This window comes from Chlorocebus sabaeus, chromosome 1, assembly GCF_047675955.1.
Source record: "Chlorocebus sabaeus isolate Y175 chromosome 1, mChlSab1.0.hap1, whole genome shotgun sequence".
Lineage (NCBI taxonomy): Eukaryota > Metazoa > Chordata > Mammalia > Primates > Cercopithecidae > Chlorocebus > Chlorocebus sabaeus.
In genome coordinates, this window is record NC_132904.1 from 100844558 (window position 1) to 101363724 (window position 519167).

The window sequence follows — 519167 nt, forward strand, 5'->3', positions numbered from 1 at the left end:
CTTTGTCTATGAAGTGTCTGTGAATCTCCTTGTGTCTATCCTACTTTGAGGTCCTCTGTCTTCTTGCATGTTCAGATCAAAGTTTTTCATCAACTTTGGGAAATTTTCAGCCATCATTTATTTAAACATTTCTTCTGTTCCTTTCTCATTCTCTGTCCTTCTCTGATATTCCCATTACACATATGTGGGTTAGCTTAATAGCGTCTCATATTTTTCTTGAGTATCTGTTCATATATCTTCATCCTTTATTCTTTCTATGCTTAGTACACAATCTCCATTGATCTGTCTTCAGGTTTACTGGTTCTGCCTTTTACTAGCACAAATCTGCTGTCAAACCTCTCTAGTGAGATTTTCATTTGGGTTATCACACTTCCAGGTCCAGCATTTCAATTTGAGTCTTTCTTATAATTTACATGTCTTTTTTTGGCAGGGTGTGGGAGACAGAGTCTTGTTCTGTTGCCCAGGCTGGAGTACAATGGCATGATCTCGGCTCGCCACAACCTCCGTCTCCTGGGTTCAAGTGATTCTCCTGCCTCAGCCTCCCTAGTAGCTGGGACTACAGGTATACACCACCACGCCTAGCTAATTTTTGTGTTTTTAGTAGAGACAAGGTTTCACCATGTTGGCCAGGCTGGTCCCAAACTCCTGACCTCAGGCAATCCACCCCTCTCATCCTCATAAAGTGTTGGGATTACAGGCGTGAGCCACTGCGCCCAGACTACATGTCTTTATTTGTATTCTCTATGTGATAAAACATTGTCATCAGATCTTCCTTTAGGTATTTAACCATAGTTTCCTTTGTTCCTTGAACATATTTATAGCAGCACTTTCACATCTGTATCTTCTAAGCTTACCCTTTGGGTCCCTTCAAAGGTGACTTCTACTACCTGCTTATTTTCTGTGTGTAGATAATACTTTCCTGTTTCTTTGTATGGGTCATATTTTTTTTTGTGGAAAACTGAATGATACGCTGTAGAATCTCTGGATGCTGATTTTTCCTCCCCTTTCCAACCTCCAGAGTTGTGGTTGCTGTTTGTTTGGACATTTGCTTATTTGTTCAGTGACTTGGCTGAGCTAATCCTGCAGTTTATTTCTACCGCAATATGTAGCTTATGATGATCTTGTTCAGATTTGTTTTCTCTTGGTTTTAGGTTTTCATCTGGCCACCTAGGTTTTTCCTCTGGGCATGCCACATATTGGTCAAAAGTTAGTGTGAGAGTGTGTGTGTGTGTGTGTGTGTGTGTGTGTGTGTGTGTATGGTTTTCTTTTCTTTTTTTGGAGACGGAGTCTCGTTCTCACCCAGGCTGGAGTGCAGTGGCGCGATCTTGGCTCACTGCAAGCTCTACCTCGTGCGTTTGCACCATTCTCCTGACTCAGCCTCCCGAGTAGCTGGGAACACAGGCACCTGCCACCACGCCCAGCTAATTTTTTGTATTTTTCTTAGAGACGGGGTTTCACTGTGTTAGCCAGGGTGGTCTCAATCTCCTGACCTCGTGATCTGCCCGCCTCGGCCTCCCAAAGTGCTAGGATTACAGGGGTGAGCCACCGCGCTGGCATCGTGTGCGTGTTTTAAAGCTTCCTATCACACTTCACGGAATTTATGTATTTTTGCCTCACTTTTTGTTACTGATGATTACTAGTTTGGAGATTATTCATGAGAGGACACTACTTTGGAAATGTACATAGCCTTCCAGACTGTGAGAGATGAGTATGATTTAGCAGTTTTGTTTAAGCTGCTTGTGCCAGTGAAGGTTCGCCCTGTGTTGATGGGTCTGTGTGTAGACTGGGGAATGCTTGCAAGTCAGCCCTGTATCCAGCTCTGATTTCTCCTGAATGAAGGTAACCTAGTACATGCACACAGACTTCCTGACCCAAAGAGTGATGGTGATCTCAGGAGGGCTCTTCTTAGCTGTTTGTTTTCTTGGTTCTTGCTATGAAACTTCTGGCAACTTGGTCATTTTTCTTGTATCATGGAGCTATCAGCCTTCTCTTACTTGCTCTCCAGTGAGATCTTCATTGTTTTGGACAAAACCTTTAAGCATGGAGTTCTCCACTCTCTGTACCAAATAAAGTTCATTCCCTCAGATAGAGCTGTGGAATTGTGCCCTAATGGCCTGCCTTCTCCTGGGCAGAACCCTTATGGCATTGCACTGAAGATTGGGGGAAGCCCTTGCTTTCTCCAGAATGACCCCTTTGCTCTATTCATGGACACCTGGATGGCTGGGAACAAAAGGTAAATACATGAATTTAAAGTTTGTCTTATTTGCTATAGGTTGTTGTAAGAGAAATTTCTAGCCTACTTAAAATTTTGTAAACTCAGTTTACAGTTTAATAATAATATGCACCTGTGACTTAGGGTTTTGTTTCCATAATGATGATAAAAATCTCCAAGTTTCTTATGTTTTTGTTTATTATGATGCTTTATTTTCATTTTGAACCTTTATATGGTACCAAGTAATTTTAAATGCATACTTTTTATAATAATTGCATAATTAATATGCTTTGCATGCAAATTTGTAGAAACACAGAAGTTAAATGTTGCCACTGAAGATTTTCCTCTAGATGTTAAAATGAATAAATTCTGAGCAAGCCACATATTATCTAATGCTGGCTTTGGTCCTTTCTAATTCCGTATTATAATATCCAGATGTAAAAATAATAGTTTTAGGTTACTTGTCCTTTCCAGTTACTTAGAGGAAACACATCTGAAAAAAGATCATTTAAAGGAATGATCTAAGAAGGAATAAGAGGCAAACTAACACATAAATATGGGAAATGAGAACCGTTTTGAAACTGGGTTCAAATTCCAGCATCATCACTTACTTGTTGTATCCTTGCACAAAACTAAACTTGAGCTTTCCTATTGGCAATATATATGGGATAATATTTACCCGATAGGTTTTTGTGCATAAAACCAGATTATATATCTAAAACTTGTCCCTTAATACCTAAAAAAGAGAAAGTAACCTGATGATAGTTAATCATTAATTTGTCATTTTCAAGTCTACTTGCCTTCACTGATAGTATACTGGTTTAAGAAATTTGATATCTTTACATATTAATTATATGTGATATAAACATTTTCTTACTTTAAAAGATCCCCTTTATCTGAAATTCAAAGTATACATTTGTAAAATTTTAAATGAATAACTCTGCAAATGTGCTTGCTAATTTTTTGATTTCCAAAATAAAGGCAAATCCACATAAAAACTCTTATTTCTTTAGTGTGTAGCTCCAGAATTACAGAGTATTGTCCCATCTGCCAATTTACCTTTGACTGTAAAATCAGAGATGCAGTTCCCGCATGAGTCCCTAGAGTAAGGCATTGTAAGGATAGATGAATAGAATGAGGGATGGATTTCAGAGATATTTGGAAACACACATGCACTGTTCTAACCATTGAGATACCTTAATTCATGACAGAGGAGCTGTGATAAAAGCTTTAGCATTTGATGTTTGTTTTGTTTTGTTTTTGTTTCAATATTTGACTGTTATTCACACTGAACTATAAGCTCCATGAGAGTTGGATCATGCCTATTTCATTCACCATGGCAAACCCAATACCTTTCCCAGCACTTTACATACACAGGTCTTGATCAATATCAGTTTAATAAATAAATTTAATTATAATTATGTACTTTATTATACTTTATAAGTTTTATAAAGTATATGCCATTTTTTCTCTTCTATAATCTGAATGCTATATAGAGATTATAAATCTGAATTTTTGTTCACTTTAAGCATATGTATTACTTAACAATATAATATATGCAAACATACTTTTAGGAAGAGAGGTTTATTTCTAATAGCCAAATATTGGAAATAAATCAAATGCCCAGTAACAGATAAATGTATAATGAATCGTGGTGCATCTATTTCATGAAATGCTACTCTGTGATAAATCCATATACAATAAATTCCAAAAGAGACAAATTCTCCCATGTTTTGGAGGGAAAGTCCAAATCTCTTTAAACCTAAAAATAAATAAATTAATTAATAATATTCCATCAAATAGCAATTGGTTTAAGTCCATATTACCTTGGAATATGTCTATGGCACCTCAAGCCTGGGTTAGGAGTTGTCTGGGTTATTATAATACTCTGTGCACAGCTTGTTGGTCATACTTTTCACATTTCATTATGGATATACCTTAAATAATCTGTCCTTCCACTAGGCTGTGAAGGTAGGAGTAAAGTTTCATTTTTTCTCTGTATTTCTATAACTACCATATAGCCTGGAGCAAGTCAGAGTCCTATAGTCATTGAGCTAATAAATATGAACTGATAAATATCTCTTTCAAAATTGCTAGGAGAGAAGCCTGAAGAACAAAGCAGCCACAGATCAACAGGAGTATAGTTTATTAGAGGTTGATTAGAGGCTTTTTGCTAATGAGCTCTGCTGTCCATAGGCATCATCATGGGGTTCTCAAATCTAACGATATCATCAGTTTTCAGACAACACCCTCCCTCCATACCTTTGCTGTCAATTCTGAATAAAGTGGTTACAAAAGAAATTGATATTTACTTTTTACTATGATAGGAAATGGCATGTATATGTGTCTTAATTCATTCAGTAGATGCAACATAGGGTAGTAGAATGATCACTTTCCTGTATAATTAATTGTAAGATCTAGAGTTCATATAATCAATAATTATTAAAATAAAAATATTCTCTCTCTAAAATAGCATTACCATACCCTTTGTGGCTTTCTATTAATGAGTTATTGTCCCAATTTTTATATGTTTCAAATATTCAATAACAATCAGAGCTGAAATAATAAACACTGACTATTATTGTTCTAATAAATAAAATGGTTATTTTTGCATAATGGGTAAGAGGATAACCATTCGAATCAGACAGAAGTAGTTGCTTATTTGAGTTATGACATTTACTGGCCATGCTACCTCAAAGAAATTAGCCATTCTGAACCTCAGCCTCTTTTTCCATAAAATAGAATAATAATAGTAGCTACTTCCTGGGATCACTGGTAGGGATGGTAGGTTTAAATGACACAGTGAATTCAAGAAAGTATTTGGGACAATGTCTGATAATTAATAAATGCTCCAGATTCCTAGCATTTTTTGTCATTATTAAAAAAATACTGTAACTCACAATAGATATAAAGGAAAGAGCACAAAACATGAGGATAAGTTTAAACATGAAGTGATAAAGTCAATACTAGTGTCAAGAAAAAGCACAGCTAGGTCAAGAAAGAGAACACTGCAACCCAGGAGCCTTTGCTTGCGCCATCCTCATCACAACTCTCTCTCTCCCCTTTAGCATTAGCAAGTATCCTGAATTGCATGAAAATCATTTCCTTGCATTGTTTTAAAATTTTACTACCCACATATGTATTGCTAAGCAATATTGCTTGTTTTTGACCTTTATATAGTAAAGTCATCTCAAAAGTCAGCAATGGAAAAACAGAAATATCTAATTAGAAAACGGACAAAATAAGTGAAGATATTTCACTGAAGAGGATATACAGATTACCAATAAGCATATGAAAACGCTTCATCTACATAAAGGGATGAAAAGATGTTGGAAAGGTGTTCAACATCACTAACCAATAGGGAATTACAAATTAAGTCCATTATGAGATATCAATACCCAACTATTAGAATAGCTAAAACTTAAAAAGTAGTGACTAGCAAATTTGAGTGAGGATGTTAATAAACTGGATCTCTCATATTTTGTAGGTTCAAATATAAAGTAATACAGTTTATCAATTTCTTTAAAATTAAACATACTCTTATACAACCCAGCAATTGTACTACATTTATTCCAGGAAAATGAAAACTTATATCCACACAAAAACCTGTACTTGATTGCTCATAGTAGCTTTGTTATCGCCCCAAACTGAAAACAACTTGGATATCATTCAAAGTGTGAATAATTAAATAAAATGTGGTATATTCATACCATAGAATACTACTCAGCAGTAGAAAGGAATAAACTGCAACAACTTGGATGGATCTTAAACGTATTAGGCTGAGTGAAAAAGCCAATCTCTAAAGGTTGTATGCTATTTATATTACTTTCTCAAAATGATGAAATAATATACATAAAGTATAGATTAATAGTGACCAAGGATTAGGGATAATAGAAGGGATAGAAATGAGTGTGACTTTAGGAGTGGTATGAGGAAGATCTTTGTGGTGATGGAATGGTTCTGTATCTTTGATTGCAGTAATTATTACACAACTGTAAATGACATAAAAGTATATACCTACATCACACTAATGTTAATTTTTGAGTTTTGATGTTATACTACAGTAATGTAAGATGTAATAAAAATTGAGGGAATCTGGATAAAGGATATGTGTCACCTCTCTGTCCTATTTTTGCAGCCTCCTGTAAATGTACAATTATTTCAACATAAAAAGTTTAAACAATGCTTCATCTACATAAAGGGATGAAAATAACACAGAAACAAAAGAAGATAGAATAATAGAAATTAAATGTCAAGGCTTTATTTCAAATATATCAATACTTAAGTTAAACGTAAATGAAATAAAGTCTCAATTTAAAGGCAAAGACTGTTAACCTGGATAAAAAAAGTGTGCAATCCAACCATAGTTTTTTTTTAAGTAAGAATCATCTATTAATTATATAGATACAAACAGATTGATAATACAGAGATTTTTGTGATTACATTTTGCTTTAACCTGGAGAATTTCTTTTAGCATTTCTTGTTTTGTGACTTTGCTGGATATGAATTTATTTTGTATTTATATTTCTGTAGATGTTTACATGTCATGTTGATTTTTGAGGGATATTTTTTACTAGTAGAACTCTAATGTTCTTTTTACAAAATTTCAACACATCTAAGATGCCATTCCAGTAACTTCTTGATTTCATTGCTTTTTGATGAGAAGTCAGCTAAAATTCTTACCATTGATTTGTTTATGTAATATTTCTTTGTACTCAACTGCTTTCAATAGTTTTTCTTTTTCTTTTAGCAGTCTAAGTATGATACACCTAGATTTTCTTTATATTTATCCTGCTTGGCATTATCTAAGCTACTTGGATCTTTGGTGTTACCTTAAATGAAATTTGGAAATGTTAGGATGTTATCTATTCAAATATTTATTGTGTCCATCCTGAGCTTCTTCCTTTTCTATGGCAACTATACATACATTAATTAGACTGATCTTGTCCTAAAGCCTGTGATACTCTTGTCTGCTTTTTCTTTCTTTCTTTTGGTGTTAGTCTAAGCAATATTGCCTGCTTTTTACCTTTATACAGTAAAGTCATCTCAAAAGTCAACAATAGAAAAACATTAAGATGGATCAATAGATCGTGAATTCTTTATTCTCATGTGTTCTGTGTGCGGATAATCACATCATAGACATTGATTTCTTTTGATATTGTGTTTTAATTTCTAATAATTCAATTTGTTTATTTTTTGTTTGTTCATTTGCATCTCTCTGATGAAGTCCTCTATATATTTATGCATGTTACCTTTTCCATGAGATCCTTTAACATATTAACCTTAGTTATTTAAACTACCTATCTGACCATTTCAACATCTGGACCATCCTTGGGTCTGATTTAATGACTACTTTACTTCTTGATGATGGGGCAGTTTTTTTCCATGTATTTCCTGTGTCTTCTGGTTTTCAGTTGAATGCTGGACACTGCATGTAAAAATAATAGAGGCTGAAGTCAATACCATCTTTTCCTGGAATAGCACATATTTCTTCTTCCTCCAGGCTTATGTTGAGAGATTGAGTAAAATTTTTCTGTCATTTGAACTGTATTTGGCCTTGTGACTGCTTTCATCAAATTCTTCATGCCTGTGCTATCTTCTCACCCTTCCCCTGTGATATATTGCTATTGCTTCTTATCAACTGAAGTCTCATGGTGAGGGTAAAGATGTTTCTTGTTTATGCTCTTCTTGCCTTAGTCCTGAATGGGCAGTTTTCATGTGAAATGTAGAATCAGCCTTTTTTTTTTAAATAGCATTTCTGCCCTTTTTCAAATGCAAGTAACCTCTCTTGCTAGTCAACCTAGAGTCCAGAAAGTAAACAAATTTCCTGTTCCTCTTAAAGGGCAACAAACCTAAACTTTGTATCTCTGGACACTAGGGTAAATGAGATCCCTGTTTCTCCTCCATTTGCAGCAAAAATATGCCTTGTTTTAGTACAAGAACCTAGAAGGAGTTTCATACCCCAACCCCAGCAGCAGATGACTGTGTCAGGAAAGAATTTCTTGTTCCTCCTTCAGTACCAAACAACTTCTTGAAATCAGAATGTCTATGGTGTTGAAAAGTTACTGCCTTGTCTCCAGAAGCAGTCTATATTCAGACTTTAAGAAGGTGTTCACATTTCAGCCTTTTTCTCTCAGCTGCTTCTATGGTGGTCACTTACTTCCATGCTGTACCAAATATGTAACAGTTTATGTATCCTGTTCTCCTAGGAGGTTTACCAACTCATTGATCTCAGTTTTCCAGGTTGCCTTAAGATCTGAACTATCTGATACACTCTAAAAAAATTATGGTTTTGTAGGTTATCTGTCTTGTTTTTTGATTGATTTTTTTTGCAGTTTTCTACATCCTAAGTGAAAAAAGGTTCCGTTTTTATAGTTGAATGCTGTACATTTAAATTATTGCATAGATCAGATAGGAAACATTTTTGGTCTCTGGATGTGAGTTGTTCATTTTATTGACTATGTTACACCATCAACCCTTTTTGTTCCCTGCATAAAACTTGACTGTGTATTCATGCTGCTGTTTGGAGTTTCTACATGACAATTTCCTTTAGACTTCTGGCTGATGGCCACTCATTTCTATAAAAAATAAGTTTTAAACTCTTTACTACAAAGACTTTTGGCACTTGAAAAAAGATACAGGAGTCTGGGGAAACAGTAACCAATTTTTGTACAAAATGTTACTGTAATACCAATGATGGAGCAAGTAATGGCAGCAGCCTCATGTGGCTGTCATAGAAATATTTGGCCTCAAACAGAAGCCATCCAGTAAAACTACACATTTTGACTCCCCTTTTTAATTTCCATAATTTCAACTGAGGGACAGTCCAATTCAGGCTAAAAATGGAACTGTAGTAGCTGTTTACTTGAACTCTCTCCTCCTTTCTTTTAAGGCATCAAACTCTAAATAAAAACAAAAAGAAAAACACAACAACATCAGGACTACCATTAATGACTTTGATTTTTGCAAAATCACTTAGCTTGTCTATGGCTCATTTTCTTCATTTATGAAATTAGCTAATTTTACCTACTCTAACAGTCTTAAAAGAGAAATTACAATGAAAAGATGTTAGCTGCAATAAACAATAAATATGTGTGTTACTATTTCCTATTCTCATCATCTTCTTAAAGATTGATCTGGCCCTAATGTATACTATTCTATAGAGCAGTGTAGTTTATTTAGGTGACTTGACTGAAAAATTGCTATTCTTTTTTCATTCATAATTATTTGAGCATTCCTGCTTAGTCTTTGTATTTATTCAGAAACTTGTAGATTCTCCTTAATTGAGGGTATATAACACATTCATTTGAAAAAGTCTCAATAAGTTATGCCTATCCTTAATTTAGATTTGGTATGTCTATTACTGGCTAAAGGCTATGGGGTTTAATAAGTAAAGAGACATTAATAGGAAATTCATTAGTTAAGGTTATCTTAACATCCCTAATTATTTATTAAACACTGGTTGATTATATTAAAACCTATTTTGTTCATTGCAGTCATTGGTATCTGACATTGAGAGAGAATAGTGTTGCATTTTAATTTTACATTTCTCAAAGTAGCAACTTAGACACATTCAATGTTTTCACACAATAGCAATTATAAATAGGGTCAAATGCACATGCTAGATCCCCCCTCTTTGTGCAATCATAAATAGCAATTTTATTAATAAATGGGCTAATTTTTTCTTTTAGTTTTGTGATTTAGGCAACACATTGTTATCACCATCCAGTTCTGTCTGGGATTAGTAATTTTGTTCTTTTATTAATAATCTGATATATTTGTGACTTATTTAGGAGGCAGTAACATACAGGAATAGCTCACAGGCTTTGAAGTGAGATCTTTTTGAATCCACCCATTATTGACTACACATCTAGAGCAGGTGATCGCTAAGCCTTGAATTCTCCAATGGTAAAATGGAGAAGATAACTTTTTAGAGCTGTTGTGAGGGTTGAAGAAGACAATGCATGTAAAGCTCCTGCCCTATTACTTAGCACCATCCAACAGCTCAAGAAATGGCACAAGTGATGATGATGATGATTGTTGCCTTTTTCTATTTCTATTTTTTTATATTTCTTAGATTCTAAGTTTCCAGAAGGTAGAAGCTCCATTTACACACAGTACTGTCTAAACTGCTCTTAGCATAATGCCACCCCATCAATATTCTGTTTTTGACAGTTTCTTTTTCCCATATCACTGCTGTCAGTTCTCATTTGTACAGTCTTACAGAGACAGAGCCACATCTATTTATCTTGCTCAATAAATCCACATTATTCTAACAAATATTTCTGGATTATGCTGCTGATTCAGCTGTCTTGTTTCCCCTAATCCAGTTGAGAATATTCCAGCATGTCCTCTATTTATGAATACGCTTTAATTCAAAATGAAAGAAAGACTATGACGGGTTCAATTAGCTTGGCCTAACACAGCCTCTGAGCTTAATTTTCGGATTAACACGGGCACTTTTGCCATTTCATTCTTTCCTTGGCTCCTTCTGCTATGTATGATTTCAAGATGATGATTCCCTTTGGATTTTTGGCTGAAGGCACTTGTCACTTCCAATTCATTATTTTCTTGATATTTGCTCACTGCAGAGCATCTGTCCCCTATGCAAACAGCTTTGGAAGAGGATGTACATCTCTGAAATAGCAAGAGAAATATGATGCCTGATTACAAGTTTAGGAAAATAAAAACAGAGGAGGGTTCTTTTAAGGTTTTCAAAATTTTCTATGAATTTATCATATTTAAGCTGCTATTTTAGTTTCTGGCAGGTATATTTTCTATAACAGGGAAGGCTAGTCTGCTCTGCACATGTTTTATTTAACATTGCCTTCCTGTGTCGTGTGGTCTGACTAAAAATTTTATAAGTTAACTGGAAATTTGCATATTTTAAGTACACAATGGATGAGATTTCTTCTTGAGGGACATAAATAAACAAAAACAGCCACTAACATATGTCACAATTTTTTTGACACATGACATATATTTAGCTAAATTTGTTAGTACTTTCTATTAAAAGTTTTTAGAACTTCCATTGACTGTCTTCTCAAGTAGGTTACCAGTTAAATGCTCAAAATACCAATGCTTCTAGTTTTCATATCAATTACTTATGTTCAAGACAAAATCCTGAAGTATTTAACAAATTGTTGCAGTCTGTGACACCCATAACAATTGAGCATAGCTTGTTACAGTGGACTTATAGAGAACAATGGACTTGAAGTAAGGAATCTGAACACTTGTTTACTGAATATGCAACTCTAAGTCAGTCAATGAACTTCTTTGGACCTATAAAACACCTGCTTTCCCTGGCTGATTGGGCCTCTGGAAAATCTATAAAAAATAGCAGCTAGAAAAATGTTTAGTGCACACAGCGAGGAAGTTCTCTTGTGACCTACACATGAAAGACATTATTGTTGTTATTTTTCTCTTTGCAATTACAGCCCCCTTCCTTTACTAGGAATTCTTTGTGCTTTACTTCTAAGGACATGACAGTCAGTAATTAGTTCCTCAAATATTCTGAGTACCTACTGGTACTAGGCACTGTGGATACAGTAAAATCAGAACAACAGAGTCAAAACTTAGCTCAGAATTAACTATTTAGAAGGCAATGGAATCTGGAGTTTGCTTCAGGTTTCAGTATGCCACACAGGCTATTTTTAGTATAGCTGTCAGGGTAAAGTACGGGAAAGCTATAAACAAATAATAGTAATACAACAAACTTAAAGGAGATATTGATTTGAAATAAAAATAGTAGCCTGAGATTTACCTTGAGAAAAATGGGTACTATAAAACCTATTTTCTACGTTTTGAAAAAACAAAACATATGGCTGTGAAATGAGAAATTCAGTTGATCAGCTTAACATTCACGGTGAACATGCCAAAGATCTGAAAACTATTGCATTTGCCACATTCCACTGTTTAGAAAGAGTTAGGTGTCTGGAAGGGTATAGAACAATTAGCGGATGATGGAAGGGCATTTTTCACTTTGTATTGATACACTTGGATTTCCTTGAGAAGACATGTAAGTAAAGGTTTACAATGAATGACCTTTCTGCTCCATACTGATAAGCATTACCATTAATGCCTAAGAGCAGAAAATGTTCAGTAAATCTGGACGTCTTTGACGAGTCATCCTGTGTCCAGAATTGGTGGGTTCTCAGTCTCACTGACTTCAAGAATGAAGCCACGGACCCTCGCCCTGAGTGTTACAGTTCTTAAAGATGGTGTGTCCAGAGTTTGTTCCTTTACACGTTCAGATGTATCTGGAGCTTCTTCCTTCTGGAGGATTCGTGGTCTTGCTGGCTTCAGGAGTGAAGCTGCAGACCTTCGCAGTGAGTGTTACAGCCCTTAAAGGTGGCATGGACCCAGAGAGCCAGCAGCAGCAAGATTTAGTGCAAAGAGCAAAACAACAAAACTTCCACACCATGGAAGGGGACCCAAGCGGGTTGCTGCTGGCTGACTCAGGCAGCCTGCTTTTATTCCCTTATGTGACCCCACCCACATCCTGCTGATTGGTCCATTTTACAGAGAGCTGATTGGTCCATTTTGATAGAGTGCTGATTGATGGATTTACAATCCTTGAGCTAGACACAGAATGCTGATTGGTGCGTTTTCGATCCCTTAGCTAGACATAAAAGTTCCCCAAGTCCCCACCAGATTAGCTAGATACAGAGTGCTGATTGGTGCACATATAATCCTCCAGCTAGATATAAAAGTTCTCCATGTCCCCATCCAGCTCAGGAGCCCAGCTGCCTTCACCTAGTTGATCCTGCACCCTGGCTGCAGGCTGAGCTGCCCGCCAGTCGCAAGCCACGCCTGCACTCCTCAGCCCTTGGGCTGCAGATGGGAGCAGGCGCCGCAGAGCAGGGGGCGGAGCCCGTCGGGGAGGTTCGCGCCGCGCTGCAGCACATCGCAGGAGGGGAGCTCAGACATGGCGGACTGCAGTTCTGGACCCGTGCTCCGCGGGAAGGCAGCTAAGGCCAGGCAAGAATTTGAGTGAAGCGCCGGCGGGCCGGCACTGCTAGGGAACCCTGCCCAACCTCCACAGCTGCTGGTCCCGGTGCTAAGCCCCTCACTGCCCTGGGCCTGCGGCGCCAGCAGGCCACTCCATGTGCGGGGCCCACCGAGCCCGCGCCCGCGCCCGCGCCAGCCAGAACTTACACTGGCCGGCGAGCGCAGGGCGCAGCCCGGTTCCCGTCCGCGCCGGCTCCGGCTCCCGCGCCCCCGGAACTCGCACTGGCCTGTGAGCGCATTGTGCAGCCCGGGTTCCCGCCCGGGCCTCTCCCTCCTCATAAGCAGAGGCGGCGGCTCCAGCCTTAGCCAGCCCAGAGAGGGGCTTCCACGGTGCGGGCTGAAGGGCCCCTGGAGCGCCGCCATAGTGGATGCCGAGGCCGAGGAGGCGCTGAGAGTGAGGGCTGCTAGCACATTGTCACCTCTCAGTCCCACCACTTAGCATACACTAGTTGAGCTGAGGTGTTTCACCTGTTTTCCTTTGGAGACGAGCTACTATTGGAGCCTGAACCCATAGTCTTATAAAATCTCTGCCTCTTTGTACTGTGGATTGTATGGAAGATTAAATCAGAGTCATATCTCCTTCATTTGAAAAGGTTCCCTTCCTTTATTACAAGGTATTTTATAGAGATTTCAGTTTTTCTGCCTTTATATTGCCTTAAACAAAATCTTCATAATAAGCCTTTAGTGGATTTTGGGTGGGTGAACATTAAATGACTTCTACCTTCCAGAACTTTTTAGTGTTGGATATGGCACTGGAACAGGAATTGGGAGATGTTAGTGAGTATGTGCAATTTGTTTCAAGTGGGGTTTGTAGAAGTAACCTGACTTATCCGGGCTTAAGTTTCCTCCTTTGTAAAATGAATGAGTAGGATGAACATATCTCTTAGATCACTTTAACTCAACTGAACTGTTGAGCAATTAAGTGTCAAGGATACAAATATTTCTGGAATCCTATATTCGAGGGTATTAATAATTTTCTATTCTATGAAATGTAGCTGTAGTCAGGTAGAATATCTCACTATTTCCAACATATAACATGATTATTTTCTTTCTTTTGACTTTTTCTGTGAATTTTTCTTCATCTGGCATGCCTATTTGATCCGATCTGAATATCTACATCCCACTCATATGTCAGGGACAAAGCTTAAAAGTCTGACGTAATCACAGTTATGTACTGTATCTCTTTTAGAAACACACAGAACTTACCAAAGAGGTAACTACATTCTACACATTTAATAAATACTAATCCTAATAGCTTAATTAATAACTTTTTAGCTTTTAGCATTGCAAAATTCTACAATAAATGAATCAGATACTGTTTCCCAAAATAATGGAATTGTGAACTATTACTATGTTAGTCTCGAGTAGATCAAGCGTATTTCCTCTACTTCTAAATTTAAAAAGCAACGTTTATAATATTTGGCTTATGCCGTTCTGTAGTCTGAATGCTTGTACAGCCCATCCCCCAAATTCATATTTTGAAATCCTAACCCCCAACGTGATGATAGTATTAAAAACTGGGGCCCATGGGAGGTATTAGTTCATAGGGCTGGAACCTTCATTAATGAGATTAGTGCCCTTTAAAAGAGATTCTAGAGAAATCCTCACCCCCTTCTTCCAGGTGAGGACATATAGAGAAGCTGCCATCTATGAACCAGAAAGCAAGCTCTCTCTAGACACTGAATCTTCTGGCACCTTGATCTTGCATTTTCCAGACACCGGAACTACAATAAATAAATTTATGTTGTTTATAAGCTGTCCAATTTATGGTATTTTGTTATAGCAACTGACTCTGACCAAGGCAGCGTCCTACATAAGGAAACAAAATACCTAACCGGACATTTTTCTTTAGCAGTTTCAACCAAGTAGAAGTTTAAGCATGGCTAACACTACAAGGTCACATAAAGAAAGGTTTACATGACATCATGCTTTTGTCCCAAGGAGAAGATTTTGTACCCTGAGCACCAGTGAGAAATATTTTAAAATAAAAGCCCATTCTCTAAGAAAATATTACAGATAAATGCACAAAAAAGAAAATAAAATACCTTCCAGTGTTGACAAAGCAAGTAGCAAGCATTTCTGAAGCATATATTGAAGACATCCAAAACAGACGTTTAAAATCTCAAATTTAAAAACTGGGGCAAACCAAGACTGAACACTACATATAAAGTCTTCACAAATACTGAAGTAGCAAATACAGAACCATTGCTCCTAGAAGAGATGTAGGGTTAGGTTTCTGGTCCTAACATTTCTGTCAATTGATCAATCGTCTTGTGTTTTGTGTGTTTCTAGTTAAAGATACCTCATTTAATACGTATTTTTGATTCATTAACATTGAACTCACAGCAGGCACTATGACTTATGCCCGCACAAAACATATCTAACACATCTTTTTTCTCCGTAAGGCACATGACAGTGTTCTCATACTGAAGAACACTAGACAGCACTTCAGCACTGTAATCAGGGCCCATTTTAAACAGCCAAGTCATCAACAAGAAGCATGAAATGAGAAAAACATGGCATAAATAGACCACAAAATGGACACATGTTTACAGTATGAGAGATGAAACAGGAAGGCAGAGTGCTGCCTTGTTTGAATTCAGCTGGAAACATGCTCTTCAGAAAACTCAAATTTTTCACCACTCTGCTTATGTCTGTGAGTGATTGCCAAAGTGAAGTGCATATTGATTTTGAGGTTACAAATAAATTTTAGCAAGTAGGCAAATTTGCAAATGTGGAGCCTGCAAATAATGAAGATGATTGTATTTGTTATTAGATCTGTTGAATTCCAATGCTCTTTTTCTTTCCCACCTCCTAATGAAAGGAGCTTTATACTTCTCTTGCATATAAAAGTGATGTACTATCATGTAGAAAAATAAAGCCATATAAAAATTTTTTTTATCAATAGAAATTACATCACCAGAAGTCAATGATACCTTTCTATGTATATGTATATATTTATATTGATATGGTTTGGCTCCGTGTCCCTGCCCAAATTGAACTGTAATCCCCATAATCCTTATGTGTGGAGGGAGGGACCTGGTGGGAGATGATTGGATCACAAGTGTGGATCCCCCTCTGTTGTTCTTGTGATAGTGAGTGAATTCTCATGAGATATGGTGGTTTTATAGGTGCCAGTTCCTCCTTGTTCATGCTCTTGACTGCCACCATATAAGACGTGCTTCCTCCTCTGCAATGATTGCAAGTTTCCTGATGCCTCCCCAGCCGTGCAGAACTGTGAGTCAGTTAAACTTCTTTCTTATTATAAATTCTCACTCTTCGGCATTTATTTATAGCAGTGTGAAAATGGACTAATACCTGCATATATACATATTTCCTATAAAATATCATTCTGTTTTAACAAGTGTGGAAAAGAATAATTGCAGAACTTTTCCCTTAAGTATTAAGTATAGCTATGTGGAATCATTTTAAATGGTTGCATGATATGCTTTCACTAATCTCCTATTGATAAACATTTAGCTTGCTTCTAATATTTATCTATTCTGAACACTGCTGAAAATTAACCTATGTCTGTATATATGTCCAATTACATTTGCAAAAATTTTCTAAAAATACAATTTAGACTTAAATTCCTATTAAACTCTTCTTAAGAAATGCTTCCTCTCTTTTAACCATTCTCTATCTAATGTTGCATATGCTACCGTGTCAATTATTCTGTTTAACTTGATGTTTGGGGTTATTACCTAAGTTATTACCTGTTAGCATGGGAAAATAAATAATCACATCACATTATTCACAAACATTAGTAGATGATCTGGTAGAAAAAATAATTATCAGAAGAACTGCAAGAGTATATAAGGTAAAGATCTAGTGCTGATCAATTCTGAAAAAGTGGCAGTGGTGGCAGCATAGCTTTGGAGTCTCTTTAAATCTCCAGACTGAGAAACTAGTTAACAAAACCAAAACTCTACAGAGAGCGTACATAACTAGGGGACAAGGTATCAAAAACCAAGCAGGCTTTCAATTGAAAGGGCTGAATGTTATTAACATCTATATGGAAGAAAATTGGAAACCAGCCAAGTAGGCTGATGGACCTGAGAACAGAAGAATTCCAAAACAGTGACATCTGGAAAGGGCTTCAGGTTAATTTAAAAACAGCAAATATTGGGAGGGACCTTCCCCACTCCAGTAACAACAGAGTGCAAGGGGCTGACTGCAAGAAGGTGTGATGAGAATGGAGAAGTCTAACAGCTTTTGGGAAACTTCAAAACTGACTTGTGTGTGTGTGTGTGTGTGTGTCTCCCTAACTCTCAGGAAAAACTATTGGAAGTGGCTTCAAAATTTAGCAAGCTAGGGACAAAGGAGATGGGAGAAACTATTAAAAAAAAAAAAAAAAAAGTGAAACAGGGTTTAGAATGCTTACAAAGTCCCCACATTTCTAAACACTACATAAAAAGAAAGTTCTTTTATAAAGTTAGAAAAGCTTCTCTAAACCCCATGTTTTTCTAAAGTTTGAAAAAAAAATACCATGTAAAAATGAATACAAACGCATCAGGGTTAAATTCTATACAAATTATTATAAGAAAAAAGAAAATAAAAGTATACCTAGCAATAAATATACCTACCATTCATAAAGACATGCTCAAGAGTGTAACTATTATTTCAGAATAAACTCAGCCGGGCGCAGTGGCTCATGCCTGTAATTTTAGCACTTTGGGAGGCCGAGACAGGCAGATATTTGAGGTCAGGAGTTTGAAACCAGCCTCGCCAACATGGTGAAACCCCATTTCTGCTAAAAATACAAAAATTAGCTGGATGTCTGGCTGTGTGCCTGTAATCTCAGCTACTCAGGAGGCTGAGGCATGAGAACTGCTTGAAGCCTGTAGGCAGAGGCTGCAGTGATCTGGGATCACGCCACTGCACTCCAGCCTGGAGAACAGAGTAAGACTCTGTCTCAAATAAATAAATAAATAAATAAAATAAATTACAATTCACAAATCCACATATGAGATGGCAGAACACAGGAAAGCAGATATAAAATAAAAAAAATCACTTCAGATAAAAACAGAGAATAAAATAGAAACACAAGAGAAACACATCAGAAAATTCCTTAAAAGAATAAATGGAGAAAAAAAGCACACAAAAAATTGAAAAGTAATAAAAAGCATCTGAGAGACAGTTTCAAGTACTAATGGAGCAGATAAAAATGAGAAAACAGAAGTCTCTGAAGAAGGAAGCTGAAAAGAAACACTAAATTATAATTTAATAAAATTTTCTTAAAATAAAAATAACAATTTAAAACTACATGTTGGAAAAGTACAGTACATATCTGAGAGTTTGGTACACAGTTGACCCAGCCACAAAACACTAAACTGAAACATATTCTAATTTTTTTTTTTAATTCAGGAGAAAAAATCAGGGATATGGGAACTGGATGTGATTTCTAAAGTAAAAAAAAAAATTGATCATTATCAAACTTTTTTGTCAGCATCAATTTATGCCAGAAAAAACTGGGGTCACACATTTTATATTTTCACAGGGGAAAAATAGTTTTTTTGAGACCAGGCCTCTTGTCACCCAGGCTGGAGTGCGGTGGTACGATCATGGCTTACTGCATCATGGGCTCAGGTGATTCTCCTACGTCAGCCTCCTGAGTAGCTGGAATCACAGGTGTACACCACCATGCCTGGTTACTTTTTGTATTTTTTGTAGAAATGCGATTTGTTCAGCCATGTTGCCAGGCTGGTTTCTAACTCCTGGGCTCAAGCAGTGCCCTTGTGTCAGCCTCCCAAAGTGTTTTGATTACAGGCCTGAACCATGGTGCCTGACCAGCAAAGCTCTATAATATTAAAAGCAAAGAGTAATATTATCAACTTGCAAGGACTCAGAAAACATTTTTGTCAGGAGCCCTTCCAGCGGAATCTGTGAGTGGATCAGATAGATCTACTCACAAAATGACAAAATGTTAGTGGTAAACATTAAACACAGCTACTTGTAGGTCCCCACTAAATGAGAGTTCAAGGGAAAGAGGTTCCATGTAATGATGATATACACAGGGAATGTAGCTCTTGAGACCTAGTTGTACACATTTCTTTGCAATTCTGTTTTCAGAGATTTCACCTTGGTAGCTTGAAACTGACCATAATGGGAATATTTACACTAAGGAGATCATTAAATGCTACAAATCAGGGCTTTTTGCTTTGTTTTGTGTGTATAAATGTGGTTGCTCAAAATTTACTGTCTTGGTTGGGTTGGGCTGGGCTGCCATAAAAAAATACCATAGACTAGGTGGGCTTAAACCACAAAAATGTATTTTGGGCCACTTCTGGAGGCTGCAAGTTTAAGATCAAGTTGTTAGCAGGATTGCAGTAGTGAGCCTAGTAGGGTTTCCCCTAGGAGTACAGACTGCAACTGCCTTCTTGTTGTGTGTTCACATGGCCTTTCCTCAATGTCTGTGTGTACTTGTGTGTCCTTGTGTGTTGTAGGGGTCAGTTTCTGGTGTCTCTTTTTATTAGGACACCAATCATCTTGGATTGGGGCCTCATCTTTTTACCTCACTTAATCTTAATTACTTTCTTAGAGGCCCCTTCTGGAAATACAGCCACATTGAGGGTAGGAGTTTCAACGTCTGACTGTACGAGATGGGGAACATTCAGTCCACAACATTTACCGGTTCACACTGCCAATACGGTACCTATGAGCATGCATAGTGCCTAGTCTATGGTCTTGAAATACTGTATCCTGCTAAAAGGAAATCACAACTTCTTGGAGAAGTGGCTGATTTCAGGTTGAGACATAAATGTACAAGTCTAAAACATCTTGTCATTCCAGATAGGAAGCTATCAATGACTAATGATGTCATGTCAAAAAGACTTGGGTCAATTTAAAGAGGGTCCTGCTAGCCAAAGATGGGATGATTTAAGTTTCAAAAATAAAATAATTACAGTTATTAAAATCATTAGATGTGTTTAAATCCATGAGTTCATAGTGGTGTTTTCTAAAAACTGGCTTGCCTTTTAGAGTATGATAAGGAATTAATCAATTATGCTAAAACTGGTAAACAAAGGAAAAATTTTGTCCTGCCTCTTCTATATGAATTGTAATCATAGGAAACCAATAAGGTAGTACAAAAGTAGCATGTTTAATAAAATGAATTAATATCTAAATTAAAAAGTAATGGTCAATTATAGTACCTATATTTTTCAATCCTAAGTGCATTAATGGATTTAGGCATTGAATATAAATAATTCCTTTTCCAAAATGATAGACAACCAGACATTATGGGCTTCATTTAGGAAGGACATGATACCAATACTATTGCCAGCGGGATCAAACCTGAATCTGCTCAAGCCTCAAGTTCACTTACCAATTTGCAGAAAATACAGAGCCTAGAGGAACATATTTAAATGTACCACGAGTATGCAATCTGCAAAATCCAGAGACTGTGAGAAACTATAGATTAAACATTGTGTAGATAAAAAACAGGATGTATATTTAAAGGATACATTAAATCAAAATTTTAAAATGGCACGGATAAATGATTGTGTTTTGAAAGACATGTCTGGGCTTTCAAACGTGTGCTAAAGCACATGCACACACACACACATAGAGGAAAGTGATTACTGTAAAAGTGAGGGCACTAATTGCTTATGGGAAGGGAGGGTTGAAACTGAAGGGACCACAAGAAAGGGGCCTCTGGAATAGTTGGCAAGGCTGTTTTCTTGACCTCTTGGCTTCACCATACATCTGATTTGTGTGATTTATTTTGTTGTTATTGTTTGTTTTATTTTGAAATGAATTATTTTTAAAAGGAGCTAATTTCTCAAAATACGTGAGGAATCTCCCAAAATATCTGGATAAGACAATGAAGAAATACGATTATCAAACTAGAAACTAGACTCATTGCAATTTCATACTTTAAATATAATATGCAGTAACTGTAGTTATTTAAATAAATATAAGATGCCAAAACAATTACCTAAAGTATTAAAACTTTCACCAAAGAATGTCTTTTGGGGGGCTTCAGATCTTGCCAGACAGTTGTCTAACTGAATTTCATCAATGCATGTTTTTTGCTGAATTGACTGAATTAACTATTGTTTGTCATATTTGAGACAAAGACTTGAAACATACCTGAGACAAAGAACTTGACTAAATTACCTTGATAATAGTATCTACACTATGGTTTTTTGAAGTGAATACCATACAGAGATGGCAAGACTTAATGTGATAACATATAAAAATTGGTAACATGTTTTAAAAGCCCTTATTATAAGAAAGTTCTTACAAAGTTTATTCAATAAATACCTTAATCTATGGTTCTTCATTGAGGTTTATCCAAGCTCCAAGAACAGACTGGGCTGAGATGGTTACCATCGCCAAAGCTGAGGAGAGTAATTCCATCTGCAAGGTGATTTTTTTTTTTTTTTTTTTTTGAGATGGAGTCTCGCTCTGTCACCCAGACTGGAGTACAGTGGCTAGATCTCAGCTCACTGCAAGCTCCGCCACCGGGTTTACGCCATTCTCCTGCCTCAGCCTCCCGAGTAGCTGAGACTACAGGTGCTCGCTACCACGACGGCTAGTTTTTTGTATTTTTTTAGTAGAAACGGGGTTTCACCATGTTAGCCAGGATGGTCTCGATCTCCTGACTTCGTCATCCGCCCGTCTCAGCCTCCCAAAGTGCTGGGATTACAGGCGTGAGCCACCGCGCCCGGCCTGCATGGTGATTTTTTATTTGGGATTATATTCTTGGGTCAAGTCAAACAGTAATTCACTTGTTTCCTTTCCTTTCATTCTTTCAATCCTCTTCATCCCTATTCCTATGTGCAGTGGTCCCACTGCCAGGCAGGTATGGAAGTTGAACCTAAGTTGCATTTCTGGGATTGAGGGAGGAAGGGCAGTGGTCTACCATATAAAAGAATTAGAGCAACCAGGTCACCTTGAAAGCACCAGAGAGAAAAGGCATCTGGCTCTGAAACTGTTAGCCTCAGGGGGAGGTTATCCTTAGATTAACAGCTGTGAACCCTTATTAGGGATCACCTGGAACCCAGATCACAGCAGTGAGGAAGCATATTAGCAAGAGGAGTCTTATCTGGGGGCAAACTACTTTGTGGAGTCTTACAAGTTCCCCAGTGTCTTACCCTGGAAAACTTTATGAAGCAATTTATATAATTGAGAGCCCTCCAGAATTTAGGATTTTGTATTATTGTGGATATTTGACCATATTTTGCCTGTATTTTTTTCTCCAAGTTTCTCTTCATTATATCCTGCTTTGGTCCCCATTCTTGGAAACCATAAATTTATTACCTTTGATTTTTAAATAGGCTGTACCCACTTAATTATTGCTTGTTCATGTGGTGTTTACTTAGCTTTGCTTCTTCTAAGTCACTGTCATTATTGCCTTAATCAGGACCCTTGTGCTCCTGTGAACCACCTTCCTACTAATGTCATCACTGGTAGTAAAGTGCCAGAACTCATGGATAATTATTCTTTTGCATTTATATTATTATTACTTTGCATTTACAAGCCGCCTTCTTCATATGATATTTTATTCACAGTCTTTTGCAGTTCTTGTTGAGCATATTAAAGAAATCAGAGCATTGTATAAAGAAATGAAAGAAGAGATTTCATGGAAAATTTGAAATCATTTCTTCATTTCTTAGATGAGAAAATTGAGTCCAAGAAGGACTGACTGAATTGCTCAGAGATACTTGTTTGTAGCAGAGCCAAAAAAAAAAAGAAAGACAAACATTTTCCTGATTTAGCCACCACAAATTGGTTTTTGAAATAATGCAGTCTATCAATACATTAATAAATAAAGAATAAACAAATTATGACTCGCAATCTTTAGTAACAGCTATATAGTTGTGGCTACCATTTGCTATTTGAATAAGACATTAACATGACATCCTTGGAGGACAGCTATTATCTCAGTGTGTTCACTCTGGGTACCAGAGACTTGATGGGTGACTTCTCTCAGACAGAGATATATATCTATAACATATCTCACGATGAGCAACAGAGTAGAGAATGTCTCACTTTAACCCTGTCCAGACCGAGTTTCTCCTGTGTCCAGTGGCACTCTGTCCCGTGTTGCCTTTCTGCAGAGGACCTCTTAATACTATATGCGAATAATGAGAATCACCTGTACTGACTTGGTGATTGCTAGTGACTTAGTGTCTTTAAAACTGCTTCCCCATCCACAAAATGACCACAGTGGTACTTACCTCCTGGGATTGCTCTAAGGATTAAACATCATAGTATTTGTTGATACAGTCCTTCTTCAACTCCACTTATCTTCTACCCTGAACTCTCTTACAGTGTCATCTTATACTGGTGATTTTTTTTTTTTTAACTCTGCATCCTCATGCTTCAAATAATTGCTACCAGTAACGTATTTTATCTTTGCTGGAATGTCCGAAGCTGTTGGAAATTACAGAACTTCCAACTCTGTCATGTCAAGTACTATGAAAGTTAATAGGATTAATTTATCTTTAATTTAATAAAATAATGTAAAGTAAATGTTTGTTTCAGGAAAACATTCCTGAGAGTTTTGTTTTAATGAGAACTTGGTCAATAATATTTGTTTCTGGATAGAATTGTACCATTTTTTTTTTTCAATTCTGTCACTTGCCTAACATGATTTGCTGCTTCTTTGAGGGTGGTTTTGAACTTTCGGTTTCAGTGAGACCGATTCTGGCCAATGACTAGCAGATGTGTGTCTGAGAGCAGATAAGGGGAACATAATGGTTCAACTCCTAGAAATCCCTGGAGATGAAACTAGATCTAAAACTTGAACAAAGAGCAATTTCCTACCTACCATTCCTCGGAGAACTGATTTGTGAGATATTAGCATCTGGCTGAGCACTTAGTAGCAGCTGATTTTGGGAACTCTAAAGCCAGAGTAATTCAGGTTGAAGGAATTGTGTGACAGTTTCATAAGCATCATAAAAGAAATATGATCAGCTAGTATTCCATCCAATTAAATAACTTTTTAGTGCTGTACAATTTTTTTCCAAAAAATTCTGTTTTCAAAAAGTGACCTTGGATAATACTTCAAAAGACCATACATATATGGTAATATTTCCTTCTAGATCTAGTGATTTTCCTGAATTTTTACACATTAAGGTCTGTTTTTTCCTAGGAAAAAAATTGGGGATCAGGAAGTTTAAATATGGTCTAAAGCAAAGCATGCACACAATGAGTTTGAATTCAGTATCAATATACAGTTTTGAGATCCTGAAGGTTCTTTTGTACATTTATAACTTGCCAGGTATTTAATAGATCACATACTGAATAGAGATGCCTTCCTTCCTTCACCTTACACCTTATATTTAAATATAAACATATTCACTAAACATATTCTGTAGGATTTTTGTAATTGTAACTGTGAAAAGAGTGAGTTTACCTTTGACCAATCAAAACCTTCACCTCTTTGAGATGCCTAATTTAGACAAATTCTGCAAATGAAAAAATAGGACTTTTTAATTAGACTGACTATAAGCATAGAGCATGGTTTGGTGGATATGAAGCCGTGAATTGATTGCTGGGAAACCAAGGGTCTTGACATGTGATTTACATGTATATGTAGATATGTGTATATGTGTAGGACAAAGGAGAGAATGAATTTCTAAAGAAATGGGATGAATGATGTGCAAATCATGGCAAGAATCATGAAACATGAATCATGAAACTGCAAAGTTGAATCTGAAATGGAAGTGTCCAATAATGAAACATTTAATATAGAATGTATCTTTAAGACTCCTTAGCATTTTTGTAGTGAAGTGGTACCAACTATTTGTACCATTTGGAACTCTGGTCAGAGTCACAGTAGAACATTGGTATTTTTGTCTGTTTGATTTGAGGGTCTCTTGGGAGATATATGAAAGTTCTGTTGAATGGTAGTCATGCTGACCATTCTAGGCTAATATATCAAATCATGTTAAGGAAAGTTTCAGGACTTCTTATATAGAAACCATGTTTTACAGGATTTCAGTGAGACTAGAGTGTTTCAGTTGCTGCTGAAGAAATACTTTCAAAAGTCATTGATGCGTGTGTCCTTTCACTGGATGGAATGTGCTCTCAGCAAAACTAAGGATTCAGCATATATAACTGTGGCTTAGGGTGGAGCAAGTACACAATGCCTTCCTAAGTTTAGAAATATTCTTCATTTATCAGTCAGCCAGAAGGGTATTTAATATATCCACTTTGTTGTAAATTCAGTATCAAGCAGACTAGAAATCTTACAAGAGAAATAGAACACAGAGTTGTTACCACAAAAAAAGTTTACTAACGTAATTGGATGTTACGTAGTTAAGGATGAAAGATTTTAACTAAACAGGGTCAACTTGAATCTTAAATTCTAATGGAATCATATTAAATGTCCATCCAAAATTTCAATACTATTTTCCAATATAGTTTTTTTTTTAATTTCCAGATATTTTTATTTACCTAGTACCCTCTGGTTTAGATTTCTACTTCTGCAAAATTTTCATTATTTAATTTACATCATGCTAGTATAGATTTTTAATGATCTGGTGTCACCCATTTTTGTGCTACAGCTTTTCTCATTACTCTAAGCATATGCTGAACAAAATTCATGAGAGGTTTTACTTGAGTTTAAAATAGGGTGACATCATAGATCCGTATAGTATACGAATTAAAATAGAATATTAGATACATGTAGGTAAGGACAGTGGACTGAGCATTTGCATTCATCTCTTTTAAAACCATACTAAATAAGAGTAGTAGGATTATTTTGAAACAATGTAAACTCACAAGAAAAAAATGAGAAATAATAGCAATATTTGAAAATAATTTGAAAATAAACTTTATTTATTAGAAGAGTTTTAGACTTATAAATAAATTATAAAAATGGTACAGAGATTCTCATAGGCCCCATACCAAGTTTCTTCTATTATTAATGTTATATTAATATGATACATTATTACAATTAATTGACTATATTAATTTGTTACATTAACTAGAGTTCATACTTCATTCAGATTTCTTTAGCTTTTACCTGTTGGTTACTTTCCAGGATCCCATCCAGGATACCACTGTATTTAATAATGTATTTAATAGGCATGCCCCCTTAGGCTCCTTAGTCTCCTTAGATTCCTCTTAACTGTGATGGTTTCTTTTTGTCTTTGGTAACTTTGATAGTTTTGAGAAGTACTGGTCAGGTATTTGGTAAAAGCATGTTTGTCAATTGGTGTATTTTCCTGATGCCTTTTTATTTTGTAAGTAGATTTTGAAGAGGTGAAGGGTCATTTTCCCCATATTATGTCCAGGGTACATATTATCAACATGACTTGAGACGGTTAAAGTCGACCTTGATCACTTGGCTGAGGTAGTGTTTGTGAGGTTTGTCATCCATCAAGTTACACTTTTTTCCCCTGTTACATCATCCTCCTTGGAGGGAAAGCAATAATATTTTGTAAGCTAGGAGGCCAACAAAGAAATGGCCACTGGTATAGCAGACTGGAGCCAAGAATGACAAAAGTGCTAGGGCTTTTAACAATGACTATGCAAACTTTTATAGAATTGTCTTTTTTCATGTGGTATTTTTCCATTATCCAACTTGGACTAGAAGTCCAATGAGAAAACTGAAGACACAATTTAACTTGAGTTGTTGAAATTCCAAAGGGATCATGGGTTGGAACCAGGCTTATGGTGTAGCTGTTAATGAAGACTCTTCAAAAAGGAGTTAGATTCCCAGATAGCTTCCCTTGTTCACCAGAACTGGGTAATTTCCCTCCTGCAGCCAGCAGAAAGTTAGAAGTTAGGACTTCTGTTTGTTGGTTTTTATTTACTATATGCTTCTAGGAAGTCTAATGTAGTAGGACTTTGACATTAGGAAAAGTTGGGTAATAGAGTAAGAATAGAATAGAATACCACATGAAAAAAGAGAATTCCAAAAATGTTTGCATAGTATGGTTAAAAGCTTTAGCACACTTGTCTTTCTCAGCTTCTAAAGTACTGACAGTTGGTTTTTATTTACTATATTCTTCTGGGAAGTCTAATATAGTAGGACTTTGACATTAGGAAAAGTTAGGTAACAGAATAAGAATAAGAATAGAATAGCACATGAAAAAAGAGAATTACAAAAAAGTTTACATAGTATGGTTAAAAGCTTTAGCACACTTGTCTTTCTCTGCTTCTAAAGTACTGACAGTTGTGGTTATACCCTCTGGTTAAGAGTTTGGAATGTACTTTCTTGATCTGTCCAACCAGCCTAAAATAAAACATCTAAAGATACTAAAATCCCGCAATATATGGCACAGCACTATTAATTTGTAGTAAAGCTTATAATTTAGAAGTTATATCTTTGTGCAAATGGTTCCAATCACCTAAATTAATGTAGAGCACAAAAGAAGCAAAAACAACTTAATATGAAACATGGAGGAAATGTTATTAATTTATCAAAGAAATAAGAGGAATACTTCAGCCACACAACAAGATGCTGTTAAAAGCAACAACAATAAAAAAAAGGAAAAAAAATAGCAACAGCAAAAATAAAATTTTGAAAAAGGAGAAATAAAGAATTAAAGTAAAAAGTTTAGTGAGTAAGGTTGAGGAACTTTTTCAGAGAAAAATACACACACACACACACACACACACACACACACAACAAAAAAGCAAGAAGACATAAGAAGATTAGAGGCTCATTCTAGGAAGTTGAACATACAAGTGATGGACATTCCAAGTCAAGAAAACAGGAAAACATTAAGAAGAAAACCATTAAAGAAATCAAGAAAATTTTCCAGAGTTTCCAGACAAAAAGGGCCCATTTAGGGCTCAGCACAATGCATTAAAATATCGCGAAGTCACATTACACAGACATTTTAGATAACTGGGTAAAAAAGAAATATTCTTATAACTTTCCAGGGAGGAAGAAAAGAAAGCTGTCTACAAGCAATTAGGAGTCTGAATGGATTCAGGTATCAGCTTGCACTGGAAGCTGGAACATAAAGAAGAAATATCTTCAAAATTCTGAAGAAAACTATTTCTGAAATATAATTTTATCCAACCCAAACTATTAAATGTGAATGAAAGTAGAATAAAGACATTTTTTTCAGAGAAGAAAAGCCTCCAAAAATTTAGCCTCTATGCATCCTTTCATAGGGAGCTATTAAAGGATGTGTTTAACAACAACAAAAAAGTGGAAAAAAATATTAACAAAACTTTTACTTGAATAATCCATTTCTATGTTTATAAAAATGTCCCTTTGTCATCTTTATCAACTTGGCCTCTTGCCATGTGGCATTAGTATCCCCTTTTTCATTCTGATCTTTTACAAACCATGTTCATTCATTGCATTTATTGTAGCCATGTTCCATGGGCCTCACTAAATAGTCATTGAGAGTTATCATAACTCCAGTTTATTATTTTATGAGATTTTGCATCGTCTGGCAAAATAACACTTTTAACCTCAGTCTGCTACATGTATCTACACAAGTTAAATACAGAATCAGTTATTTATGAAGACATATAAAAGATTGGTTCAGAGTTTCGATGGTGGATGGAGATTCTTCCCTTTTCATAGTCAGTGGAGATTTACCGTAGAAATTTACTTATTCAGTTTACTCATTCTCAGCACTTACTGAGTAATCTCTGTGTCAATCAATTTCAAAGGCACTCTGAATATGAAGGTAGATGATATAGGTATATGACATGAAGAGTTCAGAGCATAGAAGGGAGATAGAGAACACATCAATATTAACATAGTATAGTGTATACAATAAAATAGTGTATGAGGTTACAGTGGGGAGGCATAAAGGAGAAAAGGCTCATCACAAATTCAGGTGTAGAAATCATTAGGAAAGACTTTGCAGAGAAACACTAGCAAGGAGTTTGAAGAATGAGGAGCAATTTGCCGGACAAATAAGGAAGAAAACTTTAAACTGAGAAGAAAACCTGCACAAAGGCAGGAAAGAAGTTATTTATTTAGTGAAACACAAGGAATTTCATATAGTTCTTGCAGAGAATTTGTATATTTATGTGATTTGAATGGAATTAGGACAAAGAAGAAATGACAATAGATTTGGGGATATTTATATTGACCCTACATCTGTAAGTGTCCTGAAAAACTCATGCAAAATGGACAATCCTTAAACTAAGCCTTAGATAGCTAATGTCTCAATGTAGTTATATAGTTAAATCATTTATCTAGATCCCCTTTGATAAATCCTGACTGTACTGATTTCATTTATAGGCATCACGTATTCTTAATTATTGGTTCTATTCTCTGTTTCCTTGTTAACTTTTAGCTGTTTGTTTAAAAAAAAAAAAATCTGGATATACAGTTAGACCTCTGTATGTGTGGTTCTGCATTCTACTGTGTTTTCATTGCATGGATACTGGTAGCACACTGGGCCATTCTAACTGAGTGTGAAATTACATTTCCAATTTTACCTGCGGGACAGATGTTGGTTTAGATAAGTGTTCTTGCTTTTCTATGCATTGCTATTTTCAAATTTCAAAAATGTATTATGATAACTTGTGAGCTTTCCAAAATAAAACAAAAATCAAAAGCTCTCAAATAGTACTACACATAGGGTCAGTGCCAAAGCTGACATCTAAGCAATTTTTTTCAGTGGTAATATCTTTAATATGATTAATCAAAGTGACTTTCTTGCATTTTTAACAATCCACAGACTAAAGTGTACATTAATTGTCTTTTTAAAAGCGAAGTTCACTAATCAAGAGAGTTTCTAGCTAATTGAAAGCACTCATAAGAATCATGAAATATCATTTGACAATAGGCTTTGATTCCTCACAAAAATAATCTTTTTAAAACAATATAAAAGATTTTGAAAGATAAAGGTTTTTTACCATTTCTATAATAATCCTCAATTGAGTCATCACCTCCACTGCTATTTTGAGGAGCTTGTTCTTGTTTCAGGATCTGAAGTCATGGGTGAAATTAGCGTAGTTGCATACTCTTCATTTAGTGAAAGACTAATAAGTAGTAATTGATTGATGAGACAAAGCAGCTTTCCCCTCTAGGTTATGTTTATGCTAAAACATTCAACGGAAAAAATACAACTACTCTGTGGTCACATGACACCCTTGCAAAAAAATTAAACTCAAGAGGTTTAAAAATAAATCTTTTTATTTTATCAGAATTGAGTCAAGTTGATTCATACATGTAACCATCTTCAGAATATAGGAATGCTTATCCTTCATAATGATGCACCTGATTATTGCCATATTAGATCACTTTGTTACCTCCCAAACTGTATCTCAACTTTATATCAAGTAATTACCATATGATAGGGTTTAAATTTTGCAAAACTGGTGAATTTATAAGTTGCAGAGTCATCTACAAAGGCTACATAAAAGGGAACATTTAAAAACTGTCACATTTCAAAGATAATTGATTAGTACAATTATTTATGTCAGAATTTTGAAATGCTGAATTTCTATGTTACAAACTTTTATATTACTTTTTATAACTAGACAGTTTTCAAAAGGATTTATTGTAGACTGAACAATATAGTGGATAAGAAAATAGTCTCTGGAGCCACATGCCTGGTTTCGAATGCTAGCTCTACCACTTTCTAACTGTTTTACCTTGAACAAAGTATTTAACTTCGCTTTGCTTTGGTTTCTTCATTTGTAGAAAAATTGATGTTATAGTCATATTTGCTGTACAGTGTTGTTCTGAAAATTGAGTGAATGTTTGTAAAGCACCTAGGACAATTACTAACACATAGTAAACACTATAGCAGTGCTTTCCTTAGCATAAATAAATGAATAAATTTTCAGTAAAAAAAAAATCTCATAATACTAAAAATATAAAGAGTTAATAGCAATGAAGCACAAGTCAAAAAATCTCACTACCAAGAAATGATTCTTGCTAACATTTTATGAATATTATTTCAGTATTTTCTTTGAATATACTCAAAAAGAATAATAAATCAATACCTAGAAATGAAAATAATTTTATGACATTATTTTACATGCTTTTTAAAACTTGAAAAGCATTATATTTTATTTAACTTGAATTTAACAAATTAAAAGAAAGCACAAGTGGACTTGAGGGGGTTGGTGAATGTCATATAAATATTTCTTCGCCATGAATTAATACCTTATACAGAACTTCTCTGCATTTAAGAAAACAGATTTCAAAGATCATTAAAATGTTAGACTCTTTGTTTTTCTTAAACTCATGTTTTGAACTCCCTGCTGTGAAATGCGAAGTGAATACAAAAAGCAAAATTAGCTGGGTGTGGTGGTGGGCACCTGTAGTCCCAGCTACTGGGGAGGCTGAGGCAGGAGAATGGCGTGAACCCAGCAGGCAGAGCTTGCAGTGAGCTGAGATGGCACTACTTCGCTCCAGCCTGGGTCACAGAGCGAGACTCCGTCTCCAAAAAAAAAAAAAAAAAAAAAAAAGAAATGTGAAGTGATACATTCTTATATTCTTATACATTCTTGTACCTCTTCTCTCACCAATACTTTAGTATTACCTTTTAATAACATAACTGGAATTTATCTTGAAATTGATTAACTAATATACCTTTGACTGATTCATTCTATTATGTTTTGCAGCTTTAGTTCTCCCTTGTTTCAATGGCCATCTCTGATCACTTTTCTTGAAAGGTGTGTTAGCAATTCTCTATTTAAAATATAATGATTATCTTCATGCTGAGTCATCCCTCAGTTTGTCTGTTCTAGCCTCAGTCTATCTGCTCTAGCAATCATTTTAATCATTTTAATTTATTTCCCTTTTGCTTCTGAAATCTCTGAGATACTTTATTTTCCACATCATTTATTTGAGTTTTGGAAGTGTCTATTTTTTCCTGTTTGTAACTTATGCAATATTTTGTGCATGTTTTATTCTCAACATATTTCCTGAGTCTTCTCTTGCTTGAATTATCTTTTCTCCCAGATTAGTTCTTCACTTCTGTCTTTGATCAAAATTTTATTTTAATTTATTAATTATTTTTTGCTATGCTCTGTATGTAATTGCCATGCTATTTATTTTCATCTTGCTTGTGCTTAATCTAGCAGCTGTGACTCTAGAATATCTGTTTGATAAGACTATAGGTAAATTCTCCTTGACAAAATTCCCATCTGAGCTGTAACAGGTTTATCAGCTTCCTTTTGAGCTGCATGAGCCAAGAGCTGGATGTTGCTTTCAAGACACTGTTCTGGTGTGTGAGAGTCCATGAGTGAGGAGACCAAGTGCTAGATTGATGCTGAAGATCTGGTATCTGGTCTCTCTTCTGAGATCCTATTCTATGTCTCTCCACCCAGTACTTCCTGATTGTGTCCAACTTGAAACAGGTTCCTAGAAGCTGCCAAGTCCTAGTTAACATTCCTTTTACTACTAAGACTCTCCCCTGACAGGTTAGGTCTTCTAATTTTTAGGGGACTGCTTTATTTATTTAGAGTTTTTTTTTTTTTTTTTAAATTTCTAGGTCTGTTCCTGCGAATTAAAGGGCATTCGTTAGAATTCACAGAACTTTGTCAATTAAATTTTTCATTTAGCACTGTTTCTGGAAGTGGAAGTGAGAGTGTTGAAATATGGCATGGCCCAGTTTTATTATTTCCTCTTATGGCCACAATTGTAAGCTTTTGCCATAAGATTTCTTTCCTTTCTTGGTTTAATTGCTATACATATTTTTAAAACTGAATATCATGTTTCAATCAAGGGAAGTTCTGTAATCCTAACTTATTTTTGTAATCCTAATCCTACTTCTTTTAGTCCCATTTCTTTTCCATTTAATTGTTTCTTAATTTCTTTTTTTTTTTTTTTTTTTTTTTTAAAGTTGGCACTGCTCTAATATAGCCTGGAACCTGACCTATTGGAAATGAAATTTGTAACTAGACTTTGTAAGTCCTGAATCTAATGATTTATGATGATACAAGGATACTGCTTTTAGCCAAAAATATAAATAACCTTGAACCTAGAACACTTGTGAATTATTAGCGACACTTTTGTGACAACCTTGTAATAATCTGTTACAGTGCTGCCTGATCACGGGGGTACTGGGCTGCTGAGGTGTCCATGAGAGATTTTTTTATCCAGCAAGACAATTTTTTATCATCACTACATGCTTCGCAGCATACCAAGTACCACTTCAACTCCAGTGATTTTAAACAATGGCAAAGATAACTTTTGGAAAACAATTCTGAATTTTGATTAGATACTTTTAGTTATTAGACTTCCAGAAAAGTAGCAGAGTGTTACAACAGAGAAGTCAGCTTGTTGTGTTGTTTTTGTCAGATCGATCTGGATCTGAATCTTGGATCTATTAGCTGTACAATCCTTGGTATATTATTTAATCTCCATTTTTAATATGACATAAACAACATAGTAATATTTATAAGAATTGAGTGAAATTAATTGCATACCATACCAAAACATTGCAGGTGCCGAATAAATATTACCTTTCTCATGGTTTGTTTATAACTTTTTAGGATTGATGATTGTCTGTCAATTCTACTATGAGATGTTGAAGAAATTCAGAGTTTGATCTTTTCTCTCTAATCTATTTTATACTGTTTTGTAACAGACATCCTGGAATAGATGAGAACAAACATTTTAGATTTGACCTATTGTTCTGTCTAATCAGCTTGCAGTTGCCAGCATTCTCAGGACCAATGCTGCCAATTGCAGTTTGATGTACTCTGCATATCAGCTCTTGCTCTTAAAGGAGTAGCTAAGAGAATAATAGTTAAGGACTCAGATTCTGGAATAGACCTCTTGGGTTTCAACCTATGTCCCACCTCTTTGTACTTTGATCAAGTTACTTCTGCATTCTATACCCCAAATTTTTCATCTATACAATGTAGAGAGTAATAGTTATTAACTGACATAGTTTTTAGGGGTACTAAATGAGCTAATCTATATGAAGGGCTTAGAATAACGTGGCATAAAGACACATTGAATATGTGTTATGGTCTCTTACTAAAGGCATACAGATATTAAGACTTAGGTAAATGCTTTCCTCTTAAAATTTCCTTGACTATCCATTTCTGTAGGTAGAATTAATTGCTGTCTCTTTTGTAGCCCCATTTAATAGAGCATCTACTGCTATGATAACATGGTTCACATTTTATGACACTTTGAAAATTGCCTGCTTTTTCCTTCTATATAACTGCATATCCTAGAGAGCACATATCACACATTCATTGGTGGATCTTCAACATTTGACAGTCGAGTATCCAGTAGGTGCTTACTAAGAGCTGTGTAGTGGTTAAGAGTGAGACTGTGAGGCCGGGTACAGTGGCTCACGCCTGTAATCCCAGCACTTTGGGAGACTGAGGCAGGTGGATCACGAGGTCAGGAGATCAAGACTATCCTGGCCAACGTGGTGAAAGCCCGTCTCTACTAAAAATAAAAAATTAGCTGGGCGTGGTGGTGGGCTCCTGTAGTCCCAGCTACTTGGGAGGCTGAGGCAGAGAATCACTTGAAACCCAGGAGGTGAAGGTTGCAGTGAGCCGAGATTGTGCCACTGCACTCCAGCCTGGCGACAGAATAAGACTCCATCTCAAAAATAAAAAATAAACAACAACAACAACAACAACAAACAGAGTGAGACTGTGGAGTGAGACTGTGTTGGTTTAAATACAGGTATCGCTTCCTACTGACCATGTGATTATAGCCAAAATATTTAATCTGCCTGTGTCTCATTCTCCCATTTAATAAAATAAGAATACTTATGTGTCTGCATCACAGGGTTATTATAAAAAATAAAATTAATACATCCACATACAGTGATTAGAACAGGGTATTGCCTATGATGAGCATTCAATAAATACTAGTTTTTAAAACAATGCGTATTGTAAAATTGAATCAATCAAAAAAGAAAAATAATAAGCAATGGTGTGTTCTTACACACAAATACCAAAAGTTTCAAGTCCTGATGGTGATGGGACTATTAGAAGTGGTTTGTCTAAGAACAAGTAGAGATCCTATATTTAAAAGAAATTCTTTCCAAATCTTTTATCCTTTCTGAAAAGAAGCAACTCTCTATTATTTAAAAATTATGTGAATAAAGACAAATTAGGGACACATCTTGATATACTTTCTTCTGTGTACTCTCTGAGCACCCTAAAAATGTTAAGGCTTTCGCCTAAAGCCTCTACTAGCATTAGGTTCTCCTAATATCAAAAGTTAAACATTTTCCTAGAGACATTAGTTTCTTCCATTGCATTCTTTACTGACTTCACAGATTGGGCCTTACCCAATGAAGAGACCCACTGGCTGTTTCAGTTTGTTGAGCTTTAATTTCATGGTCTACTAGGAAGAAGATTCTTTGATGTTATTCCTAGTAGCCAGTGGAACAGGGTGAAGCAGGGTGAACAGAGCAATAGAATAGATTTATGTTGACTTGTAATTTGTAATAGCTGGCAGTTTGTGGCAAACACTAATAGACAATTCCCTAGTGGAACAACTTTAATCAAAAAAAAAAAAAAAGTCCGATTTTTTTTCCTCCTTGTCCCTATTCAATATATATTAATTCTCCTAGTATCAATGAATCAGAATTGAGAATATTGCAAGTTTTAAAATCTAGTAATTTCATATTGCAAATTTCTTTATCTTGTCTCCTTCTTTCTTCTTTCTTTCTTTCTCTCTCTCTCTCTTTCTCTCTCTCTTTCTTTCTTTCTTTCTTTCTTTCTTTCTTTCTTTCTTTCTTTCTTTCTTTCTTTCTTTCTTTCTTTCTTTCTTCTTTCCTTCTTTCTTCTCTTTCCCCTCCCTCCCTCCCTCCCTCCCTCCCTCCCTCCCTTCCTTCCTTCCTTCCTCTCTCTTTCCCTCCCTCCCTCCCTTGCTTCCTTCCTTCCCCCTTGTCTCCCTCTCTCTTTCTGCATGTTTTTAACTGAATGAGCCTATAAAGGTGAGTCATCTTCAGGACATGGATGATACCATTTATCTCACTGCCTCCAGCACTTAGCATGATATCTGACACAGAATAGACACACTTAGTAAATGCTTATCAATTGAATGTATACACTTTTTCTGTAAGAGTATACATTCCTATTTACCTATTATTTATTGAACACTTGCCATGTTCCAAGCCAACTGGTAAGCAGTTTCTCTTGTATACCCATTCAGTCATCATTATAACCCTCGCATAAATTGATTGTTAGCTTCTTCTTATAAAAAAATAGAAAAATAGACCATATGGTTTAAAATAATATCCCCCAGGACACAAGTCATAAATGAAAATATTTATAGAAGCCATGAATTTTTTCATTCTTTCTAGAACACAAAACAACTTCGTGTATGTGTAGAAAAGGTAGGCTCAGTTACATGACTTAATTACACAAGTGAATAAACAAAAACTGTGAAACATACCATACACCAAAGTGGTAGAAATCAGCATTGTGTGTATGTGTGTGAGTGTGTATATGTAGGACTGCATATATACTCACATTTAGGCAAGTGGGTTATGGAAAGTAAAAAACTAAAGCTGAACCAGAGGGAGGGACTAGTTGCCAAGTAATGAATGATGATTGATATAAAGAATGAAACTTAATCAAGATCTTAAATTCTAGGCTGAATAGTTCATGTTTTATGAGAAAAAAATAGCTCCAGGATGGATTTTTCAGTAATGCATAATTTACCAGGGGAATGTTCTGATTCCTATGCACAGTAGTCTTTTAGGTGAAACTTTTTCATTCAGCTACTGCTTGACTTGGTTTGCTTCTGGTTCAGTGCAGTTGTGCTGCTTCTAGCTCGTAGCACTGTGCTGACTTAACGTGGAGGTCTTCCTTATCTTGCATATCATTATTTTTAGTATTTAGCAAGATTTTACATATGTTTGGCTCATATCTACTTGAGTTTGCATTTCCAGAGCATAGACATGAGCAATCAGAAGTCCCTAAACTACTGTCTCAGGAACTTGCTATGCACACAGCTCAGTGAGCTGGAAGAATTTCCTGGAGGACTAGAAACATATTGTAAGACCAGCTTTCAGGATTCTTGTGGTTTCTCATGCATTCCTGAGTAAAATAGATTGTTTAAAGTTCTCATAAAATACAACCTTGCTTCATGCTTTTAGGGATAATTACAGTTAGCAAACCATACATCATGCCTCAACTCTAATAAAGAGAAAGGCAATTACAGAAACCCAGGGCTTAAAATTAAGGCTCAAGTGTTGTCTCACTAAAACTAATTGTCATCATAGAAGGGATTTTGAGTTCACAGAACCTAACTGTTCACCTAAGAAATCTAACCAAGCAAAATCCCTATAAATTTTCTTTTCTGTTGTTATTGTTTAACCAAAGTCCAGGTGAAGTCCTAGGATACTATTGTAGCTATCCACGATTTAGACTTTCTGGTCCTATTACTTACCAGGTTCCCAGTAATGCTGTATGTAGATTTCCCTAAGTTCTATTCTGTTTTTTGCTTTAATATCGATGCTCATGCTCTCCTGTCTGCTGGAAATATTCTTTCTTCTCCTTATTCTCTCAGACTCAACTCAGTTTGTCATCTTCTTCAGGAGACTTTGATAACCATAAAGATTGGATATGTCCTCTCCTAACCCAATAGTTGGCTCTCGCTGCTATGCTTGTAATGGTGAGATGCTGTAACTATTATTTGTGTGTTTTTCTCCTTTACCAGGTCTGAGTCTGTATCTTACTCATATTTTTAACACTCAGTAGCTAAAACAATTCTGTTTTTAGGCACAGTCTAGGGGCTCAGTAATTGTTTTGTTGAGTGAATAATTTGAGGCAGTCCCCAGTGCAAAAGGAATGCCAACATAAATACTCAAGGAAACATTTCTGTGGGACTTAATGAAGAAAGGAATCTTTTTGCTCCACCTTAACCAACAGATCCCAAAGATCCATCAGGGAGACAGCAAGGTATGAGGCTTATACAGCAGAACAAGGTCTTTGCAATTTGTGAGTTCTTAAAGAAGAATGGTATAGACAAAATAGACATAGATAAGGGTCAAATACCCAAAGTATTGGTCAAGACACCAACATTTATTCTGGAAAATAAGATCTAAGTCTTAAGGACGCTGATACAACATTTGTGCATGACAACTGTGAAACTCAGGTTCTTGAAAAAACTCAAGGTAAAAGAATCTGCCAGTAGTTAGGTGAGGGACATGGATGCTGAGGCAGCGTATGGATGAAAGGTGGATTCAGCACATTTTTGTGGACAGGTATTTTTGAAGGACCGGTGTCCTCACCCTGAAGATTCTATCAGGATAAAAACTGGCAGTTCTTCAGCCCAAATCTGACCGGGTCAGGGAAGGTAGACTATGCCAGGCCAGGAAGGGAGAATAACTGATTAAACCCAAAATACATTGTAGGAATCCATACTGAGAACTCTAGGGCAATATGAATCCCAAATGCAGACTTAAATACCAGTGTGGTAAGGCTGTGATATAGTTTAGATCTGCGCCTCCACCCAAATCTCATGTTGCATTGTAATCCTCAATGTTGGAGGCAGGGCCCGATGGGAGGTGATTGGATCATGGGGGTGAATTTATCATGAACGGTTTAGAACCACCCTCTTCGTGCTGTTTTCGTGATTGTGAGTGACTTCTCATGAGACCTAGTTGTTTAAAAGTGTGGCAACCTCACACACTCTCTCTCTTGCTCCTGCTTTTGCCATGTGTACTGCGTGCTCCTGTTTTGCCTTGTGCCATAAATAAAAGCTCCCTTAGGCCATTCCAGAAGCAGATGCCGCCATGCCTCTAGTATAGCCTGCAGAATCATGAGCCAAGTAAACATCATTTCTTATAATTTCTTATAGCAATGCCTGATTGGACAAATACAGGCTGTAATGGAGGTAGAAGAAGGAAATCCAGATTCCAGAAAATATTCTTAGGTGGTAATTTTTCTGGGGACCTGTCCAATATAATTGCTGGACATGTGGAAGTGAGTAGGACTCTGGATAATGCAGGTAATAAATATGGAGAAATACTCGAAGGGATACAACTGGATAGGCTAATTCGTATGTGCTAGAGACTGTAGAGATTGATGAGAACCTGCTTTCACTGCTGTGTTGTCTGAAACATGAGGATAATTTGTTTTCCTCCTCCTTGAGTTTCCTTAATGAATGATGAAAAACCCCAGCTGGCTTCAGACCCGGGTGATGAGAGAAGCTTCCAGGACAACAACTTTTATCATGACATGCAAAGTATTTGAGAAGACACTGTGACGTAGATGATCTTTTGTGATAAATGTGGGAAGAGACACAACTCTTAAGCTTGATGCTATAATCAGACATATAATTATTGATTTTGTAAGGGTCTGTTGAAAAGTGGGAACTCAATTAGCCGGACATGGTGGTGTGCACCTGTAGTCCCAGCTACTTGGGAGGCTGAGGCAGGAGAATGGCTTGACACTGGGAGGTGGAGGGTACAGTGAGCCAAGATTGTACCACTGTACTCAGCCTGGATGACAGAGTGAGACTTTGTCTCAAAAAAATTAAAAAAAAATTAACAAAAAGAAAGAAAAATGGGAACTCCTCACTCAATGACATGCCATTTGTATTGCTCTAGTTTTGACTTCATCCTCGCTTGCTTGGATAGCTAATGGACACTGTTTCTTCAGTCTATCTTCCCGTTCTAACTCATGCTCCTAATTTTTTTCACATCTTTTGGGAATCTAAATTTATTCTACTGTGTAAAATCTGATAACAGAATGATTTCTAATTTTTTAAAACATTACTTGTTAATATAATGCATTGAGTAAATAAATACTGCTACTTATCACTTCCCTACTTCCTAGGACTAGTGGTTTTAAGGTATTCCCCCTATGGAAAATGAAAAAGTCACAAACTAGAGAGAATCTTAGGTAAACTCTTAATTCATTACTGATACTTTATACTTTGATATGCTCTTAGAAATTCTCCCTACGTAGCAAAATTCACAGAAAAAAACAACACACATAGAAAATGCTAAAAAGGGAGTTTTATCTGGGTTTTTAAAAGCATTTTTAAAAAGCTCTTCCTTCTCCATGGGAAGCACTGAGGCCCAGATTTGTTTGTTAATTGAGTTCTCCTGGACTGAGCAGCTAGTCAGAAGTAAAGGCCTGTGAGACAGTGGGCTCCTGTCTCCAAGTTCTATAACCACAGAAATAGCCAGGGCCCTTTATATGGGACTTACATGTTTGAACTGATAGTGTGAAAGAAAGTCCATTCTGCTAAATGAAAGAGTTTGTTTCTTTTCTATAAATGTTACAATTCCTTTACTGCTCTGAGAATCAGTTGCAGAAAATATATCATTCCCAAGAGCAGAACTATAAAAGATAAAATACAGTGAAAAGCTACCTTTTCTAGGTTACCTGAACAGCATATGTGGATCATTGAAGTAGACTTGATCTTTAGAACTAAACCTGAATTTTATAACATTTTTGGATTTCTTGTGCCTCACTCAGCTATAAAAGATGCAGTATATATTCTGAGAAACATTTCTGTTCTTCTTTTTAAGGCCTTTAGGAAATTGTGGACATGTTAGTTAATTTCGGAATAACATTAGTGCTTTTGAAGGTAAGTTCAAAGGTTATTAGAAATGCTTGCTTTGTCATTAAATCACTTACATGGAAATACCTACAAACAAAACAAAACAAAGCAAGAAGAAGAAAAAAAGCAGTGCCCAAATAATCACACATCATGCTGTAATAAGACACTAGTTGCTAAATTATTTTAATGCTTATATTATTGTCAGGTCAAAAGCAACCTATCTTATTATTGTTATATCAATCTGTATCTGTTCTTAAATGGTTTCATCATATGTTGGGGAAAATGGTCATCAACTAGGTTGTCAGATTGCCTTGTTTGTTAAGCTTTAATAAATTTTGCAATACTTGGCATGTTTTAATTTTTCCTTAGGCCCAAGGAAAACAGGGCAGTGTGGGATTTGGAACTTTTATTGATAACATACAACTGGGATATCTACAGGCTTCACATATAATCACACAAAAATATGTTGCATTATGCAAGGAAATTAAGCAAAAATATAGATTTTTATGTATCTGCTGTTGTGAAACACAAAATAACCACTCATTCAGTCTTCATACCCGTGCCTTTGGTTATAAAACAATGTGTGATAAGAATGAAAGTTAACTGAAAAATTGCTTTTTATAGTTTGATGAATGGGGAATTTGTTTAGGACACATGCTCTGCTTAATAAAAATCCCCATGAGGCATGTACAGTGGTCAATTCTGCATCATCTTATTGTTTCTTCAAAACCCCTCAGACTTGATCTCTGAGTCCCTCAAAGTACTCTTCACTTCTGTGAGTGAACAAGGGTTATTGTTTACTCTGAATATGGGTAATTCAGGGGATATTTATAAGTATTTTTCCATATGGCTTATTTAACTATAATATCATTTCTCTGTCAAAGATTGCTCTAAAATGTAACATTAGAGTAATAATAAAATAAATTATTCAGAAATGAGTATTACCCTATGTTACTTGTTTCTTCTAAGTGTTTTAATATTGTAATACTCTGGATTGCCATGGAAATTTTCTTATCACATAAAGTTACCGCCTGTCCTATTAAAGTACATGTTTAAAAATTCAGTTTGATGTAGGTAGATGTGTATATTTCAGTTATTTCTTTATTATATCCTGGTTTTGCTGCCTATTTTTGTGTTTGAAATAATTTCTTATTGTTTCTATTGATTATTTTTACTACGAAGACCTAAAATAAAAATAATAGAGATTTCCATGGAAATGGAATAAATACTAATCTTTATAGGAATGAGAAGGATAGAAATTAAAGTCTGTGATATTCATCCCAAAGTCAGTTATACAGCAAAACAACAAATTTGATAGCACATTTTACCAGATTATTTTGAAGGCTTTAACAATTTGAACATTATTATCTATTTCCCTGTGTTTATCAGCATACTCATGGTTCATAGATTTTACAGATCCACCCCTGCTGTTTCTGGAAATAACCGTCTACTTCAAAATGTACTGTAATCCCCTACCAAATGTTTGAATTTAAGAAAAAAACCATAATAACAATAGAACCAGTAGCTACATTACAAAGCTAATTTTTCTTCTTCAAGAGAATGGGAAATGTCTGTGAGAAGTTATGTCAGCCATATCTTGGTTTTAACAATTATGGGACATAGAAAAAGTTGATTTACTCTCATTCCTCCTAAATTGACGATCCTGCTATTATGCTTCACGTACCCCTGCTTCGTGCTTGGCCTCGAGACCACCTATTCTAGGAAGCAACTCCAAACCCTCTATCTAGTTTGCCCCATGTGCCAACCAAACAGATTTTAAATACTTTATTTTTATTAATGTAGTAGTGATACATTAAGTAATAGCCATAATCACAATTTATTGAGCAATAATAATGTGGCAGGCATTGTACCAGTCCTAGTATTATGTATTATTTAATCATCATAAACATTCTGTGAATTGAATTATTCTTATTTCTCAAATGAGGAAACTTAGGTTCAGAAAAGTAAAGCAACTGGCCCAGGAAGATAAGACAGTGAGCTCCAGACCTGGGACTCAAATTCAGAATTGTGTAATTCCAAGTTTATTTTTTCTCAATTAGTGATAAATGAAACACAAGAGTAGGCTAATCAAATTCTCTAAAGACTGTATGAATTGCTTTGTAAAACAACAATACAATGAAAGTTTTATTTAAAAAAATGGAAGCAAAAGCCACATATTGACTTCAAAGCAGTTATAGAGTAGAGGTTGGAAATTTTGCAAAATAGTTTCTCATGAGGTTTGAAACCACAAAGGACTTTATTTAGAAATGGTCTTATGATACTCAAACACAGAGGAGAACCAAATAAAATATATTAATAAAACCAGGAAGGGGTGTCTTTAAGGTGGCAATTTTTAATCAAACTTACATGGTTTATATACCCATGTGAAATATCATGAATTGTGCAATTACAAATTATTGGCTTCTCCCTCATCCTGGATAACAATCAACTAACAATACACAGTCTCTTAAAGTTAGCCAAGAAACCTAAAATTGTTACCCTAATAAGGATTCAAAAATCAACTTACCTTCTCAAATGAAAATGTTATTCTAGCCCCAGCAAGGCAGAGATACTTGGAAGTCATTGACTGGAGGTGGGAGAAATGTATATATTAGTGGGAGAAGGGAGGTACCATAATTCTATTTTATAACATATTTATTGCCATTTTATGTGAAGATAGTATACATAAAATAACAATCTTTCAGGAGGAATACTAATTGCAAAAGTGATAAAACAAAATTATACTGATCCTTTATTAAGCCTAGGTGTTGACTGTATGCTAACCCCTTTAAAAGTATTAGCTCAATTAAGGCTTAAAATGGTCAATGTATGAGTCAGTGTTATTGCCCTCTGTCTACAAATTACAAACTGTGCCTGAGGTCGTTTGGTTTATAAACTGCAAAACTGAGACTTAAACACCAGGTCAGTCTGACTCTGAAACTCATGCTTAGAACAATTATTGTGAAATACAGATGTTGTTTTCTCTATAGTGTAAAAATATTCAAATTCATAACTTTGTTAATATCACTTATGAATGAATGAATTCTGCTAGTTACTGAGTTTGGGAAACAAATCATTAATTAACCTCGTATTGATGTCTCATAGTGATTTTACAGGCATGTTCCAATGCACAAATTTAAATGAACAAGATTTCAAATGACTCAGAAAAGTAACACTGTTAACATAGTACTTCAAAAACCCAATACAACAGAAAATTTTTACAAAATAGAAGCTTTGATTGTAAAAGCATAAAGAAATTGAACTCAACTTCAAAGGGATGCTGCAAAGGACATTAAGAGTACCACCAAGATTTTATTAGACCACAGTGATCTACTTTGGAAGTCTTTGAAGTTAAATGCCCCCAAGAAACGTTAAAGTATGCAGCTTAGAACCTGGAATAAAACTGCTTGGGGCCTCTAATAATCTACTTAAACAGGTATTTGAATTGCAAAAGAATATTATATTTGGACCTGGTGTGTGTACATTGCTCAGAATACCACAGAAAATTGAGAAATTTTAAAACTTCAAATTGTTTTCTTCATAAACAAGCTAGTCTTGATCAGATAAAACATTACTATTTTCTTAAAAAGTGGGGACATGTGTTAGAAAACCTTGAACTTAAACCTTGACACCACAGCTCATTGGCTATGTGGCCTCAGGCAAAGTACTTAACTTCTTAGAGTCTAGAAGTTCCCATTTTTAAACCAGGGTACCAGTCTCTATCTTCCAGTATGTGTAATAAAAAGTGGTATTAATAATGCTAAGTACTTGATATAGTGATGAAAACACAGTATGTCTTCAGTAAGTCAAAATTACTATCAAGTATATTTTTTCACATTCAAAATTCAGCTGTAAAATCAGAATTTTAGCAATGCATGAGAGTCAGAAGAAACTCACAAGTATCATCTTTATTTTTTTCTTAAGAATTTTTTTCATCCTAACAGTGCATTATAGAAAGTCATTTGTTCCAGTTCCTTTATTCTGCTCTTTTATTTGGGAAATTAGCTCATGTATATTTTTAAATGCAAAATATATATTTACAAGTTCTTGCTATACAAAGTTTAAACATTTGGAAAATACAAAAAAGTAGAAAAAATTCTATACCAACTACCCTCAAATAACTATTTTAAAACATTTTTGTGTACTTCTTTTCATTCATTTTTCTTTATATATTTGCACATGGTTAATTAAATAACTATTTGATTAGCCATATAATAGACATTAGTCTAGATGTAATCATTCTTCTTGTTGTATTTTTACTTTCTATTTGTACAGTATAATTCAGAACTTATCCTTGAATTGATATAGTTACTAACAATGCAGTCCATAGAGATGGCACTTTCCTTGCAGGTTCATATAGTCCCTTTGGTTTCCTTGCTTCTTCCATCTAAATGGGATTAACTTCCTTTGACTTTCTTCTAAGTGATGATTCTATGCTGCCTCCAGATTTCTGTTGACCTGGGGACTCCTAAATGTGTGTCTTTCATCAGGCCAGCCCACTTCCTTCTGCTAATCAGCTTGGATACCAGCAGCAAGCATGGATTTGCTTAGCTAAGGCCGGATTCAACCTCCTTAAAACTGTAACCAGATCAGAGGCTCAGTCACTCACCACTTGCAGAGTCAATTAATAAGAGCAAGGTCTGGTATAAAGAAAGTGACTTTTTATTCCAAAGCTTGCTGGGGAAAATGTGTAGGCTTCCTGCCTTAAATGTATCAATTCCACTTTTGGGTAGAAAGCAGGGGCATTTAAAAGGGGAACTTGGCATGGATGGCATGCAGGGGAGAGAGCAAGCAAGTGGAGGACTGTGTGACTCACTTTAGCACCTTATTTACTGGGGGAGGGGGGTCAAGCTGGTATCATGGGCAGAACCAGGTTGTACGACAGCTGCTATCTGGAGATTACTCTCCAGGTAGGGGAGAGTTTCCTAGGGGGCACACTTTAAGTTGTAAATTGACTGTTTTCTCTGGAAGCAGTTCCTGGTGGGAGAGGTTTCTGGCTCTGGAGCTGCTAAGTAAGCACACAGATAAGCTTGCCCTGTAGGGAGTGTCTGGTGAAGGAAAGGTAGAGGTTATAATTGCATTTCTAAAGAGCTAAGTAAGAAGTGGGGAACAGGGAGAGGAGGAAAGAGAAAAGAAAAAATAATAATTAAAACAACTCATTGTCTTAGAAAAGTGGGAGTACTCGGTTACAAAACTACTGCAAAACCTACCAAATCACTGAGATTCTTGCCTATAGTTGGAAATTTCACACTTGCTTTTTTGTTTCTTCTATGATATATTGATGATTTAACCATCTTTTATTATGATGTATGCAAATAATTTAACTCCATTAAAATCGATATAACCAAATTGAGTTTTTCTTCAAACAAGGTTGTTACCTGAGCATTGAGCTGTGCCTTAGGGAAGCTTTTATTCTGATGAAGCCAGCAATTTCTCTGTTCAGAGCCAAGTGAAATCTTCCTTCTGGAATTATATTGTAGACCCACATTCTCCTGGTATCAAAATCAAGGCACTTTATAGGAAATGAAAAGGAACAGCTGTGAGATAATAAATGCCAACTTTAATTAAAAAACTTTTCATTTTCTAGTACTCCATATACATGATTGTGGAATCTGTGCAAATTGAGAGGTTTCCTAATTACTTCGCTTAGTAATATCAGGGCAGGATTAGTTTCCACCTGATAGTGTAGGCACAAACCCAATTGCTGTTGTTCTGCCAATGAAGATTATTAACCTGTTGTATGATAGTTCTACAAGCTAAGTGTTTGGTTCACAAATCTGATTTCTATATAGATTTTATAGATACACTCCTGTTTATTGAAAGCACAATGTATTTGGGAAATCCCTGTGACGACATACTGAGTTGGGTGATAACTTGATAAGCAGGGCTGAATTATATGACTCCAATATTCAGAGTTCATGGAATATGGTCTCATCAGTGTTTGATAGGACCATAAAGACCATCTATTCCCACCATGGCCTCACAAGGAGAGTTTGTTACCAGAGAGGGTTCCCTAACCCAAAAGAGGGTTCTTGGATCGCACACAAGAAAGAATTTGAGGCAAATCCATACAGTAAAATGAAATCAAATTTGTTAAGAAAGTAAAGAAATAAAAGAAAGAATGGCTATTCATTAGGCAGAGCAGTGACATGCGCTGCTCAGCTGCTTATACTTATGGTTACTTCTTGATTATATGCTAAACAAGGGGTGAATTATTCATGTGTTTTCCGGGAAAGGAGTGGGCATTTCCTGGAACTGAGCATTCCTCTTCTTTTTAGACAATATAGGGTTCTTCCTGACATTGACATGGCATCTGTAAACTGTCATGGCGCTGGTGGGAGTGTCTTTTAGCATGCTAATACATTATAATTAGCAATAATGAGCAGTGAGGATGACCAGAAGTCACTCTTGTTGCCATCTTTGTTTTGGTGGGTTTTGGCTAGCTTCTTTACTGCAGCCTGTTTTATCACCAAGGTCTTTGTGACCTTTAATTTCTGTTGAGCTCCTGTCTCATCCTGTGACTAAGAATGCCTTAACCTCCTGGGAATGCAGCCCAGTAGGTGTCAGCCTTATTTTACCCAGCCCATATTCAAGATGGAGTCTCTGTGGTTCAAAAGCTCTGACAAGTTGACACATTCATAATCACGGATTTAGTAAATGGTAAAGCCAACTCCTGAATTCAGGTCCCCCTATGATACTGGGTTCCAGGTATAGTATATATCCTTCCAATACCATTTGCTTTGATTATATGCCTTTAGTGTAAAGATTCTGAGAGTTATGGTTGCTCTTATACTACAGATGGCCTTAAGAAAAGTAAGTCAGGAAAATACATTCAATACAATTCAATATAAGAATTTTCTAGAAAAGTAGATTATTTGTTTGTGTACATGATTTGTATTAATGAGATACCATGACATAATTAAAAATTAAAGGGTGATAAGGTTTAGTATTCTTAAAGAATTCAAAGTTTCTTCAAAATACCAAGAGGGGCCATATTTTACTTTAGTTTGTCATAAAATTGTGCAGTAATCTTTGAGACAACCTTGTTAGCAAGGTAGTCGGAGCATGGGATCGCTTTGATGTTTCAGCAACTCAATACTACCCACATTATTGTAACCTCTGCTTAAGTGGATAGCATTTATAGACATTAATTTTATTTGATAGTAATACAATAAGTCATAGTCACTTTTTTGATATTAAACATTATGCTTTTATTTATAGAGTAAAAGAGACAAACATACATTTTCTGTTGTCTTTAAAGTTGGAGCTTCATAAAGTGTAATCATAAATTCTTATACAGTATTTTTGTTGAAATCTGTATCTAATTGAAACTATCATGTCACAAGATCAATCTTAGTTTGTAAGTAGTCTTGATTAGTTTCCATGGCCTTTGTTAGATTTGCCAGTCTATAATCCTTTCTGTTGATCTCCCTCTTTTTGTTATTATGGTATGTTAATTAATATAGCCCTCATTAGAAAGTTCTGAAGAACTTAGCATATCAAAGAACTTGGATGGATAAAAGGGGAAAGGAGTCAGAAGGCATTGTCTGCAAGGGGTTTCTTGACTTTCTGTGATTATTACCCAGCCTTAGACTCCTGAGGTTTATTGCCCTTCCAATAGCACTGTTCAAAAAAAGAGTTTATTCCATAAGCATTTGATTTGTTACGTAACACTGTGACCCAGAGTCCATGATCTAGAATGTAGCCAGTAAAGGGCAGAGATTAAGAAATTGAGGCCAAGTTGGAGAGTTTGAATACCAATTATATTTTATATTTACCATTTGACTACCATACAATATTTAAGTGTTTGAACCTACAATAATAATTGCACCAATTTCATAGAGCTTTTATGAAAATTAAACTTATTCATTCATGCAAAATGCTAACTACATGCGTGGAACCTAATAAGTGGGCAATCACAGAAAGGAATAATAATCATGATGCTTAGGGTACTCTTTCTATCCTTAACCATTGAATCCCAGAGAGCTCATTGAGTAAAATCGCCTTTCTGCTCTTGGAAAAAGTCCTAGTGTGTCTCCTAAACTGAGTGCCCAGACCAAAGATAAAAGAGGGAGGGGTTGAGAGGAGTAAACTGAAAAGAGAGATTTATCACGCTCTTTTATAGTAAGACTGCCAGCTTGAGTCTTGATATTTATAGATATCTCTTCATCCTATTTGTAGAAGTTATTTTTCTCTAGGGAATACTGCTGTGGGTGAGGAGCTTAAAAAATATATCGAAGTGACCTTTCTACTAAAGAAAATACGGAAAAAAACAACAACAAAAAATTCGTTTGTCAGTAGGACCACAATGCAACTAACTCACTGAACCTCTCTGTCAAATAGAAAAATACAATTCATAAAACTTTAAAGGCCTTTGAAGAATCAAAAAGCTAAATTCTAAAATCTTAGTCCTAAGAAAAACAAACGATTGTGATGTATTATAACATATATTTATAAAATATATTCTTATTACTCACAGTCTCAAGAAACACATGGAGTTATATACACTTTACAAAGTTTGTTTTATGCAAACATACAAACTGGATTCAGCAGAATGAAGATTTTGTTGAGTATCATTTGTTATATCATAAGGTTTATCAAGAGAAAAACCTCCAGATTTGTAAAATGCTCTAACATTTATTGAGTGCATAATACTGTTGGATGCCTGAATACAAAAATATATAAGCCCTCAAGCAATTTGCCATCTGGTGGGAACAACACATAGAATGCTCTTATAGCATTTTACACAAGCTTATTTTAGGACATGTGCAACAAAATATTGTCAGAAACTATTTGTGTGTCTGTTGCACACACTGAACATTGATTTTCTTGAGACATGGTGTTATGTTTTTCTCATTGTGGTTTCCCAGAACCTGGAGCAAAAAACCTTTTCTAAAACACTGTGAAATACCTTTAAGGAATCATTTATTTCCCACTTTCAGCCTATGTGGACTGGGTGGGTTGAATCCCATCTTCAGCTTCATAGAATGTCTATAACTTGATTAGGTTTCAAAGTATGAATCTGGTGGGGGTTACAAACATTCAAACCATATTAGAGGCATCACTTTGTTTACTACAGTCTTGATTCTGTACTTTATTATTTTTTAATTTTTCCATAAGAGATAGATTAGGTTGGGACCCATAATCCAGGGAAGCCAGCACTCACTGACTTGTAGGTACCTTTGCCTGTTTCTCCAAGAGATGTATGCACAAATAACATGCTTATAAGCAATCAATTTTTATTTCAAAATGAGTTATTAATATTATACAAATTAGGGCATTTGAAAAACGAAGGGGGCACATTTACTAAATATTATGAGTGTAAACCATTTACTTTAGGTTTCAATACCAAACATGAAGGTGTCCAAATAAACTTGTCGTTTGTCTATGAATAGGTTTCCCAGGTCTTCTGTCCTGACTTCATCTAAGACCTTATGGAGAAACCGGAGCTCTATAAACTTGAGTGTCTCTCATCTGCCTTAGAATGGTGATTCTAATACTTCCCCTTGTCTAGGTTACAGAGTTTTTGTTTGTTTGTTTTTTAACAAAATACAATGTGATCATTCATTTCAAGTGCTATTATAAAATATACTTAAGTGTTGTATCTTCCTTTTACATGACTTAACTTACAGTTACTTTTTTTAACATCCTGGAGCATCATTAGATAATGGATCTCTGACTTCTTTCACAGAAGACAGAAAAGTAATACTGAGGTTTAGCGTACTTCATCAGCAGTGAGTGAAAGAACCCAGATTTCAGTTAAGGTGTGTTTTCTGTAAATTACTGTCTTTCCTCATAGACCTATTTTAGAAGTTCATAAAAAGATTAGAGTTTAGTTTTATAATCTTGGATTTTGAAATTGTTGAAATCTGTATATCTATTTAACTACCTATCGTTTCTTTATCTGTATGTATATATGTGTATGTGCATGTGAACATAATTCTACAATGTGTTGACAAAATTATATTAGTAGCTACTGTGCTACTCTTTCTATTCAAAGCCTTACATTATAAATATTTGTAACTATCTGGGAAAAGTACATTCCAATCTAAATTAGGAAATGAAAAGAAAGAGACAAAACTTGTTGATGTTACAGGATGAGTATGGAACTAGACTTTGTAAGCGTTGACCATATTTGTAATGCAATATAGGTGACTTTCCTCATCTATAACTTGAGGGATGTATTCAGTGTGATGATTTCAAAGGTAGTGTCCAGACTGTAATGTTGATACCATATTGATGTCTGTTCATATTGGGCCTATTTTTAGACACATTTATTCCTGGAAGTCACTTTTGAAAGTGCATGCCTATGAGGTTAAGTCCACCAGTGTATCTTATATTTTCCTGATATATGCTTTGCTGATGTTTTCTCTTCTGACCCTGAAAAAAGCAATGAAACAAGGCACACATTTCGAAGCAATGATTCTATATTACATGGCTACAGATATATAGTTTTGCAAAATGTGAAGCCCTGAAAAATGTAGCCTATATTGAATAAAACCATTTAAAGTAAGGAGTTTTTTTTTTTTTTTCTGTAAATGCATATAATGATTGACTAGAAAATGCAGTATTTAGCATAGTGATTCCAGTAGAGTAGCTATGTTTCTTATAGGTTTATTCTAGAAGTTAAATCAATATTAACTATTATTTAACGTTATTTACAGACTAGCAAACTTTATAGATTTGCTATAGATTTCTGGAAAATTGATATCACAAATAAGAAATTCTCACAAGAGTTTTACTTCCTATTAGAACAGTATATTCACTAAAAAAGCAAAAAATAAAATGAATAAATAAATAAAATTAGATAACTGGTTATGAAGTAAAACAACAAATTTTTAAGAAGTTTGTTTTCTTTGAATATTAATTTTCTAATTTGTGTCTAGTATTTGGCTAACTTTGAATTTGGAATATTTAGAAAATCATCTTGATGAATCTCTTCTTAGTATAATCTGAGTTGATTTAGTGTGGCATTTACACATCTCTCTTTCAGTGAATAATCCAATATCAACTGTGGAAAGGCAAGAGCCATATTGTATTGAAAGCTAACCTCAAGACATTTAGAAACTTTTTATAGGGAAAAAAATTATTGAATTATTTAATGACCTACCATAGTTCTGCTCTTCCAGTGTTGGTATTGCTCTCACTGAAATTAATGATCTGGTAAAGATTTGCACTTATGAAACTAACAGGATGAATAAAGGAAAACACAAACTTTGGATCAAACTGTCATTAATCATAGTCAAATATAGCACTGGCAGCAAAGAATCTGTGGTGAAAGTCAAAGGCTAATGAAATTCTCCTGCATAATCATCATGAGGAATACTAAAAGCTCATGGCTGAAGAAAGCGAAATGCCCTGTAAACAATGCAAATATGGATACTGTAATATATGTGTGTATGTATATATGTGTGTGTGTGTGTGTATTTTTTTCCACCTTTACTTTTGTTTTTAAGGAGCCTGTGTTTTACTGGTTAAGGCTGAACAATCAACGTTTAGTTTTCAGGGTAGAAAATCATTTCTAAGTCTTTCACCTTTACCTAAGGAACTTGATACTTTTTTATTAAATACCTACACTATGTTCAGTAGGTTTTTTTTTTTTCCCCCCCCAAGCCAAACTGTATCCAGCTTTATTAAAGATACTTTCCATAAACAATCATGGTATTTCAGGCAGGACATGGGCAGACAATCGTTAACAGTATACAACAACTTTCAAACTCCCTTCTTCAATGGACTACCAAAAATCAGAAAGCCACTATAAAACCCAATGAAGTCTTCATCTGATGCTCTGAACAGGGAAAGTTTAGAGTGAGGGTTGACATTTCACATTTAGCATGTTGTTTAACAACTTTTCACAAGCCGACCCTGACTTTCAGGAAGTGAAATGAAAATGGCAGAATTTATCTGAAGATCCACAATCTAGAAATGGAACCAATGCTGTTTTGACAGGTGCCATCTCAGTGGCATCACTGGAAAGTCCAGATTGCCTGACACACTGGTAACCAATGACTATGGGTCAGGTCCCAACAGATGTCTGGGCTTAAGGGAGTTAAGTCTATGCTGAAAGATGGAAAGGGAGAAGAGGACATAAAAACAAATTTGTTTTTCCATACCACAAGGCTTTTGTGCCAAGGTGGCCATGTGTGTCAAAGTCAGGGAATCCCTCCTCCTGGGAACCAAGAGGAAGTCTCTCAAAACTAGAAGGGAAAGGTGTTTTCCCCACATCAATCCAGCTTTGGAGACATTCTATTAGTGACATATGCCCCTTCCCCCAAAAACAACAATGAAGTGTTCTGTGTGCTAACAACATAGCTTTTAAAAAAAAAAAAAAAAAAAGTGAAACAAAATTCTGCATTTTTATAAAACTTGATAAAAAATAGTATTTCAAACTGTACAGTCACCAGAAGTACACAGTTATCAAAAATGCACACAATTCACTTGGCATCTCCAGCACCTTCAGCTTTCTGTGCCTGGTCTGTTTTGGCATCTCCGTTTTCTGCAGGGTTATTCCCCTCCTTGCCAGCATCAGCTTTTCCCTTTTTCCCTTTGGGTACCTTCTCTCCCTTCTTTGCAGGGGCCTTTTTAGGCTTGGGCTCTGGCTTTGGAGGAGCAGGTTTAGCAGACAACCTCGCGGATCTTCTCTGTGGTTCGTCCTTCACCTTGGCTTTATCTCCTTTAGCATCCCCTTCAGCCTTTCTCTTGGGCATGGTAGCGACGGCGGCGGGACGTAGGTGCTGGACGCGGGATGCAGCGCGCGCGGGCTTTGGTCGGTCCGGGGGTCGTTCTCGCCTCTTCTTCTTCACACTGCTCCTGTTCAGTAGGTTTTAACTTGGTTTAGATAAAAGATGAATCCACTAGATCTAAGAAAATAGCTGAAATGCTTCCTAGGTTACTTTCATAGATAGCATTTACAAATTAGATTGAGGTATTAGAATCACAGTTTTATGCCTGGAAAATGCAAATTCTCTCAAAACAGGATTCTAGTTGCACAAGGATATTCCTTTTTATTTAGGTATTTCAATAACTTCTGCTAAATGTACAATAGAATTATGGCATTTGATGATGTAAAATATCTCATTTCACACGTTTGTAGATAAACCTAAAGGTTCTTCACATGTAGGCACTTATAACAGGATGGTAACATTGTGTCTGGAGTTGGTTCCTTCTGGTGGGTTTGTGGTCTCACTGACTTCAAGAATGGAGCTGTGGACCTTCGCAGTGAGAGTTACAGCTCTTAAAGATGGCACGGACCCAAAGAGTGAGCAGTAGCAAGATTTATTGTGAAGAGCGAAAGAACAAAGCTTCCACAGCATGGAAGGCGACCCCAGCAGGTTGCCCCTGCTGGCTGGGGTGGCCAGCTTTTATTCCCTTATTTGTCCCCCTCCATGTTCCATTTCTGTCCTATCAGAGTGCCCTTTTATCAGTCCTCCCCACAGTTGGCTACTTTTAGACTGCTGCTAATTGGTGTGTTTTACAGAGTGCTGATTGGTGCATTTTACAAAGTGCTGATTGGTGCATTTTACAATCCTCTTGTAAGACAGAAAGGTTCTCCAAGTCCCCACTGGACCCAGGAAGTCCAGCTGGCTTCACCTCTCAACATGATCACATGGTGTTCTTTCAGGAATTAAAGATCTAGTGCAAGCTAACCATGGAGCATTTTAGCAGTGTGCAAGATGTTTCAGTGGGTGTATGGGCTCCAGAGTCAGACCTGCATTTATTCCGTCTCTATCATTTTCTGTGTAATGTGGGATAAATTACTGAAACTCTCTAAGTGTCAGTGTCCTGATCTGAAAATGTGTGTGTTTGTGTGTATGTGTGTGTAGTGTGTGTGTGTGTGTGTGTGTGTATGTATATATATAATCTACTTCTTTCCTAGAATGGCAAAGTATATATTATGAGGAAACCGCAGTCATAAGGTAAAAAAAGAAAAAAATAAATGGAACAAGAAAAGAAACAGTGAACTGAGAAAATAACTTAGTAGAAAACTACTCACAAACTAGTATAGCCTTAGGGAAAAATCTGGTAATCAGCCTTGTGAGCTATCTTGTACACTTCAGGCCTCTGCAAGTGGTACAGCTGAAGCTGAAATCCTTGCACTCAGTTGGAACCCCAAAGGGAAAGGTTCTAAAGGAAATAAACCTAACTCAGCACTTCAGCATTTCCCAAATTAACTGTGGTTAAATATAATCTCACAATCAAAAGAAAAAGAAAAATTTCTATCCTAAGGAAACAAGTCACCATGACAGAGTCAGCAAAAACAACCACAGCAGATTTGGAACTTCAAGAACTACAAGTAATATACATCTTATTAAATAGCTATCCATGAACAGCTTAAAAATAATAATAATAAAAAAAAAACAAACGAGGTCTAGCTAAAAGAAAACTCTCAGATGATAAAAGATGATTAGGATTATAAAAAACCAAATAAAAGTATGCAAAGTGAAAATGTAATCATTTAAGTTAAAAATTCAATGTCTAGGTTAAACTGTGGATTAGACCCAAAAGAGAATTTTTGAAATGAAAGACAAATATGGAGAAATTTTCCGTAAAACAGCTTAGAAAGGCAAGGAAATGGAATCCTGGAAAAAAATCAAAAGCTTTATATATGAAAGATAAAACGAGAAATCCTATATATCTAATTGAAGTTCTAGAAGACAAATAAATGGAGAAAAGGAGAAGAGGCAATATTGGAGAGGTAATAGCTAAAGATTTTTCAAAGCAGATAAGTAATATGGATTTGCTAATACTTGAAACATTATCTATACCAAGCAGAGTAAATAAAAAGAAACTCACACATTGTTTTAAGATAAATAGTATATTAAACATTTTATAAATAAATCAGAGCAAACACAGATTATCCCCCCAAACAATGTTTAATGTAAGAAAAGACTGCAAGAGAAATAAGGAAGGGAAGAAGACAGTAGAATAGTAACTTTAAGTGTTAAAAGTGAACAATAATAACAAAAATATGCCTTAACCTAAAATCTCGAAGCTAGGAGAAATATCTTTTAGGAATAAAGAATAAATAAAAATATTTTCTGATAATTGAAAATGAAGAGAATTAGCCACCAAAATACTTTTCTAAAGAAATTTAATTAAAAAGATGCATTTTAAGAAAGAAAAAAAATAAGTATCGCAGAAGAATGACCTAAGATGAAAGAACAAATGATAAGCAAAGAAATAGTCACATAGGTATGCAAATTTAAAAGTAATAATGTTTTTGTAAACTAATAATATATAATTTGTGACATTAATATTAATTACAGAACTAAAATATTTTTAAAAGTCCTATTTGGGTCAGGAGGAGGCAGATGGCATTATTTGCATTCTTTTGTTGTAGTTGTATTTTCCAGGAAATTTACTAAGATATCGAATAATTTTAGAAATCATTAAGTTGTTGGAATTTTAAGAGTAACTACTACAGGAATAGAAAGAAACTCAATGTACAACTTCTAAAGCAGTGGGTAGAAAAACAAAACTAGAAAAATAAAGTTTGAAAACAGACAAATTTTGGAAAACATTTAACTATATATGTATATATAACTATGTATATAATTATGTAAATGCATAACATAACTAATGTGTATACATGTTATGCAGAACTACATTATACATGCATGCATATGTACATGTAGACATAACTAACATGTATACATGTATATAAACTTCCTATTAATGTGCAGATACATGTTTCTATACATGCACACATTCACAGTAAACATAAATGGGACTGAACTTTTCAGTAATAAGACTGTTAGAATGAATTTTATAAACAAGAATACATTCTATTTATAAGACATATTAAAAATCATATAAAAAGTATAAAATTTTAAAAAAGAAAAAATATGACCTGGTAAATATTAAGTAAAATGATCCTGCAATGCAGTAATAATGTTAGACAAATTAGATTTTACACCAAAAAACATTTTTTGACATAATGTTACATAAATTAGTATTTTAGGCAAAAGTTTAATTTATTGGGAAAACTTGTGTATACTTAATAACCTCAAATATATAAAAAGCAAGAATAATAAAATACTAGGAGTTGATGAATCTACCATTATGTTTGGGTGATTAATGAAACTTTGTTACTGATAGGTTAATCAAATATTTGTAAACATACCAATATTTCAACAGATATTAAAAATCTTTATTATAGATGTAAACAGAACACATCACTCCATAACACATTAAAACTCTTAAGCTTACCCTGAACATTTACAAAAATTCCCTGCATAGGAGACAAAAAGCAACTCTCAACACATTTTAAAGAATTGATATTATACAGATCATGTTCTTTGACCACAATTGTTAGAAATCAATAGCAGAGCACAAAAGAAATGACTCCGTGATATTGTGACATAATAAGAAATATATATCTGATCTCTATCCCCAGTTTCTGGCACAAAGCTCTAAAAACTCTTGTTAATTACCTGAGCCATAGAGGTGCTAGGTGCAACTTTTGTTCTAATATTTGGCCTTTGATCCAGGTTTCTGACACAGAGATTCTAATCCTTTGGAATCTCCTGGATGACAGAAGTGGCTTTTATTGTAAGGGGGCAACTCTTGGTGGGCTCTTAGGTAGGATCTGGTTACCAGAGACCACGCCCTGATTAAAAGTTTGGAACATCCATCCCCTTCCATCTTCTGGGAAGAGGAGAGGAATTGGAGCTTGAGTTAATAATCAGTCATGGCTGTGTGATGAAGCCTTCCATGAAGAGTCCCAAAACTATAGGATTTTCAATTCACTGAACACATATGGAAGTCTGGAAGGGTAGCACTCCTTTCAGAGGGCACAGAAACTTCACATCTCTTCCCCCATCCTTGCCCTATGCATGCATCTCTTTCATCTGGCTGTGCTTCTGTTTCCTTTACAAGATCTTTTGTAATAAATTGGTAAATGTGAGTAACTCTAGTTCTGTGAGCCATTCTAGTAAATGATAAAAACTGAAGAGGAGATTGTGGGCACCCCCACTTTATAGCCAGTTAGTCAAAAGTACTGGAGGCCTGGACATATGATTGGCATTTAATGTGGGAGCAGTCTTGTGGGACTGAGGCTTTAACTGTGGGATCTAATGTTAACTCCCGGTAGTTTCAGAATTAAATTAAATTATAAGGCACCTAGTTGATGTCCATCAGAGAACTGATGTGTGGGGGGAAAAGTCACATATTTGGTGTCAGAAGTGATGTATTGAGAGTGTTTTGAAAGTATGATAGGAGAAAGCTATTGTGTTTGTTTTTTCCTTACAGACTTCCATATATTTACAAATTTTTAAAACATATATGCAAATAGTTGATGGGTCAAATAATAATTTCTAGTGAAAATTGTTTAAATACTTAGAACTGATGATACCAAAAACAGTACATGTCAACACTTTTGTGACACAACAAAAGCAGTATTTTAGAGGAACTCTATAGAATTAATGGATAGCTAGAAAACGTAAAGACTGAAGATTCATAGACTAATGGTTCAAACGAAGTTATTTTTATTGAGGTTAAATTTACATAAATATCAAAATCATTTTAAAATGAACAATTTAAAGGCAGTTAGTCATTCACAATATTGTGCAACTGCTACCTCTATCTAGTTCCAAAACAATTTATCAACCCAAAAAGAAATCTACTATCACTCCTGGAAACTACAGTCCCTGGAAACCACAGATCTGCTTTCTATCTCAATGGACTTGCCTATTCTGAATATTTCATATAAATGTAATCATAACATATATGACCTTTACTGTGTGGAAAATTAAATTATTTTTAAAAGAATAACAGAATGTAGTAAACCGGAATAAACTGGAAGAAAGAATATTGTAAAGCTAAAGATTGAAATTGATAAAATTGAAATCAAAGTTATGCAAACAACCACTAAAAATCTGGCAAGATGAACTGGGGAGGGGGACAGAGAGATAAAATTAGAAATAATTACAAATGCAATAGAAATTAAAAATTTAAAACTTAACATCTATGAAAAATTGTGTTAAATAAAAAATATAAAATGATGTTCAACCTCATTAGTGCTGAAAAAAGTATAATTAAAATTACTGTTAGAAACTGTTCAATAAACAAAAGCTGACAACTGGCTATTAGTGAGTGTATAAATTGATCTAATCAGTTTGGAAAGTGCGCTGGCATTATTTTAAAATTGGACATGCACATTTCTTACTATTCAGTTATTTTGTTACTAGAAATACATCAAAAATTTAATCTCACATTCATGCACTAAATGAATTATGCAAAAATGTTCATAGGAACACTGCATGTAATGGAAAAAAATGGAAATAATCCCTGTGGTACAGTCATACATGTAAGATTGTATACACATATGCAATTATACATATTGTGTTACAATCATACGTACATTTACAATATTAAAATGGTATTTAAGCACACTACCTAGGAGGTATTTTGAGTTTGATTCTAGACTACTATATTAAAGTGAATATCACAATGAAGTGAATACTTCAATAAGGCAGGTCACACAAATTTGTTGGTTTTTCAATGTATATAAAAGTTATATTTACACTACACTGTAATCTATTAAGTATACAACAGCATTATGTCTAAAAAAAAACGTGCAGTTGACTCTTGAACAACAAAGGTTTTAACTTTGAGTCCATTTATGTGTGGATCTTTTTCAACCAAACGTGGATCAAGAATACAATATTCATTGGATGCAAAACCCATGTATGTGGAAGGCTAACTTTTTATACATGCAGGTTAAACAGGGCTGACTGTGGGACTTTATGCATGGATTTATGTATATATGGGTGAGTCCTAGAACCAATCCCCTGTGTATACCTAGAGATGCTTATAGATACCTTAATTAAAAAATAATTTATTGCTAAAAATGTCAATGATAATCTGAGCCTTCTGCAAGTTGTAATCTTTTTGCTGGCAGAGGGTCTTGCCATGATATTGATGGCTGCTGGTTGATCAGGGTAGTCACTGCTGAAGTTGCGGTGACTGACTATTTCTTAAGATAACAATGAAGTTTTAAAACTCTTCCTTTAATGAAAGATTTCTCTGCAGCATGTGATGCTGTTTGATAGCATTTTACATACAGTAGAACTTCTTTCAAAATTGGGGTCTATCCTCTCAATCACAGCCACTGCTTTATCAACTGTGTTTATAAAATATTCTAAATCCTTTGTTATCATTTCAAAATGTTCACAACCTCTTCATCAGGAGTAGACTGCATCTCAACAAGCCACTTCCTTTGCTCATCCTTGAGAAGCAAATCCTCATCTGCTCAAATTTGATCATGTGATTGTGGTGATTCAGTCACATCAAGATTCACTTCTAATTCTAGTAATCTTGCTATTTTCACATCTGCAGTTACTTCCTCCACTAAAGCCTTGAACCACTTTACGTTATCTATGAGGATGAGGATTAACTTCTTCCAAACTCCTAACATTGATATTTTGACCTCCTCCCATAAATCACGAATGTTCTTAATGGTATCTAGAATGGTGAGTCCCTTCTGTAAGGTTTTCAATGTACTTTGTGCAGATCCATCAGAGGAATCACGATCTGTGGCAGCTTTGGCCTTATGAAATGTATTTCTTAAATAATAAGACTTGACAGTCAAAATTACTCCTCGATTTGTGATCTGCAGAATGGATGTTGTGTTAGCAGACATGAAAACAACATTTATCTCCTTATACATGTCCCTCAGAGCGCTTTGGTGAGCAGGCACATTGTCAAGGAACAGTAATACTTTGAAAGGCATCTTTTTTCCTGAGCAGCAGGTCTCAACAATGGGCTTTACGTACTCAGTAAACCATGCTGTAAAAAAATGTACTGTCATTGAGCCTTTGTTTTTCCATTTATAGAAAACAGATAGAGTAGATGTAGTGTAACTCTTAAGGACCCTACGATTTTCCGAATGGTAAATGAGCATTGGCTTCAACTGAGAGTCACCAACTGCATTGGTCCCTACCAACAGAGTCAGCCTGACCTTTGAAGCTTTGAAGCCAGCCACTGACTTCTCCCCTCCAGTTATAAAGTCCTAGTTGGCATATTTTCCCAATTGAAGGCTATTTTGTCTTCACTGAAAAATCTGCTTTTTAGTGTAGCCATCTTCGTCAGTGATCACAGCTGGATCTTCTGAATAACTTGCTGCAGCTTCTACATCAGCACTTGCTTCACCTTGCACTTTTGTGTTATGAAGATAACTTATTTCCTTGGAGAGGATGTCTTTCCTTAAACCTCATGAACCAACTTCTGCTAGCTTCAAAATTTTCTTCTGCAGTTTCCTTACTTCTCCCAGCCTTCACAGGATTGAAGAGAATTAAGATTTTGCTCTGAATTAGGCCTTCCTTGGTTTAGGAGAATATTGTGGCTGTTTTGATCTTTTAACCAGATTACTAAAAGTTTCTCCATATCTGCAATAAGGCTGTTTTTCTTTCTTATCATTCATATCTACACTGGAATAGCAGTTTTATTTCCTTCAAGAACTTCATTGCATTCACAACTTGGCAAAATCTTTACTATTTGGTGCAAGAAGTCTAGCTTTCAGCCTGTCTTGGCATTCAACATGCCTTCTGTATGACGTTTAATTATTTCTAGATTTTGATTTAAAGTGAGAGATGTAACACTGTTCCTTTCTCTTGAACACTTAGAGGCCATTGTAGGGTTATTAATTGGCTTAATTTGAATATTATTGTGTCTGAGGGAATAGGAAGGCTGAAGAACGGGGACATGGGGAAACAGCAGGTCCAACAGCCAGTTGAAGAAGCAGTCAGAACACAAACCACACTGATTAATTAAGTTTGCTGTTTCGCATGGATATTATTCGTGGTTCCCCCTAAACAATTACTATACTAACAACTAAGACCACTTATCGTAAATCATCATAACAAATATAATAACAATAGTGTTTGAAATATTGTGAGAATTACCAATATATGACTCAGATACTACTTGAGCACATGCTGTTGGAAAAATGGTGTTGGTTGATTTGACTCAATGCAGAATTGCCATGAACATTCAATTTGTTTAAAAAAATGCAATATCTGTGAAGCACAATAAAGTGAGATGCAATAAAATGAGTTGTGCCTATATTGAAACGATTGCAGGAATGTATTCCTCAGTGAAAAGGCACGTTGCAGAAGACTACATGCAGCATTCTAGCACACAAAATTAGATGCATTGTTTGGAGGTTCACACATCCATACTTCAAAGATGGCACAGAAATTTTCATTTTTCATTGTTATTATTATTATTATTTTTGAGACAGGGTCTGGTTCAGTGTCACCCAGACTTGAGTACAGTGGCGCTATCATGGCTCACTGCAACCTCCACCTCCTGGTCTCAAGCTATCTTCCCACCTCAGCCTTCCAAGTAGCTGGGACTATAGGCATGCACTACCACACCAAGCCAATTTTTTTTTCTTTTTATTTTTTGTAGAGATGGAGTTTCGACATGTCGTCCATGTTTCCCAGGCTGGTCTCAAACTCCTGGGCTCAAGTGATCCACGCACCACAGCCTCCCAAAGTGTTGGGATGACGGGCGTGAGCCACCACACTAGCACAACGTGGTAATTTTCTTTCTTTTTTTTTTTTTTTTTGAGACTGAGTCTCGCTTAGTCGCCCAGGCTGGAGTGCAGTGGCACGATCTCTGCTCACTGCGAGCTCTGGCCCCCGGGTTCACGCCATTCTCCTGCCTCAGCCTTGCGAGCTCCGGCCCCCGGGTTCACGCCATTCTCCTGCCTCAGCCTCCCGAGAAGCTGGGACTACAGGCGCCCGCCACCACGCCCGGCTAATTTTTTTTTTTTTTTTTTTTTTTTTGTATTTGTAGTAGAGACGGTTTCACCGTGTTAGCCAGGATGGTCTCAATCTCCGGACCTCGTGATCCGCCCGCCTCGCCTCCCAAAGTGCTGGGATTACAGGCGTGAGCCACCGCGCCCGGCCAGCATGGTAATTTTCGATACAAAATAGTGAACGTCTCTGGGATTTGATACAAGTGGAGGAGTAAAATGGAGGTTTAAAGGTTATAGGTAGTATTGTAGTTTATGAGTCCACAACCTAGCACAACCATGTTTAGTTCAAGGGCTCAATGTTAATTTCATTATTATAATTTATAATATATAATTAGTATATATGTGATTATGAGGTATCAAACTTTATGTATTTAAAAAAAAGTGAAAATCTAGAAATTCATGAAGATTAAGATAATGGGGGAAATGATTTTGTGGTGTTGTGTAGTATATGACCAATAAATGTTAGCTATTAGAGTTTTTTTTTCTTAGTGGTCTGAAAGTTTTAAATTCTACTAGTAAAAACAGCTTTTGCCAGCTGTCCTAACATGCATTTATATCTTGTTTATGTTAATGAGATTATTATACTAATTATACCAATAATTACATACATTATAAATATATGCAAAATATAAATTTTAAACGTGAAAAAGTGAACAATGTCTTAAAATTAGTAAGAGTTTCATATATAAATGTTACATAGTCAGTAGTAGTGAATGTAGATTTATACATCTAATGTTGCTCTAGGTATTATGAAACACTTTTGTTTAACTTTGTAGAACAATTAGACAGTCATTGTTTTCATTTCATAATGTGGCTGACAAATGCTCATTTTATTTATTTTTTATAATTTTGACTTCTATGTTAGATTCAGGGGAAACATTGTAGTTTTGTTAAATGGATATATTGCATGATGCTGAGGTTCTCAGGTACCATTGATCTTATCACCCATGTAGTGAACATAGTAACCAATAATTAGTTTTTCAACTCTTTGGTTTTCTGTTCCTGTGTTAATTTGCCTAGGACAGTGGCCTCCAACTTTATCTGTGTTGCTGCAAAGAACCTGCTTTCATTCATTTTCATAGCTATGAAAACTCATTTTAAAGAGTAGGAGAAGCATCAATTTTGCCTTATTGCTTTTATTTGCATTATTAAGAATTATTTTTAATGTATAATTTCTGCAAAAGAATTTTAAAGCAAATTGTCTATTTGGGGAAGATTTATTAAACTAGATAAGAGAATCTATAAATAAACTTGCTGGTTTACAGTGTGTGGCAACACGCTGAAAATATGTGACAGTGTAAGGACACGAATACCTACAGGAATGACCACTTGTCCTGAAACTAATGGGACATATGCTCATCTGAAATACAGAGAAAGTATCCAGTGTCAATGAGAATATTACCTGTCAGAAAAATTATTGTTTCTTTAAGAATTTGATATTTTTAAATTCTAATTTTTTTTTCTCTACCCAAATAATTATTTTGTATCCCCTCACTTTGGCTTCACCAGTTTCATAAGTGAGTAGGCCTAGCTGACCATCTAGCATCCAAGTCTCAGGACTGGTATCTTTTATTGGAGGATCATTTGTATTTTTTAAAATATCAATAGCCTACTATATAGAAAGGAGTTGGTTAATGCATTCATTCACTCAACCACTATTTATCAGACCTGTTGTGATTCAATCAGATATAATTCCTGACCTCAAGAAGCTTTCAGCCTAGTGGGGAAGGCAAGCGTGTAAGTATGTACTAATATAATCCAGGTTGGTAAGCACTGTTTTGGAGATAGCTCCATAATACAAGAAGTCTACTTATATCTTCACAATAGTCTGTGAGATCAAGAGGGTACTAGTATTACCTCAATGTATAGATGAGAAAACTGAACGATCAAGGTCATCACATAAAGCCACAAAACTGTCAGATGCCTGTGCTAACCTGAGAGCTCTGTTGTCTTGGTTTCTGATCTAGCATCTCTTCCGCTGGGTTATGCTCACTACATGGATTACTGAAACTGGGGAGTCGAGAGAATGTTCCATCCTTTCAAATGCTATATATCCTTTCCTTTTTATTTCGTTCATATTTAAAAAATTATTTATTAAGCAAAAAAAGAATTACATTGATAATAGTTGATGGACATATGATGATAAATAGGGAAAGAAAAGTTTGCTACTGTGTCTATGTGTGAAATTTCCATAAGAAAGATTTTTAAAATATCATCTTAAACAAAGCTTCAGAATCTCTTTTCACAATTCAACCACACCATCATTAAGAGTTTAGATATCACATTGTATATTCAGATATTATTATTTTTCTTGCACCAACAGAAAAAAAAAAGTTAGGCCATTTTATATCTAATTTTTAAGATGGTACAATGGGCCTATCCACATTTTCCTCCACTGTCTTGTACACTCACCAGGGCAATATAATCAAATTTTCAGAAGCACTCAAGATAGCCAGGGTTTATAAAAAGAACTGTTAATCATCCTAAATAAATTGTAACCATTAATTAGCAAAGAATGATTACAGTGATGAAATTATCATAAAATTTAAAGAGCATGAAAAGCATTTCAAAAACATATTTTATAAATTAATTTGAAGCATTAAACTACACTGATGATTTCCTATTAAGTTCTAAAGCTCTCTCAATTTGAATATAATCCTTTCTTATGAGCTACTGCTTTGCAGGCTGTATAAGAAAGATTTTCAGGAGAGAATATTTCATTGGAAGTGTTTTAGAATTGAAATTTCCAAACCATCAATCTCTTCTTCATTTTCTCACATCATTTGGCTACATTCGTAAATCATCTTAAATGTTAAGCTTAGGTTATTATGATTTAATGTGAAATAAATCACCACTGAAATTATATTCCCCCCAAATTCACAGGTTTTTAGTGAAACAAAGGCTATCTGATAAGGAAAAAGCCAAGACCATTTGTATTAAGTTGATTAAGATTTCAATAAAATATTAGGCTGCTTTGTTTCTTCCCATACACTTGGCAGGAAGGAAGTTAGCAGCTTAACTAAGGTATCATTGAGGTAAACAAAGTAGTTGGAAAATTGGGACTCTCTTGGTTGTTTGTTAGTGGTTAGCCTGTTGTAGCTAATTTTTTTTCTCTTCAGTTGTTACTTACTCTTTCCCAGCCAAAATATTAAATATGTGAGTTTCACCAAATTTACTGTATTCAAAATTCTGAGATCAAATACATGAAGAAAATTCCGGGTGATCACAGTGTCAGATAGAGATAGGTAGTTAAATAAATATATTTTCAGCCATGGGTTTTTGCTCTGGTACTGAGGCCAGAGCGCAGTGGTGTGAACAGGGCTCGCTGAAGCCTCAACCTCCTGGACACAAGTGACCCTCCACCTCGGCCCCACAAATAGTTGAGAGCACAGGCATGCACCACCACGCTCAGCTAATTTTTTTAATTATTATTTTTTGTAGAGACACTGTATCGTCACGTTGCCCACGCTGGTCTCAAACTTCTGGGCTGAAACAATCCTCCTGCGTCAGCCTCCCAAAGTATTTGGATTATAGCTGTGAACCACCGTGTCGGGTCAGAAACCATTTTTTTTTTTTTTTTTTTTTTTTTTTTAGCTGCTTTGTATTTAAGGTGGGGGAAGTCAATCCTCAGAAAAGAAGCAATGAGTTGTAACATCCTATCAGTATTTGAGTGAAGAACTGGGATTAGAACCCAGGATATTCTTAAATAAGCACATTTTCTCCTTTATTTTATTCCCTTCACTGGCCCACTTTTTATTGACCATTGAGCAAATGTTCTTTAAAAGCCTGTGTTTGTAAAAGGAACAGGGTCTGCAAATATTTAATTTTTATTCTTCTCTTTCAAATCCTCCATACCTTTATTTTGATGTCATAAATATACATTCCTTAACAGGTCTCTTGATAAGAAAATTGGGGAAATTTTTGCTATCTAGACTGATCATCACCTATCATTAGGAAACTCACATGCATTGACACACTACACAGTAAAATTTCCTTTTTCTTTCTTCCACACCTCACCTCATCACACAGAAACATACACAATGATTCACCATAACCAAAACCTTTTATGTCAACAACCAACTTATTCAAGCAACTGATATCCTCCAATGCCGTCTAAATACGCAAACTCTCTAAAGTTCCTTCAGGAAATAAGATATATGAAGCAGACAACACTATATATATATATATAATCAGGATCCAATTATAAAACTGAACACATATGTTTATGTTAGAAGTTTAAAGATCCACTGTTTGAAAGAACAACCCGATTTAGGGAAGCAGAAACAGAGATGTCTTCTTCTAGGCCGCTTATTCAGCCCATATATCTTTAATTTCCATCCCAGATTCTAAATTCTCATAGCAGTCTCACATTCTTTTAAAGTCCAGCCACTGATTTTCTATGCTCATGTCTGTGGTGGACTAAATGTTTATTTCCTCCCAGAAATTATATATTGAAATCCTAAGTGCCATGGTAATGGTATTAGGAGGTGGGGTTTTGGGGAGGTGATTAAGTCATCAGGGCAGGGTGCGCATGAATGACTTTAGTGTTGTTATAAAAGAGGCCCAAGAAAGCACCCTCACCGCTTCAACCACTGGAGGACATAGAGAGAGGGCATCATCTATGAACTAGAAAGTGGGCCTTCACCAGGCACTAAATCTGCCAGCACTTGATCTGGAACTCCTTAGCCTCTGAAAATGTTAGAAATAAATGTCTGTTGTTTATAAACTACCCAGTTTATGCTACCTTTTTTTTCTTGGCAGCCCAGACAGACTAGGCAGTCTGATCAAACCTCTCTTGAGTAGCTCCTATTGTATATAAGCCTATACTCTGTCAGGGATGTGGGGAACCTACCTAATGTGGAAGATATTAAACTATAGACAATTATGCATCATAGCTTACCACAAACTTTGGCATTCATGGCATAGTTTAAAGAAGTCATAATAAAAAATTTAGAAATAATATTTTATAGGGCATTTTATTTTTAAATCAAATCTACTCATCTCATTACTGGCTTAATTTTCAAGAAAGCTAAATAGCAATCTTTGGTCCAGCGATCAATTTTTATTATAATTTTATTCTGATTCTTTCCATTACAAAGCTAATAATACATATTTCATAATGTACTACCCTTTTAAAATATTAGCATGTAGAACATGTACTTCACTATTTTAATTAATGTGCTTGTCATGTTCTGAATATTCTGATACGTTTGCAAGGGGTGTGAAATATTAGGAACATAAATAAAAATATTCATTGTTGCATTTCATTAGTACTCAGACAATGAATAGAAGAGGAAATTTCCATAAATTGGTGTGTTAAAATTTAGGGTAATTTTTTAAGTGAAGCCTGTAATTTTCCATCTTCAATATTCCTTTGATAAAATAATTTACTTATTTCATGATAATGACCAAATAGAAAAGTTGAGAACTACAGCAACTAGTAAGAAGTGTGTGTGTGTGCGCGCGCGCATATATGTGAGAGTGTGTCTGTGTCTGTGTGAGCTTATATATCTGTGTGCATTTGGGATGATCTCTATCATATGAGAGGTTTTCTGTATGAACTTTTAGTAGAGATTATGGCATGGCTGGTACTCCAAGCACTAGAGGCTCACTGTGGAGCTGCTGCTTCTACCTGGAGCTGGGAAAATGAAAAGAAGTCCAGACTGGAGTCCTTGCTGCCTTCTACTGCTGGGGAGATGCAGACTCCACCTCAAAGCAGGAAGGGCACTTTCTTTTCCCCTCATCTACCTATGGTAGATACTAAGGGGAGGCCAGCTGGCAAAGAAGCCTGGAGTCTCAATGCCAGAACTACAAGACAGACTATAGAAGGGTGACGTCAGATATGTAACGTATCAGGGAAGTGCCTGGATCAGAGATTCAAGATACAAGAAGAGACATGTAGAGGGATGGGTACTTCTCCACCGTTTGAGATTATTGAACTTGGAAACAACTTAAATGTTCAACAGGATAATGAAAAATAAAGAAAAACATGAGTAAATTTTAACATCGTGTATTAAGTGGGTAAACATAAAAATATAAAGTTGAAAAAATGCTTGTTGCTAAAGAATACATGCAATGCAGTTCACTTACATGATGTCACAGAAGAAAAATAACACTCTAGAGATGTTTGTGGACAAGTCAATAACAGATAAAGAATGGTGGTTGATTCTGGAAACTGTCAGAGTGAATACAATTTAGAAGAAATCCAGAAATGATTCACCTGGATTTTTAATGTGTTTGATTCTTTAAAAAATTAAATTATGATGTAGTATTGTTGAGTGGTAAGTTTATTATATATTTCTTTATTACTTTGTGAATATTTGAGTTATTCCATGGTTTCTGAAAGACAAAAAGAACAAAATAGTCAAGCGTAGCTCAGTCTCACTACTTTCCAGTGGTTATATTTTGGACAGTCACTCATCATTTCTAATGCTAAATTCTCTTACTATAAACCTCCTACAGTGTCCTTGAAAGACAAGAGATAATGAATGTAAAGTGCCTGTCACTTGAAGGCCCTCAATAATCGTGACTCTTTCATTATTATTAATAATATTTGCCCCATTTATAGTACCCATTTGTTAAATAAATGAAAATGAGTAACATCAAGCAACCGAAAAATATATTTTTCCACATTTTTCATACGAGACTTCTAATTCTTTCTCTAATGAGTGAAAAATTGGTTATTTCAGTTTTATGGATTAGAAAATTGAGGCTCAGATAAATGAAACAACTTGTCAGGTTAATCTATTCTTGTCAGTATAAATATGGAAAACTTGATTATTTTGCCGGTAATACCATAGCTTTCATAAACTCAGAAGGCTACAGAAAACTTATATTACATTAGCAGAAAAAATCCAATAAAGGAGGCTGGAGCATACATCCCTCTTTGCCATGGATAGACTTATTTTTTACCTGTTGTTTTAGTGTTAGTAGTAGTACCCTGTTTCACTCTTTAAGATATTACCATTTGAATGATAAAGTATATGTTCATCCTACAGATTTAGTTGAGCAATAGAGTAGCTTTAGTTCATGCTGGGCGACATACTCGCTGTATTTTGTCCTATTCTGATAGCAATAGTTTAAGAAGGATCCTAGCAAAATAGAATCAGTTTAAACAATATTAAAGATCCAAAATCTTAGAAAAACTTTTTGAAAGATTCAGGCGTCCTTGCAAGAGAACAAGTTTTGGGGAATTGTGAAGCTATTTTTTAGGAAATTTTTAACAAACTATCAGGCAGGAAATTTAGACTTATTCTGTGTATCTTCATAGAGCAAAATGAAGATCACAGATGGTTGCTTAGAAGACAAAAATTTTTCTCAATGTAAAGAACTTAGACCAGTGAGAACACACAGACATTCTTTTCTTCTTTCTGATGGGTCTCTTAGCTTTTCCAGGTGTACTATCAAAGTACCTGCAAGTAGAGATACTTTTACTAGTTTTACTTCCTTTTCAGTACAAATGTTCTGGTTGTTTTCTCTTGATTTATTGCATTGAATAAAATTTCTAATAAAATATCTAATAGGAGGTCATGGTAGAACGTGTATGTAGTCCCAGTTACTCGGGAGGCTGAGGCAGGAGGACAGCTTGAGCCCCGTAGTTAGAGTCCAGTCTGGGCAGCATAGCAAGATTCTGTCTCTTAAAAAAAAAAAAATTTAATAATAGAAGTGTTATCAGAGGTTCTTATCTTGTTTCTGATTTTTGCAGAAATGTGATCAGTGTTTCACTGTTATAACATTTATTACTTTTAAATCAAGAATGGATGTTGAATTTGTTGAATATGGTAGAAAATCATAGTATATTTAACTTTAAAAAATAGGAATGGGTTTCTGAATATTTACAATCATAAAACTAACCACAAATGATCCTGGTGGATTATTTTGCAAAGTGATATTGTATGCTATTGGATTCTGTTTGCACATATTATCTTTGGGTTTTTTTTTTTAAGACGGCGTCTTGCTTTGTTGCCCAAGCTGGAGTGCAGTGGCGCAGGCTCGGCTCACTGCAGGCTCCGCCTCCTGGGTTCACGCCATTCTCCTGCCTCAGCCTCCTAAGTAGCTGGCACTACAGGCATCCACCACCAAGCCCGGCTAATTTTTTGTAGTTTTAATAGAGATGGGGTTTCACCGTGTTAGCCAGGATGATCTCGATCTAGTAACCTCGTGATCCGCCCACCTCGGCCTCCCAAAGTGCGGGGATTACAGGCGTGATCCACTGCGCCCGACCCTGTTTCGGATTTTTACATAGGCATTTATAAGTTAGGTTGATCTTTAATTATTTTCCTAGTTTATATTTAGAAATCTTTTTTAGGTTTGACTATTAATGTTATAGTTAGTTACCAACAAAAGTCTTTTGAAAACTTTCTTATTTGCATGGAAGAGTTTAATGAGTACTTAAGAATTATATGGTCATTGAAGAGTTCACAGAATTCTGTTGCTGAAATTCCTTGGCCAGATGTTATAGAGGCATTTTTAGAATTTTCTCATTATTAGAAATTTATCAGATTTAGCAGTTTTAGATTTTTGGAATTTCTCATTATTTTTCTATAGAAATTAGGCGGTGTATTTTTTGCATGTATCGACACATGAGTAAACTCCAGTGAACTATAATTTTTAGAATAGTGTCGTTTCATCGTTTTTCAAATACATTTGAATAGATGCATGCAATATAGACTTTTAAATCTCCTGTTTCCATGATTTTTTTTTTTATACTCAAACTTTTCAAGTAGATTTTCCTTTTTATCTAGTTGAACGTTTTTCATTTATTTTTAATTAGGTTAGCTATTTGTTTATCTCGAGGATTCAAGGAAACAGTGCTGTAGTTTAATAATTATATGGTTTTCTGATTTCTAACTCACTTTCTGCTTTTTATGTTTATCTTTATTTTTTCTCTTTCTGCTTTCATTATAAATATAGTTTATTTTTATTTCTTCCTAAATTATTTTAATGCCTGTAGAATTTATGAACCTTTTTATATTATTGATTTAATGTTTTAAATAAATCCTGATTTGTATTATCATTATCATTATTTTCCAGGAAGTCTTCAATTTTACAATGTCAGTGTTTTTTCCTTTGTTGACTCAAGTTAATTAATGTATGTGTGTCTGTGTGTGCCTTTTTTTTTTTTTTTTTTTTGAGACGGAGTCTGGCTCTGTTACCCAGGCTACAGTGCAGTGGCGCAATCTCGGCTCACTGCAACCTCCGCCTCCCGGGTTCAAGTGATTCTCCTGCCTCAGCCTCCCGAGTAGCTGCAATTACAGGTGCCCACCACCATGCCCGGCTTTTTCTTGTATTTTTAGTAGAGATGGGTTTTCACCACGTTGACCAGGATGATCTCGATCTCTTGACCTCACGATCCACCTGCCTTAGCCTCCCAAAATGCTGGGATTACAGGCGTAAGCCACCGCGCCCGGCCTGGGTGTGCGTTTTTAAGAGGTAGGGTTTTTTGGTCTCATTCTTTGGATGTGATTTCTACAAATTTTAATTTATTCTTAGTTTAATTTATCAAATGTCTAATTTAAAAAATATTAGTGCATACTTGAAGAAAACTGTGTTTTTTATCAGTAAGATGCAATGTTTCATATGTGTCCATAATATTTATCCAACTGATTGTATACATTAGGTCTTCTTAATCTTTTACTATTTTTGCCCTAGTGATATATCTTGGACTGAGAATTAAGAACTCCAATTATTAGTGCTATTCTGCAGATTACCCTGGATATCTTGTAGTTTCCTGTAACAATTCTTGTGTTTTTTTCATAGCTGTTGATAACTGTAAATGTCTCAATTGTGCATTATGTCCTTTAGCATTACAAAATCTCTTATTTTTCTTGTTAAAAGTCTTTGGCCTGGTCTGTAACTTGTTACATAACAAAACCTTAACACTGTCTTTTTCTTTATAAACACACACACACACACACACACATTTTATAAATTAAATGCCTTTAGCATTACAAAAGCTCTTACTTTTGTTGTTAAAGGTCTTTGGCCTAGACTGTAATTTGTTACAAAACAAAATCTTAGCACTGCATTTTTTTTCTAAAAAAACAAACCGTATTTTATAAATGAAATTACTGAGGTTTAATTAACTTACAGAAATGCATTGATTTTAAGTTTTTGGTGTTTTGACAAATTTATACACTTGTTAACCACCACTACAAGCAACATGTAAAATATTTCTATCATCCAAAAAACTTTCACTTTCTATTTATTTATTTATATTTTTTGGGGGATAGATAAATGACTTTTATTAGAACATACAAAGTGCATTTTGATATACATTCACAAGTGGCCATTGCTCTTCTCCAAACATCATTCAGCTGAGTGTTACTAGACTGTCAAACCCAGAACATAGCAGATCAATGCTATGATCGTTAATGTATATGTCTTTGTGTATGTACTATATGAAATGCCTTCTTTGTGCTTTTCTAATCTATTTTTGTAGCATCCTCAGTGATCTTTATTTATTATTATTATGTTCATAGGTTATTGGGGAACGGGTGGTGTTTGGTTACATGAGTAAGATCTTTAATGACAATGTGTGAGATTTTGGTACACCCATCACCCAGGGAGTATACATTGCTTCCTACTTGTAGTCCTTTATCCCCCTTCACACCCTTTCCCCTTGGGTCCTCAAAGTCCATTGTTTCATTCCTATGCCTTTGCATCCTCATAGTTTAGCTCCCACTTAGGAGTGAGAATATGTTTTAGTTTTCTGTTCCTGAGTTATTTCACCTAGAATAATAGTGTCTGATCTCATCCAGGTCTCTGTGAATGCCATTAATTCATTTTTTATGGCTGAGTAGTATTCCCGTGTGTGTGTGTGTGTGTGTGTGTGTGTGTGTGTGTGTGTGTGTATCACAGTTTCTTTATCCATTTTTTGGCTCCACGGTTTTGCAATTGCGAATTGTGTTGCTATAAACATGCGTGTGCAAGTATCTTTTTCGTATAATGACTTTTTCCCCTGGGTAGATACCCAGATTGCTGGGTATTGCTGGATCAAATCATGTTTCTACTTTAAGTTCTTAAAGGAATCTCCACACTGTTTTCCATAGTGGTTGTACTAGTTTACATTCCCACCAGCAGTGTTGAAGTATTCCCTGTTCATCGCAGCCATGCTCACATTTACTGTTTTTTAAATTTTTTTGTTTATGGCCATTCTTGCAGGAGTAAGGTGGTATCACATTGCAGTTTTGATTTGCATTTTCCTGATCATTAGTAATGTTGAGATTTTTTCATAGGCATGTTGGCCGTTTGTATTCTTCTCACCAATCTGCTTCCTTTCCCTATAGATTACTTTTCTCAGTCAAGTAAAAATTTCATATAAAGGGAATCATAAGAAATGTTTTCTTTTCAGATTGCCTTTTTAACTGAATTGAGAGTCATTAATAGTTTTGCATGTATTACTAGTAGTAATATAACTACTAGTAGTATTTTTCTTACCAAATAATATTTCATTGTTTAGAAATACCACAATTTGTTTATCCAGTTACCTTTGGACAGACATTTGGATTACTTCCTGGTTATAACTATTATGGATAAAGTTGCTATGATCATTAATGTATATGTCTTTGTGTGTGTTTTCATTTTTCATGGTAAAAAATCAGAGTGATGTTTCTGGGTTATTTAGTAAGTGCATATTTAAAATTTTAAAAAATCTTCTAAACTCTCTTCCTAAATCGCTGAAACGCTTTTTATTTCTCCCACTGGAAGAACATTTTCATTTCTTCATGTTCAGTTAACACCTGTTATTAGACCTTAAATTTTTAGCCATTCTAAGAGGTGTTTAGTAGTTTCTCATTGTGGTTTTAATTTTCATTTTCCCAATGACCAATGACGTCAAGCTGTGTTTATAATGTGCATATTGACCATTAATGTATCTTATTTCATGACTGTCTGTTGAACTTGTTGCCCATGTTTTATTGGGTTGCTTCTCTTATAATTAATTTCTTCACATTCTGAATTAAATCTTTTAACATGTATCTATATCTGAAGAATATTTCCCCATCTTTGAGTTGCCTTTCTATTTTTATCAGAATTTCTTTTGAAAATAAAAGATTTAAAATTTTGATGATACTACTTAGTATGGCACCCTCTGCTTCTAGGTATAAGCTGTACTTAGTCTTGTCTGAAAAAGCATAAACTTGCCACGCTTCCTTTTATTAAAAGTAAATTCTAACTGACTCTGTGCTCTGTTACAATCTCTGCAACCTACTGTCTTCCTTTTGGATTTTTATGTCCCCAGTTACATATGAATTAATTATCATAGTAAATTCATTTTCAATTATGCTGTAAGGATGGACTATGGTAATTTACATTTTAAAATTTCTCTTATTTTGCACACATGTGCATGTACATGCACACACTGTAGGTTTTAGATATTAAGTTGTCTTGATTATTAGACCTTTCCTTCAAAATTTTAATTGCAACTAAAATTTCACCAGCACATTGATGTTCACAGGAAAATAGTATCATTTATTGGTACTACAATTCCTGAAAAGTAGACATGAGAGGATTTAATTATAGTTCTACTATAAAAGATTTAAACAAAAAAGAGAGTCAGCAATTTTATTCAACTTGCGACCAAATGAAAATGCAGGAAAACAGCAAATTAATACTCTTCCTGTTCTACTATGTTGATTATTTGTAGCTATTTTGCCCTTGGAAAATTTCAACCTATCTTAATTGAACTAAGAGAACTATTAACATTATAAAAGAGGAGAAATTGTTTATGCTGGGGAGTGAGTCAAAATTTTCAAAGAGTCAAAGAAAGAGAATCAAGTATGTATGTGAGTGTGCACGTGTGTGTGTGTGTATGTGTGTGTGTGCCTGTGAGACAGAGATGGGGGCGGGTAATTGTTCGGGGACTGAGATGTTGAGAATGGGGTTTTATTGGTGACTCAGATTTCAAAGTCTTAACAGTGTGATCTAATTCATGAAATATATACACAATTTTACTTGTAATCCAAATGAGTGTCATAACTTTAGTGACAGTGGTATAAATTATCAGTGCACACATTCTGTAAATATTCTGTTTCCTATTATAGAGACATGATCGCAAGTAACACTTTGTGAAGGGTTTTGTGTAACTTTTGTTTTCTGGAAGTCACTGAAAGGATAAGGAGGACTTTATAGGAGGTTTTGGAGCATTAGATAAACATTTCTTCCTCAAGATGTATTAATGAAGATTGAAACACTAATGAGAGATTTTATGAAGGTAAGTGCAGGTGTTGTAGGCCCACACTTGGGTGTAATTCCAGTGCTTTGGGAGGCTGAGGCAGGAGGATCACCTTTGAGATCAGGAGTTAGACCAGCTTGGGCAATATAGTGAGACACCATCTGTAGAAAAAATTTTTTCTTTTAATTTAGCCAGGTGTTGTGTTATGTATCTGTAGTCACAACTACTCAGGAGGCTGAAGTCGGAGGATCTTTTGAGCCTAGGAATCAAGGCTGCACTTAACTATGACCATGCCACTGCACTCTAGCCTGGGCAACTAAGCAAAACCCTGACAAAAAAACAAAAACAAAAACAAACAAACAAAAAAACCGGTAAGAATCATAGCAAATACATTCCATCTTTGTGAGTCGACTCATCTGTTGGTATATGGTAGCCTATCACATAGAATGTTTATATTCATGCGTACCTTACATTTTTATGTTGATTTATAATTACAAATTTCAGTGAAATGGATTTCACACAGCTCAGCTATGATACAGAGAAAAGCACAGATGTGACAAGTAGCTCTGTGAATTCACTTATTTTGTAATCATCTTGATCAACTAGATATTCTTGATGGCTCTAGTTCAGTGCTTATCAACCCTGTCTGCACATTATTATCCCCTGGGGAGCAATTTTAAAATAGCAATGCCAGGAGATTCTGGGGGTTGTCAGGAACAGGGCTCATGTCATTTCAATTAGGTCTTTGGGTATATGGATTGTACAGACAGGACTGAAACTGCAGCTTGCTTTCTTTTCTTTTCTTTTTTTTTTTTAAAGTGTGTTAAAGAGAAAAACTACATCAAAAAAGTCTCATTCATTTCACTCCCCCAAAAGTATGAGTTTATGCTTTAATACTGCTGCTCAATTGCAATAGTGATTCACTTGGGAAAACAAGAGGTTTTAAATCAGAGATTGTGCAATGTAATAAAGGAGATTAGGTGTGTTTCTACTTAATTCACAAATAGAAGGGAGAAAAGCTCTGTACAGCTGTGAAGAAACTGCACATAGAAAAGGAAAGGTACATTATGGGGTAGAAATAACTGTTTTCAGGATGGATACTATAAACAGCAAAAAGATAAGAATACAAATGTTTATATGGTTGCTTTACCCATTCTTGTATTAGATTATTCAAATTTCTTTCATAAGGGAGTTTGTCTCATAAAATGAAATGTAGCCATCTACTGAAGGAGTACTTCATAAAGGTTTTCTTTTGACCACCAAATTATGGAGCCAACAGGACCATACTTCAAGTATTTAGAATTTCAAGATATAATGATTTCCCACATTCCTTTTTAATGAATCGTTGCATAGATAAGAGGGTAGAAAAAACACATTAATTCCTAGAGAATAGGCAAACAGTCCACATATATTTAATCTTGAATTGGCAATGTTGTTCTGAAAAAAACACAAAACACAGATAAGGAGTAATGTTTTGGAAACTAGTAAGCTCAGCATCAAGAAATCTTTTCCATGTGTGATCCATTCCACTGCAAGAAGCATCCATTGTAATTGTTTCAGAATGCTACATGTACACTATCTTTATGGGTCAGGAATATTGCTATAAGTTATCTTTGTTCTGTGAATATTGGCATAAAGATGTTATGAGCCTTTGTTCTCACTGGTTCTTTGTGATAATGTCTTTACTTATGTGTTTATATTACGTGTTTGAACCCCTTAAAGAACAAAGTGTGATATTTAATGAAGTATATATAGTCTTCTGTTGTATCTATCCACTAAAAATAAAGTATATTCCCTTATTAATTCACATGACAAGATGCCCAGATCAATATTGCTCAAAGAGTTTTTTGTCATAAAGATCATGCTACACAGTAGCTGGTTTTCTACTTACATACATAGTTGCTTTCTCTGGATAACAGAGAGAGAATGGATAAATTAGTAATTTTTTTTATTATTTGTCTTCTGTTATACAATATACACATTTAGAGAAGCATAGAAAAAATGTAAGCACACATGAATTTTCATATTTAGATCATGTATATTTAAATTTGTCTAAACTGATTATATGAAACAGCTGATTCTCTTTATGCTTTGTACTGAGAAGATGCACCTTTAGAGAAAACAGTAAATCATTTTATCTTCTGAATGTTTGAAGTCAAATTGAGACTGCATCCTGGAAATAGCTAAGATCAGATTACCTCTTGGCAGAATCCAGTGCACGTTAGAAAAGCAGAACCCGTTTTGCTGATAAAAGTTTTAGTAGAGGAATGAAATATAAATAAATTTTAGCTTAGGCTACTACAAAAAAAGATCAAATAATCAGAAGCAATAGCACTTTTTTCCTACCAGGTTCCCTGTGGATTTTCTTTGTGATGAAGTCAGGTGGTTAGGAAGTACATACACAGAACTAAAATGAGCTGTGGCAACCTTGTCAGGCTGCATTTTACAGCCTCCTTTGTAGTCTGCTATATGAGTTGCCCTGGCCAAATATAGTTTTCTTAGGCTTCATCTAAGAGAATTAAAGAAAGGTGACCTCATTCAGCCAAAAATACTGCCGAGATGTGAATTTTCCCTTTACATCAGCCTATTTGCAAACTATAGAAAACTCTATTCAGAAAGAGCTGTGCAGGGACGATTCAGTCTAAACATGGCTTTCTTGAATTTGAACACTTGGAATCTTTTTGACAACAGAAGTTTGAGAAACTTTTTAAAATGCAATACTTTTTTAAAAGAATGGTTCAGAGAAATGCTAAAATTGCTATTTCTATTAAAGAAGTGGTCTTAGCAGAATGTTTTATTTTTTTAATTTGTTAAAATCCTGTTCATGTGTTTTAAGCAAAAAAGCTGAAACAAGAACACTCAGTATCTTCACTTATTCATAAAATTTTTAAATAGTACAAACAGAAATTATCTTATAAATACTATATTTTGATAATACCATAAAGAATGTTATTTACCCCGTTTATTTTTGTAAACTAGAACACAGTACATGTGCAAACTAGGAATAACAGTACCTACCTCAAAGGGTGATTGTGACCATTTAATAAGCTGGGTCATGTGAAGCACTTAGAAGAGTGCCCAGCGCAGAATAAGGGCTCAGACAATATTGGCAATAATTATTATTTTCTTAAAAGGATCGTTAGAAGTCCTCACATTCATGGGTAAGGATGGTAAAGTACAATAGTAGTTGTCCCCAAACCGCTAACAGTGTGCAAGCCACAGATAAAAGCATTGGCCCTACACAGGAGTCAAATTACATTCTACTACCAGTTTTGCCTGGACTCCCTTTTTTTTCATCAGAATTATTGCTTAAAAAGTATTAAATTATTAATGTCAAATTAATGTTCTGTTCATTATACTTCAGGTGAAAGTGTTCTTCCTGTTGACATAAGCATTTTTATAATTAGATCACAAAATACACAAAAATGATTTGAAAGGAAGTAAAAAAGAATTTAAATGATGAGGGGAAAAAAAAGGCTATCATCTTCCTCTTGGAGAAGGCTGAAAGCAGATATTCACACAGGAATGATTTAAAAAAGATGGCAATTGAAGGCACTATAAATTCAACTGAGAGTGGCTGGGGGCTGCACCAACATTGAATACCGGAGTGGGGTGTGTGCCTATGCCATTTAAAATAACATATATCTATATGAAAAAAAAATCACCACTCTTTTTTTGAAGCCCTGAAATTGGGTGACAAAATATGATAGAGATTTTGGGTTTTACTTGGGCTCCAGAGGCTGTCTGAGAGATACTAGTTTAACATAAGAAGTCTAGAATTTTTTGACCCTTCAACACCTGATGTGTAAGACAGAAAGTGGGGGAATGGATGCAATTTAGGGAATCTGGGTTGTCCTGGACAATGATCCAATTACGGGTACTTCAAAGCAATGGAAACAGTATTGTGGGTTAGCTAGAGATCAGTCTAGTCTCAAGGAATTGTTTTTATTTCTGTTAATGTTATGGCTATGGGCTTGAATCATATATGGCTTCCTCAGTGTTCTCAGTTTCAAATACAAATGATATAATTTCAAGAGTTCTATACTGGAATATTTGCTTTGCACAGTAATAGCTAATACTTCACAGGTACTTTTTCCTGTATGCTCCCTGGAAGTGGTTTACGTGATATGGCTCATTACAGGAAAATATGTTTCTTACTTGACCTAGTTTAAAAAATTCTCTTGTAAGTTTTGATTAAATTTTTATTCCATATTTGACAATGATGGTTAAATACCTAAATATATCACTGGATATCCTTGTAGTACTTACAACTTTAGAGGAACACATAAACAGACTGGGTTAGAAAATTAACTGAAAAGGATGCCTAGTTGATTGGATTAAGCAAACTGCCAAATACTGACTAGCTATGGTTTATTAATTTATGATAGAATTCCTTTTAGGGGCCTAGATGTGTGCCACCCTTCTTGAGTAATTCAAATTAATAATTAATAGTTTACACAGTATTATTAGTTACAAATGACAGAAACTAATTAAGAGAAAGACATTTAGTATTAGTATTCTCAAGTAGGTTATATAATTTACCTAAATGTGGTTTGGGAGGTACTTAAGGGAGGAAAGGTACAGCCAAGAGCCTAAGGCTTATGATGTCACTACCAGAATTGCTACCAGTGTATTGGAATCTGTAACCCCTGAACACTTGCTGCAGGGCTACAAGCCTTGATTCCACTATCACCCTTGAAAATCATCTCTATTTGACCCTCTGCATCTCTGTTCACTCTCTCAAGACTTAACTCTGGTCCATTCACCTGCCCACTCCTTTAGGCAACTATTTTATATGATATCATGTTTCCTGGAATATCCAATATGCCTTGGTTCCAATTTTCAGTGGATAATCTGGCCTCAAATTTCACTGGCTTAAAAAAACTTTTTTTTTAAGTAAACAACAAAACAGTAGCGGAAGCAAGCACAAGAGAAATTGGATGTACTCACATTACTAAATCTACTCATATAATTGCATTGGATACTATATTATCTTCTTTCCCATTTTGATGGATGGATTATTTGTTCTTCTGTTTATAGCACACTCTTCCCAGTGACCCACTGGATCCCACAGAATTTCCCTCCAGGACTTTGGTCCTGAAATTATCTCCTATCTTTTTTCATTGTCCCTATTTTCTCTATATTGGATAGTTTGCACTGTTGTATAAATATGCTTTAATATCTTGCTACTCCATTTTCATGCCCATCTTTACAAAACCCTGAAAACCTGTCTATATTTCCTGTACCCACTTCATCTTCTCCCTTGTCTTTTGAATAAAGTCCAATGAGGTTCATCTCTCCATCACTCCATTAAACTGTTCTTTTCATATTTCCTAATGATCTGTGTATTATATAATCCCATCACCAAGAGCATGTCCTAATTTTATTCAGCTTGTCCACAGGATTTGGCAAAGTCTAGAAGCTTTTGATTCATTTTCTTTATTTGACTTTGCTTTTTTTCCTCCTCCCTGGCCAATCTGTCGCTTTCTCTCCATTTTTCTTATCTCACCAACTTTTAAATATTGAAATGCATCAACACTTATTCCTTGGATTTCCTGTTTTTTTTTTTTTTTTTCTTTTCTACCTACTGTCACATTCCAACAGATCTTATCCAGCCTCATAGTTTTCAACGTTTTGACTTAGGACCTTCATCTACTTCTTATCTCTAGCCTTACACTCCTGCTCTTCCCCACCTTTTTGTTTTAGTAATGTCTACTCCATTCGACCACTGGCTGAAGCCAAAATCTTTTCCATTTTTTTTTATTTGTGTCTGCAATTCACACTCCAAGCTCAATCCATCAAGGAAAAAATATTGTAACTACCTTCAAAGTATATATAACATTTTATCATCCCTAACCCGCCTACATGACTACCACCTCTGACCAAGCCACCTTCATTTTATAACCTGGAAGTTTTAACAAGCCTTCTAAAATGATCCGCTTGCTTCCAGGCTGCCCCAATATAGAATATACTCCACACAGAATTGTAAGAGATCTGTGTAAACTCTTAGATCATGCTACTTCTCATGAGCTTTTCTCGGCTCTTACGAGTAGCATGATCTTAGAGTTAACAAAGATCTCTCATATTTCTGTGTGTACATTCTATATATTCTTATGAGAAAAACAATACCTGACATATAGAAGAGACACTCCTTTGTGTCTTTTTCTTTGTTGCTGCATTTTCTGCTTCAGCACCTGGAACAGTTAATAGATAAATATTTATTAAATGAGTAGCAGGACTGGGCAGCCAAATCAATACATGCGTTAAACGTTCTTTCTTGTGAATTGTTTTCGACTAAACAATTTTTTTTTAAAAAAAGCTGGAAACTCAGAACAAGGGTCAAGTAATCAAGTAGAAAGACATTTAAGTTGAATGTCAAACTCAAGCTATGTAACATTTTCAGTCTGCACTCTACAAGCAATAGAGATTGTTTGCATATCACATTGAGAACCTAGCTATCTGTTTTAATCTTACACTCTGAGCACTTACTGAACCATGAGTACAGTTGCATTCATGTTGCAGAAGCAGATATTTTATTGTAATGTTATATGGTTCAATGGTTAGCTCCCAAAATACATTTGCTCTTTAGGCTTGTTTGTTTATCTTTGGACAACACTGAAGCATTTTTTAAAAATATATAGAATTCTAAGTTAAAAGAAGGTAAAGCATTATGAAGAAGAAAAATCTTTAATCTTTAAATTTAATAGTATTAATCACACATATTGAAATCCCACAATACTGATGGCACTGTGTTATAGAGTTTAGATGGCTGCTGGAAGATTACTTGAGTAAATAATTTTACATACCTAGAAGTTCAGTTCTTGTGCTAAATACTGAAAGGGACTTTAAGATGAATATTATAATTCATAGATTCTGGGTATTAGCCCTTTGTCAGACGGATCAATTGCAAAAATTTTCTCCCATTCTGTAGGTTGCCTGTTCACTCTGATGATAGTTTCTTTTGCTGTGCGGAAGCTCTTTAGTCTACAAAGAACTTAAACAAATTTAAAAGAAACAAACAACCCCATCAAAAAATAGGTGAAGGATGTGAACAGACACTTCTCATAAGAAGACATTTATGTGGCCAACAAACTTGAACAAAAGCTCATCATCACTAGTCATTAGAGAAATGCAAATCAAAACCATAATGAGATACCATCTCACAGGAGTTAGAGTGGCAATCATTAAAAAGTCAGGAAACAACAGATGCTGGAGAGGAGGTGGAGGAATAAGAATACTTTTTCACTGTTGATGGGAGTGTAAATTAGTTCAACCATTGTGGAAGACAGTGTGGTGATTGCTCAAGGATCTAGAACCAGAAATACTATTTAACCCAGCAATCCCATTACTGGGTATATACACAAAGGATTATAAATCATTCTACTATAAAGACACATGCACACATGTGTTTATTGCAGCGCTGTTCACAATAGCAAAGTCTTGGAACCAACCCAAATGCCCGTCAATGATAGACTGGATAACGAAATGTGGCACAGATACACCATGGAATACTCTGCAGCCATAAAAAAGGATGAGTTCATGTCCTTTGCAGGGACATGGATGAAGTTGGAAACCATCATTCTAAGCAAACTAACACAGGAACAGAGAACCAAACACCGCATGTTCTCACACGTGAGTGGGAGCTGAACAATGAGAACACAAGGACACAGGGAGGGGAGCATCACACACTGGGGTCTGTCAGCGGGTGGGAGGCTAGGGGAGGGATAGCATTAGGAGAAATACCTAATATAGACGATGGTTGATCAGTGCAGCAAACCACCATGGGACGTGTGTACCTGTGTAAGAAACTTGCATGTTCTGCACATGTATCCCAGAACTTAAAGTATAATAATAATAAAGATGAATATTATAATTCAATAAGCACTTCTGGGGAACTACAAAGATCCAGGTATATGCTAAATACTAAGGTAATTTAAAAGTGATTAAGAAACAAAGCATATTTCTTGACTTTATGTAATTTATACATAGAACAAGACAGTTTATGTTGTTGAGGAGTTTATACATTAGTGAGAGATAGACATCTACATAAGCTTCAGTTTGATATTTAGTGTGATGAGAACAACAATATTTAAAAGGCTAGCCTGGTGCTGTGGCTCACACCAGTAATCCCAGCACTTTGGGAGGCTGAGGACGGAGGATCACTTGAGCCCAAGAGTTGGAGATCAGCCTGGGAAACACAGGAAAACTCTCTATATCTATCTATATCTATATCTATATCTATATCTATATCTATATCTATATCATCTATCTATATCCATATCCTTATCCAGGGGTAGTGGCCTGCGCCTGTGGTCCCAGCTACGCGGGAGGCTGAGGTGGGAGAATCATTTGAGCCCAAGAGGTAGTGCCTGCAGTGCGGCCTGATCTTGCCACTGCACTCCAGTCTAGTGACAAAGTGAGACCCAGTCTGGGGGGGGAAAAAAAAAAAGTTAAAAGATTAAGGGATCCAGAGGAGAGTGCTGTGAATTCTAACCATGTGACCATGGAACTAAGATACCAGGGAGCACTTCATGGGAGAAGTGTCATTTATGTTTATTTTTGTAAAGCATATGTAAAAATTTGACAGGTGAAGATAGAGAAAGTAAAAATTGAGTATAAACAAGAAAAGGAAAGGGAAATTTCTAAAATTTTATCTTTTAGGGGCATTAAAGCTTAAAGAAGTTATGGCAAAGACCATATCATAATGGAGGAAGCTTTTTATCAATAATACCCAGTTTACTTAATTTGTATTAAGTACATATACATATGTTTATTTGTGATATATATGTGACTATTCACACAACTACACAATTCTGAGTTAACTTATCAAGAAATACAAGATTTGCATAATTTTGCTTTATCATTGAGCTAGGTTAATATTGCCTTAGTCAGAGAAGCATGATGCAATGAAACGGAGGAGTTCATTGTATTGCCACAAAAGGAGGAAGTACAGCTAGCTTAATCTTTAATACTATATGCTGACTAAAGTTTTAAAAATTATTATTGTTATTTTAATGTACAGAAAGTCAAATTATTGTTTTCAGTGTTATTAGCATATTTCATAAATTTAATTAAAACGATTCAGATTTGGGGAAAATGTATGTTTTTATTTACTATTATTTTATGTATTTACTTAATTTATGATCTGCTAGTGTAAGACATCATGTCCTATAAAATGTGTTATGCTTAAAATTGAGTCCTAAAAAGCTTCTAGAATGACTAAATTAATAAGTTATTTGATAAACATAACCAATGAGTAGGAAAGAAAATGAATATTAAATACCAATGGTATGGCATATGTTACCCATTATATTGGAGTAAAAATGTTACATTCAAATCTGTCAAATGTGTGAAAATAAACATTTTCACAAGTAATATATGAGAGTTTGAAACCTTACAGAAATTTTCAGAAACATTTTGAGAGTATCTGTTAAAAGTTCTGATAAACATAATGTTTTACACATTGTAAGAATATATCCTGAGAGAATAGGAGATTTTTGGTATAAAGTACTATGAAATATTTCATACTTATACAAAAGAATACATTAGATAATTCTGATTTAAGAATCTACAGTTTTAATTTTGTTTTACAACACTTAAATAATTCAAAATAAATTAATTTTGCCACAAATCGGCTTGTCCCTCTATTACTTCATTTTCTTTTCTTTTTTTTTTTTTTTTAACTGCTTTGATTCATAGTACTTTTCTATGGAAAAAAATGGATTCAAAGTGACTTAGAGATTAAACATTCAAAGATAAATTTGTGTATATTTTCTCACATATGTACATGAAGAAAATGGGCACAAATTATCAGAAAATGTTTTTGAATCTCTGACAAAATTAAAACTAAAAACTCTGGTACTAAAAAAAAGCTCCTATTCAAAACTCTTGGCTCATTTTTCTCTCAACTCATTTCCTGCTGAATCAAGTTATTTTCCTTGCCAATGGAGTTCTTGATTCAGTGCCATTTCTTTTTAATGGATTGGTTTTCTTTGTTAGATTTATTAGGCAGCACTCAGTATTCACCCAAGATGAGGACTGATAGGTAATAGATCTTAACTTAGTAAAGCTAATTGACAGGAGTCCTGATTATAATTGCAAAGTTTTTGTTAGAACAAATGACAAAACAATAAGCTACTCTTGTTTAATTAATTTTTACTTAGCAGCTTTAAATGTAAATTTGTTAATATTCAAAAGAGTGGAAGGCCAAGCCATCTGTTCCCATCTACTATCCTGTTACTTACTATGAATAATATTTGTGCCTTTGAATGCTACCAAGACAATTGAATGTCGAGAAGCTTCTACTTATAAGCATATTTGTGTTCTCTGTTGCAGGTATGATATCTCTTATCTATAGTTAGGAATGAAAGCTCTTAACTGTTTCATTCTCTAATACAATTTTGAATTTACCTGCATCCTTTTCCCTGTTGTTTCCTCTTCAAAATTCTCATTTTTTTCAGTTACAGTATTATTCATACTGATGATAGTACTGTTACTAAATTATATTTATCTTTTGGTAATACATAATAACATTTTTGAGACATGTAAAAGAATGAAAATTTTTATTGATCTTAAATCAGGGTATAACTAAGTTAATTTGATTGAAAAGTTAAGTGACTTCTTTAAATTATGGACATAAACCAGCTACATTTCAGAAAGTTCTCCCAGGCTGTAAAGCTATTTCTTAGTGGAACTAAGGCTTATGGTATTTTTCAACTTTTGTGTTACTATCACCCATTTAATAATGTCTATTGTCTTAGGTTAGCGTCAAAGTTAGTGAAGTCCATGAAAAAAGAACCATGGCATAAGCAAGAAGATAGTACAATTGTGAAGAATTCAGTTACTAATAGTGTTAGTTTATCAAAATTAGAATGTGATATAATTCTGACTTATCAAGCTGATTATGCATATTCTAAAAGAAAAAAGAAAACAGAAAAACAAGGGAATTACAACTACTTTATATTGAAGTAGTTGTAATAGAAAATTTGGGAAAAGTAACTCTTAAAACTCTTAATTTTCAGAAGGCTCTCATTTGATATTCATATCAAAGGCTACACTCATAAATTGAAATTAATTTATAGAAATAAATGCAGTCAACCTATATATAATATGAAAATTAAAACTACACAATACTTAGTTTAATAGTACTTCATGTATTTTTAATTTTTAAATTGTTTCTTATGCATCAATAGTGAAAATAAGACTCAGAAATTATAATGTTACATAGGGCTGGATTAATATATTGAGAAGACATTGACAGTGCAGGAGTTGTGGCACATGATAACATCCAGAGGATCTTTCATAAAGAGCCAAGTCTTATTCTATCAAGTCCAAAATAAAACCAGGACTAATCCTGCAAAGGACAGAGAGAAGATTGAGTGCTTCATAACAAAGATATTTCTGATACAACTAGACATGCTGGTAAGGAATGGGTTTCCCAATCGGCTGAGTACTAGAAGGCTTAGGTATGGACTAAGACCATATGGCCTTTAGGTTCTAGGAAGCAAGATGGGGAGAGGTAGGTAACATTTATGAATAGAAGTTATTTCCCATATGTCAGTAAATTTTCATAATAATGACACAGGAAGATTCTGTAATCTCTATTTTATGGATGAAGAAACTAAGGCTCGAAGAAGCTCAGTAGATGATAAAAGCCCCTCTAGCAGGATGTCCTCAGGGCCTCACTCTATCACTAGGATCGATTAGTATGATCTTTGACATCCAGCTGCAAATATCTTCATCTTTCTTACAAGCATTGGACCCTGACTACAGATGCCAGCCAGAGTGCAGGAGAATCTTCAACAGTGCAATCTTCAACAGGGACTCTCTTCAAATACTTCAGCTTCCTCCTTTCCGTGTAGGAGAATCTGAGGTATGTGTTTGCACCTTTACTCAGAGTGTTCCTGAGAAATTAATCTTCAGCCACCCACTGTGACAGTTGGTTTAAGAATATACCCTTTGTCCAGTGGGGTCTGTGTTTCTTCCCCCTCCAGTCCCTCACTCCACTACCCGTGTCCCCAGTACTTCTCAAATAAACTACTTGCACTCAAATTGCTGTCTTAGAGCTGACTTCTGAAGGAACGAACCAAAACTGTCATACAATGATATGGGTGAGATTCAAACCCATCTCTGTCTCCAAAAACCCATGGCTTTCCGTAATGCTGTGATTTTACTCTAGATAAATTAATGGTTCCTCTTTGCATTCTAATAGAATTGTATGATTCTATGCATGGCATGCTCATACTTATGATTTTAAACTTCTCTTACCAGTAATGTAATGTGATCTTTGTTCTCACTATTTTGAGAATAATTTGATCTAATTTTTTATTAGATCACACATATGCTTTAATAATACTTTATGAGCTGGTTCTAAAGCATAATTTTTGAAAGCTTGGTAGAGCTCTTTTTTATTTTAATCTACCATATTTAGTATTCAGAAGAAATTGTGTACTCATAAATTGCCAATTATTACCCATCATTGCTGGGATATTATTTAGACACCATCAACATGTTTGTGCAATTACTTTCATTTTTGTCTCAAAAGCATTCATGATTTCATGTGCTTGAAAACCCAGGGACTTTTTAAAAATCTGCATGTTTATCTAACATGACTAAGCTCTAAACAGGATTTCAAGTGGCTCTCACAAGCTTTTTTAATAAAGGCAGGAAATTTTGTTTTGGTTAAAAGGAAAACAAAAACAACTGTGATGCCTAACCAAATATATAGACAGGGTTTATTGTTTTTCTAGGTTATGTAAAGTAAAACACACAACCCAAACTATGTGATAACTGTCAGTGGGGTGCTTAACAAGACATTTTTCTATTAGAAAATTCTGAGATAGTAGAAACAAAAATTAGAGTGGACCTTACTTGCACAAAATTCCAAGAGTTGGGAGAAGATGTTGTCTATTTTCATTATAGTTTATCTCAAGGTCCTTTCTCCACAAAGGATTTTATAGAACCTTTTGTGGGAAGAGAACCTATAGTTTATATCCTTTCTATAAATGCCTGATAACTATACAGCCATCAATGAGGGAAAACTCACCACGTAATGACACAGATCTCTTTATTTTGAGACATTTGCATTTCTTGAAATTTCTTTCTCGTGGTCATGTTACTTATTTATCAAGAATTAGTTCTATTTTTACCCTCTGGAATAATTAGAAAAAAATGTATAATCCTTAAAATTGATATTTTTCAATTTTGTAAAAATAGTTCAATTCTCCCTCAGCCCCTTATTCTTCCAGTTAAATATTGTTACCACAGTAAGCAAGTCAAGCGTACCATGAGCAACTTGGCACACTTATCAGAATCGTCCGCGTTACCAGCCATTCTCATCCAGAACTGCAGGGCTATTGGATCTGAGAGAGTAAGGGAAAAATGAGAATGAAATATAAGATAGAAAGAAAATGAATATTTTATACATTTTTAAGGAATACAGAAAGAATGATATTGACTGAATAATGCCATATAGAAAAGTATTTACAGTTGATAGTACATACTGTTTTTGCGTGACTTGGCATTCTATAATATGGAAATCCTTTTTAATTCACACTGCAAGTCACCTTGTAGTAATTTTCAATGCTTCAGTAGTGTTTTGCAGGATAAAAGACTAGAAAAAACATTTGGAGCTTCTAAGAATAACACAAATCAGAATAGCTTTCTGTGTTTTCAATAGACATTCTATGCCATTATAATATGGCAAAAACTATATACTCATGAAATGTAGTGTTGGAATCAAATGATATTATATTTATTTGCATGCATAATTTTAGGTTTTCATTATCCTGTATCTGCAAGGGCAGGCAAACACAGTGCCTGACAACAGTTGTTCATTGAAAATAAATAAATAAAAAATAAAAAGAAGACTGTAAGTATTTACTTACTTAAGCTTTACTCCAAGACACAGTTGGTGTTTCTGCCTCCCATCTCTAAATGTTATGTGATGTCAGGCCTTTCCTCATTTAATATGTCACGGAAATAATGAGAAACAAATGAGAAAGTGAAGGGGAGAAATTGATGCTTAACTTATCTGTGATTTCACTGTTCTTCCCAGCACTTCCTGGCTTAAAAGGGAGAAGCTCTTTCCACTTATGAAACTGTTTTGCATTCCTTCTTCTTCATATCTTCCCAACTGAAGAAACTGAATTGTTAATAGAATGAGATTGTTATTTTGATGTTGCTAATAAACTTCTCCGTAGAATGACAGTCACTCCACTTCCTTACTTTTTATCTCCTAACCTGTAATAATCAGAGAGTTGTCTTCACAAACACTTTCAAATTTTTTTTTTGAAGACTTCCATCTTGATAAATCTGTTGATTGTATTTGACCCTCATGTTGCCCAATAGTAAAGTCTGTGCCCAAATGTCACCTTTCCAGAGAGGACTTCATTAACAATTCTACCTAAAGAAGATTCCCCACTGCTCACCCACTTCATCTTATTACTTTATTATGGCTTTGTTTTCTGCACAATATTTCTCACTATTTGATTTTTTCCTTCCTTCCTTTGCTTGTGTGCTTATATATGCGTGTAAATATTCAGGAACAATATTAAAAAATTACAAAATTTTACTAAAGACTATACATGCATATTAATCAGTGGGAATATTCTATATTATTAATGCCAATTTTCCTAAATTAATCTATGTATTTAATGCAATCTCAGTCAGACTAAATATGCAGATGATGTAGGAGAGAAAAAGTGAAAGAATAGAAAAGAAAAGGAAAAAAAAAAAACCAATGGAAAAAGAACCATTCATTTGAATGAAAGAAATTGAATTTCTAATTCATAACATATTTTAAAATCCACATGGATTAAAGAACTAAGTGCAATAAAATAATTGTGAAAATACTTACAAGAATATTTTGGCATGGGAGACCTTTTTCAGTAGAACACAAAACAGAGAACCATACAGGAAGAGAAGATAAATTTAACAAAATAATAATAATTTTAAACTCTTCTTTGTGAAGAAAGATACCATCAGTCAAATAAAAAGACAGCCTAGCACAATAGAAAAGATGGAAGATAAATATTAAAGCTTAATCATATATAAATAATTTTCTTAAATCGATATGGTCAACACAAAAAACCCAACAGAAAGAAAATGCTCAATGGCAGTTAACAATTCACGGAAAATCAAGTTTCTCAACCTCGTTTACAATGATGGTTATATGAATTATAAGAGCACTGAGACTTTATTTTCCCATTTGATTTGTAAAATTTAAAAAGATGCCTTGATACTTTCAGTTGGGATAAAAATAATAGAAAACAAAATTTCAAATACTGTTTGAATATAAGTTTTATAAAGTAATCAAGAAATTTCTATCAAAATTTAAAATGTGAATACCCTTTATCTCTCACTTCTTCGTTCCCCAGTTTTCTTCTAGATATTGTCCCAAAAAGGGCATTTAATCACAGCAAGCTTTCTAGTAGGAAAAGCTGGAAATTATCTAAACACCTGTCAATAGAGAAAGATTAAATAGTTATTGATTTGTATAATTTGATAATAGATTCTGTACCCATAAAAACAATTGGAAACAAATACACTTGTTTACCTATGACAAAGTTTGTAAATCATTAATCTTCTCTATTATATGAACTGTAAAAATTATCTTCATTCATGTATATTGTGCGTAAATATGTATGTAAATGTATAAGAACACTAAAAACATGTAGAATGTCTTAAATCTTTGGATTTTATTGTGTATATTTCTTATGGGAGTATTATTTTAACTTGTGCATACAAAAATTTTAATTTTGAATTGCTTATACAAAATGTGTTTAAAAACATATCAAAAGTTAATGCTAATAATTTTTGTGATTGAGGGAAAAAACTAGTCACTTTAGTAACTCTAGCTACATAATCTCTATGATAACTAGACTTACCAAAAACTATACCCACTACTTAATGAACACATAAATGTGTCAATTACTATATTTATTAAATTTTTGATTTTATAGGTGAGAATACTCAGGTAAGTAAACTGTCCAGATTTACAGAACTAAGTGTTCTCAAAGATGATCACTATTTTTTTAAGCTTTTTTTTTTCCCTTCAACTTTTGTGTTAACTTCAGGGGTACACGTGCAGGATGTTCAGGTTTGTGAAATAGGTAAATAAGTGCCTTGGTGGTTTTCTACACAAATCATCCCATCACCTAGGTATTAAGCCCCGCATGCATTAACTATTCTTCATGATGCTCTCCCTCCCCACACAACCCCAACAGACCCAGTGTGTGTTGTTCCCCTCCCTGTGTCTGTGTGTTTTCATCATTCGGCTCCCACTTATAAGTGAGAACATGTGGTGTTTGTTTATCTGTTCCTGCATTAGTTTGCTGAGGATAATGGCTTCCAGTTCCATCCATGTCCCTGCAAAGGACATGATCTTGTTCTTTTTTATGGCTGTATAGTATTCCATGGTGTATATGTACCACATTTTCTTCATCCTATCTATCATTGATGGGCATTTAGGTTAATTCCATATCTGCTATCATGAATAGTACTGCAATGAACATCTGCATGCATGTATCTTTATAATAGAATAATTTATATTACTTTGGGTATATGCCCAGTAAACATTGCAAACTCATGGATATGAAGAATCAATATCATAAGAATGTCCATATTGCCCAAAGTAATTTATAGATTCAGTGATATTCCCATTAAACTACCATTGGCATTCTTCACAGAATTAGAAAAAAAAAAACTATTTTAAAATTCATATGGAACCTACAAGGAGCCCATATAGCCAAGAAAATCCTAAGCAAAAATAACAAAACTGGAGGCATCACACTACCTGACTTCAAACGATACTGCAAGGGTACATAACCAAAACAGCATGGTGTTGGTACAATAACTGACACAGAGACCAATGGAACAGTACAGAACTAGAAATAAAACTGCTCACCTACAACCATCTGATCTTCCACAAACCTAACAAAAACAAACAATGAGGAAAGGACTTTCTATTTAATAAATGGTTCTGGGAGTGTTGGCTAGCCATATGGAGAAAATCGAAACTGGACCCTTTTTTTACACTATATACAAAAATTAACTCAAGATGGATTAAAGACTTAACTGTAAAACCCAAAACTATAAAAATCCTAGAAGAAAATCTAGGCAATACCATTCAGGAAATAAGCACAGGCAAAGATGTCTTCATGAAAATGGCAAAAGCAATTGCAACAAAAGTAAACATTGATAAATTGGATCTAATTAAACAAAACAGCTCTGCACAATAAAAGAAACTATAATTAGAGCGAACAGATGACCTACAGAATGGGAGAAATGTTTTGCTATCTGTCCATCTGACAAATACCTAATATCAAGACTGTACAAAGAACTTAAACAAATTTACCAGAAAAAAAAACCCAAAACATTCAAAAGGGGGTAAAGAACATGAACAGACTCTTCTCAAAAGAAGACATACATGAGGCCTACAATCATATGAAAAAAAAGCTCAACATCACTGATCATTAGAGAAATGCAAATCAAAACCACAATGAGATACCATCTCACACCATTCAAAATGGCTATAGGTAAAAAGTCAAAAAGCAACAGATGCTGACAAGGTTGCAGAGAAAAAGGAAAGCTTTTATTATACATTGTCGGTGGTAGTGTAAATTAGTTCAAACATTGTGGAAGATAGTGTGGTGATACCTGAAAGACCTAGAGGCACAAGTACCATTTCATAATCACTATTAATAGTTTAATTTTTTAAAGGTGAATATTTAGAATATATTTTATTTAGAGAGACTTTAATGTATGTATTACAAATACAAAATAGGAACTCATGATAGACAAATTAAAAATTTTGGGAGAGATTAAATAAATACCTGTCCTCTTCACAAAGATCTTAAAGCTTTTATTGATCCAATTATTTAGAATTATGCACTACAAAAATGGAGAAAACTGTCTTAGCTAACACAGCATGCTATAAGCAGTAAAAGCCACTTTATTCTTGGTTGCTTAAGTTTAGGGGTGACACTCTGTATTTGCTTTAGGTTCCAAGGTTCACTATATGTTGAGCAAAACTGCACACATTCAAGAAAAAAAACACCAAGATGCAGTTTGAAGTACAAGAGGATCATTGGGAGATAATGCTTTGAAAAATATGGACAGGAGGAAGGGAGAACAGGAGTAGCCAGGGAAGACTGTTAGATCATAATACGATTTGGCACCTATTGAAGGAGAGGAAAAAGGAAGAGTGTTGCATAGGAAAAACCTTAGACTGTGGTGGTGCTCAGAGAAAAGTCTCAGTCCACTTAACAGAGAGTTTTGGCACAACATTCCCTGTGGATGAGTTGACAGTGAGTAGCAGTGGCCCAAGCCCTGGTACCATCATCAGGCTTTAATGTATTTTTCAAGTTGCCAAAGGAGAGCATAGCCTTGGCTCCAATATCACAGTGGATCTTAAAGGTGCTGTAGCGGGAGGCTCTCAGCTAGCTCCTTCCCTTTGTGGCTGGTCCACAGAGGGACCAGCATAGGTCCCTGGCTTCCATACCACATGATACGTTACTTGCTGAGAAGCATAAAATATGATTAGTTAGTATTACCTGCTGACCATTTAATTCTCTTGCATTGTTGTATACAGTTTGCCATGATTGGAATATGGTTGTATTTTATTTATATATTCTATTCAACATAACTGTGAAAAATACATGAATTAATAATACATTACAGATTCATAAGAATGATTCATCCCAGCAAGCCTTTTTTCTCTTTTAGACCACAAAGGTGCAATAAATGATGTCCTGGAGGAGTTACATCACATTTCACATGTCTAGGGGTATCACTTGTCATTAACATGCTCAAAGTATCTAAATCAATGAGCCATGAAGTGTTTGAGCAAGTTGAGAGAAATTCATTATATGAATTTAATTATTTTCCAAATTACAAAAATATACACATTTGAGAAAAATGTGTTAGATTTCTGGAGTGCTTTTCCATAGCCAAGGGGCACATTTCTGTGTATCTGTGGGAAGTCTGTCTATCTGATCAAATTATGTGACTGATTGGTTTAAGAGATGATTAGTATTTTAGTACTACCAAAGATATTTTTTAAATAGGAAATGATTTCATTGGCTTTATAAACAAGCTAAAACTGTAATTCATTTACTTTTGTCCAAAGTCATTCCAAAAATATACTAAATAGTCTAAATGTAAAAGTTTAATTACATTTTTTACCTACTTTTGCATACAGATTTTAGAATTACCCTATGTTTAGACATTAAAGATCTATTTGTAGATACTATTGCTTAAATATGTTTCAAAATATATTTATCCATATCTCTAGCTCAGTGTCTAGGACATTGCCTCATACAGAGGATGACCAATAAACATTTGATGCATGAGTTAATAATTATTTTTTTCAAATATGTAACATACTCGTTAGTGCTTTTACATGCCACAATATCCAACAAATATTAGAATTAAATTTGGTTCAAAGGTTTTCTTGACAAAACTAAGAACTATATTATTAATTTTGTGGTAAAAAAGGTTAAAAATGATATATGCCTTATATTTCTTTCTTATATTGGTTATTGGTAATAGTATTTTTTTCATTCACATCCTGTTTTTGGCACTGGATGCCTCTTGGGGGGCAAATAATCAGAAATTAACAATGATCTCTTCAAAGTAAAATGCTCTGTGAGAATCTGTGAACAAGCTTACAAATGACATATTTCTTTCCCCATTTTCATAAATGTCTATTGCTATTAACAACACTAATTAATATTGTACCACAGAGACATTTGCATCTTTCTGAAAATTATTTCCGACATAAACCTTAGCCTAAAGAAAATTTAATGGAGTGAAATGATACTGTGGTATGTTGAGCTTGTATATCAGTGCCGACCCTCTTTTATACCTGCTTACCAATCACTCATTACCCTTTTGTCCTGTTCTTTTCAAATCCTATGTTGATAGCCAATAATCATGAACAACTTGGTTGTGTTTAATTGCAATTTGTCAGCTATTATTGATATCCATTTTGATAAATTGTGAGACACTAAAATACGGTCACTTTGTGTAGTCTGTGTTCAGATGTAACCAATGTAAAAGAGACCTGACGTATCCTCTTTTTATGAAGACTTTTCTCTTTATAATATGATAATGATAATAAAAGACTAAATTTGTCTTCACGTATACCCTTTAGAAAGATGGAGGGGAGGTTAACCTGACAGACAGGTCTGTCAATTCACCAGTACTATGTTGATTTCCAAGAGGTCTGCCCCCTTGGAAGACCAAGTACAAACACCAGAGGGCCAGGAGCAGAATATTCTGTGTTTATTATATGTCAGGAATTATGCTTGGGATATTATATTATTTTCTCGGGTAAGTCTTACAGTGGAATAGATGGCTAAATGCTATTAATTTATCAGTAAAGAAACTGAAACTCAAAGTCAAATAGTAATTCTTGGGTAAGATTCAGAAGAAAATTAAAATTTGGTCTAATCATAAAGTTTATGTTCTTAAATATTAAGCTGTAGCCCCTGGAACAGAAAAACAGTTTGAAAACATATACCTATGAACTTATATAGTGACTCCAGCTTTCTTAACCACAGAGCATTCACCCACCAACGAAAGAAGAAAGTTATGGAAGCTACTAGGTAATTTCCTTTAGGTAATATCCTTGGACCCTTCCCACATGTGTCCCATTCTACATTTCCTCTGCCCAGTCTATCTGACTGTGAGCCTCGGCAGGCACTGGGAATCGGGCTCTCATTCTGTTCCTGGCCTTCTGGTGTTTGTACTTGACTTTCCTGGTGTGTGGTTGATGGTCCCTGACTGGTTTGCCTCTAGTTCTGCTCCTTGGAAGTCAACACAAGTGCTGGTGAATTGTCAGACCCACTTGTTAGGTTAGCCTCCCTTCCATCTTTCTCAACGGCATGTGTGGAGACAAATTTAGTCTGTTATTATCAGCGTGTTATAAAAAGAAAAGTCTTCATAAAAAAAGAGGTTAAGGCAGGTGTCTTTTACGTTAGTTAGATCTGAATCTTGGCATAAAAATTTGTCTGTCGACTCAACATCTTTAACCCTTTCCATAAAAATGTGTTTTCTCAAGATAAAATGAACTTTGCATTGCCTGTGAACTCTGGGGTTCTATATTTTTAGCTTCGCTGTGATTTTACTCCTCATCTTTTTGTTGTTGGATGTTGTCTCCCTGGCTTCCATGCCTGGTTACAGACACTGACAAACTACTCCTGTTATCTGCAGAAGGGTATTTTATAGTTCAAGAATATGAATGGCTGACTTAAATTATTGAAATGTATCAAAATAAGAATAATCTCCCTTCATATGATATTATATAGAAATCACCTCTACAGAGATGTTCTGGAGGAATATTATTCTGGCCTGTTTTCTAAAATCCTCTTGGGAAACTTCAACTGGCTAGTGAGCACTAGACTGAGAGATGATGTCAAATCCTGCCTCTGCCATCTTCTAGTTATTTTACCTCCAAGTGAGTCATATCGGTTTTCTTTCTTTTTTTCTTTTCTTCTTGCTTTTCTTCTCCTTTTTTTCTTTCTCTCTGTTTATCTCTTTCTTTCTCTCTCTCCTTCCTTCCTTCCTTCCTTCCTTCCTTCCTTCCTTCCTTCCTTCCTTCCTTCCTTCTCTTTTTCTTTTTCTTTTTCTTTTTCTTTTTCTTTTTCTTTTTCTTTTTCTTTTTGGCAGAGTCTCATTCTGTGGCTCAGGCTGGAGTGCAGTGGCATGATCTCAGCTCACCGCACTTCTGCCTCCTGGGTTCCAGTGACTCTCCTGCCTCAGCCTCTTGAGTAGCTGGGATTACAGGCACTCAGCTGTAATCTGCCACTCAGTGGCATCACCACGCCCAGTTAGTTTTTGTATTTTTAGTAGAGATGGGGTTTCACCATGTTGGCCAGGCTGGTCTCGAACTTCTGACCTCAGGTGATTCACCCACCTAGGCCTCCCAAAGTGCTGAGATTACAGGCGTGAGCCACTATGCCCAGCCGAGTCGCATCGGTTTTCTATACTTTGTTTCCTCATTTGTAAAACTGGTAAATAATGAGTGGACTTTAACTCTCTTGATCCTGGGGCATAGTCTTGGGAAAAAATGGGTTTGTTCCAGAATATAAAAGCTTATTTATAACCCTGTGTCCTTTGGGGCTCAGGATCTCACCTTTCCCTTTCTTAAAGGCACTCATTCTCTACCTCTGGTGCTTAGTACCACATTAAGATTTTCTGTCTCCATGGAAACAATGAAATTGAAGCATTACTTATATCCCAGAAAGTGTTATGTCTTCTGCATGTCCAGAAGAACCACCAGCTTCCAAACTTGTGTATGCTGGTGAACTATAGAAGAAAGGAATGTGGCTCAAATTTTACTCCAGTTGTGTAACTGCCTTGTAGATTAAATTCATATTCGACATTGCCTTTGGCTATTGTCATAAAAGCTGCTGTAGCTCCACTATATCCTTCTTTGCTATATTCCTCCGAAAGAATGAAAAAGTTCATATATGAAAGGCTGACCATGACCACAGTGAAGGTGAAATGGAGACACAGGTATTGAGGCTGTTAATGTTTTCTCTCCTTTGTCTGGGCTTGTTTTTTTTTGTTTTTTTTTTTTTTTTTTTTTTTTTTTTTTTTTTTTTCCTCCAGTCTTCTACACTCTACACCTAGCATTCCAAATCCAGGGATTTAGTGCTTTTTAGCAGTCCTTCTCCTGCTTAAAATTATTCTAACACGCCTGATGCTATTTGTCCCAAATTCCTTATTTCCCTCCTTCCTGGATTACTTTCCTTATCAGCTAGTTGTTGGAGGAAAAGTGAGAGATTAAATTCATTTCTTGTATATGTAAAGAGCTCAGAGTTTCTTGTAAGTTGAACTTTATATTGAAAAAAGGATCAACACATCACAAAAGAAAAAAAAAAATACCAGTGATGGGGAATTTTCTGGTTTTATAAAATTCTAGATAGTTGAGGTAGAAAAACATATTTTTAAAAACAGAATAGCTTTTCTGGGGCCTCATAAATCACAGCACAACAGTGTCTAGCTCCTTTACTTACCTTTACAGCATATACTTTATGGTCATAATCTTTAAACATAAACACACAAAACCCTCTCTGTTTCATCCTTTCTTTTCTACTAAATGTCAACTGCTAGTTCCCTTGTTTAGCTTCATATTTAGTTTAATTCTTTTACTTTTGTCTTCACAGTATAAGTTTTGTCTTTAACCCTGGGGATTTTAATAATAATCCATTGTTTTTGAAATGATTATGTTTTCAAGGTTTAGTATTCTGGGAAACTTAAAAATAATATTAAATCAAAGTTTGAACTGTTCTGTCAATATTACTCTATGAATTTATATTAAAAAGCTCTTAATACTCAGGTATTAGTATAAACTTACACTGAACCCAAAGTAACTCCATCTTTAAAAACTTTCAGTACACTCATTTCCCTTTTGTTATTGATAAAGCTAATAATTATATCTTGATGATCTAGAACTATACAGATATGTTTTTAATAAATGCTGAGTTCTTATTTCCTGAATCACCTTCCTTCTTTTCTTTTCACACTGGCAGAACTTGCTCTTTCTACCAGAAGAAGCATTTTGATTGGGAATGCAATTTTGAGTAGAGATGGGTCAGTGTGGCTATGACAAAATGGTGCTATTAAAACTAATAGAAAAAGGACTCATGAGAACTCTATCTTTGTTCAGGTTGTGATCGCTTTCTTTCTCAGAACCATTGTTAGTAGTGAATCGGGAGACAGAAAATAGCGTCCAGAATGATTGTATTCTGGTGGATTTAATGATATCCTATCACTTCTCAACACGGCTCCTCATTGTCCTTCCATATTCTAGTCAACATATAAAACCCATAATTCCATTCATTTGATTTATTTTTAATATCCCCTCAGCTTCTATTGTGATCACATTTTTCTTTTCCTTGTGATAAGCTATTGGCCAAGAAGTGTGATGCAGATTAAGGGGTACCGTCTTAGTCCATTTAGTGTTGCTATAAAGGAATACCTGAGGCTGGGTGATTTATAAAAAGAGGTTTATTTGGGTCTTAGTTCTGCTGGTTGGAAGGTTGGGCATCTGGTAAAAGCCTTAGGCTGTTTTCACTCATGGCAGAAGGTGAAAGAGACTCAGGGCGTTCAGAAACCACACAGTGGAAAAGGAAGCAGAGAGAGTGAGAGGGGAAGTGCCAAGCTCTTTTTAACAACCAGTTCTCTTGGGAACAGTAGAGTGAGAACTCACTTGTAGCCGTCCCTCCCTCCCCCACCCCAGACGCCTTTCCTCTAGGAAGGGCAGTAATCTATTCATGAGGGATCCATCCCCATGACCCACCCATCTCCTGTTAAGCTCCGTCTGCCACATAAGGGATCAAATTTCAACATAAGAGTTGGCGGGAACAAACATACAAACTATAGCGGGTACATTTATTCTGATCTTCAGTTTTAATCTATAGCATTCTTGACTCATGTGACTTTAGGTGTCTTTTTATTATTATTATTATTATTATACTTTAAGTTCTAGGGTACATGTGCATAACGTGCAGGTTTGTTACATATGTATACTTGTGCCATGTTGGTGTGCTGCACCCATCAACTTGTCAGCACCCATCAACTCGTCATTTACATCAGGTATAACTCCCAAGAGCTTCTGCACAGCAAAAGAAACTACCATCAGAGTGAACAGGCAACCTACAGAATGGGAGAAAATTTTTGCAATCTACTCATCTGACAAAGGGCTAATATCCAGAACCTATAAAGAACTCAAACAAATTTACAAGAAAAAAACAAACAACCCCATCAAAAAGTGGGCAAAGGATATGAACAGACATTTCTCAAAAGAGGACATTCATACAGCCAACAGACACATGAAAAAATGCTCATCATCACTGGCCATCAGAGAAATGCAAATCAAAACCACAATGAGATACCATCTCACACCAGTTAGAATGGCAATCATTAAAAAGTCAGGAAACAACAGGTGCTGGAGAGGATGTGGAGAAATAGGAACACTTTTACACTGTTGGTGGGATTGTAAACTAGTTCAACCATTATGGAAAACAGTATGGCGATTCCTCAAGGATCTAGAACTAGATGTACCATATAGGTGTCTTTTAAAAACTTTTCTGAGATCGCTATGAAATAAATACTATTATTTTCCTAGTTTCATAATAAAAATAGAGACTCTGAATGTTAAATAAAATTGTTTAAACTGACAGCAGCCTTAGGGGGCTTCTGACTCCAAAGTCCATGATCTTATCCATGAAAGTGTTTGTGTGTGTGGTGGGGTGAGGGGTACTGAGAAGGAAGAGGCAATGACTTACTTCTGTTTATCTAGAAAGAGGTAACAACAAGTCTTTGGCATTGGAGGCCATGCTTCAATCTCTAGCATTTACACAGCTGCTTTACCTCTTAAAAAGAACATTCACTTTCTGTCCCATGAGGGATGAATCTCCCGTCTCTAAGCAACTGAAGAGGGGGCTGAGAAGGGCATGATGTTTTTGGGCACCTGGATATTTTCAATGAAGCTGAGATGGTATATCCAGCATGGAAGGGTTAAGGCTTCCTGTCATCTGCTCTGTTGACATCTAGCACATAGTAGATACTCAGTGGACATTAACTAAGTGAAAGGGGCAAATTATAGGAGATGATACTGGAAAGGCCAACATGTGAATGACGAGGATTTCAGGCTTCAGACAACATATGGCCAGCTTCTTACCTATGGTGACTTACGAGTGTACTACTAAACTCTGAATATTTTCTGAGGTCTATTTGGATGGTATTTTTTATAAAACAGCTTATGGAACATAATAAATAATATGAAAGTTCTAATTGTTTGAGTGGCTATTGGAAGAAACAGAATAATAGAAGGGACTGGCCATGTGGATGGTGGTAAGTGGCTATATGAAATTCTGACTAAATTATACCCTAAGGCAAAGGTGATATAACTGAGCCTTTGGAAGTATTAAAAAACTAATTAGAAGGATTGTATCTTTAATATTCATTTTTCTCCAACTATAAAAGCATTCTGGGACAATATAAAAGATTAATTTATGTATGTTTTTCTTTCTTCTTCTCCAACTCCCCACCACCTCTGTCATACATTAGTATTTTGCTGCTTTGCTCTCCTAAAATCTTGGAAAATATTCTTTCTTCATCATACTTTATTTTAAGCAATTAGCTATTTCTGAATTTCAGCTGAGAAATAATTATCTCCATAATTCATAGGAACGAATTCCCCAATGTTTCCTTAGCTTTTGGGCCATTTACGATGCCAAACTGTTGTGGATTCCTTATTACGTAAGAATTGGTTTTTCAAATTAATTTAACAAATTCCAGTTTTAGAAAGAACTGGAAAGAGACAACAATTTAAAAAGATACTCCCATTGTTTAAGTGAAATAATATTTGCTACTAAAATTTCCAAAATTACATTTAAATTATTTCTCTTAATCCATAAAATAAAGACTACCTTTCATTAAAATTTCATACAATGATGCAGTGGTATGAAGAATATATGAAACACAAGTGTAAAATTTAGTATTTACTTATAAATGAGGGTGAGATGAACTCTTTCATTCTCTCATGATTTTAATATGGAATTAAAAGGAAATATTTGCCTTGCTTTTTAAAAATCATATTAAAACTTGGATAATTGGGATTCATGGTAGAGATATTCTTCATGTCCATAGGATAATCTGGTGCTAAAAGTAACTAATAAGGCATTTCTATATACGTTTAAAAAATATGTTCATTGTATGTAGCTTGAGCAGCAATACTGTGACATAGATATTGTTGTTGTCATAAATATGAGAGTATTGGGCCTCAATAGAAGTTAATAGTCTTCTTCAAGTAGTTATTTATTCCTATTGAAGTTTTTGGTGTGGCAGTCAGTACATGTTGAACATCCTTAATATGTACCATATGACCCAGCCATCCCATTACTGGGTATATACCCAAAGGATTATAAATTATGCTGCTATAAAGACACATGCTTATTTGTATGTTTATTGCAGCACTATTCACAATAGCAAAGACTTGGAATCAACCCAAATGTCCATCAGTGACAGATTGGATTAAGAAAATGTGGCACATATATACACCATGGAATACTATGCAGCCATAAAAAAGGATGAGTTTGTGTCCTTTGTAGGGACATGGATGCAGCTGGAAGCCATCATTCTTAGCAAACTATCACAAGAACAGAAAACCAAACACCGCATGTTCTCACTCATAGGTGGGAACTGAACAATGAGATCACTTGGACTCGGGAAGGGGAACATCACACACCGGGGCCTATCATGGGGAGGGGGGAGGGGGGAGGGATTGCATTGGGAGTTATACCTGATGTAAATGACGAGTTGATGGGTGCAGCACACCAACATGGCACAAGTATACATATGTAACAAACCTGCACGTTATGCACATGTACCCTACAACTTAAAGTATAATAATAATAAATAAATTAAAAAAAAAAAAAAAGAAAGAAAACTGGAAATCCAAAATGCTCCAACATCGGAAACATTTTGAGTGCTGACAATGATGCCACAAGCAGAAAATTCCACACCTGATCTTATGTAACAGGTTGCAGTCAAAATGCACACAGCACACAGTTTTTTCAGTGTCTGCAAGAAAAAATGAGACCCCTTAAACCCTTTCAGCTGCTATATATCATTTCCGTGCATGCTCAGATTCCCTCATGCAAGCAGGCCCACAAAGTAATAAAATGGCACATATAGTGATGATGTGCCATTTCTTTATGAATTTCCATTAAAAGTGCAGAAATTGCCGTGGAAAGACTGCCTATAGACAGTATGGTGAAAATGTGTGATGGGCTTATTGAAGGACCAGAGCCATGTGCACTTACCACAGAACAATAAATTATGTCAGTTAATAAAATCAAAGAGAGACGTCTGAGACATAAACTGTTGTTAATGTTAGATGACTCTGAAGAAGACATTTTAAAAGGCTGTCCAGCAGAATGCCTTCTCATCCCTGCAGGACCCACATTTTGGGGCCCTCAACTGCTTCTGATGTTTCTTCTCACTGAAAAAATAAAGTACAGTGTACATTAACCTTTTAGCCAAACACAGCATTGTAGGTACAGACAGACCGAAAGCCTGCAGTTGTTTGTCATTGCTTTTGTTTAACAACTGACACAGGTGTACTCTGGAGATGCCACCACGCTGCTTAGTAACCCTGAACACATTGCTGTTTCATTGTATTGTTGATATGTCATACCTTTTACTGTTAAGTGATTATGTGTGAATAAGTGTGAAAAATGATTGCTTATCAGTGGCACCAAACACAGATTGTCCACATGGGTGGCTGTGATAGTGTCACCTTTGCTTTCTGACGTTTAATATGCACAAACTTTGTTTTTGTGCAAAATTATTAAAAATATTTTATAAAACTACCTTCAGACGATGTGCATAAAATATCTATGAAACATAAATAAATTTTAAGTTTAGATAAGTCGCATTACCAAATATCTCATAATGTGTAGGCAAATATATCCAAAATCTGAAATCTGAAACACTTCTTGTCTGAAGCATTTAGGATAAGGGATGCTTCACCTGTAGTGGAAAATACATTTGGGTTTAAATGACCCTAGGAGTTTCAGTTTTCTCATATAAATGACAGTCTAGATGGAGGTGGTTCCTGGTATTGCTTAAGAATATCAGGGCTGAGTTATCTGCAGCTCTCTGTTTCTTTCCCTCATGGTGACTAAATGCCAGGGCAGCCTCAGCCATTATGTTTGTGTTCTTGTCAGCATAAAGAGAAAAAAAAAAAAAAAAGAAAGTGTGGTGCCAGTTTCAGGAGAGCAAAGTTGTTCCCTGAACCTTCCAGCCAACTTCCACATAGATTTCATTGGCTATAATTGGGCTCCATGGCAATACCAAAGCTCAGATGAGTCTGGAAAGGTTGGGTTTGACTTTTTCAGTGTCTACAGTTGAGGAAGGCAATGAAAAGGGGGTTGGGAGACTAGAGAGCAAAACTGTAGTGGCTGCCACAGTGTTTACCACTGTCCCAAATTCTGATGTAAGTTCAGCTGTCTTTCTTTTAAAATATACTGCCTTCCAACGTAAACAAGTCAACAAGAAAAAAAACAGCTCCCTTAAAAAGTGAGCAAATGATAGGAAGACACTTCTCAAAAGAAAATACACAAGAGGCAAAGGAACATATGAAAACATGTTCAACATAATTAATCATCAGAAAAATGCAATTTAAAACCACACTGAGATACCATCTCACACCAGTCAGACTGGCTATTAATAGAAAGTAAAAAATAACAGATATTGGCAAGCATGAAGTGAAATGGGAACGCTTATATACTGCTGTTGGGATGTAAGTTAGTTCAGGCCCTGTGGAAAGCAGTATGGAGATTTCTCGAAGAACCAGAAATAGAACTATCATTCAACCCAGTGATCCCACTAGTGGGTATCTAACCCAAAGGAAAATAAATGGTTCTGCCAAAAGACACCCGCACATATGAGTCAAAAAGACACAAACATATATGACTATATGTTTATTATAGCACTGTTCACTATATCAAAATCAGGGAACCAACCTAGGTGCCCATCAATGGTAGATGACTGGATAAAGGAAATGTGATACTCATATACCATGGAATATTACATGGCCGTAAAAAAAAAATGAAATCATGTCCTTTGCAGCAACATGGATCCAGCTTGAGGCCATTATCCTAAGTGAATTGAAAAACAAATATAGCATGTTCTCACTTACATCAATGGGTACATGTGGACAGAAAGATGAAAACGATAGACACTGGGGACTCCAAAATGGGGGAGAAAAAGAGGGAGACAAGTGTAGAAAATCTGCTTATTGGCTTCTATGTTCACTATTTGGGTGATGGGTTCCGTAGAAGCCTAAACCATTAAACAATAATATATTCATGTAACAAACCTGCATGTACTTCCCAATTTAAAATTAAAAATATAAAATAAAACGCTGCCTTCCAAAAGCATAGCAATTTTCTTTAAAAACTATAATAAATGATGAAGCAAGATAAAATTGTTGCTATCCAAAATAATTATTTTTCCCTTTACATCAGTAATTATCTTCTATATTTTGAGTATAAATATGATTTAATGATTATATTTGAATTGGGATGGTGGTCTACAATACCAAGTGTAAATTATGGCTGGAGATTATTCTTAGAGAAAGGTGTGTGGATATTTGGTGTGGCTGAATCTCCTGGTTAGTCACAGTGCTGTTGTTTTTTCTTACTGAGTCCATAACCAGGTTCCTTTGGTCCATTTTCCTTGTCATTAAGTGTAGCTATATAAATATATTCCCACTAGTGGGAGTTGCCCAGAAGTGTTGTGTGCTGTTTCTCACATCACTTTTCCATGCGGATCTATCATTACTGCACAAGTGTTGCAGTAGACTTGATGGTGCTAAGAAATGGTGGGGCCACAGGTTTGAAGGAGCCATCTGCAAATAAGAAACACTGACACTGGCCTCCTAGGCGAGCAAAAATAAACACGCATTGTGTGAAGACTGAAGTTTGGGGTCTTCCAGTTAGAACATTTATAGCATTGCAGAAATGGATACATTAGGATAACTATAGAACAATAAGAATAATTCATTTGTAGTCAGATTTGTCCTCTGCCCAACTTTCTACAGGGTCATGAGCAGAGAGCAGCCCTCTACATCAAGACTGGTGGCACCTAGTCAAGTGGGACAGATTTTGAATATTCTTGACCAGCTCAGTCCATGGATAACTCTCAAGTCTGTCCCAGTGAATTGTTCTTTAACTCATGTTCACAATAATTTAAATGTATTAATACATAGATATAGTTCAATTTGATTTTCCAGGTCAGGAGCCAATCAAACTATGTGGATAGATGAAAACAAAACACTTTTATCAAACAAATGTACACAAGCATCTATTTGAAAAAATACAAGTTTTGCAGTGTATATGTTTCATTTCTTTTAATTTCCCAGGTGTTGTGGCTCTGCATTTCCTTAAGAATTGCATAATGTCTAGACATTTATGAGCCACTAGATCCCAGATTAAATACCATCATGATAAAATGTTCCTGTCAATGTCTTTCTAAATAAGGCTACCTTGGCTGTCTTTAATAGGGCACATTATGCTCAGATTTATATTCTAGTTAACTTGCTTTGGGGCTGGTCACTCCTCAACAGACCATTAGTTACTTGAGGACAGAAGCTTTATCTTACTCGTTTTTGTATTCTAACAACCTACAATAGTGCCAATACCCATAGGAGACATATAACAAACATGGCTGATTAAATGAATAAATAATTTAGAAATGAGGGCAAAGTATTACAACTCTGCATGTGGTTTGAAGTTTTACTAAATAACAAATTGTTTTCCTATACCAGTTGAATTCAAGCTTCAAATACTGACATTCAATAAAGGATTTTTATTCATTGATATAATAGCATAATAGCATAACTGAATTCATCATAAAGACAATGTTATCTGAAAAGAAAAAGTAAATAGGTGAGCCAGGTTAGAATTCTTATGGGGATAAGATATGATGGTAGCAAGAAAATGAGCCTGTCACACGTTACTGCCTATGGTGATCGGTGCCCTAAACTGCCACAGTGGTTGTTTACTTCCCTTTGTTCTGACCTGGCCTCTTTGATTTTCCCTAGCATGAGGTACCTATGAAGATGCACAAAGAAAAGGGAGATCTAAAAGTTTCAAAAGTCACTTGTCATGGTATTCAATAGCCTGCTCATCTGCCACTGCCTAACTTTGCAACTTCTATCTTTCAAGCTTGTCCAGTTCCATCATTCCCGCACTCCCTACCCTTCTGTCTCTTAGAATTGTGTGAGGTTTCTGAAGAGCATGGGCTTATCCGTTCTTCATCATTTGCATAACATTTCTTTTCCTGGAATGCCCAACACCTGCTTGCTGATCCGTTGAACTCCACCTTATTGTATAGGGTGTGGTTTCACCTCTTCTCTGAATCTTTTCCACGCTTGTCTCACTTCCAAAGTACGGTAGGTTGCTACTTGATGAACCATGCTGCAGTCTTTTCATACCCTTTATTACATTTGTCATATTCTATCTATAGGTATGTGTTTGTACATGAGTATCTTTTATCTTACTATGTGTTCCCTGACTGTTAAGATTGTTTCGTACTTGGCATATCACTTGGAACACGTACTCTGTATAGAAAGGTAGTTCCACAAGTGGTGGGATGGCAAAAGAGTCTATTCAAAAACAGTCCTTGGGCAAGATGGACTGAAATGTGTCCCTGTGATGGTCACATAGATGTCTTCTAAGTAGAGACAACAATAATCAGGGGTGCATCAGAAAGTATATATTGTGTCTGGGCAAACTTCAGAAAGAGATTTAATAGTTCATGAAACTTCTCAAATGCTTTTATGTTTTCTAAAAATCCATTGAACAAAGCCACTTGGCGTCACACCCAGAAGTCTTTGCTCACCTTTCAAATTAGAGTACTTCAGAAATAATTGCATGTATGATAAGGGCTGCTGTGATGAACTTGATTAATTTTACTCTTTTAAAAACCTCTTATGTTTGTTTTTCCTTTGGATTTCCTGACAGCATATGCTGGGGGGTGGTGGGAAGCGGGGAATGGGGTGTGGACTGCACAGGCCAAGGGGTTGCTGGCCTTATACAATATCTGTTCTTATCACCTGATTATTTTTCTGCTATTAACCTTTACATCAGCAGGCTGCAATCTTCGTTCTCCTCACTTCCCGGGGAGCTTTAAGAATACAGCCTCACATCCCACCTCCAAGGACCCCAGCAGCCTAATCACTTTGATATTGGCTGTATTTTGAGTAGCTTGCACCTTGAAGGCAGCAGCAATTCCCACATGTCAGAGGGCCATCTGTATCTTTAGAGAAAACACTTTGAAATAGGGCTCTTCTGAAATTTGACATGGAAAGGTGATCTATAAAGCATTGAGGATTTATCTTTTAGTAAGTTGGGTCTTATGAGCAGGATGAAACTAAAGGAATGAGAGACTTCTGTGTCAACACACCCTTTGATTTTTATACTCTTCATAGACCATTATTTATAATGGGTTTATTACATATGTCTAATGTTCTTTGAAGTGTCCACATGCGTATACGTGCATACACACACTGTTCTTTATAAAAGAAAACGAAATCTAAATCCTAAAGCCAAGGCAAATGGAAAGTGAAAAACAGATTTCTGGGTCAAAGTTAATTTTCCAGTGTTATATTGGGCACTTCTTGGTTGGCTCTGCTCTTACTTCCCTCCCTTAAACATGTCCATATCCACACAAGGGGTTGAGGGGTGGGGAGTAGCTTCTGCAGGAGTTACTGGAGAGAAATCAGCTGAAGTGGGTGCACTGATTCATCCGGCCCAGCTGTGTTTGGTAATTGAGACCAGAACATCACAGCAACATAGAAACAAGAGAAGTTTTTCTACTCATTTCATCTTCATTCACCTCTATGCTCTATCTATCTATCATCTGTGTCTGTCTGTCTTTCTATCTGTCTATCATCTATCTATTATCTGTCAGTCTTTCTATCTATGTATAATCTATCTATCACTCATGGACTATGTAGTCAGAAGATAGCACATTTTGTTTGGGGCCTGAAAAGTGATTTACCCAGGGTATGTGAGAATCTTGGACAACAAAGAAATAAATATACCAATCTCACGCACATTTCCCAGGCTGGATGAGAGAGAGAATTTTCTTCTTTTCTCAGTTCTCCTTAGCCTAATGATGAAGCTTATTCATTTTTGTGGCAAATTTATTTTTTAGAATAATATAAATTCTGGACACCTCATTGAAGTACATTTTTTTACTGCTTGGCTATACAGAAAACTAAATGTCCAGGTTTGCAAGCTAACTGTCCAGTCCCTCCATTGGATTGCTTTATTCTTTGTGTCTGATTTTGTGTTTGAATTTGCACCATGCTATAGATTCATAATTTATAAAATATACAGTTGCAAGTCATTTCTGATGTTAACAGTTATATTTTCAATGTATAGACATATAGTTAAGTATGGCTGGATATGTGCATATTGTGTGCATGTAGATATCGGTTTCACATTTTTATTTTTGGAACTTTCAAGTAGTTGAGTTTCTTCTGAATTAAAAATATTCTCAATTATACTTTTGGTGAGATACGTTTTTCTTTATAGTAATAAAAGTCTTTCGTGATTCCCTATCACCCACAGAGTGAAAAGTTGGTTTTTTAGGACAGCAGAATAAGCCCCCTCCCACTCCTTCCCATGTATGAAATCTGTAATATATTACATTACTATTTTCTATGAACCTTTCCTGGGTCACTTAATATGTTTACTACAGTGTACTTATTTATGTGCTACTGTCCTTTCCTAGATTCTGATTTACTAGAGAGGCCCCTGTCCTTGTTTTCATATTCCCATTAGTATGATGACTTCATATGGAAAGCACTCAAATGAGGTTCACAAGCTGAATTAAAACTCTTTTATGCATTCCCTTTGTTGGTTAAAACACAAATGATAGAAAAGCAACAATGATATAATAATTTTTCATTTTATCTTAGATATTAATACAGATGCTCCTTGACCTACAAATAGGTTATATCCTGAAAAGCCCATTGTAAGTTGAAATAGTGTAAGTAGGATATGAATTTAATATATGTAACTTACTGAACATCATAGTTTAGCCTAGCACCTACCTTAAATGTGCTCAGAACACATGCTTTTTAGCCCACAGTTGGGCAAAATTGTCAAATAAACACAAAGCCTATTTTATAATAAAGTGTTGAATATCTCGTGTAATTTATTGAATACTGTACTGAAAGTAAAATACGGACTGGTAATATGGGTACTGAATGTATATCACTTTCATACCATTGTAAAGTCAAAGCACTGTAACTTGAACCATCTTAAGTTGGTAATGACTGACTATGAGAAATTAAGGTAAATGCTTTATAAGAACTAGGAGACCAGAAGATCATTGTCAAGCATGACATTCAGGATGAATTCCCTGATCACTCTAAAGCCAGACTAAGGTCAGTTCTTGCTCGGGAGCAAGGGTCTGGCTCTCACCATTTAAAAAGAACATCTAAAGCACCATGAGCAGAAGAACCTACTTCTAGAACAAAATCAACAAATGTGGGTAGAAGTGAGGTGAGAGGGAAGGGATGGCGAGAACGAGCAGAGCATTTGAGCAGCCATTATTCGGTGAAATTTGAAGTTATTTTTATTTTGAATTAAAATGTGGCATGATTTTGAACAGCAATAATGCCAAGCAGAACTATTCTGGATACTCATGATTTTACCCACACCTAGGAAATGCCGCCAGGTGAGCCTCTTGGGGTTTTCTTTCTGGAATATGTGTACTGAGGTTCCCCAGCAGGATAGATGGAGTCAGATCTAATCTTCTATGTACTCTGACCTCAACCTGACCGAAAGAGAGGAGTCTTTTCATAGCTGGTAGGCAAAAGAAAATAGTTTAAAGTAGATTTTTATTTTCCAGTGATGGCTTTTTTATTTCATGTGCTCATTTGTTTTTATTATTTTTTCCATCCAGATGTCTCATTTTCTGCTGCAACTGCTTCCAGCTGTATCCCTCTGCAAATGGAAACAGAATGCTAGCAATAACCACTACCAAATGTATAAATTCTTATGTCCAGGGTCCTAGAGTGTTGCAGAAGTGTGTTTGGAAAACAATCCCTTTGAGGAATAGTAAATTATAGCTGACAGTCACGGAGCATTTGGGAGCGGGTGGCTGGATGCAGTTTTTATGTTACAACTGTTTGGCACATTCACATCTTGTTTAATCCTCACAATACTATGATGAAATCACTATTTTTCCCATTTAACAGATGGAAAAGTTGAGTCACAGAGAAGTCAGGTAAATTGTACAAGAGAGAGTTAAGGATAAGGGTTTCAAAACTAGGAAAGTCTAATATCAGAACCTAAACTTTTACCCTATGTTATGTTGCTCCTGGTAGGAAATGCACAGGATGAACGGGCAGAACATACAATGTTTCCTTCCTTCTTTCCTTCTCTTTTCTATCTTCCTCTCTTTTTCTCTCCCTCCCTCCTCTCTCCTAATTTTCTGTCCTCCTTCTTTCTCTCCCTTCCTGGCTTTTTTTATTCTTTATCTTTTAAGAAAATCTCATACATTTTCTTCTTTTAAGGAAGCTAATACCCTTGGAAAATGTAAAATGTGTGAAAAGAAACTAACATTCTTTTTGAGTGTGACAGACACCATGACAGACACTATATATATTTTATCTTGGATATCCTCCACAACATTTAGTAACTGTTCCAAAGCCCAATTTATAGACAACCTGACACACAAAGGGATTATTTGCCAGGCTGCTCTGTGTTGGGCAGTGGATCTTACAGGTTGTTGTTACACATAATCCTTAGGCAAAGAAGTGTCATCATGGATAGGCACACTGCAGAAATAATTTGAGCTTTAGATTTTATTATTGTAATTAACAGCTGAGGCTGTAACTCCTGAACACTGGAGACAAATTGGCAGGAGAAATAGCCACAGGAAGGAAAGTGTAAAAACATAGGAAAAATGATTCACAAAGTTTTCACCAATTTGAAACATTTTATACACATTGTTTTTAACATTTATCTTGTAGCTCCTAGACCTCTTTAGGCACAAACAATGAGCATTTCTTGATCCATTAAAATAGCTCTGTGATTAGCTCATTATATGCTAGGCAGAAGCACTTTAACTGGATCCATCTCTTTAATTTACAACTGATGCAAATTCTAGGCCTCATTCCACTGCTCTGATATGAGAAAATGCGTTCTAGCCTGTAAGAGAAGAGTGGATGTTTATTAGTGGGATACATGGCCCCAGTCTACAGAAGATGCAGTGAAATGTAATATAACACAGAAGTGAAGATCAGGAAGGGGTGGAACACTGAAGTTTTTATTATAACAATATACTGAGAGCCCAGTTCAATGCTGCAAGCAGATCAATAAAACCATGTTGGATCCAGTCAAGATGTATAGTCAAGTTTTTTGTTTGTTACAGCTATATAGCTTTAAATTAATTCAGATATCAGTCTGATATAACAAATTCCATTTCATTATGACTCGGTTACAGTTATTCTGTTCTATCATTATAAAGCTGGACTGTACAATTTGGTAGTCACTAGTCACATGCGGCTACTACTAACACGACAAGTAGCTTTCAGAACTGAGATGTTCTGTGAATGTAAATCCATGTTTGATATTGAAGACAGTATGAAAATAAAATTATAAGATTTATCAATAAGTTTTTTGGTAAGTACATGTTGAAGCAAATAGTATTTTGAATATCTCAGATTAAATCAAATATATTATTAAAGTCATTTTTTTTTCTTTTTTTCTTGTTTGATATGGCTACTAGATAATTTAAAATTACTTATATGACTTACATTGTATTTCTCTTGGAAAACACTGCTGTAGACTTCCCTCTTCTCCTTTCCAGCTGTCTTAGAGATATTTTGAGTAATAGAATGTTATAAGATGGTGAGGATCAGTGGATCAATGCATCTTCATTTGGCTCATGGAAAATAATAAAAAATTGCCCCGTTAGTAGATGAAGTGTTTACTGTTTGTAGAAAACAGCAGACATTTCAACAAGGGTCTTGAATTTGACCTTTAATGTGATTGAATGCACATTTAAACAGGTTTCAAATGCTGTATTTAAACATATTTCCACATTTAAATAGGAATTTTTTCAGAATCATTGTAAGAAAGTTCTAGAATATAATTTCAGATCAATCATAGATATTGAAATTGCAAGCAAAATGTTTATAAAAATATATTAGCAAATAGCTTTTTTAAGGGAACCAACATTTTCTATAAGAACACAAAGGCATAAGAGTGATACAATGGACTCTGAGGACTCCGGGTGGGTTGGGAGGTGAATTAGAGGGATGTGGGGGGATAAAAGACTACGTATCAGGTACAGTGTACACTGCTTGGGTGATGGGTGAACTAAAATCTCAGAAATCACCATGAAAGAACGTATCCACATAATCAAAAATCACCTGTACCCCCAAAACTATTGAAATAAATTTTTTAAAAATAAGCTTTTTGCATTTTTTCTATACTGTCTCTGGATTATCACCTTTTTCCTTTGGCTAGTTTCTCAGTTACAGAAGAAGTGACAGTTCTAGAAGTCATCTATGCTATAAGAAACCACTGGAAGAAAGGGAGTCATCTCTTCTTTGAATTTCCTTCTAAAAGCAAGAGAAAATTTGGCCGAATCTAGATAGTAGGCTTTCTCTCAGGTTTTATTGGTTGGAATTGTGTCAAATGCTCATTATTAAACCAGTCATTGCTAAGGGACAGGAGATAACCACAGTCAGCTTAGAAATGTCAGGACACTGTCACAGGATGGAATACGCCTACTCAGAAGCACATAGCCTTATGGAGGAGGGAAGATAACTGAACAAAGCATAGATAATTAAACATAGCATAGATAACTTCACAAAGCAAAGATAACTGAACAAAGCAGAGTACTGATTATTAGAAAGAAGAAGGCAGAGGTAGTGAAGTTGGATGTCGGGTAGATAAACCATAAGAGACTATTAAAACTACAGCTGAAACTTCTTCCACTAAACAGGCATTTTGAGTTTTACATTCTGAATGCCATTGTTTGAAGTAAGTTAATTTCAGACAAATGGTTCGAGGGATAGAAAACTCCTGTTTTTATTCAATGAAGCACAATTTTTCAAGGACTCTGAAATCATCATTTTTATAAAAATTAAATAGTTGTATGTGGATATATTTTAATAATTTTGAAATCAACCATTAAATACTATTCATAAAATTTTAAAACACCATGCCATGACAGCATAAGAAACCCAATGCATTTCAAACAAGCATGCAAGCTAGCAGATAAACCTGGTCCTTGGTTCCTTGTTTTACTTACTTATTGTTTGCATGGTAATTAATGTATTTCTCACAGAGTTAAGTGACCCAGCAAATCAGTTCTGATCTTGTTTACTTAAAGATTTTGACTTTGTTTTACAAACTCTAACCATTTTTTTTAGTTGTGTACACTATGTTGTACAAATAAGTATTTGATCAATTATGAATTTGATCAGAAAATCAAATAATGTGAGAGTTGGAAGGTAATTTAGAGAGGTTCAACCCCAAATCCTTTCATTTTACAGATGATAAAACTGAGGTACAAGGAACACATAAGTACTTAGCAACATGCAGTTACAAATTCAGTCATCATGTATTAATAAGTGCCTGTGATACAAGGACTGCATTTTCACTGTTAAAAGTATGACAAATATTATTATTAGAGTTTGCAGGTGGGTGGTGAGGAAAGACAGAAAATCAGTAGGAAGAAAACAGTTAGATAATTACCAAGTAAACGAAATAATAAAAACAGAAATAAAGAGCATAGAGTGTCAGATGGTCTCTCAGACCTCAAGGATAAGAAATACCAGAGCATGAGAAGGGACTGAAAGACAGCATTCTTGGCAGCAGTAACAACAAAACCAAAGACCCAGAGGCCAGAAAAAGCTTAGTCTGTTTAATAAAACCACAGAAGTCAATATAACTTAAGGAAATAGAATGGTCAAGGTAGAGAAACATCTAAACTAATGTCTGGAATGTAGTCTAGGGGAAGACGATGAAAAACTATTAAAAGTATGTTTGCTTTAAGGTCATTCTAAGGACATTAGGGGTTTTAAACAGAAGAAGGAATCATCTGATTTAGATTTTTAAAAGATGTCTCTAGCATAGCTGTTATGTTGAAAATAGATTAAAGAGTGCCACCAGTAGAAATGAGATCAGCTAGGAGGTTGTTGCCACAGTCCAGGTGAAAGATCATGGTGACTTAGACTTGTACTAATTTGGTAGCTATGTAACTTGTTTAAAAAAAATCTTTAAAGTGGTTGCATTCAAGATGCTTTTAAAAGATAGAACCTACAGGACTTAGTGATGGCTTATATAAATGATTTGGGGAAAAAATGGTGAAGAAAAACCTGGGTTAGGGTTTTCCAGAATTACTAAGATGGATAGATGGCATAGGAATCAGGGACATGGAAACATTTCCAATATTGAGAAGCCCCTGACAGAGCCAAGTGGAGATGACAAGTAGTTGGTCGGACATATGTGTCCTCTGTAGTGATAGAGGGGAGGGCTCAGGCTATCCCCCTGAGAGATGTCTGTCACAAAGACTGGAGAGAGAGGAGGCCAGGAAAGGAGACTAAAAGGAAGCCATTGTTGTAGAAAATACTAGTAAAGTGTGGTACCTGTGGAGATAAGGAAAGAGTTTATTTCAAAAGGTAGGAATGTTGATCTAACAACGTAAGTATTAGTTCTGATCAATTACAAGTCAATTTCAGTATAGTGAAAGATAGAAGCCAGGTTACAGTGGATTGAAAAAAAAAACATAGAAGTTGAGATATAAAGACAATATGTGAAGACAATTTTTTCCAAGATGTGTGACTGTTGACAAGAAGCAGAGAATAGTGGCCCTAATTGGAATGAATTGCTGAATCAAAAAAGTGAAAGAAACACATTTTACACCCAGATACTATCACAGCTAGTTCAGTAATGGTACTATCACACTGAAAGCCTTCAGGAATAATCCCCATTTTGTAGTTCTTGTCTGAATCAAATAGTTTCTTATTCTCGACTTTTCAATATGTAACTGAATGAATCATTTATTTGTTGGTCCAGTGTTTGAGAGCCTATTATATGCTGGGCCGTGTGATTGGTACAGGGATACAACATTAAAGGCAGCCCACATTCTCAAAGTGCTGGAAAGTAGTGAGAGAAATAAGCAAGTCAACAGATGGGGATAGTGTGCCCACATAACAAAATGTAAGAAGGTGCTGTAATTTGTGAGGAAAAGGCCACTAGTTGTTTTCGTTCAGGCTAATTTTCACTCTTTTGAATATTTACCTTCCTATTCACATTAACCTCTCCCACATACATGTTTTTCTGGTTAGTATCTGCTAAATCTTCAGATTTTAACTTGCTTATATCTGATAGGATTAGAATAGCCCTGACTGTATGTCATCAGGGAAATCCAAATTCAGACAACAATGAGAGAACACCACACACTTACTATGACCAAACTACATTATGGCCAATACGTGAACACTGACAATGGCAAATGCTGGAAAGGATGTGAAGCAGTGAACAAGCTCATTCATTGCTGGTTGGAATACAGAATGCTACAGCCACTTTGCATCTTTCACAGCTTGATGATTTCCCACTGTTTTATGTTGGTAAGTCCTGGTATAATGGAAATATACAAATGTAAAATATCATACTAAATGAAGATGTCTATTATTTGGAAATAGTGTAGTTCATTTTGACATATTCATTGTTCTCTAATTTGTATCAGAGACTTTGGTATGATGGTTTTTTTTTTAAACATACATAGTCTTAACATGCAAAACAGCAATCAGACTCCAAAGAGTTGAAAACATGTCCATGCAAAAACCTTCACACAAATATTTACAGTAGCTTTATTCATAATTACCAAAACATGAAAACAATCAACTTGTCCTTCAGTAGGTGAATGGATAAACTGTGATACATCTAGATAAGAGAAATTTATTCGGTGCTAAAAAGAAATGAGCCATCAAGCCATGAAAAGACATGGAGGAACCTTGAAGGCATATCACTAAGTGAAAGATGCCAGCGTGAAAGGCTGCACAATGTGTGATTCCAACCACGTGTAAATGAAATTCTGGATTTAGGCAAAACTGTGGCGACAGTAGAGATCAGTGGTTGCCAGGGCTTGAGTGAAGGAGGGAGGGATGAATAGGCAGAACAAGGAGGATTTTTAAGGCAGTGAAAATGTGGCATATCCACTATAATGGTGGACACGTCATTATTCATTTGTCCAAACTGATAGAATGTGAGACACCAAGAGTGAACTAATGAAACAATAGATTTTCAGTGATAATGATGTGTCTGTGTAGGTTCATCAGTTGTAACAAATGTACCACCCATGGTAGGGGATGTTGTTAACTGGGGAGACTGTACATGTTTTGGTGGGGAGGGAATAGATGTAGGAATTCTTTTTACCTTCCTCTTGCACTTGCTATGAACCTAAATCTGCTCTAAAAAATGTTTTCTTTTTTTTTAAATTTTTTAAATTTTTTATTATTATACTTTGAGTTCTAGGGTACATGTGCATAACGTGCAGGTTTGTTACATATATATACTTGTGCCATGTTGGTGTGCTGCAGCCATCAACTTGTCAGCACCCTAAAAAGGTGTTGGCGACAAATTTTTCTTCCAGAAAAAAAGACCAATGAAAATAAAACTACAGATCTGTTCCCAGCTTTAAAACATGTGATATAAAAATTATTACCTAACCTAACAACTCACCTATAGATTTTCACCTTTCACAGTAAATGCATCCAAAGGAAATAAACTGTGAAAACCTCAAAATCTTCAGGTTGTTTTTGTTCTATGAAAAATAACTTACCTAGTACTAGTTATTTTATAGGGCTGCTTTTGAAATTTGTTAGAATTCAAAAAAATCTACAAGAGTTTAGTAAAAGCTTTGGTTATTTGGCATAATGAATGTCAAGCTTTAGAAATAAATGGAAAAAAGTTTTAATATGCAGCAGTTATGATGTCTATGTTCTTATTTCTCTTGTTGAAAGAAGCATTTATATGCTAATGAATTCCACTGCAATAGAATTCCATATTTTACAAGTATCTAGTTGTATTACTAAAGTGTAAGTGGTTTCTGCACTAACAAATATCCTCTACTCTGCAAGATTCCTAAGCATTGTTTTCAGAAGAATAAATTAGAGGCCTTGTCATGGTTTAAAATAAAAACCTGATTAGGTTTTATGAGTAATTATCAACAATATATTAGACTGAGTACTATTTCCAGGGTGGTGTTTGTCTTATATATAATATATATGTACACACAAGTATAGATATAATACTGACATAGTTTATATTCTTCACGGCAAATCTAAACTGTAGATACTATTATTATTCATTTGTTAATGATGAGGAAATGGACACAGAGAGGTTAAGTAACTTGCTAATACCTCATAGTTGTAAGTGGTGCAGGGAGGGTTGCTTGATAAAATATAGGTTCCCAGGTAAATTTGAACTTCAGATAAACACATTTTTATGTATGTTCTAAATAGTTCGTTGGGTATAATTAAACTTAAAAATATTCACTATCTGAAATTCAAATGTACCTACATGTCCTGTATTTTATTTGCTAAATCTGAAACTGTAGGTGGAACAGAGATTTCCATCTGGACTGCCTGGCCCCAGAGCTTGTGCTCCTTGCCACCACCTTAAGCCATCACTTGTATCATAAAAGAAGCTTAATATACATAAAATAGATGTATTGGGGCAAGGTTAAATTGAAAGTGAAAAATGCAGCATAAACTTTTTTTTTAATTTTTCACATCCATCATTATCATTATCATGGTTGTAATCTCTATCATGCACTATGCTTGCTTTATATAAATTAATTCATTTAAATAGTACAGTTATTATTTCCATTGAACAATGAGGTTTAGAGAAGTTGAGATGCTCTTCTAAGATCACACAGCCATAAAGTGGTTTGACCCCAAGGCAGGTGCTTTCATAAACCTTAAATTGCAGTTGGTACTAGGTCATCCAGTAATCCTCAAACCTTCGCATAAATCAGAATTACCCAAAGGATGGCTTATTAAAGCACAGATTGCTGGGCCCCATTCCAGAGTTTCTGACTCAGTTGTTCTAGGGTGGAGCTGGGAATTTGTATCTCTAAGTTCCTATGTGATTCTCAAGCTGTTGGTCTGAGACTACACTTTGAGAACCATCTGTTGCCAGCAATTCTGTCTCTGGTCTTTTTGTGTTGAATACTCAAATTTCAATGAAAACAACGTTAGAAAATAGAAGATGTTGTAGAAAGATAAATAACACCTCTCAGAAAGCAAAGATGCAGAAGCAAATTGAACAGGTAAGAAGGTACGTGGTATCCACATGGCATTTCATGATAATGTTTTAATGGAACTCAGAATAATTATGAAAGCCAGATTTTATGGGTGCAAAGGGATATAATTCAGGGATCAGGATGGCATGGGTTCATCACAAATTTTATATGTTATAAATGCAAGGTAGGGCTGAGTTGGGTGGATCATGCCTGCAATACCAGCACTTTGGGAGGCCTAGGAGGGCAGGTTGCTTGAGCTCACGAATTGGAGACCAGCCTGGGCAACATGGTGAAACCCCTTCTCAAAAAAAAAAAAAAAAAAAATACAAAAATTAGCTGGCAGTGATGGTGTGTGCCTGTGGTTCCAGCTACTTGGGAGGCTGAGGTGGGAAGATCGCTTGAGCCTGGGAGGTAGAGGTTGCATCGAGCATTGATCATCCCACTGCACTCCAGCCTGGGCGATAGAGCCAGAATATATATATATATAACACTATATGTATGTGTATATATACATACATATGTATACATATGTATGTATATATACACATACATATATATGACTATATATATGCAAGCTAGTTGTAGAAGGACTGCAGGACGACTATTTTTTCTTCTATTTGACTTTTTAGGGATAGTTTTTCTCTTTAACATGAAACAAAATGTCAACAAAATCCATCAGGTATCAGGTATCACCCAATTTTTACTAGTGAGTATTAAAGTAACCCTTTCTTCGTGCAATTTGAGATTGTGGGAAAAAAAATCTTATATGAAAGAGTATATGTATCTCATAATCTTAGACTTGATGTTTAGGAAGTTGATATAAGGAAATTGTTAAATTTTGACAGATCTGTTGACCTTGGATCGCAGAGTTGCATTTAACACAGGTGATTGTGAACAAGCTAGACTGAGCTGCTTACCAAAGCACGTCCTCCTTTGTGCCCCATTTGCCAAATGCACTGGGCTTTTCACTTGAGTTTGCCAAACTCTTCCCTGCTCCGAAAGAGTCCCATGGGCTCCTGTACATCGTTCAGATGTCACCTTATATGAGGCCACTCTGTGTTTTTCTATTTCAGAAGTTTATTATCACTAGTTATATGTATGTGTGGTCAATTTATTTATATCTTATTTGTATTTATACCCTGATTCTATAATTTCCATGAGGGTAGTGGCCATCTCTGCTTGTTCAGCAGATATCACGTAATGTCTGGCACTTAATAAACAATAAGTATTTACTGAATAAGATACTGGATAGTTGTTTACCAGACTTTGTCTTATATAATTATTTGTCTGAATTTTGTAAAATCTTTAGAACCTTTGCCCCCCCATAATGCCACATGTTGTGTTGCCTTAAGTCACTTGACTTTGTGTACTTGCTATTTTCTAGGAGCCACATTATTAAGTTCTGTTTTTCTTTAAATGATTCAATTGCTTCTCTTCTGTAAAAAAGGAAATGTCATCTAATTGGTAGTAGGTTGAACTGGAACTTCTATTTGCCTGTTAATTTATCCTCAACCTCACTAATCAAAGAGAATGCAAAAAGTAGTCTTCCAGGAATAAATTATTTGAAAAATTCAAATGGAAAGAGGAGATAAGCATATCCATTTCTGGTTCAATGCCTTCGGCATATGACTGTTTGCAGGGACTAGATGCTATTTCGCTATGTAGTTGAAGTTGTCAGTTAATTGAAAAATTAAAAATTAACCCTGAATAGGGAAATAAAATATGCCAACCACTCCCTCAGTAAAAAACAAGAAACAATGTTTATATGAAAATGCTAGAGAATATGTTCATTTAAGGTACTTTTTAGTAAAGCAATCAAATGAATACCCTACAATAACAATTACAATTCTAGGTTGTTCTGGGCTATTCAATAACTCTATGTTTGGATGGATTATTTTACACTTCCAGTGCTAAGCTTTTCTTTTTGACATCTCGTTTACTCTTTGTTGATACTATTTATACTTATAAAACCTTGAGGCTTGTACATCCTTTGTAGTGTTTAATCTAATGCCTTGCTAATGGTAAGTCCTTTTAAGGATCTTTAAAACTAGCTTGTCAAAGGAAAGAGAATTCTTAGAGGAGATAATGGTTTATTTTTGTTTGCATTGTCTCAATGTAAAACTGTCATATAATTGTGCTTTATGTTATTAGCTGTATCAGTCGATAGGGGGTATAATAGAAAGAGAGAGATTTATTACGAAGAATGGCTTACAAAATTGTTGGGGCTGGGGAGCATGTCTGAAGGAAGAGGAGGTTGGAACCCTGGGTACCAGATGAAGCTGCAGTCCAGTCCGTGGGCTGAATTTCTTCCTCTTCAGTAGAGCCTCAGTTCTTCATTTGAATGATTATCCAGGGTAGTCATTCTTACTAGAAGATTACAGTTTACTATAAACTTTAATCACATCTACAAAGTATTTCCCAGAAATACCTAATTTAGTGTTTGATTGAATAACCCAAGGACTACAGCCTAGCCAAACTCACAGGTAAAACTAACCATTCTACTAGTATTCTGGCAAGAACCAAAATAATTATACCTTGCATAATATTAAATAGAAAAATTTCGGCCGGGCGCGGTGGCTCACGCCTGTAATCCCAGCACTTTGGGAGGCCAAGACGGGCAGATCACGAGGTCGGGAGATTGAGACCATCCTGGCTAACACGGTGAAACCCCGTCTCTACTAAAAATACAAAAAAAATTAGCCGGGCGAAGTGGCGGACGCCTGTAGTCCCAGCTACTCGGGAGCCTGAGTCAGGAGAATGGTGTGAACCCGGGAGGCGGAGCTTGCAGTGAGCCAAGATCGTGCCACCGCACTCCAGCCTGGGCGTCTGAGCAAGACTCCATCTCAAATAAATAAATAAATAGAAAAATTTCAAGTAAAAAAGTAAAGTAATTGGAGACAGTATTTTCCAAAGTTCCTCTCAGCTCAACAACATTATGAAAAGAAAGAATTACTCAAACAAAACTATCAAGAGTTCTCTCCCACATTACAGGTTGATGGCTAGAAAGGAAAATAGTAGCTCAGAATTAAGATGATAAGAGTTACAATGACTCTTAGAATAGAATGTTCTTTTTAGCTTATTAATGATTTCTAAAACTTCACTGGTAAAAATATCAAAACCTTAGCAAATAGGAAAATACACGAATATGTGAAGTGAATGTTTTCAACCAGATCCTTACAAAAAAGTCTAAATTTGCTCTAATGTTTCAGTACTAAACATTCAGTAGTCTGTGAATTCATAAATATTTTATAAGTGTAAATGTGATCAACTGCAAAACTTGTAGGTGAAGAATAAGAAAAAAACAAAAAATTATCCTTGAAGAAAAATGGCTAGTAACTTTGTAGACAATCTTTTTTTTTTTTTCCTAAGATTTTTTTGTTTGTTTTTAGTTTAAGATTTGGAAGATGGTAAGTTTGTTTCAAGCAGAATTTACTGAGCCATACTACACACAAATATTGTCTACACAGATGGGAGAATTGAAAGCTGGAACTGGATAATTCAGCAAAGCAGACTATTGCTACAGTGAGGATTTCCGACCTTCAATTTTATTTTGCCTTGACTTGAGACTTTGCCTAGTATTGCATGGGTACATACATTGATGTATTGCTGTTATAAGTTTCCTTCCTTATTGTGCTCTTTAGTTAATATTTTGTTAATACATTTGATGTCTTAGCAGCGACATTTTCTTCAGTTCAAATAAGAAAGTATTTTTTAAACTACCTCATGCTGTTGAAAATGTGATGGTATCAATACTCATGTATGGGAGTTGAGGATGTACTTTTAACTTCCAAAACTTAGAGAAAAAATGGTAGGTTTATATATGATTTTACTTTTGGGCCTCATTGATTCCTTCAAAATATTTTATCATATACCACTGTCAGAAAACTTACACAAAAGTTGGAAATAAAGTGATATGTTGGGTGCCATGCATTTTCAATGCCATACAGAGATGAAGACCACCCAAAGATTATCTAGATGAATGTCCTTATATAGTAAGTAAACTATAAGAAATAATGTTGGGTACATGATTAATGATAGCCATAGGCCCATGCAAACATCTTTCAGGCAAGGATGACACTACACATTACTTAGTAGTGTGTTGTAATCTGGCCTGGTGATTTCCAGGAGATAAGACCGTCTTACCACAGATACAACAATCATAAATCTTAAAATAAAGCTTATCTTTGCAAGAATAGTTTAAACTTCCTTCATGAAAAAAAAAAAATACCATAACCCAGACTTCATTACAGGTAAAAGAAAGCGGGGAGGATTCCCCAAACTCTAGAATGGCTACTAGACAGAGACTCTGGCCAGTGAGTCACCTGACACCCTGGCTGTCTGGTCCACGATACCGTCATCTCCCCACTATCCATCTCGTAAAAGCACTGCCAGAATCAACTATTTGAACATCAGCCTCAGACTCATCTTTGATGATAATTAAACCCAAGGAGCGAAGTTGCCCTAGGGGAAGTTGGTTGACTAAAACCCTGAGACCACTCAACACAACACCTTAGATCATGGCACTGCTTACTATTGATTAAAGGATGCCAGATATAGTGAAGTTACATTCTAACTTACAGATTTTTTTTTAGTAGACATAAACATAATGTCTGTCCAATGGAGTATGTAACCCCAGAGTTTCTGTCTTATGGCTCTGGATATTTTCTAGTGTTTTTCTAACCCAGCAATTTTGTCTTCACTTTTATCTCTACTTCATTCAATCTGTCCTCCTTTAATTTAGGTAATGCAAGATAGTAAACATACAGAATTATATTTTGCACGTGAATGCAATGATGCACTCCTTCCAGTGGTGTCATTTCATATATTGTGGGGATAGTTTTCAGTTAGGAAAGCCATTTAAATTAAATATCAAAATAAACTGAAGGATAGGCCTTCAAAGTCATGTATAAACCATGGTAAAATAAGATTTTCAAAAACATTCAGCATCTTCGTGTTTTTCTCACAGTGACAGCATGTTATTCATAAATAAACGTATTTAAAATGTAATTTGCTTCATCTTTCTCCAATCAACACTCTGCCAGGACAAATTTAAATTATCTCCAGAGGAAAATAACATCATTGAGAGCCTCTACAAACTTTCCTACACAATGTCTACGATTCTCAGTGCCTGATTAAAATAGGACAAAATGAACAAACACTGAATGGGAAAAAAAGACAATGAAAGAAGAACTACAAGTGATTCAGACATTGTAGTTATAGGAAATAGACTTTAAAATAATTATGACAAACGTGTAAAGAGATGACAAAATGAAGAATCTCTTCACTAAAATTCACAAAAATAGAACCAGATGAATATCCTAAAACTGAGAAGAGGAAAACTGAAATTGGAGATTAAAATTTAGGCTAAACAGCAAGTAAGACATAACAAAATACAAAATTACTGAAATGGGAGATAAATCAGTGCAGAATGTTAGATTGAAATAAGAAAATTTTAAATGATGGAAAACATGTAAAAGAGTATGAGACTTTTTAAATAAATTAAAAGATCTAAAAAATATCATGAGAGTTTTAGATGGGGACGAAAGAGAAAATATATCAGAGTGGTACTTGAAATGCTACTGACTGACAATTTTTCAAAACTGAGGAAATACATTAAACCATAGATTTAAGGAAACTGTGAACACCAAGCAGGATAAATATAAAGAACAATACTAGGCACACCATAGTCAATATGTTGAAAAGCAAAGACAGAAGAAAACAATTTAAATCACAAGAAATAAAAAGGGGAGACATCACTTTCAAAGGAACAATAAACTTTTCATATGTGTTCCTGTAGAAACAAAACCACATTGAAATGATAGCTTCACATTTCTGAAATGAAATAACTTCCAACCTGAATTATACATCTACTGAAATTGCCTTAAATATAAAAATAAAACAAAGACATTTAAAGACAAAATTGAGATTACTCTTTGGCAGCAGACCAGCAGTTAAAGAAATACTAAGGGCAATGTGTAAAGCAGAAAAAAACAGATCCCTGATGCGAATCAGAAAAGCAGAAAGAACTAAAATTTTTTGTAAAATAAATATATGTGTAAACTTAATGCCTAATTGCCATGTCAAATAAAAGTAATGTTTGCTCATTGCTGTAGTCTGAATGTTCGTGTCCCCCCTCCCAAATTCATATGTTGAAATCCTAATCCCTAAGATGATGGCATTAGAAGAAGAGGACATTGGGAGGTGATTGAGTCATGTGGGCAGGGTCCCCATGGTTAAGATTAGTGCCCTTATAAATGAGGCCCAAGAGAGTAAGCTCTTCCATCAAGTGAGGACACAGTGAGAAGACACTGTCTCAGAACCAGAGAGTAGGCTTTCACCAGACACCAAATTCTGCCAACTCTTTACTCTTGGATTTCTCAGTCTCCCAAAACTGTGAAAAATGCATTTGTATTGCTCATAAGCTACCCAGCTTAAGATGCTTCACTATAACAGTTGAAATGGACAAGACACTGTTTAAAATATATATGTATATATATTTAAATAATATAAAATAATCACATAAAAGAAAGGAGATTAAAAAGAGATAAAATACTTTTTTTTGGTATTGTGATGAGTTCTAATACACAAGAGCTCTGATAGGTCAATGATACATACTGAAACTTACAAAGAAACTATTTAAAAGCAGCATATAGTTAAAGATACATAATTAAAAATTTAACAGTCAAATGGAATAATAATAGTGTTCTTGATAAACAAAAATCAAGAAAGAATTAAAACTGAATTAGAGCAGCTTGGAAAAATAATAAATTAAAAAAATGGAGATTTGAATCCAAATTATACAGTCATTATATTAAATATAAATAAACTACAATTCCTATAAAACATAAATATTATTGTCAGACAATTCAAATCTAACTACAATGCTTATTAGAAGCACACATTAAGTATAATGAAACAGAAAATTAAAAGTAAAATAAAATATGTTTTCAATTTCTATCTTCCCTCACATCCCCCAGAAATATTGTCAGGAATAAAAGAGCAACAGGAACATTACCAATATTAGGTGTGCCAGGGATGTATTATTACATAGATAATAAAAGAATAGCCTGAATGAATTTTGGTGAATACAGTTGAAAATTTAGATAAAATAGACACCAGAAGAAACAAAAACTCTAAAATATACTTTAATAGATTAATTAAATGAATTGTCTAATTAAAACCTGTTGCACAAAGAATTCCTCATGCTAAGACTCCTTCACAGACAAATTACAAACATTTTAAGAATTATATGTCTTTAATAATACAAAAAGTATTTCAGATAAAATACATACCTATTCATTTTATAAAACAAACCTAACCAAAATTTGACACAGATATTCCAAGACAGACAGACCTCAACACAATAATAGCTGGAGACCTCCAAACCCCATTTTCAACACTGGGCACCTCTTCCAAACAGCAAATAACAAAGAAACGTTTGAGTTAGTATGTACTGTAGAACAGATGGACCCAATATGTATTTACAGAACATTTCATCCAGTGGCTGCACAATACACATTCTTCTCCTCCGCACATGGATCATTGTCAATGATAGACCATATGTTAGGTCACAAAACAATACTTAAAACATTAAAAAAAATTGAAATATCCATCTTCACTGATCACAATGGAATGAAACTGGAAATCAACAATAAGAAGAACTTTGTAAACTATACAAACACATGGAAATTTAAAAAATATGTTCCTTAATGACCAAAGAGTCAAGGAAGAAGTTAAGAAGGAAATTGAAAAAAAATCTTGAAACAAATGAAAATGGAAACACAATACACCAAAATTCATGGGATACAATGAAAGGAGTGCTAAGAGGAAAATGTATAACTATAAATGCCTACCTCAAAAATATGAAAAACTTGAAATAAATAACCTAATGATGCATCTTAAAGAACTAGAAAAGCAAGAGCAAACCAAACTCAAAATTAGTAGAAGAAATAGTAAAGAGCAGAGCAGAAATAAATGAATTTGATATTAAGAAAACAATACAAAAATCAAGGAAACAAAAGTTGGGTTTTTGAGAAGATAAACCAAATTGACAGAACTTCTACCACACTAATGAAGAAAAAAGAGAAGAAGACTAAAATAAAATCAGATATGAAAAAAGAGACATTACAACTGATGCCACAGGAATTCAAAGGGTCATTTGTGGCTACTGTGAGCTACTATATGCCAATAAATAGGAAAATCTAGAGGAAATTGATACCTTTCTAGGCACATATAACCTATCAAGATTGAACCATGAAGAAACTCAAAATCTGAACAGACCATTAACAAGTAACGAGATGCAAGCTGTAATAAGTCTTCCAGTAAAGAAAAGCCTGGGACCCAAGGAATTCACTGCTGATTTCCACCAAACATTTAAAGGGGAAACAATACCAATCTTGCTAGAACTATTTCAGAAAATACAGGAAGAAGGAATACTTCCAAACTCATTCTATAAAGCCAATATTAACCTGATACCATAACCAGACAAATACTCATTAAAAAAAGAAAATGACCAGTCAATATCTCTGATGAATAGAGATGGTAAAATTATCAACAAAATACAGCAATCTGAATTCAGTAATACATTGAAAGCATCATTGATCACTACCCAGGTGGGACTATCCCAGGGATGCAACATACACATATCAATTAATATAAATCAATTAACATACATGGTCAATTAATATGATACATCATATCAATAGAATGAAGGTAAAAAATCATCTGATCATTTCAATTGATCCTGAAAAAGCATTTGATAAAATTCTTTTTATCATCATCTCTCTGTAATAGACATCTCTACATAATCAACATCTATATGTAATAAAAACCCTCAAAAAACTGGGTATAGAAGGAGCACACATCAACATAATAAAAGCCCTGTATGACAGACTTACAGATAGCGTTATACTGAATAGGAGAAATTTGAAAGCCTGTCCTCTAAGATCTGGAACACAGCAAGGATGCCCACTTTAGCCACTGTTATTCAACATAGTACTGGAAATCCTAGCCATAGCAATTAGACAAGAAAAAGGAATAAATGGCATCTAAATTGGAAAGTAAAAGTCAAATTATCTTTGTTTGCAGATGATCTGATTTTATACTTGGAAAAGCCTAAAAGCTGCACAAAAGTACTATTAGAACTGATAAATGCATTCAGTAAATTTGCAAGATACAAAATCAACATTTAAAAATCAGTAACATTTCTATATACCAACAGTGAACTATCTCAAAAAGAATTTAAAAAGTAATCCCATTTATAATAACAACAAATAAAATTAAATAGCTCAGAATTAAATTAACTGAAGAAGTAAAAGATCTCTGCAATGAAAATAATAAAACACTGGTGAAAGAAGTTGAGGAAGACACAAACAAAAATGGAAAGAAATTCCATGTTCATGGATTGGAAGACTCAATATTGTTAAAATATTCAATACTACTCAAAGCAATCTATAGATTCAATGGAATCCCTATCAAAATACCAATGGCATTCTTCAAGGAAATAGAAAAGAATCATAAAATTTATATGGAACTACAGAAAACTCAGAAGAGCCAATGTTATCCTGAGCAAAAAGAACAAAGCTAGAGGAAGTTGTACTACATGACTTCAAGTTATACTACAAATATAGTAACCAAAATAGCATGGTACTGGCATAAAAACAGACACATAGACCAATTAAACAGAATAGAGACCCCACAAACAAATCCACACACCTCTAGTGAACTCACTTTCAAAACTGATGCCAAAAGCATAGACTGGGAAAAAGTCTCTTCAATAAATGATATTGACAAAACTGGATATCCATATGCAGAATAACGAAACTAGATCCCATCTCTCACCATCCACAAAAATAAAATATAAATGGATTAAAGACTTAAGTTTAAGACCTCAAGCTATGAAGCTACTACAAGAAAACTTGCATTTGGCACACATATCACTGTTGAGTCAATACCTAGAAGTATAATTGCGTGATCATAGAGTATGTATAAATTGAGCTTATTAGATAATGCTGAAGGGGTTTTTCAAAGTGGATACACAATTTGAAAATTTAGCAGCAATGCATGAGAGTATCAATTACTCTATATGCTCTCCAAGGCAAAATTCTGTCCATTTTAAATATTTTTCTTATTTATTTTGATGGGCAAATGATGGTGTTACATTCTTGTTTTAATTTGCATTCCCCTGATAGTAAAAATGGTGAGAAAATTTTCACATTTGTGGACCTTTTGGATATAATATTTTATGAAATGTTATTCCATATTTTGACCATTTTCTATTAAGTTGCCTTTTTTTTGTAATGATTTATGGTAGCTTATATGTATATATAGCTGTATATATTTGAGATACAATTTCTTTGCCAGGTATATGTGTTGCTAATATTTTCTTCCACTCTATAAATTGCCTTTTTTTCTCACTTAATAATATCTTTGGATGAACAAAAGTTCCTAATTTTAATAGATTGTAATTTATAAATTATTTCCTTTATGGTTAGTTCTTTTAGTGGCCTGCTTAAAAAATCACCCAATGAAGACATTACATTCAAAATTTGTTTAATAAGCACATGAATGAAGCTGTGTTGAGCCAGATGACCTTAAACTTAAACCCCAGTTCTAAATATTTGTAACTAGTTTACCATATTCACATTATATTTCTTCTTTGTAAGCCTCATTCTTTATTATCTGTAAAATGGGGGCAATGACATACTCTTCAGGTAGGTTTTGTATTGGACATAATGTAGGTAAAGTGTCTAGCACATATTAGGTACTTGATAAGCATTCATATTTATTATAACAAATTTTCTTTTTTTTCCAGCCTAGAGGTATTTTATTTTTTTCTAACACCTATTATGCCATGAATTCATAGGGAATAGGTTCCAGCAGCTCAGGCTCCTTCCCACTGGTTCTCAAAAAGTGTACTTCTCTGGGTGGAGCATGCTGGCGCTTCAGTTGAACCCAGGTGCCTTTCTCTTTGGCTTATTTATTTTTCTGATCATTTTCCTTCACGTGTTTCAGGAAGCTGTCTCGGCTCTTAGAGTGCTTAATGTGTTCAATAAGCACATTAATTCTCTTGGCAAGAATCTTCCTCTTAACTTGTTTGTGTACAACAATGCCAACAGCATGCTGGGGAACATTGTAGACTCTTCCAGTTTTGCCATGGTAACACTTGTGGTGCATTCCTTTTTGAACAGTACTCATTCCCTTGATGTCTACAATATCACCTTTCTTATAGATTTGCATATACTTGGCCAAAGGAACAACTCTATGTTTTCTAAAAGGCCTAGAGAACATGTATCAGGTGCCTCTCCTCTTTTCCTTCGTGTTTATCATTTTAGCGAATTACTGGAAGATGGCTGTTCTGGCCAAAAGGGCAACAGATTTTCATAATTGATTATCTTAGCCGACAGATACCCTAAATCCTACTCCTCAACGTGTGGTCAGTGATCCCTAGTACTGCTAGAAATTCAGACTCTCCAGGCCCACCCCAGACCTATTGAATCAGAATCTGATTTTAAACAAGATTCCTCGGTGATTTCCCCCATTGCCATTTGAGAACCGCTATACTTAGATTTTCACTCGTTGAATAATTTGGAGAGATAACTAAGATATCTATTTTATTTTTTCATTTGATGTAATTTAATTAAATGGAGAAAAGGAGCCAGAGAATTGTTCCACTGCTAACTTTGTCTTTGACCAGTCATTCTTTATTAAAAAGCACCTGCTCTTGAAATTGATCTCTGTGCCCATGACCAGGTAGCTCATAGGCCCAGAGCTAGCTTCCTGGTGAGGAATATTAACTTCCTAAGAAATATTTGTACTTACCTTTCGTTGAAAGAAATAGAAGCCTTTTACAGCAATGTGTCTGTAAGAGTAACGTCAGGCAATGCAGCTCAAGCAAACTGCATCACTAGCCAAGATTCTCATGGGATGAGTGCCCAAATCAATAGTGTAGGTAACACAATTACCGCTTAATAAATTGTATCCAAGTTTCTCTGAGATGAAATAACCCAGATTTTATTGTTGTGGTAGAAACAATATTGTGAAAGAATGAGCCCCCAGTGTCTGGAGATTAAGGGAGATTGTCAGAGAAATTTAGTACTGTATAGGGATGGAAAGGATTTTTCTTATTATTCAACTAAGTGTCATATAGTAATTTCTTTCCAGTTTTCATCTCAAAGGCATCGGCCAGCATCTTATCTTACTCAGCATCCCTACAGAGTTGAACCAAGAGCTAAGGTCTCTTCGAAGTTAATGAGGGCTCTGTGCTCAGATTAGCCCTACAGAATTTGTCTAGCTAAGCAAGAAACAGGCTCTTTATTTATACTGGTGCTTATGAAATCACAGGGGAAACAACTGTTACTCAGCAGGATGGCTTTTACAGAGATGGAGATATTTGCAGTTTTAAATCTACTTTAGCTTTCTTTTCTTGATTAGTCACTTAGTGCTGCAGCATATTCTTAGGATCTGGATGCCTACCTTAATTGAAAGAGCCTTGGAAAAACAAGTCAGGAGACTTGCATTCTAATAGCAACCCTGCTACTTACTATGTATCCTTGGAGAAATCATCTTTTCTCTGTGGACTTTGAAGAAATTGGATTAGATAATCTTTAAACTCATTCCAAGAAGAAATTTTTGTGATTCAACATATTAACTTAAAAGGAACTCTGTTACAAGGAAAGGTATCAAGAGAAGATTTTGTAACTACAATCCAAAAACAATGTTCAGAGAGTCAATCCACAGTTATATATAATATTGTCTATATTTGCTTATGTGCACTCAGAGAGAAGGTCCATGGTGTTCAGATTCTAGAATGGGTCTATCACCACAAAATTGCAGAACAAATATGACAGAAGCACAAATTAAGAGTCAAGAGCAAATATTTGAAAGGAATGGTCTACAGAATTTTTCTTATTTCTCAAATAAAATATTTTAACATATATTTCTAAAATTTTAACAATGATTAACTTCCCTGAACACAACATATACTCTATACATACATATACACACTGGGGAAAATGTGTCCTATGCTTGGCTAATGCTATGAATTGCTTTTTATAATTGAATTATAAACAAAATCAAACCAGTTTTAAAAGTACTACTTTAGAGGCAACTTGGCTGTTATAGAAAAATCAGAAAAATATACAAAACACAATCGACTTCTAAGAGAAGCCCCTTCACCCCACATAAGTTTTTAAGGATAACACTGCTGTTCTGGAAAAGAATAATTTTAAAGGTGCAGTTTTATATAACTGAAGGATTCCAGCAACTTCTTTAGATTCATGTCTTTCATATTCTTCCAAAATTTAATTCTGTCAGATGTCATACGTATCCTTAAAGGAATTGTGATTTGCCGCAGCAAAGTCTCTTTTGTTTACTCTATCATTTGAGAGAGAATATCTGACTGCAGACATGTCTATGCAAGTTAATTTGCTTTGTGTGTCTTCCTAGATACTATTTTCTAAGATCGGATTCAGCTCTGTGAATAGTTTTCAGGCCACATAATTATTTTGAAGGTGTTAGAGGCATTTCAAATGAAAATTTTGCAAATGAAGTGACACTGGATTGTGTAAAATCCTATCTTTCTAGGCTTGTTGTTTTAATCTATATTTTAGTTGGGTGATAAGTAGGAAGATTTTGTGCTTTCAATAAACACTGCCTTGTGGTTTTATTTTAAAAACTGCATCTTTAAATCAAGATGAAGCATATGGAAGCTTCATTGCTTGAAAGCTGCACTTTTCTTCAGGGCAAATCTCAGAATCATAGTCTTGACAAAGAGCTTAAAAATCTTTCAGAAAAAAACTTAATTTTCTTCTTTCTAGCAATTCAATTACATTCACAGATTATTTTATACAAGAAAACAGTAGGCATTTTTTTCTTCATCTCTGCTCCTATTCCTCCTCCTTTCCTCTAATGCAAAAGCAAACAAGCATTGTCTCAGCTTCAAATGATTATTCTAATGTAGCTGCTGAAAGATAGTGTTTAATGGTTGCTGCTGGTTGGAATCTTTATCCCAGTTCCTTAACCAGTTTTAATATGTAGGAACCTGTTGGCTAACTCCCAGAACATTGTGAACATGAATATTCTCACTGGGAGAAGCAATGCTGGTAAGAAATGGGGGCCCCCGGAACCAAATGCTTTTGATCCAGGAACTGCACTTTTTTCAAGGATGCTTTTCATTTTTCAGAGATGAATGTAAATAAGCCCATACAGCCTCTAGGGAACAAAAATAGAACCCCACCATTATCTGCTAATACACATTGGAGTAAATTGTATCCATCTTTCTACTCAGTATCTTAGCTGAATCAGGTTCAAAGCTACTCATTTCTTTGGGGATAAAGACAACAATTAGAATCTTTTCTTAGCTGGTTCAATTTAAAATTTAGACTTTGCTGATAATTTTTCTTTGGCTGAAAATGAAAGTTGTTGGCACATTTCCCAGCCTAGATACTTTTCTATAAATAAAGTTATATGCTAATGTGGCCAGAAAGAACATTAGTGCCTGTATCAGATAGTTTGAGATGGCTACTGGCAGAGAGCTATGCCACTGTAAGAAGGGATGGCTTAAGAAGCATGACAATGCAGACTTGGGCTGCTTGTATGCCCACATTAAAATGTACATAATAGGCCAGGGGCAGTGGCTTATGCCTGTAATCCCAGCACTTTGGGAGGCTGAGGTAGGCGGATCATCTGAGGTCAGGAGTTCAAGACTAGCCTGGCCAACATGGTGAAACCCCCATCTCCACTAAAAATAAAAACAAAATAAAAGAAATAGCCTGGGATGGTGGCATGCACCTGTAATCCCAGCTACTCGAGAGGCTGAGGCAGGAGAATCACTTGAACACAGGAGGCAGAGGTTGCAGTGAGCCCAGATTGCACCACTGAACTCCAGCCTGGGCAATAAGAGGGAAACTCCATCTCAAAAAAATCATGTATATAATAGTCTTTACTATACAAAGTATATGAAAAGTATAACCTCCTCCTCTTTCAAGGATATTTATCCTTCTAATTATTTAATAGTGAACTGTTGAATTAAATCTTTTGATAACTCTTTGATCAATGGATGGATATCAAGAATTTAACAAGAACTAACTCCCATTTGCTGAATATGCACTTATTGCTGAGAACAGGGCTGTAAGGGAACTGTAGTTACTGAGTTCATAGTTTTTAGATTTTATTCTGTGTTTTTTTTTTTTTTTTTTCCTGTGCAGGGACAGGTGGAAGCTGGCCAGTAAGCACCACAAAAATAATGAAAATAAAGCATCATGATCTCCTTCTGGGTTGCTTTTCTCTTCTGTTATTATTTTCTTCCCACTTTGCTTGACTGAATTCCACTCTGCCTTCAGGTCTCAGGATAAATGTCACTTTCCAAGAAAAGTTTTTGCCTGTATTGCATAGCCCTATCCTAGACTTCATGAAGCCTGTACTTTTATTTCATAGCAGTTGACATGTTGGTATTTATATGGGTTTTTTAAATATCTCTTTTTTCCCCACTAGATTATAAATTCCACAAGAGCGGGAACCTTGCCTCTCTTGTCATCACATCTGAGTGCTTCATACTGTGTCTGGAAATAGCAATATTATTTAAAGGGTGAGCATGTCACATACTCTGTGTTGGACACAGTTTTATATACAGATATATCTGTTAATCCTCCAAAGTTGAGGAAAGTACCATAATATTTCCCTTTTTAAAGATTGAAAAACTGAGATAAAGAGATGTAGAGCAACTTCTATAAACTTTCACTGCCAACAGGGGCCAAGTCTAGATTAAACCCAGGCACTCTGACTTCAGACTTCGTGTTCTTAATGACTTGTTTTACTGTATTTATAGATAACCCTTTGTCAAATAAATCAAAGAATAAATTAATGAGCTAGACAAACTAATACCAAAGTGCCTGACCTACTTCAGCAGTCATACATGACTTTTGAAGGTATAAGAGATTAAATGAAAACTGAAAGATGAGTAGGCGGAGTAAAATTTAGTCCTAGCATTTGGGCAAAAAAGTGTAGATGTACAGAAAAGTATGTTCCAGGTAAGGTAAGCTTCATGGATGAAAGTTTGGAGATGTACGAGTATAGCTACTTCTAGAAATGAGTAGAATTTCATTTTATCTGACAGGCATGCAGAGTATGAGAGGCATCTTGGTAAGGCTGTAGATCCAGGCAGAGCCTAAATTTATAAAGTGGGAGACTTTATAAATACTTTCTAAAGAAGATTTATAGGATTTGACAGAAAGGCTTAAAAGAGGGGAGTGACCTTATCAGATAGGCATTTTGAGAATGCTGCTTCCTATATTGTAGAAAAGCATTTTAAGCGAACAAGTCCAGAAGCAGAGAGAAAAAGCTGTTTTGTAGTATTTTAAATAAAAGAAATGGTGACCTGTTCTAGAGTAGCAGCAGTAGGAATGGAGGTAAATATTTGGATGTAATAATATCCAGGATTAAGAGACAAAAGGACTTCATGATTGAACACAGGAGTGTAAGGAAGAAGAACTTAGGCATTGCAAGTTATTGAAATATGAAGTTGGAGTCAAGAATAGAGAAGAAAGGATCAGACTTTGAGGTGCCAGTGTGCTTTTCCAGTGACCATGATTATTAACAGTTGAGAATGTTTCTCTTGAGCTTAAGAGATATATGTCTAGGCTAGAAATACAAATTTGGGATAGTTTAAGTAGCAACCGAAGCCATCAAAGTCCAAGGAAAAAGCAAAGAATTACCGTGAACTATAATGAGTTTGTTGTTTCTTAGCCTGAGGTTTCTATGCTGTAAAATGTCAGTGTAAGGAACGTACTTTGCAGGGTTAATATCAGGCTATTATGAAACAACTGTGAAAACCTCTGGAAGTTGTGTTTATTCACTAAAGCATAGTTCCATCTCTTTGTTTCTACGTAGTTAAAATGACTTTCTTTTTCAAGTAATCTCAAGAGGAAACATAAAACTTGCATCAGCAAGTGAATGCTAAATTTCTAAGGATCATAATGGGAGTTTGTAGGAAAAAGAAAATATTCTCTATCCTAACTAAATGTCTGTTCTGGAGACTGATTTGAGTAATAATAAAAATCCAGTCTCCTGCACAGATAGCTCTATGTAAATTAATCTTTCTCTACTGCAATTCCGTTGTCTTAATAAATTGGCTCTGTCTAGGCAGCAGGAAATGTGCACCCATTGGCCAGCTACAAATTTGGGGGCTCATCCAGGATTGCCCTTGTGGCTACATGCCCATAGTTTGGTAGTCCCCTGCTCCAGTGATGGATCCAGAGGCTGGTCCAAGCGGCCACCTAGTTCTCTTGGACTGGGGTCTGACTCTGGTACCATCTCTACTGGTGGGGCACTGCCGACCAAACATGCATGGATTTATTTGCATTAGAGAAATAATCCTGGGAAGACATCTCTTAACTGTAGCCCTATCACAGCATATCTGTCTATAGCCACATAGTGGCGTGTCTGTCTGTAGCCCCATTGTGGGGTGTCTGGGTTAGTGAGTATTGTAGGCACTGCCAATGGCTTCTTCCTTCTCCAGACTGGTTCAGAAGCCCCATGGTGGGGTGTCTATATGTAGCCCCATGGTGGGATGTCTATCTGTAGCCGTATTGTGGGATGTCTGTTTGTAGCTCCACCATAGGGTATCAGTCTTGGTTTGACTCCCTCGGGGGTCTCGGTTTGTCTGTAGCCCCATTGTGGTACATCTGTCTTGCTTTGGCTCCTGAGGGGTCTCAGTTGGCTCTCCCTAACTACTAGGAAGAGTCTTGGTTCTGGAGACTTCTCCTCAATCAAGAAGATTTTGGGGAGATTTCTTAGAGAATAGGAGGATAGTTTGGAAGGAATACTCTTGGAGTTCTTGGTTAGGGATCTGATTTGGAAGGCCTTCTGTCCGTCTCGTCTGTGTGTTGTTTTGTGTGTGGAGGGGATCTCAGAAGGAATTGCTGATATAAGTCCAGCAACCCTAACTCAGAGAACCCTCCTTATTGGTCTGGCCACGTTTGGTGAGCCCTGAAGAAAGCTCAACAAGCCTTTCTCAGGGTGGCCATCTGCTCTTCACCTTGCCCAGAGACCACCCATTGTGAATTACAATTCCTAGGTCATCTCCCCACCTGGAGTGGATCAAAGACAACAGGGACCAATGAGAGAAAGTTTGAGCTTTGCCAGGTTACTATGGGATGCTAAATGAGGTAACTCTGTTGTGCTATGTGTACTTTGCTGGGATGGAAAATGTTAATCCAGTTTCTCATGCAGCCCATTGGGCAGCATCTTGCAAAATTAAGAATCTTTTGCCTATAGTGCCATAAAACAGAAAAGAGTGATTTTCAAGGTGATTTTCTTTTATAAAGTGGCTTGACTCTCACAGCTGTGGCATAGTGAGTAATGTCATTTGTTCTCTGGAAGCTGCAGAAAATGGGAACCCAGAAACCTGGTATTCCAGCGAAAAGGGTAAGAAATTCTGGTGAAAAGGGTAAAAAATTCTTACCACCGCTGCCTTTCTGGTCTCTCTCTCTCTCTGTCTCTGTCTCTCTTTCTCTCTCTCTCTCTCTGCCTCTCTCTCTCTCTCTCTGTGTGTGTGTGTGTGTGTGTGTGTGTAAAGGGTAAATGTCACTATTTGTCTCCTGCAGAGTTCACTCTGTAGAAAAAGGGATTTGTGAGATTAGTCATAGGCCATGGCAAATCTGGTGCACTTTTGCTAAGAATGTATCTATCTTTGTTGTTCTGCAATATGTATCATATTGTCATATATCACAGGATAAAACAAGGGTTTAGAACCCCTAAAAGCCTGCTTTATAAGCTAGCCCAGCAGGCTGGTCAGTTTTAAACTTTGTTTTGGTCCCTGAAACCAATATTAGGTAAAATTTCTCTGTCTGGTTTTGTGTCCTTAAGAGCTTAACCTTGTGATCATGTGGGGACAGTTTCTCTTGGTATCCCCCATCCAAAGGGCAGGAATTTTGGGGTTCATGTATAGTTAGCCCTACAAATTATCTTGAGCAGTTAAAAGCTTTTGCAAGCTTGAAATTGGCTGCTCTAGACTTCTTCTGGGAAGAGCAATAGAAACTGCTCAATGCTGTGTAGCTCAGTAACTAAGGTTTTGTCTTTTTGACAATGGCAGCCTGGGTTCAATTCTTGGCTTCTGGACCCTTTCTGATTTGTTATTTGTTAACTTTGCTATTAATCAAATGGTTTTTTGTTTTGTTTCCCCCTATGGGTACCTTTTGATTTTGAGTCTTGGATTTTCCTTTCTCTAAAGTACCCTCAGGGAGATCCTAAATATTGTAGTTAAATAAATAAAAATAAATAAATAAAATAAAATAAAAAAATAAACGGCTTACCATCTCTTTGAAACATCCTATGCATCCATGGTTAATTTATGACCTTAGTTAAAACTTACTAATTTCATGTGGAAAGTTACCTGTGGTAGAATAAAAAAGCCAGAAATATTTTCTGTATTGGCTAGAATCTGTTTATAAGAGATTTGAAAAGTTTTTTTGTTTTGTTTTGTTTTGTTTTTAAAGAAAAGCAGCTCTATGGTTAAAATATCGCTAATAATTATAATTGTTATGTAAAATTACCGTGTGCCACAGAGGTAACACATTTTCTTGTCAGTTGTCTTTAACGGTGGCTGCCCTAAGATATTTCGTGATCCATAGACAATTGACTTATTTAAATCCTCTTTTATTGATAATTAATAATCATCTAGGAAATGCCAAGTGATCAACTATAAAATGACAAATCAACTTGAATGCAAGTTTCTGATAACTTTGGAGGTTATGACATTAGAATGAAGGGAAAAAACTTTCAGGACCCCTACAGAGAGCTGAAATATTCATGAATATCAAGCAGAACAGGAGTTAACTGGAGTGAACTAATAGAAAACTGATATGATCTTTTTTTTTGGCTGAAAACATTGCTGATCCTTTTGTTTTCCAGAGCCAAGAAATCTTTTGAGCTATCTGCAGCTTTCACAAATTGGGTGAAATATACTCCTGTGAACAAAATTTGGAGCATGTTTGTTTCTCTCTGCCTGATTTCTCCAGAATTCGGAAACTATTTGTGAGTAGTCTCAACTTATGGCAGTAGAGTTATTTGCAAAAGTACAATAAGAACCTGTTTTTCTGGGCTGGGCATGGTGTCTCATGCCTCTAATCCCAGCACTTTGCGGGGGCTGAGGTGGGCGGAACACAAGGTCAGGAGATCGAGACCATCCTGGCTAACATGGTGAAACCCCATCTCTACTAAAAATATAAAAAAAAATTAGCCAGGCATGGTGGCACATGCCTGTAGGCCCAGCTACTTGGGAGGCTGAGGCAGGAGAATCGCGTCAACCCAGGAGGTGAAGGTTGCAGTGAGCCGGGATTGTGCCACTGCACTCCAGCCTGGGTGACAGAGTGAGACTCCATTTCAACAACAACAACAACAACAAAAAAAAAAAAAAGGAAAAAAAGAATCTGTTTTCTTTTGTAACAGGACACAATTGGGGAAACTGGTTATTTTACCAAAGCTTTGAATGACTTGATTTCCTTTAAGGAATCTTAAGTTGACTTTTATAGCCAACAAAAGCCCCTTGGGAAAACTGGCCTCATACCTTGCATACATAGTCCCTGTATAGGGTTCCTGATTTATGGTAAGTAAAGAATGTCACTTTCTAATAGGCCCAGGAGTCCTAAGTTATCTTTGGGCCTCAAAAGGAAAGAAATTTACCCAACTAATAGGCATTTGAGGGTACCAACCCATGGCTTGACTCAGCTTTAAAAAAGTCTTATCTCAGATTCCTTATGAAACAAAGTTCCATCAAAGACAATTTAAAAAGCCTATGTGAAAAATAATTATTCTTGTTGTGCTTTATGCGAATAATCAGGCCGAACTGAGTAAGACTAAAATTTATTTGGTAAATAAGTCAGTTCTATCATGATTTGTTTTTGATAAAAATGGGGACTGGAGAGAGAAAAATTATGCTTCAAAAGAAAAATTGTAGTACACCTGTTGTGAGCTGTCCTCGAGTGTTCTTGAGTTTTTCCGCAGTTTGGATTAAATCCTAAATTATTTGTGTGCTACAAGTCCCCAGACTAATGCTTACAAATCTTTACTTTTAAAACTGGGAATTGCACTCCTTACCTTAGTACTCAGTATTTACGTTATAGCATGCTGTTCCCTTAAGCATGATACTAAAATTCTAGATGATAATACTAACACCTTTGTCATGGAAGCCTTGGAACCCCAGCCAGGCCTGCATGAGAATGCTTAGAGGGTTGCAAAGCAGTTCCACTCCTCTCACCTTGAGGTCAACACCTATCCCGAATACACCCCTGGTTAGCAGGAAGAAGTGAGAACAGCCTTTACCCTTTTTACATCTTCTTTAGCCAACACTTTAGGATTAAGGTGTCATAAAACCCAAAGGGAGGGATTGAAACTGCCATTGCAAAATTGTAACTGAGACAGTGAAAGAGATCTGACCTAACCAACTCCATCTTGCTTCTAACCTCCAAAGATGATAACAGCCCTTTCCCAAAACAAGTCTCCTTCTTGCCTGAGGACTAGACTGCCTTTGTAGGTCTAACACATTAGCCACAAGATTAGAAATTATGGTTTAGAAGTCATGCAGCTGGAGGCTGCAAGATTCTGACCCTCCTTAAATTGCTCCTAGGATCAGTGCTTGAGATATTTTGCGGACCCTGCACTTGATGGATCAGCTGGCACCACCCAGATGGATAAACTGGCTTATCTGATCTTGTAACCCCAACCCAGGAACTGACCCAGTTCAGGAAGACAGCTTTGACTCCCTATGGTTTCATCTCTGAACTAACCAATCAGCGCTCTTGACTCATTGGTCTTCCCCACCTACCAAATTATCCTTAAGAACTCAGATCCCCAAGTGCTGGAGGAGACTGATTTCAGTAATAAGAAGACTCCAGTCTCCCACAAAGTAAATAAATAGTAAATAAATAAGCATTCCTATTCAAACCATAGAAGAAAAGAGACTAAAATTTAAAAACATCAAAAACAAGAAGTACTCTAAACTCATTTAGGTTTATAACTCACTCTCAGATTTTGTTTTTGATTTGTTTTGCTTTGCTTTTATAACTAAGATATATTTATTTTTCTAGATTGGCAAAGATACAGGAATCTTAATCCAGAGAGAATGTGATTAAAGTACAATAGTTGTGCAGTAGCAGAAAGGAAAGCATCTCTCCTGATTACAAGGATTGAGAGAGAGTACAATAAACTATTTAAGAGGTTTTTCTAAGGCATAAAAGAAAAGGATAGATTTTTTTTTTTACTAAGTTCTTCGATAAAATATTTTTAAGTCAGTAATCAAATATAAGGGTAGACAGTCTCAAAGATGCAATTATCCCAAATTCAGAGCCAGGGTATTTAACAGGGCTTATGTATTTATAAGGATTGATTGAGGTCTTGGATCAGATAAATATATTAAATTTTCTCCCCACAAGATTTGGGAGGAAAAAGCCAACACGGCTACTTCATTAATAAGTTTTCTACACACACACACACACACAGAGCACATTGCTGCTTCTGAATTCATTCTAAAGATTTGCTTTATGCTAGTTCAAATCCAAGAGTTGTATCAGCAGCTAAAATGAAATTATTAGGGGCACTGTGGCCGTAATTCATATGTTTCTGGTTTAGTGAATTTTCATCATTCTAAAATGCCTGACCATAGTAGAAAATGATTGCATAATTTTTCCTTAAAAATGTCTCTTCAGTTCATTGGACACATATAGCTTCATCCTTCCATACCCATTTCAAAGTAGTTCAGAAAAAGTCACAAAGAAATTTACACCAATTTGGAAAATGTCAAGTACATTTAATATTATGTTTGACAGTTGATAGGCAGATTTCTTCATGCAATTTCTTTATTTTGTTTCTTCAGATATGAAGGCTTTTCCTCACATTGATATGTAGACTAGACATGCATTAAATGGACTAGGTTTGTGACTTCTTTGTAATAAAGGTGTATCTTGGGTTCTAAATTCCCTGTTCCCTTTGAGTCACCTGATGATTTTTTTTTCTGGTATCTTTTTCATGGCCCATCCCAAAACTTCTCCAGCTGTTCCTGCCTTAGGAGGGGTCAGGGATCTTAATGGCATATCTCAAATGATTCTGTATTGGTCCCTTTACCCAATATCTACCCCTCCTTTCTACTAGATTGTTCTAGAGATCAGTACTTTCTTGTCTCTAAGCAGCTCACAGTCTAAGAAAGACATAAATACAGCTAACTATCATAGAATATAGCAGTTGTATTTATGAATATATTCATAGAATATAGAATATAACTTAGTGACTTTTTTAAACAGTGCTTTGGTATCCAGATCAAAAATTGTTTGACTGCATCAAGGACATAGGAATGTCTGTATATTGTGGATGTCATTGGAGCTGGGCCTTGAGTTGTGAGAGGAGTGTGTTAGAAATGCAATTCACACAGCAGCTGAAGCAAAATTTTCCAAATATGAAAAAGCACAGACTCGGCATAGAGCGAGAAGTATTTCACTGTGTGTAGACTTTATCACACAGAATGTAAGGGGAGGGGAGCCACAGCAAGTAATCGGTGCTGGAAAGGGAGGAAGAGGCTAGACTGGAAGAGAAATTGAATGAATGATGAGGAGTTTTGGGGAAACCTAGGAATGCTTTTCAGAAGTGATAAAAGGAGAGTTTACTTGTACAAATATATGTTATTGAAGATTATAATTGGCAGCAGAAATCAGATTGCAAGTGTTTTAGTCAGATGTTCTCAAACTTCAGGACATTTAAGAGTTACGTGGTAAACCTATTAAAACAAAGCTGCTGGATTCTCAATCACGTTGTGTTGAGTGGAGCCCAGAGGATCTGCATTTTTAATAAATAGGCACCCCAGGAGATTAAATAAGCACCTCAGGTGATTCCTCTGGGGGTGACATAGCACCACACTTTGAGAAACGGTGGATTAATGCATTTTGTATAAAGTAAGTAGAGGCAGAAATAATACAGTACTTTTTTGATTCAATAAGTTGGGGGTGAGGAAAAGAAAAAATAGTTAAAAAATGGGCTCTGGAGTCAAACTGTAGATTTTCATTTTGGCTCCACCACTCATTTCTGTGGAACTTCAGAAAAATCATTCTGTGCTTGCCTTTCTACATGTAAAAAGGGAGTAATCATAACATCTCTCTGGCTCATAGAATTTTATAAGGCTTATATGATGGCCTTATAAATTGCACTTTTTTCAAATATGCAAAGTCTCTACCCAGAAGGTAAAGAAGAGATATGCATACAAACATTCAGTCTTGAATCTGGATCTCAGAATTGGAAGAATAGATAGAATGAAAGACACAGGTGACACACACCTTGCTGGGAAAGAGACATGGTTCCTTTCAAGAAGCTGGGGCAAAGAGAGAAATAATTAGTTAAAAATGTGTCCCCATTGTCCACCTGTGTACTGAAGTCTTGGAAACAAATACCCAAGTTTTCAATAGAATTACTCCCAGCTTTCTCTGTGATGATAAAGAGATAATAACTTGCCTGAGCAGTTTTGAGTTTGTCCTCTATCATTACCGTAAGTCCTTCAATTTCAGCAGATGTCTTCTCATTTTTTATTGAGAAGGTCAAGGCCTATATGAATTTTATGTACACTTTCTCTACTTTTATGCCTTCACTTACAGTATGTCAGGTTTTATGGATCCTCTTTTCCCTTATTTCTGACATAATGGGAATCATCTCTCTTTTAAACTAAGTGCAATCCCTTTGCTTGGCCTTGAGTGACTCCCTTTCCATCTCCTCTGAAATACCTTGATCCATCAAGTTCTACTTCCTTCCATTTTCCACTCTTTCTTCTTTGTTCTCTTTCTTGTACATTTTCTTACATCTCTGCAAACACTTCAAATAAAAAACAATACCTTTAGGCTGGGCGCGGTGGCTCACTCCTGTAATCCCAGAACTTTGGGAGGCCAGGCAGGTGGATCATGAGGTCAGGAGATTGAGACCATCCTGGCTAACACAGTGAAACCTCGTCTCTACTAAAAATACAAAGATTAGCCGAGTGTGGTGGTGCATGCCTGTAGTCCCAGCTACTTGGGAGGTTGAGGCAAGAGAATCGTTTGAACCCAGGAGACGGAGGTTGCAGTGAGCCGAGATCATGCCACTGTGCTCCAGCCAGGGTGACAGAATGAGAAAGTCTCAAAAAACAAACAAAACCTTTTTCTTAATGATTTTTATGTTTCTATATTCATTTTTCTCTTTTGACCACAAATAACTTGATAATAACTCTACTTCTGATGGTAACTGATTATTTATCAATTTTCCAATCCAAATGCCTTTAATAAATCTTCTTTCTCCCTTCCCTCCTCCCTTTCTGGTTTTTCTATACAACTTGACATTCTTGGCCTCATTTGTTTTATTGAAACTCTCTTATCCTTTGGCTTTTACGTTTTTCCAGGTATTCCTTTGTTTTGTTTCCCTTCTCTTCATAGTTTATTTAAAGATTGAACATGAGCATTCTCTAAACTCTTTGCTTTTGCTCTTTTCCTAGTTTTCTTTCTTCTTTTCTGTGATCTCACTCACTTATGTGATTGCAAGTATCACCTTCATTCCAGTAGCTGTCAAATCTAGACTAATGTTGAGTATCTCCACTATGATATCATGCAGGCATCTCAAACTTACCCTATATGAATCCCAACATCATCTTAAACTTCTTCTTTCACTCCAGAGTCCTGATTGAGCTCTTTTTTTCTGATGGCTGTTTCTATAGGAGTGTTGCTATAGTTCTTCAAGTTACTTGGGTTTAAAATACAGATGTCACCTCAATAGGTGCAGTAAAGGCCTTTGATAAAATGCAACATCCTGTCATGTTAAAAACTCTCAATAAATTAGGTATTGGTGGAACGTGTCTCAAAATAATAAGAGCTATTTGTGACAAACACACAGACAACATCATAGTGAATGGGCCAAAGCTGGAAGCATTCCCTTTGAAAACTGGTACAAGACAAGGATGCCCTCTCTCACCAGTTTTATTGAACACATTGTTGGAAGTTCTGGCCAGGGCAGTCAGGCAAGAGAAAGAAATAAATCGTATTCAAATAGGAAGAGAGGAAATCAAGTTGTCTCTGTTTGAAGATGACATGATTTTATATTTAGAAAACCACATCATCTCAGCCCCAAAACTTCTTGAAGTGATAAGCAAATTCAGCAAAACCTCAGGATACAATATCAATGTGCAAAAATCACAAGCATTCCTTTACACTAACAATAGGCAAGCAGAGAGCCAAATCATGAATGAATTCCCATTCACAATCACTACAAAGAGAATAAAATACCTAGGAATACAGCTAACAAGTGATGTGAAGGACCTCTTCAAGGATAACTACAAACCACTGCTCAAGAAAATAAGAGAGAACACAAACAAATGGAAAAACATTCCATCCTCATGGATAGGAAGAATCAATATAATGAAAATTGCCATACTGCCTAAACTAATTTATAGATTCACTGCTATTCACGGCAAGCTACCATTGACCTTCACAGAATTACAAAAAACTACTTTAAATTTCATGTGGAACAAAGAAGACCGTGTATAGACAAGAGCATCTTAAACAAAAAGAACAAGCTGGAGGCATCACGCTACCTGACTTCAAAATATACTACAAGGCTACAGTAACCAAAGTAGCATGGTACCAGTACCAAAACAGACATATAGACCAATGGACTAGAACAGAGACCTTAGAAATAACACCACACATCTACAACCATCTGATCTTCTACAAATCTGACAAAAATAAGCGATGGGGAAAGGATCTCCTATTCAGTAAATGGTGCTGGGAAAACTGGCTAGCCATTTGCAGAAAACTGAAACTGGTCCCCTTCCTTACACCTTATACAAAAATTAACTCAAGATGGATTAAAGACTTAAATGTAAAACCCAAAACCATAAAAACCCTAGAAGAACACCTAAGCAATACCATTCAGGACATAGGCATGGGCAAAGACTTCATGAAAAAAATGCCAAACACAATTGCAACAAAAGCCAAAATTGACAAATGGGATCTAATTAAACTAGAGCTTCTGCACAGCAAAAGAAACTACCATCAGCGTGAGCAGGCAACCTACAGAATGGGAGAAAAGCTTTGCAGGGTACCCATCTGACAAAGGTCTAATATCCAGAATTTACAAGAAACTTAAACATAACACAAGAAAAAACAACCCCATCAAAAAGTGGGCAAAGGAGATGAACAGACACTTCTCAAAAGAAGACATTTACATGGCCAACAAACATATGAAAAAAAGCACATCACTGATCGTCAGAAAAATGCAAATCAAAACTACAATGAGAAACCATCTCACACCAGTCAGAATGGTGATTATTAAAAAGTCAGGAAACAATAGATGCTGGCAAGGCTGTGGAGAAATAGGAATGCTTTTACACTGTTGGTGGGAATGTAAATTAGTTCAACCATTAAGCAAGACAGTATGTTGATTCCTCAAGGATCTAAAACCAGAAATAACATTTGACACAGCAAGCCCATTACTGAGTATATACCCAAGAAATATAAGTCGTTCAACCATAAAGATGCATGCACACATATGTTTATTGCAGCACTATTTACAATTGCAAGACTTGGAACCAACCCATATGCCCGTCAATGAGAGACTGGATAAAGAAAATGTGGTACATATACACCATGGAATACTATACAACCATGAAAAGAAATGAGATCATGTCCTTTGCAGGGACATGGATGAAGCTGGAAGCCATCATCCTCAGCAAACAGAGAAACAGAAAACCAAACACTGCATGTTCTCATTCATAAGTGGGAGTTGAACATTGAGAACACATGGACACAGAGAGGGTAACAACACACACCAAGGCCTGTTGGGCAGTGGGGGTTGGGGGAGGGAAATTAGAGGGTGGATCAATAGGTGCAGCAAACTGCCATGGCACACGTATACCTATGTAACAAACTTGCATGTTCTGCACATATATCCCCCCCCCCTTTTTTTGGAAGAAATAAAAAAATATAGAGATGTCACTTTGCCAACTCCTAGTAATTCAGTAATTATTTCCAAAATATTTTCAACACTTTGAAATTTTATGTTGATAAAATCTTTCATGTTTTTTTCTCCTTTAAATATAATGGCTACTACCCCATTTCATACTCTGAGCTATTGCGTAAAGACAAGCAAGTTGTGTATTGCACACTTTCAAGGGTTCCATTCAAATATTCAGTAAAATCTGAATAGTGTTTCTTAGTGTTTTCTACTGCAAAACCTGCAGAAATGCATGCAGATTCCTTGTAAGGCCTTATCGCCTGAACAGCTGATACAGGCTCATACACCACTCTTTGAACTTGTAATCTTCTATTTGAACTAAACCACACTGCCAATGATCTATCTTAAAGTTTAGTCTCAGTCATACCTTTGTTCTACTTGAAAGTCTTCAATATCTTTATCATATCTCACTGAAGGCATCAACTTCTTATTGCTGTAATAAAGGTCTTTGTCTAAATGCCCCCAACTTCCATTCAAACAACAAAAAAATGGATCTTGTGCACTTTTGAAACACAATTACCTTTTGGAATATCGGCATTAATGGAATAAGAACAGTTTGCTATTTGAGATACAAACTGGCTGCTATTTCACATACGAATTGGAGCTAATTTAAACACAAAGGGACTATTTCAGCTGTCTAAGGAATTGTAAAAAGAAACACACATCACAAAGTAAAAACAAACAAAAAGTGAAACAAATCTCATAAAGTTTGGGAACCAATTCAGCTTCTCTGACTTCTAGTACCAAGGATGCAGGAGGTTTCCCTCTAGCTGTTATCTCTGGACTCAGCTACTAGCAGCTCCCAGTATTCATGCATCTCAGTTGAAAACACAAAATCTGAAGAGCCTGGCTGGTCTAGCTTACATCAACCTCCAGCTCAGCTATGGGGAGTGGGCCAGAGCATGAAAGTGCACAGGTAGGGGCTCACCCATGTGCTTTGGGGCAGTTCCTGCAGGAGCAATCATTAAAGGTTTTATTAATACTAATTATTCCATGAGGCAGCTCTCCTTCATTGAATCAGTGACTGTTACAATCCATTCTAGGGCCGTTTCACAGTCATTTCCTTTATTGAAACACCCCTTGATCATCTTAAGAAAGTGTGACCCTGTTTCCTCTGAATTCCATGGAAGATGTATGTATTTTGTCAAAAATTAGATTTATTTATTTTTATATATCATATCTGTGTTGACCTTGCACAGCCCCTCCAACTCATTAACTCTTTCAGGGAAGTTTTATTGTCTCACTTGTCTTTGTATATCATCCTGTTCATTTAGCATGTACAGCAATATCTACCTTAAAGTCAGTTCTCAGTAAATAATTGTTAGAGTGAAATGAATTTAAAGTAAGATATCTTAAGTTACTGTATCCTAAGTCTCTTCAAATTACAGAAGAAGAAACCAACCTGGGCTTGAAGATCATTCTCTTCCGCTCTACTCTGCCCTCTTCTTCCTTCCCTGACTGTCCCTCACTCCAAACACCTTTTATAAAGTTCTGTGATGCTGCCTCAGAAAATATTCTAGAGACAAACAGTAGCTCCATCAGGCATCCCTTAACTTGTCAGTCTGGATTTTCTTCTTAAGTACCTTCCCCCCACACTTTCAACCAAATGTAATTCAGAGTACATTCCATCTAAATTATTGATGCCTACATTCTGAGATGTAACATTTTGAATTAAAACCAGCCACTTAATTACACTGCTTGATGCCTGATTATCCAAGACACTGATTTGTATTTCTGTGGTAGTGATCATTTTTGGAAGCCTGAGGTGCAATATTTCCACCTGCTGTCTCTGTCTTATGGGTAGATTTACATATTGGACTAAACGCAGTTCTCATTTTGATGAGATTTAAATTAATTATACCTACTAAAGGCTTATTTCAAAATGTCCAGTTGCATGGTCTGCTGGAAGAATTCCCACTAAGTTTTCTAAATTCAATTTAGGTGACCAAAAAAAAAAAAAAAAAGAAAAGAAAAAAAAAAGAATGAAACCTGAGTGATTTTAAAACACAAATTTACTGTTGTAACCCAATAAAATATACCACAGAATGACCCATGTATAGTTAAATACATTACTGAAATTGGATTGCATGATAATTGCATAAAAGAGTAAGTATTTCATGTTAGTTATTATAAATAATATAATTTTCCAAATTAAATATATTTGAGGTTGGCTTAAAGCAAAGACACAACTTAAGTCACACTAAGAATAGTTGTGGTTATCACCATATTGTTGTGTTCCTAATTTAAATATAGGAGAAGATGCCAAGGAAAAAAGGGAATGATATGGCCCACAAAACAGCTTGTAATGTGTGTGTCCTCATGTTAAAGAGCTTTGGAAATGGATCTGGTAGCAGAATTGAGCTACCAAGACATAACTTTTAACTGTTTTACTCTTGTGGCAAAAAATGCCAAGTAAATCATTGCTGTGTATTAGTGTTGCTATTAACTTGTTGTTAAAATGCACATGTATGTGCTGAATTAGTATCAAATGCTCTGGCAAGTAGTGCATTCTGTATACATAGTAGATTTTTTTTCATTAAGTGTTTTGACGTTAAATGGATGCCATCTGTAAAGATCATGGAAACCTGGAGTTACTATGAAAACAGATGATGGGGGAGACCCTCAGGGGAGAACCCCCACAAATACTAGCGGTGAGATTTTCTTCCTTAGTTCTCTACTGATTTACCCAGTTTCTTGGACTTAGTTTGACATTAATGTCCTGACAGTGAAATTTCCAAAGTGCTTTGAAGGGCTTATTTTTCTATCACTACCCCAGCTATTGAAAATCGAGTAAACACCATCAGGCTCCATTCACTTATGCAAGGACTCGTGATTCTAATTGCCATTCCCTAAGTATTATATATTGTTTGCACAAAATAGCATTGCTTTGCCTTCAGATAATCAGTTCAATGACAGCTGCAGTGAGTACTCCTTCTTCTATTCAGCATCAGGTGCATCCTCATAGCTTTCCTGTCTTCCTTTTGTGAGTGCTAATTATCTCAGTCTTTTGATCTTAATAATTATGCTGAAACATCTGTATTCCATACACTATGATGAAAGAAGGCACCTGGATTTCTTCTGTTAGGCTTATATTGCTGGCTTTCTTCTGCCTTACTACCTTTTCCTCTTCAATATTGCAACTAAAGGAATAAGGCCACTAGCCATCTTCCCTGTACGTTTTATGGAGTGCTAGTGAGGTAACAGATGTACTTCAGCATTTCAGTGGCTTAATAAAATAGACATTTGTTTCTCACTCATGTAAATTTCAAAGTGAGAGATCCTGATTGGTAGAGGCTGTCATCCAAGCAATGATGCAGAAATCCAAGTTTTTCCATTTGTGACTGTTAACTTCAATATGTGGCTTCCAAGATTGCTGCAGTTGTCTGTATTTCAGTCAGCCAAAAGAGAAAGACGTGAAGAAGCATGAATGGGAGATATTCATGAGCCACCCTGCAAGTGAGACACATTGACTCTGCTTGCCTTCTATTCACTAAAATTCGGTCACATGACTCCATTTACCTGTAAAGGAAAGTAGAAATTAGTAGTCCCGCTATGAACCCCAAAATAAAAGGAAGGAAGTCTGATGAAAAGCTAGCCAGTCTTACTTTACTATGTGAAAGTTGCATTAAGGCATTTAGTTGACTAACAGTATATTTTGGTAAATTAGTCTTTTGGTTCACTGAATACAGCTTTTACTGTGCTGGTTAATGACTGCAAATAGTTCAGAATGTATAGGATCTTCAAGTTGTACTAGCATTTAGAGGAGAAGTAAAGCATGAACCCCACAACAGTTTAGGAGAGGGCATGTGGAGGATGACATCCGAGTATTGATGTAATAATAGCTGATGAGAATTTGGGGGAGGGATGGTCATGTCTTGCAGACAAGGATAAGGACTCTGAGGTGAGGTGTAAGTGTGCCCAATGAGTTCTAGGATGGCAAGAGAGGCTGGAGCCTCAGATAAGAAGGAAAGAGAACTAAAAACTAAAGTTGGCAAATAAGTAGGAGAGGAGGGAAATTTTGGCATATCTTGGGTGATATAGGTTGTTTAAAATATTTGTCTTTTACTCTAAGAGATGAGGAGGCAGAGGCATCAGAAGGAAATCATTGCAGAGATGGAAAGTAGTATGAAACAAGCATTTTATTAAAAGTATATATTTTGACAAATACCTAGAGTCCTCATAAGTGAGTCATATAGTCTTCATATAGCCATATATCTTTATTTAGATTTAACAACTCTTCTTTAGACATCCATTATATTTAAAACAACCTATTACAAGTATATTCCAATCAATAAGCACTAGTTAAGAGCACTAGTAATCCTCATTTGGCAGATAGACTTGTCTGTACTTCTAAAACAGATTTTATCAAATGCTTCCCAAGAACTTTAATCATCTAGAAGGTGATTCAACCCTTTCCCCTTGGTTTTGCTTCTTTTGCCTACCTGATTAATACAGATAGTGCCAGACTTACAATTTTTTGACTTTACAATGGTGCAAAAGTGATATGCATTTAGTAGAAATTGTACTTTGAGTACACATAAATCTATTCAATTTTCACTTTCAGTATATAACATTTAGTAAGTTACATGAGCTATTCAACACTTTATTATAAAATTGGCTTTTTGTTGGATGATTTTCCCAAGGGTAGGGTAATGCAAATGTTCTGAGCACATATAAGATAGGCTAGGCTAAGCTGTGATACTCAGTGGGTTAGGTGTATTAAATGTATTTTTACCTAATGGCATTTTCAACTTAACACAGGTTTATTGGGATGTAACACCATTGTAAGTCAAGGAGCATCTGTATTTTATTTAGGTCATAAACTAATGGATTTATTTATTTATCATCTTACGTTTTTATTCATTTAACCAAACACTTAGTGCAACACTATGTCAGCTTCCTCAAAACAAAAAAATCATTCAGATGCACTTGCTTACTCCAAAAGTTTTCAATCTAATGATAAAAAATCAACAAACGTGTAGAAACAAATAGTACTTAACAAAATTATTCACAATCTAAGGGAAACATCTGTGAATGCCAAACATGGTACTCGATGGTTCCACATATTATCTCAGGTAATTCAACTGGAGATAATGATTTTATTCACATTCTTGTTCTTTAAGAAATAAAAACAGATAGAGTAATTGTAAGTTCTGAGAGGTATTCCTCAATTTACTGTTTTTCCATGTTCAAGCAAAAGTAATTTTTCCATGCAACTAAAAGACCCATACATTATCCTACTACTAATACTTAAGAATAGAGAAGAGGCATTATCCTTTAAAACCATAGTTCTGCCTCCAGGCAAGCATCTGCAGGTGTTTTTCTGAAGGAAAGTTACTGAAATCACTGCATACCAGGGCGGTCTGCCCAGTTATGCAAATTAACCTCCAGTAACCTTGCAGATATATTTTAGTATTTTGGCTTTTGAAGCCTTTGCAGTTTATATGACGCTGCATCTATTCTCCAGATATAGAATTGTGTTCTTGAGTCTTTTTTTTTTCCCCTGTTCATACGTTTATTTCAATACATACTGTCTTTCATTGCTCCTTCTGGTATTCCGTTAGAATAAATCATATACACATATGAAATCTTAAAATTTACAGGCATTCTACTTAATTAGCAGCTGAATATACTGCATGCTAATATGGACTTTGTACTACTTGGAATATTTTGTATGTTTAATAGTGCATCTGGAGATTACCAGCTCTAGACCATTTCAAAATAGCTGTAACACTGGATTTACTCACTACCTTCAGGACAGATGAGTTTCTGAAGTCCCTTAACTGATTGTTAAATGGTTTATCTTCTTCTCATACAGAGTATAAGGGTATTAACAAGAAATGGGAATAATAGGGCACTTCACATCAACTCAACTGACCTTCAAACTAGTTTATCTAAACTAGTTATCTAAAAACATTTTTTTTTGGATGTGAACATAGTAACAATTTTTTTACTGATTAATTCACTTAAAATGCGATCTAATTTTGAGTGGGTCATATTTTGTATCCACTTTTACATATGAATGATTACATGAATTTGATAATTTAAACATTAGTTTTTTCCTCAGAGGTCTTCAAATTTATGTGTTTCAAACTATATTTTATGTAATCACAGTGCTACATGAACACTAGGGTTTACCAGTATTCTTGTGGAAATAGACTCCCTATAATGTCTTGAGACCTTTTGATTGAAACATAGCTTTAAAGAAAGGTCTATATCAGTTAAGATAGTCTAGTTTATGCTATGATAATGATCCAATATTTCAGTGTTTTAAGATAGATGTGTACTTTTCGCTCATGCTGTGGGTATGCTAGAAGTCACTGGGGTATTCTGGTCTGTGCTGTCCTCATCTGGGGACCTCGAGTGAGGGAAGGCTATCATCTGTATTTGTTGTTGATTGCTGCTATACAGGAAGATAAATAATTGTGCTCCAGCTCTTAAAGCACTCTGCCTGAAAGATGCATTTATCTTTGCACATGTTTCATTGGGTAAAACAAGTCACATGACTATGCCTAACTTCCTGGGAAAGGTAATTAATTATAATTCTACTATGTGCTTAGAATGACTAGTATCAATGTCTACCACAGGTCATTAAAGATCAGAAAGAGGCCCGGCATGGTGGCTCATGCCTGTAATCCCAGCACTTTGGGAGGCCAAGGCGGGTAGATCATGAGGTCAAGAGATCGAGACCATCCTGGCTAACATGGTGAAACCCCGTCTCTACTAAAAATACAAAAAAATTAGCCGGGCATGGTGGTGGGTGCCTGTAGTCCCAGATACTCAGGAGGCTGAGGCAGGAGAATGGTGTGATGCCAGGAGGTGGAGCTTGCAGTGAGCTGAGATAGTGCCATGGGCACTCCAGACTGGGCGACAGAGCAAGACTCCATCTCAAAAAAAAAAAAAGAAAAAAAAAAAGAAAAACAAAATCAGAAAGAGAGAAAAAAGAAAAGGGGAGAGGAGAAGGAAGATGGAAAGGGAGAGAGATAAAAACAGAGAAAGGAGGGAGAGAGAAAAAATGGATAAAGAGAAAGGGAAGGAGGGAAAGAAGGAAGCAAGGAAGGAAGGGAGGGACGGAAGAAAACCTGGCTTAAATACTTAAAATGTGCATCTGTATGTGCATGTCCCCTTTAATGGCAATACACATATATGTTGATTAACACATGCAATTTGTGAGGTGGTTAAAAAGGCTTCACAGAAAAGGTAACATTTTAGCATCATCTTGTTTTTTTCTTTGAGACAGCTCTGTTGCGCAGGCTAGAGAGTGCAGCCACATAATCATGGTTTACTGTAGCCTCTGCTCTGGGGCTCAAATGATCCTCCAGCCTCAGCTTCCTGAATAGCTAGCTGGGTCCACAGACACATGTTGCCACTCCAGCTGCATTTCATTTTTTGCAGAGATAGGGTCTCACTATGTTGCCCAGGCTGGTCTTGAACTCCTGGCCTCAAGCATTCTCCTACCTCTGCCTTCCAAATTGCTGGGATTACGGTGAGAGCCACTGCACTCCACTACAGAATGGTCTTGAAGAAGAGGAACAGGAATTTCCAGGCAGAAAAACAGGTTAAAGGAATTCCAGGCAAGATACCAGCATGACTAGAGATGTGGGACCAAGAAAGAAGAGGGTAAATAAGAAGCTGGAGAAAATGTTTATTTATTTTATTTTATTTTATTTTATTTTATTTTATTTTATTTTATTTTATTTTAAAATCACTAGATGTGATAGCTTAGATTATTGGTCATCAAATATTTACTGCCCTCTCCTTCAGCTATGAGACAAATGTACCTTTCTGTCTCATTGATTTATTTTAGGTGTGGCTATGTGACTTTCCTAGCTAATGGAATGTAGAATTGACAGGGTGCAAATTCTGAGCTTTGACTTTAAGAGTCGTCATGTGTTTCAGCTTGCCCCCTGGCAGCATCTGACCTCCTACATGAAAAAATGTGCCTAGATCTGCTGTCTCTCGAGCTGATCCCCAGAATGAGATATGTGAAGCAAAGCCAGCCCAGCTAAACAGCAGACCCACAGCAACCTTTAGACTTACGAAGGGGATAATACAAGTTCATTATTGTTTTACTGAATTTTGTGGTGGTTTCTTTATTATGTAGCATTATTTTGTCCCCAGTTGACTACTACAGTAGGAAACTTATAATTTATATTTTTAAGATTTTTAAGGCAGAGTTGGGTAAATATGGTTTTCAAGTCAATTAAGACCTTAAATAAGACTATTTTTTAAGTGAGTAGAAAAGATCTGTAATATCTTTTTACTTACATATAAGATAAATATATGAATGAGGAATGGGGAGAGAGCATAGGTTTGACTTCTTGAAGAAAAAAATCAGGTGTGGTAGCTTTTTGTTTGCTGTTCTGTAGGTTTCTGCTGGATGTAATAACCAAGACAAGACAGAACTTTCCTGTGCTGGCTTTCTTTTTTCTGTCACCTAATCACCCTGAGTTACGGGGTTAACAGATTAGTGAAAGTTGAAATCATTCTTCATGCCTTAAGTTACGCCTTATCTGAGTTATACATAGTATCAATTTCTTACATGTGAATGTCATATTTCTCATTTTTAATACAAATTTTACTGGGCTTAATACCTAGGTGATGGGTTTATCTGTGCAACAAACCACCATGGCACACATTTACGTATGTAACAAACCTGCATCTCCTGCATATGTGCCCTGGAACTTAAAGAAAAGTTGATTTAAAAACACCTGTAATGTAATGACTTAAAACTAGGCTCTGGAGAAAAATAGAATTGAGTTTGAAATGACTCTATCACTTACTAGCTGTGTTGCTATATTAGTCTGTTCTCATGCTGTTAATAAAGACATACCCAAGACTGGATAATTTATAAAGAAAAAGAGGTTTAATGGACTCAGTTTCACATGGTTCGGGAGGCATCACAATCATGGAGGATGGTGAATGAGGAGCAAAGTCACCTCTTACATGATGGCAGGCAAAAGAGCGTGTGCATGGGAACTACCCTTTACAAAACCATCAGATCTCATGAGACTCATTCACTATCATGAGAATAGCATGGGAAAACCTGCTTCCATAATTCAGTTACCTCCCACTGGGTCCCTCCCATGACACCTGGGGATAATGGGAACTACAATTCAAGATGAGTTTTGGGTAGGGACACAGCCAAACCATATCAGTTGCCTTAGGTAAATTATTACACTTATTTAAGCTTGAGTTTTGTCCTATAAAATAAGGGTAGAATATTACCTATTACATCTAGTTGTTTTAAGCTAATGTATATGAATGCACTTAGCACAATGCTGAGTACAAAATGAAGAGCCAATGATGATGACAATGAAAATGGTTGTCTTGAGAATTAGAAGACAGGAAAGGAATTACTTGTTTATGTTGTCATCTTATCTCCACATTCTAGACTTTGTATTACTTGACTTTTGTTAAACTACAGGAGAAAATGAAAAAAAAAAGGGGGAGGGTGAAAATATGAACAATTTGTTCAGGTGACATTTTACTCTTGAATAGCACAAAAAAGAGGCTTCTAACCTGATCTAAAAGTATATTATTTTCAATACACAATTGCATTTTTGGTAGAAATACAGAAAGTAAAACTATTTTCAATAAATTATAGGAGGTTAGAATAACTGAAAACTTCCTGGTACAATGATCTTACTTAAAATAGTATGTTTCCCAGTATACCCAAATTTGAATCAACTAGATAGAATATCTTCATTGATTCATTAAGAAATCAAAGCCTAATTTTTTTACTGTTCTTTATCCACAAAAATACCTCATCACATACTTCACTGGACAGACAAACAGATTGTTGAAACTATTGTTATACTTTCGTCTGGGCCCATACAGCGGTAAACTTTCCTGTTGTCAAATAGGCTATCATTTGGAAAATTACATGACATACATCAGAGAACAAAATACTTAAAATTGTGTAATTAGCTTTAGAGATGAGGGCTTTGTGAGTGTCAGTGGCAACATTTTGGCAGAATTAAAAAAAAAAAAAAAGCAACAACCACCTTGACCACAGATTAGGGTACATTAACCATGTACCTACATTAAAAGAAATTGAAGTTTTCCATTGTCATTTCTTTTTGGGTTTTGTTTCTTCCCCTTTCCTTTGCATTTTGTTTTTTTCAGCTTTGGTAATAGCTCCTCTGACCAATTCTGATAATGTAGGTCTTCAGGTTAGCGTGTATCTGTGTGTATACATTATGTGATGTATGTTCAAAGTGTAAGAGTTGCTGTTCTGGCTGTCATACATAAGAATAAGACATGTATCTCCAAAAGTTCTTCAAATCAAATGCAAGAAAATAACTTTATGCTTGAGACAGAGTCTGATGAGACAGGAGATACAGTAGAGTAATTACAGCTTACTGCAGCCTCAAACTCTTAGGCCCAAGCAATCCTCCAGTCTTAGCCTCCATGGTAGTTAGAATGACATGCTGCAACCTGACACCTGGTTAATTTTACTTTTGATTTTTGTAGGGATGGATTCTTGCTATGTTGAAAAGGTGGTCTCGAACTCCCGGACTCAAGCAATCCTCCTACCTAAGTCTCCCAAAGTGCTGTGATTATAGGCATGAGCCATGGTGCCCAGCCTTCAAAATAACTTTTATTAGGCAAGGTTCTTGGTTGCAAGCACAGCCTGCCTCTCATTGCCTTAGCAATAAAAAGAATGTATAGAACCTGGAAATGAAGTGTCTCAAAAATAATGAATGCTAGATTTGGGCACAACTAGTTAGAGCCAATGTTAGAACCAACAGATACTGTCCCCTCTCTGCCTTTCAGCTCTGATCTCCTTTGTTCAGGCTTAATTTCCACTTACTCTCATGGCTTGATGGCTCCTGGCAGCTCCAAGCCTTTCTGTTAGAAATTCCAGATGTACTTGTATCTGCATAAGGTATTTATATTTTTCATGTTCCTTTGTGGCCCTAAATGCTTTTCCTAAGTCCTAACATGCCCTTTCCTTTTCTCAGCTGATTAATATTTATTTAAAAAGTAGTTCAGATTTCACCTCCTTCAGAAAGGCTTCCCTGATCAGCTCAGTCTGATATTTCTTAATCATGTGCTAATTACACCATCTTTTTTAGGTGCTTCTAGCACTTATTACATGATTGAAAGTGTCTGACTTTTATGTTTATATTCTCGTTATAAAATATGACACCTATCAGAAAGTAGATGCTCAATAGAAACACATTTTTCAAAATGTTTCAATTCTTATCTTAATGAAAATAATCTATTTTTGTTAAAAGTAACTATTAAAAAATAAGGGGCCAAGTGCTGTGGCTCATATCTGTAATCCTAGCACTTTGGGAGGCCAAGGCGGGTGGATCACCTGAGCTCAGGAGTTTGAGACCAGCGTTGGCACCATAGCAAAACCTTGCCTCTACAAAAAATGCAAAGATTTGCCGGATGTGGTGACCTAAACCTGTTGTCCCAGCTACTTGGGAGGCTGAGGTGGGAGGATCAATAGAGCTTAGGAGATCAAGGCTTTGAAGAACCATGATCATGCCACTGTACTTCAGCCTGGGTGACAGAGTGAGACCCTGACTCAGAAAATAAATAAATAAATAAATAAGTAAATAAGTAAATAAATAAATAAATATATTTTTGATTTTTATACATACTGCTTTCTTGATTACATGTGAAATAAACATATTTATAATTTAATAATTTGTAAAATGCCTCTCCAACCCTTCTCTCTTTATATACCCCATACTCCATATCTATTTGTATTAGTCAGGCTGTGTAGTAGCATTAATTCATTTAAGCAGATTATTATATAAGAAAAATCGTGATTTTTCTCTCTCTAAAACTGTTTATCAGGTGAGATTTCTTAGAGAAGATCAATAGAAGAAGCAATATTGAAAGACTGTGTTCCAGTCGATGCTGACTATTCTTTATATTATTATGAATAATAACTTATTCTTGTTCCTTACCTCCCTTTCTCCATCTTCTTTTTCTTTATTATTATTTCCTCTTCTCCTTTTCGCTCCCTCATCTTTCTCCTTCTCTTCCTCACCCTCCTCCTATTTCTCCTTCATCATCATCATCATCACCATCGTCATCATCATCTACATGTGGATAGCTATGGGTTCAAACTCAAGTGCCTCAACAGTTTAGGCCAGGAATATGAATGCATGAAGTCAACTGGTATAAGGTTATAGGTGCTAAACTTCGGATAAGTTACTAAACAAAATTCCTCTTTAGCCACATAACATTGTAAAAATTAAAGCAAGCAAATCAAAAACAAAATAGCAAAACAAAAACAAAAAACAACCAAACAAATATACCAGAGTGTGTTCTTCCCCATAGTTGCCAATTTGCTTGTTATCTCTGCTTTGCCGTCTATCATGATCTCCAAGAATAGGTTAAAAAAAACTACGTGACAGAAAGTTGTGGACCTGACTACTGGTAACTTCTGTCTTACCAGAAGCAGTATAATAGAGTGGGTCAAGAACAGTCACTGGGACCAGATATCATCAGTGTTGTCTCCTGCTCCCATTTATGTAACTTTGGTAAAGTTACATGACCCCTTGTGTGTCTGTTTCCTCATAGGGTCATGGTGATAATTTCATAGGTAATTAATATAAAATGCTAGCTAGAACTGTGTCAGGTGTAGAGTAATATGAGTCCATATTAAGCTTCAATATCCTTAGTTATGCAATGAGGGAATGAACCTAAATGATGATTTCTAACATATATTTCTGTCTGGACCCTTTATATCCCCAAAGCATTTTTACTCACATTGGATCCAGTGATCCTGAAAAAATTATTGTGAGAAAGACTGAAAGATATTAATAATCCCAGTAATGAAGAAGGAAATTGAGGCTCATAAAGGTTGCAATTGTTTACCCGATGCTACTTGACCAATATATATAAAGTTGAATTCGTATCTTTCTATAGTGGCTGCTGTGGTCTGTAACCATCTTTCACCTTCAAGACCAAGACCTTCATTTGTTCAGTTATTGGAAATTTTGGTGGGTGACAGGTCTCAGCAGAGTCCTCCTCCAGAATGGCCATCTGCTGAAGAGAGTCACTTCACCCAAAGCCCTGCTTTCCTCCCTGTGCAGTGCACATCCAGCATCTGGACATAATGGGGGTAGAGGTCCAGCCTTCTGCCCTTACTTTTACAGGACTCTGCAGGGCCTTCTATAGCTTTCCGTGGGTTCCTCTGAGGCCACTACTGTGACTACATCTTGTTTGAACTCCTACCCCTACTTCATACTGCTTTTTTTTTTTTTTTTTTACTGCCCCACAGGTGTCCATTCAATAAACTTCCTGCATACAAATATCCACCCCAGAGCCTCTTTCTTACAGCATCTAACCTGTAACACTTTGGAGTCCTCATAGGTCTCTCCTTGTAAGAATGAGGATGAGTAAGGCACAGACATAAGCAGAGCAAAGCAGAAATCAGCTCACATTTAATATTTTATAATGTCATCAAAGTAAAGACCCACTTTAAGATTATAATTTTAAAATTATATTTATAATCCAAAATATTTATAAAGTTTACAGTCATAAAATAATAACTTTGACAGAAATAAGATAAATTGAAGTTCAATGGGCTTTAAGACTTTATATTTAAAATTGCTACATGTTGGTGTCTCCAGGTATTGCTTATACTGATTGTGTGTCAACTGCAATAGCTGGTATGTTTTGCTTCTGCTTAAATTAGTCTTGACACTTTGAATGCTTATACAAGTCCTCAGAGTGCTAGTTGTAACCTTGGGAAGAAAAGTATCTATGCACGTTGCTAATCTACACAATGACTAGGAAAATCACTCTTTATTACAAGAAGAAAGTAGACATTCAGTCAAACAATTTCTAATCTGTCTAGTCTAGATTTTGAATAAGCCCAGGAAAGGGGTATCACATTATTGCTAAGCATTTGTGGCAGTTTAGGAGCATTTAAATTCAAAGGAATATAAAAGATTGAGGTAACTTAATTATTGCTTCTAAGGGGAAGCTTGATATTGATTATAATACCACCAAGAAAAATTTAATGATGTGAATTTAAATTAGTAAATACATTTTAATTTCAGTTTAGAGGCTGATGTTTAGAGTCTTCTTTGGTTGCAAGGTTTAGCTCTTTTGAATCATTTAGACATTGTTTAAAAAAGCATGATGTGGCTGGGTGCGGTGGCTCAGGCCTGTAATCCCAACACTTTGGGAGGCCGAGGTGGGTGGGTCACCTGAAGTCAGGAGTTCAAGACCAGTCTGGCCAACATGGTGAAACCCCATCTCTACTAAAAATACAAAAATCAGCAGGGCATGGTGGCAGGCGCCTATAATCCCAGCTACTCAGGAGGCTGAGGCAGGAGAATCACTTGAACCTGGGAGGCAGAAGTTGCAGTGAGCCAAGATGGCGCCATTGCACTCCAGCCTGGGGGACAACAGTGAGACTTTGTCTCAAAAAAAAGGCATGATGTGTGTCCTCCAAATTTGATGCTGTTTACTTACCTTTAGTATTTGGTTGAGTATGTTGTCATGTTGACATTTATTTCTATGAAAAATGTATAGAGCCTGAAATAGATATCCAATATAAAGAATTATTCAAGGTGTATTAATTTCCTAGGGGTACCATAATAAATACTACAGACTGCATGGCTTAAACAGCAGAAATGTATTTCCTGAAGTTCTGGAGGCTAGAAGTCCAAAAGCAAAGTATCAGCAGGTTTGGTTTCTCCTGAGGTCTCTCTCCTTGTCTTGTAAATGGCCACCTTGTCTCATTCTGACCTCACATTCTCGCACATCAGACCATGTGTTTGTTGTCTATGTGCTAAACTCCTCTTCTCATAAGGACACCAGTCGCAGTGGATTGAGGAGTAACCATATGACCTCATTTTACCTTAATTACCTGTTTAAAGACTATTTTTCCAAATACAGTCACATCCTCAGATATTGGCGGTTAACACTTCAACATACAAATTTTGGAAAGAAAAAATTTATTTTATAAGAGATGGTAATGCCTATCTGAGCACCACATCAATTCATTGAACATGAATAATGAAAAGGAAATGCTCTTTGTTTGATTTAGAGCTATAACATTCACTAAGTGATGCTCAACGGAAGTCAGAACCCTCAACTGCTCTGCCCTAATGGGTGTAAAACTTACCTGATAACACCACAAATAATACATTAATTAAATAAGAGAACGTTTTGGAAGTTTGCTGAGACTATGGAAATCTGGAGGAAACAGACCTCAGCTAGGAACTAAAAGACAAGTAAAATTCAAGTAGGTGAACAGGAGAGGAAAGGAAAGGACATTTCAGGAGAGTGAAATGATGTAACTAATGACATACGTATAGACAAAGAGCGTGGTATGATGAAGATCAGTGAATAAATCAGTCTGGCTAGAGTAGAAGGTCACGGAAGGTATTCTGCAGTGGAAAACTATATTAAGAAGATTAAATTGGCAACGAAGTGATGAATAGATTGCAGAGGGACAGACTAGAGACCAATTAGAATGTTAATGCAATAAGTCAGATAAAGTGATATTGAACTCAGATAATGGTGTTGAAATTTAGAAGACAGTAAAGATGCAAGAGTTGTTATGAAGGAAATGGTAAACCAGCAATTGTTTTTGAGTATGAAAATTGCAAGAGATTTTTCAGAATATTAATTTTGAAATGAATCTCCTTTTTCAGAGGGAAAAGAATGAATTTCTCTTTTGGACACATGAAAGGGCCACAGATCATCTAAGTAGAAATATCCAGTGTGCTGCTGGAAAATGGAAATGTAATATAGGAGGACATATAAAATGGAGATATATTTGTATAGGTGAAGTGTTCCATATTTTAAGAGTTGAGTGAGTAAGAGCTTATAGAAGATGTGGTTGTTGAAAATGTAATATGAGACATTTACAACAAATTTAAGATCTTGAAACTAGCATAATATTATTGGATAACAAGATCCTGAATGTAATTCTACAGATACAGGAATAAAGACATAAAAATGACCAGTGAAATCAAAGAAGTCAAGAAGTGCAAAGGGTCATTGATATAATATTGAAATTGTCAACATGCTGCTTGCAAATATCAAAGCCAAACCCTAAATTCAACTTGGAAAATAGAGACGGATCCTGATAGCAAGTCAGGTAAAGGGAGCAATGTGTTAAAAAAAAAAAAAAAATTCCCAACTAATACAGTTTTCTATTGATGAGATATAAATGTATTACAGATCAATGGCCATTTTTACTCAGTATCCTCGCATGACTTTAACAGTAGTGATACTTTTGAGGTTATGACAACATACTTAACTCTCTTAAATGATTAATTATAGGAGTGTTTGTGTTTTATCTTCCTACTAGATTATAATCCTCTTCTGAGAAAGATGTTCATTATATTTCTCTAAAGAAACTACTGCAAATTTTGGCACATAGCACTTTTAAGCATGAACTTTCATAAATTTTAAATACTTAAAGACTATAACTAAGACAATAGTTAATTTAACCTGATGTGCGAGCATGAACATATACATATATGTATACATAGTTCAATATAAATGTGTTTAGAATAATAGAATATTAGATAAAGGAGACAGGAAAGAGGTTATCTAAGCAGTTTATTTTGCCCATAATTTAGCTGACTCATAGAATTTAAATATATAATATATTTAAATTAATTAATATAATAAATAAAGTCATTAGAATAATGCATGGCATGTAAGACATGTTCAGTGTTCGGTATACATTGTCTATAGTTTATATTTTAAATTATTATCACATTGACATCCTCTTATACGCAAATATATGAGGGAAAATACCTGTAGAAAAAGCTCTTAACTATCAAACAGTCATAAATATTTTGGCCAAGTGTGGTGGCTCATGCCTGTAATCCTACCACTTTGAGAGGCTGAGGCAGGAGGATTGCTTGAGCCCAGGAGTTCAAGACTATCATGGACAATATAGCGAGGCCCTAATTTTTTGTAGGGAAAAAAAATAAATTTAAAGAAAAAGTTAGCCAGGCACTGCTGCATGTTCCTGTAGTCTCAGCTACTTGGGAGACTGAGTCAGGAGGATCGCTTCAGGCTGAGGGATGGAGGTGGTTTGACCACGCCATGGCACTTCAGCCTGGGTAACAAGAGTGTGACCCTGTCTCAAAATAAAATGAATTTAAAAGGTAATACATAAATGAATACATATTAATTGCCTATTTATAAGAACACTTTTAGTATTAGTAACAAATTGAAAGAATTTTGAAAATTCCAGTTCATGAAAATAGAAGTTTATTTTCTAAGCTAGCATTTCCTTTGTTTCATACATGAAATAAAGAATTTGAGTTTATCATACACTATAAAATTTGGTAAATATCAAGAAGTGTGATTAGTATTATTTTTACTATGGTCTTCGTAAGTAGCATTATTTAAATTAATATTTGAGATTCATGTACCATTGGATAATTTCTATTTTATTTATGACAACATGTTTTCTATGATTTGCCACCCACAAAAGCAATGACTTCCTAAATATCTACACGATACAAGGACCCAAATGTGGTGCCTGGAAAAGTGAGAGCTTATGAGGAAGTATACATGCCCCTAAGAGATTCTTAAATAAATAGCTGATCTTAATCTGTTAGAAACTGAGGCCTAGAATACTGTGCACGGCCCTCAATGGCGAGGAGAGTTGATTTCGGCAGCTGCCTGGTGTTTCTCCCTAGCTAGGCGCCTGGTGTTTCTCCCTAGCTGGGCTCCTGTTCTTCAGTTTAACTCAGTGTACGCACAGTAGTCCATTTATTGTACAGCAACAAACTGGGCATGCTGCTTTGTATTCTACTATAGATTTTTATCCTCAGATAAGAAAATTTACATCAGAAAAATATGACAAATTACCAAGTGATTGGATTACTGAAAGTTGTAAGTCCAATATTCTATTTTGTCGTGAATATTCATATTAATCACATTATTCAGATATTCAAAGATTTTAATAGGAAGCTTATTTGGAATTTTATGCTAAACTTAATTTTGTACAAGTATCTCTTTTAAGGGATGGTTTCATTGGATAACATCATATACCTGGTATCTTACTGTTAGTAAACAAGCTGAACTGCATGTGAACTTGTCAGATGTCTTTGTTGACCTGTTGCCAACCTTCAATGAAAACAAGCAGGTTATATAAGAGATCTAGTTCTGTTCAACCCATTTTATGCTGCACTTCTTAAGGATAGAACACTTAATGAGGGACAGCTTGGTTATGGTTTCCAAAGTCAGTTGATAAACATTAGCCCATGGAAGAGGTCATCTGCAATATGCTGCTGACCTTGATCCTGATGCATAGATAACAAGATGACACATTTGGCAGAGCACCAGGTTAGCTACCAGCTAGCATCAGGGAATGCTACCACAGTCAAACATAATTATCAATAGCTGCAACATTTAGCGTTCCTGTTTAATACATCATAGAAAAGAAACAGGAAACAAGCAAGAGGCAACAGCACTTCTCTATAGCACCTTGATATACATTGTGAGTGTCCACTTTAATGTGTACAGGGAGATGAAATATATTTCACCCACGTCCTACAGCTCACTACGCACTAGGTGGATGAACCCTTCACCCAAACTTGAAACATCTGCCCTACTGACCATTAGAGTGTAAATCCTTTGGATCACAAAGAAATATAGCATTTGTTTGCATATGTACAGATACCACCCTATCCCTGAACAAAAACAAACTTTGGTTTCTTTTAGGAAAAATCATTCTTCCTAAAGATGATTATTTCTAATGATGATTCTTCCTAACAGAGAGTAAAAAAAAATCATTTTACGGTTTTGACTAGAGCATATTCAGGGGTAGGGAGTAAGCAATGGCAATTTTTAAACTTCACTGAATATGAAATCCATATCTTCATTTTATAAAGTTTATTCCTTACATTAATTTGATAATAATTGACTTTCAATATTAAAACAATATCACCAAAAATGAAGTAACAGACATAGTCATTAGACTGGCATTGACATTAAGAGCCTTAATAATTTCTTGCCTTTTGCTTTCACAGAATTTTACAAAGCAATTTCCAAAGTACCATATCTTTTAGCCTTATAACTCTGTGAAGCATTATTATACCCAATTACACAAATGACAACTGAGCCTCAGAAAGGTTACATATAGGTAGCAGGTGGCAAAACCAAGCCAGGAAATGAGCATTCCCCGGAACACAGCATCCTCTTACTCTTTCCCACATTTCTCTGCTGGGCAGGATGGGAGTCAAAAGAGTATGATCGCAAAAGTGGAAATTAGTTGCTGAAGGTTATAACAAGATAATGTGAAGCTGGGGGATAGAATGGATCATATAACTTCTAGAATCATTAATAGTTAGAGAACCAAAGAATGTGTTTGAATAAAAGCACCAAGATATCACTAAATAATATAACAGGGTCTATATAAATAAATCAATGGCCATTATTTCAATGACATTAATATCTGAGACTGGCATATTTATATGTATATATTTCTTTTTTTTTATTATACTTTAAGTTCTAGGGTACATGTGCATAACGTGCAGGATTGTTACATATGTATACTTGTGCCATGTTGGTGTGCTGCACCCATCAACTCGTCAGCACCCATCAACTCGTCATTTACATCAGGTATAACTCCCAGTGCAATCCCTCCCCCCTCCCCCCTCCCCGTGATAGGCCCCAGTGTGTGATGTTCCCCTTCCCGAGTCCAAGTGATCTCATTGTTCAGTTCCCACCTATGAGTGAGAACATGCAGTGTTTGGTTTTCTGTTCTTGTGATAGTTTGCTAAGAATGATGGTTTCCAGCTGCATCCATGTCCCAAGGACACAAACTCATCTTTTTTTATGGCTGCATAGTATTCCATGGTGTATATGCGCCACATTTTCTTCATCCAGTCTGTCACTGATGGACATTTGGGTTGATTCCAAGTCTTTGCTATTGTGAATAGCGCCGCAATAAATATTTTTACTTAAAAGATTGATCATCTGAAGAATTCCTCCAAGACCCCCCAAACAAAGGTTTGCATGGTAATTGATGTGATGTGATCATCTTATGTGAAACATCGTAAACAACAACAAAAAAAATTAGAGGAAAAGATATGTTTTGAGGGGTGGATTGTTGTGTGCTATAGTTATTTGCTTTGGACCCCAGTCTTAGAGTTCTTAGAGGCTTCTAAATGGAACTTGCATGGAACAGGCAAAAAAAAAAAAAAAAAAAAAAAATAGCATCCCCAGTGAGTAATTCCCCATATTTTCTCATCAAATCTTGTGCAAAATGCCATGTGGAGGGATTTTGCACATTCTTGCCACAATAGATCTGCCAGTACATTCCAGCTTCTATCCAATCACCAGGCAACAGACTTTGGAGCTGATGATAAGAGAAAAATAAAATATAATTAAAACAGATTGTTGTCCTCAGAGTGATTTCATTTAACTTAAACTTATTTTTATTTAACAAACATTCTTATGCTTGTCATTTCTGGTGAGAACATGAGCTCCTTACTAGTGTAGTCCTAATTAAAAGTATTCTTTAAATTTTTAGTCAAAATGTAATTGTCTAATTTTGTAAGCATGTATTATATGCTGCAAACTTATATAAGCATTTTACATCTATTTTCCCACATCTACTTTCCCAATTAATTCTTTTTTAAAATTTTATTTTTCCATGAGTTATTCGGGTACAGGTGGTATTTGGTCACATGAGTAAGTTCTTTAGTGGAGATTTGTGAGAACCTGGTGCACGCATCACCCAAGCAGTATACACTGCACCATATTTGTAGTCTTTTATCCCTTGCCTCTTCCCACTCTTTCCCCCAAGCCTTCAAAGTCCATTGTATCATTCTTATGCCTTTGCATCCTGATAGCTTAGCTCCCACATATCAGTGAGAACATATGATGTTTGGTTTTCCATTCCAGAGTTACTTCACTTAGAGTAATAGTCTCTAATCTTTTACAGGCCATTGCAAATGCTGTTAATTCATTCCTTTTTATGGCTGAGTAGTAGTCCATTGTGTGTGTGTGTGTGTGTGTGTGTGTGTATCAGAGTATCTTTATCCTAATTTCTTATTCAGAATAAGCAATTGAAGTCCCTCTCTCTGTGACTTTGAGGGTAGAGATGGGACTTCTGTATTTTTGCCTCTTGATATGGGCTGAAATAGGTCTCCCCTACGTTCGTATTTTGAAGTCCTAACCCCAACTACATTCGAATGTGACTAGATTGGTGATAGGGCCTTTAAAGAGATGATTAAACTAAAATGAAGCTATTAGGGTTGGCCCTAATCTAATCTGACTGGTGTCTTTGTAAGAAGAGGAAATTGAATCAACAAAATGACATCAGGCCTATACGTGCACAGAGGGGTGGGTATGGAAAAGGCAGCAAGAGGGCGGCCATCTGCAAGCCAGGGACAGAGACCTGGAACAGATCCTTGCCTGAGGACCCTAAGAGGAAACTATCCTTGCCAGCACCTTCACCTTGGACTTTTATCCTTCAGGACGGTCAGAATATAAATTTCTGTTTAACTCGGACAATCTATAGTACTTTGTTATGGTGGCCCTAGTTAATTATGGTGGCCTAGAGAATTATGCCGGCCATAATTCTCCAGCACCCAATGTAGTGCCTCGCATGTTCTTGCTGTTTTATTGCTATTGATGAATGAATTTATTTATGCAGGAAACTGTCTCTTCTTGTTCCAATGCAAAACATCTGAACAAAATCCTGTATAGCCTCTCTTTTCTTTCTGTCTTGCCTCAGGACAACCTGATTGAGTGTAAGAAGTAATTGGGAGCAGAGCATTTACATCTGGGTACTGGTATTGACAACTGTTCTTTGCCGTTTACATTACAAATTTCTTAGAAAAATTTTATTTACAGATATTATTTTCCCCTTGAAGTGTTTTTGATGTGATAACCAAACCAGGAAAAAAATACAGAGATTGTAAAAACAAATGAAAACATACAAGGATAATAATTTTTTCCCTTCTGTGGTTTTGTTTTTCCATTTTGTGTCTCAGAACTTGGAAAGGACTTTGGGATTAAAAAAAGAGCTTTGGCTCTCAAACATGTTCCTCAGAAAAAATAGTTGCAGTCTTCACCTTTAGGTTCCAGGGCATGCTCCCAGGAGAAAGCCTTTTGCATCCTGTGATCTCTTGATGTGGTTTATAGAGAGTGAAGACTTCTATCTGGCATCCAGTGTAACTAATTATTCTATTCACTAAAGAAAATTAGCAGCTTAACATTTTAAATGACGACCTGAAATATATATTTTGTGGACCACATTGATCTTTGAGACAAACTGGTGAGGGTGTTATAAATCTGCAAAACATAATTATCCAATTATATTTTATTGTGAGCATGATTATTTCTGGCAATTGTGACAGAAAGAACAAAGGCTAGGCATGAACAAACAATTGCATTCCTTTTTTAGGACTTTGGCTACAAATGCTACTTACAGTTTCTTAAGATCTTACATTCATTCTACAAAATTTTCCCCATATCAGAGAAAAAGAGATCCTCTATTTCATGTTCAGGAAAGTCCAAGCTCAAATTCAGATAAAAATGAAGTTAAGTGCCAAATTCTCCCTTGGAACAATGGTTGGATTGTATGGTTTGCAATTATCATATCAAGCCTTTCATTAGAATATAAGTCTTCAACACATAATACATTGTCAAAACATTTATGCCTTTGTCTTTATCTATTATGTTGAAAGATAATGGTACTGTATGGCATGGTCTAGCACAAGACAGTATTATTTTGAATATATAAAATAATATAAAGTGTTGGGGTGCTATGTATTTCTAACATTATAATTATTATGGTGATTATATTACCTAATCAAAACTTTTCTTTTTTATTGATAAAGAATTAAATATTGGAAATGAATTAAGTTTTACTAAATGCACTCAGTGAAGATTTTGGTAGAACAGAAAAATCAGCTCATGATCCAGTGTTAGGAAACATTTTTGTTCCCCTTAAAACCTCTTGCACTTCAATAGTTATAATTATTATTGAAAGTCCTTGAAGACTTTCAACAATTTCACAATTGCAATTTGCAGATTCAGCTTTGAGTGTGAACTATGAGTCTATTAACTTTCATTGATTCTGTTTTTGCAGTGTCTACCATATCTATCTTTTCCTGTTCCACTACAACCACATTGGTTCAGATACCTATCTTCTTCCTGAATTGCTATAAAAATCTTCATCTTTCTAACTGTGTTCTATTTGAATAATATATCCTTCAGAAAGATACCAGATTGATCTTACAAAAATATTGTCATCATCAAAAAATATAAATTCATTCCACAGTGGGAAAAGTTTAATGTATGGCTTCATGGCAAAATGGAATCATGTTTTCTTCAACCCAGTCTATTCACTTATCTTTTCTATGAATAATTGCTCTCATAATTACTTTCTTTGGCTACAAACTACAAAAATGTTCAAGTATAGGAACTAATTATTTTTTAGAAAACCCGATAGTAATTGAGAGGAGAACACTCTTACTGGGAAACATGCTGCATTCAAAACTCTCTCCTAAGTCACTCATAACTACTCCAATTGTGTTATGTGTCCCCAGATCACTAGTTGAGTATATGCTGCCACCACACTTTATCCCATCTAAATGTGAACAAATACCCTTCCCTTAAAGTAACCAGAGCAAATTGGATGATTTAAACAAAACTGCACTGGTAAGTTTAAGAATAAATACAAAGCATAAAACCAAATTACGCATAGAAATCAGAATATTTATCCAAATTAAAATTAAGGTAGGAACTTTCTGGACTTAAAACCTTTTTGCTTAGCTATTTCTCATCCATTTTTAATTCTAGACTCAGGCCTTCAAATAAGATGGGGAAGCTGTAGGTTTGCACTCTTCCTGGAATCAATGACAGTTTCAACCTCTTCCGATCCCAATTTGTTGACTTCTATACATGTGTGAAGTCACAGGTTATTCTCTCCAAAATCATGAATTGAACTACCCTGCAGCTTCCCTGGCCCTGTCAATGTACCCAGCTACAGGGTCTGTCTCCTGAGTAAGAAATAAAATGTTTACACATGGCAACAACACTTAGCAGAAGTCTCAGTTTTGGGTTCCTCATTGTATTCATGCCTTTTCATGGATAGCTTTGCAATTCCCCACCTCTAGCTCTGATTCTAGGCTCTGACTGGAGGCTTGCATTGGGATGTTAGCAAACGTGATACAATCAGAAGACTGGAAAGTGCACATAAAATTGAGCTTGCCATCTCTCTTGCACCCCTCTTACCTCTATGAAAACTTTTCTGGGCTCTCCTTCTGGAAGATGAGAGACACACAGAGCAGATCCAGTAACCCTATTTGCCCTGGCTGACCTTGAGATATTTGAGTGAGTTTATCTCAGGTCAGCTGAGTTCCCTATCTGATCAACCCAGTGTGTGCCATCCATGCTGATGTTGTGTGCCCCACTGAGTTTTATGATGGTTACACAGCATTACTGTGCAACAGATAGCTCATATGCTCCTCTCCCACTTTATCTAGACTTCAAATCAGTCAGTAATAATTCTTTAAACTTGTATGTTAAAGCAGGAGTGTCCAATTTTTGACTTCCCTGGGCTACATTGAAAGAATTGTCTTGGGCCACACATAAAATATACTAACACTACAAATAGCTGATGAGCTTAAAAAATTATGAAAAACTCTCATAATGGTTTAAGAAAGTTTAGGAATTTGTATTGGACTGCATTCAAAGCTGTCCTGGGCTGCATGTGGTTCATGGGTCGTGGGTTGGATGAGTGTTAAAGGCTACACAATAATCAAAGGTATAGATTAGTTAAATTTGAGCATTTTTATGGAGAGTAATGATTAATGGCAAGCTTTATATTTTGTAAGATAATGGAAACAAAGTAAAAACTGCTTTGTCTAGCAGTTAACCTTTTTAACTTTTAATTTTGCTCCAAGAGTTAGGGGAAACTAAAACGAGATTCCAATTTAAAGAAAGAATTTTCCTGAGTGATCAAGATGCAAAGCACTTCATATTAATTATAGTGGAAGAAAGCTGTAAGGGAAATTTGACACAGTCTCTACCCTTTACGAATTAACAGTCAGATGAATTTCAAATGTATATGAAATTCATTTTCAAGATCTTCAGCTGTTTATGCATCTTTCAATCCTCACTGCTACTGCCTTGGTTCAGGATTCCATCATCTCATAAGTTGAAAGTGAAAACAGCCTCCCCCAATCCATCCTTCACTGTGCCAAAGTGATCTTCATAAACCATAAATCTGACTAGTCAGATTCTTGGCACTAACTGGAAGTGGACAGCTGCAGCATTATAGCCTCAATCAGGAGTATTTTCAAAAGAGAGTGATGAGATGAAAAGAAACCCTCTCAGAGGCAGAACTTCTAATAGTATATTTCAATATCCCCTGTCTCCACTGAGAAGTGTTTATATATATGAGTCTATACTAGTTTAAGGGCAAACGCTAGTGATTTGTTTAGATGGTCAAAAGTTTGAAAAGAACAGATTCGAAAGGTTGACAACAAGGAGGTCTGGGGAAGAGATATGCAGATGACCCCTTGAAATGCACAGAAAGCGTGGAAGTATTTTTGACCCAAGGTCCCTACAGAGAAATAATTGCATGCAGAAGAGATTCTTGATAATCAGTTGGACACGATGATATGTATGCAGATATCATTCTCTTTCTTGGGCATCATGATGGCATAACATGAGAACTGGACATAGTTTTAAACATGTAATTTTCCTACAAAGTCTGACTTCACTACTGCTAAGGGTCTAATCAAAATCAATGAATTAAAGTCCCTGAATGGTACCATTCCTTTATCAGGCAGACACCTGGTAGCAGGTTGATTGTATTAGACCCCTCAATCTTACCTCTTGGAATTGTGCATTCTGCATTTGGAGTGCCTATTCCTGTTTGAAATCTTCTGCCAGCTCAGACATCTGTGCAGTTACACAATGCCTGACTTGCCATCATGCTATCACTCAGAATATAGCTTTTGACCCAGGAACACATGTCCAATAGTAAAAGTAAATGGAAAATTACAACAATCAAAAGAAAAGAAACGTTGCCATAATGGTTAATTTTATGTGTCAACTTGCCTTCATTAAGGGATTTCTGGATGGCTGTTAAAACATTATTTCTGGATGTGTCTGGGAGGGTATTTCCAGAAGAGATTATCATGTGAACCAGTGGACTGAGTAAAGAAGATTCACCCTTAGCAATGTGGGCAGGCATCATCCAATCCCTAGAGGGTTTCAGTGGAACAAAAAGGTGGAGGAAGTGCAAACTTGCTCTCTTACCTGAAGCTGGGGCATCCATCCTCTCCTGCCACTGGACATCAGAGCTACAGGTTCTTGGGCCTTTGGACTCTGAGGCTTCTTACATCAGTGTTACTCCACATTCTCATTCTCAGCTCTTTGGTCTTGGGTGCTCAGGCCCTCAGGCCTTCAGACTCAAGACTGAATTATGATACCACTGACGTTCCTGGTTTTCCAGCATGCAGAAACCGTATAGTGAAACTTGCCTCTATAATCACCGGAGCCAATTCCCAAAATAAATGTTCTCTTAAATACCTATGTATATCCTACTGATTCTGTTTCTCTGGAGAATCCTGACTAACACAATCACAAAGAATTCTTGCCTCAGTGGAGTATAAGTTTGGATAAAGAATATTGACAAGCTGAGAAGCTTGTTGAAGCCCAAGGGGATATGAGATGAGTAAAGAAAGGTGTTAATAAATTTTGGCCTGTTAACCATTCTACATAATTCAGAATAATAACAATTTCATAGAGTTTTATTGTTCAGAAAAATATATGTCATTTAAATAAATTAGTATATGTAAATATACAGCCTTTATGTTAGCCTTTATATTACAAACTGTACAGGTGGGATTATGACAGAATTAAAGGAGAAATTAACATCACCCAGAGATGAGATGGACACAATAATGGTTGGGACTTTAAGTATCATATTGCATATCATTAGGAGGCTGAGTGGTCAAAGCAGTGGACTGCACCATTTATTGTTATCTCTCAGTACCAGATCTACTCTTCTGTGTTCAGCCTTGTGATGCTGGGTCTAGCACTGCAAACTGCCTATCTCCTTTGCCAGCTGGCTTCCTATTGTTATATTCTGCAAGTAGAGGGTGGAAGAGGAAGGCTGGAAGGTACAAATTTGCTGCTGGCCTTGCCAGCAAGTTCCCAGCAACACTAGTCTGCCCTAGCAGGAGCTAGTCAGCTTCTTCCAGCGTCCAGCTACTTTCCACATGTTAATGCCAGGTTCATTGTGCCCACTTAAAGGTACAGCAGCAGCTAGACTGTACCCTGTTCGCAGAGTCAGAGCTCAAATTCAAACAGTCTTCCTCACATTGAATTTATATAGCTGTATTAGTCCATTTTGCATTGCTATAAAGACATACCTAAGGCTAGGTAATTTATAAAGGAAAGAGGTTTATTTGGCTTATGGTTCTGCAGTTTTACAAGAAGCATCTGCTCCTAGTGAGGCCTCACGGAGCTCTCAATCATGGAGGAAGGCGAAGGGAGGCCAGTATGTTACATGGTGAGAGAGGGAGCAAGAGAGATGGGGGAGGGAAGCCCCAAAGTCTTTTTAACAACTAGATCTCCATGAACTAACAGAGCGAGAACTCCTTACCACACTGCACCTCAGGCACCAACTCTTCATGAGTATCTGTCCCCACCCATGATCCCAGCACCTCCCACCAGCCCCCATCTCCAACACTAATCACATTTCAACATGAGATTTGGAGGGGACACACATCCAAATGAACCTCTTCTATATATTTCCAAAGTCATATGGATGGTAGCTGCTGCTTGTAATTATTATCTCAGGATTGCATTAGTTATTATGCCTGAATTGCTTTAGTGTTCCCATTTGCTCATTGAGCCTCCAACATCTGTAAAACCAGTTCCCTTTATTATAGTCTCTATGTTGAAATATCTAGTGTGGTTTCTGTCTTCCTGACTGCACAATGACAAACATAGTCTCTCATAGATTTAAAATTGCAATAGTTTCATATTGCCCCTAGCATAAGGTTCAAAATTCTCTGACTTGGCCTATAATGCTCTTTATATTTTTGCTTTCCTGACTTGCCTTCTACCACCGCCTCCTATTACTCAAGTGATTCCAGCCAAATTGTCATTCCAAGGATACTTCTTCCTCTAATCCTTTTCATATGACATTTTCCCCACTTACTCTGTATGATGTATACTTTTTTTTCCCAACCAGCACAGTCTTTTTAAAATTTATCACCCTGTTTCGCTTCATATATTCTTTTGGTCTTTCAGGAGTCATGTCTCATACTCTAATGACTCTTCAAGGATCACGTTTTGAACACACAGACACAAATCTCTGAACATACAGGAGGAAACAGAGGAAGACATCACATACATACATCACAATCTCCAAGGCTATATTAGCTGCCTTCGCTTGTTGCTATTTTAGCACATAACACTGTAATGAATGGTTTGCCTACTCCAATAGCATAGTGCTAATTCTCAGTAGCAGTTCTTTAAGTAGTTGACAGATAACTTAGATAAATACAATATATAAGGTAGGTGAGGGAAATACCAAGAACAACTACAAAAAAAGGAAGATGTTCTATTGGATTAAAAATAATTAAAAAGCTTTATGGTTCATCAAAGTCTACTGTGAGTGAATATATTGGGCCCATCTGAATAATTGAGGATGATCTCTTATGTTAAGATCAGCTGATTACCACCCTTAATTTCGACTGTAGTCTTAAAGCCCTTTGCCAAGCAATGTAACATATACGTAGGTTCCGGGAATTAGGACGTGAACATCTTTGGGGGACCATTATTCTGTCTAACACAGTCACTATTAGAACACTCAGAAAAGACATTGTGAATTAGATGATTATTATAAATTACCACTCAGGTTCTATGCCATTCTCATAATTTTCATCACAGTCTAATTGATTCAAGGGAATTTTCTTTATTCACCACTGGAATAGCCCAATGTGAATGCATGTGCTACTTTTCACAGTTTTTCTCATTTTTGTGTATCAATGATTAGTGAAGATGGAGTTTAGAAGCGATCAAATGAGTATACAGTATAGTTGCCAGCCAAAAGCCAGCAAGTAACCTGTGCCCATTATGTCCCGGTATGTTTTCTCTCCCTAATGCCAAGATTTGAAAAAAAAAAAGTGTTTAATGGAACAGGGAGTTTACAGTAAACAAATTTAACTGCACACATTTATGACCTCTGAGATTCCTGAAATTTTCTGAGATTTCAGAAAATGAAGAGAAGACTGAACAATATGAAATATTGATCTCATGTTTGTTTTGACTTTTGTAAATGACAATGTAAAATATAGAAAAATATTTCCAATTGAGCATATTAAGCTTAACATACACTATCAGTTTTTTTTTTTTTTTGGAGACAGTCTCGCTCTGTCGCCCAGGCTGGAGTGCAGTGGCACGATCTTGGCTCACTGCAAGCTCCGCCTCCTGGGTTCACGCCATTCTCCTGCCTCAACCTCCTGAGTAGCTGGGACTACAGGCACCCACCACCATGCCCGGATAATTTTTTGTAGTTTTAGTAGAGACAAGGTTTCACCGTGTTAGCCAAGATGGTCTCGATCTCCTGACCTGGTGATCTGCCCGCCTCACTATCAATTTTTAAATAGCATGTATAAAAGCATACCATAAAAATCCTAGAGGAAAACCTAGGTAGTACCATTCAGGACATAGGCATGGGCAAAGACTTCATGTCTAAAACACCAAAAGCAACGGCAGCAAAAGCCAAAATTGACAAATGGGATCTCATTAAACTAAAGAGCTTCTGCACAGCAAAAGAAACTACCATCAGAGTGAACAGGCAACCTACAGAATGGGAGAAAATTTTTGCAATCTACTCATCTGACAAAGGGCTAATATCCAGAACCTACAAAGAACTCAAACAAATTTACAAGAAAAAAACAAACAACCCCATCCAAAAGTGGGCAAAGGATATGAACAGACATTTCTCAAAAGAAGACATTCATACAGCCAACAGACACATGAAAAAATGCTCATCATCACTGGCCATCAGAGAAATGCAAATCAAAACCACAATGAGATACCATCTCACACCAGTTAGAATAGCGATCATTAAAAAGTCAGGAAACAACAGGTGCTGGAGAGGATGTGGAGAAATAGGAACACTTTTACACTGTTGGTGGGATTGTAAACTAGTTCAACCATTATGGAAAACAGTATGGCGATTCCTCAAGGATCTAGAACTAGATGTACCATATGACCCAGCCATCCCATTACTGGGTATATACCCAAAGGATTATAAATTATGCTGCTATAAAGACACATGCACACGTATGTTTATTGCAGCACTATTCACAATAGCAAAGACTTGGAATCAACCCAAATGTCCATCAGTGACAGATTGGATTAAGAAAATGTGGCACATATACACCATGGAATACTATGCAGCCATAAAAAAGGATGAGTTTGTGTCCTTTGTAGGGACATGGATGCAGCTGGAAACCATCATTCTCAGCAAACTATCACAAGAACAGAAAACCAAACACCGCATGTTCTCACTCATAGGCGGGAACTGAACAATGAGATCACTTGGACTCGGGAAGGGGAACATCACACACCGGGGCCTATCATGGGGAGGGGGGAGGGGGGAGGGATTGCATTGGGAGTTATACCTGATGTAAATGACGAGTTGATGGGTGCAGCACACCAACATGGCACAAGTATACATATGTAGCAAACCTGCACATTGTGCACATGTACCCTACAACTTGAAGTTTAATAATAATAAATAAATTAAAAATAAAAATAAAAATAAAAAAAATAAAAGCAAAGAGGTTTTTAATCAAGAATATCATTAATAATTAGCTATTTCTAGAAGTTATTTTTACTTGTGTTTGAGCAAGTACGGTAGATATCTGGTTCTAACTTTGGCAACAGCCTGGGAGAGTAATTAGCTAATAAGCCTCTTTTTGTAATGAAATTTAATTCAGTTTAATTCTGTGTCCCATAGAATATAGCAAGATGCCTATAATACATTAGTAGACGAGTGAAAAAGCCATAGGCCTATCATTAGTTAACATGTGTTTCCTAAAATGTGATGCTTTTTCTCATTTGCAGTGTTTCTCTTTTAAAGGTGATTAATATTTTGCTATATGCACTTAGTTTCTTGTTTCCTTTTGCATGGAATTTCAAACATGAAGGATACATTAGTAAGGACTGAGTTAAAATTTTCTAAAACAAAACAGTTCAACCAAATTTTTGGATATTTAACTGCAGACACAGATTTGAAATAGCAGCATTTTCAGACTAGTTTATCAGCTTCTTCCTGTGCTCACAGTCCCTCCATCAACATCTCTGTCCCCATGAAGAATGGGCTGAATCATGATATCTTCAGGCAGCCTTCTGCAGCCCCTGCAGGTCAACCCTTGACTGACCTCCATTTACTCACACCTAGATTACCCAAAGCTCTCCATTTTCCCCTGTAAAACACAAATACAGAGAATCAAATGTATTGCCGGTTCATAGCTGTTAGCCAGCTCTCTGGTATACCTCCTGTTCACTGTGTTCTGTTCAAGTCGTATTTAATAGGTTAATGTTGGCTCATTTGTATTTATAAGTAAAGAATAAAACACAAAGGCAAAAAAGAAGAGCTATTACTTATATGAATATCAAGGAGGCTGCTTTGAAATGGTTTAATAAAGACAAGATGCTAAAACAAAATTGCTACTAAATTATATGTGGGCAAGGCTATTAAAGTTTGAGGAATAAATAACTAAAATGCAGCATTTTTCACTGAGATTACATGGATCTAGAAACTGTAGAATATACATTATAATCAGAATTAATGTAAGAAAGACAATACTAATTACTAACCAAAGACTATATAGGTATGAAAAGGCCTTTTCTCTACACTAAAATATTAGCAAATGTGTATATATATATAATATACACACATATACATATATATTTAAAGATAAGTCCCTTTTAGCTACATGTATAATATTTTATAATACTCTTTAACAACGGCTTTAACAGGCTAGTTAGATTAATTGACCCCAATTATATTAAATAAGAAGGATTTGCTATAGTGAGGATTTGGTTATTCTGAACATCATGCTAATTCTTGAGTTTGGTTTCATGCCAGGTATTAATCTCTCCTTGGCAAATGAATCAAGTAGATTGTTCTTCATGCCTGCAATAGTCATTCTAAAATAATGCCCTTTTTAAGAGCTGAAATAGACCATTTTGGTTTTCATTTCAAAGAAGATGCTAAATTTCATGAAACTGCATATTATATAGATTAAGGACATGGATTTGATGCCTCACTGGTTTTCAGTTCTGATACATCTTGACTGTATTATCTTGGACAAGACACTTAATTTATGTAAGTCTGGAGTTTTTGTTTTTGTTTTTGTTTTAATTAGAACAATGAAAGTAAATTATAAGACCTAACATGATTGTTGTGAGGTTTAAACACATCAATATACACAGACTAAATAGCATGATGGTTTACATTTACCATATACATAGTACCTATGATTAATAATAAGGAAAATTTTCCAAGGTCTGGCACATAATTAGTGGTTGAGTTAAAAGTAGAATTCAGATCTCTTTGATAGGAAATATTAATAAAATAAAACATAATCTATAACATCAGCTCATAATTGATATTGAATAAGTGTAATTACTATTACTATGAGCTTTCTTCAATTTTTAAATGTGTTATAGAATATTATGTTACTTTAAGAAATACAGGTTGGGAAGTGGAGATAGAAGTGAGGAGAAACAGGCTGGGCGTAGTGGCTCACGCCTGTAATCCCAGCACTTTGGGAGGCCGAGGCGGGCAGATCATGCAGTCAGGAGATCAAGACCATCCTGGCTAACATGGTGAAACCCCGTCTCTACTAAAAAATACAAAAAAATTAGCCACGCGTGGTGGCAGGCGCCTGTAGTCGCAGCTACTCGGGAGGCTGAGGTGGGAGAATAGTGTGAATCTGGGAGGCAGAGTTTGCAGTGAGCCCCGCCACACTCCAGCCTGGGCGACAGAGCCAGACTCCATCTCAAAAAAAAAAAAAAGGTGGGAGAAACAAGAAATACTCACATATGGGAACAGGGAACCAAAACTCCAAGTTTTTTTAGTTTTGTACAATAATCAAGGAGACTTGCTTTATAATAGATATTGCCAAGCTCAGTACCCTTAAAATCACCAACAATCCCTGGCCTTGAGAAACTTACAGGTAGTAAAAAGAAAAGTAAACAAATAAACACGCAGCCACACTGATATACATATGATGGATATAATCGAGAATTCTAGATGGAATCATCTTTGTGTAAGAAATAGTATTTTTTGAAAGACCTTTCTGTAATGGTTTTATTTATTCTGCATAGATAGCTTTGAAACTGGGACCCAAAGGATAAGTTTCAATATGCTTCGTAACTGGTCCAGGATAGTGCTGAATCTTGCTTTATATAAAGGAACCAAAAAAAAAACAATTCTCACTCAGTAATCCAAACATGACAAAAAATAGGTTATGACTGTGTAGCCAAATAATTGATGTACCAAAGATTGTTATGTGACTTATTCATAATTAAAAACCCATAGGTATATAATTTTCCCCATCTAGATCAAATATATTCTATCCTCATACAGCTATAAAATAGTTGTGACAAGAGATTTATTCCTCTTTTATGAATGATCTATGGCCATTCTTGTGTAAATTTCACAGAATGTCTTCTACTGAGTTAGAGTAATATGATTGATAGAGAGCTGTAGTTAATGCCTAGCATTAGGATTTTGTTTAATTAGAGTTTGTCAGAAAATTCTACTTCGGAGAAGGGTTAGTGGTATTTTCAGTATTTTGTGTCATTACAAACTAGACATGTTTATTCCAGTTAACATAAGCTGTAAAGCCATCTATAACAGCAAGACTTCCCAGTCAGTAATAAAAACAGGCCAACACAGGCCATCTGTGTTTGAGGTGAATCCCTAAATACTCTAGGCCGTGTTTGCTGAGTATGTTTAGTAATTGAGTCTTTAGTTAGGTTTGGGAGACTCTTAGGAACATAGGCTATAGTGGATTTTTTGTTGTTGTTGAATTAGACTTTTTGGGAACCCTTTTCTTAGGCAAAGAGTGATGAACTTCAACCCTTGGGAATGATCATGCTTACTTCCCTTAACTAATATTCTAAATATTCCAATTTTTTCCCATAATTCTTTCATCAGGGAATGAATTTGTTCTCAAATTTTTAAAAGAGGAATCAAGGGATAAATAAATCTCCTCTCCACAGGCTCTAGTTTGAGGCACAAAAGTTGTGTCAGAAAACTTAAAATATATAATAGTCAAAAATGTGCAGCAGTTTCATTGGAACTGTCATTGGTTTTCACAACAATGCTATCTACCAGTCACAAGAATAACAGACCTTGTGCTGCCTCTGTGTAACTTATGAGATTATGTCAAATAATATGTGGCCACATTATAAGAATGTCTTTCGATAAGTGTAAAAGTATAATAATAATCAAACATGGTTACAATTTGTGAGCGTCAGTTCTTGTGCCAGGATATATGAATATCATCATGCATAAATCTTTACAACCATTCTCAATGTTGGTATTAGTTATATTTTTCACAAATTACAAACTGCATTTCAGAATAAAAGATGTTAAATTACAGTTCAGCTAACAGATATTGTGTTTTTTTATGTTTATTCATATTTAATGTCCTCCTTAAGGTGTTCCTTTGTGACAGAGAAGTATGCATCTCACCCTGCAGAACTCAGGCACAACCACATGACTTGCTTTGGCAAGTGAAATATGAGCAGAAGTAATGTATGTCCCTTAAGAGCAGACACTTTTAAGAGCGAGCATGTGCCACCGTTTTGCTCTGCCATGAGAACTGGCAATGTTCAAAATGCAGCCTGCCCTATCAGCCAGGGCTCAACAGAGGAAAAGATAGGGAAGAGAGTTGCAGCCAACCAAATACAGATGTGTAATATATTCTAGAAAAAACCTTCATTGTCAACCACTGAAATCTGGGGGTTGTTACTGTAGCATAACCTAACCTGACGGGCACAGTACCAAAGACAGAAAAAGCTCTCAACTGAATTTAACCTCAAGGCCCATGCTTATATGCTGATTTTTCTTAAAAGAACTAAACCTCTTAGCATTACAGTTATTCATCAATGTTATGTTTGTGACCATGTTCCCTATACTTGTACATTTAAATTCATCTCTATCCACTTAGTAATCTGTTTTCCATTCTTGGATCTGTACTGTTTCTTGTCTCTGTGCCTTTATTTATTCTAATAAATAAATAAATGTAAATAGAGAACTATATCCAATATCTCTTCCCCTTTATCCAACAATCTTTACAGTACTCAAGACCTGGCTTATAATTTCCCAGTTATAGAAATGTTTCCTGGTTAAATCTACACTTTGCTAAACCATTTTTTATATCTAAATTACCATGATGTCAGCAATTCATAGGGCTCTTATATCACTAATGTCTATTTTCATTTCTTTATCCATGGGAAAATAATATTCAATGGGACGTCATATTCAGTGAGACTGGGAAATAATACATACCCTTATAGATGCCCCAAAGGAAGTCATGTTCCAAGCAATATTGTTCAACAACATCTCCACAATTTTATTTTCAAAGTTCAGAATTTCTTACTCCCTCATGTAATGAGAGTATTGTCATTTTGTTGTTTGGCAAGGCTGGGTGGAGTTCAGGCATAAAGCAGCTGAGACTTTATTCAATAAAGAATGGATCACCTGGTCCTCACCAATGACCTAACTGTGCAGGTATTTCCTTTGTGGGAAATATTTTCACTCAAAAAAAGAAAAAAAAAAAAGAAGAAGAATAGTACTAAGGATAAAAACAGCAGCAGAAAAAGATGTTGACTGTGTTTTGGGACATGCTCGTTTGCAATCTCTCTCTCTCTCTCTCTCTCTCTCTCTCTTTCCATATGTGTGTGTGTGTGCACATATATATATAATATAATGTTATATGTACTATATAAGACATATTACATATAATGTCATATGTATGACAACCATAAAAGGATGCTAGGCTAATACATAGATATATCTGGTTGTAAAGTTTCTATATCTTACTTGAAGTGATACATTATGAACTCCAAATAACTATGATGTTTAAAAAGCAACCTCTAATGTGTTATGCAAAGAAATACAGTTCAAAGACCACAGATACATTAAAATGGAATCTTTTTCATCCCACCTTTCCCCAAAAAACAACCCCAGTTAATTTAAATAAGGCAAGAAAGGAGAAAAAGAGGGAGAAAAAGTAGGTAGAAATAGAAAACAAATAGTAAAATTAAATCCAACCATATCAGTAATTACATAAACTGTTAACAGAAGTTGATAGACAAATATCTTCAATTAAAAGGCAAAAATTATAAGAGTGGATATAAAAGTCATCTCTATGTGTTAGTAGAAGAGCCACATCAAATGTAAAGGCAAAGATATATTGAATGTAAAATGATAAAAAGATCATATTATACAAACAGTAAGCATAAAAGACTGAAATGACTGTATTAACATTAGATAAAGTAGACTTGTAAGCAAAAAGTGCTATCCAAGATAAAAATGAATATTTTTTTCTTAATAATAATAGGGTTAATGCCCAAGAAAACATATCTTCTATCCCTAACACCCACACACATACGTATACTCTCTAGTTCAGACTCTAAATGAACATTGTGATTGTGTATTTTCCAGCAGATAAGAAACATTCTACCATGTAAATTCATCAAGTTATGCTGATATGCAAAACTCCACGGCACTGGAGCCCTTGTGTTATACAAGACAAATTTCTCAAAGTAAATCAGAGGTCCTGTGCCTTCTTCAAATGTCTCTCTATGATGGGCAGATGTTCTTCCAATGATCAGAGCCTTCATCATTGCATCATCCTAGAGATACAAAATATCCATAGGCATTTTAAAACTCCTGTAAAATTGCTATAACACCATTTTCTATAACAAATGTTGTTTTCATGAACAGCCTTTGCAAGATTTGTACAAGGAATCCTTAAGCAATGAAATGGACTTCCTGAAATTGGTACAAACTTCCATATAGATGCATTTCTAAATTCAGATTTATGCATCTGAGGAACATGGTATTTTGCAGCTAATGCTATCACTTTCCATTGCAAACTTTCCATTTTGTACTTAGATTCAAATATTGCAGAAAATGGTGAGAAAATCTATTTGATCTCTTTATAAAAGACTATTAAATACACAATTAATACATAATAATCATGATGGGAGGTCAAAATTGCATGGAATTCTACGTACCTTTCTCAGCCATTTATTTTCTGAATAAAGAACAAAAAGAGGAAGGAAAACAAAATGAAGGTTGAGGAAATTCAGGTGCACTGCATATTCTATAAGGTCTAGAACTCTGCTTGTTATATGGAATTCCTAAAAATAGCCCAGAGTCAAAGCCCTTCATTATGGGGATATTTTAAAATGTACTGCTGCTGAGAGTTCTTCTCCCACTATTTCAGAATTAGCGGGAGAAGGGTATGGGCCACTGACAATTTATGCAAGTATCCTAACTTGGTGCTAGGGTTTAAAACCATTGCTCTAGGAATCTCAGGTAACTCAAATCAATTTTATTCGATTTCAGGTATATGAATTTAAAACACTTGGCATTCAGTCTTGAGCTCTTTCTGTAACATTACCATAATTGCTTTAAAGCCATCACAAGGAGCAGCCATTCTTGAATTTTTTGATGGGGTATTAAGTACTGTTAAATGAGTGTGACATCAGGAGTAGATAAAGGTTAAGGTAGGAGCAGCCAATGTTCCTTAGCTTCCTTGCATTCCTTCTTGAGAACTAAACTCTAGTGGTAGTCTGTAGCTGTCCTCCTTTCCTCTAAAGAAATGCAAGAGGTTAATCCAGGGAGCCTTCAATACTGCTGCCCCCTGAATCTTGCCAATCTCAAGAATTTAGATTCATCAATGGGAGGACCTTCAGATGAAATTTGCTGCCATCTACTTGCACTGGCCAAATTCTCCTTTCATATTTAGCTTGGTCATTTTTAAACAGTTCACGAAAAGGAAAACCTTGGATAACATATTGTTCAATTTATCATTCCCCAAAGTAAATAATTGTAAATGCTGCAAACCTCTAAATGAATGATAGCTAAATATTTGCAACCTTAATCAAAATAGTATCAGAACGATTAAGTTTCCAGTCTTCCTGTTTCTGTTTCTCACTGCTCAGCAACTTGGCTATAACAGATCTCTGTAATCTGCCAAGAGCCCATTGCTAAACCTGCTGAAATGAAGTTTCTAATACTGCAGAATGAAGTCTGAGATAGTGTGATAAGTTTCAGCTCGTGTGGAAAGAGCTGTTAAATCTAAATCCTTTCTAAACTAAACCTTTTTAATTCACTCACCTAAATGTGAGACTCTTTAGTTATTGCATTTCTCTGATCCCATTGTGCAACAGTATAGTTTAGAGTTGTTAACAATTGACTTCTTTCTGGATATATTGTGATTTGTGGGACACAGAATCGAAAATACTGACTAAAGCTTAACTGCAGTGTCAGTTGCCCATTAGACATTTTGACTTTTTAGTAGCCTTAGCAGATGTACACTCAGGCTAAATGAGATCTCATAAACACCATTTTGATAAAAATGCATTCATTTTATACATTTCTGAGTAAAGCTTCCCACGGTGACCCATTACACAGCTTAAATGTTTAGCCTTTTGTGGAACATAAGAAAACATTTTGCTTTCAAAATGAGGTGAATTTCTTTGTTTATGTTGTGGGAGCTGATCAGATTTGTGGATCAATTATTTACAAGCCATTTATGAGTTGGGATTTGCAAATTTCAAAGCAAAGACTTAGGAAATACAACTGTATCCTTTACTGCATGTTATTTTGATGTTTTCACAAGAGGGACGTTAACATTCAAGGCATCTTATTTTCCTATTCGTGATATTGTTCAATACCATGAAAGAAGATGTAAACTCACTACAAAAAATGAAAATAAAAATAACGGCAACTTAATTTTCTTTCAGTGAGAACATCCAAGGTTCGTTTTACATCAACATATTGTTCCGTATAATTAACAATAGTTTGACTTGTAACGTTCCATTGAGAATGGAATATGGTGCTTGGAATGCTGTTGCTCAATATTTCCTGAGTTAAAAAAATATGTTTCTAATTTGGTAAAAGCCACATGGTTAAGCTTTATTTAGTGATCATTTTCATTCCAAATGTAAAGTCTTTGGCAAATTTTATTTTTTTCAATTTATAAAAATGAATCTTGAGATGATTTATTTTTGTGCTTTGTGTGGTTTGAACAGTTTATAAAAATAATTTATAATCACTGATAAATCTATGAATAAATCATTATAGTCAATTGTATTCATTAAATACAATGGCTTTGGACTCTTGGGATGCTGACATTCTCTTATTAATGGAGACAGAGCCTGTTTATAGTCATAGTCACCTGTATTTACTGAAAATAATCATTAAGTTGCTTTACATGGAGTTCAATACTCCCATGGGAAAGAAGGTGCAAATTAAACACCCTAATCAGTGTGAAGGGTTGTTGAGTAGATTGCATTTTCCAGTTAATTCTCCCCTTCCTTTATACAAGCATACTTCATTTTATTGTGCATCACACTTTATTGTGCTTTGCAAATATTGCATATTTTTACAAATTGAAGGTTTGTAGTGACCCTGCATTAAGCAAGTCTATTGTCACCATTTATCCAATGTCATGTGCTCACTTCATGTCTCTGTGTCAGTAGTTTTTAGCAATAAATTCTTTTTAATTGATATATGTTTTTAGACATAATGCTATTGCACACTTAACAGATTTAAAGTATAGTATAAACATAACTTTTCTGTGTGCTAGGAAACCAAAAAAAATTGTGACTTGCTTTATTGTGATACTTGCTTTATTGCAATGGTCTGAAACCAAACTTACAATATGTCTGAGGCCTGCTGTGTATGCATCTGAGTCAGAAAACACAGTGGGAGATAAAGATGCCTCCATATAGCTCACATTTTCAAAGGATAAATGAGCAGAAAAACAGAAGTTTACTTTGAATGAATTGTATCTTTCCCCTGCTTTAAGGATTCATTCTTCCTTTATCACACATCTATTAAGTACCTAGGCCAATGTTAAGCTTTTACATTAAGACATGATAGAATAAGGTCCCAGGGGTTAAAATCTAGAAGTCATAGTCTTGTGTGATTAAAACTATGACCATGTTTTTAGTTGGCATAGATATAAATAATTAATGCACCAAAGGGTAGAATTGGAAGTAGATACCCTAATAAGTATCTTTTTGTGTACTAAACACAGTTTACTCAACTCAATCCCCTACCCACTCCATATTGTCATTTGAAATAGCAGCCACAGAGTTATTTTTAAGGAATACTTTTAGGTGTTATATCACGCACACAGAAGGACATTTTTACTTTTGCATAGAAATACACTAACAGATACCACAATGCAAAGTAGTTCATTTTTACATATATATGAAAAACGTAGGAAAGAGGGCCAAGATGTCTGACTCAAATCAAAATAGCTAGTGTGAGTGGCTGTCATGAAGAGGAATGGAAGGGTGAGTAAATACGGTAACTTCAACGGAAACCAAATACTGCACATTCTCATTTATAAGTGGGAGTTAAATGATTAGAACACGTGGACACATAGAGGGGAACCACAGACACTGGTGCCTACTTGAGGCTGGAGGGTAGGAGGAGGGAGAGGAGCAGAAAAGATAATCATTGGTCTGGGACTTAATTCCTAGGTGTTGAAATAATCTTTACAACAAAACCCTGTGACATGAGTTTACCTGTGTAACAAACCTTCACTTGTATCCCTGAACCTAAAATATTCTTTTAAAAAAAAATAGAAACTATGTAGAGTAAAACAAAAAGAGAAAAAAATACTAAGCGAATTAACCATGTCTTAGAAATTTGTGGGACAATATTAAACTGTCTAATGTACATATAGTTTGAATCCCAGAAGAGCAATGGTGAGGACAGAAAAAAAATATTTGCAGACATAATGGCTGAAAACTGTTTACATTTGATGAAAGTTATAACCTCACACATCTAAGAAGTTCCACAAACCCCAAGAAAGAAAATTAGTTCAACCATTGTAGAAGACACTGTGGTGATTCCTCAAGGATCTAGAAGCAGAAATGCCATTTGACCCAGCAATCCCATTACTGGGTATATACCCAAAGGATTATAAATCATTCTACTGTAAAGACACATGCACATATATGTTTATTGCAACACTGTTCACAGTAGCAAGGACTTGGAACCAACCCAAATGCCTATCAACAATAGACTGGATAAAGAAAATGTGGCACATACACATCATAGAATACTATGCAGCCATAAAAAAGGATGAGTTCATGTCTTTTGCAGGGACATGGATGAAGCTGGAAACCGTCATTCTCAGCAAACTAACACGAGAACAGAAAACCAAACAGTGCATGTTCTCACTCATATGGAGGATTTGAACAATGTCTTCCAGAGGCCAGGTCTCTGCACATAGCTGAATGGCTGCGCTGACGAGACGCCACATAGTTCTGTGTGTCAGACTGAAGGCCCTGGTAGAGTGGGTCCACGAGAGGATCTCCTGACCCAAGGGTTACAAAGATCCATGGGAGAAGCATGGATTCCCAGGGCCACAGCATTCACTCACCACCTCCCTGGATGCGGGAGGCTCCCTTGGCTCCATGTCCTTCCAGGGTGGGCCACCATCCTGCCTTGCTTTTCTGCCTTCTCCATGGGTAAAGTTGTTTCCTTGAGTGGTCCCAGTGCAAGTACCTGAACAATTAGAACGCATGGACACAGCTAGGGGAGCATCACACACCGGGGCCTGTCAGGGGGTAGGGGGCTGGGGGGGATAGCATTACGAGAAATACCTAATATAGATGACGGGTTGGTGAGTGCAGTAAACCACCACTGCGTGTGTATACCTATGTAACAAATCTGCACGTTCTGCACATGTATCCCAGAACATAAAGTATAATACATTTAAAAAATAAAAAAATAAAACTGGACACTACTTGTAAAAAAAAAAAAAGAGATAGCCCATATAAAAAATGTTTAAATTATGCTGAGACACATCATAATCAAATTCCTGAAAATCAGTGATACATAGAAACAGCTTAATAGCACCTGAAGAAAAAAAAATTCTTAATAGCTGAATAAACAATTTCTATAAACTTCTTTTCAGAAATGTACATGCCAGAAGAATAGAATGACATTTTTAAAGTGCTGTTACTCCAGAAAATATTATTAGAATGAGTATCTCTCTTCCAACATCAAGCTTAAGAACTAAAAAACTAGAGTTTAGATAGTACTATTGTAATATAACTATCATAGAATACTATTGAATGAACAAGTTTTCTTCATTCATTAGATTATCCTCTGACTTTCCTTCAATTTTCTGGAAATAATTTTTCAACTGCCATTGTAAATTTCTGTTACCAAGTCTAAAAATCAGTTAGATGTTTAGAAGGTCACACAGAGAACTTGAAAGTATGTACCTGAATCCAAAAGGAGAGAATTATTGGTCATTGAAGATGGATATCTCTACTATAGACATGTAACCCCTGTACCACCTGAAAGCCCTCTACCTATAGTGCATGGAGCCCCAACTCTGCTTTCTCCTTACCTTCTCCAAATCTCCTCCATGTTTATAGTATAGAGATTTTTTATTTTATTTTGTTGTCTTTTTGGTTTAACTGTCTCCTAATACTACCATACATCTGACTCTGGCATGACAACTTGATCCTGATTCCTAATAATACTTTTGTTAGATAGCTGAATTTTGATGTTTTTCAACTTTAGCTGATTTACATTATCTAATAAAAAATGAGGTAAAAATACTGAAAACTTTTGGTGGTGGTGATGATGATGATAGAAGAGATACTGTATGATCCAGGGACTACAATTTTTTATATACAATATTTCATTTTCAGAATAACTCTGTAAGGCTGTTATTGTTAGCATGATTTTTTCAGAAGATACAACATTGTAGATAGCGTATAAATTGCCCAAAGTTACATAATTAAGAAATGTTGAACTAAGATTTGATCCTAGGTCTGGCTCATATTCCCTGTATTCCTATCTTCTATAAAATCCTCCTCCCTAAGTAGAATTTATTGACTGCCAACAGTGTTTCAGGCATGCATATTATTTTTATGTGTTATGTTTGTATATAAAGAGACCATTATGAATACAGCAGTGGTTAAATAGATCATTCTCCATTTTTTCTGTTTTCAAATTTCTTGTACTTCTTTGTGACCATATTCTCTGTATGCATCATTAGTCATTTGTGACACAGAGTCAAAGGCAGGAATTTTCTAGATATTGCTAGAACAACACTCCAAAGGCATCCAATATCATCTAACTCTTTTAAGTTAAGTTACTGAATACCCTCTTGCTGGTTTATATTTCACCAATGTTGATAATATAGAAGTTGAGGCACAGTAGTGCATAATAAATTTTAATCAGTCAAAAAAATTACAACAGAAGATTATGGTTGCAGGGTTTTACACTAACACGCAGCTTTGTGTGCATGCATATAAATGTGAATATATGCATGTATATGTATACATATGAATATATGCATGTGTATGTATGCATATGTATACACACACAGTCTTCATCCAAGTATTACAGGAGCCAATAAATGTTAAAGTGTTACTGATTGTTTTGATTTTCTTTCAGTTAAAATATTTTTGCTTGCCTGACAAGTACTATATATGAGTGGTTTTTGACAGATTATTCATCATGATGATTAGTAGAGCATATAAATCATAAATCAGTGAAAATACACAAACCCTACTAGAAGAAGCACATCTGAGAATTGATTGAAACATATCAAAAGAAAACATTAATCAACATCTGATTCAAATAAAAAATACATAGTTCGAGGTAAAAGGATTGTCCAAATTTTGGTAGGCAGAAAATAGGGGGAAAAAAGTACAAAGAATCCTCTCTCTCTGTCTGTCTCTCTCTCTCTGTTTCTCTCTCTCTCTCTCTCTCTCTCTCTCTCTCTCTCTCTCTCTCTCTCTCTCCCCCTCTCCATATGTATATGTCTTTCTCTGAGAATAAAGAGGGAAAATTTGGGCTAAGGTTACAGACTGCATTCTAATCACCTCTTCTGTTTCCTGTAACTATTTTCTTCTATACATAGAGTTCACCCCACTGATCATATTTTGGGAAAAGGAAAAGAGAATACCCCAGTGTATTTACTCCAGGCTACTGGGCGGTAGACTTGAAGCAAATGTGTTGAACTGCTCTCCTTTCCCTGGTAATTCAGCCCTAGTAGAACTGGTGTCACTGATTCTTTCTATTTTTATCTTGTCTCTTGCTCTCTTATTTTGTCTCTTTTTGTGTTTGTGTCCACAATTTGGCAGTGATCTTTTGTCAGTCATTGCTGTAGTGAAGAAAATATCAAGACAAGCTACCTTAACAACCATTCACATACAGATTCCTAAGTTTCTATATATGCACATTCACAAACTAAAGAATAAGACAGGGAGAAAGAGAGAGTGTGTGTGTGTGTGAGAGAGAGAGAGAGAGAGAAGAAATAGAGTGACAGAGAGAGAGAGAGAGATAGAGAGCGCACAAATGAGAGAATTCACCCAAATCATGATCAATGCGTATTATTGATATATTACTGTATCTACTATGTATCTGATATGTCACTTTCAAATTCACTTAAGATCTAAATTCCTGGCTGAGAGATTATATTGTTTGCTGGTGAAACCCTAAGTAGCAAATAGTTTCAATGGAAATTCCTATTTAATAAAACTAGTTATGAATCCCATTAGGAGATGAACTTATTTCAATAAATATTTGCTGTAGCACTGGCTAAGTACAATGAGATGATTTAACTATGTTTTTGAATATAGAGTCATATGTATGTAGCCTAGCAACACAGACACATTCTGAGAAATGCATCATTAGGTGACTTCATCATTGTGCAACCATCATAGGGTGCACTTAGACAAACCTAGATGGTACAGTGTACTATCCACCTAGGCTATATGTTATAGCCTATTGCTCCTAGGTTACAAACAGGTACAGTATGTATCTCTACTGATTATTGTAGGCAATTATAACACAATGGTATTTGTGTATCTAAACATATCTAAATGTAGAAAAGGTACAGTGAAAGTACAGTATAAAAGATAAAAAATGATACATGGTTTAGGGCAATTACCATGAATAGAGCTTGCAGGACTGAAAGTGGCTCTGAGTGAGTCTGTGAGTGAGTGGTGAGTAAATGTGAAGTCCTAGGATGTTAGTATACACCACTGTAGACTTTATAAATATTGTACACCTAGGCTACACTCAATATATTAAACAATTTTTTCTTCAATATTAAATTAAACTTAGCTTACTGTAATATTGTAATTTTACTTTATAGACTTTTAAAATTTTTTTGACTCTTAGAATAACACCTAGTTTAAAATACAAATACATTGTACTGTTTTACAAAAATTTTCTTTCTTTATGTAATTATTCTATAAGTGTTTCTGTATTTTTAAAATGTGTGTGTATATATGTGTGTGTGTGTGTTTTAACTTTCAAACTTTTTTTAAAAAAAAGTAGGACTCAAACACCCACATTAGCTTAGTCCTGTACAAGATCAGGGTCACTCAAATCATTGTCTTTCACCTCTTCATTTTGTCCCACTGGAAGGCACTAAGCTGTTATCTCCTATGACAGCAATGCTTTCTTCTGGAATAGCCCCTGCCTGAAGCTGTTTTACAGTTAACTTTAAAAAATATATATATGTGGAAGGAGTACACTTTTAAATAATGATAAAAAGTATAGTAAATATTTAAACCAGTAACAGAGTTGTTTATTATCAAGTATTATGTACCATACATAATTATATGTGCTATACTTTTATACTACTGAAAGGACAGTGGCTTTGTTTATGCCAACATCACTACAAGCACTTGAATAATGTGTCATAGTAGGGTAGCATGATGGCCACAAAATCTCTAGGTGATAAAAATTTTTCAGCTCTATTATAATCTTAAAGGACCACTGTCTTTATGTGGTTGGTCATTGACTGAAACATTACAGGATGCATTACCGTATTATGTTTACTTCTCTGCTTGGAAAACCCAGATTATTTTCAACACACAACTTCAGTTTAAAACTGGAATAAATATATCTTTCAGTTAGTATGTTGGTGTAATATAATGTTCTTGTTGTTGTTGCAAAAGAGATTTTCTCTTGATTTTAAAGTTATTTTTCAAATGACTGTATATTGGTGAGGTTAAGAACATGGGCTTTGGGGTCAGAGTGATCTGAGGTTATAATTTGCCATATACTCTTTAGCACATTTCCCTCCGTCCCTCCCTCCCTCCCTCCCTCCCTCCCTCCCTTCCTTCCTTCCTCCCTCCCTTCCTTCCTTCCTTCCTTCCTTCCTTCCTTCCTTCCTTCCTTCCTTCCTTCCTTCCTTCCTTCCTTCCTTCCTTCCTTCCGTCCTTCCTTCCTTCTCCTCCTCCTACCCACTGTGATAAACTCCATCATGAAATCATGCAAGTATGAACAGTGGTGGGCAGTTGGGTACTGCTCAGCTATAATATTTTGAAGCCAGTTGTCTACCATTTTTAGGTATCTAATATTACTAACAGAAAGTCGTCTTTCAATATTATGTTTATTCATTCAATAAATATGTATTGAATACTTACTGTGTGCCATACATCTTCTTGGTCCAGGTTAAAACAGCAAATAGAGCAGAGCTAACTCATTACCCTATGGTGCTTACACTCTAGTGTATGGGGGGAGATAAAAACAAAAAAGATAAATAAGTATAATATATAATATTTTAGATTATAGTAAATCATAAGAAAAATAGTATAGAAAGATAAAGGAATGGCAAGTGTCAATGAGTGTACTTTTAGATAAGCTATGAAATGATTTTAGTAATTGGCATAAACCTTGATGAGCCTCAGTTTCTTCATTTGGAACATAGGAATAGTGATATTTATCTTGCCAATCTTAAGAAATTATTTGAGAATCAAATAGAGATGAGCACACTGTGTGAATTATAAATTTTTAAAAATGTGACATATCAAATATTGAATAAGTGTTGCATCTGGAGCAAATTTGGAGCAAAATACTTAGAAAAAAGAACAGTAGGAAAACCAGAAACTATGGAAAAAGCTAGATGGAATGAACACAGAGCAAAGTTAGGTAAGAGTGATGCTTTGAGTTAGAAGGTAATATCCTGCATGGCGTGTATGTATGTTCAGAAATATTTTATGACTTAACTAGTCATACAGTATAATATATACCCATGGGTGATGGCATTACGGTACCAAATCAAACTTCTGGGTTTTATGACTTTCTGTATTTTATGTTTCCTGGCTGGAGAGGGCTGGGTCTGGGCCAGCACAGCATAGAAGAGTGATCCCTGAAAGAAAAACAAATAAATTGTGTCTCACTATGAAGTGAGCTCTGCTTCTGGAATGGTGATGTGAAGGTGTTGGGCCCACTTCCAACAGCATTTCTTTGGAAAAAATTACAAAATGAAAACACAATTATTTAAAGTTTTTCTATGTTGTCTTAAGAGTATATAGTAAATGGAGAATCTTCATTCAACAAAATCTAAATCTCAGAATAGTTGAGGTCTGTGGCTTTTAGGCCACAATTTCCCACTTTTTCTCTCGTCTCCTTTATAAAGAAACTACCCTAGGTGGATGGGTCAAGGAAACAGGGGCTCCTTTTCCCCTCAACTTCTAGTCTGGGGTGATAATTTCAACCTGGGAAGGGGACAGGGCCAGCATTTCTTATCTCTCCCAGCCCTGTGTTGTAGAAGTTCTATTATGGAAATGTAACAGAAAGGATGGGTCTTCCTTCCTGTTTCCAGTGTCTATTCATAGGATAGATGCTCCACGCAAAGCACAGCAGATAGAGAATACTCGTTTTTGTCTCTGCCGTAGCTTAGTCATCTTGTATAGAAAGTCCTATACTGGCAGGAGTAAGCTGAGAGGACCAGAAGCTATCATACTCTTCCCTGTTTCAGCTGAGTCCCCAGTGCCTGCTCACAACAAGGGTATCATTAGGAGAGAGGTGAGTCACCATCCCCACCACCTGCTCTTATGCAGGGGCATAGAGAACCTTCCAAGGAGCAAAGGCAAGCCCATACACTCTGAAGGAACTTGAAAAATCAGAAGAAACTGGTCTTACATGAAACAGAGAATGAAGAAGTCTATACCTAGGGGTGTTCTAAAAGTCAATGCAGATATAGGTGGGGAGCAATGAAATGGCGCTCATAGCTCCATGGTATCAGTGGCAACAAGAAAAATGACAAGGAAGCTAGAAATTTTACAGACAGAATCAGGGAAAGAGACAGCCAAGAGAGGCCTTCCCGAAGTCACAGGCCACCTTGGGGTTGGGAAAACGAGACTGTGCACAAATGCCATGCTACTTCCACTCAGGAGCCATCAGAGCTGAATCTGGGGTTGTGGGAGGGAGGGATGGGACTGAAAACATTTCCGCAGCTAGACGTAATTCAGCAAAGGGAGGAAGCTTTTACTGAAATAAAGGTCTTAAGCACTATCTCCAACCACTTACTGAACAATGACTACAGTAAGTAAACTCAGGAATTAAGACTAGGAAGCCAGTCTTAATAACATCATTTGCATGTCACATTCTGAAAAGACTGTGAGCATGTCAAAGGTTACGCCCTCTCAGAAATAATCAGAAAGAGAAAATCTCAGCTAGCAGTGCTTGCCTGTATGTGGGGAAAAAATGTAAATTTCTTAAATAGGGATATAAACTCCGTGCTTCACACACATCTAACACTACAGAATAAACACCTAACTCATCAATAGGGTTAAGCAAAAGTTTTGACCAATAAGTAGCATATGCCAACTAAGGGCCAACCTCTAGTTAATCAGGCAAAAAGACAAAACACACACACAACACACAATCTGTAAAGGGATACCAGAGGCTGAATACTGTGGGAAAAAATAGACTTCACCAAGTTAGTTGAGTCAAGACTTTAAACAAACTAAAAACAAAACAAAACAAAAAACACATCAATCACCAGGGGTAGAGGGACTCTGTCTCTGAAGTTGTTACATTTATTTAAAAATGTCTGCTTTAAACAAAGAAAGTATGTGACATTCAAAGAAAAAGGAAAGTGTGTCTCACATGCAGAAGATGAAAGAAGGAGAGGGGCAAAAGAAATTGCTTTTGAAGGGGTCCACATGTTGAACATAGCAGAAAAGGCTTAAAAGTATACATGATAAATATGTTCCAATAACTAAAGGCAGCTATCTCAAAAGAAGATGTATTGACAATATCTCAAAAGTAGAAAAATATCTATAAGAAAATAGAAACTGGAAAATAAGAACCAAATGGAAATTCTGGAGTTGAAAAGTGTAATAACTGAAATGAAAACTTTACAAGAGAGGCTTAATAGTAAATTTAAGCACGCAGAAGAATCAGTGAACTTGAAGATTGATAAAGATTACATAACCAAAAAAAACAAACAAACAAACACAACGAACAGACTCAGAGAAATGTGGGACACAATTAAGTGTCCCAAGATACATGTCATTAGAGTTATAAAACTAGAGAAAAGCATTTTGAAATAATTATGGTTTAAAACTTCTCAAATTTAATAAAAAGAACCTATATATATATTCAAGAAGTTCATGAAGTCCCGGTGAAATAAACCTAGAGATCCACACTCTGACATAGAGTGAAATGTTGGGGCTGGGCATGGTGGCTCATGACTGTAATCCCAACACTTTCTGGGGCCAGGGTTGGTGTACTGCTTGAGCTCCAGAGTTTGAGACCAGCCTGGGCAACATGGTAAAACTCTGTCTCTATTAAAAATAACAATAATAATAATGAAATAATTAAAACCCAAGAAAAAAATCTTGAAAGCAGAATAAAAAAGATGTATCATATATGAAGGAATGCCAACAGGGTGGATCATGAGGTCAGGAGATCGTGACCATCCTGGCTAACACAGTGAAACCTCGTCTCTACTAAAAATATAAAAATTAGCCGGGCATGGTGGCGGGCACCTGTAGTCCTAGCTACTCTGAAGGCTGAGGCAGGAGAATGGTGTGAACCCGGGAGGCAGAGCTTGCAGTTAGGCAAGATCCCGCCACTGCACTGCAGCCTGGGCAACAGAGCAAGACTCCATCTCAAAAAAAAAAAAAAATTAATGGCCAACTTCTAATTAGAATCAATAGAGGACAGGAGGCACGAGGATGTCACATTCAAAGTGTTGAAAATAGCTACTCAGGAGGCTGAGTTGGGAAGATCACTTGAGCCCAGAATGTCTTAGAAATTTCAGTTCCCACATTTTCATAGGTTTTACCTTTATAATTGCACAATGTTATCATGATAAAAGTCTGTTAATAGAATAAGATCTAGTCCTGGCTCTGGAGAGAGTGTGGTAAAGAGTAATCATTGTGGAATATATTAAGAGCATTTTTCATTAAAAAAAAAAAAATGACCTACTGTCTAAGGGAAATAAAAATTATATCCCAGAGACTGAGGCCCACTAAAAGACAGAGGTTTAACTTAATCATTAGATTACATGAGGCTTCTCTTGCCCTACACCCTACTGCCACAGCAACAGGGATTCAGTGCAATAGCAGTAGGATACAGCTGAATGAGAAGTTCTAAGTCAGGAGGAGAGGCAAAACAAGGACACTAGGAGAACTTCATGACTTAGCAGTTACTACTGGGGAAAACACTAAACAAAGCTCAACATCTAGCTGATGAACATAAATCTCCACACTCAAGTCTATTTACTTCAGTTCCTATGATACAAACGTCCAGTTTTCAACAAAAAAAATTAAAGGGAATATCATAAAGCTAGAAAATGCACACACAGATACGAGCATCAGAAGTATACTCAGATATAAATCAAATGTTGGCATTATTAGACGTGGAATTCAAAATATATGTGAATAATGTGTTAAGACTCTAATGGAAAAAGTAGGCAATATGCAAGAACGAATGGGTAATGTAAGCAGAGGAATGGAACTCCTCGGAAATAATCAAAAGGAAATTCCAAAAATGAAAAATGCAATGATGGAAATAAAGAATGCCATTTGGAGGGGGGCTATCATAATACTGGTCAACGTAAAAAAGAGGGAGGAATGTCATCATCTTGGTAAAGAACCTACAGCTAACAAAAAATCTACACTTTAACATCATCATCATACTTAGTGGTGAGAAACAAAAAAAAGTACAATTAACATAGTTAGTGGTGAGAAACTGGATATTTCTTGACAAGTATCAGGAAAAGGCAAAGATGTCTGTCTTACCACTCCTACTTAATATCACATTGGAAGTTTTATCTGTTGCAACAAGACAAGAAAATAAAATATATACATACTGGAAGGGAAGAAATAATATTGTGTTTTTATTTAAAATATTATGTGAAAATTCTCAAAGAATCAACAAATACTCAGAAGTAATGATCAAATTTCACAAGGTTACAGGGCACAAAGTAAATACACGAAAGTCAAATGCTTTCCTGTATACCAGTAAGGAACATTCAGAATTTGAAATTAAAAAGTAAACCTTTTAAATAACTTCTACAATAATACCAAAAAAGAAAAATAAATACTTAGATGTAAATATCACAAAATGTGTGTGTGTCATATGGAGAAAACTACAAAACTCTGGTAAATCAAAGAAGACAAAAGTACATGAAGATATATTTCATCTTCATGGATTAGAATGTTCAGTACTGGTAAGATGTCACTTTCTCTCAACTTTGTCTATAGATTCAACATAATCCCAATTAGTATCTCAGCCAGGATAGTGGAGATATTGACAAACGTATTTCAAAGTTTATATGGAAAGGCAAAAGATCTAGAATTGCCAATACAATACTGAAGAAAATATACTGTCCTGAAGAAAAACAAAAAGTTGAAGGATATTACATAAAAATTAAAACTAAATAAATAAAGAATAAACCAGGGATTTTTGCTAGTAATGATGTATCAATATTAGTCCATTATGGGTAACAGTTATACTATAGTAAAGAAAGATATTAATCATAGGAGAAATTGGGTGTGAGGTTCACAGAAACTTTTTGTAGTATCTTTGCAAGTTTTTAGAAAATCTAAAACTATGATAATGATAAAATCTGTTAATTATATTAAAATGAAGAAATACTTTTTCAGACAAAATTAAAAAATACTTGAAAGAATTAATTATTGGCAGACCTGCATAAAGGAAATGTTAAAAGAAGTTCTTCAGTTAAGAAAAGCATGAGATGTTAATCTTTAGACAAATTATGCAAGAAAGAGGATAATAATGTTGGCCAGTTGTGTTTTTATTATGTAAGTTATAGTTCATAATAGTTAAAATTAGCTGCATTAGGCATTTTCTGAATTTAAGAATCAAAGTTTAAATGGAAGTAATTTTAAAACGTCTCTGACATAGGTTCCAAATCCCCTGCATTAATCCTCATGTTTATGAAACTAATGACTTCTGCAAGTTTTGCAAACTCATTGGGGATAATTGAATCCTATTTGCATAGATACCAAAGCAGGTTGTCCTTGACTTGTTTTTGACAAACTACTGACCCTGATTGACAGGAAGAAGGAGATAATTAAACAGAAAATAAAATGCCTATTTTCTTAGAAGGCACAATGCTTGCTATGCAAAGTAAATTATTCTTTCTTAATTTGGGGAATAATACTTAACTTTTAAAAAAATGGTAGTTAATTTTAAGTTGAGAAAAAAAATTAAATGCTCTAGAGTATGTTAGTGTCAAACACTGTCAATCTAAGTGAAAATATTTTACTTGCACATTTATGTTCATTAGTGTCTTGAGGGAAAAGAGGAAAAAGTCTCTTTTGTCAAAGAAAGGAATTTTTGCCCCCCTTTATAATAGTGCTGAGGAATAATGCTGACAGAAGACTTTTGTTTTAACTTGTTTATTAAATCTACCTCTATGTAGACAAAGTGAAGTGGAGATTTTTCTTCAGGGAATACATTTACTTGAATTATTCATAATGTTTTAGAAATTGTGTATTTTGTTGGGCAAACATACCACTTCATACCCCTAAAGAATAAATGTTTTCAAGGAATAGTACTGTTCTTTTGCCTAGAGCTAAATACAAAATAAAAACTATTAAAAAAAAAAAAAAAAACCACTTTCAACAAAACAGTGAAATTAGGGAGAGGAATACAAGGACTGATAGGGCTCTCATACTATCCTTTCTCTCATCTTGCTCAGAATATTCTATGAGAAATACATCTTTAATATATTTACTTGGTCCTCAGAGGGTGTGAGTGGGATTACAGGAGATGATATTATAATACATATATAAATGTACTTTGTTTGATGACTCTTAATCATCCCTCAAGATCCAATATCACCTCCTCCATGTGGTCTCCTTTCTTGGGATGTCCCCAGCATTCTACTTATTCCAACAACACAGCTAGAGACATACTGTATTCATTTGCCCATCCAAGTCCTCTGCCCCCAACAGGTGCTCAGTAAATTTCGAATGTGAAAATCTCTCAGTATAAGAGTAACCCCATTGTCTCAGCCCAAAATCTCCTTAAGCTGATAAGCAACTTCAGCAAAGTCTCAGGATACAAAATTAATGTGCAAAAATCACAAGCATTCTTATACACCAGTAACAGTCAAACAGAGAGCCAAATCAGGAATGAACTTCCATTCACAATTGCTTCAAAGAGAATAAAATACCTAGGAATCCAACTTACAAGGGATGTAAAGGACCTCTTCAAGGAGAACTACAAACCACTGCTCAGTGAAATAAAAGAGGACACAAACAAATGGAAGAACATACCATGCTCATGGATAGGAAGAATCAATATCATGAAAATGGCCATACTGCCCAAGGTAATTTATAGATTCAATGCCATCCCCATCAAGCTACCAATGAGCTTCTTCACAGAATTGGAAAAAACTGCTTTAAAGTTCTTATGGAACCAAAAAAGAGCCCGCATCTCCAAGACAATCCTAAGTCAAAAGAACAAAGCTGGAGGCATCACGCTACCTGACTTCAAACTATACTACAAGGCTACAGTAACCAAAACAGCATGGTACTGGTACCAAAACAGAGATATAGACCAATGGAACAGAACAGAGTCCTCAGAAATGATACCACACATCTACAGCCATCTGATCTTTGACAAAACTGAGAGAAACAAGAAATGGGGAAAGGATTCCCTATTTAATAAATGGTGCTGGGAAAATTGGCTAGCCATAAGTAGAAAGCTGAAACTGGATCCTTTCCTTACTCCTTATACGAAAATTAATTCAAGATGGATTAGAGACTTAAATGTTAGACCTAATACCATAAAAATCCTAGAGGAAAACCTAGGTAGTACCATTGAGGACATAGGCATGGGCAAAGACTTCATGTCTAAAACACCAAAAGCAACGGCAGCAAAAGCCAAAATTGACAAATGGGATCTCATTAAACTAAAGAGCTTCTGCACAGCAAAATAAACTACCATCAGAGTGAACAGGCAACCTACAGAATGGGAGAAAATTTTTGCAATCTACTCATCTGACAAAGGGCTAATATCCAGAACCTACAAAGAACTCAAACAAATTTACAAGAAAAAAACAAACAACCCCATCCAAAAGTGGGCAAAGGATATGAACAGACATTTCTCAAAAGAAGACATTCATACAGCCAACAGACACATGAAAAAATGCTCATCATCACTGGCCATCAGAGAAATGCAAATCAAAACCACAATGAGATACCATCTCACACCAGTTAGAATGGCGATCATTCAAAAGTCAGGAAACAACAGGTGCTGGAGAGGATGTGGAGAAATAGGAACACTTTTACACTGTTGGTGGGATTGTAAACTAGTTCAACTATTATGGAAAACAGTATGGCGATTCCTCAAGGATCTAGAACTAGATGTACCATATGACCCAGCCATCCCATTACTGGGTATATACCCAAAGGATTATAAATTATGCTGCTATAAAGACACATGCACACGTATGTTTATTGCAGCACTATTCACAATAGCAAAGACTTGGAATCAACCCAAATGTCCATCAGTGACAGACTGGATTAAGAAAATGTGGCACATATACACCATGGAATACTATGCAGCCATAAAAAAGGATGAGTTTGTGTCCTTTGTAGGGACATGGATGCAGCTGGAAACCATCATTCTTAGCAAACTATCACAAGAACAGAAAACCAAACACCGCATGTTCTCACTCATAGGCGGGAACTGAACAATGAGATCACTTGGACTCGGGAAGGGGAACATCACACACCGGGGCCTATCATGGGGAGGGGGGAGGGGGGAGGGATTGCATTGGGAGTTATACCTGATGTAAATGACGAGTTGATGGGTGCAGCACACCAACATGGCACAAGTATACATATGTAGCAAACCTGCACATTGTGCACATGTACCCTACAACTTAAAGTTTAATAATAATAAATAAATTTAAAAAAAAAAGAAAAGAAAAGAAAAGAAAAGAGCAAACATTAGCATTTGGAAACAAAGAAATTAAAAAAAAATAAAAATAATTAAAAAAAATAAAACAATAAAAAAATAATAATAGTAACGAGATTAGGGACTGTGTTTTATTAACTTTACACTTACTTAAATAAACTTTATTTATTACTTACTGCTGTATCTTCAGCTCCTAGTATTTTCCTACACTTAATAGATGTTAAAAGATGCCTATTAAGTGGAAGAACTGATAAAGAAATTATAAAGGCTATAATGTGCAATGCATAATTATTAATACTAACTCAAATCCAAGTTTGCTGTGCTCCAAAGATCTTACCAGCTAACCTGTATTATTACCTATTATGTCTCTCCTGCCTGTCTCTGGTTCATTAACTCCAATCTTAAATTTTTATTACATACTTTCTAAATACCTTCTGGGTATTCTCCCAGCTTTACAGAATAAAGACATACAAATTGAATTTCTATCTACATGTCTTCATATTTGTTTTTGATAAGGAGACCTCAATTTAATTATTCATCATTCCATGAGTTCTTTGGCTTCGTCCTTTTTTTTTTTTTTTTTCCTTTGCCAACACTTTCTATTTATAGTCAAGTCGGCTGAGGATATTTCCACATTCTCACTTCTGACCTTTTTCCATTCCTTCTGGAAATGTGTAGTTAAGTCCTCAAAATCTTTTATCCTGGACTTCTGTTAGTTTTTCTACTTGCTTTAATTTTCTTGAACTACTATGTGAATCTTGTACCTGCTCTCTCTGCTTCCAATTCCTCAACTACCCTCTCCAATTCAATCTGTTTTTTTAAAATACAAGCACACCTCATTTTTATTGTTTTGCTTTATTGTCCTTCACAAATATTTTGTTATTTACAAATCTAAGATTTATGGTAATGCTACATCAAACAACACTATTGGTGCCATTTTTCCAACAGCACTTGCTTACTTCATATGTCTGTGTTACATTTTGGTCATTTTCACAATATTTCAAACTTTTAAATTATTATTGTATCTGTTATGATGAATTGCAATCAGTGATATTTGATATTACTATTATGATTGTTTTGGGGCATCACAGATTGTGCTCACATAATATAACAAGCTTAATTGATAAATGTTGTATCTGTTCTGACTTCTCCACTGACTGGCTGTTTCCACATTCCACTCCCTCTTCTTAGGCCCTCCTATTGCCTAAGACACAACAATATTGAAATTAGACCAAGTAATAACCCTATAATGGCCACTAAGTGTTCAAGTGAAATGAAGAGTTGCATGTCTCCCACTTTAAATCAAAAGCTAGAAATGATTAAGCTTAGTAAGGAAGTTATGTTGAAACTTGAGACAGCCTGAAAGCTAGGATTTTGTGCCAGTCAAGTTGTAAATGCAAAGGAAAAGCTCTTGAATGAAATTAAACGTTACTCCAGTGAACACATGATGATTAAAAAGGGGAAACAGGTTGTTGTTGATACGGAAACAGTTTTAGTGGTTTGGATAGAAGATTAAAACAGCCAACACATTCCCTTAAACCAAAACCTAATCCAGAGCAAGGCCCTAACTCTCTTCAATTCCATGAAGGCTAAGAGAGGTGGGAAAACTGCAAAAGAAATGTGTGAAACTAGTTGAGGTTGGTTCATGAGGTTTTAGGAAAAAAAGCTATTTCCATAACCTAAAAGTACAGGGTAAAGTGGCCAGTGCTGATGTAGAAGCTGCAGCAAATTATCCAGAAGATTTATCTAAGATAATTGATGAAGGTGACTACACTAAAGAACAGATTTTCAGTGTAGATGAAACAGCCTTCTATTGGAAGTAGATGCAATCTAGGAATTTCATAGCTAGAGAGGAGAAGCCAATGTCTGGCTTCAAAACTTCAAAAAATAGCCTGACTCTCTTTTTACGGGCTATGCACCTGGTGACATTAAGTTGAAGCCAATGCTCTTTTACCATTTTAAAAATCCTAGGGCCCTTAAGAATTTACCATGCTCATTAGTGTATAGCCTACTATTGTTCCTGGTCCATTTATAAGCCCTCTCTTGTTTTATTGAGTTACTATTTTTTTTTAACCCCCATCACCATCCCTACTTAGCCTTTCAAGAGCAACCATTTTAAGAGGTTTAAATATATACTCTTTTATTTGTATGTGTTTTCATCAAGCTATCATTATATAAAGACATTGTGCTTTGGAACACATTCTGTCTTTTCCTTTTTCATTCAATATTATGTTTTTTGCAGCATTATTACATTTCAGTGTGTGTAACTAGTCTGCCACTTCCAACGGCTGCATCTTACTCTTAATCCACTATTTACACCACAGCCTGAGTAATCTTTTAAAATGCAGATCTGATCGTGTCATGCAGCTAGTATCTGTTGGTGATTTTTCATTTGACTTAGGATATATTCAAAACCTCTTACCATGTCCATAAGTCCTTGCAGGATTTGGGCAGTGTCTGGTTAGTAAGTCTCATCCTTTGCCTTCTTCCGTTTGGTCTCTGCGTTTCAACTAGACTGGCCTGAACTTCCTCACATCTGTTACACTTCCACTTTTGTTACTTATGCCCAGCAATCTTTCTTCCTTCAAGTATCAGTCTAAATTTTGCTTCCTCAGATAAGTATTCCATGACTGGCCATTTAAATCAGAAGCTCAAGGTTTCAAAATTCTTTAACATTATTTACTTTTGGTTACACTTTACATAATTTTTACTTACATTTGTTTATGTGTTTAATTATTTAATATTTGTCTTACCCACTACCATGTCAGTTCCACAAAGGCTGGGGCCAGGTTTATTTGTTCCTCATTCAATTTTGTTTCTACCTATGGGAAGCCCTCAATAAAAAAGTGTTCAATGATTTACATGGGAGAAGTGACTTAATCAAGGTCATAAAACCAATTAAAGTCAAATCCAGTCAAGAACTCAGCATCTTTCCTCTTCCTGTACTTGCCATTCTTTGAATGTATTGCCATTCTGTATTCTTATGTCCATTCCAGCTCTTTACACACAATAGGTGCTCAATAACTACTTCAGGAAAACATAAAATAAAGAAATTGTGGATTATATAGCTTTATATCTATATCAAAGAGCTACTGGCTATTATGTGAAGTATCCAGATCTTTAAATTTATTGGTAAAATAGTTGTCATTGATATTCTTGTTAAGTTTGTAAGTAGACATTACATTTTCTGTACATTTTTAGCAGGTTGAAGACTGCTTCCTCTGATGTCATAAAGTCAGAGAGACACATTGAGAATGTCTGTTAAAATGTGTCTGTCAAAAATGTTTAGAAAATGTGTGTCTGTTAAAATGTGTAGAAAATTCTGTTACAATGTGTAGCAGGCTAAGTTTTAAACTGAAACTGAATGGAGAGAATCAATCTATGCATGTTCAGTTTGTGCTCATTTTAATAAGGAAAGAAACTAACGACCTCTTAAAAGAGGATGGATGGATTCACGTTTTTAAGAATATTTCCTTTATCTCAGGAGAACTAGAATAATAACCTAATCCTTCTTTCCAACTTGGTCTCTGCCTGAGCAGGTTTTATCAATGGACCTGTCACAATACTGAAATTGGGAGCTCTTTCTGTGTTGTTCCGTAAATCTAATTACCGTGACTTGAATGACTGCCATTTCAGCAAACAAACAAAAAAGTTTTTAAAGAAGGTATCAAATAACATTTTTAAATTTAACTTTTAATGGTATCAGGGAAATTGCTATTTGTTCACCAAGTGATATAAATCTGTATTACTCATTGAATCCATGCCTTGAAAACTAGAAAGGATCTTTTTTTCTGTTATCCTAAAAGAGTTAAATAACTTGGAAAGTAGGACTATTTTGACTGGTGGCAGTACTGGTAGGTAAGAAAATAAAAAATATAGCCCCATTTCAGTGTGACTGAAGGTGGCAGATCAATGAGACCTTTGTCCCATTAGCTTGCCCTAGTATCCGATATTCCTCAAGCTGAGACTTAATTCTTTTGGTTTCAGGTACTGTATTTACAAGATCCTCTCATTCACAAACTTCTATGAAATTTTCAGGGCTTACCCATTTATTAGTTATTTTAACTTCACATCATAACTCTGACATCCCAGAGAAGTTATTGTTACCCAATGATAGAAAAGAAAACTGAATCTCAACAAAATTACATAATTTGTTCAAGAAATTACAGCAAACAGGACATCTGACTTGGGTCTAGAGTCTTTCACCAACATCAAGTAGTACTAATGATATTTTACTGTAAGTATTTTAACTGGGGCTATTTTGAGTTCATTTCCATTATCTCATCTCTTCTTCCTTCCATACAATTTTTTTTCAGAATCTTCTTGTTTATGTTGTTTTGTAAGCATCCCTCCCACCAGGGGCTGGCTTTGTTTTGTATAATTTATTTCTACTGGCTTCCACAGTGCTCCCGGGCCAGCAGTGAGTTCCGGGTGGGCGAGGGCTCCACGCCCCGCACTTGGAGCCGCAGGCCAGGGCAGTGAGGGGCTTAGCACGCGGACCAGCAGCTGCAGAGGGTGCTTGGGTCCCCCAGCACTGCGGCCTGCCCACGCCAGGCTCGAATTCTCACAGGGCCTCAACCACCTCCTGGGAGGGCAGGGATGGGGACCTGCAGCTCGCCATGCCTGAGCACCCCATGCCCGAGCCCCCACCCCCGCCTCCCCTCCCCCGCCTCCCCACCCGGCCTCCCCCGCCTCCCCGCCCAGCCTCCCCCTCCTCCACCTCCCCCGCCGCCCCCACCCCCACCCCCTATCTCCCCCTCCCCCACCCCCACCTCCCCTACCCCCACCTCACCCCCACCCCCACCCCCGCCTCCCCACCCCCCCACCACTGCCCTGCTATGGGTTCCCTCACAGCCACAGCCGCCCCAGTGGGCACTGCCCCCTGCTCCACAGTGCCTGGTCCCATCCACCACCCAAGGGCTGAGGAGTGCAGGCACATGGCGCCGGACTGGCGGGCAGCTCCACCCTCAGCCCTGGGGCGCCATCCACTAGAGGAAGCCAGCTGGGCTCCTGAGTGCTGTGGGGACTTGGAGAACTTTTCTCACTGGAGGATGGTATATGCACCATTCAGCACTCTGTGTCTAACAGGGGTTCATGGATGCACCAGTCAGCATTCTGTATCTAGCTAATCTGGTGGGGACTTGGAGAACCTTTACCTCTAGCTTAAGGTTTGTAAACACACCAGTCAGCACCCTGTCTCTAGCTAATCTAGTGGGGACTTGAAGAACTTTTATGTCTAGCTGGAGGATTGTAAATGTACCAATCAGCACTCTGTGTCTAGCTCAGGGATTGTAAACACACCAATCAGCACCCTGTCAAAATGGACCAGTCGGCTCTCTGTAAAACGGATCAGTCAGCTCCCTGTAAAATGGACCAATTAGCAGGATGTGGGTGGGTCCAGATAAGGGAATAAAAGCAGGCTGCCAGAACCAGCCAGGGGCAACCTGTTCAGGTCCCCTTGTAGGCTGTGGAGGGTTTGGTCTTTTGCTCTTTACAATAAATCTTGCTGCTGCTCACTTTTTGGGTCCATGCTGCCTTTATGAGCTGTAACAGTCACCGCAAAGGTCTGCAGCTTCACTCCTGACGCCAGCAAGACCACGAACCCACCGAGAAGAGCGAACAACTCCAGACGCGCTGTCTTTAAGAGCTGTAACACCGCCAAGGTCTGCAGCTTCACTCCTGTCAGTGAGACCAGGAACCCACCAGAAGGAAGAAGCTCCAGACACATCTAAACATCTGAAGGAAAAGACTCCAGACACACGATCTATAAGAACTGTAACACTCACCAGGAGGGTCCCCAGCTGTGTTCTTGAAGTCAGTGAGACCAAGAACCCACTAATTCCGAACACAGCAGGATGGTGTCCACTTCTCATTTTTACTCTTATCTGTAGAGTATCTTACTCTACTCTTTTTTCTAATATTGTACAAGAGGAATGTGGAAGAGTTTTTTTAAAAATAGAGCTCAGTTTTGGACTCAAGGTCCTTAATTATATGAACAGAGATGAAAGGAATACTCTGTTCCCAACCAGAGTTTGAAACTTTCAGGAGAGGACTCTGATAGATCCATGTTGGGTCGTACACCAAGTCCTTGGACCCATGAATATGAATAGGTGTGATGAGTTTTATGTTAGACCAATTTGTAGCCAGGGATGTAGGGCTGATTTCCATAGGAAAGAGGGCTGGTACATTTATTGCCTTTTGGACCAAGTATAGACTACCAAAACTTAGTATGCTATGCCAAGGGCTTGGAATTTATCCAACATGCATGGTTTATTTATTCGAACATTTAAAGTGGGAACATAATCAGCTTTACCTTTTAAAAAGATAGTTCTGACAGCAATGTAAAGGATGATATTGAAATTTTTAAAGATAAGAGAGAGGTGTCGCCGGGCATGGTGGCTCACGCCTGTAATCCCTTTGGGAGGCCGAGGCGGGCAGATCACGAGGTCAGGAGATTGAGACCATCCTGGCTAACATGGTGAAATCCTGTCTCTATTAAAAATGCAAAAAAATTAGCCAGGCGTGGTGGCGGGTGCCTGTAGTCCCAGTTACTCGGGAGGTTGAGGCAGGAGAATGGTGTGGACCTGGGAGGCGGAGCTTGCAGTGAGCAGAGATTGCGCCACTGCACTCCAGCCTGAGCGATAGAGTGAGACTCCATCTCAAAAAAAAAAAAAAAAAAAAAAAAAAAAAAAAAAAAAGAGGTGTCTTAGGATACTATTCTGCAAGTGTAGATTAGGTGTAATAATGGCCGGGTAGGGTGGCTCATGCCTGTAATTCTAGCACTTTGAAAGGCCCAGGTGGGTGGATGACTTGAGCCCAGGACTTTCAGGCTAGCCTGGGCAATGTGGTGAAATCTTCAAAAAATACAAAAATTAGCCTAACATGGTGGCATGCACTTGTGGTCCCAGCTACTCAGGAGGCTGAGGTGAGAGGATCACTTGAGCCCAGGAAATCAAGGCTTCTGTGAGCTGTGATCATGCCACTGCACTCCAGCCTGAGTGACAGAGTAAGAGTCTGTCTCCAAAAAAACAAAAATAAAAAAAAATAAAAAAAATGCAATGATGATGATAAAAAAGCCTTTAGCAATGGTTGTACAGAGGAGTGGTTTGAAGATAGAATCTACAAGATTGTCAGGGCTTGAAAATGAAGAGGAGGAGGATAAGAGAAAGAAACAACTCTCATTTCTAACGTGTGATCGCATGGATGACAGCATAGTTCACAATGCATGGAAAACATGAGGAAAAGCAGATTTGGCAACAATTTTTTAAAAATTAATTATAAAATCTTCCCAATTTTAACCTCTGGATGACTGGGTAGAGATTATAAGCTTTCCTGTGCCCAGAGAAAGAATGATTATTAGTCCTATTTTCCTTTGTCTTCAGAGTAATTGAGATCATTCAGCAGATAAAACCCGGTCAAAGAGTAACTACAAACCTTTCAAAAGTCTGTGTGACCAGAGTATCAACAACGACAATGCTTTGATGGACAGCCTCTTTCTCTCCAGTCATTGAACCTCAGATCTGTATCCTCTGTGATTCCTTTGTCATAAAGATGCTAATTCTTCAAATAATACATGTTTTTTTCTTTGCCCATATATGTGTATATGCCTAGGTATGCGTGCATGCTAAATAACTGCACACGACTTTTAAAATGTTCTGCAAATGTTGAAGTAATGAGTAGCAAGGGTGGACCTGGGAAATGTGTCTATAAGGACCTCAATGAAGAGCTTAGAAATTGCCCATGATCAGACATCTGAGATTGTGAAATAGTCTCAGATCTGATTTATATAATTCTTGGTAGATTTATTTACTCAAAATGTTCTCCCGCTCATGCTGTCACAGAATCTGTAATAATCACTTAGGATTACCAGCCGTATTATGAGATCATCTTGACTTTGTTAAATATTTCTCTTTTTAACTAGATCTCATTATCGTAAGCTATACAATGCATTTGGTTTTCCCCTCAGTATTTGTACCCATAAATAATATGAAGAATGTTAGCACACACTTTCTTAGCAACAGTTTTCATAAGCTACCCAGTATGATCTTGTAAGGCTCTGACATTAAGCAGTCTCAATTATTTTTACCTGAAGGATTTGTGTTTCTGAGTATCTCTCTTCTAGGCCAGGGATTGGCAAACTATGGCCTATAGGCTATTTGTTTTTTGTTTTTTTCTTTTTAGTGTTTCATTGGAATACAACCATGCGCATTTTTTTGTGTATTATTTATGGCTGTTTTAATGCTGTTAATGGAAGAATTGAACAGTTTTTACAGAAACCAATTAGCCCGAAAAGCCTAAAATATTTACTGGCTCATCCTTTGTAGAAAAGATTTGCTGACCTCTGTAGTAAACTACAATTTGGTAATAGGAGATCCTGATGATAACTAACATTCTCATTAAATGCATATAAGATTGAAATGATGAAATACTCTCTCTTGAGTATATACCCAGAAGTGGGATTGCTGGATCATACAGCAATTCTCTTTAATATGTCAAAGAGATATCTGCACTTTTATGTTCGTTGAGGCACTAATCCCAATGACCAATATATGAAATCTACCCTAGTGTCCATGGACGGAGGAATAGATAAATAAATTGTAGTCTATACACAATAGTATTAGAGATACACTATTCAGCCTGAAAAAAAAAAAAAAAAAAAAAGAAAGAAAATTCTGTTCTTTGCAATAACATGGTGGACCATGCTAAGTGAAATAAGCCAAACACTCATATGTGGAATCTAAAACAATGGAATTCATGGAAACAGAAAGCAGAATGGTGGTTAACAGAGGCTGGGGATGGGGGAAACGGAAAGATGATGGTCAAAGGGCACAAAGTTTCTGTGTGATCTACTGAGCAATGAGTTAACTGTAGTTGATAATAATGTGTATTTCAAAATTGCTAAGTATTGAAAATATTTTCCACCTTCCTTCTGTCAGCTTCTTTTCTTCATGCAACTCAAACTTTTCCATGATGTGTATACAACTTTCGTTGAACTTGCTGCATCATATTCACAGACAGTAGTATAAGTTGACTAACACCACTAGTATACATGTGATTTAGAGGTGTTTAGGATTTATTTGGAAAAATTGAAAAATAAATAGGTCAGAGTATGTTTCGTCACTGTCCTGCTATTTTTCTCTACATGGAAAATTATTTTGCCTTCATATCATTTTTGAGAAGAGGAAATAAAATCCAAACATTTATGTTCAAGGGGTAACTACTTTTTGCTATTTTCTGCGCTTTCTAATCTCAACTTATTTCTAGGGTGACGGAGATGTCACAAATATATCACCCTAACAGGCCAAATCTTTATCGTATCGTTGTGTCTGGCTGCATGAGTCATAAGGTCATGACTGTGGACTGAAAGCACATTTAATAATACAACATAAAATTTCTTATTGAGTACTTACCTTTACATAATCATGGTTCTTGTTTAGGCAAAATGGGCTGTCTTTATAAGGGAAAAAAAAAGTTAAAATACAAATGCAAAGATTAAAAAAAAAGCCTTTGCTAAAACAGAGGAGAGAGAAACTAGTAGTCAGAATCTGAAAACATGGGAAGAAGTTACACGGAGAGTTCTGGGGTCAGTTTGAATCCCAGCTCTATGACTTACCAGCTATGTGACCTATCTAAGATCCATTTTTTACCTGTAATGTGGGGATTATAATAGACCCTATTTAATCAGGTTTGGAGTAGATTATAAGAGTAATTTTACATGAATCACTTAGCATAGAGCCTGACATTTAACAAGAGTTCAATAAATGTTAGCCCTAATAATAGTAATAATAATACCTCCTTGTAAGAGTTCCTCATCTACTCTCAGGAAATAAATTGTGTGCCAGGAGACACTGGAGTAACATCTGTATAGACACATTTATCTAGTGGGGCGCCACATATTTGATGGTCTATCAGAATGGATAGCTACACAAAAGGTTGACATAATGAGACCTGCCTAAACAGGAAGTGTGGGACAAACCTGACAGGCCTAGGGAAGCCAGTCTCAGAAGTGATTAGCTCCACGTTGTTTTTAATTACATGCACTCTCTTTAGTTAGAAAGATGATGTTATTAAGTAAGTAGAATTACTGAGAAAAAATTTCAAAAATGGCCACTGATTTATTTAAAAATAGGTGGATTACTAATAGTTTTATGAACATAAATTTAAAATATTTATGTTATTGGAGATATTTTTAATAATAAATACATAAAGACAAATCTTTTGTATTTGTGTGTTACCATTTAATTGATATTTCTCATTTCTCAACAATGACTAAATAATCTAAATGTGCAGATCTTCTCAAATAATTAAACAGTGACAGAAAAAAAAATAGTTTAAAAACCTCAGCATCCCTGACTCCATGGTGCTTAGTCTAGCAGTGGGGAAATACTTCAGTTGGATAATCATAAAAACAAATAAAATATTTAAGTGTTTAGGAGGCATGTTACATGCTGCTGTCATCATGTGTAATAGTGGGATTTGGCCTTGTCATTCATTCACTAACTATTTTAGAGCTTTTGCTCCTTGACAGACATTGTTCTAGCTGCTTGAAATACCATAGTGAATAAGGCAGAGACAGTTTTACTCTTACGGAAATTTTAACTAGCAGATGCTCAGAGAGGATAGGAAATATGTTGGAGGTTATATATTTAGAAAGTAGGAGATCCAGAATTCACACTTAGATCAATCCAGTGCCAAAATCTATGTTATTAACCACTGCCATCTATTCTGTCTTCCCAATTTTATCTAAATGCAGTTTAGTGAGTATTTGTCTTTTGTCTGTTTATCTGACCAACAAATGAATATCCTTCTCATATTGGAACATTCCCCACATTTTACGTGAGTCTTAATGCTAGGCAGAGGCTGCCTCTCACCGTGGACACTGAAAAGCTAGGTACTCCTTTTCTGAATCAACCATGAAGAAATGGATTGGGCACAATCTTAAGCAAAATAAATAAATAAAATAAAATAAAAAACTGGAGGCATCACGTTACCCAAACTGAAACTATACTACACAGCTACAGTAACCCAAACAGCATGACACTGGTACAAAAACAGACATATAGACCAATGGAACATAATAGAGAGCCCAGAAATAAGGCCACACACCTATGACCATCTGATCTTCGACTAAGCTGACAAAAACAAGCAGTGGGAAAAAGACTACCTATTCAATAAATGGTGAGGGGATAACTGCCTGGCCATATGCAGAGGATTGAAGTTGGACCACTTCCTTACACCATATACAAAAATCAATTCAAGATGGATTAAATACTTGAATCTAAAACCCCAAAGTATAAAAACCCTGGAAGACAACCTAGGCACTGCCATCCTGGATATAGAAACGAGCAGAGATTTCATGACATAGATACCAAAGACAATTGCAACAAAAGCAAATATTGACAAATGGGATCTAATTAAACTAAAGAACTTCTGCACAACAAAAGAAACTCTCAACAGAGTAAACAGACAAACTAAAACCTGAGAGAACATATTTGCAAACTATGCATCTGACAAAGTTCTAATATCCAGCATCTATATGAAACTTCAACAAATTTACAAGGGAAAAAACAACCAACCTCATTAAAAAGTGTGCAAAGGCCATGAAAAGACGCTTTCAAAAGACAACATACATGGAGCCAACAAGCATATAAAAAAAAAGCTCAATATCACTGATCATTAGGGAAACACAAATCAAACCACAAAGAGATATCATCTCACACAAGTCAGAATGGCTATATAAAAAGTCAAAAAATAACTGATGCCAAGAAAAAGGAACACTTATATACTGTTGGTGGGAGTGTCAATTAGTTCAACCATTGTTGAAAGCAGTATGGTGATTCCTCAGAAAGCCAAAAGCAGAGCTAGCATTCAATCCACCAACCCCATTAGTGAGTATATACCCAGAGGAATATAAATCATTCTACCATAAAGACAAATACACACAAATGTTCATTGCAGAACTAGTCACAATATAAAAGGCATTAAATCCACCTAAATACTCATCAGTGACAGATTCAGTAAAGAAAATGTGGTACATATACACTGTGGAACACTATGCAGTCATAAAAAAGAATGAGATCATGTTTTTTGCGGGAATATGGATGGAGCCGGAGGCCATTATCCTTGATGAACTAACGCAGGAACAGAAAACCAAATACCACATATTCTCAGTTATAGGTGGAAGCTAAGTGATAAGAACTCCTGAACACAAAGAAGGGAACAACACACATTGGGGTCTACTTGAGGGTAGAGGGTGGGAGGAGGGAGAAGAGCATAAAAAGTATCCATTGGGTATGAGGCTTAATACTTGGGTGATGAAATAATCTATACAACAAACCCCTGTGACACAAGTTTACCTATGTAACAAGTCTGCACGTGTACTCCCAAACCTAAAATAAAAGTTAACAAAAAGAAGAAAGTAAAATATTAGAGTCCATTGAAAAATAAGAACACATTAGGTTCCAGAATATATTATTTGGATTCTATTATTATTATTATTAAATCCTTCACTTTTTTCACTTGAGATGTTCAGTAAAGCAATAAAATTTTCAAATATCAAAAAAGCAGACTTCACTCACTGCTATGGACTGAATATTTGTGTCCCCCCAAATTCATGGGTTGAAACCTATTCCCCAAGGTGATGGTATTTGAAAGTGGGGCCTTTAGGAAGTGATCAATCATGAGGGTGAAGTGCTTCTGAATGGGATTAGTGTCTTTATGAAAGAGACCCCAGAGAGCTCCCTCACCCCTTCTCCCCTCTGAGAACATAGAGAGAAGACAGCTATCTGTGAACCAGGAAGTAGTTTCTCACCACATACCCAATCTGTTATTGCCTTGATCTTGGACTTCCTAGCCTCCAGAGCTGTGGGAAATAAATCTGCATTGTTCATAACTCCCTCCTCTTCCACCCAAAAAAGAAATAAAGAAATGGACTGGGCAAATGGCTTCACCAATCCAGTAGGCTTACCCTGCATTTTAACTAGGTGTATATGTCTCAAAGGCAGGAATGTCTTTCAAAGCAGTGGCAGAGAACACACCTGGGATTCACAGCTTGCAGCCATGGCACTGCAGTCTCTGGCTTGTCCAATTCAACCATGGCAGCAGTGATGGTCTCAGTGGGCTGAAATGTGCTGTGATTTTAGCTTCCGTTTTCTTACTATTTTCTGCATATAATTCTCTTACCTTCCTGTTGACTGCTTAAATCATCTATATTTTCTATTGCTTGCAACCAAAAGCTCCAGCTGATTGTTTAAATTATTTCACCCCACACATTGACCTTTATTAATCAATAGCTGATGGGATGGTAATGCAATGAAGTTGCCATATGATTTTGCATAGTTATACAGAACTTCCTTCTTCATCTCCTTTGTTGCAGAGAAAGGTAAACTAGCAACAATTAGAATACTGACAATGCCTTGGGGCCCATTAGTGGTGAGATGACAAAGATAATTCACATAGAATTTTTTGAGTCATATTTAGCTTATTAAGTGATATGAATTGATTCAGCCAAAATGAATATCTACAAATATCTAGACCCTAATTGGTAACATCTTAAAAAAAAATGAAAAAACTGAAGTCAGCAACACAACTGAGATATTATACTTTCTTTTTATTCTACTGCTGTTATTAGCCTTTCTTTTCAATTTTTAATCTATATGATTTTAGATTTGGGTGAATACAATTATCAGTCTAAAATATTAAATGAGTAGTAGTATGTCACAATCTTTAACTTTATGATCACCACGTAAGCAAATGTTTGCAATGTGTTCATTTTCAAAAAATTACTCTGGTATTGTATACATACCAATCCAAAGAAACTATCAGTCAAGAAATGTGTTGATCCCCAAATCAGTAATTTTAACCAGGGGATTTTTCTGTAATTTTAACCAGGGAAGTTTTCTTATCACCACTGCAGTTGTTTTTGATGACCAATTAGTAAATCAATGTATGTTTTCCATGTAATTCATAAATAATTTCTGATATTCTGAGCCTTCACTAATACAGATTTACACAAATCTTTGTTGTTGTTGAAATTTGTAAGAATTTTATGTTTTCTCCAACAGAAGTTTGTTAAATGGATGTATATTTGGCTAAATATATACTTTCTGTGATATTTATCCATGATAGAAATTATTCAAGGATGTGTTAATTGCTCTATTTAATCATAGGAATACATTAACCATTCAGAAAAGGAAAATGATTCAGCTGTCTACATTTTTTATTCTGTCCCCCTTTCAGTTATTTCAAGGATACTAAAGAGCTTGGCTTCAGGACATTTAGGTATATGAATTAATGTTAATCATAATAACCACCACCTATTAATCACCCAGAGATTTGTCATCTAGTATATCTGGACATTTTAAAATATGTGGATGTTTGCTCTTTGGTAAATGTATATCGAGTAATTTAAAAATATTCCAAACAGATGTTTGTCTTTGAAGCCTATATTACTATAAATGGATGTCTTTAATGCTCATCAAATTTTGTTGAGAAGAAGCAAAATAATACACATATCAATATCAAATACAAATATAGCATAAAGAAATAAAATGTACATCAAAGTGCTAAATATAGAATGTAATTAAATACCTATGTAAGACCACATGCCAATTTTCTACAAGTTGAATTACCAATAGATGTTTTATGTCAATTCATTTTTGCCTAATTTATTTAGATCTCTCATTCCTTATTACTAAGTAGCCCAATTTCAGTTTTTGTATTTATTTCTTTTGAATAGTTTCTTTGGAAATAAGATTCTTTCAGATTGATTTAATTCAATTTTAGTGTTATTATGTATTTATATTTTAACCTAGACTGGTATATCAAAATATATTACATTATATTGAATCTTAATTCTGGGTAACTGTCTGTGTCTCTGTTAAATTTTTATAAGATAAAAGCTATTTGTACTAAATTTGTTTTAATGTTATACAAAAGAATTGGCAAAATCTTTTCAATCCAGCATTAGGGAGTGAGAACAAAAGAGTTCCAGGTAACCTCAACATCTGGCCAATATAGATAATTAGTGTTCTCACTTTGACGTTTGCTAGTGCCTGAATGCTTGTGTCCACCCAAATTTGTATATTAAAACCTTATTCCAAATGTGAGGGTCTTTAGAGGTGTGGCCTTTGGGAGGTGATTAGGTCACGAGGATGGAGCCCTCATGAATGGGAATAGTGCCCTTGTAAAAGAGGTGTCAGAATATTCCTAGCTCCCTCTTCCATGTGAGGTTACAGAGAGAAGATGGCCATCTATGAACCAGGAAATGGGCACTTACCAGACACTGAATCTGCCAATGCCTTCATCTTAGACTTCTTAGACTCCAGAAAAGTGAGAAATAAATTTCTGTTGTTTACAAGCTACTCTTGTAGTAGTTTGTTATAGCAGTGTAAACAGACTAAGACAGTTTTCCTTCCATTAGGTTTTTCATTCTTTCTTATAAGATCTATAAATGAATGAAAGGCTCTTGTTTTCAGGTGTCATTGGAAGAAGTTTAGTTACATTCCCTTCCACAATGGGTGGAGCTAGTGATACCCTGAAGTCTTAATAATTATTACCTTTCCTTCCTTTTCTGTTATACACACTACCACTGCTATAATTTGATATTTGCATGCATTATTACAAATTGAAAATACCTACACAGTTTATCACTTTGCATATTTAATACACTCTTACTATGTATTAGTTTTTATCTTCATTTTGTTTTATATATAAATAATATATATAAAATATATTTATGTATATGAAACCTATCTATCTATCTATATAAAACATATATAATTTCCTGGGTTCAAGCGATTCTCATGCCTCAGCCTCCCACATAACGTACCACCATGCCTGGCTAATTTTTTGGATTTTTTTAGTAGAGATGGAGTTTTACCATGTTGGCCAATCTGATCTCAAACACTTGGCCTCATGTGATCCATCCACCTCAGCTTCCCAAAGTGCTGGGATTATAGGCATGATCCACCACACCTGGCCTATCTTCATTTTATAGATAAGAACAATAGGAACCAAAGAATTGTAAGTAACACATAATGGTTCATTACATTACTCTGCAATGAAAAAGCTAGTCCATAACCTCTGACCCCAAGATGAGTGATCTTTCTAGCACACTCTAACATCTCACTATTAGTTATGATGCTTATAAAAATGATTTATTGAGCCAAATCCCTATATTTTATACCTATGATAAAACTTACATAAAATTCATGGTCATTTTCATTACACTATGCCACTAGGTAATATGGATTTAAGTTTGATGGCAAAATATAAAAAGTGTTGCTTTCTAGGTATTTGAAGAATGATAAGGGCAAGATGGAAGCATGTTTGTTGTATTATAAGCCAAGAATCCAATTTAATTGAAGTCTCTGAGATGAATATAGACAGCTTATTACTATTCACTTGCAGCCTTTTCTTAAATTGCCTTCTTATGTGTGGATACCAATTTCAGCCTCTTTCTCAATCATTTTAAGAGTACATACAGGAATATGGAACAACAATGCTCTGCAGTTGAATTGCATTTTACAAGTTTTAGGCAGTTTGATCTGATAGAATTCTGTCAAGTTGGGGGGCAGATTTTATAAATCTAATTTTAGAGATTAAAAACTGGAATTAAGGAACTAGCCCAAGTACACAAACATCCTGAGCAAACAGATTTGAGGTTAGGACTGTTTTCATGACAGTCTGATCTGCATTTCTTCTGTTCTACTGTCCCACTCTGTCCCAACTCTGCCAGTAAAGACCATCATAATGCTCCTGACAGGTGGCATATTATGATAGCAGTGTGGCAACAACAGCATTTTCTTCAGTTCTGTTTCAGAAAGCACATGCTGTCTGCATACTTTTAGAAGGCTTTCCTCCATTCTTAATTGGACATTGCACAATCAAGGAATGAAAATAGCTTACAATAAAAACCCAAATTCTAATTCTAAGGTAATACACAAAATAAATGCTTTCCAGGAGATAAATGTTCAGAAAAGAGAAACTGGTGCTTCAGGGGACTGAGTGCTGTTTTGTGCCACTAGTAAATTTAACTCTCACCGTGTATCACCATTGAACTGTTCTAATTAGTATAGTGGAAAATGCTGTCATAACAGTTATCCCAATTTAGGACCAAGAGACAGAACACGTACCTGGAAACAAAAATATTCAAGTTGGGAAAAATGCTGACACTGGCTATGTCTGCGCTCAAGAATAGTTTGACTATTACTGAGTGAATTGCATATGTGAGCTGACAAGAAGTGATTTCAGTCACTTTTCTGTGAGACAGATAATATGGGAAACAAAACAATTTTGTATACTTGAAGAAAGTTTCATAAGAAAAGAACAAAATTACACGCTATAAAGGAGAGCTCAAATTATATGTAACAACATACTAATGAGAATAAATAGACATTGTATTTCCAAAGAATCTTCAGAGACAAATGACATCTTCAAATTAAATTTGGATACTAAAAAAGGATGCTTGTTGAATTGCATGTTATATAAGTGTCAATTGTGTGTTAGATCATAAGCAAAATATTACTTAAAACAAGACAAATGGCTTGGATGTGTGATCATCTCTAAAACTCTGAAAGCTCAATGAATGTGACACATTGTAAACTAGTCAAGTGCTTCCTAATAATAATCATAGGCAGGTATCTGACTTTATGCCCTTTTTATCTGAAATATTCTACATAGACATGAACATTTATCCACATATTTAAAATTACACAGATAAAATGCTGTTAATAGTCATACTGGTTATCTGAGTTTTTAAAAACAGAATACTAATTTTAAAAAAGAAACATCTGGCTTAGAAAATGACTATATTCAGCACTAGGAAAACTCTTGTAATCATGTTGTAGAAATTTTAATTCCACTTTGGACATTTTAAATGTTGTACTTCAGTGACACTTCTCTGCCCAGGTAACTCTGTGTTTATGTTTCTTGACTGGATATTCATGGTCTTTACCCCAACCTATCTTCTTATCTAATTTCCCATAAATTTCCATTTCATATTCCCTGTTTTCTACTCATAATGAATTTTTCTTTTCCAAGTTTTTATTCATGCTTTTCCCACTGCCTAAATGCCTTGTCCCTATTCTGGGTGCCTACATTTGATCCTTCCTTCAAGTCTCAATTCAAATGCTACCTCCTTCTTAAATTATTTTCTACTTCCAAGTAAGCATGGGCTACTCATTTAACCCTAATTACAGACATCTGCAGGAGGCTGCAGTAACAATAGCCTTCTGTGAACATATTTCCGTGTCTTACTGTGGAACAGAATAGGCAATGACTCTAGGAATTGGTGACTTACAAAGGAAGACATTTCATTGATGAATGGTCATATTTTATCAGGCTGAAAACAGCTATTCTGAAAGTGCTTCTGTTTACTGAATAATTTTTTACATCTCAAGTAGCTCTGAGGTAAAGGTTTAAAGAGACAGGTTCTACATTTATATGCACAGCAATTCATTTTAGAGAGATGCAGGTTGACATTACATTTTTATTAGATATATTTGTTTTGTTAATGATGACTAAATCCTTTGGGTTTTTTTTTTTCTGTTATTTGAGTGTCTTGTGGTTGCCATGTCAAAGACCTGTATCAGATTTCAACATCTCAGAAATCTGATGATCCACAGAACATATTGTTCAGCTATATGAGACATCCACTCTAATTGTTTTTTTCTTGAAATCCAGAGACTAACAATAAACTTTAAAATGTAACTTTGTTAAAATTACAGGAGATATTTGATGTTTTCTTGGTTTGACGATCCTAGGCATATATTCATTTATTCAACAAATACTGGTTAAATATCTTCTATTTTCCTTAATATTGTGGAAACTCAGGGAAAATCCACTCTACCTGAAGAAATATCCATTTACGATAATATATTTTTAAATATCTGACATTACTTCATGTAAGGTGATTTATAATCTTGTTAACACAATATTCTCCGAGCCTTGTGCTAATACTTGACCCAAAATAATTTATGTTATCTTCTACTGAAACTTGCTTACTCACAAAATAAGGAGTGAAAGAAAATATTGCAGTTATCATTTTTTTAATGAGCTTTTAGTGAGTACTTGCTAAGTACTTATAATTACTTACAATAAATATTTTAATAATAATTACTTCTATGTTTTAGGACTGTTGTCCTCTGAGATACAAAGAAAAGTAATATAAAGTTCTATCCTCAAAAGCTTACAGTGGAGAAAAATATTATCTAAAGTTAATACAATCCTTTACTGATATATATATATATATTCTACATATATTACTTATTTGTTATTAGTACTATTTTTTTAGATAAGAAAATTGAGTTTTAAGAGTCAAGTTGCTGGTCCAAAATTATAGATTAATGCAATGGCAAAACCTATATTAAAACTGAAGTCTTATGACTATGAGTCAGAGGCACTACCTATTACAGATTTGACCTTCCATTAATGGGCAGTGAAAGCCCCAAAGAAATTAAAGTCTATCTTCTCTCTGATTCTTGAGTTTGGAAACTATTATGGCAACAATGACATCTTTATATTTGATAAGCAATTACTGTTTTCAAGGGTTCTCTTTATCTTTTCAATTTGATCGATTGAATGTTTCATAGCTTTTCAGGTCGGAAAAAAGAATCAGTGTGGTGCTCCTCTAAAAACTCTGTAAACAGCAAAGCACTAGGGGCAAGCCCAGAGGGAGCCCCAAATCAGACAGGTACCTGGGATATATTACTAATTAATGTATATTATCTTTTGTTATCTGAAATGGCTATGCCTAAGTGTTAATCAAACTTTCTGGTAGGTACAGATTTCAGTTTATTTTAATAGGTTTAAGTCCACTCAATCTTCCAACACCAAAATTGCCATTGGTTTTTCAAGGGCAATAACTAATGGTTCCAGTAAGAATGTTAAAGAAAATGCTGGTTTGGAAACTTATGACTGATAGACAAGTAAAACTAATTCGAAGAAGACAAACTTTCCATACTATACCGTAAAATATATATTAGAAATAAGCTTGAGTCAATAGGGCTAACTAGCCTAAATTTAGAGAGTGACAGATTTCAGCTCACAAGAAGAAATTTTTCTACCAACTGTAACCCACTATGAATAGAACAAGCTGACTCTGAAGTAGTGAGGGTCTCATGTCTAGATGTTCCAATAAAAACTATGTGAAAATGTTTTAGTTTCAGAGAGGGTCCCTATGTATGGTAGGATATTGAAATAGATGATCTTGAATTTTCCTTCCATCCCACTTTTCTGACACGATTCCTAGTTTGACTCTTGGCTCTTTCCCCTTCCTTAAATAAACTGGTGATTTTGAGAAGTGGGCATATGGAGGATGCAAAAGAAAGATAAAAAGAAAGAAAAAGTTAGAGGGAGGAGGAAGAAGGAAAGAGAGCAGTTGAGGAGGAAATTAGGAAGGCTATATGAGGAGAGATAGAAAATTAGGAAAGGGGATACATAGTAGGTAGTCTAGGAAGTCTAGCTTTTCTATAGGAGAAATGTGCCAGTACACAAGGCTAACATCTGCTAAACATGTCATAGATGTGTGTAAGCAGCATACAAACATCCAGGTCAGACAGACTTCCATGATGTTAGGGTATAAGATAGGTCTTCCATGATGCTATTATAGGTAGTTAGGCACGAGCAGGGCAGGTGAGGGCTGTCCCCCACCCACTAGAAATGCCTGGGAATGATTCGGCAGTTACTGCATTGCCCCTCTAAAAGTGATAAATTGGCAGCCAGCTCCAGGGAGAGGCGATTTCCTGATGTTCCACATCTGTTAACATTAAAGTGTTAACTAAATGCAGACCTCAGGGAGAAAGCAACTCCTGGGCGTGCACATTAAGAGACAAAAATGGCAAAGTACAGTCTTCCGGGTACATTCCAACAGAAAAAGGAAAAAAGCCTCAGATGGGCATGTGTACAGCTTCCTAAACGCACTGGGCGTGCTCACTTCCCAAGGGTAAGGTGAGCTCTGCGCATGCGGTAGCACAGCCTGTGGGAAGAATCATGGGAAAGAGGGGAGCTCATAAAGTCCCAGGATCAAGGTTAAAAGCCTTTTCTTTTTGCTCTCTTTTCTCCCTTGGACCTTCAGGCTCGTGCTTGGTCTCTTCCAAGCAAATTTTCCTTTCTTTCCTTTTCTAAAGCTTTTTAAATAAACTTCCACTGCTGCTCTGAAACTTTCATTGGTCTCTTATTCTGCTTTATGCCGTTCAGTCGAATTCCTTCTTCTGGGGAGGCAAGAACTGAATTTGCTATAGATACACCACAGGTAACTCAGGGTAACTCGGATGTCTTCCTCTGGTAACAATGCCAGGGTGAGCACTGACATTCAGCCTGGCCCCTTACACATTTATTCCTGCCTCTTTGGCCCTCACAGAGCACCGTGGAGGAGCCATGCCTCCATAAATATGGATTGTTTATGAATGCAGCTGAAGGCTTTTGTACAGAGTCTTTGGATTCTTCCTCACCGACACTGCTTAACTCTCCAAGGTTTTAGCATTGTTTCTCATGCTCCTGTTTTCTTCTTTTTCTTTTTTTAATGCAATAATGATTTCTTCCTGGTTCTGGCTTTACTTCTTTTCAGGGCAATTCTATTTCTGTAGTTTGGTATTATCTGGAGAGTGTTCTCTAACTTGCACCCTCTCCTTATTTGATTTGGCCCTTTCAACCCTATTCTTGGGCAATACATGGTCTATTGATCCATCCTTATTACACTCCAAAATATAAACCATTTCCGTTTTTCACAGGCTTAGATAAATTTGCTGATCTCTGCCTAGGGTCATTCAATTCTGATGGGGATACATACCAGATGCTCCCAAAACTTTCATGGGGCAACAAAGATGATGCAAATCCATCATTAAGAAATTAAACATTGAAAAAAAAAATCTTCTGTTCCTCTTGCAGTAAAGAATAGTATATTAACTTATAAGGCAGTGGGTCTGTGGGAACTATGAAAAAAAGTAAAATAACATCTACGGTTGCTAAACTTTCTGAACCAATAATTGCATTCATCTTTTATTTCAAGTCATTAAAAATAGTTTATGCTAAATGTCATGCTGTGGGAATGGGCTCTAGAATGGATCTGATGCCTGCATAGGTGGATATAAAGGCTCCCCTTTTCATATCACAGTCAAACTAGGAATTATGCTAGCAATTTTCCTCCAGTTACTACAGTTTTGCTTGTGGCTTTTCCTTTTAACCTTTCTGCATTGGGCAATAATAATAGCTCAGCCACTCTCTTCAGAGGTCATCCAATATGAAAAAATTGCTCTGGTATATTATTAGAACAAGAGGACAAAATGTGAGCAGTTTTAATATTTCTCACAATATCTCTGCATTTTGGCATTTTGATAACAAGACATACAATTAGCAAATAGATCAAGAGTAGTAAGATATTCAATTGAAAGCAAATGCTATTACAGTTTATGTCTTTAAAATCCGAGTTGGAAGTTTTGTTTCTGTCTGTGAGGGAGTAGATGTATCAAAGAAATCCTCTTGGAGAAAGTTAAGTGTAAAACCTGGACAGAAAGTAGAAACAAAGCAAAGCGGCTATCTGGATCCCACAGAAAACAATTATGACAGCCGAGAATTGTGGGGACTAGACCTATAGAAGAGGAAATTGCATTGAGCTGAACCCCAAATTTGCCTGTATATTTTCTCCCTATTTATTTATAGTTTCTCAGTGGTAATGATAGAGCCTGAGGAGAAAGTAATAGCCTTGAGTTGCTACAGTATCATTGGATAGAGAGAACAAAATCAGATTTCAGGAACTGGGGGCAACCACGATTTAAGGGAAAAAGGTACGGGAGAGAGGACATTCAGAGGAGTAGCATCAAAAATTGCATGCAGTTTTTTCTGGAGCATTTGCCAACTTGTGAGATGCATACACTTGGTGTGAGGCACTGTGAAGTACAGGCAAAGGATACGTCTAGTTCACAGTGCTGGGAAAGCAATTTTAGAGGCCCCATCCCACAAAAAAAGAAGGGGCTCAAAAAAAAAAAAAAAAAAAAAAAAAAACCTCAGTTGAGGATCTTAAAGAGCTACTCGTAACAATAAGAGCAATATCATAAAAAATGAGGGTGACGTTTAAAAGTAAAGGCAAAGTAGAATTAGAGCAGGAATCAGTAAACCTAAACTGCACGATAGACTGTATGAGGATGATCTGGCCGGACTCTAGCAGCTTGCTGGAATTAAATTAAGTTCTCTTTGGAAGAAGATAATCTCACTTGCGCGTATATATATATATATATATATATATATATATATGCAATATATTAATATATAAATTATATATACATACATTTAATTTACAAAGTCCAGCTTAAAAAATAATCAGTCATGGCAGAAAATAGGACAAAATAACTCCGAAAAAGAAGAAAAAAAAAAAAAGAAAGGAAAAGGAAAGGCAACAGTAAAACACCCAGAGGAGATTCCGTTGTCAGATGTAAAACTTGAATATCAGTATAATTAATGCGTTTACAAAGTAGAGAAAAAGACGAATAATTTTACCAGAGAACCACAATCTATAAAATAAATGCAAATGTTAGAAGAAAAATATATATTAAGAAAGTAATATAAGTTTTAGTAGTGATTTAGCTATCATAGAACCAAACGTTAGTGAGCTAAAAGGCAGTTCAGCAAGAAATACCAAGGTTGAAACACAAAGAATACAGAAAATTTTAAAATACAGAAAATATCATGAGATGTCAAATATAACATGATGAAAAGTTCTGAACTTTGTGTGATTAGAACTCGAGAGGAAAGACAAAAGAGAAAAACAGTAATATTGAAGGAGAATGAAGGGCAATCATTTTGAGAAAACTTTAAAAAATTAAAAATAATTTTTAAAAACCCAGAAAGCCTCTCCTTCAAACGGCTTTCAAAATACCCCAATAGAAATATAAGAACACACACACATATTATTGGTGTAGTTAAAAAGTTGAAAACAAGGGAAAATTTGGAAAGCAACTGTATAAAACGCATGTTTCCTTCAAAGGTGAGATAGACAGCCAACGAACTTTCTCTCAGAAACAGTGGAAACTACAATATTAAAAAAAGTTGAAAATGCCACGCTGGGTTTGATGGCTCATGCCTGTAATCCCAGCACTTTGGGAGGCCGAGGTGGGCGGATTATGAGCTCAGGAGTTTGAGACCAGCCTGGCCAACATAGTGAAACCCCTTCTCTACTAAAAATACAAAAAATGAACTGGGTGCGGTGGCAAGCGCCTGTAATCCCAGCTACTCAGCAGGCTGAGGCAGGAGAATGGCGTGAACCCGGGAGGCGGAGGTTGCAGTGAGCCGAGATTGCGCCACTGCACTCCAGCCTGGGCAACAGTGCGAGACTCCATCTCAAAAAACAACAACAACAAAAATGAAAATCACAATAAAGAAATTCGTTTTAGAATTTTATTCATGATGAAATTTTCTTCAAAAATAATAAAAAAAGGCATTTATAAATAAACAAAAATCAGAGAGATTCATCCAGGGAAGACCTCATTAAAAGACACGAAAAGATATTATCAAGCAGGTAAAAAGATAAGAATATTCCCTGCTTCAATAATGTGTTGTGGAATTGAAAATATGTATAGAAATCATGTACACAAAAACGGTAGCACAAAATTCAGTAAATGGAGCTGAAGTTGTAAGGTCCTTGCATTGTCCAGGTAGCCGTATAAGTATTGATTTAAGGTAAAGTCTGAGAAATCAAAAAAGCTATAAAAATCTAGGTTGACCACTAAAAAATCAATTATAGGATCATAGAATAAAATAAATTAAATAATGTTAAAATCTTAAACAATACAAGAATGAGTAAAAAAGTGACAGTGAATAGATGGGATAAAGAGGAAACAGTAGTAGGATAATAGATTTGAAACTGAACAAATCAGTAATTGTATTATATGTACACAAACAGAAAACTCTAGTTAAAGACAAAGTTTTTCAACTTGAAAAAAACTCATCTTGATAGATGACATGTAATAAAATCATTAAAGAAATCTAGTGTAGCTAAATTTTCAATTCACCAAAATTTATAATAACTCTAGATTTGTATGCTGCTAACAACATGTACTCAAAGTACATAAAATAGAAATTAAAATAAAGCTTTAAAAAAGGTTGAATCATATTAGCATGTAAGTAAATATTAGAACAGGCAGAAAATAAGTCATTAAGGATAAGAAAGAATAACAACTCTCACAAAAGCTGACATAGTGGTAGAAGACTGTATCAAAAAATTGAAGAATGTATTTTTAAGAGTACATGAAACTGTTTCCACAACAGACTGTATCCTGGGCCAGAAAAAAACTTATCATATGTCATAGGATTGAAACTATTAAGAGTGTTTTCTTTGTCCAATTTTGCAAGAAAGCAACACAAAAATAATATTTGAAAAGGTTCAAATATTTATAAAATAAACAATAAGCTTCAAAATAACCAAATGAGTCAAAGATACTAAATTATATACCTATGGGATACAGTTAAATCTGTGCTTAGTGAGAAATGTATAGGCTTAAATGATTCTAATTGACAAAAGGAAACATTTTTAAATTAGTAACCTATGTATTCATCTTATGAAGCTAGCAAATCCAGCAAATTAAATGTAAACAAACCAATAAAGAATAATTTAGAGCAGAAGTCAGCAAAATAGACAACAAATAGACAATGGGGAAAAATGAATAAAGCCAAAAGTTATTGTTTTGGCAAAGACTAACGTGGTAGATATGAAAATGTTTATTTTCATATGAAAAGTGTGAATTCCCTTCAAAGGTTTTTCTTTTCAGCTGTCAGAAGTGTGGTGAGTAGAAAGCATCCAGCTGTCAGCTCCTTCAAAGTCACCCTCAGCGGTATAGAGAGCTGTTTGCTTTAGAGCATGGCTTTCCAAGGGAATCTCATATCTGATAGAAGCAGACATATAAAATCTGTCAAATTTCAAGCTGATATGGGTTAACTCTTGGGAAATTATTGCTACAGTGCTGCCTGCCATGTTAGCAAAGGTCTTGGCAGGCAAGCATCATACTGTGGATTTCTAATAAACTATAATCCAAATTGGAACTGGGAATGGTTCAAGCAAGCAGGTAAGAAGGTGGATTGTTTTTGAAGTTGGGTTTTGAATTTGAATCATTCTCCCACCGTGTGGTAGTAAGGATCCCAGCACTGAAGAGAGGTGGAGTACAAATGGGCCTGGCATGAGATGGTGGTCTAGTCATTAACCCTATCACTGGTAGTGAATTAAGAGGGTGTATTAATGTAAGGGAATATGCTGATTAATCCTATGTATTAGGTGTTTGAGATGAATGGAAGAAATGCTATATAGATGACATGCTTGCTTGGCTATAGTTAAATGTCATTGATGTTCCACAGAAAAGTTATGAGGAGCTGAGGAGAGTACTGGACAATTTAAAGTCAGGTGTGGAAGCTTCTTCTTCAGTGACAGGTAGAGAAACCCAAGGACAAAGCTGTAGACTTAATATATAGAGAGATCAACCTCAAAGACAATTAAATGCTCATCAACACTCTTCATGTTAAGGTAAGGGCTCCAGTAGAAAAATCCTAGAATGCTGGCACATTAGATGGAGAGGCCTGGGTGTATGCCATGAATCTTTCTGACGTCTCAAAGCCCTACTGAATTTTTACAAATGACACTCCCATTAAGAGCTAGAATGCTCTAATACTCACTTCTTGTGTTGGTTAATAATTCAGAGGCTCTTTCCTGTAAGGCATCATGTGTGCCCCTCAGGATCTGCTCCCACCTGCCATCATGCCCACTGCTGCTATAACTGTGTTAAGTTGTAGCATAACTTAGCTGGTTTTATAGTCAAAAGGAGCCACATAAAATAGACATCATATACCAGCAAGTCCCGGGGGAGCATAAATGGGGCTGGATTCTGAGGGTGCTTAATCAAGGGGAAATAGTATAAAATAGGATAGGTAAGAGTTTATTGACTTGTAAATACTCTCCTATGATGTAGAATTTAACATCCAGGCAATGATCCCAGGATATGGGGCAAATTTCCTAGTAGCATGTCGACTAAAGGCATGTAAAAAGCAGTGGACTATGCTGAATGAAGTTAAAGGGTCAAAAACTGGAGAAGTAGAAAAGGGAAAGGAATAAAAATGCTCTTGGAAGTGGACATGCAGGAAGTAGATATAGCATGTGTAGTCAGCAGGTCTATCAGATGAGTATGCTTCATGGAAAGGCCCAGAGGGTATATTATTTATAAGGGCTATGAGGAATAACCTGGTGAGATAGGCACCAGCAGCACTAAAACTTTTAGTATTGTCTTTACTCTGTGAACTATGGCTGTTAGATAAACTAAAATATGCCTTTCTGATAGCAGTGGGGTTAATAGGAGCCACCTACACGTCAAAAAAAATAGACGATAGGTGGTAGAATTAACTACTAAATGTAATAGGCTACAATTATCTTATTATACAGCAAGTTATAGTTGAAGTCAAGAGATCTGAACAACAGAGGATTATGAATTAGTAGATATTTATATAGTTATGGAACATGGCATCCCTATAACAAGACAGATAGGTGGGCAACAAGGATATTACTCAGCTTGTACCAGCAAAAGAAATCAAGGATGAATGACAGGAGGTTGAGGGTAGTCACCTCAATAAAAAAAATACCTTCATCAATTCTCTAACCTGAGTCTGTTTCCTGTTTTCAAGTCATTTCACCAAAAGGAAAATTAGATCCTCCCAAGAGAAAGGAAGCTGCAATAACACAGCGAATCTATTCCATAGTGACTCTCTCATTCCTTCCCTGAAGGGATCCATAGCCAGTTATTCGAGTTAAACAATAAACTTGGAAAAAGGCATTATTCGAATACCTTTAGGACTACTGGATACAGGTCTTAATTGACATTGATTCCTGGAGACCCAAAGAATAATAATCATGGTCCCCTAGATGAGAGCTGGGTCATATGGGGCCACTAAGGTGTTCAATACATATATGGGTGGATCAATATTTATAAAAGTACCTGGTCTACATTAAAAATAAGAATCAACAAGGGCTAGTTAAATCTGTTAGCTGAATGCTGCCAAGAAGCATTGTTGAGCAAGATATCAGAGTAATATTTGTTTTAGGAATATAGGATTGGCTTGACTTTTGCAGACATTATTTGCTTTCATAATTAATTTTTAACCTAGGCTAACATTAAAATTGGTTATTATTCCCAAGGGCATAATGAATGCCAGTAAACAATGTCAAGGACAATTTTCTCAGAGCAGAAAATAAAGTAATACTGCAGTTGATTATTCATATGCAGATACTAGCGAGTTAGCTGCCAGACAATGGTGATCAATAATAAAAAGAAATGTTGAGTTCTTCTGTTCTGTGCAGATGACAGCTGCCTATAAGCTGTTGCCAAATCAGCACTCATAGAACATGGATACAGCCCCAGTCTAATTTCTAAGCCTGGAGATTGGAAAAGTGACCACCTGCCCCTCTGCAATGCAGTGGAATTTTTCAGGACAGGTAAATTTGTCTAACGCTATATACTGCCACAACATTGAGATTGATTTATAAATTTCTCAAATAGCCATATGTTAGAAATGAATAATTTTAATACTCTTCTTATGTGACCCTGTCATGTCATAGTCCAGTATAGTTGGTCTAGAGATGCTCTGGAATTATAAACAAATCCAGAGTCAGGTAGCATCCAAAGCTCTCAGGCATTTTAAATTTTACTGCACAATCCTACTGTAACTGCTGTTGCCAGAAAGAGTCCCCATAGGGTTTGATTTAATGTAATACTGATAGCCACAGTGCTCTAAAGGCTGATCACAGAGGGAAAATCCAGGAAGTAGCCTAGTTCAAGTAGGTCTCCTTAATTGAGCCAGATTTTGTGTAAAGTTGGACATTATAAATGGTTGTTTGGGACATTTTCTCTTTTAGTTCTGAAATATTTTTCTTTTGTTCCTGAAAATCAGATCAGATGCTCATTTAAAGAGCTTTGTTATAAATACGCAATCTTTAGAGATTTCAGGGAAAGTGAGTTCATTCTTTTAATATACTTCTGTGGGTAAATTTTGGAGAGCAATGAAAATAATTTCATTCTCAAAGTGTACTGAAAATTTTATACAATAACATGTTTTGATCTGGGGAAGAAAAATAATTTCAATTAAAATTATAAAAATAATACAATTTGAGCACTGAAAAATAGTTTTTTGTTAATGAATATTTAAAGACCATAATATTCCTTGAAATATTTTTATTTATAAATTAACCCAAAGGGATATTTTAGTTATAATAATATTAGACTTGCTCAAAAATTAATTTAAATATCAAAGTACATTTTATTAAAGTACTTGTAAATTAATCAATATACCTGTGAGTAAGTAATCAGACAATTTTCATCTCAAACTGAAAACCTCAGAATTTACCTCTGCTAGCTTCTATTACCTTCTAGCATTCTCTAGGCAGTAGTGATCTTGCTTTGAGATATGCTAACTGTCCTCTCCCCACAATTTCATTGAACAAAATTCTAAGACTGTTCTGATTCACTAAGAAATCAGTTCCCTCTCTCTGTCTCTTCTACTTGAAACTGTGGTCAAATCACTGTGTTAAAATTCTAGATTCACACTTTGGAGGCTGAGATGGACGGATCACTTAAGCTCAGGAGTTCAAGACCAGTCCAGTCAACATGGTGAAACCCTATCTCTACTAACAATAAAAAAAATTAGCCAAGTATGGTCACTCACACCTGTAATCCCAGCTACTCAGGAGGCTGAGGCAGGAGAATCTCTAGAACCCGGAAGGCAGAGATTGCAGTGAGCCAAGATTGTGCCGCTGCACTCCAGCCTGGGTGACAGAGTGAGACTTCATCTCAGGAAAAAAAAAAATCCAGATTCACTTTGTTAAACAAAGTTTATTGGGGGCCATTGTTTTGGACTAGCCTCCTACATGAGGCTCCAGTAAACCAGGAAGGAGTCATTTGTGCTAAGGGCCACATGGTCAAACTAAACTTTCGAAAGAGCCAGTTTTCGGAAAAAAAAAGAAAAAAAGAAAAAACATAAGAACAAACAAGATACTAGTCAAACTGGGAAACTGGGGAAGGTTGATAAGGAAGACTTCTCTGGTTTATTTTTTGTTTTTGTTTTTGTTTTTTTTGTGTGTGTGTGTGTTTTTTTTTTTTTTTTTTGGTTTTTTTTTTTTTTTTTGAGACAGAGTTTTGCTGTTGTTGCCCAGGCTGGCGTGCAATGACGCCATCTCAGTTCGCCACAACCTCCATCTCCTGGGTTCAAGCAATGCTCCTGCCTCAGCCTCCTGAGTAGCCGGGATTACAGACGCGCACCACCACACCGAGCTAATTTTTTGTATTTTTAGGAAAGACAGGATTTCACCATGTTAGTCAGGCTGGTCTCGAACTCCCGACCTCAGGTGATCCACCCGCCTCGGCCTCCAAAATTGCTAGGATTACAGACATGAGCCACCATGCCCAGCCTAAGACTTCTCTGTTTTAATCCTATAAAGTAGTTTTGAAATGACCAATCTTTTTGTTTTGTTTTGTTTTCTATGTTTTCTTTCTTTGGTTCTATCCTGCCCATAAAGCCAACCTCTTTTGCTTAACTCATCAGAACATTCATTCTGCTTTATACAATGAAAGTTTGCCAATTCTAGAATTGCAATAAAATCCAGCTTGAAATTTAATCTAAATTTATTGTAATTTTCTCTTTTAACAATTCCTAGGGAAACTCTGTGATTATGAGAGCTAGAGACTATTTTAGAGGTGACCTAATCTAATAATTTCCAATTGTTTGATTTCTCAAAGTTTGTCTTTTGTTTTTGTTTTTGTTTTGTTTTTTGTTTGTTTGTTTGTTTTTTGAGACAGGGCCTCGCCCTATGACCTAGCATTGAGTGTAGTGGTGCAATATTGGCTCACTGCAGCCTTGAACCCCAGAGCTCAAGCAATCCTCCCGCCTCGGTCTCCCTAGTAGCTGAGACTGCTTGTGTGTGTCACCATGTGTGGATAATTTTTGTTTTTATTTTTTGTAGAGACAAAGTCTCACTATGTTCCCCAGGCTGGTGTTGAACTCCTGAGCTCAATTAATCCTCCCGCTTTGGCCTCCCCGAAGTGCTAGGATTACAGGTGTGAGTCACTGTGACTGGTCTCAAGGTTTGTCTTTAAAAAATAAAAAATAAAATCTTTGCAAGCAATGAGGAACTACATGATCTTGCCTTCAAAACCTCCTATGACTCATCCTCAAATAGATTTTCTAGGAAGCCCTCAAATAGATTTTCTAGGAAGCCACCCAGACAGCTAGAATTCATGACATTTTATGTTAAAATTTATAAAAACAAGTTCACAAATGTTGGATTCATTGACTTTTCAGAATTCACTAAACTCTCAGGTATTATGGCTTTTTTTAAAAAAGAACCAGAACTTGTGAGTACTTCAGTAGACTTCATTTATTTTCAAATGGTTCCTTCAGTTGGACACCAATGTGAGTAAACCACTCCTTTTCTCCCCAGTGAACTACTGCTGCTAAGATTCTCACTGTTGAAGTTTTGTACTTGTTTACTATTTAACCCACACCATGCAGTTCTCTTCCTCATTATAATGTGATTATTTCACAGTGGTGTCATGTTTCCATAGTGATGCAAGATTGAGTCTGCACAGCAGTGTCATAAGTAGAACATTCTACCGTCTTTACATCAAGTTAAATATGAGTATAAATGGGGATTGCCACAATTCTCAAAGTGAGTAAGGCACCTGATTCTGTCTTCAATGCAATCCTTATCACTTAATGTGTTCTTACATATTAAAGAATATTTGGCCAGTAGAGAGAAGCATAGGATAAATGTCATGGTACCTGCAATTGTTTTTAATTCAAATTTACTTTCATTAATGAAAAATTTTTACATCCACTTGCCACATTTATAAAACGTTTCACATATATTGCCCATCTTCTTTAGAAAAAAGTCATTAAATCTCTAAACTAAATCAGATCTTCCTATCATATGCTAATATCATATCCTATAATTTTCCTTCTTAGCAATTATCATATTTTATAATTACATAATGGTGTGATTGCTTGATGAATGCCTGTCTTCTATATTAGACTGTAAATTGCAGTATAGCAATTATTAGTTTTCGTGAGCATCATGACTATCCTTAGCACCTACAGTGCTTGGCACACAGCAAATAATAGGCATTTGTAGAATAACTATATTTAAAAATAAATTATTTTCTTATATGAGCACCTGCGAGTTGATAACAAAACTTACACAAAAAGTCACAGCAAGGCTTCAGAGTTCTCAGCACAACCTTCCAGAGTCACTGCCAATTAAAATGGTCAGACATATTAAAACTTGTTTGTCGTTCTTGACTTCACTACTTATCCAGAACACTGTTTCTTAACATTCCTTCCTGATAATAGTCACCTTCAGGGCTTATTAGAACAAACATATTTTCAGGATCCTCCCCTAGAGATTCTGATTCAGTGAATTTGAGATGAGACCCAGGGATCTTTTAACAAGCATCCTAGGTAATTTGTATTATCAGTAGAATTGGAAAACACTGATATAGTCATGCTTAACAAATTTGTCTGAACATAAGATTCAATTAAAAGAAAAAATACCTAACCATACCCAGGACTTCTAAATTAGAATGTATAGAAGAATTGGGAATCTGGATGTTTAACAAACACCATGTGATTCTGTTGATTAAATGTGAGAGACTTAACTATCTGTTACTTAACTGTATGTGACTTCTGTTTCGTGAGCTTAGATGTAGCTTTTTTTAAAAGAGTAGGACAAAGTTAAATTTTTGAAATAAGAAAAAATTTGTTTTGCATGAATATGATAAGTTGAATACATGCATTATCTCAATCTTTATCCTTTAGTCCAATTAAAATATTGTAAAATTGATTTTAAAACTCACAAGGGTAAGAACAACAAGGGAAAATATACCAGTTGAATCCAGAAATCACAACTTTAAATGTACATGAATAGTAAGAACGATTTGGGTTTCAGCTTTCACACCTTTGCTAAGTGTTTGCGGGAGAAAACCACAAGAATCAAGCTAACTGGGTCTACAGTTTCCCAATGAGTCTCATTAATTGGAGGCTCAAGTACATGATTTTCTATGCACTGAATTTGGGAAAGAAGTGTAGAACCGTAAACAAACAAACAACAAACCATCACCACCAATACCACCACCACCACCACCACCACCAACAACAACAACAAACCAGGAGGAAGAGTTTCAAATTCGTCTATGAAATAACTGTACCTTCAAAACTTCTGGCTCACTGCCCCTTCCCATTCTAACAGAAGGCGGAAGATTTACTGCCAGGAGAGTTTAGAAAACCAAATGCAGTGGAATGCAATAGAGAAAACAAAACAGGTAGACTAAACAGAAATTTACAGGCAAGAATGAAACAAAAAAAAGCAGAAATAATTAAGGTCAGTCATCTCATCAATGAGCCACTGCACTAGCTCTGAAATACAACCTTTTAGATTTCTTGTACAATCAAAATCACTAAATATCTTTGATGCTTAGTCTACTATTTTCTTTCTTTTATGAACTCCCAGAAACACTCTCTACCAGGCTTTTAGTACCCTATGCAGGTAAGTAAATGGCTGTTATCTTTATAAATCAGATTGATAGAAAGGACAGAGATAATGTCAAGTGGATATTTCTTTAAAAAAGAAAAATAAATACATGAAAACACCTGTAACCTATACACACTGACTATACCAAAGAGTCAACACACTAGTGAAAGAATCTGTCAATCACACACACAAGAAGAAACAGACTATCTGAATGGGCCTATGTTCATTAAAGAAATTGAATCAACAATTAATAACCTTCCAAGATACCAGCCCATATATGTTCATTGGTGAATTCTACCAAACACTGAAGGAAGAAACAATACCAATTCTCTACAAACTTTTTGAGAAGATAGAAGCATAAAGAATACTTCCAACTTTCATTCTATGAGGACAGCATCACCCTAAAACCAAAATTAGACAATGACATTACAAGACAAGGAAACTACAGGTCAATATCGCTCATAAAGATAGATGCAAAAATACTCAACAAAATGTTAGCAAATTGAATTTTTTTAAGTACAAAAAGGATAATATACATGACCAAGAGGAATTTACCGCAAGTGTGCAAGGCTGGTTCAACAGTCAAAAATCAATTAATGTTATCCATCACAATAAGATAAAGAATTTAAATCTCATGATCATATTAATATATGCTGAAAAAGCATTTGATGAAATTCAATACTCATTCATGATTTAAAAAAAAACCTCAGTAAACTTAGAAACTTCCTCAAATTGATAAGAATAGCTGCAAAAAATCTAAAGCTAACATACTTAATAGTGCAAAGCTAGATTTTCCACAAGATGAGGAACAAGGCAGGATGTCTCCTGTCATGACTACTTTTCAAAATCATATTGTAAGTTGTAGCTAATGCAATAAGACCAAAAAAAAAAAAAAAAAAAAAAATGGCGATGGGAGGAGGTGAGGGGACGCAGGGCATGATAGCTCATTCCTGTAATCCCAGCACTTTGAGAGGCTGAGGCAGGCAGATTGCTTGAGTCCAGGAGTTTGAGACTAGCCTGGGCAACATGATGAAATCCCATCTCTACAAAAAAGTACAAAAACTAGCCAGGCATGGTGGTATGTGCCTGTAGTTCCAGCTACTTGGGAAGCTGAGGCAAGAGGATCACTTGAACCTGGGAGGTCAAGGCTGCAGTGAGCTGCAATCACATCACTACCACCTGAGTGACCAAGCAAGACCCTGTCTTAAAAAAAAAAAAAAACACAAAAAACACAGCAACAACAACAACAACAAAAGAAAAAATGCTATACTGATTGGTAAGGAATAAATAAAACTGTTTTTGTTCACAGATGATATGATTCGATATGATTGTTTATGTAGAATATCTTGAAATTCTTGAAAGTCAATTCTTGAAAGACTCGACAAGAAGAAACACCTTCTAAAACTAATAAGAAATGATAGCAAGGTTGTAAGAAATAAGATACAAGATTAATACACAAAAAGCCAATTCACATTCCTTTATGCCAGCAATGAACAAGTAGAATTTGAAATTAAAAACACAATGCCATTTCCATTGGCACCCACAAAAGGAAATACTTATGCATAAATCTGCCAAAATATGTATAATACCTGTATCAGAAAAACTGTGCTGAGGTATAGCAAACAGTATAACAAAACAAATGGAGAGATATTCCGTATTCATGAATAGCACCCACAAAAGGAGATACTTATGCATAAATCTGACAAAAATGTGTACTATATCTACATCAGAAAAGCTGTGTTTAGGTATAGAAAACAGTATAACAAAACAAATGGAGAGATTCTCCATATTCATGAATAGCAAGACAATATTATCAAGATGTCAGTTCTCAGTTTGATTTATTGATTGAATGTACTCCCAATTAAAATCTTAGATAGTTGTTTTGTTGATATCAACAAACTTATTCTAAAATTTATATAAAAAAGCAAAAGACTCACAATAGCCAGCACAATATTGAAGGAGAACAAAGTTGGAGGACTGATACTACCCAACTTCAGGACTTACTATAAAGCTATATTAATCAAGATTGTGTGGTACTGATGAAGGGATAGACAAATAGATAATGGAACACAACAGAGAACCCATAAATAAACCCACATAAGTATAGTCAACTGATCTTTGACAAAAGAGCAAAGTCAATACGAAGGAGAAAATATAGTCTTTTCAACAAGTGGCACTGGAACAACTGGAAATTCACATGCAAAAAATGAATCTGGACATAGACCTCACACTCTTCACAAAAACTAACTGAAAGTGGACACAAACCTAAAGGTAAAACACAAAGCTATAAAACCACTGGAAGATAACAGAGAGAAAATCTAGATTACCTTGGGTTTGGCTATAATTTCTTTAGATATAACACCAAAGGCATGATACTTGAAAGAAGGTATTGATAAGCTGAACTTTATTACAACTAAAATTTTCTGGTCTGTGAAAGACACTGTCAAGAAAATAAAAAGACAAGACTGGGGCAGAATAGTTGCAAAAGACATATCTGATAAGATTTTTATCCAAAATATACAAATAACTCTTAAAAATAATATTAACAGATACTTCACCAAAGAAGATATACAAATGGCAAATAAGCAAGTGAAAAGATACTCCAGGAGTCCTGGCATGTGGCTTATACCTGTAATAACAGCATTTTGGGAAGCTGGGGTGGGTGGACTACTGAAGGCCAGGAGTTCAAGACTAGACTGGGCAACAAAGCAAGACCCTGTCTCTACCAGTAAATAAATAGATAAGCCAGACATCAAGTGGCATGTGCTTGTAGTTCCAGCTGCTTGAGAGGTTGAGGTAGGAGGATGGCTTGAAACCAGGAGTTAGGGGCTGCAGTGAGTTACCACTGCACTCCAGCCTGGGTGACTGGGTGAGACCTTGTATCAAAAAAATAAAAATAAAAAATAAAAAAGAGAAAAAGAAAAGAAAAGATACTTCACATCCACATCATACGTCATCAGGCAAATGCAAATTAAAATGCTAGGGAGATACCATTACTTACCTGTTAAAGTGGCCAAAATTTGGAACACTGTGAACACCAAAGACAGATGGTTTCCTACTTACAATGGTTCGACTTAAGATTTATTTTCTTTCACTTTATGATGTTGTGAAAGTGATACACATTCGGTACGTTACTCAATTTATGATGGGATCATGTCTGGACAAATCCATGGTAAGTTGAAAGTACTCTCAGTCAAAAACACACATTCGACTTATATTTTCAACTTACCATAGGTTTGTCCAGACATAGCCCTATTGTAAGTCAAGGAGCATCCCCACGGATCAGAGAAACAGAAACTTCATTCATTGCTGGTGGGAATGCAAAATGGTACTGCCTCTTTGGGAGATAGTTTGGCAGTCTCTTACAAATCTAAACATATTGTTACCATGTGATCCAGCACCTGTGCTCCTTGGTATTTACCTGAAGAAAATGAAAACATACATCCATTGAAAAACCTGCACGTAGATTTGTATGGCAATTTTATCCATAATTTCGTGAAACTGGAATCAATCAAGACGTCAGTGGGTTAATAAACTGTGTTATATCTAGACAATGGAATATTATTCAGTGCTAAAAAGGAATGAGCTATCAATCCATAAAAAGGCATGGAGAAAACTTAAATGAATATTACTAAGTGAAAAAAGCTAAACTTAAAAGGTTACATATTCTATGCTTCCAACTATATAACATTCTAGAAAAGGCAAAACTATGGAGACAGTAAAATGATTAGCATTTTCCAGGGGTGAGGAAGAAGGAAAGGATGAATAATCAAAGCAGACAGGATTTTTTTAGGGTGGTGAAAATTCTCTCTGTGATGCTATAATGATGGATGCATATTATTATACATTTGTCCAAACACATGGAATGTACAACTAATGTCCAGAATCTACAAAGAACTCAGACAAATAGGCAAGAAGAAAACAAACAATCCTATCAAAATGCATATGGAAAAATGCTCAACATCAGTATCAGGAAATGCAAATGCAAAACCACAATGCGATATTACCTCACTCCGGCAAGAATGGCCATAATCAAAAAATCAAAAATAATCAATGTTGTCATGGATGTGGTGAGGAGGGATCACTTTTACACAGTTGGTGGAAGTGTAAACTAGTACAACTACTATGGAAAACAGTGTGGAGATTCCTTGAAGAACTAAAAGTAGATCTACCATTGATCCAGCAATCACACGACTAGGTATCTACCTAGAAAAAAAAGAGGTAATTTTACAAAAAAAAGATACTTACACATGCCCGTTTATAGCAGCACAATTTGCAATTGCAAAAACAAGGAACCAGTCCAAATGCCCATCAAAGAGTGGATAAATAAAATGTTGTATGTATGTATGTGTGTATATATATACCATGGAATACTACTGAACCATAAAAAAGAACAAAATAATGGCACTCACAGCAACCTGGATGGAATTGTAGGCTATTATTCTAAGTGAAGTAACTCAGGAACGGAAAACCAAACATCAAATGTTCTCACTCATATGTGGGAGCTAAGCTATGAGGAAGCAAAGGCATAAGAATGATACATTGGGATTTGGGGACTCAGGTGAAAGGGTGGGGCGTGGCCAGGAATAAAAGACTATACATTGAGTACAGTGTACACCATTAGGGTGATGGGTGCACCAAAATCTCAGAAATCATGGCTAAAGTACTTATTCATGTAACCAAACACCACCTGTTCCTCAAAAACCTATTGAAATAAAAAAATAAAAAAATGTAATAAAAACACAAGGTACAACATGGCATGTAGATTAGTAGTGACATAAGAGATACGACTTTCATATTGTGTGGAAATTAGACACAGCTTTGTGAGAGAAAAAATAGAGTGATCTACTTTTCTTTCCTAGAACCTTAAAACTTCTGTCTCCAAAGGCTTCAACAAGCAACTTTCTCTTCCTTATAAGAAAGTACAGGGATGTTATTCTAGATGAGTTCTCTGAGAATTGTTTTCCTTTCCTTAGACAAAAAAGAACTTTCAAACAGGGCTAGAACACACAAAGCATGGCTGCATTAGTTCAGTACCTCTAAGGTTGGCATATGCATATCTAAAAACTAAGACTCCTGGGTGGAAACAAATGGCCTATGTTCTTCTCAGGGTAGAGCACATACCTACAACCATGCAATATATTTTACATGACACGGGAATCCTCATAAGGATAGGAAAACCAAAATAAACAGTTAAACTTGGGTATGAAATTGACTCTTGAACAAGTTTGAATTGTGCAGATCCACTTAGACATGGAAATTTTTTCAACCAATATATTAAAAAACTTTTTAGAAATTTGCAAGATTTTGAAAAACTCCCAGATGAACTGCATAGTCTAGAAATGTCAAAAGAAAAGCTGTGTCAAAAATGAAAAAAACATACATAGATACTAGTATATTTCATCAATTCTCACAAAATGTACACACATCTATTGCAAAAAGTAAAACTTATCAAAACTTATGCTCCCACTTACAGACCATATGTAGCACAGCTGTATGTAGTAGAGAGAAATGTAAACAAACATAAAAATGTGATATTAAATTATAACGGCATAAATTATGTGTAGTACATATTGTACTACTGCAATATTTTTGCAGTCAACTCCTCTTATTAATAAGTGTTGCATGTATCTTCTTAAAATGCTAGGTGAGGCGAATCATCTTCCAGTGAGCAGTTGATCTCTCCAGTAAATTGCATATTGCAGTAAAAAGTGATGTTTTGCAGTTCTCGTGTATTTTTCATCTTGTTTAGTGCAATACCTTAAATCTTTAATAACGGAACCACTCAAAGTGCCACTAGCGCCACTAGTGCTGCTGGAGGTGCCCCTAAGAAGTGGAGAAAAGTTATGGAATTTTAAGCAAAAGTTGAATTGCTTGACATGTGCTCTAGATAGAGGTCTGCAGCTGCCTTTGTTCATCATTTCAGACAGACGATTCATCTTGTAAACACATGAGGTAAACTCACAGCATAAGCAAATACAGTACTATAAATGTATTTTCTTTCTATGATTTTCTTAACAATATTTTGTGTTTTCTAGCTTACTTGATTGTAATAATACATTGTATTATACATTAACACACAAATACATGTTCATCAACTATCTGTATTATCGACAAGGCTTCTTCTGGTCAACAGTAGGCTATTAGTAGTTAAGTTGGGGGGAGTCAAAGGTTATATGCTGTTTTCCTATTGTGTAGCGAGTTAGTGCTCGTAGCACCCCCATGTTGTTCAAGGGCCAACTGTATTTTATACTAGGTTTGATGAAAAGTGGATATACTGGACAAAGGGGGTGTGATCTAATAATAATAAACTGGGGGAAACTTAGTAAGACGTGTTTATTCAGATACTTCTCTGTGACCGTTCATCTTCAGAGAGAAGGAGGTTTCTTTCCTGAAGGTACAGGGAGAGCAGCTCTCACATGAAGGTCTCATGACCTGTTTAAGAGAAGAAGGTGAGGGTTGGGTAAGTTCAGAGTCACATGTCTGCTTCTGTGCTTTTCTTCAATATGTCAAGGTGCCATATTTGAGACAGTGTTTCCTGAATCTCATTATACGTCCTTTTGCATATCATTAGTTTATTCATTTTTCTTTCTGAGCAGTAATTCATTATGCTGAAATTTGTTTACACATTCATCTATTGATGGAAACTTGGGTTGTTTCCAGGTATTGTGGATTACATATAATGTTGTTATGAACAACCTTGTCTATGGACTTGTTTTTGCTTATCTTCTATAAATACCTATGAATGAAATAAATGGCTTCATATCTTTCACAACACTTGGTGGGGTCAATTTTGTTTTATTGTAAACATTCTACTAGATGTGTAGAGATATCTCATTCTAAATTTAGTTTCAGTTTCCCTAATGATTAATAATTTCAGCGTACTTGTATGTGTTTAGTTGGCATTCATATCATTTTTAAAGAGTCAGTTCAAAATTTTGCCCTTAATTTAATACGTTTTTTGTTTGTTTCTTATTTTGAAAGTTCTTTATATATTCAACACACAAATCATTACTAACTATGTGAATTGCAAATATTTCCTTCTGGTCTGTGGCTTTCCTTTTCATTCTCTAAGCAGTGTCTTTTGATCAACATACTTAATTTTGATGACATATAATTTATTAATCTTTTTCTCATATATATGTGTGGCTTTAGTGACTTTATATAAGAAATCTTTGCCTAATTCAAGATAACTGTTATCTTCTAGGAATTTTAATAGTTTTAAGTTTTTTGTACATGATGCAAGGTATAAAGTTCTTTTATTTTTTTGCATGTGAATATTCAATTGATCCAGCATCATTTTTATAAAAGACTATTCTATCTTCACTGAATTGTCTTTGTACTTTTGTTGAAAATCAATTTCTGGATTCTTCAATCTGTTCCGTTTATCTATTTGTCTATCTTGATGCCAATATCATACTTTCTTGATTAATGCAGCTTTTATAGTATGCATTGAAGTCAGCTTGTGTAAGTCATTCAACTATGTTCTTTTTCAAAGTTATTTGAGCTATTCTAAGTTCTCTGAATTTCCATATGAATATTAGAATTACATTGCCAACCTCTATAAAACAAACTGCTGGGATTTGACTGAAATCAGATTGAATATGGATCAATTTGTGAATTGCTATTTTAACAATATTGAGTCTTCTCATCTATAAATACGGACTGCTTCCCTATTTATTTTTATCTCATTTAGTTTCTCTCATTAATGCTTTATATTGTTTACATTTTTCATTACATTTATCAGTAAGCATTTTTATGTATATTATTACAAATACTATTATTTCACATTGTTTATTGTTAGTATATAGAAATAGAATTTATTTATTGTATATAAAGTTTGCACCTTGCAAACTTGCAAAGCTCACTTATTATTTCTAATAGTTTTTTTGTAGATGTCAGTTGATTTTCTACATAGATGATCATATCTGGAAATAAAATGTTTGATTGTTTCCCGGCTGGGTGCAGTGACTCAAGCCTGTAATCCCAACACTTTGGGAGCTCAAGGTGGGCAGATCATTGGAAGTCAAGAGTTCAAGATCAGCCTGTTAAACATGGTGAAACCCCATCTCTACTAAAAATACAAAAATTTGCAGTGTGTGATACTACATGCCTATAATCCCAGCTACTCAGGATGCTGAGGCAGGAGAATTGCTTGAATTCGGAGGCGGGGGTTGCAGTGAGCCCAGATCGCACCACTGCACTCCAGCCTGGGTGACAGAGTTAGACTTTGTCTTAACAAAAAAAAAAAATAAATCAAAACCACAATGAGATACCATCTCACGCCAGTTAGAATGGTGATCATTAAAAAGTCAGGAAACAAGAGATGCTGGAGAGGATGTGGAGAAATAGGAACACTTTTACACTGTTGGTGTGAGTGTAAATTAGTTCAACCATTGTGGAAGACAGTGTGGCAATTCCTCAAGGATCTAGAACCAGAAATATCATTTGACCCAGCAATCCTATTACTGGGATATACCCAAAGGATTATAAATCATTCTACTATAAAGACACATGCACACATACGTTTATTGCCGGACTATTCACATTAGCAAAGACTCGCAACCAACCCAAATGCCTATCAATGATAGACTGGATAAAGAAAATGTGGCACATAGACACCATGGAATACTACACAGCCATAAAATAGGATGAGTCCATGTCCTCTGCAGGGACATGGATGAAGCTGGAAACCATCATTTTCAGCAAACTATCACAGGAACAGAAAACCAAACACCACATGTTCTCACTCATAAGTGAGAGTTGAACAATGAGAACACATGGGCACAGGGAGGGGAACATCATACACCAGGGCCTGTCGGTGGGTGGGGGGCTAGGGGAAGGATAGCATTAGGAGAAATACCTAATGTAGATGACTGTTGATGGGTGCAGCAAACCACCATAGCATAGTATACCTGTGTAACAAACCTTCACGTTCTGTACATCTATCCCAGAACGTAAATTATAATAATAATAATAATAATAATAATAATAATAATAATAAATTACTTGTTTTCCAATCTGAATGTATTTTATTTATTTTTCTTGCCTTAGTGCACTAACTAGATCCTCCTGTACAATGTTGAAAAAAGGGAATGAAATTTTCTTGTTCCTTACCTTAAAAGCATTTAATCCTTAACACAAATATGATATTATATGTAGGTTTTTGTAGATTTTCTTTATCAAGTTCCTGTCTTTTTCTCATGTGCCGAGAGTTTTTTCAGAAATAGATGTTCAATCTGATTGTCTTAGTTTTTTCCTGCATCTACTTTGATTACTGTATGTTTTTTCTTTTTAATCTGTTAACATGGTAAATTATATTGATAAATTTCAAATGTGAAACCACTTTTGCATTTTCTGGGTTAATACATATTTGGTAATGACGCGTTATGCTTTTTACATATTTTTGGATTCTGTGTTTTTTTACATTTAGTTAGGAATTATTATATCTTATGTTCATGCAAAATATCGGTCTCTGATTTTATTTTATTTATTTTTGAGACGAAGTTTCACTCTTGTCGCCCAGGCTGGAGTGCAATGGTGCGATCTCGGCTCACTGCAACCTCCGCCTCCTGGGTTCAAGTGATTCTTCTGTCTCAGCCTCTGGAGTAGCTGGGATTAAAAGCGCGTGCCACCACGCCTGGCTAATTTTTGTATTTTTAGTGGAGATGGGATTTCACCATGTTGGCCAAGATGTTCTTGATCTCCTGACCTTGTGATCTGCCTGCCTCGGCCTCCCAAAGTGCTGGGATAAGAGGCGTGAGCCACTGTGTCCAGCCGGTTTTCTTTTCTTATAATGCTTTTTTTGTTTGTTTGTTTTGGTGTCAGAGTAATGCTAGCATCATTAACTGATTAGGAAAGTATTCCATACTTTTCAGTTTTTGGAAGAGTTTGTATAGAATTAGCGTAACTTTTTCTATCAGTTATTGAGAGTGGGATATTGAAACTTTCAACTGTTTTTTGAATATGTCTCTTTCTCCTTGCAGCTTTATCTATTTCTGTTTCATGTAGTTTGAAGCTCTGTTACTACTTGCATAAATACTTGGCAATGTTATATCCTCTTGATGAATTGACCCTTCTGGATGATGAAGAAAAATAAAATATTCTTGGCTTAACCTGAGCTCCAAGAATTGTTCCCTTTGGTCCTTCCAGAGGTTCATTCTTCAGTTTTGAGTAGACTTCACCCACACATGTGCAGATCAGTTCTCTCTGAAACACTTGAGAAAGACCCGATAGATGTTGCCAGAGTTTTCTCCCTGTGCAGCTGTCCCCTCTCTCATGCTCTGTGAACCCTAGCTGCTTTTGTCTGGGAACTCTCAGCTGTCTCCTCAACTCTACAGGAATGCTACACTCTGCCTGTGTTTCTTCTGGGTCACCTAGGTCTAGGAGATTTAACTGATTCTTTAATCTTTCATCTAAAACAAAACATACTAATTTGTACAAATACCTTTAATTCTGTGTGAAATTATTCTTATATTATTTATTTATAATATATGTTATATCTTTTATATTATAATGTTATATAATATATAAGGACAGAAAAAATTAAAAGAAAGAATAACAGAAGAAACATATGGATAACACTTGAATTAATTCACCATTCCAGTGTCGGGAAAACAGTTTTTGCGAGCATTTAAAAAATCTATTTATTCTGACAATTTGATGTCTTGTGATGATTTTACGAGAAGAATCAAATATAAATAATGATGTTGTAAAACATTGATATACGTGCATCTGCTTTAAATGGAACAAAGCTAAAGAACATTTTGTTTTTGTTACTGCTTCTCAATAAGTTTGGTAGTTCAGTTTAACTCAGATAAGCTTTCCAAATGTCTAGCACCTTGTCCAAGCTCATACCAAAGATGTTCAAATGCCTTGGCACCGTCCTATTATTCCTTCCCTCTCTCATCATAACCTTTTATCTTCTCATTTTCCATTTAACCATTCCTGGACCTCACTCTCATCTTGCAACATCTAATAAGCCTTTACTAAGGACTGAATATGTGAGGGCCAGATTTCTGAACTGGACTTTTCTCTCTGTAGATTTTTCGATAAAATTTTCACAATGCCCTAGTTTCACTGAGTCAGTAAAACTCCCAGATGTTTCCATTCTTAATGTATCTCTCTTTGTATCCCTCACCTCTGTCATAATTTTAGAGACCCTCTTGACATTTAAAAAAAATTGGAAACAACAGTTTCTTATTTCTGCCTAAGAAGACTTCAAAATAAGGTATTTCTGTAAAGATTTGGATGGACACATACAGACATTTATTCCAAATTAAATCAATGGTCTTCTTCCAATTGAGTTTCAAGCTGTAAACTTCAAAGGATAAGTTCTGCTTGACTAACTGTAACACCAAGCCAATTCTTTTATAAAAACAATTAAATTATCATGTACATAAGATTTCATATCCTGAAAGAATAGAAATAAGCTCTATATTCACAATAAGTTTTCTATGTATAGTCCTCAATCACAGTGCCTATGAACCACCATCCTGGGAGATAAACTTTTCTTGAGATCTTAAAGCAAATGAAGACAAGTAACCAGCGTGGCACAAATGCTTCTCTGCTACTATGTGGATTGTTTTATAGATACTGATTGTATATTAAAATACTTATTTTATCCATTTATGCTCATCAAAAAAGAAATATATGGTCCACATACTTAAATTTAACTTCTGTCTTAGAGGCAGTGAACTAAGTACAATCACAAGCAATAGACAAACATCATAACTTTAATTTTTGGCTGTAAAAATGGAACAAAAACAGTAATTGTATTCATCATCACTTGATCAAGTCTGGAAAATGTTACTCTTATTCTAGGAAGAATGCAGGCAAGCTCTAAAGAATTGATGTGGCAAGAAAGACACTGATATTTTTTCTGGGGAAAAAAATACCTTGGCTCTGAACAAAAAAGAATCTTGCTGAAAATATATACTTAGGAGCCTAGTTCTCCTAGAGCTCTTTTAGGACATTTTATGATATTTTTCTACAAGCCCAGGACTGGGGCTATTTAGCTTGGTTTCTGTTATGCCTTTCTTGGCATCATGTAGGATAACTAGCACATCTTATAGGACACCAGTGAAAGACAAAATAGAGAACACAAAAATCATATGGCATTCTTCAAACTGTTTTATGTGAAAAAGAAAAACTATCTTAGACGATTCAAATCCCTAGACGAATATGTCAAAATAAGAGTACTGAGAGAAAGGGGTTATTTCAAGGATGTCCCACATATAGACAACATAGTGCATTGTGACATCGTTATATAAATATTAATAGTGCCAGAATACTAATCCCTTGATCGGGGAGGAAATGTTCTAAGTTCACTTACCTCTTGCAGCACTTTCCTACATAGTACTGTAGACACAACCCATTGGCATCCTGGAGATGGCATTCTGAAGAGAAAGCAGGATCTCAACTCCTCTCAAGGTGTTCCTCCCTCCCTTGAAGGTCAGGATGTCTTATCCTGGCACATCCTTTGGTGGGTCAGTAGATGGCAGTGTGTCTGAATCTAGTATGTATGGTAGGGGAAAGCTTTTTAGCATTTCCCAAGAAAATGATGGTTTTGAAAGCTGTGAGGCAGCATGGGGCCTAGTGCATGGGCCAGGAGACTTGATCTTTATTTCTGGCTCAACTTCTGAATAAATTTACTTGAATAAATGGACACCAGCCACTTAACTTTTGTATTCCTTGCTTTCTTGAACTTGAAATTAGACAAAATACTCTGTCTCTTCCCATCTCCCTCACAAGGACACTGTGAGTTTCATCAGACTTCAGATTCATTTCCGTTCTTTGAAGAAAAGACTCGTTATGAATTTGCTATGCTATTTATAATGTCAGTGGCAAAACTGATCTGGGTTGTTCTTCTGGGACTTGAAGTAAATAAACACAGAGGCAATTGGCAAGAAGGATCTTCTGTATTTCTGTGCCATAAAATGTTGGTGTATTTTGGTTTTAAGTAGCAGCACTGGATCTCAGGATGCAAATTTATTCTTGTTACTTGGAATTAAAATAACTTCCTCCATTCCATGGAACTTGACAATTATGAAAGGTAGCCAATAGGCCTCTGGCACCTTCCCAATTTAAATTTCAACTGTTCGCTGCAAGGACAGATTCAATCAGATACAATAATTTTCACTTTTGCCTGCTATTAAACATAAGAATTTTCACTTCAGCATTTTACTACAAAGCTGGCACTCTGATAAATGTTAAATGAAATTGTAAGTAGAAAATACTGTTGAAGGGTTGAAAGATGATCCTTTTTCCCAAGAAGATCCAGCTGTGCGTGAATTCACTGGAAATTAGGATCCTCAACCAAAACATACCTTCAGCTGTATGGCACCAAAATGGGTCATGACAAGATCATGTTGGGTCAAAACAAACTTTAACATCTCACCTGCCAACCTGGCTCTGGCCACAATCAAAGCTAAGCTTCTTCGCAGAAGCCTTGCTACTTTGACGCTGGTAACAAGGATCAAAAAGGGGTACAATAAATAATACTACTTCTGGACAGGTAGGTTCTGATAGGGAGGTATAGTGTATGTCTAATACAGATGCCTACGTCATCCAGTCTTCCTGGAAACAAAACATTATATTGTGTGGGATAGCCAGAAACGTACCTGCTATATAAAAAGATAAAATTGTAAAATGAAATGAATGTCATGCTTGAACACATGCCATACCATCATTTTTAGATAGCAGCCTTTCAATATAAAGACAAATATATTTGATATGATTTCTGGGTGTATAATCCATTGGAAAAGCTATTCTAATATAAAAATTCACTGTCAAAATATTAGTAAACAACTAGTCTTTTTTCAAATCTCTTGTTCTATGAACATAGACTCAAGACAAATGATTTTTGTGGCGTCATCTTATTTGTAAGACATGTCTCTCTAGTTGGATAGTGATTGGCTTGTTGGTTTGAATATCAGGAGGTTAAAATTTTAATTTAAATATGCATAAGTATTAAAATATGTTCAAGAGAATGTCACATCAACCTCAACCTCAAAGTACCAATTATGTTGTTTGGGTTACACATTTGACACTATTCTGACTACACTGTTCTCCAGTTCAGAATTTCTAAAAATGCCTCAGATCTCAGATTCATAATACATTATATGTAAAGTAGAAACATTAGAAAAACTGAATTGTAGAAACGTAGTTTCATAGTTTCAAGGACATAAAAGTCAAAACATACTGCTTGAAGCTAATGAACAATTATAAAGGTGTAGAAGCCAGTACATTATTAGCATTAGGTTAGAAGAAATATACTTAGACAATTCTGTAACCACTCAACAGGATGGATTCAAAACAAAGAAATTGTTAAGGTTGGAGTTTAATTATAAACACTAATTTGTAACTTGGATGAGAACAAGTAACTGTTTTTAATCCTTAGCCAGTGTTTTATTTTTTCCCTGAAGCCACTTATTGAAGAAAATAAATGATGCAGGAAAAGCAAGGGGAATAACTAATAACCAACATTTTATGCATATGTATGTGTAGAACTTAAGTGAGGAAAAAAAACTGATGGCACTATAGTCAATTTAAGTAAGATAAAACTTATCAATCAAGCAGTCAACCAGAAATCTTTAAGAAACAAGAAGCCCATGTACAAATTCACAGAAACATGGTAATTAATCTTTGTTGATGACCTTGAAGCACTTTGTGATTCAGAAAAAAAAAGATTTGGGAGTTATCATATGCATAATATGGTTTTATATATAATATTATGTATATTTTATTACATTTTCTATTTTTGGATATTCATACCCAATTTGTGGCAATCCTGTGAATCTGATCATTGGTAAGTTAGAATACTTCTTTCCAGGTAATTATTTTTAGTTTACTATTTTCAGATAATTTTAAACTTTGGTAAAGTGGTTTCAGAGATAGTTGCTCTGACAGGCTATAAATCGGTTTAGTAGCTACCTAACAGCATGGAATATAAGAATGTGCTCTGTCGAAACCCCATCTCTACTAAAAAATACAAAAAACTAGCCGGGCGAGGTGGCGGGCGCCTGTAGTCCCAGCTACTCGGGAGGCTGAGGCAGGAGAATGGCGTGAACCCGGGAGGCGGAGCTTGCAGTGAGCCGAGATCCGGCCACTGCACTCCAGCCTGGGTGACCGAGCGAGACTCTGTCTCAAAAAAAATAAAATAAAAAAAAAATAAAAAAATAAAAAAAAAATAAAAATAAAAATAAAAAAAAAAGAATGTGCTCTGTATGTTAACTGTATACATCAATTTTTTAAAAGCTAAAATATCTGTATAAAAATAAGGTGCTTTAGGAAAAGAAGGCCATTGGAAGACCCATGAAAATGGAAATTGACTTTCTGAACCAGAAAAGTAAAGAGATAACATAAAGGAAAGAAACAAGGTGACAAAAGGTATCATAAAGTATTACACTTAAACGCTGTCAATTACATAGATGGCAGTTCCTGGATCATCCAGATTTTGTGAAGCAAGTGGAAAATAGATAAAAATAGACTGCCTCTCTGTAGACTGGTAAGGTCCCAACTGTTAAGAAATGAAAAGTTTACCAACTTATGCAAATGAAGAATTGCAACAAGTTGACCAGAAAGATGATGGTATCTTATCAGTCAGGGCTCTTTCTGCTCTAAGTGATTGACAATTCAACTTAAATTGGATTAATAAAACTGAGGTATTATTGGCTATAATGTAAACAAGCAGTTCAGTTTAATTAGAGACTCTAATTCTAACGATTAGAATTTCTCTTTATGTTGTCCCTTGCTCTCCGGACTAGCTCAACCCTTTGAATAGTGCCTCTCAATGGATGTACAAGAGCAGCAGCAAGCAGCAACCTTTACATTCTCCTACTACCCACTTCAGAGAAGCTATTGTCTCACAGGTCTAACAGTTGTTCTGAGGATCACACTTTTGGGACTGGACTAAATTATTGGCCAATACCTGTAGCAATCCTGATGGCCAGGAAAATATAATGTACCTATTGGCTTAAGCCTGCATACATCCATTAATTAGTGAACTCATCCAATAAATAATCAATCTGTTGGAACCTTCCTTTGACCCCAATCACTGTGGCCAAGAGTGTGAGCTGTGCAAATAAACCCTAGGCAGTATCATCAAAATTGCATAACCAATAATGCAAAACTAGTAGTTTTCCAAAAGCAGATGGGATATTATTTGAAGGAAGGAAAATAATAAATGCTGAAAAGAAAGCAACTCTAGGGAAATTCCCAACTGTTTTCTTGATTCAATACACATATAGAGTGGATAAGTTCAAGGAGGCTGAACAAAGAGAGAGAATGCATTTCAGTATTTCTAATGCAGGGTCAGAAAAAAAGGAATATATGTAAGGAGCTATTAACTTTTTCAGTAAGGTGATCTAGTCTTATAAACAAGGTCATATCAAGTTTTTTGAGTCTGTTCCCTGTTAGAGCACTCATTTATGCATTCTGTAGTACTTACGGTTAAGGTAGTTTTATGTTTAAGTTATATGTAAAGAACTTCTACTCATTCTTTAAGAGTTGGCCAAGTATTCCTTCTGTGAATACTTAGCTGAAACCCCTTATATCGGTCACAAGTATACTTCATGCATATACTAATTTGTACACTTTTCAGAGTCTGTTGTAATTATGTTTGTGTTTCTGTCTTCCCTACTTAGCTTTGAGCTATTAGATGACATGGTTTCTTCATTTTATCTAGGATATGTCACAACTGGGTATAATGCTCAACAAATACTTGGTTAAAAATGAAATATAAAATTTAACATTTTTCTTTCTTTACCCATTCATCCAGTAAAATCTCAACAATTTTATATAGAAAAAAAACAAAGTATCTGAGAAAGAAAAAATATATATATATATTATATATACACATATATAATATATATACACACATATATACATACGATGGGTATATAGAGTATGTGTGTTATATTTGTATACATATATCTATAATACATAGTGTTTAATGAAAACAAACCTCCTCAACAGGTTAGAATATGCACCTGGAAACTGAAAACAAAGGTGAAAACTGAAGCTGCTTTGTTTCTTCCCTAGGAATCATGCTGGAGTTGACTTCTTGGGATTTATTTCAGAAATGGCTGTTTGAGAAGAAAACCAAAGGTTCTGTGAGTATTTTACATGATTGCTTTTGTACAATATCTGCAGTCAGGCCATATCCAAACTGGGTTTAAATGACAGCTTTGTGAAGCAGTTATACCAATATCTCGCCCTTTAGAAACTCCCATAAGGTATTCCTTGTGCTTTTAGGGGATCCTCCGAGTGAGCTCTCACTCACAGGCGTTTGTTCTTGCTCAAAGACTTTTCTCTAGATTTGCCTTTCAGTGATTTCTTCTCTCAGGGTAAGATAACCAAGCACTCATTTGATTTTGGATCTCAAATGTCTAATCATATATTAATTAGTACCTGATTCACAACTAATTTTGTAAGATTCAAACTTTTTAATGTCTGGGCATTTCTTTCTGAAAAACATGGTAAAAAATTATTTGCACTTATTAGGTTGTTGATTTTTTTTTAATCTTTGCACTCTGATAAAGAAACTTTTTTGTTTGTTTAACATGATTCTAGTTTAGCACAATGGAAATGAAAGGGAGAGCCAAAGTATTAGGAACTGGTAAGGAGGTTGTTCCTATAGTAGATTTGGAAACTTCTATATCATTGCATTTCTAGTTGTTTTGATAGAAGAAAAAGTAGATATTAGAGGAGGGTTGCAGGAAGCCAGACTAGCCACTCTTCTAAGATAATGACTCTACTCATGTGGAATTGGTGGATTTACTTATCTGGATGCAATGACTCCACATATGGTGTCCCTAACATGAAGGTAAGTCTCCTTGGCTTCTGCTGCATCTTCACTGCTGCTCTATTAGTATCTTACTCCAAATGGAAAATCTTGTGTCATTGCCCCAGGTTGAAGTGCACTGCAAATTAGTATTGGAGTCAAAGGGGCGGGGAAAAAGAAATTAAGTGTTGAGAAGGAAGACAAATACAGGGTGGACACGTAGCATAGACTAAATTTTGAGGAAAGTAAATTGAAATTAGAGAAGTAACCTTATCCCCCTGGCAGGGCATGTGACCTGGGTGTGGCTGGCTTCTTCCATGCCCAGATGCTCAAACCCCTAGGGTGAGCATGCAGACAGGCAGGTGCATAGGTTGTGAGGAGCGTTTTGGGGCTCTGGCCCCACAGCAGCTTATAGGGGTGAGTGTTCACAACTCTTAAAGCCCAAGTGGACATGTGTTTACAGTGTGCTCTTTCAGTTTTGCTGTCTACAGATGGCTTGTGTTAATCAGCTCAATTAGACCCTCTGCCTTATCTGAAGAAAAGGGGCCAGTGTGACAACCTGGGTTCTTGCCCAGTGTACTGGAAGAATCAGAGCACATGTGGGCTGGAAGGATGAGTGCAAGGTTTATTGAGTGGTGGAGGTGGCTCTCAGTGAGATGAATGGGGAACGGGAAGATGAGGATGGAGTGGGAAGGTGATCTTCCCCTGAAGTAGGGCTGCCCAGCTACCGAAGTCTTCTCTGACTGCCCCTAGCTGAACTCTCCTCAGCGTCCAGAAGTCCTTCCTCTTCTCTCTTTCTTTTGTGTGTGTGTGTGTATGTGTGTGTGTGTGTGTGTGTGTTTTAATTATGTTTTACGTTCTGGGATATATTTGTAGAACGTGAAGGTTTGTTACATAGGTATACACGTGCCATGGTGGTTTGCTGCACCCATCAACCCATCATCTAGACTAGGTATGTCTCCTAATGCTATCCCTCCTCTAGCTCCCCACCCCACAACAGGCCCTGGTGTGTGATATTACCCTCCCTGTGTCCATGTGTTCTCCTTGTTCAACTCCCATTTATGAGTGAGAACATGTAGTGTTTGGTTTTCTGTTCCTGTGTTAGTTTGCTGAGAATGATGGTTTCCAGTTTCATCCATGTCCCTGCAAAGGACATGAACTCATCCATTTTTATGGCTGCATAGTATTCCATGGTGTATATGTGCCACATTTTCTTTATCCAGTCTATCATTGATGGGCATTTGGGTTGGTTTCAAGTCTTTGCTACTGTGAATAGTACTGCAATAAACATATATGTGCATGTGTCTTCACAGTAGAATGAGTTATAATCCTTAAACTGGCTAGCCATATGCAGAAAACTGAAACTGGACCCCTTCCTTATGCCTTATACAAAAATTAATTCAAGATGGATTAAAGACTTAAACCTAAGACCTAAAACCATAAAAACTCTAGAAGAAAACCTAGGGAGTACCATTCAGGACATGTGCATGGGCAAAGACTTCATGACTAAAACACCAAAAGCAATGGCAACAAAAGCCAAAATTGACAAATGGGATCTAATTAAACTAAAGAGCTTCTGCACAGCAAAAGAAACTATCATCAGAGTGAACAGGCAACCTACAGAATGGTAGAAAATTTTTGCAATCCGTCCGTCTGACGAAGGGCTAATATCCAGAATCTATAAGGAACTTAAATTTGCTAGAAAAAAACCAACAACCCCAACAAAAAGTGAGTGAAGAATATGAACAGACACTTCTCAAAAGAGGACATTTATGTATCCAACAAATATATGAAAAAAGCTCATCATCACTGGTCATTAGAGAAATGCAAATCAAAACCACAATGAGATACCATCTCATACCAGTTAGAAAGGCGATCATTAAAAAGTCAGGAAACAACAGGTGCTGGAGAGGATTTGGAGAAATAGGAACACTTTTACACTGTTGGTGGGAGTGTAAATTAGTTCAACCATTGTGGAAGACAATGTGGCAATTAATTCTTCAAAGATCTAGAACCAGAAATACCATTTGACCCAACAATCCCATTACTGGGTATATACCTCCTTTCTCTTTCTCTGCCCTGCCGCCCTGCCACACTCTTCAGCGCTTTCCACTGTTCTGTTCCTCTGCTCCTCTCGTTGCTCAGCTGCTTCTGTATGTGCCTGCTTAAAGTCTCAGCTTTAAATGGGCACAGGATGGGGGGTGTGGTAGGCCAAAAGGCAACCTTTTGGGCATGAAAACCGAAATGTCTGTCCTCACTTAACTCCATGGGCATAGACTCAAAGGTGGAGTGCTCACCAAAGACCCCACACTTCTCTATCAGCACTTACTTACCTGCCCCCTTCCCATATTAGAAAAATATGACCAAAAGGCAAATCTTGACCCATGTTATTTTCTCATGTCCTCATTATCTTCTAGTTGTGTTCACTGTCTAAACCCCCGGTTAGACCATCATACATGAGCCAATCTTGTGAAATCTCCATTCGTACCATAGCTGCCAGCTCACGTAATATTTTATGACATTGAAAACTTGCTAAAGGCTGAAAAATATTGGAAAGGGTATTCCTCAGAGAACTGAAAATTTTACAGAGTGTAATAACAAGGTAAGAACTAGGTTCTTTGGAGCAGGATGGAACTAACTAAAGAGAGAGCTTCCACTTGAGAAAAGGAGGTAGAACTCAATGAAGAACTAGGCCAGTAGCCCACTGGGGAAGGAGAACTGAAAAGGAATTCACCTAAATCTTAAGAGTTTGCTTGGCTAAGAGTAAGAGGAGAATGTCACTGGAACTGCAGAGCAAGCATGAGAAACATTGTTATTTCTCTTATGAGGGGCTGCAGGCAGGCCTTGAGATAAATAGAATGGCTGACATTACGGAAACTTGATGGGCATGGTTTATTCTGAATATGTTATTGCTACTACTAATTAGAATTTGCAAGAAAAGTATTACTATAATAATATTTGTATGTCTGTATTTCTGGAAAATTATATTAGGGCCATTAAAATAGCGTAGAAAACTCCTATAGGCTACATATCACATTCATGAAGTGTAGGGAGGGAAGAAGCAGAAAGGTTCACTATTCTTCATTCTGTGTGTGCAAAAGAATGACTGGAGGGGGAAGTGGTGTTACACAATATGTTTATACTTCCTCCAGTAAGAGATTTTTTTTTTTTTTTCCTGAAAGTGGAGAAAATTTCCCCTTAGGAGGATATTCCTGAAGCTCATTCTTGGTTTCACCCAATGGGGTCACCCGTGGGGAGATTGCATACATACTAGTACACAAGGCTTTCATAGGAAGCACATGTCATACAAATACTTTATTCCTGACCTGCTTATATGTCCCAGGACCTCCCCTTATACTGGGTCTGGGAGGAGTGACTGAGGTTTCGGGGCACATTTCAGGTCTCAAAATCCCCAGGTCCTAGAATAAGAGAACAAGTGAGAGCAACACAGGGAGAATGCGCATTTGATAAAGAAATACAGATTTATTCCAACATCTGGTGCAGCAGAAAGATACTGTGAAAGATAGGGTTGGGAACGGCCTTTGTTGAGAATGGATCAAATACAGAAAATAGAATAAACGCTGGCTCTCAAAAGTGAGCTTCCCCATCCGCACCGGATGTTTGTGAATATCTCAAAGACACCATTCATTTCCCCTTGGCAGCAGCCTATGAAAAAGAGGGAAAAAAGAGTTTACAAAGGCTTTTTTCTACTGCAATCATAAAAAGTTATTTTCAAAATAATTCATAAAGAAGCATGTTTGTTAAATATCTCTCCTATTATTTTCAGAGACCCACAATTTAAAGAGAAATTTTACAACTTCATAGTTATGAGAGACATATTAAATGAATTTTAAAACATGAAAGACTTAATATTGTCAGTTCCAAAAACTACCAGGTTGCCCTAGTATTATTAAATTTGTTTATATAACTAAAAAACTTATTACTAGTAATCATATAGAACCAATATGTTATATCTTATTTAACTATTGATTTACATCTCTGATGTCTACCTAGGACAGTCTCCTTTTACCAAAAAGTGTCTTTGGTTATCATAGTCTTTTATTAGTCTTTATAACATCTTTTATTTCACCTCTCTGTCAGAGTGCAAATGCATGGATCTAAAGGGATATCAAGGTTTAAGACTAGATTAATCTTATGAGCAATGTTATTCCGAAGTGGTTTTATGCCTAGAAAAAAGGTAATGCTAAAATTATCAAACATTTAAAAAAATGCAGCATGGCATTATTGGTGAGCTTCCTGATTGCTTAATGTTAGTTAAATAAGTCAACATGTAGCCAGCCAGATTTTCCTCATACAACCCTATATTATTTGGAGCGACTGGAGCAAACTCCAAGAAGTCCCTATAACCAGTATTAGCTCAGAAGGAAGAAATTCGATGTCAGTGTTTTTCATGCATACACGAACATACTACTTATAAAATCCATGTTACCCCATTGCAATGCATCTTACAAACTGCTGCCAGATAAGTCTCTCAAAGACACAGCTCTGATGCTGTCACTCATATCACCAAGAGCATTTAATGGCAGATTCCCAGCTAAAAGGAAACCTCTCTGGGAGACCTTGAAGCAGCCGTGTTTCAACCTTGCACTAAAATATCTAAAATGGCTTAGAAAAATAGAATAGTTGCAATATAAAGGATCAAGACTAAAGGTCAAAAGATTGTCATATTTTAAAATAAATTTGTAGTTATTCTAAAGATAATACACTTGTGGTAGAAAAAATCATTGGTGGCCCACTATGCTTTACTCTAAGAAATGCATCAGGAAATGTTGACCATCTGAAAGAAGGTAGGAAGACAGGCCATTCCTGCCCAGTGAACTCAGAGATCTGGGAGGGAGTTAGCTTTCTGCTAGGTTGTCAGAAACCTGGTGAGCACATTATGTAGTATTATGCAGGCACAAGTAAGTTAGCATAAAGCTCTGCGCATCACGTCAGTCTTTCCACTCTCCAATCCTTGTTGAGACTTGCTGTACAGGAGAAAGCATACATACTGAGAAACAAACAGGTCGTGTGCCCTGACTCCTACTCACTAACTCTATGACCTTGGGTGTCTTTGTGCCTCAGTCCCTATGTCTTAAATGGGAATAATAAGAGTGAAAGCACTACTTTATGGAAATCTTAAGAATTAAGTGAGTTGATTTTATTACTAAGGCAATTTTTAGCTCAATACAAAATATAGCCAGAGAGGATTTTCTTAATGCTTTGAAGAAAGATTTTTTTAAAGGCCATACTTAATCTTAAAGTAAATCCCTTTACTCCTCCCTATTCCAAGGGTCAGAACAGTCTAAATAACCCCAATTCTGCTATCTCAGAGGAGAGGGACAAACCAATTTCACACAACTGTGGCAGGGATTTGGGCAGAGGACATGCTGAAGGAGAGTTAATATTGGTAAGTACTGCTATCACAGACATCTGTGTGGCCAGAAGAAAATCCAAACAAATAGCTAGAATGATAGAAACATAGCTCATGAAGAGAACACTTTAAAGTCTGAACCTGAACAACTGCAGAGAGACCAAAAATGCTTTGCTTTTGTATTCACTCCAATACAGGAAGTCACCAGGTCGCAGAGGGATGGGAATCACATGGGAATCAGTGTGAAGTGCAGAACCAGGATACAGTGAGCACAGTGATACCAGGAAAGGCAGGATCAGAATATTTTAATATATTATAAAGTGATAGTAGGTCAATGAGATAAAATATAACCTTTAGAAGAATGTGTTTTATGTGAGTTATAAATGGACTCACAAAGTGAGTTCTTACTTTTGCCTTTCCAAATTGTTGACCTTGCCTGGAGGCAAACATTCATTTGGAAAAAGGAATTAGTTCCCACAATAGTAATCATAAAAATTAAGTTTATACCATGAATAATTTCTCTGTTTTATGTTTATCTCACTCTTTCTCTAGATCTCTAATTTTAGATTCAAAATGATTAATTTTTAAAATACTTTGAATAAGATCATTCTATATTCATAAAACTAGTATAGTTCATACTTATTCTTTAAAATTTTAAATATTTGATCATTATGATTATTTGTCAGATTTATATAATAAGAGAAAAAATTAATTTGAAAAAGTGAAAGTTTTACTTGAGACATTAAGCTAAATATTTTATTAGAATCAAACTACTCATACAATTATTCTCAAAAATGCTACAATGACTCTAGATGTGATTACCAATCTGTACCTTCATTCTCTTAATTCTTCTCTTCTCTTTAACTCTTCCTTTTCAAGGCTCTATCAGGTCTCCTATTCCTCCTCCACTCCTTTATGCCTCTTTACAAGTTTTCATTCCACCTTTCACCCACTGATGATCTTATTTCTTTGTTCTCTTTGAGAAATCTCTCTGTTCTCAAGTGTTTAACAATTGTCTACATGCATAGTGTCTTGGTTAGTTTGGGCTGCTAAAACAATACCTTAGTTTGGGTGGCTTAGACACAACAGATATTTATTCTCCTAATTCTGGAGACTGGAAGTCTGAAATCAGGGTGCCAGCATGGTAAGGTTCTGATGAGGACCCTCTTCTGGGTTGTAGACCGCCAACTTCTAGTTTTATCCTCACATGGTAGAAAAAGAGTAAAAGAGTTCTTAGGGTCTCCTTTATAAGGGGCACTAATTTCATTCATGAAGCCTCCACCCTCATTACCGAATTATTTCCCCATACCCCCACTATGGGCATTAGGATTTCAACAAGTGAATTTTGGGTGGACACAGACATTTGGTTTATAATACTTAGATTACCAAATTTTACCCTGATCTTTCCCTAACCTTACAACTCCTATATCCACTGAACATATCTACCTGGAGATCTATGATGACTCAAAGGCAGCATTTCTAGTAGTGAACAATACACCATTTTTTTAGCCAGTTTTTTTTTTATCTTTCCCTATTTCTGAACATAGTACATGAAACCATCGTGTAGCTTCTGAAATTAAAGCTAACTATCCTACATTGAGTCCCTATCATTTGCTAGCCTATTTGTCTTGGTTTTAACTTCCTTTTCATAATTCTGCATATACTTATCTCACAACTGTGGCTCTTCTCTTTCAATTTGAATGACATTGGATTAACACACAAATCTTTCCTTGCCTGTGAGATCTATTAAGTTTCTCAAAACAACTAGTTTTCAAGATTTGGTTTTCTAATACCCTGCTTCAAGGAGATTAACTAAGAGGTCAATTATTTAAAACATACTCTCCAAGTTCTTCAATTCCCTTGGTCCCCATGGACTTCAGCCATAGCTTTTCTTTAGTTCTTCAATTCAGAATCAAGCCTGGATAATAAACAAATGCTCTTTAAGAAAATTATATAAATATACTGATTTGATTCACATAAGAGTATAAGTTCTCAACTCAAGTCTTTAAAGTGTGCTTCATGTCACTCATTTTCCATTTCCCAATAGTTATACAAACAATTATTTTGGAGGTCAAACCAGCTATCTTCATCCCCCATGTAACTTTATTTCCCACAGACACAAGAACTATCACATACCAATTCCTTTGATTTATCTTCCTTCCTTCTCCATACCTATATCTTTACTTATTCTCATGTAAATAGATATTGTGTCTTGAGTGAGATTTTTCTGTTGTTTTACAATTGATACTAAGACCCAAAGCTAAAAATAGAAATTTCTAGGTACCTGATATTTTAAATTCAGAGATTCAACTTTTGGACTGGCCATCTTCCATAGGGATAATTGAAAGGTACCATCATAGAATGTATACTCCACCATTGCTTCACCAAATCTACCTGATAAAATGAGAGAACCCATGTGGGAGAAAATGGCAGTGTTCTTTAAAAGAAGGTACTTCTTCCAGTCTCTTTCCTATGGGAGGCAGAGTCTGCTTCCCCTCACCAAATCAAAAGAGAAAGGGCTACTCTTGAGTATAATAAATATAATTTACATATCCCTTAGGAAAAATCTGAGTAACCAGTAGGTACTCAGAAAATCATTGATAGATTATGCAAATAAGATCTGTCCTATTTTTCCAGAATCAGTGTTGCTCTATACACTCTTTCTTGAAGGTTGGGAAATTGCCCTTGAAGAATTACTAGATATAGACCAACAAAGCCATGAGATATTTCAAAAAATGTAACTGTCACAAGATAATGAATAATGCTAGTGGTATTCATCTGGCAGACCCATTTACTCATTATTTGAGCTGAAGGAAAACAGTTCATGTTCTTTACTACATTATCATCAGTGCCAGAGAGACAAAATGAGATGTAGTGAGATAGATACACACAGAGCCCATCCAGCCTCAGTCTAAAAGAAGTTTACTGATAAAGCGTTCTCTCATTCAAATGTACAATTATCTGCCTAATTGAAAACTGAATTTAAATATTTTCCTAGGGGAAAAATGCCAGTCTGATGCTCTCTTTTTTTTTTTTTTTAAGTCTTTGTCGATGTAAAATGAGAAAATTTTATTGCAGGGTGCTGTGATTTTGCATGCATTAAAATTTAGTATCTAAAATATCTACAGGGCCTGAAAAGGTATATGGAAATGAGCTGTTTTCCAAAAGGTATATGGAAATGAGCCACAGGAAATGACAGCTAAGCTGATCTCTTTTTCACAGCCTTTTAATGATGTATTTCTCTTAGGATTTGAAAGAATTTTAGATCTAGCAGCTTTCAACTCTAAGGTATAGCTGATTCAATGTGAAATTAGTGTTGAGTTCTAATATGTTAATTCAGAAATAACTGTAGATTCATTTATAGGAGCTCAATTTCCATAAGTGATATGTAGGCATGTAGGCAAACTTATGAAATGAGGAACGTTTATCTCTAGTCGCTCCAGCCTTTCCATTTTCTAACCTGCCTTGATAATTTCTACAACTTTCATATCTTTTTCTTTTTTCTAAAGATGTTCTTCGATCCTTCATTTGACTAATCTGAACGTGCAAAATATAAGTTTCTTTTTCCTTGTAAACCCCTTTTGTTACACATCAATAGACCACTGGAACACAGGACAGTAATATAATTATCAGGATATCGGCTTGGGGTGAAAATTATGAGAAAATTTATGGGAATGTTGTATATGTAAGGATTGAAAATATATATTATATTATCACATATAATAAAAAACAAAGGTGCGATTTTGCATATTAAATTAGCTTTGGAGATATTCTACACTGTATTTTGTCTATGAGAAAACTGATGACAGATGAGTTAAATAAACCAAACATGACACAAAGTTCAATTTAATCACAATTGAACTTTACAATTTTTTGAAAATGTTCAACATAGAGGAAGGTAAGAATTAAAGGTCTCAGTTTGTTGAAGTCAATGGGTAGATTGGCCATATGAAGCCACTGCGAAAGTTCTATCACATTCCTTGTGTTTTATGGAACACTGGATGTTGAATTGTAGGACTAGATTTTTCATTCTCAATGTCATCAGAGTTATGAACATAATATGTAAAACATCATTTATTAGCAACAGTTTTAAAAGCTGTAGCTTCATATTGGTAAAAACGAATTATAAGAAAAATATTAAAATTTTGTGTTTATTAATATTAGGAGTAATTCTATTCAGAATTAAAAAACTAAGCTGAAATAAACTTTAATATAATTAAAAGTAACAAATTATGCATAGGTGATGTCATTTTTTAGAACAATTCTACATACTTTTAAGGACTGTTTCAGAAATTTGTTCTGCTGAAACTGACTCATATGAACTCCTTTCTTCTCATTAATTATCCTGAACTTTTTCTATTTCCAGTGCACAGCATCTTTCTGCCAACTCTAAACCTCCAGGCATAACCCAGATCACACGAAGAGAGGTGAAGATACAATAATCGTGGGGACTATGTTGATTAAAGCGTTTTTGGCATTGAACCCATGTCCAGATGATTCAGTTAGTTGCATTGGGCTTATGTCCAGACAACAAGGTTACTGAGGCCAGACACGTCTCCTTTTAATTACTCTGGTAGCTCTGTAGTTAGTACTGGTAACTACATCCTGATAGATGTAGTACGGCTCCATGGAAGTGGGTAACAGACTAACTTTTGTAATAGTCCCAGCTCAATACATTAATAGTTTTGTCTTTAGCAAGCAATTTCAGCAACATTTATATCTATTTAAAACAATTTTTAAAATAATTAAATGAAGAAATAATATAAAAACTTATAGGGCTTCAGAAAATACATTTCCAATAAATGGTAAATATTATTAGCTATTTTTTCATGATAACTTGTCTCATTGTGCGAGTCAGTTTTTAATGAGGTTAATAAAGTTAATGTCAAGTTGATTAATACATGATAGAAACAATTGCAATTTACTGTCACACATTTTTGTATAAAATATAATAATCATATGTAAAATATAGAAAATGATATAACAGGCCGGGCGCGGTGGCTCACGCCTGTAATCCCTGCACTTTGGGAGGCCAAGGCGGGCGGATCACGAGGTCAGGAGATCAAGACCATCCTGGCTAACATGGTGAAACCCCGTCTCTACTAAAAATACAAAAAATTAGCCGGGCGCGGTGGCGGGCGCCTGTAGTCCCAGCCACTCAGGAGGCTGAGGCAGGAGAATGGCGCGAACCCAGGAGGCGGAGCTTGCAGTGAGCCAAGGTCGCGCCACTGCACTCCAGCCTGGGCGACAGAGTGAGACTCCGCCTCAAAAAAAAAAAAAGAAAATGATATAACAAACAGTAGTATACTCACACCTCAGCTTTAAAAAAATTTAATATTTGTCCATATTAACTTCAGAGCTTATATTGTTTAAAACTTGAATCGATATAGATACTGGCAGTCATTAGTGAACAATTTCTACTCCATTTTTTTCCCTTTCAACTTAAAGGGTATCTTCTGAGTACATGAAAAATATTTCTCTTATGTTTTCATGCTTTAAAAATATGTTAGAATCAATAAGGTTTAGAAAGTTTATGTTTTTAGATTTTTTACATTTAGGTATAGACTATTCATTGTATGACTGATTAAAGCTTTCCTTATATGTATTACGCTTTAAAACTCTGCTTTCTTTTTAATGAGCATTGAGGTAGATTCAACTATCTTGCTATTATAAACATCAATCTTTGTGCCTCTTCATTTTTAAAGTGGAGATATTAATAGAAACTCCTTCATAGGGAATTTTGTAGAGAATAATATGGCCAATAAATATAACAATTGTTCTTAGGTAAAATAAATACTATATGTGTCTACTATTAATATAAATAATATTGCAAGGGTTCTTTTTGTATTCGCCTCTCTGACTCTATGTAGAATAAGAATGATATCCAGAAGTGGAAATGTATGGTTTTCAGGTGTATACCTCTTCCCTTTTACTGTAGTTTTCCATTCTGCTCTCCAAAGTAACAGTACCATTTTATGTTCTCAGGGCTTACAGTAGGTTGTTTCTGGACATAGATTCTGGAGTCAGATTCCCTGGCAACCAGCTGTATGACCTTGGCAAAATATTTCTCGTTTACCTAGTTTTCTAATTCATCAAATAAACACAACAATATTATCCACTTTACTGGATTGCAGTAGAGAGTAAATAGTTTATTTATATACAGCAGTTAGAAGAGTGTCTGCAACATATTAAGTGTACAATAAACATTAGCTATCAAAACCATCACCAGCAGCATAGAAAAGTTCTCTTTACTAGTAGCTCAAATTGCCTGATTTGATGTTTTTGTTTGTTTTCTGCTTTTTGCCAAATAAATGAGTGTGAAGCAGTTTTTCATGTGTGCTTCAGTGTGCTTTCCCCTAATTCCTAGAGATTGTCATTTTTGAAGGAGCCCAACTCCGTTTGCTCTGTTTCCTTCTTAACATGTAATGATTTTAATCCTTGACTTGGTCCTGAAACCAATCCCAGGCCAATTCCTCCTGGAGGCCACAAATTTTACCCTGGTTCTCCTCTCAGTTCTACTCCGTACAGATAATTTTTTTCTTTTTGAATGAGGCTATATACTTTTAATTATTTTATTATTGTACTTCATAAGACACATTTTCACAGTAATTTCATTTAATAGTCATTTGGTGTTGGGACCAGAGATATTGCCTCCAATCATGAATTTACAGATCTTGACTAGAATTTAAAATATTTTTTTCCCTGATAAAATTCTTTATGTTCACTGTAGGCAACGTGGAAATAGATGAATTGAGATTGAAATAACACCCCATTCTACCACCAAAAATTCTTTAGATCATGAGTAGAGCTGCATTAAGCTGCATCTGTAACTTATTTTGAGAAATAGTTGCAATTATGCAATGGTATTGAATTTCCTAAAATTGTTTTCTTTAGAGTGCTATTCTTCTAGGTATTAATAGATGTCCTTGGAATAAAAGATTCCACAGTCAAATAAGTTTGGAGTACAGGGGGTTAAAAAGTTAAATATATACTTTTGCTGCAAGACTACTTGAGAGAGAGATAAATTGTATATGATTTCTAAAACATATTTGGCCATTAACTACTCCCAGCTCATATATGCACTTTCCTTTCATATTTCTTCAGTGCTTAGTGGTGAAATTTACAAGTAATATTCATAGCTTAGAGGAACCAGATCCCAACTTGTACTCTATTTAAGATTGTTTGCCAATAAAGTTTAATTTTATTGTGTATTTAAAAATGTTATTCTCAAATTGCTTGTGTTATTTTCCTAAACTGGATATTGAAATTTTATCTACTTATTAATAATAGTTTTTGACTTTAAGGGATCCATTTAAATTTTTACTCATAATGAAATGTGAACAATGTTGGTTTTATGAAGATATAATCTTCCTCATTGAATGAACTTCCACGGAATACTTACTAATTTCCAGATTCCTTCTAAAAATGAAGTATCTAAAACATAATAAAATAGGCAAAGGCCTACCTTACAATTGCTGTAAAACATTTAATCCAAGAATATAATAACTTAATTTGCTAAAATACATTTCCCTTCAGTAAACTTTTTGAATATGCAACTTCAGTATACACAGATTGCCTTATGTATAAAGACATAGGCATTATTGAGTTTAATATAAAGGTTAACTTCTTGAAAACTTGAAACTATACAATATTGCGAACCATTTTGACACATGATCCAATACCTACAGTATTTTTTCTGACTACGAATTCTGGAGGCCATATTTTCATGCTCAGAAGGAAAATTACTTTACACTTATAGCAGCTCTAAATCACTTTTGTCCGCCAGATAGTTCAGCATAATTATTTATTGAATATTGGGGGGGAATGGCTTATATTGGATAGAAACTTTTCATTTGAAGATCTCAGATATAATCCACCTACATGGAACATTAAAAGCAATTTATCTCCACCATTTAGCAAAAATAAATAAATAAGTAAATTTTATTCTAGTACATACTATGTGGGAAATCTTAGCCACTAAGAGTTCACCTGGCAATATTATAATCATAGACCTCTGCATGACCCCCGTTTTGTTTATGGATGAGAAAATAACCTAAGATGATTTTCTTCCAGGGCTCAGTAACATGACTTATACTAATCTTCTGTTAAATTACTTTACTGTTTCACATAAAGGAATGGAAAAATAAAAATATTAACAAAATAATGTTAAAATTATAGTTATTTTATAATTGAGATATGTATAACAGTAGTAAACATGTGAATGTGGGGAATCTTAAACCAAAACCAATTGGTGGGGAAAATCTTTCAGTAATCACCTCCCATTTGGAAATGTGCAACAGGCAAGGCTGTCAATTTTATACAAAATGTAATAAAGTGTCATGGAATCAGACAGGAATCATTCCCATTTACAGGAAAATGTGGAGGATATTTCCCTTAGCAACTGATGACCCTGAGGCAAAACAAGCAGTGAACATTCATTTGTCCATGGAAGTGAGGTAGAATTGGGAAGGTTTCAATTTGCAGCATGAGGCAGCCTGGCTCCAATTACCACTGCAAAGTCTAAGCTATTTCTATCCATTTGGAATAGTATATTAAAATGTTTCCACTTCTTTAAGTGAATGAAGTGTCAGTTTCTGCAAAGCCTATAATGAAGCTATTGGGGATTTTTCTTTCCATTCACCCACCTCCCCACCCAGAAATGCAGTTACTAATGATGACATTTACATTTTCTTCAGAGGCATTCCAAATCGTGACCTCAAAGAATTCTTACTTTGTAACCATTTTTCAGTCTTAATGCATATTTAAAGCCAGACTTAAAAGCAAGGGCCACCCAGGGTACTCTCCTTGAAATGTATTTGTGATCTTGAAAATTTTTATGTAGACAGTTCCTGAGTTGACAGTACATCTTATATGCAGAGGTGAACATAGTTGAACAATTTAGTTTCTTGGAAACTCTAAAAATAAATTAGGATTCAGCAGCAGCAAGTCAGGTTTCAGCTGCTCTAAGCATTTTGCTTTTGTTATAATCGACCACGGGTGATCAAGTGGATGGCAAGTAGAGCAATATTATAAAACAACATGCATAATGAGGGGCTTACAGTAGTTAAATGTTTGTTTTAGACACTAAACTTGAAATTTTTAAGTAGTTCAATTTGACACAGAAAAAAATTAGACCGAATAAATTTGTGCAATAAAATAAGAATCTAGCTGAATAAAGGAGACAGGTTAAATCAGGACAAAGGACAGTGTTTTGTATTTCAATATGAATGCAATGCTGTATGCAATCTCTCCTTGCTAGAAATCAAAGTGACAATATGTTTTGCAACTATTTTAAATAGGATGCATTTTCTTTATTGAGATACATCATACTCTTTCACATAAATATTTAATTAGAGTAAAATTAAGCTATTGGAGCATTTCCTTTATTTGCAGTGAGTTTAGTGAGTCTTTCAGTCTTCATTGAATATGGCAATTTCCGGGGATTTACTAATACTTGCCAAAAAGCTCATTCATTTTCAGCTCTCTATGAGTAAATGAAAGAACTAAAGATTGTTTCCTCCATAAGCCATCAGAAAAAAATGCAGCATAAGAGTGAAAAATCAGGTTGAAAAGATAAAAAAGTGACTTAACTTTTAACTGTTGCTGTCATTTAAATTTTCTTCCTTCATTATCTTATAAAAAGGTCTTTTATAAGAGGATCCTTGAAAAATCCCACGCATCCTGTTCTTTTCTTCTTCAATGATCTTTTTATTTGCCCTTATTAAAATAACATTCATTTATTAAGTATTTCTTCAGAAAAATCATAATACTGTTTTAGAGGCTGCATGTTTGTGGATCTTTTCTTCTTTCTTTTCTGACTCCGTTTTGATAGTTACCACACTGGAGAAGAATGAAATTCAGCTCTGCTTTCTCTCTTTCTCCAGTTCCATTTCATAAGTGAACCACATAGGTCTATCATGATCATCTTTTCAGCACATTGATCCTGAGTCTGTTTCATTTATTATGACTCCCTGTGGAAATCTGATTAGGCCAACTATGAATGCATTCATTTCTCTGAATTGGTTACATTGTTTCAAATTCTTTCATCTTCAAAGTAGACCAGGTATGGAACAATAAAATTAGTACCTGCTCCTTTACTTGAATTTGAATGAATTTTCTTTTCATTTAGTCAGAAAAATGATGTTCTGACAATCCAATCAGAAATTTCTACTCATTTAGAAAATGCCCTAGAAAAGAATATATATGTATGTACACACACACACACACCCCTACTCCTTTATACAACTCAGTGACTGTGGGTTAACTCCCCCTTCTCCCCACCGCCTTACCCCATGACCCAACAATTTAAAATGCCATAAAGATCTGATTTTTATGTGAAAATCTCTCCAGCCCTCTTACATGTGGCCTTTTATCCTATCTTCCTCATTCTTTCTGTACATCTGACTTTATATAGTGTTTTGACTTAGCAGTTAAGCTAATAATAATAGTGGTAATACCAAGAGGGCCTTATGTCACAAAGTTCTGTCCAGCTGTAATTAAATGCCCTGTGTTTTCTGAATCATTGACTTCTATATGTTTCTAAACCTCTTCAAAACAGGCTTCTCAAAAATCTAAATGCCTCTACTGCTAAATTTTATGTGTCAACTTGACTGAGTTAAGGGACACTCATATAACTGCTAAAACATTATTTCTGAGTGAGTCTGTGAGGATGTTTCTGAAAGAGACTAGCATTTACAGAATCAGAAACTAGCATATACAGAATCAGTAGACTCTAAAGAAATATGCCTTCACTAATGTGGGTGGGGGGTGGTGGAATAATATAATCTACTGAAGAACCAGATGGAAGAAAAAGGTGGAGTAAGGGTGAATTCACTTTCTCTTCTGGAGTTGGGACATCCATCTTTTCCTGCTCTTAGACATCAGGGTTCCAGGTTCTTGTGCCTTAGAACTCTGAGACTTCCACCATTGGCTCCTCTAGTTCTCAGGCCTTTGATTCAGACTGAATTACTCCACTGGCTTTCAGGTTATTCAGCTTGCATGGAACTTCCCAGTCTCCATAATCTCATGGCCGATTTCCATAGTAAATCCCCTCTTATAAAACTCTCTGTATATATCCTATTGGTTCTGTTCCTCTGGAAAACCCTGACTAATACAATAAATAATACTCTTTATTTTCAGAAGTTGTTTTAAAATTTTTGAGTAAAAATTTTGATTTATGTTATTATTCAGTTCTTAGATATTTAGCATGCACATCTTAATAATGGTGTTAATGTATCTGAAATGAGTGACTTGACTATTAAGAGTATTCTGATTTGTCCCATTATATTTGCTCTATCATCCTCAGTACACTGTAAGCTCTTTGAGGAAAGGGACAGTGCTTTCTATAATACTTTGACAATTTAAAGTACCTTGCAATGTTATAACAAATAACAAAATAAGGGAAAACATTACATACTGGTGTTGATTCTTTGGTTTATTATGCCCTGTATGTGTGTGTAGGGAAATAGTAAAAAAAATTGTAAACCTTATAATAATTGCTATGTAAAGAATATTTATAATAATACCCCTTTATGAAGATTTTGAAATTTCTGATTAACAAATACAATTCATTTCACTCATGGAAAAATTAAAGTTGCCATCTACATTTAATCAAAGTCTATTGATCAATCACTTATTATGTGCCAGGCACTGGGATAGCCACAGTACTTTGTGGGAGGCTAGAATATAATAACCATCTCCTCACTTAAGCATTTACTCATTGTTTTTATCTATTAATCAGATATTAGCCTAAGTTTGGTCTTGTATTATTAGACTTATGTTATGCTACATATCAAAGATGAGAGGATTAGAGCCTGCATTTTCTTGCCTCTTTGTGCCAGGAAACTGCAATGCCATTTCCTTCATTGGCTCTTTCATCCCACAGGCAGTGCCTGACATGTAATACTAACTTCTCTTTAGTATGCTTTTTCTAATGAAGGATAATGAGATTCTGTAATGCAGCAAGTATAATTTATGAATCAGCATCAAATAAGGCTTTGAAAGCAAACTAAAGACAAATCTCACCAAGTTAGCTATTCATAGCCTGCCCTGGAATTAAATCAAAAGCACTGAACAGCATCTAAAGATTTTGAGCCAACTGTCTTTTACTGCTGACAAGATGCTTGGCACTAGTCTGCAAATCAAAAATTATTTTATCATGTATAACTTTTGAGGGTGTTGCAAGATTGTGAAAAGAGTCAAAAAGGAACACCCATGGGCCCTTTTAGAGGAGTATTTTTTGACAGCAGTAGTTCCTTATATTGTCAGATATAAATAATTAAAATACACACTGTCACAGACATTAAAATAATCTCCAATTTTGCATGAAGATCCATAAAAGTTAATAATTTTCTTATTCTGACATCAAATATTTTCATCTCTAAGTCAAAACCTGAATCTGTAATCTTCTTCTATCCCAAATCATTGTTTATTCATAATTTTGTTTTTGTAGTTTTCCCTCTTATACCCCTCAGCTCAAACTTTACATATTCAGTAATCACTAAGCAAAGTGAATTCTACTTCCTAAATACGTTGCTCAGGTGTCTTCTTTACTCTGTTTATCGTGTCACTGCTTTACTTATTCCCATCTTCCCTCTTATCTAGACCAAGGGAGGAGGCCATATGGAGAGAGGAGGGTACAGAACAATATCCATATGGCTGGGATAAAAGGTATGGTAGAGGATCAGTGCAAGTTAAAGATGGAAATGGAGATCTATGGATGGAGAAGGGCCTTGAATGGTAGGACATCAAAATTTATCCTGAAATTTATGGAGAATAACTAAAAAAGTAAATGCAATGATCAAAAAACAAAACTACTCTGGTGGTAATGAGTTGTTAGAGAAGGCATGGTACTTAGAATCATGAGTCCCCAAGGTGTCAATGTCCTTATCTCTGGAACCGATGGATATATTCTCTTACATGACAAAAGGTTAAAGAACTTGAGACATGGAGACATCCTGGATTATCCAGAAGACCTAATATAATTACAAAGACCCAGTAGAGTTACAAGGGCCCTTGTAAGGAAAAGAATGAGACAGGAGGCAGAGCATGGAATGTGATGACGGAAACACACACACACAGAAATGGGGGGCGGGGGGAAGAGAAAGAGAGGGAGGAGGAATATTTGAAGGTGTTATCCTACTGGCTTTGAAGGTGGAGGAAGAGGTCATGAGACAAGGAATGCAGGTGGCCTCTAGAAGCTGTTAAATAAAAGGAAATAAACTTTCTCTTAGAGGCTCCAGAAGAAATGCAGCCCTGTTGACACCTTGGTTTAGCCCAGTGAGACCTATTTTGGCCTTTGACCTCCAAAATTATAAGTCAATACATTGGTATTGTTTTAAGCTCCTAAATCTGTGGTAACGTGTTAGGGCAGCCATACAGAAGGCAAAAAAGGAATGGGAAAGTGGAGAAGGTAGGTTTTTAGGGTTAGCATAACAGCACATTCCTAATAATTGCAGCTGTTCCAAAAAACACAGGTTTAGAAGGCAAAGAGAAAATTAAGTATTATTTTTGAATCAGTGTGCCTTGGAAAATAAACAAAATATCTGACATATTTGAAATAATTATGCAGTTAGGCAATGACACAGATTCTATGCATAAGACCCTGTCCTTTGTAAGACATTTTTCTTATTTTGTTGGAGAAATATAAACATGGTGAAAAGGCAATTTATTGCTATTAATATAACACTTAATGCAGTTGAAATTTAGTAATGAATTGTATCTTTTTCAGAACATGAAAGGTTGCTTCTTAAATCAAATATCACTAACATTTGCATAATCTTGGATAATAATATAACTGAAAATACTTTTGCTTTCATTGTAGTCCCCAAATATATGCTCAGAGTAACAAAATTTAGTGAGCATATAAACTGTGTGCTCCACATCATTACTTCATGTCTTAGTGGCTATTATAAACCAGAAACTAAATGGAGTAGACCTACAGATGTATGTATGTTGGAGAAGTGATAGATTTTTTTCTTGGTTGTATCTAACACTGAAGTAAAAATATTTCATAATATATTAGGCAACTAAATCCATTTTGTAAGGCAAACCATTTTGCATCTGAAGAAACTTAGACCCATAAAGACTAAACAACCCACCTTGATGACATACTGCTAAGAAATGAATCCAGGACATAGGGCCTTATGTGTGGACATCAAGGCCTGGTCCCTATTCTCAACTGCTACACTGTCAAATTCGTAATCATACCTTATGTACTGTTAGGGTATTTATATTTTGCATTGGTGAACAGCTACACAACTGAGTATTGTAAGTTGACTCACTATCTTAATGGCTGCCTAGTATTTAATGCAGCATTATTATTGTTGAACATTTGGCTTGATTACAATTTTTTTCCTTTATTAGGAAATAATAAGCAGTGTTGCAGTGATCATCCCTCTAAGGGAATCTTTATATATTTTATTTACCTTTAATGCCCAGAAGTGGAATTACTTTTTATTAGGCAGTACTAAATTGACCTCCAGAAAAGACTTATCATGTCTGCGTTTTAAATTTTCCTTCAGTAATGATTCTACTCTATAGGATGGCTTTATAATTCCTCGTAATAATAGTTCACAGGAATGCAGTCACCCATCCATCTTTCCTCTGATCACCTGGATGCATTTCTGACATGGCCAAACATATTGGTGGATATATTTTGTGAACACTGAATTTGAAATGAAATAGTGGCATCTGATATTTCGCAAAATTCAGAGAAACACTTAAGTTAGAGAAGGAAACTTTCTGCTGTTCTCAAGGTAATTTTTAAAATGCCTAACATGTTAAGGTCAGAGTCTACTCAGTTTAACGAGGTGTTAACGTGCTCTAAAAATAGTCTAATTAGAACTACTGTTGGGTTAAGTTTTCATGCCTCTGGGAGATGGGTCTGCTTTGATTTAAGTCAGTTTCTCTCTTCTTGTCAGAAAGTTATTCAAAATGTCCTTTCCTCTTTATTCCTTTTTCCTCCTTCTTCCTTCTAGTTTTGCATAAGTTCTAGAGGTTTGAAATGAGCATTTTGAACAAAGCACACATATGCTGAACTTAATGATAAATGCACTATCTGTAATTCTTTCAACTTTGTTCTGCATTGCTACAGCTTTTGCTTTCTCATTATTTTTAAAAGATTTGGAGTAATTACTTTTACTCATTAAAAATAGCTTAACTGCCGGTTAATTATTATGCAATCATCTTCTTTATGTGATCAACTTAACTGAAATCCTTCATAAAAAATGGGCTCAGGAAATGCAGGACACAATCTCCATGTTTCAGTCACAGTAATCAACTTAGTACACACACACACACACCCCATTCATTTATTCTCCATTCATTCATTCATTCACTTTTCACAGAACAAAGCCTTATTGATCAGTTATGATATTCATGATACTATGGGAAAGAAAAATAATAACCTATAGTCCTTGCTTGTAATTAATCCAATAGAAGAAATAAGAACATTACTCTAGTATTAGAGTGCAGAGTGAAATAGAATTCTGTATTATAAGGTTGTCCATGTTCTTTTCTAAGTAAAAAACTGTACTTTTAAATACTGAAAAAATTAAAGGCACGAGGAGTCCTAATCAAAGGTGTGGAGGCAAAGATAGACATGGAGTGTGTAAGGAGCAAGGAGTAATTATTTCTACTTGGCTAGGATACACGGTATCTAAAAGGAGCTTTTGAAATAAAGTAAACAATGAACCTGTCTGAGAGATATTTTGAGTTTATTCCATTGGTAATGGAGAATGTTTAAACATTTTTTAAAATGGGGATAAAGTGATCAAAGATTTACTTTCTAAAATTAATATGAAATCAGAGTGAAGGACAGAATTAAAAAGGAGGCCTCTATGGAAAACAGTTATCATTATTATAAGCTATTTACTTATTTATTTATTTAACAAACATTTAGTGAATTTCTTTCTTTTCCTTCTTCCTGTCTTTTTTTTTTTTTTTTTTTTTTCACTTTTGTTTCAGACAAGGTCTCATTCTATTACCCAGACTGAAGTGCAATGGCATGATCACACCTCACTGCAGCCTCAAACACCCGAGCTCATGCAGTCCTTCAGCCTTGGCCTCCCAAAGCACTAGGATTACAGGCATGAGCCACCACACCTGACCACTGAGTTTCTACTACATTTCAGAGTATTCAATACAAATATATAGAGAGAATTAAGGCAAAATTCCCCATCCATAAGAAACTCAATGTAGTGTAAAATCCACTAACAGAACCGACAAAGTATAATGTGTAAAAGTGAAGGTAGAGATATCTTTGGGCTACTAGAAATACATAGGTAAACATATTTACCTGGGATAGTTCAGGGAAGGGATGGTAAGCTTCCAAAACATGGGCTTTAATGAAACTGATTCAAAAAAAGTAACATTTTTGAAAAGTTGAATATGTGCAGATGGAAGAATATTATGAGCAATAGCACAACAAATGACATTTTGAAGGCTAAGACCAATGGCCAAAACTAGGGATTTGTGTGAAGGTATGACAGGGAATGATGTCATCAAAAGTCTAACATTCCAAATTATCTTAGTTTAGATAACTTGTTCGGATATTTTTTCTGAAGCCAGCAGGAACTATTGAAGGCTTTTAAGCAAGGAAATCGCATGACAATTGTTAGGCAGGAATCTAGACCCAACATGGCGGCGTTACCCGATGTAGCAGGCCTTTTGTTAAAGACTCCCTTCACCCTTGTACACACCCGCAGACTGACATGCGTCAGAGTTTCGGCTGGGCAACCACACTCCCCCATGACCTGCAGCTCACCTGCATTCCACAAGTTCGTAAACAGCAGTTTCGGTTAACAGTTTCCAAAGATCCCTTCCTCGTGACCCTTACTCAACTCCTGCCCTAGTAGTTTCAAGACCCCCCAGGCCCTGTTTGCACAACCAGCTTCCCTACCTCTCGGGCTATAAAAAGCCCCTACACTCCTCCCTCAGCGCGATTTCCTTGGCCCATGCCTTTGGACTGAGGAACCTCGCCCGCAAGCCCTAATAAAAGGCTATTCTCACTGCCATTTGCCTTGTGTCTTCGTTCGGCTCCAGCCTCAGTTTGCCCTTACAACAATAACATTGTTTAGAAAGGTCACTTTAACACATAACAATTGTATGATGGACATGTGGGGTCACTGCTGGAATAAAAGAGACAAATCCATTGTTATTGCCATAATGCATGTGAGAAACAATGTGGGCCTACAGCAAAGCAGAGACATGACAAATATTATAAAAGAATCAACAAGTTCAATAGCTCTTGGAAACTAGTTGGATTTAAAGTGGTACTGAGAAGATGGGATGACTCATAAGTAAATAAAATATTTTGCAAAACAGAAATATATCATTTCCAGAGTAGTTCTAGATAGGGGTTTAAGATAAGACTTTAGCATGGAGAGGGGGTCTGTTTTATACAATAGACCGAGGGAGTCTTAAACACAGCAAGCAGATATCTACATTAAATTTTGACAGAGCAAAATTTTGTGACTGTAAATTTATCAATAATTAATCTGTATATTGTAGCTGAGTTTTCTGCTTGAAATATGTTACTGAGAATACTCTGATGCTCAGCAAAAAAACAGGAAATGCTGATTGATGACTTTGATAATGCAAATTTGCTAGTTGGGCTGAGGGAGCAAAGCAGCAACTCATTGTTGAATTTCTCACCTTCCTTTTTTTGCCAACAATAAAGTGGATTATATTTGTCATTTTTTCAATATAAAACATCAGCAATGAAGAGAAAATTGTATGCAAGTTGCAGAAAGTTGGGTAGTTTTATCTAGCAAAAATTGGAAGTATTCTGACCTTATGATCAGATAAATATTCCAATGTGTGAAATTCTGCCTGTCATTGAAGAGCACAGGCTGGATGCAGGTGGCTCTGGTTGGCAAAAATTTTGAAAACAAATTGTTGATTATTCTGCCAGTTTACTGATTACTTTGGGTTTTTTCATTTGTTCTCTATTAAGTTTGGGGAATATTGTATAATTGTTACAAATTCAGCATCGTTGTCATTGTTCTGCTATTCTTTAGAGTCTGATGATGAGCTCCATCAGTCCTTGTACTTCCTCTTTAAGTTCTTGGTTGGAATGAGGAAAAGCATAATAAATCCAGAGCTTTCCACCAAGTACGTGGTTGATGTTGAATAAATAAACAATGAATACATGAATGAAATCTTGACATCCTGATGATAGAATACATTTATGTTTTCAGTGTCAGAAAAAAATGTGAAACATTGAGAAAAACTTTAAAAATACAAGTGTAGGAAACTAGCAAATTCACATTATCAAATATATATTCTGCCGCTGCTTTTTATTCATGGTAGTTAAGGTTCATTTATCCATAGTGGCTCTTATTTTTCTTTGTTTTTTCTTTGGGACATTTCTACAGTTACTGAGATAACATTCACCTTTGGAATAAATTGCTTGTATTAACCTTGTCAGATGTTATTTCCTAAAACCTGTCAATAAGAGTTTTGCCACTGGATGAACGATATAGCCCTGGCCTTTGGTCTTTCTTTGTTTTTATTTACAGAAAAAATTTCTTTCGAATGATAGGTTCAGATTTTTTCCTAAGAGTATTAAAGAATCAATTTAATTGATATGGTCTTAGGCATAATTACTGCAATTTTATAAAAATGAATGGTTTTTTGAATTGTGGCTATTTAACTACAAAATGTATTCTTGCATGTTCTTATAGATGTCAGCCAAAAAGTCCTAGAAATGCTTTGTGATTAAAAGACACAAGAATATACATTATACTTAGAATGTTGCAAATATTTATTAATCATGTCTTTTGTTAGAAATTTGTTAAAAAGTTTAATTCAAAATAAGCGCTTTATTTTGTGTTGGGTCAAAGTATTCAAATTTTGTTCTTTCTTGCCTTTTTTGCCTGTCTTGTAATTTTTTTTGTTGGCAACAGCCAGACATAATGAGTCAGGAACTGTGGTAAGTAAGTCTTTTTTTTATTGGTTTTTGTTTTTGTTTTTGTTTTTGTTTTTGTTTTTGTTTTTTTAAGATGGAGTCTCTCTCTGTCGCCCAGGCTGGAGTGCAGTGGCATGATCTCAGCTCACTGCAAACTCTGCCTCCCGGGTTCAAACGATTCTCCTGCCTCATCCTCCGAGTAGCTGGGATTACAGGGGCCAGCCACCACGTCTGGCTAATTTTTGTATTTTTAGTAGAGACAAGGTTTCCTTTAGTAGAGACAAGGTTTCACCATGTTGGCCAGGCTGGTCTCGAACTCCTGACCTCTGTTGGCCAGGCTGGTATCGAACTCCTGACCTCAGGTGATACACCTGCCTTGACCTCCCAAAGTGCTGGCATTACAGGTGTGAGCCACCGCGCCCAGCTGGTAAACAAGTCTTTAGTGTAAGTTCTTTTGCTAATCCTGCTAGGAGTTGAACAGTGTTTAATGTTTGCTCTAGCTGTTAGTGTCAGTGGCTTAGGTTTTTTTTAAGTGTCCGCGTTTTTGTCTGTCCCATCATCTTTGGCAAAAGGGAACAAAGAGCTTCTTCTTAAATAGACTCTGTGTCTTGCAGTTCTTTCAGCTATAACCTATTATTGTTATACTGAAGTGTTGATGAGATATGGGACAAAGGAAGTATTCTATAATGTTATAATCAATGTCAGTTGTTTTGAGTGGGCCTGGGTTCTGAGGATGTGACTTTCACAAATGTTTCGTGTCAATTTTCCCTCCCCTTCGGTGAGACAAGAAGCCTAGATGAGACTAGAGTTGGATGATTTCTTTTTCCCAAGTTGTATAAGGATTTGGTGGTCTTCTTCCTTGCAGGGAAGATATTTCTTAAAATGGAAAGTGTTCTAGGAGTATTTCAAAATGGTTAGCTTTCTCCTCCTCTTGCTAGAAATGTAATTATATTTCTTGCTAGAAATATAATTTTCCCTGAATTAGTGGGATTCCTAGAGATAAAACCCATGAATGTGTGGTCATCCTAGGACTCAGCCCTTAGGAGTTCTCACTCTCAGCCAGTCCACACTCAGCCTTCAGCGAAGCATCACAGTCACCATATAGGTACAACTACCACTATAAGGTTCCAGTGGCTTTTTCTTCATAAAGCAGATCTCAGCTATGAATCTTCTCTTCAGGTTTTGTGGTGCTGGTTTACCTTGTAACCTCAATTCTTTGGTGGGTGCAAGAAAGGTTGTTGATTTTCAGTTTGCTCTGCTTTGTTCTTCTTGTGAGGAGAGTAGTGATGGCATCCAAGCTCTTTACATGGCAGAGGTGAAACCAGAAGTTCACGATCATCATTTTATACATTTACTATGAAAGTTTTCAAACATACACAAAATTATCAGTAGTACATAGAAACCTTATGTGTCTATCGCAGAATAGATCACAAATAACAATATTTGTTGATCTTGTTTCATCTATGTCTCCCATGTTTTTACTTAAGCCAAGACTTATTATAAAATAAATACCAAACATCAAAACCCCAAACACACAGAGCCTTCAAGCCTCAATTTATTCTGTTTCAATGTTGACATTGACTGAATATTAGATGGTATTAAAAGATTATTATTAACTTTGTTGGGCCTTATGATGGTTATATATTTTTTATTATTTTAAAATCCCCCCAGCTTTGTGTAATCCCCAATCTATTCTCTGTTTATGATAAAGTGTATCTTAAAAAGTGAATCTCATAACAGTAATTTGTTTTTATTTTTAGTTATTATAAATACATACTAGTTATACACATTTACAGGGTGCATGTCATATTTTGACGCAAGTACACAATGTGTAATAAATCAGAGTAATTGGGTTATTTCATCACCTCAAACATTTATCATTTCCTTGTGTTAGGAACATTTTAATTTCACTCTTTTAGTTATTTCGAAATACACAATAAAATATGATTTACTACAGTCACTCTATTGTGCTACTAAATACTAGATCATATTCCTTCTATGTAACCATATTTTTATACCCATAAACCATCCTGTCTTTATCTCCCATTCCCACTCTCCTTCCCAGCCTTTGGTAGCCATCATTCTACTCTCTAACTCCATGATTTCAATTTTTTTTTTAGCTCATGAACATTATTAAGAAGATGCAGTATGTGTCTTTCTGTGCTTGGCTTACTTCAATAAACAAAATGTCCTCCAGTTACATCCCTGTTGTTGCAAATGACAGAATTTCATTTTTTATTGCTGAATAATATTCCATTGTGTGTATGTACCACATTAAGCATCCTTATTTATTAGAGATAAGTGCCGAAATTTTTATGGGTGTTTGAGGTTGTTATTGTTTTTATTGTTTTCAATTATTGTTAGTTATATAACAAAAGGCAGACTTATTATGGAGAACATTGTTTAAATAAGTCATCTTTCTAAATACTTATCTTACCACCAAAATAGAAAACAAAGTATATAAAACGTTTTATAATTTATTACTACTTAAATTAACTAACCGCTTAATAAAATGAACCTTACCACTTTCAAATTTTAATGGAAGTTTTGTTTTATTTTCTCCTTGAGATAGTTTCTTTCTAGATTTATACCAGGCACCACCCAAATAATGGCATGCTGGTTTCACATTAGGCACCAAGATCCAGTGGGGTGGGGAGGTGGGAGCATAAGTTTAAAAAGATGCCAGGAACTCACCTGAATATTTGGAAAACCATGGAATGTTTATCATGACATTTATATACAAATTACTTCAGGGTAACCAAGTAGCTGATAGGGGGCATTTATCTTTTTGTTTTTCCTTTTTTTTTTTTTTTTTTTTGAGACGGAGTCTTGCTCTGTCGCCCAGGCTGGAGTGCAGTGGCTCAGTCTCGGCTCACTGCAAGCTCTGCCTCCTGAGTTCACGCCATTCTCCTGCCTCAGCCTCTGGAGACACTGGGACTAGAGGCGCCCGCCACCATGGCCAGCTAATTTTTTGTACTTTTAATAGAGACGGGGTTTCACTGTGTTAGCCAGGATGGTCTCGATCTCCTGACCTGATGATCCACCCGCCTCGGCCTCCCAAAGTGCTGGGATTACAGGCGTGAGCCACCCCGCCCGACCTTATCTTTTATGTTAATATTCATAGTAGTAACAGAGAGCACAATGATAGAATTAGGACATGACTATATTTTAACCTCTAAGGAATTAGTAGATTTAGATAATAATCATCAAAATAATGACATCAAGAAAAGCCAGATATTATGAAAGTATACAACACCATCTATGAAGTAGTTTTGTGTCTTGTGATGGATAGATATAGAAAAATATCTCATTCCTCTGTATTTTTTTTTTACTGCAAATTAGTGGTTAAATTCAGAGGCCCTTGAATTATGGTAGTTTACTTTATTGATAATGTGTTCTTATCTTCTTTATATACTGACCAATAAAACTTTAAAATATATATTTTAAAAGTTATATTATGAATGATTTTACCTGAGCTGGACATACCATATATGAATCTAAACTTGCAGTTATTTTTTATGATTAACTCTATTCACAATCTCATCTGTTGTGATTTTAGTTGGCTATTTCACACACTAAAAGAGATGTACGCATATATATTATGTTATGGAGTGTCCTTGTGGGAATTGCCAAATATTGGCAATCACAATATTTAATATAAACTTTGTGCCATATTCTACTATTTGATTCATATGTGTCTTCTCACTTATGTTAATACTCCCATCATACATACATGGAAACTGAATAACAAAGAAGATATGTAACTTTCTGAGGTTACATAAGTGTTAAAACTTACTTCTGCTTGACTCCCGTGATTATAGTTTTAGCCACAAAAATTAATGAATTCATATAGTACTAATACATTTCAGTGGCAGGTCACATATGACAACAGTCTTGGAGGTTGACCATAAAATTTTCCTTTCCTTGGCACAAGGTAGGTTTTAAAGTGATCTGGTTATTCAAGAGGATACCTTTGTACTTACCATTGGACTCAGCAATCCCACTCTTACATATTTATCCAAGTAAAATGGAAACACCTTTCTATACCATATGTGAACAAATCGAAATCTGTATTGGCTTCTATCTCCATTGTAACAAATTACCACAACCTAGTGGTTTAAGTCAACACAAATTTACCCTTTCTCACTGTGCAGGTCAGTGTTTGCTGGGCTGCATTCCATCCAGAGGCTTCAGGGTAAAATTCATTTGCTTGTCTTTTTCAGCTTTTAAAAGCTACCTGCATTCTGTGGCTCACAGACTCTCTCCAACATCACTCCAACCCCTTGTTTTCACAGTCTTGTCCCCTGTTAAACTATAGCAATACTATTCATAATAGTCCAATTATTTTAAAAAATCTAAATATCAATCAACTAGTGAATGAGTAAGCAAATTATAGTGTATCCGTAATATGTAATACTATGCAGCAATAGATAATACGACCATGAGGATAAATCTTGAATATACAATGCTAAGTTTGAGAAGACAAATACAAAATACTACATACTGTATGTATAAAAATCTGGAAAAGTCAAGCTATTATAACGAAATGCAAATCAGTGTTTGCCTAAGGCCAAGGGTTTAGTGAAGTGATGGCAAATGGACAGGAGGGACATTTTTATAATGAGATAAATGTTCCATATATCAATTATGGTAGTGCCTCTACAACATTATAAAATTGTCACAACTTATCAACTGTACACTTAAAATGGAAAGGTTTGACTTTATGTAAATTATACCTCATTAAATTTGGGAAACTGTTGATAGACTATCTAGGTTATTTCATGATTTTTTGTTTTTATATAAAATCCTTAATTTTCCAGTAGTTAGATTGTCAATGACAAACCTTATCAACTTATACATTAGAAAAATGACTTCCACATTTTTCAGGATACAATGAAATAAGCATCAGAGGCCATTAGAAAATCAGAAATGCAAATACATGAATAGAAATTAAGATGAGACAACTTTCCATTAATAAAACTGAGTTTGAACTTTCAAATGCAGAAAATGTATTGACAAAATTTCAAAGCTTCTTGGATCATTTCCTTTTTTTCTTAGGAACTTAAATTCCTGGCCCAAGCCATGAGTACCAACAGATCCTAGGACAGTTACACAAAGAATTTAACATTAGAACCAAATAATCATTTTCTTCAAAGCTCTTCCTAAGGATGGTATAAGCATGGATAGGCTAACTGTAAATTAAACTGTGCTGATTCCTCAATGAAAGGAATATCAACAAAGCTACCCCTCATTCTATATAATATCTTCATTTGTAAAATGATCCAAGGGTATAGTTTTGATGTAGGAGAGTTAACTTTGTCAAATGCTGTATGCCAAAACATCAAAGGGATTTTTTCTTAATTATGATGATGATGATAACTGTAAATGTTACATACATGTCCTGCTTTGCATAAGTTAATAGTTCAATTTCCCTCCATTCTTTCAAATAAGGCACAGAGCAACTTCAATTTAATTCATCCTTTTGCAGAGTTATCTGAACAACTAGGAGCAATTAATTTGTAAGTTATTTACAAGTGCTCACTGAAGCACATACACTGCTGATTTATGTGGCAGCTAAAGGGCTATGAAGAAGACAATGCTCACTAATCACAGGCACCTGGGACATTATCACCACAAACTAAGTGACATCTGAGTGTCTTAAAACTGTCACAGAAGGGTTTATACTCATTAGTGGCAGCTCACAGTCTTTTTCAGAACCCTAAGCACCAATGGCTAAAAGCATTTATTCCATCCAGGGGTAAAGCATAACATAAATATTAGTATCAATTAAATTATCCTGTGTCACCCATCTAAGTATTATCTTCAGCTCATCCTTTAACCCCCATATTTGATCAAAGGCCACATCTTGGGAATCTTACCTCATGCATGTCTCTTAATTCTACCCTTCTCTTCTGTTCTGGACTATTATAATGACTTCCCCTGTAACCACCTTGCCCTTAACCTGTCGTCTCTCTACCTACTTCACTAAAAACAAATCTGATCATATTACTCACCACTTAACCCTCTCCTCTCCCTCTCGATGCTTTCAGGTTGAGGCTGGAATATTTTGATGCAATAAATAAGAACTCAGTTGATCTGGCCTTTCTCCACCTTTCCAGTCTAATTTCCCGTCAACTTTTCTCTTGTCTCTATTGTTGTATGTACATACAAGGGTGTTACCATTCAGAAGCTCTAAAGCTCTTTCCAGGAACATAGCATTCTATGTCATGCCTGCAATATTTGCTGACCCCTGCTTTTTGCTGTCTTCTATGTAAATTCATAAAATGCTTCTATACTCACCTAGTGTTACTTTCCCTTGAAGCTTTCATTGGCCCAATAACATATCAATTATTTACACTCTCCTCTATGTTGTTCTTCCTATGTTACTAAAAAAAAAAAAAAAAAAATCTTATTTTTAAATTAATTACCTACAAATCATTTATTTATCTGCTTTTTACTACTTATATCTTTTTTCTTATTTAGGAAGCATAGCTTATCTTTACAAATCTGGTGGCTGTTGCAGAGTAGATGCTTAATATACATTGCAATGGACAACTGTGGAGAAAATTCTCTATTAGTGGAAAGTTAGACAAGGTGGTTTCTAATGTCCTTTTCCAACTGAAAGACTTTTATATCACTTTCTTCTTTATAATATCATTTCAGAGCCACAATCTGAAAAATCCAGTTCCTTTCTAGTTTGAGTCTCTTTGTTAGAAAATTTCTGTCCATTATAAAATACAACTACTTATTCATATAGCAGAGCAAATACAACATTCTCTTCTAATTTATAACAGTATATAAATATTGTATAATGTTCTTCTTTCCCAATACTTCTAAATCTCTTAGGGCATTTATGATACAAAGACAAATATTAATTTAAGTTCACTTAATTTCCTTGTATTTACTCTTAATCTTACGTATTAACAAATTCAATAAATTGTACAAAACACAGAGAACTCACTCTGTTGTAAATCTATATGTTGTCACTCTTTAGTTCAGCAATATTACTTGCATCAATTTTTTTTTTTGGAAAAGCACATTTAAAATGATTTTTAACTGAAGTATTAAAAAAATGCCTTTTCCTCAAGCTTCCTTTGTAAAGGTTAAACATACACACTCACTATGTGCTGCGTGGATCTTAGTAATACATTTTGGGAAAACTGAGTCATCCAATTTTCTGTGTTGATAACAATCTGAGTATTCTTGCCCCCATAAAAGCCATCAAAAAGACATGAAGCTAAAAAATATTTCAGTACCTCTTTTATTCTCTGAGATAAATGTTTAGGGTTACATTTAAATAGGTTGATTTTTCATGACTCTACCACTCCATCAAATCAATACTTTTTTCACATTGATATTTATGATTCTTTTCTAACTCCACTGTACATAAATAAAGTTTATAGGTACTGTCAAATGTTGTAGACGAAATGCTTAAAAACAGAATCTTACCCTTGGAAATGTAAGTAGGAGCTATATCAAGATGTTCTGAAACCAACAAGAAATATAAACACAGACTGTTATATTTTAAAATATCTAGGTTTTCAAAGGCTGCAGAGATCAGTTCTATTCTAATGATTAAATGGCAGATTCACACAAATGGTCTATTCCAAAACCACCTACTCCACCTGTGCCTTCGTTTCTTCCTCTGAGAACTTTTCATCGATGCTTTCCTTTCTCTTGGATCATTTTGTTTTTCTCTCTTGTGTCAGTTAATCTCTCCCTCACTACTAGAAGTTTTACCTTCCCTGCACATACGAGTTTCTCCTGTTAAAATGGTCTACCTGTGACCTGGTTAAGTAGCCTTTCTCTTTCCTTTCTTTTATTGTCAAAGAACGGAAAAAAAAAATTCTTCTCATGGTCTTCCTTTTCCTTTCACTCTCACTTTAACTTCTTGAAAAGTGAGTTCATATCCAATATCTATGAGGACTTTTCTTAGCCCTCACTGTCCTCGGATACTCTGTTGAATTTCCTATGTTGAAACTATAATTCCCATTCTCTTTCCTTTGTGGAAATTCTTTCTTCTCTAAATTGCATGCAGCTGTATTCTTTTGGTTTTCTTCTCATGGGATCTAAATGTTGGGCAGGCGTAGAATTCTGACTACCTAGATCCAATTCTTATTCCATCATCAGCTGCTGCATGACCTAGCACAAACTACCTCGCCTCTGCATGCTTAAGTTTCTTCATTTAGGCCAAGGTCTTATCTTTAGAGCAGGTAATCTGTCAGTCACTGCCACTAAAAATTTTTTTAAATCTCATTAAACTAATGGGTCTCTTCAAATTAAGCCAAATCCAATAGAAAATTCCCATACAATAAAGTTAAATATATAGCTATTTTTGAAAATCAATATTATATCATAAGCAGTGGGCTTCATTGCATCTTACAAAGTTTTTGACTAACAAATAGAATAATGTATGTTAAACTAAAATATAATAAATAGGCATGCTTTTATGCAATACTTAACAAATATTTGAACATCCATTAAGTACTGGAAACAGTACCAGTTACCTGGATATACAATAGTGAGTAAAACATGTCTTATAATAGATGTTGACATACTAACATTTGCAGAATGAATAGACTCATTCATTCTTCAATTTAACTGGTGCCACTAGAATTTAAGTATTCGAAACTTTCATTTTAAGATTGTAAATATTCATCTTATTTGTTTATTTTATTTTATTTTATTTTATTTTATTTTATTTTATTTTTTATTTTTATTTTTTTTTTGAGGCGGAGTCTTGCTCTGTCGCCCAGGCTGGAGTGCAGTGGCACTATCTCGGCTCACTGCAAGCTCCGCCTCCTGGGTTCACGCCATTCTCCTGCCTCAGCCTCCCGAGTAGCAGGGACTACAGGCGCCTGCCACCACGCCCGGCTAATTTTTTTGTATTTTTAGTAGAGATGGGGTTTCACCGTGTTAGCCAGGATGGTCTCGATCTCCTGACCTCGTGATCCACCCATCTCGGCCTCCCAAAGTGCTGGGATTACAGGCTTGAGCCACCGCGCCCGGCCAATTTATTTTATTTTTGTTTTAAGGAGAGAGTCTGGCTCTGTTGTTGAGGCTGGAGTGCAGTGGCATGATCATAACTCACAGCAGCCTCGAACTCCTGGATACAAGCGATCTTCCCGCCTCAACCTCTTGAGTATTTATGCAAAATAAGGTTCACAATTTCCTGTTGCAATGCAGAAATCCTTTCAAATCCCTAAAGTTAATAGTTTTAAAGTTTGAAATTCACCTTGGTTAATATTTTATAACATTTTATCCATTTGTCCTAGAGTCTCTGAAATTATGAAGACTATTTATTTATTTATTTATTTATTTAATTTTATTTTTGTTGAGATAGGATCTCCCTTTGTCATCCAGGCTGGAGTGCAGTGATGCATTCATAGCTTACTGTAACTTGGAACTCCCGGGCTCAAGTGATCCTCCCACCTCAGCCTCTGGAGTAGCTGGGACTACAGGTGTGCACCACCACACCTAGCTAATTGTAAAAATGTTTGTGTAGAGATAGAATCACATTGTGTTGCCGAGGCTGGTCTCAAATTCCTAATCTCGAGCAATCCTCCCACCTCAGCCTCCCAAAGTGCTGTCATTACAGGTGCAAGACACTGCACCTGACCTGAAGACTTATTTATAATGTAAGTTCAACTCTAAAATGAGTAGTTTCAGTTTAGAGAAATATATATTGACCTGAAGTCATACTGAAACTGAATATCTTGTATCATACACTTTCCTGAGAATAACTTTTAGGGAGGAAAAGATTCTTAGCATTACAAGCGTTTAGCATAGGAAATAGTAATGTGTTCACTATTAGTGCTACTACTGAAAATGTGTACAAATGTGAAAACAGGAAGTTCAGCTTGAAGTGAGGGGAATCATGGTTTTCCAGCCTCAGAAGCTAACAGAAGAAAAGAAAACCAAATCTCCTATCATGTGAGCTAATCTGTTATGTTTATTGTGTATAGTAATTTTGGTAACAATATGAATCTATATTTTAATAGAATGAGCTCTGGGAAATACATTGCAGTAAATGCTATTGCTTTTGTAAAATTACCCCATTCTTTTTATGTAAAGACATACCTTCTTGTCTGCTACTTTAATATCAGTTCAAGATTATTAATCTGCTTAAAATTGCCTGCTGCTTGGCACATTAGAATGTTCTATATAATTTATAACATAATTTTCCTTTTCCTTTGTATTTTCTACATTAGCATTACTGAGAGAATTCATTACCTTTCTGACACAATTGCATTATGACTTCTGATAAATATAAGGGCATCAGGCAAGATTGCTCTTGTGTTGATATGAAAGTGTTTTATTTTATTTGACTTTATTTATCATATTATTAATATTTCTTTTGAGCAATGAGTATTTCTGCTCTTTTCTGAGCCTGGTAACCCAGTATTTTACTCTTAAGTGGGACAGACCTCTCAGATACAGCCTCTCTGCTTTTTTTTTTTTTTTTTTTACTTCATCTCAGTCTCCTCCTTTTTCCTATCTTTCCCTGGACGAGTGGATTCAGGGGTGCACAATAACCAAAAAAAGAGCAATCTCAGTGACAAAATGCAATTAGAATGAACAAGGTAGATCAATTCCATTTCCTCTCCCTTTTCCATATGTCAAGATAATCTAAATGAAGGATATTGCCTAAGATTGCTATTTTTACTTTCAAAACACATACAAAACATCCCTTAATAGATTTTGTATAAAGATTTACTCTTGATTTTTCCTGTAAAAGGGAAGTCTGATTTCCCTCTGCCAACAAAGCACAAAATCCTCAGCCTCAGGAACACAGACTAGAGCAGAAGCCTTCAAACTTTTGGTTGGAAAAATAATCACGTGGGTGTAAGGAAAATGACTGTACTTCAGTCAGGAGTAGGCAGAGGTAGACACTCGGTACAGTATGACACAGAGGGTTCGGAGCGCAGGTTCACAATTCTGTGCACTAATCACATTTATGTAGCGGTGTTAATGTAACCTGTTTGTGTGAGTTCATATCCGGCTTTGAGCTACGGTTGTCTGTGAAAAATATAACTGCATGGCTGACTGTAGGAGAGAGTGGGGAGAGAATAGAGCCATGTCCCAACTGCCTATGGTCCCTCGAGTGTTCTTTCAGTTACCTGCCACCTGTCTACTAGCTTCCCTCGGACCCCAGCTCAGGTTGGAACATGACAGTCAGTTTCTTGTGAAAGGTTCACATTCTTCAGAGATACCCTCAAAGACACTGATTTCATGAAGTTGAGTGGCTTCGGGAATCTGTATTTTAAAAAGTATTTCATGTGATTTTGGTGCAGATAATTCAAAGACCATGGTTTGAGAAATTTTAGCCTGCATTTCAGTTTCCTGCAAACAATTTCTTTAAAAAGGATCCAAACTATCATTATCCAAATAAAAATGTTAAAGTCTAAACCTTAAGGTTATAAAATTATGGGAGGAAACAGTGGCAGGCTACTCATTATGTCTTTTGTGGAGCTGATAGTCGACTCAACACCCTAGGGATGTGTACAGATCAGAGTCAATATTTCATGAGCCTTTTGTCACAGTCTACCAATTTAGGGCAAGTGGAATAAATACTATGAAGGGCTCAGTCATGCTGGAGGATGAGAACATAGTAGGAGCCCGATTTCTACCAGCTTTCCCAGAGTGATTCTGGTGGGACACAATGTTTGATGAGTATTTTAAGAACAGATTATAAATCAGGTAGAAAGTCTTTCTTAATTCCATAGGCAATGGAATAATGTTGAAAGTTCAGCCACAGAATTTCCCTACTTTCACACAAGCATCCAGAGTAAGGGAAGTCTGTGACTAGAATAAAACCATAACCAATGTTCAGAACTAGTTGGGTGATCATATTTTTAAAATAATTTCTCCATATTTGACTAAGATATTTAAAGAGATTATCTGTGTTAAGCATATATGATGCCATCATATTTTCTTTTATACAAATGAAATTGCTAAGATCAAATTATCAAATGCATTAGCCATCGAAGGAAGGTCAAGATCTGCCTTCCCTCTCTCTTTTATTCTTCTTCCCCTGATGAGGCACATACAAATGACAAGGGAGAGGCCTGTGCGGTGGCTCACGCCTGTAATCCCAGCACTTTGGGAGGCCGAGGCGGGCGGATCACGAGGTCAGGAGATTGAGACCATCCTGACTAACATGGTGAAACCCTGTCTCTACTAAAAATACAAAAATTAGCTTGGCGTGGTGGCAGGTGCCTGTAGTCCCAGCTTCTTGGGAGGCTGAGGCAGGAGAACTGCTTGAACCCGGGAGGTGGAGGTTGCAGGGAGCTGAAATTGCGCCACTGCACTCCAGCCTCGGCGACAGAGCAAAACTCTGTCTCAGAAAACAAAAAACAAAACAAAACAAAGACAAAGGAGAAAAAGGAGAAAGAAACACAGGTGAATACCAGATACTGGCTAATATTTGTAAAATATGTTAGGAATTCTCACACTGAGAGTGAGATAAGCCTTGACAAAATACAAAAATTTCAAAAAGGCATTTATAAAATTTATTATGTGCAAAGTGAGTTTCGGTGAAGGCATGACCCCGATATTTGAGGCAGATGACCAATGTGCACACATGATGATGAGAAATAAAATACTGCTTCTATTTTACCTATAGTTCAGGCTAACAATATTTTTTAAAAAATTAATAGTTACTTGTCTGGCACTGTTCGCATTGCCAAAGATACAAAGATCATCAAACATAATTCTTAGTGTTGGAGACTAGTCAAAGAGTCTGAACAAATTCTAATGCTTTATTTAAATCTTCTTTATGTTCTCCCCAGTTTAAAAAGATGAGACTAACCGAGTGGCATTCTTTGTGTAGGCTTTTACACCACAAATAATGTTAAAATAACAAGAAATAGTTAAACAGAAATAGGATTTTATTATAGGAAAAATCATGGATGGATAACATAAATCTAATATCCTAGGCCAAAGAATAAATTTGTATCATATGGAGAAAATTCAGAGATAACCTCAGTGAATTAATGTTTCAAAATTATACAATATAAGAAAAATATTAGAATTTTAGAACTAAGAAACTGTTTTCCTGGCTTTTAAAAGAGTAAAATAACGTTATTATGTACATGAGAGAAAATGAGCTTTGAAAAACAGTGGTCTTCTTCCTTAGAAAGAGAATCAGTGTGGGCCGGGCGCAGTGGCTCACGCCTATAATCCCAGCACTTTGGGAGACCGAGTCAGGTGGATCACGATATCAGGAGATCGAGACCATCCTGGCTAACACAGTAAAACCCCGTCTCTACTAAATTAAAAAAAAAATTAGCCAGGCGTGGTGGCGGGCGCCTGCAGTCCCAGCTACTCGGGAGGCTGAGGCAGGAGAATGACGTGAACCCGGGAGGCGGAGCTTGCAGTGAGCGGAGATCGCGCCACTGCACTCCAGCCTGGGCGACAGAGTGAGACTGCATCTCAAAAAAAAAAAAAAAAAAAAAAAAAAAAGAGAATCAGTGATGACGAACACGTATCATAGGTTATATATATGTTTGTTTTTTAAATTATTGATATGATTCGTGTGCTCAGGGATTGGGAAATGCTACCTAGGTAATATATTTGAATTTCAACAAGACATTAATCTCTGAAAATATTTGTTAGGTGAACTAATAATTGATAAAAACTATGTATCTTAAAGTACTGGATAATGTTAAGTTTTCTCCTGAAGGAAAATTACTACTAGTAAACTGTGGACATTTAATTCTGTCTTCTGTTCACAAATCTAGGTCATTCTTCAATAGGAGATAGCTCATGAGGAATATTCACTGCTGAGGGAAATCTCAGTTTAAGGACGAACTGGAAATTTACCTAAAAGATTGTTCATGTGACTGCCAGGCAAAAAGAGAAAGTTAAGAAGGGTAACCAAGAAAAAAAGCTGAGATCTGAGGTGCAGAATGAACAGATTAAGTATTCAATCTAGAGAGGCTAAGTATAAACAGAGAAAGAGTACGTTTTACTAACCAAAGACACTGAAAGAATAGAGTAAGATACATCTCAGTGTGATTTTGTTTAGTATTTATGTTAGTGCTGACTGCTTCTCCAGGTGGCTTTTAACACATGGACAAACATGTTGAACCAGCAACACTTCCTAATGGGTCAAAACTGAAGATACAATCTCCCTTTACTGCAGAGGCGCCCTAGAATTTGGCAGTCATTCAGGGACTCCACAAGGTCACAGTCATAATATCATTGAGACATCGTCTCTCTTTTTTTTTTTTTTTTTACTGTGCTGTCACGTTCACTGACAGTGCAAAAACTACAGCGAGTAAAACTGCTGGGGACTTACCACAAATCAAGATAGTGGCAACAAATTATATTTGTGGTCACTGCATTCTTCACTGTCATGTGACACACACACACACACACACACACACACGAATGCATTTTTTACTTATGAGTGTCCTTGATAAAGCAATAAAATTGATTAATATTAAATCTTGACTCTTGAGTACACGCCATTTTAATATTCTGTAACAAAATGGGAAATTTGCAGAAAGCGCTTCTGCTGCACGCCAAAGTGTATTTGTCTCTACATAAAGCCATTGTGTGAATGTTTCAGTTGCTACCTGAACTAGTCCTTTTATTCTATTTCACTTAAAGTTTCAAGAGACTCACAAACTATGGATATTGAAGCTTGGATGTTTTGCCAATATTTTCTTTAAGAAAATATAAAGCAAATCTGTCACTTCAGAAAACTGATAGTGTAATAATGGAATACAATTTAAGCTTTCAAACAAAGGTAAAATTTTGGAAAAATTTTATTGCCACCATGAATTTGAGAGCTTCCCAGGACTTGGTATTTCTGTTGGTATTTGTAGTAATATTAAGAAATGTGTTTTTTTTGTTTGTGGTATATAAAAGAATATATCAAGCTTTAGGAAGATCTTAATTCAGTTACCAAAATTTCCAAATGACTTATGCATGCTATTACAAAATCAGCATGGGTAAAAGATTCATTCAACGTGTAAAATAGAAAGTAGTTTGTATAATAAACATAGGGTAGATATAAATCTCCCTTTCCTTTCGTCACATAAAAATAAATGCACACCCACTTATATACACATTGCTATGCAATATGCAAATTACAATAACCTACAATATCACATTATCCTACAGTTATTCTGCAGTTTCTAATGCCCCCATGATACCCATTGTCCCTGTTGCTTGAAGAATTTTTTCAAATAAATTATTTTTTAAAAGATTGTTTGCCAAATTTTGCTGATGTAATCACTCTGCTAGTATTCTCATAGCTTGCTTCTTACTGGGAGGTATTTTATTTCCTGCCTTCCTCTACTCTCTAAATAATCACAGTTCAAAATAAATTGGAGATGATTTACTCTTCTTGGCAGTTTCCTACATACTTACCATCCAGCAGGCATCCTGCCGTAGTTACTTCTTATCTTTCAGCAGGGTATTATCTTCACAATTACATCTGAACTACTTAATATCTATGCACATAAAATTTACAGATTACTAATAAAATAAACCAACTGTTTGCATTTATGATGTTCTAATGTAAACAGCCTCAAAATATCCTAAACTCTGCTTAGAAGTTCCATGAAGAGGCGATCTAAAATTCAAGTGTTGGCCAATGTGTCCTGATGTTTTTACTATCATTGTTCATACCAAATCATTTATGAAATTATTAGTGGCTCAATGCCTCATCCCACTATGACCTTGGAGATCTGATATTAGATCCAAATTAACTTTTATAAAAATAAAATTTAAAATTTGAAGGACATTGGGTCCATTCTCACATCTCTAGGCAGGTAAATGTCTAATATATTCACTGAAAAGCAATACTGAAAGTTCTCTAGGCATCACATGCCTAAATGTGCATTTCTAGTTTATCTGAAAAATGAATCATTCTAGCAATCAATCATATTCAACTTATAACTAAAAACATTATCAGAGAAATTTACTTCTCATTTTGTGTTATTCAGATGGAGCTCAACTGGTCAGCATTCTCACTTAATGGATATGCTTTAATATATTGTAGATAGTCACTCTAGAGCTTCCCTTATTTTTTTTCTTTTAATAAACAACTCTTACTCCATTAACCTTTTCTCACATGGGCTTAATTCTATCCATTAAATTATTTTTGTTGCTTGTTGCTGTCCCCTTTTGGGTTTTTGTTCCGTCTTGTTTTCTAATGCTATTTCAAAATGTAAGGCAGATTATGGACTATGCAATATTTGAGCCAAGCCATTCACCAAGGTTGGATGCCAGCCAACACTTTAGAAGCAATTCAGTAACATTTTTTTTTTTTTTTTTGCAATAGGATAATTGACTTCCATTTGTATCACACTCAAAAAATTCTCTTTCTTGAAGGACTTTAAGAATAAGGTAAATCAAACTCCTATGCAGTGCCTGAAATAAAATGAAAGAAGAAAATAAGAATTGGGTTATGAGAAAATTTATCATCCTAATATTTATTTATTTTAATATATTGTCTTTGGTAGCATGTTTCAAAAAATTACTAAAGATAAATATATTTAATCCTGAGAGTGGTTGATTGGATATTATTCTTATGAAATGACAATCATAAACCCTAACACCACATCTCACCCCTTTCTGTACACCAGTTAATTTGATTCTCATTGATTGCTATCAAAGACCTGTTTGCTAGATGTCTACTATGTATAAAGCATTTAGTTGGAAGCATGACCAAAAAAAGCCCAAAATTTATTGGGAGAGATGAGAGACAAGAGCTTAATATAAGTTAGACACATAGAAGAATAAGCAATACTATGGAAGAACTGGCATAGGAATAATTCATTCTATCTAGGAAATTAGAAAATTATTACAAAGGAGATGACAGGTGAGCTGGGCCTTGAGGTGTAAGACAAATTGGGTCATAAAAAAACAGTAGGAGCAAAGAGATGGGAGAGTGGAAAGCCTGTTGTATGTTGGGGAAAAGGAGAATCGCTCAGGGATAGAAAGTAGGACCAGAAAAACAAGTTTGATGCCATAATGTACATCTAATGACATAATGTATACATATATAGATGTACCTGATACAAAAGAAATAGAGAAAAAAGTGGTGTAACATCCTGAGAGTTTTCAAGCCAGATTAAAAATCCTTGGATGGAATAATACAAATTGAGGGTAAATTTAAAAATTGTGAGAATAAAAACAGCATAATTAGATTTGTGTTATGAAAACTGCAGTGAAGTAGGGGAGAAGAAAGACAGTAGAATCAGGGTAAAGAATTACTAATTCATTAGAGGAGCCCAGATGAGATGTGACAAGCATACTAAATAGGACAGTAGCAAAGGGCATGGGTATTACATAGCAGATGTGATAGATATCTTGTAGTAGAATAAATATGAATTGATGATCACAATAGATACTCTAAGTGATCCATCCATCTCCTCGGCACTTACCATTTCCCTGCACTCTGACCCAATTTCCAACTGCCAGCACCTCTGATTCTTTGTGACAGGGTACTCTGTGACCACCAGAGTCTGTTTTGCCTTCTCAGGGGATAGGCCAGAAGCACTGGTGAAGGAATGGCCCTTGGGATGATCCATCCCTCAAACAATAGATAATGAGAATATCTGAATCCTCGCTCCATTTCCCTTGTCCCCTGGATGGGATAATTCTCAAGTATGTAGAATTCACCTGCTTTCCTGAATTCTTCCATTGGGTTAAGCTTCAGGTGCCCACTGCTGTAAACACTTTTTATTGGCTTTCTTCCATTCATTATATTACTTATCTTCTCTCCAATAATGTTTCCTGGAATCACTTCCCAAATACATTTTTGCACTCTAATTATTTTTTAAAGATCTGCTTCTAGGAAACCAGAAATATTGATAGTTATACACTAGAAGTAGTCAGATAGATCCTCCGGGTGAGATACTAACAATGAACCAGTTTCTAAGCGTGTATCACCACTGATTCTGCTGAAGTGGTTAGAGAATTACTAATGCTCTCACCTGAGGAAAACTGGGGCCAAATCAGTGTGAAATGGCAGCAGAGTTATTGGTTTTCTCTTTCTGCCTTACATTACCACAAATTTAGTGGCTTGAAACAACCCAAATTTATTATCTTAGCGTTCAGTAGGTTAGAAATTCAGCACAGGTCTCATTAGACTCATATCAGGTGTTGAGAAGTCTGTGTTCCCTCTAAAAGCTCTTGGATATCATTTATTTTCTTGGCATTTTCATCTTTTAAAGGCCACCTCTATTTCTTGGCTGGTGGCTTTCTTCTATCTTCAAAACAAATAATGTTGTCTGTCTCACACCATTCTCCCATAGTCACATTTCTGTCTAACCACAACTGGGAAGGGCTATCTGCTTTTAAGGACCTATGTGATTAGATTGGGTTCAACCCAATAATCCAAAATAACCTTACCACTCACACACACACACACACACACACACACACACACACATTCCCTTTTGCCATGTGAACTCACAAATTCATAGGTTCTAGGGGTTAATATGTGGACATCTTTGGAGGAATATTATTCTGCCCACTCCAGTTGGCTTATAAAAACTATCAAGCATTTAAGAGAGATGAGGACCATGGTATTTAAAGCCTGTGTGGTTTGTGGATTAACTGGCAATAAAGCATTAATAGGAAAAAGGATAGGCTTGGGTCAGATAATGAGCAACTTAGTGTAAGATGTGGAAACAACAGATATCTATGGAATTAAAAAAAATACAACAGAATAATTGTCTCCTGCAGGTAGCTAGGAGATTGAGCTAAAATTAGACTGGAATCTGATATGATAGACATAGAGTTGAATTCATAGCCCCAAAAAGTCTTATATTAAATGTAAAGATGTGATAAAGAGTGAGACACTAAAATATGAGATAGGAACATAAGAGTGGTATTCTTATGTTCTTAATATTCTTATATTATTAAATATGAGATAGGAACATAAGATATTCTTTAAAACCTTGGACATCCACATCCCACTAAAATGTCTAGGCCTGCAGGAAGGAGTGGCCATGTGGCTGCTGGCAGGCCTTGGATGCTTGCTGGCTGTTGGCCGGGGACATCAGTTCCTTGCCACATGGGCCTCTCAGTAGGAAAACTCTCAACATGGCAGCTTAGTTGCCCCACATAAACTTTAAAACAACAAATGGTGTTTTAAGCAGCTAAGTTTTGAGAATGATCTGTTATACAACACAAGATAGCAAATGTAACACTTGAAAGAAAGCAAATACTGTAGAGGAAGCACCAAAGAACCAAATGGATATAATGAATTTTCCAGTGAGAGTGAGGCAGCATTTTTCCTTGACTACTTCACTACCTCCAAAATAGTCCAATGAATGGGCTAGTTATAGTGGCAGGGATCAAGACTGGGCATTGGCACAACATCATGGGCTTCCTCTTACCAAGATTGAGATAGCTGTTGTTAATGATGAATACATGTCCTGTCAGCATTGGAGACCAACACGGGGCCCTCAGTATGGCATAGTTCCTTGAGGACAGTAACCAGCTCTCAGTGGCAAGTTGATTATATCAAATATCTTCACTTAAAAGTAGGAAGTGCTTTGTCTTTACTGAGATTAGTGTGCCTTATTGGTATGCATTTGTCTTCTCTATATTAGCCAGCTTCACTATCCCAGGTTCACACACCGATCATGGGATTATTGTAATATGACCTTGGGCTAATGGGCCTATTTGAGGAAAGTATAATAATACAAGGCCATGAGACCACTGATTCTATGTTATACTGTATTGTCTAGAAACTGTTTTCTGTTAATACGTTAGAACAATCTTACAAAAGATACATCTGAATTGGCTGGGAACGGTGGCTCACACCTATAATCCCAGCACTTTGGGAGGCTGAGACGGGTGGATCACAAGATCAGGAGTTTGAGACCAGCCCGGCTAACATGGTGAAACCCTGTCTCTACTTAAAAAAAAAAAAAGAAAAAAAAATTAGCCAGACATGGTGGCATGCACCTGTAATCCCAGCTACTTGGGAGACTGAGGCAGAAGAATTGCTTGAACCTGGGAGGCGGAGGTTGCAGTGAACCAAGATCTCACTACTGCACTCCAGCCTGGGCAACAGAGCAATAATTATCTCAAAAAAAAAAAAAAAAAAAAAAAAAAAAAAAAAAAAAAAAAAAAAAAAAGGATACATCTGAATTAAGCTTTGGGGGACAAATCCTTGTAGAGCTAGAGTAATTTTCTATGAGATACAGCATATATTTTAGGCCAACAGCTATTAGATGGTGCTGAATCCTCAATGGGTAGAATAGTTGTCTCTCAGAGAAGATAGGAGTAGAACAGTCTCATGGCCATTGACCCACTTGGGTAATATTTAGTTTCTTTCTTCTGAAGATCTGGCTCTGCATGAACAGACTCCTAGTTTTAGGGAAAGGGTGACTCTACCAGCGGACAGAAAATGGCTCCATTAAGCCTACAGGTCTATTTACCATAGGCCATTTTGTGCACTCTTATGCTACTCTTATGCAGGCAAAGAGAAACATTTTTATTCTAGCAGAAGTAATTGACTCATTATATGGAGGCCATAGGATTGCTCCTATATTATTGGGGTAGGTAGGAATGTGTCTGAAACTCAGGGATTTACTGAGATTCCTCTTCATTCACTCATGCGTCATGATAAATATAGATAAAAAATTGTGGCAAGCATGATTGGAAAGATCATGATGAGTAGGGTGAGGATCTGAGTTATCCCACCAAAGGTGAAAATCCGGCCCTTAGATTGGCAGAATTGTTGGCTGAGGATGAGGGTAATCTAGAATAGGCACTAGAAAAGGGAGACTGTGAATATCAATTATGGTCTTGGGACCAATTGCTATAGCAGATACTATAACATTCAATACAAGAAAACAGAGTGTTAGATAAATGTAAGTAATATCTAAGCAATTTTCCCAATGACATCACATATAGACATCTTGGAGATTAAAATTTTGACAGAGACAAAACTATGTGTTTTTTTAAAAATCAAATTTTTTTTCTTTTTCCTTTTTCTGAATTCATTCTCTAAATTTCCTGGCAGTTAGATTGAGTGTGTGAGTTATAGACAATGGGATGTGAGTGAAAGTAATGTATACCTGGCCTTTAATAATAGCTGATGCTTTCATTCAGCCTCTTCTCTGCTCCATTTTGACCTTGAAGTCTACAGCTTTTCATTTCATAGCCCAAAAAGTAGAGGAAGTTTTCCTGATTGGTATCAAATTATTGAGTCAACAATAAATTATGCATTCTAGGGTTAATTTATTACCACAGAATAACATAATCTAACCTGACTACTGCTCATTTTTTAAAAAAGGAGACATGTCTCACCTCAATAGGTATGTTTAACAGGATGGTCACAGCAAAAATATAAAATGAGGCAATAGGAAACTGACCTAAGCAATTATCTCAAAATAAAATTCAAATGACAAAGATATATGATGTAAAAAAAAAAAAAAAGAGCTAAGAGCTAATATGTACAGATAATTGATTCAGCGTTTCTAGCAGTGTCTAATGGGTGTTCAGGAGAGAGAATGGTGACAGAAACAGCCAAAGAAAAGAAAAAGAAATCTATGAGCTGAAGACTACCTCAAGGATTTCAAATCAATGGGAAATGACAAATAAACTGTATATATTGCATCCTATAGGAACAAATAGTGGAGTGAAAGGAAAAATCACCCAGCTGGCTAGACCAGAGATAAAGGTTCATTTAGATTTCAGAACTGAGTTGCTTATTTTAAGATCATGTCAAGAAATAATGAGGATGCAAAGGAAGTGGGTCTATTAGAAGAGAATAATGGAATAATCCCAGAGAGAAACAGAGATGAGAAACTGTGGTCACTGAGAAAGGAATAGAACACCCAGATTCCTGTGGGATTTTCAGTACATGTGAGGTGTAGCTCTACTGTCTTCTATCCTTCTGTCTTAAGAGATTTATCTTTACTTCAATTTCTCCATTTAGGATTCTCTATGTCTTGCAAAAAAAAAAGAAAAAAAAAAGTAATGTTTAGAATAAACATACACAACGTGTCAGTTTAATCCATGTCTAACTCTTTGTTCTGATATCCTGTGACCTTCTACAATTTATTCTTCTTTGCCATTCCTAATATCACACCATTTTCCTTGAACATAATGTCCTTTCCCATATGCTTATTTTCATACGTACTACAGTATTTGTTTGTCTTGAAATGTCTTTTATATTCTTCTCCATGTAGCAAATTTATACATATTCTTTAAAACTTAGATCAATGGTACTCAGCCTCTGTGAAACTTTAAACTTTAGTCAATGCCTTGAAGCAGATTAAATTACTTCTTTCTTGTATTTCATAATTTCTTGTTCATGCACCTCTAAAACCACTGGATGGCAATATGCCAATCTTGATACACGTCTGTCTTACATATCAGACTTTGAGTTCTTGAGTGCAAGATCTGTACCTTGTTCATTGATGTATACTCAGTGCCCACTAAAATATCTGGCATGTAATGCATGCTCCATAAATGAGCAACAAAGAAATTTTCCAGATTAAATTAAATAGCAAGTTAACTGTTCACTTTCAGTTACTTGCTTTATTTTATTCAATAATGAACTATTGACTCTGGAAATGATTGCCATTTAAGTTCATGAGACCACTGAAATTGTAAAATGATTTCACATTTATTTTATGTTAATTCATTTATTTATTTATTTAGCTTGATAAACTCAGGAAAGAATTTGGGGTCAGGAGAGCTGAGAGGATCATTAATTCAACAACCACCAAGGCATATGACGGCCCTCAAGGCAATTCAAGAGCTGCTAGTTTCACCAGCTGCTCCTGAAAGAGTCTGCCAAGTAGTCCGTGCACTGTGGAGAAAGCAATTGGGCCCCCGTATGACATCTGTGATTTCAGGTGGTCAATAGCGTTTCCTTGTGCCAGACTAGGAACAAAGATATTTATTATTTTCTGCAGTGTTTGAACAAAAACCACATAATTTAAATCTTTATTTTTTTGGTCACTCAAAACAACAGGCCCAGTTGCATTGCCTTCACGCAAATAATAATGAAGAGAAAACTGGAGATGGCATATATGTCTATTTTTGAGGTGACTAAGAGCACTGCCTAGTTTTGCATTTGCCGGCAAATTTAACCTGTGGTAGAAGTATTGTCACAGTTAACAGTTCATGAAAATGTAAACTAATCACAAACACACACGTGCACACACACAAATATAACCTATCTGGCTTGAATCGTACGTGATCTTACAACAACAGCATTTTTTTAATTACATGGGAGCAGCATTTATTGCAGGTATTTGTTTGTCCTGAAAATAAAAGGCTAATTGAAAACAATATAGAATTCTGATTCCTTTTATTAAAAGTAACATGTAATATTTTGTTCACAGTATTTTGTATTTTTTCATAGTATTTCTAGAGTATTGCTGCAAATTTAAACATATAGGCCCAAATTGCACTCCCAACCAGTTCAACTTGCTATTTTGAATTGGGCTTTCCAAATAGACTGCTTAGCCACTTATGGCTCAGTTTTAAAGAAAAGAGAAGAATGATGATTAGAACTGTAAATTTGGAGCTTGGTTGACCTCTAAAACTAAAATTACTTTGCATACTTCTCCTTTCACTCATCAAACTAGATACAGTTGCAATCTGTTTTCAAAGAAGATGAGTATTATATTATATTATTTTATTTGTATTTTTTGCATAACTTACATATAGTAAAATTCACTCATCTGGGGGCACAGTTCTTGATTTTGGCAAAAGCGTGCATTTGTGTAGCCACCAACACAACCAAAATATAGAATAGTTTAATTTCATCACCCCAAAAATTCATTCATGCTCCCTTGCAACCAAATCATAACCCCACCCCAGTATATAGAAGGCACTGATTTATTTTTCCATTCCTATACTTTTGTCTTTCCAGTATGTAATATAAATGAAATTATTTTAGTATGTAACCTTTCCATTCTGCCTTCTTGTCCTTAGTATAATGAATGTGAGATTCATCTATGCTGCAGAGTACAACAAAATTTAGTTCTTTTTGTTGCTGACTAGCATCCCATTGTACGGATACATCAGTTTGTTTGTCCATTTACTATTTAGGATATTTAGACTGTTTCCAGTTTTGGGTAGTTATGACTAACACCACTACAAAGATTCACATATAAGACCATGTATGAATAAAAGGGTTTCTCTCTCGTGGGTAAATACTTAGAGAAGTTGGATTGCTCAATTGTAGTTCAGGTATATGTTTAACTTTATAAGAAACTGTCTTGCTAGGCATGTACCACCAGCGCCTCTTCACCTGGTCCCAGTTGTTTTGGCAAGCACCCAATGGAGGTTCATGAAGAAGAGCTTGTGAATGTGAGTTAAGTTCCCCTGTGTCTGTGACTCCCAGAGAGCCACATGATGATGTGGCATCATGCTCTTAATGAGCCTCTTCTTGCCCTTTAGAAATCTGGGGAACATGGAGCTGAATCCTTACTGGTTTGTCGCCCAACTGGCATGTCTTCCTCTAGTGTTCTGCCAAGTAATCCTGGGCTCATGTCCTGTCTCATCCAGGGAACTCCTATCTTTCATCAGTTTTTAGTCTGTCTGATTGCCATGTAACGCCAATTTTCTGATGGGTTCAAGAAAATTTGTGATTTTGTTGTTTTCTTGTGGTTAGAATAAAAGCATTGCCTCTTCCAGTTTCCTCTATCCTCAGTGGGAGTTTAGCTATGCTGAGGTTTTTAATGAGACCACATTACAATTCTGATGCTCTCAAGCACAATTTTCTTTAAATAAATAATCTTGAGGTAAATGAGCTACTTGGTGAAGGTGAGCTTTGGCAGAAGTGTCTTGAAATTTTTAAATGCAAATTTCTCTCTTCCATTTTAACCATTGTGGAACCCTGAAGAAATATTTTCTGGCATTAACTTTGAGGTTTGTAAAATAATATAAAATGATAAGGAAGAAGAATTTCTACTATGATCATTATATAGTCAAATCATGGACAGAGCTGGATATTAAAATCAATGCATGTTTGTGCTAATTAGCCAGTAGGCTTTTTTCAGAAAGCTAGAGAGAAAAAGCCATCCTTTTACTGAACTAAACTTGTTGCCTTTTCCACAAGTTTTCAGTTGCATATGAATGCTTACTTTTCCTTTCCTTTTATTATTGTTTACCAGATTAAGCATCCATGCTTTGCTGGTGAACTTACTCATATCCCTTAAGACACAAACTATTTTTTTTTAATCTTGCCTTTTTCCTTAACAGAAACATAGTGGCAGATGTTACCAGTTATCTGGTATGGTTTGGACATTTGTCTCCACCAAATCTCACATAAAATTTGTTCCCCAAAGTTGGAAGTGGGTCCTGGTGAAAGGTGTTTGGGTCATGGCAGTGGATTCCCACTTTTCCTCTCTCTTGCCATGTGATCTTTACACACTGGCTGTTATTCACTTTGTGCCATGAACGGAAGCAGTCCGAGACCCTCATTAGAAGCAGGTGCTGGGCCGGGCGCGGTGGCTCAAGCCTGTAATCCCAGCACTTTGGGAGGCCGAGACGGGCGGATCACAAGGTCAGGAGATCGAGACCATCCTGGCTATCACGGTGAAACCCCGTCTCTACTAAAAATACAAAAAAAAATTAGCCGGGCGCGGTGGTGAGCGCCTGTAGTCCCAGCTACTCGGGAGGCTGAGGCAGGAGAATGGCGTGAACCCGGGAGGCGGAGCTTGCAGTGAGCTGAGATCCGGCCACTGTACTCCAGCCTGGGCGGCAGAGCGAGACGCCTTCTCAAAAAAAAAAAAAAAAAAAGAAGCAGGTGCTGGCCCCATGGTTCCTGTGTAGTCAGCAGAATCATGAGCCAAATAAATCTCTTTTCTTTATAAATTACCCAGATTTAGGCTTTCTTGTATAGCAACATAAACAGAGGAAGGGGTCATCTATGCTTTATTCTCTCTGTCTTTCTTTCTTGATAGGAGAACTCCCAATTTTACTTAGGGTTTCATTTTCTCTAAATACTCCCAGACACCTCTTGGATAAAGTTCAGTCTCTCTAATTGGGAATATGAGGTTCACCACAATCTATTTCCATCTCAGCCCTCCAGTCTCATTCCTCACCATTCCCTGACTCAAATACCAAAAGGCAAGTGGCACCCTTTCCAACCCATGTTGTTTCTCTTTTTAATGTTTTGCCTCATAACACATGCATTTTCTGCAAAGTCTACTCCTTACCTATTATTAAACATATTTCAAATTTCAGATCTGAAGGCACCTCCTCCAGGAATCCTTGTCTGATTCTCCATGGGCTGTTATGTTCACCTTGAACATACCCTGTTTATCATCCTTGTTGTAATGCACATTATGCAGTAATCATATTTTGGGATTTTTTTTCTATCTCTTTCTTTGTTTACTGAGCTTCTTGAATAAAAGGATTGTCTTATTCAGCATTATGTTTTTTGCACAATGCCTGACACAGTCAATATATTTTTCACTTGTGATATTTCATTTAAAGGCTAGTGCTTTTTCTGAGTAAAAAGTCAATGAATTAAGAGCTTTAAAAAAAGAAGGCACAGAATGAGATAAAATATTTGCAAAACACATACCTGAAAAAGGACTATTTTCCAAAATGTACAAAGAACTCTTAAAATTCAACAATAGTAAACAAACAACCCAATAAATAAATAGGCAAAAGATCTGAAGAGACATCTCATCAAAGAAGATAAGTAGATGGCAAGCAAAACAAGGATAAACAGATGTTCCACACTATATTCCATTAGGAAACTGAAAATTCAAAAAACGAGACACCTCTACACACCTATTAGAATGACTTAAATTCAGAACGCTGACAACACCAAATGCTGACAAGAATGTAGAGCGAAAAGAACTTCCACTCGTTGCTGGCGATTGCAGAATAGTACAGCTGCTTTGGAAAACAGTTTGGAAGTTTCTTACAAAGCTAAATAGTTTTACCACATGATCCAGCAATTCACTCTGTGATATTTACCCAAATGACTTAAAATTTATGCCCACACAATGACCTGCATATGAACATTTATAGCAGCTGTATTTATAATTGCCCAAAAAATGGAAGCAACTAAGATGTCTTTCAATAAGTGAATGAATAAATAACCTGTTATGTATGCAACCAATGGACTATTATTTAGCATTAAAGAGAAAGGAGTTATCAAGCCATAAAAGGACATAGAGAAAACCTAAGTGTCTATTACTAAGTGAAAGAAGGTAAAGTGAAGGCTCTACATACTATATGATTGTAGCTATGTGATATTCTGGGAAAGAGAGAACTGTATAGAGACAGTAAAAAAATAAAATAAGTGATTGCCAAGTGTGTGGGGGTACGGGGAGAGAGGAAGGCAGAAATAAATAAGTGGAATACAGAAGATTAGGGGGATAGTGAAATTATTCTCTGTGGTATTATAAGGGTGGATACATGTCGTTATCCATTTGTCAAAACCCGTAGAATGTACATCACTAGTGACTTCTAATGCACACTATAGAACTTATTTAATGAAATGTATCAATAGTGCTTAATCACTTATAACAAATGCACCACACTAATGCAACATATTAATAATAGGGGAAACTGTGTATGTTGTGGGGTGGGAGGTTATAAAAACTTTGTGCTTTCTGCTCCATTTTTCTGTAGACCTACAACTTTTCTCAAAAATAAGCTGTATTAACTTAAAATAAACTAATGCGTGCAATTTGTAGGACATTAGGTATCTTCTTGAAGACTCTGAAAATAGGCTTAGAAAATGATTTGAAGAAAAATATCTGATGTATACTGTAGAGACACAGAAGGCTTGAAACGGGCTACAGTTTGAAATGTGAATGCAGGGAACAGTCATGCATCTTGAGGGAAGACAAGATCATGATTCAAGCCATATACGTTGCCATGACACAGTCCATCTTTTGTAAAATTTGATTCCCTGTGCCTATTGAAGGACTGGTTAAGTTGAGATGAATTCCGAGAGAGAGAATATCAAACAGCCAATTCAGTAGCCTTCTCATGATTTATAGCCATAAAGCCTTTCATTATTCAATTCCTACTGAACTCTAAAAATAGCCTAGTAATGCATGTAGCACAAATACTGTTAATACCATTTTACAGATGAATAGACTGAGGTTTAGAAAAATTAAAGTTGCGGTAGGACTTAAAACAGGTTTTTTAGTTTCCATGTCCTGCAACTGACTCATTTCCGCCCCTTTATCAATATGTGTATATATCTGTGTCTCTTTGCACTGGATATTGTATTATAATTCATCACTTTCTCACCTTTGCTCCAATGTATAATGGGAATTCACATTTTCAGTGTCCTCCTCTTCTTCTTCCTCTTTCTTTTCTTTTTTTAAATATAATAATGGTGATTTTAAAATATGACAGAATTGAGACCAAGCATATAACTCATATTAATAAATATTAATGTGGCCGGGCGCGGTGGCTCACGCTTGTAATCCCAGCAATTTGGGAGGCCGAGGTGGGCAGATCACGAGGTCAGGAGACTCAGACCATCCTGGATAACATGGTGAAACTCCATCTCTACTAAAAATACAAAAAATTAGCCAGGCGTGGTGGTGGGCGCCTGTAGTCCCAGCTACTCAGGAGGCTGAGGCGAGAGAATGGCGTGAAACCGGGAGGCGGAGCTTGCAGTGAGCAGAGATGGCGCCACTGCCCTCCAGCCTGGGTGACAGAGTGAGACTCTGCCTCAAAAATAAATAAATAAATAAATAAATAAATAAATAAATAAATATTAATGTGCTTGACTTACTTAATACAAAAATGATTTTAAATTTAGTTCACAAAGTAAGGTCCAACATAGTTCTACCGTTTTTATCTACACCACTGCATTGCATTTCAAGTATGCTTGGCTTAGATATACTCAGGAATAGTTGATTATATATTTATTTGGCCATGTCAATTGTCTTTATGTATATAAAATTTTTATATGTCTAATTGAAACAAAATTTGGTAATGAGTCAAAACAAATTCTTGTTTTATAAGAGTTGATATATTACTTTATAAGAGTTGATATATTACTTTATCATATAGAGAATGGCAAAGCATTTGACTAAGGCCAATGCTTTTAACAAAGGGTTATGGAAAAGAGTTAGGAGAGATGCTAGAAACTAACAAGGGTTAACTAGCATTGGCAAATATGTTACATGTACAGTAGCAATGTTTAAAGAAATCCATAAACAGATAGAGACACACTGGCTCAAACATTTTTATTTGAATTGTGTTCTCCAGAGAAAGTTGAAGTCAAGTTCATTTACCGGATAAATATATCTTTACAATGTATTTGTAAGAGTAGCTGTTTTAATGCAAACCACTTATGTATACAGACCATTCATATTTGTAATATAAGCTTTAATTATAGGTTTAGCTAAACTGAAAGGTTTATGCAGAATATAAAATTACAGTAATGTGCTCACTATTTTTATGTTGATTGTTAAAATTATTTTACACCAGAGATTTCTTACATTAACAGGACTGAAATTATAGTATATCAATTAAGCATATTACCCAGTAATTAAACGGGACAGATAATTGAATTACTCTGTTTATTGCTTTAGGGAAATACTTTGTGATAACCAAGATAATATTCTACCTTGAAAGTCTAGCACCACACAGCATGCACCTTTGTGGTGCGTAGTCTGAAAATTACATCTCCTATTACTTGTAGTTTTGCATGCTTCCATATTTTTCCACCATGACTCTCTTGTGTATTCTATTATGAGTTAAATTAACTAGTACACAGCTTCACAACCATTACTAAAATATTGAAAAATCTAAAGCTCTACTCTAACTTTCAAATCCCTTTACTGCTCCTCATACTGACTCTTCTCTCATTGTGACATTGGTACAGAGAAAAGGAGGAGTCCTGAACACTCCAGACCTAGCTCAAATACTAGTCCTTGATGGACTGGCAAATCATAAAGTCCCAGACTGAAATTTTTTCATTATTCATTCTCTCACTTATTCATTCATGCCACAAATATTTACTGAGTATTTACCGTGTGTAAGGCACTGATATGAACATTGGGGATTAACCAGCAATCAAAACCTACTGAATCCGGCCTTCGTTGGAGCTTATCTACTAGTTAGAGGATGATAGAGAGAAATTAATTAATTAACTAAAGTCACAGTATAAGTCATGAGTGCTGTGAAGGAAAATACAGAGAGTAAGAGGGATAGCGAGAAGAGAATTATGTTTTACATAGGTTGCTCAGGGAAGGAATCACTAACTGGGTCACATATAGTTAGAAAGAAAAGCATTAAAGGGTGTTATGTAGCTCTTTAATAAATATGAATCAGGCAGAAAGAACCACATGAGCAAAGACTTTAGAGAGGAACAGTGTTCTGGGTAAGCAAGAGGAACTGCAAGAATGCCCATGCACCTGGAGTAGAGTAAATGATGGGAAAAGTAGCAGGAGGTAACTACAGAGAATAAGTGGGATGGTAGATCATTAGCGATTTGTGACAGTTGAAATGTTCAGAATTTGGGTAAAAATTATAAATCCACTTGTGAGTCTTTATTATGGATGAGAAATATGTCTTTATCATGAAGTGTATCTTCTAGAAGTATCTCTATTTGCTCAAGATAAAAGGATTTATAACTGATACATAAATGAAAGTTAGGAAATGCTTAGTGGTTAATGACTCAGCCACACAGAATGCTGTTACTACTGGTATATTCAACCAGATAAAGAGTATGCTTCAAAAGAATATATAGAACAAGAAACCACATGACTGAAGATCACAGGGATAAAGGAAAGTTAGGATTAGAGCAGCCATTAAGAATTACAGAATTGGATGAATTGGGGCAGTAATTGTTACTCAGCGAAGTAAATGGAAGAGCAATTTTGGAAAAGGACAATTGCAGAAAATGGGTCAAAGCAAGATGGTTTTATTGATTTACCTTTGTGCTTACCAACCTCAGAAGAAGAATGTGTTGAGCAGAATGCAGTTGTATAATATCTTGGGATTTTAAAAACAAAACTTCAGTCTACTTAAAAGATCCCAGAAGTGGAGAGTTTTATTTGATCCTGGAGATTATTTGGTCTGCTGATTCTTGACCTTGACAGTATTTTAGATTCATCTAAAAAGATTTTAAAAAATACTGATGCCCACCGGGCATGGTGGCTCATGCCTGTAATCCTAGCACTTTGGGAGGCTGAGACAGGTGGATTACCTGAGGTCGGGAGTTTGAGACCAGCCTGGCCAACATGGTGAAACCCCTCCTCTACTAAAAATACAAAAAATTTAGCCGAGTGTGGTGGCAGGTGCCTGTAATCCTAGCTGTAAACCTAGCTGAGGCAGGATAATTGCTTGAATCAGGGAGGCAAAGGTTGCAGTGATCTGAGATCGTGCCATTGCACTCCAGCCTGGGCAACAAGAGCAAAACTCTGTCTTAATAATAATAATAATAATGATAATAATAATAATATTGATGCCCAAGCCAAATTCTACCTCTATTAAATCAGAATCTCTGGGATATAAGGCCCTAACAGTATATTTGATTAACTTTCTGATTTATCCTATTGTGTGTGAAGGCAGATTTAAGAACCACGAACCCATGTCTTACCTATTTCTCCTAGCTCCATATTCCAGAGAGTTGCATGGAAAGGCTCTCAGAATCTCTTTACAAAATTTAAGATACAGTTTTTGGTAACCTTCCTAGACTTATTTAAATCAGTATCTCTTATTAGGTATTCAGGTTTGTGTATTTCTAAAACATTTTCCAGGCCATTCTCACATAAATATCTATTAAGCTGCTATCCTACTCCAGGCTGAATAACTGAAGCAGAAAGCATTCAAATTTTGCCAGAACATTTCCAGCGGTATTGCACTATTTCACAAGTTAGCCTACTTTAATTGATATTTTTAGTTCTGATACTGAATCAACATTCACCTCATTGTAAATACTATTCTTTAGTCATTTTTCTCTCCCATGGAGTTAGATGGAACAGATTTTCTTCCTTATGACAAGCTTCATATATTTGAGATTTTCCTAAGCCTCTTTTTCTCAAAGGATCATATTCTTAATTACCATAATTATTTTTCCTAAGGCATTGTTTTTAGACCTTCTGTTCACCTGTTCTTTAACTCATTCCCAATTGTCAATATCTATTCCTGACAACATTCTTCTGTTAAGGTGACTGGAACACACATTGGTTTATTTTCACAGTCACATCGGTTGAATTTGGATTCAACTTAAACTACCATCCATTTTTTTCCTTATAGGAATTGTTGAACTGTCGTTAATTAAAGTCTTTATTGCACCCTCTTATATATGACAAGATTCTTTCTTTATTTAAAAATAGGCAGACTTACATCTTATACCACTTTGATAAATGTTTCAAACCCAAACTTGTATCCAATAGAAAAGATACTCCAGGGAGCCCCTACATGGGAGATACAAAAAGGAGAAGAAAATATATTTTAAATAATTTGACACCATATCCAAAACAGTTGAATTTGGGAACTAGTGAGACAATATCTGGAGACTGAATGTTCTGCTTCTGCCTAGTGTGTATAAATTTTGAAACAGTACCACTCTCAACCTCATAAAGAGAGAAACCTATATAAGCTACAGAATCACAAAGCCAGTGTGAGCTAGCATGGCAGTATAGAATTCCTGGGATCCCCTGACACAAGTGCCATTTATACTTACTTCCAGACTCTTTTAATGACCCTGATAAATGACACTGAGTACATATAATAAGACTAAAAGTAGGGTGGGAGATCAGAGAAGTGCAGAAATAGAGGAGGATGTGGAGGCTTTATATTGTATCACCTCAGCCAGGGTAAATTACATTTCCTTGAATCACTGTTACTGTTTCCAGTTAAAGAGGGTGGCAGGAGGTATTATTAAGAGATTAAGAGAGAGGAAGAAAGTCAGCAGTGGTTTTGCAGCTCACCCACATTACTATTAGGCTAATGTACCTTTGCAGTAGGAAGTTTCCTTATTTTTCCCTGGATCCTTCAGCTTCTCTGACCCTGGGCCAGGTGTGTAATTAGCTTTGGGAAGAATGGCCCAGCTTCTGTAGGACACTCAAATCATCAAGTTCAAGAGCAACAAAAATGGACAGGGTTTTATTTTATCCTATTGAGACTCTGGCCTGGGATTCCAACATGTTCTTGATCTCTCTACTTTTCATCCATCTTCACTTCCCAACTGCTTGGCCTATAGATTTCCAGCTCCAGCATTTGATGCAAAGACAAAATCTCCCACAATGGATTAAGGTCACATTCCTGTAATGAATATGGATTTATGTATTTGTGGTTCTATTTCTCTGTTTGAACCCTGATAGATACAGGAGGAACCAGTCTGTATTTCAGGAAAAGCATGAAACCCCACCCCTTGCACATTGTATTCTCTCATATGGAACTAAGGGAGGGGCATAAAGCCATGTCATATACCGGGGAAAAATAGTATTGCTGCTGAGGAAAAGGTAGGGTAAAGAACCTAGAAAGACAACCAGAAAGACAATTCAAGCTTTCCTATTGGGGAGAAATAGAAAACTCTTTCAGAAAAGTTCCACCACACATACAAAGCAAGATTTGCCTGCCTTGGGGAAAAGCAACAAGAATTCTAAAAATTCCCTACTCCTAAGACCAAGACACATGGAGTTCATTTGAGACTGTGGTTGGACAATAACACACAGAACTCTTCAGCCTCTCACCACTAACCTTCTGAACTCTTATTATGTAGTAAATGGATCTGTTGCTCTTGAAGGAACAGAGCTTCAAGAGAGAATCTTTTGTGGCACAGATGTTCAGGGCTAGCTAAAAGCTGAAGGTGGAACACAAACAAAAACCAAACCTGTCAGCTCCCCAGCTCCCAGTGCAAGAAAATCTTTAGTGAAATTTGAAGCCTACATTGATTGCACTGAAGGTAACTACAAGCAATCACAAACCCAAACTCAGCTCAAATCCTGACAAGACTGTCTTAACACTCCTACAGACTGCATATAGAATAGTATTTGCAGGTGTTAATACTGTTTGCTTCAGTCTACATTCTTCTACACATTATATAAGATATTTGATTTCAAAAATTATAAAATTCAAATAAAGGAAGGTAAAATAACCATTTTCTATAGACAAAGAATTCAGAAAACTCAGAGAGTATATTATGGTGGCTACATTGAAAGAGGAGTTTTGTAATTCCTATAGTTAATATTTTTAAAGGATTTAGTTAAACGATGGACAACCTATATGTATAGATTGAAAATTTCTGTATAATAATAGAAACAATTAGACTAAGTCAAATTGTAATATAATAAATAAAAAAAAATCACAGATGCAAAACCCTTAGGCTCATGAGTAGATTCAACAGGAACAAAGAAGAAATTAGTAACCTTGAATAAATATTTTTAATTAACCAAGTTGAAATACAAAGAGAAAACTTATTAAAATTGGCCACAGTATATGGATCTATAAAACAATGCTGAGAAGGAAGCCAGACAATAGACGCTACCAAACAGATGAACTCAAATCAAAATTATAACAGACAATTTGTCAGAAACTATGCAAGACAGAAGACAGTGGAGTGACACCTTTAAACTGTTGAAAGGAAAAAGCAAACACACAAAACAAACACATAAGCAAAACCTGTTAACGTAGAATTGTATACCAGTGAAGAAGATATCTTTGAAACATTAAAGTGGAAATTAAAATTTATTCAGACAAACAAGTGCTAATAAAATGTATTACATTAGAAGAAATGTTCAAGGTATTTCTTCAGACAGAATGAACCTGTGGCAAGTTACGTATGTTTATTGGATAGCACAGAGCAATCACTAAAATTTATAAAAAAGGGAAAATGTGATACAACAAATAAGCTAAGAGTGGACATAAAATGGAATCACTAATAAATTTATATTAATCACAAGTCATAAAAAATTTTGACGAAAAAAGAGCAAAGGGCAAAAGGAACAAATATCAACTAGGAATATAGTACATTCTAATAAAAATTACATCATTATTATATCAAATATAAATGGTATTCAGTATCATCAAAAGATTTTTTTTAAGTAAAGATACAATTGTATGCTAACGATAAGAAATGTGCTTTAAACATTTTAAATATAAAGGCAGGTGAAAAGTAAAATAATTAGGAAAGATATACCTTGCAAAATATTAATATTGAACCAAGTAGACTTTGAAAGAAGGAATTCCACCAAGGAGAAAAGTTGTAGTACATAATAATAAAGAAAGTAATTTACTAAGTATTATATAACAACCATAAACATCTGTGCATATAACAATCACACATCAAAGTGCATGCAGCAAAACTATTAGAACTGACAGAAAAAATCTGCAAGCCCTCAATTACTGTTGTATATTTCAACATTAATTTTTCAACAGTTAATAAAACAGACAAAGAGAAAAATCACTGAGAATATAGAAGACTGAACATTACTATGAAATGCTTTGACCTAATTGACATTGATAGAATATTTCACCCCCAAACAGCAGAAAATATATTCTTTCCAAGCACACATGGAATATTCGTTTAGACGGGCCATATCCTTATCCGTAAAGTAAATCTTCACAAAGTATAAGAAATCAAAATCATATAAAGTACTTTTGTGAGCAAAATGGAATTAAGATAGGAAGTAATAAAAGCATATATTGATAACCCTCAAATATTTGAAAATTAAACACCATTTTTACATAGCCTGTGAGTCATAGAGAAAATCAAAAGTGAAATAGAAAATATTTTAGATTCAATTATATTGAAAATGAAATATGTAAAAAATTACAGCACATACTGAAAACACTGCCAAGAAGGAAATATACCATTAAACTCTATATCAGAAAACAAGAAAGATCTCAGTGATCTAATTTTTCACACTGAGAAATTAGAAAAGAAGGGAAACCTAAATGCAAAGCAAATAAGACAAAAAATACACTCAAATGCAAGAATCAATGAAATAGAAAATAAAAAACAATAGAGCAAATCAAAAACAAAAAGTAGGTTCTGCCAGGAGCAGTGACCCTTTTAGGTTTGCAGTCAAACTGAAAAAAGAGAAGGCAAAACAAACATTATTAGGAATGAGAATAAAATATCACTACTGACATTAAAATTATGCTAAGCAAGAGTGTAATTGGATTGTTTGTAACTCAATGGATAAATGCTTGAGGGGATGGATACCCCATTCTCCATAATGTGCTTATTTCATGCTGCATGCCTGTATCAGAACACCATATGTATTCCATAAATGTATGTACTTACTATGTAACCCACAAAAATTAAAATTTAAAAAATTTAAAAAATTACATAAGTGAAAATCGTAAAGAATTGCATTCCAGAAAATTTGACAACTTTGATAAAATGCATAAATTACTTGGAAAGCAAAGGTCAAATTCTGCTCAAGAAAAAGTGGATACTTTTATCAGTTAAAAGAAGAGTCTTTTATCTATTAAATAAATTAAGTTTGCTGCTAAAAAATATTCCAAGAAAGAAACTTCAGGACTGGTGTTTTCACTGTGATATCTTTCATACAGTTATAGAAAAATTAAGACCAATCATATATACAATCTTAAGAAAAATGAGACATTAAACATTTTCAACTTGTTTTATAAGACAAAACTGGACAAATACATAACTGAAAAAGAAAACTGTAGAAAAATAGTTTTCTTTCATGAAGTATTCTCAAAATTCCTCCAAAAAATGTTAGCAAGTAGAATCCAACATATATAATTGAAAATACAGGGTAAACAAGGGCAGTTTAATTTGGGAATGCAAAGTTGTTCCCAAATTCAAAAATCAATGCATGTAATTAGCCAAAGCAGTGGCTAAAGGAAAAATATATATATACATCTTCAGAGATTAAAAAAAATTATAGTCAAAGCACTAGAAAGAAACATATACTTTTGACCTCCATGAATAAATCAACTTCAGGAAAAGTAAGTGTCAGAGACCTGAAAGTTTGTTCCTGCAAATATTTTATCAGGATGACTATTTCTGTGGGCATAGGTACATCAAACACACGATGCTGCACAACTAAGAGGTACCATTCACATGATAGTATATATGATTGTATTTGCGAAGTTAAATAAATCTCAAGTGGTAGCCTGGGAGTAGCATGGGAGAAGTGAGAATTTGCTCAAAGAGATAAGGTTAATAAAACTTCATGGCTAGTTTACATAGAGATGATGACAAATATGTTTAATTATATAACAAATACATTTTCTGAAGTAAATATTATATCTTCTAATTGAAAACATACCTCATGATCCATCCTTAAGGATAAGCAAAGGTATACATTGATAATATTTCTTAATCTTAGGAATAGAGAGGTATATAGTCATGTAGATGAAAAAAAACTGAATAATACAAGAAAGAACGATCAGAAGCCTCCTGATATCTACACAGTGAGACTTAATGCCAGAAAAAAATTTCTACAGATTTCTGAAATACAAAAACTGTGTCATATATATGTACAGGATATATGATACAGATATATAATTATCTAACATAGATATAATTTTGTATTAATTTCAAGCGTAGAGTCAGGAGAAAACCATTCTTGGTTTGCAGAGAAAAAAATAACGGATTTTAGGAGCTTTCATTTGGGGAAAAATAACCAAATAAAGACAAAATCAATTTTAATGACATTCAGTTAAACAAAATGTGCTATAATATAGAAATTATTATAGCAATAAATGTTGAAACCTTTAAAATATAGATCTATAAGTGAACAATTATAAAAGTTATGGTGTTGTAAAAAATACTGTTTCAAAATTTGTCAAGGTAGAATTAATAATACAACTAACAACATTAGTATATGTGAAGTGAATGTTACTATATCATTTTCCATAGCAGGAATTTATTTCATGATATCTTAATTTGAAACATACAATTAAAAAATAAAAAAAATCTCTAGTTGATTTTTCAGATAGGTCTGTGTACATATTTAACTCTTAAGATATTTAATGAATACATATCACTTATGGTAGAAAAGCCTGTATCTGAAGTTTAATAAATCTTTTTCTTTTTTATCAGATTGCCTTCTTTTAAAATTCAATTAAAATTAAATGTCATATGTTTAAGTACATGCATGCGAAGATACAATTACAAGCATATTTATCCATCCATTCATCCATATATATATGCATATAGAATTATATATTTATATATATATGTCTATATGTAATATACCAAATCATACCTGAAATTATGTTTACCAAATTTTGAAGATAAAAGTGATTTGTGATTCAAAAGGTATTGACCTTTTCATTTTGTGGTCCTGTGTCAACGTTACACAAACCAGAACCTTTAATTTTTAAAAATATTTGAATTAAAAATAGGTTTAAGAAAAACAAACAGAATCTCAAGTATGACCAACTCATATTTTTAGATAAAATAGGTTTTCGGAGGAGTGCAGGAAGTTTCACTTTAATTCTGTATTATTTCATAGTATATGACATTTGATCATGTTTATATTTTTTATTTGATGTGAAACTTCAGAATAATACACAGATCTTTGCCCCACAGTATAAGAAACAAAGGGTCTTCCTTACTTGAGACACCGACATTCTTAAATAGAACAGAAAAGTCTAAACCAGGGTAGAAAAACTGCTCTTCTCAGAGTGAGAATGAAGAAATAATATAGTACTTCCCCAGGTCTATAGTGACCTACCAGGACAAAATTATCAACCCTCTAGGAAACTAAATCGATTAAGATTTGACATATAGTCAATCAAAGAGAGATTAGAGAATAAAAAGTCTCAAAAAAAATTAAAATAAAAAAGTATTAGAACAAATTGTTATCTAATGATCTTCAGAAAATATTTCGTTTCTTCCCAAGTTATGCTTGAGCTCTTACATGCTATCTTTATGCCAGCCCATTTGACTCTCTGCCTTCTTCACATGTTCAGCCTGCATCTCTGTTACCATAATGTACATACCTTTTCCATATTTTTAAAATTTATGTTTTTTATTTTTAATTTGCAAACTTTATTTTAGATATGGCTTACATGTGCTGGTTTGTTACATGAGTATATTGCATGATGCTGAGGTTTGGGGTTTGGATGTCATCACCCAGGTAGTGAGCATAGTACCCAATAGGTAGTTTTACAACTACCTATTGGGTACAACTACAGGACCCCCTTCTCCATCCCCCACCCCAGTAGTCCACAGTGGCTGTTGTTCCCATGTTTATGTGCATGTGTGCTCAATGTTTACCTCCCACTTACAAGTGACAACATGTAGTATCGGTTTTCTGGTTTTGTGTTAATTCACTCAGAATTATGGCCTCCAGCTACATCCATGTTGCTGCAAAGAAACATGTCCACAAAAGATTTTGTTCTTTTTTATGGCTGTATAGTATTCCATGATGTGTATGTGTCACATTTTCTTTATCTAATCCACTACTGATGGTCACCTAAGTTGATTCCATGTCTTTGCTATTGTGAATCACACAGTGATGAACATACAAGTGCATGCGTCTTTTTGGTGAATGGCTTCTGCACAGCACAAGAAACTACCAACAGACTATACAAACAGCCTGCAGAATGGAAGAGAATATTAGCAAACTGCATCTGACAAAGGTTTAATATACAGAATCTAGAAGAAACAAATCAACAATCAAAAAACAAGCCCCTTAAAAAATGGGCAAAGGACATGAACAGATACTTCTCAAAAGAAAACATACAAGCGGCCAACAAACAAAAGAAAAAATAGTCATCACTAATCGTCAGAGAAACGCAAATCAAAACCACAGTGAGGTACCATCTCACACCAGACAGAGTGGCTATTATGAAGAAGTCAAATGGACTGGGCATGGTGGCTCACACCTGTAAACCCAACACTTTAGGAGGGGGAAGCAGGTGGATCACTTGAAGTCAGGAGTTCAAGACCAGCCTGGCCAACTTAGTGAAAGCTGGTTGCTACTAAAAATACCAATGTTAGCCAGGCATGGTTGTGCACAACTGTAATCCCAGCTACTTGGGAGGCTGAGGCAGAAGAAACACTTGAACCCGGGAAGCAGAGCTTGCAGTGAGCTGAGATTGTGCCACTGCACTCCAGTCTGGGCAACAGAGTGAGTAAGACTTCAAAAAAATAAAAATAAAAATAAATTAAGTCAAACACTAACAGATGCTGGTGAGGTTGTGAGGAAAAGGGAACATTTACACATTGTTGATAGGAAAATAAATTAGTCTAGCCACTACGGAAAGCTGTTTGGAGATTTCTCAAAGAACTTAAAACAGAACTACTGTTTGCCCCAGCAGTCCATTACTGGGTATATGCCCAAAGGAAATTAATCATTCTCCATATTTAGAATGGCCTTCCTGAAATCCTGTACCCCTTACATTCCTAACGCACATGTGCCTGAGATTGATCACTGCCTATAATTTTGACATGCCCAGTCTACTGCCAAAGTTAGCATCATGCTTTACTGGTCATATTTTCATTGATCTTTTTAATGGGGATGTAGATGAAAGGACAATTCAGAACGGTGTGTAAGAAGATGGACAAAGAACCGAGAGGTAGATGGGTGTGGGGAGTGACAGAACAATTTATCGGATAATTTGTGTGTCATTTTGGAGGCTGCCGAGTTTTTTTGTTTGTTTGTTTTTGTTTTGTTTTTTAACTAGCAACATTTGAACATTTGAATTAGTGGAAACGGTTAATTAATTCTGAAGATTAGAGAGGATTCAGAGACCAAGAAACTGATTCAGAGTCACCTACAATAACGTGATAATTGCAGCAGTATTTCTAGACAAATAAACGTAGGATATATATGTAGAGAGCCAAAGGTGATTTTGAAGATCGAATTAGTAGAAAGGGCATGGGAGTCATAAAGAAATAGTGAAGTAGTAAATGAGCCAAGCTAGTGTATGGCAAGCAAGGGAAGTCTGCTAATGAATCATTGCTACCATTTATTGAAACGTAGGCGTGGCCAACTTAACAGTGTTAAGCACTGTGATAAATGCTCTCTAATGCATGACCACATTTAATTTAATTCTTAAAGGAAGCTATATGAAGTAGATTTTACTCTGACTTCCGTTTAATACAGTCAAAAGACCTGGCTTAGAATGGTCAATAATAAAATCACACAGCTAGGAAGTAGGACAATTGTGATTCAAACTTGGTTTTTTTTTTCTTTTTCCCTGCTCTAGTGGCTAAGCTTTGAAACTACAATGCTATGCTGTTTCTTAACAATTGCAAGCCCTAAAGACACTGAGAAAAGCCAAGGTCAACTTCAAGAGAGTTTTTCTCAAGTTGGCACCGAGGAAAGAAATCAGTTTGAATGCAGATATAATAATTCAGTGTTGCAGAACAGAATATACTGAGTAAGACAGTATGTTCTGGAGTCAAACACCCTGGTTCAAAACTCACTTCCTCCACTAATTAACCACATGACTTTGGACTAATTAATGCCTTTAAATTTCTTTAAATTTCTCCTCTGTAAAATGAGATTAATTGGCAGCATCGAACTATAAAACGAATGGTGACAATGAAATCAATTAAAACAGGAAGTGACGCTGGTACCTAGCAAACCTAATAGCTTGTAAACTACTTATTTGGGAGTGAGGAGGTTACAATTCTGAAAAGAGGAGGTACAAAAAAAAGGGGAGCCATTTAAAGAAACAATATATTCAAGCAAACTTTTTTTATTGGCCATTTTTTAAAGTATAGAAGTCATCTAAAATATAACTGTAAATCAATAGAAAAAGTCTCAATAGAAAATAAAATGTAGAGTAAAGATTCAAAAGGAAGAGTAACAGGAATTTGTGGGTGATGAAACAGTGCAATCTTTATTGAGGAGTATGAGATCGATGGCCCAGGAAAAGAATTGTTCTTGGAAAGGTGGAAGTTGAATTTGGAAAAATAAACAGCTTTTTTTCTGAAACAGGAAAAAATTTAGGAGAGCTGATGGTTCAGAGTGTTTTGAATATATTATAGACATATGGATAATTTGGGGCAAATAACAGAGTTAAGCTTGCAAATAATCTAATTATTTTAGGAAGGTAGGCTGTGGGATAGTCAGCTGGGTGTGAAGAGTTGCTTTGGAGCAGCCCTTTGAATGAAAGCTTCCTCTATTTGCAGTGAAAGTCAATTTGTAGTTATCAGGAATGTAATTCTAGGTAGCTTTGGGATTCTCATTATAAGCTTCCTTAAAACCGCTTTGACTGGATCGCACAGAAGTAACTGCTCTACAAAAAAAACAGCCCTTCTATAAAAATCCATTCTCCTGAGGATCCAGCCCCATCCATCAGCCAGTTGCAGCCTTCAACTTACCATCCACTTTTGTGGGAGTCTTCTATGTTTTTTCCTTCTTTCTTTGTTTCTTTCTAATTTGATATTTCAAAATTATAGAGAAGTTATAGGAATGAAACAAGAAATTCCTATACACCTACCGAGATTCACTAACGATTTACATTTCGTCATTTGTTTTCCTTCTCTTTTTATCTTTTATTTCATACAAAATATGTATATATAAGAATTTTAAAAACAATTTCAGAGTAAGAGGAAGTTGGAGACATAACGACCCTTACATTTAGATGCAAATACTTTTGCATCTATTTCCTAAGGTTAAAGAGACACCCTTATAAACACTAAAGAACAGTTATCAAAATTAGGAAACTTAACATAGATATATTATCTAAACAACATTCCATATGCAAATTTTGTTGGTTATCACGATAATGTGTTTATAGCTTGACTTTTTTTTCTATAAGATGTATGGTGACTATTAAATCAGTTAAAACAGGAAATCATGCTGGCACCTAGCAAACACAATGGCTCAAAAACTACTTATTTGGGAGTGAGGAGGTTACAGTGCTGAACAGAGGAGGTACCAAAAATAAAAAAAAGGCCATTCAAAGAAACAATATATTCAAGTTATTGGCTATTTTTTTTAAAGTCTAGAAGTCATCTAAAATATAGCTGTAAACAAAAAGTATCAATAGAAAATAAAAATACAGAGCAAAGATTCAAAAGGAAAAGTAACAGGAATTTGTTACTGGGATCCAATCCATGATCACTCTGAGGATTTCATTGTCTTTAGTGCTTTTACATCTGGAGAAATTCTTGAGCTTGTTTTTGTTCCTTGATCTGAACTTTTAGAAGAATGTCTTTTGTTTTCATTTTGGAAGAATATTCCTTAGCTTGGAGTTACTTATCATAATTAGATTATGGAGAAAACTCATATCAGGAGCATGGTGTCAGTTCATCCCAATATTGGCCATGCTAGCTTTGGTCATTTTAGTTATAGTGATGTTACCACACTAACAAAAATGTAGGAGGATGCTTTGATGTAATAGAAATTTCTGATTCTCATCAAATTTCCTGGTACAAGTTTCAGCATCAATTGACATATTTCAAATTCCACTGTTCTTTCTGCATGTATTAGGTGACATCCTATTATAAGGAAGAGCTTTCCCTTCCCCTCTATAAATTAATGAATTTTTATATCAGTATGGTCTTGATGTTTGTTTTACTCAACAGTTTGTAATTTATTACTCTCATTACTTATTTTATTGCCTAAATTATCCCAGATCTGTTCAGTGGAAGTCCTTTCACGACGGTTTCAGTGTCTGTTTGAAATGACCCTGGGTTCTTTGTGCACTATCTTACTGCTTTACTTTCTTGTATTAGATGATCCAGGCTCATCTAAAACTTTTCCTTCCCCAGCCCTGGAATCAGGCACTTCTTCAAGAAGCTTTGGTTCTATTTCATGTTGAATGGTGTGTATGAAACAATATCTGATTCCGAAGTATGTTCATTACTGTGGGTGTGCTTCTGAGCCTTCTGACATGAGAGAACTACCATGTATACATATACACATATATATAAGTATATATCCAGAGTTATTTCCATACCTTCCTATATATCCATAATTTCATAATGATATATAGTGATAGTTCTAATTTTGATTCAATAGGAGTGTGTACATTGTAGTCATTGCTATTTCTATATTTCTCCCTCCTCAACAGTGAGGAAATTGGCTTCCATTATTCTCAATGCATTTGTCCATTTACCAACAGGGGTGAGGGTTAGCTTTTCTAACCCATATCATTGTGAAAAACAAACTTGCTAACAAAAATCGATATTGTAGAGGACTACGTGCTCACAAACAGGGTGTTCCCGATAAGTCCTGCTCTCACAAACGAAGCAGGGCGTTGGGGGCCTGTTTATATGTAAATATCTTGAAAATCCAGAAAGTCAGGGAAAGGTCAGAAATACAACAATGTGTCTTGTGACTTGGCAACATTCCACAAACGACTGTATAAAATAAAGCAGAGCGCGCCATTCGAGGCGGCTGCCATGTTTGTCTTGTCTTGTGTTGTCTTGTGTGTTCATTCCTTTGTTTAGGAAACACGCGGACCCCAACAGATATTTATATACAACTAATTTTGTGAGGTAAAGTTGACATACAGTGAAATGCACAAATCTTAAATTTATAATTCAGTAAATTTTTGAGTTAGAATTTTAGAATTCAGAGGTAAATTGCACCTCTGTAGCCCACATCCCTGCCAAAATACAGAATAGTTCTATCACTTAGAAAGACGCCTTGTAAATTTTGTGACTCATTTCCTCCTAAAAGTAATTACTCTTCTGATTTCCCATCATAGATTAGTTTTGCCTATATTAGAATATTATATAAATGAGATCAAATAACATGTGTTCTTTTATGACTAACTTCTGTCATTCAACATATTGACTGTGAGGTTCACTGATGTAATTGTACATATGAGTACATCATTTTTTTTTTTACTGTATTAAAATACTGAGTTTTATTTCACAGGCATATTTTTGTCTCCCCACCCTTTCCATGTCTGACCACTGTTACTACTATATTTCATCATAACATTCCATACATACATAAAACCAAGCAGAGGGTGGAGTTCCATTTTTAAAAACTAAACAGGCATTTTGGACAACACATTCTTGGCAATGGAACCTGGACAACATTGATCAAACACTGTAGGGAAAGTTCTCACTCTGCATTATAAAAAGGACAGCCAGATATCTACTGTTACAGAAATAAAATAAGACAAAAAATTTAACAAATCGTTTAAACTATTTTCTTAAAGAGACTTCCTCCACTGCCAGAGATCTCGAATAGCCTCCTATTCCCTATCATCTGGAAGCATTCTTCATGTCATTGATGAACTTGCTTTCCACTTTGGGAAGAGAACCACCTTTTTCTATACTTGCTTCCTTTTTTTGCTTTAATGTCTTCTCCAGAACTAGGGTGTTTTAGCAGTTTTTTCCTGTTTCATTGTACATTGTTCTTTTTATTCCTGAATAGTGTTTCATAGGATGAATATACTGTTTTTTTGTTTATTCTATCTACTGTTTATAGGCATTTATATTTGCTGCTTAATGTGAATTAAACTGCCATGAATTTTATATGTTTTTTTTTTTTTTTTTTTTTTTTTTTTTTTTTTTTTAAAGACAGGATTCTACTCTGTAGCCCAGGCTGGAGTGCAGTGGCACAATCATGGCTCGCTGCAGCCTGAGCCTCCTAGTCTCAAGCAATCCTCCTACCTCAGCTTCCCAAGTAGAGTAGCTGGGACCACATGCATGTATTACCATCCCCAGCTTTTTTTTTTATTTTTTTATTTTCTTGAGAGACAGAGTCTGTCTATATTGCCCAGGCTGGTCTTGAATCCTAGACTCAAGTGATCCTCCCACCTCAGCCCCAAATTGCTGGGATTACAGGTGTAAGCCCCCACATCTGGCCTTATATAAGTTTTTTGTGAACAAATTTGTATTTTCCTGTGTAAGTATCTACGAATGTAATTATTGGGTCATAATCAGATAAATATTTAACTTTATAAGAAGCTACCATTTCCCATAGTGGTTGTATTATTTTATACTATCTCCAGTAATCATGGAAATCCTGATTTTGATCTTTCTAGTGTATGTGCAGTGGCACCATGTAATTTTAATTTAAATTTCCCTGAAAACTAATAATATTGAGAACTTCTTTGTTAGTGACCATTTTTTATATCTTTCTTTATGCAGTATTTGTTCAAGTCTTTTGTCTTTTTCTTATTTTTTTCCAAATTGTAGGAATAGTTTATATTCTAGATTCAAGTTTCTCATGAGATATGATTGAACATTATTCTCTCCACGTCTTTGCCTTGTCTGTTATTAATATCTTTAGATGAGAAGTTTTTCATTTTGACAAAGTCAATTTTATCAGCTTTTTAGTTATTGGTTTCTGTGTCTTATTAACAAGGTAGCAAAAATATTCTCCTGTGTTGTCTCTTAGAATCTCTATTGTTTTGACTTTTATATTTAAATCTATGATCCATCTCAAACTAATTTTGTGTATGGTATATGATAGGGTCAAGGTTTTCTTTCCTTTTCTTTTTTACATATAGTTATTCAGATGTTCCAGCACTATTTATTGAAAGTAATTTTCTTTCATAATTCAGTGAACCAAATGCCTTTGCTAACAATCAAATATCCACATATGTGTTGGTGTATTTCAGAATCATAGTTCTGTTTAATTCATCAATTTTACTCTCTTAAAGCCAGTGTAACATTTTCTTTATCATTGCTTCTCTAATTATGAAGCAAAGTCATACATTATAAGTGCTCCACTTTTATTAATTTGTTCCAGATTTTTTATCTACTCTAAATTTTTTGTGCTTTCACACAAATATTTAAATCAACCTGTTAATTTTTGTTACAAAATCCTGCTATGATTGTGATTGAGATTAACTTGAATATATAGATTGATTTGGAAAAATTGATGTTTTAACAATATTTAATGTTCTGATCCAAAAATATAGTATCTCTCCATTAATTTATTTCTTTTTTATTTTATTTTGATGATTTACACAGTGTGGAGATTTTGAACATCTCATTAATTTTAGATTGTTTTTGAAGCTATAATGAATAACATTAATTTTACTTTTTATTTATTTGCTCCAAGTAATGAGAAATAAAATTGATTTTTCCTGTGATATACTAAATTAATTTATTGACCCAAGTAGTTGTTTTATATATTCCTTAGGATTTATTGTATAATCAATCCTGTCATTTGTAAATAGCAAAATTTTATTTCTTCTTAAATAAACTTTCAGCCTTTAATTTCTATTTCTTGCTCAGTTACACTAGATGGAATGAGCAAGTTCAATGCTGAACAGAGTCATCGAGTGCAAACATCTTAACTTTATTACAGACATTAGTGGGGTGTGTTCAGTATTTCACTAATAGTTACTTCTGTTAGCTATACTTCTTTAATTCCCTTTATTGAACTTCAAACTTCCTTCGCTCTACCTAGTTTCTTAGGCCTTTTCCTCTTTCATCTTTATTTTTTCTTTTTTAATCTTGAGTACTGGATTTTGTCAAATTCTTTTTTTTTTTTTTTGCCTCTTTTGAGTTGATCATGTGTTCTTCACTTTTATTATGTAAATGTCTGATTTACTTCGAATGGATTTCAGTGTTAAACGAATTTTGCATTGTTTTAGAATTGTTGCACACTCTACCTTCTAATGCTGAACTACCCTTCATATACTATTGCATTTATTGCATGTAGTTATTAATATTTTCTTAAGAGTGTTTAGATCTGTTAGAGAATTTTGTCTAAATTTTTAATTTCTTGTAATGTCTTATCAAGTTTCCAGCTTATGCCAGTCATATAAGACAAGTTAGGATATATTCCTTTTTCCTGTGCAGACCAGAATATGCCACCTCACAGTGTGCCATCTTGGTATGAGGGTTATTTTAAGCTGAAGGCAATTGAAAAGAAGCAGATTACAAGCAAAGCTCTCTGGTCTCCCCTAACTGACTAAAAGCAGAACACAAATTTACAAAGACAAAGGTGTCCCTCCAGCCTTCTCTCCTAAGAACAAAAATTGAACCTGAAGACAACTTTAGCAACTTATCACCCTGGAGGTGACGCCAGAGGAATCTACATGACAAACTTTACTAATACTACTTTATCTACTGTTTATTTGCCTTCCCACAATTTGCCATGCCTTAGAGATCCAAAGTCCTTTTCCTTCTCCTTGTCGTTTCTCAAAAAATGCACTGTTCTTTATTGAAGATGCTATATAAGCATTAATTCAAAGTCATCTCTTTCAAAATTACTCATTCTCTGGCTGTCTTCCATGTATACATGAGATATACATGTTACACTCATATTTGTTTTTCTCTTATTAATCTGTCTTTTGTTAGAGGGGTCTGCTTCAGCTAAGAACTGAGTATAAGGAAAATTATTTGCCTCCCCTATATCTGTATATTCCAAAAAAATATACATGATAGAATATTATGTCTAGTTTTTTTTTTTTTTCTTTTTTTTAATGTTAGAATTCACTAGTAAAAACACCTGAGCTTAGCGTTTTCTTTTGGGGAAGGTTTTTGATAATTCAATATTTGTGTGTGTATGTGTGTGTGTTTGTGTGTGTTTTGTATACATAAGCCTATGCCAACTATAATATCTTTTTAAGTTGGTTTTAAAAATAGTTTGTTCATATAATTTTAGTGGTCAAATTCATTGACATTAAACTACTTAAGCCATTCTTTATTCTAAGACAATAAGAACTGCAGTTATATATCCTCCTTCATTCCTGATATTGGTAATCTGTTTTCTTCCTCTAGAAGAGGAATGATAAATTTTCTATTTTGAATTTCTTTTTTCTCACTTTAGTTCTCTTAGTTTAATTTTATAATGTTTATATTGTCTAATGTTTACATAGGTATGTCAACATTTTTATTCTTAATATTTGCTTAGTATATCTCTTTCCTTATTTTTACTTTAAACTGAAATTGTATTTATGTTTAAAATTCATCTCATAGCAAATATAATGTTAATTTTTTTTTGAGACAGTAGCTCACTCTGTCACCTAGGCTGGAATAAGTCTTTTTTTAATTTGGGTGCTAAATGAATTTACATTTAATATAATGTAAATAAGCATAATTTAAAGTACCAGTATGATTCTTAATTTTTTAAACTGATCCCATATAATCTTGGACTTGGCTTTCTTTTTGTGTCTTCTTTTTCATTAACTGAATGTTTTTGTATTATTGTATTTTAATTTCTCTATTGTTTTTTCAAATATACCTCTTTGCATTATCTTTTAAAATAGTTGCTCTAAGGATTAAAATCCTTTATTTTTCATGCTCTACTGAGATATTACATTGTATTACCTCATGTAAAGCTTGTAACAGATTATTCTGTTTACCTACTATCCTTTGTGTTAGTTCTGTCATTTATATTATTGAGTTCCTTCAGCAATTTTCCTTCTATTTCCTTGCTACATTTTTGGATATAAAAATAGCTGCAGAATTGGGGAATAAAATATAAGTAGCCAAAGGCAGATGCCAACATTCATTATCTTAGTATTTATCTGATACCTAAAAAAAGGAGAGGATCTCTTTCTCAGCATGTAAGAAGGATAAAGATTGGTAGGATGTTATAAGTGTAAACAGTACCAAAGGAACAAATGTGTTAGAGTGAAAAGAATAAGAATTTGGGAAGTTGCCTAACTGTAATTCTTGTAACTTTAATGTGTAGAAATATTATATTGAAAATTAATAACAATAAACCTTCCTTGCTTCCTCTTTCCCTAACTTCTTTTCTTTCCTTTCTCCTTTCTTTTTTCCTCTTTCCTTTATTTACTTGCTTCTTTTCAGCGTTTCCTCCTTTCAGAAACATTCCTTGTACCCCTACTACATCTTAGGCACTGGGGACAGTCTTCAGCCTCACTTCTTCTTCGTCTGTAAGGGGTTTGAATAAAAATCTCATTATGTTCTTACAGAGATTAAATTAGAGCAGAAAATATGTGTGTTGTGAAAATTGTAGTCCTTATATTTGGTGACTAATCAGTCAATTATATTGGCCATAATTATTTAGCAAATGTTAATTCTCTCCCACCCTCCATGCAGTAAATTATGTGGGGTTTACTTTGCTAAGTAAAATTATCTAGGTAATTGTTCTTTGCATTGTGTCATTCGAAGGTTCAGGAGCTTTCACAATAGCCTGGAAATATCAAAGCTTTAAAACCAGTAACCTCATTCCAATTTCAGTCTTAAAATCTCAGTTGTTTAAAGCCACCACAAATAACAGAGCTCCAGATGCTTGACTGCCAAGCAACTCTACTATTTTATTCATATTTATTCTTATGCATTCACTATATACTGCCTGTATCACTCATCCTAGTTTTGGTAATGATTTTCAGCAGGATTTCAGTATCTCAAATTTGCAGAACATCGATATTTAAATGCATCTAGCTATATATACAGGCAATCAAGTGTGACTAACATAATACTTGTATTAAACTTGCTGCCAGCAAAACTTTTCCCAACCCCAAATTTCCTTATGGTTCTTCATATAATGAATTTTAGTCCCCACATGAAATCAGAAATATTTTATACTCATGTCTTCCAGAAGGCAGACAAAGACAATCTGAAAGAAATTCCTAAATAGATTCACCTATGAAACCCAGGCATATTCCAGGCAAGAAGGCCTGGACTTAAAATAAGACCAATCAATATGCTTGCCTATTAGACCAAAAAAAAAGAAAAAAAAAAAAAAAACAGCTGATTGTTTGCAGTTTGGTTTTACATATTCTCTATAGAAACCAACTGTTTATGTTGTAGGAAAAAAAAATGAGATTGAAGAACTCACTCTCAAGATTTGATCTCCTCAAATATGTCACCTTATTTTCTTTGCAGTAAAGGTAGTCATTATTAATCAAACATATTGTTATGTGGAAAACAGGTTTGATAATGTGAATTTTCCTAACTGCATCTTCATATGTATATTAGGTTCCTAGAGCCACCATAAAAAAATACTGTCAAATAGGGGGCTTAAAACAATAGAAATTTATACTCTCACAGTTTGGAGGCCAGAAGTCTGATATCAAGGTGTCAGGAAGACTATGTTTCCTGGGAGAGTCTGGGTAAAATCTTTCTTTGCCTTTTCCTAGCTTCTGGTAGTGGCTGGCAATCCTTGCTATTTCTTAGCTTGCAAGTAACTCCCGTCTCTTCCTCTGTCTTTACACAGCATCCTACCTGTGAGTCCGTGTCTATCTGTTTTCTCTTTTTCTGAGGGCAACAATCATTGCATTAGGAACCACCCTAATTGATTATGACTTCATCTTACCATAATCACACCTCTAAAGATCCTATTTTTAAATAAAGTCAAATTTACAGGTGTAGGGGTCACATTTACAACTTCAACGTATCATTTGGTGGACACAATTAAACCCACAAAAATAGTCAACCCATTTATTTTTTTTATTTTGGAAATGAATGCTTAATGCTGAGAATCAGGTATTTAGGATGAATTAAGTATCTGGGAAGAACAATGTATAACTCCAAAATTTTGTAAAAATATCTTTCCATAACAATATAAACTGATTTTCAATGTACTTTACTACACACATGTGACATTTAATAATATGCTGCCCATCGGAACTCCGTTGTCTCAGACAAGGAGGTTTGGTTTACTAGTTAGGTTCAATATATTCAGTTTACTATATTTACTTGGCATCTCAGAATCACAGAGCCATTACCTTAGGTCTCTGTTCGAAAAGGAACTTGTTGTAGCTGCTTCCTGGGTTTTCTGACTCATTAATTTCACTTCACCTAGGAAATGTTCTTTATTCTTCTTGGAAGTTTAAATGTAAGGATTGTGCTCTGCTGAAAATTCCCTTTGAGATGTGATGAAACTGAAAATATTTCTAGGGCTGTGTTACAACATTAGCCTGCCATCAGAGTTACTTTTCTCTAGTTCCCTTTAAGCAGTGTGTAAGTAAAAGAGAAAATACTAGAATATTCTCTTGCAGATGTCATAAACATCTTACCTCCTTTTTGTGAGTTAGTAATTGTTTCTTAATCTATCATCCCCTTGCCAAATGTTGTCTATTTTCCAAATTTACTTTTCTTTGTAATAGGCAGTTATTGCAGAACCTTTATTACAATATGTACAATTATCTTAACAAAGTGCTAATAGTTCGCATGGTGGTCCTGGTATGTTTTGGTGAGCTTCATTTTTTTAAAGTTGTATTTCAATATTTCTTCTTAGACTTAGCATAAAAGTGTTAAGTATTTAAATGCTACTTAGGCTTGTTACTCTACAGGGTGCGGGTATGCAAAGATCAGCAGAATATGCATAATGTCTGGCATATCAGAATTTTCAGGAGAGGTTTTAGAAGATACAATTTTATTTCAGTGGAGCATAATCATAGGCAAAATATCATGGTAGATTTACTAATGTTCAGGGTGTTCAGAACAAGGCAAAATCTGATCAGATATTTTTAGACTAAGAAAAATTGTTCTCACTCATATTTAAACTAGAGTATGAAGTAAGAGTTTTCTTTGTGCACTAAACTTGCAAAATTATTAATACATTGTATGTAAGATAACTATCAGTAAATTCTAGTTGTATTGTGGAGTATTAAAATTTGAATGAGCTGTAAAAAAAAAAAAAAAAACAAAAAAAAAACAAAAAAAAACCCACCACATTCAACCACTAGTTTCTGTATTTTTGTGTTCTAGCTTTTCATGATGAAGTTGATGCCTAGAATACAACAAATGTCGCAGAGCAATTGGTGCAGAGAAGAGAATGAAATTCAGGTTTTTGATGTCAGGTTCAGGCATTTTTGGACTCTATCATCCTATCTTTGAATTATGTAATGCCATATATAGTACCATCTGCCTATTCCTTCCAAATTTGCTTAAATATCTTTCTGGTAACGTTCTACCAAACAGAATTATTTCAATGATTTTGGTAATTCTTTTCACTTGTATTCTTAAATTGCTGGCTTATTTTCACTTTTTATTTTTTAGTTTGGAATGTGAAGTTTTATCATGTGCTAGTTTATCTCCAAAGAATATGTCTTTGATGGCAAACAGTACATAAATTCCATCATGCTGAATATTATGATTTTTGTGGTTTGGCCTATACACATAAAAATTCCTTATCATAGCCATGTCTTAAATTTAAAATGTTATACTTATGGAGACATAAATTTAAAACATAATAAAAATATTAAAGTAGCTATATTCATGCTGGAGAATTGCCTATTTGTGCCAACAGATTACTCTTCCAGATTTACTTGTTTGGTGGAAATAGGAAAACATCCACATACATGAGTGGTCAGATTAATGAGATAGAGCCTAAGAATATGTTGAAATTTCCACGTTAACAAGATCAGTGTTACCAACATTAGGATCTAATAAGATAAAAAGACATAGCAGATGCTTCTATTTAACAAAGACGTGTGGTGCTCTCTGACCAAATCCAGATGTGTTCATATAGCTTGCAGTGAAATTCTAAAGTCACCAATTGTACTCACAATTTTAGACTAAGTAAATAAAGACAGGGTCCAAATGTTCTTTCCCCAAAATCTACCAGGTGCCTAGATAGTTATAAATATTTTATGAACCAAAATGAATTACAAAGTGAAAGAAATTGCCCCTGAGTAAGTTGGGGAATATAAAAACTCAGAGATGATATGACTTACACAATTCTTTTAAGACCTGGTTAAATCACACACACTCTCCATAAACAAAGGTACGGTACAGTAAGATAAAGAGATTTACATTTTCCAGAGGTGGAACTATATGCAAAGATGAGGACAGGGTTAGTAGAATTGGGTGATTCAAAGTAGCCACCATGAAAGTATTTAAAGTAGAGACTGGCAAACTTTTTCTGAATAGACGAGAAAATACTTTAGGCATTGCAGTCTCTTTGAAAAATGGTCATTTGGCCAGGTACGGTGGCTCATGTCTATAATCACAGCACTTTGGGAGGACAAGGTGGGTGGGTCACTTGAGGCCAGGAGTTCGAGACCAGCCTGGCCAACATGATGAAACCCCATCTCTACTAAAATTACAAAAATTAGTTGAGGTGGTGGCACACACCTGCAATCCCAGCTACTCTTGAGGCTGAGGCAGGAGAATCACTTGAGCCTGAGAGGTGAAGGCTGCAGTAAGCCGAGATCGCACTGCACTCTAGCCTGCGTGACAGAGCAAGACTGTTAAAAAAAAAAAAAAAAAATTACCAACTCTTGCCATCATAGTGTGGAAACAGTCGCTAATAGTACACAAATAAGCATGACTGTGTTTCAACAAAAACTTTATTGAAGAAAACACCCAGTGTGACATTTTTGGAATATAGGCTATAGCTTGGTGACTCAGCCCTACAATACATAATAGTAGAAACACCAGGGAACTCAATGTCAGAAAATATTGTTAGAGGTACACACTCTTTAGTAGGTTTTTTTAATTTTAATTTTAATTTCTTGTTAATACATTGGCCGGGCATGTTATCTTTCTGAAACTCTCTTCTTAACTCATTGAGGGATTGCTGTAAAGATAAAGTGAGATAACATAGACATCCTGGTAAAAAGAACACACAATTTTAAAAATTTTATTTCATCACACACTCCATTAAAATGGCAGTAGATGGAGAGGAAAATATAAATTCCCAAGGCCAAAACTGGGAAGAGAGAAGATACCAGATACAAGACACATCAACAGAAGTTTTGAATTTGGAAAGCTGAGATATGGATAGAAACTGCTTTATTAGATTTAGGAAGGCTGAACGTGGCCGGGCGCAGTGGCTCACGCCTGTAATCCCAGCACTTTGGGAGGCCGAGGCGGGCAGATCACGGGGTCAGGAGATCGAGACCATCCTGGCTAACACAGTGAAACCCCGTCTCTACTAAAAATACAAAAAATTAGCCGGGCGCTGTGGCGGGCGCCTTGTAGTAGTAGCGCCGCTACTCGGGAGGCTGAGGCAGGAGAATGGCGTGAACCCGGGAGGCGGAGCTTGCAGTGAGCTGAGATTCAGCCACTGCACTCCAGCCCGGGCTACAGAGCGAGACTCCGTCTCAAAAAAACAAAGAAAGCTGGACATTAAGTATCTCAGAAGCAAAACTAATAAGAAGCAAGCTGAGTTGTCCTCCGAAAACTTCAGAAAGATTTTAGAATTGATGGCAGATAATACATTTCAAGGTGAGGATATTAGATGATGCTAACTAACCCCAGAAAAATTTGTACATGAGGCAAATCCTGCCAGATCCCACATACCAGCCAGCAGAGCCACCATTTTCTATCGTTTCTCTATGCCAACAGATGGGAGAGTCAGTTTTTCAAAAAAATAATTTTGGTTTGGTGTGGTAGCTCACGCCTGTAATCCCAGCCCTTTGGGAGGCCGAGGTGGGCGGATCACCTAAGGTCAGGAGTTCAAGACTAGCCTGGCTAGCATGGTCAAACGCTGTCTCTGCTAAAAATATATTTTTTTTTAAAAGTCGGGCATGGTGGCAGGCACCTGTAATCTCAGCTACTTGGGAGGCTGAGGAAGGAGAATTCCTTGATCCTGGGAGATGGAATTTACAGTGAGTTGAGATCCTGCTATTGTACTTCAGCCTGGGCAACAAGAGCAAAATATAATCATAATAAAAATGAAAAAATAATAATTTTAATTTTTGTTTTAGATTCAAAGGGTACATGTGCAGGTTTGTTTTATGTGTATATTGTGTGCTACTGAGGTTTGGGATAAAGATGGTCCCATTGCCCAGTTAGTGAGCATAATATCTAATAGGTTGTTATTCAGCCCATGCCCCACTTCTTTCTTCCTGACCCAGTGTCCATTGCCATTTTTAGTTTTCATGTGTACTCAATGTTTAGCTCCCACTTATGAGAGAGAACATGTGATACTGAGTTTTCACATTAATTCACTTAGAATCATGGCCTCCAGATGCACCCTTGTTGCTGCAAAGGACATGAGTTTGTTCTTTTTTATGGCTGTGTAGTATTCCATTTTGAATATGTACCACATTTTCTGTATCCAATCCAATGCTGATAGGTAATATTTATATGTGTTGATGCAATAGTCTTTGAGCTTAAGGATACTAGTCAGACAATATGGGTATTTAGATTTACTGAATACAAACAGGCTTAAGTAAAGTTTGAATTCTGAATGGTTATCAACTCTCAGCTGTCTTCCCCTAATTCACCTGGATGCTGATAATATTCAGGCTTATAAGTTTTGTAAAAAGTGATTCATATAAGAGAAAGAAACCTTTCTGTATTGATAGATAAGACAAGGTCATGTACTCATCTTATCTCCAATTCAACAAACACAAACCATACATGAAGATACCACTCATCTTTCTAGTGTCTCACTTTAAAATGAGCAGCCAAAATTATCAGGTATTAAAAAAACAACTGTAACAGGAATGACTAAGACCAAAACAAATAAAAAGACTAAAACAGTTTAGAAAAATACACATCATGTACATGTGTAGGGAAAAAAATTTCAAATGGTGTAATTATATCATCAGAGAGATAAAAGATGTTATTCATAAAACAGGAAGAGAATGCTATTATAAAAAGTAATATTCAGAGACCAAAAACAGGATCATAGGGCCATTAAAAGTACGACAGTAGAAATTTAAAAATTCAACATAATGACTGAAGCACAAGTGCACAGTAATTCCAGAGATGTGCTTCTCAGATTGCATTGTGAATAGAATCACTTGGAGAATTTGATTAGAAGCAGATTCTGATTCAGCATTTCTGGAGTGGGACCTGAAACTGTACATTGCCAACAAGTTTGCAGATGATACTAATAATGCCAGTCTCAGGCACTCTGAGAAGAAAGGCTCGCTGGGGTATCAAGTAAACAAAATAGATAATAAATAAGAAAATAAGGTATCAATTTTGAGGATTGTATACCTGTCCAAGAGCACATCCAGAAAGAGAAAGAAAGGGGGAATTAGAGAGGAAAATAAATGTTTAAAGACTGAGGAAAATTTTCCAGAATATGAGTTTCCAAATGAAAAAGTCACTAAGTGTCTAGCACAGTAAGGAAAAAGTTATCTACGCCAAGGCATGTAATAAAAAATATTCAGAGTACTATGTAGAGAAAAAGGAAGATCATAAAAACTTCCAAAATTCAATCAGTCACACACACCTCAAACACACACACAAACACACAAATGTGCATAGACACACACACACAGACCTCACAGCAAACTTTTTAAAAAATCAAATAGCTAGGTAGCAAATATTGCAGCTGTTTTTTCAAATCTGTCAGTGAAAACCACTGTATCTAGCCTGATTCACAATCCAGTATGACAGAATATTAATTATGTCTTTATATATGCATGGCATGCAAGTATTATGGAGTAAAAAATTTAAAGAATTTTCAGGTATTTTTTTTTCTCAGATGGATATTTGCCACCCAAAGCATAAACTTCCCAGAATCTAGGAAGCAGGAGATATGACAAAAGTTGAGAGCCAAATGACATTCCTAGATGGTAATTATGATGGAGTCAAGATTGACAATTATTTAATGGGTCTAGAAATTAGCCAGTACAAATTGAGGCAGGGAACACACAGGTTCAGGAAAAATGTTTCTGAGAATGAAGTGGGCCACTGAGTTAAAGGAGCCACAGAAAGACTCTCAGCTCAGGCCACAAGGAGCTCTGCAAATGAATGAGAAACCCTAATTGACTTACCAGGGTTGAAGTATTGCCTGTTGGAAGGACAGATGAGAGATGGCTACTGATAATGTAATTGCCAACAGGTTCTTTCTGCCCACTTCACAGACAAGATGCACTGACACCACGGCATTGTAGTAGAGAGTTTAATTGACACGAGACTGGCCACACGGGAGAATAAGACATTTTACTCAAATCAGTCTTCCCAAAGGCTTTGAGCTCAGAGTTTTTATGAAAAATTTTGTGGGTAGAAGGCTAGGCAATGAATGCTGCTGATTGGTTGGAGATGAAATCATAGGGGCGTGGAAAACAATCCTTATGTGCTGAGTCAGCCTCTATGTAAGGCCACAGGACCAATTCAGTCATGAGTCATGGGCCTGAGTTGGGTCAGTCTGAAAAATATTTTTTAAAAAATCTTAGGTGTTCTAATAGTGATATTATCAATAGAAGCAATTAAGGAAGTCACAAATCTTGTGACCTTTGGTGACATGACTCCTGAGCAGTAAGGGATTGTAGAAACTACAGAAACATTTTAGCAGAGTTTGGGTCCCTTCCATGATCTTATTCTTGTGATCTTTTCTTAATCTTACGAAGGTGGTTTTCAGTCCCTGAGCAAGGAGGGAGTTAGTTTTAGGGGGAGACTATTACCATTTTTGCTTTCAAGTTAAACTATAATCTAAATCTTTCACTAAGTTAGATTGGCCTATGCCCAAGAATGGCCAAGGACAGCTTGGAAATCAGAAGCAAGATAAGATGTCCGATTTCACTTATTGTCATAGTTTTCCAAAAGCAATATCAATCGAGTTTCCACAGAACTCATGGTTACTATTACACAAGAATGGATATTTCAAAAACCAGAATGAAGAAATGTGACTAGAGGACTTTTATATTCAAAAGATCCCAGAGAAACTATGAGACCTGACCTATCCCTATAGAGTGGGTTTCAATGACCAGTGGGAGAAAACAAAGTTAATTTCTACATCCTACAACTCCCACTGTTTAATGTAAAGACTACAGTAGAATTTTCAAGGACTAAAGACTTTTGCAAGGACCTCGATACATTTTGGGGTTGCTGGACAGAAGCTAGAAAAATATGCCTGGGTCATTGAAAGGAAACAAAGTAGCATTCTATTTGATGCCAGATTTTGGAGAAACTGCTGCCATACTTCATAAAAGGGCTGTATCCCTTTTAGCATCTTTACTTTTGAAAAGCTTTACAATAAAGGGAACAGAATTGAAATAAGGCTACATCATGATAATCTCAAAAGGACTCTCCATCATCACCACTCATCCCTCACTCCTGAAACAACTAATATAAGTTTGAAACAAACAAACAAACAAATTTTAATACATTGTATAGCCAACTTGGAAATTTATTACCCCAACAGGCATGCCAATTTTAAAGTAGCAGTTAGAGATTTCTGTTGTTTGGCGTTTTGTTTTGTTTTGTTTTTTTCTTTAGCCATAGGAGGTGATAAAGGTAAGTAGACTATTCTGGGGACCAGAAAGTTGATGTCATGATTATAATGATCCTTCCATATATACTTCTCTTGATACCATTTCCTGCATTATTAGATAAGGGATCCAAATAGGTCTGTATAATTGGTGTTCATATTAACACAGAGATTGAAGCAGAACTTTCTTAGAAGATACTGAGGACTTAAAATTACTTGAACAGTCACTTATTCGCTTACTTATTTAACAAAAAAGTATTGGGTATTTACTATGTGCCAAGCACCCTGCTAACCACTAATAAAAATATATTATAAATTTTATATAAGCCTGGGATTTTATTGTTAAGACCAGCAAGGTTGACATAAATTGAAATATAGAAAAATATAAGACATATACTTGAAAACTAGTGGAGGAAATAAAATAATAAATAACACATAGTTACATAAATACTGTACTTAAATATTTATATTATGCATACAACTTCCCTTTCATCCTCACCAGAGTCAATCAGTAGATCTGAAGAAAATCCTACAGGGAGACCTGGCCTTCTCTGCCTTGAGTACACATAGATCTTTTTCCAGAACAATATGATCTCACATCTGCAATTGTGACCTTCTTCTTATGCCTCTTGGAAATGCAGACATTCAACAATTATAATATGGATTATGTAAACCCAAATGAAGCCTTTTGAAAAACTCCTAAAATATCTTTCCAGGAGACAATTAAGGAAAAGACATAATAATCTCTTGAGCCCTACCTACAGCCAGAAAGATTTCTTTGAATTTTTTATGGCCCTTTCTTACAATGTTGATGGCACTTCTGTTCTCTACATCTGAAGCATTCTTTGAATGTTTGCTCTTGTCTATTCCTGTTGCTTCAATGCCATTTCAAACTACCCCTTCATGTGAATTACCACAATAGCCTCCTATTAGCCTCCAACTACTAGTCTCTTCATACTGCTTTCATTAACTCAAGTGAATAGTCTAAACATTAGAAAAAATATCAAAAATGATAAGATAATTTCTGATCATGTCATTCCACTACTGAAATTGACTGGTCTATTTAATTAAACCTATCTTCACAGGTGGTCTTCAAAGCTCTAGGATTAAGATATCAGCTCTATCTAATTCCCTACTACTCCCTTACCAATATTCTCTGTTGCAACTACTAACAACTCAGTGTTTATTAAACATACTGAACTCTCCTTACCATTCTTAATAGCCTTCTCTCCCCTTAGAATTTCTTTAATCCTACTGTGACCCATTGTATTTCTCAAAGATGGCCTCAACATCCTATATGCTTTTCTGCAATGTGTTCTTGCAACTCCTCCACCCAGCAGTGCAGTCTATTTCATGACATCCTAGAACACAGACAATTTTTAACAGCTTTGACAAATAGAATATGACAAAAATGATTCTGTGCCAGTTTCACACATAGGATGTAATTGGCCCAGCAACATCTGCTTTCTGCCTTTTTGTACCCAGCCTCTATGTAAGAAGCATAGAAATGTAATTACTCTGGGATTGTCATGTTGTGAAAAGGTGCTAGAAGATGCAGAGCTATGTGGTGGGGGCTTGGGGCGGAGGAAGAGAGAGAGAGAGAGAGAGCGTGAGCGTGCAAGGATAACCAAAGCACCAGACATATGAGTGAAGAAGTGAAGAAATCCTCTTAGAAATGGATCCTCCTGACCTTGCGGATGTCCCTTTGGATGGATCAGAGACAATCACACAGTTGAGCCCTTTTTGAACTCCTGACCCATAAGATGACAGGAAAAATAAAATGACTACTAAGCTTTAGGGTAGTTTGCTGTGCAGTAATAGATAATTTTCAAAAATGCATTCAACTTTACTCTTCACCAAATGTGCTTTCACCAAAGGTATCAATAACGACCTAAACTAGAAGTCAAATATGTTTCTGTTCCCCACTCACTAAACTTGTGTGCAGTCTTTTTCACCCTTCACTTTCCTTTTGTAAATATTATCCTGGAGTTGTTGGTACCTCTGGTCTATCAGTTTTCATAATCTGTTGCTGAGCCCCACCAACTGCTCAACCTCTCGATATTGGTTTATCCTCAGAATTCTCTCTGGTCCCACAATCTTGTCCTCATGCAAACATGGCAAAAGCCACATGAGATAGATCCATAAGATGATGCAGTCAGAAAATACATTCCCACACTCAAAATCAGAAAGCTGCCTCTTCATTTCTATTTTCGAAATGCCCTTGAATATTAACATTTGTATTGAACCAATTTTCTCATTGGCATTCTTGTTTTTAATAAAACAGGTAATTTAAATAACAAATATAAATATTTTCTCTCATTCCACTCAACCATTTTCATTTTAAATGAAAAGGTATAATCCATAAATATATATATTGTCCCTCTAGATTTGATCCTGGTGCAAAAAAAGAAGAGGAAAGAAAAAAGTTGCATACCATTTTTGTGTATCCTGATGTCCATTTCTAAATTTTAATAGATTATTGATATGATTTTGTTATCAGATTTTATCTCTAATCATACATTAACTTTTTATTTCATATTATATTTAAAATAGTGTCAGGTAATTTTTTTTTTCTTTTTACTTTATGTAGGAATAATAGATGTTCTGTGGCCGGGCACGGTGGCTCATGCCTGTAATCCCAGCACTTTGGGAGACCGAGGCGGGCGGATCATGAGGTCAGGAGATCAAAACCATCCTGGCTAACACGGTGAAACCCCATCACTACTAAAAATACAAAAAAGATTAGCCGGGCGTGGTAGCGGGTGCCTGTGGTCCCAGCTACTCGGGAGTCTCAGGCAGGAGAATGGCGTGAACCCAGGAGGCGGAGCTTGCAGTGAGCCGAGATCGTGCCACTGCCCTCCAGTCTGGGTAAGAGCGAAACTCCGTCTCAAAAAAAAAAAAAAAAAAATGTTCTCTCTCAACTGTTACAGCTTTTATTAGGCGGTGATTAAAGTAGGCCCTCTGGAGGCAAAATTGCTTAGTCTCAGATCTTTTTTTTTTTTTTTTTTACCATTCAGTTGTTTGATGACTTTGAACAAGTTGTTTAATCTTTTGCTTATAGATCATGAACGCATAGACTACAGAAAATCAAGTTTAGTCATCCAATGAAAAATTGACATTCCATACATATCTGTGAAATGAATGACTTTATTAACCCTTTAAAACCCTGCTTTAATGCCATCGCCTTCATAAAACTTTCCCTCTTATCTCTAAAAACTACTCCTTTTCTTTTCAAAAACTCATGGGACTTTGTTAATCTCTCTTGTATTGTTATATTTTATCATATATTACAATTACATACATCTCTCTTATTCACATAATGTAGTGAAAGCTCTCTGAGAACAGAAACTATTGACATCCTTTCATTCTTCACAGAATCTAGGATAGGCCCTTATATTAATCGCTGAGTGAATACTTATCACACAAATTAATTAAGTTTTGATTCATGTCTTTTTAAAAAATTATTTCTTATTTTTAAAAATAGAGAGGAGGTCTTGTTATGTTGCCCAGACTTGTTTCAAACTCCTGGACTGAAGCAATGTGCCCTCCTCAGCCTCCCAAAATGTTGGGATTACAAGTGTAAGCCACCACGCCCAGCCCTGTTTTCTTTATGTGATATAATTAGTTCCAATCAACCTATTCCAAGTTATTTATAGTTCTTATCTCAATATATTTATATTCTTCATAAAGCACTTTTTAAAAGTTATTTTATTGGTTACCTTTATTTTGTTTCCTTTTTATTTTATATTATCTTTATTCAATATAGTATATTAACTATTTAAAATCAGAGCTATTTTTCTTATACATGTGCCTGCATTTAATATGAAATAATATCATCTCTCACTAGACCATCACTAATGAATAAAATCAATTTAATTCGAGCAAATAGCTTGGATTGATTATACTTCTCTAGTGCTAAATTCATATATACTCCTAAGTAAATACCATGTGTATACATGCATCCTTTAAGAATTTAATTAGTTATGTTAAATATAACATTCTATGTTTTTATCTTAGCTTTGTTTTTAGTGGCAAATTTTTCTTGTAGTCAGAGTCCTACTTCTGCTACTTCACTCTTTGCTTGGATGCAGTTGCAGACTGTTGTCTGCAGCTGTTGCTCATTAACTAAAACCTGCAGTGGAACTTTTTCCTTTTTCCCAAATGGTGGTGTTTTGATCATAGCATTCCCTAGAGCACAAAATGAATGCATATGTATGGACCATATAATGAATGTCCTTCTTGGTAATAAATAAAAATTTTAAGAGCTGTTTACATTGTTATAAATACAGAAACAAACTAATTTTTGAAAAATATGCATATTAATATATTCATTTGCTAAGAATGCATCAATTTACCAAGTATATGTTGTGTATATTGAACTAGTGTAAGATATAGAAGGATACATCAAATATAATGATAAACTAAGACACACATTTACTTTCGTAAGTTCACAAGGTAACCAACATGGTCTGTTTATTTATCTGTCAATCTATCTGGCTAGCTAGCTGATAACTAGGAAGAAAAACAAACCAAACCAGGAACTCAGCCTTGTTTGCTGTACTCTATTCATGACCCAGTCTTTCCTCTCTGTATCTTCACCTCTAGCAGAGACAGGTTTATTTTCCTTAGAAGTCTCATTACTGCTTGTCGTGTTGTTGAATCAGTAAAACCACATTAAATGTTGCTTCATAAACTTAGAATCTTGAACAGGCTGGTCTGTTAGCCTGCTCTGTCCTTTGCTGAACTTTCTTCTCTTTCAAGAAAGGCATTTAACAGAATTCCAGGCAAAAGTCCTACCAACATTCTTATTAATGATCTTATGCAATAGGAGGGAAATAATTAATGTAGCAGTCTATTTCATTCAGTTCTTAATTATCACTGGAGCCATGGTGATGATCCTTGGCCAAGTCCTGAAACTAAACTACTGGAATGTTCACATAGTTATACTGTGTAGTGATGTTATTCTATATATGTAGAAACAGTGGGTCAAGATGAAGAAGCACATTGAGAGTAAATGTCAGCACATTGAGAGTAAACATGAAGATTCATGATATGTACCTGTTTTGGGGTCTGCACTATGGCTGGTCATGTGGTAGCTATGTGACCAGCTACCTTTAAAAGCTTTTACTGGTCAAGGGCATCTCTCACTTCTTCCTGCAGTTCACAACTGAGGAGAAAGGTCTGTCTGTGCAATCCACGCAGAGGGAGGACAAGAAAGCCACTATATGACTTATCTATGTATAGCTTTTTCTGGCTGTTCTTGCCCTGAACTTTTTGCTGTAATAAATCTCAGCCATGAGTATGACTTTGTGTTGAGTTGTGTGAGTCCTTTCAGAAATTCACCAAAGTAGTAGGTGAAACTGCCAAGGCAGCAATAGTTGTTTTTTACATATGTATTTTTTTAACATTCCATTTTAATTCCATGTGACTGGGAATTTTTAATATTTTTTAAAAATTCTAAAAATGAAGTATATTTAAGATCTATATCTTTTTACCCCAATACTTGTCTGCAATTTTATAGTAATTGCTACCATTTTCATTTTTACAAAAAATTGTTTTTCTCTTTTTCTAAATCAGTCTCTCTTAGCCTATGACAACATTTATTTGTAATGTATAAAACTACTTTGATATAAAGTAGCTTTTACCAAATCCACTTTAAGCCTACTGATACCTGAGGGAAAATAATTCATTAAAATATTAATGGACTAATATAATACTTTGTAATTTTTCCCAAAGTGTGTGTAATAGGAACAGGATGAACTTAGAGTCACTTTCTCAACACAGAGTTAAACCCTATCTCTGTCTCTTTCTAGCTGTGTCATTTTAACAAGTACTGTAGAAAAAACATCATCTACCTCATAAAGTTGTTCTGAAGATTTAAGTAGACCACGTATAAAATATACTACCCAAAGTACACCATACATGTAGATCACTAAGACAAAATTCTCTGAAACATTCATAAATTTAGAAAGTCTAAATAACTTGTTTTCTAATGCTATCATAAATAGATTTTAAAATTTTACCTTTTTTTCTGTTTTCTGCTAGTATGTAAAAATACAGTTGGTTTTTGCATATTAACTTTATCTCTAGTGACCCTGTTTAGTCCATTTATTAGGCCTAGTAGCTGTTTTTAGATAGTTTAAGATGCTTTTACATAAATGAACTTCTAGTATGATGTTGAATAGAAGTGGTGATAATGGTAATCATTGATTTGTTTCTGATCTCATTGGGAAAGAGGTTGATATTTTGTCATTAAGTATGCTGTTAACTGCAGGTTTTTCATAGATTCCCTTTATCCGATTGAAGAAGTTCCACTCTAATCTTACTCTACACAAAATTCTTCTTAGGTATCAGTATTGAATTTTGTCAATTGCTTTTTATGCATCTATTAGGATAATCATATGGCTTATCTTTTTTATTCTGTTAATTTGGTGAATTGCACTGATTGATTTTTGAGTGTTAAAACAGCTTTTTGTTCTTTAGATAAAGCCTACCAGGAATGATGTATTATCCTTTTCATATATTACTGCTGAAAATTTACACAAGACAGATTTTCTTTTGGATAAAGCTGTTTCACAAGTATATTTATTTGCTGCAGATTATATGTTAATTTTAAAGCTTGAGATAACTCATTATCCCTCATGTAGTCACTCTCTCTCTTTTTTTTTTTTTTCTTTTTCTTCTTAAATCCCACTGACTTTTTGTCTACAACATGGGTTTGTTTCTTTCAGGTAACTTAAGAACTTCCATATATAACTTTGTACATACGTAGAAAACTTCACTTTGAAATTGTTTATGTTGACATCAGGGAATTAAATTCATTTCAAGTGCTATTGCAGGCCAAATTACAGGTTTTGAGTTTATAAAGATACCTCTGATTGAGTAATGCCACCTGATAATGTGGAGCTTTAAGAGCATTGTTTGACTTTTTAATTGAGGTTATGGCTTATTTGTGTGCTTTACATTTTTTATTAATAATACAAATTATTTATTGTCATCTGATGATATAAGTAAACATACACTTCACTTGCACATTTTAATCAACTTATGTGGTGAGCCAAATATCATTAATTACTTAATGAAAAAAACCTAACCAAAACATTAGTTTTCACTAAAGACGTAAGGTTATATTCTGGTTACTCAAAAACAAATGTTTATTTGGATTCATTATTAACCAAAATTGGATAGGCTGTTCATCAAGTATGTATTGAACATATATTATGTATAACACAATGGAATGAGACCTCTAAGGAAATAAAAAATAAAAAAAATTAAAGCACACCTTAAGGTGTTATGTTTTGTTTTGCTTTTAATTAATTATTTTTCCAGAGCAATTTTAGGTTTACAGTAAAATCAAGCAGAAGGCACAGGATTTTCCACACAACCTTGGTACCTAAGCATGCTTAGCCTTTCCCATTATCAATATCCCCCACTAGAGTGATCCATTTGTTATATCCATGAATCAACATTGAAACATTATATCCCCCAGACTCCGTAGTTCACATTAGGGTTGATTCTTGGTGTTGTACATTCTATGAGTTTGGGCAAATGGTGGACATGTAGCCACCATTCTAGTTCCATAAAGAATAGTTCACTCTCCCAACAGTGTTTTTTAACAAACTTATCTCAAAGTATAACTTCCAAATGGGTAATAGCATGACTCATGAATATATAAAATGTACACATGTCAAAAATTGTATTCTAGTTCTTAATTAACAAAGAAACAAGAAGTTTTGTTTTTGTTTTTGTTTTCGTTTTGACACAGTCTCACTCTGTTGCCCAGGCTGGAGTGCAATGGCATGATCTCGGCTCACTGCAACTACTGCCTCCCGGGTTCAAGTGAGTCTCCTGCCTCAGCCTCCCGAGTAGCTGGGATTACAGGTGCACACCACCATGCCTGGCTAATTTTTGTATTTTTAGTAGAGACGGAGTTTCACCATGTTGGCCTGGCTGGTCTTGAACTCCTGACCTCATGATCCATCCACCTCGGCCTCCCAAATTGCTGGGATTGCAGGTGTGAATCACTGCGCCTGGCCTAGTCAGAAGTTTTAATTGATACAAAGAACATTTCAAAAGTAATTATTTATAAGTAATATTATTTGAGATCACCAGGTTAGAGACAAAACTCATAGAAAGGGATATAAAGATTTGGAATTATATATCATACAAGACAGAAATTATTTTCATCTTTCCAAAAAAATCTACAAGTTAAAGTCTAATTTTTTTAAATTCAGTTTAAAAGTCTAGCTTCCCTTTCTTAAGTCTTAGACCTTGGGTAAATAGTGAGGTAATCATGTACATTCCCATAAATGATGCTTTGCTTTCATGTGACAGTGAAAAAATGTGCTATTCACATTTTTCTTATTTTCAAGGTTTAGATAATTTTTCTAACATAGATAAAAGTAATGTTTACATGTTATAGTTACATAATACTTTACTCTGAAAAGCATTTAAAGTGAAGTTTTATGAAATGTTCAGAAAAGGAAAATGCATTTCAACTTGGCCTTCAGGTATTGTTGACTAGGAATTGGCAGAGGTGGAAAGTGGATGGAGACGAGATCAGTAAAAAAGAAGAGAGCTGGTTTGAAGGCACAAAAGTCAGAAAGCATAGTTGTATTTTGCAACAGAAAGGACTCCAGTTTGCTTACAGTGCTGGATGCATGGAAGAGAAGAGCAGGCTATAAAGGCCAAGAAGATGGTTTGAGTCTGGATTGTGCCAGGCTAAGGGATTTTCTTTTTTTGTTAGGTAATGAGGATCCGTAAAGCTTTTAAAGTGTGGATAAGGAAGATTAGATCTGCTCATTAAGAAGGATGAATTAACAATAGAGTCTTTTCTAGGATGCTATTGAAGGAATTGAGAGAATATACAAATGAGCAAAAGCCACACCACATAGAAAAACAGGACCCAAACCCACAATTTGCAGCTACCAGCACAGGATGCCAGCTTGCTACACATCTGACTTGTAGGAAGCCAAACAATAATTCCTGTTAAAATTGACCCAAAATGACCAGGCCTTGATTAATACCTGACAACTTTAATAATTTTTGTCCCTCCTTCCAACTTAGGACCAACTAGAGAAAGCCAGTTATGCACCTCTAACCAATTCCATTGGATGCTTCACTTCTAGTCAGCCACCTACAGCTTCCCCACAACAACAGCCTCCAGTCAGGGAATAATAGTTGAAGCCTTTCCTTTTCTCAACTATGAAGCTTCCCTACTTTTCTGCCAAAATGCAAGCAATGATGGCTGATTCCTTTGCTATTAAAAACTCTGAATAAATAAACTTTGCTTGTTCTCATTTAGATGGTCTTTGTCTACTTCCATAAAATACACTACCATTAAAACTAAAGATTCTTTTGTTAACTAACAGCTTTATTAAGACACATGAATCTGTCCAGTCAATGTAAACTGGATCTCCTAGTGTGCCAGGCAGTGTCAGGCAGTACAAATGTAAGCAGATACACTCTTGCCTTCGGAAAGCCTTTACATTGTGTAGGATAGAAACCAGTAAATATACATCATACACTGTCAAATACAAAACTGAGCCCAAGTTAAAATTAACACAGGCTGATTATTCATAAATGTGCAGCAAGAGAACCCATCTGTCATCACTTTCATTTCAGCAGAGGTTCAAGGATGTTAGAAATGAGAGTAAATTTTACCTGGTAAAAAAGAAAAAATACTGAAAGAGTCTCTAATTGGTGAGCATTATACTAAAGTGGGATGTGGAAGCAGAGACTTATTCAGGTATATCTGAGATTAGTTGGTATGCTGGAAGCAGGTGAGCCAGCATTTTCAGAATATTTCAAAACAGGAAGTCTCGTTCAATGTTAGAGACTGAAGAGTTTCCGTGGCCGGCCATTTCCTGGAACAAATCTAGTTGATGGGATGCTTTTGTGTGGTGTGTCTGTCATAACGGTCCTTAATGGGGGCAGAGGAGCTGATATGGCAAGAAGTTTCTCACCACTGTATACTAAGTAATGAATTTCTGTTCATTTTATATAGAGAAATCTGAGTTTACAAATGAGATAATGTTAGTACTGCTGGATTGGCATTGCAAAAAGATGAAATTGCAAAAGTGACTGCCCCCAAGATATCTGAAGACCAATGTATTTAAATTAAAAAGTTTATGGGCTTTTATGTATGTATGTATGTGTGTGTATATATATATAAATTTTTCAAGAACACAGCCTGCACATAAAGCAGTACTGCAAACTGTCAATCTATAACCTAAAATTTTGTGTATTTATATTGGCTAGCGCTAAAAAATGGAATTTTCATGCTATTAACAGTGACCTGTTTCCCATGGTCACTGCAGTTGACACATCCTTATACCAGTGTATTTCACATATCCACGTTAATTAAAAAGGCTTTGGGCTTGCAAGTGTTGAGGAAATATAATTAAAAACAAAATATTCTCTCAACCCAGAAATTCTCTCCACAAAGACAGTAGAGAATGAGAACACTTTTATTATTGAAAAAGCATTACACCATAATATGATGCACATCACAGGAAATCCATTAAGAGATTGCAAAGACAGAAAGGAATCTCTACCCCTTATATAATCAAGTAACCCATTATATACATTTTTCAAGATGAGCAGTAACTAGTTGTCAAGTAAAAGGACTGACGGCACCTTTTGTCACACAGTTCATCCTATCTTTACCTTGCAATTGGGGTGACCATCTGTGTTAGCACATCGGCTATATCGAGAGAAGCAAACAAACAAACAAAATCATATACCTTTATGATAGGACGTAGCTTTGCATATCAGAGCAAGGTGCCCACAAAAGTTAGATTCTTATCCTTCCACAGAAACTGGGAGATAGGAGCACTGTCTTCCTTGATGTTAGCATTTATATTAGTCTGTTCTCATGCTGCTATGGAGAAATACCTGATGCTGGGTAATTTATAAAGGAAAGAGGTTTAATTGGCTCACAGTTCTACATTGCTGAGGAGGCCTCAGGAAAGATACAATCATGGTGGAAGGCAAAAAAGAAGCAGACACCTTCTTCACAGGGCAGCAGGATGGAGTGAGTGCAAGCGGGGGAAATGCCAGATGCTTATAAAACTATCAGATCTCCTGAGACTCACTCGTTATCATGAGAACAGCATAGCATAGCGGAAAACCACCCCATGAACCAATTACCTCCACTTGATCCCGCCCTTGATAGGTGGGGATTATAGTATTTACAATTCAAGGTGAGATTTGGGTGGGGACACAGAGCCAAACCATGTCAGTGTTTCAAAAAGATGGTTTCCAAGCTCTGAAGGATATTCCCGAATCATAAAGTTGACAAAAGGCCTATCTAGTTTTCAAAATAATTTCTATACATTTCAAAGAGTGGACAATGTACTTACAATGATAAGGTTTCTAAAGTAAATGCTCCAATAAAAATGAGGATGAAGAAGTCCCTTTCTTTATCTCAGTGGGGGAATTAAATCTCTTATTTTTAATTTTTATTTATTCAAAAGTACCCCAACAAATTCACCTGAATGTGCCACCTCCAAAATGAAGTAGCTTAAGATGACATTTTAAAAATAATTCTCTTTAACAATGACAGTTACTGGCATTTGTGTAGTGATTCTATGAACCAGTTTTAGGGAATTAGAAAGCTTCATAAATGCAGATTTTAGGGCCCTTGGTCATAGAAACCAATTAAAAAGACCTGGGATTCAGTTCAAATAGTTTCCTTCTTATCAAATTCTTTCAAGGCCATTTTGAGTCTTGCTATCCCTTGCTACTCCTTAAGAAATACCTATGATTACACAACCTCAGTGAAATAATAACCTCACCTAATTGCTTTTGAATTTGCTTACTGGCTTTGGGTCACCCTTAGGCTACTTGTTTATCCCAAACAATTAATAATTTCTAATTATGCCTGGAGTCACCTTTTTTATTTCGGCAAATGAGGTATTCCCTGTTCCGTAACTGAGTGATTATCATGGCATCAGTAATTCAGAGCATCCCCATACTAGACCCATATAAAATGCACCACAACGATGTAGCTTAAATAGGTTTTGAATAAGACATTTTGTAAAAATATCTCATCACTGTTATATTTAATTTATAAGCCCAAAAGAAGACTAAAACTAATGAAAATTTACAGTTAAATTTGAAATATATCTGTGACATACTGCTATGTACAATACATAAGCAAGTCCCTGACTTATTCTAGTAATAAATCTTTCAGTTAATTTCCTCTTTATAGCAGTACACTAGACCCCTAAGGCACGGCTAACTATCTTCAACTTAAGCACTTCAGGCAGTAAGTAGCAAAATCACTAAAACAATTATGATGATTAAAGTGTTCATTTAAATATGGTGACACCTACTTATAAGCAGCATAAGTGACAATAACTTTTTTAGTTATTTAAATTATACAGCTGTAGCTTTAGAATTAACATAACCTGCATTGAGTAATTTGTTAAAATATTTTAGTAAGATAATAAGCTAAATTAACATAAATATTTAAGGTAAAGAAAATGCTTTAAGTCATTCTTTCAGAATAAAAGTAATTATTTTTTTTTTTGAAACATGGTTTATTCACATGTTAATGTATTATTAAATCTTGGAGAAACACTTTCAATAATTCACTTTTTGTTTTTATTTGTTGTGATGATTTTTTACAGAACTTAGTGGAATAGGGAAATGTTTCTGCAAAGCATGTCTGGTCTATAGAAAAATAACAATTAGTATTGCTTTTTATTAGGACAAACACCTGTAGTTTAAGGAAAACATGAAATAATTCCTGTAGGTTATAATTCTTTCTGGTTAGCTTAGCTCTTTCTTCTGTTTTCTATTACTAGTGTCAATCCCCTGCAGTCACTGTCCCCCTCAGAATAATACAGAAGAGGAAACATACTGTTTTACCCGATCCGTACCTGTCTCCTTCAAGCTCTTCAAATGTTTTAACCAGGTAGTACATTGCTGCTTCCTTCCCCCACAAAAAGGCCCATAGCCAGATGCAGCAGTGCATACCTGTAGTCCCAACCACTCCAGAGGCTGAGGCAGGAGGATTGCTTGAGGCCAGGAGTAATGCACTATGACGACATCTGTAAATGGCAACCATACTGTGCATCATAGCAGGAACTTGTCTAAAAAAAAAAAAAGCCAACACTTGACCTCTCTAGCCCTTTCTCCACTACTTTCTATCTAGCCTTATCTAGACAGTTGAATTCTCTGTTAACTAAATATCATTTTCTTTTCCTGCCACCTTGTCTTTGGTTGTGATTTTGTTGGTGTTTCTTCCTAGAAGGTTCTCACACATTCTTCATCTAGCTTCCTCTCTTGCCGAACAGTACTAATACCTATATTTCAACACCTAGGCAAATGCTACCTATTCTCAAATACCTTTGCCTCCACAGCCAGAAATAATCATCTCTAAACCACTATTGCCCTGAGTTCATATCACCTTCTCACACATCCATGAAAAATATAATTGCTGAATGCCTATTATGTGCTAGGAAACATTTAGGTACTACGGACCACTGCTGAACAAGGTCAGATTGCAACCTCATGGAAACATAAAGTCTCTGTTGGTAGTATTCATAGACTAACTTTTATTAGAATTATATGTGTGTTTCTCCTCTCCAAGTGCATTAACTTTCTGAAAGTGGGAATACTGTCCTATTCATCTTCGTATCCTTACAGTGCTTAGGACAGCATCTGGAATGTAGTAGATGGATGATTGATAAATTGATCTTACTATGTGGAGAAAACATACTCCATTTCATTTGAGTACCTTTGGAAGCACAGGTGCCCCCTGATTTACTGGCTTCTACTTTCCCCGCTGTGTGGTTTCTTCTCTATCTTTAGCCTGAACTCAGCCTCTATTATTAGCGGCTTATGAGTTATTGTAAAATAACTTGGAGATTTTAAAGAGTGGAAGTGGGACTTTGGAATGTTAAGGGGAAGCTGGCAATTCACTAGTTAAGAGGAGTAGCCAAAATAAATTATCTGAAATACAAATCTGAACACTCCATTTCCATATTGATAACTATGTATAGAAAATATTTTTTAGAATAAAACCTAAACCAATTAACATACCTTACCAGGACCTGCATAAAATAGACTCTGTAAGGTTTTTCAATTTCATTTCCCCCATTCCGTTTGCATGGCTAATTCCTGCTTGGCTTTAGTAGTTCTGTTTCCTGCCACAAAACACATTGAAATTTTATTTTTAGGAACCACCTTTCCCCTATTCTCAGCCTTGTGGTCTGTGAAATTACACTTGACTGACTGAAGTTAACTGGGAATACCTAATCTCCTGCATTCATTAACAGACACTCCTCATTTCCTTCTACATTCCCCAGCTATAGGCAATCACTAATGTATTTTCTATCTCCATAAACTGTCTATTCTGTACATTTTATATTAATGGAATCACACAACAGCGATTTTTGTGATAGCATTCTTTTGCTTGGCATAATGTTTTTAAGGTTGATCCATGTCATAGTGTGTGTCAGTACTTTATTCCTTCATAGGGCTGAATAAAACACCATTGTATGGACAGATCATATTTTATTTATCCATGGATATTTGAATTATGAATTCTACAATGAACAAACATGTACAAGTATTTGTGCAGACATATGGTTTTGGTTATCTTGGATATGTACCCAGAAATGGAATTGCTGGTTATATGGTAAATCTGTTTAACTATTTAAGGTACTACCAAACTGTTTTCCAAAGTGGTTACAGCATTTTACATTCCACAAAGAATGTGTGAGGGTTCCAATATCTTCACGGACTTCTTGACAACAATTGCTATTATCTGGCTTTTTTATAATAGTCATCCTAGTGGGTATAAACTGGTATCTCATTATGGTTTTGATTGGCATTTCTTTAATGACTAATGATGTTGAGCATCTTTTCTCCTGGTTATTAGCCATTTGTATAACCTTTTGGAGAAGCATCTATTCAAATATTTTGCTCGTGGTTTTTAAAATAAGATAATTTTAGAGCAGTTTTAGGTTTGCTGCAAAATTGGGTGGAAGGTACAGAGATATTTTACTTACTTCCTGCCCCTACACACATGGCTTCCCCCACTTTCAGTATCCTCCACCAAAGTGGTACATGTATTGCAACTTGAACCTACATCGACACATCATTATCCCCAGAGTCTATAGTTTACAGTAGGGTTCACGCTTGGGGTTGTACATTCTATTGTTTTGGACAAAAATATAATGATACATTACAATATACAGGGTAATTTCAATAACCTAAAAGTTCTCTGTGGTCTGCCTATTTATCCCTCTTTACATCCTCATCATCACTGTTTGTTTTACTGTCTCCATAGTTTTGACTTTTCAAGAGATTTATATAGTTGGAATTATACAGATTGGTTTCTTTCAAGTAGTAATGTTTACTTAAATTTCCTCTGTGTCTTTTCATGGCTCAATAGTTCATTTCTTTTTGCCATTGAATAATCCTCCATTGTCTTCTCCCCTCACTTTTTTACTTTTCTCATTTCATTTACTTTTCTTTTTTCAATCTGGATGCCTTCTATTTCACTTTCTTGCCTAATTGCCCTGGCTGGAACCCCTAGTACAATTTTAAATAGAATAGGCAGAAGGACAGACATCCTTGTCTTATTCCTGTTCTTAGGTTCTCAGTTTGAAAGCATTTAGTTTTTCACCATTAAGTGTGATATTAGCTGTGGGTTTCTCTTAGATACCCTCTTTCAAGTTGAGGAAGTAGACTCTGTTTCTAGTTTTCTTAGTTCTCTTTTTTTTTTTAAATCATGAGTGGGCATCGGATTTAGTCAACTGCTTTTTCTGTGTCTATTGACATAATCATGTGGTTTTTGCTTTTTAGTCTATTAACATGGTGGATTATATTAATTTTCCATTTTAAACCAATCTTACATTCTTGTGATAAATCTCATTTGATTGTGGTCTGTATTCCTTTTTATATGTTGGCTAGATTTTGTTTGTTAGCATTTTCAAAAGAACTTGATACTGCCCATTTTTTTAAGTGGTTATGTATTTTTTTTTCTTGTTTAATTTTTTTTTTTTTTTTTTTTTTTTTTTTTTTTGAGACGGAGTCTCGCTCTGTCACCCAGGCTGTCTTGTTTAATTTTTAAGTCGCTCATAGATTCTGGATATTAGATCTTTGTTAGATGCATAGTTTGTGAATATTTTCTCCCATTCTGTAGGTTGTCTGTTTACTTTATTGATAGTTTCTTTTGCTGTGCAGAAGCTCTTTAGTTGAACTAAGTCCCACTTCTCAATTTTTATTGTTGTTGCAATTGCATTTAAGGACTTGGTTATAAATTATTTTCCAAGGTCCACATCCTGAATGGTGTTTCCTAGGTTTTCTTCTAGAATTCTTATAGTTTTATATCTTACATTTAAATCTTTAATCCATCTTGAGTTAATTTTTGTATGGGGTGAAAGGTAGGGTCCCAGTTTTGTTGTTCTGCATATGACTTCTGAGCTATCCCAGCACCATTTATTGAATAAGGAATGCTTTCTCCATTGCTTATTTTTGTTGAAGACTAGGTGGCTGTAAGTATGTGGCTTTATTTCCAGGCTTTCTATTTTGTTGCATTGATCTGTATGTCTGTTTCCATACCAGTACCATCCTATTTTGGTTACTGTAGCCTTATAGTATAAAGTTGGATAATGTGAGGCTTCTAGCTTTGTTATTTTTGCTTAGATTTGCTTTTGCTGTTCAGGTTCTTTTTTGGCTCCATAAAAATTTTAGAATAGTTTTTTCTTCAGTTTTGTGAAAAATGACATTGGTAGATTGATAGGAATAGTGTTTAATCTGTAGATTACTTTGGGCAGTATGACCATTTTAATGACACTGATTCTTCCAATTAATAAGCATGGAGTCTTTGTCCATTCCTTTTTGTCTTCCATGGTTTCTTTTAGCAGTGTTTTGTAGTTCTCCTTGTAGAGATCTTTCACCCTCTTGGCAGAGAACATACTTGGTATGATGTCAATACTTTCAAATTTATGAAGATTTGCTTTATAGGGTGACAATAATCTCTGCATTTTATATGCACTTGAGAAGCATGTGTATCTTGTTGTTATTAGGAGAAGTGTTTTATAGCTATCTACTCGGTCTATTTGGTTTATAGTATTATGCTAGTCTTGTATTATCTTGTTGACTCTCATTTTAGTTGTTCTATCTATTACTGAAAATAGGGTAGTGAAGTCTCCAGCTATAATGGTTGAATTAAATGTTTCTCTCTTAAATTCTGTCAGTTTTTGGGTTATGTATTTTGATCTCCGTTGTTAGGTGAATGTGTGTTTATACTTATATCTTCTTAATGGTTTTGTCATTTTATCTTTATACAACATCTCTTCTTATCTCTGGTAACCTTTTTTTATTGTTGTTTTGTTTTACAGTCTAGTTTGTCTGGCACTATTATAGCCTTTCTTATGCTTGTTTGCCTGATTTATGTTTTTTCTTTCCTTTTAATTTCAACCCAAAATATATTTAAAATCTAAATTATTTCTGAATTTTAAAGTTTGTGTCCTAAAGACAGTATATAATTAAACGTTTTGTAGCTTACCCAACAATCTCTCCCATTTCATTAATCTATCCATATTAGATTATTATTGATAAATGTGAATTTATGCCTACCATTTTACCTTTTGTTTTCTATAAGTTTTATGTCTTTATTCATTCTTTACTAATTGTTAAATTAAGTGAATATTTTCTAGTGTAACATTTTAATTTCTTTAATAATTTTTACTTTTTTGGGTATTTTCTTGGCCATTGCTCTAGGACTTACTATACACAATTTGACTTACCAGAATCTGTTTCATATTTGCACTCACTTAATTCTGGCAAGATATAGAAATGTTATTTGGGAGGCCGAGGTGGGCAGATCACGAGGTCAGGAGTTCGAGACCAGCCTGGCCAACATGGTGAAATGCCATCTCTACTAAAAATACAAAAAAATTAGCCAAGCGTGGTGTTGGGCGCCTGTAATCTCAGCTACTCGGGAGGCTGAGGCAGGGGAATCGCTTCAACTTGGGAGGCAGAGGTTCCAGCGAGCCGAGATTGTGCCATTGCATTCCAGTCTGGGTGACAAGAGCAAGACTTCATCTCAAAAAAACAAAAAACAAAAAAAAAAGAAAGAAAGAAAAAAAAACAAACGTTATTTGTCTATAATTCTAATCCCTCTTCCCCTATTTTGTGTGTTATTGTTACTGATATTATATTTCCTTATGATAAATTATATGCATATTGTAATATATAGTTGTTTTATAAATCAATTAAGGGCAGAGAAGTAAAATATATTTAATTGTATCTTTCATAATTACATAATTAAATTTATCAAAGCTTTTTTCCTTTCATGTGGATTCAAATTACTTTCTGATGAAAACTGCTTTCTCTGTGAAGGAGTCCTTTTCGTTTCTTATATTTCTTATAAAGTGACTGCTAGGAATTAACCTAGTTTTTGTTCATGATTTGTTCCTTTGCTTTAGTAATTTTCACCTGTTATGGGTTTTTTCACTGCAGAGAGGGTCTAGAGATCACCTCATTGTATTCTACAGCGACACACTTTGAATATTTACATTTTTATTTCCCTGAAGGCAAATATAAGATTCTGAATCAAGGAAAAATGTTATGACTTATAGCAATAAACAAATCAAGGGAGAGAAATCAAAAATTGTGAACCTAGAAATTTATATCATATGGCTCACATAGCAGTTTTCTTTTTCTTCCTAAGAGAGGGAGAAAATAATCATCTCCCTAAAGAAATTATCTGTAAATAATAAAGAGTAAAATAAAGGTTAAAGGTACTTAGATCTTGCCCTTTGGAATAAAAATAAATCTTTGCAGTAGGATTGATAATATAATTGTCTCTTGTTTACAGTCACTAAAAAATCTCCGCCTTTCTGGGTTTTCTCCCTCTTTGGGATAAAAATACCTATCTCCAAGAAGGTAAATCTTTCTGGAGTTCTCTCCCTCTCTATTCTGTCATCTTTTAACAGTTCATGCTTGTGTTGCAACCCAAGTTCTAGTTTTCATTGCTCAAACATCTTCATCATGCAGAAACTTGAAGGTATTCATATTTTTTCTAACAGTCAATAATGTATGCTTAATTACTTATTGTAGATGTCTTTTAAGGCTAGAAATACAAAATAAGATCAGGACATATTTTCCTATTTTTATTTTTCATTGTTCTACCTGGTTACTAGCTTCCAGAAACATAACCCAGGATAATATTAGCATTGCCACTTCAGCTACAATGTCACTTAAACATTGCCTTTGGCAATTCACAACCTCATGGGGCTCAATGTTTTAATCTTGGAAATTAAATGGTTATCTAGATAATCAAGATCCCCTCTAGCTAAAATGTTATGACTTTAAATATAGAGACAGGTTCATTTAAAGCAAAACGAGATAAAACAAAACAAAAAGTTTGTTCACCACTCCTGGAATTATTACTGTAAAGAACAAAACTGTGTTTCAAGTTTCAAATGCTCCACTCAATCTTTTATCATGCATTTCACAACTTATTCATCAGTATCTCATTTAATAATTAAATTCAATTTAGTGATAATGTGAATAAAAATAAAACCTCTTGGCAAGTTTGGAGTATTTTTCAGTCTAAGATTAATTAAGCAGGTTATCACTCACAAAAATTTGAGAAAGAGCTTTTGGTTATACAGTAGTCAATCTCTTCTTGTAATAGTCCTAGTGTAATAGTATACTCGTCTTAGTCTATTTTGTGCTGCTAGAACAGAATACTGCAGACTTGGTAACTTACCATGAACAAAGGTGTATTGGTTCACACTTTTGGAGGCTGGGAAGTGCAAGATTGAGGGGCCCGTATCTGATGAGCACCTTCTTTCTGCATTATCACGTGGTGGAAGGCATCACATGGTAGAAGGGGAAAAACAGGCAGAGAGTGAACAAGAGGAGACCAAACTCAACCTTTTATTTAAAAACAAACAAACAAACAAAACCCACTCCTACAGTAATGGCATTGATCCATTCATGAGAGTGCGGATCTCATGGCTTGATTACCTCTTAAGAGCCACACCTCCCAATACTGCAACATTGAGTATCTAACACATGAACTTTGGGGATCAGATTCAAACCATAGCAGCTTGCCTACTCTGAGAGGTGGAGAAATGGTCATCTTTTCCATGTGCTTGTTAATAAAACTCATGAATAGGTCATTGTAAGCAACTAAACAATAAACAGACCTTCAGAAGAAAGAGAAAAGAGATTATTTGACCCTGAAAAGATGACACAAAGGGCTCTCTTGGTTTATCAGAAATTTTTAGAAACCAATTCAGATGCCTCATGAGTTGCAATTACCCTTCTTGTCTTTGGTTATATGCAGAGTCACTTAAATAATTTCATTTTTGCATAATCTAACTTGAATGGTTTTCTACTACACCCAGTTCTGCTATCATAAATACAGACATTCCTAAAATGTATTGCACTATCTAAAATCATGCAATAAAGGCAAATAGTTGATAGTAAATGCAAAGTTAGGAACAAAATCTTCAAAAATTTTATCAGTGACGCATACAAAGCAAAGGTAGGAAAATAGTGAAAATGATAGCCCAGTTTTATATGTATTAAATGGTGAAGGAAAACATAAATACTGCAATAAATATTATACTTTGGAGGGGGCTGCCATTTGTTTCTCTAAGCAGGCCTCAGATGGATTGAAGCTTGTGAATTATCATAAAGTGGTAGAAAAGAGGTTACCACATTTGTAATCTTTTGTAACCATAAAACCCGGGGCATGTTTTTTTCTTGCTATTGACAGTGTAAGTCTTTTAAGCTATGTGTTTATACTAGATACCTATTTTATCAAAACTGAAATTTTTATATGATGTATAACCTTTAATTAACTTTTGTATCACTGCTGGAAATACATTTAGTGCTTTCCAATCTGCACTCATGGCTTTGTTTAACAGCTGAAGGCTTTGAACATTTTACTGGTGTTTGAAAATAACCAAACCAGCCACTGCTTGTGCTAAAAAGAGCTGTTTCTGCAGGTTTTGGCAATTTCTATTTAAAGTCTTAGTTACAGGTAGTGCCTTATATTTGATTGTGAGAAAGGATATTTATGACTTTTTGGCTCTTTGTTCTCCTATGCATAAGCTCAATAATCTTTCCATTACATTACATTATTTGGGTCTTATTTTCATTGACTTTGCAGCACATGAAGTTTTCCTAATCAGATTTTAAAAATTATTTTTAGAGCATTGTCTCTAGTGGGCCACAGTGTGGATTCCTTTAAGTCTATTGCTTGAGAGCTGCTGCACGCTCTCCCATTTCTTTCAAAACATTTTATTATTTCAAGTTGCTTCTCAATATTTAAAGCTTTCTTTTCTGATGCACTACTTGGTGTTTTCAACCAAGGACACTTGTATTTTGGGATTTTGAATGAATGTCACAAAGGCAAAATATTACCAAATCACTGTCTTTTAGGATAACATGTTCAGTGAACGTAATGAGTTGACAGAAGAGATATTTGAGATGTTGTGCATGTGTGTATTTTGCATATTCCTATGTGGTTCAATTCAGTGTGATACAGTTTTCTGTATGAACTTCGAATTTCTTGCAGGTGAAATTTCATGTGAGCAACTGTGATATTGACATTATTCTCAAATTATTCCCCGATAAATAAATTGCATTGGAACAAACTTGTGTTTTCAAAACAAGTGCGATAGCAGAACTTACTGTACTTGTGTCCCAAAGTGCCTTCATTTATTTGTCTGTTTATTTGCCCCTTTATTTGTCTGTTTTTGAGGGCAAGACATATCATGTGATTTTTTAAAATTATATTTTTAAAAGTTTAATTATATTTGGAGGTATTTAGCCATCATCAAGAATATGAATTGTCTACTTTTAAGATTTTGAGGAATTTTGGAATATGGAGTGTTAAATGATTATTCTGTAACCAGAAGCATATTTTGTCTTATGAATTCGAGCTCAGACTCTAAAATTACTTTCTGTAATTGAATCAGCTTGAATACATTCATATTGCTATGTAACCTTAGGTAAGTTATACTAAACGATTGATGTTACTATCTTTAGAGTAATCACTGACTCTACACATTTAATGGAAAAAAACCAGTTTAGAATTGCCAATATTTCTTAAAATAATGAAAAATTGTTCAGGAGAGATCATCTTTAGCCAATATATAACCTATTATTACCTTTATAATATATAAAGGTAACATAAATGCAGACAAAGAAAGCCTTGTTTATTTTATAATTTACTGTATCTTTGTCTCCTCTTCAATTTTTCATGTTGAAATGCACCATTATAAAAGGGACTATAAACAACTAATGATAAATACTAAGTTCAATAAAAATAAATTCTTGACATTGGAATCCATAAGAACTTGGCAAACTCCTATATTGGGAGTGATATTCAATAAATAAGGCTTTGTGGGCCGTGTAGTCTGTGTTGCAAAGGATTAAGCCTGCTATTTCAGCTCAAAAGCAGCCATAAACAATACAAAAATAAATGACTATGGTGGTGTTCTAATAAAACTTTATTTACAAAAGCGGAGAGAAAGATTTCGCCCACTGGCCATAGTTTGATGACTCCATGGAATAAGTCACTCAGATTTAGCAACTGACTTTTAGAATATGTACATTTCTGTAACAGTGTTAATCTGTACCAGAGATATCGAAAAGAACTTTATTTCAGCAGCCTCACATCCAGTATTATCAGGTCACCTGGATTGATTACATAATTTCTGTAGGACCTCTGCTTTAGTGGTTCTTACAACCACTAAACTTGACCCTTACAACTATACCAAACATGCCTCCCCTCCATAGTGACTAATTTAATTGGCCTGAGGATGTGTTTCAAGTATCCATACAGGTGACTCAAAGATGCAAGTATGGATTACGCAATTCTAAGTTTAAGCCAGGTTTTGCTACAGAAACGTTTGTTAATGTTTTAGAAGGTGTTCATTAAAGTGACTACATAATCACTTATTTTTTGACCTTAGACACATTACTTAATATATTTGTGAGGCAGAGACTAGTAGGTAGTTTTGTCTTCAGTAAAATAGAAATGACTTGGCTCCTACTTAGATGGATCTATAATAATCATTTTGTTTAACACTTGTATGTCAGATTAAATAAACCAAATCAGTAATTATATATGCTGATTTTCTTCTTATTTTCTAAGGCTTGAACATAATGTTATGCAAAATGAAATACAGTCTTTATGGAATTAATATTTATTAACTTTAATATTTATTAATATTTAACAAAGTTTTTCAACCTCACCAATATTGACATTTTGAAATGGTTAATCCTTTGTTGTAAGAGGCTATTTTGTGCAATGCAGGATGTTTAGCAGCATCCCAGGCTTCTACCAACTAGATGCCAATAGTACCCCTCCTCCTGCAGTTGTGACAATCAAAAAATTTTTCCAGACACTGCCAAGTATTTAGTTGAGAATCATGGATAGTTACTCAAGTAAGACATGTAGTATTTTATGTAGTATGTTGTAGATGACTGTGGTAGGCTTAGCATTTTATAAGATGGCTGCTAGTGGTCCTCATCTTCCTGTGTTTATGGTCTTGTGAAATATTCTCCCATTCAGAGTTACATACACTTAATGATTTGCTGCCAATAAATTGTCTATGACCAAAGCAGTGGAATGCCGCTTCAAAGATAAGATTCCAAAAAGACTCTGCTTTGTTAATCTTCCTTTTAATTTTTTTAATTGACAAGTAAAAATTATATATATATATTCATGGTATATAGCATGATGCTTTGAAATATATATACACATTATGGAGTGGCTAAATCAAACTATTTACCGTATATACAACCTCACATATTTATCACTTTTTTTGGTGAGAAAACATAAATTCTACTATATTGCCATTTTTCAAGTATACGTTTTTATTCACTGTAGTCACCATGATGAACAATAGATCTCTTTAACTTACTTCTCCTGTCTAACTGAAAATGTCTGTCCTTTGACCAATATCTCCCCAATTGCTATACTTCCTATACTCTGGTAACCACCATTTTACTCTCTGTTTCTATAAGATCCACGTATAAATGAGATCATGCAGTATTTGCCTTTCTGTGCCTGACTTATTTCACTTAACATAATGTCTTCTAGGTGCATTCGTGCTGACACGAATAACAGGATTTACTTATTTTTTTAAGGCTGAATAGTATCCCATTGGGGATACATAACACATTTTCTTTATTCATTTATCTGTTGTTGGAAACTTAGGTTGATTCCATAACTTGGCAATTGTAAATAATGCCGTAGTAAACATGGCAGTGCAGACATCTCTTCATCATCTAATTTCTCTTTCTTTGGATGTATGTCTATTAGTGGGATTGCCAGATCATATTGTAGTTCTATTTTTAACCTTTTGTGGAACCTCTATACTGTTTTTCAAACTGGCTACACTAATTTACCTAAGATAATTTACCAAACTTTTCTTTCATGGATTTGATATTAGCCATTTTAGCAGGTATGACATGATATCTCATTGTGATTTTAATTTATGTTTCCCTAATAATTAGTGACATTAAGCATTTTTTCTTATACCTGTTGGCAGTTTGTATGTTTCCTTTTGAGAAATGTCTATTAGGACGTTTGCCCATTTTTAAAATCAGGTTACTTGTTTCCTTGCTATTTGTTTTTCTTATATATTTTAGATGTTATTAATGTCTTATCAGATGTATAATGTACAAATATATTATTTTATTCTGTGGGTTGTCTATTTACTTTGTGGATTCCAAAAATATTAGAATTGTTTCCTTTGATGTGCAGAAACATTTTAGTTTGATGTAATCTTATTTGTCTAGTTTTGCTTTTATTGCCTGTGCTTTTGGGGCTATATCCAAAATAATTATTGCCTAGACCAATGTCATGAATGTTTTTTCTTATGTCTTATTCTAGCAGTTCTACAGTTTCAGCTCTTACATTTATGTGTAATTAATTTTGCGCTGATTTTTGTATATGGTTTGAGGCAGAATCTATTTACATACTTCTGCATGTAGATATCTGGTTGTCCCATAATCACTTGTTGAAGAGACTGTCCTTTTCTCATTGTGTTTTGTTGGCATCTTTGTCAAAAGTCAATTGACCATAATTATATAGAGTTTATTCCTGAGCTCTCTGTTCTTCTCCATTGAGCTTTGTATCTGTGTTTATGTCAGTACTATGATATTTTGGTTATTATAACTTTGTAGTATGTTTTGAAATCAGGTAGTGTGATATGTCTGAAAAGTCTTTTTGCTTGAGGTTGCTTTTGCTATTTGGGGTCTTTTTTGGTTTTATACAAATTTTAGGATTATTTTCTACTTCTGTGAAAAATACTGAAATTTTGATAGAAATTTCATTGACTCTATAATAATCACTTTGGGTAGTATGGACATTTTAGCAATATAAATTCTTCCAATCATGAATATGGGATACCTTTCCATTTGTTTGTGTCTTCTTCATTTTCTTTCATCAGTGTATTACAGTTCTCAGTGTATTGATCTTTCACCTCCTTTGTTAAATTTATTCCTAAATATTTGTGTATGTGTATGTGTGTGTACATGTGTGGCTGTCATAGATCTTTTATTGTTGCTATAAAAGAATACCTGAGGCTGGGTAATTTACAAAAAAAATACGTTTATTTAGCTCATGGTTCTGCAGGCTGAGAAGTACAAGAAGCATGACACCAGCGTCTGCTTAGTTTCTGATGAAGCCTTTTCATGCTGTGTCATAACATGATAGAGAAGGTCAATGGGAAAGTGGACACATGTAAAGAGGAAAATTCCAAGGGAGTACCCTGGCCTTATAACACTCCACTCACATGGGAACTAATCTATTCCCTCAAGAACAAATTCACTGTCTTGTCAGAACAATAACTCACTCACTACCATGAGAAGGACACCAAGCCATTCTTGGAGGGATTCACCCCCATAACCCAAACATCTCCTAGGGACTATCTCCAAACACCACCACATTAGGGATAACATTTGAAAATGAAGTTTGGTGGGAAAAACTCCAACCATAGGAGTAACTACTGTAAATAACATTATTGTCTTAATTTCTGTTTCTGGTAGTTCATTGTGAGTAAATATAAAGTTAGTAAATTTTGTATGTTAATTTTGCATCCTGCAACTTTACTGAATTTCTTTATTAGTTCTAATAGGTTTTTTGGTGGAGTTTTTAGGATTTTTCCATATACAAAATGATGTCATCTGCAAACAGAGATAGTTTAACGTTTTTCTTTCCAGATTGGATGCCTTTTATTTTTTTGCCCTGCCTAAATGCTCTAGCTAGGACTTCCAATTCTATATTGAACGGAAGTGTTAAGAGTAGGTGTCCTTGCCTATCTAAGATGAAAGCTTTAAACTTTTCACCATTGAGTATGATGTTAGCAATACGTCTGTCATATACAGTCTTTATTTTGTTGATGTGCATTTCTTCTATAACTAATTTCTTAAAGATTTTTATCAACAAGACTCTGTCTTGACAATTGACATATTGCAAGAAGCCCTATGGAGAAACCTAGGTGCAAAGAACTGAGGGAAACCTCCAGTCAACAGCATACAAGAAACTGAATTCAACTAATGACTTAAATGAGTTTGAAGTGAATTATTTTCCACTATTTCCTCTTGAAATATATCAAAGAAATTCCTTCTAGTTTAAAATTGAGATTTTGTTGTGATAATACTATCTTTAGCATGGGCTATAAGTAATTTTTTCTTGATTTTTTTATTGTGATACATATCAGTCTTTTTACAGTTTTCACAAACACCTTCTTTTCCCTGTTGAGAGTGGGTGTCCTTGCCTATCTAAGATGAAAGCTTCAAACTTTTCACCATTGATTATAATGTTAGCAATGAGTCTGTCATAGATAGTCTTTATTTTTTCTAGTAGAAAAGAATCTGAGTAGCTGAAGTCTGTCACACAGGCAGTGTATGTCTATATGATTGTCGCCCAATAAACACCCTGGACACAAAGGCTTAGGTGAGCATCCTTGGCTGGCACCATTTTTAATGTGTTCTCACATATCGTTGCTTGAAATGACTACAGGTTTCAGTGACAGCTTGTTTGCTGCTTTGTGAGAGATCCTATGCCAGAGGACCCAGATAGCCTGTGCCTACATTTCTGAAACTCAGGAAAAGTAAGATAATAAATGTTTACTGTTTTAAAATGCTATGTTTTGAAGTAATTTACTATGCAGCTGTAGGTAACTAATAGAGTGATAGTTAATTAAATATAATTTATTTAAAAATTTAGCATTCTGATTTTTTTGGTAAGACAATTTTTAGGGATTTGAACCAAGTAGCTCTCAGCTATTATAATTTTTTTTTCTTTGCCAGTGTTGGAAAGCCTTTCTTTACTTTTTATAATTTATCTAAAATCTCTAATTTATGACTTTTGGGACATATGGTCACTGATGGAGAAAGGAAACACACAGGAAAAAGGTGTTGGTGAAAACAGTAAAAAGACTAATACACATTACAATAAAAAATCAAGGAACAATTACTTATAACCCACACTAATGATTGCATTTCATTATAACAACAAAATCTGAGTTTTAAACTAAAAGGAATCTCTTTGATGTATTTCAAGAAGAAATAGTGGAAATGTATAATCTTAAAGAATCTTGGAGAATATAGTACTCGATGTTGGTTTTGCTTTCATATAATCACAAAAAGTGAATGTCTTCCAAGGTATAAAAGACTAGAAAAACACATGATAAATATAGAATTTAAAACATAGAGGGAGCTATGCAGAGAAAGCTAACTCAGCAGGCCTGGGTTGCTGAAACCCTCAGATTTTCCAAATAAAGATCTATCTTCAGGACTGGTCTGAAGCAGGCTTCTAGAAGATAACCTCTGATAGCTTAGACTATTCAGCCTGATAAGAGTATGTTTATATTCTTGAGGTCTTGGGCCATGCTGTATTTGTTTGATCAGATAAGTTTACCCTAATAATGCAATTTATGGTTAATGCTTGTTTTTGCTTTGGGAGTGGTAGAATCTCAGTAACTGAAGTCTGTCACACAGGCAGTGTATGTCTACATGATTTTCCCCCAATAAACACCCTGGACACAAAGATTTAGGTGAGCATCCTTGGCTGGCACCATTTTTAATGTGTTATCACATATCATTGCTGCAAGAATTAACCATATCTCTGTATGACTCCATTGGGAGGGAATGCCTGAAAGCTTTTACCTGCTTCCTCCTGGACTTTAGACCATGTGACTTATTCCTTTGCTGATTTCACCTTGCATCTTCAAAGTTATATAATAATCTGTAACTATGAATATAGCAGTTTTTCTGAGCCCTTCTAGCAAATTTTCAAGCCTGAGAATTGTCTTGGGAACCTCTGAGACAGAATAAATAGTAAGAATCATTACAGATGAATTTAAGGCTTCAGTTCCAGTTTAAATACATGCTAAGGTACCGAAGTAGCTAGCATATCATCCATACCACCCTTAATAATTTTTGAGGCACTATAGAAAATAAGTGCCAGAATAACTGTGATCATCACAGATCATCAAACATGATCCCAATTTTTCAAAGAAACAACATCGGGAACTACAAATGCATAAGCTTGATATCAGATTCTAGAAATACTCTATAATGTATTTTAGAGCGTATAGTGAGCTTATTGAGAGCTGGAGTTACAGAGTAGATCTCTTATAACTGGGGAACATAATACATAGCACATAATAAATAGAAAACATAATACATAGTAGGTGCTCAAGAATTATTTGTAAAACTAAGCAAGTAGTGTTGGGTTGCAAGACCAAAAAGATATCATTTCTAGTAATTAGCATAGATGAAGAATCAATATAGAAGGACAACCTAACTCCATAGGCTCTTTTAATCAAGTGATACCTAATTAGATTGGCCAAGCATAGGAAAGTCACAGGTAAAGCTTATTTGGATTTCAGCAGTGTGTTAAAATCTTTCATGATTTATTTGTTTACCAGTTGGAGAAATGTAGGCCAGGTGTCAGAAAAATCAAGTATTGACAGAGTTGGATGAGATAGATTCAAATGATTGAATGATGGTTTCCCAAGAGTCATCACACAGGATTCTGTCTTAAGCCTTGTCCTCTCTAAGATTTGTATCAGTGACTTGGATAAAGACAAAAATGTATGCTTATAAAATTTTTAGATAACAAAAAGCTGAGAGAAATGGGTAATGTGCTGCATAACAATCAATATTAGAAAAGATCTTGACAGCAATTTGTGTGAAAAAGACTTCAGGATTTTAGTTGATTGCCAGCTCCATCAGCTATGACTGCCAAGGAAGTTAAATGTGTATCGTATATAAATGCGGTAGCATGTGTGTGTGTTTGTATAAATGCAGTAGCATGTGTGTGTGTTTGTGTGTGTGTATGTGTGTGTGTATTTCACACATGATTGTTAGAAATTATCTCTTAGGAAATCAGTGAATCTAGTAGAATTCACTGACAGAGGTTGTCCTAACCCAAAATTCTTGGGTTTCCTCTCACAAATCAGTTACTATGATTGTGAGCAACCATGCCCTAGTGTGTGCTAGTGTGACCCAAAAAGCAGTTGTCCTAAGTGACCTTATTAATGCAGGAAAGTAAATTGTAAAATGGTATTAGGGCTTATTTCAATAAATATGTATTAAATTGTTTAAAGTGACCCACTTTAGCAAGAATTGTCTGTTACTGGTTGCTTTGAGATCAGAAGGGAGAAAAGATGGATGACCTGCCACAGAGCCACCTGTAAGTGGAAATGAGAAAACAGGAAGTTTGTAGTTTATTTAAAATATCTGCCCCCCAAAAAAGAAAAAGAAAAAATCCTGTGTGAGAAGGAAGACTGTTAAATTAATAAGCAAATCATTTTAAGTGAAACAGAGAAAGTCAAAATTTAACAATATTGTTGGGACAACAGAAGATGTTCTAGCATGTTAAAATGGCTTCTCTGTGACTACCACCACCCTACTGTGAGGATCTGTAAGGCTCAGGAAGTTGCTGGGATTCTCTTCCTGTCGCCTTCCCACATAGGTCTCTACTGGAGCTGTGCTCTCTGTACTCCACAATGCCCTTCAGTGAATCAAGGGGTCACACACCTCGTAGCTTTACTCACTTGCTTGCAAGGGAACCTGCAAGGTAAGCATGTGAGAATATAATTACTTTTGCTAATAAGGGCCTGGAAAGGGGACCACAGGTGAATACTGTGATAAGCTGCTGAAGTAGGCTATTACTTCAGTATTTGTTAAAGTATTTGTTAATACTTCAGCAAAAGCAGAAGGTGATTACTTTTTGCACAATTAAAGGTAGAATGTTAATTATGGCTATGTTTGTCACAAGAGAGTAAATGTGTAAAATATTTGGACAAATTGATCAGGGCTAGCTCCGGAAAAGACAAACAAGCATGAGTGAACTAGGGCCATCCAGTATCAATCACTGTCTTAACATGAAATAGCAAAGATAGGCCCTAGGCTACTTGGAAGGAGTTAGGTTTATATCCTTTAAAATAATAATTTATAGAGAGAGAGAGTATATATTTTACATATGCATAATTGTATTTGTGTAATAAATTATATATAAAATAAAATAAATAATGATCTGTTATATAGACTTTTAAGGTGGGAATATAATTACTGTTTCTAGTTTTGTTAAATGAAATTTAAAAGTTTTAGATCATGCATTTATCCACAGCAAATTATTCAAGTATCTAATATTTACTTGTAATTAGAGTATTGCATGAAATCATTAGCCTTTTACAGTGTAGAGTCTAGAGGGAGACGAGAAGAAGTATATCCTCAATTAAGAGATATTCACTACCACTAAATTGCAACTAATAATACCTTTACTTTTCTCAGTGACCTGGCTCATGAGGAAGAGAAAATGTTTGTAAGTTTCAGATAAAGAGAGAAAAAAAAGGGACAGAGAAGAGATTAACTTGTCCATTTCTTTTCAAAGTTATTAGATTATAATAGCATCAATCATCATTAAACAAGGTAACTCCAAAAAACAGAATTCTCCCTACTACATGGTGGCTGAATTAACTTAGAGAAAGTAAGGGGAATGGGATTAGAAGAGGAAGGCATATGGTTTGGCTATGTACCCACCCAATTCTCATCTTGAGTTTTAATCCTCATAATCCCCACATGTCATGGGAGGAACGTGGTGGGAGGTAATTGGATTATGGGGCAATTTCCCCTATGATGTTCTCATCAATGAGTTCTTGAGATCTGATGTTTTTGTAAGTGTCTGGCATTTCCCCTGCTGGCACTCATTCTCTCTCCTGCCGCCCTGTGAAAAGGTGTCTTCTGCCATGATTGTAAGTTTCCTGCGGCCTCCCCAGCCCTGCGGAACTGTGAGTCAATTAAATTACCTTTTAATTACTCTTTTCTTTATAAATTACCCTGTCTCGGGTATTTTCTTATAACAATGTGAGAATTGACTCATACAGAAGGCAATTGTATAAATAGCTTAGTTGAAAAAAGAAATACGAGGGAGGATTTACAGAATTAAATGTAGTCTGCAAGGATTCATTTCAACGTCATCTTAGGCCAGTTTCTTGGAAACAGACTCTGAGCTGACAATTTGCAGGCAGGAGGCTTATTGGTGTGTAACTGAGAAATGGTAACTGTAAGTAGTTAAGGAAAGAAGAACTGGGTGAAGGGAGAATTTGAACTGCAGTCCAGTTCCCATAGAGGCCTCAGCCAAGCACACAATGGCCTGTGGGACTATCATAGTCCTTTAGAATTATAGTGAGTTGAAATAAATGACCCAAACATTGCCCCTGGCTCCCTTAACCAGTTGTTGGATCTGGACTGCCCTTGGGAAAATGGCATTATATTGAGTGAGAGAGCTCTTATCAAATAAAAGCCATTTCAGAGAGTGACTCACCTGTGAGTGATCAATAGCCACTAGGGAAATAAATGTCAGGGATAAGGAAGGAGGTGTCTGGCCTGACTGTGTGACCCTGGTACCCATTACAAACATCTTGATGAATCCCATTCACTAGTTTATCCCCAGAATTTGCCTCTATACAGAGAGTATTCATCAGTTTTAAAGGCAAATACACAGGCAAAATAGTCCACCTTAAGGGGACTATATAACAAATATTTATTATATTTTACGTATAATTCATTATACTTACATAATAATATATGTATGTTATATGTGCTACATATAAAACAGTTTTAAAGGATATAAGCCTGACCCCTTTCATTAGCTATCTCCTCCACCCAGACTCTCAAAATTCAGCTAAGTAACTCAAGTTTAGAGTTAGTAATCAAAAAGCATTTGGAGGCAGTTTAGAAGATGAATTGCAAGGGAAAAGGGGTAAAGGCTCTGAAAAAAAAAGAATATTGGTCACAGAAAACAGAATAGTGAAGTCAACATTCACAAAGTTAGTGTGCCAGAGGGGATTAAAGGGAAAGACCTGCTTGCGTTTTTTTCCTTAGACCTACTTTCAGAGGTGTAGCAGACAAATTACAGAAGATAGAATTAAAATTGATTCCCCCCCATGGGGTCTGCCACTGTTCCACCTAAATAATACAGAAGAGCCAGGAGCAGGCATAATGAGAATTCATAATTTCACAGCTTAAATAAAAGCTATAAAAGTCATCAGAATGTTAAACCTGCAAGGAGAGAGAGAGAGAAATGTGTTTTTATTTTTTTGTTAACTCCTTGGTGCAACTCCAAGAAAGCAAGCAAAAATTTCTTAGAGGCCAAGAAATAGAAGCACAAGGGAGGCCTGTGGGGAAGGCAGCATTTTTCAAAGAAATGGCAAATACTTTTTTAAAGTGAGATATCTCCTGAAATATTCCCTAGGAATAAAATTAACTCATAATCCCTACTTAAATAAAATATTGATATTTTAATTTATAAATGCATATGAATGGCTGTGCAATATATTTATTAGAATGTGTTTCAGTTGTGCAATCATTGTACACTGCTCTATGCCATAAAATTGCATAATTAGATACACCAGAACTTATATTTAATAGCAACATTTAAGTCTTCTTGCAAATGGTGTTGTTTGGGAGTTACTGCATCTGATAAACTTGCCGGGGCAGAGAAAATTCCAAAGGATGCTTAGTCGGGAGAAAATGTATTGTAGATTTCATATGATAAAGTAGTGAATGTGAACTGGCTCTGGCATCTGGATGCCTGGTTCAAACACTAACTTTACTACTTACAAGTTGAGCTCAAACAAGTTATTTGAACTCTGGACTCAGTTTCCAAATCTGTAAATTGGGCTATTATTTGTAATTACCTCACAGGACACCAATGAATGTTTATGGCTTATTTTAGCATCTTGCATATTTTAATTATTTCATAAATGACAACTCTTGTTATTAATATTAATTGTTGTAGTGAGCAGAAATATGTCTTTAGAATAGAAATGTGTTAGGACAATAGTAAGTGTGGATGTGGAGAATATAATGAGTGAGGATCTAATGAGTAGAATCAATTATGTTTAGTAAAACTCAGTTACCTGAAATGTAAGAAAGCTAAAAGACTTGACATATTTCTTCTTAATAAATTATTTTTTATTATTATTTCGAGAAGCTCCTTAGTAATATACATTCAGTATGAGAAGCTCCTTAGTAATATATGTTCAGTAGTTTGATCGGGTCATGTGTTGGGACCCCTAATGTTTCTTCACATTTGATGACAATAAGAACAAACATTTATGAATTTTCTCACTGTTTGTGTGATACTGCTCTAAGTACTTTATATTTATAGACCCAATTAACCTTCCCCAAAACCTTTATCAGGTACATGTGAGTCTCGTTTCAAGGGGAAGAAAATATGATAAGAGAGTTTCTAGTAACTTCCATATTGTTAAATCACAGAGTCAAGACAGTCCCAGGCACTCTGGCTTCAGAGCCTGGGACCTTAAACAGTATACTACATTGTAGTATATCTGCTTACATGTGTCCACTGCACAAACATAGTTAAAAACATTGGTAAGTAAACCTGTTATTTATTAAGTCAATTCAAGAGAAAAAAGTTTTCTGATTTCAGTGGCTCACCACTTCTATTATAGTCTGTCCCTGTTTACACTGTTAAGACTATTTACAATCTCACTTCCTGGTAATTCACAAACAGTGATAATTACTATTACTATTTACAACCTCACTTCCTGGTAATTCACAAACAGTGAAAATGAAACAGGGTTTTTAGGTTTTCTCCACTCAACTCCTTTATGGCTCTCTGGCCAAGGGCAAGAGTGGGAGCTGTGGTTATGTACATCCCACAGCATCTAACAATGGTGAGTGGCTTATCACGCAATTATGGGAATCAACTGGTGAGAAATAAGGGTGCCACAGTCAAAATAGCCTAATAGACCAACTATCAACACATGATATTGGCAGCCCCGGGGGATTGCAGTAGGATTCAACTAAAAGGATTAACTTTATCTTATAGTCACACGTATTTGAGGTAATTTGAAAATCTACTTTCAGACTTTAGATGTTTTCTCTAACACTAAACAGCAATTATTTCTTTAAGATCATATGTTAGTTTGCTAAGGCTTCCTTAATGAAATACCACCATCTGGGCAGCTTAAAACAATAGAATTTTTTTTTTTTTTTTCTGACAATTTTGGAGGTTAAAAGTCCAAGATCAAAGTGTTAGCAGGGTTGGTTTCTTCTTTCCTTGGCTGGTAGATGACTGTCTTCTCCCCGTGTCTTCATGTGGTCTTCTCTCTGTATATGTCTGTTTGCAAATTTTCTTTCCTTATGAAAACACAAGTCATATTAGATTAGGGTTCAATGACTTCATTTTAACTTAATTATCTCTTTAAAGACTCTATCTCCTCTATAGTTGAATTCTGAAGTACTAGAAGTTAGGACTTCAACATACAAACTTTTTTGGAGGACACAATTCGGTCCATGGCACAGTATCAGTGGAATAAAAATCATTCTACTCTACCATACTAGAACAATATTTTGGGCCTGGCTCATGGCCCTGTAATCCCAGCACTTTGAGAAGCCGAGGCAGGGGAATCACCTGAGGTCACGAGTTTGAGACCAACCTGGCTAACATGATGAAACCCCATCTCTACTAAAAATACAAAAATTAGCGGGGCATGGTGGTGCACACCTGTAATCCCAGCTACTTGGGAGATTAAGGCAGGAGAATTGCTTGAACCCAGGAGGTGGAGGTTGCAGTGAGCCAAGTCACACCACTGCACTTCAGCCTGGGTGACTGAGTGAGACTCTGTCTCGGAAAAAAAAAAAGAACAGTATTTTTCCACTGTCACCCAAACTTACATATATTATTTCCAGTCCAACAGAAGCTTTAAGTTAAAAAAGATGATTTTAAACTTTGCTCAACATGGTCTACTAATAAGCTGGCTGCATGAAAGTGAGTTGGAATTTCTTCCCCACATAGTCTTTTGTTCCTTTGATGGGAGATGGCAAAAAGGAAAGCTTCGCAAAGTCACACCTTATTTTGCATACTTACTAGAATCAAAGATGAATGTTCAGAATATGCACAGATGAATAGAATGTCTGACCTTAATGTCATTTTTATTAGAATGTACTAAGCCTTTTGTTTCTCAACTAGCAGTAACTATGGTTACACTTCTCATAGTTTCTGAAAACCATTGGTTAGAGCAGTTTTGTACCCAAATATGCTTCGTCTTAATGATCTGAAAACAAAAATTACTAGACACTAAATTACTAAACTTTTTATATATTAGGGTCCTCAAAATTTTACAAATTAACTGAAACTAAAAATTCAAGCCAAACAGTGACAAAACACTCAAAATGTAATTTCAAAGTTAGCGATTTTTTGCTAAGTACATAATTATGGAAGAAACATGCATCTTTATGTATCTGAAGTGTTGATCTACATTATTTTAGTTCAGTATTATTACTTTATTTCTTCTCCCAAATGTTGCTGAGAAGTAAAGAACAGATTAAGTAATTTCCATGTTCTTCCCAATGGCAGTAAAGAAAATATTATTTAAATAATGATATATGGAGTAAGTCTGAGCCTAAGTTAGAACTCTAGTGTATACAGTGGAAAACTTGAGAGGCTTAAGAAAGACTTAAAATCTCGTTTAATAGAAACTTCACATATGAATATAAGTAGACAAGATTGCATAATGATCCTCCGTGTAACCATTATAGATAGCCTCAAGAGTTATTAAATAATGACAAATCCTTTTCTTTTTGATCCATAACTCCACTGACACCCCTTTTGACTTGATTATTTAAAAGTGAGAGCCTAAGCAACATAGCAAAACCCCATTTCTACAAAAAATTAAAAATAAAAACTCGCCAGGCATGGTGGTTCGTGCCTGTGTTCCTAGCTACTGAGGAAGCTAAGGCAAGAGAAGCACTTGAGCACAAGAGTTCAAGGCTATGTTGAGCCACGATTGTGTCACTGCACTCCAGCCTGGGTGACAGAGCTAGACCCCCATCTCTTAAAAAAAAAAAAAAAAAAGAAAAAGAAATGAGTTCCAGGCATCAGAAAATTTAGAAATATGTATTTGAGTATGTAACTGTAAAATCCAATGGTTCTTAATAAGTACCTCAGAGTAGGCCGGGCGCAGTGCCTCATGTCTGTAATCCCAGCACTTTGGGAAGCTGAGGTGGGTAGATCACTTGAGGTCCACAGTTTGAGACCAGCCTGGCCAACATGGCGAAACCCCATGTAATTTTTGTAAAAATACAAAAATTAGCTGGGTGTGGTGGCGCATGCCTGTAATCCCAGCTACTTGGGAGGCCAAGGCAGGAGAATCACTTGAACCCCTGAGGTGGAAGTTGCAGTGAGCTGAGATCATGCCACTCCACTCCAGCTGGGGCAACAGAGTGAGACTCCATCTCAAAACAAATTTTATATATATATATATATCACAGTAGTATTCACATGCTGTGCTGCTTCGATTAATTTCTTTTTTAACTAAATGTCTGGTCACTTCACATTTTCCAGATTATCTCATATATAGTTATGTATTTATGTATAATAAAATACATGACATATATTTGCCATTATATTAGTATATGATGTATTCAATATATTCAATATGTATTCAAAAATATTTGAAAATTCAAATGCAGTCTCTATATTCCAACTGGTTAAAATCTTGCTTATCTTTTTTCACTTGCTATCTCCACTTCCCTTTTTCTTTCTCTCTGTTTTTCCTGTCATTTTGCTGTTGTTTTTGAGGAAACTAAGTCATCTGTCCTAGAAAGCTCTCAACACAGAAACTGCTTTTTGCTGACTGTCAGTAATGACAGAAAAACAATTGCCTAAGTTGTCTGTTGCTAAGAATATGTTTTCCAGAATAAGAACAGATGAAGATAGGAGGCAGGGGAAATATTCTCTGATGTCCAAAGTTTGTGTGGAAAACTAGAAAGAAGGCCAAAACAGAGATTAAATCCTGACTCTGAGAAGGACTGGCTTGGTATGAGGCAAATTTTTATTTTTCCAGGTGTCAGTGTTCAGGTATATAAAATCACATATAAGTCCGTCATAGTTAAATCACTGAAAGTCAAATATATTTTTTTAAGTTGTGAAGGCAGCTAGAGAATAGAAGACACGTTTTTTATAGGATAGCAGTAAGAATGATAGCTGATGTCACAATGAATACATAAAACAAGGTATCTTGAAATAAGAGTGGAGGTGAAATGTTTAGTGATGTTAAAGGTTTATGTGAAATATTAAAAGGAATAACCTGTGATAGAGAAACAAACAAACAAAAAGAAATTACATGGTTTAAAGCTTTGGTTTGGGGCAACTGAACCAAGGTCAAATCTCAGCTTCACCATTTTGTTTCTAAACAGCTTGTGGTAGTTACATTGGCTGATTCTTAATTTTCCTTATCTTTCAAATGGTTATAATCATGTCTACCTCATGGAGATGTTGTAAAGATCAAAAGATAAAAATCAGTAAGTTCCTTAATAAGTGTCATAGCTACCACAATTTGACAAATGTGATTAGGGGAAAGAGACTACACTAAGGAAATATAAATAAAATGACCCTGAATTTTACATTTCATTCATGTTTATGTACATGTATGATGTATGTGAGAGGCTGAAGTGACTATCATCACAGTAAACCCAATATTTGAAATAATCCATTTGAAAAATTTATTTTCTTTACAATTATTTTCTAGCTGAGTTAGAAGGTTTTGGGGTTTTTTTATTTTGGTTTTTTGTTTGTTTGAGATGGAGTTTCACTCTTGTCACCCAGGCAGGAGTGCAATGGCATGATTTCAACTCACTGCAACCTCCTCCTCCCGGGTTCAGGTGATTCTTCTGTCTCAGCCTCCAGAGTAGCTGGGATTACAGGCACCTGCCACCACGGCTGGCTAATTTTCATATTTTTAGTAGAGACGGGGTTTCACCGTGTTGTCCAGGCGTGTCTCAAACTCCTAACCTCAGTTGATCCGCCTGCCTCAACCTCCCAAAGTGCTGGGATTACAGGTGTGAGCCACCGCGCTGAGCCTGGCTTTTTTTTTTTTTTTTTTTTTTTAAATACATAAGGAAGACATAGCCAGAAGGATGTGAGAAGGGATATACAGGGGCTCAAACTTTATTTCCCTGGCTGAGGGTACATGATTGTTCCTTGTATTATCCTCCATGCTTGTCTTTATGTCTAAAAGCTTTGTAATAATTTCCAAAATTATAATTTAATTATGGTTAGCTAGCACTAAGAAATGAAAAGTCTTCAATAAATCTGTGGGATAATTTTGTTTCAGCTAATGATGTATAGAGGTGTGCAGAATGTGTTAATGATATGTTATATTACAGCTGTCGATTACAAACATCTTTACTTCCTGTTTCTCTGCTCTTTATCTGTTTAATATCCTCTTTCTTATATACCCAAACACTTCTCTTCCTTTAAGGATATTAAGTCGCCTTTGCAGTTATTAATGTTATATTGGTTGAAATAATTTAGGGAGTGAGGTCAACAATGTACAGACTAGATAATGTGACTCCTGGACTGCAGCAACATTGGCTGCAGTTAGCGAGGAAAAATTTGTTAGATTATTGGAAGCTGTTTTTATTATTTTTCATTAAATTTTAAATGCATTCTGCTTAGTCAAGGCTACATTGAAAAAAAAATGCTCACAAAGGGTTTTAATTGATAGTTTTCAGTGCTCAATCTATTGTTTTAATGAATGATATATAAACACGTTTGTTTATATATCGTTATCTTCATTGATTTTTTTCATAATTATTAAAGCAAGCTCTGGTATGAATTAATGAAGGTATGTCGATTTTAGTAAAATGCAAGGATGCTTCAAGTTTTTTATTTTTATTTATAATTTTTTAAATTACTCTTTAAATGTATCACATTTTTAGGGATCATAGTTCAGGCTTACTCTAGCTGGCATTGTTCTCTCTAGATATGTGTTTATCACTTTGGAGGAACTGTTGTGTTGTTGAGTGTTTTGGAGAGAAATTTTTATAAGAAATAGTGTTTATTTAGAACAAATAATTTGATGTTTTCTTAGAGCGTTTATTTATTTGCCACTTAGAATATACTTCAGGTTCTTCGGGTAGTAGAACTTAGTTTTTGGTTTGGGTCTCATTCATATAACCCATGTATATAGAATGATGCCAAATATAAGTCACCTCCAGAGCATATGTGAATTAAGGATCACTCCAGCTGTACATTCTTCTGTCAGACCACAGTAGTTGTTTCAAAGATGGGTACATTACGTACGTTAAGCCAATCAGAATGAACAAGTTGGATGTGGAGCGGTGAGAATGCACTTCTGGAGGCCAAGATCTGCTTGGGACAAAGAGAAGACAGCCTTGTTAATAATAAAACAGAAAATGGAGGAAAGATGATGGGAGAGAGGGAGGACAACTGAATTATTTTGACAAAGCACCTGATTGACCACATCAGAAATTAGCATATCCCTTGATCCTGAAATCGAGTTTGGTTTTCGTTTTCTGGATTCACCAATAAATGAGTCCTTATTGATACAATTTAATTGATCATGTTTAAACTGCTGATGCTATAAAAATAAATTACTACAATATTAAAAATAATTCTGGGTGTTTATTATGTCTTTGTGAAACTAGCTTTTTGATCCCATGTAGGGGCAACATTTTAGTTTTTATCTGATGTTTGAAGTAGCCCAAAAAACAGCAACTACATTCTTGCCACATATTCACAGACGTGCAGGCAAACTTTAAAAAAATGTTGTCTAGTTAATCCCCAAGTACCTACCCTGTTTGAGCCTCTTTGCTCCTCACCCTCCATGTATATCTCATGAAAATATTTAATCTTATGGATTTATGAGTTTGTTTAGTTAACTAGATAGTTCCAATATTCTGCTCAACATTTTATAAGTCACCAGAGTTTAGAAATGCCATATTCCCAGTGTTAGGCATATATTGAAAAGTCTTTTATGTTATAGACAATTTCCTTTTTCAATCCCCAAGGGGGCATCAGGGTCAGAATCAATGACACTCTTATTCTCAGGTTGCTGGCGGAAGAACTAATTCCGTGACAACGGCTCTCTATCTCTGACCTCCAAACCCCTGCATTTCTGATGAATGGCACCCTAGGAAACGAGGCTTGACATGTTTGCTTGCTTGCTTGAAATCAGTCGAGAAAGTAAAAAAGTACTTTAGAGATGCACGGGTTCTCACATGGATTTATTGCAGAAAAAATGTATTTATTTTCTAATAAATAATTTACTTCCTGAATTGGTTTTTAGGCAGAGAGAACCATTTTGTGTTTCAAGAGGTATAAGCAAGAATGATGATTGAGAGCTTAATATAGACATAATCTCTAGCTCTCACTGATTAGTTCTCCATGGATTTTTGCCATGGATTAATACACAGCTGCAAAATTTATGCAGTAATCCTCAGCTATGCAATTTGGTGACAGGCTTTATTTTAGAGCCATTGTCCCTACAAATAATTAGAACACAACATGTATCAGTGCTTAGTTTATATCTTCATACTGATAGATAAACAAAGGGAAGACAATAGCCTAAAACTGCAAGGAAGTCAACACAGAGATGAAATCTGACAGTAAGATACATTATGTGTGAGTGAATTGGGTTATTATCCAGTAAGAGCAGGGTGGCTTCAGAGCAGTGATAGCATGTGAGTTGTACCTCAAATACTGGCTTGGGTTGTTATGAGAATTATGCATTTCTATTAGGAGTAGAGGTGGCAGGAACAATGCAGGCAAGACATGTTTGTGAGCAGGAGATAAAGCCTGGTGGAACAAGGTGGTCACACTAGGAAGAAATGAGACATAATGATAGAAGTGAATCCTGAGCACATGGTTGAGACAGTCAAAGGGTTTTGGAATTTATCCTGTGAACGTTAAGTGTTCTTACTGTTTTTAGGTCTCTGCAGGTAGCTAATGAGAAAAAAACCCATCAGGTTAGCATGCATTGTTTTGGCTTCTGGAAAACCAAATTAGGGAATATTTGAGAAAGCTCTTTTCATCATAATAACTGATTCCAAACAACAAAATGGAGTTGAAAGTAGCCAATGTACCGTTCTCTTTGAATGTGTGGAAATGACAGGATTAAATTCAATTAGTTTTGAAATCATCTCCTATGATTAGAGGAAGGCAGCATAGTTATCTCACCTTAATTGGCAGTAAAATGGAAGACAAAGTTATAGCAACATGGCTTTTGGGAGAGACCTGGGACAAGTAAGATAATGTTACATGGCATTGTTGAGATGCCGTAGGTTATGGGAAATCACAGTTTCAAATACTAACTCATAGCATAGAGATGCTAAGAAATAGCTACCGTAAATAAATGAATATGCCACTCAGCAGACAGAAAGAAGGGAAATAAAGAAAATTATCTTAAAACACATAACAATAATCAAGGTTCCAAAACTACTAGACTTAGTATATAGTTATCACCCAGACCGGAGACCACTGTAGGTCTGAGAAATAAAGAGATATTATCAGTCAAGCAAAAAGCAGCACTGTCGGGAAGGTATAGTGAAGAGTGTTCTAGACTCAAGTGCAACTTCAGAGAAAGTATAAAATTGATAGATACTGTTGGGATAGAAAGAATAAGGAAAGAATAGGCAGAAGACAGCTTAACAGTTGAGACAGGTTTATTGAGAGTAAATCTGAGAAGGACTTTTGGCCGGCAGGGTGAGGAGCAAAATTCTCTTACTGCCCGAGGCTTCTTTAAAGGGCCTGGTGGAGAAGTGTGCTTTGAGGCAAAATTTTATTACTAAGGGTTTGGCAAAGCGCTGACTGTTTTGTTATGGTTAGCGCGTTTATGCTCTGTTGAAGCTATGGGCAGGGGTGACATTTGCAGTTTTGGCCAGGTGGCTTAAGATGGTGGGGTATTACAAAGATAACCGTACTCTTGTCCTATCAGTCTGGACTCTGGTTAGATAAGGAGATGGGCCAGCGTGCTTTTATGGCTACTTCCTGCTGAAAGGGGGCTGTGAGATGATTGGTTCCAGATTGACTAGAGGAGTAGCACCCTTTTCAAGTGTTCCTGGGTGGTGGCTTGTGAGATAGCTGTGATCCTGTTGGTAAGGAACTTTCGGAGGACGGTTATTAAACATGGTAAAAACAGTACTTCCAGGCAGATTATTATTAGAAGGACTATGAAGGGGAGAATTCGGGTTAATAATTTACCATTTAACCAGGAACTGATTTGGTTTTTTCGTTGCTCCCTAATTCTTTGAGGTTTTTTTTGTAAGTTTTGGGGCTGCATCCCTTATCAAGCCTGACTGGTAGAGATAAAAGCAGCATTCTTCCCCTAGAGAGAAGCAGAGACTTCCCTTCTCTGCTGTAAGGAGGCCAAGCCCTCTCTGGTTTTGGAGGACTACTCTAGTTGAGGAGTCTAGCTGGTCTTGAAGTTTTACAAAGCCTTTGGCTATACTTTCCAGGGATTCTTGTAGGTTCATGGAGAGAGCCTCAAAATATGAGAGTGAAATGGCTCATTCCCCAGCTCCTAAGCTGATGCCCATCACAGCCAATAAGGGAATGATTTGGATTGTCCTTTTCTGTTTGACATGTTGAACAGGAGGCACTGACAAGGATTGGTTAGGGGGTAGTATTCCAATGGCTAGAGAAAGGTAGCCCAGAGTACAGGTGCCTGTCCAATTGGTTGGGATGCAGAGGTATGTGTTGGTGCCACACAAGAAAAACAAGCCTGCTTCGGAAATGCAGGTAGAGATGTGAAGGGCGAAAAGGTGGATTAAGGGCCTCTTTTTTGTGTGGTGGGTTTCTGGCTCCAAACAGACAGTGGAGATGCAAGGGAGGCTTCAGTGATTGTGGAGAGGTGTTAGGAGTTGACCTTTGTATATTTAATGCAATCTGAAGTGGCACCAGTTATGGATAGCCATGGATAGAGATGTGTGTTGGGGATACAGCAATTAAAAGATGCGACTGTGACTACAGTGGGGTGGGAGAGCTGTAAAGCGGACTCGTTAGAGGAACAACCCGTTGGCCTCTGGTGAAACCTGATATTCAACCTGGTTAGTTTGATGCTCCGTAGGATGCTGGATAGAAATGGTTTTGTTACATTCTCCTGGGGTGAGGGATCCTATGGGGGATGTACTTGCATGGCTGAAAAACAGAGTAGAACCTGTTGAAGGCAGTGGGCATGAAGAGCAATAGGTCCTTCGATAAAGGGGTCAGAGGAGGCATATCTTGTTAGGGAGTTATAATATGTTTGGAATAGTTTGTTGACTTTGTTAGCAAATTAGTTAGCGTACTTGCCAAGTAGAGCGCCTGCCCTTTCAAAGAAGGAAGACTCTTTTTGGAGTTTGTAAATTAGAAACGTTTTTTGAGTTAACACTGTAGGGAGAGGCACTGGTAGGGCGGTATATGCCGACCAGGAGAGTGATAGGCACATTCAACAATTATGAGCATAAGAGGAATTAGCTTGCCGCAGAAGGTACTGAGTGAGATTTAAAGAGCGTTCCAGATGGTTAATGATTAGTAGTGACTTGATGGGAACTGAGGATTCCATTGTAGCGAGGAAAAGCAAACTTAGGTAAGAAGGAACAGCAGACTGAAGGAAAAGAAAGTTACTTGGGTGGGGGAGAAATCCTGGAAGGTATCTTGAAGCCATAAGTCCCACAGAAGGTTAAGGATTTGATTAGCGGAAACTAGAGGCTCCTTGTGAGGGTACCAGGTAAGATCTGAGCTAAAGAGTGTGAGGAAGAAGCAAAAATTTTGGAGAGAGAGACAGAGAGAGTTGATAGGTTTTTAATAGAGAGCCTATTAAGTGGAAATTTCTTCTTTGGGAATTTTGGTTAGGCAGATGGATGTAGGCCCTGTGGAAACACAGGAAAAGGTTGGGAGGCATTTAGTTTGTGTTGGTGGGGGGATGGATGAGGGAGGATTGGTTTTTTTGAGGGATGAAAGGTGGAACCAATGAACAATTTTCTTTCTTTTTTTTTTTTTTTTTTTTTTGAGACAGAGTCTTGCTCTGTTGCCCAGGCTGGAGTGCAGTGGCGCGATCTCGGCTCACTGCAAGCTCCGCCTCCCGGGTTCCTGCCATTCTCCTGCCTGGGACTACAGGCGCCCGCCACCTCGCCCGGCTAGTTTTTTCTATTTTTTTAGTGGAGACGGGGTTTCACCGTGTTAGCCAGGATGGTCTCGATCTCCTGACCTTGTGATCCACCCGTCTCGGCCTCCCAAAGTGCTGGGATTACAGGCTTGAGCCACCGTGCCCGGCCACCAATTAACAATTTTCTGAGAGCATTTTTTAGAATGCCATTTGTCCTTTTTACCTTCCCAAAAGATTGAAGTCGGTAAGGGATATGGAATTTCCAGGTAATATGAAGGGCTTTTATAAGATTTGGAGTGATTTGGGTGGTGAATTTGGGATTATTATTAGATAGGTTCTGTGATTTTGGAGTAGGAGGGCTGCTAGGGAGTTTATTTGGTTTTGTGCGTGCTCCAGTTGGGCTGCTAACTCCGTTAGTTTCTCCTTTAGTTGAGCAGACAAGAGAAGTGAAAAAGCTAGACTTGTAGAACTAAGGCCTGTTGCAGAGGAAATTCCCAGAGCAGGGAGGATGGCAATTAATTGGACCACCCTTTCTGTTTCCACATGTGTGTCTAGCGGGAGGGGAAATTTTTGATCCTTTGTGGTGACAGACAGGGATAAGGCGTATAAGGGTGGTGTTTGCATAGGAGTTTCCTGATTGCCCCTCATGCCAACAACAGAGATGGAGGAATGGGTTAAAGGACCTTGGTATTTAGTTAAAACAGATGAGCTTGCCCCGGTATTTAAAAGGAAAGAAACAGTTTTACCAGATACCATCCCAATTATCCTGGGTTCTGGGGACTCACTGGGTGTGGGGGCAAAGGATCCTGGGCATTTTCAGTTGTTTGTTGACAGTGCCAGCAGAGAAGAGATTTTATTATGTGGTGATTAAGGGGCTAATTTTTGGGCCGCACCTAAATGGGAAGGGCGTACCTGTTGGGGGCAGTCCATTTTCCAGTGTCCCCATTGACCACATGCCAGGCATGGCTTAGTGGGGCAGGGATGGGGGGTGGCGAGGGCTTGGGCATGTCTTTGCCCAGTGTCCAGAATTGCCACAACAGAAGCCACCTCTTGGGGTATTGGGAGGATTCCCTTTTGGGTGTCCAAGTGGGGTTTGAACAGCAGAGACAAGCATTTGGTATTTTAAGCGAAGATGCTTTTTAAATTTGTTTTCCTTTTTTTATTTGTAGAAGACACGAAAGGCGGCACACACGGGTTGCACTAAGGAGTTTGGGGTTCCTTTCCTAAGTTTTGGAAATCCCACATGTATTCCAATTCTTCTGGTACACTGGTCAAGAACCCAGGCTATCACACTGGCCCCCTGTCCTTGCAATAAAGCAGAGCGTCTATTGAGCTGATTAACGCAAGCCATCTGCAGATGGCAAAGCTGAAAGAGCACACTGTAACACATGCCCACTTGGGCTTCAGGAGTCCTAGATACTGTTGTGGGGTTGGAGCCCAAAAGCTCTCCCCAGGGTCTCTGCACCTGCCCACCTGCATGCTTCCCGTAGGGATTTGGGCAGTGGGGCACCTAAGGAGCGAGCCATATCTCTGTCGCACACCCTGCGACGGGGAAGGGAACTCTCCCGTTTCAATGGTAAGCATGGTGCCCAGTGATAGAAGGATACTTTAAGTGCTCATCACAAGAATGAATTGTCTTTCTGAATATCACAAAAAGATTATTAAAAATTATTTTATTGAGTAATTTGTCCTACCTAATTAAATTTTCTATTATCCTTGCTTTGCTATGTTTAACCTGAAACTTAAGCCAATATATACAGTTTATTGGAAAATCTTGATCCTAGGAGCATGTTTAAATTTTTAATTAAAACTTTATCAACTGCTTGCTTGCTATATGAAAAATTCTGTGCACGTTACTAAAGATACACAGATGAAAGATAATGTGACAAGGTGCAAATTCTAGAAAGTTACATCAGCTCATAAACAATTCCTCTAAAGAGTCAACTGAGTTAGTGAGGCGTGGAAAGGGAAGAAAGTAATCACAGTGTCAGAGGCATGTGAACCAGAGCAACTCCATCTAGAATAGAAGCTGGGTAAAATGAGGCTGAGACCTACTGGGCTGCATTCCCAGGTGGTTAAGGCATTCTAAGTCACAAGATAAGATAGGAGGTCAGCACAAGATACAGGCCATAAAGACCTTGCTGATAAAACAGGTTGCAGTAAAGAAACCAGCTAAAACTCCCAAAACCAAGATGGCGATGAGAGTGACCTCTGGTCGTTCTCACTGCTACACTCCGACCGACACCATGACAGTTTCCAAATGCCGTGGCAATGTCAGGAAGTTACCCTATGTGGTCTAAAAAGGGGAGACATATGTAATCCACCCCTTGTTCAGCATATCATCAAGAAATAACCATAAAAATGGGCAACCAGCAGCCCTCAGGGTTGCTCTGTCAGTGGAGTAGCCATTCTTTTATTCCTTTACTTTGTGAATAAACTTGTTTTCACTACTCTGCAGACTCATCCTGAATTCTTTCCTGTGCAAGATCCAAGAACCTTCTCTTGGGGTCTGGATCTGGACCCTTTTCCTGTAACAAAAGTGTTTAGAATTTTTGGAGTCTCAATTTTGAATACTGGTTTAATAGCGAGGAAAGGTCACTCTTAATTTCAGTTAAGTTAACTGTTTGATGGAAAGTCCTATATAAGCATTGAAAATGAGCTCACAACCTGGGACAAATTTAAGACTACAGGGAAAAAAAAATCACAGAGTTTGACGTAGTGGAAAAAACATAGACACTGAAATCAGTCAAAAATGGGTTGAACTGTTTAGTAATATGCCAGGCATTCTCAGACACAGGTGAATGAAACACAGTTTTTGCTCTGGGGAATCTTACAGTCTGGAGAAGGCTTGTCCAACCTGTGGCCAGGACTGCGTTGAATGCGACCCAACACAAATTTGTAAACTTTCTTAAAACATGATTAGTTTTCCTGCGACTTTTTTTTTTTTTTTTTTTTTTTTTTGACCAGAGTCTTGCCCTGTCGCCCAGGCTGGAGTGCAGTGGCACGATCGGCTCACTACAATCTCCACCTCTCGGGTTCAAGCGATTCTCCTGCCTCAGTTTCCTGAGTAGCAGGGAATATAGGTTTGCATCACCACACCTGACTAATTTTTTATATTTTTAGTAAAGAAGGGTTTTCACTGTGTTAGCAAGGATAGTCTTGAACCACTGACCTCATAATCTGCCCACCTCGGCCTCCCAAAGTGTTGGGATTACAGGTGTGAGCCACTGCACCCAGCCCTCTGTGATTTTTTTTTTAAAAGCTCATCAGCTATTGTTAGTGTTAATGTATTTTATGTGTGGCCCAAGACAAGTCTTCTTCATCCGATGTGGCCCAGGGAAGCCAAAAGATTGGACACCACTGGTCTAGGGAGTGATTGTGACAATAAATAAGTAATTATAGCATCAGGTGGAAATAAGATTTATAAAGAAAAAAATAATAGTGTTAGGGAATAAAGAGTATTGGGGATGTTTTAAATCATATGTCAGGGAAGGGACCTTGACAGAGGTGGCATTTCAACAAAGCCCTTGAATAAGTAAGGGAGCACTGCAGGTATCTGGTAGGACTCGCCTGGGCAGAGGGAAGAGTCCTTGCCTGGGCAGTACTCAACATTAAGTGTTCAATAAAGTTAATCTAAAATAACCCGAACTAGATGCATTAGCATTATCTACATGTTTAGAAAACTGTTTTCATCCTGGAATAAAAATGCCCTAAAGAATAAAATGCTATACCTTAAAGCCAAAGAAGATCTTAAAAAGGACTCAGTCCAATCACTTCAATTTGCCACTGAGAAAACTAGGTTATGAAAAACAAAACTATTGGCAGAACTGGGCTGGAACTAGAAATTAGGCCCTTTCAACCTCAGATTGTTTATTATTTTTCTGTGATTGCTGGTATTTAAGAAAAGGTCTTAGGAGTTGTCTTGACATAGCATCTAGTTTAGTACCAAGTACAGTGAGCTGCATGATTTATGAACCTTGTTCAAAATGACATGACAATTCAGAATCTTTTTTATTTCTTCATGAAGTACTACATATATTTTATTGAGGGTCAAAAATCCCACTTTTACACAGTAAAACTGCTTTAAACTTAGGATCCCAACATGAGCAGCATAAAAATATTTTTTAAAATCTAGAAAAAAATAGAATTTCATTTTTGAAAAAAATCCTTGTCTACTTTCAAAAAAACACACAAAAAAACATTGCTCAATATACTCCCATTAACTCTCCAGGAACATTTAAGATGACTAAGACTGACCTTTTTGCGTATTTTTCAGTTTAAAAAATGTGAATCGTTTTGCCATTTTCTATTTCTTTAATCTTTATTTGGATTTTGTGAATGTGCTGCAAGACATCTCTCCCCAATAGGCTCTTAGAGTCATTTGCCTCTGCAAGTGGTCCATTATTATTCCCTTGCTTCTCAACTACCACTCATGGGCTGGGAGGTTGTTGCTGACATGGTATTGTGATTCAGGTATGACTCTTGCCTGCCATTCTTCTAGCTCTGCTCTTCTTGAAAAAGTCACTGTGTGTCTCTGCCCCCATAATGCTAAGCAATTTTGGCATTAATGATAAGTATCTGTCTGCAGATAATCAATGTATTTTTTTGTTGATGGCAATCTAGCTCCTCATACGACATGTTTTTAAAACAAAAGTTTGTAAGTATTCTTGCAAGAAAAAAGGTGATAAATTATGGTAATTTATTTGGTTATTCTATAAAAAGGCAATTTTATTCATAATGTGGTTCTTCTATAATACTTATAGTACCGTCCTAAAATTTCAGCCCTAGGGCAGAGAGAGATGTTTTGTGTAGAAAGAAAAAAGCACATGGGCAAAAGGAGGAGAAATTGCAAAGAATGAGTTTGTCTTCTTCCTCATTCCTAGTTTTAGAGATGATAGGATAATTTTGAAAGCAGGGAAATTTGTATGTTTACATCAATTTTACTTTCTTCCTGGAAACCCTTCATTCAGAGGTCAAAGGTTTTAATGACTGTAATAAATCAAAAGTGGGCCAGCCCAAAATCTTTTTACACTCCTTGCATTATTAATAGGTGTGATGTAATTGTCTTCCCTCTAATCTGGGCAGGGATTGTCCAATGGAATAATGTAAAAGTGATTATTCTATTAATGCCATACTGATTTTTAGACCTAGGTTTAAGAAACTGGGGCAGCTTCCACTCCTTGTCCCTTGAATACTTAGTCTTGGGACTCAGATGCTCACTCCATGACAGCCTAACCAGCTCTGAGAAGTCTTTATAGAAAAGAACTAAGATGTCTGACAATCCCAGCCAACCTCTGAGCTGATATCCAGCACCAACTTGGCAGCCATAGGAGCGAACTCATTTTGGAAAAAAACATCATTTAGCTCCAGTCAAGCTGATGCAAAGAGACCAGTGATTAATTCCCCCTAACAATCCCTGCACAAATGACAGGTTAATAAGGAAAACAGATTATGTGGTTTTATGCCCAGAAGTTTTGGGTGCTAGTTTATGCACCAGAACAGTACTTTTTTGTAAGCATCTTCACATGAATCAGGCTTGCTATTTCTATGAGAGTGTTTTATACATACCTGCACTAAATGAGTGCCCTCTCCACAAAGCCACCTCCCAAGAACTTCCCCAGATCAATGTTCACCTTCTTTTAGAGCAGATGGGCTAATTATTTGTTAGAAGGAAGCAATTTGGTTGAAGTAATTCTCAACAAGGCTTGAATGATTAATGCGTATTTAAGCCACTCAGAAAGATTTAATTGGCAACATGTCAACCAGTATAATAAAATAAATTGAAAAAATAGTAGACAGTATAGGGAAAGTTATTGTCAGATGGTGGTCACAGTTTAGAGAATGCAAATTATGCGGACTGTCATTAGTAATAGTTTGGGCCTCTGAATTGAGTAGGTTAAGTCAAGGATACGCATCTTGTGTTAGTTACTAGAAAAGGGGCACCTTATAATATATTGCGTTGTATTTTAAAATAATCCCTTTTTTACCTCTATGCCTAGGTTGACTATTCCTTTATGGTAGGAGTGAAATCTACCTCCTCTTTGTATGTTCCACCACAACTAGTACAGTGTATTTTGTATATGGTAGGTATTCAATAAGTGTTTGTTATATAATATAATAAGAAACATACCTGTATACATATTTACCTTTTGTTTGGATGTCAGAGTATACACAGACTTTACAAGATATTAACGTAAAATAATCAAATTGATATTATATCTTGTTTTTTTCTTTATTGCACTGGCTAAAATGTCCAATGCAATGTTGAACATATTGATTAATTTTCAATTCGTATAGTTCCATTACATTCATTGAATAACCCCAAACTAGTAATATTGTACCATTCTTTTTACATATTTCCTGAGTTACTTTTCTCATATTTCACTCAAGATTTTTGCATTTATATTAATGAGATTGGCCTGTGATATTTTTAACTGTAATTTTTAAGTCAGGTATTGTTATCAAGTTTAGGCTATCTTCATAAACAAATTGAGAAAGGGTCTGTCTTCTTATAATTTCTGAGATAATAAATATATGCTAGCAGTCATCATAAAAGTCATTTGGTGTTGCATTTTCCTTTGTAGGAAAGATTTTTAAAATGAATTTAAATTCTTAGGTAGTTATGGGACTATTCATTATAACCACTGGAAAGAAAAAACATATTCACAGATGATATATTTGTAGAAACTTCAAAGATAATCTATTCATTGATATTAGAAATAATAGCTTAGTTTAATAGCTTGCTGCATACAAGCTAAACTCAAAGAACGTATGTAAGAAAAAATAAAGTGAAACTTTAACAATAAAAGATACTATTTCAAATAGCATCACAAATATGAAATACCAAGTCATTACTGCAGCATATATTTTATAACCACTCATGTAAAATTATATTTTAAAAAAAATTTATAGAGGATGTATAATAATTAGATTTATTATGAAAAAAATTGAAATGATTCATGCTAAAAAGATGCCAATTCTCCTAAAATTGGCATATGCATTTAAGACAATTACAATAAAAGTTCTAGCGATGTTATTTGTTTCTGACTACAGTTAATTTTAAGTTTATAGCAATTTGTAAAGGACCAAGAATAGCTATCATAAGAATAAATCAATAAACAACAGAACAACATTGGTAATGCAGAAAAAGATCTTATCTTAAAAGGATATGTAATTAATGACAACGGTAGAAGTTGATATTAATCTTTTACAAAATATAAAACTTGGCCTCTACTTCAAACTGTTTCCAAAAGTTAATTCCACAGAATTAATAGACATTTATGTGAAAGAAAAAAGAGCAAAGCTTTTAGAAAATGATCTGAGACTATTTTTAGTGAAACAGGGTTTCACCATGTTGGCCAGGATTAACATAACCTATAAGTAGGCAGGAAAATTTTTACAAAGGGAACACATAAAGCACTTCTTATACATGTAATTTAATGAATTAGAATACATTAAAATTAAAAATTCTCTGTAAATTCAAAATAAGAGTGAAATGGTAATCCATGAAGTAGACAAACTAATTCTAACACATATAATTAACAAACGACCTGTATCCTTAATATAGAAAATTGTCTAAAAATCAATACAGAAAATACAGAAAATCCAATAGCATATCAATGGAACAGACATGTTACAAAACAACATATCTACATGGCAAGTAAATACATGAAGAGATAATCAATCTCATTGGGAATCAAAATAATGTTGATTAAAATAGTAGTAGAACGCCATTAAAAACCAGTAAATGAATAAAAATAAACAGACAAATAATATGGAAAGTGGCAAGAGGTAGAGCAGCCAGAATCCTTATGCTCTGCTGCTCCAAGGTGGAATTAGCACAGTGACTTTCAAAAACTCTTTAACCAGTTTTACTAAAGCTGAAGGTGTATGAGCTTCATTATGATTTAGCAATTCTAATTCTGGTTATAGAACCAGCAAAAACAGTTGATGATAGATAGATAGATAGATAGATAGATAGATAGATAGATAGATGATAGGGAAGTTGGCATTATCTTTTAAAATCACAATTATACATACCCTTTGACACAGAAATTTTATTTCTAGTCATTCCCAAAGTTATACTAGTATGTATGTGAAAGGATTATCCACTACTGTATTACTAAACAGGTTCAAAATCCCTTATCTGAACCTTTGGAATAAATGCGTTATCAAATACAGATTTTGTGTTTATTTTTAGGAGGACACCACCATGCGTATGTCATCTGCTACATAATATGCTCAGTAGGATTCAGGGCACAATCCCATATCGAAATCACTACCACTTCTGCAGTGAAATGTGTGTATATCTACACTAAGTAGAATAAACAAAAGTATAACTAGTATTACTGTCTACATATGGTTTTTTTAATGGTAGTCACTGATTTTTGAAATAATGCCATAATATAGGCCAGTGGTTTGCAAACATAAGCATACATCAGGGTCACCCCAAGCCTTGTGAAAAAACAAATTGCTAGGTCTTCACTTCAGATTGCATGATTCTGTAGGTGTGGGGTAGGACCGTGTGATTTGCCTTTTTTATGAAGTTTATGAAGTTTTTTAGCCTTTGGCTGATGCTGTTGGTTCTAGGGGTCACATTTTGAAAATGACAATATTGGGGATAAACATTCTGTGCTTTTTCTTTCTATGAATAATATTTAATAAAACTTCAAGCTAAACTTAAAGCCTGTACATTTACATACACTGAATTTTTGCTATACTAGCATGCCTTGGAAAAGGGAATACAGTGTGATCATTGTAATCAGAGTGAAGTTACATGTGTAAGGGTTGATGTATAGCAAGTTTCTCAAATGACAAAACCATACCACAGCATTATTAAACCTCATTATAGATGGTTTTATTTAAACTTTCTGGTGTCTTCTGTCTCATTACCATGATTTATAATAAGTTTTAGTCTTTGGCTCACAGAAAAATGCATGTTATTTAAGGGCAGAACTTAATTGATCAGACATTTTCTCCCCATATTCCATGAGACATTTAAAGAGTCATACAATTTCTGCATTACTTATATAATATGCAAGTGCTTTTTAACATTTTTAATACAATTAACATTTTTAACACAATTAAACATTTAAACAGTTACACAATTTCTGCATTATTTACATAATATACAAGTGCTTTTTAAAAAGCTAACTTTTCCACACTCTTGGGTTATTAACTTTAGTCTGAGTGATGAGGTCTGTTATTAATTCTTATAATTATGCAGAAGTATCATTTAAAGTCTTCAGCAGCAGGGTTTTTCAAACATCATTGCTAGTTTGATGGCTATGCCAAGTATCTGTTAATATTGATGTATCAAAATAATTCCAAGCATTTGAGACAATATGTCCTACAAACTGAATGCTTGTAGAAAATTTGGATTGTTCAACCTCTGTTAATTACTGCATGCTTGCATTTTAAAATGCGTTTGTGCTTGGTCTTTGTGAGTGTAATGATCATGCTACGCATGTCATATTGAAGGGAAAATACTCATCCATGAATAATAACATATTAAAGTTATTTTTTCTAGTCATAGTAATCTGCAATGGGTTCACATAGCTGTTTCAATATTATTTTTGAGACAGTAAGAAAACATATCTCTAGTTATCCTTGTTTCATACCCAAAAAGAGTCAACATTATTTATTTGTATTATCTGTTGTTCTCTCCTAAGTATCATTAAGTTGTTTCTAGGAGTGTAGCACAGTGCCAAACTTTTTATCAACATTATAAATTTGTACAAAACTGCATTTTTCATTATTACTTTAAGAAGTTTGTCAAAGTACCTTATCTGACATAGTTTTTTTTAGACGTATTTCACTATGGTGCTTCTTAAGACTTTGGAGTCAACCTCCTAAAGATCCACATTCACCTTTCATTGTCTCTTCATGCTCTCTTATAGATCATTTAAAGGCAAGAAAATGTGTTGGAAGAATAGTTTTACTTCTGATTGTTGTATTAATATAATCAACACATGGTCATGACCTTTATTTTTCATGCCATATGTTGTGTTTCTCTGTTTCTTTAGCTCTTGCTCATCACAGCTGCAAAGTGAATACAAACATGCTAACCAATATATTACTGTCACAGAGTAGCATTTTCTGATGTTCTGACTTTCTGCTTCTGATTTGCACTGTCACCAGAGTAGTAGCTTTAAATATAAAAATATTTTCATAGTTTAAGGTCATAGTATAAGGTCAAAATATAAAATGTAAAAGGATGCCAAATACAGTAATATATTATAAAAAATGCAATAGTATATCAGCAAACAGAAAGGACACCTGTGCCTGTTGGAGGCACAGATACAAAAATTGTGACTCTGTGCAGATTAGATTTTTTTAGTCAAATGAGTTTTGGCATAAAAATTATTTTAAAAAATATTTTCAGATATTATCAGATTTTGAAATTGTAAATACAGAATATGAACCCACATAAACAAAATATTAGTAAAAAATTAAATATTCATCATTAGAGTATTGATTAAATAAATTGTGGAACATGTTCTATAGTGTAATACTATGTAGCTCTCAAAAAGAATGAGGAAATTTTATTTTCATATCAAAATACCCCTAAGATTTATTAAGTGTGACTAGCAAGATGCTAAATAATATTCGTAGTCCGTTTCTATTCCTGTAGAGAAGGGAAATAATTATAGGAAAACAGAAAGTGATGTATGAGAGGGGGGAAGAGAAGCTTTTCACTATATGGTTCTAATTTGGTAGTTTTTGCCACTTAACTATGTACAGCATGTTACATAATGCTACTGATTCTACTTAAGCACTTGAACATTAAAAGAGAATTTTGTTAGGAAAACTACAGGAAGAAAAAGTGTGAGTCCTGATATGCTATGTGGCACAAAACCTGCTATATGACACAAAACTAAAATTTAGCCACTGTAGTCATCCAATTTGGGGAAAGCCTCCACTAACAAATAAATCAACCACCATTGCCTTCTGGTATAGGTTTATTAGAACCTATTCCAGTGCTTTATTAGAACATCATCATTGCCATTTACAGCAGAAGACTAACAGAATACCTTTGTTTTATCAGTGAGGAAGTGGGAGAAAGGAGAATCTAGGACGGAACATGGTTTTCATGTAACTGAGATTTTGTAAGTTTGAGCACTTCCACTTCTAAGGTGCATAGGCTTTAGGCTCTTATTCCCAAAAGTACATGCCAGGCACAGACATTCTCCCAATGTACTAGTAGAGTCAGCAGCTGAGTTGCAATTAGGATGGATAATTTAAACTATTCTGGTGTTAGTTATTAGACTGGTAGGTCAGGGAAAGTTCATTGACAGAGGTTAGCTAGCATTTTCAAAGGATTGGACAGCGTCTCCAGTGGTGGCCTGCTGAATGTGACTGAAATTATGTGAGCTCTATAGCAGTACATTTAGGTAGATCTATAACTATTTAAATATTTCTAGGAAATACTTGATTAATGGATCCTTGTTGAAAAGAAAGAAGGCTACTGGTGGGTTATGCATTCTATTAGCCCTGCTGTTTAACTTTTAAACTTTGACTTACCTGTTTATTTTATAACTTCTTATTGCAAACTCACTATATGTGAGAGTCTATTAGTCTACTGGGAACATTAATAGTGGGCACTGCTTCAGCATGCAAAATTATAGTCTAAGAGGGTTACTGAGCGGGCTTCAAGATGGCTGGTTAGAGACATCCAGCACTCCCCTCTTCCACAGGAGCCAAAATAGCAAGGAGATAATCACATTTCAAATAGAGAACGTAAGAGAGGACACAAATTCAATAGAGAAGTAACAGAAAACATCTTAGGCATGGAAGGAGAGAGGTGAGACAGCCAGCTCAATCTGGATCAGCTGGGAGTCTCTGGGGAAAGGGTGAGTGAGAGATCCCAGAGACCCACATTCCCACTGTGTATCTCTGTAATCCTACCTACAGGAGAACCCCTCAGCCTTTTCAAGCCCTGAGACTAGCATAGGAAGATACCTGGATCATGTGATGGAATTGCTCCAGGGAGGGAGCTTATGCTGAGTCCCACACATGCCCCAAGTTCAAGCACAGCATTATTTTGAAAACATATTGCCCACCAGCCTGCATCCAGTTCTGGGATCCAGCAGTCCTTGCATTGCCACATCCCCAAAGCTCTACTGACATTCTCCCACATCCACATGGAGGGTTGCAACAGCACAATGCTGATTGGACCCAGCACTCTAGCACACATAGTCTTCTGTGCCCCAGTGAATGGTGGTGCAGTGCACTAGGAAGGCTGTGCCAGGGACAAAGAGAGTCCAAGTGTTTACTCACTAAAGCCTGAGAGCCATTTGCCTGGGGCAGCTAACACAGACAGCAACTCTGACACCCCCAGCAACAGGGCTGCTGTGCACATGCTCTGAGAACAGGCTCCCCATGCTCACCACTGTGGCTGCTGTAGCACCCTGGCACTTCTCCAGGAAGCCTGAGGATCGCTCTGCCCTGTTCACCACAGCTGGGGTTTAAATGCATCACCAAGGGGCCTGAAGACAGGCCCACCCAGCCTGGCACTACCTGTACCCCCACCAACAACCCCCAATGCCCAAGCATGCAGCCTAGATGCCTGGGTATTGCCCCACTCCCTCCACCACTGCTGGCATCTGTGCATTCCTCCTGGGGGCCTGAGAATGGGCCTACCCAACCTACTACCACCACAGCCAGAATCCACCTGAATACACCCTCTGGGGCCTGAAGACTGGCCTTCCTAGCATGTCACAGCTACTGCTAACATGAATGCTGCCACTTCAGAGCCAAAGGTTGTTCTGCCACTGCTACTGACATCACCCACACCACACATGCTCCCCAGGGGACTGAGAACCCACCCATCTGCCCATCCCACCACTGCCACTGTTAACACCTAAGCAAGCCACTTGAAGGCTCAAGAATTGACCCAGTTGTACATGTTAATATCAGTGCCTGCATATACCACCTGGGGGCTAATGGACAGATATGTTCATCCCATTGCTGCCACCCTGGGGCCTGAGGACTGGCCCATCTTACTTTCTTATCCCCAGAAAAACTTCAACACAGCTTCCACTAATAACCATAGCTTAAGACCCTGAGGAAATCACAGGCATCACTGATGCTACTTACAGCTGAAGAAATCATAAGGAGACTACACTACTGCGTATACCCAGAATCAAAACTAAAGTATTCTACCCAACTAACACCATACTTATATCTTCAGAAAATGTATTCCTCTACAAAAGCCAATCCAAAAAATTAGAAGTGAATATTATACCAGATGTGCAGATATCAATGTAAGGATACAAGAAATATTTTTTTGAAAAGGATATGTGACACCTCCAAAGGAACACAATAATTCTCCAGCAACAGATTCCAATAAAAATAAATTTATGGAATGCCAAAAAGGAATTCAAAGTAATAATGTTAAAGAAGCTCAGTGAGATACAAGAAAGCACAGATAATCATTACAGAGAAATCAGAAAAACAATTTAGGATAGGAACAAGAAATTCACCAGAGAGGCAGATTTATATATATATATACACACACACACACACACACACGTATGTATATATATGTACATACATGTGTGTGTGTATATATATATAACTTGAAACTGAAGAATTCAATGAATGAAATAAAGAATTCATTCAAGATCTTCAACAGTAGACTAGATTAAGCAGAAGAAAGGATCTCAGATCTCAGAACTTAAAAACAGGTCTTTTGAAATAGCTCAGCCTGACAAAATATTTTTAAAAATGAAAAAGAGTGAACAAAGCTTATATGACATATGGGACACCATAAAGTGAGCAAATATACAAATTTTGGGTATTCAATAAAATGCAAAGAAGACCAAAGTCATAAAATTTTTTTAACAAATTAATAGTTGAAAACTTCCCAACTCTAGCAAGAGGCTTAGACGTCTAGATACATTAAGTTTACAGATCCCCAAATAGATAAAATTCAAAAGACTTTTTTTTATGGCACATTATAGCCAAATTGTCATGTCAAAGAAGAAGAGTAAATTCTACAAACAGCAAGGGAAAGGTATCTAGTCATTCATAAGGGAGCTCTCCATTAGACAGTGATTTCTCAAGAGAAGCCTTACAGACCAAGAGAGAATGGGATGATATATTCAGACAGTGAAAGAGAAAAAAACCCTGCCACCAAAGAATACTATACCCAGTAAAGCCGTTCGTGGTGAATTAAAGATAAATGGTCTTTCCCAGACAAGCAAAAACTAAGAAAATTTATTATAATTACACCAGTCCTACAAGAAATTCTTAAGGGGGTTCTACATCTGGAAGAAAAAGTATGATACCTACTATCATGAAAACACATGAAAGTATAAAACTCATTTGTTAAGTAAATACACAAATGAGAAAGAGAAAAAAACTCAAATTTTACCACTAACCCCCTATTCACCAAACCGCAGTGATAAACAAGAGAAAATAAAGGATATATAAAGCAATCAGAAAACAATGAGCAAAATAACAGAAATAAGTCCTCGTATAGCAATACCCTTGAATGTAAACAGATTACATTAAAGATATAGACCGGTAGACTGAATTAAAAAAAAAAAAAAAAAAACTGACCCAAATGCATGCTGCCTACAAGAAATTGATTTTACTTGTAAAGGTATACGTACACTAGAAGTAAAGAAATGGAAAAACAAAAACAAAAAACAAAAAAAAACTGTCCTATACAAACAGAAACCAAAAGTAAGTTGGGGTAGATATACCAGAAAAAAGCTACTTTAAGTCAAAAATGGTAAAAAGAGACAAAGAGGGTCATTATATAATGACAAATAGAGCAATTCAGCAAAAGGATATAACAATTATAAATAAATATGCAACAAACTTTGAAGCACTCATATATAAAGCAAATATTATTAGCTCTAAAGGGAAAAATAGACTATAATACAATAATATTTGGGAACTTCAGCATCCCACTCTTAGCACTAGAAAGATCTTCTAGACAGAAAGTGAACAAAGAAACACTGGATTTAAACTGGAGTTTAGACCAAATGGGCATAACAGACATCTACAAAACATTTTACCTAACAGTTGCAGAATACAGCACATGAAGCATTCTCCAGAATAGACCATACATTAGGCAACAAAACAAGTCTCAATACATTTCAAAAAATCAAAATCATAGCAAGCTTATTCTCAAAACTCAATGGAAAAAAAAAGAGAAATACAAGAGGAACTTCAGAAATTATACAAATACATGGAAATTAAACAATATATTCATGCACAAACACTGGGTCAATGAGGAAATTTTAAAAAAATTTTTAAAAATATTGAAACAAAAATGGAAACAACATACCAAAACTTACAGGATACAGCAAAAGTAATGCTAAGGGGGGAAATTTATAGCAATAAATGCCTATCTCAAAGAAGGTAGAAATATTTCAAAGACACAATCTAACTGTGCATTTCAAGAAACTATATAGAAAAGCAAGAACAAACCAAACACAAAATCAGGAGAGGAAATAAATGATAATAAAGACCACAGCAAAACTAAATGATAGAGGGACTAAAGAAAAAACAATGCAATGGATCAACGAAACAAAAAGTTGGTTTTTTGAAGAGACTAATAAAATTGATAAACCACTAGTTCGACCTACCAAGAAAAAAAGAAAAAGAGGGAAAACTGAAAATCAGAAAGGAAAAAATGAGACATAACAATTCATGTCACCAAAATAAAAAAGATCATCAATTATGAACAACTGTACGCTAACAAATTGGAAAACCTGGAGAAAATGATTAAATATCTGGACACTTGCCAGTCCAGCAAGATTGAATTAGGAAGAAATAAAAAATTTAAGGAGACCCGGCTGGGCGCGGTGGCTCACGCCTGTAATTCCAGCACTTTGGGATGCGGAGGTGGGCAGATCACGAGGTCAGGAGATCCAGACCATCTTGGCTAACACGGTGAAACCCCATCGCTACTTAAAAAAAAAAAAAAAAAAAAAAAAATACAACAAAAAAAAAATACCAATATATTAGCCGGGCGTGGTGGTGGACACCTGTAGTCTCAGCTACTCAGGAGGCTGAGGCAGGAGAATGGCGTGAACCCGGGAGGCGGAGCTTGCAGTGAGCCGAGATCGCACCGCTGCACTCCAGCTTGGGCGACAGAGTAAGACTCTGTCTTAAAAAAAAAAAAAAAAAAAGATTAAGGAGACCCGTAACGTATTAAGATTGAATCAGTAATAAAAAGTCTTCCAACAAAGAAAAGTCCAAGATTGGATGGCTTCACCACTTAATTCTACAGAACGTTTAAAGAAGATTTAATATCAATTCTTCTCAAACTTTCTGAAATACTGATTTATCTTTGTATTCCCAGAATAAGCCACATTTGATCATGAAAAAAGATAAAATGGTTTACCATTTCTAAAGCTAGAATCCTCTTACACCTTTGGACTTTGCATACATGTGTGTGTATGTGTGTGTGTTTGTTTTCCATACACATCTACACCCCCAAGGCATTCACACAAAAAGCATAGCTTCTTTCCTCAACAAGGACCTTGAGTTTTCTTTTCTACTAAGGCCCATCTGTAGAACAAATTATATATAAAATGTATTAGGGTGTTTTCTTAGGATACTAAAGTTAAAAAAAAAAAAAACTTCCTGGTAAAGTACCATAATTATAACAACTTAGAGCTTTGACAAGTGTCACATTCCTAGCCAGAGCAATTTGTGGAATAGTTGAGGAAATACAGGTTATTCATCTATCCTTTCTTGTATCTCTCATGTTGATAATGGAGCTAATGGAGTTTGTTTGATTTTGAACATCAACTAGTAAACCACGGTCTGGTATTTCAAAGATGGTCTTACACCTGAGATGTTGAAATAAAATATACTATAAATTAAGGCAGTATGATTATGAAGTCAATTTTCAAGGAACAGTTTCTCAATAAAGGTTTATCACGTAAATCTTTAAATAAGTTTTCAGGACATGGCATGCTTTGAGCTTTTCCAATTAATTAAATATAACTAATATTTTCCAGTAGAGGAGTTTAAATCAGTTAAAGCTACCAGAAATATTATAGGAAAAGATTGTATTATATTAATTTATTTGAAATATTAAAAATTATAGATAGTGCATGATTTCAATGGAATCTTGTTCTGCAGAATATTAACCACTATAACATCTAGAAACTACACACTTACAATATTCTCAGGACAAACTCTGAAAAACAGACCATAAATCCCACAGGTTGGATATACCAAGTTGCATATAAAGCAAACCAAACCCTTAAGACGGGAAAGAGAACATCCAATCTCATTCCAGAGAACTTTAGAAGAGATATGTTCAATTCAAAGTTTTCTTCATTGCTTGCATACTAGGCTCTGAGAAAGTCAAACAAGTAACTGAGAAATGTATACTCAGAACCAACTTTCTGAAGCTGACAAAGTAAAATCTGAAAATGATATAATATGTAGGCATGGGATGTATTTTTGACACCCAACTCAGATTGTATAACAAAGAAATGTCAAGGGCATTCCTTTCAAGCCTCACCTGGTTACAGCAAACTTAGAGACACATATAGACACAGACACCACTATAAATATTTTTTGCTCTAACATAAGCCAAAGCTTTAGAGAAAAGGTAATGTAAGGATATTTGGAGGACTCCACAAGTACATATAAGAAGCAACCTTGAATTTTAGGTGAATAGTAGTGCCACGTATTAGACCAACAGGATGCACCCAGGTAGTGTGAGGCCCAAAATTTATTCAAATCAACATTACAAATGCAAAATTAGTTTTGAGAGTAAATATTTATGTGGAACAAAAATAAATCACAAGTTATAAATTTTTAAAAAATTGCAACATTTCATAAACATGAAAAAAATCCAAAAAAGATAATAGTTTTAACTACTTATTTTGACTGTTTACTCTTTAATTACTTCTCAGAAAAACACTTTGTAGTATAATTTTCTCTAGAGAAAATGAATAGCTAATTCTACCTCTCCTTTAGCATAGTTGAATGAAATTTGTTTTTATTACTAATTGTAGAAATCAGAGGTGCAAGAGCCCTTTGCAGGAACTGGGAAGGGGTTGCAGAAATGTGTTCACATGTTTTTATTAATTTCTGCAAAAGTTAGATATTTTAACCAAGATCAGTTTAGACAACTATGTATTTTCACTCTGCTGTGGTCTATATGTTTGTGTTACCCTTCAAATTCATATGTTAAAACCTAATCACCAATGTGATAGTATTAGGAAATAGGGTCTTTGAAAGGTATTTAGGTCATGAGTTCAGAGTCCTTCTGAATGGAATTAGTGTCTGTTAGTGCCAGACAGCCCCCAGAGAACTGCTTACTGCTTTCTGCTGTGTCAGATACAGCAAGACAGCACCCTAAACCAGGAGAAAAACCCTCATCACCAAATCTGTTAATGCCTTGACATTGAAATTCCCACATTCCAGAACAGTTAGAAATACATTTCTGTTGTTTATAAGCAGTTTATGGTGTTTTGTTATAATAGCACAAGTGGACTAATGCACTCCAACTTCTCCTCTTACTCTATCACGTGACTTCATGTCAAGCGATATTCACATGGCCGCAAGAAGTTCTGGAATTTGGCTGGGGGATATTGAGGAATATATGTAGTCTAGGTTTAGTGGGATGTGTTTGTGTGGTTTGTAGTCAGTTCTGATTTTACTTGGATTACTGCAGATTATCACAGTGTAGAAATAGCTTCCACCAATACACCTCAAAATATATATAAGGTTAGCCACCGCACAAAAGCACAATCACAATGCCTTTCATATTGTACAGATAATATATGAAAAACATTGTATAGAGGTTTTTAAAAATTTGAAAGTACTAAAATTGACGCGGCATTGCTGTTAATAAAGTCTGAAACCGAGGCTGAAAGTGTCATGAAGGGAAATACACAATGAAACTGTATAACCAGTTTCAGTTAAAATATCTTTTTTAAAAACAGTGATGCTACGCCCACATTGCTTTGGTCCTTCCTGAAGCATAAAGTTTCATTGGCTTCATGGTAAACCTGTCTCTGTATATACTGTAAGGAAAGGTAGGACTTTAGATAGGTTTAGCTTAAAATCTCAGCTTCATTACTTAAGAGTTCAGTGTTGAGGACTACGTTTACAGCCTTAGTTTCCTCATCTATGAAATACTTCACTTGAAGAGCTTAAAAGATTCATTTATTCAACAGCTACTGATGGAGTATCTAAACAGCAGGTGCTGGGAATGAGTTTAGCATATGCCAGGAACTGAAAGATTTATCTGGCTGACAAAGAGTTGAGCAAAGGAGAAAACATTAGTGAGACCTGAGAGAAGGGACCTCACACATGGCAAGGAGTCTTAACTTTATTATTATTGCAAGTAGCTTATTTTAAAATTTTAAACAGAAAGTGACATTCATGATTATTTCATCTATGTGGAGATTTATAATGTTGACAGCAATAATTGTTTTGGGGGCATAGATTATGTTACAGGCAAGATACTAATCACTATGCAAATGTTTTTTTTTTTTTTTTTTTTGGTATGCAATCCTCTTAGAAACCTATTGAAATAGTGTCATTACCTCCAATTTGCAGTGTTAGAAACCAAAACTTTGAAAAATTTAATTAACTTACTGGAAGCCAGGAGCTTAGATTTGGACAAAGTGGGTTCAAACCTATGTCTTTATTACTTCAAAGCCTCTTCTTGAAACTGTAGTTACCCTGTTACCACCTAGCATGAGTCTAATGACTTCAGTATCCCTGAGATTTAAGGGAGTGTTTGTGCCATTTGGGTGAGTATTACTGGAAGCCTCTTGTCTGTGCTCTGAATTTTTCTGTGGGGAAAAATAGACTATCCTTTTAAATTGAGAAAATTTTGTAATGTTTTGTCAGTTAGCTCAGTAAAGAAAAGGTGTTCTTTTGCAGTTTTGAGTGTGGCTTTTTGCAAATGAAATACTATTTTAAAATGGCTTATTCAAAGGAAATATTTTCAAAAAACAGAAAAATAGATTTAAACCTCTGTGTTATGAAGTTCAAGGACAATCTTGATATGCTCCTAAAACAGCATCCAGTACAACAGATGTTTATTTGCACAATACACTTTGGGATATGGGTTCTTTATTTTCCTCTGCTCCAGCATCCACTCTGGATCAGAAATTCTTGGCATAAATGTAAGTGCTGAATCATATCAAATGAGTAAGAATCTCTACTATGAGAATTTGACTCATCTCCTAAGAGTCCTCTAATCTATTAAAAACAGAGTCCTCTATCCTCTTTAAGACCATTTTAAGCCCAAATTTCTTATTTGGGTCTCCTTTATCTAAATTAACTGGGTAATTTCATCGAGGTATGAGATATTTGCCTAATCTTCTCTATAGGCTTCTGTTTAGAGCTTATAATTAAAGAGTGAATGATAGCCCTTGGCAGATCCTCTAAAATAACTCAGGTTTAATATAGCCAAACACTTCCCTTCTAAAGGCACATCGGGCCAACCTATTTTTTCTAAAAAGTAGAGATTAGAGATGAGCCATGTGAAGATGCTTTTTCTTTGAAAGAAAACAGACAGTGACTGAGGATCTTTTAGGTCTGTGTATAAGATAGTAGAGTTGGATCCATGCCAGTGGGAGTTAAATCCACAATAAGCAAATAGTAACACAAAAAAAAGGAGCTCTTCCCCAGGCGGAATGGCTCACGCTTGTAATCCTAGTATTTCGGGAGCCCGGAGGTGGGCGGATCAACTGAGGTCATGAGTTCGAGAGCAGCCTGGCCAACATGGCGAAACTCCATCTCTACTAAAAATACAAAAATTAGATGGGTGTGGTGGTATGTGCCTGTAATCCCAGCTACTCAGTAGGCTGAGGCAGGAGAATCACTTGAACCCGGTGATTCTCCTGCCTCTCCGGAGGCGGAGGTTCCCGTGAGCCCAGATCGTGCCACTGCACTCCAGCCTGATGACAAAGCTAGACTCCATCTCAAAAAAAAAAAAAGAAACTTTTTTGTTGATGTTTCTACTGTCTGTATTCTACTTTCTTTTCATTTTTTTCTTTGTTGAGAAAGCACTGAAAGATTATTTCCAATTTTGTGTTAATCAAGAAAATGATTGTTTTCTAATGGATTTAACCTTCATATTTCATCAATACAATTAAATTCTCTACAGATAAACCCACCTATTTCTTCATTTAGTAATTCTTTCCTTAACTTTATCCTTTATGATTTAACCACTAAATATTTGCATTTGGTCAGTCAAGTGTTAGAAACTCAGCAGCAGTAAAGTCAGTGCAACATTTGGTAGATACAATTTCATAAATGACTGGAAATTTTCATTTCACATATCAGTCAATCTAGATAGACCAGTGGTACCAATGCCTGACTTTCATCCATGCCTTTATTTAATTAATTAAGTCAAAAAATGCAACCTTTAAGTAGAAGTCAGTAATACTAAAGTGCCGAGAAGGAATCTGGAATCAGTTTGAAAGATTTGAATTTCTGTTAAACACTTAAGATATCAGACTTGGTTGTGCCCTAGACAGAGAATTTCCTAGAACAACTGATAGTTACTTTAGATTGCTCTGCTTTTCAAACAGAAGATCATACATTTTAGCACTTCAGAGATGAAAATACCTTTTGCATGCAAAAAAATGACAGAAAATGCAGTAGGTTACTATGTGACTTTGTGCTCATTTCCACCATACCTCAACCTAATTTAATTTTAAAGGACATTTTAAGTAATGTTTTGGCTATAAAGCTTTTGTATCTGATTAAAACATGACAAATCCTTATGTGAACTAAAGTTATAGGAACAAAAATATTTTTGAAGATGTGCAAAAGTGCTAAGAAGTTGACAATTTTGATTGTTGACAATCGCTGATGGAATATGTTTGAAATCTGATACCAAAATAATAGCTATTAAATGGGCAATGGCTATGATCTTTGTGACTGAATAAGGGCTATGCCTAAACAATTATACTCTAAGGCCTGATATGGTAGCTACTAACCAGATGTGGCTGCTGAGCACCTTAAATGTGGCTATTCTAAATTTAGATGAGCTATAAATGTAAAATACACACCAGCTTTGAAGACTCATTGTGAGAAAATATAAAACTCTCATAATAACTTCTATATTGAGTATAGGTTAAAATGATAATATTTTGGGTATATTAAGCTGAGAAAAATTATTAAAATTAATTTTTTTCGTTTTGCTTTTTAAAAGTAACTACTAGAAAATTTAAAATTACATATGCAACTTGTATTTGTGGCTCTCATTATATTTCTATTTGATGGTATTGCTCCAAGGGGACTGACAGGGGCAAATAAATTATTAAAGAGTAAATTAAAATCCATTTGAACAGATTTAGCAGTTATATTAACTTTCAAAATATATCTTAGAAGCTTGTTCATAGCTTACCCAGTAATTCTGTCTTTTAGATAATCATCCTTATTAACATTTACATAGGACACCAACACGTACAAATGCATACATGCACACACACAGAGTTCTCAGAAGGAGGAGAATGAAATAACTGGAAACAGCCTGGCACGCTAAAAAGAAAACTGGAATGAGACTAACAAAATTCGGATATGTTAAAAATATTTGCCTACAACTATTTCTAGTGACAATAAGTCATTTATTTGACCTGATCCTTAGTTTTCCCATTTGTTAGTTGACTGTGTTAAAGAATCTTGAAGACTTTCCTGCTTGCACACGTAAGGAATCCTTAAGGCAGATGAAAAAGATATAGGATTGACATAAGAATTGATTAGAAAACTGGACTTCACTGGAGAAAATGGAGAAAAGCCATTATAAATGCCCAGAGCAAGATAACCCTTGACGAGTACAGAGACAAGCATCCCAGGAAAATGTCTTTTCCCATTAGCCTCTACCCACTGCTTACACATTTCATCTTCACAGAAGAAATTGTATCCTCCCTCTCTCTGAGTCTATGTTCTTGTCGAGAAGATTATTTTTTCTCACAAGCACCCCAGGTCAGATTTGTGGCCTTTCCACATTTTGTCCCTCTTCTCACTTGGATTCTCAGGCACTTGCTCCTGCCCAACATCATTTGTTGTCTTTTGATTTCATGTAGGAAGTTCTCCTGTGAATGATCTTGCATTTGCCTCCTTTCTGAATTAGTTTTCTATTTGTGAGCCCCTATCTTTAAAACAAGATTCAAAGTCAAATTTCTCTAACTTCCAACTTCCAAAGCTCTTATGCGACCTCATTCTTACCTTGCAGGTTCTGGATCTGTTATAGGAAAGAGGTTCCAATCCAGACCCCAAGAGAGGGTTTTTGGATCTCCCACAAGGAAGAATTCAAAGTGAGTCCATAAAGTGACAGCAAGATTATTAGGAAAGTAAATAAAAAGAAGAATGACTATTCCATAGACAAAGCAACCACAAGAACTGCTGATTGCCCATGTTTATGGTTATTTCTTGATGATATGTTAAACAAGGGGTGGATTATTCATGCCTCCCCTTTTAGACCATCTAAGGTAACTTCCTGACCTTGCCATGGCATTTGTAAACTATCATGGCGCTGGTGGGAATGCAGCAGTGAGGACAACCAGAGGTCACTCTCGTGGTCATCTTGGTTTTGGGGGTTTTAGCTAGCTTCTTTACCACAACCTGTTTTATCAGCAAGGTCTTTATGACCTGTATCTTGTGCCGACCTCCTATCTCATCCTGTGACTTAGAATGCCTTAACCATCTGGGAATGCAACCCAGTAGGTCTCAGCATTATTTTACTCAGCTTCTATTCAAGATGGAGTTGTTCTTGAATAGAACACCTCTTACAGATCTTCTCAAAAGGTAAGGCACATTTAGGTCTCGGGTAGGATGGAAGGCTACAGAATGAGAGATTTTCCAATGTACAAAGGGAAAGCAGAAGTTAAAGTAGGAAGGCCAGGAAAGAAAAGAAAATCTCCTTCTTCCATGGCGTGAGTGTTGTCTTCCTTTATTTGTGATTCCAGTTATTTAATTACTTGTATTGAGTATTGAACTTTCCATCTAGAGGTAGACATATGCAGACAAATCATATTCTCTGCCCTTGGAAATCTGTACAAGCCTAATGTTTCAAAATATTAATATATGAGTTTTCTTCTTTCCTTTTCCAAATTTCCATTTCAGTAAGATGATCTCCCCAAAATCCCCTTTAGGTGCATGAGAACATACCCCAAAATGTCCTTTTTCACTTCAATCAACAATTCTGTCTTTTTAACCCAATTATTTCTGAAATGAGCTGAAATCTGTAGCCTGAATATATAAAAATAATGATGTGATTTTATAATCAGTTTAGATTAAGTGCAAAACATATTTAAAATATGAGGGTGTCACTTGTTCGAGATGGTATCATTAAAGTGGTTGGTTGTTACTTATACATAAGTCCCTTGAGTAGTTAAAGCAAGGCCATTCTCAGTAATACCCAGAGCCACTCAAATATGATTCATAAAAGAGACAGTCCTTGAATCTCCTCTCCAGGGTAACTTGAGGTAATAGGTAATCACTATATTCTGTCCTTTTGCTATTACAGCTATCAGAACTGCTTGACAAAATTGCTATCCCTCTCCTAACTAGGTAAGACTAACCCAGAGCTCCTTTGGAGAAGAGGAGAAAGGGGAAGTGTTGATGGCCACCTGGAAACACAAAGTTCTTGACTACCCACTTGACTCTCATAGGCTAATACACTAACCCTTGTTCTTCCTGGGCTAGAGAATCCCTTCTCATCTCCTCATTGAGACTCAGAGACAAAAGGTGCTTGCATTTATTTTATTCATAGGTCTCAAGATTCCATTTTCCATGTTGAAGCTATTTCAAGTATCTTTAACCATACTACAAGAAATAGAGTCGTATGGAGACCCCATAGGAAATGTGTAAATTGCACTGCCCAAAAACAATGCAGTTAAAAGTCAGAGCAAAGAAAAGCCGGTGTGAACCCCAAATACCTGAGACAGGTCTCGGTTAATTTAGAAAGTTTATGTTGACAAAGTGAGGACATGCACCCAGGACACAGCCTCAGGAGGTCCTGATGACATGTGCCCGGGGTGGTCAGAGCACGGTTTGGTTTTTTACATTTTAGGGAGACATGAGACATCAATCAAAATATGTAAGATGAACATTGGTTCCATCCTGAAAGGTGGGACAACTTGAAGCAAAGGAGGGACAACTCGAAGCGGGGAGGGGGCTTACAGGTCATAGGTAGAAAAGAGACAAATGGTTGCATTCTTTTGAGTTTCTGGTTAGCCTCTCCAAAGAAGGCAATCAGATATGCATTTATATTAGTGAGCAGAATGGCGACTTTATATAGAATATGAGGCAGGTTTGCCCTAAACAGTTCCCAGCTTGATTTTCCCTTTAGCTTAGTGATTTTTGGGACCCCAAGATTTATTTTCTTTTCAAACAAGATTCTCTGATTCCAGTTTACTTGTTAGATCTTATGTATTTGGCTGTCCTCATCTTTTGTACAAGTGAGGTCCACTAGTCCAAACCTCTTTACTTTCCATTTTGGCATCTTTTGGCAAGGGCACACTGAGTTTATACAGTGTCCCTGTGTCTAGGTTCATGGCTTTCCAAGTATGCCATCATAGAATAGCTTGTACTATTTTACTGGGAAATTAATCCCAGGACTATAAATCTAATTCTTTCTGGATCTTCCTGTATCATTTTTGCTTTTTTTTGGGGGGGGGGGGAGGGGACAGAGTCTTGCTCTGTTGCCCAGGCTGGAGTACAGTGGTACGATCTTGGCTCATGCAACCTCCGCCTTTCAGACTCGAGCGATTCTCCTGCCTTAGTCTCCTGAGTAGCTGGGACTGCAGGCATGAGCCACCACACCCATATAATTTTTGTACTTTTAGTAGAGACAGGGTTTCACCATGTTGCCCAGACTTGTCCTGAACATCTGACCTCAGGTGATTCACCTGCCTCAGGCTCCCAAAGTGCTGGGATTACAGGTGTGAGCCACCACACCCAACCTTCTTTATTTGACATCATATGTGATTCTAGCTCAAATTAAATTGAGAATTAAAACAGATAGTGAATGTAGCCCTTTGTATAGAAAAACAAAGTTCAGGTCTCTGTGATTGTAGCTAACAAGCAGTCGAAATGTCAGTCTGCTTTTTCCTAAGCAATTACGATGTCACTAAGGCACTAAATCTGCCATGTATGTGGTTGTAGAGGCAGGAGAAGTCATTGAAATGCATCTTTATTTATGAATCTCATTGCAAAAAGTTGCTTTTGTTCTTCCTTAGACTGTCTTTAAATATGTAAAAAGACTGTAATTAGCCTGTGTTGTTGTCATGGGATCCATAATTTAGCTAGGGCTCACCAGTGGTAAGGGGCACAGTATGGCTCAGGAAGTACTAGTAGAAACAGAACAGGGATCATGGAGGAGAAAAAGCTGTATGGGTGGGCCCTAGGACATCGGCCCCCACCAGGAGAAGAAAGACAACACCAGCTGCAGGGTTTGGGCAAGACAAGTAATTTCCTTGTGCAGTTTGCTAACCCATGTATAAGATTTTGTGTAAGAACTGAGCAAATAGAGGAGTCCATGACACTTACTGCCTGCCTATTTCCTGGGTGATGTTTGTTGTGTACATGCTGCCTGTTGCTTTTCAAAGCAAATCAGAAGAGTGAGGATGTTTTCCAAGAGCAAAGGTGTGATGGACTTCTTTGAAAATGCTTCCTGGAGAAGAGTTACTTACTGTTAGTGGTTACATCCATTCCTCCCCTGTTGCAGTCTGTTCTATTGAGGGTTGGCAGGATACAAAGAAAGTCTATGATTCTTTCCTCTCTTCAATGTGCCATTCCTGGAGAGGAAACTACTGAGGAGAGAAAGGGGCAGAGTTAGCCACTTGAATAAAGCTGAATGAATACCCAAAATTGTTATCCTAATGACCATAATCATTTTTCATTTTAACATAACAGAGACTTTGAATCCACGGGAAATTATCCTAGGTAACAACGTGACTACTAACATAACATTTACAATAGTGTTCAACTATTTATTACCATATGCTTGGATATTATTGGCATGACATTTATAACATTAAAAAAAAACACCTTTCTCTGCTTACTCTTTTGTGTTCAGGGACAATGCTATTATATTCAAATATTAAATTGTGTCTGCTTCTCTTAGGCTGAGCTACATCGCGGGAAAATGTGCTCTAGCAAGAGCACTGCCTATTCTGTTTGCAATGCCTATTCTACTATGCAGAAGTCATGGGCCTACTGCTGAGTGATATATTTATATCTTAGATAAAATAATCATTGCTTTCTCACAAGCAATAAAATTACTTTGCTTACATAGGGAGATGGAGAAAAACAAAACTTACAAAATGCTTAGTGGAGATTAAAAGACTGTTTAAACCAAAGAGCATGCGCATTTCAATTTATATAGTGAACAAGTAGGAAAGAATTATTGCTGGGAGAAAAACAACACATCTGAATATGGAGCACACTTGAAAATATGAACAATGCTCTGTTCATGAGCATAAGTATGAAGCGCCGGGCTTAGCATCCGGCTGATCAAAAGCATCTTGCAAAGCCAAGAGGAAGTGCTCATTATTCAATGACTTCCAGGCTTTCACACAACTGTAGTAACTTCGTTTACAAAGTCATCTGATTTTAATTGAAAAAGATCTTGAGGTGCTCAGAGATGTATAGAGATGACAGATTAATGGCCTTCTCACACAGCCTAATACTCCTGCAAATCCTGAAAGCTGCATCTTGTGAAACTAATATGAGAAAAGGGTATGGCTTTCCACATTCCTGCCAGCTTAAGTTATCCATCCGATTGGCGTATGACTTGCTGCTGGATTATGACTAAAGCAGGGACAGATGACTAATATGAGCTGTTGCTTCTAGAAACCAATAGAATGAATCCTAATTCAATCATGCCCACTCAGTATTATTTCACCCTCTAAACTTCTCTTTGTACGTACTTTTAAATGTGTTATTTTCTCATTTGTCTCATGTGGGAGGTTAATGAGAATTATATAAACTGATAATGACTTTTCTTTAAGTGTTAAACACACTATTTATAGGCTAGAGAAATGACATAAATCATGCAAATAAGGAAATAAAAAGCTGAATCTGCAGAATAAAATGTTAGCAATAGATCACATTCAAGTTGCTGGTAATTAAATATTGTGAGCCTAAAATAAGTATGTCTGTTACCAAAGAATATGCTTTCAATATAATTTTCCTTTTGTCTTCTGAAGACCATGTTATTTTATTATATTTTCAACATTCTTTATTTTTGGTGGCATATAAACAATCTATAAAGAATCTGCATCAATATGGTTTATACCATCAAAATTATCACTTACAACTGACAGAATTTTAAACCCCAAATGAAACTATTTAGAAACCTAACCATAAATATATAATACCCTGTCATTTTTTTCAGTCTTATTTTTCTTTCTTCCTTTTTTTTTTTCCTGACAGAGTCTTGCTCTGTCACAAAGACTGGAGTGCAATGGCGCAATCTCGGCTCACTGCAACCTCCACCTCCCAGCTCCAAGTGATTCCCCTGCCTCAGCCTCCCAAGTAGCTGGCATTACTGATGCCTGCCACCACACCTGGCTAATTTTTGTATTTTTAGTACAGAGAGAGTGTCACCATATTGGTCAGGCTGGTCTTGAACTCCAGACCTCAGGTGATCCACCTGCCTTGGCCTCCCAGAATTCTGGGATTACCAGCGTGAACTATCACGCCGGGTCTCAGCCTTGCTTTTCTTAAGTAATAATCAGTGAAATCGCTCACTCAAGATGCCAACATATACGAATAAATTTTTCTGCACACACACACACAAAGTGAATTAGAAGATGGCTTAATATAAAATGTCCCAAACAAATCACAGAATGTTAAGAGATGGATGAAGCAGAACAGAATGTAAGAGACAAGTAGAACGTGCTTACAATGTTTAATCTGTGTACTGTTGGAGTCCCAGAAAGAAAAAAATTAAGCCAATGGTTCAAAATTAATATTTGAAGAGATGTAACACAAAAATTTTGTAGGCCCAGGTGCAGTGGCTCACGCCTGTAATCCCAACACTTGGGGAAGCCGAGGCAGGTGGATCACCTGAAGTCAAGAGTTCAAAACAACCCTGGCCAATATGGTAAAACCCTGTCTCTACTAAAAGTACAAAAAATTAGCTGGGCATGGTGGCAGTCACCTGTAATCCCAGCTGCTCGGGAGGCCGAGGTAGGAGAATAGCTTGAATCCGGGAGGCAGAGGTTGCAGTGAAATCGCACCATTGCACTCCAGCCAGGGCAACAGAGGAGAGTCTGTCCCCCACACCCACACCAAAAAGAAAAAAAGAAGGAGAAAAGAAAAATTATTAACATATATATTCCAGAAATGAAACAAATTGCCAACAAAATATATACAAATGAATCTACACCAGGTCACGTCATAGTAATACTGCTGAAAAAAAAAGACAAAGAAAAAAGACCAATAGCAGCCTAAGGGAAAGCAACAACACCACAGTACATCGAAAGGGCAAGAGTGAGAGTGACATATGACTTCTCCATAAAAACTCTCAAAGCAAGAAGGCAAAGGAATGGGATCTTAACAGAGCTGAAGGAAAACAACTACTAAAAAGAATGTTATACCTAGTGAATATATTCTTTTAAAATAAGATAAAATAAAGACTTTTCAGACAAAAGTTTATCCCAGCAGTCTTCCACTATAAGAAAAATATAAAAGGGAAGATTTCTTCAGGCAGGAGAAAAATTACCCAAATAAAAAATTAAAATATAACTAAAAAGTTTAAAGTTCTGTTAACTTTAAATTGTATGGATGATTAAAATGAAGGATGATTACCCCCCCAAAAAAAAAAATAGGTAAAAGGTGATAAATGCAGTATAAAATTTAGATTATTGCACTAGTATCAGAATTAGAGTGTAATGGGTTAAAGATGAATAATATAGTCTCTAGTGTAACAAAGAATAGTAAAAATATGGATTTCTAACAAGTTACTTATAGAACTTGATAAGAATGAATGATAAAATTATCCAATGTATTCAAAAGAAAGCATCAGTCAAAGAAGATAGAACAGCATACAGATGGACCAAATACAAAAAGTTATATAGTGATAGATTAAAACCACCCATATCAGTAATTATATTAACTATAAATGGATAAACACTCCAAGAAAAAGATTAAGTTATTACATTAGATTTAATGAAAAAGTACCGCTACTTGAAAGAGACACACATTAAATAAAAGAATGTACAAGGTTTGAAAGAAGGATGGAAAGTGATATACCATGTAATCACAAACCAAAAGCTAGGGGAGCCATAGTAACTTCAGGAGCACCAGATTTTTAAAAAGAAATATTGCTGGAGATAATTAAAGATAAGACATACCATAATAGTAATGGGAATGATCCAACAGGAATGTATCAGAATTCTATGTATTTTTCAATAACAGTTTTCAAAATTATAAAGTGAAAAGAGAGATATATAAATAAAAAATACATAATTATCATGACAGACTTATAAATTATTAATAACTCCAATCTTCAAGGCCAAAATCTTCAACTCTTTCTCTGCTCCATCTTTGTATTACTTTTTCCTCTGTGTATGAGCAATCTCCCTCCTTTTTATAGGGATTCATTTAAGACCCAACCAGGTAATCCTGGATAATCTCTCCATCTCAAGATCTTTAAATTAATCACATCTGCACAAATCCCTTCTATTATTATTATTATTATTACCATATAAAGTAACATTCATGGGTTCCAAGGATTAGGGTATGAACATCTTTTGAAGGCCATTTTTAAGCCTACTAAAAGTCCAGTCAGATGCCCTTCCCTATCTGATGGATACTTGCTGAGATGACAAATCCAGCTTCGTATAAAGTGCTGATTCTCTTCCTGTAAAGTACTGATTCATATCATTATGTCCTAGGCCTGATCTTCAACATAGTCAACGCTCTAGCCATAGGAAATGAGTCTATCTTTAAGCACTGCCAATTGTACAGTATTTGTCTGTTTTGGGGCTTTCATTTTCCTTCTTCAATGCATCATTATGTCCAACAATAACAATATGAAAATACTTATAATTACAACATCCACCTTCTCTGTCCAGTATACAAGGTATTGCATATAACAATTTATTTCCTTCCAGCCAGAAACATTCCAATAATTGATGGTTGAAAATTTTGGTAATCTCACTGCTCTAGCTCCAGCCTAGCACAGTGTATAAGTAGTTCACTTACCCCCAATGATGAGGTCATGATACCGTCTGACCATGGAGGAATTCAACTCCAGATTCTTGTTTTTCCAGATTCCTTCCTGTGATGAACCAGTTTAGGTTATTCAGTCACATTTACCTGAGGTTGGGTTCTTCAGAAACATAACCTGAAATGAAGATTCATGTGCAAGTTCCCAGCAAAAGCCAGTACAGAAATGAAGGAAGTAGAAGAAGCAAAGCAAGGGGGCAATTTCAGGCAAAGTTCTGCAGAAGGTAGCTTTAATTTTATCCTAGAAAGAGACTCAGGAGTATAATGACCTAAGGCAAGGGAGCTGGCTTTCCTTATGCTTCAGCCATCAGTCAGTTGCTGTGGGGAGAGGTAGCTCTCAAGCACTAGTAGCTTTTTATGTTTTGGGAAAGGGGCTCTAGAAACCTGAGAAAAATTCTTCAGAGATGAGTTCTAAAAGCAAGCACACTCAAGTCTAAGAAGGGAATATAGGAATAGTTAAAAAGGATCTGAGGGTACCTGAGCTTAGCACTTACAGTGACTGGAACATATAACACAGGTGACGAGCTGTGTGCTACCACTGCCTCCCCTACCATGTCCCCTACCAACGTTCCTCTGCCCTGATCTGTTATCATTCTCTCCCTCACTCCCTCACTGTACTTCACACATATTTGCCTTCTCTTTGCTTTATAAATGTACTGTCCTCAAGTTTATTTGATTTTTGCTATTCCCTCTGCTTAGAATGCTTATCCCATAGATATCAGCATGATACCTCCTCTGCTTGAAATCAGCCCCTAGAAGAGAAGCTTTTGCTGACTACCATTTCCCAAATTATATACTATCCACCACCACCATGACTACTTTTTACTTTAGGTGACCTTTTCCTGCTCATTTGTCTTCAGAATTCTTATTGCTTCATATATATGGAATCTATATTACCTGACTTCAAGTTTCAGAATCATTACTCTGCAAATAACTGTGTAAATTACTGAACTTGTCTTTTCTTCACCATCTTTAGCTAAAAAATAGAAGTAATAATACTACCCATTCAAGTCTCTATGAGTATTAGATGAGGGAATACAGACAATGTTCTTAGAAAAATTCCCAGTCACAGTTTAAATGTCCAATAGGCCTAAGCTAAAGTTTGTTTACTTCCTTTCTCACATGACAGGATACTAAGTCCATTAGGAGAGAATCTTTCATCTGTTTTAACTGCCATGCTGTCAGTGAGTATACCATTGTCTCACGTGTAGTGATATTCGGTAATTATATTTAATTAATTTATTTATAAATGCACAGGTTGTTTATCCTTCTAATTCTATTAAAGTTTCTTTCTGCTTTCTTCAAATCAGTAGTGATGACTATGGATGAATTAGTTTCTAAAACAACTGAAATCCACAGATCAGCCCTGCCATGAAAACTCAATTTTCTGAAAGAAGGCACCGTGCCTGCACTTTGCCGCCTACATGGATGACAGGGGTAAAATTAAATCAAATGCAACAGATAGTGTATAAGTATCTGCACATGGCGATTACTCATTCTTTTGGGCAATTGAACACAATGATTATTTTGGCACCATGTTTTATACTTTCCTACTGTTTGCTTGTGATAACTTGCTTCAGTCTCCATGTTTCAACAATTGACATTAGTACTTCACTGGAGTGAATGAATGAGTGACTCTAACATGTCCTTCCTTCTGCCACCATCTCACAGCCATTAACTGGGTAATTTGATTCAGGAGAAGATAATTCTGTCACTTTAATTTCTATCAAAAACTCATAGTGCTGGCAGAAGCTCCACCCATAAGTATAATTATAAAACATGTAGCACAAATAGCTAAAAGTATATTGTTTAGTACCTGTTTTTCTAAATTACCCTTAGAAATCTGTGTCACAATAAAATTTGATCCCCAATAATATATTGGCCCTAGTGTACATAGGATTCTTTCTTCTCTCCTTTCTATTAATAACCAGTTTTAAATATTTCTCTTCCACTCATCATATTCAAAAAAATCTAGAGCTACACCAAAGTATATATGTCTATTAAAACCAAACACACACACACACACACACACACACACACACACAGCAGAATAAGAAAACAATTTTAAAAAACTGTCCCATAAGTCATCAGCCTGCAGGCCCACCTTTATTCTCTTGGTTGCTCTAAACATTTGGACAAAAAGGGTGTGACCTAATGTTAATAGACTGAGTGGGGAAAACCTGCAAGTCCTCCCTGCTTAGATTCTTCTTGGTGTCTCTGAGGATGCATTCCTTTCTTCTGGGTGTGGGACAGGACCCTCTCTGGAATGGGGACTTATGACCTACAGTCAAAGAGTTAGATCAGATAATTTCTTTATGGCCAGGTTTTACAGAAAAATGTAGAGGAAAACTTGGAGTAATATTTTCATGTTTTATGACTGGCTTTGGACAAAAGAAGTTCTGGTTTCAATGACCCACACTGGGGAGGAGGGATCTCAGCTTCTATGGATAACTTCCGTGGGGGAACAGGGAGGGCAGAAGAAGGTCAGAGGAAAACTTGTTGCATCTAGAACTGCTGCGGAAGACTTCATTTTAGGATATTGTTTTCTGAGTCCCACACAGCTAATGAAGTACCATGTAAACATATAAATTTTTTGTAAGTTTAATTTTTTTTCAGAATTAAAGTTAAAAATGTGTATTGTTACTTGAGATTGAAATTGTTAAAAAATAACATTAAATTTACTATTTTATTCATAGACAAAAAATTTATATGGAAACTGGATTTTTTTTTTTTAATTTTTATTTATTTATTTATTTTATTTTTTTTGAGATGGAGTTTCGCTCTTCTTGCCCAGGCTGGAGTGCAATGGTGCGATCTCCGGCTCACCGCAACCTCCGCCTCCTGGATTCAAGCAATTTTTCTGCCTCAGCCTCCCGAGCAGCTGGGATTACAGGCATGTGCCACCACACCTGGCTAATTTTGTATTTTTAGTAGAGATGGGGTTTCTCCATGTTGGTCAGGATGGTCTCGATCTCCCAACTTCAGGTGATCCACCCACCTCGGCCTCTCAAAGTCCTGGGATTACAGGCATGAGCCACCACGCCCTACTGGGAACTGGATCTTTTAATACTCTTCTTAAATTACTTTCAGCACATGCCATCCTAATCAAGACAAAAAAGAGTATCAGAATACCGTGTGGTATCATTTGAGTATCTTACGCATCCAAATCTCATATTGAATTGTAATCTCCAATGTTGAAGGTGGGGCCTGGTGGGAGGTTTTTGGGTTATGGGGGCAGATCTCTTATGGCTTGGTGCTGTACTGGTGGTAGTGAGTGAGTTTTGTAAAAGCTGGTTGTTGTAAAGTGTGGTACTTCTCCCTGTCACTCTCACTCTTGCTCCTGTTCTTGCCATTTTAAGTGCCTGCCTCCACTTTTCCCTCTGCCATGAGTAAAAGCTTCCTGAGATCCCCCCAGAAGCTGAGCAGATATGGGCATCATGCTTACTGTAAAGCCTGCAGAACCATGAGCCAATTAAACTCTTTTTCTTTATAAATTGCCCAGTCTCAAGTATTTCTTCATAGCAGTCCAAAATTAGATTAACACACAGTGTTACAAAATTAGAAGAATAGACTTTCATCTAGGGAAACGATTTAGCAACCAACCAACATTTTCTTACTTGGGGCTATTCATGATACAGGCATAATAACTGCAAATATTGCTCTTGAATTTTTTTTTTTTTTTTTAAGTTGGAGTCTCGCTCTGTCACCCAGCTGGAGTACCATGGCACATGCTCGGCTCAGTGCAACCTCCATCTCCTGGGTACAAGAGATTCTCCTACCTCAGCCTCCCGGGTAGCTGGAGTTAGAGGCAACCACCACCAAGCCCAGCTAATTTTTTGTGTTTTTAGTAGAGATGGCGTTTCACCATGTTGGTCAGGCTGGTCTAGAACTCCTGACCTCCCATGATCCACCCTGTTCAGCCTCCCAAAGTGCTGGGATTGCAGGCATGAGCCACTGCACCAGGCCTGAATTTTTTAAATATTAAATGATTCTAGAAATTTGATTTTTAAATATTCATTAGTGAGCACAAATATTTAGGATTAGAAGAAAAAGTGGTATGACAAATGTATTGAATTTAATTGTCAATAACAAAAGTATCAAACTCTGTAATATATTTGAAGTGATTTATTCTTAGCCACATATGATTGAGTAAGGCCTGAAGTACAGTCTCAAGAGATCCTGAGAACACGTGCCCAAAGTGGATGGATTATAGCTTGATTTTATACATTTTAGGGGAACAGAAGTTACAGGCAAATATCAATCAATACATGCAAGGTGTACATTGGTTTGGTCTGGAAAGGAAAGAAAATTTGAAGCAAGGGATGAGGTTAAAGAGGGTGGATTGGGGGCTTCCAGGGTACAGGTAGATTCAAAAATTTCCTGAAGGCAATTGGTTAAAAGGGAAAGCTCTGCCTGAAGAGTTGAAGTCAACAGAGAGAAGTTTGTAGTTAAGATAAAGGGTATTATGGAAACCAAGGTTCCTATTATGTAGATGAAGTCTCAAGTGGCAGACTTCAGAGAATAAACAGTAAATGTCGCTTATCACATCCTAAAAGGTGTCAGTCTCTTAGTTAACTCTCTTTTGGATCAGGAAAAGACCTAGAAAGGGAAGAGGGTTCTCTATAGAATGTAGATGTCCCCACAAGGGACAACTTTGCAGAGCTGTTTCAAAATATTTCAAAAAATATATTTTGGGGCAAAATACCTGGATTTCTTTTAGGTCCCACTATGTATCATGGGATCTTATACTAGAGTCAGGTTGGAACTTTGTATCTTATTGCTGTTTTGTCAGCCTTAAGATCTCTGTTTTAATGTTAATGCTGGTCATCTGTACCTGAATTCCAAAGGGAGAAGGGTACAATGAGGGATGTCTGACCCACTCTTTCCATCATGACTTGACCTAGTTTTTCAGATTCACTTTGCAATGCCCTTGGCTAAGAGAGGGATCCATTCAGTTGGTTGGAGGCTTAAATGTTATTTTTGGCATACAGAGTTAAATTTTCTTCATTTTGAACAAAATGAAAATATTTTATACTTTATTGAGGCTACTTTAAAATTGTGTATTAAGTTCTAGTTAGTAATTTTGTAAAACTCAAACTCAACTTGGCTGATAAAATAGTCCCATAAAATTATTTCTTGGAATAAGACTATTTTGTTTCTTCAGTGAGCTGACATCAGTCAAAACATTAATTAGTCACTAATAAAAGCACCTAAGTGGTTTGTCCATTTAAGTTCTCACTTAGACCTATACACACGGTGGTGCTCTCACTGCTTTTATAAGTATGAAAGGAAATTAAACCGTGGGACCCCAAATTCATTTAGCCAAAGGGAAAAGTCACACTGGGAACTGGGTCACGCAAACCTGCCTCCCACTTTTGGTTCCTAAGTAAGATGGCTACAAGATGAAAGACTATATGTCTCCCTCATAGTTTGCCCATGAGGAAATTCCTGGTGAGCTGTTAAAACTTCACCATAGCAATGCAAACTGATAGCTTATCTTTACAGGTGCAGCACTTCAGCCCACCAGACGCAAAGCATATCTGATTGTTCCCCTACCCCATCTTGTCTGTGTTTTCTTAGGTAAAAGGCAGATTCCCCACATTGTTCCTCTGCCCACTTTTGCTTATGTGAAAGCTGTGTGTTTCTCAATATCCCACCCTTTCCACTGTAAATGTGAAGCCCCCAAATCATCTTCAGAGAAGGGCATAGACCTGTCTCCTGGGGGCACGTCCTTAACTTTGGCAAATAAATCTCCTAAAATGATTGAGACTTTGTCTCACCATTTTCTTCAATGGACATAAGTGAGTGGATTATACATTGCATACTTATATATCACAGGCTGTTAAGAGTCAGAATATGCCCCCCAGGCAGAGATGTTTCTTACTTGCTTCACTTTCTTCAAAAATGTAAAGCACTCCTTTACAGAGCCTTTCACACGTGAAATTTTAGCATAATGAAGAGGAATCTAAGATCTAGACAGATGCATTGACTATTAGGAGTCTATTAAGAGTCAAGTTGGAGACTAGTGGAAGCTTGGCAGAAGCTGTGCTCCTCCCATTTTAATATCCATATGAGTCACCTGGAGGACTTGTTAAATGAAGTCAATTAAAAAATGCAGATTCTGTTTCAGCCCCTCAAAGAAGAGCCTGAGGTTCTGCATTTCTATTGAGTGCCCAAGTGGTGCTGTGCTGCTGGTCCCTGGTGCATACTCTTGTAGGACAGTCTTCTGGGTGACCCTGGACCAATCTAACTCTACCCTATTCTTGTGGGTAGTGCTTCAGAATAACTGTAGAATGTTCTGGAAGTGAAACATGCTGAGATAGGGAAGGGCTGACTAGAAAAACTCTGACTTGTTTCCAGCCTCCCTTAGAAACAGGGTGTCCTTCAGCATTTTAACCCAGCATGTCTTGTTGCTCAGAGGGTATAAAACCCAAGGAGGTGAGCTATTTTTTCAGAGTCTCTGAGCTGTGGTGCAAGTGGGGCATGCACAGACCAGACTATATCTGCCCCAGGCAGCTTTCCTCAACCTGGCTCATCATAAATCCCAGGCTTCTGTTATATACTGCTGCCTATCTGTAAGTAATAAATCCACTTCATATAACCTGTCTGTGTGTGTGTATGTGTGTATGGGGGAGGTATTCTGTCTCACCAGACTCAAACAACTTGGTAACCAATGTACAGTGAACCTGCTTCACAACTCGGATTAGCAAAGTATTATAAAGAAGAACATGATTTTCCGAGTTTCCTTTGGGCATCATACTTTTTGAAAAGTCTCAGCACCAAATGTTAAAACACCTTCCCTCTTGTTTCCCTCTTGTCCCAAGAGCATCACTATATATTGGAACAGGAGTGAGCTGTTCACTTAAAGCCTGTTACCAATATGTTTGTCAATAGCCTATTAGATGGCCTGGCATAAAGGTACAGCCCAAGAAGATGTCTATATCCAATGGGGACTGCCTCACCCAATGATATTTACTTTTAAGTTTCGTAGAGATTGTGTGTCTGTGTGTGTTTCAGCGGGGAGAGAGAAGAAGAGAGCGAGAGAGAGAATCAGCAGAGCAGAGAGAATACATAACAAACAGTGTCTTCATTCTTACAGAATATAAAAGATACTTTCTACAGTTACTGCTGCATCACTAAAGTCTGACAGACACTAGAACTGGAGTGAGTCCTACTGTGTACTCAGTTCTTTCTGAGACCTGATATGCAATTCTTGAGACATCTTTAACTTACTTGCTATGGATCCTCACAAATAAACAAATTATTTACATATGAAGTAACTGAGTATCTGAGAACTTGCAACATTCTCTCAGAAAAGCCCCAAGCTCCTACACTGCTCAGACTCTTCAAATGTCTACTTCCGTACTTTGAAGAATTATAGTGAAAACTTTCCTCAAACTCTATCATTGGGAGTATATAGAGAGCTAAGTGCTTTTCCAATAATACTTGTGCACAGACAAGATTTATAATCCAGAGAATTTCACCAACTTTAAGGCATTCTTGGTAGAAAGAGCAAATGGGGAAGAAGCAAAGATAGATTCTTTTATTGTTATCAATGGTAACCATAATACTCAACCTAATCAATCATTAACAAACGCAAAGCAGGGGGCAAGAATTCCCTCCTTATGTTAAGGTGGTAGCTAGAGTCTTATTTAAAGACAACTTCAATTTAATCATCAAGGAGATATCTATGAAAATTCAATTGGATTTCGAATTTCAGGAAATCATAAGTTCAGGGAAAATCCTAACAAGTGTGGTAAAGGTAAAAAACATTATCAGATCCTTACCTCAAATATTTTTTAAAAATGTTACATGCAGACAACATGTATTAACCTGCCCTTTCTCCACTCCCAGGATACCTTATCTCTGAAAAAAAAAAAAAAAGAATTATTTTAGCAGTGTGAAATAAACTGTGGGATGTTTGAAATGGAGTTTTAACAATAGACTTTATATTTTACATCTCACAGACTGAGGAATTACAAGGTAAGTTTATGGTATTAGGGAAGGAAAAGACATCTTGTAAAATCCACAAAGGTCATCAAGATAAGAGAAGTTGTCTGACTGAGATGAGTTTTCTAAAATCTTGATTCCCCAAACTGGTGTTCATCGACTCATCAGATTTTCTTTAAAAAAAAAATGAAACACCTCAATATTATAAAGCATTAAATTCATACAAATGAATAGACATTAACATGTATATATACATCTTATATTAAGTGCATAAATGAGTACATAGGCTGGGAACAAGACTGTCCAGCTAAGTGTAACTAGGGAAAATGAACTTGCCTGCTATCTTAATGACTATCTTTTAGGAAGAGTTACTTCCTAGAACCATGTGTCACTCACAAACAGACAGGGGAAACCTATCAGAGAAAAAAATATGAGGTTGCCACAGAAACGGAAGCCCTACCTCTAGTAGGTGAGCAGTTCCAGGGTTTCCATTTTTTTCTGACAGTCTCTGAAAGAAAATGCTTAAAATTTTTCAGATTCTAGAATGAAAACAGCATCACGTAACTTTGTTCTCACTGCTTCAAAGTTTCAGCAGGAAACCATGGCTCCTTCATGTTCCCCACTGGCCCCTCCCCCCAATAATTTTACTTGCATCTCCACAGATATTACTTTCACTGGGTATTAAATCACATATGCCACTGGTTTGCAGTGGTTTGATTTGTTGTTTTACTAGAGGGCAAATGAAAATTTATTAGTTCTGGAACTTCATACTTCCATTCTTTTAGGAAACTTTATGAACTTCAAAGCCCTTTAGTTTTATTCTATTTAATCTTCATAAAAATAGTTTCAGGGTTATATTTAATTTAATTTAATTATGTATTTGTTTTCATTAAATAGATAATAGGAAATAACTCACATATATTTATTTATAAAACCTTTCTAAAAACCATGTGCTGTTATAAAAGCACCACGTTCCTAGCACCTCACTCATTACACTTCCCTGTGCTCTGCTCTTGGTAGTCTAGACATAAGCGAAGGTGAAAAGCATGTTTATGCTAAGTCAATACAAACTCGCATTTCTGTATTTTTCTGCTATAAATGAGATTTAAAAGAGACCTAAACAGCATGAATCACTGTGGTCTTCTTCAAAAAAAGCATTTTCAAAAATAAAAGAGGCATATTCTCATTTTCTTACTGTATTAATATTATTTTAAAGGAAATAATTAAAGTTAAACTTTCTGTGGATTGACACAGTAATAATCACTTGGTTTTGATGAACTTTCCTTTTAAGACAACTTCTAATTTTTGGAATCGAATTTTTAAATTTGTTAACAAGAAATTCTTACCAACCAATTTTTATTTATTTTTATTTTTGAGACAGGACCTTGCTCTGTCACTCAGGCTGGCTCATTGCAGCACTAGCCTCCTGGGATCAAGCCATCCTCTTGCCTCAACCTCCCATGCCTCCCATGTAGCTGAGACCACAGGTGCATGCCATGGCACATCACTATATATATATTTTAATTTTACTTGTTGTGAAGATGGTGGGGAGGGGTCTCACTTGGTTGCTCAGGTGGGTCTCAAACTCTTGGGTTCCAGCAATCCTCTCGCCTCAGCTTCCCAAAGTGCTAGAATTATAGGCGTGAGCCACCACATGACCAGCCTCGCAAACAGTATTGACTTAAACTTTCTATATTATCAAGACAAATGTAAGGGCTTAACAAATGATAAGAAGGGATATAAATTTTGTTTATTATAATATTGGCATTAATGGGACTAGTGCTACACTCTTAAACATAAAACAGATTTGTTTTGATCAGATGAAATAGTTAATGAGACTTTCTTGTTAGTATCAATTTATATTTCAGTAATAAGTGAAAAAAGCATCTGAAATACGTTTTTCATGGATGTCTTTATATTTTGGACACTTGAGGTATATGTTTATTAATACCATTTTATGTACATTATGTTGTTTAATGTCTAATGATGGATTTTTTTTTAAATTTTAGTAATCATCACATTCTTTTCCAAGTAGCCTGGTTCTTGAAAGTACTTAGCTTATGTGTTGCTTATAAAGAAACACATGTATAAATACTTAATGAGTGGGTATACATCACCTATTGGGTCATGGCATATCAAACGAGCATCAAAACTCTGAAAGAGATAAATATAAGAAAAGTTAATTTTAGTCTATTTTCTATTAACCCTTTTTGTTATTGCAAAAAATGATTTTCTTTTCCTCATTCAAGTGAGATGGATTACAATAGATTCAACATTAAAGTAGCAAAAATAAATATATGTAATAACAACTGTACTATCACATTGAGACAGAATTGAGAAATTCATGGACTTACTCATTTTTTATTTCGGGAAGAGAACTTCAAGACTTTGATCCCAAGTTTCTTCTTTTATGTAAGTTGCAGAATGGTAATTGGCTTTCCCATGCTACAGAATTAGTTTCCATAAAATTTAGTCGAAATCTCTGCTGACTTCTAGTTCCAAGCATTTTATAAGTATTACACTAATGAACTCTGCAGCTTAATTTCTTTTCAATTTTTCTGTTTAAACTATACTAAGTTCCTACCACTTAGCTTATTACAATATGTCTGTAAGATGATTTAGCCAGATTCGTTTTCAAAAATAAACTAACTGTGAACCTTCAAATATATACATATATATTTTTGTTTCATGTCCATTTTAGATAAAATTAAGTACAGTAACAGAGAATAACAATTATTTTCTAATTTAAATTTGAAGTCCTAAAATTTACCCTTTCAAATAAAATGTTTGTTTTTTACAGTTCAAATTATAATATAAAATATTTTTTATAGACTTAAATTTGGTGGCATTTCAGAGGCTCGGCTGAACCCTATAGCTTGAACTTGTTAATGAAATAAAAATTTAATATCCTTATAATAGATGAAGGAAAATTATTAATCTTCATCTTAGCCAAAGACTACATTAATTAAAAGCATCGTTATCATTTAAGATCTCATGATTTGGATAATAATCATTGGAAAACACTTATTTTCATATGCATTATTGATTCCAATTACATTAACTTTTCAGAGTGAGATAAAGAGGTATGCAAATGCGTACAGTTAAATTACAGATTATGGAGCTATATTTCCCCTTTAAAGCAAGTACCTCAATCTTTCTGGATCACTGTCCTACTTTTCAACGCTTTTCAACACCCATTTACACTATCATTTTACTTAAAGGGCCAGAGCATTATTTTGAGTTGAGTGATCATGGCACATACCATAACAGATGATGCATGCACTATTACTCTCCTTCACACACTGAGAGATTATGCTAGAATAGAAGGAGATAGCGCATTCTTCCCACACTACTACAAGCACCTCAAAGGTGGATAATCAGGCCTTAGGGGTGTTCCAAGTCCTTAAATCACTTTAGAAAGAATCCTTAGCTACTGATCCACTGCTAGCATCTAACATGACCCACACATATTTACAACAATTTACCAAGGTAATGATGGAGCATCAACTTGGCAACTGTGGATTATGAAGACATCACTGGGTTGAACAAGGTCCATCCTGTCATTTCTGAGGCAAGTAATTGAAGCTATTTGAGCCTCACTAGCATTCTCCTCTGTGAAATAGATAATAGAAATTACTGCAAAAGAGTATAATCTATTTAGAAAATATAGTGGGAAGAGATAATCTTGGAGGGCTCAAAAGGCAAAGGTTATAATGTTTGGGTCTAAAAAGGAAAATATGTAGGCAGAGGAACTAGTCAACATGGCTAATGACAAAAAAAAAAAAGAAGAAGAATTAATGTTTGCAAATTCCATAATGATTGGGGGAAAGTTGTGATGACTAAGTAAAGGCTAGAAAGAAAATATCTACTACACAGCCTGCAGCATTACCTGTCCATTTCTAATAATTGGAGACAAGATCAGCTCCAGCAGATAAGGGAAAAGAAAAAGGTAGATACATGCATATTGATTTGAAAAGCATAAAAAAGGTACTAAAAATGCATAGTAATTGTTAATAAGTGTTTTTATTTTATTTTTTTCCTCTGTAGTCGGAAGTGGATAACAGGGAAGAGAGCAAGGACTTTCTAATAGTTAAATTTGGGGACAGACTGGGACACCTTTCTAATTTTCTCCAAGCCCCAACTCATATTGTAGAATAATAAATACACCAAGGATTGTTATGCTATTCTGGAAAAAGGAATAAATACCTGTGGTTGGCAATCTTTCCAACTATGTCTACATGGCAAGGTTAACATTCATACTCAAAGCAACCAAATATATCTCAAAATTTTTTAAAAAAATAACTAATCTCAATGACCAAATGAAGAGTCCATGAAGAGATTCATGCATGTGAAGTTATCTGTGATATCATTAAGAGTGACATTTCAAATCCATGGAGCAAAGTAATAAAAAATGACTTAAAGGCAATTGCCTTTTCATTTGGAAAAAAAATAAAAACTGAATGCCTACTTCACATGATATAAAAATATATATTCCAGAAGGGATTAAAAGGTAACATGAAAAATACATAAATTACAGTCCACTATAAGATAATATTGTTTTAATTTTTGTAAAATGTTTTTCTAAGCAGGACACAAATCTCTAAAACCATAAGGAAAAGGCTGAGTAATTTGTGCTCATAAAATTGAAAAAAAATAGTTCATAAAGCAAGAGATTATATGTAGTTAAAAGTATTTATCCAACGGATAGGAAATAATTATATCAAAGGGATACCTCACTCGCATGTTTACTGTGGCACTATTCACAATAGCAAAGATATGGTGTCAAACTAAGTGTCCCACAGCAGATAAGTGAATAAAGAAAATGTGGCATATAGACACAGTGGAATAGTGTCCAGCCATAAAAAAGATGACATTCCTGTTGTTTTTAGCTACATGCAGGAAACTGGAAATCATTATGTTAAGTGAGTGAAATAAGTCAGACACAGAAAGACAAGTATTGCTTGATTGTCATACGCACTATGTGGGAATTAAAAGTTGATCTCACAGAGGGAGAGAGGAGAATGACAGTTAACAGAGGTCGGGAAGGGTGTTTATGTGGGGTTGGAGATGAAGAGAGCTTCGTGCATGGGTACAAACATACAGTTAAATTGAAGAAATAAGTTCCAATGTTTAATAGCGGAGTAGGATGATTGTAATTAACAATAATGTATTGTATATTTCAAAATAGTTAGAAGAGAGGACTTGAAATGTCCCTACCACATAGAAATGATAAATATTTGAGAGGATGGATACCCTAAATAGCTTGACTTTGATCACTACACATTCTATACATGTAACAAAATATGACATGTACTTCATAAAAATGTATAAATACTATATCAATAAAAATATCTTGACTGGCTGAAGATGTTGACAAATGACATTATTAATAAATGATTGGTACTTTTCAGTATTCTACTTTTATAAAACTACTATAAATGTTTATAAGAACTGCTTTTGTAGTACTACTTTCATAGTTCTTAACTACTTTTATAGTTCTTATAAACATTAAGTGTTAATAATAGAGAATGTATTAAAAATATACTAACATATATTGAGCATTTTATCTCAGTATGTTAGAGGCATTTTATATGTTATAAAATATATGCATTATATTTTAAATGTATATTATATGTTATATATTATATTATATATTACATTATATAATATATATTATAATAATATTATATAATATATAATATTATAATATATATAATATATTATATTATATTTAAATGTTATTCATTATGTATAAAGTATATATATTATAAAGATGCCTTATACACTAACTATATGTATATAGTAGTATTATCTAATATTTACTAAATATTTACTAGATTGCAGGCTCTATGCTAAGGGCCTGTTACTTATTTAATACTCATAGTAACCCTTTGATGTTGGTACTTATTATTTCTTTTTTATAGGTTAAGAATATTTAATCTCAAAATAGTTAAATAACTCAGTCAAGGGTTCACACTATTTAGATAGCAGAAAAGTCTGACCCCAGAGCCTGTGCTTAGAAGCATATTATGTGAAGTTGTAAGTTCTTATATTGTTATTTATAATAGTGAACATTGTGGAAATAGGTGTCAACAAAATTATGATACATTCATAACATTCAGGAATATGCAGTAGTAAAAAAAAATATATATATATATTCATTAACATGGAACACAACTTCAGCATATATTAAGTGGGAGGAATAGTTACAGAGAACAATGATTCATTTAAGTTTTAAAAATTCTATTATGTATGAAGAAAAAGGTAGATACATGCATATTGACTTGAAAAGCATAAAAAGTTATGAAAAATGCATAGTAATTGTTAATAAGTGTATTTTTTTCCCTCTATGCTCTGAAGTGGATAACAGGGAAGAAGTTAAGGACTTTCTAATAGTATTTTCTTTGTTTAGTAATGTTTGAGTTTCTTACGAAGATAATATTGTCTTATATTACCATTTTTAAAAATTTAAAACCACATTTTCTTTGGAAAATATGAACAGATTGTTTTGACTATGATTTCCTAGGAATTATTGGTCTGTATGTAGCACATGCAGAATGTTTGATATATGTAATGTCATTCCTAAGGAAAATGTCACAATACTCTGAAGTAGAACACAGTATACAATGTTAGTTTTGATTAGGGTATATATATGAGTACACATGACATAAGTATTATATTTGATTAGGATATATATATGCATACAGACGTAAGTATTGTATACAACACTTATATATTATTATTAATTATATTTTTATAATTATATTAAGTATATTTTAATATTATTAATTACATATAATACATGTCTGTATATATAATATTTATGTTATGTGTATAAATATATATTATATATTTTATATATATAATACTTAAGATTGATTGTGTTAGAATTGATGTGATTATTTGAACATTTGTATGACCAATTAACCTAATGACAAATAATTCCCCATATTTAAAATATTACAAATTATCTCCAAAAACATGTATATTATTTTATGCATCAGTATCTTAAGATCAATGTGTTAAATAATGTCTCATCAAAATATAATTTTATAGTCTACATTATGTTTAACTTTGATGGCTCTAAAATGGTTGAAATGTGTCAAACAGCATCTCCTAACTCCTTTCCCTCATATACATAATTCCCTATCCTAATCCTCCTCCAAAGAAGAAGTCTCCCTGAGTTTCGTATCTACAAGTCCATTGTCTGACCCTCGGGTCAGAATGTGAGGCTCATATTTCTTTCCCTGTAATTCTTTCATGCACAAGTTTTATGGCTTCCACCTTGAGATACCATTACCAGTGAAGCTGAGTTATTATATACCAAATTTAAATGAGCCAGGAAATGTTTCTTACAATATTTCACAATTCCTAATGCAGGCGCAGGTCCTGATAGAATCCTCAAAATTGCTGTCACAGTTCAAATTGAATGTGAACCATGGAATGCTTCAATTCACATAAGAAAGATCTATCATTGCTTTGCATTTGGCATAGGGTTAATCTAAAACTGAGGTCTTAATTGGTTGAGTTGCAGTTTGGATATCCATAAATAATGCAGATATGAATTTATCTGTAATCAGCCTTTTCTGTCTTTCAGTACTAGAGGGTAGACCTTCTTATATACATAATATACATAATATATAATATAATAAAAAATATATAGTTATATATATATATATTTTAACCATGTCCTGACTATTCTTGTTTTTTGTCTTAACCTTTTACTGAAATAGCACATGCACAGAAAAGTGCACATATCACAGTACAGAGCTCAATGATTTTCAAACACTAAGCACCCTGGTAAGCAACACTCAGATGAATAAATAGGCAATTATCACCATCCCAGTTTAGTATCATTGCTGTTCATGGAGGAATTTCAGAGAAGCTGCCACCAAAGCTTCCATACCTAAGTGAGTGTTTCTAAGGAAGAAGCCTGAGAGCTGTAAGCAAAACTCTACTTCTGCTCTCTGCCAGTAGCCACATACACGCTTATGTATGCTTGCATCTGCTGCAAGCAAATGATGGTGTGACATAATAAAAAATATATATTTGGTCTCTACACCTGTCTCTTGACATAGATCTCCTAAAACCCTTGTAATTCCCTGAGTGATAGCGTGCTAGGAGCATCCTTTGTTCAATTTGATCTTTGACCCTGGTTTGTGACATAGAGCTCCTTAACTCCTTGGAATTTCGCAGGTGATAAAAGTATCTTTTGTTCTAATGAGGCAGCACTTGATAGGGTACTGGATAGCTTCAAGATGGGGGCTGGTTGCCAGGAAGACCAAGCCATGATTAGAAGCTTGAAACTTTCAGCCTCAGAGAGGCTGAGAATTGAGTTAGTAATCAATCATGCCTATGTGATGAAGCCTCCATAACAATCCCTCAACTACAGGGTTCAGAGAACTTCTGGGCACCAATATATATATGTGCTTGGTGAGTGTCACATCACAACTCCATGGGCACAGAAGCTCCTGTGCTCAGGAACCCTCAGACCCCATTCTTTGTACCTACCACTTCATCTGGCTGTTCATCTGTATTCTTTGTAATATCCTTTATGATACACTGGTAAATTTAAGTAAATATTTGCTTGAGTTTTGTGAGCTGTTATAGCAAATTATTTGATATTGAGAACGTCTGATTTATTGCTGGTTAGTCAGGAGTATAGGTGACAACCTGTAACTTGTGATTGGCATTTGAAGAGGGAAACAGACTTGTGGGGCTGAGCCCTTAACGTCTCGGATATGCACTAACTCCAGGTAGTTGCAGAATTAAACTGTAGGACAGCAAGTTGGTATCTGTACAGTTGGTGAGTCAGTTGGTGTGGGAAAACTTGATACACATTTGGTGTCAGAAATGTTCTGTGGGTAAAAATAGGTTTTCCTTTAAATGGCTTCTCTTTCTCCCCAGTCTATCAAATTTCACCCAAGTGCCTTCCACTGAAGAATTAAAATAGAAAGCTACTAGAAAGGGCATATGGTAAATAATATTTTAAGGCTTTATACTGCCACAATCAAACAACAGGTCTAGAAGAGTAGGCAAGATATTGATTATCAACAAACACAACTGGCACACTTTCTGAGTCTTCTGAAACCTAGAGAAATCATTTTTAATTGTACAAACACGATTTACTGTTGCTATGTCACTAATAGGGAGTGAAAAATTTGAAAAAAATTAATATGTTGGGGTGTTTGATATTAATTATAGGAAGTCAAAAAGACTCACAATTTCCTCTTTGCATTTTAAATTTTTAAAAAATTACACTTAATTTTTAAATTATGGATCAATATTTACACATGTTGAAAGACTGATATGAGAAAATTCCATTGTCTCATCTCCCAATTTCAATCTTACATCTGTACACCCACCTTCTTCCACCTCTTCCTTAAGGAAAATTGATACAAATTTAAAATATACCTACTTTAATCAATAAATATTTATTAGGGACATCTAAAATATAACACTTTTTCAACATAACCACAATATTGTTATTTATTATGCCTAAAACATGTATAAAATTAATTGTTTAATAACACCAAATATTTTGGCAGTGTTTAAGTATCTCTATTTGATAATTTTTAAAAGAATCAAGATCTTGATAAAATCTGTACATTGCATTTGGATGATAAATTGCAAGAGTCTCCTTTATATAGAGTCTCTCTTTCTCTCTCCCCCCTCCAACATTCCTCTCTCTCTCTAGAAGTTTATTTATTGACGATCCAGGTGCTTATGCACAGTATGAATTTGGTTGATTTCATCCCTGTTGTATTATTTAACATGTTTCTCTGTGCCATGTTACTGTTAAAAGTCTTGACCAGATTCTGAAGTGTGGTGCTGGGTACTAACACCAGGAGGCACATAAAGTCTAGCTTTTTCTCCTTTGTGTTTTTAGCTGTTATTAGATCATTATTTTTCTTGAAGTTACAAAATGCTGACATTCTGACTCTACTGTTCTTCGTTTATAATCTAGAGGAGAATTTTCACAACTTAACTAATTGGTTATCCTTAAGTACAGTTCGCAATGGAAAAGGTGGATAGACTCTTGATTTTTTTTCTTTATGTATCAGTTCTCAAATAGTTTTCTGGGACCTTAAATGTGGGCAATGTGTACTCAGTTCTAACACAATATTTAAAAGTTCTGTAACACTGAAAAAAATTATGTTTCCTCTCTGTTGATATATAAATCTGGTGGAGATGTTTGAATAATTAGAAATAATTCCCACAAAAAAATGCCTAGCTGACACTTTGCACACGGTAAAAACTCAATCCATTATTATAATCATTACTATTTGTTTAAATACTCCATATTCAGTGTTTACACATATGGCTTGAGGAAATAGAAATATTGAATATATGTATTATATAATTATATATAACAGATACATATAACATATGATATATAATACATATATCATCTTATGTATGTTATATATAATATAGATACACAAAGAGAGCACAGTAGAGTTACCAAAGGAAAAAATGTTTATTTGGCGAATGTGTTCTAAAACACTGGATTATTTTTATATTACATGTAAACAACAGCTATACTTCAAGCCCCTGTGCCATTTTTACATGCCCTCTTCTGGGTGAAGAGATTTTTAAAATGCCAGTTTTTCAGACAGAAGAGGAGATAAAGGGTTTGAGACAGCAAAACAATAGAGCTAAGAAATATAAACTTGGTCTAAGTCTTTTGACAAAATCTAACATCAGTCTGAAAATTTATCATTCTTTTCAGTATGTGTTTCATGTAAGCTTGTTAGAAAAGAAGAATAAGACTACGTATACAGATGGCTAACTCAGCAGGTGAGAGCTTGATTAATCTCAGGTCAAGACCTCATGTCTCCTACGGGCTCATTATTTTCACATGTTTTCATGTCCACAGTGTACATATTTAACCCAGGTCAGTCATTTCATAAAAGCTTATTCAGATTCATTCATAATGGGTACATTCTTGAAGTTCTAACTCCACAATAAAATAAAAATTTAAAGCACATTCATAATAATATTGGATTTTATTTTATTTTGTAGTTTCAACCACAAATTAAAACCAACAATAATGTTATTATGCCCATTATCCATTGTCTCTGTATTGATGAATTACATAGATCCATCAACTTATATTTAGGGTTTCTGATTGTCTATTTTACTGACAAGTCAATACCTTCAACTCATTGAAACCATGGAAAATTCATAAGATATGCAATAGATGTGAGTTGATATTATCAGATAGCTGTCTATCTGATAATTCTTCCCATGTGTGGGTTACTCTGACCCTTTGAGTATCAAAAAGAAAAGGTCCATCTCTTCCTAGAGAACTGTGAGATTTTCAGCATCTCTTGCAGCTAGATTGAGAGCATGTGATCTAGTTTTTTTCAAATCAGTTTTCCCCACCATAGACTTTGAATTGGAATTTAGGCCAAAAACCATAGAACATCAATTTTAGCAATAGTGGCAACATCACCAAGGCCCCAGGAATAGGAGCAGCAACAGTAGAAGCAGTGCAGTGCACAGGGAGAATACAGTATTTGGTGCTGACAGTGACAGAAGTGCAAGCTGGCATATGTGGTGTGCAGGAGCAGCAACAGCCAGACAGTTCTCACAGAGCTGATATTTGATGTGGCAACCAGTCGCTGCTAGCTGCAACCTAGCTTTTCCTCTTCTTGGCCATTTTTCCAACCTGGTATTTCAATCTTCCTGACTCTTTTGTGTACTGCTTGCTACCCTCTACGTAAATATTCTGTTTAACAAGTTTGCTCCTGTTACACAAAACAATCTAACTGGCACAAAAAGTGATCACAGAAGCTCAAGAAAATGCAGACAATCTGAGATGGATTTTCTGAACAGAGTTGATGTGAAAAACACAACTAAAATTTGGGGAAATAATTATGTTCATCCCTAGCATGCAATGGATAAACGAATGTATTCCATGCTATGTGAACTCTAATAATCTGAATAGATGTTATAATAACTTCCAATGAAATTAACCAATTCTTACTATCCAAGTTGAAAAGTTGGTATAACAAACCTACATGCAAGTTTCAGTGAAAACATTTAAATTGCATGGATATTAATGTGAAAATATGCAGAGTATGTTGTAGTTTTACCTTGGTGATTTCCTCAATAAATTTTTGTCTTGGCCGGGCACTGTGGCTCACGCCTGTAATCCCAGCACTTTGGGAGGCTGAAGCGGGAGGATCACAAGGTCAGGAGATTAAGACCATCCTGTCTAACTGGTGAAACCCTGTCTCTACTAAAAATACAAAAACTTAGCCGGGCTTGGTGACGGGCGCCTGTAGTCCCAGCTACTTGGGAGGCTGAGGCAGGAGAATGGCGTGAACCCAGGAGGTGGAGCTTGCAGTGAGTGGAGATAGAGCCACTGCACTCCAGCCTGGGCGACAGAGCGAGACTCCGTCTCAAAAAAAAAAAAAAAAAAAAAAAATTTTGTCTTGTACTTGCTTTTAAAAAATGTGATGCGTATTTTGCTATCATTTTTTCCTACATGAGTAAGTTTAAAAAGTCTTCTAACAAAGTAGAAATGCTGTGAAGAAAATAGGTGAGCCTAAGAGGCACCAAAATTATATATTAGAAAAAACATTTGAGGTAAGAAAGCGTTTTAACAGAGGTGACTACATAAAAGACATAATCGTGGTCATACACATATTCCCAATAACTGTTTAAGTGGGCTGTTCCTCAGCATGGGAAAATAAATAACAATTATGAAAGTCAGCTATTGCTAGTTTTACCAGCGGAGAGTCTTGACTATGAGTCATCCAGGTTCTTGTCGTTTTGAATAAAGAATTGGAAAAAATACACGAACAAAGCAGTGAAAGAATGAAGCAACAAAAGCACAGATGTAATGAAATGAAAGTACACTCCACAGAGTGGGAGTAGGTTAGAGCAAGTGGCTCAAGAGCTCTGGTTACAGAAATTTCTGGGATTTAAATATACTCTAGAAGTTTCCCGTTGGTTAATTGGTTACACCCTATATAAATGAAGGAGTGGGCCATGATCAGTCTGATTGGTTGTGGGAGGGGCCCAATCAGAGGCTGAAGTAAAGTTACAAAGTCATACATGAAGACTGATTGGGGGAGGGGACCAATCAGAGATACTTTCCATTTTTTATCCGGGCAAGGGAGTAGCCTCTGATCCTTTTGTTACTTGGATGTGGAGAGGTGGGGTTTTCCTTCTGATTCAGTTCCAGGAGGTCAGCTCAGTGTTAGGTTTCCTGACTCCAGACCCTATTGTCCTGTCTCACTGGTTCTGGAAAATTTCAACATTACCTGTATATGCCATATTAATTTTGAAAAAAAATCAGAAAATTGACTTGCCCAGTGCATGTGAATCACAATCAGTGTTGGCTGCCCTTGAACATCATATTGGTATAGCAGAAAGTGGCAAACATATTGAAAGACCTGAATAAGGCCATAATAAAGGAGTATGATGACTTAGTGAAGGAGCTGAGAAGTAGACTGAGTTAGAATAGATTAAGATATTTAAGAATCATGCAAGACTGCACAATTTGAAGATTATGGGTCAAGGAGTTTCTGCTGATTATGAGGCTGCAATAGTCTATGAATTGAAACATTCTATTGTTTCTGACTTCAGGCCATTGGGGAAATGATTGACAAAAAGTAAGAACATCATAAATCTTGATAAGAAGCTTGAATTTAATGAGATGTCTAGAAATATGCTGATGAAATGTTATCAACGCATAGTCAATTGCTTACTATGAAGAAAGACATTCTACTTGATGCTCATCATTGCCCTGAGAAAGAAAGAAAAAGAAAGCCATAGCTGTGTGCCATGTCTTTAAAAGAATCCACATTATTCAGAGCAATCCGTACTGCGAAAAGTGATCATAACATGAGCACTTGAAAATATCCACTTTTCAAAAAACAATTGTAAATGTAGGTAGCTTTTATAATTGATCTTAAGCATAAGTAATGCAAGCTGATAATCACTTTTAGTTTATTCATGTTTTTTTTTTTACTTCAGAAAACCCACTTCTGTTATTTTAAGTGCCAAATGAGCAGAATGTCTACCGTGCATTTTGATTTGACCTTGTACACACTTTGGACACTTTTAACCTCTCTTTTATCAGTGCACTCCCAAGACTTCAGTGAACAGCAGGAAAAACCTACCTCCATCTACCTTCTCCCATCCCAAAATGGTATCAAGTTTTTCAAAGATTATAGATTGGTATGACACATTAAGCAGCCTGGGGCTTTTGTGAGTTTAATTTAGTTAGTTAACTGAAACTGGATTCAATAGCACCTTAGACTATAGGATATGGAGATGACAAAAATCTCTTCATTTAAAGTATAGAAAGAAATCCGTAGACTTGTGTATTAGGCACATGGAGCGCAACTTCCATGTCTGAAAAAAATTTTTGGTTACTTAACCTCTTCAGTAGGTAAACAAACCCAAATAGAGGAGAAACACGGTTCTGTATTTTCATTCTTCTTTCATTTTCTTCCAGTTTCATTTCTTCTACTGTTTTCTACAGGGCATGCTTGGTAATAATTCTATAGTTAAAAATTAACAAGACATGATTTTGGCAATCATTTTGCAGCGTATATGTTTATCAAAACATAAAGTTGTATACTTTCAATATATAGAATTTTTATTTGTTAATGGTATTTCCATAAAGCAGGGAAAATATTTTACACAAAAATAAAAGAAACAAAATAAGTAGCTGAACTGTGTGTGTGTGTGTGTGTGTGTGTGTGTGTGTGTGTGTGTACCTATGAAGATGTATTGAGGTCAGAAGAAGTAATAAACATTTCTCTAGAGATCCTGGTGTTCTAGCTAAATGTAGTAACTGATGAAATTTTGAGTTGCTCTTCTTTGCAGAAGATGAGAATGCATTTTGGTTTCATAAAGCATAGTGTATTACATTAGGATGGGGTTACTTTTTTTCATTTTCATTTTTGAAGTAGAACTATGTGAAAACGTTTTGTATGCTAGAGAGCCACAAATAACAAATGCTTGGCAGACAAATAGGTATATGGTGGTGGTCACTTATCATGTCCTCTATGACAAGCATCCCAGTTCCCATTTTATGGATGGACAATTTCTTACACTTCTCCTATGCAAGCTGAAAATGCCAGATACCAGTTTTCTCAGGGCATGACATGAAATACTGGTTTTGTCCAACTGATTCACCAACTCTGGGCTTGAAATTGGGAGACAAGAACAAAGAACGCATTCAGCCAGCGTGCAGCATTAGTTGCAGGGACAAATCCCAGGGGCAGCATAGCACAGTGTCTAGTGTTCAGTATTGCTAGCAGCAATTTAAACAGGTTGCTCATATTCTGTGGAAACTGCAGCAGTCTCTTCATTGGACTAATGTTACTGATTTTGACTGCGGTCCTATCTGATGACTGTCCTCCTTTGTTCCCGCCCAATTTTCCAAGCATGATTCCCTAGCCTTCCTGAAATTTCCTGAGTTATTCAGTATACTTTGATAAATATGTATTTTCTTTGATAAATATATATTTGATAAATACATGCCTGGGCCAATGTCTTTAGCTAATAAATAGGACTAATGACAGATTCTGGGTCCTACAAAGTGGCCTAAAATCTATGAATAGACAATAAATGTGCATTATCAGAGAACTTTCAAAAATAGGAGACTACATATCTGATCTGTAGTTACATGTGCTAAGCTGGAAGCTAAGATTCTCACTAAGCTAACAAGTCACAGATCCATTAGGAAATAGAATCCATACTTAGCTGATATTTTGAAATGAGACTTTATAGTTGACAAAGATAAGGGAACTAGCAAGACATAATGAGGCCCTAGAAACCAGCAGTGGTAAGAAAAAGCTCCATTGAGTGAAGGGGAGGAAACAGTTACCAGAGCCATGTGAGCACTGACATTAGGAAAGAGTGTAATCTGGTAGGAGCTATAGTTACAAAAAGACAAAATTATGCCAAAAAATATAGAATAGACAGGTAATGGGGCTAGCAGGAAAAAAAAAGTCTGACCATCATTCCCCCAGGCTTCCAATCTTCTGTTGGTGCCTCCAACACCATTGTTCCTGCAATATGTTATCTAAATTGTGTGGTTAATGTAAAAGCAAATATGAGACATACAAAGAAACATAAATGTATGTTTGATACACAGGAAAGAATAAGGAATTAACAGGCACTGTATTTGACGGGGCCAGGATATTAGACTTAGCAGAAAAAAAATGCAGAGCACCTATGATAAATATTTGCCAAAAAAAAAAAAAAAAAAAAAAATGAAAGGAAACCATGATGAAAAGTTTGGTGGTATTGTGTCATCAAATAAAAAAAGAATTGCCAATAAAGATATAGAAATATAAAAAATTGAAATTCTGAAGTTGTAAAATAGAGTAAACAAATTTTACTAGAAAAGCTAAACAGTAGATTTAAGCTCACAGAAGAAAGCATCAGCAAACTTGAAGACAGATCAATATCTACAGCCAAATGTGAAAAGCAGAGAAGAAAAATAAAGAAGAAAAATTTTAAAAAAGCTTCAGAGAAATGTGGAACAACATCAAGCACACCAACATATAACTACTGAGATTATCAGAGAGAGGAGAAAGAGAAATGAGCAGGAAAAGTACATGAAGAAATAATATCCAAATACTTCCCAAGTTCTATTAGAAATATTAAATTGCACATCCAAGAAACTCAATGGATTCTAAATAGAATAAATGCAAAGAGATCTACACACAGACACATCATAGTAAAACTGTCAAAAAACAAATATATTAAGAAAATATTAAAAGTAGCCAGAAAAAAAAAGAATCTACTTCTCACATTTAAAAAAGCCCAGTGGTATTAACCACTTTCTTTTATTTTATTTATTTTTTTTTTTGAGACGGAGTCTCGCTCTGTCGCCCAGGCTGGAGTGCAGTGGCATGATCACGGCTCACTGCAAGCTCCGCCTCCCGGGTTCACGCCATTCTCCTGCCTCAGCCGCCCAAGTAACTGGGACTGCAGGCGCCTGCCACCTCGCCCGGCTAATTTTTTGTATTTTTAGTAGAGACAGGGTTTCACCGTGTTAGCCAGGATGGTCTCGATCTCCTGACCTCGTGATCCGTTCGCCTCGGCCCCCCAAAGTGCTGGGATTACAGGCTTGAGCCACCGCACCTGACCAACCACTTTCTTATCATCAGAAACAGTGTAGTCCAGAGGTCAATTGGGTGAAATAGTCAAAGTACTAGGGAAAAACATAAGTCAAAATTCTTAAATCTGGCAATACTATCTACAAGAAATGATGAACAAAAACCAAGAGGTATTTTTCTGACAAATGTGCATTATAAGAAATAGCAGGGGAAATTCTTTACATTGAAATCAACTGATGCCAGAGAGTAATTTGAATGTACAAAAGAAAAAAAAGAATGTCTGTAAAGGTAATTAGGTAGGGATGTATAAAAGTATAATTGCATACTTCTTTCTCCTCTCACCTATTTAAAGACCAAGTGCATAACACAATATATATATTTAATTGTATTGTTGGGCCTGTTACATGTAACAATGTAATATATTTGGTAGTAAAAACACAAGTAAGGTGAATGAGGGCAGAGGTGTATCAGAGTATTAAAAAATTCAGATCACAATATGAATCCACAGGAAGCAATGAAGATATTAAATAATTGTAAATAAAAATGTAAATACAGCAAACCTTATAAATATATGCTTAGTCGTTTCTTCTTCCAGCTTTTTAAAAACTTAAAATGATCTAAATTAATAATTGTAACAATAAATTGTGTTTGTAACATATAAAGATATAATAAGTATAACAACAACAGCGAAAAAAAGGTATGAAATAATTATTTAAGCAATGAGATAAACAGTATAATTACTCCCAGAGATGTTCAGGCCATATTTCCCAGAAACTGTAAATATGTGACCTTAAATAACAAGTAAACTTTGATGATGTCACTAAATTAGAGGTACTCAGATGGGAAAATTATTCTAGCTTATCTGTATGAGCTCACTGTAATCAGAAGGGTTCCTACGAGTAATGCAGGAGGCTTTGAGTGATTCTAAAAGCACAAGTGATGAAAGAAAAATACATAGAAAAAATGTATACATTAAAATTAAAAACTTTGCACTACAAAGTCTACCATTAAGAAAGACAACACAGATAGAGAATAAATACTTACAAATCATACCTCTGATAAAGAAGTTGTACCCAGAATACATAAAGAATCCTTACAACTCAGTAACAAAAATATAAATGACCCAATTAAAAATGTGCAAATGATCTGAATACATATTTTTCCAAAGATCTATAAATAGCCAATAAGCACATGAATTGATGCTCCATATCATTGGAGAAATTACTCATTAGAGAAATGCAAATCAAAGCCTCAGTGAGCTACTACTTCAGACCTACCAGGGAAGCTATAATGTAATATATAGTGAAAAGTATTGGCCAGAATATTCACAACTTGGGACCCTCAAATATTGTTGGTTCGAATGTAAAGTGATGCAGTCAGTTTGGAAAACATTTTGACTTTCCTCAAAACATTAAACATAAAGTTACCATAGTACCCAGAAATTCTACTCCTAGACATACTCATATACCCAAGATAAATGAAAGTGAAATTAAAATACATCCACACAAAACTTGTACACAAATATTTAGAACAGCATTACTTACAATAGCCAAACGATGGAACCAAGGCAAATGTTCAGTAACTGATTTATGGATAAACAAAATGTGTTATATAAATACAGTGGAGTATCACTTGGTCAAAAAAAAGAATGAAGTGCTGATACATGCTAACACTTGGATGAACCTTGAAAATATTATGCCAGGCAAAATAAGACCATTTAAAAAGATGAAATATTTTGTGATTCATTTATATGAAATATCCAGAATAAGCAAATCTATAGAGACAGAATATATGTCAGTAGTTGCCTAGGGCTGGGAAGTTGTAGGAGAAATGGTGAGTGATTGCTACCGAATGCAGGACTTCTTTATAATGTTGATTTAAATATCCTAAAATTGATTGTGGTGATGGTTGCACAGTTCTGTGAACATACTAAAAATCATAGAATTGTTCACTTTAAATGGATGGATTTTGTGGCATGTGAATTATACCTCAATCAAACTGTTTTAAAAAACATATTGCTCCAGCAAGTTGTTGACCTACTATTTTCTTCCATATTCTTAGTAAAATATACTGGAAGACAGAGAAAATAAAAGCGAGAAGGAAAGGTCAACCTGTGGTCAAAATTAGAAGTTTTTAGTAATTGCAATTTGAGAGGAATCATATTTTAAAAATACAATTTGTATATTCTCATGCTCAGCCAATTTAAAAAAAAAAATGCAGAAGTGGTGGCTGACCACTCTCTAACCTTCTCTAGATATGTAGACATAATCTTTTTTTTTTAAAAAAAAATAAAATTGTAATACTAGGCTGCAAAGTAAATTTATGTCAACCTTGGAAATGAGCTACTGCCCTTTCCTGTATGTACTAATTTTTCTTCATCCATTTTAGTTATTTCTCAACATTGGTTTCTTCCTTCAACATTGTTCCTTCTTCAACATTGGTTTCTCATCAGGAGAGAGAAATACTCAGTAAACAACAAGCCAGCATGGATTTAGGGAGGAAGTTGTGGTAGGGAATGACATCTTGGGAGCTGTAAAAATCGTGGTTCAGAGGAGAGATGGGGAACTAAAGGGATTATATTAACAGTGCATAGTAAAGTCTTACTTCTCACGATCTGCAGTTACTTCTCACGAACTGCACTTACTTCTCTACTCTGTTTAGGGTAAGAGCAGGCCAGAAAGTGAGATTTGAGGAATGTGCAATCTCAGACCTGAATAATTGCATGAATTAAAGTTGGCTAGATATGAAAATTAAACTAAAAGTTTTGCAAACAAAATTGCCATCCTCCTGTGGATATGAAAACAGAATTCAGACAGCATCCATATTTCCAGAGAGTGAAGTCAAAGGCCATGCTACAGTAAAATGGACTAATTGAATTTCCTGTTAAAAAGAAAACTCTAGAGTCTTCATAGTTCTCATGGCTAAAGGTTACATTCTTTGGAGATTATATTCATATACATGTATATGTATGTATAATTAAAAAGCTGAATATTTCAGAAAGACTTTCTTTTACTAACATTTAAATAAAATAATAATCATTAACAAGAAACAGAGGAAGTAAAAGTTTAAACTTTGCTTCTAAGTGGTTTATTTCTACTTCTCTTTTTAAATAGCATGCAACAGTATAGTAATTTATGGACCATATTAGTTTATACAAATGATACTGATGACATTTTTTAAAATTTTTTAACTCACTTATATTTTAATTGAAAATTGTCAATAAAATTAATAACATTCTAACTGAAAGTAATTTTAATGTTGTTGTGGTTCAAATACATGTTGACAGAAATTGAACTGAGTAAATTATTTGTATAAAATTTGTTCAAAGAAAAGATGGTTTGAATCCCAATACAGTATTCTGTCCATTAGTGTCTTTTGACCAAACATTCAATTCAACACACATTTGTTGGCACTACTGTGGGCCAAGAGTTGTCGAATGTTGAAAAACACTTTAAATGTACTAGGAGATATGACTTATCTTAATAATACTATGCTTTGTTTTTCAAAAAAACTAATAGTAACATTTATGTTTTCTTCCTTATAAATTAACATTCTCATTTGAGTTTTCTCACAATATGACACACAATTTAGTACATGTTTATACTCTGGATGTTGACTTTAAGCACAACAAACAAAATAAACCCATATACATCAGATGTCACTCACGTGTTTGGTACTTACTGACTGGAGACCTCTTCTATTTTCCAATGTAATCAATCACAGACACTAGGAAAACAGAAAGTCATTTCTTAGGACTTACGCAGACCTACAAGAGTATCACCTTGACTTAGTTAGATGAAGATCTTCTGCTGTTGTATGAAAAGCCTAGCCTGATGTTTGTATGTTCCTGGAAAATAAAAGGGCTCACACAAGTGTGTTACTGACAGATATCTCTAGAAGCAATCCAGCCCTAGGCTCAGAGTCCATTCCAAAAATCAGGTGACCTATGAGTGTGGTCTGGCAATTCTTTTGATCTCTTTACCTTATCCTTCAGTGTGGAGGATGTACTCACATACATTTTATTGATCTTCAAGGCCAGCTCACTGCATCACCAGAAAATGGCTTACCTTTACTTGGGCTACAGCCCTCAAACTATAGCTAATAGAGAAAATGATTACTATATTCTGGGCATTGTTTCAAGCTTTCTAAAAGTTATTAACTTCATTCATTGTCACAACAACAGTGTGAGTTGGGTATTGTTACTATTACCTTTTATTTTACAGATTATTTTTTAAGCGGAGCAGAGGGAGGTTGAGTAACTTCTTGCATTTGAACCCAGGTCACCTGGGCAGCAGCCTTCATGTCCTAAACCACCATGTTTCAACCATCCACCAATCTTTACGCAAAGTGACAGTGCAGGTACTCTAAGGTGCTAAGATGCAGCGAACCAGACTGAAATTCGACAAGTACCCTTAGGAGTTTGGCCTGGCACATTAGAAAGAAATTGTAGGAGGATGTGCATTTTAGCCAGTTCTCTTGACTTCTTTTAATTACAGAAAGAAAAGGCAATACTGCTTGATTTTTGTTTGTTGGTTTCTTTGTTTTTCTTATAAGATGAGAAAACAAGGGAGACATCAGATCTTATCTTAAAAAGCTTTTATATTATTATTATTATTTTCAGTTTGTAAGTACTTCAAAGTTCAGGGAACATAAACATTTAGGAGTCATTTGTTAAACGATTCTTATAATACAGCTTTTTCTTTATTTTTATTGTTCTCTTAATTTTCTCCACAACTTATTTTTTTTATATTTGTCCTCACTGCCTTTATTCAAACTGAAGACTTTCCAGCACTTTAAAATATCATTTGTATAAGGTAGTTAAAATATTTTATAAAATTGCATTTGGAATTATGTATTTTAAAACAGCCATAGACTCAATGAAAGAATCTTTAGAGCTCACATTTGTAGCCAAGACAGTTTTTGTGTGAGAAAAATGCATAAACTTATTTAGCATACAAGTCTAATGCTGTGAATTACTCTGATCCATCATTTTGGATACCTAAAATGAATAATGCCGAAGTTGCAATGCAAATAAAACAACCCTGAGAAAATTTGAGTAGAATATGCTTAAGGCATCAGATTTAAATTTCCTAAAACTAATATATTCTAATAAGGTATCACTAGAGTATGTGATAAAGGATTTTGGTAGTGAATTTGAGTCTTATTTGGCCTCATATTTGACCTATTTGCCTTACCAGAACTTAATGGCTGCCTTTCTTTCAAGAAATGTCCAGTATATGAGAAATTTTGCAATTCATTATATTTTTCTAGCATGCAACTCATTAGCCAAATATCCTAGTAGCCATTAGGAGAATAGGAACATAGGAATCATAGATTTAGGATACCTTTAAGCTGTCATTTAATGAGTGCCCATCTCAAATGGCATTCTCAAACTCAGAATCTTAAAGTAGGTAAACAGTCCCAAATACCTAAGAAAAAACCTTCTTACCCCAGGAAATTAGGTAAAGAATATCTTCTATAAAGTATTAATGAACTCCTACAAAACAGGCGTGATATTGCTGAGAGACTGGGGTATTCTAGAAAACTGGCAAGCTGGTAGTACAATGAAGACTGAGGAAATCCCAACAGCTCTTCAAACTCCATTAGTTTTTTGAGAGGCTGTTTTCTCTCATAATATGCAGGAACAATATCTCTTTGAAAAGTAGCAAACTTTGGCTGTATACCCTGGAATGCAATGTCATTTCAGATTTCAAAGCTATTGTCTTAAAAAAAAGATCTATGAAAGAAAACAAACCTCTTTATCTAAGTCATTAGAATATCCATGACATATGGTCATGGATAATTATTTGCTTCTGACTAGAAAATAATAGTTAATAGAGTAATGAAAAAATGTGGTTAAATTTTTTCAACATGGTATAAAAAGCAATTAATTTTTATGTAAGTCAAATTTAAAGTGATTTCCAATTGCTTATTTAAAAGCTCAAAGTAAGAAGACCCATTGACCAAGTTAGAACATACATTTTAGTGATGCTTGAAAAGAGACAAGCTAGAAAATGGAATACCAATGACCAATAAAACTAGTGTAAGGTTGGTTTCTGAAGTCCTGAAGCAGATCAGACCTAGTCATAGTGGTTCAAGCATCCAGACTGCTCTATGCCTCATATATTTAAAACTTTCCAAGGTGGTATCTTAGAATTTCACTTGAGCCCCAGATTTTGTCACTTGTGACAAGACAGTATTACCAATAATAAGGATAGTCATTACATTAATGCAAAAACAAACTGCCTGCACCATCACTTTTTGATGGAATATATACTAGATATGGGTAATTGATAAATACCTGATCAGTTACGCATAGTTGCTGAAATAGTAATAACTAAAAAAGTTGGCACCCTAACCTGCAGAAACCAAGATTTAGAACTTGCTACCTGAATAGACAAAGCTTTGCGCCACATCTTGACCTCCCACCTCAGGATACTCTTTCAATTCTAGCCAATGATCAAGCAGATCTGTGTTGTTGGAGTTTGGGGTAAGAAATCATGGATGCTATATTATTAAAAACTCGTTCAGACACATGCACACGTATGTTTATTGCAGCACTATTCACAATAGCAAAGACTTGGAACCAACCCAAATGTCCATCAGTGATAGACTGGATTGAGAAAATGTGGCACATATACACCATGGAATACTATGCAGCAATAAAGGATGAGTTCATGTCCTTTGTAGGGACATGGATGAAGCTGGAAACCATCATTCTCAGCAAACTAACACAGGACATGGATGAAGCTGGAAACCATCATTCTAAGCAAACTATCGCAAGGACAGAAAGCCAAACACCGCATGTTCTCACTCATAGGTAGGAATTGGACAATGAGATCACTTGGAAACAGGGCGGGGTACGTCACACACCGGGGCCTGTCATGGGGTGGGGGGAGTGGGGAGGGATAGCATTAGGAGATATACCTAATGTAAATGACGAGTTAATGGGTATAGCACACCAATATGGTACATGTATACATATGTAACAAACCTGCATGTTGTGCACATGTACCCTAGAACTTAAAGTATAAACAAACAAACAAACAAAAACTCGTTCCCATTATCTGAGGAGAAAATATTATCTCATGTCCTCCTTACTTGCTCTAGGAGCATTGTTAGTATTCAAAAAGTTGTGCCAGCAAGGTAAAGTGTGATTGTGGCAAGTTCAATTTCAATAATGTATGTATCTTGGGAGAAACTGATAGAAGCAGTGATTTCAACCACAAAGAGTTATACGCAATATTCTTTCTTAAATGCTTATAAGATTTCAGTACAAGGCAAGACCGAGTCTGATTTTTATCTAATGAACTAAAGCTTTCTGCCACTGAGTCACTTCAGTAACACACCTGAATACATAATGTATGGCCGTGTCAGTCTCTGATAGGTTAGCCGACAAAGGGAATACTCAAGTTTGTTTAACCTGGGTGACTGCAAATTTCTATTCTGTATATCTTATTTTAATTAAGTGTTCAAAAGAGAGATAACTTATGGCTGATACTTCATATATGTCATAAAGATTTCTTGGTTATATATTTACTTCTCAAAAATATCTGCAAAACAAAATGTTTTCTAAAGTGTTCTACTGAGGGTAGGTGAAGCCCAAAAATTTATAACTAAAAAAGTAAAAAGATATTACAGTTCAAGATTCATTTCAGTCTAAAACATAGGGAATCTTTAAATATCTGCCCTAGTTGGGATACCAGTGTTTATTTTTCACTGTAATTTTTGTTGAAAGTTCTTAGTTGCATATTCATAGAAGAGTGATGATTCGTTGAAACCTGAATCAAAAACATCTTAATTTTTCCAACCCTTGAGGGCAAAGACTGAAAGACAGTCAAAAAGAAAGCAAATGGGAAACAAACACTGAAAGAACTTAAATTGTTAACAGTATTTTTTTTCTATGCATGAAGTGTAGAGATTAGAAGGAGACGCTGTCTCTAGATTATGATTACTTCATATAAAGGTCTATGTCTTACTCATCTTTGTGTCCATAGGATCCTAACACAGTATCTACCATCTGAGTGGGTGCTCCAAACATACTTCCAATATATATGAATATATATTGGACTGTGGATGTCTAGAAGTGTAAGAGTTTATGTAAGATTGACTTCGTTCTTGCTTCATGACATTTGGAATGTGCAGTTGTTCTCAAACTTGGATTCACACAGATGCCTGGGGCCCATGCCCAGAGGCTATGGTTCAGTCTTGGGTAAGAGCCTGGGTACCACCATTTTTAACAGACTTCCAGGTGATTCTATTGCGCAGCATGCTCGAGATTCACTACCATTGTCCAAAAGCAGTGATTCTCAATCCATAAAGTGCATTAAAATCATCTGGTGATCTTGTTAAAATGCGGATTCTGATCCAGAATGTCTGGAGCAGGGCCTGACATTTTTCATTTATAACAAGCATCCAACTGATGATATTGCTGAGAGTAGGGTGGCCAACCATTCTGGTTTGCCAAGGATATGAGACTTCAGTTCTAACCCAGGAATGTTCTTGGTAAACTGGGACAACAGTAACTCTAATTGTGGGTCTGTGGACTACACTTTATATGATGAGGTCCTAGGGCAGAGGTTCTCAAACTACAGCAAACTTTAGAATCATCCACAACGCTTTCTAAAACTCAGATTGCTGTTACCTACCCCCAGAATTTCTCCTTCTGTACAACTGGGTTAGATGTTGAGATTGTACATTTATTAAAAGTGCCTAGGCCGGGCTCAGTGGCTGACGGTTGTAATCCCAGCATTTTGGGAGGCTGAGGCAGGCACAGATCACACGAGATCAGGAGTTTGAGATCACCCTGGCCAACATGGTAAAACCCTGTCTCTACTAAAAGTACAAAAATTAGCTGGGCATGGTGGCATGCTCCTGTAGTCCTAGCTACTTGGAAGGAGAATCACTTGAACCTGGGTGGCAGAGGTTGCATTGAGTCGAGATCATGCCATTGCACTCCAGCCTGGGGAACAAAGAGAGACCCTGTCTTAAAAAAAAAAAAAAAAAAAAAAAACATGTACCTAGATGATACTGATACTGATACTGCTAGTTTGGGGCTGCTCTTTGTGAACCGCTATTCTAAACCACCAGTAGTCAAACTTGTCTGCAAACTGGTTTTGCATGGAGAGGCTTTTGAACTACTGTTGCCTGGACCTCAACCCCAGTGGTTGTTCTAGGGTCCATTCTGGGATTTTACAATGTACCCCAAATAGTTTTAATGTGTAGTCGAGTCTGAGATTGACAGTAAATATGTATGTTATAATTATCTGTAGTTCAAATATGAATTTATTTTTGCATATTTGACATTTCATGTTTGTTCATGTCACTCTCTGTTCTGTCATCACAGAATATCATGAATGACTGAGCAAAGACATTAAACGTCTGAATCCACACAGAGCTATTTCTTTTTCCTGGATGTACTTGTTAATAAAGTGGCTGGGCGTGGCAGCTCAGGCTTGTAATCCTAGCACTTTGGGAGGCTGAGGAGGGAGGACCACTTGAGGCCAGGAGTTTGCGATCAGCTTGGGCAACATAGTAAGAGCTGGTTTCTGCAAAAAGTACACACACACACACACACACAAATCCAGATATGGTAGCACATTCCTGAGGTTCTAGCTACTAGGGAGGTTGAGGCAGGAGGATTGCTTGAGCCCAAGAGTGTGAGGTTGCAGTGAGCTACAATTGTGTCACTACACTCCAGCCTGGCCAATAGAATGAGGCCCCATCTCTAAAATGTTTTCTTCTATTTTATTTCACATTCTCTGTATTTTTTAAATTTTAGGTCATTAAAAATGTATTTTATTATCATGTTAGTGTCATTTTTGGAAGGAGTTGTGGTGCAAGGGAAAACCATGAACCCCTCTATTTTTTGTTGTACAAGTACAAGTGGTGAAAATACAATGCTTATAGTCTTTTCATGCTTGGAAAGAAGTGTCATCCTCATCTCATAGACCATCCTTTCTTAGTTAGGAAAGGTGAGATAAGAATGACTGTTACAGAAAATAAGACCATTTTGACTTATGTAACCTGAGCAAGAGTTGCTCTTCCTGGTGCACACTTATTTAGTTCAGCAGGCTACCACATGAAAGTTTGAGGCCAAAATTCTAGCTAGCAATCAGAATTTCTTCGTCTCTCATTGTCCTCTGGGAATATAATTTCCTTGGCATATTGCAGAAATGGTAAATTAGTAAGTAAAACAATTGTGGACATCATTTGTGTATTCCTGAGTTTTCTATATGTAGATAGATAGATGTAGATATAGATATAAAACATATATGTGTCCTTCAACATATGTAACTATGAATAACTGTGCTGTATACATACAGTTTCCGATTTGCAATTTCAATGTAATATACAGTATTCAATGAATTAGGTGAGATATTCATATTTTATTATGAAAGAAGCTTTGTGTTAGATAATTTTGCCCAACTGTAGGTTAACGTAAGTGTTCTTAGCATGTTTAAGGTAGGTTAGGCTAAGATATAATGTTTGATAAGTTAGGTATATTACATGAATTTTAGACTTACAATATTTTCAACTGATGATGAGTTTTCCTGGACATAACCCCATTGTAAGTCGAGAAACATCTATATGTCTACTATGTATACACACACACACACACAATTTTCAAAATATAAATTTCGAGAATATTATACTCCTAAATTTTTATAGTCCTTAGCTGGATTATAGGAATTTAGGTGTATTCTTCATTTATATTTTCCAAGTTATCTACCAAAGAATGCATATTGCATGTTTAATAAGGAAAAAGTTATAAAGAAATTATAACTCAGGGCCTACACTTTTGGTAAATGTAAATGTTATCTATTTCCTGGGATATTAAAAAAAGTTAAGAGAAGATAATTATGAGAGAAGCTTGAGCTGAGCGGAAAGTTCCTGCCATGTTTTAAGACCAATTATTAAATTCCAAGCTGGTGTCTAGGAAAACCAGGTTAAAATTGCGTTTCTACCAAGCTTGAAGTTACCCTGCAGTCCTCTTTTTAGCTTCCTAGAAACTTGAGGAGGTCTTTGGGACAGAAAATCAGTGGCAATGTTGCTATCTAGGATGAATGGCTGTATTGCTCTGACCTCATGCCTAACAGAGAGTCCCTTGCCTGGGTGTTCTAACACAGAAGACGCGTCTTTTTCTGAGGCTGCTGTGTACATTTTTTTCAATGTGTCTTGTCAACCTAGGCCAGAAAATGAGGACTAGAGAGGATTGTCATGAACATTGTTCAATGCACTTGCTCTCTCAAATTGTTTTTTAATATTTTACTCAGCCCAGAAATGAGTTTAACAGTTTTCTGTAGCACAGTAATTTCCAGAATGCATGTGTGAGGCCACTGAGCTGTTGTGTTCCTCATCAGAGTTAAAGGAATTGTATTAATCTTTTCATTGTCTCCCTTCGCATACAGCAGAATGACTGATTGCTTGGCATATGCTAGTGTGCCACATGGTACCAAACAGATGGAGACCATTCAGGCAGAAGCTGGGTCGAGCCAAGATGTGCTCCACAATTCTGTGTTTGTGAAGAGAAACAACTGGGCGGGCTTCCTTTGCTTCCTCTGGTATTTGGATTCTGAACTAGGAGGGGGGGAAATCACCCTGAATTAATTGCTGTCACTCCTATTGATCTGGATTCTATTAAATGAGAACACATTTGCAGTTAATCCACAGAGGCAGAGCAACTCAAATAAATTAGTTTATGATGGGCATTATAAAATATATCAAGAGATTTTTTTCTTTTATTTCAGAGATAGAAAATTATTAATGTTTTTGCAAACTTAATTCTCTTCCTCTTAATTTGCTTTGCACATCTCTGGTTCATTCATTTATTTTAGCAAATATTGGTAACACACTCATTATACCAGGCACTGATTTAAGAACTGGAGATAATGTGAGAAATAAAATGTAGAAGCCCTGGTATTTATGTCACATTTTAGTAGATAGGAAATAAAAATAGAAATAATCTAAATAAATTTTTAAAATAATATGTTAGATGGTAAGTGCTATGGAGAATAACACAGGTTAATAACACAGGGAAGAGACTATCTATGGAGCAGAAGGTTTATTATGTTTTTATTTATTATTATTATTATTATTATTATTATTGAGATGGGGATCTCACTCTGTCACCTGGGCTGGAGCGCAGTGGCCCAGGCTCAATCGATCCTACCACCTCAGCCTCCTGTGTAGCTGGGACTACAGGAACACACCACCATGCCAGGCTAATTTTTGTATTTTTTTGTGGAGATGGGGTTTTGCCATGCTGCCCAGGTTGATCTCAAACTCCTCAGCTCAAGCGATCCATCTGCTTTGGCCTTTCAAATTGCTGGGATTACAGGCATGAGCCACTGCACCCAGTCTGGTTTATTGTTTTATATAAGAAAAATATGGAAGCCATCCTCATTGAGGTGACACTTGAAAGTAAGTAAGACCTCTGCACAGAGGAGGAAAGAAAATGTAAAAGTTCCGAGGTGAAGTCATGCAGGGCTACATAGCATACTTGAGAAATAGCAAAGGGCCACTGCAGTGGATGTAAGATGAGAAAGCAGGAAAGAGGTGAGAAAGCAGAAAGGAAGGCAGGTATCAGATCACATAGGGACTTTTAGGCATCTGGAAAGACTTACATTCTATTCTATGTGAGAAAGGAAACTACTTAGAGTACTTAAAACAAAGAAAGGATGTACTTTGACTTCCTTTTCAGAGAGGTCAGTCTAGATGCTTGTTTGAGTTTTACAGGAAGACAACAGTTGATTCAGACCTTATGGAAGAATTCAGTAACAATCAAGATGTAAGATGATAGTGGCTTAGTCCAAGATGGTGGCAGAGAATTATGACAAGTAGTTGTATTCTGGATATAAGTTGAGAAAATTACAAACAAGATTTGATGATATCTATTGTGAGGTGAAAGATACAAAAAAGATTTAAAAGAATACTCCTTAAAATTATAATAGAGGCTGGTACTTCCGGAATGGTAGGAACACAGGCCTCTGAAAATTCTCCTTTTCAAAGAGACAATAAGAATGCTGTTAAAAGTGGACAGAATAAATTTGTTCAGAACTCTGGAAATTAACCAAAGACCTGCAGAAATGTAGGGAGCATTTATTTAATAAAGATTGTTGCATCTTGGCAAAACCTGTAAATTTTGTGGTATTTAAATTTTCCATATTCCCATTACTCATTTCCGATTCCATGGTAGACTTGAAAACTAAGAGTTGACACTCACAGGGAAAACCAGCAGGCTGGTAGCCACCTGAGGAAGAACCAAGAAAAGATGGGCAAAGGATTTAAACAGACATTTTTTCAAAGAAGATATACAAGTGGATGATAATTACATAAAAATATACTCAACATCATTAATCATCATGGAAATGCAAGTCAAAAGCACAGTAAGATACCGTTTCACTCCCATATGGATGCCTGTAATTTTAAAACATGAAAAATAATAAGTGTTAGCAAGGATGTTGAGAAATTATTAGGTTGGTACAAATGTATTCGTGGTTTTTGCCATTGAAAGTAATGATAAAACCTCTATTACTTCTGCACCAACCTAAAAGAACACTTATACTTTGTTGATGTGAATGCACAGTGGCGCAAATGCTTTGAAAACCAGTTCAGTTGATCCTCCAACAGTTAAACATAAAGTTATTGTGTGATCTAGCAGTTATATTCTTATATACACTCATGCACTGCATAATGGCATATCAGTCAATAAAGAACTACTATATGACAGTGGTCCCATACAATTATAATACCATATTTTACTGTCCCTTTTCTATAGGTAGGTATGTTTAGATACACCAATACTTACCATTGTGTTATAATTATCTACAGTATGCAATACAGTAAAATGCTGTACAGGTTTACAGCCTAGGAACAATAAGCTATAACTTATAGCCATTGTATGATCTTTGCAGAGCTATGAAATCTCCTAATGACACATTTCTAAGAATGTATTGTCATCTTTAAGTGACCTGTGACTTTGTATATATCCAAAAATGAAAATATATGACAAAAATGCTTGTACATAAATGTTTATGGAAGTATTATTCGTGATAGACACAAATTGTGAAACAATTCAAATGTCTGTAAGCTCACAAATCAGTAATCAAAAGGTAGTGTATCTATACACAGGAGTATCATTCCATCATAAGAAAGGATGAAGTAAGTATCCAGTACATGAGGCAAGATTAATAAACCTTGAAAATATGCTGAATGAAAGAAACCAGATACAAAAGGCCACATATTATATGATTTTATTTATAAGAAATAGTCTTCTTTACAAATTCTTTTAAAAAGGGGTCAGCTCCAGGCAGTTCTCTTTGATACAATTTGATCGCTGTCCTCTTAGCTACATCCACAGTTGGACTACAGTGAGCCCCCTACATAAGGGCAGTTAGTTGAAGGCTGAGTACCAACCTGGGATGTGACCTGATGAATTGGGTTACTGGTAATCATGCTATTGGATATGTAAGTAGAAATACTAAAGTTATAAGGCATTTGGCAGTTTAATCAGGCTTGCAACAAGGAATGGGTGGTACTCTCAAATTAGAATAATTTAAAATAGACTTAATAAAGTCACAGAGGTGGGTGTGGGCAAAGAAAAGCAGGTTGGGGTGGGCAAGGGAGGGGCATTTCTGTCAGAGGAGATAATAGCTGGCTGGTCGCAGGAAGGCTTAGGACACTAAGAAGAGTATGGAGAGACTGGAGCATAAGGCATCAGGGAGAAAACATAGGGAGGTGAGACTTAAAAAGTTTGGAAGTAACAAAACACAAAACCTTTTTTTATAAAGTATGCTAATGTAAGACATAAATGGATTGAAAGCTCTCTTAAGGGATGCTCACGATTTGAAGACTCTAGAGTTGTATAATCTCTGCAAAAATTTTAATACTTTTTTTTTCTGTAGAATCAAGCAATATTATTGGGTCACTGAATTTAATAAACATCTTCTTATTTCTGTAAAAGAAGCTGAACGTCCCTTCTCTGAGATAAGTACCAAAAACTTCTAACCATGAAGTCTGTTTCCCTTTTCTGAATGATCATTCTTTCTCCTTTCATCGTCTTTTGAATCTCTTCTGGGCTAAATGATGCTATTAAATATGCAAAAGCCTATAATGCTTCCAAAATGTGTCCCTAAGTCTAGATAGGAGAGTCAAATACGTTCACATCTGCCTATAAAATGCCTAAGCAATAGCCACTCCCGGTAGAATTTACTCACAACAAAATTTCTTAGCAGCTTAGTTTTGTTGAAAAAGTTGGCTTTTAATGGAAGTAAATATTTAAATATTTCTTTTAACAGTCAATTTTGTGAATGTGAGCCAAACAGAACTTCTGGGAAGATGGATTACATATTTTTGCTTTTTGCTTATTTGTTTTTCCCTATTCCTCCTTTTAAGTATAGAAAAAGAGGCAGCATTACAAGACAAAAACTTATAGAAAATGGCTGCTCTACTCTAGCAAAGCACCTCAGATAAAACTGAGATCCTTCCTTTATTCAGGAAAAACTGAGTGGGAAATATAGATGTCTACTCTCATCAGGTTATAATGGGTGGCCCCAGCCCCCTCCCCACACCAAGGTGGTGTCAGAGAAGGTTGAATAGGGAACTGAAAATTTCATTCTGGAAGGGATGGCAACCACCCCTGGGCCCATGGTGACATGGAGACTACATAAAGAACCTGAAGTTCCATCCTTACCTGACACTAAAGAGGTGTTACTCTTTCCTGCTGGGATGAAAACAAGGGACATCAAATGACATGCCAGGACTCCCACCACCACTAGTTGCCAATGAGGTACCTATCTATGGTGTCAGTGGAAGCCAAGAGTGGTGCAGTAATGAAGTATTCCAACCCATCCATGGATGGAGCAGTGAAGGCCTAGCTGGGAGCTGGAACTCCCATTTCTGTCCAGCATTCACAAAGAACCTAGTCTTTGAATGTCAACAGAGGCTGAGTGGGGAACTTGGAAATCTATTTCTACCTTTGCCTGCATGGGGCCAGCAAAGGCAAACTCAGTGAGCAGTGTACTCAAGCAAACGGTAATTGTTTTTATGATCCAAGACCACATCCACCCTAAATGACAATGCAGGTGGCTGAACTAGAACTAAGTTTGAATTTCTCAGGCACTTTTTTATTCAGATGGCCATTCAGAAACATATAAGGCAAGTTTCCTCAGAGTAGGAGTCAAGAGGAAGAAGCATCATGCCTAGGACTGGTCATAGCAAAATACCTGATTTAAAAATAGTTTCTGTAACTCATCATTTCTTCCATTAACAAAGAGAAGTAAACTTTTGTTGTGGACAGCCATTTTTAATTACCAAACTGCCTTGCTAAGGTGTATGGACGAGGAGAAGGTGAGAGCAATAGAGAGCAGAAATCTTTTTGAGTTTATTTTTAGAAGTCCATTCCACCTCATGATGATATCAGCAACCTGGGGAAAATAAACGGTATGAAGTATCCATCAAATCCTGTAACAATCGACCCACTGTTGAGCAGTCTTCACTACAAAATGTATACCATTATCATTGACTGTGGATGAACTGAAAACATGACAGTTCTGTTTCAAAGGAAAATATGGTACCAGAATCAGCTGGTCATACTGAAATAGTAGTGAGGCCCAGTTGCCCAGAGGGATGGGCAAACACTCCAATGTGGTCAGTTTGCCAGAAGTAAGCAGAGACAAACTCATGCAATATAGCCTCTGTCACCATGAGACAAATGGGAGAATTATTGGTGAGAGTTACAACATGAAATATTTGACATGCAAGGATAGCATTTGCATCAGAAACGTATAGTCTTTAGTTTTGTGCCCATTCCATGATGTTGGATGGATTACCATGTCTGGTTCGATTATAGATCTGGGTAGAATTTTCAGTGAACAGGCAGTGCTATCTTGATCAGTAATTTCATTGCAGTCAATGTCATCAGAGAATGGGCCCTAACTGTGCCTGTCTACCTGAGTGATTCAGACTGTTCAATTAGCAGCAGTGATTTATTTCTGCATTTTATGGCCTGAAAGAGAGAAATCTTTAATATGTCAGTCTGCAGTCTTCCAAGTAGCAACTCACAGGACTAGGTCATTGGCAGCAAGCCAAAGTTCAGTTAAATATGTCATACCTAGTTCTCAGGAACATTGTCCTAGGCAAGAGTCATGTCTTTCAGTTTAGCCCATTGTTTGGATTTGCCCTTGCTGCTGTGATTCTTCCACAGTTGCTATTGCTCCATGTAAGCTCTTCGAATTATTTTACCTGAACTTTTCTATTAGTTCTGTCTCTGGTTGTGGTAGTTTTCCCACATGCTTATGTGAGAAGGCTTATGTTAGTCCTCTGCATATCTCCAGAGCTCTGTTCTCCTTGAACTTGGAAGTTGTTTTCCTTGACTCGTTGAGATTGCTGAGCTCTGTTAAGATTCTTAACGCCTCTGTGTTAAGGTCTGTCTGCAGCCAGTAAGCTGGGGAAATCACAGGGCACATCTAGCTTGTTCCTTTTCTCAGTGGTCACTGTTCTGCACTGCTGGTTATCCAATGCCTTAAACTATCATTTCATGTATTTTATCCAGTTTATAGTTTTTCAGAATTGGAGGTTAAATCTGGCTCCTTTACTCCATCATGACCAAAAGTGGAAGCTCCCTAATCTCTTTTGTAATTGGAGAAATACAAAGGTGTTTTTTTGTTTGTTTGTTTTTTGTTTTTTCTCCTTACACTTATTTCCTTTAGAAGATCCTTACTCTGAGAGAAAAAATAAGGGCCAGGCTGGTTGGGAGGTGGAAATAAAGGCAACGTAGGATATATCCAGAAATAAAAATTGTCCAAGAGCTTGGTGTGTTATTTGTCCTATATTTCTAAGGATCTTAATCACCACATGAGTATATATGCTGCAGAGTCTCAGCCTTAATTCATAAAATGATAAAGCAAAGGAAACACCCAAGCTTTTTCAGGGGGTACAGAGCCTCATCAGTGGCATTGAAGGATGCTCCTATGATTATGAGTTTATTGACCTCCTCTCTATCCTGCTTCTTACACACTTTCCTTGGCAAGAACACTGTTTGAATGAGACTGATGAAATACAGCCTGAGCAGGGAGCAGTCTCAGCATCACAGCACCACTTTGATGAGCCACAGGCTGAAGATAAATGACTAGGGAATATATCCAATTTATTCATTGGATTTTCCCATATAATTTCCAGCCAAGGTTCCTTACAGGGCAAAGGAAAAGCCAGAGCAGACACCAGTGATTCAGTAACCTTCTCTTCCCAACTACCGTCTCCTCTCTTGACATATATATGTTTTAAAATAGCCACATGTATCTAAATGCAGATCTTGTCTCTGTCTGGATTTTAAAGTTCATCTGTTCAACATTTTTTCTTCCGTTTTAGAACTCTATTCCCAATGATTAGTCCTGAGACATATGTTTTGCTATACTTTCAAATAGTGAGGCATAATGACTGGGCTTTGTTGTTGTTTTGTTATGAATTCTGTAAATTTCACTCACCTTTTGACTAATTTTCCATTCTTAGTACTATAGCAGAAGTCTGTAAGTGACCTGTCTCTTTTTAAGTGTGTGAAAGGGGAAGAGAGAAAGGACAATAATTCTCTAGCCATTAAGAACATTTGTACTCTGTAGCAGGTTCTGTACTTGTGATTGTTTATAGGGTATCACATTAACCTTGTGCTTTAGTTATTAACTATTCTGAAAACAGATGAAGAAATGCAGACTCAGAAAAACCCAGACCTGTGCCTAATTTGTTTCAATTCCCCAGATTAACAATTCTTTCCATTATATTCTTCTACTTTTCAAATTCATTTTGAAAAATTAAGGAGTGTTTTTCTTTTGTTTTTATACACATTTATCTAAAAAGTAATATAAGAATCTATTCTTGTTATAATATTTATGAGCAATTCACAGTGGCTAAATGCCATTAATTTTTACTCAAACCCCATTCTTCTCCTCTGAGTAACCAATATTAATATTTTTGAATCTTGTATTGTTTACATACAGATATATGTAAGCCCACAAATTTACAATTTAGTAACTTTTAACAAAACGGCATTACATTATGTATTATGTTCTGCAATTTTCTTACTTTTTGATTTAAAACTAAGTCTTTGAGTTTTTTCTACATCAAACATAATATGCTGACTTTTTAAATTGCTGCATGATTATCCCATGCTATAGCTTAGTTTCAAAAAATCAGTTTTCTATTGTTAGAGGTATACAATATTTCTAATTTTAGGTATCATAAATAACACTGCAGCCAACCCCCACAGAGAAACATCTTTTTTTACATGTATTATTCATTTTTCTCTCTTTATTTGGCACTTTTTCATCCTTTAATTTAAGAGACTGTAGTTTAATTAGCAAATGCTCCATCCAGTAGCTCTGCCAGATTTATCTCAATCTTGCTAAGGAGTTTAAATGATCCCCTCCTCATTCTGACAGTTTTGTGCTAATATTGCCAGTCAGACATCAAAATTCCTGATTCACAGCCATTCAGCTTTTAGGAATATTGGGTGTTCCAGTGCTCACATTGTCAGAGCAGGTTCATAGAATTATAGAAATAAGAGATTGAAATGACCTACTGGGCCAACTGTTCTATACATCTGCCGGCACAAGATTGTTCCTTACAATATACATTATTAATGAGATGGACTGGAATATATTTTTTAGACTAAATCCTTCCAGTTGAACAACAACAAAAAAAAGTATGAGGTCTTCAGTGAGAACAGGGATCCTTCCAAATGAATGATTTCAGAGGCATATAAAGAGTGGGGACATAGCCTTATTACAATCCTAACAAGATCACGTCTAGCAATGTCATTATGTCTAATTTAAAATGTTCTAAATCGGTAGAACTTCTACTGTTCTCTCAGGACACTATTTCATTATTTAAGACTGATTACCAACAGAGAAAAAATTCTATCTCCAAAATAAATTTGCTAATATCCTTCAGTCTTAACTAGGGAAAGATTGATGACTGAAGGAATAGGACAGATTCTGACCTGTGAAATAACGACTTAAATTAAGAGGAATTGTATCGGCTGGGTGCGGGGCTGATGCCTGTAATCCCAGCACTTTGGGATGCTGAGGCGGGTGGATCACGAGGTCAGGAATTTGAGATCAGCCTGGCCAACATATTGAAACCCTGTCTCTATTAAAAATACAAAAATGAGCTGGGTGTTATGGCATGTGCCTGTAGTCCCAGCTACTCAGGAGGCTGAGGCAGGGGAATCACTTGAACCCGGGAGGTGGAGGTTGCAGTGAGCCAAGATCGTGCCACTGCACTCCAGCTTGGGTGACAGAGCTAGACTCTGTATCAAAAAAAAAAAAAAAAAAAAGAATGATATCAAGATAGAGATGTGATCCTCCCACACACACAAATATAAAATATGGTAATTTTATACCAATATTTATTTGGCAATAAATATTCAGTTCCTAGCACAGTGCTTGGCAGATACTCAATAAATGGTTCTGTCTCTTTCTCATACCACTGGTATAGCAAATCCCATATCTTTTTTTTTTTTTAATTATACTTTAAGTTCTAGGGTACATGTGCATAATGTGCAGGTTTGTTACATATGTATACTTGTGCCATGTTGGTGTGCTGCACCCATCAACTCGTCAGCACCCATGAACTCGTCATTTACATCAGGTATAACTCCCAATGCAATCCCTCCCCCGTCCCCCCTCCCCATGATAGGCCCCGGTGTGTGATGTTCCCCTTCCCGAGTCCAAGTGATCTCATTGTTCAGTTCCCACCTATGAGTGAGAACATGCGGTGTTTGGTTTTCTGTTCTTGTGATAGTTTGCTAAGAATGATGGTTTCCAGCTGCATCCATGTCCCTACAAAGGACACAAACTCATCCTTTTTTATGGCTGCATAGTATTCCATGGTGTATATGTGCCACATTTTCTTAATCCAGTCTGTCACTGATGGACATTTGGGTTGATTCCAAGTCTTTGCTATTGTGAATAGTGCCGCAATAAACATACGTGTGCATGTGTCTTTATAGCAGCATGATTTATAATCCTTTGGGTATATACCCAGTAATGGGATGGCTGGGTCATATGGTACATCTAGTTCTAGATCTTTGAGGAATCGCCATACTGTTTTCCATAATGGTTGAACTAGTTTACAATCCCACCAACAGTGTAAAAGTGTTCCTATTTCTCCACAAATCCCATATCTTTAAGATAATGGAAAACAATATTCAGTTACCTTTTCCTCCTTTTTTCTGTTCTTTTCTTTCTTTCTTTCTTTCTTTCTTTTTTTTTTTTTTTTTTTTTTTTTTTTTGAGACAGAGATTCGCTCTTGTTGCCCAGGCTGGTGTGCAATGGCACAATCTCGGCTCACCGCAACCTCTGCCTCCCAGATTCAAGCGATTCTTCTGCCTCAGCTTCCCGAGTAGCTGGGATTATAGACACCCACCACAATTCCAAGCTAATTTTTTTTGTATTTTTTAGTAGAGACGGGGTTCACTATGTTGGCCAGGCTGGTCTCAAACTGCTGACCACAGGCGATCCACCTGCCGTTACCTCCCAAAGTCAGTTACTTTTTTGTACTCTGCCTTTACCTTCTGATATGGTTTGGCTGTGTCCCCACACAAATCTCAACTTGAATTGTATCTCCCAGAATTCCCACATATTGTGGGAGGGACCCAGAGGGAGGCAATTGAATCATGGGGGCCAGCCTCTCCTGTGCTATTCTTGTAATAGGTAATAAGTTTCACAAGATCTGATAGGTTCATCAGGGTTTTCCACTGTTGCTTTTTCCTCATTTTCTCTTACCACTGCTGGGTAAGAAGTGCCTCTCACCTCCCACCATGGTTCTGTGGCTTCCCAGCCATGTGGAACTCCTTAAGTCCAATTAAACCTCTTCTCCTTCCCAGTCTCGGGTGTGTCTTTATCAGCAGTGTGAAACTGACTAATACACCTTCCTTCTCCAATTCTTTAAAAAATTACCTGTGAATTTAAGTATTCTGACAGATAATGTTAAAATTTTGACTCTTTATGTATAATAACAGAGAGAATCTGCTTTTTTAAATGAACGAAAAAGATGATTGAGTCAAAATAGTTTTACTTATTTTTTATTATTTATCATTTATTTATTTATTTATTTATTTTTTTGAGACAGAGTCTTGCTCTCGCCAGGCTGGAGTGCAATGGTGCAATCTCTGCTCACTGCAGCCTCCGCCTCCGCCTCCCAGGTTCAAGCTATTCTCCTGCCTCAGCCTCCCCAGTAGCAGGGACTACAGCTGCACACCACCATGCCCAGCTAATTTTTGTATTTTTAATAGAGGCGGGGTTTCACCATGTTGATCAGGATTTTCTCGATCTCCTGACCTTGTGATCCACCTGTCTTGGCCCCGCAAAGTGCTGGGACTATTGAGTCAAAATCGTCTTATTTCTGTGTGATGCAGAGTCAAAATTGAGTCAAAATTGTCTTATTTCTGTACGATGCAGAGTACTGAATCTTGAGTGATTATTTGCGTACATGTCTGTCCCTATAGTCTTTAGCCTTTTTGTGGAAAATATCTTCATATTACTCATATTTTCAAATTTATAACTTACTATAATAGCTAGTAAACCAGAGACAACGAAGATTTGTTGAATAGACAAATTAATGAACCAAAATTTCTTTCTTCTGTAAGCTGAACTGTTATTCGATTATCATTGTCAGTAAGACATTTTATGGATCTAGAAGAAACTTAATAGATCAATTAAGATAACAAACTCCTCATTTTCGGATAAAAAGAGAATTAGAAAGATAATTTATAAATCAGTTTTGACTAGAGGTAAAATAATGTATTTATTTTGAGAAAATTATTTAGAATGAAGTATAGAAAGTAAAAATAAAAGCATTGTTCATGATATACCCATTTAATAATTCATGATTTTAACCAATAATGCATGGCCATTACTATGTTACTGGAATGTATTCCAGTGTTATTCACACTTCATCAGATATTAACATTTTGTATTTCTAGCAATGGATGATCTATCTCATGGAGCTCCCATTTCTCTCTTATTCATGATCTGAGATGTTCTATTATTTTAGCCTTTAGTTTTATTCTCTGGTGTCATCACAAACTGGTGCCAGTGCGTCTCTGCCACCACAGAATAAGAATCAACAGATAATCTTCATGTTATTTGCACTGGAGGTTGGATACAGGTCTGGTAAATTCCAAGGATTTTTCACATTTTATAATTTCTGTTGAAATTCCAATATCCTCTCCCAAGCAATTAGTGAATAAATCTCTCAGAGTTGCCTTTGAAGTGTATATATTTCTCTATATAAGAGGCTCCCATGCCCATGACTGACTCATACAGTACTTCTGCTGATTTCAGTGAGCTTCGTCCATCTATGGGAAAACACAAACAACATGCCTATACATACAGGGTTATGGTTATTTTTCTTGTTATTGCCTTTTCTACTAGGAACTTCTGTATATTATGTATAAATCTCAACTCATAAACTCATCTCTTGATTTCCATAGCATTGTAAATAATTTAGTATGAATCATATTTGTTTTTCTTACTTCAAATTTTTGAAATCATTAACCACTGTAAACATCAGGGATGACTAATTGATCACTGATTGTGTTTCCTTTAAGAATTTTATTAGCCAGCTGGCAACCCCAATTGCCCATTGTTTCTGTGTCTTCCTTATGCATGGGAATTACCATATTGACTGGAAGTGGTGTACCCTTCCAGTCTTCTCAATATAATGTGGGTTCATTACTACTGAGGTTCTGCCACATCCTTGGAGATGCTGCCACATGGCATCTCCCCCGACACAGCGCTATATACACAAAGACACACACACAGAGATACACAGAAACACACACACACCACTCAACCTGGAAGAATATTTAGTCTAGAGATACAGCATGTTTCTTCAAATCCTATTATTTTCAGTGGGTTTAGACACTTGGAAACAAAAGTTTAGAAGCACAAAACAAATCTCATCTGAGAAAAGAAAGCAGAATGTGGCCAGCTACTTAAAGGGGGAATAAAAGGGGGAAGAACATAAAAAAAACAGAATAGAGATAAAAACATAAATTTCTCTCTCAAAAAATTATCATGATAAATATATATGGAAATTCATTCAATACTACAGATATCACATGCCACACTTTTTTAAATTGCACACTGGTTCTCTAATTCAACCAATGAGGAATTGAAGTATTTTTAAAAACATAATAAAAATAACAATACAACAATAAAAATAATAAAGATTTAAAAGTAATGCAGTGTAACAATTTATGCTACATCTATATTGTTATGTAAATATAAATACTCTAGAAATGATTTAAACTATATGGGAGAATGTATGTAGGTTTTCTGCAAATACTACACTATTTTATGTAAAGGACTGAAGCATCTGTGAATTTGGGTATTCACAGGGGTTTTGGAACCAATCCCCCAAATCCTCCATGGATACCAAAGAATAACTGTATTACTCTATGGAGGAAACTTTGCCAAGTTTTGCTAAAACACCAACAACAAACAAACTTAACCAATGTCTGCAAATGGGAGAGCTCACTAACTAGCAAATGTCCCTGAACCAATGAATCAATGACTTATGAATAAATTAATCATATAATGCCTTAATCCCCAAAGGATTTAATGCAGCACTAAATTATTAAACTACAGTGAAATATGCATAATTTCCCACCATTAATCTGACTGTCTTTGATCAGTCCACAGTGAGCTTGCATCTTAAGTTAGGATAGAGTTGGATGCGCATGGAAGCTACAGGATTCCTTAGTATTACGTGTTCCAGTTTTTAGCTTTCCCACCCATGTATATATTATTTTAAATTTATTATTATTATTTGTTTATTATTTATTTATTTATTTTGAGATGGAGTCTCGCTCTGTCGCTCAGGCTGGAGTGCAGTGGCGCGACCTCAGCTCACTGCAACCTACGCCCCCTGGATTCAAGTGATTCTCCTGCCTCAGTCTCCTGGAGAAGCTGGGATTACAAGCATATGTCACCACGCCCAACTAATTTTTGTATTTTTAGTAGAGGTGGCGTTTTAACCATGTTGGCTAGGCTGGTTTCGAGCTTCTAGCCTCAAGTGATCTGCCCACTTTGGCCTCCCAAAGTCCTGGGATTACAGGTATGAGCCACTGCGCCAGACCTGTTATTTGTTATTTACTCCATCATTTATTCGGATAATAAAATTTTTTCCAGTGAAACACTTCCAGATAATTCTATGCAGAAGTACCACTTTCTTGTAACTCTGATTAACTCAAGAAACAGTAGCAAATGAATATTTTTTAGGCAAGTTTTTTTCCCAACAGATTTACCAATGCTTTTCTCAAATTGGGTATGTATGTGTATGTGTTTTAATGAATTTGATCCAAAATCGAAATCAAAACAAAGCAAAACAAAACAAAAAAACTACCCTTTGCCAAGTGACCTCAGGGTCCACTGACTTAATTAAACATTTAATCACTGAAATGTTTTAAAATGTCAAAACTTCAGCAACCACATCATTTTATGCCCCAGAGCATGCCAAACTAGGGGAAAAAAAAAAGTAGTCTATGTAGCACGCCCTTAAGGTGAACAGTGAAATGCTTAATGCATTCACAGTTCTTGTAATGAAGCTACTTCCTAGACCGAAAGGAAATATATGTATAAACTTTTTTCTTAGCCTGTGGTATTTGGATGATGAGTATATCAGATTCAGTGACAGAACTTTCTTCTTCCCTGTCTCTTACTCCTCAAGCCTCTCAATATTGATGCATTGCCTTCTTTTTCTTTGGTTTCAAGTCCTATATACTGCATATTTTTCAGCATGTTCTAGTTTCTTAAACTTATCATCCTATCTTAGTTTAATAGTTTTTCCCCAAGCTCGTTTTCTTCCCCAACATGTTAAATAATTGAGTTTGTTTTACTCATATTTTTTCTCTCTTGCCACTGCATTCTATTTCATCTTTCATACTGATTTCATTAACTTTTATGCTAATTTTTAAAAAGGTCTTTAGCATTATACAGAGAGGTGAGTGGAGAGGGGGGAATGAGATGTCCTTTTATTCAATCAGTCATTTGTTCTTTTATTTATGAAAATTTACCTAATACCAATTATGAGCAAGGCCCTGAATATAAAGAAAGGCATAAGACTCATTCGTGTACTCCAAGCACTGATAGACAAATAAACCAAACATCAAATTTGAGAGGATATGAAAGGTCATCTACTCAGCAGCTCCATTGGCAGGCTATATCAGAGTCAGCTCTAGGGTTTTAAAAAGTGCAGAGTTATGGATCTTGTATCTCAGACACAAAATAAGTATTAAATTAATTTGGACACTTAAGTATTTATTATGTATCTTAGGTGACTTTGGAATGTTGGAATGCCAATGAAGAACGACTTGAAACCGTAGATGTAGTCCAACCTACAATCAATTTCTTAAATTATTTTATTGTTATATATTACAAAACAAAAAGAATTCAAGAAATCTTATTCCAACACTCCAAATGTATGTATTAATACTTTGGAATGTATGTATATATGCCATATATTTCTATATACATATATTCTAAAGTATATTCTTAAGTATATACTATAGTATATATAGTCTGTATATACATATGTTCTAAAGCATACACACACATACATACATATATTCTTTAGATTTAGTGCATTAGAATGTCAAATTTCTGAGACAGTAAATTCTAGCTTTGGACAGCTTTGACCATTATAAATTCTTCTTGCTTTGAAAAAAATAGTTGTGTATCTTCTACCAATTGATTCTTTTTATTTCTCTTGTTTCTGAATAGGATTGAAATCCTTGGGGCACAAGCCACACACACAGACACACACACACACACACACACACACACACACGATTCTGACATCTTTCTGTCAGTCTTTTGTGGTTAAAATACAATGTTACATTAAAACATGACATACAACATATACATACAGAAATCAGATGGCCTTTTAAAAGATTGTATAATTACTACTTAACAAAGACTTTTATTCAAACTGTTTTTTCATGACCTTCTCTTGCTAGTATGTACAGTACATACTTACTCTGCTGAATGGTTATCTGGCAACTATTGTTATCTATATACAACTACTACAGGAATAAAATGTATTACTATCCCCCAGGCATTCATTGAATGTTTTATACTATCACATGTTATTTATTCCCACATTTTTTCCTGTTTTATCCACATAATCCAAGCTGTCTTACTTAAAGCATATACTCCTTATAATTTCATTCTACCGTCTTCTAAGAATAGAAATATTTTCACATAATATTTCAAAGATTGTTTTATAGAACTTTAATGTAATTTTACATGAGTAAATAAGATCTGCAGTTGCCCAGAGAATAACCTCTGTGTTAGGCTGGACTGCCTGTGTTCCTCTCCAGCAATATCTAATCAATCGTTCAAGGTTGTTTTGAGTCTCCCTGAACTCCCATGTGTTGTGATTCCACTGAAATTCTGTGCTCGTGTTCCAAAATCACAAGTCTGTGTCTAAGGATGTTGGGAGTTGAGAGTTGTGGGAGGCCTTGTTTTCCATCTGAAACAGACACTCAAAGAAGATACCAGCATTCTAACATACTCCAAGGCCCAAGGAGCCTTACATCTAATATCCTTTCAAACTCACTTTACTTCCCGATATTTTATTAGCCAAACACTTGTGCTGAAAACAATAGCACACTAAGGAAGGGAAAAGTAGAGAAATCCATAGTTCCATTTCATTTCCATTATTTCTTACATCCCTGTAAGCTGGATATAGGATTTTTAGAATATATCTATATGAAAAGTGAAATAAAAATCTTTGAACAGGATTTCTACTATTCAGCAAAAACAAAACATATGCTTGCACGAGATTAAAAAATACTGGTGACTGAGCTATAAAGAACTTAATGCAACAAGCATAAAACCAAATAACCCTATTAAAACGTGGGCAAAAGACATAAAGAGACACTTCTCAAAATGAGACATACGACTTACCAACAAAAATATGAAGAAAATACTCAGTATCAATAATCCTCAGAGAAATGTATATCAAAACCACAATGAGATAGCATCTCACACTAGTAAGGATGGCTGTTATTAAAAACTCAAAAAATGGCAGATGCTGGTGAGGCTGTAGAGAAAGGGAACATTCACACACTGTTGGTGGGAATGTAAATTAGTTCAGCCACTGTGGAAAGTGGTTTGGAGATTTCTCAGAGAACTTAAAACACAACTACCATTGGACCCAGCAGTCTCATTACTGTGAGTATATTTAAACGAAAACCAATTGTTCTGTCAAAAAGACACCTGTACTCGTATGTTTATTGTAGTGCTATTCACAATAGCAAAGACATGGAATCAACCTAGCTGACTAATGGTGGATTGGATAAGGAAAATGTGGTACATACACACCATGGAGTACTATGCAGCCATAAAAAGGATGAAATCATGTTCTTTGCAACAACATGAATGCAGCTGGAAACTACCATTCTTGCTTTTTAGGAGGAGCTAAACTTTGGATACTCATGGACATAAAGATGGGAACAATAGATACTGTGGACTACTCGGGGGGAGGAAGAGATGAGGCAAGTGTTAAAAAACTATTGGGGTACTCTGCTCACTACCTGAGTGAAGGGATCATTCATATTTCAAACCTCAGCATTATGCAATATACTCATGTGGCAAAACCTGCATATGTACCCCCTGAATTTAAAATAAAAGTTGAGTGAGAACATGCGGTGTTTGGTTTTCTGTTCTTGCAATAGTTTGCTGAGAATGATGGTTTCCAGCTGCATCCATGTCCCCGAGATCACTTGGACATAGGAAGGGGAACATCACACACTGGGGCCTATTGTGAGGAGAGGGGAGGGGGGGAGCGATAGCATTAGGAGATATACCTAATGTAAATGACTAGTTAATAGGTGCAGCACACCAACATGGCACATGTATACATATGTAACAAACCTGCACATTGTTCACATGTACCCTAGAACTTAAAGTATAATAAAATAATTAAAGAAAATAAAAGTTGAAATTATTAAAATGAAAGACAATGAAAAATACAAAATAATGGCTATTTTGCATATAAGTAAAATGCTTTTATATTTTTATTTAAAGGTGGTATTACATAATATGAAGATAAATAATATCCATGCTACAAATCTAAAATTTTATTTTTTAATTTAAAGTAGCAGTTAATTCATCATAACATTTTTAACTTCTTATTTTGAAATAATTATAGATTCACATGCATTTATAAGAAATAACAGAGATCTTGTGTACCTTTTACTCAGCTTTCCTAATGATCACATTTTGCAAAAGCATAATGTAATATCAGAACCAGGATATTGACATTGATACAGTCAAAATATTTTTCCTCAGTTTGTTTTCTGAGACTTTCTAAACCATGAATTCCATTGCATTAATAGTTCTAGGGCCACTCAGATAACTTCATCTTATATCAGATGAGTTGTAGTAATTTATATATTTTTGAGGAAGTGATCCAGTTTGTTTAAACTGTGTGAAAATTGATTATATGAATTGAAGTTATCATACCTAACTAAATCAGAGTCAAGAGACTGGGGTGGAGGGGGATACAATTGCCTTCAGAGGGATTATGCTGCAAGCCAGCTGCTGAAATGACCTGTTATTACCATAAGACCGGTTTTACTTGGTAGCTGCTGAAATAAACTGCCATGACCAAAATAAACCTTAATAAATGATAATAAAATGCCATGACCCTCACTCACTCATCAGAGCTTGCTAGCTCTCAAAAACTTCACTAGTGCCAATGAATTAATCATAAATCTGAATACATTTAACTCTCTTGTTTAATAATATTCCAAAATGCTTTAAACTGTACCCAGGGTAAATAATTACTCCTATGTATGTCACCAGCATATCTAATCTTTTCATTATCTCATACCTTTTACATTCTAGTGATACAAAAATACTTTTAAATTCCCCAGATTTGCCTTATTTTTTCTCACTGTCAGTGTTTTTACGTGACTTCGTTCTCTCTGATAAAATTTCCTTTTGGCTTTTCTCCTAGATATTTCATACTCAATCCTTTCTGGTCTAAGTGTCATCTGAAGTGATGGAAGGCACCAGGAAGTCTTCCTGTGTACTTTCGAAGTACTCCATCCCAGGTCATTGCTGACTAAATTTTAGTAACCTGCTTAGCATTAAGTTAATCTCAATAGACTTTAAACTTAATGAAAGCAGGACATTATATCTTATTTATTCTTCAGAATATGGGCCTAGACTGTAAGCATAGAAGATTTCATAGGTACAATATATCTCAATAGTGCGTTCTATTTTGAGCAAGTTGCAATTCTGGGTTTTTAATGATTTTTTGGACCAAAATTAGTTGTGCCCTGAATAGCTAAAAAATAAAAATACACTTTAATGAAAGGTATTATCTGAAATATTTAGTTTGAGATAATGGAACTGTCCTAATGACATGTATGGTCATTGCAACACTCTTCTTTCTGCCTCTAAAAGCATCTTATTGGAGCAAAATCAGATAAGAAAACACATAATAGACAAACTGGAAGTGAGGAAAGTTCAAAAGTGCAGAAGGAAAAAGGCTGAGGCTTACATGTAAGGAACAAGGTGGAGAGGAGACAGGAGGAAGAGATGGGATACATGTGGAAATTATATAGATTTAATTCAAATTAGAGACTTTGGGAAACATTACCTGCAAAACTATCTATCTTGTTCTGTGCAGAGTCAAGTAATAGAGGCAAAACATTGACCGAATTGATCACTCATTTTAACTGGGTTTAATGGAGGGAGGACGTTCTTCATTAGAGTGGTCAATAATATCAATATTTCTTTAAGTGAACACTGTCTGAAGCTACAACATTCAGCCTCTTACAGCCGTGTTTCTCTTAATTCTGATATTCATAGGCATGGCTTTTATTCAGATGTCACTAGTCATCTTATGTAAGCTCTTTTGATATAAGGGTGTGTGTGTTGGGAGGAGGTGCTGAATCTGAACTACTAATTTAAGCCATTTTGATTGCCAAATCTCAAGTAAGAATGTTCGTACAAATCTGGAAAAGTCTTCAAATATTTAATACCAAATACAGATATTGTTCTAATATTTGCCATTCAAGATCTCTGTATGTGCTATTTAACAGTGAGTGCTTCAGACAGAAGGCCCCACTCATTGTCTTAGACTTTATCACTAAAATTGAAATAAACTATACTCTTAAGTAACTAAAAAGATGTTAGAAATGAAATTGCATTTCTAAACTACAATCATATTGGTCATCAATACAGAGTTGATACTCAACAGTAGCACATACATTTTATCAGTAATTTCAAATTAGGATATCTAAAAGAGTTACAACAGGACAAGGACTATAATGTAGTCATTCTCTCCAGTCTTAACATTCAACTTCTTTTCTTTCTGTGTATGTAGACTTTTGACTTCACTTATTTCCTGCATGCCAATAAACATAATATTTAAATCTCTTGCTCTGCCCTATCTGCATTTTTTGTGTTAGCTTCTTAAAAGGGCTTTAGTAGGCTGGGTGCAGTGGCTCACGCCTATAATCCCAACAATTAGGGAGGCCGAGGTGGGTGGATCATGAGGTCAAGAGGTCCAGACCATCCTGGCAACATGGTGAAATGCCATCTCTACTAAAAATAAACATGCGCACATGTGTTTATTGCGGCACTATTCACAATAGCAAAGACTTGGAATCAACCCAAATGTCCACCAGTGACAGACTGGATTAAGAAAATGTGGCACATATACACCATGGAATACTATGCAGCCATAAAAAGTGATGAGTTCATGTCCTTTGTAGGGATTTGGATGCAGCTGGAAACCATCATTCTCAGCAAACTATCGCAAGAACAGAAAACCAAACACTGCAAGTTCCCACTCATAGGTGGAAATTGAACAATGAGACCACTTGGACATGGGAAGGGGAACATCACACACTGAGGCCTATTATGGGAAGAGGGGAGGAGGGGGAGGGATGGCACTGGGAGTTATAACTGATGTAAATGACAAGTTGATGGGTGCTGATGAGTTGATGGGTGCAGCACACCAACATGGCACATGTATACATATGTAACAAACCTGCATGTTGTGCACATGTACCCTAGAACTTAAAGTATAATAAAAAAAAAAAAATACAAAAATTAGCTGGGTGTAATCTTGGCCACTCAGGAGGCTGAGGCAGGAGAATCGCTTGAACCTGGGAGGCGGAGGTTGCAGTGAGTAGAGATTGCGCCACTGCACTCCAGACTGGCAACAGAATGAAACTCAGTCTCAAAAAGAAACAAAAAAAGTTGGTGGAGGGGCTTTAGAAATATATTTTATGTAAAAATGTTGTATTTGTTTAATTTTATTTGTCAAAAACAAATTGTGGAAAATCTGGGAAATATTTTTAAAGAATAAGAAAGAAAATACAGTATTAATAATATCTGTCATTCTTTATGTATATATGCCTATTTTACACTGATTTTTATTTACTTGTTTTTTACCTGTTATTTACCTGTTTTTTATTTACCATGGTTTTAAAAATTAAGTGCATACTAAGAATTTTTCTCTTTTATTTATTTTTACCATCTAAATTTATTACTTTATTATAATTGTAATTGATACATAATAATTGCACATATTTATGAGGTACAGTGCAATGTTTCTATACCTGTATACTATGTGTAATAAACAAACCAGAGTAATTAGCATATCCAGCCCCTCTATTTATCATCTGTTTGTGTTGAAAACATTCAAAATTCTCTCTTCTAGATACTTAAAAATGTGGAATAAATTGCTGTGAACTATATTCATTGTACAGTGCTATAGAACACTAGAACTGATTCCTCTTACTTAGCTGTATTCCTTAAGCAACCAACCCTCCTCCCTACCCATCCCAGCTTCTAGCTACCACTATTCTATTCTTACTCTCTACTTCTACGAGATCAAATTATTTAGTTTTCACATATGAATGAGAATATGTGTTATTTCTTTTTTTTGTACCTGACTTATTTCACTTAGCATAATGTCTTTCAGGTTCATCCATCCCTATTGCCACAAATGGCAGTATTTCATTCTTTTTATGGCCAAATAGTGTTCCATTGAGAATATATACCACATTTTCTTTGTCCATTCTTCTGTTGATAGATGCTTACGTTTATTCCGTACCTTGACTATTGTGAATAGTGTAGCAATATGGAAGTGCAGGTATTTCTTAGACATAATGATGTGCTTTTCTTTGGATATATACCTAGTCGTGGGACTGCTGGATCATATGGTAATTCTGTGTGTAGTTTTTTGGGGGGGAGTCTACATACTGTTTTCCATAATGGCTGTACTAATTTGCATTCCACCCACCAACACTGTATGAGAGTTCCCTTTCTTTACACCATTACCAGCATTTGTTATTTGTTGTCCTTTTGATCGTAGCTATTTTAACTAGGTTACAGTGGCATCTCACTGTGGTTTTGATTGGCATTTCCCTGCTGATTAGTGATGTTGAGCATTTTTTCATATGTGTTGTCTATTTGTATGTCTTTTGAGAAACGTCTATTCAGATAATTTGCCCATTTTAAATTGAATTATTTTATTTTTGCTGTTTACTTGAGTTCCTTTATATTCTGAATATTAATCTTTATAGAAGAATGATTTGCACATATTTTCTCCCATTCTATAAGTTATCTCTTCACTCTTCTGATTTTTTTCCTTTGCTGTACAGATGCTTTTTAGTTTGATATAATATTATATGTCTATTTTTGCTTTTGTTGCCTACAATTTTGTGGTCTTATCCATAAAATCTTTGCCAGAATGAATGTCTTGAAGAATTTCCCTATGTTTTCTTTCAGTAGTTTTCGGTCTTACCCTTAGGTCTTTAACTCATTTTGAGACTATGCTGTCTCTTCAATTGTGTGTTCTTGACATTGCTGTGAAAAATCAGTTAGCTATAAATATGTGGATTTATGTCTAAAATATCTATTATTTTCCATTGGTCACGTGTGTCTGTTTATATGCCAATTACCACATTGTTTGGTTTTCTTTCTATTAATAGTATATTTGGTAGCTTTCTAGTGTATTTTGAAGTTAGTCTGAAGATTTCAGCTTTGTACTTTTTGCTCAAGACAGCTTTGACTCTGTAGAATCTTTCGTGGCTCCGTATCAATTTTAGAATTGTTTATTCTATATCTGTGAAGAATATAATTCATATATTGATAAGAATTGTATGGAGTACTTACATTGCTTTGGATAGTGTGCTCATGTTAACAATATTAATTCTTTTGATTCATGAGCATGGGATGTCTTTCCATTTGATTACATCCTCTTCATTTTCTTTCACTAGAGTTCTATAATTTTATCAAGAAGACTTTTCGTCTGTTTGATTACATTTATTTCTATGTGTTTTGTTTTGTTTTGTTTTGTTTGCTATTGTGAATGAGATTGCTTTCCTGGTTTCTTTTTCAGCTAGTTTGTTATTGGTGTATAGAAATGCTACTGATTTTTTGTACATTGATTTTTCTATCCTGTAACTTTACTGAATTTATCAGTTCTAAAAGATTTTTGTTAACGTTTTTAAGTTGTTCGATATATAAGATCATGTCATCTGAAACAGTTGGACTTCTTCCTTTCCCATTTGGATGTCTTTTATTTCTTTCTCTTGGCTAATTGCTCTGGTCAGGGCTGCCAGTATTGTGTTGAATAAAAGTGGTGAAAGTGAGCATCAGTCTTGTTCCAGTTACCTGAAAAAAATTTTCAACTTTTCCCCACTCAGTATGATGTTGGCTGTAGGTTTGTTATATATGGTCTTTATTGTGTCTAGATATGTTTCTTCAAAATCTAATTCTTTGAGAGCTTTTATCATGCAGGGATGTTGAATTTTATCAAATGTTTCTTTCTGCATTTATTAAGATACTGACATGGTTTTTGTCCTTTATTCTGTTGATGTACTCTATTACGTTTCTTCAGTTTTGTATGTGTGATCACCCTTGCATCCCTGGATAAATTACACTTAAATATGGTATATAATCTTTTTGATGTGCTGTTGGATTCAGTTTGCCGGTATTTTCTTGAGGATTTTTGCATCTATATTAATCAGGGATATTTGCTTGTACTTTCCATTTTTGTTACGCCCTTGTCTGGTTTTGGTATGACAGTAATGCCGGCTTCACAGAATGAAAAATTCTCTCCCCTTCAGTTTTATAGAATAGTTTACAAAGAATTGGTTTTAATTCTTTTCTTTTCTTTCTTTCTTTTTTTTTTTTTTTTTTTTTTTTTGAGACCAAGTCTCACTCTGTCACTCAGGCTGGAGTGTAGTGGCGTCAAGTTGGCTCACTTACTGCCTCCTGGGTTCAAGTGATTCTCATGTCCCAGCCTCCTGAGTAGCTAGGATTACAGGCGCCCACCACCCCACCCGGCTAATTTTTGTATTAGCCAGACTGGTCTCGAACTCCCAGCTTCATGTGATCTGCCTGCTTCGGCCTCCCAAAATGTTAGGATTACAGGCATGAGCCACCACACCCAGCTGGTTTTAGTTCTTTAGTGTTTGGTAAAATTCAGCAGTGAACCTATCTAGTCCTGGGCTTTACTTTGTTGGGAGACTTTTTATTACTGCTTCAATCTTAGTAGTTATTGGTCTGTTTAGGTTTTTTATTTCTTCCTTCTTCATTCTTAGTAGCTTGTATGTGTCAAGGAATTTATCCATTTTCTCTAGGTTTCTCATCTGTTGGCTTATATTTTTTCATAATATAATCTAGTGATATTTTGTATCTGTGTTATTAGTTGAAATGACTCCTTTTTCATTTGTGATTTTATTTACTTGGATCTTCTTTTCTTTTTAAATTATTCTAGCTAATTATTTGTCAACTTTGTCTATCTTTTGAAAAAAAACAATTTTCATTTTGTTGATCTTTTGTGTTTTTTAGTCTCTATTTTATTTCTGCACGAGTCCTTATTATTTCTTTCCTCCTACTAATTCTAGTTTTAAGTAAATATTTGTTGAGGTCACAATCTTTAATAATTACATAACACTTTATCCTGTGGAGTGATCTTTCTTTCTTTCTTTCTTTTTTTTTCAAGAATTCCCCTATTGTTTGGCTTTTATGTTGATTCTATTCTTTAATAAGAAAAAGGTATCCACTTCTATAAGTATTTGTTGCCTGAAGGTTTTAAAAAAATACACTCTGAAATCCAATCACAGAGACAGACTACATATTTCAGGTCACTTAATACATTTTGCAAATCTGTGTCCTAAAGTTAATGTTGGTGTGTATTATTATTTATATATGAGATTGCCTGACTTACTATATCTTTCCCAGAAAAACAGGCATAAATTTAATTTTGTGTAATGAAGAAGAAAAGTGCATTTTACGTATTTGTCATACTTATTAATAATGTATCTTTTTCCTGTGATTTTTCCATGTATGTTCTGCAATAAAATTTCAATTAAAGTTTTCTAAATTAGTCCATCCATTAACTTTAATAAGATCCTTATATATTAATACAATTATCATGCGCTGCATTGTCTACTGCCAACCAAATGCCATTTTCCCTCTTCTATGGGCTCCTCTATATACTGAGAGTTGGAAGCCTGGGAATTACGTTTTCCAAAATGCTTGCCAATATGTTTTTGGATTTGATTCTAGCAATATGAAGCATCCACACAAGACTTGGAAAGTGCAATAGAAAGAGAAACCATTGTTGCTTCTGATGCAGTACCATAATGGGAGTATTGTCTGACAGATGATGTGTAAGAAATGTTACCAAACATTTCTGAATATTCTTTTATAAATTACCCATTTTGATTCTGTAAGCAACTAATGTTAAAATTGATGATATTTTGCAATCCTTGCACTTCCTGATTTCCTAAATACTGCCAGTTGTGACTTTCACTTCCCTAACCTCTCAAATTTTTTATTAAATCCTACCATATCTGAATTAGATCCTACATTTATATTTCCCCACATGAAATCTTAGTGATATGTATTAATATTTGTCTCAAATATTTTCTAATTTATATTTTACCTTTTAAATTTGGTAGTAATTTTTAAAAAGTTGTAGTATTTACACATGTAAATATTTAACACATTTTAATTTAATTTTTTAATTAAAAAATCTCAAGAAATGTTGCCCATATGCTACAAAAATATAATTTTTTTTAGCCTGAAGCATTTAAAATAAATTAGAAAAACAGATGTTTCATTACCAATGAACACTTTGGCATACTTCTATAAGCAAAGACAATTTCCTAATATCCTTGTACATAGCATAACCATCAAAATCAGATAATGAACACTGATAAATTATGGGAACTAATTCTCAAAATTTATTTAATATTCACCAATTGTGCCCCAAAATGTCCTTTAAAGCAGAAGATTCTAGTCTAGAATTGTGTGCTACATTTACTTGATTATTCTTGAGTCTACACAAATCTAAAATACCTCCTCAACCTTTTTTTTAATGCATGTGATTTTGATACTTTTGAAGATTGCAAGCCACTTATTTTATAGAAAGCCCCTAAGTTTCTGTTCGCTTGATGGTTCTTCATGAATAGATTATGCATCTTTGGCAGGGATATCACAGAAGCATGAATGTGTTTTTTTACCTATGCATTCTTACATTATATATGAGATACTATGTGGTTTCCATTCATTCCACCATTGGTAATAGTAATGTTAATCCTTTAAAAAATTGGTGTTAGCCAGACTCCTACAAATAAGATTTCTCATTTTTCTCACTGTAATTTTGTGAAGGTACTTTGAAACTAGGTAGTAGTTTACTTCAAACTTTAAATTTCTCTTTGAACTTTAATTTTATTCACTTATTTATATTAGTATGAACTCACATATTCTTATTTTAATATTCGGGTTAAAAATCTTTATGCTCATTATTTATATCTCAAATTCCCCAAGATCTGGTTAATAGAAGCACTTTCAAGATATTTTGTGCATCTTTTGGGAGTGTGTCTATGGTTTTTGAACACTTCCCTTACTGTCTGGCATGAAAAAAGTATTTAAGGTTAATTTTGTACTTCCTCTCTCCTGAAACTGGAATCAGTCATTTCTCTAATGCAGCAGTCCCCAACCTTTTTAGCACCAGGGACAGATTTTGTGAATGACATTTTTTCCATGGATAGGAGGCATAGGAATGGTTTTGGGATTAAACTGTTCCACCTCAGATCATCAGGCATTAGTTATTAGAGTCTCATGAGAAGCACACAACCTAGATCTCTTGCATGCATGGTTCACAACTGGGTTTACGCTCCCATGAGAATCTAATACCACAGCTGATCTGACAGGAGGCAGAGCTCAGGAGGTAATGCTTGCCTGCTGCTCACCTCCTGCTGTATGGCCCCACTCCTAACAGGACACAGACCAGTACCGTTCTGTGGCTAGGGGTTTGGGGACCCCTGCTCTAAGAAAGTTCTGGTTCATTTTATCAATGAAATTTGGAAACTATATTTGTTTATTGTTATTAAGGTATGTTGTTGAAAATCCTCTCATACGACAGAGCTAGGATATCACTATATCTATCTCATGTCTACCAGTATCATTTGTCAGTTAAAAATCACATGTTCACAGTATCTCCAAACCAATCAATACCATAAGGTTTGTTCTAGGTTTTTCTGTTTCTATAAGTGTCTCTTTCTTCTCCAACATGGAGAAATCTGCCTTCTATTAGCCTGAAGATATTTACTCAATTGGTTGTTTCAAATGTTATTAACACATTCCTAACCCTACTCCAGTTCAGATACGCTACCCAGGGCTTCCATAGCTTCCCTCATTTGGTTACTTTCCTCATTTTGCCTGGGATTCAGTACCATATACTAAGCCATCCACCATGCCCTCTTTATAATGGTTAGTCCTCTGACACTCAGTGCTTGGCCACCATCACTCCCATACATGGAAGCCTTATGGGCCCCAACATCCTGGACTCAACTATCCTCCTGAATTCCACTCTTCACCATGAACTTTGACATGTGATGAACAAACACTCTCTCTATTCAGGTTCTGATATGACTTGCTGGATTACCACAGCTCCTCAACTCCCACCAGAGATATACATTTTGCTTAGTTAGGACCAAGTAATACTTTATTCTTTCATTCATTTGTATTTAGACTGAATTTCTCTGGAAGAGTAAGAGTATTACTTTATTTTCATTCTTGCCCATTTCAATATTAGTTAGACACTCACAGTCTCTGTCTTTTAATTGGAGCATTTTGATCATTTACATTTAATATAATTATTGCCATTGTTTGAGTTAAATTCAGCATCTTGCTATTTCTGTCACCTAGGCTAGAGTGCAGTGATACGAACTTGGCTCACTGCAACCTCCATCTCCCAGGTTCAAGGGACCCTTCTGCCTCAGCCTCCAAAGCAGCTGAGATTACAGGTGCCCACCACCATACCTGGCTGATTTTTGTATTTTTAGTAGAGACAGGGTTTTTCCATGTTGTCCAGGCTGGTCTAGAACTCCTGACTTCAGGTAATCCACTCGCCTCAGCCTCCCAAAGTGCTGAGATTATAGGTGTGAGCCACTGTGCCCGGCTGGTATTACTTGTCCTCCTGTTCTATCTGTTTAACTTATTTTTCCCTCTTTCTACCTTTTTTTGATTTATTGGTAAATTCATGTGTTTTTCTTTTTTCTTTCGTGATTGTTTATTAGCTATAATTGTTTGTGGTGTTATTGTAGTTGTTGCTTTAATGATTATAGTATATATGTCTACCTTATCATAGTCTACCTTCCACAAATATAATACTATTTAACTTTTAGTATAAAAACCTTATATTTTCATCTTTCCTTTTCTGGCCTTTGTGGTGGTGGTGTCAAATGTTTTACTTAAACGTGAGCTCCAAATCCAACAATATAGTGTTATTATTTTTACTTAAACAGTTAATTATCTTAAAAAAATTTTAAATAAGAGAGATATATTTTATGTAGTTACATTTCTGGAGCTCTTTATTCAACTGTGTGGATTATACTTTCATCTGTTATTAATTACTCCTCCTGTAACACATTTCTTTTAGTTCAGACATGCTGATGATGCAGTATTTTAGCTTCTGTATGTTCAGCTATTATTTCTTCTGCATTTAAAAATACATTTTGCTGGGTACAGAATTCTGGAATGATAGCATTTTTACTTCTCTACGTTGAAAGTATTCCTCAACTGATGTCTGGTATTCAGTTTTCTAATGATAAGTCTGTTGTAATTTTTCATCCTTTTTTTCCTCTGAATATAATGTGCCTTTTTCTCTGGCTCTTTTTATCACTGGATTTAAGCAGTTAGTTAAGATATATTTTACTACAGTTTCCTTAATTTTGCTTGTGCTTGATTGAGATTTTTGGCGAACCAAAAATTTGGAAAAATGGTCATTATTTTTTGCAAATATATTTTCTGCTTTTCTCTCTTTTATATTTCAGGACTCAAATTACACCAGGACTCAAATTGTCCCACAGCTGTTTTATGCTCAGTTAATGTTGTGCTCATCATTTTATTCTTCTCTGCTTCATTTTTGGATTGTTTATGTTGCCATCTCTTCTATCTTTTCTTATATGAGGTATAAGCTACTATTATTAATCCCATCTAGTATATTTTGCCTTCGAGACATTGCTTTCGACTCAGAAGTTTGAGTTGGGTCTTAGCACTTCACTGCTGAACAAGTTCAATTTAGCTACTTCAAGGTATAGAATAAAGCTTCAAAACTATTGTGATAGCTTCATCTATTATTCTATTTTCTGTATTTTTTCAGGGTCAGTTTAATTAATTTTTTCTTATATATATTGTGTTTTATTGTTTCTTTTCGTGTCTGGTAATTTATACTAGATACCAGATACTGCTAAGTTTATATTTTTAGGTGCTGGATATTTTTGTATTTCTACATATATTCTTGAGCAGTTAATTTATGTGAAATAACTTGATCCTTTTTGTCTGGGTTTTAAGATTGTTTTAATCAGGACCAGATGAGGTTTTTTTTTATCGTTAATTTGACTTCATTTATGAAGCAATTCACTTCTGATTTCCCTACCTATACACCCAATGTTTTCTGAATTATAAGTTCCCACTCTGGCTGGTGGGAATAGGCATTATTCCTCTAATTCTTTTGGCTGTTTAATCTCTGGCTTCTGGTGGTAATGCCATATGGCATGCACTGATCAGTATGAGTGAAGGCTTGAAGAAACCTGAATTTCTCCAGACAGCTTCTCCCCCTACTGTCTTCCCCCAACTCTCTGCAGTTTTATTCTCTCTGTCACCAACCCCTGCAAATTCTAGCCACCCTTTTCTCTTATGGAAGGAACTATATTACTGGATACTTCTCAGCTCAGGAAATCACTAGATTCTGCCCAGATTCCTCCTCATTGTGCTATAGCCTTGAATATATCTCTTCCTGCCCTCCCCCTACACTCCCCATCTTTATCCTCTCTGGTACTAACTCTCTGGTGAAAATTCTAGCCACCCATTTCTCTTATGGAAGGAGCTATATTACCGGCTCCTTCTCCTAGAAGGAAATCACTAGATTCTGCCCACATTCTTCCTCATTGTACTATAGCCTTGAATATCTCTCCAGGCAATAAACTGAAATAGTCCTGAGATTCACGTAGCTTATTTCTCATCTCTCAGAGATAAATATCTTTTATTACCTGGTATGTAGTATCATAACATATAGTTTTGTATTTTTATGTGTTTTTTATTTTGGTTGTTTTGAGAAGAATAGTAAATCAAGTTCCTGTTTCTCCACATTGGCTAGAATTGTTTTTCTCTTTTAAATATTTGACTCTACAGTATGCTGAAAATCCTTCTACACCACGTGACTGGATACAGACTTTTTTCCTATAATCATTTGAGAGTCAATCAACAACCTTTAGAAATATGTTCAGATTTACATTGTCAGAAATAAAAGAGTTTTGGCACTGTCTCATGAGGATTTGAGGATGAAAGATGGAGGTTGTGAAACAAATTAGGGATTTGTCATTTCTTCATAATGTGTATGATTGCACAATGTTGTACAATCTAAATTTACATACTTTTGAGGACATTTAATAAAAGTGGGATTAGAAAAACTAGAAATGATAATGTTTGAAGTTGATTTTGTAAAGTTACATAAAATTGCCGTGGCATGGTGACTGTGTTAGTCTGAGTTTCCCCGCATGCCAAGATTTAGTCATAAACTTATGAAGAAGGAGATTTTTGGAAGGTGACTAATCTATCTTCCCGTGTTCTCTCTTTTCCTCAACAATTGCCCTATTTCTTTCTTACATTTTCAAATATAGAATATCTTAAGAGTGCTGGAAGAATATACCCAGGTTACATATTTGAATGTCATTTTCAAAGCTGGAATTGTGTCCGCAGACTAAGACAGGTGGTGCTGATTCTCAGTCTGAAGATGCATTGTGTTGAAGTAATTTGAAAATCTGGTTCAAATAAATAATATTATGGGGTTTCTTCTTTTGAGTTAGGAGAGTAAGTGGCTAAGAGTGTAAATCTTGGAGTAATTATGCCTAAATTTTAAACAGAGCTCTTTTGTGTTTGCCGTGTGAACTCAGACCTGCTACATAATTACTCTTGTTTCATTTTCCTTATTTGACATCACTACCTATCTCATGGAATGGCTGTGAAGACTATATGATTTAATACATCTGGAACATTTAGAAAAATACTTACATAGTATGTAAGAATGTTTGGCTACTCTCATTTTGTTAGATGCAAAGTAGTTAATTTTTCATAGATAAATCTATCAGTATTTTAATATTGCCACGATTATTTTATTGCCATCTGCTAACTACCTAATTTCCTTATATCTATATAGAGAAAGATCATTATCATAATAACTATTCAACAGTAATCCCAGGAAGTCTTTGTGATTAACAGAGATGGAGACAAGTTCTTTCCAAGTCATATATGCTCTCATCTGACCCCTTATAACTTTGGGAAGTATTATTCATGAAATAATATTCACATGAAATCTATTTAATAATCACAATGACTTCATTCAGCACATTATAGAGGAAGAAAAGGTTGTATTTTCTTCTTAAATATTTACACTAGCTTTATTAAAAGTAAGAACGAAAAGATTATAGTGGAGTCTTCTTGTTTAGGACTATATAAGAAATGGTTTCTGTGTAGTGTGTTGAGGCTAAACTGAAATGCAAATGTCTGAAGGTCTAGGTATGACCACGATTCGGAAATAATGATGTTCAATGACCCAGCTGTCTCTTGAGGTCTGTTACAGTGCTTTCTGAAGTGTCTCTCTGGTATCGCTGAATCTATAACTGGTAACTGGAAAAAAAAATCATATTTCCTGTGTATACAATACACACAAAGAAAAAAATTAAGATATGCCATGAGGTATTTATTGCTTTAGAAGTCTGCTCATCAAAATAAAATTAGTCATTCAGAAACAATAAAAAGTTAAGTCTTTTAATGCATGTTCTTAGAGAAAAGGAACTAAAACACTAACCTTTAAAACAGAGTAATTCAACATTTTGTGGGTATTCTAATGTTTTATAAACATGTTGATACAATCAATTTAAATTGCAGAGAGTAACGGTGACCACATTTTTATGGATAATTTAACACAGGAGCATTACACTCAGATAGTTTTATTTTAATCTACATTTTTAAACACTATTTATGAATCTTTCAAAGCATATCCTTTGACATTTGAACTAATCCTTATTTTGTATTAGCATGTTCTTTAGTTTTACTGTTCAATAGACACTGGCATGTATTTTTATTGATACATTGTTTTCATGCACAACAGTATTAAATAATCAATGTGTTTTGTGACTTTGTTCAGAAATTCTAACGTTAACTGTGTAGATTCTCAGTCACGGCATATTGCTGGTGCCCAGATTTCTTAGCACATATAATACTTTAATTAGATATTGTGGTTTGATGTTAATGTCCATTACTTATCTTAGTATGGCAAAACCTTTGTAAATGTACAAGCAAAGGCAAAACCAAATAGGAAAATGCATACTATTTCACTAAAGAAAATTATAAAATTTCAAAGTCCAGAAAAAGTCATAAACCATATTAAAAGGATAAAGACAAATAGCAATGACATATTTATTTCAGATATTATATTGAATAAAATGATGCAGCTTAAAAGTAAAGAACTTGAATAAACCAGTAAAAATAAAATTCCCGTAATTTTGAAATGTCTTAAAAGTAAATGTGGAATTTCAGAAAAATAAACATTTTCAATTAATGTAAAGAGAAGTTCAAATTAATTTTAGATCAGTAGTGCTTCTAGTAGTAACAACAAGATTGTGTCTACTATTTATTAAGCATTTACCATGTGTCAAGCACTGTGTTAAATTAAACCATTTAAGCATCATAACAAATGTAGGAGATAAGTATTATTGTGAAACCTGCTTTTCAGATGAGGAAATGGGGACGTAAAAAGGGAAATTACATTGTCGAAATTTACTTAGTTGTAGAGTTGAATCATAAGTTTACGGCTGAGAAATTCCTATACACATGTTCTTAAGCCACTGCACTAAGAAAATATAATTTAGCACATAAGAATCTTAAAAATGATGTCTGGCAAGTTGACAAAGAATATAGAATTGATTGTGTTCAAAATTGGCAAAAACAGACTTTTCTTTTACATTGTCAGATGGAATTTTAAAATGGTAAAAACTTTTGAAGATGAATTTAAAGAAAATATATTAAAAATCTTAATGGGTGATTTCAATGGCTAAATAACTTTAAATCATTTATACTCTTAGACATAACCAGACATTGGCAAAGGTTAATCTAGAATTGTATTTATTTTAACATTATTTATTCAATAAAAACATTAAAAACAAAATAAACTTTAATAATTGAAAATTCACTATGGCATTATGGGATAGCTGTATAATTAATACTAATAATCTATTCAAATTATTGTTTTAGAAGAAATTATTTAACTTCATGAAAAAAAGTTTCAATATGCTTTTAAGAGGAAAAAAATTCATAAATGTAAACTGAACTATACACCCATACAGTCATACAACATATATATGCTAAAGAAACTGGAAGGCTATACCTTCAAAGCTAATTGTCGTTATCTACGAATGATGTAATTATGAAAAAGTTTTGCTTTTCTTTCTGTTACTTTCTGCATTTGGTAAGTTTCAAACTTGTTAATTTTTTCTTTCAGTTCATAAGCTGTATTAGCTAAGATTCATTTAAATAATTATATTAGTATATACAATTTTAAATTGCATCTGTTCATTTACATCAAGTTAATTATTAGGATACAGAAAAATTTTATTTGTCTTCATAACTTAATCCTTTTTTTAAAATTCAAGTTTCAAAATACTACAAAAGTTTTAATGGCATTAGCGTTAATAAACCAGGATTCTAAGACATTACATCTCATAGGTCTCTCAAAGAAAACTGAGGCTTTCTATTGCATGTTTGTGGGTCTCCAATTTAGTATTTGGGGATGAATTCCTAGATAATAAAGATATAGGAATTTCTAAGCTTTCCCATGTTATCAGTAAATGAAAATCATTTCCACTAAATAAATCAATTTCCTCAGACTTCTATTTGTTTAGCTCTTACCCTGAAATCTTCTTATGTCCTTTCTTCCTTGTAGTATCCCTGCAGTGTAGTCAGTGTTTTATAACAAAGATATGGACTTTGTTTAAATAATACAATAATATTTTCCATTTGTTTTGAGAACTTACAGTAGATGTTTCAAATCATCCGAGAATTTCTAAGAGTATTTGCAGAATCACTGCTTTTGTATATTCAGAATCACTGCTTTTGAATAATTATTATAATGCTGACCAGGAGATGCTGCTAAGAGGAGGAGTTCAAATTATTGACTAATAAGTTCTGCTTTTCTTCCTTTCTGTTTCAATTTCAGTGAATCAGAAGAGCAATGTTTTTTTTTCTTTTTTTTTTCAAGTTGGCTTCATCCCTGGGATTCAAGCCTGGTTCAACATGTGTAAATCCATAAACGTAATTCATCACATAAACAGAACAAATGACAGAAGCTACATGATTATCTCAATAGATGCAGAAAAGGCTTTTGACAAAATTCAATATCCCTTCATTTTAAAAACTCTCAATAAAGTAGGTATTGATGGAACATATGTCAAAATAATGAGACCTATTTATGACAAACCCACAGACAATATCACACTGAACAGACAAAGGTTGGAAGCATTCCCTTTGAAAACCAGCACAAGACAAAGATACCCTCTCTCTCCACTCCTATTCAACATAGTATTGGAAGTTCTGGCCAGGGCAATCAGGCAAGATAAATAAATAAAGAGTATTCAAATAGGAAGTCAGATTGTCTCTGTTTGCAGACAACATGATCCTGTATCTAGAAAACCCCATCTACTCAGCCCAAAAGCTTCTCAAGCTGATAAGCAACTTGGGCAAAGTCTGAGGATAGAAAAATCAATGTGCAAAAATCACAAGCATTCCTATACACCAACAATAGACAAGCAGACAGTCAAATAATGAGTGAACTCTCATTCACAATTGCTACAAAGATAATAAAATACCTCAGAATACAGCTAACAAGGGACATGAATGACCTTTTCAAAGAGAACTACAAACCACTGCTCAAGGAAATAACAGAGGACACAAACAAATGGAAAAATATTCCATGCTCATGGATAGGAAAAATCAGTATCATGAAAATGGCCATACTGCCCAAAGTAATTTATAGATTCAATGCTATTCCCATTAAACTACCACTGACATTATTCACAGAATTAGAAAAAACTACTTAAAGTTTATATGGAATCAAAAATGAGCCTGTCTAACTAAGACAATCCTAAGCAAAAAGAACAAAGTTGGAGACCTCATGCTACATGATTTTTACCTATACGACAAGTCTACATTAAACAAAACAGCATGGTACTGGTACCAAAACAGACACATAAACCAACGGAACAGAATAGAGATCTCAGAAATAAGACAACACAGCTACAATCACTTGATCTTCAACAAACCTGACAAAAACAAGCGATATGAAAAGGATTCCCTATTTAATAAATGGTGTAGTGAAAACTGCTTAGCCATATGCAGATTTTTTTTTTTTTTTTTTTTGAGACAAAGTCTCAGCTGTCACCCAGGCTGGAGTGCAGTGGCATGATTTCAGCTCACTGCAACCTCTGCCACCTGGGTTCAAGTGATTCTTGTGCCTCAGCCTCCCGAGTAGCTGGGATTATAGGCTTCCATCACCATGCCCAGCTATTTTTTTTTTTTTTTTTTTTTTTTTTTGTATTTTTACTAGAGATGGGATTTTGCCATGTTGGCCAGGCTGGTCTCTAATTCCTAACGTCAAGTGATCCACCTGTCTTGACCTCCCAAAGTGCTGGTATTACAGGCCTGAGCCATCACACCCAGTCTAGGGCAATCTCATACTATGTGTAAAGAGGAAAGACTTCCCTTGGTTCTAAAATAATCTAATATTTTGTGACACTTCCTTAATCCAGCTATGTTTGGAGCAAACATTCTAACTGTAGAATTTAGTTTAGCTGTGAAACAGAGCCTGATGTCTGATTGGAGACATGAGTAGTCTGAGATGACAGATGGAAAATACAGTAGTGTTCTGTTCTGACGATGGTTTCATAGAGATTTTGTGGATCTGAGCCTTTTTTTTTTAAGTTTGCTTTGCTTACCTTTGTTTTGTTCTTAGAGATATATTCTCATTACATTTCCTACATATCCCTGAAGGTTGTATATAAGATGCTGCATTTCCTGTGTTTTAAAAGTTTTTTTAATTTTTCTGTTCTTTTGGAAAACATGGCGTTTAAGAGCATCCTTTGTTACAATACATCTGGATAGCAATATTCTTAAAACACCTCCCTGCTTATTAGATTATTTGATTCTAACAACAATGTGAGGTAAATAGTGTAAATATAATTGTAGCTATTCAGTTTCAGGAAAGTTTTAAGAACCTAGGTGAGAGTATGCAGTTAGGCAAAGGATGCAGTAAAAGACCTCTTTTGTGAGTAGGTCAGGTAGATAGCTGTTTTATGGTGCTGTTGGAGAAACATTATCTTGAGGTTTTACTCCAAGGTCTGTCTGTGTCTCTCACAAAGATGATCTTCCAGTAGTCCCTGTAAAAATTATGTCTACATTTAAATAATGGGTGGAAAAAACTGGTCATTATGCCCTTGTGTATTTTTTAAGTGAATACGTGCTTGAGAAAGAAGAATACATTAGTTTAGACAACATAAATTGTGAACTTACTTATGTCCTGATTCCAAAAAAAGGAGAGAAATGCTTATGGCTAGAGAAGTGCTATGGATCCACTGATGTTTCTTCCCACTTTTTACGCGGAACTAAGATTTCTCTGCAAGGGCTGCCTTCCAGTGAAAATTTGGTTCTAACATGCCACATGCCACAGAGAGTAAAAACCTTTGATTATGCCTGTTTTGGACAGCTGTAGCCACTATTTTATTCAATGTTAAGCCACACAGTCAATCACATACACTAAAAGTGAAGCCTATGTAACTCATTGCGATAGAGTGAGAACCAATGCATTGTAAGATACCAGAGCAACTAAACAACTAAATGACTGTCATTTTTGTATAACTCTATAACATAAAATTTATATTTTACTTTAATATAGAGGCAATCTAGGTACTTTGCAATTCTTAAAAATTTATGTCAACAGAGAAAGGAAGACTTTTTTTTAAATCTCCAATTTAAAGGTGGAGGCATACAGATTTTAGGGGGAAAAACAGAGCATGTTCAAGAAAATACTGGCAGGAATTCCATATTAGAACAGGAAAAAGGATGAGACTAAGAAGGAGGTCATCTGATGGGCAGCCAATTAAATTGAGATTCTGTTTAATTTAGTAAGTAGAGCCTTTATTTTTTTCTAAGTCAAAATCATATGAAATCATTAAAAAGACTGTGCAAATTATCAAGAAAACTATAGTCTATTTTATTAGACAATCTGACTCCATTGACTAATCCTTATTGAGTTTTTATTTTACATCTACATTAGGGGATTGTGGTAGATGCAGCAAAACATCACAGAAGTTTAACGTAGGTCCCTGCCATTTTGTAATATCTTGGTAGGTTATTGGTTAGTTAAAATCGTCTGAAAAAGTGGACATTCTGAGGTTTTATTTTATTTATTTATTTTTTTAAATGGCTAAAGATACGAGTCCCAAAAGGACGTAAGATTTAGGGTAGAAAATCACTACAGGTTGAAGCAGTAAATGCAGGCTTCTTAACTGTTAAGGCAATTCTTAAAGGATAAAAGGACAGAGCCACAAGGATTGATTGGCTGGGAGATCTTCAATGTAAGAAAGGTTGAGCTGTGTTTAAGATAATGTCATCACTCACTTTCATTTTGCCTGAGTCTCATTTCATACAGCATATATTGATATTTTTAATTTATGATCTCAATAAATAGCCTTATAGGTTTTTTTTTAACAATTTTTAAGAATATCTCAGTAAGGGCAAGCCTTTACTACTGCAAAGTTGATATAATATTACCAAATAATACTAAATAAAAACTAAACCCATAATCCCAACACTCCTAATATCACAATTGTACTTTAAAAATGTATATTATCCTTTAATGTCTCCATGTAGATTTTCCAATTTTTTAAGAAATTTTTATTTTTTCTCAGTTTTTGATGTCAAGAAAAAATTAGTTGAGAAATCAGGAAAATGATTATTCTGCAAGCATTAAAGCTTAAATATTAACAGACTTAACTGCTTTGGAGGAAGCAAAGCTGATATGCAAGGTCTAAGGTTGAAGTGACCATTTTCACGAGCAGGCAGGAGAGAAATGATCATGACCTCCTCAGTCTTACCTGTAGCTCTTGCCGTGTTATAAGCAGATGTCTATGGTCCTATCTTCAGCTAACGAGTAATTCTTACACATAAGGTGACCAAAAATGCAAGTTTAGGAAACAAAATAAGACCTTAAAAAAGCAAGTTAAACACATGATACTGTGTAGAGCTGTTTAGCTTGCTTAGATGATCCTAATGTTACATTATTCACACACTGCCCAATAAGGGTGACTGGTGATTTCCAGTATGTAAATATTCAGCCCACACTACAGGTCCTTGTAAATACCACTACACTCAAAATTTTGTATTGATTAGACATTGATAAAAGATATTCATAATAATTTTTAAAGAATCTGAGAAATCTTGGATGTATTTTCAGAATAACACGGTTGCAGAAATTCCCAATTTCTGAGAATTCTAATTTCTTGTTCCCAGTCCTGAAGATTGGTATCTGGAGGGATGAGGAACATTTAGAAACACTACATGTTTGATTCTTAATTCACAGGAAACACTGTAAATAACAAAAATTTAAAAGTTTGTTTCTGACAGTTTCTATCTATATTTTCCTCTGCATCATGGTATTATTCTTGGAACATAATATTTGTCTCTGACTCAATTTGAGTTCATTTTTGTGACTTAGCGAACTCCTAGTCTGTTTCTACAGACTTCCAAATATGAGAGTGTATTAATTTTTAGTTTTACTGCTTTTTACATATTGTTCCAATGCCCATGTATTGCCACAATCAACTTCTATTGTTTGAGATTCAGTTACTGAAAGCAATGTGAAGATCGGAGGAATAATTTAATTTACTATGGGAGATTTAAGTTTTAATCCAAATATTTCAAGGCCATTTATTTTCAATGTATGTTTTTTAATGGTCTATTTGGAGATTTCAGCATTCTCAATTCATACATTATAAGAAGTAGATTTAGGAAATGGCCAGAAGAAAACTCGAAGAATCCTAACAAGGAAGATGCATTTTGATGAGTACAAAAAAGATTTAGCACTCAAATCAGGCTACGTTTAATATCCTTGCTTATTTTGTGGAAACTGGCACAACACATTTTTTCATATTTTATTTTTCAAACCCCTGAAGCCATCTATTTTCAGATGAAGGTGAAGGAGGAATAATGCTCTTTTCAGCATCACTGTGATTTCAAACCCAAAGTTATATTTGCCCTGAATTCTAGAACACGTCCATAACTAATAAAATGCTTAATTTAATAATTTGCTCTGATTCCATGGTGACATATTCGACGAATGCTGGGAAATTTAAAAAATTGCAAGTCTTAGGTGACATAAAATGATAATTAAATGGGTATAATTATTTTTATGTGTTTCTTAAAAGATTTTGGATTTTGACCTGATAAAAAAACAGTGGAAAATGAGAACCACTTGTACTAGAATTTAATAAAATATCCTAAAAAAAGATTCAGTAGGGACAACATGACTCATTGACTTATCAATAAATCACATGACTATTTCCACATGATTGACATGTTGCTTTCCATCTACTTAAAACTAATGAGTAAAGTTTGAACAAAAAACTTTGCCACATATGTTGTACAAAGCAGAGCGCACGAACCTCTGTGAAATAGGCTTTAGTGTTTATTAGAAATTCACAGGGTAAGGAACCAGGTGCAGATAGAGGTTAGCCAGTTGCTCAGTCTGCCACTGTAAGGAGCTGGAGATCAAAGCTATGGTGCCATTTATCTCAAACATCCACATGTAATTCCTGACATAGTGGTAAATGCAATCTCACCTGTTTCTTGCTGAAGGAGATAAGCACACCAGAAACAACAGCACTGCCCAGCAGAGCTGAACATTTTATTTGAAGATGTGTGCAATGTACAAGAACTGACCTTGTGTTACATTTACGGACCCAACCATCAAACTCAAACTAGTAATGTAACAGTATTCTAAGGTCAGCAAGAACAGTCAGAGGAAAATGTGAACTCAAAGCATGGATTTTATAGAGCTGTTCATTGTGAATAGTGATTTATTTTATTTTCTAAATTTTAAAATGTAATCCCAAGAATCAGTACAGAAGAAATGTTAAAAGACAGCATTACAAATAAGCTAAAACATTAGGTGTGTATAGAAAAGGAATCTTTGTTAATTGCTCCCAAGATGCCTCAGACTGTCCGAAAAACTGGCTAGGTGCTCATTCCACTTGCCCACACAGACAAGTCTTTAGTGCACCCTGCAGTTTATTCCTGTCATGATACTCAAGTCTGAGCTAACCCCTTTACTTAGCTAGGACATGGTTACGCTGTATCTCTAGCCCTCCACACCGCTCTCTTAGAATTTCCAAAGTGAGAGTGCTCATAGTTAAAAACAGAATCTTGGTTTCTAGGTGATTCTAAGATTATGAAAATATACCCCTCTCTCCCTGGCCATGCTATTATTTTCCTCAGTGTTTAGGAGTCTGGACTGTTGATCTTGGCTAAATTATCCAATTTTTCTGTTCCTGAGTTTCCTCATTTGTTATTTCAAATTGTATTTCTTTAAATTTATTTTATTTATTTATAGCCACATCTTTCTGATGCCTCATTTACAAAATCAGGGTAAAACAACATATTTATTTAGTTATTATGAAAATTTATCAAGATAAATTTTGCAAAATATTTATAATAATATCTAGCTCATAGTAAACACTCAATGCCTACTTAACAGTTACTGTTGTGTTGTGACTGCTGTTGTTATTGTCCCCAAATAATGGATGTGTGTTAACAGTAGTAGAGTGGAGATAAGACAATGTACTGTAAATTCACTGAGAGCTTAAATGTAGTTATTTATCTCTATATACCTATTCATTAAGCATTGCTTTACACAAGCCATGGGTTCTCAATAAGCATTTTTTAACAGAATAAAACTCTGCTGTTGAACCTAAAAATATAATTCAGATGGCAGGCATTTTAGGCCTGTCCAGAAAAAGAGAACGTTGATAGATTCAAGATTAGAATATATAAAGCGGTGCCCAAGATGTGCATCTCAGTGTGAGTCATAAACTATTCAGCAGCTCTGGCAAGTTGATGGGCAAATATGGAATCTGCAATTCTACCTGCTTTAAGGCTTGATTCTTATACCATGAGTAGAGTATGTAGTTCCCACTAAGGTGGAGGAAGCGGGCTTGAAAGGGTAATGACAATACACAAGTAGCTTAAAAAGTTTCAAATTAAAGGCAGTGAAATGTTTATGATGGAAGATGTCAAGGTTGTTTTTCTCATGTTTCTGGCTATCAGATTATCTTTTACTGTCAGTGGTAGAGGATAAGATACACACTTTCACATCTCCATGGCCATGGTCTCTCTTTTTTGTGGATAAGAAATTGCGACCGATTCTAGAAGAAAGCCTCCAGGCAAGTTTGTCTTCTCTTCTGCGCTACAGACAGTATCTAGGCAGAAAACTGCACTCACTGAATTAATGTGCCTGGTCCACCAGATGCTAGGCCATCCAAAGGGTATCAGATCAACTGTCAGAAGTGAGGAGCTAATATTTAAGCAATGCATCTGCTTGTAATACCTGACTCTCTCACTTCTGCCCGTGTGATCCTGGTAATGTTATCTTTCCAGGCAAAACTTTGCTCATTTATAAAATGGGAATAATGATTATGTCTATTCTATCAGATTATTATGAAGATTATATAAGTAATTCTTGTAAAATATTAAAATAGTGATTGACCTGTATCAGCACTCATTCAGTAATGGCAAATAGAATTAGCTTTAAATCTCCTCCAGAAAAATTACTTCCTGGTAATTTGATTGTTAAATATTGTAAATCAAACAATTAGGAAGGTCTCTTACTTTATTCAGACTTTTGCAATACTAGTCACCTAATCTTCTATCAACACCCTAATTTAACACTGAATAAAATCCGACCTTCTATTTTTTATTTGTAGTTAAGTTTGAGAAACTGTGCCTGGAGAGGGGATAGAGCAGTTATGAGTTTCTTCCACATCTCCTATCTCCCCTAAAATAAATACCTTGGCCAACTCACCCAGCCCAATTGAAAAGGGGGATTTCGTGTTACAGATGGCTCTTTATTAATTATGATCTACCATAATTTACTTTTAATAACTCAAGATCATCATAGAAACATAGATTCACAAAGCTGAACAGGGCTTTATGTTCATCTAGTTCAAAATTCACATTTTACACTTAAATAAATCTATCTTCATTTGGACTCCTTACTTAAACCACTCCCTTCCGCTTTACTTTGAGGGAGAGAGTTTGGCATGGGCATCCCGGTTCTTAGCCATTGCTTGCCTGCCTGTGCTTCCATTTACTTTTCCTGAGAGTGACAGTGTTACAAGCAATTCAGAATCATGGTGTTAATGAGAACACTTTGTCAAATGCATGGTGCTTCACCTAACTCAACTTAGCCATTGTGTAATTTTCAAGACCATAGGCACATTTTAGCAACATAAATCAAGGTGAAACATGTTTGTTTCCAAAAACAATACTATTCATGTAAATATTAATCTCTCATTGATCTTGAATTACCTGGAATTTATTACTTTGTGACCTGGCCTAAAAGTTCCCTGAACTTTACATCTTCTTATCAATATCTACATCTATATATAATTGCTGTTTGCTGTCTGAATAATTGGGTCTCACACATCACAATGTGGAGGCTTTTCAGTTCAGATTTGGTGTAACATAATGATGAAGAAAAAAATGACTAGGCATATCATGCATGTAATCCTCAAATAGATGACAAAAATCCAGTTCAGTGTAGAGTAACTGCACACACCAGCATTAACAGAAGTCCCTAGTACATATAAGACAGGCTTCTAGCCAGAGGAAATGTGGTGGCCCAGATAGTTCAAATGACAACTTTGGCCTGAGGTAAACAGGCAGCATACTGTTACATTCTAGACGCAAGGCAAGCAGCTGTCGAGAACTGCAGCATTTTTCTAAAGTGTATTCATGCAGTTTTAGGATATCATGACTTTTCAGAAGGAGAGTATTGCATTCTGATACCATTAGCTTAGAAAAGATAAGAGATTACGGCTTTACATGCCTAGAAAATAGGAAAGGGAGATGTTATTATTGTCTTAAATGTTGAATATAGTGTATTTTCCCATTGTCAAAAAATAAAACAAAATATGCAAATGTGTACATACAACACACTTTCTAATAACAATTGAACACATCAGGTATTATTTAAAAGCTTCCTCTAATTTGCAATAAAAGGCGCTAATGGGGTTTTCAAGATTAATATGCTGAACCATTGAAATGATGAAGCAGAGCATACATATCCCCTTGTAGTGGTTATTTAGAGATAGAAAACAATTGAATATCACTTTTTTTTTTTTAACCATATATATAAAAGGTTTATTTTCTGGAACTGATTCTTCTTGCTAAAATACTGTTTAAATAAATCAATGTGTAGGGCTAATGACTACCATCCAAAGACCACTATATTAACAGGTATTAAGAATACAAATGATACAAGATAATTAGGTAGTTTCATTTTGATGTGTGAATGACCTTGCAATGCTTTGTAAAATACAGACATTACCACTGTTTCTATAAATCACAGATGCAGAATAATACATTTTTTCTCAACTACAGGGCATGTACTCTTTCTATAACATAATATTTAATTATTTTTCATTGAAAAATAAAAATTGTACATATTTACCATGTACAACATATGGTTTTGAAATATGCATACATTGTGGAATGCTAAATTGAGATAATTTACATATGCATTACCTTATATACTTATTTGTGTGTGTGGTGAGCACACTTAAAACCTACTCTCTTAGCAATTTTCAAGAATACAATACATTGCTACTAACTATAGCCATTATGTTGTATAATATATCCATTGAATGTATTCTTCCTGTCTAATCAAAGGTTTGTATTCTTTCACCAGCATCTCTCCAACACCATAATCCGCACCCCACCATTTTACTCTCTGCTTCTATGAGGTCAATTTTTTAAACATCCACATATAAGTGAAATTATATGACATTGATCATCCTGTGCTTGGTTTCTTTCACTATTCAACTTTCCTAATGAAATAGCTGCACTATTGTTCTTTGAATTACAGTCTTTGTTGATGTCACTGTGCAATGCTACAAAGAACTGGTATGAATAAACGGGTTGTTATGAAATAGTTCACTGGAACACTGAACTGGGTTCAGTTCAGTGAAAGAGGTTATGACTCTTTCACTGACTCCTCAGTTCTCAAGTCTTTATGAGAAGTAGCTCTCAGCTATAGCTGCCAACCATATTAGTATAATCTGGAAAAAATTATTTAAATACCTACAACCCAATCCCACTTAATGTTCATTTCTCAGAATATTAGAAAACAAAGGTACAAAAAGTAAGATCTGAGGTCAAACCTCAATATATTACTAATACCAAGGATAAGTCACTTAATATTTTAATCTGTAAAATGGGTTTCCTAACTTACCAAAGGACAGGTTTCATATAGGGGATAACTTCTTATAGGGGATAGGTTTATGTGAGGATTTAAAAAGTTAAGGGATGTGATAGAACTTGAAAATGCACAAATCGCTATGCAAGTGTGAGGTCTTATTATTATAATTAAAATTAACATAAGAAATTGAATGACTACCAAACCAGTCCCTAGGTGCTTCTAAAAGAAAATCTGGGCAATGTATCAACATATCTAAATTAAGTATTAGTAAGCAGAGGGTGTATGTAGAATGAGTGAAGAAAAGATTAGAATTTAGGGAAACAATGCTATTTGAATGGAGACTGTGTGTGTGTGGGCGGGGGAGCACTTTTCAACAGAAAACTATGCATTGCCCCATATAGGAAAATCTTCCCAGCTTTACTTAATTCTAGCCTTTTATTGACTGAGCTAATTTTCAACTCCATAAGTTGTAGGTCTCTAATAGACCTGTGAATTCTGTCTTGCATGGTAGAGCTTCAACATACTTCCTTCTACTCTGTGTTAAGACTAGTTTTACCACCCTTTACATATTTCTTTCAACATTACTGATCTATAAATGTGCCTGCTTATACAGTTCTCTTTGAACCAGTTGTAACATGTGTCTGGTAACCACATTAAATGAGTAGATATTAAAATGTGTTTATTTTAAATCTGTATGAGAGTTACAATTTTTTCCTTTTCTGAAAATTATATTTTAACAGCACCAAGGAAGAAATGTCAGCTAAAGAGAGGGCAGTTAATTATCAAATGAACAAGCAAAACTACAAAGAAAAAGACATGTCCCTGAGACCAAAGGAGAAAAACGATTTGGAGAAATAGCTCAGGGGTGTCTGGTGAATTGAAAGAGGTTAAGAATCCATTGCATTTAGCAACCAAGTAACCATTGGTATCTTTACAAGAGTATTTTATAACATATTGAGGTTAAGTACAATGCAGACTTTAGATGAACAGGGGAGAAGTGGCAAAGGAAAGCACCAAAGCAACCCTACCTCTTCTCTAACTTTTCTTTTTTTGAAACTTACTCTTCTGTATCTGTAAAAATAATAAATGCTCACTGTAAAAAAATACAAAAAAGTAAAAAAAAAGAATGCAAACCTCTTCTGAAAGTATACTGACTTGAATGTCTTTCCACACATTTCTCTAAATGCATATAACTTAAAATAATGGAACCATAATGTATCTACCTACTATTAGGTACATAACTTAATTTTGTTTTATCACTTAATCTTCCTAGTTAAACTTTTTGTATTTATTTCTATTTTGACAGTTTAGTTATGCATCCTCCTGGCAAAGAAAGGGGAAATAAGAAGATAGATAATATGAATATATGTACATGCTTCTCTTATTCTTATAACACTCACATCTGTATGACAGTTTACAGTTCACATAGTATCTTCCCATGATTTGTTTTAGTTAATCCTTAAACTCTATGAGATAAGACAATGAGGCATTTTTGTCCTTAGTTCACAGTGAAAAAATTAAGGATTGATATGGTGAAATATCCTGCTCAAAGTCATCAAACTGTTACTCAAGTCCTTCATTCAACAGAATTATGCCAAAGACCATTAAAATAAAAATGATTAGAAAGTGGTATTTGTTGTTCTCTCTGTAATTCAAAATTTCTTGAGAGAAAAGCATATAAACAAACACAAGGAAATCATTCAAAGGTCCTGTAGGAGATGCCTAAACAAGATAGGAGAGAGTAGTCACTTTTTTTGTTGTTGTTGTTTGATAATAGGCTATGCTTTGCAAAGCAAAATAGAATAATTGTATCATTAACTAAAGAGAGAGAGAGAGAGAGAGAGAGAGAGAGAGAGAGAGACACTCCAGTTTAAAGGAGATCCAGTGAGAAATGGGGTAATGCCCTCCTTAAGGACTTCTTCTTGAGATATGTACTAACATAGAAAGAAATAAACTTGATGTCAAGATTTTACAGACTTTTGTGAACAAGCAGAGTTTGTGGACATCTTTTCAAGGTAAAAGCTTGTCATGTAGACACAATGAAGATGAGTTAGAGAGCTTTATCAAACACTATAAAGTATGCATGTCATGTTCTTCAATTTCAAAGATTCATGCTGTTCATTCTAACTCAGAAAAACAGGCCATTGCTAAAGAAAAATTATTTTAAGCTGAAATTTTCAGCAAGCTTACAGTGATTTCAGATGTCTTCATAATGGTAGAGAGGGCAAGATGCATCAATATCTAAACTGACTCAAAGACTGGAGAAACTAATACGTAAGCAGGAGACTGAAGTCTACCCTGTTCGCTCAAGGAGTGAAGAGGCAATAACAGGTAATAGAACCCAGCAAAAACAAAGTGCCTTGGGGAAGTCATGGAGATGGAAAAGAAAACCAGCGAAATAAAAAACTTCATGAAAAAGGTTCTAGTCTGAACTGAGAAAAGCCAATAGTACACTGTAGAATTGAATTCAGCATTGCTGTCAAAGTTTTACTCTCCTACCTGGATATGAAGTTTTTTTTTTTTTTTTCCTTTCAAATAACAATATGGACTTCTAGTTTCCAGTTTAGCATATAGGAAATTTGAAAGTCTTTGTTCTAACAATAAGTAAAAAACTGAAGAAACTGTAAAAGCAACAACTCTTCTTAGAGTCATCACAGAAATGAGGTCACAGGGCAAACCACTAAACCCCAAATTGGAGAGACAAACAAGTGGATGCAAAAAATTACAACTTACCAGGACAGAAACCCATAAGCAAAAATATCCTTAGGAACCAGTGACACAGTAGGGAAAACTGAACTGTAATTGGTGAATTGCTGGAAGCTTCATTGGAAAAGTTGGAGCGTTGAAAACTCTATGGGAACCAAGTAATAGGAGGGCCCTCACACTTTTGTGAGTTTTACCTCTCAGAGCTCTCTATCAGGTTTTTACAGTGAAGATGCGAGAAAATTCCCTGGTGTTTGCAGCATGGTAAAAAAAAAAAAAAAAAAAAAAAAAAAAAAAAAAAAAAACTAATTTTTATTTATTTATTTATATTTTTTTTCAATATTGGCAGTATTGGTTACATTTTTTTTCTTTTTTAATTTTTTTATTATTATACTTTAAGTTATAGGGTACATGACATATGCATAACATGCAGGTTTGTTACATATGTATACTTGTGCCATGTTGGTGTGCTGCACCCCTCAACTCGTCTGCACCCATCAACTCGTCATTTACATCAGGTATAACTCCCAATGCAATCCCTCCCCCCACCTCCCCATAATAGGCCCCGATGTGTGATGTTCCCCTTCCCGAGTCCAGGTGATCTCATTGTTCAGTTCCCACCTATGAGTGAGAACAGGCGGTGTTTGGTTTTCTGTGCTTGAGATGGTTTGCTGAGAATGATGGTTTCCAGCTGCATCCATGTCCCTACAAAGGACACAAACTCATCCTTTTTTATGGCTGCGTAGTACTCCATGGTGTATATGTGCCACATTTTCTTAATCCAGTCTGTCACTGATGGACATTTGGGTTGATTCCAAGTCTTTGCTATTGTGAATAGTGCCGCAGTGAGCATACATGTGCATGTGTCTTTATAGCAGCATGATTTATAATCCTTTGGGTATATACCCAGCAATGGGATGGCTGGGTCATATGGTACTTCTAGTTCTAGATCCTTGAGGAATCGCCATACTGTTTTCCATAATGGTTGAACTAGTTTACAATCCCACCAACAGTGTAAAAGTGTTCCTATTTCTCCACATCCTCTCCAGCACCTATTGTTTCCTGACTTTGCAGCATGGTAAAAAAAAAAAAAAAAAAAAAAAAAAAAAAAAAAAAAAAGTACTCATTTTTAAATACCCCAGAGCATTCTATTCTTCTTAACAAGGCTTGCCCTCAAGAGAAAATATTTCACCAGAGCCTAACCTATTGGGATTTTATCGGAGCCCAGCTGACTTGAGGAAGTACAGAAAGCAAATCCAACCCTGTCTAGCTTTCACATGTGTGAAAGGAAATAGTCAAATTCAGCCCTGTTCTAGCCTTTCAAATGAGAGAAGGGAAATACAGAACTCTAGCCAGCCCTCCGCCTCAGCCATCTGGTCCTACTTTTGAGTGAGAAGAGGACTGAGAAGCACTGATGAAGTTTATGTCTAGGGACATAGGCTCACTAAAAAGACTGCAACTTAATTATAGGACTACAAAACAGTCCCTTCTCCCCACTTCACCACCACCTCCCTAAAGACCTATTTACTGCAGTCCCCTATGCCCTCCTTCATGTCAGGATATCCAGAAAAAAAATTGCAAGGCACACTAAAAGGATAAAAACACAGTTTGAAGAAAAGCAGGGTTCAGAACCAGTCTCAAAAATGGCAGGGATGTCGGAATTATCAGACCATCAATTTAAAAATACTAAGATTAATAAGGGCTCTAATGTACAAAGTAGACAATATGTGATAACAGATAAATAATGCAAAAAGAGAAATGGAAACTCTAAGGAGCAATTTCGAAAAACGGCTAGAGATAAAAAACACAGAAACAAAGAAAGCCTTTGATGGGCATTAGTACACTGAACATGAGTGAGGAAGGAATCTCTGAACGTGAAGATATGTCAGTAGGAGCTTCCAAAATTGAAAAGCAAAGAAGAAAAAAAACAAAAACAAAATATCCAAGAACCACAGACAACTTTAAAAGGTATAACGTAGTTAGACTTTCTGTAACAACATCGTTGAACTCAATAGCATAATAAAGCAACTCAATAAAATTGATATCTGTAGACTACATCTAACACAGTAGAATACATATTATTCTCAATGTCATGTTAAATAATCATCAAAATAGACCATGTTCTGGGCCATAAAAACACCTTCACAGCATTAAAATAATATAAATTGTTCAATGCCTACTCTGAAATCACAATGGAATTAAACTGGAAATCAATAACAATGATAGTTGGAAAATTCCAGAATACTTAGAGATTAAGCAACACACTTCTAAATAACACATGAGTCAAAGAAGAAATCTCAGGTCAAATTAGAACATATTTTGAATTAAATCAAAATTAAAGCACAACTAAATTCATGGGAAATAACAAAAGCACATTTAGAGGGAACTTGTAGATTTATGTGTATATTTTATAAAAGAAGAATGATCTAAAATTAACAATGTAAGTTTACACCTTAGGAAACTGGAAAGAAAAAGAACAAATTAGATCTAAAGTATGCAGAATGAAAGATAATAAACTGTAGATCAGAAATCAATAAAAATGAAAACAAAAAATCAATAGAGAAAATCAATTACACTAAAGTCTGATTCATTAAAATCAATAAAATTAATAAATCTTTAGCCAGGCTAACTAAGATAAAAAGAGAAGAGAGCAATTACCAATATCATAAATGAAAGAGCATATATTACTGCAGAACTCATGGACATTAAAAAGATAATAAAAATATTTGAAATAGCTGTACTGTGTCAACACATTTGATAACCTAGATGACATCTACCTATTCCCTGAAAGACACAATCTACCAAAAGTGACACAAAAAGAAGTAGACACTCTGGATAACCTATTATCTACTAATGAAATAGAATCAATAATTAATGGCCTTCAAAACAGAAATCACCAGGTTCACATGGATTCGCAGGTGCATTCTAGGAAACATTTAGGGAAGAAATTATACTAATTCTCTGCAATCTTGTTCAGAAGATGAAAGCAGAGAGAGCACTTCTTAACCCATTCTATAAGAAGAGGATCACCCTAATGCCCAAATCAGATGAAGACATTCTAAAAAAAGGAAATTAGAGACTAATACCTCTCATACATAGATGCAAAATTGTCAACAACATTTTAGTAAATCAAATCTAGTAATGTATAAATAATTGAACACCATGACCAAATGGAATTTTTCTCAGGTATGCAAGGAAATTTCAACATTTGAAAATGAATTCATTTAATTCATCACATCAACAGGCCAAAGGAAAACAATCATATGATCATATTAATAGACACAGAAAAACCATTTCACAAAATCCACACTATTCATGATTAAAAAAAAAAAAAAAACATTGCAAATTATCAATCCTATCCAGAGAAGAAAAATAAAGAAAAAGGAAAATAAATAAAAAGCATTCAAATTGGTCAAGAAAATGTAAAATTATATCTGTGTGCAGATGACATAATTTAGTATGTAGAAAAACCTTTAAAAAATCCACAGAAAACTGTTACAACAAACGATTTCAGCAATGTTTCAGGATACAAAATTAACAGACAAAATACCAATAGTGTTTCCATACACTAACAAAGACCAATCAGCAAAATAAATTAAGAAAATAACCCATTTCAGAAATAAATTGTCAATATAAAAATTACAGAAAAATTACAAGTGTTAAAACGTGGGGAAATTGAAACACTTGTGCACTGTTGGTGGGTATTTGAATTAATCCAAGTACTATAGAAAAAAGTATGAAGTTTCCTCAAAAAATTAGAAAATAGAATTAGCATGTGATATGGAAATCCCACTTCTAGTCATATATCCAAAAGAATTTAAAGTAGGATCTCACAGAAATATTTACACACTCATGTTCATCTCAGCATTATTCACAATGGTCAAGAGGTGGAAGTAACCCAAATACTCACTGACAGATGAATAGATGAAGAAACATGATACATACATACAAGGTTATGCTATTCAGACCTAAAAAAGAAAAAAATTCTGTCACATACTACAACATGGATGAACCTCCAGAACGTTTTGTTAAGTGAAATAAGCCAGTCACAAAAAGTCAAGTACTGTATGATTCTATTCATATGAAGTATTGAAAGTAATAAAGATCATAGAGGCAGAGAGTGGAAAGGTTTTTGTCATGAGTGGGAAGTGGGTGATGGAGGGTGTAAGAGGAATTAGTATTTAGTGGGTATAGAGTTTCAGTTTTGTAAGATGAAAAAGTTGTAGCAATTTGCTATGCAACCATGTAATAATAAACAATATTGAACTATATACTAAAAATATTAAGATAATACATTTAATAATGTAATGTTGTGTGTTTTATTACCACAATAAAATTAGTCAACTGCTTTCCTATGTAACAATAATAAACAAAAGAGATTTGAAATTAAAAACACATTACTGTTTAAAATACCTGCTTCCTCAAAATGAAGTACTTAAATATAAATCTAAAAAAATGTGCAAAGTCTGTGTGAGAAAATTTACAGAACTCTGATTTTAAAAACTAAAGAAAAATGAAATAAATGAAGAGGCATTTCATGTCTTTGGATAGAAAAGCTCAATGTTTTCAATATGTCACTTTTTTCCAATTTGAATTTTAGATTCAAAACAGTCCAAATAAAAATTCCAGCAAGTTATTTTGTGGATATCAATAAGCTGATTCTAAAGTTAATATACAAGCAAAAGTACCAGAACAGCAGTGCAATATTGAAGGAGGAGAACAAATTTGGAGGACTGACATTAAGGCTGACTTAAAGGCTTATTAGAAACCTACAGTAATTAAACAGTGTAACATTGGCAAAATAACTGACAGAAAGATCAGTGGAAAATATTAGAGAGTTTAGAAATAGATCTGCACAAATATAATCAGCTTATTTTTGACAAGGATCAAAGACAATGTAATGGAGAGGAGATGGGCCTTTCAACAAATGGTGTTGAAACAACTGGATATGCACGTGCAGAAAAAGAAATAAATCTAGATACAGACCTTACACACTTCACAAAAAAATTAACTCAAAAAGGATCTCATACCTAATATAAAATGTAAATGTAAAGCTCCTAGGAGATAACATGGAGAAAATTTAAATGATGAATATGCTGATAACTTTTTAGATACAACACTAAAGGTAGGATACATGAAAGAAATAATTGAAAAATTGAACTTTATTAAAATAAAAACTTCTAGTCTTTGAAACACACTGTCAAAAGAATGAGAAGAAAAGCAATAGTCTGAGAGAAAATAATTGCAAGAAACATGACTGGCAAAGGGTGGCTATCCAAAGTATACAAAGAATTCTTGCATCTCCTCAATGTAAAAACAAACAACCTGATTAAAAAAATGGGCTGAAGACATAAACAAACACTTCACCAAAAAGACACACAGATGAAAAATAAACATATGAAAAGATGCTTCTATCTTTTCAACATTATATATCGTTAGGAGATTGTAAATTAAAATAATGAGATACCACTACATACCTATAATAATTGTCTAAATTCAAAACACAAACAGTGTCAGATGCTGGCAAGGATGTGGAGAAATAGCAACCTTCATTCACTGATGGTGGGAATGCAAAATTGTATGGTTACTTTGGAAGACAAACACTTTCTTACAAAACTAAATATATTTCTACCATACAGTACAGCAAGTGTGCTCCTTTGCATTTACCCAAAAGAGTAGGAAATTTATATACATGCAAAAACCTGCAAACTGACATTGACGGATGTTTGGCAGCATAACTGCCAAAACCTGGAAGCAACCAAAATGTGCTTTATCAAGGGAATGGATAACATGCCTTAGCACGTTCCAACAATAAAATATTATTCAGTGGTTAACAGAAAGGAGTTACCAATCATGGAAACTCCCATGAAATAGGTGACCTCATGTCATGGGGGTTTGTTGTACAGACTATTTCTTCACCCAGGTATTAAGCCCAGCACCCATTAGTTATCTTTCCTGAGTCTCTCTCTCCTCCCACCCTCCACACTACAATAGAACCCAGTGTCTGTTCCCCTCTATGTATCCATGTGTTCTCACCATTTGGGTCCTACTTATAAGTGAGAACATGTTTTATTTGGTTTTCTGTTCTTGCATTAGTTTGCTAAGGCTAATGGCAACCAATTCCATCCGTGTACCTGCAAAGGACATGATCTCATTATTTGTTATGGCTGCATAGTATTTCATGGTGTTTGTATACCACGTTTTCTTTATCCAGCCTACCATTGATGGGCATTTAAGTTGATTCCATGTCTTTGCTATTGTGAATAGTGCTGCAATGAACATTTTCTGCATATGGCTAACCAGTTATCCCAGCACCATTTATTGAATAAGGAGTCTTTTCCCCATTCCTTGTTTTTGTCAGCTTTGTCGAAGATTAGATGGTCATAGGTATATGGTCTTATATATCAGCTGTCTATATTCTGTTCCATTTATCTATATCCCTGTTCTAGTACCAGTACCATGCTGCTTTGGTTATTGTAGCCTTGTAGTATAGTTTGAAGTCAGGTAACATGATGCCTCCAGTTTTGTTCTTTTTGCTTAGGATAGTCATGACTATTCACGCTCTTTTTTGGTTCCAAACTATTTTAAAATTGTTTGTTTGTTTGTTTTTTGTTTTGTGAAGAATGTCGTTGGTAGTTTGCAAGTAGCAGCATTGAATCTATAGAATGCTTTGGGCAATATGGGCATTTTCATGATAGTGATTCTTCTTATCTGTGTGCATGGAGTGTTTTTCCATTTGTTTGTGTCTTCTCTCATTTCTTTCAGCAGTGTTCTGTAATTCTCATTGTAGATATCTTTCAACTCCCTGATTAGCTGTGTTCCTCAGTATTTTATTCTTTCTGTGGAAATTGTGAAATGGATTGCCTTCTTGATTTTGTTCTTGGCCTGGCTGTTGTTGGTGTATAGGAATGCTAGTGATTTTTGTACATTGATTTTGTATCTTGAATCTGTTGATTGTTTATCAGCTGAAAAAATTTTGGGCCAAGACTATGCGGTTTTCTAGGTAGAGAATCATGTGGTCTTTAAACAAGGATACTTTGACTTCCTCTCTTCTTATTTGGATGCCCTTTATTTCTTTCTCTTGCCTGATTTCTTTGTCTAGGACTTCCCATACTATGTTGAATAGGAGTGTTGAGAGAGGGCATCCTTGTCTTGTGCTAGTTTTTAAGGGGAATGCTTCCAGCTGTTTCCCTTTCAGTATGATGTTGGCTGTGCTTTGGTCATAGATTACTCTTATTACTTTGTGGTATGTTCCTTTAATACTCAGTTTTTGAGAATTTTTAACATGAATGGGTGTTGAGTTGTATTGAAAGTCTTTGCTGCACTTACTGAGTAACATGTGGTTTGTTTTTTGTTTTTGTTTTTGTTTTTGTTTTTTTTTGAGACGGAGTCTCACTCTGTCGGCCAGGCTGGAGTGCAGTGGCGGGATCTCAGCTCACTGCAAGCTCCGCCTCCTGGGTTTACGCCATTCTCCTGCCTCAGCCTCCCGAGTAGCTGGGACTACAGGCGTCCACCACCTCGCCCGGCTAGTTTTTTGTATTTTTAGTAGAGACGGGGTGTCACCGTATTAGCCAGGATGGTCTCGATCTCCTGACCTCGTGATCCGCCCGTCTCAGCCTCCCAAAGTGCTGGGATTACAGGCTTGAGCCACCGCGCCCGGCCAACATGTGGTTTTTGTCTTTAATTCTGTTTATGCGATGAATCACATTTATTGATTGACGTATATTGAACCAACCTTTCATCCCATGGATAAAGCCTACTTGATTGTGGTGGATAAGCTTTTTAATATGCTGCTGAATTCGGTTTGCCAGTATTATTTTGAGGATTTTTGCATTGATGTTCATCAAGGAAATAGGCCTGAAGTTTTCTTATTGTGTGTGTGTCTTAGCCAAGTTTTGGTATCAGGATTATGCTGGCCTCATAAAATGAATTAGGGAGGAAAGCTTCCTCCTCAGTGTTTTGGAATAGTTTCAGCAGGAATGGTACCAGTTCTTCTTTGTACATCTGATAGAATTTATCTCTGAATTTTTCTGGTTCTCTGCTTTTTTTGGATGCTAAGCTATTTATTACTGATTGAGTTTTGGAGTTTCTTATTGGTCTGTTCAGGAATTCCATTTTTTCCTGTCTCAGTCTTAGAAGAATAAAATGTACTGTTTCATAAGCATGTTATTGATCAGCATGTAGTAATCAATATTTATATTCTAGGAAGAGATAAATTACCTCTCTTTTTTTTTCTGCAGCACATAGAAGAATACTTCAGACATATAAGGTTTTTCTATTTCATTTTAATACATAAATCAGTATAATACTTATTACACTAATCTCACATGTATACTTATATGTGTATTTTAGATAATTCTGTACAAATTAATGAAAAGAAAACATTTATTTATTCATCCATTTGTCACTAAGGTATCCATCTGTTCAACAAATGTTTATTGAAACTATATTCTGTTCTAGACATTATAGTAGTAATGAAACCAGGAATGGACATTGTCTTCCTTGTGTTTTAGTATAACAACAGATGTACCATTAGGCAACTATTAAAATAGAGGCTGATAAATGCTATAATAGGGGAAAGGCAGGTGCTGATACCCAAATGCCCTATAGGTTAATTTGGAGTTTCAGAGAAGGTTTTTACCAGGAAATAATAAGTTGACATTAAGAACAAAATGGTAGCAAGAAGTTATCCAAACTAAAAGGTAGCAGAGAAGCACATCAAATGGCCATGCCACACAGATGTGTGTTGAATGCACACGAAAAAGAAAGAACAACGAAGAGATGAAGAGGATTGAATGTGACAAGATCATAGAGAAAAAGGTAGAGCATGGCTAGAGACTGGGCAAGTCATGGCTTGACTATGACAGACTTTATAATCAAATCTGGAAGTAAATATTTTACCCTAAGGAGAGTGGGAAAAGATTAGAGTATTAAAACAGAAAAACCTATAGAGACAGGATGTCCAGTAAGAATATATGAGAATATTCTTGAGATAAATAATATTAGCTTTAATGGAAATGTTGGCAATGAAAATGGAAAATAGGAAAATTTACAAATAAGTAGAAATGAATTGAACATTCTTGAACAGTTAATGGATCAAAGAAGAAACCAAAAAAGAAAAACAAACTAAGCCCAAGTTAGCAGAAGGAAACAAATAAGATAGATTAGAGTAGAAATAAGTTAAACAGAGACTAGAACAATAACAGAAAAGTGAAGAAAACTAAGAGCTAGTTTGTTGAAAAGATGAGTAAAATTTAAAAACCTTTAGTTAGACTAAGAAAAAAATAGAGAAGACACAAAGAAATAAAATCAGAAATGGATAATAAGCCTCACCAGGAGAGACAGGTATTAGTCTTGAAAGTAGGAACAGGAAGCAGTTAAATCCCAGATGAAGCAGCACAACTGAGTGAGTGACTTTCCCTTCCTGCCTCCTTTTCCTTTCCTTGCCTGACAAAGAAGTTGAGGTTTTTCTTTTTTTCCTCCCTGGGGCCTGATAGCTTCACTGATGAATTCTACTAGACATTTAATAAAGAATTAATATCAATCTTTTTTCAAAGTCTTCCAAAAAAAACAAAAACAAAAAAAACAAAAAAACAAAAGTGAAAGGAAAGAAGACTTTCAAGTTCATTTCACGAGGCTAGTATTACCCTGATACTGAAGCCAGACAGATAAATAATTAAAAAAGATACTTACAGGCCAATATCTGTCATGAACATAGATAGAAAACTTTTAACAGAATACCAGCAAACTGAATTCAACAAACTATTAAAAGGCTGATATATTGTCATCAAGTGGGATTGATTCCTGTTATTCATGGGTGATTCAATATATACAAATTAATAAATGTGATAACCATATTAATAGAATGAAGGATGAAAATCATATGATCATCTCAATATATGCAGAGAAAGTATTTGATAAAAAGCAATATCCTTTCTGTTAAAAATTATCAACACCTTAGGTACAGGAGAAATGTACTGCAACACAGCAAGCCCACAGCTAATATCATACTCAACGTTGAAAGTTGAAAACTTTTTTTCTAAGATCAAAAAACAAGACAAGAATTTCCAAACTTGCAACTTTAATTCAACATTGTTCTGGAAGTCCTAGTTAGAGGAATTAGGTAAGACAAGGAAATAAAAGGCATCCAAATTGGAAAGCATGGAGTAAATTTTTTGTCTGCAGATAACATGATTTTATACTAAGAAAATCCTAAATACTTCCCCAAAACAGTTAGAACTAATAAATGAATTCAGTGAATTCACAGGATACAAATCAACATGTAAAAATCAATTGCATTCCTATATACTAAAAACAAACTATCCAAAAAAGAAATCATTGAAAATACCATTCAAAAAGAATAAAATACATAGCAATAAATTTAATAAAATGAATGACATATCTGTATACTGAAAATTCTGATATTGATGAAGATTTAAGAAGACACAAATAATGCAAAGATATCCTCTGTTCATAGATCAGAGGAATCAATATTGTTAAACTGTTCATACTACCCAGAAATGTAATCTCTATTAAAATTTCAAGGGCATTTTTCATTGGAAAAAAAAAATCCTGAAAGTCACATGGAACCACAAAAAACTAAATAGCTAAAGTTGTAAGAATGGCAAGAAAAACAAAGCTGGAGACATCAAACTGCTTAATTTTTAAATATACTACAAAGCTAAAGTAATTGAAGCAGTGTGGTACTGCCATACATATGGGAATATACACTAATGGAACAAAACAGAAAGCCTAGAAATAAATCCACGTATTTATGGTTAATTCATCTTTGGCAAAGGTACCAAGAACACACAGTGAGGAAAGGATAGTCTCTTCAATAAATCATGCTAGAAAAACTGTATATTCACATAGAAGAATAATGAAATTGGATCTTTATCACACACTATTTAAAAAATCATTGCAAAATGAATGACAGGCCTGAAACTGTAAAAATTCTAGAAGAAACCTTAGGGAAAAAGCTTCATAACATTGATCTGGGAAATGGTTTTTTGGATACAACCTCAAAGCACAGGCAGCAAAAGTGAAAATGGACAAATGGGATTATATCAAACCAAAAATCTTCTGCACAATAAAGGAGACAACAGAGTAAAAAACACAATAAATGGAACTGCAGAAAATATTTGCAAACCATGTGTTTGATGAGGATTTACTATCAAAAATATATAAGTAATTTAAAAATATCAATAGCAAGAAAGCAAATACACTGATTAAAAAATGGGCAAAGGACCAGAATAGACATTTTTCAAAAGAAGACATACAAATGGACAACAGGTGTATGAAAAAATACTCAGCCTTATAATTAGGGAAATGCGAATTAAAGTCACAATGAGATATTACTTTGCAACTGTTAGAATGACTAAGATACATACATGTGTGTATGTGTGTATGTATGTATACAGAAACCTGGGCCAATGTACATTGAGTGCCAAAAGTGCCTTTTGTTGGCCAGTTAAGTGACCCTTTGTATACAGGCTCTGTATACAAACACACACACACACACACACACACATATATATATCACAACAGAATAACATACTTTACATGCTTAAACACAAAGAAATCTTAAACACAAGGAAATCTTGTCATTTGTGACAGCATGGATGCACCTGGAGAACATTTTTGTTAGGTGAAGTAGGCCAGGTGCAAAAAACAAATACTGCATGATCTCACTTATATGTGGAACTAGAAAAGTCAGACTTACAGAGGCAGAATAGAACGGTGGTCTTCATGGTCTGGAATGTGGGAAAATAAAGTGATGTTGGTCAAAGGGTACAAAGTGGCAGTTATGCAGAGTGAGTAAATCCTAGAGATCTAATCTGTAACATGATAAATATAGTTAATACAGTTTTATATGTTTAAAATTTGCTAAAAGAGTGGATCTTAAATGTTCTCCCCATCCCCACACACACTCAATGGTAAGGATCTGAGATGATGGATATATTAATCAGTCTGATTCTGGTCATCATTTCATAATGTATACTTGTATCAAACCATTCTATTGTACACATTAAATAGATACAATTTTTTGTCGATTATACCCAATAAAGCTAGAAAAAATTTTAAAGGAAAATGAAAATCATGGAGTTTTTAGAGATACAGGATTTACAGGTTGACTTGATGTGGATATACCAAATAAGGCAGAAGTCAAGGAGAACTCCCTGTTTCTGGCTTTGACAATGAGTTGGAGGCTGGTACCATTCACTATAAGGAGAAATCAATATGCATTACAAATTAGCTACACAGGAACAGGTTGATATCACATTTGAACCTGTTGTTTTTGTAATACATCCACTGGTGGCATTGAATGATGGGTTGGATTTATCGTTATAGACCTCAGGAAATACAGATTTTGGAGTCATAGTCATATACATGAGCACTGAATCCTTAGAAATAAATAATATATTCCAGGTAAAGCATGTAAAGCATTACAAGTGAGGCTAGAAATGAGGAACTGAGAAAGCCAAATTTAAAGTGAGTTGCAGGAGAAGAGCCTGCTTTTGAGGGATCGGTGAATAAAGTGCCTCAGAATCCAGAGATTATAGGAGGGAAACATCTGCAGTGATATTTGCTTGAAACAAATTAAATAAACACATATTTTACTTTGGCTCATGAATAATTGGTGTTCCTGTCAAGAGCATTTCCCATGAAGTAATTATGAGAGAAGTCACACAACAGTAGTTGTAGAAATGTGTGAGACATTAGAAAATGAAGGCTGTAAAATGCAACAAGCTATTGAATGGGCAGGAGTCTTAGAATTTTAAAGCGAAAGAAATGCTGACCATAGTCAAGAGATATTAGAAGAGAAGAATCTGTGGTTATACAAAATAGTTACACAACAGTTATACAAAGTCCAGCTGGCTCTAATTAAATAGAAAATGTGGGAAAAGTGGAGGAATGGCATGCAATATTCAAAAACTTCCGTTGCTTTCTACAATTCTCATTGAAAGTCACATAGTACATCCTTAGTAATGTTTAGTGTCTTGTCCTTATGCGATGTTTGCAAGAGCATGGCTCCTTTTTCTGTATTATTGACCAGCCTTCACATTTTATTTGGGAGTATAATTTGATTTTATAAAACATGTGGAAAATAAAAATTTTGCCAGTCTTTTAAGAATCAATATGGATACAATTAACTGTTTCCAACATGAAACCTCACTGATTAAACAAATATATATTGAGTGTCTGCTAAATGCCAGGTACTGAACGCGTAGACGGAAACAAAGTATTTTTAAAAAACTAAACAAACAAATAAAAAACTCTGCCCTATGGTGTTAACATACAGCCTTCACTTATAAAATTTCATGTTTGCCTTTAATTTCATGTAGTTTCATAAACAAATCCATTAAATTTCAGGGTATGTGATGAGACATGTCATTTCTTATTCTTTTCCCTAACCCTCAATATCTCATACAGTTCTCTGAGTAAATGGAATTAATATTAAAATGACCTATTTAATTATTACCACATTTACTAAAATATTGGGAATTACATAATTAAAGATATTTACTAATATGAGAATTGGATTGGTCTTGAATATGAAGTAGCCATATCATATATTTTATGTAAGCTGGGCTGGCCCAACTTGTGTTAAGGACAAAATCTCAGAGATCCTCTTAAGGGAAAATGCAGTAATCTTTATTAATTCCCCACCCTTGATTCAACCATTTTGACTTATTTTTCCTATTTTTAGAAATTTTAAGGAAAGCACTTTACCATGTGACTTTATCCATAAGTTGACCCTCATTAGTACCATTTTTTCTTATGTGATTCTCCAAGAAGTTACAGAAAGGATAATAATAATTATTATCATTTACCTTTCACTGTTATTTTAATTAACAATCTTGTGAAAATTAAAATGAAAGTCCTAGCTAAAGTAAATATCTTCTCCCTGCTAAAATATAGATTGTGATTTAATTTTCAAACATATATTTTACATTCATATTTGAAGTGAAAACTGTTTGTTTGTTTGTTTGTTTGTTTGTTTGGGGGACAGCAAAATTTAGTAGCACAAATAACCTTTACATGTTTCCAATGAACTAGCATAGATGAGTCACTGAGATAAAAGCTGTCACTATTGAGTTTGTACCAACTCTACTATAAACATAGAAAGTTTATAATGTGGTAATATATTGTGGCTAAAACACAAAGTTTAGCAATAGTATTATGTATTTAAAAGTTTAATTTTAGTTTAGTATATTTTTCATTTCACAAATTTGAAGTAAAAGTAGAAAGGAATAATGACAAAATGATGAGACTCTCAACACTTTAGGCAATTTGGAATTTCTCTAATTAGCAATAATTGCAGAATCAGCACTTACTACACACTTGAAATAAATGCCTCTTAAAACAAACTACAATTTAAATATTTCTCATATAAATATAGAAAACAATGCTGTCTTAAAAGGAAATAAAATAAAAACATACTGATAATCTGCTGAGTTAATTGCCGTGTTCAAATTGTCTTATCTATTTTTCCCTTTAAAAATGTGTGCCCTACTTTTTTATTACCATCTGCAGAGATGAAAAACTATAATTTTTGCTCTTGAATTAAAGCCATGCTCACCTACTTTAAAAATAATAACTGATACTTCATGTCTCATGATATTAAGGAAAAAGTAGAATAAATCCATATTAAATTAATAATAATTAACATAATTAATGTATTTATGCTACCAGACCATATGAAATGTTTTGAGAAAAGGGATAAAACACTTCTAGTTTATTATTTTGATTGTTGGAAGGATCCAAAAGCAAATAATTTCAAAATAGTAGTTTTTTCTTATTTCTTAATTTGTAGTATTTACTTTTTTTCATTGTGGTTTTGGTTTGAAGTTTATATGAAATAGAAATTATAATGTTGTGTTTCAGGGTGTATGTAAGGAGTGTAGTTTAGGGGAGAGAAAGGATAGAAAAGATTTATAATCAATCCTTTTAGGTTGGGGCAAAGACTTCTCTCAGTGAGCCTAGTGGGACATATTGAGTCATAACTCAAATTATTTTATTTCCCGTTACCCATTGTTTATTCAATAGTTTTCATATATCTGGAAGATTTGGGGATTTTTAACTTTTTATTTTAAAGCAAGTGTAGACTCAAAGGAGGTTACAAAAATGTGTACAGCAATTCAATGTCAGTAAAAATATCAAAGTAGAGAACTCCAAAATCTGTCTCCCCAATAATTAATAAACAAACTGACAAAAACTCTAGGAATAAACTATTTTAGAATGCTTAAGGAAAAGACAGCTGAATCTCAGTAAGTGATGTTTGTAGCATTTTAACTTACCTCAGTTACTTCCTTGGTGACAGTCTTGAAAATGCCAATTTTTATTCCTGGTATGAGTAATTAGCATGAGACTGTCCAGGGTGGGCCTTATTTTCAAAGAATTGTGGTTGTTTATTTTAACCCATGTGTTGGCTCCTTGAGAGCCTGACTCAAAGGGCTTGTCTTTATTTTGCCTAAGTCAAAACTCTCTCGGGTCTGAGGAGGCTACTTAATGACAAAAACATTTAAAGACAAATTTAATAGTTGCTACTGCCGGGAGCAAATGATAATAGTTGGTGTGAGCAATAGACTAATCAAAAAGTTAAACAGAGAATTACCATATAACCCAGAATTTACTTCTAGGTATTTCCTAAGAGAATTGAATATGTATGTTCAGTATAAAAACATAACTTCAAATGAAATAAACCTTTGCACATGAATGTTCATCGTAGAATTAGTCACAAAGGCAGAGTGATTGATCAACAGATAAATTATGGTATGTGCATACAGTGGAATATTATTTGGTCATTAAAAGAAATGAAGTACTTGTATATGCTACAAAATGGATGAACCTTGGAAATCTTATGGTAAGTGAAAATAGCCAGACAAAAAAAGGCCATGTATTATAGGATGCCATTTACATAAAATGTCTAGAATACAAAAATCCATAGAGACCAAAAGAAAATTAGTGGCCAAAGGCTATAAGGAAGGAATAAATAGGCTGTGAATGCTTAAGGGGCGAGGCATTTTCTTTTCATGTGATGAAAATATTCTGAAATCAGATAGCGATATGTCCAACATTGTAAATAAACTAAAAGTCCCTGACTTGTGCACTTTAACATGGATAAAGAGTGAATTCTGCGTTATGTAAATTTTAATACAGGTGCACACACATATGCAAGCACACACACACCCAAAAGTGGGACTGGGTCATGTGTGGAAGTGCAGGATACTCTAGTCATACTTCCTTGCTGTAATCTAGGATTAGAAAGGGCACGGGACACCAAGATCTCCTCCTCAGTCTGTGTCAATGTGCAAAGCTCCTTCCCCATAACTTGTCTTTGCTGCTCTTGATACAGTGTGTAATTCAGCATTGACACCTGATACTTTGGTCAACACGTGAAAACTTTGTTGCTGTTGTTGTATTAGAACCTAATTTAACTAATAAAAGTTTATCGGTTGACCCATTTTAGGACATTTCCCTGGACAGAAAATTAGCAACCTTCAGAAGCTGAAAAGTTTAGTTCCCATATGGCCTCTATTTTCTGGCTCCCCCTTCGCTTTCAATCCCTGTCTCATCTAAGATACATATGGCTATACCAGCTTTTGCATGGATCTCTCAATCTTATATACCATTTGATACACACACACACACACACACACACACCTACACCCCTTGATATGGCTGGATGTTTGTCCCCTCCAAATTTCATGTTAAAATGTGATTCCCAGTGTTGAAGGCAGGGCCTGGTAGGAGGTAATTGTATCATGGGGGCAGATCCTGTAGGAACAGTTTAGCATCATTCCTGGGTAATAAGTGAGTTATTGCTCTGAGTTCTCATGAGAATCTGGTAGTTTAACTGTATATGGCACCTTGCCCCTCGCTGGTTTACTCTTACCTTTGCCATGTGACATGCCTCTTCCTGCTTCACCTTCCACCATGATTTTAAGCTTCCTGAAACCCTCATCAGAAGAAGATGCCAGCACTATGGTGCCTGTACACCCTGCAGAAGTGTGAGCCAACTCAACCTCTTTTCTTTACAAATTACCCAGCCTCAGATATTTCTTTATAGCAACACAAAAAATGCCTAATACACACTGAATCTTTCAGTTTAATTTTAGCTTATTAACCAATCAGTGCACTTTTCTTTTTCCTGCGACAACTTGCTCCCTCAGCTGGACTTCTTTCTGACTATCTAACCACATATTTTCAAGATCTGGGAGCTTCAGGTTCTTTGCTCCCCTGGCTTTGCCGTTGATAACTTCCTGTCCAATCCTACCAAAGTCTGGAACTGAAACATCCAAGGGGTGCCCTTAGACGCCTTCTCTACTGAGAATGGCATCATTGTCACGCGAGGCCATAGGTAAGGGAGGCTGGGAGTGGGTGTGGCCTGGGAGCAGGGTCTATCCTCTGACCTGTGCTTCCCCTTTAGGTGGGCGCGGATAATACAAACAAAAAGAGGTGGAGAACGGTCCAGGTCCAAACACCAAACATAGCTGCTTTCAAACCGTCGATAACTGGGATGAAAAACAAGAATTTTGTGATGGTATTGGTTTAAAAAAGAATGAAAGACTAATTTGCTTTCCTTAGCATTTACTAAATCAGAAACCTTGCTGTACCTACACACACACACACACACACACACACACACACACACACACACTTTCTTAAACATAACGAAGCTGATTGTATTGGTTTTTTGCTTCTTTATGTTTTCCTTTAATATTATAAAATAGTATAAAATGTTTGAATGTCATTATTTTACTTTTCTTAACTCTGTGTATAGAGTGTTACGCATTTTTTTCTTCTTCATATAATTTACAATCCTTTCGATTTTAAAAGTTACTTTTTTCTCATTTATTTTCTTTTTAAATGGCAGTGGGTAGCAATTTGTGGATTTAGGTGAAGTGACATAGACTTTTCTATGACCTCTATTTTCTGGCTCCCCCTTCACTTTCAATCCCTTTCTCATCTAAGATATATATGGCTATAACAGCTTTTGCATGGATCTCTCAGTCTTATATACCATTATGTAGTGACATAGACTTCTTCATATGAAGAAGTGTTTAAACTGTAAACTTAGGAGGAGAAAATATCTAGGAAAAGAGAAGAAAGCTGACAAAACCATGGTCTCCTTCTTCCTGAATTTGTACCTCGGCTTACACAGAAAGCATCAGTCCTACTACCCAGGAAAAGCCAACTCTAGGAGGAGGCCTTCTGCACTTTTTCCTCTCCTTCTTTTCACTCCTCACAATGGGAAAGACAGTAAATTATCTAATCTGTGAAATAAGAATATGTTGCATATAATCAGTTTGGCCTCTTCTTTTTGGAGGGGTATATGCTTAGAAAATACAGTTTTCCCCTCTTATCTTTCTTGGGAGACATGTTCCATGATTGTCAGTGCATGCCTGAAATCTAGGATAGTACTGAACACTAAATATACGGTGCTTGTTCCTGTACATATGCTATGATAAAGTTTAATTTATTAATTAGGTATAATAAGAAATTGATAAAAATATCTAATAGTAAAATAAAAAATACAACAAGATACTGTAAAAATGTTATGTAGGTATGATCTTTCTCTCCCTCTCAAAATCCTGTAATATTCAGACCGTAATTGACTACAGGTAAATGAAACCACAGAAGACAAAACATGGATAAGGGGGTACTGTCGTATTCATGTTCTTCTCTGCTATGAAATAATTTTACCACATTAGGGTCTGTGAATGCAGCTGGGGGAAGGGCACTATCATGGGAGAGTGCCTCACTTTCAGGCAAACGATATTCAAAATCCTATTAGGACACCAACTTAATAATAAAGGAGCTATGCTTATTTCTAACTCTCTGAATAGAGTGTAAACTTCTTAGTTTGTTCACAATTAAACAGAAGGGAGAGAAACATGATTATTTGGAAGTTCTGATTAATGTTTAACACTCTTGAAAACATAAAAGAGTAAATTCATCTAATCATGGACATCTACTCTTTTGCCATGAAGCAAACTTGAATCCTAAAAGATATTTAAATTCTTATCTATAAATGATTCGATTTCTTTCCCACCTAGCCTAATCTCTGGTATATTTAACATGATGAATCCATATACTTTTTGGGAATATACACTTTATTTGAGAATTTCTTCCATTCCATAAGTATTTCTGAGCACCAATTCTATTTTATATACTTTGGTAGGTTCTATGCAGATGAGAATAAAAAGGGGATCATTTACCCTAATAAAGCTTATAGTTTTAGGAAAGGGTAGACATTAAACAAAAAAATTGGTAAATACATAATTTGTGAAAAGTACATTGAAAGATTGTTTAAAAATCTCATTTTTATTTCAGTAAATAATAGGATATCCAGTTTAGACTGAGGATCAGAGAAGTCCTCTGTGAGGAAGTGCCTCTTAAGATGATGACTGAAGAAGGATATGAGTTAGCCCAATGGACAATGAAAGGAAATTACAGTATTACAAGCAGAAAAAAAAAAACAAACAAACATGTGAATGTCTAGAGGCCCTGAGGCTCTTAAGTGAGAAATTGTTTGCCTACATGTCGTTCAGAGAAAACAAATGTTATAAAATGAAGTTAGAGGCGTCAGAAAGGCTTGTTAAGGATTTTGTATTTTAAGACTTTGTATTTTGTAAGACCACTCAGGCTATTGTTTCGAGAATGAATCAGCGGCAGGAGTGGCTTTGAGGAGGATGCAAAAGAGATGGCGATATCTAATATTACTTTAGCAGACATTCTCCTTTCTGTCACTTGTTATTCTGTGAAGATATCACTTGCTGACCAATGAATAAAAATTAGGAAAATTGGTCTCCTGGTTTCTCATGCTCAGGGAACATCTTCTTTTCTTCAGACAGGGAAGAAGATCAGTGAAATGATAAGAAATACACATATTGATCTCTAACCCCAGTCCCCAGCACAGAGATCCTAAAACTATTGTAATTTTCTGAGCAGTAGGGGTGCCAAAAGAATCTTTTGTTCTAATGTTTAGTCTCTGCCCTGGTTCATGAGACAAAGCTCTAACCTTTGTAGATAAAGTGGTAGGTGAATCTTTTGTTCGAATATTTGGTCTTTGATGTAGGGTCCTGGCACAGAGGTCCTAAATCCTTTTGAATTTCCTGGGTAATAGAAGTATCTTTGGTTGTAATGAGGTGACTTGGTAGGTTTTAGGATGGGGCTGGTCACCAGAAAGACTAAATCGTGATTATATGCTTGGAGCTCTCATCCCCACACCCCATTCCTCAAAGAGAAGAGAAGGGCTACAAATGGAGTTTACAATCAGTCATGGCTACATGATGAAGCCTCCATCAACATCTTTGAACTATGGGGTTCAGGAGCTTCTGAGTTGGTGAACACATCTGAGTGCTGGGAGGATGGTGCACCTCAACTCCATAGGGACAGAAGCTATCCTTCCAGACCTCACCCTATGTGCCTCTTCCTCTGGCTGTTCATCTACATCCTTGGTTATATCCATGATTAATAAGCCAGTAATTCTAAGTAAACTGTTTCTCTGACTTCTGTGAGCCACTAATGCAAAACATGATTTATATCTGGTTAAAAAGAAGTATTGTTGATAACCTACTACTTGCAATTGGCCTTTGAAGTGGGGGAAATTTTTATGGGAATAAGCCTTTAACCTGTGGGATCTGGTACCATATTAGTCCATTCTCATTCTGCTAATAAAGACATACCCAAGACTGGCTAATTTATAAAGGAGAGAGGTTTAATTGACTCACAGTTTAGCATCTCTGGGAAGGCCTCAGACAACTTACAATCATGGCAGAAAGGGAAGCAAGCATGTCTTTTTTCACATGGCAGCAAGAGAGAGAATGAGAACCGAGCAAAGGGAGAAGTCCCTTATAAACCATCAGTGCTCATAAGAACTTACTATCACAAGAATAGCATGGGTAAAATAGCCCCCATGATTCAATGACCTCCCATCAGGTTTCTCACGTGACATGTGGAAATTATGGGAACTACAGTTCAAGATGAGATTTGCATGGGAGCACAACCAAAACATATCAGACACTATCCAGATCCCATTATCTCTCTAGATAGTGTCAGAATTAAATTGAATTATAGGAAACCCAGCTGGTGTCTGTCGGAGAATTATTTGGTGTGTGGGGAAAGACCCCCATACATCTAGTGTCAGAAGTGTTGAGTGATTGGTTGAGTGCATGAGACTAGAAATAAACAATATGCTTTTTTCTCAAATCTCAGAAGGCCAACACTTTGCTTTTCTAGTTCTGAAATAATCAGAAAATAGGAGTGTTATTTTGCTGAGAATTGTCATGTCAGACCAAAGATACACTGACTTCCAGAAAAGGATTAAGCAGTTCTGAGAATCAAGGGCTATGAAAGTAAAACGAAAATAAGACAGAGAGGAAGGAAAAAAGTTTGACTTCCTGTTCTCATGCCTCTGTGTGTGTGTGTTGGTGGGTGGCGGGCGGGGTGGGGGAGTGTATATGCGTGCTCATATATGCACTAGTTTAAGAATCTAATATAAGTTTCAATTACTTTTAGTATTTCAATTTGTCTTCAAAATCCATGTCTTCTTCCAGAGGTCCACCTTCAATAACAACACTTCTACTTGCCTTTCTTTAGAAATGTAAACTATCATAAAAGTCCTCATGTCTCTTTTCCTTTCTGAATTATTCAAAGTCTGGTGCCTTAGACATTCTTCTTCTGCCCAGTCTATGCTAACGCTGATGAAACCTGGGGAATCTATTCCCTTGGGTTGAGGAATCTTCCTTATTCTCTACAATGGTAAAGATTAAAGATGAATTTCTTCCTGAATTACTTAAGGGCAGACACACCAGTTCCAAGTATATTGCATTTTCTCTAAAGCAGACATAGCTTAGTCTCATTAAGAAATATACATTTATCCCATCAATTAGACTTTGACCTGACTTGAAAAATAATAACCGTAGTATTATGATGCTGAGAAGCATTTGCCTCCTTCCCAAGTCTTCCTTCAATACAAAAAGACACTACATTAGCTGAGAATGCATTATGTGGGAAATTACCTTGATGCAGTGGAAGCACCAACTGGCGAGCTATCCCGGAGGTCAAGGAACAGAAAGGCTTTCAGACCAAATTAAAATGACCAAACAACATGGCTTATTAAATTCATTAAAATACTGAGCAAAAAAAGGAGAATGAAATGGGGTAAGGTAATTCACTTAGATAGGTGCAAGCAGGGTGAAAGGACTACACTCCCTGAGTCCTAGGGTTCACAATATGCATAAATCTTACTTCTCTTTTGATACATCAGCCTTCATGGGTGCTGATTCAAAGATGAGAGCCAG

General features: G+C 35.5%; 1 protein-coding gene and 1 long non-coding RNA gene across 2 annotated transcripts; one reads left to right on the forward strand and one right to left on the reverse strand.

Annotated features, from left to right (window-relative positions):
- Positions 1-13444: 13444 nt before the first annotated feature.
- Positions 13445-253734, forward strand: LOC140709736 (uncharacterized). The gene is made up of 3 exons (XR_012090516.1): positions 13445-13836; positions 16354-16459; positions 253480-253734. It is a non-coding gene; the product is annotated as an uncharacterized lncRNA (long non-coding RNA).
- On the reverse strand, positions 52234-53425 carry LOC119626586 (non-histone chromosomal protein HMG-17). Its single transcript, XM_038005268.2, has one exon. It carries the CDS (start codon positions 53324-53326, stop codon positions 53054-53056), a length of 273 nt encoding a protein of 90 aa, XP_037861196.1. The 5' UTR covers positions 53327-53425; the 3' UTR covers positions 52234-53053.
- Positions 253735-519167: the final 265433 nt, after the last annotated feature.

Excerpts from the sequence above, each read along its gene's own strand:
- LOC119626586 (XM_038005268.2), bottom strand. The coding sequence starts at position 53,326 with ATGCCCAAGAGAAAGGCTGAAGGGGATGCTAAAGGAGATAAAGCCAAG.